Below are 470,361 nucleotides of genomic sequence, written 5' to 3' on the forward strand. Positions count from 1 at the left end.
GCTGTCACCAGAAGGGATAGCCGCTCCTTCTCACCCCTCACCCAAGCCCTCAGCCACCCAAAGCAACGATCATTTATTTGGTTTTGCAGCATGTCAAGCCCTAGGCTGAGCACTGGCAGGACAATGAGGGACTGGGTACAGACTCAGACTCCTCACTGATCCAGATGGCCAGGGGTCTGCTGTCTGAGAGTAAGCAGACCGTGGGCTAATCACCAAAATGTGTGGGATGAGGTCAGAGCCAAGAAAGCAGAGAGCACCATGCAAACAATTCATCTTGCTTGGGGATGGGGGAGGGGGATTTGGAGAAGCCATACTGAAGAGATAACATGTGAGCTTGGCTTCAAAGGGTGTGGCAGCTTCCGTCAAGAAGGAGTGGCGGAGGAACAGCATTTCTGGCAAAGGGGAACAGCATGTGCAGAGATGCAGAGGTAGGAGAAATCTGGTGTGTTCTGGGAAGAGAGTATAGCTGGGTGATGATGCAAGACAAGGAAGGGGAGGAGGGGAAGAAGGCCTTAGAGGGGAGAGGGAAAGTGGGAAATAAAAGCGTAAAATCAGTCACTATTCGTTAGGGTGACTTTTCTTAGCCTTTAACCTAAGCTTTGCTTAGACAGCTCAAGAGGAAGTTGTTACTTCCCCAAGCTGCAGCTTCCCTTGGGAGAGGAAGGGTTAATTCAGAACACGAGGAAGAAATGCTAGGAGAGGCTGATTGTGGGAGGGAAAGACCGAGGCAGCCTGAAACTTGAGCAAGGGAGAGGGGGCTGGGGAGGAGGGGGGAAGACCAAGGAAGGGGCAGGTCAGTTGCTGAACTTAATAAAAACTTTCATGCCAAGCCCTGCACTGGACCTTGGGGATACAGAGATCATAGGATTCCTAGGCTGGTTGGAGAGACACACAAAGAGACAGCAAAGACAATAGAGTGGGCTGAGTTCTGTGGCTTGGGTTGTCTAGGGTCAATGAGGGCACCAGAAGTACCTCCTAGAGGAGGTGACACTGGAACTGGGCCTTACAGGATGAATAGGAGTTTGCTGCCTAGAGACCGAGGAGCTTTCATAATTTCTGTATCTCCTCTTTTATTCAGACCGACCACGTTGTAGCTACTTGGCCAATGTCTGTCCTTTCTGCTGAAATCCATGGGGGTGGAGACTCTGGCTGGCTGGCTACTGAGTTTTCTCCTGTACCTAGGAGAGTGCCTGGCGGAGAGGATGTGTGTGTGCACACGAGACAGCAGCCTGGGCAAGGGCTCAGCAAAGGACGCAGACAGAGGTGGCAGCAAAAAGCATTGTTTGAGACCAGGCAGGTGGGACAGGCAGAGTCCAGGGCAGAAACGACCTTGATGGACCATCTGAGCAGTTTGGATTTTACCCTCTAAACAAGGAAGGATGTGACTGAATTCTTATTCACTCATTTATTCGACAAATGGGTATCGAGCACCAACTAGATGCCAAGTATCATGTTAGGTCCTAGCGATATGGCGGGAGCAAGACCGACCCCTTCCTCATGGGAGCCACCATCCTCATGGGAAAACAGCAAACTGGTAAGCAATTAGGGAACAGTCTTCTTTTCCGCTAGCGATGAAGTGCTAGGTAGAAAAATAAACATAAGTGAAAGGGTAGACACTGAGAGAAGGGGGAGGCTCAGGGCTGGATGAGGGATGCATCAGATGGGCTTGTGTTCAGCTGCAAGGAGCAGAAAACCTGGATCCCAGGAGCCTCGCTGTGGGAGTTTATTTTTATCTCGCAACAGGAAGTCTAAGAGGTAAGCAGCCCAGGGCTGGATGGTAACTCAGCTATGAAGTCAAGAAACCAGGTTCCCCATCTTCCCGTTCTGCCTCATTAGCCTTCTCTCTGATGCTTCAACTTTTTTTTCTTTTTAATGAAGAGAATGAATTCATGCATTTCATATTTCTTTAAAAGTGCATAATTAAAAACACTTACGCTGATGCTTTGCTGACATGTAAGTTTCTCCATCCGGAAAAATTCAGGAAAGTCTGATGCTCACAAAAATGACTGGTATGAGTTTTAGGGGGTCAAGAATAGGGAAAGGGCCCACAGCCACGTCTGGGTTGATGGGGTATATGATTGGATGGTGCTGGTGTGTGTACACAAGGGATCCGATTTCTTTACCGTGCTAATTCAGCGGAAGCAGGTATTCAAAGCAAGACACGGCCATGAGAGGATGAGCCCTGTCTCCCCCCACTCCTTCCCACCAAGAGACATTTTAGGGAGAGAATCAGGCTTCCTGAATTTTATAGAATGGGAGGCATGGGACAAGCTGATGGCAACCGACACTTGACTTATAAAAGGATCATTCTGGGGCGGTGGGGAAGATGGATTTGGGGAGGAAAGTCTGGAAGCAATAGTCCTGGGAGAGATGGGGAAGCCTGGATTAGGGCAGGTGACGGGACTAGAGATGAGGGCGCAGCTCTGAGAAGCGTCGGGGAGAGTGCTGAAGGCTGGGCAGCGCAGAGCTGCACGAAGGGCCGCACGGACTGAGAGGACCCCCAACGCAGCTGCGAGGATGGGGAGCCACACGCACGTCGCCAACAACGTCTGGCCCCGCCTTTGGAGAGTCGCTGGTAAGCGGCAAATCCTACGATGGCTCTTCGGGCTCCCCAGATGCTAAGAGGTCTCTGAGGTCTGCCCACCCTTCCGCTGTTGGTGGAGCCAACCAGTCATGGAATCCAAACACCCACTGGGTCCTGGGCATTCATCAGTGTCTTGGTTGCCAATGATAAATCCGTAAAAAACAAAAGCAAGGCAGCAGATTTTCCAGTATTTGGGGGAATGCAGAGTAAGAGCTTAGCCCTTGGACCCTGGTCGCCGGACACTTGAGTTGGTCACTGACTGGGGGAGATCCTGTTGAGAGGTGATAGAAGTTGTTCTAAGAAACTTGGGACCATGAACATCATCCCCTTAGCAAGGCAGGGAGGTTGACTAGCCTCAGAAGAGTTTCTTTCCTGTAGATTATGACCTTTATTTGTCTTTAATGTAGCTAGCTCAACTGGTTTTAGGTAATCAAATATTCCACCCTGCCTGGGCCAGGCACTGCTCTAAGCACAGGGGGACAAAGCCGACAAAAACCCCTCTCCTCGGAATTCTGGTAGAGATAATCCAAAGTCCTAAGTAAACAAGCGGCCTCTGCATAGTATATGTGCTGCTTCCTTTTGTTTTTCTATGTTAAGCGGTGCTCTTGGAGCTAAATCCATCCTTCACGGAATATCTCACTTATAAGTCATTCTGGCTTTTTCTTCTTCAACCATGGAGTCAAAAGGAGATCTGACCCAGACGTGTCCCAGTCAGTCAGCAGTGGGTACCTGTTGTCTCCATGTTTCTCATTCCAGGATTTGGGAGAATTCAAGATGGGAGTCTTGAACCCCGGGGGTAAAATGTCCAAAGATCAGTCAGGTGACAAAGACCCAGATTTCCCAAGCCACAGGCTGAGGCGGTACAAATGCTCCATCCCCCGATGGTAGGGCCACCTGTGCTACGTCCCAGAGCAAGCTGGTGGCCCAGGGGCAGTTTGTTGGCTCATGTCTCATGGTAAAGGCGTTAGTCAGTGTACAGCTCCTGATACATGACAGAGCACTTCCACTTTTATTTTCACGTTTAGTAACTCCACATAGACTTGATAAATTTAGCAAACAAAATTACAGGTCACCCAGTTAAATTTGAATGTGATATTTGAAACATACTTATACTAAAGAAAAAAAAAATCCTTGTTTGAAATGCAAACCTAACTGGGTGTCTTAGCGCATGAGGGCTGCTGTGGCAAAATACCATAGAACAGGCGGCTGAAAAACAAAACATTTATTTCTCGTAGCTCTGCAGCCTAGAAGTCTGAGATCAAGGCACTGGCAGGTTCAGTGTCTGGTGAGAACCCTTTCTCTGGTTCACAGGCGGCTGGCTGCTCCTGCGTCCTCACATGCCAGAAAGGATGGTGGGGCTGCCTGGGGTCTCTTTTATCAGGACCCACTGCATTCATGAAACCTCTGACCTCATGACCTGAGCACCTCCCAAAGGCCCCACCCCCTAATACCCTTACATGGGGCCTTAGGATTCAGCACATGAATTTGGGTGGGACACGAGCATTCGGTCCATAGCACTGGATGTCCCGTCTCTTGTCTGGAAACCCTAACCCTACGGTCCTCAGAGGCAGGCAATATCCGTGTCCCCTTCTGATCACTGAGGATCAGAAAGTAAACTGTTCAAGGCCAACTGACCAAGGCAGTGATAGAACCAGGCAGTCCCTCTCCTTTACTGGTCCTTGGATTCCCCCCAGGGTGTCATCTTCAAGGCATCAAGGATGCACTGGGGTGGAGCGTGGGGAGCTTGGGGCTGGAAGGGATGGACAGTGTAAGGGAAGGCCTTGGAGGGACCAACCACCACGAGTCGTGGGCCCTGCGGTCTTCGTGTTAGAGGATAGCGGAGAGAGGGTTTCCACTCTTAGATGCAACGTGTTTTTGGTTTTAGTTTACTGTACCAGGGCCCTGGCACCCCAGCCAGCAAGGCTGGAAATGCAGGAAGCCATCTGGAGCTGCGTGCTGAGTCACAGGGCCCGGAGGAAAACAAGAACATCGTGACGGCAGAGGAGGGGGTGCGGAGTCACCTCCCTCGAGATCGTGGTGGGCACTGGAAATAGAAACTGCTCCCTCTGAAGCATCTGTTAGCAGGTCCAGGATCCCTCACGTGACTGCAATCCCCTCCCTATTAAGCGCCGACTGAATGCAGAGCTCTGTTCCCTGAGAATGTCAGTATGTCAGGTGATAGAACAGAAGTGTCTAGCTTCTTTTGGGGGGGCGGGCAGGGGGGAAGTGTTCGATTTTTGTTTTTTTCTCCCAAATCCTGGCTCATCCTCTTTTATTGCCCGTCAGCCCTTGGGCAGTTTACTGAATAACTTTCTGACCCTGTTTGATCTTCAATAATATTTATCCTCTCATTAAGATAGAGTGAGGGTTTAAATAAAATCTCACTTCCACTTTTTTTTGGGTGGGTCAGGACATGCTATACGGATGCTAAGTGCTGATATCTCTTCTTCCTTTTTTAATGGAGGTGCTGGGGATTGAACCCAGGACCTCGTGCCTGCTAAGCACGTGCTTTACCACTGAGATATACCCTCCCCACTAAAATCCCATTTTTAAAAAGTGTCTTGCCTTGGTCTAGCACACAGTAGATGGTCAAAAAATGGTAGGTTTTATTATCAGAGAGACATAAAAATATCTTCCTGGTAGGTTGGTGTGGGGATTAAATCAGATAACACACCTTTGCTCTCAAGAGAGCACTGGACCGAGGTCTCAGCGAGGTCTCAGCTAATGACAGAGATTCCTTTTCCCTTGTTTCGCCCCTAGATCCCGAGATGACTGGTCCTGTTCCCCTGGGTACTGCTTAGTGAGGCTAAATACACACACAGGGAATGCTTACATGATATCTCTTCATTCCGTCCACAAATGTTTCCTTTAATATTGTGCAAGTTACTGGTCCAGCCTCTGTGGAGGTAGAGACAAACAAAATGAGGATAACTACTCCGACTTTTCTGTTGTTGCTTGAGCAGCTGTCTATGCCAGGCACGATGTGGAGCATTTGACACATGCTGGATTCTCAGAGCAACTCTTTCAGGTCGGTACTATTATAATCCCATTTTACTGATGGGAAAACTGAGGCTCAGAAGGATTCAATACGTTGTCCAAAGGCACAGAGCTAGTAGGTAGCAGAGTCGAGGCTCAATCCCAGGTCTGACTCTCCCAAAGGTCCTGACTATATCCTACAATGGACCAGATCCCAGAGGGAGGGAAAAACCCTCAATTGGAGATTTCAACAACTTTATTCAAGCTCAAAGGGTATATAAAGGGCACAGAGTGGTGAGGTGATGAAATGCCAGAGGAGAGGCTGGGAGTCAAAGTGACAGCAGTTCTGGACTGGGAGGGGCTCCCGGAGGGGATTCCTAGAAGGTGGGGGTGGGGAGTAGCTCCAGAGCCTGGGGAAGGAGAGGGGGGGAGGGGCAGAGACCACAGGCAGCAAAGGCACCCAGACCTGGCCAGGTAGGGATGGGGTTCAGTGAGAGGCCAGCTGGCCATGCCCAAGGCATGTTTTGGAAGCCCAAGGAGGAGTATGTCATCGGGACAGAGTCTAGCTGGGGCACAGACTGTCATTAGTTTCCAGAATGATAAACTCCTCAGCAGAGCTGAAGTGATTTGCAACCTTAGTGCATCACTGCTTAGAGGGTTCCTACCCATCCCATGCGCACCTGGCCAGCAGCACTGCAAGACGCACCTGTTGTTGGAAGGGAAGGAGGTTTCCGCAGAATTGGCGGGCAGGACCTGTCTTGCCCAGTGGCCTCAACCTTAGATCGGGAGATAAACATTCCCTTTGCCTTCAGAAGATTCCACGAAGAAGGACAAACACTAAGGCTCCTTAAAGCCAACTCAGAGATAGCACAACTTTTCTTCAAGCCAGTAGGGCAATACAGATTGAGTGGATTTGATCCCACGATTTTACCACTAGGATTTACTCCTAGGGAAATGGTCGTGGAGGTGTGCAAAACCAGGCTGGCACAAAGATAGCTGCTGCAGTATCACTTACAAACACAAGAATCAGAAACGTCCTAACTAGTCAATTACAGGGGCCTGGTTAAAAATTATGACATATCCATTCAATGGAATATTACACTGCCATTAAAAGTCACTGGGGGTCACATCATATTAAGTGATAATATAGTATGACCCCAGCTTGAATCTACATTAATCTGATTCATTCACTTATTAAATAGTTCACGTGCTGTGTGCCAGGCACTATTTTGGGCGTGGTGGGTATGGAGGGGAACAAGTTTGGTGTGTTACTGGGGGCAAGTCAGACAACAAACATGTAGCCCCGGGAATAAACAAGATCATTCCTGAGACTGGTCCATGAAGCAAATGTAAGATGGGCCAGTGCAGAGTGAGTGACGAGGGAGGGGTTATCTGCCGCACTGACACTTCCACTGCCTACTGCTTGTTGGAAAACATCTAATCATGAGAATCTGGGAAAAAGCATTTCAGGCAGAGGGACAAAGGCCAAGAGGGGCGATGCCGTTGGGGTATTAGAAAAAAAATAAAGGAAAAGAAATAGCATGTGAGTAGGGAGAGAAGGGGTGGACGAGGGGCGGGCACAGGCTGGATAATGTAGAGTCTGAAAGCCAAGGTCAAGTGTTTAGAAGCAGTTTGAATTTTATTCTAAGTGCAGTGGGGACGCTGCTGGGTTTTAAGTCAGGCAATGATTATACTTACGTTTATATTACATTTACGTAACCGGAAGGAACTACATCAGCGGTTAATAGAGGCCTTCAAGGGGCGGTGGGGTCACGAACAATTTTTTTTAATTTGTTCCTGTGTGTTTTTCTGGAACTCCCAAACTTTTGCCATGAGAAGCAAACGCTAATTTCTATTTGAAAAAAAAAAATAAAAAAAAACACAGAGCAATTCGAGTTAATGTCTGCTGCCATTTACACGGAGCCCCGGTCAGAAGCATCTTTGTCCACGCCATGGCATTGGATTTTCGCAATAACTCTGTGAGTTAAAGTCCGATCGTTCTAATTAGCGTCATTTGGGAGGTGAGGAAATTGAGGCTGGAAGGGGCAGAGATTCTGGCAGAAAATGTCAGAACTGGGACCAGAATCAAGTTTCTGTAGCCTTTGCCCAGGTTGGCTGGGTTTGCCAGGCAGCTGGGCCTCCGGGCGGGTCCGCCTTGGATGGACCCGGATACCCAGAGGCCCCAGACAGGAGTCCGCGGGATGGCTCCTCCCTGCTTGGGGGAGGGAGGGAGGGCAGGGAGGGACCCCCAGCCCCCAGCCCCCAGCTGCAAATGGCTAGTGCCAGAGCACGCGTGCGCAGGAAGACGGGTGTGGCCCACGTGGTAGGTGCTCAGTGAGCACTGGGTAATTCATGAAATAGCTCGCTCCCTGGAAAATGCCGTTCGCACTCAGGAGGCGGTTTAGCTGACTTTACAGTTCGGCAGCCGGGTGATCTGAGGTTAATTACCCTCCAAGCCCCGAGTCCTCCTCTGGACAATGGAGATGAGATGTCCGCACTCACTCACGCACCTCTGTGCACTGTGATAGCTGGGGGCCAGACTGCCTGGGTTTGAATCTGCTTCTACCTTTTTCTAGCTGATGACCCTGTGGAGCTCTTAGCCTCTTCACACCTCAGTTTTCTCATCTGTAAAGTGGGAGTAAAAACACGTGTCTCCCAGGGTTGCTGTTAGGACTAAATGAATGGATAGAGTACTTGGAAGAGGTCTCGGCACGTAGTATATGCTCCTTAAATGTCAGATGATCTTAGCATCAGCAGTCTGGGAGTGTTGAAAGGATTATGGGAGAGGATCTCAGAAGCACAGAAGGACTTGGCACAGGGTGTCCGTAAGTGGGAGCTGCTGCTTCTGCCCGCCTACCACCATTCCCGCCATTATTACTGCTTCCGTGGTTTTTCATAGGAAACATATAAATTCACTTTTTGTTCAAAAAGAAGATCCCCTTACCCGCCAGGAGGGTCTTTTGCCAGGCTAAACGATAGATCTCCTCTCTCACATCTCAGGAGGTTCCTGTCTGTTCAAGGTCACGTGAAGAATTCCCAGGCATTTCCCAGGGTCTCTGTCTCTAACGCATTTAAGGAGCCACTTTCTAAATTTCAGTCTTGACATTTGCTTAATGACACAAACGGCGCCTTTTTGGGTGAGCAGCCTGGGGTCACGGTACCTTCATCCCCGTTTTCAAGCTTCGATTGTTTGAGGACCACCAATAATTGTGCAACAGTTGTATACCACTGGGTCGAGTCCTTCCTTCACTATTTTCCGTTAACTTGTCTCCCCCTGAAAACTCAAAATACATTTATTCAAAAGGGAAACATACTCATTGCCATACGTGGTAAGCCAATGTAACTTGTCACAAACAGAAGCTACTCATAAAAAGAAATACCATGAAAATAAAGCAGTATTAGTGAATTCTAGAAGAATAGGGTGGCCCATTGAGGACTCTGGGCTCTTGAAGCCTGTCTGATTTCCATTTAAAAGGGAGATTTGGAGAGGTAAAGAACTATTAGTCCCAAAGTAAGACCATCTTCTTGGTGTACTAAGAAAGACTGAAAGAAAATTTAAAGAGGAAAAAAAATCTCTAGCCACGCTTCTATGTTTTTATGTCTGTGTCTGTTCACCTTCTGGAATTTTCTCCTGCCCACCAGGACCCCCCCTTCGGTGTGATTCAGTTCTTTATTAATAAAAGCTAAGGGGAGAACAGCCCACCCTCTGCTTCTCACTGATTAGCTCATTTTTGGAAGATTCTTAGGTCTCTCTCAGATGAGGGAGCTGAATTAGAGAAATGTTCTTCTCTGATGATTTCCAGGCCCCCAAAGTGGGCTTGGCTGTCCAGCAATGTTTTCTCAGCTGCTGACGGAGCAGGAGTGAAATCCACCCAGAGGATGGTCTCATGGGATGGACTGGGTCCCTGGATCTCCACGAGGAGCAAAGATGTGGGATTCGCTGCACAGCCACAAACGGACTCACGTTTCCCAGGGCTGGATTTTCTGCATGTTGAGCTGAGCAGAGGGTTGGGCTTGGACTGAAAAATGAAGTAGCCCCTCTGTGCCCAGGCGAGACCCTAGGAAGAAAGGACAAGATGACTTGCTGACTTCAGGTTTCCTCCCCACCTTCAGCAGCCCCTGCAAATGTTTCCTGTATCAGAGAGCCTGGGAGGAGCAGCCGAGGCTTCTCTCCTAAATTATTCCTTTTTTCTTGTCTCTTCCCTGCTTCTAAATCGGCCAGGATCTGCCACACCTGTGCTATATCTAGATTCCTTAGCCTGCCATGCAAGCCCCACACCAGCCTAGTTCCAATCTGCAATTTCCAGCCCTGGCTGCTGGGACGTCCTTCCGTGAATCCCTCTGCTCCTGGCCAGCTGCTTCCCTGGCACATGGTAGGTGTGAAGAAATGTAATTGAATGAAAGAGTATGTCTTACGCTGGGTTGCCTCTACAGAACATTTTGACATGTATTTCTTAAGTGTCAGGGACAAATGGTGCTCAAAGACTTCGTATATACCAGGTCCTGTTAGGGTGACCACCGGATTTGCTGGGGATTTTCCTGGTTTGGGTGCTGGAAGATCACACACCAGGAAACCTCTGGGACAAAGGCCAATCGGGACAGTTGGTCACCCTGCTGGGTTAGGCTTTACATCCTCTCTCTTCGTGGGACCTCCAGCACAGCGGGAGAGGATGACATTAAACAAATTATCCCACAAAGAAAAAAGTAATTACAAACCATGGTGAGTGCAAAGCAGCAGCCAGCCCTGGGCTGAGCGCTGTGGGTACAAAGAGGAAACGGCATGGTCTCGGCCCTGCAGAGCCTCCTGGTTGCAGATGGGAGACAGAGACGCACACAGCTTATTTAATACCAAGTACCCAGTGCAATGGATCTGAAATCTCCACTCTCTTTTCCCTGTTCACATTGCAACTGTTTCTATTTTAACAGAGGTTTCAAGCATCAGAAACCCACTCCGGTAAATTAAATAGATATCCATCTATCGAAAGGGCATTACAAGGAAAAGCTGAAAAACTAGGCCTTGGAAGAGAGAGAAGTGATTACTTCTCAGGGAGTTGAGAGGATAAAAAATATGCCAGAACCAAAGAACATGCCTTGTTCCATTTCCATTAGAAAAATTGACTCTAGCCATTCTCTGCCCTTGGGTTTCTGTGCCCCAAGTTCTAATTCCAGGAAGAAAGAATCTGATAGCCAAGCCTAGGTCTCATACCAGACCCTTGGCTAGACTAGGGGGGCACTGTGATTAGAAATTCACCGAAACAGTTTGCGCCGGGGTCCAGGGGTGGGGTGGTTGCTACTGGAAACGAAAGGGCCAGGATGCTGGGAAGGTGAGGACCTCAGCCACCGGCTCGCTCCTCTTTAAGAAGCGGCCGAGATGCTGCCTTTCCACGGGCTTCCTGCACAGTGGTCACTGCCTTCCAAAGAGCTCTCTGCTGGCCAGAATATTCTATTATCATGGACAGCCCATGCTGACAGCTGCCTCCCTGGGCACACGCGTCTTATCCACTACCCTGTCTGCGATCACCTTGGAGCGTGTGCTGTGTTCTTGGGCACAGCTGGTGCAATTCCTGGCACAGAGAAGAAACTCTAAAAGTGTTGCTGAGGACTTTCGAGAGAGTTCTAAGGAGCACATTGCCATGATGATCCAGCCCTCTAGCCAAACCTGTCTTCTTCCTGTTCCTCACACCCTCAGCCCGCCTTGCTGTCCCTTCCAGCCATTTGCCTGCTTTGCTGACCGCATGGCTCAGCAGTTCTTTTTTATTTTTTTTTTAAGTTATTTTATTTATTTAGGTTTTTTTTTCGTAGGGGGAGGTAATTAGGTTTATTTATATGTTTATTTTAATGAGGGGTCCTGGGGATTGAACCCAGGACCTTGTGCATGCTAAGCAGACACTCGACCACTGAGCCCTACCCTCCCTGCTCAGCAGTTCTTAATCCAGGGCGATTTGGTCCTCCGGGGACCAATGCACTGGACAGACCCCCACAACAAAGAATTATCAGGCCCCAAATGTCCCTAGTGGCAAGGCTGAGAAGTCCAGTGGCATGACAGAATGCCCACATCTCTGCTCAAAGGTCCTCCATGCCAGGAGACTGTCTCTGACCACCCCCCCATTTCTTTCTCTCGCACCCTCTATTGTATTTTCTTTGTGGCATCTGATTGCCACCTAGAGTGCTTGTGTCTGGGTATTCAGTTGCTGGTCACGGGCCCATCTCCTGTATGAGAAGGTCAGCCCTCTGAGAGTGGGTCCCCGTGGGCCTTGTCCCCAGCTGGTGGCCAGGCAGCACCTGGCACACCGTGGGCAGCTCAATAAAAATGTGTTGAATGAATGTTTAACAAAGGAGAGTGGCCTCAACTCCTCAAATAAGGGAGGTCGGGAGGCTCGGCCGCGAAGCCCAGCTCCTCCTGGGCTGGCCGTCTTTGGGTGGATTTGTTTATTTCCCCAGACAGTTCAAATTCAGGCTTTGGCAAATTTCTGAAGCCTGCCGGGCCTCAGTTTCTTCATTCTGTTAAGTGGAGCTAGGATTTTGAGCCCCTTCTCCGCAGAGACGTGGTGGGGATGAAATACATTAACCCTCAAAACGCTGAAGAAAGTTCCTGCCTCAGAAGAGCCTCGGTAAATGTCATCTCTCATCATCATCATCGGGACGACTTGGCTGGGCTAGGCGGTGACGATGACAGACTGGGCTCTGGGGCCCTCCCAGAAGATTAGGGGATTAATGCAGTTTGCAAGGCCAAAAGCTGTCCCCACCTGGTTATGCCAGCTCCCGCCCCATCCACGAAATAAACCGGATGAAGCCTTTATCCATCTCGTTTGGAGGAGGAGGCTATCAGAGACAGTGGATTACTGCCGCAGACGAGCTGTCCTTGAATTATGAAACCAAAGGAGGAAATTAAAGTGCTCCACAGCAACAGATACAGGCCAGCCGGGGCAGAGGGCGGGGGGTGGGGCACAAAGGAGGGGGCAGGGCGTGTCTTATCATCTGGACAATGGCTATTCTGGAGGGTGGCTGGAGTCCTAAAATAGTACAATTTTACAGCCTAAAATAATTTAGGCTACCCCCCTTCATTTTATATAAGCAAATGAGGCCCAGAGAGGGAAAGCGACCCCCAGGGTCACACAGCCAGTTTGTGGCAGAGCAACCCACACCTCTTGTTTTATTGAACAGGGTTATTTTTGCTGCCCCAGGCCAAGCCTCTGTTCCAGAGCCTCCTGCCTTTGGGCCCATCTGCTCTGCAAAGAACTCTTTGGGAAATGCTCCCCGTGTCTCTTCCTAGCACATCAGGGGGAGTATGAGCCAGAGCCCTGGAGCCATTCTGGCTGGGTCTTAGAACCTCAGTTTGCTTATCTGTAAAATGGGAATAAAAGGCCCTACCTCACGGTTCACTGTGAGAATTTGATGAGCTACTGTCATATAAAGTCGTTAGCCCTGGGCTTAGCACATAGTAAATGCTCCATAAAATGTTAGTTCTTATTATGGCCCCGGGGTTGACTTTAGAATCTAATGGTCCCCAGGCTGTGAGCCCCTCTGTGGGCAGAGGCAGTGACCATCTCCGGGGCATCTTTTGTCCTCTGTGCCTTGCCTGGCAATTGACACCTGCCAGGGGCTCGGTAAATGGTAGTGGCGGATGGCTGGCCCCCTGACGGGCACCCATTTCTCAGTCAGCACCATGAAGCACCAGGAAATGCCGCCAGCAATGCATGTGACTTCTGTCACTAGTTTGGACTTTTATCCTGAGTGGATGAAGCAACCCTCCTGTCCAGCGGTGAGCCTGTCTCGTGATGGGAATGCTGTTTGTTTTCCCAGCCTTTCTCGGCAGCACAGAGCCTGCTCCCAACTAGCTGTGGACTATTTGCATATAAATTGGTTTTCTCTCATTATAGAAATCTCTTAGGTCAGCTGGAGTTTCCATTTTCCTCTGCATCAGTCTGGAAGCTCCATTTCTTGCTCGAGGGCCCCTCACGCCTTCCTCCCTCTTGCTGACAGCAAGGCGTGGTCACATGTTCTCGTCCTGGGGACGGGACAGCCTGAAAAGTCCCCCAAACACCAGGCAAGCTGGGACTGTTTCTCCCAGAAGAAGGTGGGGACGGGGTGGGGGCGGGGCCGGAGGACTCTGGTCCCTGGAATGGCAGGAAGGAGACCCTAGGATGGTTCAGCTTCAGGATCTGGGCCTCATTTTCTCATTTATTCAAAAACCATCAATTTACTCAGCATGATGTTGGGTGCTGGGAGTGCAGAGATGGATGAGACACACTTACTGCCTTCCAGGATCTCCCTGTATAGGAAAGGAGAGAGAAAAGCAAAATAATACCAAACAAAAATCATAATATAGTCAAACAACTGCCTTAAAGAGGATCAGAATGGATTCCAGCCAGAGAACAGGCTTTCGGATAGCGCTCATCCTAAACCACGGTCACACGCACGTGCACACGTGCTCGCGCACACTAGCTAACATGCTTATAGCACTCGCCACGTGGCCAGGCACCTTCCTAAGTGGATAATATATACATCAAATATATATATATATATATGTATATATACAGTCCTTTCACTATGCTTCGCTTTTTTGTGCTTTGCAGATACTGTGGTTTTTACAAATTGAAAGTTTGTGACAACCCTGCATCGAGCAGATCTATTGGTGCCATTCTTCCAAAAGCATCGTTTTTAAAATTAAGGCACGTACCTTGTTCTCTTAGACACAATGCTATCGCACCCTTAATAGACTACAGTATAGTATAACTTGTAAGTATATAACTTTTAACTTACATAACATATAATATATAATATATATAACTTGTAACTTATATAACTTATAACTTATAGGCACTGAGACACCAAAAACATTTGTGTGACTTGCTGTACTGCAATATTTGCTTTATTGTATTGATCTGGAACCAAACCTATCATGTCTCCAAGGTGTGCCTGTACATTCATACATACATATAAATATATTTATACATAATACATACATATTCACTTATTAATACATTACTTTAATCTTCATGGCAAGCCGTAATGGAAATGCTACCTTTATCATTGTTTTCCAGATGAGGGAACTGAGGGACCGAAAGATGGAATCACTGGCCCAAGGTCATTGCTAGTAAGCCTCAGAGCTAGACTTGAACCCGGGCTGTGCTGTTCATCCTATGTTATAGCCACACTTGACACACAGAGATGCACTTTTGTGTTTTCTAGTCTAGTTCTTCTTTCCGAAAGTGCTGGTTAAGACCCCTGCCCTGCTATGCTGACCCATCCATGGGCTGGACTATAGATGGAGTGCCCACGTGTGCCTGGGAGAATCTGGGAGAGAGAAACAGGGAGGAGATGCTTGCAGTGGACCTGAAAGATGACTTAAGAATTTTCCGGACAGGTAAGAGGAAGAGCAGAGTATTTCACAGAGGACAAGACTGTGCCGATCCCCAAAGTATTAGCAAGTGTAGAAGTCTCGGTCTAGGGTGCCTCAACTATATGACCATGCTCAAGTGTGGTGTAGGCTGAGCCGGTGGTGAGATACGGGGCGGGGAGGCTGGCCAAGACTGGATCACGACAGGCCTTGAAAGTCATGTTCATAGGCTCTGTTCTAAGGGCAGGAGGGAGCCAGGGAGCGGCTGAGCAGGAAAGAGACATAGTGGGTTAGAAAGATCACTCTAGCTCTAGTGTGGGGGGCTGCCTGGACAGGGGGGCAAGGAGACAGTATAATCAGTAGGTATAACCAAGAGGTACAAGAGCTATAACGGACTGGCCATTATCAGTAAGCTTGGACGGGGCCTTTTTCCTGCACAGAAGCACTCCTGCCGCGCACTGATGTGTGTCGTGGTGCTGCATCTCCTCAAAGAAGATAACCTTATCTAATTCACCCAGACACCTTAGAGGCTGGTGGTGGCCCTTGTGCGTGAGAGCCAAGATGGGTGGGGACAGGACTGAGCTAAGGCAATGGCATATGACAAAGAGATGGGGGATCAAATGGATGAAATACAGTGGGACAAAGGAATCTGGCCTTGGTGATCAACTCGATGTCAGAATTCAGGGAGGACGGAGAGACTGGGTGATGCTCAGTATCCTAGTTTAGCTCCACCAGATTTAATCCCGCTTCAATCTAACACCAGGGATCGGCAAATTTTTTCTGTAAAGGATCAGATAGAAAATATGCTAGACTTTGCAAGCCCCGTGATCACTCCCGCAACTACTGAATTCTGCCATTACAGTGCGAAAACAGCCATAGACAATTTGTAAGTGAACAGGCGTGGCTGTGTCTCAATAAAACTTTATTTACAAAAACAGGCTGTGGGCCAGATTCGGCCTGAGGGCTCTCATTTGCTGATCACCGCCGCTCTGAGACATGAGGTGGCCCAAGTAAGATGACCAACTAAGTGTGCCAGGTGGCTGCTGAGTGAGAGAAAGGCTCACACCTCATCAGGTACAGACAGACCGTAAGTCTCTCCTCGAATGATGCCCACCTGATCATAACCACTCATCCGAAATGGCAGAGTCATTCCAATGTCTAGTCCTGGGAGCCCAACTCTGGCAGGACAGAGGTAGACGTCACTGCAGAAGCTCAGTCCCTGTGACAGTCACAGAGGAGGCCCTGGTCTGATACTTCCACTGGTTACAGATACAACACAACAGAAACACTAAATCACCTCCACTGACTACTCACTGTCCACCAGACACTGAGTCAAGGGCTTTACTTGAATGAGCTCCGTTAATGCTGACAAAACCCCAGTGAGGCAGGTATGTTCTACTATGTATCCCCATTCTACAGATGAGGAAACTGAGGTACAAAGAGATTTAATATCTCTGAGGCTTGGAACCAGGCAGTCCAATCCCAGAACTTGGATCCCCAATCCCTCTCAAGGCCCACATGGCTGCCCACGGTAGTTATGGCAAACCCACGTTAGCCCCGAACACAGGACAAAACTGGTCAAACAGTTGGGAGTCTTTTGTTCTCTGGCCTGTGTGGCACTATTATTAGAGACAAGCAGTGGCGATAAACCCATCTGTTTCCAAACCAACCCTAAACAGCAGCCATATCTCTCCAGGATCTCTGTTACTGAGCACAAGGTTGTCAGAAGCAGGCCCAGATGAATAAGGTGATATCTGAAGGCACTGTATCTGAGGGCGCTGGCAGAAAATGAGAGGAGGCAGCCCATCTCCACACACTCACTCTGCAAACATCCACAGAGGGCTCTGTGGTCCCCCGTCCCTGCCCTCCTGGAAGGCACTGGCTGGGAGGGAGTCAGACACAGAGCAGATCGTTCAAATGCCCTGGACGCCATGCACAGTGAGGTGAGTCCAGGGGTGTGCTGGGGACACGGCAAGGACACCTGCTTTAGCCAGCGCAGGGGCACCTGGAGCCCAGCCCGGATGGTCTCAGGGGTAGAGTGGTGATGAGGGCTGTTCCAGGGGAGAGAACAGCACCTACAAGGCAAGGGACACTGAGGTCCGGCTGGAGTAAGGAGGGCATGTACAAGACAGGCGGCTGGAGACAGGGGAGGTCGGCCCCCAGCAGCCTGCCTGGACCACTCTGGGCTGGAGGCCGCCTCGTTCTCAGCTCCTGTCTGCAGCTAGAACAGCCTCGAGTTCTAGATGAAACGCACGTTGCCTGCCAAGCATATGGTGATGCCAAGAATGCGCTGCTGACGCTGCATCTTGAAGTCATAAAAACAAATAATCGTAAATCACTTCTATCCCATGGCCTGCTTCACCCTCACTTCCAGAGGCTTTATCTTGCTTACACTCACTGAAATTTCGACAGTGGGCAGATATTAATATATCCATCACCCCTGTTGTGTTATTAAAAATATTACCAGCTCTCACGGGGGGCGGGGCTCACAGTGGCTAGCAGTGAGCTAAGTGCTTCTCATATAGTATCCTACTTAACTGAGAAGCAATCCGAGGCTCACAGAGGCATAATGACTTGCTGAAGGTCATATGTTCAGAAAAGAATAGAACCAGGATCCAAACCCACATCTGCCCGACCTCTGCGCCCAGAGTCTTCCCGCTCCACTTCTTTGCCTCAATATCCTGTGATTTAAGGACTTTGTGGATTTCTGAGAACATTTTCATCTATTGTTATATTTGCCCCTCCAAAGAAACTTCTGAATGTAGTAGATGAGGAACCTTGGCTCAGAGAGGTAAAATATCCTCCCCAAGGTCACACAGCTTTGGAAGGGGCCAACTGGAGACTGGAACTGAGGTCTTATTATTCCAAAGCCAAAGCTCTGTCTCCTTTACCCCGGCTTCTAAGTCCACCGCAAGGAAGATGGACAGCTAAAGCTCTCCCCCTGGATGCTTATTTAAAAAAAAAAAAAAAAAAAACCCAAACTCGTGTTCTCTTAATCTTTCCATTGGCAGGTATTCATCAAGCAATCAAAAGACAAACACCTAGGAGAGCAGAATGCGCAGATCGCAGCCAAAATGACATCATAAGGAGCAGGCTGTGCCAAGCAAATCTAATTTCCTCTGACAGAGCAGCAGGCTGGGCGATAAGGCTACAGGCACTGACGTTGCCGGTGCCCTGATTCCGAAGGACACGTTAGGTTAGCGCCACAAAAGCGGCAGGGAGGGGGCAGGTCACAGCACACACATTCACTGAGGCACACACACATAGTCACTCACAGACACCGATACACACACAGACAGGAAGACATATACCAAAAGGCACACACGCCCACACACACAAAGATACACACACGTCTCCAATGACAGACATGCGCACCGAGAGATGCACCCAAATGTGTGTGCACAGACACAAATATACCCACACACCAACTCAGATACATGTGCAGTCACTCACACACACACACAGACACAGAGGCACACACAGAGATATATAGACACATAGAGAAACATAAACACACAGACACACTTGCCTGCCTCCCCTCCTTGTGCAAACACACACACACACAGAGGTGCGTGTACACGCTCACACATGCACAGAAGTAGTCATAGACACACAGACGCTCACAGACACACAGACACACACCAAGACACACCCAGCACCCCTCGCTGCTGGTAGATGCCAACTCTGCTCAAAGTCCTGCTCTGTACCCCGCAAATTACATCCTTCCCAAATTGGAGACTCTGAAAACTGAGTACCTCTGGTGTCTGTGCGTATTCTCAGCCCTGCCCTGCCTGATGTCATCCTGCAGGAGCTTGAAACACACCCTGGCAGCTGTGTGCTGTTGACAAAGATCGCGGACTTTGGAGCCAGGCTGGTCTGTGTCACAGGTGAGACTCTGCCCGTCTCTAGGTGTGGGGACCTGGGCAAGTCTCTTCACCTTTCTGAGCTTCACTTTTCTCATCTGCAGGACGGTTGATAATGCCTATGATGAGCCTGTTGGAGTTCTGGAATTCAGCAAGGACCTATCTGTGCCAAGTATGTTCATTATGTGAATGCCTGTCTCCCTCCCCAGGCTGGAGGAACCTCGGGGGCAGAGGTCTTGTTTGTTTCCACCCAGGTCAGTTTCCAGGGCTTAGTGGTGTCTGCCTGGCACATAGTAGCGTTGTAGGTGCTCAGCAAACATTCGTGAAATGAATCAGACAAGCCTGTATCCTTAGTTCCTAACACGGCCTGGTACAAAGGACGTGCTCAGTTACGGTTAAAGCATGTTGAATAAAGTAATACAAGAAAGTATAATCACAACCATAGACCAGATTCTAACTGTGTGCCAGGCACGTCCTTTACTCTTTTCCATGCTCTCCATGAAACAGGCATTCATTTGTAGATGAGAAAACTGAGATCCAAAGAAGTTAAATAATTCACCCAAGGTTACCCAACTTCCTGGGGGTGGCACTTCAAAATCAGCAATCTGATTGCTGAGTGCACGCGCAGAACCTAATGCTGGACTCCATGAGTAAATATTTCCCCCTGGTGACAAAACTCAACAGATGACATCTACAGCCAGCTCTGCCTTAGTCAGAATGCGGAGTCACTCCTTCAGGTGAATCATCATATCATCTTCAATCCCAGGTTGACTTCTCAGTATCCAGCGTCTGTCTGGAGCCCCTTCCATATGGCCATGGTGGCATGTTTAAAATGGCATAATCTCAAGCTCCTGACATCTGCATTTCTCCTTACTCCTTTTCAGCCAACACACATCCATCTATCCATCGACTGATCTATTATCCGCCTATCTTTCCAACTCCTGCTAATCTTCCATTTGAGGGCCATTCTGTCCCAGACGTTTTTCTTCTGTGTTTATGTAAACCACACAGCCCCATTCTGAATCTGTCAAATCTGTTTTCCTCTCTCTTGCACTGGTACAGTCGCTGGGTTTAAAACTCAAACAACCTGTAGGTCAATTAAGCTCCTCTGCAAAACAACTGCATGTGGCAGGCAGTAATTGATGGTGCAGAGTTAAGCATTTGGTATACCCTGGAAGGTTCCTACCCTGGCACCACCCACACTTCTGCTCATCTCAAATATGCTCCCTCCTCCCTGCCCTCCCCCAAACCAATTTCCCTGGGGAAAAAAAAGAGGGTTTTGTGAAGGGTATCTGCCTCTGTCTGGGCCATGCAACATGGAAACAGCCACAAGGCATGGAGGCCATAATTATCCTTCTCCACAAAGGAAAACAAGAATGTCCAAAGATAGCGGCCACCTCGCAGGCAGGGGGCCAGGGCCGGCAGCGCTGACTCTTCGGCCACACCAGGCAGCCACTCTGCCTCTGCAAGCAGGCTCCGCATTTACTCACAGCTTTGCAAGGCTAATGAGCAGAACAGAGGACTCTGAGGGCTGAAGGAGGTTCTATTTCTGATCGCTTGAACCTTAACATGACACAGGTGGTTTTTAAGATTTTTTTTTTTTTTTAAGTCAATCTCTTGCTTCCCAATTGTGGCTCTGTCCATTGGGACAGCCCATGTGGGAGAACAGATTGAAAATATATCTCATATATTTCATACATAAATTTAAAATACATCTCAATAGATGTAGAAAAAGCATTTGATAAAATTCAACCTCCATTCATGATAAAAACTCTTACCAAAGTGGGTATAGAGGGAACATATCTCAACATAATAAAAGTTATTTGTGACAAACCCACAGCCAGCATAGTGCTCAATGGTGAAAAGCTGAAAACCTTCCCACTAAAATCTGGAACAAGATAAGGACGTTCACTCTCACCACTTCTGTTCAACATGGTATTAGAAGTCTTAGCCAGAGCAGTCAGACAAGAAAAAGAAATAAAAGGGATCCAGATTGGAAGAGAGGAGGTAAAATTATCACTACATGCAGATGACATGATACTATATATAGAAAACGTAAAGACTCCACACAAAAACTACCAGAGCTGATAAAGGAATTCGGCAAGGTAGCAAGATACAAGATTTACATACAGAAACCAGTTGCAGTTCTTTACACTAACAGTGAAATATCAGAAAAGGAAAGTTTTCAAAAAATCCCCTTTAAAATCATACACATAAAAATACTTAGGAATAAACTTGACCAAGGAGGTGAAAGACTTATACTCAGAGACCTATAAAACGTCGATTAAGGAAATTAAAGATGATTTAAAGAAATGGAAAGATATTCCATATTCCTAGACTAGAAGAATTAATATTGTTAAAATGCCCATACTACCCAAAGCAATCTATAGATTTAATGCAATGCCTATCAAAGTACCGGGACATTTTTCATGGAACCAGAACAAATAATCCTAAAATTTATATGGAATCACATTATAGCAACCTACATTTTCCCTACTCTTGCCACCACAAATTTCTCTCCCCCACCCCTCAGTATCTGCATGAATTTCTACCATTGTCAGTTCATTTCATGGGACTGAATTTGGTCTTCTCTTGGTGTTATTCATTAAAACAGCAACTTCTCCTCGTACAGAGTAGGTGGGTGGGAAGTGAGGGGTGCTAACACAGCAAAGGAGGGGGCCACTGCGTGCCAGGAGCTGTGCCAGGCACTGTACAAAAGTCATCTCTCCAAATACTCACAGTCCCTGACTGTCTCCATTTTAGAGACACTGAAAGGGACATTCAGAGAGGAGAAGTGACCTACTCAGCATCTGTCAGGATGCAGGTCTGTTCAGCGCCAAGGACCACACGATTCCCTTGTCTCCCCATCACCTTCCAGATGTTTCACAGTCCGACTAAAATGCTGCTAGACACACCACACTTTGTCCACACTGGGATTACAGATAAATGTCACCTCAAGTGCCAATACCAATACCCTGGCGGAACCAGGAAAATGTAACGTTTCCTGGAAAACTGGCCATTTCCACCGAGATGTTGAAGTTGAGGATGCTGCACGCATCCGCTAGCAAGAGGGACCAGCACAAAGACCAAAAGTCCAGAGGACAGTGGAGCAGGAAGCAAGCTCCTGGGTCCCTGGGGGGGTGGCTCTCTTCTTCAGTCTGCATTTTATGGTGGTCATCTGCTGGTGAAACATCCTCGTTGACCACAGCCCATAGCACTAATAGAAAGCACGGAGGCTGTCTCGTTGACACACTTCTGATGTGGGCTTTTCTGCTCCAGAACCTTCCACTGAGGTTCAGAACTGGAGAACTGAGTCTCCCCAACCACAGAACCCTAACTCCAAACCGGACTTCAGACTAAACTCTCAGCTCCTCTCCAACCTTTGTTTCTTGGGGCTGCCGTCTTGCCAACTCAGTAAATGGCACATCCGAGTCGTCCTGAACTCTTGGCTCTCCGTGTCCCCACATCCCTCAGACACCAAGTCCAGGTGGCCCTGCCTGCTAGTCTCCGAGGAACTGGTCCCCTGCTCGCCATCTCTCATCTGCCCACTGAGCCCCGTCTTTCCTTGCCCCCGTGGCTGCACCAGGCTCCTCACTGGTACCCTGACTCCAGCCCATCCTCCACCCTGGCTCAGAGAGAACATTCTAAAGCACAAAGCCACCGCCATGGCAGCATGCTTAAAAATCCTCCCATGGATCTACATTTCCTGAAGATAAAATCCAAATGTCTAGATCTGACATTCAAGACCTTTTGTTACCAGATCCCCGCTCACTCCTCCAACCTTATCTAAAGCTACTCCCCGAGGCACAAAACCTGCATTCCCTTCCAACCACAGCAGCCACTCGGAGGCCGGCTCCACTCCTCCCCACCTTTAAACAGGCCCTTCTCGTGGCTGGACGGCCCTTTCCTTGTTTATCTAACTCTTCTCATTCTTCAGCTCAGCTCTTGCCTCCCAGGCCCACCCCCTCCCGTCTGGTCAGCCCAGATGGGGCGCCTCCTCGGGGCCTCCACGCCCTCCGGCGTCACTTATCACCCGGTGTCAGGCGTCTTTCTTGGCTCTGGGGTTTCTAAGAGGAGATTCTCAGGAGATTGGAAAGAACTCTTAGTTAAAAACATTTGGAGGAAGGCAGGAGCAGAGCCAGGTGCTCCCCACTCCCCGACAGTCCCCTGAGCTGTACAGAAAAGGACCGGGAGGGGGAGGAGTGAGAAAGTGACTGTCCCAGCCAAGGAGGCCTGTGTGCTCTCTCCCAGGGCCAGGTGCGGAGACAAAGGCAAAGTCCCCAGAGAGACAACCTGTCGGATCTCTGAGCAGAAGGGAAGGGGGACCCCCAGGGAGGAAGGAGGGCCCCAAAGAGCAGAAGTGTCCGCATGGCGTCTCTAGGTGATTGGGAACTCAGACATCTCACAGAGTTTCCCACAATCCTGTGAGGCATAAGAAGTAGTATCATGAACCCCAGAATGTCACAGAGGTCACACAGTCACGTGACCTGAGAGAGGCTGCAGATAAGAACAAGGGACAGCTCCAGGGTGACCTGTGTTGGCTCAGAATGATAAATGCCACTGAAGGTGACATCAGCAACAAGTGGCCTTCCGTCCGTCACCTTTGCACCCCAAGGATAGATGCAGCCTCTGGGAAATGGAGGGGATGGACTGACTGTGATTCCGTTGTGATCCACCCCGGCAGAATGGAGGCTCAAGATAGAAACTGAACTTAGGGATGATAAAGAAATATATATGTATTCCACACCTGAGTTTGTGGACTGAAAGTTATACCCCTCATAAATGAATGAATAAATGAATATAGATAAGAAAAGCATCTTGGCCAGAAAAACACATGTATTCAGAGTTGGGCCCTTACTGGAAACAGGGACATGTCTCTTTCCCCTATTTTGACATCTGGGGCAACCCAAGGTGAGGTGCCCGGAATCAGGGAGCTAGATCCAAAGTCTGCCTGTTTGAGGATTATGGCTACCACAGCAAACCCAATGCAGCAAACCATTCAAGAGGGGGAACTGAACAGTCAGGGTCCAGGCTTATTCTTGAAGGTTACTCCCTGGGGCTACCCAGGGCAGAGACATGTTTCAGGCCCCTCTTCTTCCTGTGACTCAGAAGAAAGGTGGCCAGGAAAGGCTTCTCTGCAAAAATGAGGCTGGAGAAGAAATCTGAAAATGAATAGAATCAGGCAGGGAGGGCGGGAAGAGATACCACACAGACTGAGCTGCACATGCAAAGGCCCTGTGGTAGGAGGAGCTGAGCTTGTTGACGGAAGGAAATAGACTCTTATGTTAGGAATCCTGAGAGTGAAGGTGAGGTGAAGCAGGACATTGACTGGCACTTCTAAAATGTTCCCCCTCCCTCTCCTTCAGTTTGGGCTGGACCTAGTGACTTGTTTCTGACAGAGTAAGATAGCAGTGGAAAAACGCTTCCAAGATGAGGTTATAAAAGTCTTCCCTCTTGCTCCCACTCCGTCTCTGGCTTTCTCACTTGCTTGTTCAAATGAAGCAAGCTGCCATATTGGGAGCTACCCTACAAGGATGCCCATGTGACAAGAAACTGAGGAAACCTCCGGCCGGCCAACAGCCAGCGAGGAACTAAATCCTGCCAACAAACCGCATGAGTGAGCTTGGCTCCACCCTGAGTTGAGCCTTGAGGTGACTGCCGCCTCAGTCGCTAACTTGGTTGCAGTCTTGTGAGAAGCCAGGAGCCAGAGGACCCAGCTTAGCCACACCCAGGTTCCTGAACCCACAGAAATTGTGACATCGTAAACCAGTGTTGTTTTCTACTTGGCTAAGTTTTGGGGTAATTGGTTACCCCAGGGACAGGTAACCAATGTAGCTGATAAGGTAGGCAGGTGTGAGATAATGCAACATATTTTCAATTTCAGTGGTTCGTCTTAGGGTTGTGGTAAATTCTCTACATGGAACCAGTGTGTAATTCACCTGAGCTTCTGACTCTGAGCCTTTCTGATTCATAAAAATCTGTGTATCATTTGAAGTGGGATGTAAGCTAATGTTAGATTCACTAACATTCCAATGGGAGGCTGAAAGGGACAGGAACCAGCCTTTGCTGACCACCGACTGAGCACCAGGCTTTTGCAAGATGCTCTCCTGTTCCCATCGTTGGCCCAGGCAGACCTTTCCAGTGAAACAAAGAAGCTCTGGCATTGGCTATGGCAGGGAAAACACTCCCCTATTTCTCTTTGCTAATAGAACCCCTGTATCATTGCGGGGGTCCACCCACCCAGTGTATTTCCCAGCTTCCCTTGCTGTAGAGGGCGGCCAATATGCTATAAGTGGAAATCACTGAGTGGAGTTTTTCTAGTAGTTTCTTTTTTTTTGTTTGTTTGTTTTTAATGCTGACTCATCTGAGAGGCACACCCTCTTGCACTTCTCTTTCTCCTTCTGGGTGCCTGGAATGTGGGCGTGATGGCCAGAGCTGTGGCAGCATTTATGACCACGCAATGACCTTGATGGGGAAGCCACAATCTAAGGACAGCAGAACAAAAAGATGGAAGGAGACTTGGGCTCCTTGGAGGAAATGGCTAAGGAGCCGCCACTCCAGCCCTTGACTGTTTACAGTTTCAGATGAGAGGAAAGTTAAAATCTTTTTCTTGTTTAAGCCACTATTATCCAAGTTTTCTGTTACAGAAGTTGATAAGCCAGTCCTAAGTCACACACCTGCATTCTAAGTAAGGTATTTCAGCAGGATTGGGGGATTTCACTTTTAAATCACCAAGACTCCAGGGTCTCAGAGAAAGATTTTCCCTTATGCTCCTCTTGGTTAAAAAGTTATGAATATGCTCTCCGAAGGAGAGGGGGGTACTACAATTTCCTGAGCATCTACTCTACCCCATGCCCTGTACTCTACCCGTTATTTGTACTTACCTCACAGTGTATTTCTGAGATGGGTTATCATCCCATTTTACAGATGAAGAAACAGAAGCTCAGACAGATTATCTCACTGTCCAGGGAACACAGCTAGGATTTCAACCCAGACCTGTCCGACCCGCATGCTTTTCTGGTTGCTTTCTCCCGTCTCCCAGGTCTAGTCCCAGTTCAGGCAGAAAGTGGGACCAGCCAGACCATTTTGAGGTCCCTGGATCAGGGTGCCCAGCCCTCACCCAGATCTTCCAACTGCAGCCACTGGCTGAAGTCTTCTCCATCTCAAGGTGACTAAAGCAGACAGCCCAGCTGGTCCTCTCCCTAACTCACTGCCATCCGCTTTACTGGCCATCTGGCCCTCATCTCTGTGATTCTCCGGCTGTCCCTCCTCAAGGACCCTCTTAAAGGGACAGAGGCCCTCCTTGGTTTCATAAAAGACTTCCATTCCTAAATGAATATATTTCCAACCTTGACCAGGGCGAGCTTGACACAGACAAGGCTAAAACAGCTAGGATTTCTGGTGGCAGCAGAAGTCTGTTTCTAACCTCTGAGTACAGCACCCAAAAGGGTTACCTGCTCCAAGCAAACACACTCCCACCCCAGGCAGGAATTCGATCAGAGCAGCCTGACTCCTCGGCAGGCTCCGAAACTCTCCACTGAAACCTGCTTTATTCTGTTTGAAGCTCTTCTGTCTTTCCCAGGAGAGACTGGAAATACACTCTTTCTAGGAGCTGCTGGAAAATTAACCCACATTAGGAGAGACGTAGGTGATGCTGAATTGGGGACAGGAAGGGCCATTTGAAAGAGGGAAAAAAAATGTTCTTTGTAACCAGGACAAGGCTAAACCTGCCTTCTCTCCATTGGTCCAAATCTATGCCAGCCTCCCACTGGCATCCGTGGGTGTGCTGAGAACAAGCTATGGATTTCTATAGAGACTGTCACCATGGCACTAGGGGCCTTACTCTGCTATTTCAAGGGGGAAGATAATCAAAAGGTCAAAGGAAGAAAATCTACCATAGGGCTTTTCAAACAACAAATATTTGTTAATGCTTCAGTGAGCGCCAGGCACTGCATTAGATGCCGGCCATGGCGAGTTGGGCTGGGGGAACTGACCGGTCTCGCAACCCCTGTGAGTCAAGCTCAAGGCCAGGCGCTGTCCATCCCTGATTTGAGTCCTCTCCCACAACAATCTTGAAAGGGCAACAGTATCATCCCCTTTTGTCAAATGGGGGAAAAATGAAGTTAAGCAGCCTGCCCACATGCATCCAGGAGTTGGAATCAGGAGTGTGATCCTGGGCCAGGTGGAATCCCAGTTGGAAGCAGAGAATCCACGTGGGGGAGATTCTGAATAGAAAGTCTGGTTTCATCTGTTCTCGGAGACGTGGGGTGAGTTAGGGAGCCGACAGGGGTGTTGAGGCAGCTGGGGGTAGTACAGAGGGACCTTCTCACTCCCTGTTGGCCCGAGGGGCAAGGAAAGAAAACAATGTTACCAGCCCAAGGGGGACTGCAGGTGAGGAGGGGGCTCTGGGCTTGGAGCAGACAGGAGTTGGGCAGAGAGTGGATGGGAAAGGGACGGCAAATGGAGAGTCACCAGCACAGCGACACCTACTGACCGCACCCGGGTCATGGTCTCCCCGCTGGGTGGTACCCAGCCCCATCCCAGCAGCTGAGGATGGAATGAGTGGGGATGCAGTCCTGTAGGAACTGGGGATTACTGTGCTCATTCTGGTTAACCACCACCAAACCTGGTGGCTCGCACTAACAAGCATTTTTTTTCTTGCTCATGAATCTGAGGACAAATTGTGCCCCTGCTGGAGTTGCCTGGACTTGGCTCCAGGCTCCAGGTTGAACTGGGTCTGCGCCATGGATTCCTCATCCCGTGTGGACCAGGAGACAGGATTTTCTCATCTCAGATGACAGGCACACAGAAGACTAAAACCACACGGGCACATTTAGACCCTCTGCTTCCCTGGTGTCCATCCACATCCCATCGATCAGTGCAAGTCTCTTGATTGAGCCCCAAAACAGTGAGTGTCATGGGAAGGTAAATTTCCAGCCACTCTGCTGAGAAGCACTGAAAACCTGTGAATTAAGGGGACAATGTATAATTCTGTTATATGGGAATGAAGAATTAGAAGCAATATTTTAATCTACCCTCTTCTCCGAAGGAAAATAAAATGTTCATCCCAAAAGAGGAACAGATGTAGGTTAAAAACAACCCACATCCACCACAATGGTCTCACACAGTATTCATCTGCGTGAGCTGGAGAATTTTTGAGGGGGCAGTGAGACTAGGTTTGTTGGATTCCTTACTGTCTTTGGGTCAAGACTCAAAAGTGCTGGCCAGTGGCAGAGGCTAGAGGGAGCCAGGTCTCCAGTGGGGACTTCGGGACACTGAACTCAACAGTGTCCTGTTCATGACAGTTATGAACGTCATGATGATCACATTCTGGAAATGACAAAGGTAGAGGTCACAGCCCAACTCAGGGTCCGGAAATACTCAGAACCCCAAAATATTGTGAACGCCAAGTATGAGAGACTGAATCCCATCACACGATGTTCACAGGGTAGTTGTAGGTCCTGCCCAATGGGACTCGAAACTTGACCCCAGGGGCGCCAGATTGGGGAATTTCACCTAGTTCTGTGCTTCTAACTATGGCCCCTCTCTGAGCCTCAGCTGCTTCACCAGCAGAATGGGGCTAATAAGCCTGCCTTGGAGAGATGGGGTGAGGATTCCGAACTGAGTTGTGTGAGGATTCTGAGCTCGGTTATGTGAGCCAAGCCTTAAGTCCACAAGGTGCTCAGTGTACACGGGTGCCTGCACAGCTCTGCCTGAGTGGCAGCAGGTGTGCCTGTCGCCTAGGGGTTCCAGCTGACCCCAAGCTGCTGCTGCACTGGGTGCGCCCAGCAGGGAAGCTGAGAGTAAGCGCTCACTATGGAAGGTGACAAGCCTGTCACACCTGCGCTCTAGCCTTCCTCTGTAGTGGCCCATTCAATGTCAGGCATCCTGCATAACAGGGGAGTTTGATAAAGGGTAGCAGATCCAGGAAGAATCCCAGGAAAGGGAAGACAACTCAACATCCTTTCTAACAAGAAGATAGAAGGGATCAGGGATCTTGAGTGAGGTCACAGTCATGACGCCAAACATTTGCCAGAATGGTGTTAAAAGCGATGACTTCTGTCTATGGAACATGGCACTCAACTCTGGATCCATTGCTGGAGGCGGTTGGATGCAAATGGCTGGCTGTGGATTTGGGCTCAAAGTGAGGAGGGACTTTGAACCCATCACTGTGGCCTGAGTTTGGAATGCACCACCTTATCGTGGGGCTTGGGTCAGACACACTTGATCAAATCCTGGCTTAGCTGCTGACTCCCTGTGCGATGTTGGGCAAACACGTCGTCCACTTCTCTGGCATCTGCCTGGGTCAGAGTTTTGCTCGCATAAAATGCTAAGGAAGGGGTAACAGATGGCAAAGATTCTCTGACTCTGCCTGCCAAGAAGAATCGCTCCCCTCTCCAGAACCAGGGAGGAGGCAGAAGCCATAGGAGGGGAGCTGCTGCCGTCCTTGACACCAGGGGAGAATGAGACAAGGTGAGGGTCATTGCTTACTGCCCGCCTCCCTGCAAAACTGCAGACTCTCAGGGGAGGGCGTGGTTTGCCTGTTCAGGCTGTCCTTCCCGGACCTAGCACTAGGCCTGACATCATGACAACTTTGATCAATACTGGAAAGAAAGAAAGAATGAGGGAGGGAGGGAAGGATGAGGGAGAACATTCCATGTGCTCTGTACTCCTCTCTTACAGAATCTAATCTTCCTAAGACTCTGATAAACTGGGGATTACCACCCCTCATTTTAAGCAGAAATTGCACTTAGCAAATCGCTTTCTGCCATTTTTGAAAACTTGGGCAAGTTACTAACTTCTCTGTGCCTCACTTTCCTCATCTGAAAAATGGAGGTGATGATAATAACATCCAGCTCGCAGATTTGTTAAGTGAGTACTCTGTCGGCACGCGATAAATCCTGTCTAAATATTAGCTATTATTATCACATTGAAAAGGGAGCTGTGGGACTCAGAACCCGGTATCTGATTGGAAGAGTTTTTTCCTTCCATGCCGTGTACCTGTACAAACAAATATTTAAGTGGTTCCATCACCACAATCAACGCCTGATACATGAATTAATTTTCAGCTCTCTTTCTTCTCCCCAGTTGAAGCCTGAGCACAGGTCTGATAAACCACAGCTGTCTATGTGGCTCTCAGCCGGATATTTTTGGAGGATGGTGAAAATGTGGCTCACAGCAGAGGAGGGAAAATCACTCTCGTAAAAGAGCACCAAAGCAATAAACACAGATGATGGGATTCATGAGGATGACAACCATCAGAGTCCATGAATATTTGATCAGGTCGGCTTCTGGGAGTGTGGTCTGGAATTTTCAGGCAGGCTGTGGTTCAGGCTTGCAAGTAATATACACGCGGAAATGAAACTGACTCCTGCACCTGGGCAGCCCTTCCACCTGAGGTTTCTGCCATGCCAACTCAAAGCAGGTGGTGTGTCAACCAAAGAGACCAAGGGCCACCACCCCCTCCTCGAGTGCCCCACATGGCCAGTGGCTCCCCTGGCACTGATCTGAGATGACGCCATTAACAAGGGCCAAAAGCCACTCAGCCTGCTAGGGAGGAGCTGGGGTGGTGTGTGAACTGACCTCCAAGCTCCAAGCTGTCCTCCAGCCCCTCTCAGGGGCAGGTCTGGGAGCAGCTCAGGTTTCTGGCTGCTGGGGCCTCTCTAAGCAGATTCCGTTACAGGGACACTCAACTGGGAGAGGTCAGCCTTAGGCGCTCTGGATCCTGGGGTGAGAGGCTGGCGATGGGGCCTGGCAGTGTCCACCCCTGCATCCAGGCCTGTTGCTGCTACCTAGAGCTGCCCTTAAGAAGGAGTGTCTGGTTTGAATCCTAGATCTGCCACTTCCTAGTTCCGGGACTTGAGCAAATCACTTAGCCTCTCTGAGCCTCAGGTTCCTCACCTGTAAGTGTGAGGACGTTAAAATGTCCAGCTCTTGCATTCATTAGGAGACTGGGGATACAAGCCATGCAAAAATGTTTTGCACAGGGCTCGGCCCCCCTTGAGTGTTTAATGGATCTGAGCTCCTTTTATCATTTCTTCCCATTGCTGCTGTTCAGAGCGTGCTCCTAGGAGACAGAGGCCTGCACTGTATGGGCCAAGGTCATCTCTGTTAGACCCAAATGAGGCACTGAGATAGCCTAGTGTCCAACCGTTTCTTAGGGACTGAGACCGTGGGGCCCACCAGATAAGCAACTTCCCCCAGGTCACCCAGGTAGCTGGTGGCAGAGCTGAGCCTGAATCCAGGCCTTCTGAGTCCCCCCATCATCCTCTCCCTCCCCACCTCCTCCTCACTGCACTATCCAGCATACAGAATGTTTGCACATGTATCTTCTCCCATCACGCCAGGCTGCTGCAGGCCCACATCTGAAGCCACATGCAGAACAAAGGGAATCGGGTCCACGCAGCCTCGTCTCATTTGCCTTTGTCCTTTTCTCTCGCAGTGCATTCTGGGAAGCTCCTCTGAGCTCTGGGAAGCCTTGGCAATTAGCAGCCTTCTGACAGACTTCTTAATATCCGAAGGAAATCAGCGCAGGCAACCTCTCCCGGATTTCAACATGCCCTTAGAGTTCAGCCCTGAGCCTCAGGAACATCACTGTTCCTCACTCTCTCCGTTTCAAAGGAGAGCTGAAGAAACATACCTGCCTCCGGCTTCTTTTTGTGAAAGTTAACGCAAATGCTCGTGGCACAGGGGCTTTCTCCTCAAAGGAGGAGAGGGTACCGAGCTTGCTGCTAAAACATGAAGGTCACCCGGGTTATTATGAATGTTATTTTTTCCATAAACCTGAGCTGAATTGTAGTCCAGACAAAACAATGTTCGCCTAAAAACAAAACCAAACCAAACACCTAAACCTGTAAGCCACGAGATACAGGATGGAGGCAGGGGGAGGGGCGCAGGAGGCACGGGCTTCGACCCCAGCCTGAGTTGGAGTCCCAGCTCTGCCACTCACTGGCCCTGACATGTCGACCACATCACTGTGCGTCTCTGGACCTCAGTCTTCTTATCTGAAAAATAGGGACAGCACTGCCCACCTCCAAGGCTCTCTGTCAGGTGCAAAATGAGATGATGTATGAAAAGTCCCGGACACAGGAGATACACAGTCAATAAAAGCTTTCATTAAGCATGAGTGTCACCGTGGGGTAATTCCCCAGTGGCCTTTAAAGCAGAATCTCAGGATGGTTCTGCTGCTGGGACAAGCCTTGGGAAAAAAATCACTGAACCTCATTTTCCAGATGCGGAGACTGGAATCCAGAGAGGTAAATTAGGAGGGAAGTAAGAAACAAAGCTGGAAATAACACAGAAAGCCTGTTCCAGGGCCAGTACTGCTGACCGAGGGGCCGGAGAGGGACAGACGGCCTGATCAAGATTTTGGGGACTTATTTACAAAGCCACACCCTACAACTTCGACACCCGTGACATCAGCCAACTGCACCAGTCTTCAAGGCGGTGGGTGGACGGGCTGATCAGCAGAAGGAGTCTTTCGGTCAGTTTCCTTGACGTGAAGCGAGCATAACACCGCCACCCCAGGCTCACTGTAAAGACAAATACTGTGTGGCATATAAGAGCTGCAGACTCATCCGAGAAGTAGGCACTGTGCCCAGGGTTCCCCAAACATTCGCTCATTGGTCCCCTCACAGCCACGGGAGGCAGGACCCATCATCTCCTCCAGTTTGAGAGTTAGAGAAACTGAGTCTCATGGAGATGAATTAACCCACTCGAGGTCACCCAGCCGCTAAGCGGGAGGAAGAGTGGGGCCTGGACCCCGGTCTGACTGTCAGACTTCCGGTTTCTGTGTTCTTGCTCCTGGTGCCGTTCCCACAAAGAAACAGCCCGAAGTTGTTCAAAGGCGAAATGCAGGTTTGCGTGTGCGTGTGCAGAAAGATGTCCACGACACAGTGTTAAGTAAAAAAAAGCAAGTGGTTCTAAGAGTTGTATATACTAATCCATCTTTGTTTGAAAAATAAAGGTACACACATGCTCAGAGATATTCTAAAAAGATGTTCAGGAAGCTATTAACAGTGATTATTCTAGAGCGACAGTTCTCAGCAGGGGTGATTTTGCCCCCCAGAGGCATCTGACAAAGTCTGGAGATGTTTTTGGTTGTCACAGTTTGTCTGGGGGGGAGGTGTGCCACTTACAGAGCCCCAGGATGGTTCTTCTGCTCAAACCTAGTGGGTGAAGGTCAAAGATGCACAGAACAGCCCTACAACGAAGAATTATCTGGCTCCAAAGGAGAAACCCTGCTGGAGAGATGAGGGCTCTGGAACCTGGGGACGAAGACTTATTTTTAATACCCTGCTTATCTGATGTTTGAATGTGTTACATTAATAGGAAGAGCAGCAACAAAATCTGCCCACTGTCAACTACGAGATCAGGCATATGAAGCGCCAGCACGGAATAGGTGCTCAAAGGGTGTTCTTTGCACAAGTTTCGGTTTCCGCATCTGTGGAAGTGGGTGTGCTGACGCTGGCTCTCAGGGGGCGGCTGCAAGGCTCATGTAAGACAAAATGTACCAGGTCGAGGGCAACCCACAGCTCAGTGCGCCGTGGTCACTCTTCAGGGACAAGCAGAAGCAGCCCCAGCGATGCTCCGGCTGTGTCTGAGGGCAGAACCAGCAGAGTCGGAGATGAACAACAGCAGCTTGTGCAGCTGTCAGAGGCAAAGCGATGGGGGGCTCCAGGGTGGATCCCTGGAAAAACAGCCCAGTGGGCAGCCTGCCAGAACCCACTGCAGGAACAGAGGACAGAGGCTTGTTCAGCACAGAACAGAGGGCTCCGCGCGGAGGGGGCCCGGCTGGTGACTACGCACGTGCGTGAGAGCCCCCACCTACCCATTTCAGCAAAGCAGGTCCAATAGTTTGGGAAAAAAAAATTTTTTTCTTTCCTCCTAACTAGCTGACAATAAAAACCTAACATAAGGATACTCACCACTGATTCTTATATAAATATTTCATACATATGTTTTCCTACCTCATGCTCATAGCACCCAAGAACATAGCAACCATGATTTTACAGGTGGAGAAACAGAGGTGAGAGTCCCACAGTTCAGGGTCAGTCATTCAGGCCCCGGTGGTCTGACTGAGGCTGACTCTGAGTCACTGTCCTGCTTGCGGGGGCAGCTGCCCCGTATCCCTTCTGTTACTGGTTACTCTTCTGCTGAAGATCAGGTGTCTCCACCCACCTTCCAGACCAGGGACACTTCTGAAAGACACACCCTGAGTTTGAATAGCCACATCCTTGTCTGAGACACAAGACACAGGAGCCCCATTGCTAAAAATCAACATAGCATCCCATGGCACTGAAGCTGACTTTGCTGGGTCCCTGTGAGACAGGGCTGCCAGATGACACACAGGACACCCTGCTGACTGCCCCATGCAAAGTGTCCCTCACTAAGACTATACAATTATTTGTTGTTTCTCTAAAATTCAAATTTAATCAGGTATCTAATGTTTTTGTTTGCCAAAATCGACAACTCTACCGTCAGGGCAAGGAGATTAGCTGTTCCCTCTGTCCCAGGGAACCAGTCTCATCCGAGAAAGTCTGCATTTGTTTTTCATAAGACCTCTTACTCACTTACCAAGGATGCTTGGAGACTGGGGGAGGCAGAGGGGGTCCCTGCCCCTGACAGTTCCTCGGCTGGTTGAAGGGACTTTTCTGGAAGCTGTCTGGAGCAGGCACATGGAGAAGGGGTTGAGAGCAGGAGACAGAAACTACCGGAGTGTAAGTTTCAGAGACCCTCTTTGCCACTGGCTCCATCTGAGACCCTCCTTCAGGTCTGTGAAAGTTTACTTTCTTTTCCTTCTTTCTTTTTTTTAAAGACTTTGTTTTTCTAGAGCAGCTTAGGTTTACAACAACAGTGAGACGGACGTTTTTCCCGTATAACCCCTGTCTCTACATGTGAGTGGCCTCCCTCCCCCGTTATTAACACCACTCCCCAGAGGGGTACATTTGTTATCAAGGATAAACTTACACTGACACATCATAATCCCCTGAAGTCCATCGTTTAGATTACAGTTCACTCCTGGTGTTGTACATTGTACGGGTCTGGACAAATGTCTAACGACCTGTATCCGTCATTATAATATCCTACACAGTATTTTTGTTCCCCTAAAAATTCTCTGTGTTCCACCTAACCCTGGCATCACCCCCTTCCCCCAAACCCTGGCAACCACATTTTGTTGTCTTCATAGTTCTGCCTTTTCCAGAATGTCATATATTTGGAGCCATACAGTATGTTTTCTTTTCAGATTGGCTTCTTTCACTTAGGAATATGCATTTAAGGCTCTTCCCTGTCTTTTCATGGCTTGCCAGCTCATTTCTTTTTAGGGATGAACAATATTCCATTGTCTGGATGTAATGCAATTTATTTATCCATTCACCTACTGAAGGACATCTAGGTTGCTCCCAAGTTTTGATAATTATGAATAAAGCTGCTATAAACATCTGTGTGCAAATTTCTGTGTGTTTTCAACTCCTGTGGATAAACACCAAGGAGCAGAACTGCTGGAGTGCATGGTAAAAGAGTACGTCTGGTTTTGCAGGAAATTGCCAAACTGTCTCCCCAGCACTTGGTGTTGTCTGTTTGAGTTTTTAGCCATTCTAATTGGTGTATAGGGGCATGTCACTGCTGTTTCAAGGTGCATTTTCCTAATAACTTGGGATGTAGAGCATCTTTTCATATGCTTATTTGTCATCTGTGTATCTTCTTTGCTCAGGTGTCTGTTAAGGTCTTTGGCCCATTTTTTTTTTTTTAATCAGTTTGTGTGCTTTCTTACTGTTGAGTTCTAAGACTTCCGTGTGTCTTTTGGATAACAGTCCTTCACCAGATGTGTGTTTTGCAAATAACTTCTCCCAGTCTGTGGCTTGTTCCCTAACTCCCTGGATGCTGCCTTTTGCAGAGCAGAGTTTTTCATTTTAGCGAAGTCCAGGTTGTCAGCTGTGTCTCTGACGGTCACGTCTTTGGTGTTCTGCCTAAAGAGGTTTCACCATGCCCAAAAGCATCTTGCTTTTCTCCTCTATTAACTTCTAGGAGTTTTATAGCTTTGTGGTTTACATTTTGGTCTCTGACCCATTTTGGGTTAATTTTGGGGAAGGGTGTAAGGTCTATGTCTAGATTCATATTTTTGTATGTGGATGAGCAGTTTCCAGCACCGTCTGTTGAGAAAAGTACCTCTGCTCCATTGTCTGCCTTTGTTCCTTTTTCAAAAATGGCTTCATTGTATTTATGTGGGGCTGCTTCTGGGCTCTCCATTTTGTTCCACTGATCTATCTGTCTGTTCCCTTGCCAATACCACACTGTCTTGATTACTTTGCAGCTTTATAGCAAGCCTGGAAGTTGGGTAGTGTCAATCTTCCAACCTTTTTTTCCCCTTCAATACTGTGTTGGTTATTCTGGGTCTTTTGTCTCTTCATATAAACTTCAGAATCATTTTGTTGAGATCCACAAAATAACGTGCTAGGATTTTAATCGGGACTGCATTAAACCTATAGATCCATTTGGGAAGAACTGACATTTTGACGATATTCATTTATGTAGTTTTCTTAACTTTGTGTATCAGTTTTGTCGTTTTTCTCATATGATCTTGAACATATTCTGTTAGACTTATACCTAAGTGTTTCATTCTGGCGGGGTGCTCATGTAAATGGTATTATGTTTTTAACTTAAATTTTACTTGCTCATTTTCCTATATAATAGGAATGCAAATGACTTTTTTTAATCTATGCTTTTTTTTTTCATAGAAGTATAGTCAATTTACAATGCTATGTTAAAGCAATTGGCTTTTATACGTTAATCTTATGTCCTGCGATCTGCTGTGCTTGCTTATTAATTCCAGGATGGACGCTCTTTCTCAGATAGGGGCCACAGATTGTACAGACCTCAGGGTCCACCAAACCTGGATTGGGTCCTGGCTGAGAAGGAAGCCCCTCCTTAGTCTGGGAGACCAGTGGCTGATGCTATGTGCCCAGCCAGCAGCACACTTAGCCCTCACCCCGAGGAGGAAACTGAAGCCCAGAGTGGTGGAGTGCCTCCCTCAACATCACACAGCTGGGAAGTGGGCAGAGAAAGGCCTTGAACCCAAGTTGAGTTTCCTCCTTGCTGGAAGAGCAGTGTTCAGGGCCCTGTTTTCCCGTGGGACTTGTGGGAAGGAGAGAGTCTGTTCCCTGAGGGTCCCTGCTGGTCCAAGCACTACAGGAAGGGACTGACCCCTCAGGGAGAGCCAGGGTCCTAGTCGGGGCCGGAGCAGGAGGGCGTTCTAGAATCACAAATGAAAGTTACAGAATTATGCTCAACAACTAAAAATACCATCAAGCAGCCATTTTGTGCCAGGCACGGTTGCTAGGAGACTTCACAAGCATAATTTCATTGAACCCTCACAGCAGGCCTGCGAGGCCAGTTTGATTTTGAGCAGTGTTTGGCAGATGAGAGAACCAAGGCTCAAAGAGATGGTGTGGGTGCCGGAGGACACCCTGTGGGTAAGCAGACCTGGGATTTGAGGCCAGGTGTTCTGAGAGAAGGGAAGAGACTGGAGAGTCAGGAGAGAGATGGTACCAGGCTGCTGCAGGGGTAGGCGAGGGCTGCTGTGTTAGTTTCCTAGGGCTGCTGTAAAAACGGCCGCAAACCTAGTGACCAGAACAATGCAGATGTAATACCTTACACTTCCGGAGGTCAGAAGCCCAAGTGGGTCTCACTGGGCTGCAATCAAGGCAGTGGCTGAGCTGTGTTCCTTCCAGAAGCTTTAGGGGAGAATCCAATCCCTTTCTTTTCCAGTTCGTCAAGGTCACCTGCGTCTCTTCGCTTGTGGCCTCTTCCTCCATCTCCAAAGCCAGAAGCATAGCGTCTTCTAACCTCTCTCTGACGCTCACTTTCTACCTCCTTCTTCCATATTTTAAGGGCCCTTGTAATGACTGGGTCCACCCCAGATCATTCAGGATCACCTCCCCAGCTCAAGATCCTTAACTTCACCACATCTGTAAAGTCCCTTTTGCCACATAAGGCAATGTATTCATAAGTTTAGGGGACTGGGACATGGACATCTTTAGAGGGGACATTATTCTGGCTACCGCAACTTCCTTGGCCTGCTGTGGGCTCTGCCTCTGTTCTAGAGGTAGGGTGAAGTCACTGGGCTGGAGTTGAGGGTAGGGATGGGGCTGGGCTGGTGAGTGAAGGGAGGCCATGGAAACAGGTGTCCTTTAGGTTGGGCCACGGACAGAATCAAGGGATGCTCTTCGCTGAGAGCCTCTGACCAAGACTTTACGAAAGTATATGTCATCTTTCAAGTGAGGGGTGATTCCTGCCCACTGAACCATGACAGGGGCCACATGGCAGGGCCCAACCCCTCTCAGGGGTGTCATCCAGGTCTGTGTCACTGGGTGGGACAGGGAAGAGCCCAGACAGGGCAGGTGGAGTGGCCTGGTGGTTCATGTCTGGTTATGTTTGAACAGAGTGATCTTTCGACTTAGAAGTTCCATTCATAGGAGTTTTTCCTGCAACGGACTCAATCATTTGTGAAGTTACGTGTACAAACTTAACTTCTGCAAGATTATTTGTAAACTGGGAACAACCTGAATGACCATCAATAAGGAACCATCTTGGTGGCTTAAGATTTCATACAGTGGAATCCTATGCTCTTTACATGCCATCATGAAAAAATTTCTCAAACAAAAGTAAGGTACTTGATATCGCACACTACAGTGAGTGCAAAAACAGGCAAAGGGAAAATATAAATACATATAGTACTTACAGGTGCACAAAACATTGCTGGAGGAACATACAGGGAACTGAGGGCACTGGCCACCTCCAGGGAGGCGAAGTGGGTCCCTAAGAGAGAGGGTGGAAGGAAGATTCCATGATTTACTCTTTCACACTTTTAAAATCTTGATCCATACAAGTGGGTTATGGATCAATAAATTAAAAATTAAAACGTTATTTTTTAAATCCTATGAAATCACATGCTCACAGACTTACCTGACAGTCTGAGTTGGAAACAGCTTCAGCCATTTGACTCAAGCTGAAGTCCTTTGAGCATAAGCTCCTATCCATGGCCCCTCTTTAGGGGTTGGGGTCCTAAGTGCTGGTTCCCCAGTACACTTTGCTAGCCTTCCTCCAGACCTTTGCACACAACAGTTCCCCTATCTGAAGTACCCTACATCCCCCTCCCTGTACCCCTCCCAACGACAATACCTATGTTACTCCTCTTCCTGAGCATATAGCTGGACTACATTTCCCAGCAGCTGGACTACATTTCCCAGCAGCCATTGCAGCTAGCTGTGACCAAGAGATGGAGTTCAGACCCATGAGTGAAGTATGTTGATATATCCAGGCTCGGCCTATTAAAACCTCCCATGCTCAGTCCTGCTCCACTTCCCCATCCACTCTCTGAAGAGAGGAGACTCCAAAGGCCTAGAGGAAGGTCCAGACGGAAGGAACCTGAGACCCTGAATGACTGTGTGGAGCAGAGTCCCACCAACCCTTAGCAGACCGTGACAGGAGCAGGAAACAGACTTGTATTAGCTTAAGTCATTAAGATTTGGGGTTATTACAGTGATTGGCCTTGACTGACATTCTAAATAACTCTGATTCATTCTTCAGGCTTAAATGCTACTTTGTCCTCTGGGCTGACCTCTTGTTTACCTTACATGCCTGGAGGTGGGACCGAAAGATGGCTGGATGCAACCGTGGGGTGTGCCTGGGGCTTGGCCTGGATTCAGGCCAGAGACGGGCAGACAGGCACCCACACTGAAAATAATACACTTGGCTGTAATATCTCGGGGCCTGTGGCAAAGTTCCTTGAAAAGTTTGATATTTGTAGCAGGAGGGATTTAGGGCTCCCATGAGTCCAGCGACTGTGGCCGAATCACCAGCCCAGGTTCCTTTCCTAAGAGAGAGGCGACATCCTTTCTGGTATGGTTAGGTTATAAAGGCCACATCTGTTCTGCAAAAATGGGGTTTTTTTTTTGAGGCTTGTCTTATGTTGGTGGCTTATAATGAATCAATCGTTAACTGATTTATTTGTTCACCTGACTTATTGAGCCCTTTCTGCAACGGGCTCTGGGCTGGGTTATAGAAACCAACGCCCAGCCGCTGCCCTCATGGGACTGACAGCCTCAGTGAGGAACCAGGTACCATTATAACGCAGGGTGCTGAGGGCTACGATGGGAGGACGAGCTTTCTCCATGGGGCTGCAGAACCTGAAGGAAGGGCCCTGAAATTTAGCCAAGGGGTCTGATCTGCATCCTTCAGGGAGAGTAGGAGTTACCCTGGAGAGGAGAAGGGAGGAGGGGACAGCATTTGGAAAGATGGAGAAGAGAAGAAATGGAGAATGTTGGGTGGACTAAGTTTACCTGAGGTTAAACCTGCAAATACTATCAAGGCACAATCAACCCAATAACATCCTACATTCCCCGATGTCCTGCTGTGTGCCAGGCATTGAGCCAGCCATGAGTTAACCTTCACAAGAACTCTAGGAAGTAGGTACTAATGTTCTCTCTATCTTATGGCTGCATTAATGCTATGGAATGAATTGTGTCCCCTCTAAATTCATATGTGGAAGCCCTAACCCCCAGTTTGACTGGACTGGGAGATAGGGCTTTGGGGAGGTAATTAAGTTTAAATGAGATCATGGGCTGGGACTCAAATCCAATAGGACTGGTGGCCTCATAAGAAGAGGAAGAGATCATAGCTCTCCACGTGTACACAGCAAGGAAAAGTGGTAAGAGGACATGGTGAGAAGGCAGCCACCTGCGATGCGAGCCAGCAAGAGAGCTCTCACCAGAAGCTGAACCCTGCTGGACCTTGATCTTGAAATTTCCAGCCTCCAGAACTGTGAGAAAATATATTTGTATTGTTTACACCAGCCAGTATATGGTATTTGTTACAGCAGCCTAAGCTGACTAATACAATCAGCATTATTTTGATTTTCATTACCATAGTCATCATTGCTGGTTTAGTAGACATTTCTTTTTTTTTCCTTCCAATTTTATTGAGATACAATTGACACACAGCACTGAATAAGTTAAAGGTGCACCACATAATGATTTGACTTACATATGTCATGAAATGATCGCCACTTTTTACTGAGCTCCAGACCTCAAAGTCCACAAATAACAAATATTGACAAGGATGTGGAGAAAAGGGAACCCTTGTACGCTGTTGCTGGGAATGTAACTTGGTGCAACCACTATAGAAAACAGTATGTAGATTCCTCAAAAAACTACGAATCGAGCTACCATAAGATCCAGCAATCCCATGCTTGGTACCAGGCCAACAGGCTGTGGATTTCCTCAAGTCCGTTTCACCAGCTAGACCCTATACTGAAACCTCAGAGCCTCTCTGAGGGTCTGATTCTTGGCTGAAACCCCAGCTTCTGGGGCAGGACCAGGCACAGAATACGCACACCCACGTTCACTGAATGGACAGACGAGATTGGAAGGGTACATGTTTCCTTCTGTTCCTGAACTCTAAGCCCAGCTTGGGTCTGAGTAAAGCAAAATGTAGTGAAACAGCAAGTTTCTCTGTTTTTCTTTTATTTCTGCCTAATGTTCCCTTTTGTGTAATCATCCATCCATTCCTTTGTTCCGTGCACGCATTTATTCAATTGATTACAGAATTACAAGCACCCCTTCCGTGAGCAAGTAGAGGAAGAGCAAGTAGAGACTGTCTTCCAAGAGCTCACAGCCAAGTCAAGGAGTCAGGGCATGGCGGAGCGCAGAAAAGATGGGACAGACAGTTACAGATAGCTCCCATACAATGTGGCAGGATGGTATAAAAAGTATAAGCAAATGACCGTTGGGGTACCAAGGACAAAATAACTAACTGCTTGGGAAGTCAGGGAAGGCTTCACGGAGGAGGTTACACTTAAGCTGGGCCTTGGAGGATCAATAGAAGTTTGCTAAGCAAGTCATGTAGGAGATCAGTGATCTGGCTAGAGGGGCTCGCATGTGCAAAGCACAGCAATGTGAAAGGCCTATTTAGGGAGGAACAGGACAGGACCAGGCTAAAGAAAACACTAGTAGCTGTCACTCACTGTTCAGAGTGATATTCATCCATGTGTTTGCACCAATTTAATTTTCACAACAAGCTGCAGAAGTACCTTCTGGTTGGAGAATTTGAGACTCAGAACAGTGAAATCACTTGCCAAAGGTCACGCAAGCTGGCGAGAGGCAGAGCCAGGACTCAGACCAAGTCTGCCTGGCCCTGGGACCCTGGGCTCCTCGGTCTCAGGCTGAGATGTTAGGATGGGGACAGTCATACAGAGGAACCCCATGGAACCCCAGCGTGTTCCCGAATCTGCAGGGAGGTGGCTGCAGCCTGGTGGAGCACATTTCAGTTATTTTCCAGGACCCTTTCCTTTGCGCTCAATGTCAGGACTGAAGTCTTGGGCCCTCGTGTGACAGGACCCTCCTTGGCATCCTTCTCTCCATCCACCCAAGTCACACAGGCCTTGTCTCAGTTAACCTCGCATTAAGGAAGGCCATGCGGAGAACCGACATGGCCTCATTTCCAAAGATGTCCCTGTGCACAGGGCTGAGGCCTCATCAACAAGAACACAGCCCCGACAGAGGCGGGAGCTGGCGGTGCTGGGCGGCACGCTCTCCGAAACCAGGCAGCTGTCTAATTACAGACCGGCTGTAATGAGAGGCAGGCGGTCTGGACAACAAGGAGTGGCCCCGGCATAGAGGCGGACCAGTGTCCAGGCCTGCAGGAGGCCTTCCCGGGGGCCACCAGCTCAGCGTCCAGCTGGCTGCAGACCACACACGTGTCGGCCCTACAGGGGATGAAGGGAAGGTGGGTGGGAAAGGGAACCGTGCTGAACGCTGGCCCTGGGCCAGATGCTAAGCTGGACGTCTACCTCCACGTTCTCAGGTGATCCCCCAGCCACCTAGAGAAACAGGTGTAACTGACTCCATTTTACAGAGGAGAAAATGAAGGCTTCCAGAAGCAAAACAAATTGCTCAGACACCTAAGAGTGGTGGACGGAGGATCCAAACTCCAGTCTGGGTGAATCCAAAAGCTGGTTTCCTTCCCAGGAGGAAATGAAGGAAGAGGCGAGTCCATGCTGGACCTGAGAAACTGTGAGGAACCCGGGGAGAACAGCAGAGAAGCAAAAAGTGAACATGAGGTTGGCTGTCAGCCCGCTGGGGAGCCCCCCAGTGCATGTGGGACAGGAGCCTGGGGCACCTATTTGGACGGTAAAACACCTGGTGACATCAGAAGGCTGAGTGGTTTGGTTATAAACTGGGGAGTCGTATTTCTCTTTTTTTATTGAGGTATAGTAGGTTTGCAATGTCGTGTTAACTTCTAGTGTGCAGCATAGTGACTCATTTATACACATATATATTCCTTTTCATCTTCTTTTTCATTATAGGCCATTACAAGGTATTGAATATAGTTCCCTGTGCCCTACAGTAGGACCTTGTTTATCTATTTATATATAGTAGTTTGTATCTGCAAATCCCAAACCCCCAATTTATCCTTCCTTACGCTTTTCTTTCTTTGATTTCTTCCCTTGCTTCTCTTTGGAGGCATAAACCCCTAGGAAAGCAAACCTCCCCATAACCCCTGAACTGGGCTGAGCTCCCCTCTGACCGTCCTCAGAAAGCTTCTCCGGCATGTACCATCCTCCTTGGAAGGTCCAGGTGGTTCTTTAGGAAGAGACTCATGCTTTCCCCTGGGGCCTTGGGGCCTGTTCAGCAGAGATCTCAGTTGTCAGCGGCTTGGTTACATCTGCGTAGGCCGAGCAGCTATGACTAACCTCCCAGAGCAAATGCGGCCCCCGTGGCGCACAAAAGCAGCCCCCACAGCCCCTCTCGGCAGCATCACCTGCTCCTGATTCAGCACAGGGCCTGCCGGGGGGGCTGCGGGTACAGCTGCTCTCCTGGGCTCAGATCGCCGCAGGAGCACCAAGCTCTGGCTGGAGTCTGGGTCTCCCAGCCTGGCAGGACTCGTCACAGCACTTTCTGGGTGAGTTCTGGGGCTCAGGAGAGAGCTAGAGAGCTTCCTTCCTGTAAAATGCCCACGCACAGCCCGGAAGCACCTCCCTGTGTCCAAGATGCTCCCCTGCCTATTCCAGTGACCTGGCAGCGTGAGCAAAGGTTGGAGCACAAGAGACTGAGTTTCACATTCTGGCTTTGCAACTTCTTAGCTGAGTGACCATGGGTATTTGATGTCATCTCTGGGAGCCGCAGCATCCTCAGGTGTAAACTGGGGGTGATAACCGTTACCCCTCACATTTGTACACAATAGTGCTGTGAAGTCGTGTAAGACCTCGGGCTTTGGGAGAAGAGGTCTTGATTCAAATCCTTGCTCGGCTGCCTGCCAGCAGTGCCATCTTGGGTGCTTTGTTTGCCCTTGCTAAGCCTCAGTTCCCTCATCTGAAAAATGGGGATAATGAGAGCCTCTAATCCACAGGCTTATGGTAAAGACCAAACATGACCCAAAGTGTTCCCTCCACCATTATCAGCTCTTCGCTGGGCACTTACTCAGAGCTCACCCCAAGGTGCAAACGCCCTAAAGATGCCTGGGCTACTTGCCTTTTCCTCTTTTTGGGAGAACACCATCCATTCAGACACACAAGAATTTTCTTTCATCATTCAGGAATCAGAAAAGATGCTCTCATGTTAACTGCAAAACAGCTCTCTTTCCACAAAGGGAAATTTCCATGACAGGAGCTAAGGAAACACGCCAACAGGGCAGGGCCCTCTGTCGGCATCATGAAGGCCTGTGTGAGAGCCGAACTCACTCATGTCTATACTTATAGATGTCACACAGTAGGTCTGCACACCTCAGGGTGGCTGGCGAGGGTGATGCACGTTTCCACTTCCACTCAAGGACTGTGTTTCGTTCACTGTACCAACAGATTGGCTGTATGTAGGACAGCCCCCCACCGCCCCAAAAAGCAGGTGGTAGGGTTGAAGGTTTGGAAGATGTTGCTGTTAAAAGAGACTGGAAGGGCCTTGTGTGTTTTGATCTCAGAGGCTTAGATCGCATCTTGTCAGCCCTGTGGCCACTTTCGCCTTGTGCGAAGGCGGAAGCAGCTGGCATCGCCATGGCAACCAGGCAGCATCAACTTTCCAATTCACCCCTGAATTTTCTATAACAAAGGCAGAGCCAGTGAAAACATGTTTGGGAAGTGAGAGCCACGAACAGAAAATCACACCAGGGAGCTGCAGGGAGCTGAAAAGGAGGGGCGGTCATGTTTCCAACCTTTTTGGTTAACCAAAAACGCAGCGAAAAGACATGAGATCAACCCCCATTCAGGCCGAGAGAAAGAAACGTTTCTAAGACTTCCTGAGATCCCAAGAACAGGGACTGCTTTTTCCAGTAAGATCACAGGCACTCACTGTTGTCTGCCAAGCTCCAGGTTAGATGCTGGAGTGAGAAGAAGGCGATGAGAGAAGAAAATGGGACCAGGTGATCAGTGGGATGGAAGTACCTGGAACCCAGATTGGAGAGGACTTCACGAAAGAGAGGTCATCCGTAGATTTTTGAGATCCAGATTCTCAGAAGATTCATCAGGACTAGGTACCTGGCATCAGGAAGATGACTTGGCGAGGGAGGGCAGAGCTCAGGGGCAGAGTGCATGCTTAGCCTGCATGAGGTGCTGGGTTCAATCCCCAGTATCTCCGTTAATAAATACATACATACATACATACTTAATTACCTCCCCCCTCAAAAAAAGATGACTCCATATCTCTCATCCCACTCACCTCATGAAGGTCCTGGTCTCTCCTTACCATTTTATAGTCAGCCACATTCATCAACGTAGGAAGAAACAGGTGAAATTCATTTTAATCATATATTCTATTGACTCCAAGAAGTACGTGCAAAATATTATCTTTTCAACATGGAGTCAACAGACAAATTGCTAATGAGATGTTTTATATTCTTCTTTCTTATTAAGTCTTAGAAAGCCGGTGTGTCTTTCATCCTGACAGTGCCTCTCTGTTTGGACTAGCGCATCTCAAGCGCACAGTAGGCCATCACATTGGACACTGCCATTCTGATACTAGAAGCGGAGGCTTGGTTATGTGATGGGCTTTGTCATACACTTCAGAGTTGGGACTCCAATCCAGGAACGTGCCTGTGAGAAGTGCTCTGAGTAGCAGGGACGGTCTTGGTGAGGAGGTCTGCTCCAGTGGGGTCCCTCCGCGGTGACATTTTGGTGAGGATTGTTCTTTGTGTGGGGGCCTATCTTGTGCATTGTAAGATGTGTACAGCGTCCTCGGTCTCTACCCACTTGATACCATTAGCATCCCTTGAACTGTGACAACCAAAAGTATCTCCAGATACTCCAAGATGCCCCCTGGAGGGGCCAGACTCGTCCCCATATGGGAACCACTGTGACAGAGTAAGGCAGAGATGAGAAGACAGGGAGGCATGGTGTTGGCTTACGTGACCAAAAGGTGGGGAAGGCAGGGGTGCGGCTGGGTCTCAGGGACAAACGGAATCAGCTACTGGAATATCACCAGAACAGTCTCTCTGCTTCTTTCATTGCTACTTCTCTAGCCCCGTCAGCCTTGCTCTACTCTAAGAGGCTGGACCAGGGCAGCCAATGGGCCCCACGCTCGTGTGTGTCAGCTTGACCACAGAGCGGGACTCTCTGTCCCTTACCATTGATGTTCATTCCCAGACTCCCAGGGCAGCCCTCTGATTGGCCCAGCTGGGTCACATGGCCACTCCCGGGCAGTGGGGAGGCAGGGCTTCCAGATCACGAGGTAGGAGCCGGGGTAGTAGTTCCCCCAAAGAAGCGGGTGACGTGCCAGGAAGAAACGTAGAAAACTCTAATGGCATTTGATGAAGATCTTTCTTCTTATCAGATATTGGAGACACTGGAGTTTTGAGAAGGGGAGATGGCTTTAAATAAGACACAAGTTGAGGATGGGGGTGGGCCAGGGATGGGGTAGGCCAGGCTGGGCTGGTGGGGAACAGAGAAAGTAGGGCTGACTCTCAGAGCATAGCTCGGCGGGGCCAGGCACAATTAGCCACAGGTGGTGGGGAGGGCAGGCGATGGAAGCCAGGTCAGTGAGCTGAACAACTAGTTCTGGGCCTTGGGGATGCGAATGGGAGCCTCCCTGGGTTGGTGGCCGCCTGGAGCACAATGATGAATTCTTACTATGACCCTGCTTGATTATATTTAGTTGTTGGGCAACTACAGGCAAACAGGCCAGACACCTGAGGAACAGGAACCTTAAAGACAAGAGGTCCTACGGGAAGCTGAGAGTAGGTGAGCTCCCCCAGGAGAAGAGCCTGCGATGGGCCCCGGGGGGACCACCTTGGGAAACGAAGAGACAGGAGCCAGCCAGAGGGAGGAAAGAGGCTTGGCCGGCAACTCCATGCATGTCCCACCAGTAGCATGGGCTCATTCCCGAGAAGCCTGCCCCCTCTGCTCAGGGGTGGCGGGTGCAGCTCCCTCAATCCCGCCGTGTGCCCTTGGGTGTGACTTCTCTGAGCCAAGCTTCCTTATCTGTAAATTGTGGGTAGGATCTGCCACCCCACGGAATTACAGTAAAGATCAGATGGGGCTATAATTGCTAAACATGAGGCACATAATAGATGTTTAACAAACTGCTTGGACTGCCTGTTGGCAGCTGCCTGGTGTTGGAGCACACGCCCCTGCCTGCCCTGAGTGTGGGAGGAGCACGCTGGTCTTTTCCTCCTCTAAGAGCAGCCATTGCTGGGCTCTCCCTGTGAGCCAAGAGCTTTTCTAATTGCTTTACACTCACTCCTCAAACAGCCCTGGGGGTGGCACTGGGATTGTTACCTCTGTTTCACAGATGAAGAAACTGAGGCTCAGAGACGTATAAAAGGCACACAGCTCTGAAGTGTTGGAGGTGAGTTGCAGATCCAGGCTGCTGGACTGAGAACCTGTTCAGCTCTGCTCGGCCACCCCATGATGTTCGGCACCAGACTCTGAGCTCCCTGAGGGCAGGCAGGGCCCTCACTGACAATCTAACCTGAGGGGAGCAACAGATGCTCTATAGAGAATTCAAACAGCGCACCTGGAGACAGCAGGACTCCACCCTGCCTCTGGGTCCTCAGTGCATCTTCTCATGGTACCGAGGCTCCAGGGTTGAGCAGTCACTCTGGAACAACAAGCAAAGTGATCTGACAGACAAGAGGCAGAGTTCCGCTGCGGCCAGATTGCCAGATGGACCCAGAACCAGATGCTGGGCTGTGAATGTTGAACCCATCACTTACTAAATCTGGGGGCTTTGGGCAAGTTACTTCACCTCTCTCCGCTCAGTGACCTCAAATATAAGGCAGATCACAAAAATATCAACCACACATAGTTGGTTATTTACAGGTAAAGCCTGGTACATAGGGAGTGCCGAATCAATGTCACTCATCTTCAGATGAGGTGCTGAGGCCTAGAAATGAAAGACAACAGCTACCACTTATTAGGCATCGGAGATGTTCCAGGCCCTTTCTCTGCATTATATTCACAGACCCTCACCACCCGCCTGGGAGGCAGGGGTCATTATTCCTCATGACTGACAGATGAAGAAGTTAAGGGACGGAGAGGGCAAGGAAGGACTCCAGGTCACAGAGCTGAATGGCAAAGGCAAGACTTCCCTTTGTCTCTGACTCGAAACTCCACGCCCTCTCCTGCCCTCAGTGCATCCTGGAATGCTGAAGGGGAGCACAGACCTGTTCCTCAGATGGAAGAGAACACAAACCAGGGCAGAGGAGTGTGATGACTCTCATTCAAAATTCTAATTCAAAAAGATACATGCACCCCAAGGTTCATAGCAGCACTATTTACAATAGCCAAGACACAGAAGCAACCTAAATGTCCACCAACAGATGACTGGATAAAGACAATGTGGTCTATTTATACAATGGAATACTACTCAGCCATTAAAAAGAATGTTTTATACATGCATTGACAGGTCCTGAAGCCAAACTGCAAAGCTATCCCATAGGCATGGGGTCTTATCCTATTCCCAAAGTATTTCAAGTCCTTGGAAGCTAATTTCAACTTCAGTTTGAGTTTAATAGTTTCCATAGGAGCCTCTGGACACTGAAACACCTTTGGGGCCCAATCAGATAAACCTCTGAAGAAAATTCAAGCATTTGGACAGCAGATCAGGTGTAATCAATAACTATGATCCTACCCACCGGGCACCACTCTCATTTCCTGGGAAGGACTCTGCCCTTACTCCAACCACGGGACCGCTCTCTGAAGAGGCCATGTTTTCTATGACCCTGCTCCCCAACCTCTGTTGACTGGTCCAAACTGAGCCAATCGTGATACCTTCCTACCTCAGGCAGTTTTGACTGGCCCCACCCAGACCAATCAGAGACACTGTCTAGGACTTTTTGAATGGGAACTGAGGGAAGAGGCTAGTCCCTCTCTGGTGACACGATGTGCAAAATGATCCATTCAAGAATCAAGAGGTCGCAAATTCTCAGATACTTGACAGCTGAGACAACCTGCTGCTTTGTGTCCCTGAGAACTCGTGAGGCTGGTGGCAGAAGAGTGGGGTGGAGGGGTGGGGGGTGGTCTTCTGTGGCTGCACTGTTCCGCACTACAGCCTGCTTCTCCCGGGGATTTCTCCATGGAAACGCTGCCCTCACGGGGGCCAGGCTCCCTTTGACCCCACAATGCCCTCCAAAGGTTTTACTCCTCATCCTTTCTCTGGCCTGAGCCTTGCCCAGCTGGGCCTGCAATGGCGAACCCCAGAATTCCTGGCTGAGCGCGGAGCCCTTCTGCTGTCATCCGAAATTCACCCAGAGAGACCTCCCACCCACATCTGCCCCCTCCCCTCCAGGGGGCCGGGGGTGCACACGCACGGGGCACACAGCTGCGCTAGGCGCACATGCACAGGCACACACGCAGACGCACGCCCACTCACCCTCTCACAGCACGCTCCCATTAATAGATGCAGATTCACGCTTCTCGGAGTGCTTTGTGCCCTTGAATCCCACCCTCTCGTTTCCACGCATGCGCACCCACAAACACTCGGCCGCATCCGCACATGGGCACAGGAGCATCCGCAAACGCCCGTGACGTCCAACACACACACACTCACTCACTCACAACACATCCCCACAATCCTCTTCTTTGGGACAAAGCAGACTTTCCCTGGGAAGCCCTTGTACCCCAGTGTGTGCAAAGAGAGCAGGAGGAAGTTAGCAAGCGGATGGCGGGCTGGGGCAGAGGAGGACCACGTGGCAGGAACGGAAATGGGCTTTAGTCCCAGGAGTCAATAAAAAGGTGGTTTTCTTAATATATTGTTTCATCATCATGCTGTGCTCACTTAACCTGATCGAGGGCAAGTTCACTGCCCTTGCCTGGACTGGGGTTGCCCATCTGCAAGATGAAGTTGAAGGAAGTATTCTGTCATCTCCCCTGTCCCCCTGCCCCCATGCCACTGGACGGAGAGTGTGTGATTTCATAGGTAACTCTTGGCAGGTGTGAGAAACTCGTAGCCTGTCAAAGCATTTCCAAATCCCATGACTGGATTCGCACAACCTAGATGGGAACCTGGGGGCTCAGGATAGGCTAAGTCCCATCCCCAGTTAGTGGTGGGGCCAACAGGGAGCACCTGGGTGTCCCCAGGGTTCTGGGTTGCCAGAGTGGCACAGACACCTTCCCATCTCCTGTCCAGGGGCGGGGGGGGGGATTCGCTCCCCCAGAGAAGTCACAAACCCTGGTACCTCCAGCTTCTCCCTTCTTTCTTTCACTCAACTACTAGTGAGTGAATGTTCAGTACCTACGACAGGCTAGGAGCTGCGCCGGCCACGAGGGTAGAGACCATCGCTGCCCTGGCCAGCCTGCTTTCCAGAAGAGGAGCAGTGAACCCTGCGTGTGTGTGGTGGGACTGAAGGTGGAAGTTCAGGGACCCCTAGGGGCACATGGGCATGGGCCCTCAGGGTCCAGGAAGATTTCCCTGAAGAGGACTGATGCCTTCCTGGACTGGATTTGAAGGAATAAATGAAATGGCAGCGGAGGAGTGGGGGGGTTCCTGTGCTGAGCCCCAAAGGTCAGGGAGCCAGGCCACTGGGAGAACTCACCCCCTCTCCCCTACTCCCCGCCACCAGTCAGCTCTGGGGACACAACCCTGCACAGCTAGTGCCTCCGAGGCCACCGACTCTCGTCAGAAGGTCCTCCTTTCAGTGTCACCCAAAGGCTGGCTGCTGCAGGGCTCTGGGGACCCCCCCCCAGCTTTCCCTCTGCTTGGCCTGCCTCCCTCCGTCTCCAGGGAAGCAGGACTCATCCTAGGCCTGATTTATTAGCCTCGTCCTGGAAGCATCCTGGATGCTGTCACTGGTTTCATTTACTGACCTGCCTCAGGGCCAGGGAAGGAAATTCATTAGGCTGGGGGAGCTGGTGGCCTAGCCCATCTGTCTGGGCATCTGTGCCCCCCTCCTCTCTCCCTCCCTTCTCTCTCCTCCCCTCCCCCTCTTCTGTTCTCTCCACCTGCAAAGGGAGGAGTTCTGTGCCTGCCACCTCGCTCAGGGTCACCAAGGCAATGACAGCACTGGCAGACCTGGCCCCGGAGGGGAGGCAGAGCTCCTTAGGCATTGCAATCCCAGGCTCCCAGACGTGCTGCCCCGCCCGGGGAGACAGAGCCTCGTCCATCTGGGGCCGCGGAAACCTCTCTCCCGCTGCAGGTATACACCAGACCTGCCTTCTTTGTTTGTTGGTTTTTATTTTGTTTTGTTTTGTAAAAGGTGTCTTTCTGAGCAAGTCGTATGGAAATCAGATCTTCTGATGCTGTTATGTTTAAAGCTAAAGGCAAGAGGGGACTTCCAGAGCACTCTCATCCCAACGCGGGGCAAGCAAGAGGATCTGAAGGAGTACAGGGATCAGGGCCCTTTACTTTAATATGTATTAAATTCATTTTAAAAATAGATCCATTTATAAGTAGCATATCTAATCTTTGATTACTTAAGATACAATTGCTTTGAGTAAAGCTTTTAAATATTTTTAAAAGCAGATCAATTTTTAAAATGCTAAATAAAGAACAGTTACAGATGTACAGATTTGGTAAAAACATTATAGAGTTCAGGACACATCGCTTTAAATGAACAAGGCAGTGAATGCATTGCCAAAGTTCAACTTTTCTTGAAGTGAAGCCCACCTTGACAAGGCCCGCCCATCCCGCGGAGGGGAAATGCAACCCCACGTCACCTGGTCCACCAGCACCTGCTCTCCTCGGCCCCCAGAAGGGAAAGCACTCAAACCAGAGGTTGCCCGTGTGCCGTGGCCCTGGGGCTTTAAGCAAACATGGCCTCGGGTCTCAGGAAGTGTTTAGCCTCAGTGACTTGCTGGCAGTCACTGTCCCTGACATCTCGTACCATGGCAGCCAGTGGGGTGCAGGGAAGGGGACCCGCTCCCCTCCACATGGTTACCTCTTCTGGCCTGAGGAGACGTAAGGTGCTGAGACCCTTGGAGGCTTCAAGGAACAAATGAAGAACAGAGTTTGCAGCTTCATTTGTGTTGGTGGTAGCCTGAAGTCTCTCTCTTTCTCACAAAACACACACACATACACAGCAATCACTGTGCACACTCACCACCATCTACACACTCTCTCTCTGCCTCTCTTTCCCTCTCTCTCAACACACACACACACACAGAGCAATCACTGTCACCGCCATCTACACGCACACAGAGACACAGCCTACATCGTCACAGGCACCCATTTACATGCAGACAGACTGTCTCCTCAAACACAGAAATGTTGCTATGGATACACACACCCCCACAAACATCTGCGTACATAAAAAAACATCAACACACCTTCATGTGTGCATATACACGTACACAGACTCATTTCACACACACATAGATACAACAACCATGCCCACAGTCGCCTACCTATATACACATGCACACGAGGACACAGCGCTAGCACAGAGATAAGCAAGCCCACAGACAAGTCTGCCTGGATATTCAAACACACGCAGATAGAGAAAGACAGGTGTCACATACACAAAGAAAGACACCTCTGCACAGACACACAACACACTCTCACACATGTACAGCCATAGATCTGCCATGACGCATACAACCAGTACACATGTAGGTGAACTCACACACACACACACACACACACGAAAAGGATGTGAATATATACTCCCAGCTGTAGTACAGAACACCCCACCTTTGGCTTGGGAACGTCACATCAGACGTAACAGGATCTGTTGCCCACGTGTCCCCTCTCTGCCAGCTCCCCAGCTCACAGAGGATGCCCCAGAGCGGGGCCTGAGCTAGGGGTCTAGGTACCAGGAGGAAGGTATCCCTGGCCCTCTGTCAGCCTCCCCTGCCACAGAGGTACATAGGAGGGACCAAGATCACACCAGACCCTCACCCCACACAAGGCTTTGGTACCTGATTTGTATTAGACATTCCATCTGGGGCTACAGCATGAAGCCAGATGACCCACTGACACTCAGTCACAAGGACAGGAGAGAAAAGGGGGACCAGAGACCATCTGGGGTAGTGGAGTCAAGCAGACCAGAGTTCAAATGCTTCCCCTGCCTCTCCAAAGCTGTGGGCCTTGAGCAGATCACTTCACCTCTCTGAGCCTCAGTCTCCTCATCTATAGAAATGGGTGTGATGACAATCCTAGCTCAAAGAATGGCATGAGGACTAAATCAGACGGTAGAAAGGCCAGACAGAGCACCCAGCACGGTTCCCAGCACATGGTAAGCAGACCATGCACCAGGGTTTCTCAGCCTTGGTGTTGCTGACATTCTGGGCCAGATAATTCTTGCTGTGCACGTGTGGTTGGGGGATGCCCAGTAGTACAGGGTGTGCAGCAGCACCCCTGGCCTCCACCCACTAGGTGCCAACAGCACCCCCTTCCAAGTTGTGACAACAAAACATGTCTCCAGACACTGCCACATGTCCCCTGGGGGCAAATCCCCCCCTGTTGAGGGTCACCGCTATAAATGTCGACTGTCCCTGTTATTTCTGTTGCTGTGGTTGTCATCATCATCATTAGGATGACGTTAGCTCCAAGACAGAACAGACAGGGGACCCAGCGCAGAACGAGAACATGCCCTTATTCCAACAGTCACTTTCCTCCTCTCTCTCCTCCTCCCCTCCCCTTTCTCTGCATTTGCTCCCAAAGCCACCTCACCTGGCCAGACCTGGCCTAGCTGAGAAGCTGAGGGGAACATGGTCAAGGCACCTGCAGGGGAGTGGGGAGTGGGGTTGGAATTGGTTCCCCCAAATAAGCAGGCTGGCCAGGAGCAACCACATACCTGGAAACCAGGCTTCCAGGGACGAAGTTCAGGATGCACCCAACTTCTGGGTGACCTTGGGTGGGGTGGGAGTGGGGAGCCAGGACCAGGGAAGCCAAGAGCGAGGAAAGCCACCTGGAAAAACAAAGGGGCAGGACAAATGGCTTCTTGGAAAGGAACCTTGTTATAGTGATTAAAATACAAAATATTCATAGATTTTGACTAAATAATTCTTTACGGGAATCTATCCAATATACCACCAGTTTATAAGATTTGTGAGTATCGTATCTTTATCGCAGCACTGTTTGTAGTGGCAAAGATCTGGAAACAGCATTTGTATGTCCATCAACTGAGGGCCAGTTGAGTAAATCACTGGTCAACCACCCAATGGAATATTAATGCAGTTTTAAAAAGAAATGAGCTGTTTAGCCAATAATCTGAATTGATATCTAGGATACAGTTAAATGAGAAAAACAAGATACAGAACAATGCCAATAATGGGATCCCACTTTCTGGTAAAAAGCATCTAAAAAGCCCTATTTGTGTATGTGTTTGAGCATGAAGACCACTAACATCAGTTGCTGGGGAAGAAAGGAGGAATGAAATGAATGCAGAGAGGTTACTTTTTGCATAGATGTGTATATATAGATGCATGTGATCACTGGGCGTTCTCACTCGTAGTAATGAGAGAACCCTACTTTGTTCATTTCTGCCAAAAAATTTAATAAGGGATGTTGTTCAAGGAAAAGAACTCAGGACTGAACTAATCTCCGAATCTGCGGCTTTAGTGTATGGCGGGCAATTCATTCATTCATTCATTCATTCATTCACTCATTGATTCACTCAACAGATACTTCCTAAGAGAGCATTGCTGTAGGCACAGCCCAATGGCAGGAAACAAGATGCACCCCTGCCTCTTGGAGCTCACGCCCTGGGGGAGAAGCAGACAACAGAGGAACACCTGTGTATAAAGCGTTGTGAGGTCATGTTTGCGTGAAAAATAGAGCAGGGCAGGGACAGAGAGTGATGGGTGGTGGCCTGTCCTCTAGGTGGGATAGTCAGACAAGGTCCCTGGGCACAGACCCGAGGGGACTGAGGGAGCAAGAAGCCAGGGAGAGACCCGAGCAAGAGTGTTCCTACAGAGGATTCTGAAGGGTAAACCCCTGGCGACACATTTGTCATGTTCACACACAGGAGGTCAGCACAGGAGATGGTGCTTTGCACGCACAGGAAGGACGCTGAACTTGAATGCAGATGAGAAGGACACCTTTGGAAGGTTTTGGGAAAAGGAACACAATGGTCTTATTTCCCTCTGGCCGGGCTGGCTAAAGAGTCTCAAGTTTCTTCTAGAAAAGCAGGCTGCATTGTTTCTGGACTTCGTCAAGACTTCCATCAGCCCAGGCCCTGGTGGTCCTGGTGGGCTCAGGCAAGAACTGAAGGTACACAACGCCCCAGTCGTTCTTACAAACTAAAGCCACAAGGAGATACCCCTGGATGCAGAGCAGCGGGCACTCTCATCCGTCGCTGGAGGGAGAAGCCTCACAGAATGATTCCTTTGGAAACAGTCCGGCTTTACCCAGTTCAGCTGAACACACACATACCTGGGAAGCCACAGCTGGAGTCCCGGCTGTGTACCCTCCAGACACTCCCGCACTCGCGTGCCTGGAGCGCACACTCATGGCAACACTATTCACGACTGCAGAAATCAGAACAGCCCAAACGTCCACAGAGAGTAGAACGCGTGAGGAAACAAGGCGATACTCCTCCCACAGAACACAGCCCAGCAGTGAGGACGGATGACCCGCTGCACACCCGGGCTTGGGGGACCCTAATGCGAGTGAAATCAGTAAGTCACAGAACGCGTCCAGTCCGATTTCATTTACACAAAGTCCCCAAGCAGCCAAAACTGCTTTTATATTGCATAGGAATCCATAAGTAGGTCATCAAATTATAAAGAAAAACAAGGGAAGGATTAACACAACATTCAAAATAAGGTGGCATAGACATTGTAATTTTTTTTTAAGTGAGTTGATACTTCATTGTATAACTCACTTAAAAAGAAGCCAAAATTAGAGGGGAGGATATAGCTCAGGGGTAGAGTGCATGCTGAGCACTGGGTTCAATCCTCAGTGCCTCCATTAAAAAAAAAAAAAAGTAAATAAATAAACCTAATTACCTCCCCCCACCAAAAGAAGCCAAAATTTATTAATATCTCCGACTTATTTTGTTGTTAAAGTAGAAGATGCCGATCAGATTATCAAGATACTAAATTAACCCCTCTCCTCCCTTTTCTGTGAGGCTGTAGGTTTCCAGCAAAAGAGCGCTCCACGGAGGCTGTGTTGTTTCAGCCTTGAAATAAGCTACATAATTATGCCCATTTCAGAGGGAAGCAGAGTGAGGCTCAAAGAGGTACGGCCACCTACCCAGGGTGACCTGGGATTCAAATCCAGGTCAGTGTGACTCCAAAGCCAGAAAGGACTCAAAGCATTGGAAGAACTGAAAATAGGCCAGGGTAGCTGGTGTACAGTGTGTGAGGGCCCGAGGCTGCAGGGATTTGTAGGTCGCAGAGAGAAACGTGGGTTTTATTAATGGTGCCTTGGGGAGCCACCGATGGGTTTTAAGGGCAGAACAGTGACAAGGCCAGATCTGCATTTTATAAAAATTCCTCCAGCCGCTGTGTCAAGAATAGACTGGGAAGGAGCCAGAGTGATTGTGGAGACAATCCCTGCCACAGCGTCGAGTGCAGACAGAGGGGAGCTAGCACGTTCTTGAGACTTTTCAGGGAGGGTCACCCAACTTGACGATGGATTGAATTGGGGGCTTGAGGAGAAAGGAGAGGTCAAGGGTCATCCAGGTTTCTGACTTCAACAACTGAGTAGAAAGTAGTGATCTTTGAAATAATTGAAGAAAAAGCAATTGGAGGAAGGGGAAGCCCTTTGATTAAATAGGCCTTCTGGTTTCTGTCCTGGTCCCCACGCTGGAGCAAAGGGACAAGCATGAGCTGCAGTAAGAGTTGCCCCTGCCCCCAGCAGAGGCTGTGCTCCCGCCCTGCCCATGAACCCCGACTCCCTTTCTCTGCTGCTCAGTCCTTTTCCAGGGGCTCCCTCTGCCTTTCATGCAAACCGACGCCCCCGTGGGCCCAGGCCTGTCTGAAGCCTTGGGGGAGCCCAGGGTCAGCTGCCAAGCTGCGACCCCCCACCGCCATGTATTTGGTGTTATTTGCTCCTCTTGCCTTGGGTGAAGTCCTCTGGTTCTCTGCCTTTTGCAAGGTTGGAGAGAGTCCTCAAAAATCTGGCCTAGGAGCTACCAAAAACTGCTTTCAGGGTCTCCTAGAAGTTGGGGAGTAGCATGAAAAGCAACTGAACATATTTCTTCTTCCCCTGTGCCTCTGATTCATTTAATAATTTGCTTTTCCTGGAGATGGTAGAACAGAGTGCTTTAGCCAATGGTCTTTGGAGTCACACAGTTTTAGGATGCAGCCAGCTCTTGCTGCAGCCATAGCTGTGTTATCTTGGGTGTGGGAGCACAGGGCCTGGCACATAGTAGGGCCTTTTACTTATTGGAAGATGGTAGTAATTTAAGGAAGGGGAGAATGAACGAGAGAATTATGGCTGAAAGAGCCCTTGGAGACCTTCGTGCCATTATAGAGGTGGGGTAAACTGAGGCCCGGGGAGATTCCATTGGATGTAGAACTGGGGAGTAAATGCCACCCCTTGACCCCCAGTCCTGTTCTCCCTCCAGACCTCCTCTGGGAGAGCTGGGGACACTGGCGGAGGCAGCAGAAATTACACAACATGTGCTTCCAGTTGACTGTGAGGCTAGTCTAGAGCAGAGGCACACAGGTGCCATGGGCTGGGTGGGTTTGCCTGTTTGCACAGGGTAGGCAGCACGATGATCTGAAAAATATCTGAACACGTTGCTACAATTTACAAATCAGGAGGTTTCAGATAAAAATCCAAATTACTGAATTTTGGGGGAAAAAAATCAGAAGATGTGATCACCCTGGACCTGTATTCGTTCATGGCAATAACTGTCTGGACCTGGTGCTGCTCCCTTTGGCTGGCTCTGCGCTCTCTACTTTGCCACGGTCTCCACCCCTCTCTATTGTCTCCTGGATACTACAGGCCAGTGTTGCCTACAGTCGACCATCATGCTTGACCTACTGCATTTTGAACATGTGGCCCACTTCCCTCATTTGTCTGACCTGCCCTGTCATGTAGTCATGCATTTATGATTCTGGGCCCAGAGCATCTCCTTAAAAAAATATTTTTAGGAGATAGAGCTATATACACATTCTAACCCATGTGTACCATATTACCTTCTGTTGTGTAATCCTGAGTCATTTCTCCCAAACTCGTGGCAAATGAAATCTTCCTCCTAACGTCTATTTGGAAATGGAAAATCCTGCCTGCAGTCTCATGGGACCCTTTCTCTAGACTCCCCACTTTTCCTCTTAGTTTGGATTTTACCAAGGGTTACGGTCTTCACTTTTCCACATTTTTTTCCTTCCCCACCTCCTAGCCCCCTTGCCTGCCCATGACGTGCTGCTCCTCCTCTACTCCGTGCAGAAGCCCAGCTCTGTGCTCTGCCCCCTGCAACTCAGAGGGGCTTGCTCTTCCTTTCTGCATCGGGGGAACAGACAGCATCACCAAGTGCACTATTTACCTGGGAGGTGGGGCAGGGGTGAGGTCAGATTTCTTGAATTTCTTGGAGCAGGAAAAACAATCATCACCTCCCTGCCCCCATGGGTTGCTCTGGACAGTGGGGTAAGAAATCTTTACCTGCCTCGTCTCCACTTTCGGAGATGAATGAATGAAATGTCCTGACTGTTCAGAGCCTCTGTTCAGGCCTGCAACACTTTCAAACGAGCTGTAGCCTCCCAGCCAGCCTCCCTACCTCCACCTCTTCCCCCCCTGCCCCTTTTTCACCCTGCTTCAAGCATGACCAGGTCTCTACACTGCTTAAATGCCATCCAGAGCTCCCCATCACCTCCAGAACAAAGCCTAAGGCCTTAGCCACCCGGGTGGGGCCGCCAAACTTCCCAGCCTCATCTCTCGCCTTCCCCGTGAGCAGTGGGCACTCGGGCCAGAAAGCCGCAAGCTCTCACCTGGTCCTCTGTTTTGCCAGTGCTTCTTCCTCTACCAGGACAATCTCCCGTCCAGCCTTTAGGAATCCACTTAAATACTCCTCCTTCCTGACTCTTTGCCCCACCAAAGTGGTTAGATTGTCTTGCTCCTACTCCGTGCTCATGCCTCTGTGCTGTGGCCTGCATGGTTAGACTGTGTTTATAGATGTCTCCCAGATTCTGAGGCTCTCAGACAAGGACCCTCTGGTTTGTGTCCTCAGAACCTGGCATGGGGCCTGGCAGGAGGAATGGCTAATAAAGACTGAGGAGTTGAAAAATGCAGTACTGAATTTCAGCCAAGGCGTAGTAAGGTGTTTGCCGTTGGAAGAAGCTGTCCTTGGGTCCCTTGAAAATGTGTCTCCTGCTTCATACAAACAAAATCTCTCTCCTTCGAGGAGATGACCATGGGCCCTCCACACTTGCGAGCCACAAGGCCCTTCTTCTTCCTCATTCCTCTCACAGGAGTAAGTCCTTTGGTTAAACACACTAGACCACAAGGTGCCCTGAGTTAACAACTGACCGTTTTATGGGTCTAGATCTTATGACTCCAAATGGACAGTAAGTTCCTCAAGGGCAGATCTGTGATACTTATCTGTCTATCTATCCATTCATCTATCCACCTATTCATCTGACCATCCATCCATCCATCCTTCCATCCATCTATCCATCTGACCATCCATCCATCCATCCAAACAACCATCTATCTGACCACTTGTCTATCCATCTATTCATCCAACTATCCATCTGTCCATCCAGCCATCCATCCATACATACATCCACCCAGCCGATCAAGCATCAATCCTGTACCGCACACTCCAGTGGGTACTGGGGAAAACATGGAAAGCAAAATCAGATGAGCTCTCTGCCCTCATTGCTGCTAACAGTGTAGTGTGGTAAAGGAGACATGCAAACAGATACTTCCAAATAAATGTAAAATATCAACTGTGACAAGTACTTTTGAAGGAGAAATCAGCATGCTGTGAAGTTCTGTAACAGGGTGCCTGGTCCTGGTGCGGGGGGCAGGAAAAGCTCTGGGTGGCAGCAGCAGTGAGAACACAGGAGAGCGTAGTACAGAAGAGCAGGTGCTGCGGAGCTGGGAGGCCAGGTCCAGGAGCCCTCTCTTTGTGTACGAGTAACACAAGACAGGGGCCTGTGTGCAGGCAGCATTGCGCCACCGAGCTGGCGTTCTCAATGCTTCTTTGTTCATTCATTTAGACGAATGTGCCCAATAATATATATGCATTTTTCCTGTGATGTCACTTTCTCTTACATAATGCAAAGTGTATATTTATACACCGTGGACGTCTATATATAAATACACAGACACACGCACATATGCACAAGCACACGTGCACAGAGCTTCTCCCTTCTCCCTGATGCTCAGTCTGCAAAAGGTAGTCCACTGAAATGCAGTCAGCATCGTCGTCATCTTCAGAGTTATGTAACAATCACACCTTATACTTCTACAAAATAGTATATATTTGATACTCATACCAAAACCAGACTCAACGGACGTAGAAAACAAAGTATGATTACCAAAGGGGAAAGGGCAGGGAGGGATAAATTAGAGGTTGGGGACTAACAGACACACATTACTATATATAAAACAGATAAACAACAAGGACCTACTGTAGAGCACAGGGAACTATATTTGGTTTCTTGTAATAACATAATAGAAAAGAATCTGAAAAGAAAAAAATATATATGTATGCATATGTATAGCTGAATCACTTTGCTGTACACCTGAAACTAACATTGTAAATCAACTACACTTGAATAACTTTTTTTAATATTATATGTTTGATATTTATGTAACTCCTTAGGGAGTACTGCTTTACCAGGAAAATCATACACATCGTCTCTACTGCTCACAACAGCCCCACTGGATAGGTTTTGTTTCCCCATTTCACAGATGTGGGGACTGAGGCTCAGAGACATGAAGTTACTTGCCTAGTGTCACAGAGACAGAAGTGTAAGGAGGCAGCCCTGGAGTCCAGGTTCGCATGATGCCACCTCTCTGCTGCCTCCTTTCTAGAATTTCCAGACCCAGAGGAACCTGAGAGAGTGGTCAGAGAGCTGGCTGAGTTTGGAGCTGCCTGTGGCTGCTGAAGAGTTTATCTCTATTTAAAGAAAGAGCCATGCAGGGAATGGGGAACATGACCATGGCTGCAAAGACCAGCTGGGCCCTGGGGGACTCAATGGAGCCACCCAGCCATCAACAGACCCTGCACAATAGATCCGCTGACCCTGTGGTCAGAGGTGAGCCCCAGAGGTCACTGGACCCTGGCCAAGGAGCAGGAGCACAGACCTACGGGGACCACACAGGGAGGGGAGCGAGGCTCTGAGCTCAGACGGACAACCTCAAGGCCCACTGGGAATCTGTCTCAGGCCTTTGGAGTCAGATTTAGATTCGTATGCACGCAGCTTGGGTTATGTGCCTGCTATTTGCTAGGTACTTTCACACGCGTCTTTTCAGCAATCCTCAGTCACCCTTCAAGAACAGTACTATTCATATCCCCATTTAGAGAGAAGGAGAGGCCCAGAGAGGTTAAGTGTCCGACCCAAGCTCACACAGCTACTTCGTAGAATTCTACTCAGTACAGCGTAGCATCCATCCGTTCATACGGTAAATGTTTCTGACGTGTCTGAATGGCCCAGGCTCTGTTCTAAGCACTTGGAATTCATAGATAAACAAAACTGACACAGTCCCCTCCGCATGGAGCTGACGTTTAAGGCCACAGTGCCAGAATCAGTGCAGTTATAACCAAAACTAAGCCCCAGTCCTTGCCTTCAGGGTGATACAGTCTAGTGGAGGAGACGCATAGACAGCAAATTTAAAAGCACCATGGAAAGTTCAGGGTACTTTGATTAACAAAGGGCTGTGAGAACAAAGGGTGGGCATCAGGAAGGCTTCCTGGAGGTGGTGTTTCTTGAAATGAGCCCTGCAGGATTAGTCAGGGTCAGTAAAGTCATTCCAGGTAGAATTCACAGCAAAGAATGGAGCCTAAACATGATCTCTTTTGGCTGCTGCACCCTGAGACCTTGAAGAAGCTGCCCAGACCTGACTTGTTCTCCCGAGTACAGCTTGAGCAAAGACCCAGAGGCAGGAAGCAGGCCTTCTGTTCAAGGAATTCTGCTTCTGGCTACAAAGGTCAGGGATCAACGTGGCTAAAGAGGAGAATGGGCTCAGATGGCCTCAGGCTTTCAGTTTTAAGCAGGAAAGTGGCCCAATGACAAGTGATTTCGAAGATCCCTCCGGGGTTGAGTAGAGGCTGAAGTAGAGGGGGGGAGGGAGGGGGCGGGGAGGGAGCTGTAGGGGCATCCGGGCAACTACAGCACAGCGGGACTGGGAGGGGGGCTACTCCAAGCCCAGTGCTCTGAAAATTGTTTTGTAATTTATTTTGGGGGGGGGCAAATTTATCCTGCATATTAAAATACAGAAAGAAGAAAAAGAGAGAGAGAGAGAGAAGAAAGGGGGGGGGGGAGAGGAGGAAGGAAGGAAGGAAGGAAGAAGGACGAGAAAGAAAGGAAGGAAGGGAAGCGAGGAAGAAGGAAAGGAAGGAAAGAAAGGAAGGAAGGGAAGGAAGTAATAAAGAAAGGAAGGACGGAAGAAGAAAAGGAAGGAAGGAGAAGGAAGAAGAAAAAAGAAGAGAGAGAAGGGAGGAACGGAAACAGAGAGAGAGGGAGGAAGGAAAAGCCTCCTCCTAAGAAAAGAAAGAAAAAAAAGAAGGAAGGAAGGAAGAAAGAAGAGGGAGGAGGAAGGAGAAAGGAAGGAAGAAAGAAAACAGAAGGTGGGGAGAAACATATCTAACAGCAAAGTCAAGCTGACCATGCCCTGCATTTCACTTTGGTCTCTTCTCCTTGTTTTGCCTTCTGTGTTTATCAAATGCAAATGTGTCTCTAAACAACATAGTGCGGATTTTCTTGTTTTCAAGCTTGATTAAAAACGCATCTTAGATCCTCTGCCGCTTGCATTTTAAGTTCAGTATCCTGTGTCTCCCACTGATCCATGTTGATGCACGTGGGTGTAGTTTTTATTTTTAACAGAAGTATAGTCGATGTGCACTAATATTATACGTTACAGGGGTACAATTTAGTGACTCACAATTTTTAGAGGTTATACTACATTTATAGTTATTATAAAACATTGGCACAGGGAGGGTATCTCTGTGGTAGAATGCATGCTTAACATGCACAAGGTCCTGGGTTCAATCCCCAGTGTCTCCATTAAAAAAAAAATTTTTTTTAAACAATGGCTATATTCTCCATATTGTATAATATATCCTTGTGGCTTATTTTATACCTAGTAGTTTGTGCCTCCCACTCTCTCATCCCTATATTGCCCCCCACCCCCGCCCCTGGTAACCACTAGTTTATTCTCTGTATCTGTGAGTCTGCTTCTTTTTTGTTATATTCACTAGTTTGTTGTATTTTTTAGATTCCACATATAAGTAATATCATACAGTATTTGTCTTTCTCTGTCTTTTTTCACTTAGCGTAATACCCTCCAAGTCCATCCATGTTGCTATAAATGGCATTATTTCATTCTTTTTTATGGCTGAGTAGTATTCTATGTATATATATACCACAGCCCGTTTATTCATTCATCTGTCGATGGACACTTACGCTGCTTCCATATCAAGGCTACTGTAAATTGTGCTGCTACGAACATTGGGATGCATGTATCTTTTCGAATTATTTTTTTTTCCTTCGGATGTATATCCAGGAGTGGAATTGCTGGGTCCTGTAGTAGTTCCATTTGTAATAGTTTGAGAAGCCTCCATCCTGTTGTCCACAGTGGCTGCACCAATTTACATTCCCATCAGCAATATGCAAGGGTTCCCTTTTCTCCACATCCCTGCCAACATTTGTTATTTGTGTTCCTTTCGATGATAGCCACTGTGACTGATGTGAGGTGATACCTCATTGCGGCTTTGATTTGCATCTCCCTGGTGATTGGCGATGCCGAGCATCTTTTCATGTGCCTGTCGGCTATCTGCATTTCCTCTTTGGAAAAAATGTCTATGGAGTTGTTCTGCCCATTTCTTAATCAGATTGTTTTCGGGGTTTTTTTTTTTTTTTTTTTTTTTGATGCTGAGTGGTATGAGCTGTTTATATATAATGAATATTAACCCTAATCAGTCATATCTTTTGCAAATATTTTTTCCTAGTATGCAGCTGTGGTTTATTCGCTCTCACAAGTATCTGGTGTCTTCCATTGTGATATATAACATAGTTCATCTACCCATTCTCCTGTCGGCAGGCCTTGGGCGGCATCCAGGAGTTCGCTGTCTCAAACAGTACTGGGACCACCATTCGTGTGCACCACTCGGGGGCACATGTGCATGAGCCTCTCAGGGAAACCTCGGGGTGGAATGGCTAGGCTGGAGGGCCCGGCAGCCCCTACACGGGCTTTGGTGCCAGCACCCTGGGAGCCCGGGCCCAGGCCAGCCCCCCAGTCATCTCCCAGGACTCAGCAGGCACCCCAGATGCCCCTCATCTGCCAGCAAGACCAGCAGCCCTCCAGCTGGCTACTAATTAGGTCACGAGAGAGCATCGCTCTCGCACTCTGAGTTTGCTCCATTTCCTTCAGCACTTGGGCCTGGGGAGGCTCTGTTCACAAGCCACTGGGCCCCAGGGAGGCGGTAATAATAGCAGCTGTCGAGCTGACTGCATGCCAGGCACTGTTCAGATCCCCTTATGTGTATATTAACTCAGTCTGGAGAACAGCACGAGGCACGTAAGGCTTTATTCCCATTTTACAGATCAGAAACCAAAGCACAGAAAGTGGAGGCTCTTGCCCAGAGGAACACGTGCTAATAAGTGATAACATAAGGCTTCAAAGCCTGGCAGCCTGGCCCCGACTCTCCCTACCACTCTGCTAGCCTATCTCCCAAAAGATGGAGAGACCCAACCTTGCCCATTTGTGAGTCCATCAGCATTCTTTTACTCGCAAAAAAAAAAAAAAAAAAAAAGGAAGAGAAAGAAAAAAAGAAACAGAATTCAAATGAATGAACATAAGCAAAAAGGGAGACTTAGTGGATGACAAAAATAAATCCAGAAAAGACAGGTAGGAAGCAGACACCAGGGCCCACTGGGGGCAGGGAGGCAAACACGCGCAGAAACCTCTCCATCCCCGCCTTGACATCTCTGAATGCGCTGCCTCTGTGAGGGGGCAGGAACGCGGCTGCCTACAGCTTTCCCTTTGCTTCTAACACATCCACCCACTCCTGCTAAAAAACGAAACCTAAACAAATAGATAAACCAAACAGGGAAGGATGCTCATTAGCTCCACCTGGGCCTCCGTCCTTTCCTGGAGCGACACTAGTAACCCGGGGAGGCTGGGTGCTGGCGTTGGTGCAGAGAGGATCACGGCGTCCAGCCCACAACCACAGGAAGGGGCCCGAGTGCGGGTGGGGCAACTGGGCCACAATGCTAGTGTCACGGACTACCAGTGCCCTGTCCGTGCCCAGCGATGGAAGAAGCCTTGGGGGTCCCGGCCATCCCTCTGGACATTCATCACCGCACGGCCAGCTCTTCCTTCTTGAGCAAGGCCTGGGTCTTTACACAGGATTCAACTAGACTGAAAATTCCCCTTTTAATAGCTTTCTATTCGGCATTCAGGGAAAAGAGCTTTCATCCTGGTATTTTTAACCAACAAAAGCCTTCTTTCATACACCTCACCCATGCAGGGCCCTGGGACCAGCAGAAGCGTGGACATTATCCAGGGCTCAGGGGAGCCGCAGAACCTCAGGAGTGGGGTGGGGGTCCCCTCCTGGCCTGCTGCTTACAAGCGCTGCAATCTGGGGTGCCACTCACCCCGGCCATGCTGGGGAGGCAAGTATACGGCCTCATCCTCAGGAGAGTCGCCTCAGGGCACAGGGAATGGAAGCAGAAAGCCGGGCAGGGGATGCATGAGTTGACATGAGAAAATCCTGTGTGGGCTGGCCTGGCCCCTCACTGCCCATCTGAGGGCACCCAACCCGCAGCCAGTCCTGCGCTCTGGCCACCCCTGTGGACCCCGGCAAAGATCTGAGGTGTCCTCAGTGAAACCAGGTCAGAAAGCATTCGAGAAGCAATTCGGGGAGTCCGGCAGACGCAAATCTGGACAGCAGAACAAAGCAGACCTGTCGGCCGAGGAAATTCAATCCACTTACACCCAGGAGCTCCCTTGTGCTGGAGAAGGAAGGGCGCTTTCATGGGCCCGGCCCTGGCTGCTAGCAAAATGGGTCCTGCAGGTACCCTGCCCTCTCTCCAAGCGCCTGCCCCTGGGACCTGCCAGCCCCAAGCCTGGGGATGGATGTGGGGGAAGGACCCCCTCCTTGGGCCACAGAGGAGACGGGAGGGGAAGAGGGGCATAGGAAAAGCCCCGGGCAGTGAGTGACTTCAAGGTTAAGGTTCTGGAGATAAAAAAAGACAATGTGTGTTTGTCATGGAAATTGGCTCATGGACAGATTAAATTTTGGAGCGACTGGGGCAGATACGCAGAGAAGCATGTTTCCTTAATGAGCCGTCTTTATTTAACTGCTTAATCATTTACTGGGCAAGAAAATCTGGAGGTGACTTCAAAAGTCACGAGGATGAAGACAGTGACTAATTGTACACTGTCAAGCGGCTTGAGGGCCCAGCTCCCGTGACATCGCCTTGTCATCCTGACGGGGTGAGGATGGGCTGCCCTGACCCCCAGGGTAACCCACACGTGGCCCGGCTGTTAGGCTGGGGAACAACTGTCTTGGCCATTTCAGTTTCCTGACAGGGACGTGATGGAGAGGGGCGGAGCTGATGTGGGTGGGGCTTCCTCCTCTGGCCCTGACCCTACCTCCCGCCAGCCTCCTGTGTTCCTTCACTTCTCACCCAGCCATCCGTTCATGCATTCATTCAACAAAGTGGTTTCAAGCAACCAATATATGTCATGAAGCACGGTGTTGAAAAAGTCCATTGTAGGGGTTACTTTCTTGAAGCTTCTTACAGCCCGGCGGCGGAGGCAGACTTGGATCCAGTAAGCCCAGAATTATATCGTTACACACCGCCATCAGGGCACTGAAGAAAGAGTGAAGAAAACTGGGTCCAGAGGGAAGAGGGAGGGATGAATGGGTGGAGCTCTGGCATTTTTAGGGCGGGGAAACTATTCTGTCTGACACCGTCTTGGTGGATACAGGCATGATGAGTTTGTCAAAACCCAGAGTGTACAACACAGAGGGAACCCTAATGGAATCTATGGACTTTAGTTAATAATAATGTACCAGCATTGGTTCAGCAATTATAAGGGCACTGTCCACTAATGCAAGATGTTAGTAACAGGGAAAGCTGGGGGCGGGGGGGGGGGGGGGAGGCGAGCACGTGGGAACTCCCGGTACTTCCTGGGCAATTTTTTCCATAAACCTGAAACTGCTCAGAAAAATAAAATCTATTTTTAAATAAGTGAAGACGACTATGAAAGACTATAATAGGGGGCTTTATCTACATTTGGGCATCAGCAGAGATGCTGCTTGAAACCATAATCTGGTTGATGGTCATTTGGCCATGGTTGCGTATCTGCCTGCAGGGATGGGAGGGAACCACTGTTTTCAGTGAGTGCCTGCCTTGTGCAGCTCACGGCCAGGCACTGCCCACCTGTTCTATTTGCTGTGGGAGTAGGGGGAAGGGGGTGCATTCTCCTAGGAGATGTACCAGGACCAAGATGGAAAGAGGCAAGAAGAAGGGAATGTGCATACCTCGAAACAATAGAGCCAGCATAATGTTATAATTTTATATTTGGGGGGAAAGTCTAATACAAATTGTGGGAAAGCTGGACCAAGTATTCTTGGTTGGTGGATGTGCATGAACTATTTATCATCGGGCCATGGAGACTTTGAGGAAGAAGGCAGAGATTTTTGCATTGAGCACAAGAGGACACAGACTAGGGAAGGGTGAGAAACGCTGTGCTGTCACAGGCGACCCCACCACCAACCTGCGAGCAAGATGACATGGCTCCCACTTTCCAGAAGAGGAAACTGGGGCTCAATCAGTTTAAGTCGCGTGCCTGTGTCACACAACTGAAGAGTTGCAGGGGTAGAATTTGAACCCCAACAAGTCCCATGAATTCAGCAGTCATTATTGCAAGTGCAGGGAGCTCCAGAGGATACCAGTAACAGTCCTTGGGAGACTAGAAGTCACAGCCCAGAGTCAGCAGGTCAGCAAGTCACCCTGTGCCTGCATGGCACGCATGGGACGGCAGCGGTGGGAACCCCATGGGGTATGTTCCAGGGGAGAAAGGGACCTGGGATCTTGATGCTGTTCAGAAGCCGGAGGCGTCAGCCCAGGAAGCCGGGTAATTGATCTGGATGTCACTCATGTGGGACACTGTCAACCAAGCCCGGGCTGAGCTGAGGTGCAGGCTGTTCTAGGTGTTAAAAAGTTTTATAGAGCTAAGAAGGGAGGCAGGGCTTAATCAATTTCAGTTAACCCTTCAGGAATTTCAGGTTATCTGTTTTTTCGTTTTTTCTTTAAAGGAGCTAATTAAAGCATTCGGTAGGTGATTCCAAATGCATGTTTCCCTCTTCCTCCTAAAAGCAGGAGCAAGAGGACTTCCAAAGGGCTAAGCGTCATTTGCCATGTGAGGACGTGAAAACAAGAAACATCTGCGACCATCACAGGGCAGCACGACCTCCTCAGTGCTGTCCTGCTGGACTCCGCCACGGGGGACATGTCCCCTGCCTGCCCTGTCCAATGTGGTAGCCACAGGCCACATGTGGCTGTCAAGCACTTGAAATGTGGCTGCCACACCAGAGAAACTGCATGCATCATTGTAATTTAAATAAATTAGGCTAATTAAATAGCCACATGTGCAGAATGGCTCCGTCTTCAGACAGGGCAGACCTAGACATCTCCCTTCTAAGGGCTGAAACTTCTCTCCCTTTTAGTCCAAATTCTTATTCTTACCAAAGTAGCCATGATAGCACTTCAGCTCCCCAGCACGGTCCCCTGTCACCAAGCCTTTCACACCTGCCGAATTGGCAGAAACCATGGGAGGGATGGGCTGGGGGAGGCCTCAGAGGAGGACTCCGATGGCCCAGAGAGGGAAGGTAACTTTCCCAAGGTCTCCCAGCCACTCAGGGGCCAAATGGGATGGGATCTGAGGCCTCCGTTCTCAGAAGGTGGTCCTGCTGGGAACTTTGAGCTGTAACATATAAACATGCACCATCAACAAACAAACATATATATCAAGGCCCAGCCATACAGCAGACCCTGTGCCAGCCTTGGGGACACAGTATTAAACACAGCAAATGGGACCCCTTCCTGCTCCCTCCACAGGTCCCAGCCTAGCAAGCGCATCCCAGGCACCCAGCTGCCCGAGCTGGAAGGCTGGTGCTTGGAAGTCAAGGGCACAAGTCAAAAGAACTCAATTCCCTAGCATCTGATTCTCATAAGGCACTCTGCACTAGAAAAAAGAAAGAAGCAAGGAAAAGATTTCCACTGGCAAATACGCTTGGGAGTCAGTGAAAACTATTTCTCTTCCAGGAGACCGACAACTGCTCAGCAGCATTTTAAGGAAGGGGAGAGGGAGGATGCAGTCGGGGGAGTGCACAGAGGCCTGGGTTTGAGGTTAGCCAGCCTCACTTCTAAATCCTTGCTCTGTCCCAAATGGGTGACATTTGGCAGAAGCCTTTCTGAGCCTCAGTTTGTGCATCTGTAAAATGGGAATGATGGGAACATTGCATCTTCTTTATGGCAGGGCATGGGGTCTGTGCCCAGCCTGGGGTGATGCTCCATGATCGATGGTTTCCTTTTCCTTCACCTGGTAGAAATGTGAAGGGCAGGGAGGGGAGGTTGATCAGGGATTTATCTGGCTGGCCAGCCTGGGCAGACTTTGATCACGAGAGAAGGAAAGAAGGGCCTGTAATTGATTGTCACCAGGTTCCCTTCAGAGAATGCAACACTCTAGATGGTGGAATGGAAGGAAACAGATCCCCTCTGCCCTGAGCCTCCCGGCTCCTCATTTGCCCCAGGTTCTGGCCCTTTAGGCTGCCTATCCCTGCTTGGGGTTCCTCTGTGCAAGCACGAGTCAGCTTCAAGGGGGGATCCAAGCCAGCCCTCAGAAAGGCCAGGCCGGCCTGCGCACATGGCCACTCCTCTGGAGCCCACCATGGCCCAAGCCAAGGCCTGCAGGAGAATGTGGGCGACCTCCTGGGGCCACAACAGAGACGGCTCCTTAGAAGCAGCACTGACACAGTTCTCTGTGTTCTTTCTGGTGGAGGCAAAATCAAAATGCAACATCCGCCTCCCCGAGGCCACATCTTTGGATGGCAAATCAAAGACATGGGCTGAGTCCTGGCTCTGTGACCTTCCTGAAATGGACAAGTCACCTCTTTTCCAGTCCCACATCCTAGCTAGGAGCCTTTAGGACAGTAAATTCAGCTGTCCAAGCCTCAGTTTCCTCTTCAGAAAAATGGGGATGAAAATATGTGCCTCTTACACTCGGGTAGTACAGGCTTACAGCACGTATTCCCTAGACCAGTGGTTCTCAAAGTGGGGTCCTTGGACCTGGAGCATCAGCCACACCTGGGAACTTGCTAGAAATGCAAATTCTTGGGTTCTACCCCAGACCTATTGCATCATAACTCGAAATCGGGTCTAGCAATCTGTGAGTTTTAACAAGATCTCCAGGGGTTTCTGAAGCTTGCTCACGTTTTCAAGGCCCTGCGCTAAGTGGTAGCTGTCTGGGGGGGCCTCTGATGTTCTCAGAATCCCCTCTAGCTCCTGGTCTGACCGTAGCTGTCCAAGGCTAGGGCATGGGGATCAGACAGAGCTGGGAGAGGTCCTGGTGCCTGCACTTCTAGCCTGTGGCTTTAGGCAAGCTGGTGGCTCTCTCTGAGCCTCAGTTTCCTCATCTTTGAAATGGGAGTGACATCTGTCTGGCAGTTTGCCACAAGGTGCTGGATGTAATTATCTCAGTGCCGGGAACACAGGAAGAGCTCAGGAACGGGTAGTTACTACTGTTGTTGTTGGTTTTCTTCTTAAACAATCAGATTCCAGGGATTTTTGTTCTTAAAAAGGGTCAAGTTTCCCTGGCATGAATCCCCGCCCACCCTGCCATCATTCCCCAAATAACGTTCCCATAAGGACTGGTGAGTAAATTGCCAAAGGGCCCTCTGCTACCCATCAGAAGAACCCTTTCCGCGTCTGAATGAGGCCGAGGATTTCAATTACCCAGGATTACAAAGGAGGACCTCGGATACACCATATGGCCTGGGCCTGGCCGCCCCGACGTTCTGCATGATTGGAGGCTCTTGTGTGAGATATTAACATAATATCCCTTCCAAAAGCGATTACAGAGTTGCAGGCAGCAGAATGTCATTTGGTGGCCGCAGTCCGCTCTCATCAGCAGCAATGACTAAACAAGCTAATCAAATCAGCACAAATTTGCACACGGGCCTGGCAGCTGGGCCTGAAATCACTGTGGCAAAGGCATAATCCTACCGTCGGCTGACTTAACTAATGGGCTCCCGGTGGGCAGCCGGGTCCCGGTGGCCTGCCTGGCAGTCTGTAGGGTGAGGGCGGTTGCACCCACAGACAGCCTGGGCCAGGGTCCCGGAAGGGACGGAGGCCAGGTTAGCAAACAGCAAACAGAGGGAGAGGAGCACGAAGGGCTGGAACCTTTCATCAGCATCTCCAGCCTCACCATGTACCTGTGTGTGTGTGGAGAGGGAGGGACAGAGAGACACTGGCTGCCACATGCACCGAGAATATGGGCTCCAGAGGCTGCCTTGGTTCCCGTTTTAGTTCTGTCATTTGCTGTGTGCCCCTGCTTACCATCTCTGAGCTCAGTGTCATTCATAAAATGGGGATACCCAGTGAGTGTTCACTAAAAGCAATTGTTGTTTTGTTGTTGTTATTATTATTATATTGTTCAACAAACTTCACGTGGGCCTTCTAAATGCCAGGCCCTAGACTCTGGGAATGCCAAGTTAAGGATACCACTGCCCTTCCTTCAAGGGGTGCAAAATGTAACAGGGGCAATGGCTGAGTAACTAGACAGTGACAGTGTCCCATGACGAGTGCTGTGACAGAAAGAGCATGTGGCTGAGAGCACAGAGCAGGGGCACCCAGCCTCGGGGACCCGAGAAATTATCCGAGAGGAGATGGTACTCCAGCTAAGCTGGGGAAGGTGGGCTGGGGTTACGCAGGAGAATGACAACAGAGGCACGGCCCGGAAGTCAGAGACATGGCCGCCTGGCCAGGCATCAGGGGTCTCCCGAGGGGCAGACAGACACCTGCTGCCCAGATCAGCCCGGCGGGGAAATCTGCCCAGAGGCAGGGGGCTTCTCAAGTCTGAGACAAGATCAGAAGGTACAGCCACGTCCAAGGAGGCTGGGATAACCGGACACACACTGTGGGAGAACTCCATCCACCACATCTTGGTCCCCAGGCTTATAAACAATAGAGGAAGCCAAGGGAGGCTGTCAGATAGCCACAGGAGAGAAAAGTGGTCGGAAGTTGCCTGCTCGCCCCGCCTTGCTGCGTGCCTCTGGCCAAAACCCTTCCCAGGTTCCATCAATAGCGCTGAAGGGTCGCTGGCTCAGTGCCTCCCGCCTTCTGTCACCTCCCTTCTGCTTCAAAAGTTGCCACACCCACGAAAGCCTGTGTGATTACTGACTTAATATTTGTCCCTAAAACAGAGGCACTCCCTTTTGAAAACATAATTGCTAATTTAAACAAAAACTTTCTAACACTACCATAACCGAAAAGCCAGTACCACTGGCCACTGATAGAAGAGAGGCCATAAACAAAACAAGATGAGACATGGCTCATTAGATGCTGTCACTTCGTGAAGACTCCGGGCCTCAGGTCTGGGGTGAGGGGCTGGGAGGAGATTAGCAGGTGTTCTGCGAGGTGTTTAAGACAGCCCAGCACCAAGGTGAGACTTTACCAAGCTGAGGCTCTCTCCCGACATAATCACAAGGGTTGAAGGAGCCCGGAAGAGGGGATCCATGCCTCGTTGGTTAATTCAATGTCACTGAGTACCAGGTATGTGTCATTCAGTACCTGTTCCACCAGGGAGGTGGCGCACACTTGGTACTAAATGATCCCATTTACCTGCCCTGTTCTTTGGGAAATGCTGGCCCCAATAATCTCAGAAGCTGTTTCCAGCTATAAAACACTTCAGTGCTGTAGCTGTCTCGACTCCACAGGAGGTACAGGTGACCAGGCAGGAAGCACCGGGCCACACCCCCATCCTCCCTACTCCCACCCAGTGACGCAGACCTGGACAAGCCCCCTGAAAGGGGCCGTGCCCAGCCGGTGGCCCCGGTGCGATTCAGCGGTGGGCAGGAACCACCCCGCCCTCTGAGGATGGCAGTGCCCAGGATGCCCTCCTAGGGGTCTTGTTCAGAGACCTCTCAGGGAGGATCATCCGTGCCCCCTCCAGTGGGCCCACCTCAGACACCCGTTTCCATGACCTCCCTTCATCTACAGGCCCAGCCTCACCCCTACATTCAACTCCAGCCCACTGACTTCACCCCTAAGCCCAGAACAGAGGCAGAGCCCACAGCAGCCAAAGGCAGCCCTGACCTGCCCATGCAGCATCCCTGACCTGCCTCCCTCCTGACTTCCCCCTGACTCCCCAGCTACTCCCCTCTCCCACAAGACCTGGTTTCAAGTTCTCACCCTGCCACCTGCCTGCTGGGGTCTTGGATGGCACACTTCACCCCTCTGAACATCAGCTGCCTCATCAGTAGTCAGAGTTATAACTAACCTCATGAGGTTATTTCAAGAGTCAAGTGAAATAAGGTTAACAAACACACCAAAATGCTGCTCAGCAGACTGAACAAATAAATGAGTGAGTGAATGAATAAATGAATGACACCAGCAGGCCTGTGGTTGATAAGAGAACCAGACGTCAAGTCCAGGGACCTGAGTTTTAGTCCCAGGCCAGAGCTCGCTGACTGCAGAACCTTGGGCAAGTCGCTTCGCCTCACTGGGTCTCAATTTCTCCATCTGTCAAGCAGAGAGCCTGAACTGGGATTTCTGCAGGCACTGTTTTCAGCTTTAACTGGTAAGCTAAGACTCAGCGTATGAGACCAGGAAGCAAGTCCTTGGTTTACCTGAAACACAGTCTACACCTGTCATCTCTCCGGCACAGGGTAGTATAGCCAGGAGGGTGGTTAGCTGAGTGGGCAGGAAAAAGCAATCCCTTTTTTGCAGCAGAGTCGGCACAGAGTTGAACAGTGCCACTTCCTAGCTGTGTGATGACCTTAAGGAAGTCACATGAGCCGTGAGCCTCACGTCAGTAATGTGGGGCTCACTTTACCGTTCTCTGTGCATGTGATGAGACTCAAACAAGAGCACGGATTCTCATCGCTTGCTGGTTCCTGCTACGTAAATGTCACAAACTCAAGAAATGGTATTTTTTTTACATTTTTCAGGATTATTAATCCTGTTCCAACAGCCTTCATGTTGAATGCAAGGGTCTAAGAGTAAAGGCAGGAAGTTAAGTCACAGGAGTTTCAGGGTGCTCGGTCCTTCAGGTCCCCCCACCAACACTTGGGGCATCCCAACCTGGAGGGGCCCGGACGGGTGGCAGGGGGGCCTCTGCTGAGAGAGGATGCCAGGCCTCAGGGATGGACGGTGGTCCTGTCTGCCTCTGGCCCCTTGGCACAGCTGAGCGCACACTGCCCTGGGCCTCTGGAGGTTGGTATAGAGACCAGATCCCCGCCTCCCACCCCACGTACATCCCTAACTCCTCCGAAGCCCATGCCGCAACTTTAAGGAACAGAAATGAAGACTGCTGAGCACGTATGTGTGTGTGTGTGTGTGAGCGCACAGCAGAGCGGTTTCTAGGGCCAGACAGGAAACAGGACCCCGTGTCTAAATTCTGGTGCCACCACCCACCAGCGCTGTGACCTGTGCATACACGTCCACCCTCTGGGCCTCAGTTTCCTCCTCTGTACAGTGAGGACGGTGTAGGGAGGGAGACATGACATCATGCAGGGAACCAGTTAGCCCTGATCTGGTTCACAGTCCACGCTCCATCCATCCCAACAGTCTTGTTTTGTTTTGCTTTAAAGGATGGCCATACACTTCCCTTTAAGCCGGCCTGGGATTACGAAAGGCGTAATCAGAAAGGGAACTTCGGCTTTGAAACCAGCCCCCTGGCTCCCTGAACTCGGAGGCACTACAGCAACATGTGAGACGGATTCCAAGCAGGGGTTCTCTACCCTGGCCGCACACTCAGGTCTCCTGGGGAGCTCTGAGCAATGCTACGCAGGGGCCACACCTCAGGCCAACTGCTTTGGACTCACGGGGGCAACACCTGGTGCAGGATTATTTAAAGCTCCCCCAGGGCTCCCAGTGTGGAGCCAGGGTTGAGAACGAGGGGCTTAAATCAAAAGGACAAGCTTAGGGGTGGGATCGGTTGAAATTCTGGTTCTGTCGCTTCTAAGTGCAGCCCAGTGTGAGGCACTCAACTCACCGCAGTCTTGGTCTGTTTACTTATTAAAAATCAGCAATAATAAAGCAGCCTCACAAGGACAGTATGGAGATTCGCCGAGACAGCGGGTAAACGCAGGGGGCCTGGTACTCATAAAGTACACAGTAAAATAAGAGCTGGTCCCCCTATGAGTTCTTCCAGTAAATTTAAATTCACATTATAATGTAAAGGCAAATTTAGCCACAAATATTCAAAACCGCAACATTTACATATGTGTTTATATTTCTTCTGATTTGCTTGTTGGTGTTTGTGAAACCCTGCCTCGTCTTAGGAAACATGTAAGACCGCCAGGTGTGTCTGCAGCACAAGCGTTGTAAAGTCACTCAAAGTGGCGCCCTTCCCCAGCAGACGTGCATGCTTTCCTAGCTGGGTTCTTCGTGGCTGTGTTTCTAGGAGGGACTCCGGGAGCCGCTCAGGGGAGCCGGAGGCTAATGAAGTCGGGCAGGGAGGACACTCTCTGACAGCTGCTCGAATCCCTGCTCTCTGAAGGGCCCTCACCCCCACGGGCTGATCGCCAGGTCTCCAAAGACCATGCATAGACCACTGTTACCCCCAATCACGGCAGTTCACGTCCAGCAAGCACACATGCCAGAAACCCTGGCTCCTCCCTCTTCCCCTCGGTCCCCATCAAGCTAGATAGCACCATCCTGCTGATTGTTACTCCTGCACAGTTCTCAAATCCACACCCACCTCTCCATCCCTGCACAATGCCCCAGTTCAGGTCTTCATTTTAACCCCATTCCTAGACCACTACCCAAGTCTCCCCTGACAGATCTCTGGACATCTGGTATTTACCAACTCCTAAATCCATCCTCCTCCCAACAGCTAGCATGAATTTAAGCAACTGAATTTCAGCCAAATTTAAGCTCCTTAATTGTATGTACAGTATGGACTACTGTCATCGGACCCCCTCCTGCCTTTCCAGCCTCATTTCCATCACACAGCAAGTTCCCTGAGCACTGATCTGCTTGTAGCTCCACACCTACAACATGTTGTTTGCACCTCAGGACCTTTGCACATGCAAGTCTCCCTGCCTGGAACACCATTCCCATTTTTAGCCTGCCTGCATACTCTTTAAAGGCATGGACTCTATCTGTCTTGTTGGGGGTTTTGTCAGGAGGAAGGGAGGTAATTATGTTTAATTTTTTTTTTTAGTGGAGGTACTGGGGATCGAACCAGGACCTCATTCACCCTAGGCATGCACCCTACCACTGAGCTATACCCTTCCCCGTCTTGTTCATTGTTTATTCCTAGCCTCGGCTTAAAGCCTGGCTCATACTAGGGGATCAGTAAACACTTCTGAATAATGAATGGACAACTGGAGTAAAGACGCCCTTAGGTTGAACCCAGCACCTCTTTTCAGAGTTCTGGTTGCATCGTTCCTTTGTGGTATTAAGACAACATTCTCCATCTCCTCCACCAGTCTGAGAGCTCATTCCGAGTGGAGGGCCTCCATCTGTGGTTACGGACCCATGGCCCCAAGCTGTTCCCTGACCTGATTGGTTAGGTTTACCCCATGTTTTCTTTATTTCAAAAAAAAAAAAAAGTTTCAATTTATTGCCAATATTTTAATAGTGGGCGATTTCAAAAAAAATCCAAACTCAGGCTTCTTTTGAGAAATATCATGGTCTGGCCGCCCTGCATGACAAGGACAGGCCAGGGTTGAGCAGCAGTTGCCCCTTCAGCCAGGACATGTGCTGTCTGTCCTCACGGGCCCACCTGGCCCGCTTTCAGCGTCTTTGTCACCTGCCTGCCCCCCGGCATTGGAATTTTCAGGTCTCAGGACACATCATAATTCATTGGAGAAACTCTTCTCATAGGGACGTAGCAGTGACCTTATTAGCTCTCTGCACTGTGGCAGGCCTTAGACATGAGGCCAGAGAAGTCAACGCTTCAGTTGAATTAAACCTGCTTTTCTTAGCAAAGAGAGAAACAAGCTCAATTGCAAGAGTCAAGGTGCCCATGAGATTTTTTTGAAGCACAGGTTGTCCAAAGTCAGCACAGGCATCTCCCAAAGGAGGATTGGGGGCTGGGTCCCCTCGGGCGGTGCTTCTCCAGTTTTACTGTGTGCAGGGATCGCCGGGGGGAGTGGGGGTCTGTTAAAAGGCACATTCGGACCAGGGGGGCCGGGGAGGGCCTGAGACTCTGTTCTAACAAGCTCCCAGGGGAGAGCAACGCCTGCTGGTCCCTGCACACTGTTTCAGCAATGGCCTCTGTGGTGCCACCGCCCCACCACCCAGCTGCGTGAAAGCAAGAACTTCTGGGTCATCCAGGCGTTCCTGGGACAACCACCTGCCTGGTGTCACCATGATAAAGCCCTTCGAGAATGCCTAACCACTTCGTTCTCATCCAGGAAAAGGAAAGGCGGAAGCAAGGGACACACAGCAGGTGGGGGGGGGGTTAACGCCTTTGCCACTGCCTTCCCCACCCCCAACGGCTGTCCCCGATGTCCCCAAGTGAGCCCAGAAGTTTGAGATTGTGACCCCGCACTGGGATGGCGGATGCTCCCAAAAGGACCTGAAAATTCAGGCTCGAGTCAACCACAGCCACAAACCCCAACTTGCAAGTTCGTTTTGCTTTTTTGTTTTTTTAGGTTTTTTTGTTTGTTTGTTTTGTTTTGTTTTGAGCAGCCTTCTCATTCGAGCTCCTGTTCCCAGCATATTATTTTTCCAGGTGGCAGAGAGGAAGGCCTTTGCCCTCACACGTCAGGGATCTCAGAGGAAGCAGAAAGAAAACTGACGCGTGCAGAACTGGTCCCCAGGGCTTTTCACATGGCGCTCGTAAACAGGAAGTTGCAGGTACACTCTTTGGGAACACTCTGGGTTTTGCTGCTGGTTTGTTTTGCAGCCAATCAGCTCATTCAAGTAAACTGGGGAAAGGATGATCAGAAACTCACTGGGCCTGTTCGCAGCACACCCCCCACGCTGGCCAGATTTGGTCATCTCAAGGCGGCTGGGCAAAGATTTGCACCCGGGAGGGGGCAGGCACCAGGCAGACTGGGGCTCTAGGCTGCAGGGACATGCCCTCTGACCACTCTAGCCCACTTTCCCCCAAATCCCCTCATGCCATCCCCTAAAAGAAACATTTCTCAGGGCCAGGAAGGGCAGCGGCCGGCGTAGCTTTCAACAGCAAGCGAGAGGAGGCAGGGGAGATGGGGTGCGCCGGCTCACGCCAGGCTGCTGGCTCTGGGCTTTCATTATAGTCCCATGTTTTCAAATTTCCAGCTCCGGAGGGGGCGGGGTGGGGAGCAGAGTTTTGGGATCTGTTCAGCCTAGGTATACATAAATAGCAGCAGACAAAATGTCCTTTATCATCTATTTCCCAGGAAACAGGGAGAAAATTCTTCTCATTGCCAGATTATAAAAGAAGGGGGAGACAGCCCTGGCTTCTTCCCTCTCCCCCGTACAGAACACTAAGGCACTGTTCTGACACCCACCGGGAGGGTCCCTGTTGGAGAGAAGGCAGGGGCGGGCAGGATGGCTTGGGCAGCTGCTGAGAAGACAGGTTTGCTGCCAGCCAGAGCACAGAAATGCTTTCCCAGGGAAGGGGAGGTGACGTAGCCTGCTGGGTAAACTGGAAATTATTAACCACAGGATGAGTAGAATCAAAAGGAGCCGAAAACCGATTGTTGGCTTTACTGGGAGTTGTAATCACGCTAGGGGAGAAAAAAAAAAAATGACAAATCTATTTGAATTTTTTTTTTTTCTAAACCAGAAGAGCCAATTCCAATAATTCTGTTGAGTGAAGCTCTCCAGTGTTCTCTCCTGCTGGTATTTCAAGGCTGGTTTTGTTATTTCCTTCACACAGATGGCTTAAGAAACACTTATGATACTCAATATATTTTTTTCTTTTCTTCTTCCTTTTTTTTTTTTACCCATAAGAATTTGGGTCTTTCTCATCTGCCCACTTCTTATTTTCTTTCTATTTCTGATTTAGATAAAGAGTGACTTTAAAGAGCCTTCAAGACTATTTCTATCACAGGCAGATTTGAGATTCCTTACCATAAAAATAATAGGTCCAACCTCCTGTTGTCATCAACTCACATTTTATCAAGTATTTACAGTGTGTCTGGGTGCGTGTCAAGGCCTTACACCAGTGCTTCTCAAAGACCAGTGTGTGGCAGTCCTATTTTTAATCAGATTTTTTTATTGCTGTCATCATTTCGTTGTGTGAGTTCTTTACGTACTTTGGGTGTCAATCCTTTATCAGATACGTGATCTGCAGGTATTTTCATCCACCCTGTGGGTTGTCTTTTCATTTTGTTGACTGTTTCCTTTGCTGTGAGGAGATGTTTTAGTCTGATGTAGTCCCACTTGGTGATTTTTGCTTGTCCAGCAGTCCGATTTGTGGGTATTTATCCAAAAGAAATGAAAACAGGATATCAAAAAGATAGCTACACTCACATGTTTATTGCAGTGTTATTCACAACAGCTAAGATATGGAAAGAACCTAAGTGTCTATCAACAATGAATGGGTAAAGAAGACACAATATATTTATATACAGTGGAATATTATTCAGCCAAGAGAAAGAAGGAAATCCTGCCACTGGTGACAACATGAATGAAGCTGGAGGGCACTATGCTGAGATCAGTCAGACAAAGACGAACAATGCCTGTTGCCATTTTGAGGTCTGACTTGGCAATAATACTGCAACTTTGGGGTTATTTTTTTGTTACAACATGTGGCATGACTGAATCCCCCATGGCTGGTGTTGAAAGAAACTGCCAGGCCCAGTCACGTAGAGACGGGATGCTCTCAGGCTAATGCTGCCAAATCCACGGTGAAATCTAACCCTTTGTGAAAATGTAGATCGACTCTCTCACAAAGTGCTTTTCACGGTTCATCTGCCTCACGAGTGTCTAGCTATCAGCTATTCACCCCTTGCTAGAAGGATATCAGATGCCATCCAATGTAAAAACCCGTGACAAAGAAGAAAGACCCGTGCCCACGGCTAGAACAAAATGATGAAATCCGTCGGAATTTCATTCAGGGCAAGCGCGACAGGAGTTGGAACTTTTGGCTGTTCTGAATAACGCTGCTCTGAAGATGGGTTACCAGTGTCTGTTCCATTCCCTGCTTTCAGCTCTTTTCGGCATAAACCAGAAGAATCGGATGGTAATTCTATGTTTAATTTTGTGAGGACCACCACAGCAATTTCCACAATGACAGCGCCATTTTACATTCCCACTAGTAATACCCAAGGGTTCTAAACCTCATCAACATTTGTTATTTTTATTTATTTAATTTTTATAGTAGCCAACCTCACGGGCATGAAGTTTTACCTCACTGTGGTTTTGATTTGCATTTCTCTAACGATCAGTGATGTTGAGCATCTTTTTATGTGCCTGTTGGTCATGTATTTATCTCCTTTGGATGAACTTTTTTTTTCTGTTCCATTGATCTGTGTGTCTGGTTTTATGCCAATACCATATTGTTTGATCATTAGAGCTTTTAAACATAGTTTGAAATCATAGAGCATGATACCTTCAAGCTTTGTTTTTTTCTCAAGGTTGCTTTCACTATTCAGGGTCTTTTATGGTTCCCTACAAACTTTAGGCCTGTTTGTTCCATGTTTGTGAAAAATGCCATTGGAATTTTGATAGGGAGTGCATTTAATCTGTAGATTGCTTTGGGTAGTATGGATATTTTAAGAACATCCTTTGCCCTTTTAAAAAAAATCGTGTTAATTGGTTTGCTGTTGTTGAGTTGACAAGTCTGAATTGTTAAGTCCTTATAAAACTGACTTAATCTTTCTGTTCTTTGACTATCAAGTCCCCATCCCATCCCCCATGAACAAAATAAACAATCCACAACCGTCAAAGAGTCCACATGTCAAAAAAAATCACCAGCACTTCTAATTCTTCCAACGTTACTCTGTTTAGATCCTGCTTAGAGCAGCCTTGAGCTTCTGAGAGCACGCTGGGACCATCGAAGACCCCAGTGCAGGCTTACACTCCTCTCATCCTGCACTTCTCACCTGGGTAGCCTTCAATTTGCAGGGGGTGGAGACGGCCTTCACCCAGTTCCAAGGCTGCAGCTGCCGAGGCCTGAAAAACCCCAGAGTCGCAGACACGTGCCCCACGAGCAGCTGCTCTTTGACTTGAGTCTTTCCACTAACAGGCAGCTGGTTTTCCTTGGAAGTCAAGGGAGTCTGTGAGATAAGTATTGAGCAAAATCAACCGCTCCAAGCAAGAGAGATTGAACTGGTACAGGACTGAGGCTGTTCATTCTTAAGAATATCTTTTTCTTGCTTAAATACATGCAAATGTGAGCCCAGAGGAGTTTGGTCTGAAAAGCTGCACAATCATATATCTGCATATGTATTTTTAGCCCTGAGACATTTTTATGTTCCTGACCTTTGTACAGGTGTGCACATTGTGTGTTACCTGCACTGCACGCCATCTTGCAATTTCTATGTGCAGCTCTGGGCTCCCCTACACCAGGCTAGTGATCATCTTAACTTGTCCCAGTGGGACCCTGATTTCCTCACCCCATGCTTGTGCCTCCCCGATCTTTCCCTTCTTAGTAAATCGCACCACCTTTCACCAGCTGCTCACAGCCAGAAATGTAAGAACCATTCCTGAGTCCCTTATCCCTGAGACAGAATCCACCCCCAAATTCCATCAGCTCCATCTCTGAAATACATGGGAAACTGACCACTTCTCCCCACCCCTCCAACCCACCACGGCCAGAGGCACCATCCCCTGTTGCCTTTGCTATTAAAACAGCCTAAAACAGCAAGGTGTCCCCACCCACCTCCAGACACTCTCCAACCACACAGTAACCAGAGAATCCTTTAAAACCTAAGTCCCTCTCCCACTCAGAACGCTATTAGCCTCCATCCTTCTTAGGGCACAGTCTATACCTTCTCCTACAAAGCCCTGCAGGACCTGGCCTCCCCAACCTCTCATCTTCCCTCCCCTGATGCTTCCCCTTGGCCAACATGTCCCTTCCACTCTGGCCACTTTGCTGTCTCTTGAACGCACCAAGTCCATTACTGCCTCAGAGCATTTGCAGTTGCTATTCCCTCTGCCTGGGATGCTGTTCCCTCACCTCCTTCAAGTTTCTACATTTATGTACAAGAAACAATTATGTACACACTGGCTTATTGTCTCTCTCTCTCTCCTCCTAGAGTAAAAGCTCCTTGAAGAGGTCAGAGACTGATCGTCTTGTTCACTGCTGTATCCCCGGCACCCAATAGTGCCTGGCACTTAGTAGACGTGCAACATGTGTGTGTTGAATGACTGAGTGACTGAATTAGGATGCACCAGGTATGCTTTCTAGACCTCTGACAATGTGTATGTGTATACATTGTTACATATACATATATTTACATACATACACTTCATATTTATATGTCTATATTCATATTCATACCTATATAGTATTTATCTATAAAACACAAAGCAGGACATACTCATTTATAAAGGCTATAGACCAAGATTTTACTTCCAGCTCTGTATTCAAGGAGAAGTTCTAGCAACAAAACAATGTTGTATTTGAAGAAACACAAGCCCAGGGCCATACAGTCACCAGGTTTATCAGAGGCCAGTTTCCCGACTGCGCTAAATTGCCTCTTTAAAGTCTCAGCATAAACTGTGGGAAAGGGGAAAATAAGAGCCAAAATATTAGAGCTAGAAGGCTCTTCAAGATCTTGCATCTTCCCGACAGAATGCATCCGACCCCTCTCCTGTGTCATGCCCTTGTCGGGCATCACCAAGAGGTCACAGTACCTTCCCCACTGAACTTCTGAGTCCTTCTGAACATATTGCTCCAGACAGCCCCAACCACTTAACAGAAATGATTTCCTATTCCAGATCTGATCCAGCCCAATCAATTTTTGGATTGAGATTCTGAGGCCCAGCGAGAAGCCCTTATTTATCCCAAATTGTACAGCAAGCCAGAGGCAAGGCCTGGGCCACCATGGCTGAACACTAGTGTGTGTTCCCAAGGGTCAGACATTAAGCTGGAAGGGAGGGTAGAGATTATCTTCAATATGAGATCACATGGTCAGAAAATCATTTTTTAAAAGAAAGATCTTTCATTACTTCCGATTACTTCAAAAGACTTTAATCATTTGCAGCCAAAGGCAACTTACTAGTAAAAAGAACTCAGGAATCAGACCACTCCTGGCTGCCAGCAAGATGCTAAATAGAACCAATTTAGCAGTCAAGCGACCAAGAAGAGATTTGTGCCTTTTGGGAGACCAAGAGACAGTTCAGCAAAAATAGAAAGGGGCTGAACAGCTTGAATGGTGGAAAGTGAGGGAAGAGCAACACATTTTCCAACTAAAAATGGAACCACAATTGTATTCACATCTCCACTCCTCGGGCAAGGTAACCCTACCCCCAGCTCAAGACTAAATCCCAACTGTCCAAGCCCAACATGCAATCCCATTCCTGTGACAATAATAAGTATGAAGCTATGCAGGACACAATTCTGACCTCAGTCCTGCTGCAGGACTATGCGGAAAGTCTGCTCACTCTTAGAATGAGAAACACAGAGAAATTCAATCTCCTTTTCCCTCTGGCAAAAGTTGTTGCATCTGAGTGTGGTGACTGGGTACTATGGCAGCCACCATGGCACCATGAGGGAAGCAGTCTAAGGAAAAAACCTAAGGAGAGAGGAAAGGAAGATTGGGTGGAAACACCCTAGACTGTCGTACTATCACAATGGTTTGGCAGGGCCGTCCTTGAGCTGTAGTCTACTGTCAGAGGAGTTCTGTATCTGCCAGGGATGGCCCACCTTAGTTTCCCTGCCACACAGATGTAGCAGGGGCCTTGGTCACTTACACAGCCTGTTAAGTAGAGGGCTGCAAGGGGCATTCTGTGGCTGTCACAGGCAGCTGGGGAAAAGATATGCTCATAGAGCGGATGAAAGACATAGGGGTCCAGCTGGGGATCAAAGTCTGTGTGATGGTCATATGCGTGCTCCACCCAGGCACTCAGTCAACCTCTTTCAGTGACATCAGTGGTGTCATCCGGGTACCTGGCTGTTGTCACTGTTGTGGGAACTCGAGGGCATGATGTGGTGTGGGCCAGGGTGGGAGGAGGGAAAGCTAGGCTCACAAGGTCCAGGAGCCACAAGCACTAGCTGACCGCTGAGTTACTCCTCGGATAGAAGCTTGGCTGCTGCATCAGGGATGCAAAATTAATTAAGTTTAATAGTCTCTTAGTTTTACAGAAAGCAAGGCAAAGAGGTGGAATCACCAGCTCAGCAATCTGGGCCCCTGACAACCATGCCTCTCAACAAGGTGGAAGAGGTGAGGCAGGAGCTGCACACGCCCCTCTCCCTTTAAGGACACAAGACAGACGCGTGGGTCAGATCGCCCCCCGTGGCTGCAAGGAAGACCAAGGAACACAGCCTTCAGCTGGGCAGGTATGTGTGATGTTTCCAGTGGCATTTCTGCTCCTCTGTCTGGCATGGGCTCTCCCCCAATCTTTTTGTCTGGATTTATGTTCCCATTACAACCCAAGACTCAGTGCATCTTGGTAGGGAAGACGCTCTGACCCCTACGCTGGCTGGCTCAGTGCTCCTACCCTCACCCCAGGCTCCCATAAGCTTCTGGGACTCCTTCAATTTCAGCTCTTATCATTTATTATTATAAGATCCTCCTTGGGCCCAACAGGCCTACAGACATTGTTTAGCCCACACAGTGTTTAAAAGCAAACAAACAAAAAAACAACAAAAAAAAATCACACAAAATCCCAAATATATATTTTCTCCTTAAAAATTGTAAAGCACAGCCATACTGGGCAGTTATTTCTGTGTCGGGACAGTCACCTGGGGCTGACTAGCTCCCTAATCCTTGCACAGAGGACACATGACTTTTCACCCAGCCCCGACACTGCCTCACGCCCTGTCTGCTTCATTTATTGATGTTGCCTGCCTGGCTCCTGTAGGAAAGAGGGGTTGCAACCCCCTGGAACCCGGGTTTCTTGGGGGACAAGGTGCGTTTCATCTGGGTGTGCCTTGCACTTGGCACAACGTACACACATGCTCAGCTGAGCTTGTCAAGCGTGTGAATGGATCCCATTCAATGTTCAGAATTAAATTGCATTGCAGCTCAGGCTTCCACGCCACTCACCCCTCACCCTCAAGGATCTATATTTAATTGTCTTTGCCAGATCAGAGCCTGTGACAGACTTCACACTGGAGATCCTTCCTAAAAGTCAGAAATGCGGCAGCTCGGAGGCTGTGCGCTGCAGCCTATTCACAGCCAGGCTCCCTTTGGTCGCACTTCCCGGGTAGCTGCATTTTACGTGGTGGCAGAGAAGCAAAGGCGACCTTCTAAGTCCGACCTCCCCCATGCCTCACCCAACCCTCCCTGGCGCCCTTCCTAGCATCTCTTTTCTCTGCCCAGCACGCCCGCTGTCTGCTCTGCAGGATGGTTTCTTATTTATTTTTTGTCAGCACTAATCAGAGCGGCGGGGATGGGAATTAAGAGCCCTGGCCCACGTGAGAGTGCTTTACCGGGGTCTCCAGGGGGAATCTTGTGCCGCCTGCAGCGCCAGAGGTCACTGTCACCTTGGCCTTGAGGTGGCCTGTTTACCAAAGTGAAATGAAGATATCAGTCAGATGTCAGGGAAATGCTAATGGCGGGCGGGCGCCGGGCACAGAGCCGGGAGCAGGACTGGCCGGGCCGGGCCATCCCTTCCTTCCCAGTCCTGCAGCACAGAGGCCTCAGTGACTTAGCAACTCCGATAAGAGGTCAATAGGCAAATGTCAGGTCCCTGATTGAATGCTCCTCCCGACCTGGTCGCAGGGCCTTCGGGGCTGCCTCTGTCCCTTTTCCACATCCCTCCCCATGTCTGTTCAGCGGGAGGAAGGGTAAGTGTTTGAAACCCTGGCCCACCCTCTCCCTATCTCTGGCAGGAAAGAAAGCCTTGTCCCTTGGGTCCCAAGGTCTGGAAGCACAATGAGAGCTGGCATCATTATCCTCCAGCCATAGATGGGAAGAGCGGGGTGTGGACCACGGCTCGTCACTTAGGAGGATGGATGGGACCGGATCCTGCGGCAGAAAAGGACAGGAAACAGTGGAGCCCTGTTTCTGGCCGTGTGATAGATAGCAGAGCCGTGCGGCCTCCCGACGCGCGGCCTCGTTAAGAAGTCACCACCTGAAACAGGACCCCGGCATCATGAGGCCCAAGATGAAACAGGCCTAGTAGGTCTGTCTCCCAGGGGAGTGGCTCCTTTTCACATTCTTTCTATTGCTTTTCCATCGTAGGGGTAGACACCCCAGATGAGCCCCCTCCACTCTACTCCGGGGAGTCAGGCTCCACCTCTATGGGAGCCGGCTGGCACTCCATCATCTAAGGGCAGCCCCCTTCCGCCCTCCCCACTTCAGCTGGCTCCTCCTTTGGTTTCTTTTATGAGAAGCTAAAGAGTTACTTTGTCTGTACTCATCACCCAGGTTTTTCTGCAAAGCCTCTTGGCTCCCCAGCCAGTCAACCTGCTTCCATCCCGTTCTGGGCTTTTTCCTCCAGCCCAGAAAGAGGTTTATCAGGATAAACCCCATCCATCCTGAGAGCCCTGCCCTGCTCTTCTCTAAAGCTAGACTGCTCACTATTCTGTGGATATCATTTCAGGGTAAAACAGCAAGAAAATGATGACCCCTTCCACCTTTCCAGAAAGTTTAAATTGTCACCAACTTGCAGAGGCTGCCCTTGCTGCCTGTGAAAGGGCAGTGCTGAAAATGTGGTTTCATTTTTCCTGCCGCAAGGGCAGGGGTTGAATAAAAAGCTCCCTGGTTCCTTCCAAGCCTGAGAGCAGAACTTTGCCAGTTGGGGGTGGGGGCGTCTGTCGGCCACGCCAGGTTGCTCTGTTCCCGCAGGTCACTGACTCTGGATCACTTGGTGAGCCCCGCCAGGAGGATCGTGCAGCAGGAGTGGGCAGAACCCGGACAGCGGTGCTCACCAGCAACGTGGGCTCAGGAGTTCTGTTAAAGTCTGGAGGATGATTGGAGAGCTCCCCTGTGGGACACATGGTCTGGGCAGCGAGGATGGCTGGAGATGCGGTCCCTGGGTTGGTGTATACTGCATTCTCCCTTTTCATGTCTTATGGGGAATGGGGGAATGTCTGAGCAGTGGTGAGCACAGACCATGGAGAAAATCACCCCCTTAAAGCTCAGGAGAAACAGTAACTAACGCACAGAGCCATCTCAAATTGTTTTCTCTTCTTCAGGAAATCAAGTGATGTCTACAGAGACTGCCCCTGAGTGTGTTCGGGTTTTCTGAGGATGGAGGGCTCCCCAGGACCACGCGAGCTGAGGACTCCTGTGGAGTAAGGGTGGGGCCCCACATACATTCCTACCTGCTGCTATTTCCTTTTGTGCCCTCCACCCACCCCCAGAGCAACTCCTAGCACTGGAAGGTTGACTCTCTGGACTGTGTCACCCAGTCTCTCTCAACTTCCGGTTTCCGGTTGGGTTTGCCCAGTAGGAGATACTGAAAAGAAATAGAAAATGAGGAAGGGAAAGAGGTTGGGGTATCTCTTCCCCATTCCCACCTTCCTAAGGCACAGGTCTCTAGCAGTTGTGTGACCCTTCAGACCTGGGGATGGTACTGGCCTCTGCTATTACTAATTGCATCAGTTATCTATTGCTGTGTAACAAACCAACCCCGAATGTAGGGGTTCAAAACAATCATCATTTACTTGCAGATGATTCTACAGTCTGAGCTGGGCTCATCTAGGAAGTTCTTCTGCTGTTAGGGAATCATTTACATAGCTGCCGTCACCTGACAGCTTGACTTGGTGGATGACCTGATTTGCAGTTGGCGCTGGCAGTTGGTGCTGGCTGTTGGCGCTGGCTGTTGGCTGGGTGCCTTGGTTCTCCTCCACGTGGCCTCTCATCACCAGGCTTCTGTACATGGAAGTCTCCTGTCATCTTCCAAGGAGGTGAAAGCAGAAGTCACAAGGCTTCCAGAAGTCTTGCTTTGGACCTCTTATGACACCATGTCTAGCACGATCCACTGGCCAAAACAAGTCCCAAGACCAGGCCAGATTCAAGGAGTGGGAAAATGGACTTCATCTTTTAATAGAACCAACTGCAAAGTCTTTTTGCAAAGGGGCCTGGATACTGGGGTCGGAGGAATTTGTGACAATAACTGCCATCTAGCACCATCGTCTTTGGATACCTCAAATTCTTTGGCTCCCTTCATTTTCCATTCCTACGTGAGTGGTGCCTTCATTAATGTCTCTTCAGTGGGATCATCTGAATGAAGTTCTATTTCCTGCCAGGACCCTGATAAATATACCTTGTAATAGTAGCACTGTCTCCACTCAATGTATACTTATTGCTGCCTTTGTCACTGTTGTCAACACATAGCCCTGACTTGCCAGCAGTCTAATCTGCAGAGGCACACTTACATCCTTTGTGCATTTACAGCTGTGGCATTTCATGTCCAATGCAGCCCTACTCATGTGAAGACCAGCTGCCTCCCTGGGAGCAGATAACACTTTCCCAGCATGTATCACGGCCCAAACACTGTCCCAAAAGACCGTGTGCTCAAGATCTGACTTGAAGCACACAACAGCCCTGAGAAGGAGACATCACATCATTACCACTTCACAGAGGAACAAACTGAGGCACAGAGAGGCTGATTAATTTGCTTAAAGTCACACAGCAACTGGGAAAATGACTGTCGAAATCTTCCCAAAGAAATCCTTCTGATTTCTTTCAACACTGATGGTATTTTTTTCAGCTCATGAAAAGTCAGAAATTACAAAGAATTTAAGAAATCTGGATTGTCTCCACTATCACATGCAGTAAGTGGGCGTGATAGGCTCTCCTCTGTACAGCGTAACTGATAACCACGCTGGGAGACTGTGAAATATGTAGGACAGAAGTATACGGCGGGTGTTAAACGTATCCTGATTTGTGCTGATTTCTGTAGACAGCAAGGCAGATTCAGACACAGTCTGGAACGCATGCCTGTGAGTCGGACATGGAGTGTGTAATGCTGCCTTGCCTCACGGTTATACAACACAAACCATGGCCTCTTCCATACTCTGCTGGGGGTTTGCTTTGGAGACACTGTGCTCAAGTCCTTTCTCACTGGCTTGTTCCTGCAGGGCTGCTGGTGTTCATCAGATCAGACCGTTGCACACAGGTGCATGTCCGGGGCCTGGTTAGTAAAACATACTTCAGAGAGCATTCATAACCAGCCAGCTCTCTACTGGAATGAAGTTCTCAATGTGCAGAATTAGCACAATCCTGAACAGATTTTCTCGAAGAAGGGCACCCTATTTGTTTTGTGGAAGGTGCCTTCTTTCACTGGAGGATGAAATGGTTTCCTTCTCCCACCTGGAGCACTGCAGTAGCTTTCTGACCGGCAACCCTGCCTCCTGCCTTGTGCCCCTCCAGTCCATTCTCCACCCAGAAAGCAGAGCGATCCTCTTAAAATACAAATCAGGTCATCTGTCTCCCCCCCGCCTCAACATACTCAACGACCCTCCCATACTCAGCACTTCTCCCGAACTCCTTCCTGTGACTGTGCCTGCCTCTTGACTTCATCTCATGCCCTCTCCTCCTTGATCACCAGATTCTAGCCACACTTGCTTCTTCTCTGCTTTCCAGACAGGCCAATATCACACCCTGCTCAGAGGCTCCGTACTTGCTGTTCCCTCAGCTCTCTGCATGGCTGGCTCTGTCTCATCAGGACTCCCCTTGAACATCACCTCCACAGAGAAGCCCTCCCGTCTTGCTCTTTCCCACCACTCGGTTTCACTTTAATCACAGCACTTGTCACTAGCAATATCTTTCTGGTGATTTCATTGTGCACTGTCCTTCCCTTGTGAGAAGATAAGCTCCGGGAGAGCAACAGGACTCTCTGGGGTCACAACCCACCAATTCCGGGTCCCCCTCCAGGCGGCTCCCAGTTCTGAGTTCCAGCCACAGCACCACCCTGCCTCTGGAACAAGTGCCGGCATTCTGTTCTCAGCAGCTTTGGAAATCAGATCTCATTCCCAAACCCCGTGACTCAGCCAGCAACAAGAAAGACGGCTGGGCTGGGGACACAAGGGTGCCTTCAGTCTTTAGAGATAGAACGGCCCTCCAGTGATAGAGGAGCCACAAATGAAGGCTGAGAATCAGGCCGGAGGGCTGCCCTGCTCACTGGAAGCTGACCCTCTCCTGGACTTTGCCAGCTCTCAGCATTTCACAGACTCCACAATCGCCCATCCTCTTGAATGCGCCAGTATCGCCTAGCTACGGAATTACCATGCAGATAGGGCTCGGGGAATGAAATTTGATTTCCCTTTGCAGAACAAAGACAAACACACACTCCTCCAGCCCATCCCTGGGAGAGCTGCATGGGGAGGGCCTGCTTCCGGGCCAGGCATTCAAAGCCCATGGGCTGTCCTGCTTGCTTCAGCAGTTCCTGGCAAAGTGCAACGGAGTTCTCCAGCTTTGAAATCTAATTGCCTGCCCATGGCTGTGACTTCATCTCCAAAGGCGGAAAAAAAAAAAAATGAGTTTTAAGTGCTGGGGGTGGGACAGGGGACAGTTCTCATGGAACCAGCAGAGATGAACCTATTTTAGCTATGACATTATACCTTTGGGGGAGGCCGATTTTTCAAAAATGAGTCTGAGAAGCTCCTGTTTAAAAGAGAAAAACCCATAAATGCAGCTTCTGTCAGTAATGAGAAAATGGAAATCACAGGCAAAACCAGAAAACTCATTCCCCCAGCATCTTAATGATCTCCAGAATAATTGTGCTGGTCTCTCAAATCAAGGAGTGGACGGTGACAGCTCCGGATTTTCATACGAGGGTCAGATGGGTTCATGTTTTTTTAATTGGGCTCATTTCTAAACCATGTGCTTGCCATGATGCCTTAATCCCTTCCCTGTCCCCCAGAAAAATGCTTTTTCTCTCCGCATTTCCCTCAAACAAATGCAGCTTCTCAAAGGGGAAATGAGCCTCCCTCTCTTGCAAACAGATTTCTTATCATATGACTGCTCCACTGTGGGTGAACTTGTATTTCTCTTGCATAAGAGAGCAATTTCCTGAAGGGAAAAAAAAGGGGGGGGGGGAATCAAACTGCTGGTCGCTCCTCGTTTTCCATGTAAATATCTTGAGCCTCAGCTCCCAGAGATAATAGGAAAGACAAGGCTTTATTTCGGGAGCATGAGTATCAATCTTCCAGATGGCGGTGAAATGCTTTCTTGCATTTGTCTTATTTGGCGGGCCTCCCGAGGAGGAACAAATTCGTTGACAATTTTAAGGGTTCTCCAGGCAAAAGGTTACCTTCTGGTACAATCTCCTAGCAGGTTAAAGTTCAGCCACGATTAACAGATTAGAAAATTCTGCCAATATGGCTGAATATAAATTAGTGGCTTTAATTTAGGATGCTTAAAACAAGCAATGAGACCTTAAAAGTAATAAAAATAACGATAAGCCTTAGGACTTTATTTTTTTAGACAAAAGGAAAGTGTAATTTCTCAAGTATGCTCAGAGGTGTGAAAGGTGACAGCAGCCATCAGTTAAAAAAAGAAGCACCAACTCTGTGACAGATGTTGGCCATGCCACAGAGTCTCAGGGGAGCCTCAGATCTGTCTTGGCCCTTCCACTTTCCTTCTAGGTTCCGGCTACCAGCTTCATCCCTCTGAGAGAGGGATGGGAGGCCCATCCCAGGTCCAGTGGGAGGGCAGCTCTGCTATTGAGGGTGACTTGTCATAGAAACAGGGAAGAGGGAGGGAAAGGGGGGGGGCTACCACTCCACATTCATTCACTGATTTGACAAATGCTTGTCACACCTACTGCGTGAAGCTCATGCTAGGTGCCCGGGAGACAATGGTGAGCAAAGACAGACCCCACTCCAGCCCTCTCAGAGCTTATGGAAAAGATAACCTCAACCACATAAGCATATAAATAAATAAACACAAGACTGTCTCTGCTGAGTGCCACCAGGAGCGCCTGGGCACGTGCTCCTGTGCACAGGGAGCAGCAGGGACAAGACCCGCGCGGTGAGTCCAGGCAGCGTGCCTAGGGTGAGGGGAGGTGAATGGCCACTAGGTGTGAGTGCCTTCCATACACCAGGTCCTGGCTCAACATTTTTATGAGATCATCTCATTCACTTCTCACCCCAGCCCAGTGGGGCGGATGCCATTATAATCCCATTACCGACGAGTCCCCTTAGGCTCAGAGAGGCAGCATCGCTCACCCAGGGTCACAGAGCGTACGATGTGGAAGAGTCCAGACTCCAAGCCGGGTGGACCTGCATCCAGAGTCCATGACCCTGACCACCAAGTCTACACAGCCCGCCCAGGAGTGATGGAGACAGGCAAGACCAGCACCCCCTCCTCCCCTCCCTGCACTTGCCCCCCGCCTCGGGTAGGCACCCGCACACGCATGCTTATACTCTCTTCTGTCTCTCTCTCTCTCACACTCACATACATACACACACACACACACACACATCCTGCCCTCCTGCTCCCAAAAGCCAAGGTGACCGTCAGCCTGTTGCCAGCTTCCCCACTTCCTTCCTCCACCACTGAAATGTTCCTTTGGGTCCACTGTGACTCAGGCTAGAAGCAAAGGAAGGCACTGAGCTCCCACCAGGGGTGCAGTTGAGCAGCACGGAGGAAGGGGCATCTGAGCTGGGCCTTGGAACGTGAACATGGCGTTTGGCCCAGAGAGCAGAAAGAAACAGCCTTCCGGCAGCGGCATGTGGGAAATCCTGGTGATGTGAGGAGCAGAGCACACTTGGGGAAAGCAAATGATGCTCTGCGGCTGGCTCAGAGGTTCCCCCTGCTCCCCGCAGTGCACAACCCCACGGCCTGCTTCTCTCCGAGGGTTCCCCATCTCAGCAGAAGCTCTGTCAGCCTCCCAGGGGCACGAGCCACCAATACAGGCAGCACCCCGGCACCTGCCCACTCACTCGTCCAAGCTGTCACCCAGTCCTCCTAATATAGCCCGAGTCTGCCCACTTCTCCACGCCATCCTTGCTGCTGCCTTCCTCCTTCCTGCGCCCACCGGCTCCTCGTGGACTGCAGTCACAGCCTCCTGACGGCACCCCCACACCTGCCACCCTGCTCTCCTGGGGCAGCCACGGTGGCCTCCACCTCTGCACATCAGAATCCCTGCTGCAAAGTGCTCTCCAGGGCCCAGCTCAAACACTCCTCCCTGACAAAGAGCCACACCCCTAGACCAGGTCAGATCCCCTATTCTGTGCCTCCTGATGCTCTGCACAGCTGGCACTTCCACACATACATCTGTGATTACTTGGTCTGATGCTTGGAGCTTCTAGGAGGGTAGGCACTGCCCCTACCCATCCCTGGTCCTGCACCCAGCAAGCCTGTAGTAAATCTTTGTTGAGTGGACCGGTAGCCATGAAAGCACCGGATATGTGGCAAGGATGGGGCTTGTAGGGGAGCGGGGAAAGGAATGCATTCCTGGAGGGTCTCAGCACCACACCAAGGGATGCAAGAATGGCACTGGCAGTCCCTCTGGGAGGGATGGGCTGCAGTGATCTCCTCCTTCCCTGGTGTGGGCAGGCTTTGGAAAATGGCCAGCAGGCTCCTGGCTCTCTGCACAGCCCCTCTCTCCACCAGCAAATTTGGACTGCTGAGGACACAAGCTGGCCCAGAGAAGGTGTCTGGAAGGTGAGGTACAGGCACCTGCCACCCACAGCTAGGTGGCACCTCAGTCCCTCCCACATGCTTTGCTGCCCAAGGATGCCCAGGGTTCATTGAGCCCTGGAAGCTGGCAAGGTGGCCAGCATCTTCCTCAGGTTCCAGAAATCCCAGCAAGGCAGCTGGGGAAGATGGGGCTCCTTCCTGATGGGGGAAGACGGGGCTGTGTGATGCTCATGGCATTTCTGCAGCTGCCTGAGAGGCAAAAAGATAGGTGGTCTTATTTGTGTTGAGGCCAGGCCACCAGGCCAGCCAGAGAGGTCTGGCAGTTGTGTCAGTGCATCCAACAAAGGGGGGTGCCCAGCCTGAAACATACCACAGGAAACATTCGTCCACTTGTTCATTCACACGGCAGACACTGACAATCTTCCTTCCACAATACGGGCCCGGGACAGGGCCCTGGGGACACAACAATGGACAGGACAGGTCCGGTCCTTCCAGCACCTAGAGCTGATGCAGGGTGAACAGGCAGGCTGCTAACAGAACCAGGGCCCTGGGCATGCTGGGCTTATCCTCAAAAGAAAATGGCTTCCAACATTTAAACATTGGGCAATTTCACGTCAAAGTCTAGATTTCTGGCTTCTCTTGAGAAAACTGGAAGATTCCATTCCCTCTTGGTATCAATTGCCTAGAGTGGGTGCCACTGCCCCCTGAGATGGGCATGAGTTCTGCAGCCCATCAGTGCCCCGGCTCTCTGTGGACTTACACTCATTCCTATTAGCTCCCGGCCCTGCGGTCTCCTCATCAGCGCCTGAGACAGTCATCGGCTAATCCTCCGACTGGGTGATCATGTGTGTGACGCGGACACAGAGGAAAAGCAGAGGAGGGTTCCTGACCCCTTGGTCTGACCATGAGCCCCTCCCACTACAGAATGCCGGGGAGCCTCTTGTTGGCCCGGTTCCTCTGTGTCACCCAACCCTGTCCTCTGATTGTGCAGGAACTTCAGACCCAGTGATGTTCTGGAGACCAAGGCCCCCAGGTGGGGAGCGAGTCGTCTGGGGCCTCTTCCCAGTTCAGCTGCCGGGGAGCACATTTCGAATTCTGACAGAGGCCCCAGCTCGTTCGAGACAGGCGATGCCAACAAACTCGTCCCCACTGAACATGAAGCATCTCCAGCAATGCCAGGCATGACACCCCCTGCACCCCTGGTCTAGAACCTTCCATGGCGCTCCACAGACCTTGGCTGGAGACTCAAGGTCGGCTCTGGCTTGTCCCTGCGTGCCCTCCTCACCCCGCCCGACTCTTCAGCACCGCAGAGCCTGGTCCCGGCCAAACTGCCCCAGTGCACATCCCGCACAGAACGAGCGTGCTCTTCCCTGCCTTAGTTCATTGCTCCCCCAGCCAACACCTTCCCTTCCTGCTGCCTTCATCTGTCCCTTCCTGATCTCTCTCCCAAGGACCCAAACCAACCCCTCCAGGAGGCCTTTCTGAAGTGTGACCAAGTGTGGCTACTCCCTCCTGAGTCCTTCTGTTTAAGGCAGCTTGCTCTCCATGACAAAAACCCAACTGGGTGAAGAGCCTTACAAATCCACACACGCCCGGACCAGTGTGGACCCAGGGCTGGTGTGAGGATGGCAGGGAACTGCCTCTCCATCTCTCAGCCTGCTTCCCTCGCCCACCTTTGGGCCGTCTCTCTCAGGTGGCAGCCCCTGGAGGACCCTGGCTCACTTCCTGCCAGCATGGCCAGCCCATGGACAGGGAGGTCCTCTTTCCTCTTTCCTCTTTCCCATAGCTCCAGCAAAATCCTTCAACTGACTCTCAGAGGGCTGAACCACTTACCGTGGCCGGAGAGAAGGGTCAGCCCCGCCCAGACCACATGGGGTGAGACTAGAGGAAGCATCCTTTCCCAAAGGAACAAGTTTCTGGAAGAAGAGGGCTTGGATGCTGGCCAGGAACACACAGCAGATGTCATCGGCCCTTTAGCTGTACATCTCTGTAATTCTGCACCTTACCCCTGCCATGCCCCTGGCTGGCTCGCCTCTGCAGCCCCACCCGGGCAGTGGCATTATGCCCCACCCAGAAGCTTATGGAAATAAACTCTGATAATTGACCTGATCTCCACTAGGGAAGACCCTGATGTGTGTACGGCCTCAAAGCACCAGGTCTGTTCATTTTCTCTCTCTAAATAGACAAAAGCTCCCAGAGAGCAAGCCTGGCGTCTCCTTCCTCATTGTCATTCGTGGTCTACCGTAGCACTAGGCACCTGGCTGACCAATAACTCTATTTATGAGAACCCGAGAGGACATCACGGAGAGAACAGAGGCTTCTCAGTTGCACAGAGTTGGGTTTAAATCAAGGTTCCTTCCACCTCTTAGTAGCCATGACTTTGTCAAGGTATCAGTCAGGATTCAAGCAGGGAAGAGGCCACCAGGGTCATGGAATAAAGGCTTTACTACTGGAGTTTGATCTTACACCACTGAGAAGGAAGGTCAGGACAGGGGAGAGGGAGGGTCAGATGGCTCATTGGCCAGTGGATCTGGGAGGCCAAGTGGGACTGGGAAGGGGGAACTGGCGGAGGAGACACCAGGGGACTGCTGCCTCCATGCATCTGCCACAAGTGTCTGGGGGAGACTGGACATGGAGTCGAAGAGAGCAAAGCTCCCCCAGGTGCCACTGACTACCTCTGCGTCTCGCTGCCACCACATCCAACGAGGTCCACCACGGTGAGTGTGGCCACTGCTCACCTCCACTGCCTGATTCCTGCACACGTGCCTCTTCCTGCCAGAGCACACCCAGAGCCATGCAGGGAGAGGGATTCTGGAAAACACAGTCCAAACCATCACGGTCAAATATTGGGCCCCTCTGAGCCTGTTTCCTCATCAGTGAAATGGGGATGTTACTGCTTCATGCAAGACATGACAGGTATGCAAATTCTATTGATCATAATTATTATTTATATAATAATAATTCATTATTTTTATTAACTGTTGCCAAAATCTGGTTATTTATGAAAACGTCTGGTCCTTCCCTCCCACCATGGCAGTGCCTTTAAGAACTTCCACCCTTTGTATAGCACAGGGAACCATATTCAGTATCTCGTGATAATCATAATGAAAAGGAATATATATAGTTGAATCACTGTGTTGTACATCAGAAACTAACACAACATTGTCAATCTACTACTCTTCAATTAAAAACAAAGAACGTCCACACTTAATAATTCAGACAGAAAAAGACAAATACTGTATGATTTCACTTATACATGGAACCTGAAAATGTTGAACTCATAGAAACAGAGAGTAGACTGATGGTGGTTCCAGGGGATGGGGGTAGGGAAATGGGAAGATGCTGGTTAAAGGGCACACGCTTTCAGTTATAAGACGGCTACGTTCTGGGGATCTGACGCACAGTACGGCGACCGTGTTAACAATCCCGCGTTGTACACTTGAAAGCTGATGTGAGAGTAAATTTTAAATGTTCTCACCGTAACAACAACAACAACATGGTAACCCTGTGAGATGAGGGACGGGTTAACTAGCCTTTTTAAGTCAACATACGCAGTATGTCCATGTTTCAAGTCATCACATTGTATACCTTAAGTTTACACAATGTTATATGTCAATTATAGCTCAATAAAGCGGGGGGGGGGGGGCGGGGGGAAATCCCATCTCTAAAGCCCACGGCAGTGGCCTCAGAGGGCACCGTGACCAAATTTAAGTCTCGCATTTTAAGCAACATTAATTATTGCCCCAAAGGAATGGCCTTCACGTCCACCGCGCTCTGGCCTTTCATAGAAGCAGGGTGCTCTGGTCCGCAGGCCCACTGGGAGATCATGCTCATTTCCCACCTGGATTGTTTCTGGGGTCCTATTGGTATGAGAATCGGACGGGTGGCCTGCGGTTCCAACCACTGGCAGCCCGGAGAGAGCCCCAGTTCCTTGGGGAGCCCTGACTCCACAGCTCCTAGCTGCACTTTGCCTCCCCAAAGGATAAAACTAAATGAACGCCTTGCCAGGAAGCAGCAACCATCCTGCGACTTCAGAAGGCATCTTTCTCCGGGGGCTGCACAACTGGCCCTTTAAGGGGCTGGAGGGGGCTGGCAAGAGGAAGGGATACCTCAGCTGCCTGGGGGAGGGAGGGAGAGGGAGAGGGAGAGAGAGAAGGAGAGCAGTTGTAATACCATGGCAACGCTGAATACTCCAAATGGATTTGTTTAATTTGAGGACCTATATTCAGGGAAACAGAAGGACAGCTTTCTCTGGGCTGCTCACAGGTCCCTGAGGCTGGTTCAGATGAGAACTGGGCTGGCTGGGTAGTTGAGACCTGGTGGAAGGGACCCACCTCCTCGGAGCTAAGGTAACTGAGGCTCAGAGAGGGGAAGGACCAGTTCATAGTCACCTAGTTTGTCAACAGCAGCTTCAGCAAACAAGTCAATGGCTCATTTGTTCATTTAGGGAACAAAGATTTACTGAGCGCCTTCTATGTACCAGGAGCTTTTCCAGGTGCTGGAGGTACCACGTGAAATACAAGAAGGGCTGCTGGTGGTACAGCATATGTATAAAATTACCTTGTTCTAAGTTTAGTGCAAGCACGCGCAGTGAGATTCTTGACCCTCCACAGACAAAACTCCAGCACACCTGCCAAGTTCGCACACCCAGTCTGCCTGAACTCGGGGACACAAAGTGCCCTCACCTCTCTCCCACACACTTGACTGGAGTGACTCTGAGATCAGAGCTGAGGGAGCCTCATCACCTACACCCCGGGGTGCTGGGTCCCTGGGGGCTGGAAGAGAAGCACAGGAAAGAGTGCTGGGAACATGCGACCCCAGGGCAGCAGGCCCTATTGCAGTAGGAGGCTGCTTGGGTCGTGAAAACTGGGGAACAGGACTTGCTCTGGGTCAGAAAGATCTAAGTTCAAAGGCAAGTCACTTGACCTCTCTGTACAGTGGGGGATGTGAGGTGTGAAGAAAAGAGGATGATGCACCTGGAGGGGGAGCTCGGAGTAAGTGCCCTCTAGACAGAAGCTGGGATGCATTCACCTGTGAGCGGGCAGGGAGTCCCAGGGCACAGGGAGTGCCACTGCCGGCTCTGGCCCACGACTGTGTCCCAAGACGTCCCACCTTCCTCCTCCCTAAGAAGCCGAGGAAGCCAACCACTGCTCAGGGACCCAGCACAGCCCTTGCTTGGCGTCCCCTGGCCAGGGGGCTAGTAGTTACGAACCGCACGCATGGACAGCAGCGCTTGGCCCCATCTAGACAATGTGGCATCACCGCAGCCTTTCCAGACCGACTCAAGGGGAGGAGTGACGGTGACGCTGCACTCCCGGGGCCACCCTACAGTTTACATAGATTAGTCACTGATCCCAGGGCCCGAGTTTCAGAGCTGAGACAGCCCCAGGAAGGCAGAGAATCATCGAACCCAGTGGTTCCCAAGCCTGGGGGCTCGTCAGATTCACCTGGGAGCTTCTCCGTTGCTAGCGTGAGCCTGGTTCCCTTCTGCACACACACTGTGGAACTCTCCAGCCGCACAAAAGGGTATTCAGTAAAGAGTCCCCCAGGGTCTCCCCACAGGAAGCAACCACTCTTTCTTATGTACCTTCCAGAAGGCAATCCATATACGTGCAAGCAGAAGTACTCTCTGCAGTCCTGGACGCCCAGCCCACACACTGCTCTGAGCCCTACTCTTCTCATTATCAGTAGATTTTGAATGCAGATATCAATATACCAGGTCGTGAAGATGTAACTCGTTTTTTAATGGCTGCATAGTATTCTGTCGTATGGAACTGGCCCCTTACTGACGGACGTCTGAGGACATTCTAATGATGTGCTCAGGCAAACAGGGCAGCAGCAAGTTTCCCAGCACTTACATTTCTTTACACACAAATCTTTGTGTGCTTTTGTGAGTTCACTAAAGGATGTTAGGGAGCTTTAAAATGACAGATACCTGGGCCTTCTCAAAGATATTTGGATTCCATTGGCCTCAGGCGACAGCCGGGAATCTGCATTTTGAAAAGTACCCCCATAATTCGGAAGGACACTCCCATTGGGAGTTTCCTGGCTCGCCTTGTAAAAGAGGAGTGTGCTGCCCTGTGAAACTCAGTGGCCTGTGTCAGGCCCCTGATGCCCAGGTCAGGGGCTGGGGTCACCCAGAGAAAGGCCTTGCATCGTCACCGCTCCCAGTGAACTGAGCAGGGGGCATCCCTGAGCGCACGCCACGCTCTCCCCAAGAAGCAGCGATCATCAGCCAAGTGGCCCTGGAGCCTGGCTGATCCCAACCAGTCCCAACTTCATGTAACTTTGTTACAAGTGATGTCCGGGAGCACACACAAGAAGCCGGACACAGTGGGGCTGCCTCAGGGGGCAAGACTGGGCATGCGGGCATCAGGGTAAGGAAGGGGACCTTGCAGTGATGAGCACAGGAATTATTATTAGCAGTAGAATTTACAAATCTGCTGAGTGAGAACAGAGGTAACCACAGAGCACCTGGGGCTGCTACCTTTACTAACGGGACGACCTTGCACAAGTTGCCTTCGTTCTCTGAGCCCCAGGCAGGCAGCGCTCCAACACTGGTGGGCGCGGTCAATGCTACATCAGTCCGTGGACGTGAAACACCGGCTGCAGCTGCAAACAGCGACCCCAGCAGCAGCGTAAGGCATCGTAAGACAGGGAGAAGCGGGCGAGGTTTTTACCGTTCTGTAAAAGGGCAGAAGAACACCGAGAAACAAAGGCCGTGAGCTTGAGGCTGGCCATGAGGCAAGGCCAAGGATGAGGGTGGCACGGCTGCCCAGCCTCTCTGAGGGCCTCTGCGGCTACCGTACCCCTGGCTCAGGCTCCCTGCAGAAGTCTCCACCATTCGGGTCCTGGACCCAGTGAGCGAGGACATTCAGCGGGATGTTTCCTGCCCAGGATGGCTCCACGGGGCCACATGTGTGCGGGGAGTGTGACGTCCCTCCAGGGGCCCTGGGCCGGGCCTCGGAAAACAGGAGCTGCCTGCCTCTCAGCAGGGAGTCTCCCTGGCTGGCCTCCCCTGGGAACCAGCAGCGTTTCACAGGATGACAAGAGCTCAGAGAAGCAAAAGCCAGCAGAGACGTGGAAAATGGGCCTGGAGTCCCTGGTGAATTATCTTAACTCTGGGGGAAATATCAGAATGTTTTGGAACACTTTCTGGAGCTTGTGGAAAAAAAATTGCTTTTTTTCCTGTTGGAACAAAGGCAGCGGGTATGTTTCCCTCTCGAGGACCTAAACTGGGATAACACTTCTGAGAGAAAGTCTGAAGCTGGGCTTCTGGGGGCCAGATCTGGTGTGTGAATGTCTTCTCCAACCCCCTTCCTCCTGACTCAGACAAGATGGAGGAATTTGAATACTTAGAGCTTTTGAAGCATTGGAGGATCTAATGATCTTGGGCCAACCCACATACCTAGCAGCAACAGGCATGGCCTTCGTGGTGGCTGTCTCTTTTAGCTGAGGCACGCCCTCCCCTGTCTGCCACGTCCCCACCATCCCGTCATACCACAGCAGCCAGCATCTCTCACACTAGGCTACTGTTCTAGCGCCGACCATATGTCCTACCAGGCTAAATCTAGCTACCAGCCTAAAGCCCCCAAGAAGAGTCAAACCACCATCAACAGATGACTGGATACAGAAGCTGTGGTATATACTCACAGTGGAATACTCCTCAGCCATGTCAAAAGAATGAAATAATGCCATTTGCAGCAACACGGATGGACATGGAGATGGTCATATTAAGCGAAGTAAGCCAGAAAGAGAAAAAAAAATGCCATATGATATTACTTATATGTGAGATCTTTAAAAAAAAAAAAAAAAAGGACACAAATGAACTTATTTACAAAACAGAGACAGACTCACAGACATAGAAGACAAACTTATGGTTACCAGTGGGAAAGGGGGTAAGGAGGGATAAATTGGGAGTTCGGGATTTGCAGATACTGATGACCATATATAAAATAGATAAACAGCAAGGTCCTACTTACACAGGACCTTATATTCAGGACCTTGTAATGACCTATAATGAGAAAGAATATGAAAAGGAATATATAGATATATATGTATAAATGAATCACTATACTGTACACCAGACGTTAACACGATATTATAAATCGACTATACTTCAGTTTAAAAAAAAAAAAGAGTCAAACCAAATCCAGTGCTTGGCTCTGAAACACATTTCTGAGATTTTCCAGTTTGCTTTCCAATTACTGATTTCCATTATTAACAGCTGGCAAAATTAGTTTCCAAGAGTACACTTCTGGCTCTAACTCTGATGCTATTCTGTTTAAGGCCTGTGTGATTTAAGGAAAGCTACTTAATGTCTCTGAGCCTGTTTCCATAGGACTGATGTGAGGACTAAATTGTATCATAATTATTAATTATTATGTCTCACAATTTTGTAGGTTGATTGGGTGGTTCTTTTGCTTCACGTGTGCCAGCTGAGGCCCAGGGATGGCTGGACAGTCCAAAATGGCCTCACCCGAATGACTGACAGCTCTGACCACCAGCTGGGAACTCAGCCGGAGCTGTTGGCCAGGAAGCTTGGTTCTCCTCCACGCACCTCTCCACAGCATGGCTGTGAGGGGTGTTCCAAGAAGCGAAGACAGAAGCTACAGCTCTCTTAAGGCCCAGAAGTTACCCAGTGTCACCTCCATCACATCCGATTGATCATTACGGGTGTGAGGACCAGCCCCAAGGATTCAAGGCAAACAGACTCTGCCATTGGTGTGGACCTAGCAAGTTCTCCTCACAAAAAGACATAGAAGGTAGGGGATAGCTTTGCAGCTGCTTTGGAAAGACAATTTCCTACAGATGGACTTCCACAGTGCCTGACACACAGAAACCCATCAACAATGTTAATTTCATTCATCATTTAGTTAGTCCTTCATTCCACACGCATTCAGTAAGGGCTCACTGTGTGCCAGGCCTTACACCGGGCACTGGGAAGATGGAATTGGTTCCAACCATCAGGGAACTCACAGTTCCAGGTAGGAAACAGACCAGTAAAGCATAATGACAGCACAACATGCCAGAGGAATACATGGGGATCAGCAAGTGAACTCAGGCTGGGCCAGCAGGCATCAGCCTGGGAGGCTGGCTGGCTCTGCTGGGAAAGAGAAGTTCTTTTCACAGGAATGTGAGGCTGGCAGCAGGACGCCTGGAGCTGCTGGAGGCAGCCCTGCCATCACATGGGATGTGCCGGTGCCCATCTTGCCATGTGCGGGAAGGGCGTGTGACAGACGTGCCAACCAAATTTTCTATCTTGCTACAGTAATTTGGCTTCAGGTTTCCCTCACTCCTTGTCAAAGAGATTCCTACAAACTCCCCATTCTGCAACACTCAGAGCCTAACGGAAGGGACCCACATCCAGCAGATAACTATGCTTCAGCGTTGGAAGGGAGAAAACAGAGACGTGAGTGGGGTATTTGGAAGAAAGGAATCGGGTTCATTTTCTTGGAGGCAGGTAAAGAAGTTCTGGAACATTTCCTGGAGGAGGCCCCCTACCCACATACCTACCACAGGGCTGGTCACATTGACAGATGCTCTGTATGTACCAGTGCAAGAAATGGCAGAGTCTTAAGACAAAACTGGTAGACACTAGGTGATCCCGTTTTAAATCTGCCTCCTTCCTAACTTCCTACATTCAGAGGTTTTAAGAATTAGCCACCCTGGTATCTGTGTGACAGAAACAGAATCTCCTTAGCAAAAGCAGAGTCTTTTAATAGACCTCCAGAGGTTAATGGGCCTGACAGATCTTTGACATTTATTGGATTTTACGAGCTACCGGATCCGACTCAGAAAGCTAATCAGATGTTTCAAATCGATGGCCCCTTTGGGGTACTGTCTTCTTCACACAGAACCATAATGAGGTGACCTTGGATGCCTGAGTCCCGAAAGAACAGAGAGAGGATGTCAGAATCCTAGGAACTGCTAAACTGATCAAGGCCTACACAGTGCCCCTGGGGTCCCTCCGGCCCCAAGATGCTATGTGTATAGATTCTGTGATCACACATCCCTTCCATCTCACCCTGCCTGAACAGCTACAAACCCTAGTCTCCTTTTTAAAAACCCCTTCCCTCATTCCACAAACATCTGCGGACAAGCTTCATTGTGATGTCACTTAATAAACGAACACTTCCTGGACTGCTGCCCTGCCCTAGGCACGGTTCAAGCGGAGGGAGGGACCCAGAGAAGACTGTGACATGTGCCCCGCTCTCCAGCAGCTTAGAGTCCTGTGGGGGAGTGTTACAGAGACCCAAAGACCCAAATCCTGCTTGTGCCCTGTGATGGGTCTGGCAGAGGGGACCACAGAGTCTGCTCTAACACGTTACTTTGTTTCCTAATTGGTTGGCCACAGGACTCCCCAGCTGTGGTGAACACGTGTCATTTTTCCTGCCCAGATTCCCCTCTTCTGGAAACGGTACCCTGATTTCTTTTGGGGAACATCTCCTCCCACTTGGGTCCTTTGTGGCTTTACATCATCTCGGAGCAGGCTTCTCTCTCTATTCTGTGTAGTCACATGTGGCTCATCTCAGTTACAGAAATGCCTGGCAGACACCCACGGTCCTGGGGGAAGGAGGAAGGAGCACTTATTTAGGGGCTAATGGCTGTCCCTCTTCAAATCCTATGAGACGGAGGGACAGGAGAGAGATGGGCAAATGTGCATAGAAGCCATTGGTAACTGATTATTCGTGTGGGCGGCTCATTTGGGGGAGAATTTGCCACTTCATGAGTCTACCTGGTGGGCAGAGACCACTGCTCACTACAAAAGCTGAAATTCACTTCCCAGCCTGTCTTGTAGCTAGGGAGATGGCACGTGAGCTAGGCTTCTCCTATCAGACGTGCCCCCTCGGGACAGTGTGGGCACTAGCGACACAGAGAAGCCGGGACTGTATGATAAAGATGGTGGCCAGGAGCTGAATCCATTTTCAACACCAGCCCCCGGATGCAGGGTCCAGCCCTGCCAGCGTTGGTGGTGCCGGCAGCAGTGTCTGTGCCCAGCAGAGGAACAGCTGTGTAGTCTGGAAGTCGGTCCTAGCTGAGTGACCTCCAAGCCTGGATCTCTGGCCCTCCAAAAAGACTCTGGAAGCTAGCCAACAAGCAACCTTTAAGAGACAGTTTTCTGCTTCAGCTGGCCAGATTTGGTTCCTGTCTCTGAGCAGGGGCAGAGAATACAGAGCTGGCCCTGAGCAAAAGGATGCAAGATCTGGTGAGGTTCTCCGGAGCTTGCCTCACCTGTCTTTGACAGCAGCCTGACCCCTGGACACCAAAGAAGAACTTGAATTTCTCGCACGATTCCCAGGGAGGGAGAGATGGAGACAGGAGAGAGATTCTGAACCTTCTGCCAAATTGGGCAATGGTGGGGGCCCTGGTATGCATGGTAAAAAGACAAGTGACCTTTTTTGTGCACCAGAATAGGGGAAAATTTAAACTCTTCCCTTTCAATACTTAAATAAACGTGTCTTCAGAGGTGAATTTCAAGCACCTGTGGTTAGTTGGAGGCAGGTGGGAAGAAGGATGTGAAAATGTGGGACAATGGAGTCTCTGGGCACCAAGCAAAGGATAAATCGATTGCCTATTCCACTCACTGGTCCTAGGGCTAAGGAAACTGGACACATGGGTTAAACGGGTCACCACGGGCCCTTCATGAAGAGGAGGGCAGAGGAGCCCTGGGGTTCAAAGAGTCCCTGGTTTCCCCTGGCTGCAGCCCCTTCTCTGCCAGCACATGCCACAAAGTCAGGCTTCCAGAAAGCCTCGGGCTTTAAAAATGCAGAGTCTGGTGAATTCCAGGCATTCTGAGCCACTGCGCAGACAGCACCCGCCGTGTTCCAGCTAGGAAAGCCTTCTGAAGGCTCTCCTGGAATTCAGCTTATTTGTCCGTAGGTTGTTCTGAGATTTTCAGTGGAGAATCAGAGTCTTAATTCAGAGAAGCCAAGCGTATACATTGAAAATGTCAATAAGCTAAAGCTCGTGATTGCTACGCCAAGAGAAGGCAGCCACCCCACACACAACTCAGCTCTAAATTTACAACTGCAGCCAACTTCTGAAGTTCAAGTCCTCCTACGAGGCCAAGGTTGGGGGCCGTGGCTGAAGGAATTAGTTATTTTTTGGGCTGTGATTAAAAGGTTCTAAAATTGCTTGTTCTATGTTTGTGCAATTCTGTGAATCAACTAAAAACCATTAACTCGTCCGCTTCAAAAGGGTGAATTGTACGGTATGTGAACTATATCTCAGTAAGGCTGTTACCACATTACATAAAGGAACACAGAGAGGACGGACTGGGTTGAAAGCTCAGCCCTACTACGCGCCAGCTGTGGGACGTGAAGCTGGCTTCCTAACTTGGCTGAGCTTGGTTCCTCAATCTCTAAAGGGATACGAAATGATCAGATTATACTTACGCCAGGGACTCAATGTGAAGGGGACCTGAGCGACCATCTGTGACATGGCCTGACCGTGGGTCACGCTCAGGGAATGTGTGTCTTATCAAGTCCCTGTTACGTACCAGACACTGGGGACATAGAGACGAATGAGACTTCTCTCCTGTCTCCAAAGAGGAAGCAGGTTAGGGTGGGAGACAGGCAGTGACATTACAGCGTCACAGGTGCTGTGATTCAGAGACCGGACTATGCAGGTGAGATGGGCCGGAGGGCGCAGGGGGGAGAGATGTCACTCCTCAGACACACCTTCCCTGACCCCCGATCCCACACCCTCAGCACCGTCCGCCTCATCACCCTCCTCGCCCTCCCCATGGCGCTGCCGCGTGCATTCTTGCGCTTTAACCCGGTTGCTTCCCTCTTGCCTATGTCTCTCCACCCAAACTGGAGACTGCATGGCTCCGGGGGGGGGGGGGGGGGAGGGCAAGTGGCAGGAGACGAAGATGGAGACATAGGTGGGGCAGCCCCAAGACAACACCTGGCTCTCAGTCTGGAAGGGGGACCCTGACCACTGCCGTGTCCCCCACCCTGTTGGCTCCAGTCCATGAAAAACGCCCCACAGATCCCGGTAGGCGTGCTGAGTGCAGCCTGTGTGTTTCTATAGTAACCGTCACCATGGCACCAGAGGCCTGGATCCAACTTCCGGCATTGCTGAGGCCCTGAGCTCCTGCCCCCTCCCCCCAGCATCCTCCATCCCACAACACAGAAAGGAGACACGGCTGGGCATCCACACTGGGGGTGTGCAAGGAGGGCTGGGCCCAGGTGCAAGACACGGGATGTCAGGATTAAACATCAGATACGTCGCAACGGACGCACCTGCCAAGGGCGGATGCAGCCTGAGCATTTACCAGCAATTTCCATTTGCATGGCTTTGCCCAGGCAGGGGGTGGGGAGCTGGGCTTGAACAGGCCGCAAGCGGTGGAGCAGGCCAGCCTCCGTGTGAGCCGGCAGGGTGGGGCACGGCGTTCAGGGCCGGCGGCCTGGAGGAACCTCATCTTCATCAACTCCCAGACCCACAGCCTCACTCTGTAAAATGGGGAAGATAAACAGTGACAGCATCAGCCCATTCCAGACACCAAAGAAACGAGCGCAGTGCCTTGTCCTGATCGGTGCCTGATAAATATTTAGTGAGTGAATTAAATAAGAATAATTACTATCATTTCTCCATCAACAAAGCTCCAAGCCCTGGTCCCCTTCTCTCTTCACTCTCCTCCTGGATCCACGTTCTGTTCAAACCCAGTTCTGTCACATGAGCTTCAGATCATGTTCTCCGCTAAGCCCCAGCCTCTCGAAAGAGGCCGCACAGGTTCCTGAGTCACAGACATGAGTTCTAATCCAGCCACTGTGACCTGCTGGCCTTGTGACCCCAGGCACGTTGAGTCATTTCTCAGCAGCCTGCCTCCACTGAGATCCCTTAAGCTGTGAGACTCAGAAACCCAACCAGACTGGTTTCAACCCCCAAAAGGGTGTGAGGTTAGGGTTCCAGGCTTAGCAAATCAAGACACAGGATGCCCAGTTAAATGTGAATTTCAGATAAATAACAAGCAATTTTTTAGTATAGGTACATCTCAAAGATTGCACAGGACATACTTAACAGAAGAAAAAGAATCATTATTTATCAGAAAGTCAGATTTAACCGGCCAACCTGTGTTTTATCTGGCTACCCTGGATGGGGTGGGTACTTAGAACTCATGAAACAAACTGGATCTGGAAGTCCAAGTAGCGTCATAAGGACTGTCTCTCTCTCCTCCTCTTCCCATCTCTGGGCTTTGTTTTCTGCAGCCTTGGTGAGGCTCACTCCTTGTGGCGGCAGAAACAACCACCAGCCGTGCCCTCTCCTGCAGACTGGTTACGCAGGAGAGCCTCACTGCCTCCCTTCCTGGGCCACTGCCGAGCCCCGGATCTGCTCAGTGACCTCCCGTCTGCCACACTGCAGTCAGCACTTGCTCCCTGAGACGGCTGTCCATCAGGGGCCAGCACCTCCCTGTCTCGGTGTGGCCTAACCCTGCCCACTCCGGGTCCCACTTCTCACTGCTGCCCGCACTTCCCACCCCGCTTAGGCCTCTCCCTGCCCCACCAACGGGCCCGGCCTCCTGCCCTCTGGTCTTCACACACACGCTATTCCCCTCCCAGGAGTGACCTTTTCTCTCCCCTTCACCCGCTGGGTCCTCCTCCCTGCTCAGACCTCGGTGGACATGGCAGCTCTTTGGAGACGGCCCCCAACCCGGGCATCCAAAGCCGGCTCTCCACGCCAGAGCCGTGTTCGCCAGAGCCGCCAATGCCCACAGCACCCGGGTTTGGGCCAGGACTTTAAATAACAACAGAAGCCCCATTTGAAGGAAGCAGATGCAAGTCAGCTCCGGCCCCCTGTCAGGCTCAGGACTGTCAATGCTTCGGATTTTCCCGAAGAACAGGAAACCTGAATAGGAATGGAACTCCCTCAGTTTTGAGTCCTGGTCCTCTGTTTGTGACCTCTGGACTAGATGGCCCAGCCCTGTGATCTAGGGCAGGGCTCTCAGAGGTATTCCTGGCACCCCCACCCCCCGGGGGCACTATTTAAATTGCATTCTCTGGCCCCCTCAGACTCTCGGGAGCCAGCACCCAGGAATCTGCATTTCGGCAAGCACCGTCAGATCGTGCTTACGCTCACTCAAATTTGAGAACTACAAATTCTGGATTTTCCATGCTAATGGGGTCCTGCCCCTCATTTGCGGCCATTATAGTCGGGGCAGAGGAACCTCCCCTTGGGCGTTTTCTGCCCTGGCCATGCCACCCCCTACCCCCACTGCAGCCTCAGAGCACAGCAGGTGACGGGACCAGAGCTTCATGGGGCAGGAGCTCCTGCCAAATGCCCATCCCTGTGCCGATTTTGTTAGCACAACCTGGAGGGCAGGGATTGCAATGGGAAACCGGAGGCTCCAGGAGGGAGGTCACTTGACCAAGGTCACAAAGCCATCGACTGGAGGATCTAAGGTTCAAATCCCAGTCTGCACAGCTTCAGGGTGCCCTGGGGAGTTCCCCATCAGGCCAAACTGTCTCTCCCCAAATGGAAACAGGGGAAGGTAATCACGATGTTAAGAGAAGAAAGTTCCTCTTTCTTCCTGATGAGCAGCTCCCACCACCAGGGCAGAGTGCTGGTCACCTGTGCTGGGAGGGGAAGGAGGTGGCAGTGTCCTGAGGAGGGAGAAGGAGGATAAGTGGCTTTGATAAGAGCAGACGGACAGGACAAGAGCTGCCACAGACATCAGCTCTGATGGACTCCCACCTCCCTAGTCGCTCACGGCACCTCACAGAGACAGGGATGGTGGCTGCCCGCCTCTGTCCTTCACCACTCAGCTCTCACGCGCACCTCCCATCAAGTTTAGCTTCAGCCAAGTATGGTCACTGCAAAGTCTTAAGCCACAGGAGGCCCACACAACCGGTAGCTGGGGGTCCCACAGCGCTTTGCCTGGGTTTCCATCCCCAGCTCCGCTGACCTGGCACAGTGCACGTGCTCATCCTCTGGCCGTAAGGTGGAGACTCACAGTGAGCATGTACTGAGCACCTGCTGTATGCTCTGGGCTGCACTAGGCACAAATGACTGGAATCGTGGATGCACTGCTTTAACAGAACCAAAGAGCCTCATTGTCCCCAAAGCGCTCTGGGGACAGAAGCGGGAGACAGCTCACTTTACCTGGGGAGGAATCTGGGGAAATTTTGTGAAGGAAGGGAGCCTGGAGCGACAATGGGAAAGGTGGGTTGGATCCGAGTACACAGAGATGAGAGGGCAAGGGCATTCTCTGAGGCACAAACTGTGTGCAAAGGGAAGGAGGCAGGTCCCAGCCCAGCCAGTTCTGCCTCCTGGCACTTCCCGTCTGCTCCCTTAAACCCGGTGCTTCTCAAACGAAATTTATGCATGGAAACCCCTCACATTTGGCTATATCCGCGTGGAACCTGTGCTCTTGTATAGCTCACATTTGTCATGAAGTCGACTCGCCAATTTCCATTTTATAAAATTTATTTTAAGAAGAATCTTTCTCTCACAATAGCAACTGGAAAAGAGGCTTCACTTGCTATAGATAGATGGTCCCCATAAAAATAAGAATGTTGAAAGCAAGATAATGCTGCTGAAACCCAGCCAGGGTCTGCAGCTCCAGGAGATGCAGAGTCTGCAGCCTGCTCTCTCGTCACCATTAAAAAGAGAGACTAGCCAGTGTCAGAGAGGCGTTAGGGACACCCCAGCACCCGCCTGAGACCGTCCTGACATGAGGGTTGAGAGAGGCTGGAAACCAGGGATTCTCTCTAGTGCTCTGTGTGCGTCCCCCACTAAAGAACCCCAAGATACTACTGGTGTCCCTCACACTTTGAGAAACTCTGTCCCAGCCAAAACCGGCACCAAACCCCAACCGTGTGCCTCCACCATTTCCTGCAGATGTTGGGCTGTGACTCGCTGGAGACCCTGAACTCCAGGGCTGTACCCGGGACCTGCTGTGGTGTGTGAGCACTTGGCATCATGGCAAAACCCACACGCCTGGCAACAGCACCACCACAGCTAACATTTATATTGCTCTTACCGCACACCAGACCCTACTCTAAGCATTTACACATATTGTGACTCCGTCCTCACAAAGCCATCAATGACACGACACCGTTACAATTCCCATCTTATGGATGAGAAATCTGAAGCACAGGAAGGTTAACTACCTGCCCGAGAGCAATTCCATCCTTTGCAGAAACTGGATTCCCAAACACAATCTCATTTCTTTATTCATTCTTTCATCCAACCATTCAACAAATATGCATTGCATACCTTCTACTTTTTCTCTGAAGCAATACTTATTTTGTTTTTCAAATGAAATGCTGCTTCCAGCTCCCCACATGCTTTCACTCGCATCCCTCAGTTCCCTGTGTCCTCAAATGGCCTCCAGTTGCTCCAGGCTGTGCCTGATGCACCGCCCAGGGGGCCCAGAGGGACCCAGGCCCTGGCTCGTCTGGCTTCCAGGGGAGTTGTATGCTGATGGCCCTCCCTGAGCCCTTCGGGGATCCCACCAGACTGAAGAGAACCGGCAACCGGGAACTGACCGTTGTGGGGGAACAGAACGGAAGCCCCTGGATTCAACTCAGGTCAATTCCAGGGGCCGCCCCAGCTCCCTGGGGGGTGGGCTGAGGCCTCTGCTGCATCCCAGGCCAGCTTCTCCTGCTCGCTCCACTCCACTGGCTCCCCCCCAGGTGTGGTTCCCGTCCCTCCAAACACCGTCTGTCTCAGAGTCTGTGGCCTGAGAAAGTCCACCTAAGATGCTGGACAGAAGCACTCGCCCCACCCAGTGCTGCAACCTGGACTGTCTCCCCAATGGTCCCTCCCCAGTCAGACCCAAGCAAAGGGAGCCTGGGTGCGCTGCAGCCCCAGGGTCACCTCAACCTCCACAAGCCCTGAAAGCCTCAGAGGTGGTTGGGTTTCTTTATTTATATGTTGCAGCACTTTAGCTAATTAGCTTTGTTCCCAGGCTCCATTACTGTTTTCTCAAGTGTATCATGGCCTTGACTTGAATGACAGGCAGCAGCCCAGGCCGCCGGGGAAGATGCTCTCTTTCAGGCCCACGGGGATCAGCCCAGAAAAGGAGAGAGGAAGGAGAGGGGAGACTTGGATTGCGGGGTGTCGGGGAAGGGTCACGGCTCCCCACCTCCTCCTGCCTTTGAGCAGGGAGAGTGGAATCGAACATCCCCTGTCCTGCTGGAGGCGGCACTCCTGCGCCAGGCAGAGGAAGGCTCTCTCGGGGAGTGGTCCACCTTTGCTCTTCCTAAGTGGCCTGTCTTTAAAAACAGCCTACATCTGCCTCAGGCCTGACCCCTACCATTTCTTACATTTGATTGCAAATGCCTGTCTCAGCAACTCTGCAGCCTTCCCAGTCTGGCCTAAACCCAGCGACCCTGGCATGAAAACAAATGGAATTAGAACCTGTCGTCCACAGGGATGATTTGGGACGTGGATGTGAGGGCTCACGGGTAATCCTACTTAGCGTAAACCAGGCAGCAGAACTTGGTTTGAGGGAGCTCCCAGGTCACTTCTAGGCTTAGAGTCACAGGAGAGAGGACCAGGCAGTCCAGACACTGTCCTTCAAAGCACAGAAAAACAGAGTGACACAGGGACAGGGCATCACCCCCAAGAGCCTGGACTCCACGCCTAGTTAGTGAGTACCTACTATGTGCCAGGCCATAAGCTAGCGGCTCTCAAAATCTTCGGTCTTTACACACTTAAAAATGATTGAAGACCACAAAAAAGCACTTTTGCTTATATTTATCATATAAGAAACTAAAATTGAAGAATTACACAAATATTCATTCATTCATTCATTTCTTTAAAAATAAGAGTAACATGGTTACCAATGGGGAAAGGAAGAAGATAAATTAGGAGTATGTATAAGGTTAACAGATAAAACCACTATACATAAAATAGATAAGCAACAAGGACTTACTATATAGCACAGGGAACTATATTCAATATCTTGTGATAGCTTATAATGGAAAATAATCTGAAATATATATATATATATATATATATATATATATATATATATATATAACTGAATCATTTTACTGTACCCCTGAAAAAAAAACTAATTAAAACACAACAAACCATGACGTATTTACATGTCACATTATTTTATGAAAATAAACTATTTTATAGAATGAAGATATTTCCTGAGAAGAATGTCATTGTTTCACGTATCTGTAAATCTCTTTAATGTCCAGCTTAATCGAAGACAGCTGGATTCTCAGATCTACTTCTGAAAGAGGGAAGAACAAATCTGACTCCATACTGGATCCGTTTCTTTTACTTTTACCCTTGTATTCTATTACTTTTGCTACAAGTTAATCACTAAAGGGATGTTGCCCATAACCTTAAGTTATACGTAATGGCCCATCTCAGGGAACCCTGCCACCCAGGCAACGAGCATTAAGTTAAAATACCTTTGTTTAGCTTACAGGACACATCCTGACCAGGCCCACCCCTGAATGACTGCAGGAAGGAAGAAACTAACTCGCCCTCCAGAGGCTGACTGGAACCAAGAAATACCTGACTTTATTACCTCCCCTTTTAGTATAAAAGAAGCATGAATTCTAACTCAGGCAAGATGGTTCTTTGGGACACCAGTCCACCATCTTCTCGGTCTGCTGGCTTTCTCAATAAAGCCACTATTCCTTGTCCCAACAATTCGTCCCTCAGTGTATTGGCCTGTCATGAGGTGAGCAGTATGAGCTTGGACTCTGTAATACCTCTGCATTCGGTTTGATGCAATATCTTGTTCTGGTTAAAATGTATAAAGAAAACCTTGCCTCACACAGGTATGTGACTGGAAAAGGGAGAAGTATTTTAATCCCCTTTTCAGATGATGATGGATATTCTTTGGTACTACACCAAAACTTGACAAGCGTTAGGGGCTGCTGCAGTGGGAGATCCGAAACTACACTGATGAACTTTTCTACTCTGTCACATTCAAACCCACTGGTCTGTCTTGCACTTTGAATGGATCTTCTACTCAAGCATAATTTTATAACATTGTTCATTTGAAAATGATTGCTTCACTGACTCAGACAGTCCTTCCAAATACTGACACATTTCATTACATAGTGTCAAAAATTCCAATTCAGCAGCATCACCACAGGTCTCATCAGAGACTGTTTCATGAGAAGATACCAAGCTCAGAGGGGCAGATCAAGTTTTCCAAACTTGTAATTTTCCCTTCACAGCTGGAGTTTTACCACTGGAGACAAATGCTGTTTGCTTTCCTTAAGGTGACAGACTCACTTTGAGAAACATCTGCCAAATATCCAAATCTGAACACCATGGTGTATCAGTTGTCCTTTCAAGGAAAAATGGCATGCCAAGAAAAAAGGGACCAATCCAGCAGACAATTCAATCACGCACGTGTTTTCCTGACCTTAACTTTCAACCACTGTGCTTCAGGTATGCAGCAGAAATGTTTCATATGTAGCTTCTTTTTTTTTACAGATCATTAAGAAGGCAGGTATTGAAGGGTGGAGATTTCATAACCTTAATCATTTTACTGCTTCATTTAGGACGTGCTTAAGTGAAACTGGCATGTGTTTTAATGAAAGTGTGTGATGGTGAAAGACAATGATTCCTTATACACTTTGGTTCCACTGCCTTCATTTGCACTAAGATGCCAGCAGTTTTGCTCACCACTGGTACAAACTTCAACAGGATGAAATGTGCAAATAATGCCTCAGAGTTATTATGAAAAAAAGTTTTGACCTCAAGAACCCCCTGAAAGAGTCTGAGGGATCTCCAGGAGTCTGCAGATTACACCTGCAGCACTGCCAAATGAGGGGGGTTTCTGCATCTCCAGAAACTCCCAATCTGGCTGAAAAGGTCGATCATAAACAGACACAATTACCACACGAGATGATGAGGACCAGGACGGAGGTATGGCAAAGAGAGTGATTTGATTTGCACTGGGGAAACTGGCAAAGGTTTTGCAGGGTAGGACACTTCTGAAATGGGTCTTGAGGGTTGAGTAGGAGTTCATACAGAAAAAGGTGAATCTTCATATTCCAAGTTTCAGAAGGACAGGTAGGTAAGGCTTTTTGAAATAGGTACAAAAAAAAATAAACAAGAGAGTTCATATTACTAATAAATAATGTTGACTACCATCATGGAACCCCCACCATGTACCTTACACTTTACATATATCGTCCTATTTAATGTTCTCCAAAAACCTCTGAAATGCATGTTAAGTATTCTCCTTGTTTGGAGAAGTTGGGTAGCTTCCTCAAGGATACAGAGCAAATTGGTGGGGAAAATTAAGGGTAAAGCCAGACCACCTGACTCCAGAGGCCGCTTTTGTTCTACTTCCTTCCCTAAACCAAGAGGAAGAGCCCTGTCCCATGCCTCCACTGCTCCAAACCTACAGCTGACCTAAAACGACCTGGTCCCTTCCACTCAGCATTCAAGGCTTCCCAGCCCAGCTCTACCTCCCTTGTCTAGCCCTGCCTTCTTGGAATCCCCAGTCCAGCCACAGTAGGATCCTTTCCTTTTATCCAGACTTGCTTTGGGCCTTTCTTGAGCAGTGACCTCCACCAGGAGTCCCTACTGCCTTCCCCCTTCCATTGTGACCTACTGTTGGAACACTACCAACCTTTTCAGGCCCAGACAACCTCTCCTTTCTAATCGTCTGCATCTCCTATCTGTGTTGATATCATGCATCATGGTCTGCCTGAAGCTGATGATCGATCTATTTATCCACATTCCTCAAACCTCATGACCCCATCACTGGACTGCAGGCTCCTTGATGGCTGGGACCACACTGGTCTAAGAACATTACCTCTTGGTCCTTGCACTTGCCCTTTAAGCCTCCATTTCCCCTCTGTAAAATGGGGGCGCAGGCACCCTCCCTCGTAGAGTTGTGGTCAGGATTAAATGCATTAATCTACGTAAAGTGCTGAGAAAACCACCTGGCACGAAGGAAGGACACAACCAGTGTGAAGGGCTTTGCTGTTGTCAGGGAAATAATTATTATTGTTAAATATCATTCAGGGAGAGCGGTTTCATAGCCCACTTTCTCATCACAAGGGCAGGCTCTGGTAGCACGATGCATTTTAAGCTGGTCTAGAAGCATGGAAATATGTCCAGATCTTTATTACTCCAGTTTTCCTGCAAGCAGTTCTATTCCTGAGGGCTTATTCCAGTTGAGTCCCTCTGTTCTCATGCCAGCCCAACCCCCACGGACCCGAGAAGTCTGAAAGAAGCTGAACAAGGCCCTCCAGCAGAGTCGCTGGGAAGGCCCTGGGGCTGAGAGCGCTGATTAAAACTGCAATAGGGCTGGCTCTGTATCAGCTGAAACGCCTTCCTTTTTCAGTTCCATCCAACCGCCCTCTCCAGGCATCTAGGATGAGGCAGCCCCTTCAGCCCCGCTGGGCAACCCCAAAACAGAAGGGTAATCAGCACGCTAAACTCTGCGTCCTGCTGCTGTCACTCTACCCAGCAGACAAGAAGGGCGCTCCGGTCCCCGGGCTGTGCCCCGCCTGGAGCAGGCTGCCGGGTCGCTGTCAGTGCACCGGGTTTGTTTTTAAGGTTAGGGAACAAAGCGCCCCGGAATGCCAGCTGCCTTGCGTTTGGTTACTCTGTTCTTGAGATGTGATGAGCTCTTGGCGTTGTGTGAATTCAGAGGAGGGCAGGATGTGTGCGTGAGCTTCAAAGGGCAACTCAAGCAAGTCAGTCACGTTGAGGCTCCCGGGTCCTATTTCCAAACACGTTTCCGGCCTGCAGACACCGTTATTAGAGATGGTGAACAACTCTGCGCAAAGAGCTGATGCAGATGACTCATGATTTCCAACTCGTTTCATCATCTTTCTAAGGTTGCCACAAAGGCTCTGCCCGATGCCACAGAGAGTACCATTTCTGTGGCCTTGGTTCAGCCATGGTCGCCATAATCACTTTCGTGACACGCCAGCCACTGGGTACGACTCTTCACGTGCATTGTCTAGTTTCCCATGAGCACGGCCCTGGGTTCTACAGGTGAGGAAGGTGCAGCTCCAAGTGACTCCTCTCCTGGACCCAGGACCCAGGACCCAGGACCCAGGACCCAAGCCCGGTGTGATCAGACTCCACGGTGTGAAGACTTTCGCTCTAGCTCCCTGGATGGTCCTCTTTGCCATCCACTGCCCTTCACAAAAATGAACGAGGAAAAAAGCAGGAACTAGTATTTTGGGGGAGTCTCCACTTGCACCAGACCTTTAACCCATGCATCTTATTTTACTCTGAAAACAGCCCTGTGAAGTAGGGATTATCACCCCCAGCTTAGAGGAGAGGATTTGGGGGCTCAAGTTGCTGACTGACTTGCCCAAGCCCACAGTCAGAGCAGGATCCAGACTCAGGTCACTGTGACCTCCGAGCCCACGTCCTTCCTGCCACACTCACTGCTCCCATTGCACTAGGACATCTGGTCCTCCTGGGAGAGCCAAGGGCCACCTCTCCTGGACAACGGGCATAGCTGACAGGGCTGGTCACTGTCAGAGAGAAGAAAGGGAAGAGAAAAGGTCTGATACCAGAATGACTTGGGGGCAGAAACCACAGGGGAGACAGGCAGGAAAACAAGAAGGCAGGTCCCTGCCACACAGGAACAGGGAATCTGTGGACAGACGACTTGCTTCTATGACCATCCCTGTCCTTTCCATCAGAATTAGGAGTGCCTAGCCCTCTGGTCCTGGATGTTTTCAAACTTCAGGATCCAGTTTAAGCCCCACGTTGTCTACTAAGCCTTCCTCCAGCCCACACTGACCCCCACCTCTGCTAGCATTTCGTGTCTGTGCCTCTCAGTCTGGCTTTCCATTATGTACAGACTGTGTGGTCTGTCTCCAGTGTCCTGAGATAGAAAGTCCCCATCAGATAGGAGGTTCCCGCTGAGATAGGAAGTTATTAAGAGAGAGGACACTGTCCAATTCATTCCTTTTTTTATTCCTTACAGAACCCAGAAGACTGGCATAAACAAATGTATGTTCAAATAAACACATGTGGTATTAAACCATTCCCATTTTACAGAGAAACACAGAGGAACTCCCGTAAATTAAGTCAACAGCTACAAGTTATCTGATTTTCTTCTAACGTTAAATCTCCTAATTGCTACTACAAGCCAAATCAAAGCGAAATAAATGTGGATTGGTTTTAAAAGGAGGAGAATGAAGAGAGGGGAAAGGGGTTGGGAAGAGGAGGTGGGAGGAAAGAGAGAAAGATGAGGGGGAGATGGGGGAGGAGGAGGAGATGAGGGGGAGGAGGGGGGAGGGGGGAGGAGGGGAAGGAGGGGGGGAGGAGGGGAAGGAGGGGAGGGGGGAGGAGGGGAAGGAGGGGAGGGGGAGGAGGAGATGAGGAGGAGGAAGGGAGGGGGAGATGAGGGGAGGAGGGAGAGGAGATGAGGGGCACAGGGAGAAGATGAGGGGGAGGAGGGGGAGGAGGGAGGAGGAGATTGAGGGGGAGGAGAGGGGGATGGGGAGATGAGGGGGAGGAGGAAGAGGAGATGAAGCGGGGGAGGAGGAGGAAGATATGACGGAGGTTGGAGGGGGGAGGAGGACGAGGGGGAGAAGGAGGGGATATGGTGCATGAGGAGACGGGGGAGTGTGATGAGGGGGGAGAGGAGACGAGGGGGAGGAGGAGGGGTGGGGAGATGAGGGGGGGAGGAAGAGGAGATGAAGGGGGGAGGAGGGAGGAGATGCGGGGGAGGGGGAGATGATGAGGGGGGAGGGGGAGGAGGGGGAGGAGGAGGGTTTTGCTCTGGAATGGGACACAACTTCAAACTGAAATGGGTACAAAGTCAGAGTGGAGACAGAAATGGTACTCTTTTCTCGAGCATGAATTCTATGGTGCCTAATCTAAAGGGATTTTTCTCCTATGCAAACCTCCCTTTCTGTGCCTGCTTCACCAAGATGTCGGTATAACTGACTTCATCGACTGCGGAAACCTAACACGCTGTAGAATGAACTACACTCGGGTCTCTGTTAGGTTAATCTCGACAGAAATCTGACGACAAGGTCAAACCTTGAAGCAAAACAAAACAGACACTCGGGAACTTGCAGCCCGGCCACGCCTCACGTGGCACGGCGTGGGCAGGCGCCGTGAAGTGCTCCAAGCAGGCGGCAGGCGGGTGGGAGCACCGGACTTCCAGCTGACAGTTACCATCCCGGGGACCCCCTGTGCCCAGCACAGAGCCTGACATGGGAGATGCTCCACAGATGTGTCACCTGTTCCCATCTCTGAGTTTACAGTCAGTGAGGATCAGATTTAACCACTGTCATTAGCATCAGGGTTCCTCAGCCAGTCTCAACACTGGCCAGATTTTAGACATCCTCCATGACACGGTTTTCATATTCATCCATTTTGGCAGCATTATTAGCAACGAACCTCACAGCTGACACTGGCAGGCGTGCTGGGTGTTTCTATGTGACTGGGACCTCACCTTCACGCTTGGACCATTACATCAGGTTTGACCAAACCGCACCTGTAACACATGCTGTACGTCCTGCTCTTATGTTTCCTCTCACTTACTGTGATGAAAATGACATGTTTGTAGGTTTATTTGTCTTGTGTGTGTGTTCGCGCCTTAAAAATACTGATGTCCATGAGGAGCAGAATCACTTCTATCTTGTTCACTGTACAGCTCCCACATGTACAGTATAAAACCTGGCACTAATACAACATATGGCACATGGTCAATACTTGACAGACACTGAATGAGTGAATGAATGAATGAATGAATGGGGCTGGATTAAATGCCTCTTAGCTTCTTAGCTCCTTTGGACAGGAATAACCTCAGGCTCCGTATGACCAGAGGGCCCTCGGCTGCCTGACCCCAGGTAGACAGCACTTTGTGAACTGGCTGGGCATGCCAACACTGTGCTGGGATCCCAGATCTGACCTCCAGGGTGGCCACAGGTCCTCTGTTTGCAAGGCTGAGACGGAGGAGCGGGGAGGCTTGGTCACGGGGGCGATCTCAGGCTGGGGGCTTGGAGGACAGGCCCACCATGGAGCTTACTTGACCACTGCCTCAATCAGAACCCAGCTTGGGAAGGGCGAGTCTGACCCCAGCATGAAGGCCCGCACCCCCGGTAGCCAGCACCAGCATGTGCACCACACAGGGCCATCAGCAAGAGAGCCTGGTAGCACAGGACAGTATATCCACCTCCCCCCTCCACCCAGGTGCGACACTGAGGTGGGGGAGACGTGCATCCCTGAGCAAGTGGGCCACACATAACAGCAGGGGGATACTAATATTCTGAAAGGTAACCTCTCTCTTTAACAAAGAGTCACAGCAGGTGCAGAGCCAAGAGGGGGCCAGAGCAGGCCTCTGGGGAGACACTGGTGAATGCACCCCACCCCAGCACGTGTTCTGGACTCTGGGCCCAGCACCAATCTTCTGGGCAGCCTTCCTTTAAAACGACCTCTTCCAGGGCCTCCCAGGACCCGTCTGCTACCCATGTGCTGCTGCTCTATAAGCCACTGGCCCCCTAGCCAGTCCTGTTTCCAACCCCAAGCCCTTGAACTGCTGCTGCCCGCCCAAGTCGCTCTTCCCTCGCGCCTGAGCGTGGCCAGCTCCTTCCTATTACATAGGTCTCCGCTCAGACGCTGCCCCCAAGAGAGGCCTTCCCTGACCGCGCACTGATCTGGACCCACAGTGATTGTGATTTTGATCTTGACTTTGCTTGTTTGTTTCCTGCTGGCTTGTCAGCTTCCAGAACTGAGAGCAGGCCACCTTTTAGTCACTCTTTAAGTATTTGTATGGCTGAATGAGTGAGTGACTGAGGGAAAGCACGTGCTCAGTTAAACAGCGAGGACCACCCAGGCTTCCCAGGGTCCTTTCGATGCCAGGCCTGTCCAGTGATGAGGCTCATCCCAAGACCCATGGACAGTGAGGCGGAAGCTCTTGAGAAGAGTCTTCCGAGGCCGGAAGAGGCTCAGGGTCCAGGGAAGGCCTGGTTAGGTTCTTATTTTTATTGGGGACTGACTACACAGCAAGCAGATGTGCAGGCCTTTGTTTAATTCACAGCCTCCCTCTGAGTGGTCACCATGGTGATTCCCATGTCAGAGATAAGGCGACACACGTGGGGACGTTAAGCAGCTCGTTCAGGGTCTCTTGGCTCTGAAATCATGGACCTCGCTCAGCCTGGCCCGGTGTTCATCCCCTCTCTCTCCTGCTTCCCTGCACATCTCCACGTCAGTCTGCCAGTCCACACCCGGGAGGGACGAGGCAGGAGAAAGAACTCCCTGAAAGAAGCCAGTCCTTCACCCAACAAGCATCTGCCAGGCCCTTGCTCTGTGTGGGTCCAGAGGCCAAAGGCTGGGGACTCAGAGCCACAAGGCTGAGCCCCACCCTCCTACGACTCAGGGACACTCATGTCACAGTGAGTCAACCATCACAGTGGTCTTCAAGAAGGCTTTTTTCTTGATTAAGGGTAATTAAAATTCCTCCAGTTTTGGAGGATTTCTTAGAATTCCTTTGCAGGGGGTGGGGAAGCAGTGACGTCCAGTGGCTCTGTGGCCTGAGTACTAGTGTGTGAATTCAGAGGAGACACTCGAGGGGGTGGGGGCAGGGAGGGGGGAGGCCTTGGCCAGACAGCACATTGGCTAGGTGGGCTGGCCTCCTAGGCCTTGCCCCGGCTTGGAGCCATTTCCTCCCGAAATTCCGACTTTCCAGCTCTCCAGCGCTGAGCTCTGCGCCCTGGCGGAGGACCAGAGGGCGCTGGCGGGGGAAAGATGCCCTGCTCAATATTTGGTAGCAGGTCTTGGAGTACAGGCACCAGAACCTCTCCTGAGACACTGGAATTTTTAAATTTGAAGCCCAAAGTTTGCTCACACACACTCTCTCTCTCTCCCTCTCTTGGCTTTCATTCATTCATTCATTCCTGGCAAACTGCACATTCTCTCCTTCTCCCACCGCAAAGTCCATTGTCATTCTGGTGGCATCTCAGCCCACTGCAGGCATAGCAGAGCCTCCCTCTTCCAGATTTCTCTGTCGAATCGCTGGCAAGGACAAAGCAGTTAGGAGCAAGATTCGGTAACTAGCTTTTTAATTTCATGGCCGGAGGTTGTCAGGACAGTGCAGAGAAAATTGCCAACGATTCGGAGCGCGGCCCATGAATCTGGGGCAGAGCAGGAGAGAACAAGGGAGCCTTCAGCTGGGGTGGGGGGGTTGGCAGCTGCCTGGATGAGAAAGTTCTCTTCCTCCAAATTTCTTTGATTCAGATCCTGTGCTAATTTAAAAAGATCGATTCAGCAATTTCCCACCCTTTCTTACTAAAGTATTTTAGAAGACTGAGAAAGAAAAGGAGAAGGGGTACTCCGGAGAGCCTTCTCTCGGGGGGTAAGGCTCGGCTGATCACGGGTCACTGTGAAGTGGGGGTGGTTAATTCCCGGAGGTGTTGTCATCCTCCCAAATCCTTTCTGCATATGTGGATGACAGCACAGGCCCAGCTCCAGACTCAGGCTCACTGTCAGGATGAGAAGATCTGCACTGCAACCCCAAGTTCAGCCACAGGGTTGCTGTGTGGCTGTGGGTTGGTGGCTCTTCCTCTCTGAACTACGAAATGGAGAGGACCAAATAAGCCTAATTTCCTTTCCCGCCTGTGTGCTTCACGGCCTTTACCAAGCCCATCAGGAACCTTTTCATTACCTCAAGCTGGAGATCTTTGCCCTCTCAAGTAGAACCTCAGATGGGTCTGAACCGTGAGGACTGGCCTGTGACCTCCCAGGAGGGAAGCGATAGAATGGCGGCAGCGGGAAGGATGGCTTCCATTGAATCTGACACACCAACCAAGACTCCCCAGCCGGACAGATTCAGGCAAGTTCACGCGTAAGAATAACGTGGCAAACTTGCACTGGGGCTTTGTCCTGTGGTTCCCCGAACTCTCTCCAATACATTTTCTTTCAAATGCATTCCTCACAGCCACCTGATAAGTGAGGTCCTATCATCTGCCCCATTTTACAGATAGGCAAAGTGAGGTTCATGTCAAAAGTTTGACGGAGTCTGAACCAGAGCCCCTGGCCAGCACCCTCTGGCTTGCTCTGGACTAAGATAGACAAAGGTTGCTCCCAGAGCAGCAGCTCATGCAGGGGAGAGAAGTCAGGTCCATCTCGCCAGTCCCTTCCCTCCAGCTCCTGACTCCCATGCAGCCCCACACTGCCCTCTGGTTGGCTGTATCCATCCAAGGCTCCTAGTCGCAAGCAAAATAAATGAACTCTGGGTGATTTAAACTGAGAGTGACTTTATCAAAAGTAAAATGAGTAGCTCACAGATTAGACAGGAAGGCTGGAGAGCCAGGCTTAGAGAGTTGGCAAGAAAAAGGAGGTCACACAGCCAGAATCACAGCCCAGACTCCTGTGATGGAACCAGCCCGGCAATGTCACCACTGCAGCTGCTACAAACACAGGGCCCATGGTGAGGCAGCTGTACCACCGTCTCCTCTGGACCTGGCCATGTGCCTGGCCCTGAGCCGCAAGAGGGGCTGGCAAAGCAGGTATCCGCATTTTCACCTTCTGTAGGAAGGCTCTGCCCCACAACAAGTCTCAGAGGGTGGAGGATACCCCCAAAAGAGGAAGAGCATTGAGATGCCAGGCAGCAAATTAGATGGTAGGTGTGCACTGTCAGTCAGGTTAGGCTAGGCAATGCTGTGATAACCAAAAATCCTAAATCTGAATACCTTTCAAACACCAAAGATTTATTTCCTGTTCACACAGCATGTGCATCAAGGGTCAGCTGGGGGCTCTGCTCCAGGTCATCCAGAACCTGAAAGGAGATCTACCATCACTGCCCACTGTCACCGTGTCAGAAGGAAAGAGAGGTCTGGGACAGCCTAGTCCAGAAGTGACATCACTTCTATGCTCATTGGCTCATTGGCTGGAACCAGTCACATGGCCCCGCCATGGGGCCCGCAAGTATAATCCTGCCTTGGACCTAGAAGGCAGAGAGCTGGGACTATCCGGTGAAGAGCACTAACAATGCCCACAGTCTACTCCATGGGGCCTGCCAACCAGAGCCCGCCTCGGGAGGGAACAGAAGAAAAAGGCACTGAAATGGAGGCAGGAGATCTGAGTTTCATTCGAAGTTGAGCCACTGGGCCCTGTACATCCCCTTAGCACCACTAAGGGATGGAGGAAGTCCCCACTTTGGAGTGTGGTCACAGAAGGTAGTCCACTCAAACGGCACATGGCAGCAGCAAATGCTCAGAGCACAGCCCACCAACGAAGCACTGGAGGGGCTGGGAGCAACCAGGGCCAGGAGCTGAGCCCAGCTTGCTAAGCACGGGCAGACAGGCAGCCTCGTCCTTGCTCATAGGCCACTGCATGTCTCCCCAGAAAGACGGGCACTCCTCAGTAGCCCTAGGATCCCTGTGGAAATAAACCCTCAACTTGCAACTGGCTAAGGGGCAGCAGGAGCTGGGCTATCTGGTGCGTCCACCGGCCTCTTGGGCCCATACTCTGTTTCAGCTGTAGAAAGGTGACAGGCCACACTGAGTCCCAGGAAAACACTGGCACGATGAGTGAGGGTTTGCTTGCACCTGAGATGCAGTCATTACACAAATGATGGGTTTGGTGGAGGAATGTGGTGAGGGTTATATTAGTTAGCATGGGCTAGATTATGCTGCAGTAACAAACAACTCCAGAATCTCAGTGCCTTAAAACAACCAAGGTTTATTTCTCACACCTGCTGTTCCATTAGGGGCCACCTAGGGCCCCTACTCCATGTCCCCTCACTCTGGGGACCTAGAATGACAGATCAGCCACTGTCTCAAATCATGTTGGTTATCATGGCAGATGATGCAACCCAGAGATTAACTTCTAACCTTGGGGTCTGCTCCCAGCCCCAGGCTCCTAGTCCGGTTCGGTCATACATTATGGACCGCTCACTATGTTACACCTGACCTTCTGTATACAGAGTCAACATATTGACTATATTCTGCCATTTGGTGGAAGGCAGTATCAAAAATCTTAAACGGCCTGATCCTATAGTTAGAAGAAGAAATTTCCCATTTATTCACTCACTATTTTTTTCATCCATCCCTCTGTTACATATTTACTGAGAGCCTGTTTGTACCAGGCCCTGTTCTAGGTGCTGAGGACACAATGATGAATCAAACAGACAATCCCTTGCTTCATGAGATTTAAAACTTAGTGAGGGAGACAGAGGTTAACCAAATAACTTTCCAACCCAAATGTAAATTTGCAACTGTAACATGTTATTAACATTTACTGAAGACTCGAAATTATGCTAAATGGACTGCTAAAATGGAGCTTAATCCTTTTCAAGGTCCTGAGGCTGAGAGGTGATGCAACTTTCCCAAAGTCACACCACCCCAAACTGATGGAGGTAGGATTCCAATCCAGTACCATCTGATGCAAAGAGCCCACACACTTGGCTGCTTTTTCAGATCTCCCTTGGTAAACTCTGGATCTCACTTCTTCCAGCTTCTGCCCTTTCTTTCTTGAGATTTAGTTTGGCCTTGTGGAGGTTCCATCCTCTCATACAGTCTTTGACATAAAATATTCTAGCACCTAATATACACAACTCACTGGGCTCATTCGAATTCACTGAGAGCCAACTATTATTTTTCTCCTAAAGGATATCTGAAAATGAGATTACTACCTGGGCCAAAATTAAAATATGCTGTGTAGCAATTGCTAAAGGTTCTGGATTATTATTAATATGTCAATGGTGCTCCCTGGTGACAATTATTGTATATTACACTTTCCTTGACTTTGGGGAGGAGTGTATTTGGGAAATACTGGAAGCCTCCTATTGCAAATTTTGATGAATAATAAGCCTCCTTCTGGTCTTGATCACCCTCACTCCTCATGACCCTCACCCCATCACACCCCATTTATATCAATTCCAGAGGCAAGGTCACAGGTATAGGGTGCAGCCTCTTTTCACATCTCAGAGTTCTAGCAACCAGGACACAAGGTTCCCGTAAGATTACCAAAGAGTTAAACACCATTTGCTGCCAATTTCGGGGATAACTTACGCATTTAGTCATGATGGATTAATCCATCATCTCCTCTTGTCTCTTTCAAAAGTAGTGGCTACAGATGACACCCTCCCCTCACCCCCTCCACACACAGACACATTCTCTCTCTCTCTCTGACCTTATTCCATGACTACAGGAAATAGACAAACATAATCCACTTTGCACTAGGTATTGTGCTTTGGGCTGGGGACACAGCCATGGACAGCAAGCTGTGGCCCCAGCTCTAAAGCTTAAACTGTAGCAGGGGAAACAGGTGGCCAATTAGCCTATAAATTATTCACTTTCAACTACAGTACCACTACAAGAAAGAGGCTCTGAGAGTCTGTGTCAGTGAGAAAGGCCAGTTTAGGTCAGAGGGTCAGAAAAGTCTTCCCTGAGGAAAGAGAGTATGGTGTGCTGTGCCAAAATGGTGAAGAGGCTGGTCAAAGTGATCAGGGAGCCAGGAGGAGAACGAATGGGGGGCCCAGGCAGCCTGAACTGGGCCTCTCGTGGGGCTAAAGGTGAGTGATAAGAGTGTGGAAAATTAGGTAATCTCCAGGATGGTTAAGTATTAAGAGAGAATGTTGGTTATTAACTTAAACTTCGAGGAAGACTGATCTTGAGTTAAAGGATGAGTATAAACTAACACCTGGATATTCATTTGGAGGGTTAAATTCTCTTGAACAGGAAAAGTGGAAATCATCCCAGATCTCTGTCTACTATGCCTCTTCCCAGGAGCAAAGGATATTGCAGAATTTATTATTTACATCCCCTCCACTGCTTATGTAAGGTGAGGAAATAACGATAGCAGAACTTCTGGGGTTGTGGGCAGGAGTTAAGTCAATTATGACCAAAACTCTGAAAGGAAGAGAGGACAGTGGTAGCAGTTCCAATGGTGAACTGTCACTAAAAAAAAAAAAAATCAGAAAAAATGGCTTACCTGGCAAAAGATGCCAGCTAGCTCTCAGGATGTAGTACACCTTAGATTAAACATCACCAAGATTTAGATTCAGGAAACCTGAGTTCAAATCCTCGTCTTCCACCTCTAGCTACATGATCAGGTAGCAAACTCTCTGTATCTCCATTTCCGCCTCTGTAAAATAGCAATAATATCTGCTTTTTAGATCGTGAGGTAGTGTGTGTGAAGTACTTAGCATCATGCCTGGAATATTCCAATTACTCAGTATTAGTTTTTATTATTATTATTATTATTATTATTATTATTATTATTATTATTATTATTATTATTATTATTATTATTATTATTATTATTTAATATTTGGAAGGAAATACACAAAACAGAGAACCAGCACATTTTTCCATTATTTTTCAGTTTTCTAAAATAAGTATGCATTTCTATTAACATCAGAAAGGGGGAAACTCCACATGTTTTTGAATAAAAGAAATTCGCCTAGTCCACTGCTTCCCACATTTCCCGTGGCACATTGTTCCAGAAGGGCACAGGAGTACATGTTAAAACCACAGCGTCCTAAGCTCCGACCCAGAAATACTAACTCAGAATCTCTAAGTGACAAACCTGTTAATCTATCGATTCTTATTCGGGCACTTCTGCGACGTGCTGCTTTGGAGCGAGGGGGCAGTAACGGGGCGAGGAACGCCAGCCCAGGCTGCCGCTATCATGAGGGCCTAAGCCTACGAGTCCCATGCTGCCCCGCAAACTGGAGACTAGAGTCCGGAGCCTGCTGGGAGTTGTAGTTTCTGTCGGCCAGACCTCTGCCTATAAGAAAGCCCGAGCTGACGGCCGGAAAACCTCCCGCCCCACAATGCAAAGGTCACCGGTGACGTCATTCGCAGAGCGCCCGGGGTGGGCCGGGCGGTTTCTGCCGCCTCTACCACCACCCTCGCTGCCTCCGAGCCTGCTGCCGCCGCCGCCGCCGCCGCCACCGCGGCCACCTCCGCCGCCGCTCCCGCCACCCCCCCTTCCTCCTCCTCCTCCCCCGCCGCCTCCTTCTCCTGCCCCTCCGCCACCTCCACACGACCCAGGTCCTCTGTCCCTGAGGGGAAGCCGTATTCGGTCTCCTTCGCGGGCCTTGGGCGCAGCCATGGCGGACGGTGGTGGCGGCGGGGGCACCGGCGCGGTGGGCGGTGGCGGCGCGGGCCAGGCCTCGGCGGGGGCGGCAACAGGCGCGACGGGGGCCGGCGGGAGCGGCGGGCCCATCAACCCGGCCTCACTGCCTCCCGGCGACCCGCAACTCATCGCTCTCATCGTGGAGCAGCTCAAGAGCCGGGGCCTGTTTGACAGCTTCCGCCGGGACTGCCTGGCAGACGTGGACACCAAGGTAGCTGAGGCCGCCTGACCTCAGGGGGGCCGGGCCGGGCCGGGCTGGGCGTGAGGCCGCCAGGCTTACACCTTCGCCTTTCCAAAGCAGAGAGAAAAACAAAAGGTACCTTAAAAATCTTGGCAGCTGGGAGACCGCTTGGGGCAGCACAGGAAGGTTTCTGAGTGACTCCCACGTGGGCTCGGCTCCAGCCCCATCACTATTCTGTGCGACTTAGCTTAGTCGCTTCTCTGAAGTTGGGGATCCAATACCAATTTTACAGCCTAGACCCCATCTTTCCCAAGATAGGACTCCTTTAAGCCCCTCAGTAAGAAATCTCAATGTGTTAAGAACATTGGAGGAAGCCCGGTTAAGTAAGCCTTTGAATGAATGGTTTGAATGCACAATCATCAGCCTGTAATAAGTTATTTGTTCTTCTCTTGCTCAGTAATTTGCAGACTTGAGTATGTAGTTAATTAAGGTACATTGTTGTAGAACCAGCGCCCTTATTTTGTACTCCATCATTGATTAAAAGGGATTTGGTACCTATTTGAGATCCTAATGCAATAGGTCAACCTGCTAGTAAATGCCGTTTCGCTTTACGTACTTGCCAAGGTTCATCCGTATTTAGTGAAAACATGTGTGTTAAGTGTCAGATATGCAGTAGTTGCTGGAATGTTCATTTACTCCCTTTTCAGAATCTTCTTTAGCGAGACTATGGTTGTAGATTTAGGCGGCTCTCTTACTGAACGGGCATCTAGGGAGGTGATTTCTCCTCTCTGAGCCTGTCATGGAAATCTTTTGCCTAGCTCACAGCAAGATTGTGAGCTTAAAACTAGCCCTAAAGGAGGAAAAGACCTAGTCCGTGTACTCATTAAACATTTACTAGCAGAGTTTGTGGATAAGGAACAAGCAAGTCACTACCCAGCCCTTAAAGCCTGTATTCTAGGGTAGAAAACTGACATGTAGACCAGATTACTGTGTATAGTAAGTGATACTGTTATTATCCAAGATTAAAAATTCAAGGAGAAGTGCTCTCCTTGAAATGAGGTGTTTAATTTTCCTTACTTAAGGGTCCTAGCTACGTGTTGACAGAGCTTTCACGTTTTCGGTAGTGGGTGTTCTCAACTTCTCTTCACAGGTTCTCCATTCATGTTTCTTACGTCCCGTTAGGTTTTGTGTGGCTTAATCAATGTAGCATACGTTAAAATTGGTGTTGAGAATCCATTAGGGGAAAGGCAATTGGAGCCTTCACCACTTACAACCTCCTTAGATGTTCCTTCTGGTAGTTAGCACGTGGTTTTAATTCTTGAAGGTACTTGTCTTTCAGGCGCATCTCATCGAGTCCTTTGTTCTCAAAGTGTGGTCCTTGGATCATCAGCATCACCTGAGAACTTGTTAGATACGCATATTGTTAGGCTCCACTCCAGACTGCGTATGTGTTTACGGGAAGGTATACTGTTGATGTTTGTAATTTGCTTTGCAGTGCATCCAAGATAGAAGTAATTAGAACAAACTGATACATGAAGAGAGGGAGAGAGAGTGACAGTAAGTGTAGTAAAACATTAGTGGCAGGCACACTGGGTCCTCTCACTTCATGAACTGAAGGGATTACTCTGTATTGTTAGAGTCTGTTAAGGATTGGTGGTGACATTAGTTGTCCTTTGTCCTTTTTCAGTGAACCGTTCCTTTGAAAAACTAGGTGAGATTTTGAATAGTAAAAGGTGTATCAGGACTGATGGTTACAAGTGACAAATCTAACTCCTGTTAAGCAAAGGGGAGAATGTTGACTCATGGGATGTAAGGAAGGATAGAATGAACAAACTGCCAGAGGGGTAGGGATGCATTTGGAACCAGGGGTGCTCCAGCGAGGGCTGTTCACGTCTGTCCTGTATAACTCTTTTTTTTTTTTTAACATTTTTTATTGATTTATAATCTGTCCTGTATAACTCTTACTTTCACTGCAGAGCAGAGTCATCCATTTGGTTGCTAGTATCTCTCGACTGCATCTTACAGCTTCTTCCTCTAGAAAGGGACTCTCAGCTCCAGTTTAAAAAACCTCAGGGAATGTCTGCATTGTCTAGACATAGGTCAGACACCCACCCCTGTGGCCAGGAGAACATGGCACCAACTGCCCTGTCCTTGTGAAGAGGGGAAGATGGCTTCCAGAAAAAAGGAGTTGCTAGGTTGATAGTACATGGGTATCTGTGGACTTTGTTCCTCACCCATCTCCCTGCCTCCTCTCTCCAGGTTTAGCGGAGAGTCTTTATGCTTCTGAGTCATGGCCTTTAGAAAGAGTCCACTGACAGAGTGGAGGTCTACTGATTCCTTTGTCAATTTCGTTTAGCAAACTTTTGCCACAATAACACTACTTAATAAACCACATCTCAGTGGCTTATAACAAGCCTTTGTCCTCATGCTGATGGGACTGCAAGGCAGCTGAAGTTCAGCTGGGTAGCTCAGCTGTAGGTGGCCTGGGCTTGGGTCCAGGCTGCGGGTTGGGGTGGTCTGCTGCACGTGTACTCATCCTAGGTCCCAGGCCAAAGGGACAGGGGCTGCCAAGGACATACCCTCATAGAAGGTCACCAGAATGCAAGAGCCAAGCCAGACGGCACAACCATATTTAAGACGTTTTGTCACTAACACTGCACTGGCCAGAGCAGATCACACTGCTAAACACAGCATCGCTGGGGTGGGGAAGTATTCTGTGCCCACAGTGGGAGGAGGGAGGAGTGAAGTGTGAAACAGCAGTGCACACCGTTACACCTGGTTTGGGAAAGAGCAGCTTGTAGTGCCAGAAGGTCTTGGAGGCTCAGAACATGCGTTCTTTGTGCTCATCAAGTCCCCTTCTGATCTTGTTCTCCTTGTCCTACTTGGGTCTAGGACATCTGAGATCAGTAAATGCCTCTTGGGGTTCTTTTTGGACTTAACTTTTGTGTCCCTTCAGCCTCTCCTAGTGTTCCACAGGCTCTGACTTCAGTTCGCATTTGTGAGTCATGCTGAGCTTTGGGTGGCCCTTAATTTTGTGCAGAGGGCCTTCCTGAGCCTTTGTTTGTTGCTGAGGACACCCTGTGAGGTAAGCGGGCAGTAATATTTATTTTACAGATAGAAATAACTGAGACTCAGAGGTTGGCTAACTTGTTGAAAGTCAGAGAGCTAGTAAGCAATGGAGCTAGAACCCATTTCCTTAGATCTGAAAAGGGCCTCTGTCTAACCTTGGCTTTGCCACATTTTACCCACGTGGGCAGGTGTTTTACTCTTTCTAAGTCTAAATGTCTAATCTCTTAAATGAGAATAGGAGAGAGCTAACAGGACCTCCGTCCTATTTATTTGAAAAGTAAACGGGCTAATAAAGCATCTGGCATTGTGCCCACCCACCATAAAGTAGGCACACATACTGGCCGTTAATCCCTGCCCTGCGTGCTGCATGGTGATCTTCATGGATGTGATAAAAGTGTATTTAAGGACTTGAAAGTCTGCATTTCTATGAAGAGCAGTGTTCTGAATGACTGATTTCAAAAGTTTGGTGCATGTAACTTCTGACCTTGCCCCTTCTTTTTAATATTTTAGCCAGCTTACCAAAACCTGAGGCAGAAAGTGGATAATTTTGTGTCAACCCATCTGGACAAGCAGGAATGGAATCCTACGATGAACAAAAACCAATTGCGAAATGGTCTGAGGCAGAGTGTGGTTCAGTAAGTAAGCAGAATTGAGAGTGAAAAGGCAGCAATCACAAGTATGACGCGCAGGAAGGCCGATGCGAGTCACTGGTTAAGGTGGATGGTACTTTGTAGCAAATGTGACGGACAAGCTGCAGCAGACCCCTCCTTTGTTAAAATTAAGGTTCAAGTAAGCAAAGAACTCATTAGAAATTCTTGCTACCTACATAGGCCTCCTGTGCACATCTCTACCAGGAAAAGATATTCCAAATTATAAAGATACATACCACGCTCTTTGAAGTTTTTCAGGGTAGTCTGAACGGACGCTGGAGTTTATACCAACATATCAATGTTTGGGTCTTGGGCAAAAGCAGCTGAACCTTCATTCTCACAAGGCTGTGTAAGTTATACAAATTCTCTGAACCCACATGGGCCCTCGAAAGTGTCAGGGCAGCTTTCAGGAAGGCATAAAGCCTTAGTAAAGTATGTCCTCCATGGTAGCAAACTGAACCTTGGTTAATGAGGTGCTGTTCACTGCTCATCCAAGCGGCTTCTCAGTGTCACTGGGCACAAAAGTGAAAGGGGCTCACGGAGTCCGTGTCCTAAGATAAGCTTTTTCTAATCTGTTCAGAGTCACTTTTTTGCTCTTAATACCAGTGCTTATGTTCAGGCTTTCTTGATCCACTAACTCTCTGGAATATCTAAAAGCTTGTGAAGACTTCCTCTTTAAAAACAGAAACATCAGGGAATTATGCTGAGTGAAAAAAAGCCAATATCAAGAAGATAGATGGGTGCACGATTCCATTTATATAACATTCGTGAACTAACATAGAGACGGAGATTAGATTCGTGATTGCCGGGGCTTAGGGATGGAGGGGCAGTGAGTGTGGCTAGAAAGAGGTAGTTTGAAGAGGGTGTGGTACAGGTGAGTATCTTAACTGTGGTGCTGGTTACAGAAGCTGCTTGTGATAAAATTGGACAGAGCTACCCATGCAGACGCACATGAGGCAGCTGTGACTGAAATGTAAATGAGGTCAGGACTGTACCCGTGCTGTTTTCCTGGTTTTCTATTTTTTGCCCCACCCCTCCTTTTTTGGAGGTATAACTGACATACAGAATATTGGTTTCAGGTATAATTAGTTACTTAGTTTCAAACATAATGATTCAGTATTTGTATATATTTTGAAATGATCACCACAGTGAGACCAGGTAACATCCATTGCCACACACTGTTACAGAATTTTCCCTCTTGTGTCCCTGGCTTTGATACTGTACCGCAGCTGTGCACAGTGCTGACGTGAGAGGTGGCTGGGTGAAGAGCGCATGGCCCTCCCTGTGTTTTTCCTCGCAACTTTCTATGAATACGTAATTTCAAAATAAAAAGTTTTTAAAAATAGAAAAGGATGTTTATTAACAAGCTGGCGCTTTCAGTATGGCTGATGAAATCTGAATCTTTTAAAAGGAAACTAAAATTTGTGAAAGCTCTTAGTGTTAGGAAAGACGCATGACACCAAAAGTGCCTTGTCATTCTGGATTCATTACCTGTTGCCTTTCTGTTTCTCTAGGGAGCAGACTGGTGGCACAGGGATCCTTCAGAAAGACGGGACAACATAAGCAAGTTTCTATTGTACAGCACAGGGAACCATATTCAGTATCTGGTAGTAACCTATAGTGAAAAAGAATATGAAAACGAATATATGTACGTATACGTATGACTGAATCACTGTGCTGTACACCAGAAATTGACACAACATTGTAAACTGACTATACTTCAATTAACAAATAAAAAAGGGACAGTGGCTGCCACTTACTGAGCAATTATTTCATGTCTGGCACTGGTCCTTAGGTGTGTTACTGCTAATTCTTACAAAAAACCTGTTTGACAGCTTAACAGATTAGATGAAAGCTTTTTTTTTTTAACCCTACCTTCTAAAAAGATTATTAAGCATATTAAGAAAATAAATTAAAAACGCAAGCTGTTTTAAATATTTGCAAAGATGCCATTAACAGTATGAAGATTGTCAGTATTACTGTTAATTTCTCACGGGCATCAATGTCATTCTTGAAGTGTGCGTGTGGCACTCCTCTTTATATGCCTTTAATAGAAAATCAGACACAGAAAAGTGCATAAAACAGAAGCAAGCATCACGGGTTAGCAGAGCATCGCGTAGTCACTGCCCAGGTTTAGAAACAGAACATTACCAGCACCCTGCAAAACACTCGGCCCCGCCTCCCTCCTTTTTGGGGACATCTTCCTCCTCTCAGAAGTTTCCCATACTCCTGACTTGGATGGTCATCCTTTTTCTTCCCATAGTTTTACCACCTAAGTAAACATCTCCCGCTCTTTGATTTGATCTGGAATGTATTTAATCTGAAAACACAACTTTGGGTGTAACACTGGGACGTTTCTCTGTGATTCTCGCTCACATTTTGAATTTGAGGCAAATTCTAATGAAGTTTTAAAATGAAGATTTGCTCCTTACCCTGCGATGAAGCACCGCCGCCCTCAGCACTGGCTGGCCAGCATGGCCGGTCAGGCCCAGAGCCGTGTCCCAGGCCTGCGGCGTGGAGGGCCCCGCGGGGAACCCGGCTCTACTGCTAGACCTAATTTTGACCGACAAGTCTTTTAACTACATGCTATGTTTTCATTTCATCTTTTGTTTTAGACTCCTGACAAGATTTCTTGTTTCCTCCAAACACTTTTAAAATCTCCAGGAAAGGGAGCCCCACCCTTGGTACTTCGTTGTCCCTGACCAGGCTCTCGCCTCCAGTACAGACCTGTGAACCTGACTCGGAAGTGGGGGCTGTAGGTGGAAAGCCACTGACTTGTGACTGAGGAGGGGTGGCTTTGCTTTCCTACTGACCCAGCGCCTGCTCCCGACCTCTGGGTTCCACGGCTCTCTTCTCTAAGGGCGCAGACTGTCTGTTGGGGTCTGCCTTAAAGCGCCCCTGCACTCCGATGGCAGACTGTTTTCATCTAGGCCAGGTGTAGGGAGCACTTAATTCATGACTCAGCCTAACCCGTTCAGGGCCTGTTTCTCATCTCACTCGTGACTGTGTGTGTTCACACAGTTGCCTCCTTGGCTCTACCCTGACACAGCACTTGCCCCATTACTACAGGACCTATTTTTACCCAAGCAAAAGCTTGCCTGGCCTGAGAACGCAGGTCTAAAGGAAGTAAGTAAAACCTGTCCACCCTGCTTGTGATGTATTTGAATATGTTAGTCCTTCGAGAAGAAAAACTCAGTCTAACCCTGCGTGGACTGTTTTCCAAACTCTTCAAATGTGAGTTGTTTCCCATGACCATCACCTTCCTCACTACACGCCCCCGGTGTTTGAATATAGACATTTTGACTCACTTCTGCTCTACTACAAAAAGGACTGGGGGTGTATCTTAGCCCCGTAGGAACTCAGAGCCAGTCTGTTTCATGTCTATTTACTTGTTTGCTTCCAGGTTACCTTGTATGTGTCACGAGTAACAACCACAGCAGAAGGCCTTGTTGAATTGCTGGCGATGCCTGCAAACATTCCCAGCTCTGACAGATCTGTGTTGTGCAAGATTTAGTGGGTAGAAGCCAGGCTGCTGTTGGAAGCTGCTTCCCCTGCTTTGACTCATGAGAAAATAGACATTGAAGGGAGTGGAGACAAGCAGGAGGCTTGCTGGCTTTGACAGTGTGATCGAGGTGTTCAGCTCCACCCAAGCAGTTGGTTCTTTCCTGCCACATCATTACTTACTCTTTGTCTTTGGGACAGTTTTGTTTGGTTCTTTTGTACAAGGTTGAGGTGGGAGTGGATGAGACCGTGAATTAGGAATACTGATAGCTGCTGGTCGTGACTTACCCTCTAAAGATACAATGGCTTGAACTCTGTGCGGTATGTGGATGACACTTTGAAAGAACTCCCTCAAGGGGCTGTACCTTTGACCAGGTGGATATTTACTGGGCTCTCACATGACACTTGGAGGCTGAATAATGGGGCAATCTGTTTGTCTCCTCAAGGTCAGGGATGCTGGAAGCTGGAGTGGACAGAATTATTTGTCAGGTGGATCCCAAACTAAACCACATCTTCAGGCCGCAGATAGAACGAGCAATTCATGAGTTCCTGGCGGCCAAGAAAAAAGAAGCCGTGCCAGCTCCCCCACCGGAGCCCGAGAGCCAGGACCCCGCAGCTCCAGCCCAGGATGCCTCCTAAGGTCCGGTATCCCGTCTGCCATCCGGGAGCCTTGCTCTCTGGCTTATAGATGTAGAAAATGGGTAGAAGAGGGGTAAGCCGCTACTGAGGATCATGGGTCTTATTTATTCAGGAAAGTATTTACTGCAAATGGGCTGCATTTTGTTATGAGTCGTTTTTTACCGAGAACCAATTAGTAGCATTTTCCTGTGTCGGTATGACTTTCTGTGCCAGAAGAGCTAACCATTTAAGCTATGAAGAGATGCTTCATTAGAAACCAGCTGGGGTGGTGGTTGTGTACAAGGCAAATTCTTGTTTTTCTGAAATTGCTTAAATGAGTCTCTCCCCTGGACGTGAGTTAACTCGGGTCTACAGTTTGAATATAAAATCAAGCGACGCATTTCTACAGCAGCATCCTAAATGGGGCTCGGCGTCTGCTGTGGTCCCACTGGATTTCCTTGTATTTAGGAAGGATTTCAATTTACCACTCTCAGTTTCCATGGGATCCTTCTGTTGTGAGCACTCCTTTTTTTAATTACATTTGAAATTTAGTTTTAAAAATCAGCAGTAGATGCACAAAACAATGCGTTTGCAGGGGCTGGGAGACATAAGTAACGTAAGCAGTGGTCACCAGGTGAGCAGGTGGTGGGCTCTGCACTTAGCCGTCGTTAGTGACCATTAGGGTGCGCCTCATCCCCTCGTTCTGCTTAGGTGTTCTCTTTTGTGAGATTCTCTAAGACGTCTGTTATTTTGATAGCAGATAAGCATCAGTGAGTGAACAGAGCAAGAGCCTCCAGCCCAGGTAGGGGCGTTCAGGAGAGAAACTGGCTCCTCGTGCCTGTATTGGGGAAAGACCTCAATTCCGTCATGGAGTGTGAAGCATTCATTTCAAGTCTTTCTCTGTAGGGTAATTGTAACTCCTTTAGGAACATAAAATGAAACAGAACACACAACTAACATTTCGATACGATTATCTTTTCTTTTTAGAGTATGCCTCGGCTCCATTGAATTGATGGTGAAGAACTGGATTCGGCTACGTAAGAGTACAGCTTCAAATGCAGACAGGCCAAGGTCGTCGCTGACTTCCAGATTCAACTTTGACTGTGGGGCGGTTTCCAGAGAGAGCGGGGAGCAGGTGTGGCAGTAGGGATGCTGACCTTGCCTGCCCCCACGTCGTGCTGCCGTGTGGACAGCCTGTTCGAGGAGACGACAGCCAGCAGACACTACAGATACACTGAGAAACACTACCGCAACCTGGGGTTGTCCTGAAACAAACCTTTATACTTGAACTTGGAGACTGTGTGGACTTTATGGTTTGTGCTTGGGGGTAAGCAAAAGCTGCGGTGCGGGAACGTGACCAGCCCCAAAGGTGCAGTCTGACAGTGACGGTCAGGGTTCCCGGGGACAGGTATTCGGCGACGCTCGTTTGATTGATATTGTTTCCCAGAGCTGCAGACTTAGAGTTTACAGGCATTAGCATCAAACGGCTTTAAGATTGTTGTGACCCTCTCATACGTGACTCTTGTAGCCTCAGTTTCCTTTCCCCTGTAAGTGGTGTCAAAACGTGGGACCCCAGGATGCGTGAGGAAATGCAGGCTTAGGCATAAAGGAGAAACATTTGTAGGCTCTCTGTCCAGGGCTGCTGCTTGTCCTGCAGGGGCTAGTGAGCCTTGGACATGTTTGTTGTCTTCATGTTTGTGGTTTTTAGAAGGTGAATAGTCAGTAAGTGGCTTGAGTTTTGTAATAAAATCATTTGATACTCTTACTGCGAAGCCTCAACGAGTCCCTAGAGCCCAGGTGTGCAGAGCAAGCCTTTTCCCCTGCCTGTGCCATTCCTGTGCACAACACGTGACTGAGCGGCAGGGAAGGACTGAGCGGCAGGGAAGGACTGGTCGGCTTGCCCCGGGACTGCCATCGTCCTGTAGGTAGAGCTGGGCGCGGGCAAGGCGTCCCCTCTTCCCCTGGACCATGGCTGATGCTGGCCTTTAATTAAGGGTCGTACACGCTGTCAGTGTTTCTCAGACTTGAGTTTGCAGAACTGTCACCTAGGGATTTTAGCGGGGAAGATGTGTATTCTGACTGAGAAGTTCTGGGGAGACCTGAAAGTGTTTCTCTCAAGTTCCAGGTGGTGGAGGCACTGCTGACCATCGGCATTTTGCATCTCAAGCTTTGGATGATCAAAAGTGACTTCAGACTAAGAGTCTTTGGTTCTTGGTTGAGTCTGCTTCTGGATACTGTTGCTCGAACTTCAACCTGCGTAGACTTCCACCTTTACCATCAGTACCTGTAAACGAGGCCTGCACTGCCATATCCAGCAAGGCGTTTGGGCAGCATGTGCCCTCATTTTAAAGCAAGCCGGCCACGTGTTCAAGGCAGTGGCAGTTGACGTCCCGGGTGTGTTCTTTTTCCAGCTGAAACAGGTTGCTGTACTTTTCAGTTTGGGAGTCAGTAACCAGGTCCTCAGCACCCAGAGGAGGGCCCCCCTAGTCCTCCTCACTCCCCTGAAAGGTAAGCACAGGGTGACCAGTCTTACCAGTCATGCTTTGCAAAGAGGCTTCTCACACTGGTACCCCCTCTTCAGGACCATGAGAGGCGTCTGCCCCAGGAGGGAGGATCTCAGCAGAGCCCCTCTGTCAGCCTGGCCAAAATCCTGCACATCCAACATGACCTCAGCCCAGTGCCGGAGAGGGCGGAATAGAGCGACCCAGAGAAGGCTTCATCCTTCTGCCCCCAAGTGCCCAGCTGACTTACGTTGGGTGTACTTTTTGGCAGACAGTTTTCAGTCCACCTCAGTTCTCTCTCTTTTCCGTTACTAGAGAAGCGTGTACCAGTTGATGAGAAATACCCTCATTTCCACCAAATGTTAAATACGCCATGACACCAAGGATCACTGTTCTTTTTCATCACTGTTAAATCCACTAAAAGTCAACATAGACTAGAGGTAGAAGCACCTAGAAGCAGAGCCTAGAAGCACCGTGTGCGCTGAGATGAGGTAGGAGACGTCCTCCCTGAGGAAGGTGAGGCCACCTAAACAGCCTTGCTGCATTCACTCCTAAGCAAGAAACCAGTCGTCCCGGACCGCAAGGCTTCTCTCCCTGTAGTTGGAAAAACCACTGCCATTTGCAGAAGCCTCGTGAAGCACAGAACTGACCTCTGTAAGACATTCACAAATGCTGCCAATGAGAAGCCATCAAGGCCTTGGAGTTAGAGTCACGATGACTTTAAGAACCCCATGCTCATTTTTGGAGTCCAGTCCTTTTGCCTAGGGCAGCGTCCACAGTTGCTTCCAGAGACTGTTGCCCCAGGATGTTTCCAGTTAATGAGCAAAGTGCTTGATCGCGGTTGCCAGCCCACCCTGTCCGCCCAGTCACGACTGTTAAACTCCTTCTTGGCTTGTAGTGAAGTTTGTTCAGATTTTCAGGCTGCTTCTGCCGTTTAACCTTTAATTTGTTTCTGTTTACTCATCAAGGCACGTAGGGGTCCCCATATCACCCACTAGCGCTGAGGACTGAATTAACACTGGCAGACTGAGTGCTTCCGACAGCGTTGTCCCCCAACCTACATCGTCACCCATCAGCCTCAAATTCTTAGAAATGCAGCCCTGACCCCAGACCTCCCGAGTCAGAGACCTGGGGACGGGGCAACAAGTTTTCCAGATGATTCCAACGCACGTTAAAAATCATTTTCACTTAACGAAACCTTTTTGGAAAGTTGGTGATGCTGACTGGTAATGACAGTTTATTAGTGGGTGAACATAGTGTCTGGTGGATAGAATCAGTGTCTCTTCTAACAGCCCCTGAGGAGCAGGACTATCGTCTCTCGCTCTCCCCACCCCTTTTTTTTTTTCCAGTTGTCCCATTAGTCCCTTGCAAGGACTGTGCATTTGGCCATTTTGACTGAGAGGTGTCGGCATGTAGTTTAAAGCTCCTAAGCTTTCAAAAGCTATAAGCAGTCTTGAAAGTGAGTTCACTAAGCAGCTCAGAACTTTGGCAGGAACTCTGCAGAAAGGCCTTCACCGGTTACTAAAGATAGAGGAGAGAGGTCTGTGGGGTCCTGGCGAAGGTCAGGGCCCGGCCTGTGCCCGAGGCTGGCGCTGAGGCTGGACGTGAGAATTGCGCCTGGATCAGCGCTGGCAGGCGGCCAGGCCCTGCCTCCCTTGGCTGCCCTGTGGCTGCTGCTGCTGGGGTGGGAAACAGACAGGAAAAGCTGGCGCGGGCGAGCGTGCTTTGGCACCGTGCACTGCGCCCTGTCCATCACCTTGCCCGTGGAGGAACCAGGTCAGCTTTTACGGTCTCATCACCGGGGATGGGCTCAGCTCCAAGGCCATGCGGTAATAATTACCCATCCTCTCAAACGGGCCACGCCGCCTGCGACCTAGCCAGCCTTTCTGACTCCAGTCTCCAAGCTCCCACTTGGCCGTCCTTCCTGCAACACTGCTTTCATCAAGTATCTCCCTCCCTCACAAACCTTTGAAAGGAAGAAGTAAGTGAACCAGGCGCCTGCTTCGCTTCATTCTCAGGAGCCTGTTAGGTGGGATCTAGCCCCCCCCTTACGGATGAGGAAACCGGGACTCGGGGGTGCAAGGAAGCGTCTTACTTATTACACAGCTTTTAAGTAGGCAAGCAAGGTTTGAACCTAAGCCTCCTGAATTCAAAACCCACAATTGCCCATCCACCCTCTCTGCTGCTCTGCCTCCCTATTACTTAACAGAACAAGATGAAGCTTGTCAGTCCTCCAGGGTCCACCCTCCATTCCAAAGGTGGGCCAAAATCAAACCAGCTTGGCCTCCTCCACCTCAACAGCACACACCCTTAGTTCCAGCCAGCCTCTTCTCCCCTCACTCAGGCTTATGTCACAGGGCAGAGTTTGCAAACTGACAGGTTCCTCTGCTGTCACCATGTGGGACGTGCAGGAGCCACTGGCTGGCTTCACCCATTTCCATCACCCTGCTGGCCCCTGCAGACATGTGAGTTGGAAATACTTGCCCTAGGAAGTCACTGTCTCGTGATTACTTGAGGTTATTCAAAAACATCTCTTCAGCTGGACGGCCAAATCTTCCAAACTTTAATTTTTCCATAAGAGAGCAAGTTTTTAAGCTACCTGAGTTGGATTCTAGACTCTTCAAGATGGAAAGGGAGCCTGAGGTGCCCTCAGGTCCCCATCGGAGGGTCCAGACAAAACCACCTGAGGATGCATGGAGGCCACACACAGGATGTAGACGGAATGGAGAGGTGGGCGCGAGGTACGGCGAGGAAGCAGACTGGGAAACCAGCACCCAGTGCCCTTGGAAGCCTCCCGGGGGCACCCCAACTGGCAGTCTCCCCAAGCCCAGGCCAGACGATGGCCTGTCTGTGTAGCTAATCAATGTATGTAGCTTAAAATTTTGTAAATGAGAGTGCGGGCTAGCGGAATACACTACCCCAATATATGACCACGGGAGCTGAGGGAACACCGCCCCGAAATAAGCTGCTCTGGCACCTGGATTACTGTGAGCTGTTGGTGCTTAGAAAACAACAAACGCAGGGAGAGGCTTTCTCTGAACTCCTCCCAAAGGGACTCAGTCGTCAGATTCCCCTCCCTGGGGTTTCACCGACCAGAGAAGACTGACTCTCACCGCAGGGGAGGAGCTTAGCGGCTGACTCTCATCACACACGCACACCTCCCGGAAGTGCCCATTCACCTTTCCTAAAAACCATTTTCTCTCCCCTCCGAGGCCTACATCCTCTTCCCCGTCTCCCTATCAAGATGGTATTTAAAGCTTGAATTCTAAGCCACCTCAGGGAGTAACTGATTTTTTCCCTAAGTATCTCTCACGTATCCACGAGGTATACATGGTCATAAACTTCTTTTTCTCTTGTTAATCTTTTACTATAGGAGCCGCAGCTTAAGAACTCAGAAAAGTAGAGGGGAAATTATTTTCTGTCTCCTACAGGAGCAATAGATTGAATATGGTAGAAGTTAAACAATGACCAGAGAGGCCGAACGTGGCAAGGTTTATCCAGCACTTCGAAAACAGCCCACTTGAGTCTCTATAAAGGCAATTTGGGTGGGGTGGGGGTGTGGGGGCAGGACGGGGGTCAGGGCAGGGGGAGGCTATCAGATTCAGCCTGGCCTGGGGTCTTAACAGCACGGCCGTCCCCACGACAGGCATATGAGCTCACAGACGGTGCGCCGGGTAAAGGCTCAGGCTTTGGATGCTGACTGCCACCTGGCCCTGCAGCTGCATTTGTGTCGGTGGGTTAGGTTCCTGCTGCGGTGAGCGATGAAAGCAAACACCCAAATCTCACCCGCCTGACAAGTTTCCCACTTGCACAGCACGGCTGCGATCCCGGCGATGCTCCCGGGCGACTGCTCCTCCTGCAGCAATTTAGTGCCCTGGCTGCTTTAAGCTTTGGGCTTAACCCCAAGACCTCTTCTACTGGAGCTCAGCAGAGGAGGAGGGAGGCGGGAGGTCTCACCGAGGGACGGAATGATTTGGCCTGTGAGTGACACCTGTCACTCTCGCTCACAGCCCATTGGCCAGAACCAGGCACGTGCCCTTCCCTCGCTGCAAAGGGACAGACGGTATAAGCCACTCACGTGCCCAGAAGGAGAGGAGAACCAGATAGAAGGCTACCGCAGTGTGCCCTCTTACACCAAACACCCGTGATTTCGGGAAGGGCCATGGCAAGTGTCTGAGCTGAGAATCTGTTCAGCTCCAAAGCCGAGCTTTTTTTTTCTCCCCCTCCAATTACTTTATTGTGGAAAAATACACATACCATAAAATTTACGATCTCAACCATCTTTTCAGTGGCATTAAGTAATTCATATTGGTATGCAGACATCACCACCATCCGTCCCCAGAATTTTCATCTTCCCCAGTTGAAACTCTGTACCCATTAAATGCTCACCCGCTCCCATCTCTTCCCCTCGCCCCTGTCAACCACCGTTGTATTTTCTGTCTCTGTTTGGCTCCTCTAGGAACCTCACAGAAGCGGAACCATACAGTATCCGTCCTTTCGTGACCGGCTTAATTCACTTAGCAAAACGTCCTCAAGGCTCTTCCGTGCTGTAGCGCACGTCAGAACTTCTGTCCCTTTTACACAAATGAACTTCTCTACAAAACAGAAACAGACTCACAGACATAGAGAACAAACTTATGGTTACCAGCGGGTAAAGGCGGTGGGAAGGGGTAAACTGGGAATTTGAAAATTGCACCTTTTTGGGGAGTGATGGAAATGTGAGCCGTCTTGATTGTGGTGCTGGTCTCATGGGTGTGTACATCTGTCAGAATTCATCAAATTGTACATCTGAAATATGTGTAGTTTACGGTACAGGAACCATTCCACAATCAAGGTGTTTAAAAAATTAAAAATAAATAATATTAAAACATTTTTTAAAATTCTGTCCTTTTTTAAGAGTATTATTCCAAAGCATTTACACAGCACATTTGCAAAGATGAGCTTTGAACCACAACACTCAACAAAGATGCCTGACCTTAGCAGATGTTTAATGACTTTTTGTTTTAACTTTTTTTGTCTTTTCCTTTAGAAATAATTTCAAACTTACAGAAGAGTTGCAAGAATAGTGCAAATAACTCTTTTTCCTGAACCGTTTGAGGGCAGTTGTTGACCTGATGCCCCTTCACCCCCAAGCACTCTAACATGTACGTCCTGCAGATGAGGACAATCTCCTCCACAGCCCCAGTAAGAGCATAAGGAAATTAACATTAAAACATCACTTCCGTTAATCCGCAGGCCTGAAGTTTTGCCAGTTGTCCCCATTCTATCCCTCCCAGCGAAAGGATTCCATTCAGAATCACAGGCTACCTTTAGTGGTCACAGCTCTTGGGTCTCCGTCAACCTGGAATAGTTCTCTCTGAAGACTACAGGTCAGATCTTTCGCAGCGCGGTCCTTAAGCTGGGTTTGTCTGACGATGCCTCATGGTTAGATTCAGATTCTGTACCTTTGGCGGGAGTATCTCAGAAGTAGTGCCACGTTCTTTTCATGGCCTCCTGTCAGACACACGATGGAGATTTGTCCCTTTGCTGGTGACATTCACCTGGATCACTTGATTAAAGACGTGTCTGCCAGATTACTGTGTTGTCCCTTTGTAATTAATTCATATCGTGTGGGGAGGTACTTTAGGACTTTGTAAATATTCTGCTCTTCGTCCAGTGTTCACACCTATGGATGTTTCCCAGGTGAACCAAGTATCACTGTGATGACAGCCATTTGGATGCTCAGATTGTCCCAGATGCGGCCAGTGGGCGGCCCTTCACTTCTGTGAAGTTGGCTTTGTGTCCATCTCTCTTTGGGCACTTCCTTACTTTCCGGCACACGGAGATGCCCCAGGCTCACCGCGTGCTTTCCCTACCACCCACCTTGGAATCTACTGCTTTCCCAAGGAGCCCAGATGCCTTTGGCCGGTATTTAAAAATCAAAGGTGCAAGGTGTGCCACAGCTCCCAGGTCCTCTCGGGGTTCATTCTAGTTTCCTTCCTTCAACTGCAATTATTTTTCTACCGTTCTTCCATTAGCATTGGATCAGTACCGCTATTCAGAACCCACCTCCCGTCGCTGTCACCACCTCAAACCCCCCAGATGCCCTTCACCGCGTTCTGGCTCCGACACCGCACTCTGGTCTTCTGCCCCCATTCTCCCATCTCCATGGACGCTTACCTTACTCAGCCCCACCTGGTGGTTCCGTGGCTATTTGCAGATCTTTGACCTGACCCCTACTTCAAGGTCCTACAGTATGAGCTAACAACTCCTTCTTGAGAAGGAACAGCACAGGGGTGGTGACAACGAAGAGGTGCAATGACTGAAGTAGTGAAGCGAATCCACACCACGTGACAGCCCCTGCCCAGTGGAGCCGGTGGCTTCAGGCTTGTCTACAGGAGCAGACAGTGGGGTCACCTCCTGGATGGTGTGGTACAGCAGAGAGCAGGCTCTGGGGTCCAGCGAGCGCTTTGTTTTCCTCTGTTAACACTGTCTCATCGTCCCCACCTGCCCCATCTGCTTTTTGGGTCCCCTTGCTGTGGTTCAGTGTCATCCATATGGGTGGCAGGCTGCCCGTCTTTCTTTTCTTTTAATTGAAGTATAGTCTATTTACAATGTTGTGTTAGTTTCCAGCGTACCGCATAGTGATTCAGTTATATATATACATACATTCCTTTCCATATTCTTTTTCATTATAGGTTATCCCAAGATATTGAATATAGTCCCCTGTGCTATTCTGCAGGACCTTGTTTAACTATTTGCCCATCTTTGTGATGCCTGCCCAGGGCTTATGCCTCATCACCCAGTTTAGACCACCTGGAACATACCCACCACATCTGGTGGAAGTCCACAGGCTGTGGGAACTAACAGAAACTTATTTATATTCCATAAGTTATTAATAAGCTAGAATTTTACTGGTTTCCATTCCAAGCACAAATCTCTCCATAAACGCCTGGCAAAGGTGGATGAAAACACAGAGAACATTATGGGATGAAATCTCCATAAAAGGACTATTGTGTCACGTCATTCCATTTCCCCTCGTTAAGTCTGCCCGGGGAACATCTTGTGGTTTGCAGTTGTAAAACGAGTCCCACGTGACCTGGAGATCCAGGACCACTTCTCTCCTGCCTTGGCCCAGCCTCCCGCCTCCTTACCCGTCCCCGGGGAGAGGTTTGCACAGTTGACGCTGGTAAAGTGGCCTTGTATGATCAGCAGAGCCCCCAACGACCTCACACCCTGACACAGAACTCCAGGGAGCCGAGCTGGACCACACCGGGGCTGTGTTTGCCCCAGCCAGTTCTCAGATGGCATAGCCTTGAACCGAAGCCAGCTCTAAGAAGGCAGCTCCGCCTGCTTCCCTGTGCCACACTCAAGCCTTGGAACTTGTCACTCCAAGAAGACGCAGGCCTCTCCTGCCTGAGGCAGAGGAAGAGAGGGAGAAAGATGGACAGCAGGAGGCACACGTGAAGCAGAGCAGAGCTAAGTCCTGGAGCAATGTGGGGGTCCCACTATCCACTAACACATCCATCCGTGAGGAGTGACACAGCCACACCCTCGAGGGCCAGGGTCTCCTCATTCACCCGAGACCTCAGTTATCCAGCAGCTTTCTTGTTCCATGGGCTCTGAGACACGGCACCCCGCTCCCGGACAGGCTCTGAGGGGATAGGAAAGGGACTGGACGGAACTAGGAAAGGAATAGGAACAGGGGAGGAAGCAGCAACCAAGAGGAACCTCTGAAACACTCACCTCACTGAATTCACCCCTTTCCATCATTTGCCAAATGAGATGGTGCCTGCTGAGCACCGGTCCATGCAGGGCACGTAGTAAGTGCTCATTAAATACTGTTATTGGTCCAAGTAGCAACGGAAGCAGTAGGCTTTGTTGTTGCTGATGACTCATTTGACTATCAAAACACCCCAGGATGCAGAGCAACCACCATCCCCCCACTTAACAGAGGGGAAAACTGAAGCCCAAGGCTGTGAAGTCACCTGGTTGCCGGCCAGCCTGAGGGCAGTAGAGCCAGGGCAAGGGTTTGTCTTCTGCAGGAGGACCAGGGAGCCCAGCTCAAGGCGTGGAACAAGAGCAGGATTCAAAAGCTGGAGGGGAAGGGAAAGGAGAGCTGGGAAGCTGGGAAGTGTGGGGTGGACGCAGCGTGGGAGAGAGGAGAGGAGAGCTGGGGAGTGAGGGGGAAGGAGGGTCCTCTGCAGACTGGAGGGGGTGCCGGAAGGAGGAGGCAGTGGCGACCGGTCTGGGCTCTGGGGTGAAACCCACCTGGTTAATGCACTGCGTGGACCCCTCAGGAGCCAGGTGACCAGAGGCAAGTCCTCCTAACTCTCTGAGACTCCATTTCCTCACCAGGGAATGGTGGGTCCTACTTTAAGGAGCTGTTGAGGGGATTAATAAGGTAACACCCAGTGAGCAGCAATCAGTCATCACTCAACCCAGCTGGGGTTATCAGAGAGCCGAAGCGAGATGGGGGATGCTCCAGGAGAGGGACCCAGCGAGACTCCCCCGTGCGACAGGTCAGGAGGGAAACACTACGCGGCGTTTTCCCACAGGAAACGTTTCCATCAGAAGAGATCTTCCTCGCCCGCCTGCCAGGCTCCTTCTCTCACAATTTGGAGGAACTGAGTGATGTGCCCCAGCTGTGTTAACTTCCTACCTGTGCGACCAAGGGCAAGTAGCTGGTCCTCTCTGAACATCAGTCTCCTCTTCTGTAAAATTGCCTTGAGGACTAGAGAAAACCTTTCAACAGAAACTAGTCATGTGAGTTTTGCCCGGGGAGGCAAAATAACCAAGCTGGAGATAGCACAGACTTCTGACTTCAGAGAGATCAGGCCTCAAATCTCAGCTCCCCTAAAGAGTAGCTGAGCAGCCCAGGACAGGTTTCTCAGCCTGTTTCCTCCTCCGTGTGGAGTAAATTACTGAGACGATGCACGTGAAGACTGAGGACAGACTGGTAATGTTGTAAGGACTTAAAAAACCATCATTGTGATTTTTCCTGCCTGTTTCACTCTCAGCTTGAACCAGATCCTGGCCTGACCTTGCCTCCTATCTTGCCCTGTTTTTGCCCCCAGTTTTCCAGCCAAGTGTGGCCTGAAAGCTGTTTTTGTGGGGCAGCCACCCAGGCCCAACCACAGTGTTGGGCTCATTGGTGCCACCGCTATAAACAGACGGAGGTGGTGTAGGTAAACACTCGCTGCCGGCGGGCCCCGGGTGCCACCAGCCTCGAAGGAGGTCAGCTAGAGGGTGGCAGCCTGGTTTGATGGAAATAAAACCTAAGCCCAGGGACCAGGCAGGCCACGAAAGACCCTCGGCCAGGCAGGGCACAAGCGGGGTGCTGTGTCCCCAGCTTGTGTCTCACCTCCCCAGCTGGGCCCGGCATCACCCCGCCCCTCCCCAGAGCCAACATCTGCCTGTCAGCATCCCCGGCTGAGCACACATCCTAGGTGCCTTACAGACAGCATCTCGTGAACACCCTCACCCTGCAATGTGATTGGTCCCACCACTGACAAAGAAGCCGAGTCTCAGTAAAATGACCAGCCCTGAACCATAAATCTGGAGAGACGAAGGGAATCAGAATCCAAGTCTGGCTCCAAACCCTGGGTTTCACCCTGCTCCGCACTGGAAAGTCACTTCTGCCTGCCCCGGGGTCAGCCTCCGCAGCTCTCAGGCTCTGCTTCCCCTTCTTTTGCCAGCACCAAGCACACCCCAACACCCCAAGTGCAACATGCCTGTTTGCTGAACGGCTCTACAAGTGGGTGTAGAAACGAGAGCCTGAGGGGAAACGTCTCTGCGGGAGAAGGCAGGAACAGAGCACGCATCCATCCTGCACGCACTGCTTGCCGAGCCCTCATCCATTTCACCCTCAAAACCACCTGATCAGTCAGTGGTCTGATTTTCATTTTACAACTGAAGAAACAGAGGCTAGAGGTTAAGTAAGGTGCCCAAGGATCGCATCACTCTTTAGTCGCAGGGCTGAGTGTGGACACGGGCTGAGATGCTGACGTGCTGAGGACCACAGGCGCCTCCCCCTCTGTGGGGCCGCTGCCCTGCGTGGAGCTGGCACAGCCTGGGTGACCCCCACGAGCCTGGGCAATGAATAGACACCCAGGCAAACAGATTGCTACTCAGGCTCCTTGAGCTTCCAGAAGCAGAGTACAGGGCTTACCCCATCTTCCAGGTGAGGCCAGTAAGGCTCCAAGAGAGTCAATAACAGTCAGTGGGTGGCAGCGCCGTGATTGACCCCAGGTGGCCTGGCTCCAGACCTGAGCAAAAAGGCAAAAAGGACCCCTGCCCCAGGCACACACTTTAGAGGCCCCTGCTCCGGCCCTCCTCTGACCGTGCGCCTCCCCACACGGCGAGGGATGTGCCTATCTGGCTCCTACGTCCTGCCAACTTGGAGACCAGGCCCTGGGTGCTCTGTACCCCAGAATTCCCTCCCCAGTGGCCTTGCCAGGCAGGACCAGAGTGACCCTGATCAAAGTATATTGGAAGGGGAGGGAGGGCACAGCTCAGTGGTAGAGCACGTGCTTATTAGCAAGCATGACATCCTAGGTTCAATCCCCGGTACCTCCATTTAAAAAAAAATAAAGTATTTTGGAAAGATGGATGTGGATGGAGGACCCCACAGAGAAACTAACTGTATTTGTCTGCTTCGGCTGCAATTAGAAAATACCATGGACTGGCCAGCTTAAACCACAGAAATTTCTTTTGCTCACGTTCTGGAGGCTGGAAGTCCAAGGTCAGCATGCTAGCCTGGTCAGGTTCTGGTGAGATCTCTCTGCCTGGCCCCCGACGGCCACCTTCTCGCCGTGTCCTCATGTGGCAGAGAGAGAGATCAGCTCACAAGCTCTGTGGTTTCTCTTCCTGTGAGGACACCAGTTCCATGGGACACCAATTCAACGGTGCCCAGCCTAACCCTCATTACTTCCATAAGGGCCCTGTCTCCAAATACAGTCATGCTGGGGGGCAAGGCTTCAACATATACATTTAGAGGGAGGGGAGGACAGAAACGCCCAGCCCATAATGCTTACCAAGAAAAACACGGGAGGCCAGGAGGTGAATGTTTCAGGTTCAACACGTAAAAGCTGGTGGAAGCTGCTCAGAGTCTCACCTGGAGGAATCATGTCTGAACATGAGCCAAGAGGGCCAACGTTGGAGCCCAAGGGCAGGACAGCACTGCAGAAACAGCAGATTCGGAAGAGCAAGGACCACCTCACAGTGTCCACAGGGCTGTGCAGGACTGGTGCTCAACAGTGCCCCTTGTGGTGCAGAGACGCAAGTGCAATAGAGGGCTGTTGGCGGGTTCTCCCCGCATCTGTTTCAGAAGCAGGACTAAGGCCCTGGGGTCTCTGGAAAATTCAAAAGCAAGATATTAAACTTTATAATAGTGGAGTTTGAGGTGGAGGGAAGATTCAAGTGATTTAATTAGGAAAAAAGACATATGACCAGATTCATATTGGGGATAGGGCATACCAGTTCCTTAGGAAAGGAATGTTTCCACACAGCTGTTAAGCCACTTGATAAAAAAAGGTTTTCAGCTGTTCAGATTGGCTAACTTTTAAATATATTCATGATATGAAGAGCATAGGCATACCTAAATATCCACAGAACATTGCACAGGACTTTGATGGTTCTTTCATAAAATAAAATGCTTCAAACACTTTTTAAAAGTGAAAATCCAAAGCAGAACCATGGTTTAAGGTCTAACTTAAGGTGGTAAATTACCACGTTCAGGTTTGGGGAAAGTCTGGGATCTTTTAAACCAGATCAATAATCTGTTGAAACGTATTTTTTTTTAAGTAGTGGTTTAAAACAATGAGATACTACTACACACCTACTAGAATGGCTAAAATTCAGAGCGCTGACAACACTAAATGCTGACAAGGATGTGGAGCAACAGGAACTCTCATACATTGCTAGTGGGAAGGCAAAATGGTACAGCCACTCCTCAGAAAATTAAAACTAGAATTACAGTATGATTCAGCAATTCCACTCAGGGTATACATCCAAAGAGAACAAAGAAAGAATTCAAAAAGATATACGCACCCCAATATGCATAGCAGCATTATTTACAATAGCCAAGATATGGATGCAACCTGAATGTCCATCAACAGATAAATGGATAAAGAAGATGTGGTACACATATACAATGGAATATTACTCAACCATAAAAAGGAATGGAATTTTGCCATTTGCAACAACATGGATGGGCCTGGAAGGTATTATTCTTAGTGAATTAAGTCAGACAGAAAAGGACAAATACTGTATGTTTTCACTTATATGTGGAATCTAAAAAATAAAACAGCAAAACAGAAATAGACTCACAGATAGAGAACAAACAAATGGTTAACGGTGGGGAGAGGGAAGTGGGGAAGGGTAAGATAGGGGTAGGGAATTAAGAGGTACAAACTACAATGTATAAAATGGATAAGATACAGGGGTATAATGTACGACATAGGGAATACAGCTAATATTTTATAATAACTTTATATGGAGTATAATCTATAAAAATATCAAATCACAATGTTGTACACCTGAAACTAATATAATATCGTAAGTCAACTGTACTTCAATAAAAAATTATGGTTCAGCCACTTTGTATGACAGGTTGGTGGCTTCTTACAAAACTGAAGATACCCTTACCATGCAATCCAGCCATCGTGGTCCTCGGTGTTTACCCAGAGTTGAACACTTACATCCAAACAAAACCTGCACGTGATATTTAAAGCAACTTTATTCACAATTTGCCAAAACTTGGAAGCAATCAAGATGTCTTTCAGTGGGTGAATGGATAAATAAATGGTGGTACATCCAGACAATGGAATACCATTTGGTGCTAAAAAAAAAAAAAAGAGAAATGAGCAATCAAGCCATGAAAAGCCATGGAAAAACTTTAAATGCATATTCTTAAGTGAAAGAAGCCAGAAGCCAATCTGGAAAGTCTGCATACCATACGATTCCAGCTAGATGACGTTCTAGAAAAGACCTTGGAGACAGTAGAAGGATCAGCGGTTGCTGGGGGTTGGGCAGGGGGAGATGAATAGAACACAGAAGATTTTTAGGGCAGTGGAAATACTGTGTATGACATTATAATGGTGGCTACATGTCATTATATTTTTACCCAAACCCATAGAATGTACAACACCAAGAGTGAACCCTAAGGTAAGCCATGGACTTTGGGTGATCACCCATGATGTGTCAGTGTAGGTCCATCCTTGGTAACAAACATACCACTCCAGTGAGTGATGCAGACAACGGGAGAGGCTGTAAACGTGTGCGGACAGAGGGTATATGGGAAATCTCCATACCTTCCTCTCGATTTTGCTATGAGCCTAAAACTGCTCTAAAACAGTGAAGACTGTCTTAAAAATGTGGTGGAAATGTGGAATCATTCTGTTCTTTAAGAATCAAGAGCTGGACCTCTGTGTCAGAAGAGGACATGTATTCTTCACCATTCGCTCACTGTATTGTTGGCAATCCACTATTTTTCAGACATTTTGAAGACATCGCTTCACTTCATCCCCTCCCGCCATTAGAGAAACTGAGGCGGCGAGTGAGTGCTGTCGCCCTTTGGACAGGGTTCCAGCCTGGCCTTGTCTGCCTGCACAGCCCTCGGTCGCCCCAGCACCACTCTGCCGTCTCTCTGGAAGAGGCTGGGAAGCCCGCAGCGAGCATTTGGGAGAGTCTGGAAGCTAATTTCAAGTAGCCACTCGGAGGGCAACATCTTACTAGACATCTTTTCAATTCAGGATGCAAAAAGGCAGAAGTCTCGCTCAGCTCTGAACCTGGCCACAGATGGCTGTCAGAGAATATTTTCTGTCCAGTCGCAATGGATCCATGCACAGGGCACGTGACCTCAGCAGGGAACTTGCATCTCAGGTCTGAGAGTCTGCGGGCAGCTCAAGGCTGGAGCAACCCCGAGCGCTGTCGTCCTGCAACCCAGGGGCCGGAGTCGGGGTGGAGTGCGTGGCCCGGACAGCGAAGCAGCATGATGCAATGAACAAATCTTGGCCCTTAGCACCTCCGCTGGCAGGGACTGCCTGACCTTGGCCAGGCTCTCGCTCAGCTCCTTGAGGCACGCACAGCAGCGAGTTCCAGGATGAAAAGCACCCATGATGTCTCCCAAGGGCCGGACAGCACTTTGGCAATGACAGTATTTTAATAGATGACCAGGCCGGTGCAGTAAAAATAACCTTTGCAGGTAGTAGCCAGCTCTTGTTTTTTTCCAAGTCTCTTTTGCCTGTCACTCCACAGCCCAGCCCAGAAGAGCCTTTCCTTTCATCACAGAGTGGAAAAATTCTTGGTGGCGTTCTCCCCAGAGCTGGGACCCACTCATAAATCCCCAGGTGCATCTGGGGCATTCACGGGAGAGCAGGTCATTTCAGGGGCTCTGGACACACAGCTCAGCGCTGGCCACGCAATCACAGAGGAGGAGGGACACTCTGGGGACCCGTTATTTTACTGCGGTTTTATAACCGTTTGACTTTTTTTTTTTAACAGTCTTCTCAGAGCAGAAGAAAGAAAACTTTTCCACTCCTGTTGGGAACCTCATGGGTATACGATGTCAAGATTCCGGGGCAGGTCAGTGGTACAGCCGAGACAGCCCAGGGCTAAGAATTGATGGAGTTACTCCTCCCTCCAGGAGGGACAACATTACTCCTGCACGTAGTGACCTCCTCCCGAGAGGACATAGGGAAATGGGGAAAAGGTAACTTGACAGCGGAGAAACCTGACAAACGCTACCCCAGCAAGGTCGGCACCAGCAGGAATAAATCAGGTCAGTAAGTATGTCCAGTATGTTCCCTTGATCGGCACCAGCAGGAATAAGTCAGGTCAGTAAGTATGTCCAGTATGTTCCCTTGACACAAGGTGATGTGAATGGCACTTCTGCTCTGGGGTCTTCCTCCCTCAAATCTATAACCTCATGTGATAATATATAATATAATATAATATAATATAATATAATATAATATAATATAATATAATATATATAAAATCTAATCATGAGAAAAACAACAGACAAATTCCAGTTGAGGGGTGTTCTGCAAAATACTGGTCCAGGACTTCTCAAACTGCCAAGGCCATCAAAAAACAAGGGAAAGTCCAGGAAACTGTCATGGCCAAGAGGAGCCTAAGAAGACAAGGTCACTAAATGCGAGGTAGGATTCCGGGTGGGATCTTGGGGCAGAAAAAAAGCACTTTAAGTAAAACTAAGGAAATCGGAATTAATTAGTTAATAATGTACCAATAGTGGTTCATTAATTTTGAAAAATGCACCAAGCTAACGTAAGGTGGTAATAACAGAGGAAACCAGGTGTGGACTATGTGGAAACTCTGTGTCATCTTTGCAATTTTTCTGTAAATTCAGAACTGTTGGAAAATGTAAAGTTTATTTTACAAACGGAATGGATTGTGTTTCACCTTTTGCCTTCCTGGTCTGCCTCCTTGCACCACCTTCTTACAAGCCTTGGCAGCTTAGCAGGTCTTACATTTTTTTTAATCAATGTTTTCTACTTATGTATTTTGCTCTCCCACTTTGAGGCTATTTATAAAAGTTTAGTCTATCCAGCCAGTAATTCCTCCAGAGATGGACACAACAGTATCCCTCAATCCTCCTCTGGCATTTTTAAGGGAGCTCCCAAGGGTTTGAGACCAACATCCTATTCACATGCTTAGTGCGTAACTACTCAGCTAAGTCAGGGACTTCACAGGGAGTCAAGGTTCTCCACTGGCTGCTGTTGGGAGCTGTGAGTGGTAAATGAAGAAGCAAGAACCCTCCTACACTGTGGGTGGGAATGTAAACTGATGCAGCCACAATGGAGAGTCCTTAAGACACTAAAAATAGATTTACTATATGATCCAGCAATCCCACTCCTGGGTACATATCCAGAGGAAACTCTAATTCAAAAAGATACATGTACCCCAATGTTCATAGCAGCACTATATACAATAGCCAAGACACGAAGCAACCTAAATGTCCATCAACAGAAGGACATCATATATATATAATGGAATACTACTCAGCCATAAAAAGGAATGAAATAATGCCATTTGCAGCAACATGGATATACCCAGAGATTATCATACTAAATGAAGCAAGTCAGACAAAGACGAGTATCACATGCTATCACTTATATGTGGAATCTAAAAAAAAATGACACAAATGAACTTAGTTACAAAACAGAAACAGACTCACAGACACAGAAAACAACCTTATGGTTACCAAAGTGGAATGAGGGGAAGGGATAAATTGTAAGTTTGGGATTTGCAGATACACACTGTTATATATAAAATAAACAAACAACAAAGTCCAATTGCATAGCATAGGGAACTATATTCCATATCTTATAATAACCTATAATGGAAAAGAATATGTATGTATAAGTGAATCAGTGTGCTCTGCCCCAGAAACCAACACAATATTGTAAATCAACTATACTTTAATTAAAAAAAAAGAAGAAGAAAGGGGAGAGAGGAAAGGGAGAGGGAGGGGAAGAGGAGGAGAAGAGAAGAAGAAGGAAAAGAACGTTTATAACTTGTTTAACGTTAGTATCCTGTGGACTGTTTCGAAAGGCAGAAGACACAAGAGCCTCTCAGTCTCTCAATAGAATTGGACTGCACCCTAGTCCCACGCCCCTGCTGGCACAAAGACCTCTCAGATTTATGCAGCTCTCCAAGGAAGCGAGAGACTCAATGTCCCCAACCCAGGCCACCTTATGGAGAAGGAAGAAATACAGTTGGACTTCAGGAACCTGGCTTCCCAGGCAGCTTGGCTGAGAGGCATCCATACCATATGACCAAAGCTGGCTGCGGCTGCCTCCCTGCGGACCCTGGGAGCGGAGGGGAGCTGGACATCAGGGCTCATCCTCACCAGGACGGTGCCTCCTTCTGCTTCTCTCTCACTTCTTTCCCTGGAGGATTAGAGACTGTCTTAGAGGGATCTAAGTCATTTTGTTTTAACCCTCACCTCCTTTGCTTTCTCTCCCATCCTCTTCCTCCCTCTCTCCTGCCCCCCTTCTGCTGCTCTCCCAGAGACAGGAGAAGAGGGGGCAGGGTGCAACCACAAAAAGAATCGCACAGCAATTGAGGCTAGGACAAAAGCTGGTTAGAACCAAGATGGCGGGAGGTTCAACTTCCGGTAGACCTTGAGGCCCGAGATGGCAGAAGATTTGACTTCCAGTAGAACTTGAGCTTCATTACATGCTCATTATGATACATTAGCATGATAAATGGCACTCCCACTGTGGCATGGCAGTTCAGAGGCTGACCATAAAAGGCCAAAAAGGAGGCAGTGGCCCAATTCCAGGGAATCCCCACCCCTTCCCCAAAGTAGTTGGAATAAACTCCCGCTTGTTAGCAGATGAAGTTACAGAGCCCATAAGAACTAAACACTCCCACTCTCTGGCCTTCTGTGTCGGCCTGCACTCTGTCTGAGGAGTCAGTGTCTCCCTGAATAAATCTGCTCTCACTCTGCTAGGCTCCCTCTTGAATTCTTGCCTGTGCAAAGCCAAAGACCCTCACTTGATGGGGCGCATCCCAGGGACTCGCCAGAGACCTGGGATATGGCCGTGCTTTCGCACTCCATTTTCCTGCAGCGTCCCCACAGGACAGATGTGGCCCAAACCCAGGTCTTTAGGAACATCTGCCGGGACCGCAGCTGCCTTCCCCTGGGACCAGGGGACCCCTGTTCCCCCCCACCCCCACCCCCAACTATTGGGTTTTATCCAAGGACTTTGGTTTTCTGGCCAGAATATTTGCACCGAAGTCAGCAGGGCCCTCTAGCTATTAAAATAACTTGCTAAAATCTCTGAGGATTTGCACATGTAGGAGGAAGAGGGAGATGCTGTTTTGCAAAACCCTGGCTGCAGCTGGCGCCGGCTTGCCTAGGAAGAGCATCGCCCAGTTCTTCGCAGGGATGGTGTATCTCTTTTGGACATACCTGGACTTGCGGGAAATGTGTAGAAAAAGGGGTTTAATTGTTCTGATTAAAAGGGAACAGCAGCTTGGAATCTGGCTAGCAGCTGCATGCTGACAGCTGGAGGAAGCAGGGTTTGTAGGAGTTGTAGGAGTCAATGGTGGGGCGGGGGTGGGGTGGGGACTGGAGGGCAGAGTAATTTACTTCGGGGATGACACCCTTTGTTCACTGCAGACCTTTAGGAAACATCTGCTAAACTTGACCCCTGTGGGCTGGTGGTCATTGAAAACCAGCATTAAGTTGACAGGGACAGAAAGAAACAGTCCCGGGGAAAGACAGGAATGAGATTGAGTGCTCAATGCGAACAGGAAATCAAAGGCAGGAAGTGATCAGTAACGTGTAAATCCCCCTCCCAGGCCCCCAGGGTGGGAGTGTGGAAGGTGGTGGGGGGATGGCTAGAAACATTTGGGAAAGAGTCCCAGGCCTTTCCGTAATGCAGACATGGTCTCTCAGGAAGGACCCCACACTGGTAAACTTGGGGATCACACACACACACACACACACACACACACACACCCCTGTGCAGGACCAGCTCTCCTTGAGCAGTGATTCTCAACCTTGGCTACAAATGTGAATTGCCTGGGAGTTTCAAGAAAGCCAAGCCTACTCCTTCATCAAACCAAGAACATCGGAATCAATGGACTTTCCGAGCTTCCAAGTGGTCTCAGCATGACGGGGTTGAGCAGCACTGTCCTAGAACAAGGGACCCCGGCAACCCCAGCCACACAGAAAACTGATGTCACTACGGCCCCCTGCTGAACCTGCGCCCCCTTCCTCGCACACTTCCCCCTCCCCCAACCTCCTCCCTCCCTCCTTCCCTCCCCTCCTCCACAACAGGAACCCCTCCCACAGGCACGACACATAAAATATAGGAATTTGTATTTCAGATAAACCACGAATAATCTTTTTTAGCAGAAGTACGTTCCATGCAATCATGCAACATACTCATACTAAAAAATTATCCATGATTTACTAAAATTCAAATCTAACCGGACACCCAGTGTTTTCAGTTACTACATCTGAAAACCCCAGACAGTGACAATTTACAAAACAATAAAGGGAAAGGCTTCTTGCACTGCACGGAGATCTGGCGAGACCACCAGCCCCCAATCCAGAGTAAAGCGTCCCAAGTCCTGGTGAGAATCAGCAACGTTTTTCTGGTGCCCCAACGTTGTTAGGGCCCTGCGGCGCTACACGTTACCACCACCAGAGGGCGCGCTATGAGCCCACTTAATAAATTTTGAGGATCATCCTATGATATACCTAATACAAATCTTCTTTTATCTTCACAATGGCCCTGTGAGGCAGGGGCTTTTATTATCATCCATTTTACAGATGGGAGACACCACAGCACAGAGAGGTTAAATGATTTGCCCAAGATCACACAGCAAGTAAGTAGCCAAGCTGGGATTTAGACCTGGGCTATCTGTCTTCAGAGCACAAATGCTTAACCACTCTTCTGGAATGCTTTGTCTTAACCAGGGCATCACAGTCCACGCCAGGGAGAGGCCACTGCATCTATGACCACGCCCCTTTTGATGGACATTTAGCTGTGTCCAGGTTTCCACTAGTACAAATGATGCAGCAGCGGGCTCCTTGTGCAGTGCTGATGGGGGCTCTGCGGGGCAGACCAGAGGTGGAACGTGCACAGGTCCTGTGTCCACAGATACCACCATATCTCACTCCCTATCTCCGGCTTCCGTCTCGCTGCCACCAAAGGCACGGCGGGAAGAAGGAACAGCCTGTGGAGAGGCGCAGGGATGTGCTGTGGAAACGGGAAGAGAGGGGACTACTTCTGTTCTTGGGAGGGAGAGACTGAGCAACACTGCAGCCACAAGGAAACGAGAGAATGTACCAAATCAATTGGGTGATCTAGCTAAGGGGCTTTCCGGGCAAGTCCAGGCATGGGGGCTTCTCTTCTCAAGGCCTCGTACACGTTACACATACAGAAGAATCAGGACATGTGGCCCTGCCCGTGGCCTCCGTGCAGGGCTCATCCCGCAACAAGAGCTGTGCCCGACCACTGGTCTCCACGGAGTTGATGGATTGGGAAGGAAGAGGGCTAGGATTCCTGCTGATTCTCAGGGAGCCTGGGGGGTGAGAGAAGAGGGTGTTCCTGTCCCCCCAGGGTCTAGAACAGATTAAGCCTTCAGTACGCTCCTGGGAAGTGAGGGGAATGAAGGGCGCCCGAGGGAAGCGCTGACTCCGCACTCCACTCTGCCCTGGGACTGCGCACATAGTGACGATGGAAGCATCGCGGACCAGGGCTGGGGCGTGCTCTGGGATTCCTGTGCCCCTCCCACATCATCCTTCCTAATGACAGAAGCCAGTAGCACACGTGCTGTCTCTGCTTTCAGACAATGGGGTACCCGATGGCCTGAGCTTTGAAATGATTCCCCCTTATTTACTTGTAACACACGTTTGTCCTTCTGCTTGTCCGGAATCGTGAGCGCCCTCCACCACTTTGGAGAATTCCCTCCTCCTGAGTCCCTGACTCCCCAGAGGGGCCAGAAAGTCTGTTTCCCAGAAACCAGGGTGCAGGCAGGTGACCAGACCCTCCAGTCAGATGCACCAGCAGCAGAACATGATTCCGAGCCAGCGGCTCTGAGATGAAGCCGGTTCCCACAGGTCGCGGGGAGGCGGCAAGGCCCAGTGGCAGAAGGTCTAGGGTTATGTCTGGACCCTTTTGTGCGGTGGCTCTTCTTGGCACTGGGCACAGTTCCACTCCCTGGAGCTGCCCTGTGGTGGCACATCTGGGCTGCGTTCCCACCACAGAGCCTCTTAGCCTGGTTCTCGGGCCGCTCAAAAGATGCTCAGAGCCCCCCGGTGTCCCGTAATAAATTCCATTGCTGCTTAAACTCACTGCAGGTGGTTTCTGCGGTTTGCAAACAAGGCTGCCCGAGACCTCCCTGTTGGCCCAGCATTTTTGAAAGGGAGGCATTTAGTATGCTGCCTGACTCCCACCCTATCAGACACAGCTGATTCCAGAACTAACCCAGACACCCAGCAGGGTAAACAGACCTCCAAGTAGGGTCATTCCGCTTTCAAAAGTGCTTCTGGGACCATAAAGAATGATCTGCCCCCACCTTCACCCTTTCTCCCATTCAGGCCCATCTCCCCCGTGTGGCCAGAGTGAACTTTCTCAAAAATGACCTGGCATGCCCCTGCACAAGTGACATCTGTTCAGGGAGTTTGAAATCCGGGAATCGCATCCCATAAAGCATAGGATAGGAGCGGAGGACCTGGGAGACGGGCCAGACACCCCATTCTGTCCCCTCCTCCTTCTGAGGACAGAAGGGGGCAGCTCAGCCATGCTGGGATGAGGGTTTGCAGCCTCTTCTGTGTGCTCAGCTTTGTCCCCAGCACCAAGGGACCTGGGCAGGAGGCCACAGCTGCTGCAAGGGTTTTGGGTTAAAATCACACAGGTGACCTTGAGTCTTCTCTGAACACCTCTCCCATCCCTCTGCCCTGGCAACAAAGCCCCAACTTCTGCCACTGCACTCAGGTCCACTGGCCCCAGTCAACACATCCACCAGGGACAGGCTACCTGATGAAGACCTCTGGTCCGGCCACCACCACAACAGACCACTGGAGGACCAGGTGGCCCGGGCCCCATCACACCCACATCACTCACAAAGCTCTCCACTCAGCTCCCCGCACTCTCGTCCCTCCTCAGTCCCTTCCACCAGCCTGGGGCGTCTCTGAGGGCAGTCATCAGCAACTGCCTCTTGGGTCCCCTGAGCCTAGAAATGGCATAGACGTTTGCTGAACAAGGAAACAGCAGGACAGCGGGTGTGGCACTGGGGACAAGGAGGGTATTTGCGATGGTGGCCCCTCTAGTGGCCACTGCTTTCCTCAGAATAAAGACCTGGACGTGCTCGTCCTCCACCCTCCCCGCAACCTTCATTCCTCCTCTGCCCTCTCCTCTCCCACTTCCCCTCTTTGCTCATCCACGCCAGCCACACTGCACTTCTTACTGTTCTTTGAACCTGCAAAAATGCTCCCTGCCCCAGGGCCTTTGCACTGGCTATAATGCTCTTCCCCCAGATGCCCTCATAACTTAAGCCCTCACCTCTGGTGAATTGTAAATCATAAGCTGTTAAATATTAGTTATTCTATCTTTGCCATTCTATTTATTATCATTATTGTTATGGTTATGGTTATTATTTACATTGTTAGTATTTCAAGTAATTCTTGAATTGCGGGGAGCCGGCTGCCTTTCTGTGTCCCTGGTGCCAAGTCAGGTGATTTCGACCCCCTGCCCCCAAGCCAAGGCCGCTCTCCACAGCCTCCAGCCAGCCCGCCGGCTTTCGGCAGTGCCTCCCTCTGTCCACTGGAGGGCGCCCGCAACTCCTCCTTGTCGGCACAGAGACTCCGCAGAGCCAGGGATGCAGGCTTTGAGCAGCAGGACCTCCGACCGCTGCGAGCTGAAGCGGACCTGTGAACCCTGGGGCAGAGTCTCAGGTCTCTGAAATCCAACTCAATTCCTTGATTCCTTTTTCTTTCCTTTTTTCTTTTTTTGTTTTCCTGCATAGTTGGCTGTTGGCTCGAGGGTGACATTGAAAATGCCCAAAATGTAATAATTCTGGAGATTGGAATCTGTGGAAATATAAATCAACCAAATGCAGACCACCTCCCCTACAACGCTGAGAACTGCACAGAGGCAGGGGACACAGAAGTGGCAACAGAGCAGACCGCGGGCCACGTGTGGCCCCCAGATGACGTCTGTTCTGCTTCATGGTATCTGATAAACTGAACGGGGGGGGGGGGTCACCATTTTAAAATTGGGAGATTTCACATCAAATCTAGATTTCTGTCTTTGCTTCTAAAATGGGGCGAAAGGAGCCCATCTGCTCACATGGCAAACCTCTCTGATAGTCAGGAAGGCACATTTGTCGGGAGAAGATTTTAGAGCGGACTGTATTAATGGCTTGTTAACTTGATTAGAACTCTCAACCGTTGAACATATGAAATGGGTCCCCCTTTCATTCTCCTGCATTTGCAGGGACAGACCTGATCACCTGCACCTAGAGCACTGCTGGCATATTCAGTCAAGGCTCAAAAGATCTTATTTGAAATAATGAACTTGTGGGGCTGGGGTGGGAGCAGCGGAGGGGGTAGGGGCCAACCGCTAGGAAATGCAAGATGTCCTGAACTTGCCCGGCCATGGGGCTGGATTCCAACTCGTGTGCCTGTGGCATTGGGACGGGAAGGCTGTCCCCGTGCGCAGCCATCAGAAGAAGCCAGATGATAGGCTTTCCCAAGGCTCCGGAACATCTCAGCTTCCCATCCCACCACTGAACAGAAATGATTTGGCATTGGTTAAACTTAGAGATTGAATTTTGTGATGAGGCTAGTGCCCTGAGTCTAAGACTCCCAGTGTCTTGGGAAGGGGTTCAGGAAGGACTCTAGGAAGCTGACTGCCTGTGTGGGGTGTGTCAGACACAGATGAATGTGTCACATGATGGTGAACTGGCATTTACACTGGTCCCTCATCACCAAAGAGCCGGAAGCCCCCTGCACAGGTACATCAGAGGCCACCCTCTGTTCTGATCTGGCTGGATCCTCTCTCTCTTCCAGCATCTAGACTCAGCTGAACCTAACCTTCTGCCCTCTGCCCTCTGCCCTCTCCCAGGATGCTTTGTGGGCCCAGAGTTCTTGTTGCTAATTGCATCTCCCAGTGCTCATAAATCAAGTACTTAACTGTTGGTTTCTAAAGAGGCATTTTCCCCTCTCCAGTATGCTCTGCAAAATGCCGGCTGCAGATCTGACTTACTGGAAGACCTCCAATTCTGTTTTCTTGAGGTCTTGCTGCTCTCACTTTCTCTGTGATATCCTGGAAATTACTCCACGTCTTCATTAGGCAGGGTCAAGGATGCTCCTTAAAAGAGGCCAGCTAGATGGAGTATCCAATTGCCCTTCCCTCCATCCTCCCTTCTGGAATGCATAAGAGGTAGCTGGAGCTCTGGCAGCCTCCGTTGGGCCATGAGGCAAACTAGAGGATGAAAGCAAAGGCTAAAAATGGTGAAGCAGTAATATGAAGAACCTGGTACCCCTGTGACCATGGAACCACCCTACCAGCCCTGGACTAACTCCTTGTAGGACTATTTTAAATGAGAGAGGAGTCAGCATGATGATGTGTAAACTGCTGCTCTTCTAGGCACGGTGCTTTCACAGCAACTGCTATGAACTTCATCTTAACCAAGGGACCGTCTCCCCCTGGGCTGACTTCCAGCTGAGATACCTCTTCCCCTCTCTCTCCATGTACAGTCAACACCCAGTGAACTGCCTCAGCCCACTTTGTGTTGTTTCTCAGGTGGTTTGTGCAATTAGTTATGAGAGAGACGTGTATGCTGCCTGGATGTCTCCTGGATAAAAACGTCTTTCAGATGGCCTCCCCTGATTCTCATCCAGATAGAGTGTTTAGACTGGGCTGACCTTCAGCCAGCATGTAAAGACACACTTGTACTGGCTGGTAAATTATAAACACAACCACACAGGTTGGAACCCAGTTGCTGCTTCAACACCCACTAGGGTACCCCTACTCCTTCCCCTCAGATTCACATAATCCAGCCACTTAAAAAGTTTACACCTGGGGAGGCGAGGGTCTAAGACTCACCCATCTCATATGTGTTCTGACGGGGGACACCCATGAGATGCCTCTGCCCCAAGGTGTATAGAGGAGGGGCCCACACCATCCCGGCCTGGGAAGGAAGGTGTCCTGACTGCCCCACCACCCCACCACTGTTTGAGACCCGCTGGCATCCAGAGCTGTGCCCTTTCCCACCTGGTAACTGGTGCTCTGCTGACTCTGATCTCCCACCTGTGACCAGTAGCCTCAAGGCTTGTTCTCTGGGCTCAGAAACACCCCAGGGAGCACTGGCTGTCTCCCCCAGACACTCACTGGATGCAGACCCCAACCTCCCACCTTGTCCTCCATTCATCCTGCTGGCCTGGCAGAACGCCCCCCCCCCCAGCTCCTGGCTCCCAGCACCCACACCCGTGGGCGTGGAGCGTGGGCCAACAGAGCACCACCAGCTGGTGCCCCTGCTGCTCCAGAACTCACAGCCCGGCCAACACGTGGGGCTGCATCCCTGGTCGCTCTGGAGCAACCCCTTCCAACCTCCAATCCCCTCCTTATTCCTGAGCATCATCTACAGACTCTTCCTCGCATCTCCTCCTGGATGCGAACCAATAAACCCCTCGATCCCAGTGACTTTCCTGTGTGGAGAATTTCCCCAGGCTTTTGTCTTAATCCCTTTTGTCTGGGCCAGGAGTTCTCACGGGGGGAATCTTTGGGGGTGTTTTGCAAATGAGTGGGGCATTTTCAGCTGTCCCAGTGACTGGCGGGGAGCCAGTGGCATTTAGCAGATAGGGGCTGAAATTTTTTCCCAATATTCACTGTAAAGTTATTGAACTATGGCGTGCATACAGAAGAGTGTGTGCATCTATGTGTACACACGATGAGTTTTCACAAAGTGGACATATCCATCTAACCAGCTCCCAGACCCAAACCAGGAGATTATCAGCACCCCTAAAACTCCTTCAGATCCCCTCGCGGCCGCTACCATCCATCCAGGATAACCACCGCCCTGACTTCTAACACCAGGAATTCTATTTTTTTTTAACCTCCTTGGAAAGACATCATGCCAAGTATATTTTTTGGGTCTGGCTTCTTCCACTCACATTCATGTGTCAGAGATTCCTTCATGTTGCTGCAGACGGTTCTTGATGGGCACTTGGGTTCTTTGATGTTATTAGAAGTAGCGCTGCCCTGAACATTCCCCCGTGTACTTCCTGATTGACAGACATACACATTTCTCCTAGGCATTCACCACAGAGTGAGCACCTGGGCCATGGGACAGGCATATACACAGCCTTAGCAGCTACAGCTGAAAAGTTTTCCAAAGTTGTTGTAGCCGTTGACAGTCCCATCTGCACATTAGGAGAGTTCCTGTTGCCCTGCTTCCTTGTCAACACTTAGTATTATCTGTTTCATGTTAGCCATTCTGGAGGGTGTGCTGTGGTATCTCACTGCGATTGCTGGCCATTTGGATACCCTCTTTTGTGAAGTGTCTGCTCAAGCCTCTGCCCAGTTTACTGTTAAGTCTATGCTTTTTCTTTTATAGTTTGTAGCTCTTTATGTATTCTGGGTACAACTTCTTTGATGAATACATGGATTACGGATCTCCTCTCTAGTTTGTGACTCATCTTTTCACTCTCCTCAAAGTGTCACTGGATGAAACAGGATCTTTAGAGAATAAAACTCATTAACGTTTCCTTTCAGGTTAATACATTCTGATGCTAAGTAATCTTTTCCTGTCTCTTCATTTCCTTCTAGAAATTTCATAGGTCTACCTTTCACATTTTAACTTATAATCCCATACGCCTTTCCAGTGATCCATCAGGCATCCATGAAAGTGAAAAACCTGTTTATAATGAGCTCACCTAGAGCCTAGCTCAGCTTTACACATAAACACAAAGTTGTTTTTTTTTTTGTACAGTTTAACATACACTGAATTTCCCGAATGTAACTCTTGTGTAAATTTAGAGAAGATGATATTTTGTTTGATTTGGAACTTTATCAAGATTTGAATCACCATTTCAGAAAAAATGCATCACTGACAACAAAGCTGCTCAGGGTGCAGCCTGAGTTACCTGCAGACCCACCTGTGTCCGTCTACAGCTCTAGGGGATTCTGTGTTTGAAAGAGACACACATACTTAGTTGGCTCTTTTTCAAACTATCAAGGAGAAGGAAGTTTCAGCAACCTTCACTCAATTATTGTCGTACTTCTCTTAAATCCAAATGTATTCACATAACTGATCACTTCAAATATGTCCCTGGGTGTGGCCACGCCCTTATGTCTAGATATTGGCGCACGCATGTTTGTAACATTAATTATTTTCATTTCTCTTTCTGTGACAACTAAGGCATTATGTTAGTTTGGGAGAGGGAATTACGTGTGTGGGTGCATTTCATCTCAATTCATTTCAGGACGGGAAAGGGGATTTTACAAAGAATTTCCTGTAAGGAGGGGCCGTTGGGGCTGATAGGGTGAGGACCAGCGTCCTGGGCTCTGCTCAGGGCGCCTCACATTTCACATCAAATGAGAACAGTTTTCTCTCCTAAAATGAAATTCTTCTTAGGCCAACCAATTTCACAGTAATAGTAGTGTTCTTTTCTGTTCATTACACTTGTTAAAAAGAAGGAGCTACAGCAACCCCAGGAGAGATACGTGGGTGGCCCTGCTTCTCAAAGCCACCTCACTCCCTCCACCATCTACCTGCCTGAAGTCACACTCGGGCCCACTCTGGTTCTCTGTTGGGTTTAGTTTCACAGGTAGAAAGGTCTGAGTTCAAGCCCCAGCTCTGCCCCAGACTCCCTGTGTGGCTCTGGGGCACACACCCTCCGTGAGCCCACAGCCTGCATTCACCAAGTGCGGACCGGAAGACTTACTGGGTGTGTCTGTGAGTCAGAAGGTAACAGCTGCTGACCTGTACTGAGTGCCGACTCCAGGCCAGCTCCTGTACTAAATGCCTTAGAAGGATAATCTCCTTTCACCCTCACAGCCCTGCCATTTGGATGGGGACTGCTACTATCCCCATTTTACAGATGAGGAAAGTGGAGGCACAGAGAGGGTAAGTAAATTGCCCTAGGTCACACAGTATATGGCAAAGCTGAGCGTTGACCCCAGGAAGACGGACTGGCTTCCATCAAATAATAACTTATAGGGAAAACAGTGTCCAGCACAGGGAAGATACTTTTAAAATGTCAGCTATGTGCCTAATGGTTGAATAGTTCTGAAAACTTAAATTTTTTTGTTGTTATTGTTTCTTTCTCCCCCTCAACCCCCACCCAATAAGAACTAGACACATGCCTTTGGTTGAAAATATTAAACCATTTCATATATGTCATAGTGAGTTTCAAACAACTTGATTTCTAATATCCCAACTGCCTAAATTTGGCAGAGTTTGTCAACAGGCCACTAGGAAAAGTGATGTTAATTTTAATTTACCTGTGAATGATATATGGAAGTCTGTGTTTGCACTGGAATTCATGCCAATATTTACCTTTTAAAAAAAATCGATTCCCATAAGCAACAAAAAACACACTATGTCAAAAATATTTCCAAGCCGCAGGCCACTTAGCCTGGAAATACTTGACAGGCAGAAGCACCCCTGCCCCCGCCCCCCACCCCGAGCGCGGGCTGCAGCAGGATTTGACCTGCAAGTCTCTAGATCCTGAAGAATGTTCTCTGATGCAGACCGAGGTCAGGTATGGTAAATAAAGCGGCTTCCAGTGCAAAATAGGCCCCACTTCTCAGCAGGTGTGGCGGCTGAAATTTTCCACTTTTGAAAACGGCTGTGGGCTTGGAGAGCGTTCGGGAGCTCGGCCGCGTGAGGCCGGGTCGCGGTCGCGGCAGCCGTCCAGGCGGCTGAAGTGTGTGGTCGTTCGCAAACAGCAGCAGGACCCTGGACTGCAGGGCCGGGCTTCGGGGCGAGCCTCTGCTATCGCCCGGCCAGCCGTCAAGATGCCTCGGGCCTCTGGGCTTCTGCTTCCCTGCCCGCCCAGAGGAGGAAGCTGAACGAGAGAACCCCTGAGGCACCCCCAGGTCGAGACTTCCGGGAGCTAAGGGGTCAGCACGTGCCACGGTTGTGGATGGGCCGGTGCCGGCTCACGTTTTGAACAAGCCAGGACTCACTTCCTTTCTAGCTGTGTGACTTGGGCCCATCACTCACCTCTCTGAGTCTCAGCTTCCTCCTTAATAAAACTAGGAATAATAACACTGATTTCCCAGGGTTGCTGCAAAGATAGCATTTAAAAGCCTGAACGTAGACTAGATGCTCAGCAAATGTCAGTTTCTCGCTCTCACACATTTACGCACGTCTTCTTTCCACTGCGACCCCCACTCTCAGCACCAGGCACCCGCCCCCCCGTGCAGTGAGACCACCGCCACCCATGCCCCACCCCAGCCCATCCTGTCCTTCCTCCTGCAATACCAGGAGTCGAGACTCTCAAATCTTCTGCCCCAAACTAGCATCCACTCTGAGACCAACTGTTGCAATGGGAACCACCTGATAAATGGATACATTTACACCTGTCACTTTCCCGGAACATTTGCCTTAAGAATTTTAATGATAGAATTTCAGTGCATAGACCAGAGACCAATCAGTGATTTAAATATGGCAACATTTGCTTTTAAAATTCCATTCCCTGATGATGCTAGGAAAAGTAGCTTTGGGAATGGCATCTGTATATTTTTTTTTAATTAATTTTAATTTCTTTTTATTTTTTAATTTTTTTGGTAGGGGGAGGCAATTAGGTTTAGTTATCTAAATAGATGTTAATGGAGGTACTGGGGATTGAACCCAGGACCTCATGCATGCTAAGCACATGCTCTACCACTAAGCTACGCCCTCCTCCTGGTTTCTCTTTTCAATGTATATTACGTGTATAAGTATCTGGTCCCTCCGTGTGATTCATTTGGATCCATAATCTATTTCTTTTCCCTTGTGGCAAATAACCCACTCTGATAGATCCATCCCCAGAGTTTTAGCAGTGGGCAAAATCTTAGAGCTGGGATTCTTGTTTGCTTTCTCCAGGCAGCCACCCCAGATTCTTTTTGGAAGTAGGTGGAGCGTAAATGAAAAGTTGGTAAACAGAATTCTTTCTTTGGTCTCTTACGGACAGGCCTCGGTCTCTCCGGGCTGCTTCATGGCTCTGAAACGGTAATTATTGGTTGCTTTTTAAAGTGTCCTTCTGAACTGAGAGTCTTTAGTTATTCTAAATTCATTTGGGATCCTTCTGGACCCAAGAATTAAAGGTGACTCTTCATTCCTGTAAGTCAGAGACTGCCTCGTCTGAGGAAACATTCCAGGGCTGTTGGCATGCTGTGTGGTGAGATGGGCCAATTAAAGCTACACCCTAGCATCCTGCAGGTGGGGGCCCCAGGTAGCCTCGGGCAGCTGGAAGCTTCCTCGTGAGTCTGATCTTCAGCCCGGGGTGGACACTTCCCTCCCGCTGCCCCAGTATCTTGGTTCCTGGAGTGATGGAAATCAAGAAAGAGGCCACTGGGCCAGAAGAATTGTCGGTGGCTTTGTTGAACCACAAATCTCACTAATGTCACGGGATTTGGGTAATGCCCTGAAACACACCTGACTTCTGAAAGAGACAGTGCTGTTCCCGAAGATGCTACAAAGTCTACTATTTTATAATAGACACCCCCCACCCCAAGACCCCTTCTACCAATCCCACCTCCCTCCCAACACAACACTGTTATGGAGGATTAAGGGTGAGGTGGGAGTCTGATCAGGAGACACAGCAATCTCTGGCATTTAGTAACAATATGATAGTAACTGAGGACTTTTGTGAAGCACTTTATATGCGTTGCTTCATTTCATCCTCACAGTGACCCTAAGAAATAGGCCTTCCTCTTATCCCCAATTTCACAGAAGGGAGGGCCGAGGCTGGGGGCAGGGGAAGTAAGTTGTGGGAGGTTAGTAAGTGATGGAGATCCAAGCCCAGGTCCGACTGGCCCCACCAGCCTCATTTTGACAACTGCACACAGATCTGCCTCCTGCTTTGCCCTGAGCCTGAGAGCGTCACGATCTAATCATGGACCCACCGAGCTGGTCCCCCACCACATTCCCGCTCCCTCTTCCTCTCCAGCCTCACTGGCCACCTGCTTTCCCCTCTAGCGCCTTTGGAACTATCTTCCCCCCGACACACACACGCCCCCAAGCATACCTGCAAGCTTAATCCTTTACCTCCTGTGGCCTCTGCTCACTCAACACCTCATCAAAGCAGGCTTCCCTGGCCATCCTAAATAAGACAAGTCCCCAAGCTGACTTTTGACCGCATGTGTCACAAACCAATAAATCACCAACCTCCCCCGACCCCCAAGCCTGCTTTCTTTATTTACTCCCAGTGTCACGTGGGGATCAGGTGCAGGAGAAGAATAAAGAAGAGGCAACGTGCTTGAGCAAAGCGCCGGATGAAACTATGATTCCTTCGGTTACATAGGAAGATATTATGATATAAATAAATATATTTTATGGGGTTTGCTGGATATGACATGATTGGTCCAAAGTGCTGTTTTGGACAGAGGAATGCTGAACAAGGCATTTCGGAACAGACTTAAGACATAGCCAGATTAGGGAGTAACATACACACACTACTGTGTATAAACAAGATAAACAACAAGGACCTACTGTATAACGTAAGGGGCTATATTCAATTTCTTGCAGTGAGCTGTAATGGAAAAGAAACTGAAAAGATATATATGTATGTATATATATATATACACACACACACACACACATATATATGTATGAATACCTGAATCGCTTTGGTGTACACCTGAAACTAACATTGTAAATCAACTACCTTTCAATAAATAGTAAGAATTAAAAAAAGAGACATACCGAAGCTCCCTTCCAGGATAACACCCAAGATAAGGTTGGAAAGGCAAACTAGACTCTTCAGAGTAAAGAGATGGGACTGAACACAAGCACCTGATTAAAGTCCCTCGGGAACCCTTGCTACAACGATCATGATGGGAGTTTTTACAGACATAAACCTAAAAGGAAAATGTGAGAGGTGAAAATGACAGAACTTTGGGAGCTGGAGACCATATGGATAGGAAGTAACTGACCAAGCAGCCCTGCCAGAGCTGAGTTCCAAGCTCACAGCAGGAAAATCCATGAACCAGCGGGATTTGTACAGAAGAATGTGCAGAGCAACTCAGGAACCTGTAGCAACAGGTACTTCCTGGAACCCAGAGCAAAGTTGTGGGGAGGGAGCGCACAAAATAATGGAGGCTAATTGAAATCTGTTTGGTAGCAGTTAGATGCCTGGACCCCAACCCCTACACTCCACACTTCTGGGTACCTGCCCCTGCACCGCTCTGGCCCAAGACTGACCGTTTGCTTTCCAGGCAGGATAAAACATAGGGACTGTGTGACATCAGACCCACTTGATGGGGTCTGATACCCGGCATATCATACTAAAAATGGGGATTCAGCGGCTGTGGACATGTCCCTCTCTTATCCCTCTGCCCCTGTTGAGCTTCCAGAACGCTGGCAACCAGGTCTTTGCCCTTGTTGGGCTGCATCCCACAGGCCTGCAAGCCCTGTGCTTGCCCAGCCCCAAGAGCGAAGAAAGAACCTGGGATCAGCAACAGAGGTATCCACGGTTTACTGGATAGGGGATCTGACATGTCGGAAGCCAGGTCCTGGAGTGACAGCCCACCGTGCGCGGCAGATGGTGGGCAGGACGTGGTGGCAGTCTTCACTCCTGCAGGGGGAGGGGGCTTCACTACTGTGGGGCGGTACTGATGTCAGGTTGGCTCATTGGTTACCAGGGAAACCAGCGGAGGAGCACGCCCCTCACCACCCCTTTGATAAACTATCATAGTGGAGATAGCTCTGCTCTGAAGATTAGAAGAATCCCTAGCTGCAGGCAAGTACACAGGCATTTACTGGTTAGGCTCTGTGATTAAGAGGGAAGGGCAGCCATGTGTGTAGGGTGCAGGCGAGGCAGGGACTGGTCCAGCAGGGGATGTACAAACAGCAAGAGAACAGCTATCTTGGGTGGCCTGATCACAAAGCCTTCCATACAGAAGGATGGAAGAGTCTTCTCTGCTCTGTCTGATAAGCTCAGTTAGAAATACCTGAAGATAGTGACACAGGGGCCCCAAGAAGTGGCACAGCATGGAGCCCCACAATAAAGCTCACCATCGAGAAGCTCTGCCCATTCAGACCCACGGATGAAGAGACTTCTGAGGAAAGCCTCTACAAGGTAAGTCAGAGAACAAAATAAAAACTTGGAGGAAACAGAAATTATGCAAGGAGAAAAAACTTCCAAAAACTGTCACTGATAACCTTTGCAAGATAAGCAAAAACACTGCATCCGTGAAACAAGAAGAGAATGCTTTAAAAACACACACACACACACCTAACAGAACAAAACATATTTGTTGAAAATTAAGAATGTGAAAATAGAAGGAAAAAACTTTGTAAAAAATTGGAAGACAAAACTGAGGAAAAGTTTCCAAAAGTAAGTCTGAAAGACAAAGAGATGGAAAACAGGGAAGAAAAGAGAAAGTAATTTGAAGACCAAAGAATTCTCACATGCAAATGAAAAGAGTACCACAAAGAAAGAATAGTGAAAACTGAAAAGAGAGGATGTTCAACAAAATAGTACAAGAATATTTCCCAAACTTGAAGAACAGAAATTTCTGAATTGAAAGGGAACTTCAAGTTCACAGCATAATGAAAAAAAAAGTGCACACCAAGGTACATTGTTATGAAATTTCAAGAATACTTGGAATAAAGAAAACATCCTACCAAGCTTCTGAAGGGTAGAAAAAGATAGGTCAGATGCAACAGATCAGGAATTGGAAAGAATAAGGAATTCTCAACAGCACACAGAGAGAAAAACAAGCAAGTAAACAAACAAAAAGGAATGGGGCAGTGACTTCAAAATTCTAAAGGAATGTCATCTCCAACCTAGAGTTCTATACCCAGCCCAATTATCACTCGTGTGTAGAACAGAATAAAGATAATTCAGACATGCAAATTCTAAAAAAAAAATTAACTTCCATGTTTTTTCCCCAGGAAGCCATTGAAAGGTATATGCTACCAAATGAAGACATAAACTAATAACAAAAGGACATAGTTTCCTGGGGCTGCCACAACAACTTACCACAAACTGGGTGGTTGAAAACAGCACAGTCCTAAAGGCTAGAAACCCAAAATCATGGTGTCAGCAGGGCAATGCTTTCTCTGAAACCTCAAGGAAAAGGTTCTTCCTTGACTCCTCCAGTTTCTGTTGGACCGAGGCATTCCTTGGCTTGTGGCCAGCAGAACTCTAATCTTTGTTTCCATCTTCACATGGCTGCCTTCCCTCTGTGTCTTCACAAAGTCCTTCCTCTGTGCCTGTCTGTCTCTGTACCTCTTCTCCTCTTCTTATATGGACATCAGTCATGTGGGGTTAAGGGCCTCACCCTACTCCAGTATGACCTCATCTTAACTAGTTACACCTACATTAAGCCTATTTCTAAATAATGCCACATTCTAAGGTTCTGGGAAAAACATGAATTTGTGAGGAGGGGTACAATACTTAACCCAGCACAACATACAGAAACAGGAGATGAGAAGAATTCTCTGGATGATGGCAAAGGACCAGCCCAGGCTGACAGCTGTGTATGAGAGTTGAGGGCATCCGGGCCAGATTGTGCAGGAGAGATGCTCATAGGTTTTGTCAGGAAGGTGAAATCGAGATTTGGGGATTGAATTAATGTTTAAACACAGAGAAAACCGAACAAATAAACAGCAGCAACAATAAAAAGGCAATTGTTAACTCTAGGAAAAACAAAAGGTTAGTTCACAGCCCCACTCCCACAAGGCATATGTAAATGTATAAAAGAAATAATAAATGTTTATCAAGTCAAAATTACAATATAAATATATGGAGAGGGTGGAGGGGTGGGAAGTGGTGGACATGGAGGGAGAATGTAGTGGTAAGTCCTTATGTTCCACAGGCAATGGATAAGTTAACGAAGAAAGCCAAAAACTAAAAAAGCCAGAGTTAGCGATTCAACAACATATAGGCATATGGAGCAAATATTAAGAGAGTTGAAAATATTGGCCCTGAAGAAGGGAAAATGGGAGGGGTGAAGAACTGAGGAATGTTGTTTGTCTAACAAACCTTGCAGAACTAGTTGAACTATGCATACTCATAACTTCAACTAGAAAAAAAAAATCAAGGCAAAAGAGAGAAAGACACCAGTTGGGCCAATCAGCAGCAGCGTTGTCCCCTGCATACCACACCATAAGTATATCTTATCATTGACAGTATTTTATGGTGAAATTCTAGAGTCATCTTAACACACTGGTGCTGGGCCATGGGCAATTGCCACCCCAGGGAACATTTGACAATGTCTGGAGGAATTTTTAATTTTCACAACTCAGGGAGAGGAGTGCCACTGGCGTCTAGTGGGTAAAAGACCAGTAATGCTGCTAAACATCCCACAATGCAGAGTGTAGTACACAACAACAAAGAATTTGTTCAGCAATTAACAAAAAATAATTATCTAGCCCCAAAAGTCATGAGTGCCAAGGTGGAGAAACTCATGCTCAACAGTCAGCTGGAAAGAGAAACTCCATTGAGCAAATCTGGGAAAACTCAGTTTCTCTACAGTCACGTAACTCTCTGACACCAGATCTGTGATTTTTTTCATTCCCACACTAACCAATTCTCCAGTTCTCTGTGGACACCAACTGGGAGTCTGACAATCCAATTCAATTCTACATTACCTACCAGGAGATAGCATCAAATCCCACAAGTTAAGAGCTCAGTCCCATGAGGTGGCCCCCACCGGAGATGCCAATACCAGACCCCAGGCCTCCCACACTTCTGATCAAATGGCCACAAATCAGGGTTTCCCATGACTCCCTCCATAGGTTCAACAACTTTCTAGAATGGCTCACAGAACTCAGGAGGGCACTTTACTGATGTTTATCAGTCTACTATAAAGTATACAACAGCCATATAGAAGAGATGCACAGAGCAAGTTTGGGGGTGGGGGATGTCTGGAGCGTCCATGCCCTGCCCAGGTGCACCACCCTCCCAGCAACTCCATGTGTTCACCAACCTGAAAGCTCTCTGAACCCCATCCTTTTAGGTTTTTGCAAAGGCATGATCATGATCGATTAAACCATTGACCATTGGTGACTAACTCAACTTCTAGTCCCTCACCCCTCCCCCAAGGAGGTTGGGGGTGGGGCTGACAGCTCCAACCCACTGATCCTGGCCATTTCCCCAGTCAACCAGCCCCCATCATCCTCAGAGGTTTTCCTGAAGTCACCTCATTAACATAAATTTTGGGGTGGTGGGAGGGAGCCTGTTACAAATAACAAAAGACATTCTTTGCATCCTTATCCCCCTTTTCACTTAGGAAATTCCAAGGATTTTAGGAGCTCTGTGCCAGGAGCAGGGATGAAGGCCAAAATGTATACTTCTTATTATAAAATCACCACGTCCCGGGAAGTTGCTGAGCTTCTCTAGGTAAGAAATCACAAAGGGCTGAATGAAGACAGTTCTAAGGCAGACTCCACAGAACTTGAGACAGGATGTAGATGGTGAGAGTGGAGTCAAGGCTGAGTTTTACCACTTGGGTATCTGAGTGGATGTTGATTCCAAAAAACCAAAACCAGGAAAAGGGCATAGAGGGAGAAGAAAAATAGTTTAACTGGGCAAGTTTCAGTTGAGTTACTTAGAGGCCAGGGGAGGTCAAAGTGACGATATTTAGTAGGTAGGGTTCTGGGGTTTAGGACAGAGATCGGGGTGGTGGACATATATGTGGCAGTCACTACGTTTAGAAGTAGGGTTTCATGAGGGTATTTTTTTAAGCCACTGTTGACCCAAGACCTAGCACAGTGGCTGACACTTAATAAAAGATGCATACGAAAGATGTATTGGCTGAATGAAGGAAAACCATGTGTACCAGCTTCCTGTGGTTGCTATTACCATAAACTGGGTGGCTAAAAACAACAGAAACTTATCCTCTCACAGTTCTGGAGGCCAGAAGTCTGAAGTCAGTGTCACTGGGCTGAAATTAAGGTGTTAACAAGACCACACTCTCTCCGGGAGAGAGTCATTCCTTGCCTCTTCCAGCTTTGGGTGGCTGCCAGCATTCTTTGGCTTGTGGCCACATCACTCAGGTACCTGTCTGCACATCACCTTCTCCTGGTCTGTGTCTAATCTCTCTCTGCCTCTCTCTTAAAAGGACACTTGTGATGGTATTTAAGACCTTCCCAGATAATCCAGGAAAATCTCATCTCAAAATCCTTAACTTAATCACATCTATAAAAACTTTACCATTTAGGGTAACAGTCATGGTTTCCAGGAATATGCTGGAATAACTCGATATCCTTGGGTACCACCTTTCAAAATAAATCTTAAAATCCTGAAACTGAAGACATGATGGGAAGGCTGACTAACCTAGATGTTGTGGTGGTTTTAAAATGTCCACAGACTGTTTGATAGCCCTCTCTTCAAGAGGTGGATTCTAATTTCCTTCCCCTTGAGTGTGGGTGGGACTTAGAAACTCACTTCTAACAAACAGAAGAGAGTGGAGGTGACAGCATTTGGAGATTAGGTCATACAAGGCCCTGGGACTTCCTGCTCCCTCACTCTCTCGTCCATCACTTACTGTTGGGACAGCCATCTGCCATATTGTAAGGATGCTCAAGTAACCAGGTGAGAGGCCTATGGAGGGAGGAACTGAGGCCTCCTGCCAACAGCCACATGAGTGAGCTGATTTGGAAGCAGATTCTGCAGCCCCAGGCAAGCCTTCAGCTGCCGGAAACCTGGGCTGACATCTGCCTGCAGGCTGACAAAACACACTGAGTTAGAACCACTCAGATGCTCCAGACTTTCTGACTTGCAGAAACTGTGAAATAATATGTACTTCTTGTTTTAAGCCACTAAGTTTTGGTATCATTTGTTATGCAGCAATAGGTAACCAATACAAACGGGCAGTGAGAAAAAGATGAAAGCAGCACTAGCAAAGCAAAACCAAATGGTACACGAGGAGGCAAGATGTTGGTGGGGATGGCAGGGCCAAGGTAAGAAATTCAAACAATGACGGTAAGGATCCTGGAAGGCTTTTGAGTCTGAGTTCCTCTATGAAAAAGTGAGCTATGTTACATATTTCCAAAAATATTTGGCCAGAGGATGAAAGCAGAGAACTGAATTGCATTAGAAAAGATGCATATTCTAAGCTAGCACAGTGTCAAAAACGTAGCAGGGGGGAAAAATAACCATAAGAAAACAAAACTCAGTAGCTCACACTCCAGCATTGCTCGGTTTTTCTGCGTGCCCCTAGCTCTGTAGTCCTAATCAAGACTTATCTTTGTGTCTGATGATATAAGATGCAATTAGGTATTATTATGCCTATTTTAATGAGTAAACTGATGCTTCCAGAATTGACGTGGCTTCTCTATGGTTCCACGGAGCCAGGACATGAACCCAGATCAAGCTGATTTCAAAATCCAGGCTAATCCCACGGCACCACCCCTGTCTCTTTGTAGAACATTTATTTACATTCCTTGGGATTTTTTGAATTCTCTTCCCTCTGCTTTCTTACTAAGAACTCTGCCAGCGTTCCTCTTCCCCCTACCCTTAAAAAAAAAATCCTTTAATGATCATTCATTCCAGAAATTAAGTGTCTACATATTTGACTAGGGAGACTGAGAAAGCGCTGAGAGGGCTGGAATGCAGGAACTATGAATTGAAGTCTTCTTCAAGACTCTTCCTTGTTCTCTTTCCCCTGAGTCTGGACGTGCAGCTATTCTGCCTGGCAACCTTCCTTCTCCCTCTGCATCCCCCCCTAACCTGCCCAGAGCCCTGTCTGGCGGGAGCACAGCATTGTCTCAGCTCCACTCCCCCTGGAAAATGTCGAGTCTGCGTTGACATTGACACCCATTGGGGGACTGTGCAGCTGTTCTCACGCAGCCAGCCCCAAAGGCCTTCCGGAAATTGTTAGGATTCACGCGCCTTCTGTATGCCTGGCAGCTCTACAAGGCCTGGCACCCCACGACTGTGGCTGGGGTAGGGATCTGATCTTCTTCTACATTTGCATCTTCTTTTCCCCTTTTCTGAATCCCTGCAGGTCCAGTAAATTGAGAGTTAATAGCTAAGGAAGACAGGTACTTTCCTCCTGTATGTAGAATAAGCAGAGGCAGGCAGACAAGGTGACATCTTTTCTTTTCTCTGTGGTTGTAGATAACTATTATCATTATTTAGATCTCATCTGGCTTAAGTGGCATAAATCCAGTTCCAACTGGATTTGGCAAAAAGGGGAGTTTAATAACAGGGTATTGGAGTGTCTCCAAGAAAGCTGAAGAAAGGGCAGGCATGCTGCCAAATGGGTCACCATGTACAGTTGTGCAAGCTCCACACTGCACAACCCCGTGGGCCACTATCACAAGGTGGTCATATGAATGGCACTTCCTGGAGGTGTGCAGGACACAACTTGTGTAGCTCCTCCCAGCGTGCCTTCTCCAAGTTTCAAGAATAACTGGAAGCAGGGTTTAAGATGCCACCAGGACTCTCTCCCCATCTCTGAAATGGGCTTCTCTCGAAGTATTGACTCAATCCTGCCCACCATGGGCTGGTTTCATCCACGTGGTAGATGACTTGTCTGTGGATGGTTCCTTACTGCCAACGTCAAGGAGGCACCGACTCGTGCTGTTACTGGTCCCAACTTCAAAACTTCTACGGAAGGGCTGTGACTGATGAATTTGAGCTTGGTGTCCATCTTGCCACAAATCAGGGAGCAATATGGCTGGAGGTGGGCAGTGCCTTTGCCTCAGCCTGAGTCAGATTCCCACCTAGAACCAGTACATCTGCTCAGCAGGAGGCAGGAGATGTCCAAGCATTCCCTTTGAGGGAATTTAAAGCTTTTAACCCCTGCTTGTTTGTCTTTATTTATTTATTTATTTATTTATTTTTTAATCTCCAGAGCCTTGTAGGAGGTCTAAATACCTCATAGTAGGTAGGACAATGTGGGAAGAAAATTGCTCCAACTCAAGACTGGGTGTGTTAAACTAACCTCCTCTGGGACTTTTATCTGATGGAGTCTTAAGAGTTTGGCAACATGGAAGCTACATTCATAATTTGAATATTTGGGGGGGACATTATGATCCTTGTGTAGTCACATGCAGGCAGCTCTCAAGCTCTCTGTCCTGAAGGCAGAAAATACCAATTCTCTTCCCAAATTAACTGCCCACAGATGTTTGATAACTGCCTCCTTCAAGACACCAGAGAGAAGAAACAACAATCTCATAAATGTTCAATTCATCCCCTCCCACCCCCTCCCAAGTCTCCCACCTCCAACATAAGGTTGAAGGGTGTACCCCTCTCTTGCCCTTTAATATTATTACCCCCGATAGCTCTCTCCCCGTGTCTTTTTTGAACCTCCAACTTTTCACCCCAACTCTCATCAGGTCACCATAGCTTAGGAGTTTGAGCCAGAGAAGGATTCTCCGGGTGTCATGAAATCAAGGGGTTACCCTGAAAGGGACTGGGGGGACGGCGTGGAATGAAGAAAAACAAATACAGCTGCCACGTGCCATAAATATTCTTAGACCATTTCATTCCCGTGGAACAAGGGGGTGCATGACTACTGATGACCAAAATAAATAGTAATCAATTATGATGATGGTAATTATGCTTTTGAAATTAGCCTGGGAAAGGATGACCAAGGCAATTTTTTATTCCACCCCAGGAAAATGGGACGCCAGCTGGGGCTAATAAGAGCTTTCATTAAAGCACTGAGTTTCATCCAGCACTGCAAAGAAAGCCCTCTCTGTCCTGTGACCCGGCCCGGCCCTGACATGCCTTCTGCTTTTTAACAAGAACTGAAAGGTGGCGAGACAGACAGTTCTTGCCTTGGCACCGAGCGAAGGCGGCCTTTGAAAAGGCAGGGATTATTTTCAATGGCTCCGGGCTGAGGAGTTTCATTTCCTTTGCCCCCTGTCTCCATGCGCCCGGGTTCCAGCGCCAGCGAGGAGGACCTGGGGCTGACTAGGTCGGCTGGCAGCAGTGGATGACCTGGGGCACAGGGTCTGGGCCGGGGAAGACGGGACAGGGCAGTCTGCAGCCACTGGCTGGCTAGGGAGACAGAAGGAGAAAAATATGTGGTTTCTGTACAAGGGACGTGTGTCTTTCCCCGCACCTGAGTCGCTCCAGGAGCTGTTGTGGGGATGGTCACTAATATTTACCTGCCAGCCCTTCCCCCCAGAAAGCATATTTACCCAGGCACAGGGCGGCCCTCAGCCCCGCCCCGCTGGCTTCCCTGCCCCTGCACAGCCAGCACCCTCCGCAATCTCATGGAAGCCGCTCGCTGCTGGCTCCTGCCTCGGTTTCCCTTTCTGCCCCTCTCCCTTTCACTCGATTTCCTGCTCTAGTTCTCTCTTTCTGTGAAGAAACTGAAGAAGACCTCTTGCTTAGCCACCCGAGCACAGCTGAAAAGTTCAAGGGTCAGTGAGAATAAAATTCCCCTCTTTTGAGTTCTGACACAGACTCACTACCCAAACCTCTGATAGAGGTTCGTTACCTAAACCTGGATCAAAGTCTCAAAGCCTCACCTTCATCCAGTGGCTCTTGGCCAGGAGCGATCTCCGCCCCCCACCCCCCTCCCCACCATGTCTGGCAGTGCCTGGAGACAGTTTTGACTGTCACAACCGACTTGGAGAATGCTACCAGGATCTATCTGTCGGGGCCAAGGATACTGCTCAACATCCTACAATGTACAGCAAGAATGATCCCACCCAAACTGTCAGCAGTGTCGAGGCCGAGAAACCTTGGCTTGATTAACAGCTAAGCAGGCATCTAATCACCACCACCACCAACGCCCCTCCGCTCCAAGGCTGACCTCCTGGAAGGCTGAGTGTCAGCGCGGTGTGGAGGTCTAAGGGCACCAGCCGGAAGCTGATCTGCACGCCTGCGCAGTAAGTCATCAGTGACCCCGCCTCCTGGCAACCGCTCTGGCCAATCAGATTAGCTGCTTCAGGCCACAGAGCAGGGGGCAGACGCTCCCTTCCTAGCACTTCTGCCAAAAGGGAGGAGGTTCTTCATGTCTGAGCAGAGGAGGCACTTGGGGAGAAAAGAGGGCCCCTCCATAGGCCAATTCAGGTTGTCTGATTAATTTCCAGAGTCAGATGGACCCAGGGGATGCTTCCAAGAGATTCGGGTATGGCGGAGAGTGAGAACCCAGTCCCAAGACATGGATGGCCCTAGTCTCAACATTCACTCGGCAGTTGCATGGTGCTTGGCCTGCCCTATACCATCCATACTGCAGGAAGCAAGATTTTCATTCCCTCTTGGCAGACAAGGAAGCCAAGTTTCGGGAATATTAAGTGACTTGTCCGAGGCCACAGATCAGGCCATTGGAGGATCTGGGGCTGGAACCCAACCCGATCTAAAATAACTCGGAGTCTCCCTGGATTCTGTGTCTAAAGAGGGCCACAGACCTGGAAGGGACTATGCCACAATGACTGGATGGACTGAAGGGAGAGGCGGGCAAAGGTGACCTCTGATGGACCCTAGGTGCTTTGGTCTGGAAAGATCGGGGCTGAGAGCAGAGATCCAAGGGCTGGAATCTTATGAAGGTTGTGGAGAGAATGAACACGTGCTCTATCACCAAATCCCCATACCACAAATTTGTGTCCCTTGAATCTTTGACTAGGTCTGACAGTAATCTTGTAAAACTCATCAACTCAAAATCAAACGGAGTTTATTTAGACTTTGCATAAGCCTTAAGACTTGGGTAGCAAGAGCAGAAGACTATCATTTACTGACTACTGACTACATGCAAGGCTCTCTGCTAGACCTACACATAGATGATTTCATTCTCCCTTCCCCAGAACCCCATGAGATGCCCTGAGCCCCAGTTTTGGGGACCAGGAAACTGCCAGGGGCAGAGCCAGTGGCCCAGAGCCCTGGCACGTACTTCTGCATAATGCCCTGGAGCTTGGCAGGATCAGTCATGACTGAGGGGTACTGGCTATAAGAGGGGACAGAGCTCCCCTGGGGCCACCATCAGAGAAGATCCTCAAGGGACCCCACAATATTGCCCTCCAACCCTGAGTGCTTCTAGAGACCAAATCCTAAGGTGCACACCCAGTGAACCCAGATAGTAAATCAGACATTGGCTTCTAAATAGCCCACGCACACCAGGATGACTCTGCTCTCCATTTGTTGTCCTCAGGAAAAGGGCCTGCTCTTTTTTTTTTTTTTTACCCCCTCTGCACTGACCCATTCCAGGGTCAGCAAATTCTCCCATATAGACACCCTCAGGCTGCTGCTTAAGCCTATTTCCTCTTCCCTGTTCCAGGGTGAAGACGAAGAACAGCTGGTGGCCACCGTCTCTAAGAATCTTTCATAAACCTGAAGACCCATTATGTAATCAGCCTTCTCCCAGTGAAATGATCTCAGTTCTTTTCCACGTTTCTCAAAGATGATTCAAGTTTCCTTTGCAAATCAGTTGACCCCTTAGGAAGTTCTCTCCGCCCCTCTTAAGGCGCAGAGACCACAGTCAGCCATGATGTTGAGTCCATCCCTTTGCATAGCAAGCGTTCTCTCACCAACGTGGTCAGAGGGTAACTTCCCAGTAAAACTCACAGGGGTGGAAAGCTCAAAGACGCCTAAGTTCAAGTCCATGCTTCTCCTCGCACTGGCTGTGTGACCGCAGGCAGATCATCTGGGCTTGCAAGATCTCCATTTCTTTTATCTCAAAGCAGAAGAAATGACTTTCCCATGAGACTCTAAGGAGATAATGTAAGTGAAGTCCTTGGCACCAGTAGGAATGCTCTACTGGGTAGCAGTTGTGACTTTACTATTATGCCCTCCCCTCCCCACCCTGAAGCCACTTTCTTATTTGCAGTTCCCCTGAGTCAAACAAAGACAGCAAACCAAAGATAGGAAGTTCTTCACTGGCCCTGTCTGTCTCCCGAAGAAGTGAGCCTGCTGTCCTGGACGTGTGTGAACCAGACGGCTCACACCTCCCACGGGTGTTGGAGAAGGGGCTCCTATTTTGGGTGAGAATGGGCTTGGTGACCTCTTAAAATCTCTTTCAACTCAAGGTTCCATTTAGAACCCAGGACAACCCAGGCTCTCACCACTTATCCATTTTCCATAAGGAATCCAACCAGATGGATTTCCTATGCAGGAGAGATGGTACCGTGTACCCATCCCTCCCTCATCGGACGTGTCTATCCCCCAACTTCCCACTCTCTCATGCTGCCCCTGGTAGTCTTCCTCTTCTAAACCCCCCTGCAAATGTTCCATCTCCTTTCTATTGGGTCAAGCAATGCAGCTTTGCCCTCAAACATGTCTAATGCAGCCAGATCAACTCTAGCCAGCCAGCAGGATCCACCCTCCTGAGAAGGCAGTTTAGAGACCAGCAACTCTCCCTGGAGCACAGGCTTAGGAGTCTTGCTCCACAACCAAAGAGACTTATCAGAGAATTCCTTTCCTTGACACACAGAATTTTTTCCAAGTGAAATTCCCCTAATATAATTTGCTCCGTCTTCTTTCATACAATTCAATGATTTCTGTCTCCATGTCGAAGAGCTTGTATTACCACCTTGTAAAACAAATTATGCCAACAAACATTTATATATGTATATATTGTTTAAACCCTTGCATTTTTTAATCTATTGACTTTATGGCACTTTTTGTCTGGAAACGTACAGCATCTAATAGAGCTAGGCTGCAGCATCACAACTTGCCGACAGGTGGCACCAGCTCACACCCTTTCAAGCATCACCATGAAACACATCCCGAGCTTGAGGGTTCAGGTTATGCGACATAAATCAGCTGCATGCTTCTCTGCTTTGAGAAACTCAAAACTTACCGACCCTCCTTTCAGTAAAAGGGAGTCGCTGAATGGGACTCCGTTTTTCCAAGGCTCTTGTTGACAGAGCACTTTCTCAGTAACCTTGCCATGTGGATTTCTCAGAGAGATCCCTTCCCCACAGCACAATTTAGCCTCTTTCAAAAGGTTAACCCTGCCAGGTCGTAGTCAGCAAGTGTTCCCAACAACTCTTAGGTCACATGTCAGGGAAACCTTCAAGGGCAGAGACCCCAGAGTGCAATGACTTTGCTATTAAGGCACAGGCGTGGCCGTCTGCTGAAAGGAGCTGGCCCCCTGCCTCTGGGTGCAACGTGATTCCTTCTCAGCCAGGAGACAACTGCCTCAGCTGGACGCTGCCCGCCTATGTGGTCCAGGTAGGCAAACTCCTGGCTCCTTATAAATCCTCCCTCACAGTTATAATTTCTAAAGGCAACTGCAAAGCACCTTTGGGGCAAATCAAAGGAAATGCACTGGACAGCATTTGAAAAACAGTCTAGGCCAACATACTGCCTCCATCCATCTGGGACTGGGACTTAAATTTAAGGTGGACCTCACAAGGAGTGATTTCTTCCCCAACCTCTGCAGCTGGGTGGGGACGTGGGGCTGGAATGAGTTAGAGGGGAAAGTTATCTCATAGTCTTTTTTGTGCACTTTGGTCAGTGGCCTGCCTCTAAAAGATGCCATGCAGGCTTTTGCTTGTTTTGGTGGGAAATGACCCGCTACGACACGGCTTGATAAATGGGAAAATCCCTCTCCTATGCTTATTTCTTTTCTGAGTACGCTTCCCTGTCCCCCATGCCCTGTCCTGTGAGCTTCTTGTTCCTACCAAAGTTGCCAATCAACCAGATAAGTTAATTTGTCAGACAGGAAATAACATCAGATTCTCTTTGGAAAAGAGGTGCTGTTTCCTGGTTCCAGAGCATCCAGCATCCACAAAAGCCTTGTATGCTGCCTATTTGTATGAACACAGTCAGATGATGAAGAGGGGCTCCTGAAAGAAAGCAGCCCTACACGTGGGCTGAGCTCTAAAGTCACATGTTGGTTTATTCAGTTATTCCCTCACTCATTTACTCAACTAATCTTATATTACACCCCTGCTTGGTTTCAGGGCTGGTGCTGTGGGCTCAGAATTCAGAGATGGGGAGCATTTGGTTACTGTGTGTCAGTCAGCAACTGCTGCATAACAAGCTACCCCAATATTTAGCAGATCAAAACAGCCATTCGATGATGCTTCTATATTCCTTGGTCAGGGATTCAATTGGGGCACTGCAGAGTTGGCTCCATGATATCTGGGACCTCAGCTGGGGAGACACAAAGCCCACAGGTAGCTTGCAGCTGGGGAATGAAATTGTCTAAAAGTCTGGGCTGGAATGCCTTGAAGACTCAGGCTGCCTGCAGACCAGAGCACCCACATGTGGCCACTTTGTGAGGCTTGGCTTTCTCACACATGGTAGCTTCAGAGAAGTCATACCTTTTACCTAGGGCTCAAAGCACAAGTGTCCCAGGCAACAGGGAAGAAACCACATGACCCTTTAGGATGCAGTGTAAGAAGTTACATAGGATCCTTTACCCTATCCTGCTGGTCAGAGCCACACACAGATATGTAAGGGGAGGGGACACAGATCCCACCCCTTCAGTAGGAGGAGTGTCCAGTTCCACTGCAGAAAAGCATGGGTGATGGGATGCTCTGTTACAGCCCACTTTGGGAAATGAGATTTGCCACTCACTGTTCATGGTGGACACAGTCAGTGTCTCCAGATGTGACATCCCCATGTACATTAGTCAACGTCACTCACTCATTCACTCACTCACATGTAACTCAGAAGGCAGCTGCAGCCTCACCCAGCAGGTCCATGGCTTCGAAAAGCTCAAGCCTCCCCCGTTCTCCCGCGCTGTGCACACGCAGGGCTAGAGCTCATCATTTTGATGGGCGAGCAGGGAGAAGGGACTTACCCTGTGTAGCTCGTGCCAACAGCTCACAGACTCATATTAGAAATGTCTGTTCTCTTTCCAGCACCCCTCCTATGCACACACGCATGCATACACATCACTTGAGCTTTCTTCCCCTCTTCCTCCTGGCCAGTAGCCTCAGCCTCTGAGGCTCCTCTTCCCATCTGCCCATCTCCAAACCCGGGGATCCTCACTGTCTTGCCCTCTCCCTCTGTTTGCAGGGCTAGTTGGCACGCTGCCGCAGCTCCCAGGTGTGCTCCCAGAAGCTTTTCTATGTGGGGTGCAGAGTGAGGGCCTTCCCAAGTCGGCGGCCCACCCACCTAAGAATGCACAGAAGTGATTCCACGTCCTGTTCACTGATCACTCATTCAACGAACATCGGTCGGGCAGCTGTGCTGTGCACCAGGCCTTGGGTGGTACAGAAGACACAGGACTACACTCTGTGCCTCTCTGAGTGATGGCGTGTGACAGCTGCTTTCACCCCGTTACCCAAAAAATACCTGGAAATGTTATCATTAGCGTTACATCTGTTGTTATGGTTACGCCTTTTGTCTTGCCAGACCCCTCTCGCCTCTGCAAGACATTTTGCCGTAGACCACGAGTTCTACTCCCCGACTTCAGTCATTTATAAACCATCCTGCTGATGTCAGTCATATGCGTACCACTGTGTTTTATTGGCTTTACCGAAGTCTTTGAAGTGACTCACTTTCTCTACTGACCATTTAAAAAAATTTTATATCACTACCATAAATGGAAAACTATAATCCCGTGCCGTAAATGGAAGGCAACCCTAAAATTAAATTCAATTTTAAAACTACGCTGTGAAACTTCAGCTAAATACAGAAACTTGAGCCCCTGCCCTCTCTCTCTCTGTTATAAAGGGAACAAGGAGGTGTTGGGCAGGTGTCAGAGACAGTCTAGCCCCACACTGAGACGTACTCCTTGGTGTGGTCCAAAGAGTTCTAAAGGGAGGGGTGTTCTCAGTGAGGGACGCAGCACAACTTCATGCCATCTCTGTGTACCATCCACGGCCATCGCCGTCAGGTACCACCAGTGATTTCCGTCTAAGGCAGTCAGGAGAGACACGTGGTGCAGCAGCAGCAAATGACCCTCAGATCTCAGTGGCTTAACATGCAAACGTTACTTCTTGCTCGTGTCCATGGTGGGCTGACAGGGTCCCTGCTCATTCGTGTTGCTCAGGGCTCCAGGCTGATGAAGCAGCTACCCATTTTGACGGCTGAGGGTCATTTTGCCGAAGGGAAAGGAGAGGGTGACACGAAGCATCCATTGGCTCTTAATGCTTCCACCCGGCAGTGAATGCTCACTACCTGCGCTCACTGCTCAGTGGCTGACTGAAGTCACCTGGGCAGGAAGTACAATCGTACCGTGTCCTGCAAGGAGCGAGAGCTGGAAAATTTATGAAAGCCATGTGGACTTCCACCCCACCCATGCCCTGAGAACACTGGCCCAAACAGCTGCCCCAGCCTCTCTGGGCACATTCTTCTTGACATGACCCATGACACCCAGGCAAACCAGACCACTCACCGTTCCACGACCATGACCATGACCATGACCATGACCATGCTCTGCACTCGCCTTCCCCTGCCTCTGCTTGAGGCTGCCACTGACTGCAGCACCATCTCCCTGCCTCTCATCCTTCCCTGTCAAGAATCCACCTGTTTCTGAGGCTCTGTCAGTCCCCCACACTGTAATAATTCTGTGTGTGTGTGTGTTCTCATAGGATAACGTTATAATTTGCAGAACTAGAAGGGATGGACCCCCCTCATTTACAGCTGTTTCTCAACCCCAACACTGTCAACATTTGAGCAGGATCATTCTCCTGTGGGGACTGGCCTGCACAGGGTAGTATATTCAGCAGCATCCCTGAGCTTGGCCGAGATGCCAATGGCAACTGCTCCCTCCAACTTTGACAACAAAAAAATGCCTCGAGACGTTGAATGTTCCTTGGGAGGGAGGGCAAACTTTCCCTCAGTTGAGAACCACTGTTTTTTACAGGGCAGCCAAGAGGAATTAAACACGATGCCCAAGATGACACGGTGACTTAATGGCTGAAGGGGCTGGAGGAACCCATGCTCTTGCCCCCTTCCCCGCCCCCAGCCCCCATCCAGCGCCCTTGGTGCTGGTGCACAGGGATCAGGCTGGGAGGATAAATGAGAGAAATGCTCTGGACTCGTATTCTCTTCACACATTTGACGTGTTCTGTTGAGCAGTTTCATAAAAGATATGCTCTTGCTCATAATTTAAAAAAAAAACACAGACAATTTGGTCTGTCTTATATTTTTCAACTTTTGATATAGATGAGAGGACCGGAGTATTTCATTCTCCTTCAGTTCTACTATATGCAAAAGAGTAATGTTCATCCAGTGACAACATGGCAACTGACGATGTTAAGAGGGAGACACTAGGGAGCGCTGGGGACTGTGTGACACCCAAGAAGGCTGCCCCAACTAAGAGGCCAAGTGTTGTATGTAGCACGTTGTTAGAATTTTTCCGACAGTTGAAATCCAGATTTTAAAGACTTCCTAATTTTTAGAGGCTGGAAACTAATTTAGTTTTTTTAAATGCACAAGTCCAAACCAGAGGCCACACAAAACACCAGGTTTGGCCCTCGGGCCACACAAGTCTGCCACCTCTACATTATACAGGCGACCATGGCGTGCACTCACGTAGATATGTCATTGCCCCAACTCACAACTCGCTCTGAACGTCAGAGTCATCGGAGGGTCCCAGACCCCACTTCAGACCTGCTGAAAGGAAAGGCCCCAGGGTGGGCCTCTGGGATCCATATTTCTGAAAAGCTTCTAGATGAAGATTCTGATGGAACAGGCCCCTTGACAGAGTTGGAAACCACTGTATGAAGTCCTCCCCTCGCCTCCCCAGACAGTGAGCTCCGTCTTATCCATTCCCAGCACAGACAATGGGCTTTTTATGTATCTGTTCAAACAGAAGCATCAGAAAGGTTGAAGTAGTAGTTGCTTCTGGGTTTTTCACCTGGATCTCACTGTTTTTAAGAAAAATATCTATGGCATTTGGTTGTAACATTCTTTTATCAACTCCAAGGTTCCTTGGAAGGAAGATGGTCATGGACGGCAGGGGCAGGAGGGTGGGCAAGTTACAATATTGCCACTTTAAATCAAAGGAGAAAGTCTGTGTTGAGGCTTCAGTTCCACCAAGGCGGGAGGGACTCAGCCCTCACTCACCCCTCTCCTGGACAAACCTTCCTCCAGCTCCCTACAGGGCAAACAAGTTGTGGCTTCGCCTTGTGTGGGCCTCCCTGGGAAGAGATGCTCCCTCACCATCGCTGATTAAATCTAGCAAATTGTAAATCCAGCCACACCTGATTTCAGAAGTCCCACAACTGGGGAATTCCCTTCCAGTTATGTTAGGACCAAGGCACAAAAATGTAGGTACAAGGATGTTGCAGCACCGGGGAGACAGGTGTAGCTCAAGTGGTAGAGCACATGTTTAGCATGCACAAGGTCCTGGGTTCAATCCCCAGTGCCTCCCCTAAAAATAAACAAACAGACAAACCTAATTACTTCCCCCCCCCAAAATAGTAAAAAAAATTAAAAATTAATTTTAAAAAAAAGAATGTCACAGCATTATTTGATAAACTTAATTACTTCCTCCAAAAAAAAAAGTAAAAAAAAAAAATTTTAAAAATTTGAAAAAATAAAGAATGTCGCAGCATTGTTTGAAGGAGTGAATTTGTGGACGAGACCTAGGTGTCCATCCATGGGACGCGGGAGGAACTGACTACGGACCATGAGGATGACAGGAGACCAGTCAGCAGGTGGCCCCGTCGGTCTCTGTCCCAGCAGCTCACTCGGGCCCTCGGCAGCCCCCTCACCCCTTGCCTTTTCCAACACCTGCCTCTCTTTACCTGGTCTCTGCTCATTTTTGGTCTCAGACTCTAGATTAGACTCTTCCCGGAAAGAGGCGCCAGGCACGCGTTGAGAATAGGCATGACACAGGGCGGAAGGGGCAGGACACAAACGCTGGACAAACGAAGAAGGGTGCAGCGGTTAGGATGCGATGTGATAAAGGCCGGCTGGACCCGGCTGAAACCAAGGTGGCTCTGCGAATAGCCCGGTCCCTGACCTTCAGGTCATTGTATCTTCACTGTAATATCAAAAGTCACTCCCCTCACACAATGACAGTTCCAAGGCGGCCCATAAAAGGCCAAGAGGCAGGCAGTGGCCCAATTCCTGGGAAATTCCCCACCCTTCCCCGAAATAGCAGGAATATTCCTCCCACTCATTAGCCTATGAAATTACTCAACCCATAGAACCCTACGACCCCATGCCCTGAGGCCATTCTCATTTTCTGAGATGGTCCGCATCCTGCCTGCGGAGCGTGTATATCTCCAAATAAACTGGCCTTCGCTTTTCCTCGGCTCCCTCTTGAGTTCTTTCCTACGCGAAGCCACGAGCCCTCACCTGGCGGTGCGTCCTAAGGACTCCTGCAGGTCCCAGGATGCGCCATCTCCCTCTCCTGCAACAGATGTGTAGGTACGGACGTGGACAGGATGCTCACGATGCAGTGCTGAGGGGCAGAGGCGTTCCAGGATGGCATGTGCGTCACGCTGGGAAGTGTGCAGAGCTGTGAAGATGATGTCGTGAAGGGGCCGGGTCACCCAACAGGGCTCGTGAAGCACCCAGAGGGCAGGGGCAGCAGGAAGTCACTGCCCGGCCTCGGCCTCAGGGGACGAACGGAGGCCCAAGGTCATTCCCGAGTCCAGAGAGAGTTGGGCTGTGGAAGAAGGGCCCAACAAGGCCCGTGGCCTCAGGGAGCCAGGCCACTCGGAGAGAACCACCCAATGGGGGGTCAGGGGGAGCAGGAGGCGTGGAGGAGGGAGTAAATACCTCGGCCTCCTTCTCCCATTGGCCACCCCGCTCTGAAGCCAGAGGAGCCCAGGGGAGCCAGGGCACTGCCACGACACAGACACAGGGCAGGGAAAGACGGAGAGCTGCTGTAGGGCTGGGGGAGGGGAGGCAAACAGAGAAAAGCCATCAGAAGTGTGGTTTGATCCCACTGGTGTAAATTATATATATCTTTTCACATGCCTGAAAGCATCTAAGGACACACAGCAAACCACCCACAGCGGCCGTCTCTGGGGAGCGGAATTTGGGGGTGGAGGAGATGTCAGAGGGAAAGCAGAGTTTGACTTTATGCACTTGTGTATTCTTGGAATCCTTAACAATGAGCTGGTATCTTTAGAATAAAGTGTCATCCTCAGCTCTGCAGCGCTGCTGGACACCAGAAATGCCAGGAAGAGAAAATCTTCCCTGACTGTGCAGACCAGGCCGGGCTGCCTGAGACACTCCTGGGGGTGCTGGCGGGGAGAACCGCGGGGGCAAAGGCAGGGAGGCTGGAAAGCGATGGCGCATCGGGAAGGGCCAGCAGGGGACTGGGGTTGTGTTGCAGGTGTATGAGGGCCGGGCCGGTAGGTCGGTATACCACCCGAAGGGCCTGGAACCAGGAGGCCAGGACGAAGGGGCGCTTTCCTGCTCAGAGTGTCCTGTGCTTCCAGAGGCTTACTTCCGGCTCTGTCACTTGGCTGTGGACCCCAGGGCAATTTACACAACTTCTCTGAGCCTCCTCATCAAGAAGACAGACTAACAACCCCCCACCCTTTGTCTTGCAGGATTGCTACAAGGATTCAGTGAGACGTTTGCACAGTGCCTGGTACCTAGTAGACCCTCAGTCACTGGTATTATTACTGTTGTTGTTGTTGTTGTTAGCATAGGCCAAGCTCATAGTGGAGGGGGCCCATCTCTCAGCCGGGATTCTGGGGCGATCGAGGTAAAGACCCCAGGGTCCTCCCGTTGGAGGCTGCCGGTGTTGTGCATTCCGTGGTCACACAGTGTCCCCCTCTCCCCAGCCAGCTGTCTGACAGCCTGTAAACAGAAGGGCGGGTGGGGTGGCCAGTGAGACAGTGCAGATGGTACTGAGCAAATCCAGCCGCACTTTTGGGAAAACAAGTCAGAGGCGATGGGGGCCCCCATGGACATCTTGGTCCGTGACAGACAGCACACCCAGGGAGGCCTCCAAGGGAAATTATGAGACGTCCCAGACCCTGGCGGGCCTCGCCAAGAACGATCTCCACCCTTGATTTCCGTGGCGCACTGCCACGGAGACACTGCAGACTGCCAGAGGTCACGCTGGCAGGGCTCACACCAGAGGATGTGCAGGCCCTCTCAGGTCTGGGATCTCAGAGAGCACTGTCTTCTCGGCTCCCTCCCCGAGTCCTTGCCCAGCTTCTGGCTCCTTCCCACTCCATTCACCTGCATGCTCCTCCCTTCCCAGGGCCTTGGGACAGACTCCCAGCCAGGAAGACGGGGGGTGTCCTGAGCGCAGAGTCGCCCGCGTGGCACAGTGGAAAGGGTGGAGGACAGGGCTGACCAAGGCAGAGTGTCCAGGGGGGCTGGGGTGGGAAGCCAGACCCTGGTTTGGCCTGGAGTTGGGAAAGCCACCGTCCTGCCACCTCCTCTGCTCCCTCCGATGTTACGTCCTTCTTCATTCCGAAACAGTTAGTCATTCCCTCCTTTGTGTCCTCACTGCCCTTGGAGCAGATCTACTCACAGCACTACCATAGTCTTCTGCTGTGTTTGAAACCACCCATGACTACACACACACACACACACACACACACAAACTTTCCTTACCATCCATTCTAAGGCTTACTCCAAACTTTCACTTAAAAGGTGGCACTCTTGATTTTTGCCAAGATGGGCAAAGCCATTCAAAGGAAACCTGGGTTTAATACTAATACTATGCCAAGAGTGACACACAGCAATGCCACGCATCGCTACTCCTAATAAGGATCAGGGCAAACGTTTCTATCCGCGGGGGAAGCAGCGTGCTTATTACGTGGTGTGCGTTCTCTCTCATCTTGGGGATAACCCTGCCAGGGAGCTACCGTCATCATCCTCAGGTTCCAGGTGAGAAGCGTGCAGCCCAGAGAGGAAAGGGGACTTTCTCAGTGACGCACCTTGTAAGCGGCTGACCCAGCTGTCCAGTCCAGGTACAGCTGCGGGGGGTGCCCTCCCCTCCCAAGCATGTGCTCTCAAGCTTTCTTTCTAAGTAACAGGTGGGGACTTTCCTGATCCCTGTTGTGTCCACATCTGACCGGCTGAGCTCATGCACAGCCAGTGCTCCCCAGCTCGTGCAATCAGGCGACAGGTTCCCATCCGTAGAGACATGGTCTTCCTGCGTCTGTTGTCCAGTCCTGCTGCCCTCCATGCTTATTACAACTTGCTGCCACCAGGAAGCTTTTGGTCTCCTCATCTCCTGTAGGGCAAACAGGCCCAGCCATGTCACAGCATCTCCTTGGAGCCTTCCTCGGCAGCCCCTTGGGCCCACACTGCCCCCGCTTCCCTTGCTGCTGCACCCAGTAGTCATGAATGACGAAGGCCTGTGAGCCAGTGGGCCTGGGATTCCAAGCAGGAAGGAACTCTGAAATCCACCTGCCTGGGTCAAAGAAGGGCAGCTCGGCCACTGGGCAAGTGTGTTCTGCCTCTGAGTCTTCTGTCCCCTCTTCTGTTAGTTTCTGGGGTGTTGTAATGAAAAAAGAAGAAGTTTAGCACAAAGAGCTCAGCACAGGCCCTCTCGCATAGTAAGTACCCATTAAATGCAAACGTATTGCATTAGAAATGTGTTTATGTGCTGGGCAGTTTTCACAGCAGGTTAGTGGAGGGAAGCCCAGACCCACACATAGATCATTCTGACGAGGCGTGTCAGCGCTGGCACAGGGAGAGCACTGCGGGATGGTGCCCGCCCATCAAGGCTTCAGATGAGGCTTTCCAGAGGAGAGGCCACCCACTGCCTGTCAAGGATGGCACAGGCCGCCGGGCGTTTGTTACAAGCTGTTTGGGGTTATTCTGAAATTGCTTCTCACATGGATTTACTTTGTCTCTTGCAACTTGAAGTCGTGACGTCTTCTCCGCTGTGTATAACGCGTTCACCACGTCTCGTCCCTTTGCTTCCTCACTGCACGCCGCCCTTGCGGCTCCCATGCACCACTGACAGCTGCGCTACCAGTTAATACTTAGAAGACAAAGGAGGAAGAAGAGCACAAGCCAGTAAGGAACACCTTCTGCGATGCCAGGCGTCTCCCCTGCACTGTCAGTTCTAATTCACGCAGTAGCTTGCTCTATGCTATACCACTTGCATTTTACAGGTGAAAAAAATTAAGGGTCAAAGAGGAAACGTGCCCAAGTTGAGATAACTAGAGATGACACGGCTGGACTCTGTTCCCAGGTTCATCTTAGCCCTAAGCCTTCCCCCAAATGCCAAAACTGCCTTTTCACATTGCTAAGAGATGTTAACAGAGGAAGACGCTCATGATACATCACAGAAGGAAATTAGGTTGGGCTCCCAGTGGTCTCTGGAGTCGTTTCCACCCCTCTGAGACCCCTGATACCTCTCTGATCATCTCCAGTGTCAGTAATCCATCACCACATCAACGGAGCCCCTTTCCATGAGCTGAGTGGCCATTAATTTGCTCTCCTAAGTCCTCTTCAAGAAGCTGAAATCCATTTGCCTCTCTTTATTTCTCCCCCCTCAGTTCATTTCTGGCCTGGATGGAGTCCCTTAGCACTGGAAACCATACCACATTTCTCGGCAGCGTTTCCACCCTGGCCTTCCCAAGGCCCTTCTCACCTACCACTTGCCAAACCAGGGACACGCACCCATAAGGGCTGAACTGACCGGTCAGCCCCACCGGACCCAAGTCAATATAACTCACAGCCCAGGACTTAATTTAGAACCCCGCTCCCCGCCACCATGTACCCTGGCGCTTGTTTGTGGCTATCTTTCTGGCATGAGGACTTCTGCCAAGGTTATTTTAATGCTGACTGACACCTCCGTCTATTCTGGGAGAATATCTCTGGACAGAAGCAGCTCGTGCCCAGGTCCCAAGACCCCTGGAATGTACTATTGGACCGTCCATGGTACATTGGTTTTCTGGGTGGGAATTCCTATTGTGAACTCTGTAGAGACCTGGAGAGATTCTTCCTCCCTTCACGTGTTAGAGGGACCCAAATGTTCCTAGCCCCTGCTGACCCACATTTCTAATCAGCTTACCAAGCCAACCACAAAAAGGAATGAGGTACTGAGAAGCTAGACAACATGGATGAACCTCGAAACACTAAGTAAGTTGAAAGAAGCCAGGCACTAATTGTCACATGTTGTATGATTCCATTTATATGAAATACCCAGAACAGGCAAATGCATAAAGACAGAAAGCAGACTAGTGATCATCCAGGGCCAGAGAGAGAGGGGCGGTGAGGAATGACTGCTTAAAGGGTATGGGGTTTTCTGTGGGGGTGATAAAAATGTTTTGAAATTAGATAGAAGTGACTAGAAAAGACACAAATTTTAGTTACAAACTGGAAATAGACTCATGGACATAGAAAACAAACTATGGTTACCAGGGGAGAAAGGGTGGAGAGGGACAGATTAGGAGTTTGGGATTAACAGATACACATTAATGTGTATAAAATTGATAAGCAACGAGGACCTGCTGTGTAGCACAGTGAACCGTGTTCAATTTCTTGTAATGAGCTGTAATGGAAATGAATCAGAAAAAAATATAGATATATATATGTATATATAGACACACACGTATAACTGAATTGCTTTGCTATATACCTGAAACTAACATTGTAAATTGACTAGACTTCAATAAAAAATAGGAATTTTTTTAAAAAGAAAAAAAATTAGAGGTGGTGGTTGCACAACACTGTGACTGCAGTAAATGCCACTGAATTGTATACTTTAAAATGGTTAATTTTTTTGTTAAATGGATTTCACCTCAGTTTAAAAAAATACCTGAATCAGTGCAGAAAGGACTTGACAGAACTGACCTGCATCACATACAGGCATCAGGATACAGCATGAATACAGCGAGAAATCGGAACCAAAGGAAGTGGTGGGAGGAAGGGAAGTGGATCTGGAGTGTGCTTACCATGCAAACTGCAAGCCTTGAGCTGTCATTTGATGTCAGAGGTGGCTACAGTTTCAACTTGAGCTTCCCAGTGGCGGAAGCAACATGGAAACCATGAGTTCTTCCAAAACTGGCAGAGTCAGGTATTCAGAAAATGCTCTATTGAAGGTCGGAAGAATTTTCTCCCAGGATTCCTGAATGGGTCATTTGTGGAGCATCAGGGCTGGGCTGGTGACAGGGTCTCCTGCCATGCTCCTCTGCCTGGTTATTCACATACCAAGGCTCAAACACCCATCTTTTTCCTGAAAGGCGCAGGCTTGGCAAACCTCCCAGCCCATCCCTCCCAGTTCCATGAAGGAATAATCCCATTCAGAGAAGTGTGGGACCCATGGACTGCCCCCCGCCATACTAAACCAGAAATGGTGTCTAGACAGTGCATCATTCATCAGTCAGTTCACCTAATATTTGATGGGCATCCGCTCCTTAGGCCCCTGGTACACACTGGTCTGCAAAGCAAACCCCATGAAGCTTGCCTTCTAGAACAGGAGACAGACATTACTGTTTTTAATCATATAAACATACAATTGCTAATAGTGCTCAATATGAAGAAAAAGAGGAAATGGTGTGAGTGGATAAGAGTGGAGGGTGTTTGGAGGAAGGCTTCTCTTAAGGCAGTGACGTTTGAGATGAGATTTGAAGGTAGATCAGCAGAAAGAAGGGAAGGCTTCCAGACAAAGAGCAGGAGCAAAGACAGGGGAGGGAGAAGCCCGAGGATGCCAGGAAGTGACACAGGGTCAGTGTCACTGAAGCAGAGAGAGAGAGAGTGGAGGAAAGAGGCAAGGGGATGCACAGAGGTCAGACCATCGCGGACTGAGGATGAAGAGGGGAATCTGCAGGTCCAGCTGCCATCATGCCCACTCTGGTGTGTGGAGCATCATGGAAAGCCTGTCACCTGGATGGGGAAGGGAACTGGTTTCAAGGGTGGAGAGATGTTAGGATGTTGTGTAATGCATCCTTCCCCGGGTAGAAGGAAGAAGATTCCAGAATGATCCAGGTTCTCTTTCTACTGGTAACACTGGACCAGAGAGGTCACACTTCTCACCCAGGGAGCCTTTCCTGGCTATATCTCCATGTACCATCGGCGTGTGTCCGCAGAGTGCTGTTAACTCTGCTTCAGTGTTTACCTCCAATATCTACAGGATCTTTCCTCGCATCCCAAGAAGTCTGGAGAATGCTGCTGGCTTCCATAGCAACCATTGATTGAGCCTTTACTATAGGTTAGACCCTCAGACATCACAAGTGCCATGTGAGATGGGCATTATTAGCCACATTTTAAATAGGAATCTAAGACTGAGAGAGGTTGGAGTGTTTGCTAATGGTGACTCAGGTAGGAAGTGGAAAATCTGGATTTGAGCCCAGGTCTTCCTGATGTCTCAGATTGCTGCCTTTTCAACCACAGTTCACTGTCTGTCTGTCTGGCGACCCCTGAGGTCACCCATGGTGTGCCTTCGAGGGCTCTTAATCTGAGGGCTCCTCTATGCCTCCAACCAACTGGTAGACCTTAAGAAAGGTACTGGATTATGCTTTCCTTTGAAAACAAAGGAGCTGCTGGATTTAGGGTTTCCAAAGGCATTCCTCAACATTTTAGTCCCTCAAGGTTCTCCATGACAAAGGGATCCCATGTTCAAATCCACTGGAGAAACCTTGCATACTCAGTTGCCCTCTTGGTGGTTCACATGTGGTTAAGGCTTTGAGAAATCTCATGCAGTCTGGCGTTCTCCATACCTGCTTAACCATGGGATCTTTCTGGTGTGAAATTCCTAAGACCATCCTGGAAACTGGTGTTCCAAAGCAGACACATTAAAAAGGACTAGACCTGCACACCCAAACACTGATTGCTGTCTTCCACGTACCATTCTAGGCTCTGGAAAAAATACAAATGGTCAGGATAAATGGATCCTGTCCTCAAAGAAATCTGACTCTGGTGGGTAATGTAAATATGTCTATAATGAATCATAGCATCCTGTGCTAAGTGCCTAGCCTGGTACCAAGGGTGGAGGAAGGAAGGGAAAGATGTCAGAGTGCTAAGATGCCCTAGTAGAAAGAGCAGTGCCTCCTGTGTGGGTGGAGTGGCAAGGGGACAATCAGAAGGACCAGACAGAAAAGGTCACCAAGTAGGACGTTGAGAGAAAAGCCAAAGTGGGGAGGGAAGAGGAGATGATGGGAACTTTGGCGCCAAGGAGATGGATTAACCAAGGCACAGAATGTTCAGGAAATTATGAGTAATTTGACAAGGCTGAATAGGAACCCAGCAGTGGGTGTCCCTGGCCCTCTTGTCTGTGACACAGCCAGAATTCCTGATCCAGATTTTCTGACAGCACCCTGCTGCTCTCCAAAGGTTCAACCACAAGGGTTCAGGCAAGTTCTAACCACATAGAGCAGAGACAACATGGTCAGAGAGTAAAATCCAGCCCTGAATTTACCTCCCAGTTTTCCTTATCTGAGTTTCCAAAGTTTACCTGGAGCCCTATTTATCAATTAGGAGTACTTTTGGCTGCAAGTAACAGAAAATTCAACTAAAGTGACTTAAATAATTTTCTTTCCCTGTGGGATGGAAGGGTCAGGGTGGATGGGGATGCTGGTATCTGAGGGTTTCCCCTACCCCATGGTGCCTTCTTTCAGATATCTGCTCCAGAGCGGTTCAGTCATCTGGCCGACCCAACTCCCACCATAGCCCTCCCCCCAACCAGGAGGGAGTTTGGTTTTCTCAAATGATACAGTGGGAAGTAGGATGTGCTGGCTATAATTCACCAGCTCAATGGTGTCAGGACCACCGTCTCTGTACTTTTCTTCACCTTTCCATCTTGTTTTCAAAATATCAGCTATCCTGTACCTGTCATGTCTGTGCTTAAGGGAGAAATAAGGGAAAAGGGAGACAGGGAGCACACAGCTTCTAAAGAGCTCTCAAGTCTCTCCCACGTGCATGTTTCATTGTCAAGAACATGTCACACAACTTCCCCTGGATACAAGGATGTCTGAGAAAGTGGGTATGTCACTGAGAATTGCTGCTCCAAACAAAATCAGAGTGCTGTCAGCAAGGCCTGGGGGACGTGGATACTGTGTTGGTCATAACCAGTGTCTGCCACCCACGAGCAATATAATTCTGCTGCCTTCTTGGGTGGAATTCTTGGTGTGGGTCCCACAGCAGAGTTCAGCTCCCATAAAATGATTGCTTCTTGGACATTTCTGCAAACCACTCACTCTCCCGTAAGGTTAATGCAAAAAGAATTTTACTGTTTATATGATTCACATGGACTCTGGGAATTTGAGGGTTTCTTTAAAAGACCTCAGGAAAAAAGGCATGACTAATGATGCACCTTAAACATAACACGCAGCAAACTCTGAGAGGGGTACTTGGAGTACAGGACAGCCTGTGCTCTTGGGGGGGGGGGGCGATGCTCTGCCTTTTTCAGCAGAAGCCGGACATCAGCAGCGTCTTTAGAATCTCATATTTCCCTTGGGGTGGGGCTGAGACTTCTCGCTTCACTTGAGAAAAGGTTAGAGATATTTAAAAGGAAGGTTCAAAATAGATACACAGAGAACGAAGGACAGAAAGGCTGGGGAGGTCTGCTGGGTGTAAAATTACAGTTGTGTCTTTCTTTGATTTTTGTCTTTCTGTTTCCTAAAATACTTTCATCATGAAGTCTTGGCTCCCTATTCTTATCCTGACCTTCATCTGAAGTCTGTACAGTAGGATACTGGTGGCTACTCGCCACTGAATGCTGATTATATTCCAGACCCAATGCTAAGTGCTTTATATGCTCCATCTTACCCTACTTCACAACAGCCCTGAAGAGTAAGAACGATCAGCATCCTATTTTGCAGATGCGGAAACTGAGGCTCAGAGCGGCAAATTAACGTACCCAGGCATCAGGTGCCAAGCTCCCAACCATTGCACCATTCCGGCATACCATTCCTGCATGCTATTGTTCAAGCCTAAGAAAACTAAAACGGTTCTTTAACTCAGAGCAGTGTTGAAGACCTGGGTGGTGGCCCATGTCTCAGGGCAGCCAGGCAGTCACTGGAAGCTGAGGCACCCCGGGCACCCTGCCCGCTCAGACCCACCGTGCCCGGTGCCGCAATCTGCTTATCTGTCTTCCTGACGCCAGAGGTGGTGAGGGAACCAATGCAAACGGAGCTGCAGCTGAAGCCAGGCCGGAGTAACATCTGATTTGAGCAGCATTTTATGGCAGCAAACTGGACAACCTAGAAGAAACGGACAAGTTTCTAGAAACATACAGCCCACCAAACCTGAATAAGAAGGAACAGACAGTTGAATAAACCAATCACTAGAAGTGAAATAGAACTGGCAGTAAAAACAAAAACCTCCCTGCAAACAAAAGTTCAGGACCAGATGGGAAGAGCTTCCCACCTTCACTGGGACATTCTACCAAACGTACAGAGAAGAACCGATCCTTCTCAAACTCTTCCAAAAGACTGAAGAGGGGGGAGTACTCCCAAACTCATTCTATGAAGCCACCATAACCTTGATATCAAAATCAGACAAAGACACTATAACAAAGAAAATTACAGGCCAATACCGTTGATGAATAGAGATGCAAAAATCCTCAACAAAATGTTAGCAAACAGAATCCAACAACACATACAAAAGATCACACACTATGATTTGAGCAGCATTCGATCCTCACAAGAGTTCAAAAGAAAATCTGGCAGACAGTCGATGGTAGGGGTCTGCCCGACAGTCCGGCAGGGTTGAATCCTGCCAGCTGTGTGACCTCAGGCAAGCTCCCTAACCCCTCTGAGCCTCGTTACCTCTTCTGGAAAATGGTGACAATCACAGGAATCTTGCAAATACTAAATTAACTAATCCACGGGACTAATTTAGCATCATGCCTTGTGCAATTAAGCTCTCAATCCATAGCAGCCAACTCTGATTGCTACTCTATCAGCCCTATTTTGAGGGTGAAGAGAAGAGACCAAGGTGGCCTGCCCAGGTCACGTAACTAGAAAGTGACAGAGCCGGAATCGGAACCCAAGTCTGAGCTGGCTCTATTTGTGAGCCACGATGCATCTCGACATGACCACGAAGCGTCTCTGTCAGAGCTGTAACATCAGAGGGAAGCAGCGTGTGCTGCCAGGGGAGGTTAGCTCTTCCCTTTGAAGGCCAAGACCTCGAGGAATGGGGCATGGGCACGGCCAGACCTTGGGCAAAGGTGACGCTTAACAGATTCCTTTCTTTCTGTCAGCAGCAAGCACATGGGAAGCCTTGCGTTGCGGGGGTTGCAGAGGGGAAAGCCATCACCTCACGTCCTCCCGAGATGGCACCGGGCTCCCTGCAACATCTCCTGGAGGCGTCAGCACATCATAAAGCATGCCTGCTTGGCCCCGGGCAGCTGCTCCTGATTCTGCCCAAGGTTCAGCAACAACAAGACACGTGGGCCTGCCACTGGCGATTCCTGTTCAAGTCTATGGAATTTTGGCCTCCGAGGCCTCCATCGGAAAACATTCAGAGACATTTTCCCAGGCCGGCCTGAAAAACGTGCTTCCAGGAGACCCCTCCCGAGGGCTCCTCCTTCTTCAAATTGGCCAAGGGTCTGGGGTTTTATTTTTTGTTTACTGCTTTGGGCACCAGAAAAGTACAGCATGTCTCGCACGTAAGTGCAAACGGTAGGTGCGAGGTGGCCAAGAGGGTTTGCTTGTGAAGTTTTCATTCGAACAGATGAAATAGATGACCGGGGCACTGCCTTTGGAGGTGGCTGCCAGTGTCCGCTGGGCAAGGGGCGTGGGGGCCGGACACGGCCAGCGGAGCTCTGTGGGAGCTGCACAGCCACACCGCAGCAGAGGGACGGCGTGTGTTCCGCCAGGCTTTGCGGTAAGTTCTCTAATTCCCCGTCTGTGTGCACAAAGAGTAGAATTCTCTGCCACTGGGGCTGCCTGAGGTGCCCTCTTCCTGGAAATCAGATAACCTAGAAGTGCCATCAGGGGCCCTAGGGGGCAGCCTGGACCCACCAAGGATGTGCAACGGGCTGTGCCAGACAGAGCAGCAGGTGTGGAAAAGACCCACATCCACATCCTGGTTTTCTCACTCAGCTCCTCTGTGGCCTCAGCCAAGTCCCCTGTCCCCATCTGGAGAACGTGGTTTGTAACGCCCTTCCATCTCACTGGGTTGGTCAGATGAGAAGATGTGTGTGCAGGCTCTTATCTGTAAGGTGCCCAGCACACAGCAGGTGCCCACTGAGAGCTTTTGGATGAAAGTGTGAATTTGGTGCACTTATAAGGGGAAACTGGTTCTGAGAGGACACTTAGCATGTTTGTGTTTAAAAATTGGTCCCATTTAAAGCACTGGGTAGGCATCCTCTACAGTTTCCTGAGTGAAGAGAGGAAGCCAGGATATACTGTCAAGTCAACACCAGGACGATAGTGCCCTTCTGTTTAAAACCCTTCAGCAAGTCCCCACTGCACTGACAAATCCTGGCCATGACTTCAAAATATGGCTACAGATTTCTGGGTTTCTGAGATGAAACCCAGAAATCTGTTTTTAACAAGCCCTCTGGAGGATTCTCATGCACGTTGGAAAATCACTTCTCCAGGTCCCAGTGACAGCCCCTCACAGCCAGTTTAACAAATATCTATGTGGAGTGGGTTTGTAAGGCTGCAGCAGTCTTCGTGGCGGCTTCATTGGCTGCAGGCACCCCCTGAGAGGTTCTTCATTCAAGACAGACCTGCTGAGAAGTTGCAGCTCAAATTGGTAGATGATCAGGAACTTCCACCAAGTCTGGATAAGGGAAGTGACGTCACTGAGGTCTCGCTGCAGAAAGAGAATTCTGCTGCCATCAATAGGATGGATTTTAAAGGATGGAGGCAGACCAGTGGTGTACCAGTCTGGGTACCCTGGGCAATACTTGGAATGCTCTCAGCTGCAAGTAACGGATTATCAAATGAAAGGCAGCTGAAACTACAAGCTCTTACTATGCCACTTTGCAAGAAGCCCAGAGGAAGGCAGAGATGGTCACCGAGGTGTCAGCTCTTCCCATCTGGTGCTGAGTTGCAACCTTCTTGGTTGCAAGATGACCGTTGCAGCCTCAGATGCCACAGACCCACCAGACAGCATCCTAAGCATGAAGGAAACAAGAGGGAAACTCAGGCCTTAACTATCTTTTTATTAAGGATGAAAAATGTTTTCGGAAGTCTCCTCGCCAACTTCCCCTTACATCTCCTTGCTCAGACTCAGGAGTACGTATCGCTTCCAAAAGTTAAAGATTGAGGGAACGCTTCCGAACTCATCATAGGAGGCCGGCATTACCCTGACACCAAAACCGAGACATTGTAAGAAAAGAAAACTAGACACCAATGTCTCTCATGAGTATAGATAAAATAGCCCTCAGGAAAATATTAGCAAACTGAACCTAGCATCATATAGAAACAGAATCGATGTAATTCATTACAGTAGCAAAATAAAAATGAGACTCCCTATGATCATCTCAACAAATGCAGGAACAGCATTTGGGAAAAACCCAACCAGTATCTATTCCTGACAGACTCTCAGAAAGCAAAGAATAGGAGAGATCTTTCTCAACATGATAATGGGCATCTGTCAAAAGCCCTACTTTTAATATTGAACTTGGTGGTGAAAGACTGAATGTATTCCCCTTAAGGTCAGGAACAAATCAAGAATATTCACTCTCATGGTTTCTATTTAGTTTTGTACTAGGGATTCTATCTAGTACAATAAGGCAAGAAAAAGAAATATAAGGCAGCCTTTCAGCAAGAAAGACATAAAACTGTCTTTATTTGCAGGTAAGATCCCCTATCCAGAGAAGCTGATGGGATCCACCAAAGAAAAGGTCCTAGAACTTATAATTGAGTTTAGCCAAGATGCAGGATATATGATCAATATACCAAAATTAATTGCAGTTTGATATACTAGCAGTGAACCATGAGAAATTGAAAATTTTTAATATACTTATAATACCATAAAAATATTAAATGTTTGGAGCTAAATCTGACAAAAGGTATGCAAGTCTTGCATATTAAAAATTAAATATCACTAGTGAGAGAAGTAGAAACGTGTCTGAGTCAGAAGATTCACTATTGTTAAGATGCCTATTTTCCCTTATATTGTTTTATAGATTCATTGTCATCCCGAGCGAAATCCCAGCCATCATTCTTGTAGGTCAGTAAGCTGATTTTAAAATTAGCATTTAATTGTGAATGATTTAGAACAGCCAGAACCACTTTCATAAAGGAGAGCAAATCCGGAGGGCTAACACTACTGGATTTCAGAACTCAAAGAGCTAGAGTCAGCCAGGCAGTGTGGGATGGCCGTTAAGACTGACAGACACATCATGGATCAGAATCCGGAAAAGATTCACATGTATAAGGTCTTCTCAAAGGAGGTGCAAAAACGATTGCAGTGTGTAAGTCTTTGTGACCTTGGGTTAGGCGAAAACTTCTTAGATACACAACAGAAGCACAATCCATAAATGAAAAATAAATTGATAAGTTAAACTAGTTTTAATTTGAAACTTTTGCTCTTCAAAAGAAACTGTTGAGAGAATGAGAAGACAAGCCACAGGCTGGGAGAAAAACCACTGCAGATCATACATCTGATCTTATACCCAGAACACATAAAGAAAGCCCAAAACTCAACAATAAGAAAACAAAAATTCCAAAAACAGACAACCTATGGAAAAATGGGCAAAATATTTGAACCCTGATCCTTCTCTCTGAGCACTAGGACGACCAGCATTCTTTGTATCTGGGTAGCACTGACCTAGCAATGAAGAAATTAATTCTTAATTTATGAGTTTTAAAGGGAATTCAGAGTCCTTTTCTTTTCCACCCATGGCAAACTTTGAAGAAACCACATACATCAAAAGGCCTTTTTCCCCCCTCTTTTTGGGGGGGACAGCTGATCTGTGTGGAAACTGGAGCAAAGGAGACTTCAGAGTCTGGCTGACCCCTGCTTTCCATTTTTTGTCATCACTGGCTGTCAGTATGGAATCCGCCAGGGCTGAGATATGTGTTGCTGTGGAACGAGCCCGGAACTGAGCAGAAAGAGACTTGTTCGAGTTCCAGCGAAGCCACTTCACAGCTCTGTGGTTTCCATAAATCACCTCAAGGCTCTGAGCTTCAAGCTTCCTCTTTGGTAAGTAGATAACAATATCTACCCTGTCAGCTTCAGAGGATTGTTATAAAACTATACTTCACTCACTCATTCATTCATTCATTCAGTCATTCAATCAGTAACTATTCATTGGTGGCCCACTATATACCAGACATTGGCCAAGGTCCTACAGATACATCAGTGAATAAAACAAAGTTCCTGTGTCTCAGAGCTTATGGTGGGGGAGAACAGATTGTAAATAAATAAAAAAATGAATATATAATACATCACGTGGTAATTAGGGCTATGGAGAAAAATGGCACAGGGTAAAGGAAAAGAGGGCTTCTTTGATATTTTATGTAAGATAGTCCATGAAGGAATATTGGAACAGAGACACGAAGGAAGTGAACAAGAGAGCCATGCAAAGATATGAGGGAAGAAGAAGTTGGGCAGCACATGCAAAGGCCCTGAGGTGATGGCATGCTTGATAATTATGAGGAATAGCAGGGAGGTCTGTTTGGCTGAAGCAGAGTGAATACGAGATGGATGGTAGATGGTGAGGTCAGAAAGGTAACGGGGAGCTAAATCAATCAGAGCTCTGGGCCATGGTAAAGATTTTGCTTTTTACTCTGATTAAAATAGAAAGCCATTTTTGAGCACAGAAGTGGTATGATGTGATGTATGCTTTGTAAAGATCATTCCAGCAGCTATGTGAACAGGCTTCATGGGAGCTGGATTGGGAGCAAGGAGACCAGGTAAGAAGCTATTGCAATAAAGCAGGTGAGAACCGTCAGAGGCTTGGACCAAGGTGATAGCAGAGGAGGTGGGGAAAATGGTCAGATTGTGGGTGTATTTTGAAGGTAGTATCAACAAGCCTTCCTGATGGATTGGATGTCAACTGTAAGAGAAAAGAGACGAGTCAAGAATGATTCCCCAGTTTCATTGGGGGGGGACAATGAAATGGCACCTAAGAAATGAGAAAATGAAGTTGCTACTTACTGAGATGAGGAAGACTGCAGAAAGAACAACAGGGAAGGTCTCACTGTACTAGGACCTCAGTTTTGGAAACACTAGTTATGAGAGGCCTGTTAGACATCCTAATGGTGATGTATGACATGAGATATATGAATTTGCAGTTCAGGGTGGAGCTATAAATTTGGGAGTTGGCAGCCTATAGAAAGCCTTGAGAATAAATAAGATCACCTAAGGAATGTGTAGAGAGGAAATGATTCTGAGGACTGAGCAAGAGGAAACGCCAATATTCAGAAGTCTTGGAAGACAGAGAGGCATGGCCAAGAAAAACAAAAACAAGAAGCAGATAATGAGGTAGGAAGAGGAGCGAGAGAGAGAGAGAAGTGAAGAAAGGGGGTCAGCTGAAAGAGGGGCTAACTATCATTTCTGCTAACTACCCGGCAGCTTGGCTGAGGATCATGATGGTAGATATAAACCCCAATACATCAGTAATTACATTAAATGTAAATGGATTAGAAAACTAAGTTAAAAAACAAATTTCAACTATATGCTGCATACTAGAGATACACCTTAAATATAGGACATAGACTAATTAAAAATTAAAGCTCCTAAAAGATACCATGCAAGAACTATCCAAAAGAAAGCTCGTATGGCTATACTGACCACAAAATAGACTCAAGGCAAGTAGCATCATTGGGATAAAGATAAAATTTTCATAATGATTGAAAGAATTAATTCTCCAAGAAAACATTACATTTCTCAATTTCTATGTACATTAAAGACATACTTCAAAATATACAGAACAAAAATTGACAGGATTATCAGGAAATACAGGCAAATGCATGCTCATAATGGGAAACTCTTAACACCCTTCTCTTAACAAAAGATACAATAAGCAGGGGGAAAAAATCAGCAAGGACGTAGGAAATCTAAATAATGCAATCAACAAACTTGATACGTTGGCATGTGCAGAACATTATGCTCAGAAGAATGTCCATTCTTTTCAAGTGCACATGGAACATTTATGCTGGCCATAAAAGATGTTTCAACAAGTTTCAAAGGATTGAAATCACTCAGAATATGTTCTCTGACCACAGAAAATTAAGCTAGAAATCAATAAAAAAAAATAAGTAGAAATTCCCCAAATGCTTGGAAATTTAGCAATATACTCTAAAATAGGTCACAGAAAAAAATTTCAATGGCAATTGCAAAATATCTTTAACTAAATGATAATAAAAATACATCAACATGTGATGGATGTGACTAAACCTCTGCTATGAGAAAAATTATAGCCTTAAATGCATATATTTATCAAGAAGGAAGGCTGAAAATCAAAAATCTAGTCATCTATCTCAAAAAACAGAACAGAAAGTCATATCTAAAGAAGGAAGAAGGAAGGAACTAATGAAAACTAAGAGCAGAAACTGCTGAAGTATAAAATAGATATTCAGAAGGGAAAATCAACATGCCCCAAAGTTGGCACTTACGTAAAAGAATAATAAATATATATATATTAGGTTTCTGGGAAGTCTGATAAGAAAGAAATAGAGAAGGCACACATTGCCAACTTGAATGAAAAAGAGAGCATTGGCAGAGGGTACAGCTCAGTGGTGGAGTGCTGTGCTTAGCCTGCATGAGAGCATGGGTTCAGTCCCCAGTACCTCCATTAAAAATAAGTAAGTCAATAAGCCTACTTACCTCCCCTTCCAAAAAAATACATAAACAAATAAATAAATAAAAGAAACTGCCACTTTAAAAAAAAAAGAGGGAGAGAGAGCAGTCCACAGCCCATAGATATTTAAAAGATAATGACAATATATTAGGAGAAATTCAATATTAATAATTTTAAAATTTTAGCTAAAATGCAAAATCCTTAGAAAAATGAAACTAACAAAAAACTGACACAAGATGAAATAAAAACCTTGGAACAGTTCTACACCTATTAAAGATACGAAGCTGTAATCAATGGTATCTATACAAAGAAATCTCTTAAGCATGGATGTCTTTCCTCCAAGTAAATTTCTCTAAATATTTATAGATGAAATGGAACCAGTCTTACATAAACAGTTGAATAGACTGAAAAAGAGAAAATATTTCCTAACTTGTTTAATGAGGCCATTGTAACCTCGACACCAAAAACTTACCGGATGTGGGGGAAAAGTATGGGTCAATGAATTTAATGAACAGAGATACAAAAATACTAAACCAGCAAATCGGTTTCAGCAAAAGCTGAAAATGATAATAAATCATGATCATGTTGGATTTGTTTCATGAATAAAAGGATGGTTTCATATTCAAAATAGATTATTGTAATTCACCATATTAACTGAATAAGAGAAAACAATATGATCATCTCAGTAGATGTATAAATAGCTTTTGATGAGTTTCAACACCTGTTCATGACTCCAAAAATAATCTTCCTTGCACAGGAATAGAAGGAATAGAAGTTAAAAATCTTTAACCCATAAAGAGTGTCTACAAAAAAACCTACAGCAATTATCATTCTTAAAGACCCTACTGAACATGTTCTGCCCAAGAATGAAAATGAGCAAAGATGCCTGTTTTTTCACCACTGCTATTAAATATTGGATTGGAAGTTCTGCTCAGTGCAAAAGGGCAAGAAAAAGGAAAAGTATACAATTTGGAAGAAAAATGTAAAACTGTCATCATTTGCAAAAAAAAATGACTTTGTAGATTGTAAATACAAAAGGATTTACAGATAAACTATTAACATTAATAAATGAACTTAGAAAGGCCAACATTAATAGGTGAATTTAACAAGGTGCCTGGATAGAAAGACAGTTGTATGTAAAAATCAATTTTATTTCTATATAACCACCAAAGACATATGGCAAATAAAACTTCAATATTAAATAAAAACATTAATATTAATGAGACAAATTAAGGAAGACTAAATAAATACAGGGACATACCATATTCATGGCTTAGAAGACTCAGTATTGTAAAGATCTCAATTTAACCTCAAATTTAAATACAGATCCAATGCAATTAAAAATCAAGTTCCTGAAAAGGTTTTTTGGTTTTGGGTGTGTGTGTGTGTGTGTTTGTGTAACTTGATGAGTCAATTGTTAAACTTATATGGAAAAGCAGAGGGCAAAAAAGCCAAGACCATCTTGAGGAAAAAGAACAAAGTTGGAGGTCTTCAACTATCAAATAACAAGACAGAATGTTGGCTACTATCAAAAAGACAAGAGATAGCAGGTGTTGGCAAGGATGTGAATGAAAAGCAACCCTTGTGCACCGTTGATGGGAATGTAAGTAGGTGCAGTCACCACAGAAAACAGTATGAGGTTCCTCAAAAAATTAAAAATGGAACTGCTATCTGATCCAGCAATTCCAATTCTGGGTATTTCTCTGAAGGAAATGACAGCACTAAGTCAAAAAGATATCTGCCTTTCCCCCCTGTTCACTGTAGCACTACTTACAACAGTCAGGACACAGACACAAGTCCGCCTATGAACGACTCAATAAAGAAAATGCAATATATATACACACACACATATAAAACATATGTATCTGTATATTTAATGTATGTATACACAAGTAACATACACACACAATATGGAATACTATTCAGCCATAAAAAGAAGGAATTCCTGTTGTTTGTGATAACATCGATGGACCTTGAGGGCATTATACTAACTGAGATACATCAGTCAAACGCAGACAAATACTGTATGATCTCACATATATGTGGAATCTGGAGGGAAAAAAAAAAAAACCCTGAACTCATAGATATAGAGAACAGACAGGTGATTGCCAGAGGTCGGTGATGGTCAGGAGGGGAGGTAAAATGGGTGAGGGTAGACAAAAAGTACAAACTTCCAGCTATAAAATAAATAAGTCCTGAGGCTGTAATGTACAGCGTGGTGACTACAGATAATAATGTATCTTTGAAAGCTGCTAAAAGAGCAGATCTTAAAAGTTCTCATCACAACAGTAAAACAGACAGCATGTCATTAGCCCAAGGATATAAAAACAAACTCATGAAATACAATAGAGAGGCCAGAAACAGACCCACACTATGTGGGCATATTACTGGCACAGCCACTTTGGGAAACCATGATACCTACTAAACTGAACATGTACGTACACGATGCAGAAATCCACATACATACACACACATTGACACACACACGTATACATAATATGTGTATTTCCCCCGAAACTATGTACAAAAATATTTCTAAGGGCACTATTCATAATAGCTAAAAACTATTGGTGTCAAATTATGTTAGCATAAAAATATAAAACATCTAGAAATAAGACTGATAAATGATGAACAAGACCCGTACAGATACAAACATTAAGGAAAGAAACTAATAAATACGGAAGCCAACAGGAGTACATACCTAGGAATAAATCTAACTAATGATGCCCGTCGAGAGCAGGATAGATAAATTGTGATAGACTCAAACATCTGAATAATGTGCAATAAGGATGTACAAATTACAACTTCACAAACCATCAGTGAATTTCACAGACTAACGTGGAGCAAAAAGTATTCCACACAGAAGCGCGCATATTGTGTGATTCTATTCACATGAAGTTCAAAAACAGAACGAATTGTAGATGATAAAATGCAAGAGGGTGGCGGCTCTTGTGAGGGTAAATGACTGGGAGGAGGCGTAAGGGGCTTCAGGGAGTCGCAAAATTCAGCTCTTCCAACTGAGTTCTGGTTACCTGGGTGTGCTCAGTGTGTGAAAATTCTTTGAAGCATCCCCTTATGGTTTAGATGAAATGTTTCCTGAAATATAAAAGGGAGGCAGATCTACTCAGCCACGTGCTGATGCTTGAGACCTCAATGTCCTAAGGCTTTGACTTTTGAACATAACTATTTATCCATTCAGTCAGTCATTTATTCAGCAAATGTGCATTAAGCGCCTACAGTGCTTAGCCAGTCAACACACCCCTGACATAGTCGAGCTTCTATTTTAGAGGAAAGAGGTGGACAGTGGACCAAGACAGACGGTGTCAAATGGGCTCCCCTGTCCTCCACTTCTGGAAGATTTGACCAATGGGAGAACCGACAGGAGAACCCGAGCTGGGGAAGAAAGGAAGGTATATTTATTCCCCAGTTCCCTCCCTTGTGGGGTTGCCACAGGCAGATTGTGTCCCCTGACCGAAGGCCCCAGCTCCTGCCTGCCAGGCAGCCCTCTCTATCCACCTTCCCTCTCTGGGCACTGATGACTGCCCCATCTACTTGCTGGTGTTGGCTCCCAGCTGAGACCAGCATCAGGACCCTACAGCAGGGGACCCTCCTTTCTCAGAATTCCACCCCCTTTATAAACAGTCCCTTATTAAACTTCTCAAGTGACCCATTTTGAACTCTCCTTGTCCAATCAGGACCCTGGTGGATGCACAAGATGAATTTCAGCCAGGGAGAAAGAAGACGAAGGGTAATAAAGCAAAATGGCGTGATGGAAAGCAGCGGGTGGGAGGGGGTGACTTTAGATAGAGTGGTCAGGGAAGCCGAGCTGGGAATGGAGACATTTGAATTGGGAGCTGAACAACAAAGAGGCGCTAGTCATGAGAAGAGCCGATTCAGTATCTCTATTTGTCTTTTGATATCCTGATCATCCCCTTGGAGCTGAACATTTTCCTTTGCTGCCAGACATCTCAGAAATTTGAATGTGCATGCCCTATAACTCTGCAGGAAGGGGTAGCTAAGTGGCATTTCCCAAACTACACCTTCAACCCAGAACTTTTTTCTCTAAAGCAGTGCTGTCCAATAAAATCTAATACAAGCCACGAGTGTAATTTGAAGACTTCCAGTAGTCATATTAAAGTCAACAAATAAAAAGAAGCAGGTGAAAATAATTTTGATAATATATCTTATTTAAAACAATATATGCAAATGTTATCAGTGCAACACAGAATCAATATCACATTATTAATGAGCTCTTTCCCATTCTTTTTTGAAGACGAGTCCTAAGGCTTTAAAATCTGGTGAGCTGTGTAGCTTCCAGCACATCCCAACTCGGTGTAGCCATACAGTGCTTGGTGGCCACATAAAGTACCATATTGGGACAACGCAGCTCTAGAGAATTCTGTGGGTCTTCTGTTCTGCAGGGCATTCTTCAGGAAACCCTTCGCAAAAAAGGGACCTATGGCTAGAAACTCCCCACCATGGCGAAGAGCCAGGGCAAAAGTATCTACAGAACGGTTGTAAAAGGTGTCATTCCAGAAGATGCGTGAACCATTGTCAGAAATATCTCAATCTGTGGATGATAACAGATAGATAGACAGATAGATAGATAGATAGATAGATAGACAGACAGACAGACAGACAGACAGGACATGTGGTCCAATCTTTCCTTTTGTACAGGGCCGTTTTGGTTATCTTTTGCTATGCAATAATTCAATCCCAAACTTAGTGACTTAAAACAACAAGGATCATTTCTTTGCTCATGATTTTGCAGCTGGACCAGTGGGGACACTTCATGTCTGCTCCAAGCGGCATCAGCAGGGTCAGCCAGGCAAGGGCTGGAAGATGAGCTCTCCAGCTGCCTGACTCCCGCGGCCGACAAGCTGGTGCTGGCTGTTGGCTGGGAGTTCAGCTGGGCGCTCAGGGAGTGGAGAAGAATCGTGGGCTTCTCCACGGGGCTGCCTGGGCGGCCTCACAGCATGGCAGCTGGCTTCAGGAGGGAGAAAGCAGAAGCAGCCAGTCCTGTCAAAGCTAGACCTGGCACTGACTGGCACAGCATCGTTGCTGCCCCAATTCAAGAGGGTAGAGAAATACAGCTCACTTCTCAGTGTAGGAAGAGACAAAGAACCCTGGATTATCTTTGATCCACCGTTCACATCCATATTTGGGGCGGTTTAAAGGAATTTAAAAAAATTGTTTTCAATTGAAGTACAGCTGATTTACAACATTGTGCTGGGTCCAGGTATACAGCACAGTGATTCAATTATACATACTTTTTTTTCAGATTCTTTTCCATTACAGGTTATTACAAGATATTGAATATAGTTCCCCGTGCTATACTGTAAATCCTTGTTATCTGTTTTATTTATACATCCACATTTTTAGTTGATCCTCCCAGCAACATTTTTTCAGCTTTAATAATTCATTTATTTGATAAGCCTGAAATAAATATGAGAAAATCTTAATTATGTATGCATGCGTGGAACACAAATGTTTGCTATAGTCGTCTCTACATACTTTTTCTGTTTTCTTTCAACTGACAGGCTTATTTTTAAGAACAGTTTTAGCTTTAGAGGAAAAATTGCAAAGATTCTACAGACTTCTCATATATTCCTAATATATATATTAGTTGCATCTTACATTCGTGTGGCACATCTGTCACTATCAATGAACTACTATTCATTTCTTATTATTACATTGCATTGTTTATTCAGACATCCTTTGTTTTAAGCTAGTGTCTGTTTTTCTTTTCCAGGGTCCCGTCCAGAGTGCCACTTGACATTTAGCTGTTTGTGACTCCTTACGTTCCTCTTGGCTGTGACGTTTTTTCAGACTTTCCTTGTTTTTGAAGAACTTGACGGTAAGGTACAATGTAGGATGCCCTATAATTGGGATTTGTCTGGTGTTTTCCTCATGGTTAGATTGAGGTTATGGGTTTAGGGGAGGAAGATCACAGAGGTAAAGTGCTATTTTCATCACAACATATAACATACTATCAACATGGTTTAATATTTTCTGGTATTTTAATCTCCACATGTAGCCAATCAAGATACTTTTCTCCCTTCATCCCTCTTTCTTTCTTTCTTTCCTTTTTTGTGAGGAGAGGTAGTTAGGTTTATTTATTTACTTCTTTTCAGAAGAGGTACTGGGGATTGAACCCGGGACCTCCTGCATGCTAAGCACGCGCTCTACCCCTTGAGCTATACCCTCCCCACTTCAACATGGTTCATGATTGCCGATGTTGACCTTGATGACCTGACGGAGGTGGTGTTTGTCAGTCTCTCCACTAGAAAGTTCCTCCTGTTTGGAAGTTGCTACGAGCAGCCCATACATGCCCCTCCTTTAGGATGAAGTCTCTGTACAAATTATTTGGAATTTGCCAGCATGGGAGGTTTGTCTCTTCTCCCCCATTATTAATTTATCAACCATTCGTTTTTATCTGTAAAGACTCGTATTTATGTTATACTTCGGATTATAATGCAATATTACTTTGTTTTGATGCTCAAACTAGACACCAAGGGCTCTTTCATTTCTTCAGCAACACTGTGACTTGGATACTGTCATCGCCATGAGAATGGTGAGAAAAGGCAATTCATTCGAGCAGTGAGACAAGCCCCAGACACGGCAGCCCAGCTCTGACCTGAGTCTCCACTGCACACGATTACCCTGCACGGGCCCTTTGCTGTTGCCAGGGGACTGACTCAGATCGCCAGGCAGCTCCTCCTAGATGCTCAAGCGGGTCCCCGCTGGCTGCAGGAGGTGTGTGTCAGACCTCTCCATATTCTGTAAGTTCACTGCCAAGGAGAGGGTAATTATATACCTCAACAAAGAAACAAACAAAAAACTCTGGATCGTAATGAAGTGGTTTGAGGCTCCATAAATACTGCTCCCCTAGTCCTCAACCATCTCAGAAGCAAATTAGAGCTTGCCTGGGGGGCTGGGCATGAGCTTGCTGCCCTGCCCCACCCCCAGGGTTCCAGGGGTCCTCACCAGGAGCACCACTGATGAGCCACGGCTGGGAACCTGGGAACATGTACACAACCCCAACCTACTGGAAGGGAGCGTGCAGTGGCCCCCTCTTCACACATACTTGCTCTGGAATCTCAGTCTCCACTGACCCCCAGGACGAGTGTCCTGGCCATGGGCAATGACTGCACAAGTCTTTCTCTTTGTAGCCAGCAGTGTGCCATCTTGAGAAATTGACTGGCTCTGGATGGAAAGTACACAAACAGCGCCACAAAGAAGATCCCATTTAAAGAACCCTTCACATCCTTCAGGGGTCTGCCTTGTGTCAGTGGGTCAGACACGTGACTCTGGAGAAAAAGGCGATTTCAACCTTGACCTCAATGATGTGCTCAGGAAGTCATGCAGAGGCGAGGCATATTTTAATACCCAAGTTCCCATCCACATAGGGCAGATTGTATGACCTACTATTAAGAACTTACTTAATACAGCAAATGTTTTTAAGTCCAACACCTCTCTTTGTAAGTACTTTTTAAAACAAAGCTGTAATGGCCAACAGGCACATGAAAAGATGCTCTAACTATCAGAGAAATGCATATCAAAACTACAAAGAGTCAGAAGCACTATTTTCATCACAGCATGTGAAAGGTACATGCTATCAACATGCTTTATGATTCCTGATGTTGACCTTTGATAAAAACAGCACTAGTCTCACACTAGTCAGAATGGCCATCATCAAAACGTCTACAAACATAAATGCTGGAGAGCGTGTGGAGAAAGGGGAATCTTCCTACGCTGTTGATGGGAATGTAAATTGGTGCAGCCATTATGGGGAACAGTATAGAGGTTCCTTAAAGAACTGAAAATAGTTACCATATCATCCAGCAGTCCCACTCCTGGGCATGTATCCAGAGAAAACCAATGTTCATAGCAGCACTATTTACAATAGCCAAGACATGGATTCAACCTAAATGTCCATCAACAGAGAAGTGGATAAAGAAGATGTGGTATATATAATGGAATATTACTCAGCCATAAAAAAGAATGAAATAATGCCATTTGCAGCAATATGAATGACCTGGAGATTGTCATACTAAGTGATGTAAGTCAGAAAGAGAAAGAAAAATACCATGATATCACTTATACGTGGAGTCTAAAAAAAGACACAAATGAACTTATAGACAAAACAGAGACAGATTCACAGACACAGAAAACAAACTACAGTAACCACAGGGAAAGGGGATGCGGAAGGGTAAATCGGGAGTTCAAGATTTGCAGATACTGACTTTATATAAAATGGATAAACAACAAGGTCCTACTGTATAGCACAGGGAACTATATTCAATACTTTTTAATGGTCTATAATGAAAAAGAATATGAAAAGGAATATATATGTATAAATGAATCACTATGCTGTACACCAGAAATTAATACAACATTGTAAATTGACTGTACTTCAATAAATAAAACAAAACAAAATAAAATAAAATAAAATAAAATAAATAAAATAAAATAAAATATTAAATAAAATAAAATATAAAATAAAATAAAATAAAATACCACTTGCCAGAGTGGTTCACACTGAGTTTTCAACTCTGTGGTGCAGACCCAAGTCCAGCCTCTGAACTGTGTGACTTGAAGGGAAGGAAACCATCAAGGGCCTGCTTTGTGCCAGACATACCTGGCAGTGGATGTTTCACTTTCTGTAGCTTAATTATTCATCACAAAACCCTCAGAAGGATGACATTAACACCATTTGATAGCTGGGACATCAGGACCCAGAGAAGTTAAGCAACCTGCACAGGGTAACACAGGCAGGAAGTAGGTTATCAGGGTGGGCCTTGGACTAAACACGACCGTGTGAGCTCCTGTTTTTCTACGGTGGTCTCACTTGTGTTGTGTGTTGGTCGGGCTGTTTCAGACTGCAGGGAACAGAGAGGTGCCCGGGTGCTCGTTCTTGCGTGACTTGGGGATGAATTGTAAGAATCCAGAGGAAGTAAAGGAACCCAGGAAGCAAACACAACCACAGTAGTAGCCAGACTCAGGCTTCCTGGAGAGAAACAGCAACCTGTCTGCCCTGCGGGGGCAACTGGCTGCCGCTTCTGGTGATGCTGCCCCGCTCAACATATTCTGTCCCTCCCTCCCCGCCAGCCCCTCCCTTCTCTCTCTCTTGCTCTGTGTGTCTCGTGGTTTCTGCCTCATGGTTCCATAGCCCAGTTCCCACCAAACCCCTACTCCATGCGTGCGTCTCCCTTTTCCAAGACAGTTTGGGAAGAGACCAGGCACCTCATGGGTGGAGGTCCTCACATGTCCAGCTAATCCTTGGCCTGATCACGTGTCCATGGTCGCAAGGCCACGTGACACAAATGTGGCTAGTTACACAGAAGATATCACTGTTCCTCAAAAAGGAGGTGTGGGTGTGGCAGGCACTGGGGGTCCCAGGGGCTTCTGTATTAGCTTCCTGTGGCTGCGATAACAAGTCAGGAGAAGTCAAGGACCTGAAAAACACTAGGTGCATTCTCCCACACCTTCAGGAGGCCGGAAGACTGAAATCAAGATGTCAACAAGGCTGTCACCGGGGGAGATTCCTTCCTCGCCTCTTCCAGCTTCTGGTGGCCCAGGGGTTCGTTCCTTGGCTTGTTGCTTCACTCCCATCTCTGCCTCTGATGTCGTGTGGCCTTCTTCGCCCTGAGCATCTCTGTCTTATCCTCTTGTTCTAAGGACCCCAGTCACTCGATTCAGGACCCATCCTAAACCCAGCATGATTCCATCACAAGATCCTAAACTAAGTACATCAGCAAAGACCCCGTTTCCAGATAAAGTCACAGTCTGGGTTTCCAGGTGGATATGAATTTGGGGATGGGGGTACACGACGTAAACCACTGAAGCTTCTCTATAGCACAGTGCAGTGTCACACCCCCGCTCCAATGTACCAGGGTCTCCGAGAGAGCAGTGGCTTCTTTTGGATCTGCCCCCAGCATGACACCAGGTACTAATTAAACACGTACTGACTAACCAGAGTAGATAAGGAAAAAAGTTCTGAAAAATCAACTGTGACATCATTTTATCAAAGTCCCTGCCTCCTGCATGTTTCTGTTCCCATCTTTGGCACCCTGCATGCATCACGGCTGCCCGGTAGTAACTTTCTGGGCCACCCACACCACGTAGCACCCTTCCCAGAGATGTGGGTGTGCGACTCTGCCCTGTCTTCTGGACAGAGGTCTGCCGCCTCTGCAGACCTCACCCTGCCTTCTAGTGTTTTCCTGCCCCTGAGCCAACCAAGCCCAAAATCCACGTCGCGGTTCCCTTCAGGTGCCTTCTCAGTCGCATGGGGAGACAGATGAGATCTGCTCCGGTTTGGCTTTGTTCACGAAATGTTCTCTGGTGGGGAAACAAACCGGACTGAAGCCCCAAACTCCGGTTTGGTTCTCAGCGATATAAAAAATATTTGGATTTGGTTCGAGGTTGAGCAAACCGGTGCATTTTGTTCTGGTTTCTGGTTCGTAGTTCAGGCCAAGTCCCTGCTCCAGACAGAAAGAATGTCCCTGGAATGTGTCTTCCAACGAGGGCTCAACAGCTGAACGCGCCGGGGGTCCCAGCGGAGGCCGCCTGCTCAGCAGACACCCGGGGACGTCCCTGCAGCTCCAGCCGCCATCTCCGAGGCTGCGGGGACAGGGCTCGGCGGCACGTCCGGCCTGCTTCTCCGAGGAAGGCCACGCTCCCTTCCATGGCCTAGAGAGGGACACAGGGCATGAGCGCAGCTGAATCCACTCTCAGCCCGAGGGACCGGGGAGAGGGGTGGGGGTGTCACTGTGTAGATGGGCCAGCATCACACAAGCACAGCTCCAGGGATCTCAGGGGCCAGCGGAGAAACTAAAGGACTAAACAAACACTTGGCTGATCAGGAGGCCATGGGGGAGTGGTGGGTGCTGGGGCGACCGGCCAGAGGCATTCAAATTCAGACTGTCTTCAGCCCGGTGCTCCTTCTGCGCAGCTGGCTGGTCTGAGAGGCCTGTGGAGGACGCCCCACGCCTTCCTAGTTGGCAAGCGTAGACTCAGAGCACAGTTTATCGGGGCCACACATCTCTCTCCCTCCTCAGCCAGGAAGCGAGGCAGGGCCAAGGACAGACCATCAGGATACTCATCCCCAGGGAGCAGCTGGGGGCGCTGGGGACACCGGGCAGTGAATCATCAAGGAGGAATTTTGAAAGGAACACACATATTTCCACTCTAGGCTCCCTCCCACGCCGATCCACACACATCAAAGGGGTCCTCAGATGCAGGGCTGATCCGGCTCATCCTGAATGCTGGAAACCCGAGGGCTGGGACCAGAAGGCACGTCCCTGAGGGGCTGCCCCAATAATGCGATGTGGGGAGGGACACAGGCCACCACGCAGGAAGCTGACAAGCACTGTCAAGGGAAATGGAATTAAAGCTCCAAGCAGCGCTGTAGCCACATACCTCTGTTTCCCAGGATGATTTTTCTTGTACCCTCATCCTTTACAAAAACAATCGACCAACGGTCAGTCTTATCAAAGGCAGCTGGGGTGTCCCCTGACTTAGCTCAAAGCCGTTTTTATTCTGCCGTGGCTCCGTGGATGGCGATCGCCGCCTGAGACATGATCCAGAAATATTTCCCAGGGCAGCCACCCTGACGGGACCCGACCACGAGCACATGGACTTTCAGATGGGTTCAATTACAGGGTTTCTTACACCTACATCTTCATTGGTTCTACATTGCCGAGTACTTGGAATGTGCTGTCAGCTTAAAAAAAAAAAAAAAGTGTTATTTTTTTTCCCAAGGATTCAACACTGTCTAGTCCTATTTAAAAAAGAAAGGGAAAAAAATAGCTTGGCTCAAGCATATATTGCTAATGGGCATGGAATTGATTCACAAGTCCCCAAATCTAGTTATATAAAAGTAATTACTGCAACCTAGGGTAATTGGTTCCATATCCAATAGTCACAGAAGGCTGTGTATATATATGGATTTGAATTGGGAGAAAAAAGAATGAAAATGGAAAAAAAAAAGAAATGTCAGAGAGCATTTAAACTACATATATATATGTGTATGTACCCCTAAAACATCTCTAGCTGTGTGGGATAAAGATCTTGAAAGAAATCAAGGTAACAGAACAGGCAGAGACCAGAGCCCTGAAGACCCCAGCATCTCAAGCAAGACTGGGAAGTGGGTAGTCTGGGCACCGGAAATCACGAAGAACAGAGTCGACAGCAGCCTGGAAGGCCCGTTCCACAGCTAGCGACTTCCAGCGTGCGGTGGGTGGACACCTCGTGGTCAGCGGCAAGGCATACCCCGAAGTCCCGGTGAAGCCTTTGCCTGGCTCCCAGTCCGTGGAGTTTCATATCTTATTTGTGGCTCTGGGAACCCAGTGCCACCTCTGTCCCACAAGTGGGTCCTCCAGAGTTGGAAGGTATTAGCCTCAGAGGACACAGCACAGGGTCTGCTGGAACCTTCCCATAAGGCTTCAGAAACCACTGCATCAGAGAAAGGGATCCGTGGGGAAGATCTGTGGACCTGAAGGAACCTTTATGGGCAAACAGGAAGACCTTCAGAGTTGGAAACTCTGGAAGGGCGTTAAAGACAAACCTTCCCCAGTGATGTGGAGATGATGGAATTGACTTCACGGATCTAAATGTGAGATTTGACACTGATGTCTGTTACACTTTGTGCTTGTTGGAGCTAAAGATCTTTTCGAGCTTTCTTTCTGCCACCTACTTCCGTCCTGGCTTTGTTTCATCGGCAAATGTAATAAGCCTACCTTACATATCTTGTACATATTATTAATGAAAATGCTGGATAGGGGAAGCCCTCACCCACCCAGGGACCTCCACCCACTTATCAAGAAGGGTTGTCCAACCAGGTGGCCCACGATCACCGCCCTGCTCTACCCGCCCTCACACAGTTCCCCCTCCTGTCTCTAAGGATAACACCCCATCTGGGGGGTCGAGAGGAGGGCACAGCTCGGCAATCAGATTGCCAAGGGTGTCTTCTCTTTGTTTGGGTTCACAAAGAGTTAGGAAACACGGTGTGCTGAAATGACCCGGTGGAGCATGCACGCAATTCTGTGGACCCTGGCCCCGGCTACTACTGCAAATTCCACACCACAACCGGAGAGGCTCCTGGCTTCTCCGTGTTATCTCTGGCCAGCCTCTGTAGATTCTCAGCCTGGCAAGAGAGGTCCGTTTTTAAAATTCTGGCAACTCTGCAGGGTCCATCACATGCTGCCTTTGATTTGGGGGTCTTGATTTCAGCTTAAGCCATGTAATTTTCACTGGGTTCTGTTCATGTCTCCGTGTCACCTTGGATTTGGTTCATCAAAGTCAGTCTTCCAGAAGGGTGCGCGGGCCCGGCAGTCCCCACGGGTGTTTCCTTGATATATAATTCATAAGGAGTGCCCGGGGGGGGAGCAGAGACACTCTTGTTCCTCCTTCATGAAGTTCAGCCCAAGGCCATGAGACATTTTTAAATAAGAGGGTGAAAAAAACTAAATGTTTGAGATAAATAACTGGAAACCTAGCTAACTCACAAATGCACTCACAGCACATTTAGTCATTTGAGCTTTGGGATGCTCCGTAGGCAGAAAAGGGTTTAAATTCAGAACAGCTGGACTGAACAGAGCCCCATCAGTGTTCCAGAGACCTGGCCTGAGGCAGAGCTGGGGGACGATGACAACAGCTCTCCCCAGGGTGTGCAGGGCTATCTGCTCTCCCCACAGAGTGGCGGAGCCGCCACGTGTTCCCATTTTACAAACTGACAGCAGTTATGATTAGAAAGGGTTTTGCTGCCAATTTGAGAATATATAGACCAGCAGGACTAGAGAATAAATTTCAGCAACTTGTCCAGCTGGCTGAGAGGCAGCTGCCCATTTGGAATGTAAACGAAGGTACGGGCTGAGAAATGAGAGGAGAAATATTTGCCCTCAGTCTTTCAGAGGAGGGGGAAGGGACTGTGGGAAAGTATAGTGTTTCAGAGCTCTGGCCTCAGTTTCCAACTCTTTAAAATGCTAGAGGTCTTGCGCAGTTGGGAGGATTTACTAAGATAATAGTGCAAGTGGGAACACTATTAGGAAAGAGAGGAGGAGAAAGATAGAAGGAAAGAGAGAAAGAAAAAAGGGGACAGAGAGAAAGACAGAAAGAAGCAGAGAGAGAGGGAGAGAAAAGACTTTGAGTCTTCACCCACTGATCTGTACTGCCCGAGGCCATACCAACCCACAGAGAAAGGCAGAATAGAGATAATTTTGTTCATTCAAAACTTTTTTATTGTTCTGGATACAGCTCAAAGAGCCTAGGTTACACCAGCAGATAAAGCAGGTGAAAACGCCTGCCCTCATGGACAGAAGGAGTGCTGAAGCCTGATCAAACTGTGCCTGAAGCCTTCCAACCCCTAGACAGTTGTGTTATCTGAGCCAACAAATTCCCAAAGCACTTAAGCCAGTTAGAGTTGGCTTTTTTGTTACTTGCAAAGCAGAGTATCCTGTTAACCACCACCCTCTAGACATGGTGGTATTTGACCAAACCGTGGGTCTTAGTCACATTTCACTCAGCTTTCAAACTAAGGAGGGACACCAAAGACAAAATGCACATCTCTGTCTGAAAAACTGGACACCTCTGGGTGGCACACAGCTCTTATAAATACCCAGGAAGCAGATTCAGACTGAATAGGAATTTTAACAATTTAAAAAAAAAAAGATAAAAGGAGAAGAAAAAAGGGGAAGAATTCCACAAGAAATTGAAGGGGGATTTGGGAGACAGGATGCAGCAAGCATCACTGGACCATGGCCAGAACAATTGGCCAGAACAACCCTCCCCTTATTAGAAGCACCAGCAGAGCCCGAGTGTCCAGGAGCATCAGGACCTTCCCAGAATCTCTCATTCGAGAGATGCTGAATGAAGGGTACAATTTATATACATGAATAAGAATTTTTTGTTCAATTTGTCCCCTAAAGCTCACTTTCACTTGGGAAAGATAATGCTCTAAATTTCTTTTCCTTTTTTTTTTTTTTTTTTTTGGTGGGGGGAGGTAATTAGGTTTTATTTATTTACTTACTTACTTATTTATATGGAGGTACTGGGGATGGAACCCAGGACCTCAGGTGCACTAAGCACACAGTCTACCACTGACCTATACCCTCTCTCCAATGCTCTGAATTTCAAAGATCTCCAAACGTTTTTTTTGTTTTTAACAGAAGCAGTGTTTTGTCCTCCACTTTTGTAGGGTTCATGAAACAAATCCCAGCTATTCTGACGTCTAATGGAATATGTCCCCCTAACTGAGGAGCAGGGCTAAGTACTGTGATACAAATGTTCTCAGAAAGATTTATGAAAGCAATACACAGACTCCTTTCCTTCCGCTAGGAAGTAATCTAGCAGCTAATTGCCGCCTTTTAATAAGTCCTTTCAATGTTATAAGTTGCCATGGACATTCTGCCATTTCTGCCCCATCAGTATCTCCTCCTCCATCCTCTGTTAAGAACACCCAACTTTTCTTGGGGAGCCAAATCCTCCTCCACTCTCAGGCCTTGTGGTTCAGTTAGGTCAGACCCACTGCTTTGGCTGCAGGGAGGGACAGGAGACCCAGACCCAGCCAATCAGAGCTCCACACCCTCCTGGCCACATCCTAATTGGTTTGAGGATGGTCACGTGGCCCAAACTAAGCCAATGGAACTTAGTCCAACAACTTAAGTTGAATTGTTGGGAAAGACCCTGTCCCTTTCCATGGAGGCTGCTTAACCAATAGGATGCATGTCCAGAGCTACCATGTTGCTAACGGGAATGCAGCAGAACCGAGAGGTAGCGAGAGACGGAGTCCTGATGTCACATCTGGACCTCCACGTCCAGCTGTACCTGATGACAGGCTCTATCTACGAACTCTTTAAGATATCTGAACCAAAACTTTTCATTTTTTTGCTTAAACCAGTTAAAGTTATATTCCTATCATTTTATCATTTTCAACCAAACTTCTAGCTAATTCATAAATAAAGGCTGCCTGGGTATTCCCTACCAAGCTTACCCTGCACACAACATGCATGATGACGGCAGTTTCAAATAGCTTGGGCCCCATCATCTACCCCACAGGCATCTTCCAGATGCAGCTTCTCTTTAAAAGATGCGGTGTTCACCATGCTGCCCCTCCCTTCATTCCCCCCACTCGCCACGAACTCCAGCTGTTCTCCAAGCTGTGTCCGCAGACCCCGCCCACCTCCACTCACCCCCATGGACCTTTAAATCTGGTGCAGTTGCTGCGACAAAAGATCTTTTTTTAGCGCAGCCCAAACTCCTGTTGTGGCACATAATGTGCTTGTGGTAGCAGACAAAGGAGCACAAACCGGAGTCCCAGTCAATATGAACTTACCTCGGGCTTTAGGCTAACGTTGAACTTGGCTTCGGAGATGTTAGGATGTGCTTGGGGACAAAAAGCAGCTATGGCACCATGGAAAGAACATGAAGAAGACTTCCATCACAGGTGACTTCAAATTCTTCCCATGTAGCTTGCTGAAACTGGGCTCCCTGAGTCCTGAGTCCTACCACAATGCCTGAGGGCTTTCTACAAAATCTCATGATCACATTTCTATGTTCTTTTTCTGGAAAGGCCACTGAAGACTCCATTACCCAGGCACCTGTGGCCCTCAAATTGAGTGGTGTTCACACAGACACAGAGAGAAAGGCTAGCCTCAGGCCCTGATTACTGTCCACCACCTTCCAGAGAGAGAGAGCGCCAGGGTTCTACTGAAGCCCAAATGGCAATAGTAACCCTCTGCTCTGAGGGTGCATGTAATAGGTGAATAATGGCTCCCAAAGAGGTCCTCGTCCTAATGCCTAGGACCTGTGAGAGTGACCTTACACGGCAAAGGGTGCCTCTGCAGCTCTGATGAAGTTAAGGATCTCGAGATGGGGAGATGAGCCCATACCATTCAGGTGGGTTCAGGGAAATCACAAAGATCCAGATAAGAGGAGGGATGGGGGAGGCAGTGAGACGTGGAGGAGGCCAGGTGACAGCAGAGGTCAGAATGATGCGCTTTGAAGACGGAGCAAGAGGCCACCAGCCAAGGAACACAGGTGGCCTCCAGAAGGTGAAAAAGGCAAGGAAACAAATTCTCCCCTAAGCCCTCCAAAAGACCAGCCCCTCAAATTCTGGACTCCAGAACTGGAAGACAATAAATCTGTGCTGTTTTAAGCCACTGTGTTTGCGGTACTGAGAAACGAATTCAGGTCCCACGGGTCAAGCTTCCAGGAACAGCTCTCTGGCTCTGGTTCTCGTGGTGGGGAAGAAGCTACAAGCGCACGATAGCCTCCCCATCCCCGCTCCCGGGACACCCTGGCCCTTCTCCTCCCCTGGAGGGGACCCCTGCGCTCAGACGCAGAGCCCTGCTATCAGACACAGCCGGCTGAGGCCTCCGAGGGGCAGGGAGCTGGATGTTCCTGCACCAATCGCTGGGCCATAACTGGATGGGCTGTAGCATCTCCCACCGATGCTCCCCTGACAGAAGCACTGCATAAACAGAGGATGGCGGGCACCTCATAGAAGACGCGCATCAAAGATGTGTTGACCGAACGGAGGAAAACCATGCGTTAGTTTCCCATGGCCACTGTAACAAATTACTACAAGCTTTATGGTTTAAAAAAAAAAAAAAACAAATTCATTCCCTCATTCGGGAGGCCAAGAGTTCAAAATCAGTCTTACTGGTTAAAGTCAAGACGTTGGCACGGCGGATGCTCTGGGAACCACTGAGCAGAGCATCAAATACAAAAACCAGTGGGTATTACAAAAGTCAACAGAAATAATTTCAAGCTAAATCAAACCCACCAAAGAGAGTAGTCTCTTTCCAATGGTGGGGAGGCGGGCAGTTCTCTCTGGGAGAAGTCAAGCTGGTTTCTTTGGGCTATTTCTGTCCTTTATACTAATGCTCAATTGGCAAGAATTCTAGCAATCTCCATTCAAGGTTGTGTGCTCATGTGCCCCCTCTTCCCACCCCTGGACCCTCAGTTGAGACTTAAGCTTAGCTGTGCATTCACGCATGGGAGCCAGGTGGGCTGTGGCTTTTACCCAATCTAGAAAGCGGCAGCCAAGTGCCCAGAGCTGCCCTCCACTCCTACATTCTTGCCTTATGACCAATGGCACAGAATGCTCCCTGTCCCCACAGACCAAACAAAGGCATAGGAAAAGGGTAGCCTTAGGGCATGACCGTTAAAATGCCAACAGACTATGCCCTCAGTCAAGATGTTCTCATGGGCAAAACTCCAACCCCAAAAGCCTCAAGATACAACTCCTCTTTCTACCTAAATTAACATCAACACCTACAGAAAGACCCTACCTTACAGACCTACCATCACCATCACCACAGGGGCTACCGTTTACTGAGTACATACACATACCGCTCTGCACGCACTGTCTCATTTAGTCCTTTCAAGTTAAGTATTATTTATATTCCCATTATACAGATGAGGGAACCGAGGATCAGAGAGGTGAAGTAGTTTGGCCAAGTTTACTTACTCAGTTCAATCCGTATGCTCTTTTCTAGCAACTGCGGTCTTATGTTGAGTTGCTACATCCATGGATAGTGGGATGTTTCTTTGAAAATGCTCACGAATGAGGGTTTTGTTTGGTCAGTTTTGTTTTGTTCCTGCTGTTTCCTACTACTCCATGAGGATTCCCCCATTCACGCAGCAACCAAGGTGTTCTGTGTTCTCTACCCAATATGACCCCGCACAAAGAAACTTCTCCTGTCTTGAGTTACAGTCTAGTCTCTTCAAGACCAGAAAGGGCCTATTTGCAAAGACAGCATAATAGACTTAAGAGAAGCTGTGATTAAGGACAGCAAAGCTTCCCACCAAATCCAAACCTTGGAGGAACCTTGGGAAGAGAAACTTGGGAAGCAAGGGCAGAAAAGGGGGAGCCCTGTCTCCTGCCCCCGGACAGGATGGCAGAGACCCCATGCAGTTCTTCTCGAACTTCGGTCCTTTCTGTGTCAATCTTGTGTATTTCCGCTGTGACTTCTCACCTGTAGCAGCATTTACCTCCTATTTCTCCTTAAATCAACTTTAAAATAACTCTTTCTAAAATTTATCTTCCTCCTAAGCAGTAATAGTCTTAAAATCAGAGATTTGATGCGCTAATTTATTTTTTCTGGTACTCATGAAAATAAATACGTAGCAATTAACATTTTTAAAACAAGTATCTATGCATCACCTAAATGCACGCACCACTTGGGCAAATGCTGTGTTAATGTTCTCTCCCCCCACGAACATGGGAGATCTGAGTCCTGGGGAGCTGGGTGTATGATAAGGGTTGCCCTGGGCAACCGTAGGCCAGGGTGGGGTCTGTGCTGAAAACATGAAGGCAAAAGCTTGTCAGGAAAAAGCAAGGAAGGAAAAGCTGACAACCTGATTGCCAGCCACAGCACTCACCAACACACCATGCTCAGTAAGACCGCTGGTTTGTGACCTGCGGAGAAATGCACACCTTCCAAATATTCCAAAGGTACATATCTGAGTTTACTGTCACAAGCACACCCTGACCTTTGAATCTCACAGATAGTGAATGACCTGAGTCGTAGTTCCCTTCTGGAAAATAGTAAGACTGTGTCCCCACTGAGCTCTTTGGTTTTGCTCTGTCTCCAAACCCACACGCCCTCAGGGGCCAGGAAGACTGGGAGTGAAGTGGGCCTGGTATCAAAATAGCCACAATGCAGGCCAGATGAGAAACGGCCACCAATGCCCGACCTCAGGACAGGGAAGGCAAGAGGGAACAGTGGGGACTGTGGAGAATGGGCGGGGAGCAGGCATCTGCTTTGCCTCAGTGCCAGCCAATGGCTTCACGCCCAAACAGGGAGCCACTCTGGCCAGATATTCAGATTTTCTAAAGTAAGTGGGAAGAAGACAGGCTCTTGCTTTTTAAGTGTTGATAATCCAAATCAAAAGAACAAAACTCTCCAGCAAACACCACATGGACCGAATCTGGCCCAGCGGCATCCAGTTGCAGCCTCTGCATTTGGATCGTGAATGCAAGGACCACAGCTTACTTCTCTCTAGAAAGAAAACTTTACACATCTGTCCTCATGGTCCCAGTAGGATCTGTAGGGAGGGTCTGGTTATCCCCATGGTGCAGACGCAGCGATGTGGCACTGCGGTTAGGAGAGCAGGCCCCGGTGCCTGGGTTCCTTGGCTGTGTCACCTTAAGCAAGTTAGATTCGTCTCTCTGTGCCCCAGTTTCTTCATCTATAGAGCAAAGTTGAAGACTATGATAGGGCATTGGAAGAGAGAGTTAAATGAGATTACGTGTGTCCCCCACTGAATTCATCTGAAGTATTAAAAAAAAATTGGTTCTTGAAAAGTGACTTGCCTGAGGTCACAGAGCTCTGACACAGAGATCCCAGGTTGGCTGGCTCCAAAAAATGCTGTTTCCACCAGACCACACGTCTCCCTGTCACAGGAATGCAAATTATGTCATCTGCAAACCCCTGGCCAGTTTAACATTGTGCCCAAGTCAAACTTCCCAGAAAGTTACTCTGACACATATTTAGTGATACAGTAGTCGGTGCTTCACAGCCTGGAAACTCAGCTCAGGTGAAGGGTCTGTGTGGCCACAGGAAGAGCTCAGTCTGTGAACCCACCCAGGCCTGGGTCCAGACCCAGGCTGCATGAACTCCCTTCTGTAAATCTCAGTATTCCCATCTGAGAAATGGGCATAATAGGTTATAATAGGTACTCCACTGACTTGCAGTGGGCCCTCAGTGAAATAACATGAAGGCAAATTCTTCAGAAATTGTGAAGTACCTTACAACTGCTGGCAAGACAGCTGAGGTCTGTAGTTTGTTAACCATCACATGGAAACAGAGTCAGCATTTCTGGGTTGGGCTGGACAAGTCCAGGCTGCAGCAGAGGGGCCAGGAAGTAGCTCTGGGCACAACTGGACCAAGGGTTGGAGGAGGAGGGTAGACCTGGGGAGGAGTCTTCATCTATTGCCAGGATGTTGAGAGATCAAACTGGATGGGAATCAGGGTGGGGCAACAGCTACTTCTTCTCAGTAAAGAACAGAGGAGCCTAGGCCTGCAGCTTCCCCATGGGGAACAGAGAGCAGTCACTTGGCCATCATTATTTAATTAATTAATTAACTCTTAAGTAAGCAAGTGTGGAAATAAGGGGCTAAATATAGACACGGCACTTTAAAAAATTGATGTCTAAAAATAGTGCGCTTAAACCTACACACCCGTTGACAGGTGAATGGATAAACGATGTGGTATATATATTCAATGGAATATTACTCAACCATGAAAAAGCATGAAATAATGCCATTTACAACAACATGGATGAATCTGGAGATTATTGTATTAAGCGCAGGGAGAAAGACAAATACCATACTGATATCATTTATATGTGGAATCTAAAAAAATGAACAAATGAACTTACTTATAAACCAGAAATAGACTCATGGACACAGAAAACAAACTACGGTTACCAAAGAGGAACGAGGTGTCGGGGGGAGGGATAAATTAGGAGTTTGGGATTAACTAAATATATACTATTCTATATATAAAACCGATAAACAACAAGGACCTACTGTCTAGCACAAGGAACTATATTCAATATCTTACAATAACCTACAATGGAAAAGAATCTGAAAAAAAATATGTATGGCTGAATTATTTTGCTGTACACCTGAAACTAACACAGCATTGTAAATCAATTATACCTCAACAAAAAAAAATGTTGTTTTAACAAGAAAATACCTAAAAGTGAAAAAAAAATGAATAAATAAAATAGTACACTTAAGATGTGTGCATTTTATTGTATGTTAAAAAAAAAAAAACCTGTAAGCTAATAGTGAACTCTAGTTAACAACACACATGCTGAAGTATACTGGGGGTGTATACTGATATTGGCAACATACTCTGAAATCCACCCCAAAATTACTGATGGGTGGATACAGACAGAAGAGGCTATGTGGAGAGATACATGATAAAAACAGGTAGAGGGAAACACTAATGCACGTGGAATCTAAGTAGTTGGTATATGCGTGCTCCCTATAAAATTCTTTCAACTTTTCTGCATTGTTTAAAAAGTTTTTATAAAAAGATGTTAGAAAAAAAATTGATGCCGACAAAATAGTTTTAATGACAAGACAAAAACAGGTGCATTATAATGTTGCAGGAAAAGCAAACTACATCATCCTCGATTATATAAAGATTCCTCTACCACTGATGGGACTTCAGGCATTTTAGAAAAGACTTCCTTTGGAAAGAAGAAAATAAATAAATCTGCTGAAATACTATCACTGGAGATTCGTTCATCTGCACCTCAAAGGCTCCTGACCTTCCAGAGTCCTCGTTTATATCCAGGGAGCCCTTCAAGAAAACAGTCCTCAAATTATTATCGATAAACATCAAAGAGGGAGAGAAACTGGCCACTCGCTGAGAGTGAAACAGATCTGGGGAGCAGCGAGGTGAGAGGCCATCCCTAAACAGACTGGGAGCAAATGGGGTCAGATGAGGACAAACCCTTCTTCTGAACAGGGTCCCCTCCTGGCTGCATCAGATGCCTTACAAAAATAGGGAAACTGAGGCAGAAAGATGGAAGGAGACCTGCCTCGGGTCACAGAATGCTCCATAAATGTAAAGATTAGCTTCGGCATCTTCATGTCTCTGCCACAGGGTCTGCTTTCCCCAGGGCACCTGCCCTAGAGCACAGGAAGTCAGAAGCTAGGAGCCACGTACTCAGAGGAGGCGGGGAGGACACCCCGGGACCCGCATGCACGGGACTCCTCGAGGCCACTCACTGGGTCCCACTACTCCAGGTGGGCCAGCACCTCCCTGATTCTCTACCACTGCTCTCGAGGGAAGGCATTCTAGCCTCCAGGTGGGGAGGAAGAAAGAACAAAGCTAGGCACACTCCATCACCGTCATCCACCACCATTCTTAGGCAAATCTTTCTGCCACCACATTCACTGTCACCTTCCTGAAAAAGAAACCTGCAGGGGTGGTGGGGTGGCTGGAGGGTAGGGGAGTGACTACTGTTTTCTGAGCAGGTCCACCTACTCCGTGAGGTGACCAGGGCCTCTCCACATGACCCGCTGAAGTAGCTCCGATGACAAGTCAACTTGGAGACCTCAACTCCTGAACATGCTAGTTGAACCACCCCACAACTTGGATAGTCACTCAAGCGCCAGTTTACTCGGAACATCTCTGCCCGTTAAACTGCCACCATTTTTTTTTTTCTTTACAAAATCTGGCTGCTCTGCCCAAAATGTTTTGACTGGGAATTTTGGAAATGCCTTGAATATATTTATGTGCAGTTCTTTGAAACAGGGGGGATTTCAAACCACCGCTTCGCTCGGAGAGCATGTCAGATCGTCCCAAGTCATAAAGCTTGAAGGACAGTAACGCCATTCTCAGATCAGAGACACAAAGCAAGCGTGTCACTCACCTCTGACCAGTGGAAGGGACCTCCTGAGACCAGCTCACAATCCAAGAAAATAAACACCATGCAGAAGAGGTGAAATAAACTGCATTTGGGGGCAACTAAGAGCATATCCAGGGAAGTTCAGAACTGTCCCATTGACAAGCATTTATTGAGCAGCTATTAAGTTGGAGGTGCAACCAGAGAGCAACAGAAGATGTGTACAACCGGAGCCGTGCTGGGCAGTGGAGACCATGACCATGTGGGTGTCGGACAGCCCAGGCACGAAGCAGACAAGAGGTCAGTTTAGGTTGCGATTAATAACCAAGACAAACCCATCTTGCAGCCCAGCTCACAAGCCTCCCTTCCCGGGTTCTGAGACCTCACAGTGGCTATATGACAGCTTCGCAGAATCCATTCTGCTCACCTGAGGTTATCACCTCCCTAAGAATCCTTCTGTCCTGCCCACTCCAAGACACTGAGCATTTACACCCCTAACTCAGCAAACACCACTTTTGGTTCTTCCCAGGAATTCCGCCAGCTGGCCAGCTGCGTGGACCTCGTGGGACCCTTTTAGAAAAGATGTGACACCCTGTCAGACTGCCCCACTCCTCTCCGCAGAGCAGGGAGGAGGTCTGCTTGCAGGAGGTGGTTCCGCTCAGCCCAGCCTCTCTACCATCTAAGAGGTGAGCCGAGATGCTCTGGAATCTGCAAAGGACGTATTCGGACTTCTTGGTACATAGCAGGCTCCTTGGCTTCTTGAACTTAATGAGGAGCGAGATGCTTTACTTTGATCTCTGCCCCAAGCCATGGACAATCGAAATACTCTGGATTTGTACTTACGTAGCCCCATTTTGAGGCAAAATTGCACGGAGCGACTTAACCAGGGTTGGCGCTTCCCATGTGTAGCATCCCGCAGCTGCCCACGCCCAGCCTTGTAACTCTGTGCCTTGGCTCATCAGCCCCAAAGCAAGACATTAAAATGGCTTACTGAACGGCATCTTTAATAACATTTTTGAAAATGTTTAAGAACCATCATAAAAATCCATTGGATGGCATTTTTTTTTTCCACTTTGGCAAAACTAGAGTCATAGTCTATGTTATTACAAACTCAACCACAAGAGAAGGAAGTCGGCCAGTCACAATTTAGAAAATCACATTCCATTAGCACTGGAAGGGTCTAATAGCTGAGCAGAGGTGTGTCCATCTGTCTTTTCCCACAGACCCTGCTCCCCCTTCCCCAGGCCACTATTGAGCAACCTGTCCCCTTTCCAAGCAGCCTCTGTGTACTGGAGACTGACCTGAAGTGAGTCTCCGTTTTCTCAGACCTACAGACAGAGAGGCCCTGGACTTGATATAATTTGAGAAGCCCCAAAGGAAGACCCTTGGACACTGCTCCGCCCCACTCTGCCAATTTAGAGATTCGTTGCAGGGACTATTAACTCTAAAAGGTCCCTTATAAATGTAAGCTGTTCCTGGAAGGGATAATGCATTAGAACAGATAGCCATTCACATTTTAGTATGAAGTTGTCAGATAACAGCTATCATCTGTTGAGTATCTACTCCGGGCCAGGCATTGAAGCAGGCACTTTAGACAGTCACTTAATCAGATTTTGAAGGAATTAAATGTTGTAAAATTCTGATGAGGGCAAGTCTGGATGTGTCTGATTAGCATGTGGATAGGGTGGAGATGGTAAGTTTATGGACAAGGTTGACATCACAAAGGGAGCCCCAAGGTAGGCTTCACAGAGGTGATGTTCCGGTGTGATTTTGAAGGATGAGGAGCAGTTTAATAGGTAATCAAGGTGAAGAAGGGAATTCTAGTAGAGGCAGAAACATGAGAAAAGGTACAGGTTTAGGAAACAACCTGGCTTGCACGTATCAGTCCGCATCACAGCAGGAATACTCAGATAAAGAGGACTCGAGAAGGATTTAGTAAACAGAGTATTGACGAAAGTGTGGGCAGGATACAGGGAAGCCACAAGAGATAGTGCAGAACTCTGGGGACTGTTCACCCCTGGACCCAAAAGGATGAAGGGAGGCAGCTGTTTCCTGGACGCAGAAAGACAAACTTATGTTGAGGGGCCACCTGGAAAGAGAAGGAACCTTCTAAGGCACGCAGCCAGCCTGCGATGATCACACAGGGAGGGAGCCAGGGGAGCACCTCCCTCCACCTCTCTTTGCCCTCCCTCCTCAGAGCTCCGGTGGGGCTCCCCATAGGCACAAACCAGTGGGAAGCCAGAGGGCGGGGCAGGGGCACCCAGGTGAGGCACCCCTAGAGGTCCGACTCCCAGGGCTCAGAGCTGGGCAGAGCAGAGTGCAGGGGCAACTGGGGTGGGGACACCTAGAAAGTACCCAGTAGAATGTATGAGATGTGGCTGGAGCGTGGAGTACGGCAGGGGAGCGGGAGGGCGACAGTGGGCCACAGAGCCCGGATGTGTTACTGCAAAGGAGTCTGTCCGTTAGGCTAAGAGTGAGCAGGCATCACTGACCTGATGTGGTCACAGAGACACTGGCCACCGCCGGGCCCTGGGAACTGGCATCCGTCGGAAGGCACCCGGCAGCCAATAACTGCTGGGCTGAGCCAACACCTTCCCAGGCTTCCCAAGCTGCCGTCTGGGAGTGACCCCAGCCAGCGTTGTCTCCTGGAGCTCCTGCCACCGCAAACCAGAGCCTGGGAACGCAGACGGGTGGCGGCTGCCAGTGGCTACCGAGGGCGCAGCCCGTAACATCTTGTACCAGTTAAAACCAGTCTCTCTCTTTTATTTATATTCCATTCCACCTTTTTTTTCCCCTCCTCACATGGAAAGAGCGCCCTGGGATCAGGAGCTCTGCACGAGCAGGTCTCCCAGAAAGACGAGAAATGTCTGTCTGCTTCCCCCAAGGGGCAGCTCCAGGCAGCCAGCCGGGAAGCCAAGTCAGTCCTGCCCCATCAGGCCTCAGAAAGAAAAGACCAGGGCCAGACCCCTCTCGTCTGGGAAACATTAAAAGCAATCTCTAAAGTGATTCATTAAAAGTTCTCCAGGGGCAGAAGACCATCACCCAGATGTGAAAATAAACACAGAGGGAAATTCCAGTATCAGAACGGTTTCAAGTCTTTAAATAAATGCACAGCTACTTCAGGGAAGGGCAGAGTCTTCTGACTGTCTTTCCAAGCCCCCAGAATCCAAGTCAGACTCTCTCCCTCCAGCAGGCCAGGCAAATGCCCACGACGCCAAACTCAGGAAACTGCAAACATTCACACTTGACTCTCCAGGGCCCAGCCCACTTGAACTTCTCAGCGGCCCACTGGCCAAGGCCAGTCACCCAAACTTACCACGTTCCTGGGGGTGCGGCCTTCAGCTCAGCCTTTGTGGAGCATCGGAAATTCAAGCCGAAGCATTTGGTCCACTCTGTTCTGAAAAGAATCAACGTAGAAAATAAATGGAGAGTGAATCAGTTATCAAGCAAAACCAAGACTGGTACACACCAGTAAAACACAGTAAAACGGGAGCACATTTAGGCACAGACCACATGTTACCATGTCCAGTGTCTTCAGAGTGAATGGTACGTGGTAGGTTTTTTGTTGTTGTTGGGGGTGGGGGTAGGTAATTAGGTTTACATATTATTTATTTATTCTTAGAGGCAGTACTGAGGACTGAAACCAGGACCTCAAGCACGCTAAGCATGTGCTTTACCACCCGGCACATGGTACGTTTTGATAAAAACATTTGATAAACATGCCGGGAAGGAAGGAAGGAAGGGACGGAAGGAGGGAGGAAGGGGATTCTCAGCCCAGGAGAAAGTTGTCCAAGAGTCCTCGAGGTACCTGCTCTGCTTGGAGGAGCCCTGCAGAACCACAACTGATTCCCACTTTCCACCCATCAACCGGTAAAGACTAGAAAAGTGTGCGTTCCCTGAAGCCAAATTCAAATCCTTCCTATCAGAAGATATTAAACTGCTCCTATACAGATGGGATTTCTTTTTTTATTGTGGTAAAATATATGCCACATATACCACGGTCACCATTGTTAAGTGAGCAGTTCAGTGGCACTAAATAAGCACACTGTTCTGCTGTCACCACCATCCGTCTCCCTACATTTTCATCTTGAAAAACTAAAACGCCATACCCCTTAAACAACAACTCCCGATTTGCCCCAACCCCAGCCCCTGGCAACCGCCATTCTACTTTCTGTCTCTCCAAATCTGACTACTCTAAGTAAGTGCCTTATGTAAGTGGAATCATACAATATTTGCCTTTTTGTGTCTGGCTTATTTCATGTAGCATAATGTCCCCCACGTTGTGGCATGTGTTAGAATGTCCTTCTTTTTTAAGGCTGAATAATATTCCACTGTGTGTTGATACCACATTTTGCTCATCCAGTCCTCCACTGATGGACATTTGGGTTACTTCTGCATTTTGGCTATTGAAAATAATGCTGCTATGAACACGGGTGTATAAATATATTTTGGGAGTCCCAGCCTTCAAATCTCTGGGGTATATACCACTGGGATTTCTTTTTAGTGATGAGATTTTCCCTGAAATGTGGGGGTGGACAGGGGAGAACCCAGCATTGTCTGAGACTGTCATCCAGCTGTCAGAGAATGAAGAACATAGCAATTGTGAACTTACTCATATTTCGATTAGACTAACTCCATACTGTGAGGACAGATAATTACAAATCTGCAGGAACCTCACTCCTCTCACAGCCAGCAGCATGTTCCCAGGGAAGGTAAGTGTGAAGGGGAGAGTTTGGAAGCCTGAGGTTCAAATCTCAGGAGGAGCCCTTATCAACTACATGGCTTGGGCAGGCCAGGGACCCAGTAAGAGCCAGTAAGAGCCTCAGTCTCCTTACCCACAACATAAAGATGACAAAATGCCGTTCGCATTGTTGACGTGAAGACTAGTGAGAAAGTACACAAGGTGCCAGTGTGTTACAAGCACTCAAAAAACACTGCACTTTCTCCATTGCTAAGTACCTCCCCTTTTTATCAGTGTCACAGTCTACTATCACATTTCCGGATTAGGGTGTGTGTCACCAGATGCCAGCTTGATCACTACCTATGACTGGAGTGAACTCAGCCAAACTGCTCTGGAGAAATCATAGAATTTTCCCAAGAAGAAGCTGGTGTACAAGACCCCAAGGTGAGAATGCCCAGCACTCAGGGCTGGCACACTCACCTGTCAAGAGTCCCCGTTCACCTCGGTGGACAGAAGGGTCTCTGAAGACTAAGTCCTTGGCCCAGTGCTGTGGAGCAAAACTGCCAATAATGTGGCTGAGGAACAGACCCGACAGTGGAGCGTTAAGGGTTGAGGGTAAAGATTCTGGACTTAGAGTAGTCCTGGGTGTGACCTTAAGAAAGGCACTTCACTTCTCCAAGTCTCAGTTTACTAATCTGTAAAGTGGAACCAGTAAGAGTATACATCCTAGAGTGGCTGTGAGGAGTCAGATATGGATAGTGTTGAATGTGCCCGGCACAGAACCCACACCAGTCAGCTGCAGAACCCAAATGAGAAGAGCCAGGACCCCTCTCCCTTCAATGTTCAGGCATTTCTGTAGGGAAGGGGGTTTGCACCATGATCTACCCGTTCTCCAAACCATACCATCAGCACCCTCCACATTTTCTTTCATCCCCCTTAAGGCCTTGATCATAAAGTCTAGGAGAAGTAAAAAGTAGCTCATCCATTCATCTGTCCATCCATCCACCTATCCAGCCATCCATCCATCCATCTGTCTTATCCATCCATCCACCCATCCATCAACCCATCCATCCACCCATCCATCCATCCACCCATCCGTCTATCCATCTACCCACTCATCCATCCATCCACCCATCCATCTGTCTGTCCATCCACCCACCCACCCATCCATCCACCTATCCATCCATCCATCCATCCATCCATCCACCCATTCATCCATCCACCCACCCATCCATCCATCCATCCATCCATCCACCCATTCATCTATGCACCCACCCAACGTTTATTGAGTGCCTGCCCTTTGCCAAGCCTGACATAGCCATTGGGAACTAAGCGATGAACAAAACAGACTCTTCTCCATAGGAAGTCACAGTGGAAGTAGGGGAGGAATAAAAGTAATGATAAGAAAAACAAACACTTATTTAGGGCTATATGCCAGGTGCCACTTCAAGTACCTTTGCATAATACATTTAATTCTCCCAACAGGCTTATGAGATAGTACAGTTATAATTCCCATTTTACAGATGTAAAAACAGGGGTAGAGACAGTAACTTTCCCAAAGTCACAAAGCTGGTAAGTAGTGGAGCTGGGATTTGAACTCAAGCCTGCTGGCTCCAGAGTTTATGCTTTTAACCAGACTGAGAGTCAAAAAACTTTAACATCTGATCTGGTACAGACACCACCCCATCAGAACAAACATCGGTGACTTTGCAATGCTCTGACATGCCAGCCAAAACCCAGCCAGCCCTGCATGAACCGCTTTTAGCCTCTGACTGCAGGACCCTAACACTAATACAGTCCTGGGCAGAGGGCAGGGTATCAGGCTTGGGGGCATGAAGGAGGGTGTCCCACAGCTCCCCAGAATCAGCAGGCAGCTAACGGCTGGTGGGGCTTCAACACCCTGAAGGTTGATGACTGGGGAACATGTAAATTACACTCCATCCCTCACAGTTCACCAAGTGCTCTTCTCACACACATCAGCTCATTTAACCTACGAGAGAGCCGTGTGAAGGGGATCTAATTGCTGTCCCCACTTCACAAAGGATCAACCAGAGGCTCAGGGTCCCAAAGTCAGGGACACCCAGCACACCCATCAAAAACCCCCTCTCAGCTCAGATGAAAGAATTCTTTCCAAAGAGAACAAACGTCTTTGGCCCAGTGCTGCATGCTTGCAGAAGCAACAGAGCTGGACCTGCATTCAGTCTCTTTGCCCCTCACCAACGACCAGCCTGGATGTCAGAGCCCCTTCCTTTATTTTCTGCCCTGGTGCCCCCTCCTCAAGGCAGCCACGCTGACTGTGCTGTCTAAAACAGTACCTTGTCGTCCCTCCATTGCCTTCTGGACACCATGGTATTCTGGCATCATAGTAGACTGATTTTCGTGTCTGTTTCTCCCCAGCCAGACTGTAAGCTCAGGGAGTGCAGGAAATTTACCTAGCTCGCTCTTCACTGCACCCTCAACGCCTAGGACACGTCCTCAGTGCACTGGAGGTGGTCAGCGTGGCTCAGTTCAAGGAATAAACAAACAAGTGACTGGAGGTGAGCTGGAGAATTACCTCTCATCTAAGAAGCCAAAAACAAGAACCAGAAATTCACCTGGACCCCCTACCCCCACCCTCTGGGTCTAAGGTACCCCCACCCACCCAGGCTTGGCCTCGGGGCTAACAGGAACACTTGACCTCTTGCTTCCCTCTCCCAGTCCTCTTCCCTTTCAAGGACACTCTCCTAGGGGTCATGCCCACAAGGGGCCCCTCATTTCAGAAGCCCTTGTGGATGACACCCCACAGCCTTCACTCCAGGTCTTTCTTGCTCACCCACTGCCTCACACACATGTATACACCTCTGTTTCCAAGCCCCGAGAGTACCAGGCCCAGTCCATTTCCTCAGGTATCTCGAAATCCTGTAAACTCACTCATACAAAGGTATCTATGCACCGTAACAGGTTAACAGATGTGATTTTTAAAGCGAGCCTTCAAAGTTGACAATACAGTGACACACTAGAATGGGTAACTAGGAGTCTGTGGTATCCTCATCTGACACAGAATATTACCTGCCAGTGTCATTCATGCATTTGTTCATTTCTTCACTGAGTATCTCAGCAAACATTTGCTGAGTGCCTTCTGCCTACCAGGAAATGTCCTGCATGCTGAGAACACAACAGTGAGCAAGACAGTCGGGTCCTTGCTCTGAGAAAACCCACGGTGTGGTTAAGGAGACAGAGCAGTAAGCGAAGACCTTGCCCAGGAGTTTTCATTCTCATTCTTGGGATTACAATAAAGGGTGGAAACTCACGCGAGGACAGAGGCCGTCAGGAAGGGCTGCTGGGGAAACTGCAGTCTCCCTGGTGGCTGGTGGTGGATGGGGAGCCCACCTGGGAGCCAAGGGGATGCGGGCATGCCGGGATCTGCAATGGTGCAGAGGGCTGAGCCCGCACAAGCAAGGCTGGCCCTGGGCCCACCTATTTCATGAGCCCCTCAAAAGTGGCTGAAGCTCAGCACGGCCAAGGCCCTGGTGCCAGGCGGAAGGGAAAAGCAACAGGTCAGGGCGTCCCCGGGACAGGACAGATGCCAACAGTTCGTCCCTCCCTCTGGAATGTTGGAAATCGAGTCTGTGTTGCTGCGATTCTCGGTTCTTGATGAAATCGCCCAAGGTCATGATCATACCAACACAAGAGGCAAATCAGCCATCCCTGCACACTCTCTGCTGTGCCTCCCTGACCCCGGCATATCTGAGGAGCCATGTCAATATTCTACTGCCCTTTCCCCTGCATGTCAAAGCGAAGAGAGCCTTCAGCGCTAACCGCGATAATCACGGGTGATCTGAGAGTTTTCTGTGACCTGCCAACTAAGGTAAGCGACTTTTTGCAAAGATCCCAAGACTTTGCTTTCCATACAGCTTGAACCCAAGTCTCCCTCCCAGGCACAATCCCCAAGGTGCCCAGTTGTCCAGTATAAAGAAATCATAGCTCTTTCCTTTTCTGGCGTTCTCTGATGCAACACATCTCCAGCAATGGTCAGCAAAGAAGGCAAGTCACATCCGTGGTGGAGACAAGCCTATGAAACCAGTTCAAACATACAGTGAGGCACTGTACTCACTGCACAGAGACACACGCTGTTCCGTGGACACAAGCCTATTTGTGAGTCACCGGGCATAATGGGGCATTGTTGCAAGTGTTGGGAACATGAGAATTTCCCCACTGCCCAGCTTGGGTAATGCTGGAGCTACATCTGCCTCCAGAAATGAAGTCAGACAGACTCAGCCCAACTTCCAGTTGCCAGGTCCAACCCATGGGGCCACCATGTTTTTAGGCTGGCTTTTTGTTCATGGGAGTCACCCCTTGCCCTGAGTTATGTTTAAGGGTTAACTTCTCATCTGCACGTGCAAAAGAATGAGTGCTTTGACAAAGGATGTGCACAGAACTCCGACCAGAGGGTCCTAGGCCATGGGAAAGGCTATTTTAAAAACACATACATGCATACACACACACACACACCCAGGGCTCTGTCCTATCAGATAGATTGGTGGGAAAAGGAAAACTTTGCCTGTGATATGGTGTGAGGAAGGGATATGGCAGGCACGCATATAGTATAATATTACCCTCATTTCTTGAGTACATCATGGACCATGCACTGGTCAGTGCTTTATGTGCAGGACTTCATTTCCTTCCACATCCCTAAGATCCAGGTGGGTTGTGCCAACCTCATTTACAGAAGGAAGCTGGGCTCTGAACGGTGACAGAACATGTCTGTCACACAGCTAGCGATTTGCCCACCTGGGATCTGGACAGGTCTGAGGGACACTAGAGGTGGTGTTCTCTCGGCCACCACACTATGCCACACAGCAGGATTTGGAGGGAGGAAATTTTGTGTTTGAGTGACACTTAACTGCCAGGAGAAGTATCTCCTTAGTGCTGGATAAGGGACGACATGGGGGGGGGGGCAGTTCCAGCTGCACAATCCCAGACACGGAGATCCTCTCTCCCCTGGTCCTTTGCACCTGTCTCCATCACCGTGCTTGTCACATAATTCAACACCAAGATGGCTTGTTAGAATGCTGTCTCCCTGACCAGATCCTGAGTCCACCAGAACAGGCACTCCATTGTAGTCTCTGCATCTGCCACCACACCTGGAGCTGGGCTCACACTCCAGACATTTTTGTGAGTCCACATGCATCGGTAATTCAGACACTCTGGGTTCAAGTCCAAGCTCAGTCACTGGCTGGCTGGGTGGCCTTGAGCAAGCAACTTCATGTCACCAGGCCTCAGTCTTCTCCTCTGCACCACTTAGAGGTTCACTTACAACTCGATCTACCAATCAACAGATCCCGTGGGTGGAATGCAAAAAGGAACGCTCTTCATTTTCACTTTATCTAAATGGACATAGATTTGTTTTCTCCATAGAAAAATATAACCAGCTCTCCAAGCCTCTGCAGTTTTCTTTTAAAATAAGACTAAGTTTAAAAGAAAAAAGTAGCTCATCTTAAGAATCTATTCAGTCTCGTCCATTTGTATTTAAATGTTACAAATAACTCTTCAGGTGACACATGGGTGAGTGAAGCGTGGAAACCACCAGGTTTTGGATCTTTCACGTTGATTAGCGAGTTGGCTGATCATCAACATCAATGCCAGAGACTAGAGCCTGTGCCTCTGGGAGGAGGGCCAGAGGAGGGGCTGCAAAGCACGCAGGCTCACAGAGAAGTGAAGGGAGGACAGACAGCACATTCTGAGATGGCCTTTGGCCTCTTGCACGCTCAGCATCAGCATCTGCGGGACGCCTGGCGCTGGCCGGCAGCCCGTGGGTGACATCCAAGGGACACGAAAAACAGCCGGAGCAGATGGACGGAGCTGAGGGGACAGGACAACTAGAAGCTGGTTTTGTCTTTTTAAAGTTCTAAGTTCTCTCTGTAGAAGTGACTGCAGGCAAGACTTGCTCGGTGTATCCATATCAAACGTGGACGTGGGGCGCATCCTGGAAGACAGAAGACCTTCGTTTTTATCCTCTGCTGAGGGGAGACAATTAGAAGCTTGGGCCAAATGACCTTTAGTTTTCCATCTAATTCTGACTTTGCTTGGTGACATCACTAATTTAGAATTAGAGTTCTCCAATGTGTGACCTGTTAAACTGTCTCATTTTCCAGATTTACTATCTTCTAAGCTCCCACTCGGAGCTCTTGGGGGTGGGAGTGGCAGCCACCAAGAAGGCTGGAGGGTGAAGATTCGGCAGCAGGGCTCCATCGGCTTCTATTTCCCAGTGACTCTGACCTGTCCATGCATAGAAGTCAGAAGCATCACTTTTGAGCATCAAGGAAGCAGGCGTTATGTTTCCAATGTTTGCCAGGGAAACTACACAGATGAATCCAGCTTCCCATGAAATGTGAACCAAAAGCAAATAAAATGGAGAAATCACATCACAACATTTCCTTCATAGCCACTCTATACTTTTCCTCTGGCTGGACATCTGCTAGGATTTTCCCAATTTCTTTTAGATGTCAAGGATAGAATAGTGAAGAGTTCTGGACTCAATTCTGATGTTGGTGAGAGGGCAATTTCCCCACATTCCTAAGCAATCCTCGGACACCAGCTGGGTATATTAAAATTCGACTCAATTCTGACACCATCTCCCTGGAGACAGCATCAGATCCTGAAGGTCATCCGTGTTATCTAAAAGTCAGAGAGAAGAACACGCATGCACAAAAATGCAGAGGGGCTCCTCTTGGCTGGAGAGCAAAAGCTGACCTGGGCCATGCTTCTGAAGCCCTTAATTCCTCTGCTTCTCTGCTACCGAGTGCCGTGGCCAGGGACAAACGTTCCAGTTGTTAAAGGCCTCCTTCTTCTAAGTTGCATAACAGAGATGGATGGTTCAGTGCAGAGCTGGGCGTGCAGAGCTGTGGGGCTGGCACACCGCACGCTGGGCCCGGCCCTTCAAGCAAACCTTGAGCAGTTTTTACAGTCACCCATTGGCGTTGAGCAGGAAGAGACCTCAGGCATCCATCTGCAGCTTTGGACTAAGAAAGGGGCAAACGTGCCTGTTTCGGGGTGGCTAACAGGAGATTCCAGAGGCTTCTTGCTCAATGGACTCATTCTATATGAAGCAGAGATAATTTTTTTTAATGGTGTCTGTTATCCCAGACATGTGAGAACATGCCTGGTCCTCCCTGCCCCATCTCCATCTTCCAGGTCACAAAATTAGCATAAAGTCCTGACATTTGGGGGACCAGCCATTTTATTTGGGAACTAAAAAGCTGCTTCTGCTGACTCAAATAAGGAGCCCCACTGTCTACCCTTAGTCCCTCTCAACTCAACAACAACCAGGAAAACATTCCCTGAAACATGGCCTTTCTTTCACTCATCTTCCTGCAAAAAGTCACATACTGGGCAAGGCAGCCAGGAGTCAAATTCTCCCTTGGTTTCACCACATAAGATGCTGCCAAAGTAACACCAATATGTTCCGTGATCCCCGCTCAATTCCATCTTCATTTAGCAAAATCCACTGGCACCATTAATCTGCTTTGCAACTCAGCAGAGAATAGTACATAAGCCACTGACACAAAACTAAGCACTAGGAGGGAAGTGGGAAAGACCACTGCTGACGGTGGCCAAGCACGGTACTTGTCATATCCTATGAGACTGTTAGTCCACAGAGGATGCTGAAGATGCTGGCAGCTCAGGAAATTCAAGTCTCGGATAAACAGAAGAAAGCATGGCTTCTCGTAGCAAACAGGCACTAGACATCAGAAGCAGTCAATGCTTTTTAAATGTTCAAATAAATTCACAGATGACAGATTCAGAAGGGACTGTGAAAGGGACCTAGAACAGGCAATGTTTATGAATCAGAAGGATGACTAAAGCAGAATGGTTTCTGTCTCCCCCAGGAGAACAATATCGCCCTGGCAAGGTTAGGAAGCCTTCCTGACCCTGGACTTCGCAATAATTAAATCACAAGTATGACTCTGAATGCGTCAGGAGAGCACAGATAATCACAACTGGAAACCTTTGGAATAGTTTCCAGTGCTAAGAATTTACGTGGCATGCCTGATCAGAAGGACATGGCTTCATCAATCACATTAATTATACAAAAGATCTCATTTTCCTACAAAGTGTACAAAATCAACTAAGAAATACAATGCAACTACACCACCAACTTGACCGAAAGCTGATGTGTTGGCTATAATACTCATTAAATTAGCGCCAATTGGACTCACCTTTTTAAAATGTAGGAGATTTGGGAAGAATGATTTCAACAACCTTGGTCTCTTTTGAAGACGGTGCAAGAAAAACTAAATGAACACCCTGGTTTCCTTCTAAGAAGCTTTAAAGCAGCAGGAAGGCGCATTTAGCATCAGTTCCCTGCCTCAGAGTCCTGCTCGCACTTTTCAGCGATCTGAGAGTCCTGACCGCGGTGGTGGTGGGCATGCCGCTTAGAAACTTCCTTGAGATTCTCCAGCCTTAGTTTGGGTTCTTCAAATGCAGGAGTACTCACCACAAGGCAGCTCCTTACCTTCAGAGAGATGTCTAGTTCCCTCTAGTTCCAGTTCTGCTCTCTGTATCCTGGAGATAAAGAAATAAAGCTAATCTTCCTTTTGTAGACCAGGTTATGCCAGTTAAAAGGCTGTTGGCTTCAAGAAAAAGAAAACCCATCTCAAAGGGGATCAAACAATAAGATTTATAGACTCACCTGCAAGTCAGCCCCAAGTTAGGGTGGGCTTGCTGCAGGAAGGGGAGACTGAGCTAGTGGCCCCCGCCATCCCCCAAATCTGGTTGCCCTGTGGTCACATATAGCCATTAACTAACAAGGCCACCTGCTATCTGGCTCACTGTTGGGGGGAGGTGTGGACAGAAAGAAGGTCCCTTCCTGAACCCTTGCATCAAAGTTCAGAATGATTTTCCTAGATACCCCTACTAAATCCCTCCTTGCATCCCATTGGCCTAAATATCTTAGATCTGCCCATCTCTGAGCCAATCATAGAGGCAAGGGGATGGGACTTTCCTGACTGGCTTAGCTATAGACCAGCCAGGGCCCATCCAAGCAATGAGTCAATCTGCCAACCCCCACTGCTGTTACACAGTGGGAGAAGGGTGCACAATGGGAGAAGGGATGTTGGAGGGCAACCACGGTGTCTACTCTGTGGTCCTTCTCCCTTCCTACTTGGAAAGCCCAGCTGCTTCCCTGATCCCCCACGGGCAGGATCCCTGAGCCCTTTCTGGTCGGCCTGCCCTCTCCAGCACTCAGCACTTTGGGGTGCTAATCTACGTAGGGGAGCCACTCTGTACCTGTGCTGATACACCAGTGTCCAGGGACACTAGCTAAGCCCAACTGGTAGCTTTTACAACCATGTCATGCTAGGAGCTCATCCTGGACAAACTGCCATGAACTTCAGTGCAGGCTGGATTTGGATTCCTGATCTAGCACTGACTGGATGTGGCTTCACCCTTGCTTTGCTCATCTGTAAAATGGAAATACGAATAGTACCTATTATATTGGGTTATTCTGAAGAGATAAATCATTCACTGTGGGGTGCACAATAAGTTCCTCGTAGATTTTGGTATTATTATCAATAACAATAAATCAGTTCTCTCCCATCTGGTACCGATATCAGCCACCAATTGTACAGGAAAGCAAAGGCTTTCTGCCTCTTGCCTCACACTAGATCCGGAAATGTGATCCTTGCCATCTGTGGACTCCCAGTTGTGCCGAAGGCCCCACATTCTCTGCAGAAGAAACTCTCTCTCTGCCCTCCCTGAGCCCTCCCCTCCCCTCCCCTCCCTCCACCTGCTCTGCCGCTGCCCGCGGCCCTCAGATGCTCCATAGATAATAGAACTCAGCCCAGCAGACAGACTCGCTTACAGTAACTGTCTCTTTTTCAGTTGCTAATCTGTGCCTCAAATGTAACAAACCAACGTCTGCGTTATGAAAGTTAATTATAAGAACAAAGTATCAGAGCAGCTGGAAAGACCATTTCAATAGGGAGCCTTCATCTTGTAAAACACACAGCTTACTCTGGGAGCTATCAAGAAAAGTCACTCTGGAAATTGACACAACACTGTAAACTGACTATAACTCACAAAAAAAAAAGAGAAAGGAAAAGTCACTCTCACACTGCATTTCTTTGCAAGCGTTTCTATGCCGTATGAACTCGTCGCACTGCACTGGGAAGTCATGGAAATAATCACCCATATTGAGATTTTTAAGCAGTTCTAAGCAATTTGCCAAAGCACGAATGAGAGGGGAAACTGCCTGCCTAGCTACTCTTGTCTCATTGGGGTGAAAAGCGGTGAAGGAGAAGGTCATGTCCCACACCTCAGCACTTCCTCCCCTCCCAGGCTGAGAATTCCTGTTATTCGAGAACTTTCTGGAGCTCCCACCCCGCAATCTGTGCAGCACCCTGTTGCTTTGGCCTGGTCCCCTGGGCTCTGTCCCTTTGCCCTGATTTAATCTCCTTCTGGATAGGCACCTGAGCCAGGCCGGCTGCCTGGCTGTCAGGGTGGTTCTCCTAACTCCCCCTCTGCCCAATGCCCTGCAGCCGTCTGTCTGGTCAGGCCTCTCCCGGCCCTGCGCTCAGCCAGACCCTTGCCCTGATCACCTGACTAACCAGCAGGGGAGTCCAGACAGGTGAGATGGAGACCTTCTCCTTACACACTCCATGGAGGAACACCTGAGAGGGTTCAGGGTACATATCTCAACCTGATTTTGACCTCAAGGAGGAAACTCAAGTTCTTGCAAAAAAAATCTCCCTTATCAGAAGGACGGGATGGATTGTGAAGCTAATTTTGTGCAGGAAGCCTGACTCAGATGAGGTCTCATGAAGGAAACACGTGGCGGAGGGGATGGCTGTTTCTGTTTCTTCTCTGTTCCCTCTGCCACATGGCCTTGCAGAGCAGGAGATGGTGCAGAGAACTACACTGGGTGTGGCTACGTGCTGTGCTTTGGCCAAAAGAGTATGAGCAGCCGTGATATGCACATGAACTCTTCCAGACTTGCACAGTTTGGTCTGTCCTTGGCACTTGCGTGATCCACCATGACAAAAGTAAGCCCTAAGCCACCAGTTCAAAGAGACTTGGACCCAACCTGCAGCTTGAAATCAAGCCTGGCCAGTGCCAACCAGGAAAATGTCAACCCCAAGTCTGTGAGCAAGAAAATAAGTGTTTGTAGTTGCTTGTATGCAACAAAATCCAAAACGGGAACAGCCACTGCCCAGAAACACCATTACTGGCATCCTGATCACAGGGTTCCTTATTGTCCCAAATAGAGAGGTGACTGCAATCAACAAACACAATGAAAAAGGCAGCCTAGGGAGTGGGAAAAGATATGTGCAAACCACGTATCTGATAAAGGGTTAATATCCAAAATACACAAGTAAATCACACAGTTCAAGAGCAAAAATAAAAACAAATAACCCAACTTAAAAACAGATGAAGGGCCTGAATAGGTATTTTTCGCAGAGACATTTAAATAGCCAACAGGTACATAGGAAGGTGCTCAGCGCCGACCATCAGGGAAACGCAAATCAAGACCACAAATAGATCTTACCTCACACCTGCTAGAACGGCTATTATCAAAAAGACAAGAGATGACACATGCTGCAGAGAGTGTGGAGGAAAGGGGGCCCTCCTGCACTGCTGCTGGGCATGTAAACTGGTGCAGCCACGATGGAAAACAGTATCCAGGTTCCTCAAAAAATTAAAAATAGAACTACCATATGATCCAGCAATCCCACCTCTGGGTATGCATCCAAAAGAAGTGAAACACTCTCTCAAAGAGATCTGCACCCCCATATTCACCGCAGCACTATTTACAATAGCCAAGACCTGGAAACAAGCTGTGTGCCCACTGACAGGTGAATGGATAAATAAAATGTGATATATAGATATAGATATATGGTGGAATATTATTCAGCCATAAAAATGGAAGGAAATCCTGCCATTTGAGACAACATGAATGAACCTTATGGGCATGATGCTAAGAGAAGTAAGTCAATCAAAGAAAGACAAATACTGCATGATTTCACATATATGTGCAACCTAAAAAAATCCCAAACTCATAGAAACAGAGAACAGGGGCAAGGGGATGGGGCTGGGGGAAGGATGGGTGAAGGTGGTCAAAGGCTACAGACCTCCAGTTATGAGATGAGTAAGTTCTAGGGATCTTTTACATACAGCATGGTGACTATAGCTAACAATACTATATTGTGTACATGAAAGTTGCTAAGAGAGTAGATTTTAAAAGTTCTCACCACACATACACACAAATTCTAACTATATGAGATGATGGATGTATTAGCTAAGCTTCTTGTGGTAGTCACTTCACGATATATACATACACCAATTCATTACATGGTATTCCCCAAACTTACACAATGGTGCATGTCAATTACATCTCAGTAAAGCTGGGGGAAAAAATGAAAGGATGATAAATTTTTTTTTTCCAAAGAGGTGACTGCAATCCTTGCAGAACAGAAGAGAGAAGAGCTGCCACTCCGTCAACAGCCCCCAGCACTCTGCAAAGCAGTGAGAGCGAGGAAATAAAGAAATCGGAATCCTGGATGGAAACTGGCTTCTGCCATTCTTCACGTGCCCCACGTGGTGAACGACTATCTGTCCTCCCCACATCCCTTTCTCCTTCCTCTGGCCACAGCCCCAGACTTCCCTGTGGGGAGCTGCCCCACCCTTACCATCAGCCCTGTGTTGTAGGAACCCTTCCCGTTCTCTGGCTCTAGGTGTGGTTCATCGTTCTGCCCTGGCCTTTCAACACATTCCATTCCCTGGTCATGGTGAGTGGGTCGGGGATGGGCACGTAACCCAGGCCAGCCCCCAAACAGCCAACCAGGGGACTTTTGCAAGAAGCATTAGGGAGGAGCAGCTCTCTTTCTGGAAAGATGTGGGCCCAGAGCTGGTGGAACCACCACACACAGACAAGATTGCCCAAGAACGAAGCAGACACAGAGGAAAACCAGGGCTAAAAGGTAGAAAGTGACAGATGTCCAAAGACTTCATGTGAGCCCCTGGATCCAGCTGTGCCTGAAGTCAAACTATCCTGAACATCTCAGATATATGAGCCCACACACTTCTTTTTCTTTCTTCAGCCAGTGGAGTTGGGTTCTTTACGTCCTCCACTGGCAGGGTCTTAATGGAGATGCTCCCTTTGTCAGCCCCCCTGTGCAGTTGCTTCTCTCCATCCATTCATCTTCCAGGTCTAAATTTAATGTGAAGAAAAGGCATAGAATTTTCATGCTCCGGCACTGGAATTTCTGTGGCTGGCCTCCACCACTGTTGAGCCAATGACTCCAAACATTTGAGTGGGGCAAAGTCCATCATTGTCGGTCAGGAATATTGCAGAGCATTTATTTATTTATGCCTGCATTCATTATTTTCTCAGCAAGTGGTTAACCTTTCAATTTTCTTGGGGAAAAAAAAATTGAGCATGTCACCACCTCATTTCCCCACCTCCCTCGGGACTCCGGAATATGACAGAGTTGAGTCGGATGTTTCTGAACTTTCGAGTTAAAAACAAATCAAACCGTCCCCCTTCCAAAACAACAAAGAACCGTTTTGTCCCAGAGGGTCCTCTCCCCTTGAATGCATTCCAGAGCAATGCCACAAATGCACGCATCAGGCCAAATGCCATCGGCTGCTGACTGAGGGCCCTGTGAAGAACGTTTTCCCCTTCCGGCCACCCTCCAACCCAGCTGTCAGGGTCCAACCCCACTTGGAGTCCTCAAGTTCCTGAAATGATATGAGCAGTGCAGATGTCACAGGGCTCACGTAAGGCATGAGCATGGCCTCATCAGCCCTTGAGTGCTCCCCTGCTCAGCTGTCACAGCTGATTGGGCCACTGACCCAACCAAGAGCTCCCTCAGACAGCCTCCAGGACAAGGCTCACTTCCCCCTGCAGTCCAGGTCCTGCAGCGCCAGCGATGGCCTTGTGGCTATCTGGACCGGCAATGGTAACCTCTCTGAAGTCACAGCCTTTACTGTCCTTTAATTATTTTTTAATTCTTTTTTTCAATTGTGATAAAATTAAACCTAAGATAAAGTTTACCATCTTGACCATCCTTAAGTGTCCAATCTGGAGTGCGAAGCGCATTCACACTGTTGGGTAATCAATCTCCAAATTTTTTTTTTATCTTGCAAAACTGAAATTCCATACCCATTAAACAAGAATCCCTCCCCAGCCCAAGCCCCTGGCCACCACCATTCTACTTTCTGTTCCTATGAATCTGACTGCTCTAAGTACTTCGTGTAAGTGGACTCACACGGTACCCGTCTGTTTGTGACTGGTCTATTTCATTTGGCATCATGTCCTTAAGGTTCACCCATGTTTTAGCATGTGCCAGAATTTCCATCTTTTTAATGAAAAATAATATTCCATTTTATGTATATACCATGTTTTCTTTATGTATTCCTCCATTAATGCACATTTCGGTTACTTCCATATCTTGGCTACTGTGAATAGAGCTGCAATGAACACGAGTGTGCTGACTAATATCTCTTTGTTAGTTCTTTTGGATATATGCCAATATACCATGTATGTGCTGGATCCTATGGTAATTCTATTTTTAAATTTTTGAGGAATTGCATTTTCCATAGTGGCTATACCATCATACATTCCTCAGCAGTGCTCAAAGATTCCAAGTTCTCTATGTCCTTATCAACACTTGTTGTTTTCCGGGTTTTGTTTCTGTTTATTTGTTTTTTATAGTAGCCATCCCAAAGGATGTGAGATGATATCTCCTTGTGTTTTTTTTTCTAACCTTTTTGTAAAATTTATTTTTATTGAAGTACAGTCAGTTTACAATGTTGTGTCAGTTTCTGGTGTACAGCACAATACTTCAGTCATATAGGAACATACATGTATTCGTTTTCATATTCTTTTTAACCATAAGTTACTACAAGATATTGAATACAGTTCCCTGTGCTAGAAAGTAGAAACTTGTTATCTACTTTATACATAATGGTTAGTATCTGCAAATCTTGAACTCCCAATTTATCCCTTCCCCCCCTCTTCCCCCACTAATAACCATAAGTTTGTTTTCTATGTCTGTGAGTCTGTTTCTGTTTTGTACATAAGTTTGTTTGTCTTTTTTTGGTTTTAGATTCCACATATAAATGATATTATCACCTCACACCAGTCAGAATGGCCATCATTCAAAAGTCCACAAACAATAAATGCTGGAGAAGCTGTGGAGAAAAGGGAACCCTCCTACACTGTGGGTGAGAATGTAGTTTGGTGCAGCCATTATGGAAATCAGTATGGAGATTCTGCAAAAGACAAAAAATAGACTTACCATATGATCAAGCAATCCCACTCCTGGGCAATATAACCAGAGAAAACTCCAATTCAAAAAGATACATGCACCCCAATGCTCATAGCAGCACTATTTACAATAGCCAAGATGTGGAAACAACTTAAATGTCCATCAAAAGATGACTGGATAAAGAAGTTGTGGCATATCTATACAATGGGATACTACTCTGCCATGAAAAAGAATGAAATAATGCCATTTGCAGCAACATGAACGGACCTGGAGATGGTCATTCTAAGTGAAGCAAGCCAGAAAGGGAAAGAAAAATACCTTGTGGTTTTCATTTAACTGTTATTCTTGTTGTAGTGGCCAATGCTGTAATACTCTCCTGTCTTTTTTTTTTTTTTTTAATGTTAAAAAAGTGGGCTGATTTCATTTTGAAGACACATCATCTTCAGTGCCTAAGCAACTTGCTACTATCCTGGAAGAGAAATCTGCTGCAGAATTACAGGGGCCTAGACTCCAAAATGACCAGTGCCACACTCCCCTTTTCAGAAGAGGAAATGGAGGCCACCGAAGGGACACTGCTGTGATTAAGAAGTCCGAGGTGGGTGAATCTGGAGGGAAAAGCTGGCCCCGCCACTCACCAGCTGCATGGCCGTGACCACGGGGTGTCTCTTGGCCTCTCTGAACCTTGCTGGGTCCTTTTTTTCTTTCTCTGCAGAATGGAAATAGGAACAGTACCTATTTCACAGGGTTGCTGTGAGAGTTCAGCTAGATAACACATGCCAAACGCAGTGCCTGGCACACAGTAGGCACTCAATAAATGCGCCTGGCTGTTGTGGAGATTGTTGTCTTATTCTTACTAAATAACTTGTCTAAGTCCCAAGACTATAGTGAGGCGGGTTTCCTGATTCCCAGTTGACGTCCTTGCCGTGATGACTCTTGGCTCCACCTTCCTCAGTGGACGTGCTCACTTAAAACAGTCCTGTTCCTGTCACTTGGCTGTAAATGACTGTCTTGTTTCTAAAATGTGCGTTGAACCCAATCCATCAATGGTACACCCCAATCAGTGCCATGCAGGAGGACTGGGGACAGCTGTGGGAAGCCCCTGCTGGTTGTCACTGCAAATTCTGAATGGTCCAAGGCAGCAGAAGGCAAGGGCCAAATGACAGAGGGGGCAGGAGGTACTCAGAGCGTGGGGTCTTCAAGATCTGTGTCCTCAGGGAAGTTCACATGATCTGCTCTGATGCTACTCCTAAGTCATCGGGGAGCTGCTTTACCGTGGCATCAATCCCATCACGCACGTGGATTTCCTACTGATCAGCGAGAACAAGAATATCTCCCTTAAAACTGGACTTCTATGAGGAATGGTCAATACCACCCTATCAAAGATCCAGTCCAGTGTATTAGGCATTATATGAAAATATATAATAAATATATATCTATTATAGAATTATGTAAAATGTATTTTATAATGTATTATACATTGTATTAAAATATATTATATATAAGTAAAAATATATTAATATGTATAAATAAATAAACCAAGTCTTTTCTGTTTGATCCACTGTAAATCAGGTCTGCTACCACTTGCAGCCAAAAGCATCCCTAACTGACACAACGCATCATTCTTCTCAAGACCCTTCATGAGAGCTGTTCTTGTTCCCATGAAATAGTTAAGAAAACTGATACCCAGAGAACTGAACTGATGTGTCCCAGGTCACACAGCTAATGGGGCTGGAATCAGAACCCAGGGCTTCTCTGAATCACCCAAGTACAAGACACTACAGTGAATCTAAGCTCCATTTCTCTCCACTGAGTCTTTACCACATGTTGTCACCTAACAGAACTGTTTTTAGTCTCCAAATGCCATGAGGCACTGCATCGCCAGCTGCTGCCTCCTCGCTCAGTGCCACTGACATGACATGTCAGCCCAGTGGCCTTTGCCGTTGTCACGCGAGACCAGAGGCCCCACGGGCATTTTGCATCCTTGCCTCGACAGTGTGTACTGTTCTCTCCCTTCCTTGGACATTCTTTTCTACGAGCGCCCCTGGAACTCCACTATGTCACCACATACACGCATTCCTGCAACATTTAAAATGGTGATTATGAAGGTTATGTAAGGACTTTAAACCATTATATGCTAAGTGGAAAAGCAGGATACAAATTGCATGCATGGAGGTATGAAAAAAGTTCACATGCATATAAAAAATGAAAGCAAAAACACAACACTGATTGCTACGATTGTGGTAGTGCGGTACAATTGTGGGCGATTTTTTTTCCTCTTCTTTTCTGATTTTTCCAAATTTTCTGTTATGTACTTATAATGAAAAAAATAGATTAAAATATTTTCTAAAATATGTCATTGTTTATCTGGCCCCTCTCCTACGAGGCAGCAGAGCAGAGTGTGCTAGTGAAAACTATGAGCTCTGAAGCTTCACTGCCTGGGTTCAATCCTCAGCCCTACCCTTGAATTGCTGCATGACGCTTAGCAAGTTCCTTAACTCTTCTGTGTCTCAGTTTCCTCATCTGTAAAATGGGGCTAATAAAAGCACCTGTCTCACAGGGTGGTTTTGAGGATTAAGTAAGTTAATATTTATAAAGCACTTTGAATGGCACCCAGGATACACAGGAAGTGCTACATAAGTGTGTGTTAAGTACAAGCTATTCATTTCACTGTGTCTTCTCCACCGGGGAGCACTGTGAAAGGGACCGTGTGCAGAAGCAGGTCACACCTCATGTTGTTCGGAGGGACCCAACTGGTACAAGTTGCACAGAGATGGATTTGTGCACAAAATTATAAAGATATTTTTAAATCTAGCATTGTCTCTGAATAAGCAGCCTGGAGGTGAACCCCTTAGCAGTTCAGCACTGAATGGCTGTCTGTCCTAAACACCCTCTGGTGCTTTATAGCTAGGGAGGGACCCACACACAAGGCCGCTGGAGAATTAAGTGAGAGGAAGATAAGCAAACCTTCCCCCGTGCAGAAAGGCCTGGAACAAGTCTCCCTCTGCTCAAACAGGATGAAGTCCTCTAGTGGCCAGGAGGTGACACTACAGCTCCTTATCTGAAGTCCCAACACGGGATGCCCAGCGGTTGCTGGCGACCTTTACCTGGGTTTGGTTTTGTCAGTCATATCAAGCGAGAATGCAGGGCCCCTTCTCTCGCACTGCGGAGGCTGCAAGAGCCAAAACACATTTCTTAAGATCCAATATCTGTGTGTTTGTGGGATAAGCCCACTCTATGTAGCAATGTCTAAAGAGGAGGTCCCTTCCCTGGGCACATTTCTTGGTGTGTGCTGTTTGTGTGCGCACGACATCTGCTGAGAAGCAGGGGGCTTCTAAGAAGGATGGCTTAGAATGTGGTAGAGATGAGCTGGACGTTTAACTAGATCCTCTCATTTCAAATTTTCCTTCACTTTATAGATGGGGGAAATCCCAATATTTAGAATAATGCCTAGAACATAGTAGGTACAATCATAAGTATTTTATGAAGATTTGGTGTCACTTTAATCTTTGGCATTATGTTAAGAGTGGACCTCATCATGTCACAACCAAGTGAATGTCAAAATAAAGGAGGAATCTGAAATGGGGAGAAAAAAAGCAGACCTCATTAAAAAATGCATCTGGTGATACATTAACTGTTCATTCTTTCTCAACCTGACTTTGGTAAAAATGCTCATGAAAACAGGATGCTACAATAGGAATAATCTTCCCTTACTTTTATATTTTAAATACTATCTTATTGCTGGGAGAAAGAGAAATAAACAGGTAGAAAGAAGAAATAGACCAATAAGAAGATAGTCTAGTGTAGATCTCAGCAAACTTGCGGTAAAGGGTGAGATGGTAAATCTTTCAGGCTTTCTCTGTCAGGCAATCTCTGTCATCACTACTCAACTCTGCCATCTGTAGCGTGAAAACAGCCACAGACAATACACAAGTGAAAGGGCCTGGCTGGATTCCAATAAAACTTTATTTATAAAACCACCAGAGGGCTGCATCTGGTCTGCCAACCTTTCATCTAAAGCAAGGGTGACGACACTCTCATTCTTCACGTAGGACAGAAATGGCTCACTGGTCCTGGTGTCAATTTACTGCCTGAGTCCAAAATCCAGTTCCAGGCCCTTAGTAAGCATACAACTTCAGAAAATTCGCTTAACCTCTCCACATTTCAGTTGTCTCATCTTTAAAATGGAAACAGTAACACTATGTGCCTTGAGGGATTGCTCAGGTAAGACCATGTTGGCAAGTGCTGAGCCCAGAGACTGGTACTTAATGAGCCGCTATAAACGTGAGCTGCCTTTGTAGCATCTTCATTGTCACCAACATCATCTGCTTCCATTGACCGACAGAGTCATGGGCATTAAATGAGATCATAGACATGAAAAGGTTTTGATACCACCCCACCCTCCATCCCAGGCAAACAGAAAGCATTCTTAACTGAAGTGCTCAAATGCATAGCAATATCCCGTGCACTCACTCCCATCGCTGAAATGCCACAGGCAGCTGGATATATTCTTCTTGTGTTAGTGGAGCAGTTAGGGAAACTGAGGCTCTGGAAAACTCTAGAGACTCATTAAAGGTGGCAACTTATTGACTTGGGATGGGGCCCCAACAAGAGCCAGGTTTTCCACATTCCCTGACCTATTTTTTAGCCTCCTATCAGCAACTTCGGGTTCCATGACCCTACTGGGGCCTGTTTGCTTAGAGATTTGCTCAGGAAATAGACCCTGAAAATTCTTCCAGATCTACCCTCCCATCCTCCATCCTGTCACCTCCACCTACTGATTTCTTGTCTTCGTTATCTGCGCCTAGTCCATTGCAACCGCCCCTTAACTGGTCCCTTTGATCAGGATGGATTTCTTTCTGTTACATCATCCATCATCCACGCACATCCTGGGTGACCTTTAGAAAGCATAGATCTGACTCTCAAGCTAAAGGTCTGCGTTGTAAAAAATGCACATGGGGCCTTTCACGATCTGGCCCATCAGGTCACCAGTCCCAGCCCTTGTCCCTCCCACCCCCCATTCTTCCCCAAGGACCTTTGACTTCAGTTCCAGGGACATGCTCACCCTTTGCTCAGCTCCACGGCAGGGGTCAACAGTGCCACCGGTGATCCAGAGAAGGGACTTACAGAGCTCCACATGCTCATGGCAAGGCAGCCCCTCTGCCATCACCACACGCACACACCAGCACTCTTCACCTCAGCACCGCAGGCTAGGAAATCTGCAAGACCAGCTCCACCATGCCTCAGCCACTCCCCGGAGCCCAGGACCCCCAGCCATCCCCCATCACCTGGCCTCTCATCCCCAAAGAGCTTTGTACACTCTGCCATGACCCAGCTTACGACCCCTCCCCAATCTCTCAGCCACGGGTCCTGTGGCTTTCACTGTCCACTTTCAGCAAAATTCTCTCCTTTCAACCCTTCACCTTGCCTTTAACCAAAATCCAGTTCTCTCCCCAAAATTCCACTATGTCTGCTGTCTGCTCAAAGGTGGCTTTCTCTTTCCCAAACTCCATGCGTCCCTGGTCCAGAGATGGAGGGGACAACCTCCTTGTCACGTTCAGGCCTCTATCTCTCCCACTTCCTAAAAAAGGTTCATCAATCTAGAAGCTCATGCCACCAGACGAGACCACCAGCCCCTCCCTGCCCCCACCCTACAGTGTTTTCCATTTATTAATTCATTTAAACCTCTCAAATCCCATGAGGTATGTATGATGATCACCCCATTTTACAGATGAGGAAACTGAGGCACAGACTAAGTAGTCTGCCCAAGATCACACAGAAAAGATTCAAACTCAGCTGGCTGACACTAGAGTCTGGCCTCTTAACCACTCCTCCCATTCACCCCTAGAGATGGCAGCATCCTCCACTCACCCCTAATTCCTCGAAGATTTTAGCACCGGCCTCACTGCTTCTCTCTCCAAAAACCACTCCTGTCACAACACTTAGTGATTTCGGTTCCATGAAGACAATTCTCCGCACACCCTCCCCACTTAGTTCCTCGGGCTCCTTGCCTCCCATTATCCTGTTCTTCATCCTATAATCTTAGATGTTTAAACCTTGTCATTGGCAATGATTGAACATTGTGGACTGAATGCTCAAAATTCATATGCTGAAGCCCTAACTCCCAATATGATGGCATATGGAGATGGGGCCCTAGGGAGTTAATTAGGGTTAGACGAGGTCATGAGGGTGGGGCTCCCGTGATGGGGTTAGTGCCTTTATAAGAAGAGACACCAGAGCATTGCCCTCTCTTCTCTCTGTCTCCTTGCACGACAAAGAACACGTCATCTGAGCACATAGCAAGATGGAGGTGTCCTACAAGCCAAGAGGAAAGGCCTCAGAATGAAACCTACCTTACCAGCACTTTGCTCTTGGACGTCCCAGCCTCCAGAACAATGAGAAATAAATTTCTGCTGTTAAGCCACCCAGTCTGTGGAATTTTGTTATGACAGGCTTAACAGACTAATACACTCAACTCTCTCCATAATCCGCATTTCAACCCCCCACCCCCACCCAAGGAGCACTATCTCCTGTCTTTCCAGTTCACACCCTCTATGAATCCAACTCTAATCATCTTAAAAACCCATCAGGACTTGTATCAGTGACCCAACCACCAAGAGAACCTGCCCACCCTGGCTGGTTAGATTCCAGGGTCATTCCTCCCTTTCATACACCCTCAGTCCCAGTACCCAGAGTTCCTTCTCCTTGCCCAGCAAAAGCCCAACCCTAATGAAACCCAGCCTCCCGCCTACCTGCGCCTGCTCCTAGCAGCTGAATGTGGCTGGAGAAGCATACCCAGCTGTGCTGCTGGACCTCACTCCAGAAATCACAATCTCAAATATCCTCTGGCCCTGCCCAGCAATCCCACATTTCCTGACTCAGGTTCTGCCTCCCTCACCTGGGGACTATCCTCTGGACCTTCTCCTCAAACATCCAACACTTCCTCCCCCTTGCTCACTGTCAGCGGATAACCCTGCTCTCATTCCTCCATAAGAAAACAGGAGTAGTTAGAAGAGGACTTCGACAGTAACCCCCGCTGGATCCACTCACCTCCCTGCATCTGCCCCAACTCCCTGCCTTCCTCTTGTCACTAAGTGGGCTCTTTGCAAAGGCCAGCCTGTCCCCAAGCCCCGGGTGCCATCACCTCTCACCTCTTCTGCAGCATTATTCCAGCAATGAACCCCCCTGGCTCCTGCATGATAGGTTTTCCTCTCTCTGCTGCACCTTTCCCTTCTTCTTACAAACATGCTGATCTCTCCTCTCTCTAAAAAATACTGTTTAACTCCTTTGACCCCCACACCCCCTCCAGCTACCTCCACATTCCTTTGGAAAGTAGCTTTTCCAAAATGTTAGCTAAACTCAAAACTCTCTACTTTCTCTCATCTCATGTTGTTTTTTTAAAAATTTCTTTTTGGGAGTAATTGGGTTTATTTATTTTTATTTATTTATTTATTTTTAACAGAGGTCTGGGGATTGAACCCGGGATCTTGTGCATGCTAAGCACGCACTCTACCCCTGAGCTATATAACCTCCCCCCTCATTCTCTCTTAAATCCACTCCAGTCAAGCTCTCAGCCTCACTAGCCCCCTGGAAATGACTCCTTCCAAGCCCACCAAAGACCCTCCACGGTACTCAATCCAGTAATCAATGCCCAGGGCTCCTTGCCTTCCCCTCCAGCAGCACTGACACAGGTGACGTGCCTTCCCCTTAAAAATACAGCATGATCCAAAAAGAATCAAACACTTTCAAAAATGTACTGCTCAGTAACTGGATTATATGAACGAGTAGTCAAAATCCATTCTTCAAGGAGCTACCACCTTTATTTCTATCATCTTATAAACGCTCGGTGTGTGCCCCTCGTCATCCACAACCCACATCGGTCTTGAAAGGTTTGCATCACCTCCTAATACAGGTCATCCCTCTGCTCTTACCACTCCCTGACCCCCTCCATCACTTCGCCTTATTTTTCTTCCTTTTTTTTTTTCTGACTTTGTATCTTGAACTTTGCTAAACTGCCTTATTAAATCTATTAGCTTTTTTTCTAGGTTCATAGGGATTGTCTACAGAAGTAATTATGTTGTCAGGCGTAAAAATAGGTTTCTTTCTGCTTTGTTTTTCTTCATGGCGCTTTCACTCTCCTCCATCAACCATTCTAGATTGCTTGCTTGTTCGTCGTCTGTCTCCTTTACCAGAGGACGAGATCCATGAGGGCAGGGGCTTTGTTTCGCTCGCTGCATGTGATGGACGGTTTGTGCCTCCCCACCCCCACCCCGACTTCATGTACTGAAGCCCTAACTCCCAGAGTGATGGTAACTGGAGACGAAGCCTTCGGTGATTGGCTTAGATGAGGTCATGAGGGTGGTCCTCGTGAAGGGATTAGCGTCCTTACAAGAAGAGACCAGACAGCTTGCTCTTTCTCTCGCCCCACAATGTGAAGACACAGCAAGAAGGAAGCCACCTGCAAGGAGCCCTCACCAGGAAAAAAAAAAATGGGCCAGCACCTCAATCTTGGACTTCCCAGCCTCCAGAGCTGTGAGAAATAAGTGTTTCTTATTTAAATCAGAAGTATCTTGTCACAGCAGCCCAAGCAGACTAAGACTGACTGAGTTCTCTCCACAACCTAGAACATGCTTGGTGGGCGACGAGTCCCCATAAATACCGCTAGTTAAAGCCTTCCCACGGTCCTCTGCGCAGAGCAGGTATCCCAATTAGGATGCATTTTGCTTTTTGTACTGAAATAATGGGTGGCAGGCAGCCTGGGGCTACAATCAAGTTCTGCAGTTCTGTGTACACGTGACCATCCTCCATCCTAGTGCTGAGAGTGCCATCTTGTCAGGACATGACACACCTGTCTCCTCTACAAGACTAGGATCCCTTCCTGGGACGAGAGGGAACTCCAGGGTAATGCCTCCCGAGGGCTTTTGGGTGGCCTGATTTGTCCCAGAGGATTGAGTGTATCAGTGAGTATTTCCAGTAACAGAGCAGACCAGGGAAGAACAACATTTTGGCTGGGTGGGCATAACAGTGCAGGTTATTTTAGTTTCAAGTAACAGAAAACCCTACTCAGGCTCAACCTTTAAAGGGGACTAAAGATTCTGGAGGCAGAACAGGTTTCAGGTACGGTCTGATCAAGTGTCTGAACAATGTCTCTCGGCATCCATTTCCTTCCATCTCTCTGTGGACCTTCCTCAACGTCAACTTCCCCCTAAGGCTGACTCCTCTTGTGATCATGGGTCACAGGAGAGCTAACAGGGTTCACTGCCCTCATTTATATCTCAGCAGAATAGAGCTTCTCTTCTCCACAACCTTCAAAGAACTCCTGGGCTTCCTCTTGTTGGAGCAATTCACACCACATTCCCACTCCTGAACCAATTCGCTGTAGCAAGGATGAAGCTAACTGCCTTCAACCAATAAAGGTCCACCTCTGGGTCTGGGTCTGAGGCCATGCAAACCACACACTGGGCAATCTGGGGTCCATTTAGGAAGGAAGAAGGAACATGGATGCTGGAGAGGTGACCAGCAATTCCCAGCACAGTGGGTCTTTCAGAACTTTGAACCCTCCCAGGTGACTGCTGCCTCTGTCTCCACACGGGATTAGTTCTGGGTGCCCGCAGACAAGTTATGGCTTTTATGAGATATGAGCGAACCTAACCAAGGCTTTGGAATGTCTCTTTTAGAAATTAGTGGTAAGCCGGCCAAGCATACAATTAAGTATTGAATTTTTCTGTAAACACACAAACACAGATACACACAGAACAGAGCATGGCAATAAGCCCTCCGTGCAGATCCCTTTCCCACCAGCCTGTCTTGTGCCGAAAGACCTCTGGTTAGAGAATGTGCCAAATGATGGAGTTGAAATGTTCCCTCATAATTGAAGTGGATTCTCGGCGGCAGCTCTGCCCTCTGCACAGCGTGGAACGCCTTTATGTAAGTGCACATCTATGTATGTCCACCCACAGCGTTTCTTGAGGGTTCTTGCCTTTCTTACTCTCATTCTCGCTCTCTCTCCCTCTCTCCAAGACTAACAGGAACTAAATGTTGGGGAAATCCTGACTCTGTCAGAAGTGTTCCAGGCCCGTAAACAAGCTTCCCATCTCCAAGTGATTTAAGAATCCAGAAAAGCTTTCCTGTCTCCTACCACCTCCCGTAAGTCCATCTGGAGTCTAAAATTCCCACATTGGTCAAATCTTTGGATTTGGGGTCTTGAAAATGCAAGAAAATGATCTCTTGGGTAAGTAATTAGAGCCACTAATGCCCAAGGGGGTTAGAGACCTTGGTGGGGGCGGGGTGGGGGGTGGGGTGAAGCCTTAGGCATGCACATTTTAATAGGAAGGAAAGAGGGCTTTACACAGAGACCAGACCGAGGGACACCCTAGGATCCCGGGAAGCAGGTAGAGTGAAGAATCTGAATTTGAGATGGAAGGACACCAGCATCCACCATTTCCTACATCCCAACCGGGAGGCACTTTTCCGCTTTCATCAAAACAATGGAAGGCAGCATGGGTCTGGGATTAAGCTCTGGAGTCTGACATCCTGGGTCCAGACTCCAGCTCTGTCTCTAACTGTGTGACCTTGGGCAAGTCTCTTCACCTCTTAATTCTTGGTTTCTTCACGTGCAAAAAGACGGTAATGATAAGACTATGTAGGCTGCTACTATAAAAATATATTAGAAATATACATTATATTATTAGTAGCATAGTATAATATATACTTAAATATAATATCATAGTATAATACACTATATACACTATCACATATTATACTATGTAATGTATACGTATATATTATTCTATAGCTTAATGTATTATACTGCGTATACTATATATGCTTTACAATTATATGCTATAGTATAATATATACATATTATACACAATACATTATATTTATAGCATATATGTATTATATCTTCTATTTTTATGTCGTTAATGTCCTTGTTTTTAATCCTTTCTGGGTTTTGCACCACGTCTTTTCCACTCCAAGATTAAAGATTATTCTTCCATGACTTCTTCTAAGAGAGCTATGGTTTCATTTTTTTTTATATTTGGAATTCATGATCCATTTGGCATTTACCATGGTAAATGCTATGAAATAGGAACCAAATTTTTTTTTTCACTCCTGGATGGCTATTCAGATATCCCAATACCAGTTACTGAATAACTCAGATTTCCTAACTTGTCTGAAATCCCGCTTTCACTATAATAGTAAATATTCCATATGTTAAAAAATTTATATAACATCTAGTATATATAGCGTATTTATATATACACACACAGCACTATATATTGTGTATACTATATGTTATCTGTATACTACACACAGTATATGTGATGTATACATACAGTATATTGTGCTATATACACACATTATATACTACACTGTATATATATATAGTATACTGTTTACTATATATAGTATTATAACATATTATATTATATTATATATTATATATATACCAGTATATAGTATTATTATAATACTATAATATACTATACTATATTACATATTATAGTACGTATTGTACTATATATTACATACTATGTAAACACATAGTATGCTATATATAACATATGTATACAAGGTATATACGTACATGTAGTACATTATCTGTATTATGTGTACACTTTTATGTTATACAGTATATATGTTACACTATGCTTGTATTTTATGCTATATGTTTATAAACATTATACTATATATAATATAAAGAATATTATACTATATACCATAGTATTATATTATATATATTATAAAGTATTATCATTTTTTATATAGTACATAGTATAATATAGTACATAGTATAATATGTAATAATAATATAATAGTAATATAATAATAACAACCCTTGTGGGGTTGTTGGTGGATTGAGTGACAAACTTGACAAAGACTGAAATATTGGCCTCCTTTCTCCACCTTGCCTACGTTAGTGTTATACATTCATAGCCTTGCCATTGCTTCAGGGGCTGGGGGGATACTTCCCTACCCTTGACTTTGGACTTGACTATGTTACTTTGGCCAGTGAGATGCTAATAATGGCTTAAACTATGCCTGCATAACTGGCATTGCCCTGATGGCAAGGGAGCTTGCCTTGGCTCGAGGAAGCAGCCAGGAGGAGGAGGATCACGTGGACAGACCTGAACCCAGCCTTCAGCCGGGGCCCGACCCAGCCAAGCCCCACGTAGATCAGACAAACCCCGACTGACCTCCAAACATGTGAGCTGAACATCCCTGAGATTCTGTGTTTGCTTATTACACAGTCAAAGCTGAGTGTATGGTAAACACTCAATATTCATATTATGATTATTGGCATGAAAAACTGCCCAAGGCTCATACAACCAGGGTATTCATCAGGAATGCCAGGCCCGTGATATTTGCTCTCATACTAAAAGTTGCACCGTAAGCTCTCCAGGGCCTATTCGGGCCTTGAGCCAGTAGGCATCCCATGGTGTGGTTGACCAGTGGAATCATTAACACGTTTCCCTTCTGATCGGCACCGGTGTTTGTTCCAAGTTCTCTACTGCATGGCCACATTCTCCACTCACCCATTTGAGCAATGTTTATCAAGCGCTTTCCACATTTGCTAGCAAGAGCACAAGCCACAGTGAACAAGGCAGACGAGGCTGAGCCTGCAAGGAGCCGCATTCTAGCGGGGGAAACAGGTAACAAGACACACATAAAGAAACAAGCAGGTATATATACACCGATGAGCGCCGGGAGGGCAATAAAGGGGTAAGGAGCCCTCTTGATCTAGTGGTCAAGGAGGAGGGAAGGGCAAGTGCGAACTGCAAAGTGTCTGGGGAGCCAAAAGGAGCCATATGGCTTGAGGAGTGTGTGAGAGGTGAGTGTGAGAGAGTCCAACCACATTTCTCATCCCCAAATGTCTCTGTCACCAGTTTTCCAACCATGTTCCTTCCAAGTCCCTGACCATCCAGCCAAACCACTGGCCACAACCCATGATTGATACAGAATTGAACATTTGGCCACTTCCTCTTCCAGGCAAAGTGAACAAACCAGGTGCACTGCTCAAAGTTCTGCCCGCTGGGAGGATGTCCCTTCACCACCATCCTCCAGGGATGTCCCAGAGAGGGGCTGTCTTGTTGCCACCGTCCACTGTCAGGCGGTGCATGCATATCGTGCAAAACCATCTGTAAACCAGGCCCCGGTCTTCATAGGGAGCTCCCCCCGAGGCCGTGGGTGCAGGCTGGGAGAGAGAAGGCAGTGTAGCAGGACTGGGGACCACAGCATCTGGACCACTTCATCACGTAATTTGCACTTGCCTTCAGGGCCCAGCCATGTATACATCCCTTCTATTTTGACAATGAAGTATCGCTGTGTGCACCTGACTTTACAGCTTGGTGAATCAGAAAACATGTGGTTCATGATTGACAGCTCAGATCTTTATGGTAATTTGGTGGCCCAAAGTTAAGTGTTCAGTCTCTATTAAGGCCCAGTAGTTAAGTGGCTGTTTCTCAAAAGGAGAATAGTTACCCGTGGGTGATGGCAGAGTCTTGCTCCAAGATCCTAAAGGCCTGTGCTGGGATTCACCCAGAGGGGCCTGCCCATGGCTCCACCCAGCATCCTTGTCAATCACTGACATTTCAGGTACCATTGGATCTGCTGGATCCTATGGCCCAAGTGGCAGAGAAGCTTGCACAGCAGCCCGGACCTGTTACTGAACCTTCTCTTCTGGGCATCCCTCAAAATAAGCAGCTTTTGGGGTCACTGAGGAAATGAGCCAGAGCAACACCCAGGTGAAAAACATATTGCCTCCAAAATCCCAAGAGATGCTGCCCAAGGACTTGTGCCCCTTTCTTGGCTGCAGGAGAAGTCAGACACAGCCACCTGTCCTTGGGGGTGGGTATAGCTTTGGGGGTGGGTACAGCTCATGGTAGAGCACGTGCTTAGCATGCACGAAGTCCTGGGTTCAATCCCCAGTACCTCCATTTAAAAAAAAAAGAAAAAATTTGTCCTTCACCTGAGAAGGGATGTCTCAACACACCCCACACCACCGACCTCTAGAAATTTTCCTGAGGCAGAAAGCCCCTAAATTTGAGTTCGATTTATTTCCCAGCCTGTGACACATGAATGTCTCATCTGTAAGTCTGGAGTAGTTGCTACCTTACCCACAGGAGGGCCAGTCACCGTAAGGTCATCGATGGTCATGGCCCAGTGTGATATCACGCAGAGGGGGAAGGCCACCAAGATTCCTGGAAACTAAGTAACGACGTGGGGGTGGAGGCTTTGGTGCGCCCCTGAGGTGGGACAGCAAACGTGCGTTGCTGGCCTCGTCAGCTGAAAGCAAATTGCTTCTGGTGGGCCTTATGGACAGGGATGGAGCAACAGGCCTTTGGCCGATCAGGAGCTGCATGCCGGATACCAGAGGAAGTATGAATTTGCTCAAGCAATAAAACCACATCTGGTACTTCAGCTGCACCTGGAGTCACCACCTTGTTAAAGCTTATGATCATCCACTGTGATTCTCCAAAATCCATCTGTCTTCTGCACAGGCCAAATAGGCGAGCTGGATGGGGTGCGGCGTATCCGGCCAGGCCACCTGATATAAAATTAACCATCACGGATATTAGCCTACAGGGAGCCTCGCAGGCAGAAATGTGGGCATCACGGAGAAACTCCTGGGCTCTTCATAACGAAAACTAGCCTGAGAAGGAGGCACTGTCTCCTGCTGCCAGGGTTATCACTTCCTGTGCAACAGGGCTAACGGGTCGGTAGCAGGAAGATGTTTTCCTCATGGGAAATGGAACTGCGAAGTCACTGGGGAAAAGGCATGGTAGTCGTGGTGTTAATTTCTGTGGCCTGCATGGTGCTGAGGGATGCTTGCTTTTAGAAAATGAAAAAGAAACCAACCACAGTTCAGAAGGAAAGAGTGATTTCTGGTTGAAATCACCCGTTATCTCCCTGTGCAGTGGCAACTTCGTATCACGTTGGTTTAGCCAAGCTGGAAAGATCTTTTCCAGAATTCTAGTCCACGCACACAGAATTCTGGGCCACAAGACCAATCTGTGCAGGCTTTGGAAGGTAGATGTGAAGCTGCAGCCACGTCCAGGCTCAGAAGCCACGTTCAGGGTCACGTGCTGTCGCAGCGCCAGTGGGCTGCCACTCACCTTGCAGGTGCCAGGCAGCGGCCAGGCTGCAGCTTCCCCAGCTCCCGCCGGACCTCCTCTTCCGGCTTCTCTGAGTCCTGGGCCAGGAGTGTTGCTCCATGACAAAGCGCACCAGCTGCTCCTGCGGAGCATCCATGTCCTAGAGGCAGGAGGTCTGGAGGTGGAGGAAACCGAGATGGGTTCCAGCTCTTCCTCGTGGGTCCCAGCGTGGCCTGGTTTCCCTCACTTCACATCCACCTTCTCACAACTGCCAGCCCTGCTGACCTCAGGCCCAACGCCAGATGCAGAAGCAATGTCCTTACAGAGTGTTGCACCAGCTCCCATGGGTGCACAAGGTCAGATCCCTGAAATAAATCCTTCACTCTCTACCACAGAGGTTCTGTTTCTCTGATGGAAACCTGACTACCACACACGCCTACATCCCCCCTCTGAAGCCTGAGTGGAAGACCACCCCCTTCACATCTCCCTGTTGTCCGTAGTGTCTGCAGACTCATGAACGAGTGACCCTTCCAGACACGGAGGGTTCCAAGGTGGAGATGGTGTCAGACAGGAGAGGCGCAAAGACAGAGCTGCAAGAAGGGCACAGGGAGGATGGAGGAGAATGAGGCTCATATTTGCAGGACTCCCCTTCCCACATCTGTCCCCAGCCCGTGCATACAGGGAACAAATCAGCTCAAGTCCTCTTTACAGAGCCCAGGCCTTGATCTGTGCTTCTGAGGAGGTTCATGGAAATACTTAAGAGAGGGGAGAGCCACCCTGACATCTTAAACTTGGGGAGGTACCACACCTGGGAGCTGGGCACCTCCTGGACCTGTTTGTTTCCCACATGGGTGGCCAGGGAGAGAAGACAACCAAAAGCAGAGAGGAGAGCATGGCCTTAGGAAGTGAGGTAGAGTGATCTGAGACATTTCTGCCTTCAAAGGATAAATCGAAGGACTCCAGAGGGCACTGTATCATAGGACAGAATAACAAGCCACCAAACCCTCATGTGAATCCTGTCGTATGATTGTAGAACACGAGGTCACGCTGAGGAGTTGAAGAGCAGGAGACAGAAGCGATGAAGGAAACGCCCTCAGATGCATCACAGAATCCACTTCTGGGCTTCCACGGACACGTGCTGCAGCTGACGCTGTCAAGACGTGGGCGACTGATGACTGGTAACACCAGTGCACTTACGCGAGGTGGTGCAGTCCTTTGGAGAAACAAAACATCGGGCTTTGGTTCCCGCCACTGGGAGGGTGGGGGTGAAGGGCTTCCTGTTGCTCAGCCTGAGTGACAACTCCCCACATGTCCACGGAGCAAATCCCCCTTCCTCCCCTGCAAGATCGGCTCAAAGGGCTCTCCTCTGAGAATCCTCTGTAGAACCCCCAAACGGGGGTGAACCTGGTTTTCTGAGTGCTTGGGGCACTGGAGGAAGCAGAGTGCGGCCGTGCTTCGAGAGTGGACTTTGGAGCCATTCTGCCAGGGTTCAAATCCCTACTTCCAACTTACGATCCATGTGCCCACGGGCAAGTCACCTGCGTCTCTTCGTTTAGTTTCCTCACCTATAAAACCCGGGTTGTAACAAAACCCACCTATTGGTGGCGCTGTAACAACGAGTTAATATATGCAAAGCCAGGAACAAGAGCCAGACATGAAGGACACTGTGCTAGTGCCCGACGGTATTATTCGTATTTCTCTTAGGATAAAGAACACAGCCTTTCTTGCAGAATCACCACTGATGCACTCAATCAAGCCTGGAGGCGTCTCAAGAGAAGGAATCACTGACCCAAATCTTGGTTTTGCTCTCAGCCCTGTGTGGCGCACGCAGAGAGAATAGAAATCAGTAACTATTTCCTCAATGAACATGCTGGTGCATTATAGGAAAGACAGTCTCTGTCCCACCGCCCACCAAGAGAAACTGAATCTTGACACTAGTAATGGTCAGCAACCCCTTTCCCTTAAGCAACCTGGACATGTGACAGCAACCGCATCGAGGCAGCAGGTCTGGGCGGGCTCTTTTAGGTGCTAACCCTCCTCACTTTTTCCTGTAACACTCTTGGCCCCCTCAACCTCCTTTCCTGCAAACATAAAGGAGATGGGTTATGCGGAAGCCGTGGGAGCAGAAGTTAGGAGTCCGCAGTCAGTGAATGAAGAGGAACCACACGGCGGAGCAGGGAAGCCTGGGTACCAATGCTGTCTCTGCTGTCTCTTTATGGAGTCTACTGCCTTGGACGTGACAGTCTGAGGCTCTGTGCCTCAGTATTCCTCATCTAGGAGATGGGGCTAAGATATCAACCTCCAGTCATGGGGAGGAATAAGCAAGCTTGCAAATGGAGTGCCCAGCCCAGGACCTGGCTGGCACACAGAAGAAGGTCTGGGTTCTAAGGGCGGGGAGAGCTTGGCGCATCCAAATCCACGTTTGTCTGCAACTGCAAATCCCCAGGGGCAGAGGGAGCCGCTTGCTTAGATTCACCTTGGTTTACTTTTCCCAACAGCCTGGTGCACTGCCGTGGGCACACCATGGCACTCCACATGATACTTCAGAAGAGCTGGGGAATCTCTGGCCTCTTGAGGGAGAAGGAAGCTTAAGCACTTGGATGGCGGACTCGGGACTAGAATTCAGGTTTCCTGACTCCAGCTCCGGAGTTGGAGACTCGAGACACAGTTTTCACAGCCAGCGGCCATTCACAAAAGGACAAGAAGTGTCTGAGTGTGCCAAGGTCCCGATGTGGCTGGGCACGAATGACCAGGTTTTCAAGATGGAAACAAAGTAAAGGGAACACCCATCAGTAGTGCGAAATATTCAAACAAAACTGAGAAAAAAAAAATGCAAGCCCTCCCCTATCATCAGCAACTAGAAGGAAGGGAAGAAAAGAGAAGGAGCCAGAATGAAAAAGAGACAGGGTGAAGGTAAACAAAAGAAGAAAACAAGCAACAGAAGCAGGGAAGGGAGCCTAGAAGGAGCAAGGAGACTCCCTGAGAGTTAGAGTAAGAAAAGATAGAAAAGCCGCTGGAGGCAGAGCCGGGGAGGGGTGAGGGTGGGAGTGCAGGGGCTCAGATCAGAATCTACCAACAGGCAGCCGCAGGCAGATCACAGCTCATTCAAACTCAAGAGTAATTCACACTCAAGAGCCCAAAGCCTTAACCTGGAAACTGGGACAACTCACTGCAGTTGAGACTGAGTTTAAAGAAAGGGTAACAGTCAGAGAGACAAAGCCAGGCTCTCCCTGCTGGGTCTGAGCAGGAAAGTGAGAAACATTTCCACAACACAGACAGAGCAAGCGCTTCCCTAATTTGGGGACTGCTCCAGCTGAGCCCTGGTTTGTCCTCGGGCAGTGCAAGTTAGGGGGACAAACAGACTGGGGTTCATTCCAGCTCCAGATCATATAACATACTCAGTGGAGATGGGTTATTCTGGATGCCCCAACATGCATTCTGTTTCTCGGGAGCAGCCCTGGACGTTTATTCCCACATCCATCCCTCCCCATGCCTCCTCCAGGTGCCTGGAGGAAGGTGATTCCACCCTCTGACTTTATCGTTGGCCATCTCGGTTGAGTCAAAGCTAATTCATATAATCCTACTGTCCTGGTCACAGAAGTGGTTCAAGCTTGGTTCACGTTCCCGAAACTGATCTAATAAGAGCAATACCCAGGATTTGGTTTAACAGTTGAAGAAAGGAATATTCTCTTCTCTGCTGGATACGAATTAGGAGTAATGTAGCCCCAGGGCTATAGGTAACCATCTTGCAACAATGAGGAGACAATGACATGAGATTGGAGCCAAGACAGAAGAAGCAGAATGGAGATTTTGACCTAGGTTGCATTACTTCTGGATCAAGCTGTTCCTGAATGCTCTCAGTCAGTTCATTTAAGTGAATCAACAAATTCTCTCTTATGATGGATCCACAGTTGGAGTTTTCTGTCATATACAATGGAAAGATCCCTAACACAATGTCTTATTGACTTCATGCATGATCACCTTGTGTTACAAAATAATAATAATGATGATGATATAAAAATAAAGGTAAGTGCTAAAGTAAACACATGTGGGAAACAAATTTAAGCACACTGAATCATTTAATTTCCTCAGGGGATCACCACACACCTATCAGAATGGCTAAAATTATAAAAAAGTGACCAAATCAAGTGTTGGTGAGAATATGGTGCAACTGGAACTCTCATGTACCTCAACAAGTCAATGTGCTGTATAATAATTAAACTGGCCCATACTCGTGTTCATTGTAGCATTATACACAATAACCAAGACATGGAAACAACCTAAGTGCCTGTCAATGGATGAAAGGTTTAAGAAGATGTGATGTACATATATACAATGGAATATTATTCAGCCATGAAAAAGAATATTATAGACATTTGTGACAACATGGATGGACCTCAAGGGCATTGCAACAAGTGAGATAAATTAGAGAGAGACAGATAAAATTCTGCGTGATCTCATTTACATGGAATCTAAAAAGCCAAACTTACAAAAACAGAGTAGAATGGTGGTTGCCAGGGGTTGGGGCTGGGGGAATTGGGGCAATGTTATTCAAAGGTACAAACTTGCAACGAGTAGATAAGTTCTGGAGATCTAATGCACAACATAGCAATTACAATCAACAATACTGTGTTATAACCTTCCAAGCTACTGAGAGACTAGATCTTTTTTTTAATTTGTAACAACTATGTTGAGGTTTCATTTGCATGCAATAAAGCACATAGATTTTAAGTGTACACTTGGATGAGTTTTGACAAACGTGTACACCTGTGAAATCCACACCACTCTCAAGATACAGAACATTGTCATTACCCCGAGAATTCCCTCATGCCCCTTCTCAGTCTCCCTCAGGGTCAGAGCCAGCAGCTATTCTGATTTTTGGTCACCAGAGATTAGTGTTACTTGTTCTAGAATTTGTATAACTGGAATCATGCAGGGTGTACTCTTCTGTGAGACTAGATCTGAACTGTTCTCACCACAAAGAACTAATTATGGGATGTGATAGAGGTATTAGATAGCACTACAGTGGTCATCATATTGTAATATATAAATGTATCAAAGCAACACCCTGTGCACCTTCAATTTACAAAATGTTACATGCCAATTATATCTCAATTCAAATAGTAATAATAACAACTATCCTGGGAGTGACAGACACAGTTCACAGGGAATTCACCGACCACCGTGGGAGTCCAGAGGCAGGAGGGACCCCACGAATATATGAGAAGAGAAATAATCATAATAAGAAAACACTGCCTTCTGCTTGGCCCTAAATCTCCCCACTCCCCTTGTCCTCCACTCATCCCACCCCACCTCCAACCACCAACACCAACATCCATCCTCACCATCAGCACTGTGATGTGTGGTGGGCAGGGCATGTCCTCTGCCGTGCAGTGGGAATGACACCCTGGAGACGAGAGGCTGAGAATGGTCCACAGGATGCTGGACACAGCCACCTTACCCCTGAGACGGGAAAGGGTCCTGGACCACAGGCAGCCCATCCCAGGCCGAGTGGCTCCCTCTGGCTCAGTTTGACATAAGAAGAGAAACCAAGCCAGCCACATCTCCTCCGGTAGGAATCTGCTCAGGGGCATCCTGAGATGATGGGGCTGAGCTGAGTTATAGGGGTTCATGGTGAACCCAAATCATGAAGCAGCCAGAGCTGTGAGTAAACAGGAGTATTGGAGAAGAGGCACACAGAGCAGAGGGTGAGGCCCCCAGACAGAAGAGAGGGGAAGGAGCAGGCAGAGAGGGGGAAGGTCCCGGCCCCAGGGCCACCTCTGCCCCCAGAGGCTCCTGGTCCCTCTTTTCCCTCTGTATTCTCCCCAACCCACCCTCCTTCAAGGGGCCTTGATTAGTCACCAGGTTAACCAAAGATCTCTTGGGGCCTTCTCCCCTGACAGCTGCAGACAGACCAATGTCCTGTAGAAGGCCCTGGGACCTCTCACCTCTTACGAGGTGGGACTCCATTTTAGTGGCTCACTTCTTACTGACTTTTTAGCTTCAGAGCCAGGAATTCAAAATCCATCCCGGCAAGATTACTTCCTTGGACATCCAAGTCTATCCTCTCTCCTCAAAAAGCCACAGAGGAGCAGGGAATCCTTGTGTCCTCCAAAAACACTTCCAAAGACAAGAAACCGAAAAAGCTCAAATAAAAAGATGGATTGAAAGTACTTCTTTGACCTACGGGATTACAGAGAGACCAGTTGTGTATGCATCTGTGTGTATGTGTGAGACCCCTGAATCCATTAACCTATTTAACCCTCTGTGAGTCTCTAAGCCTGGCCAGGGAAGGATGCTGAGGCTGAGAACATGGAAGAATCATGGTCACCTGACGGGGAGGGAAAGGTCTGCCTGTAAGAGGGCACGAGGGAACCTGCTGGAGTGATGGAAATATCCTATATCTTAATCTAGGCAGTGGTTCTGCAAGTGTAAACATATGTAAAATGTCACTGAGTTGTACATTTAAGTTTGGTGCACTCCACACAGTACCTGGAAATTCCAACGCTAGGCATTTTTCAAAAAGAATTGCAACCAGGGATCAAACAGATATTTGCACACCAATGTTCACAGCAGCCCTATTCTCAACGGTGAAAAGTAGAAACAATCCAAGTGTCCATCTACAGATGAACAGATGAGCAAAATGTGGCATATCCTCACAATGGAATATTATTCAGCCTTTAAAAGGAAGGAAATTCTGACGTAGGCCACAACATGGATGAAACCTGAAGACATTACACTCAGTAAAAACAAAACACAAAGGGGGTGGGGTGTGTGGTAGATACATACAGTGGACTATTATTCAGCCAAGAAAAGGAATGGAATTTGATCTACGCATCTTTTAGTTCTGAGACTCGATTTCCGACATGGCAGGGTGGGGAAAGCCCCACACCAACAAGCAATTCTTGAAACTTCGGCTGGGTGTCCTGTAATTCAACTCAGTTCTAACTCTGTCTACCTGGAGACAGCAACAGACCCCACAGGTTAAGGGCTCAGTCCCACGAGACCGTCCCCCACATCCCCAGCTTCAGACGCCCGTCGCAAGTCCCCTCACCTGGGCTTCTGACAGAATGGCTTCTAAATGAGAGATTCCCATGATCCCCTTCTTGGATTTGATTAATTTGTTAGAAGCGCTCAAAGAACTCAGAGAAATGTTTTACCTACCAGATCACCAGGTTGTTACAAAAGGATGTAAAGAAGGGTCAGATGGGAGAGATGCACAGCACAAAGTATAGGAACAGGGGCGGAGCGCCCACCCCCTCCAGGGGGGCACCACCCTCCCAGCACCTGCACATGGTCACCAACCTGGAAGCTCCCTGAACCCCGCCCTTTTGGATCTTTATGGAGGCTTCATTACATAGGCAGGGTTGATTAGATCATTGGCCACTGGTGGCTGATTCAACCTCCAGCCCTTCACCCTTCCCCGGAGGTCAGAAGGTGGGGCTGAAAAGTTCCAATCCTCTAACCACAAGGTTAGCTCACAGACAATCAGCCCCCAGTTCTTCAGTACCTTCTAAAAGTCACTTCAAGAACATAACAAAGACGCCATGATCACGCTCAGTACTTAGGAAATTCCCAGGGGTTTGGGAGCTGTGAGCCAAGAACTACGGCTGAAGACCAAAGCTACACAAAAAAATACATACTTGGCCATTCAGATGACTAAATAAATACATATTTCTGATAAATCACAATACTGCAATGCCACAACATGGATTTCATTTCAAGGACGGACCTTGAAAACATTATGTTAAATGAAATGAGCAAAACACAAAAAGACAAAAAACCGCATGATTCCGCTTCCACGTAGCACCCAGAATAGGCAAGTTCACAGGGACAGAAAATAGAAAAGAGGTTACCAGGGGCTGGGCAAAAGAGGCGGGGGGAGGGGAGGGAGAACAGAGGAGGAAGGGGGCGTTACTGTTCAGTGGGCAGAGTTTTGTCAGGGATGATGAGAGAGGCTTGGCAAGACAGTGGTGACGGCTATCCAACACTGCGGATGTACTGAACGCCACTGAGTCGTGTTCTCACAAATGGTTAAATGAAAGATTCTGTTACTCTGCCTCACACACAAAAAAAGATTGTTACGCTTTGTTTATTTAATTAATAAATCTCATTAATTTCAGAAATGGAGGAATATATTTAGCCCCCCACTGACACTAAGAGTTTAAATACCTTTTTCAGTTATCAGGTGCGTCTGCATCCAAGGGTGCATTGCTAGTCAGTGTGACAGATCCTGGATTCAGTCTCAGGTCTGTGAATCCAGAGGCCAAGAATAAAAATCCCCACACCCAAAAAGCCACCCTTCTCTAATAAACTGGTAAATCAGTTCTGCTCAGGCTGAGGACAGCTTCCATCCTGCCGGGCAGGGCTGAGGCTGCTGACCTCTCTTCACTGGTGCGGGTCAACGAGTTGAATAACACTCTGGGTAACTTGGGGCCGGTGTCCTTCCTGAGCCTGTGCAGGGCCCCTGGGTGTCTGCGGAGTCACTTTGCCTGCAGAAAACAGCCCCGGCTCCCTTGTCTATAAAAAGCAACTAGCTCAAAAGGTGTGGCTGAGAGCAGCAAGGACAAAATCTCCCAAATCAAATGATGAATTTAATCCCACCTGGCACCGGAGAGTACGGACAGGAACCGTCCCCCCCACCCTTCCTACTCCGAGGCAGAGTAAATACAGACGCCCATGACACCAACTTTCCACCTCCACGCACGCTGCCCTGCCCTGCTCTGCCGGGTGGGCTAGAACAACCTGTTTGGAACAGAGATCCTGCCTTATGTTCGGTAACATCAACAACCTTTGGATGGCGGTGGGCGTGTTTCCACAGACGGTGGATTTTAGAATTTAAAGCCTCCTTTGAGGTCATCTCACCAAATCTCTTCATTTTCCCAGAAGGAAAAACATAGGGAGGGAGTGGTGAGGATCACTGATTTTTAGAGCTAAATTGCCTGAATTTGAACTTGACTTTGACAAGTTGACCGTCTAAGGATGGTCTTCAACAAGTTGAGTTATTGTCTTTGGACCTTAGTTTGCTCATCTGTAAAATGGGGATAATGGTAGCAACTCCATAGGGTTTATTAATAACATATGTCGAGAGCCTGGCACACGCCTCTCTCACCGTGGTGAGTATTCGTCACCATCACCACCATCATCAATATCATCAGGAAACTAAGGCCCAGGGAGATAAAGGGTTTCTCCAAAATCCTACAGCTATGGCTTGTGGCAAAACAGTCTTCCACACCAGAGGGTTTTTCCATTTCATCACACTGAGGCAGCACAATCGCCTGGACCTAAAAATTTATAGCACTTCATGGAAGATATTTGAAATTATATGGCTTTTCCACATTTCCAAATTAGAAGTCCAGCTTGCTGTCCAAGAGCCTTCGGCACAGAGACAAACATTTCAGAGTAAAGATATTGAAACCAGGTAACGGGAGCCTCCTTGCTCCCGGCCGACACATGGGAACCTGGAATTCCAACCAGGGTCCCGATGGAGCTGGAGGTGGTCCAGAGAGCTCACCTAGAGGGTGGGCGCAGGACAGCTGCCCAGAAGGATGACTGGACTACCGTTCGGAAAGCTAAAGGCTGAACAGAGAGTTCAGATGACTTGCAAAGGGAAGAGATGATAATGATCACCTTGACAGCAGGTGACTGAGCACTCAGCAGGTGCCGGATGCCATTTTAAGCACCTAAATCCATTACCTTTTTCAGTCCTCCAACCCTATGAAATACACATTATTACCCCCATGAATGAGGAAGAGGAGGCCAAGGGAGCTTTACACGCTCCCTCCCCAAGGAAGGCTTTCCATGTCCCATTGCTAAGATCTAGCCACACCAGGACACCTGCTTGTCTCCCAAACCTCTGAACTGTCAGGCTGTCCCATACTGCCTTTCCATCTGAGATGCCTTTCCTCGTCTCTGCTTGCTGTAATCCATTCATCCTTCGAGGTTTAGTGGTAATATTATCACCTCAGACTTTCCCACATGTAATTATCCATCTTGCCTTCTGACTCGCTCACCTAGAAAGTTCAGCAGTTACCATATTGTATCATTGTGTGTGTGTGTGTGTGTGTGTGTGTGTGTGTGTGTGTGTACAGGAGTCAAGATCAAGAAGGGCCAGAATTATGTTTAATTTGCCTTATGTATTGCTTAATATATATAAAAGATGGTCCATAAAGGTTTGTGGGAATTTTTTAATGCCCTTGGTCACACAGCTTGTCCTTGGAGAAATTGGGACACCTCCAATATGGTCTTGTCCCTCAAATCCAAGAGCTCATGTGGACTTGAAGGACATTCTCCCCAAAGTCGCTGAGGATTAAAATGTGCACAGGCACACAGTTTCAAACTAGTGATTTGCCCTTTTGGGTTCATTGAGCAAGTGGACAAAGATAAATATACAAGAATGTTCATTACAACCTTGTTTATAATGGAAAAAAATGGAAGCAACTTCAATGGCCAACCAGGGAGAACTGGTTAAAGAAATCTCAACAAAGATACCTCAGTGTGGACCCAAAATGAAATGCTATGTTACTTTAAAAATGATTATGCACTGCTCGGTGAACAGATACGGAAAGCTGTCTGTGATGTATTTCCAATTAAAATTAAAAGTAGGTTATGCAACCACATCATCCATATTATCTCATTTAGGGTAAACTTATATAACTGTGAACATCTGCACATATGCGTAGGGAGGCTGTGAAGTGAGTTCACCAAAATTAACAGTAATTATCTCTGTGCAAAGATATTTCAGGTAATTTTTACTTTCTTTTGATATATGTCTGTATTCATTAAGCTTTTTTCCTTTGAGAAAGTATTATTTATATTACCAGAAAAAAACATAAATGCATTTTCATTGGAAAGGAAAGAAGGTGTATACTCTCAAAAGAGGCTTTATAAATTCATAAGTAACAAGGCTTCTTAAATATGGAGGTTAGTGTCTCTCGTCCAGGAAGCCTAGCTTCCCCATCTGGGAAATGGGTACAAGGTTATTGCTCTGCCTGTCCCACGGGGCTGCAGCAAAAAAAGCTCATGTGTTTGAAAGTCTTTTGAAAAATAAAGGTACCAAATAGATGCAAAACACAGATTCTCCTAATAATTTAATGACTGCTTAGAAGACTTTGCAATAAACTAGGAAAGCATGTTCAAGAGTTACAATCTCAAACACCACCAGGGACCAGGCAGGACAGAGAGATGAGCAGGGCCTCTGGAGTCCAGGACCAGTGATCTTCAAGAGAAACCTAAAATCTAGATTTGTATGTGAACTCTCTCAATTTACAAACACTGGCATCTCATTTTTAAAATGTCAAACATTGCGGTATCAGTAGAAAACATAGCCCCAAAATCACACGCTTGCAATTTCTTGTACATATTCCCCTAACTTAACAGAAAGTCCAGAAGTAACTAGTTTCTGTCTAGTCCACTGACACAGCTACATTTATCAGTCCAGCACCGAAGTACCTCTTGAATTAAAAAGATTTGATTATGCCCAGCCTAACTTTAGAGTAAGATGTTTTATTGCATTCATGTTTTAATTGATAGATTTAGATGACATAAAAAAAAAATCTACTACTAACCAGAACATTCAACTAACCAAAATAGCCCACAAATCCAAATTATGCCAAATGATAGAATTCTAAATACCTATGTGCATTATATTTACGTTTGTGTATATATATATATATATGAGTGTGTGTGTAAATGTACTTGCAGACACGTATGGTTAATGATATCTACACGAGAGTATGTTTTAAAGCCAAAGAAAGCACATTTGCCCTTTGGAAAACAAAACAAAAAAAAACCTGCTTTCTATTTTTAATCTCAATTTGAAAAATAATAGCTAAACATGTTTGGATAGAATATTAATGAGGCTCAGCCTCTAATTAAGGTTAAAGCTTGATTACTTCCAACATTATAATTGAGATAGAGGAAAATATTCTCAAATAATTTAGATATGGGGGGGCGGATCAATGGACTGGTGAGTGGATTTGAAGAAAGCTTACAAAAACGTACTGAATGCAATGAAAAAGAGAGTGAAATCATAGACATGGAAAAGGCAGGCTGGGTGACGGGACGGTGTCAGGCAAAGCTCACGCCAGGGACCCAGGTGCCAGCCCTGCACAATCACTGTCTACAGGCTTCAAGCTCAGCTCCCGGCCGTCAAAACAAAAGGGACGCCATGCCACTTACGCCCCTATGTCATGATTACAATCCACTATCTTTGCTCTCCTGGCAACAACACTAAATGAAATAATGTCTCTCCGAGGACTCCAAGGTAAAGATGACAGAGCGACAGAAAATATCCTGAAGATATTACAGAATAAAAGGCTGAGAATTCTTGCTATGTTCCTTTACCCAGCATCCTGAGATTGTCTGTACCCAGTCATGGAACAGTCTGCTGGCTTATTTTTGTACCCCAAGACAGGCTCCTGCACCCAGACACGAATCATCCACCTTCTCTCAAAACTACAATTAAAAAAAAAAAAATAGGAAAGACTCCATTTTAAACTGGGCCAGCCTTTACTACGTGCGAAGGACAAACAGTCCCAAAATACTCCTGCCTGCAGCTCTTCATCTCCACGTTCGCCGGCTTCTGGAGGGTTTCTCGTACTGTCGTGTTTCCCAGGGTCCTAGGACTCTGATGAAGGCCCCTTGGCCCCTCCGACCAAAACGCCGTGCCGTGTGGTGTCTGCCTGGGGTTCAGCAGCAGGGAAAGGGGGTGCCGAGCAGGAGAGAAATCTGGGAAGTCTGGGCCAGTGGTGAAAAGCCCCTTTCAGGGAGGGTTAGGAGGCCAAAATTCGTATATCGAAGTCCCAAACCCCAATAACTCAGAATATGACGTACTTAGAGATAAAACCATTAAAGAGGTAATTAAGGTAAAATGAGGTCATTTGGGTGGGCCCTACTCCAGTATGATCGGTGTCCTTATGAGAAGAGGAAATAAGGACACAGACACGCACAGAGGGCAGACCACCCGAACGCACAGCGAGGTGGCCGCCTACAAGCCAAAGAGGGGGGCCTTGGAAGGATCCAACACCGCGAACACCTTGGCCTTGGACTTCTAGGCTCCAGAATTATGAGGAAATGAACTTCCGTTGTTTAAGTCATCCAAAGGCTGGGGCAGTTTGTTGTGGCAGCCCCAGCAGACCAGGACAGGGAGACTAACAGACTCACAGACACAGAAAACAGACTTATGGTTACCAGGGAAAAAAGGGGGGTGGAGGGATAGACTGGGAGTTCCGGATTTGCAGATACTAACTACTATATATAAAATAGATCAACAAGGTCCTATTGTGTAGCACAGGGAACTGTATTCAATACGTTGGAATAGCCTATAATGAAAGAGAATATGAAAAGGAATATATATGTGTATAAATGAATCACTGTGCTGTACACCAGAAATTTACACATTATAAATCAACTCTACTTCAACACACACACATATACACACACAGAGAGAAAATGGCAGTTGTCACCCAAGGAGGAAAAAAACATACAAGATTTTAAAAAGACAACAAAAAAAAAACCCCTAAAAAAACCAAACTTGGTTTTGGGGAAATCATTTGATGAGAGATACTTTACTGACCCTAAAGAGAACTCCTGAAGGAGAAAGGTGGCCTCCTGTATATTGGGGCTGTTCATTCTCAATCCATCTTAAAGTTTTGCTCTATTTCAGTGCCTTCATTTGAAACTGGGTTTTGTTTGTTTGTTCTTCCCAGCCTTAGATGTCTGCCAATTGAAAAAAATCTCACCAGTCATTTCCCGCCACCTTGATGCTGACTATTGCAACTCGGATGAGAGTTCAAAGCACCAGGCTGGCAAAAGGGAAGGGGGGACAGGGCAGGGTGAGGAGCCGGTGAGAGGCGATGGCGTCTGGGAAATGCCAACAGGTGAGGAGGAACAGCAGTACTTACATGGTTTACCGTGATCCAAGTACTGGGCTGCCCACTTGACATACATTAACACATTCAATCACGCCATCCTTTCAAGTTCAAAAATGGACATGGCAAGGTTTCGTGGTTTGCCCAAGGCCACGTACTAAGTGGTGGTAGAGGCAGGATGTGGATCCAGCCAGTCTCACTCCAGAGCTGTGACCTTAACCCCCACCTCTCAGTGAGCTCCCCTCCTTCCCCGGGGGGCTGTGCTGAACTCACTATAAGTTACGACTCTCCCAGCTATGACAGAAAAGAGGCGGTGGACCTCAAGGCAGGATTAAACCCAGGATTCTAATGAGTCACTGGAGAGCTTCATCTCTCTTCTCCGCTTCCCTCTGAATGTTGCCGCATCTGTCTGACTAGTGACAGGCCCCCTCCACGTGATGGCTAAGATGATCAGGAGATGACCAAGCTCACACCACAGCCACACGGCAAGCCCAGAGAGGCAAGAGGCCAGCACTCCCATCAGCGCCTGGCGGAAAGTCCCGGCCAGCTGGAGTCACGCAGCCATCCCAGAACCAAGGACCGTCATATGGATTGCCCAGGCCTGGGTCACGTGTCCACATCTGTGGCCAGGGCTACGGCAGGAGGGTTTGTTACCAGGAAGCGGGAAAAGGGACAAGTGGCATTAGCTCCCATGAATTCAAAGACCCAAGTCACTGCGGAAGCTTGACCCAAGCCGGTGACGGGTTTTGCCCAACGTGCCACAGCTCGGGAGGGGGAGACTGGGCGCCTGAGCCACAGGAAGTTATGAAAAAGTGCTGATGTGAGGAGTTCTCAGGACAGAATGCTGCAGGTCACTAACACCTTCTGTGTAAGAAAGGAGACAGGTAAGAGTGTATACTCGATTTGTATCTGAATAAGAAACTCTGGAAGCAGGGATGCATCAAAAAAACTAGTTCAAGTGACGTACTCGTAGGGGGCGGGGTGAACAGAAACAGGAAAGCACGTGCGATTTCTCCCCGCTCACCTTTGGATTTTGTTTTAATTCTTTAACCATTTGAAAGTACTATGAGTTTTTATTATTTTCAGTACTTTTTATTATTTTTTAATTTTATAATTATATATACATAATATTTTATAATTTTATTATTTACAGTATTTTTATTATTATCAGTATTTACTGTTATCAGTAAATAAAAATTTAATTTAAAATAAAACCTAACAGGGAACCACATTCAATATCTTGTAGTAATCTATGGTAAAAAGAATATGAAAACGAATTTATGTATGTATGTTCATGTATGACTGAAGCATTATGCTGTACACCAGAAATTGACACAACATTGTAAACTGACTATATTTCAATAATATATATATGTATATACAAAAAATAATAAAATAAAATAAAACCTAAAAATTATCCATGAAAAAAAAAGATTGAAGGAAATAGTCTGAAATGGTAACAGCAGCTGTCTTTGGCTGTTAAGCCTAAGTCTGACTTTTTTTTTTCTCTGAACTGATTAAACAAATTTCCTGAAAATGAACATGCACAATTTTTCACAAAGAGAAGACACTTTAAAAAGACCTGAACTGAAAAAAAAATCACATGACATACAAAGCAGAAATCATAACTCTGACAATATTGTATCGATTTATTTTTCATTCCCTGCGAATCAGGTTGCCCTGTACTCCCCCATCCATCCCAAGGCAATGGCTGAGCTTTGAACTTCAAACAAGATTTGGAAATGGCAGCAGCAAGAAAGTAGCTTTGAAAGTCAGCCTTTGTTGAGAAAAAGCACTTCTAAATATCAAACTGCTTCCCTTGCAGAGAACACCACGTGGTGGTCCAGACGTGTTAGCCACATTGAGAGAAAAGACAGGATTTGACAGGAGGGGAGTCCTCCTCACTTCCTGTTCACAGAGGGAGGGAGCCCTTCTGGGATGAAGGGTAACACTGAGGATGCACAGGATGCAGACAAGGAGGGATGGAGACACCTTCGGTGTCACCTCAGACCCAGCGACCCCACCCTTCCCTGGCTGTGAGCGCCAGGGAGGGCCCAACAAGAAGATAGAAAGCCAAGATATATCAAGGGGAAGGGATGTTATGGGCTGTGCTGTGTCCCCCCAAATTCTTATGTTCAAGCCCCAACCCCTTGGTACCTCAAAAGATAACCGTATTTGGAGATGATATTTAAAGAGGTGACTGAGTTAAAATGAGGCCATCAGGGTGAGGCCCTAATCCAATTGGGCTGGTGTCCTTATAAGAAGAGGAAGTCGCCAGGGGCACGAGTTAACAGAGGGCCGGCCATGTGAAGACAGAGCAAGAAGGCCGCCACCGGCAACTCAACAAGAGAGACCTCAGGAGAAGCCAACCCTGCCGACCAACACCTTGGTCTTGGACTTCCAGCCTCCAGAACGATGAGCTAATAAAGTTCTGTTGTTTAAGGTCCCCCGTCTGTTCTATTACAACAGCCTGAGCTCACTAATACAGAAACCATCTCAGAGAATGTCCCCAGAGCAACAGCGAGCTGCCAAACACGTGGGAAATGCCACGTGATGTGGCCAGGTGCTCCTAGGAGGGCAAGGATCAGCGAGCCCACAGAGACCCGCGGGGTGGGATGAGGCTGCCTCCGAACACAGGAACCCCACCACCAAAGGGAGTGGACGGGTCAGAGGCTTCGGTCGTGGGTGCAGGTGTGAGCCACACACAGACAGCGAAGGGTGAGCAAACCCTTGCACTACACATACACATACACTGCAGGGGCCACACAGGGTGCCCGGGACCGGGCCAGACCAGCCAGCCCACAGCAGGACCCATGGGTCAGCTGCAGCAAGAATTCCCCCCACTTCCCACAGTGCCACAAGGCCACCAGAGCAGCCCGGGGCACCCGGAGGCCCCGGGGAAAGGGAGGGAGCTCTGAAAGACTGAGTATTTCCCCCAAAGAGACTGCAGAAGCATTCAAAGTTTTAAGCCCCTGTGACTTCTTGTGAGGTTTCTCACCATTTTTTTTTACGTCTCTGAATTGTGGTGGATTCATTTCCAACCGAACCCTGGTGTGACTGATACTAAGGAGTCATCTCTAAATGAGACAGCAAGAAAGATGACCTACACGTGGTCAAAGCCCTGAAGACGCTTAAGGCAACCCAGCCACTGTCTTGAAGTCCGATCCAGAGGGGAGCGTTCCAGGAGCCTTGATGGGGCTTGGGTGGCACCAGCCCTCTCTTGAGATGTGGCACGAACCCCAGGAGCCACATCATATGAGGTTCTGGTCTGTCTCACCGGAGGGTGAGTTCCAGTCTAACGGCTTGGAGGTCTTCCCGCTTTTTTCCATTTTTAAAAGAGCAGATGTTCTCCTGGGAAAGAGATATTTAGCTACCCAAACAAATCAGAGACGTGGAGGAATGGAAAGAAACCAGGCATCTGCCTGCCACGGTGGCAGTGCCCAGAGAAATCACATTAGCTGGCGGGGAACGTCCAGCCCTGGGGAGGGCTGCGCCGCCTGGCCCCATTCCTGTCCTGAGCGAGCGACAAATACGACTGTCTTTGTCCTGATTCTCAACGTGAGGGACGGTCTGGGGTTATTTGTCTAGTTTGTTGACTCTCATAAAAGACATTCATAAATTTATTCTTAGTGCCAGGGGTGCTTACCGGTGTCGAAGTGGAGTCTTTTCAGACAGTTGCTCCATGTTAAAACAAGCCACTCAGATGCATCTATAAATAATTGTCTGGGCTTCGTTTAGCTAACAAACGGCTTTTTTTCTTCTCTCTCTCTCTCTCTCCCCCCTCTCTTTTTAAAATCAACTCTAAAATGATTTCATAAACAACGGGAGGAATTTCCCATTAATATTAAAGGGTGTCTGGGTTGGTCATTTTAATAGAACTTTCCAGAGGGAACAAGCAGTCCTTCCATCTTGTCCATGTGAAACCTATTCCCTTTTCAGAATAAGACAGCTGGCAGCCCCGCCTCGCTAGGACCAGTCATAGCTTCCCCTCCCCACTGTCCTATGTCCATCTCTTTCACAGCTTTGGCCAAAAAAGGAGGAGGATGGGGAGGCTGTGGACCGCAGCAGCCTGAGCCAGTCAGGAGAACATGTCACCACCCTGAGGCTTCCATGTTCCTACCCTGACCTCAGATCTCCAGAACTTTACTCTTCAGGCTACCACTCATCTAGGAGAGAAAGGCAGAGTTATGCTTGTATCAGTTTCATTGATACAACAGAACTCCCCCTGCCAGCCCCCTGCAAACAACAGTGGCTTAAAAGAAGGCATTTGTTTCTCTTCTACATAAATGTAGTCTAGAGATAGACAGCTTGGGGCTTATGTGGTGACTCCACAGTGTCACATTCTGTCTTTGTACTTCACCATCCTCAGCATGCCACCTCATGGTCCAAGATGGTTGCTCAAGTCCAGGCATCACACCTGCATTCCAAGCCACCAGAAGAAGAAAGAGATGAAGGGTATTCCCTCCCATTTAAGGGCAGTTCCTGAATTACTGCACACTACTCCTTCTTCTACTTCATTGGACACAATTTAGTCAGATGACCTCACCTGGCTGCAAGGGAGGCTGGGACTAGACAGGCAATGGTGCCACTTGAAAGGGAAGAAGGGACACTGGGAGGCCACTAGCAATCTCATCCACACGACACTATACTTGGTCACCTCCCGTAGAGTCTCCCAGTGCCTACAACTCCAGACCCCCTCACAGTGCTGCCTCTATGTCTTTTCTAAAGGGTTTCAGTTTTCACATCCCTTCTCTGTAAAACTCACTTTCTATCCTTCACTCTTTCTTTCTCAGAGTTGGGATTCTGAGAAGTTGCACTGCCAGACTGAATTCAAGCTTACCAGGTCAGGACTACCTGTTGTCTCAAACTGCTGTCCTGTGGGCCTTCTCTCATGCTCTGGAGGTCTTAAGAAGCCAGGCATGGAAATCACCCCAGGAGGATCTCTGCAAATTATAACTTGAAAGCAAAACTTGAGTCTTGCTTCATCTGTGCTTCACTCAGGGAACACAAATCTTCCAGCCCTTATGGTCCACGCTGGGGAAGGTGCCAAAAGCCACGGAGAGGGCAGAGCTGCTCTGGCTGGGAGTAACAGTGAGCCCCATTGATGGATGAAGCCACTGCCTGGACCAGACCTGCAGACATCGTGGACAGTCTCCTGCTCCTTGGATTCTAAAGACCAACCACAGCTCGGACCCCACACCTTGTCTGCGACCCAGACACTGCTCCTGCTTCGCCATGTGGGGTTTCAGCAGACCATACGTGGCGTGTATGAGCTGGCCTCCTGCTGCCCTCCTGCCCTTCTGAACCAAGCCACCAGCCCTGCCCAGCACCTGCTCTCCTCTGCACCAACTTCATCACTGCCGGCGACACATGCTGTTGAGCATCAAGTGTCAGAACGACATCCTCCACATGAAATCCCCCCACCCGCCCACACTGCGTGGATCGCATGAGTAGAGTAAGTAGTAAAAGGATACCCAGCAGTTGTCATAGGAAGACAAGTTATGAAAAGTACAAGTAGGAATGGCAAGGAAGAAACAAGCCACAAAGCAGCCTGGCTTAAACTGCGCTCAGTGACACACCAGGGCCATGCAATGCTGAAAGCTGTTTCTACCCCTGAAAGCACGGTCAGCTAAGTTTGGAAACTGCTGCTGCTAGTGATTCATACCTTAGCAAATTAAAGGCTCTGAGAAGGCCTGCAGTAAAGAAGACTGCTTATTTCCCTATTTAGCCCAGCCTTTCCTAAATCGTTTAACTACCCCGACTTTCCTTCTAGAATGTTTATTAATGTCTCATGAAACCAATGTTCATCAGAATACTGGATGATGCAGTCATGCTCTGAGGGCAATGGCCACTTCTCTGGCTCTCACCAGCATTCAAATGCCTGCTCTAGCAGTTTTCAGCAGTGTGACCTCGGTCACGTTACTAAGTCTCTGGGTTTTCATTTTCTCATCAGTAAAATGGGGGTAAGGGTAGCCCCTGCTTCCTAGAGTGGTTGTGAGGATTAAATAAGCTAATGCATGTGGAATGCTTATAACAGTTAGAATAAACATTGGCGGCGATGATCACAATAATGATGATGATGATGAAGTAGGGGGAGGAGGGGGGGAAGGGGAGGGGGAAGAGGAAAAGAAGAAGAAGGCAACAGTCCTGTATTGGAAGACTCGCCACAGCTTACAAGTATGTTTCTCCCAGGGGTCAGGATTCTGATTAAAATCTTCTGTATGTCTCCAGCATCCAGCACAGGACCTGGATGATCCGAAATGTTTGTTGAATGACTAAAAAAAATGGAAACTAGAAGTACAGCATAAGGAATCACAAAAAGTGACAGACTCTGGACAGCAACGACAGGTGAAAAGCAAAATGTAAGATCCCCCCCGGAACCGAGCCACAGTCCTCTTCCCTAAAAGGCATCCAGAGCTCCAATGATCACCTGGAGGGTGGGACAGGACCCTGAGTCTCACACACACTGTCCTATGAGCTGGAATAACACACTGGAGCCTTTTTTTCTCCCTTCAGGGCCGATTTATTGATCTACCATGTACCCTGGGGTAGAAACAAGGCTGGTTAACTGAACCATTCAGACTCTTCGTCTTGGAGAAGGTGAATGAGAGACTTACCTAGAGGGTCAGCAGGTGGAGGGAGGGGGGAAGAGAGAGAAAAGGCGGGCAGCCAAAAGCAGAAGCAGTGAGGCGGCCAGGGCTGTGAGACCCAGAGAAAAACACCTGGATAGAGCTGTAATCTCTTACAAAATCCAAACCACAGAACAGACGGATCTCGCCAGCCCTCTCCACTTCCTTGCACCAACTCCAGCTCTCTCCCTAGCACTGTGGATTCTTCTGTCCATTTTTCTTCTTCTAGGTACATATCTGTGCATTTTCACACCCATCCTGCACACACCCATATTTTACTTAAATGGTGAGCAAATTCACTTAGCGCCAACATCCCTGTCAGCCTGGACTCAGGCTTGCCCCGAGGGAATGCAGGAGGGAGCCCTGCCCAGTGTGGAGGGCTGAGGCAGCACGAGGGAGCCGCTGAAGGTGCAAGAGACCAGATGGCCCCTCTCCTCCAGCAGAGCCTCCCCAGACTCCCCATTTGGTCTCATTAGAGCCAAGGTCCCCACAGCCTCCAAGACCCCCACAGTGTGGCCCTGCCCCACTCCGCCACCTTGCCAGCCCACCTTCTTCCATGTGCATCCCCACCGCAGTGCACCTGACTCCCTCCATCCCGGCCTCCCTTCTCTCCCTAGAACGTCCCACGCCCTTTCCCAATTTAGGGATTTCGCATTGGCTGTTCCCACCGCCTGGGACATTTTATCTCTAGACAGCCACCTCCCCTCCTTCAAGTTTCTGCTCCAACGCCCCCTCCCCAGTAAGGTCCTCCCTCAGGTGCTGCTGCAACCTGCCAGCCCCCACCCCCATCCCCGTCCCCCGCATCCTGCCAGCCTCTCCCCTTTCCGTAGCACTTAGCGGCTTTTAATAGATGAGATCATTGGCTTATTTATTAGTTTACCATTTACTGCCTGAACCCCACAAAAATCTAAGTTCCACAAGGGCAGGCATCTTAACTGTCTTGGTCACCAGTGCATCTCAAGTGCCTACAACACATCCCTGATCTAACAGGCACTCGATAAAAATTACGTGAATGGACACACAGATGGATGGGCTCAAGGCAACAAGCGACAAGTCACAATGTAAGGGAGACGAGATTTCCGCTGTCACAAGAGACAGGGGCTGGAGTGATTTCATCTGGGTATCAAAGGAGGTAGAAATTTGGGTCATGAGATGGGGAGAAAGGTATCTAGAGATTGATACCCCCCAAAACTCCTAATGGGGATTTTCTATAGGGCTGGGATTATGAGTGATTTGCATTTTATATTTTACATGTTTCCTACTATATAAAAGTACAAACAAATACATATAGTAATAGGTAATATAGTATTTTTATATTTTATACATTATATTTAAAATATATATTTGTTACATAGTGTTTGAATTTTCATATACCTTTTGTAATATTAAATTGAAAAAGTAAAGCAAATGAATGCACACAGCAACACAATCCATGCCAGCAAGGAGACTCCAAGCCCTGAGGTCTGAGGCCCTGGCTCCAGCCTCCCAAGTCAGGGATGGGTCACCATGAGCATCAGGGAAGGACAAGATATCTTTGTGGTGCAACCAACAGCCCCAAATGCCTGACTTTGGGGCCTGAGCCCCAGCCTTAACCTAGTCTCCTCTCCTAGTGACAGAGCCCTGATGTTCCTCAGGGAGGCTTTAGACACACACACACACACGCACCACTGCAGGGGAGAAGATGACCCAGGCGTGGTCACTCAGAGCATCAGAGAGTCATTCAGGGGTGGGCATGGAACCCAGTCAGGGCTCTTACTGGAAACTTACTTCCTTATTGAAAGTTTTCCACTGGCCTAAAGTCTGCCCAGTGCTGCTGGCGGCCATCCTGCCACCATGAGGAGAGCACCAGCTTGAGGGCAGAGTCAGCACAGAGAGACAGTAGGAGCTCCAGATACATCATTTGGGCACCTGGATACAGCTGTGCCTGAAGCAGCTATGCCTGTCCTGCTCAGGGTGATGAGCTGATTGTGTTTAGCTCAGTCTTCTCAGAACCAGTTAATACAGGGATTTAATACACCCCTCACACGTGGTGGAGTTTCGTGAACAGAAGATATTACTGGAGTAGGGAGCACCCCTGCTCTGTGCAGACCACACCCCTCCCCCAGTGCCTTTGGCTCTTTCTGGTGCTCTTCCCCCACCTTCCATGTGTTTTTGTTTCCTAAATCCTGAACCTGTGAGAAGTGCTTGGGATTTTATGTCCCTCTGGGTGGCACTGAGCCAGTGGCTGAAGGTCGTGGGGTATGGAAGCCCAGCTCTCTTGCTCTGAGAGGCGAGTTCCAACCTAGCGGGATCAGGCCGAAGCCAGCCTCATGGGCTCTGTCTAGAGCTACCATCTTGCTTGGCTTCACGTCTGCTTCCTACCCTTCCTACCTTCCCTTGGAGCATGCACTTCAGACATCAAATGCACACAAATCCTCTGAGGGACAGGAGGCGCCAGGTGCAAACAGGCCCGGCCAGGTGGGCTCTGAGCATCCCCAAAGAGCCAGGAGCCAGGGTGCCTAGAGGTCATCACTCCACCACCCTCAGCAGACTACACGTAGCACGCAGTCTGCTGCTTCTCTCCTTCCTCCTGACAGCCACAGAGGACGGAGCAAGCCACCTCCAGAATACTCACCACCCCGGCTGTCACATGGGAAGGGAGACCAGCCCAGCTCCCTGCCAGAGAGGAAGGACAGCAGGGACCACTAGGGACTCTCAGGCACGCAGTATTTCCTCTCCACTCCAAGCCCTGGACTCAAAGCCAGTCTGCACAATGCACTCAGATTCCTCCCCTTTCAATCTCTCCTTCATCTCACCACACTGCCTCCAGAATGTCTGGCGGTCACCAGCTCAACTACCGTGGTCTGATGGCCAGACTCTAATGGGTCGCTCTCCAGACCCACCTTGGCTGGGCCCTCCTGTGCCACGTGCCGGGGCCATGCGGTGGGCACTGTGGTCTCACCTACTCCCGGGGATGCGGGCAGCCAGAGCTGAATTTCTAGATCCTTTGCTGCCACGAGATAAGCTTTTACTCAGAACTCAAGAAAAAGGAGGCCCTCACTTCGTGGCAGTCGTCACTCTGCAGTGCGGCTCCTGACATTGTAGACAAAATGACCACAAGGAGTGAGTAGACCCTGTCCCAGCATTGAGTGGGCACCACCTTTGTCATCTCAGGAGCCACTCCCCCTCTTACCAGCAAGAACCACCTAGACCAGGTCCCTTTGAAGGCTCCTATGAGGAGCAGGTGGCGTGACAAGACACATACATCAAACCTGGGCCACAGTGATTGGCTGCGAGTGGACATGTGACTGCAGCCAGGCCAATGAGAGCTGACGGTGGACTCGGGGGAATGGAGACGCTGCCTTCCTGTTAGATGTGAGGCTGGGAGCATGTGAGGCTGGAAAGACCAGGAGTCACCAGGGGGAGGGTTTGTTCAAGAGTGAAGTCCCTGCATCCTCTTCTCTGTTGTTGGGGTTTTGCTGTTTTTGTTATTGTTTTCTTCCAGTTTTGAATTAAGTTTTCTGTCACTTGCAACCAAAAGCATAATAACCAATAGAAATACCGATGCATGCAGTACAAGAAAAGAAAATGCCTGTAGCCTCAGCTCTGCCGCTAACTTGCCGTATGGCTTTGGTCAGGACGTTAACATCTAAAACAGACATGGAGAGGTGACGGACACATCGCTCCCTGGGCTCTGGGCAGAACACACCAAGCTTGTTTTGCCTTCACCTTCCCTTCCGTGGAATTCTCCTTCAAAGCCCGGTTCGAACCTCCAGGAAACTTGCTCTTCTCTCCCAAGCCCTTAGGGACTCCTCCTGCTTTGAACTCCTGCAGCATTTACCTGTCTGTGCCACTCACTGGTTCTTACACCACTTCGAGATTCTCAGATCACAGTCCATGCATATGCGCTGTGTCCCCACCGCTCCAAACCTCCTGAGAGTAGCTAGGTGCATTACCATAGCCCAGGCCCTGTGCGAAGAAACCCATTCTATGCAGACTCATATGATGCTCACAGCCATCCTGCAGGTTCGTATCTCATGATCCCTGTTTTAAAGATGAGGAAGGGAAGCTGGAGAAAAAAAATAGTTCACTTGCCAGAGCTCACCCAGCCAGATGTGCCAAAGCAGGGATTCTTCGGGATGATACACTTCCAGGTCACATCACTTTGCTTTGTAGACACACACCCTCAGCCCAATGTTGCCCGTCACATTTCAAGTCCTCCCAAACATCTGACAGAGTCATCTGTTGTGAGTGGATTTCAGGAAGGTGCAGGTCAGGCAAGAGGAAAGACCCAAGGCATATGGGGCTGCCTCTCCTGGAGGGCCAGGTTTGAGAGTGGACAGACAAGCATCCTGATGGATGAGGCTCCCCCTGCCCCTGGTCCATCTGCTCCGCTCAGCTCCAGCCACTGCAAGAGCCCCATTCACTGCCTGGACACGAGGGAGGGGTCCTTCCCAGGGAATCCCAAGACAGCCCTCGGGAGCTGTGAAGGCAGCTGGCTCACAGGCAAGCGATTCTCCCCTGGAACAGAAGAAATTCCATCCTGATCAAGAACTGGCATTGTCAATCCAACCCAAACAACACACGCTTCATTAGCCAAAACCTGAGCTGGTCCCAAGGGTTAATTTGGTTAACAGACACTGAAGCAAACAAAGTGTTTTTTTCCAGGAAAAAAAACAAAAATTAGCAGACCAGTTTGAACCTGAGCTGTACCTGTATATTTTCTAAGACTATTGAATAGGAACCAAAATCGGACATCAAAATGTTCCATGAATGGAACCCATATTCATCCAATCCAAGTTTTTTTTTAATCTTTTTTTTTCAGTTATACATGAACATACATATATTCACTGTCACATTTATTTTTCGCTGTGAGCTACCACAAGCTCTTGCATATATTTCCCTGTGCTATACAGTATAATCTTGTTTATCTATTCTACATTTTGAAATCCCAGTCTGTCCCTTCCCACCCCCCGCCCCCTTGGCAACCACAAGTTTGTATTCTATGTCTATGAGTCTGTTTCTGTTTTGTATTTATGTTCTTTTTTTTTTTTTTAGATTCCACATATGAGCAATCTCATATGGTATTTTTCTTTGTCTTTCTGGCTTACTTCACTTAGAATGACATTCTCCAGGGACATCCATGTTGCTGCAAGTGGCATTATGTTGTTGTTTTATGGCTAAATAGTATTCCATTGTATAGATATACCATATCTTCTTTATCCAGTCATTGATGGACATTTAGGCTGTTTCCATGTCTTGGCTATTGTAAATAGCGCTGCTATAAACATTGGGGTGCAGGTGTCTTTTTGAAGTAGGGCTCCTTCTGGAGATATGCCCAGGAGTGAGATTCCTGGGTCATGTGGTAAGTCTATTCCTAATCTTTGGAGGAATTTCCATACAAGTTCTTGATTTGAAAAGGCATTCAGGACGGAGCATCTCAGCTCCCTGTGTGGCTCTGTGGGATGTGTAACAGTGTTCTCAGAAAGTCGGTGTGAAGAATGGAGAAGAATGCTGGCTTTTTAAAAATGTGGTTTAAGAAAATGTTATTTTCTTTTAACCTTCAATAAAGATGAATCAGAAATTTTCAGAGCATTCGGTTCCCCTTGTATTGGCAAAAGCATTTCAAGAATGGGTCCATCACAATAGTACAGCCTAAAAGCAGCCAAGAGGCAGAGCCGTAGGTCCTGGTTCCAACTGCCCAGGTGACCTCAGGCACGTTGTTCCAGAGCTGAGGTCCCCAGGAGTCAAGGCCGAGGCTGGCTCTTGAACAGCGTGACCCAGCCCACCTGACGCTGGGCATGAGGCGCCCCTTGTAGAAGGGCTGACCTGCACGAAAGCATCTGACGCCAGATGTCACGCCCCAGAGGAGAGTGCACTGGGCCATCTGGACTGTCCCATTCTCATTCCACCCCAGCCTCTGGACAAGCAGCTTAGAGGGTCCCAGAGCAGGAACCAAGAGGCCTGTCTGCTGAGAGTCCCCCAGCCATAAACACAGGCTGACCACACCGGTCCCTGGTCCTGGAGAAAGAGGATGCTGTGCGGAGATGGGGAGCTGACGTCCCTACCATCAGCTCGATGCACCATCACAGCATAGTGGGAAGAGCCATTCCATTGGCCGAAGATCAATTACTCCTGTTTTAGAAAGACCAAGGGCTTTCAAATGGCTAGCAGCAGTTCCTCTGGGGTATAGGAGCAGAGCAGGAGACGGGGAGAACTCTGCTTTCTACTCGACTCTCGTACCCATCATCTGGAGGCTTCATGAGGCGCATGCATGCACTGCATTTACAACGCTTAAAATAAATTTAAAACAGCTAAAATGCATATACATATTATATATATATATATATATATAAAATAAGCTAAGCACATAATAAAGGTAGAAACCACAGAGTGAAAGATTGATGCACTTAACTGCATAAAATTGAAAAGCTTTTGTTTGTTAAAAAAAAAAACAAGAAATTACATTAAATTAAATTATATTAGGAGGGAAAATATTTACAATGTTAATGCTAGTAAATGTTTACTATCCTTAATGTAGAAAAAGCACTTAGGGAAAAACCACACTGTAATAACAAAAAAATGAGCAACAGACATAAATAAGCAATTCATGGAAGAAGAGATACAAGTGGCCAAAAAACAAAGTACACATCCCCACCGATAACTGAGGACACACAGTGAAAATGAGGTAACATTTTTGCCTATCAAGCTAGTAAATACATGTCAAAAATTTTTTTAAATACTCATTGACAGGAAGACAGACAAGTAAAGAACCTCATACACTGTTCATAGGATGGTAAATTGGTAAAATCTTTTTGGAAGGCAATGTTGCGAAGCCTATTAACCATTTTTTAAATATGCGTGCACTTTGACATAGCAAATCCACCTCTAAGCATTTATCCCTAAGGAAAATCATCATGACCAAAGATGCATGCGTTTGGATGTCCAATGAAGCATTGTTTATAACAGCAAAAAGTTGGAAATAGCCTCACTGTCCAAACAATGCAAGACTGGTTTAATATATTATGGCATTATACGCAGGGAGTAACCATGCAGATATTAAAATGATGACAGAGAAAATATGAAACAACATGGAAATGTTCAAGATATATGAAGTGAAAAACACTGGTTACAAATGGTTTGTACGACATGAAACCACTTTTATAAATAAGCATAGATACATATCCAAGTTGGATTTTTAAGTATCTGATCTTAGGCTATTTCAATTTCCTTTCTGCATTTTTTTTGTAATTAAAAATCTGTATTTTTTAAATTAAAAAGACCCAATGCTGAAACGCATCCAAGAATCATTTCCAAGTAATCAATCAGGAAACAAACATCTTTAAATCAACAAGTTAAGAACCAAAGACATATCAAATGAGATAAAGTAGTATCAATTGTTCCAAATAACCCTTCCAATTAATCTTCTATGCCTTTTTCTGTTTTTTTGTTTTTTTGTTTTTTTTTTTTTTTGTAAAACCACAGAATGGGAGTTCATACAGATGAGGTCATTGCGTTGCAAAACTTGCTGGACCGGGACAACATTCTAAAGTCATAACCTACTCTTACCCACAGAAAAGAAGGCAAGAAGTTTGCTCCCTTATTTTCCTAGAAGAAGGCAAATGCATCTTGAAAACTCAAGGTGTAAAGGCTGAAGCCAGACTTCACAGGGTTCTGGGACCAGGATGGTGTGGTTCAACATTGCTTCATGCCAGTGTGAAACAGAGAAAGAAAGAGGTATCTTTAAGAGAAAATGCTATTTGCAAGCTGCAAAATACTGATGTACAAAGCTAAGAAGAAAAAAAGAAGAGAGCAATGAGAGAGAATTACAGATCCTCAGTACCCTGCCTAGCACTTCCGGGGCTAGAATGCACACACGCACACACGCCTGGCACATAGTAGCTGCTCAGTAAATACTGACTGCATAATGCTGGTGGCAAGTTTCACTAAGCTTACACTAGTCTTCGATTTGACCACACATCCTTAACCAGAAGAATCTTCCCTCTCAGTGGAGGCCAGCACAAAACATTTAGGCCACAGAACTAAGACTTTTAGGACATCTCAATTAAGAAGAAAGTTAGACACACAAAAGAGCGCAAATAGGATACTAATGGATTAATCCACTGATATCACTTCTCCACTGTCTCTAGGGAGAGCCTGCCAAGCAGGTGCTAACATTCAGAAATGGTGAAGCACAATCGGTCAGTCCATTCCTACTCCTTGTCGGACACATCCACGTGCCGGAAAGAATGTCTCCTTGGTTCATTCAAGTCTTTGGGGCAAGTCTGTTTTTACTCATGTGTGAATTTCTAATGTAACCTAATGAACTCCAGAGTCACGATATCCCCTGTTAATGGATTATTGATCCTTCCCAGGATCCAGACAAGAGCTCTTTCTGATCTTTGACCTAACATGGAGAGAGAATTTCTCACTTCTAACGTATCATTTTTTTGAATGGATGATAGGATTGTAAAAGAAATTTATCTTCACTGGCTTTCCACCACCCGGGGGATCTTTTTTTTCCCACTGTTTGCGCATTTCCTACCAACCAAATCACAGACTGTTCAGACGGCTGATGAGCACAGTATATCATCTCGCTTGGAAACGATCTGCAGCTAAACCTCTCTTAACCGTAATTCTCATAGAAGAGGGTATTCTGTTTTCTTCCAGAGACCTGCTTGGCAGAAAGCTAGAGAGAAAATTTCCCAGGGGAAGGTTTTTGTACAGAAGGTGGGTTTCAGAAGGTCTTTGGAGGGGATCAGATGAAAGCTTCTCCAACATGAAGCTGTTAGACATTACAGCCAGGAAATATTTGCTGAATGGGGTTATGCGAATATATTAAGGGTTTTAGTCCTAAAAGAAAAGGACCGAGAAAGACCTTATGACCAGAGCAAAGGGACGACACTCAAAATCAGACTGACATCATTTTATAAATAGTAGTTTGTATCTGCAAATCCCGAACTCCCAATTTATCCCTCTACGCGCCCCCTGCCCCCAAGCTGCACACTAGAAATTAACACAGCATTGTAAATCAACTATACTTCAATAAAAAATATTTTAAAAATCAGACGGACATTGGAAAATCAAAAAAAAAAAAAATCCACATCACTTTGTCCCCAATCAGGACGTCTGTATTTAGTGATCAGACTGGTTTGGTAAGCAACAATCACTGATTGTAAACTGTTTAAAAACCATTTTACTGAAAGAATAGGGTTTGTTGCATAAATGTTCTTTGTCAAACACACGATGCTTGCCATTTTTGGCTGGAAATCTGGTTTATGCTATTTATACGGAGATTTATGTAACTTCTAGATGACTTTTGTATATATTTGTCCGTCTGCTCCCTCTTGTTTTGCATATGGCCAGCACTGAATATATGTTTGCTGCAGAAAGAGATAAATGAATGGCTGCCTTTGGAAAGCAAACATGTCCAAACATTTGGCCACAAAACTGGGGGAAATGCTGAAGATCGGATAGGCTATGAACCTGATCCACTCTCATCTAACCTGAAGGGTCCCATCTGGAAACCTCCCCTCAAGAAGACATCAAAATAAGTCAGCAAAGCAGAAAAAGACGCGGACCCACGGGGGAGTCTCAGGCATTGGGAATGATGCTCAGTTTCTTCTAGTTCGTACCCGGTAGGATCAAGCACTACCGGGTTCTGTTCCTGAGGCTCTCCCCGACGTGACTCCACCACCCCTGGCGGGCTGGAGTGAATGGGCCGCCAGCCCTTCGCTGGCACATGAAGCCCAGTGCTGCAGTGGTCCAGGGCCAGGCCACAGAATAACCACCTACTGTTCTTTATCCAATTCTCATCCCATATCAGGGATGACACCCTAGATCCAGAGAGGATTCGTGGAAGGACGCGTGGCAGTCCACACCTCCACTGAGAGCCAGATTCCCTCAGGTGGTAGGCAGGCTCACCACTGGACAGATGCAAGCTCATTTTAGGTGGGGCTTCATTGCATCCTTATTATTAAAACAGTTATAAATTTCTTTGTAGTATTAATTTATATTCCCTAGAAAAATTATAGCCAATGCAGGAAACACTGCTTCGGGAGAGAGCAATCCAAGGGGACACCCCACAAGCAACCCTTTCCAACGTGAGCTTGAGGAAGGGGAACAAGACTATACGCGGCTCTAACTTTTGGGCTTTGGGATCTTTTTTTGTTTTCAGTCCTCTGCCTCCACAGGACTCCCCAGGTCCTACAGACAACACAGAGTTAAACAGTTATGTGGGTTTCGGAGAGACTGCAAACCATAGAGGTATAAGGGCAGCCGCCCAGGAAAGGTTCTGAGAAGGTTTGCAGTTTACAAAAATAGCCTGCTTAACTTGGTTTCACCTTTTTTTTTTTTTCACATCATGTGTATTATTATCCCACAGGACATACCTTGCCAGCGACGGCTCCACATTTTCTAAATTTTACCTTGGGGTAAAATCTGACCACGAGAAAGCTGAACGTTTGGGGTTCTTGCACAGACATTTTTATTGGAAGGGCCTTGCTTCCATGGCGTCTGCCTCCAAGGAGGAAGTTTTTTGGTGAGATGTATAAAACTCATTGCTTTGTGTATTGCAGCTCTGGGGCCAGGAAGTCCTCGACATCACCCCGCACCGTTTCCTCCATGAAAACCCAGGTCCAGCCTCGGTCCCAGCAAGAGCTATGCTTCTCCTAAGCAAGCAGACTTGGGATCAGCTGCTGGCCAGTATGGCTCTGATTTCCCTCTTTGCTTTGGCCACCACTAAGCTCACAGGCAAATCTGTGGTCCACCTTTAGGAACTGTGCAGGATGTGAAGGCTCCAATGTCTTTGCACAAGTCTATTTCCGATATGTTTTTACTGTCTTGTCCTTGTTCCTCTCCCCCCACCCCACCCCCCCGACATCCTTATTTACATAGGCCATCTGACTGTTTCCTACGTATCTGTTACAAGGTGTCCTAGCTGGAGGAGGGACGGATTCAAAGACGCTTTGGCCTCCCTTTCACTCCGTGAAGACAGAGCAGGGAAGAGCACCTGGGCCACAGGATGGGAAAGGCCTGCCTGCACAGAGGAAAACAAACATCCTGTTTGCTCCATGGAGAAACACTGTACATTTTTACGTGGTTTGCTTTTTATACTTTCGGTAGATTGTGGTTTTCTGAAATTATTTGTTTGGGTGTAAATCACTGAAAATGGTGTCTGTATGTTGCTTGTCTATTTTAGCTTTTTTGGTTGTTGTTGTAATTTTTGTGTATTTAGAGCCTTGAGTCTACATATAGCCCACCTGCCCTCCAAAGAAAAAAAAGAAAAAAAGCCGGGCTACTCTGAAAACCTCAGAAACCAGTCGGCCCCTCTTTCCTACTCTCATCTGATGGAGACACCCGGCACAGCTCGGTGGCGATTCACAGGCACAGGCCAGCATCTTCCTGGCCTTCCGTTCTCACCAGAACCCTTCCTGCAACCTCCCAGCAATTGTAGCATTTTTACTTGAAGTCCTATTCCATATTTGGGGTAAAGAAAGACATTCTAATCTTTTATGGCATCGATAGACTAGTGTTTCCTTACAGATAACTGTGCTTGGCTCCTTCCACGAATAATGGTGAATACGGTTCTCTCCACTTATCAGCAAGAAAATCCAGGCCCGGAGAGTTCAGTGACTTGAGTTTGCATTTCATCCTTCTGTCAATCCCTCAGTAAATGATGGGGAAGTTGGGGAAAGGCGAGAAACTAAAAATTGAGCTCAGAATTCAAGGAGCTCGGGTAGAAAGGCAGCGTGAAATTAAATCATGGACTGTTTCTTCAATATCTCTGTCCCCTCCTTCAGCTCCCCTCTTTTGTTCTCAAAATCCTCTTTCTACTCCATCTTTCCTTCCTCAGAAACCTGCCAAGGGGTCTCTGCTGCCACTCTTCCCCACTGGCTCCAGACCTCCTAACACTTCAGTCTCTCCAAGCCCCAGTCTCTGTCCTTTCTTTCCATCTTCTGCTTCAAGGTCAAGGGCCCTGGGAGGAGAGGGAAGTGTGATAGATTAATCACTCTAAGGTTACTACAATGGCCCTTTCTTAATATACATTAATATACATTCCTTCTCTCCGAAAGAGTTGCATTTTTAAAGAGACCGCAGGGAAGCACCCACACCTTGACTCAAAAGAGGACAATTTGTCGTGCAGGAAATTCAGGCAGTAAGCAATAACCGGGGAAATATTCCAAGTTGCAGCACGCTTCCTTGCCACCAGATAGCCTGAGGCCCCACATGGCAGTGCTGGACAAGCGGAAGCTCGTCCCCATGTCCTCCAGTGCCAAGTTACCTTTTATGGCTGGCCTGTGACAAAGGACAGAGCCATCACTGATGGAGAAGAGCCCAGGGGGTGGGTCTGCAGGTCAGAACTACAGGGGTCGCAGCCCACAGTAGCTGCCACCTTGAGCCACCCTGGGCCAGACCCAACTGCTCAGCCTTCACCGGGAACCAGACCTGCCTCCCACAGGCAACTCATCAAAAGGCCTCGCCCCCATCAGATCCCCGTGGTTCAAGGAGTTCTCTGAGCCTCCTGGTTTCCTTGCCTGGTGAGTTTAAACGCAAGCAGCCTCGGCGCCGGACATCCAAACTCCCCCACCCCCTAGTGGAGAGAGGTGAGCCGTGCGCCTCCCGCCCCGCTCCTGCCAAGACGGGGCCTCCTCCACCCGCTGGGTTCAGCGAGCCACTCACTGCAGAAGGGAGACGCAGGCCCTCCACCGGGCACATTTGTCCCCCACCCCTACCCCCAGGCCTCCCCTGAGGGTCTCTGATGGCCTGCGCTCAAAGTTTTCTGGCCTACCCAGTCCACGCCAAGTCTTCGACTGGGAGAGGTCAAATATGTGAATAAAAACGGAAAAAGTATGTCTGTGAGCTGACTGTCTCAAGGGGAGTACAAGGAGTTATTGGACCAGACACGGGGAAGCTTTACTCTTCCCTAATTAGCCAGGTGTTTGGCATGGTCTGCACCGCACAGGCCCAGGAAAACGCCACAGGACACGCTCAAGGTAAATCGCCCTGCGCAGAGGCCCACAGCTCGCTGGCCTGTGGCTCTGAACAGTTCTGAGGCTCCAAGGAGGCACGCCGTTCTCCCAGGCCAAGAGCCAGCCTGAAACCCCGTCTTTGGAGCTTGCCTCGGACACGAGTGACAAGCAGAGGACCTCTGTGTTTGGTTTGGGGGATGTTAGTTTGTTTGTTGCTTTTCCATCAATTGACCAAAAAAAAAAATATATAAGAGAATTCCCTTTTGAATTCCTTAGCTAGATGAACATTTGCGCTCAGTGACTCGTTCTGCTGGAGAGTTTCTAGGAAAGGGGACTGGGGCTAGGCCAAGATGCAGCCTGTCCCACAGAGAGGAGGGGCGCGAGAGATCACTCCAGGCATTCGCCAGGTCGCCTGTTCCTTGGACACGCAGCATCTGTCGGGGCATCAGGACAGAAGGGTAAATAAGCCCCCCAATTTGGGCCTTCCAGAGGCTCCCCCAAGTCTAGTGAAGGAGACAGATGTAAAGGGGGAAAAAAAACATGGCATTTCTCATTTGCCCTGGCGGAGAAGCTCAGAGGAGGTGGCATTTTGTCTTGAGTCTTGAAGAACAAGCAGAAGAAATCCCCTTCTCGGGGAATTTTTTTTAGAAGCATCCTCATCCTTCCACAAATATCCATGATTGACTCAGTGCCCCAAGGCGGCCAAGATGAAGCTTTTGAGCCCACTCCAGCCTTCAGCCAGGGGTCCCTAGACGCTGCTGCTGGCTCATGGGCCCCCTTCTGAAGTCCACTTCCCCTGGATCAGGGAGAACGTTGGGGCAAACCATGGAGCCAGTAGCAGGAAAGAGGATGGCCCAAGGGAGAAAAACCCAGCCCCTAGACATTTCTCGGGCCCTCCTGAATATTCTTTAATTAGAGCCATCACTTAAAAGTTGGACTATTTCATGTAAAAATTATCCTGACTTTTTCTCTTCTCTGTATGGTGATACTGGGCCCATGTTTCTGGCATGGCAGTTCTAGGCTGGGGCTGAGTGAGAGCTGCCCCTATCAGACAGCATATGTACGAGTTAGCCTTTGCTGCATAAGAACTCACCCCAAAGCTTAGCTGCTTAAAACAACAGACATTTATCAGCTACGATTCTGGATGTCAGCAATCTGGCCTGGGCTCAGCTAGCATTTCTTCAGTTGGTCTCACCTCGGCTCAAGTATATGGCTGTAATCAGAGGCTGACGGGGGTTGGATGGGATACCTCAGTCGTCCTTCACGTGGCCTGTCCAGCAGGCTAGCTCAGCAAGAGAGGGCAGGGTCCAAAAGGCAAGCATTTTTCAAGCTTCTGCCTACATGCCTTTTGTTAGGGTCCAGGTGGTTAAAGCAAAATACAAGATCAACCAGAATCAAGGGTTAGGGAAACAGATTTCACCTCCTGATAAGAGGAGCTACAAAGAATGTGTGGTTTATATAAAACAGATAAACAACAGGTTTTGCTGTGTAGCACAGGGAACTGTATTCAATATCTTGTAGTAACCTACCATGAAAAAGAATATGAAAAAGAATATACATATTATATGAGTGTGTGTATAACTGAATCACCATGCTGTACACCAGAAACTAGCACAACATTGTAAACCAGCTATACTTCAATAAAAAAAAAATTTTTTCATGAGCTCTCCAGTTCACCGTTATAACCCCCACCTTGCAGAGACTGGTGTCAGTCACCATTTTTCCTTGAACTTGAGCTGCTGGTTTTCTTACACCTGGTCTTCCTCAAAACTTCACTATCCCTGGAGCCCTGATGGCATCTACGTTAAGGAATTAAACCTAGAACTCTTATCTTTCAGCTTGGCTGAGAACAAGCATGCCTAACTGTTCCACTCATGCACATGGGAAAGTGAAGTGGATTTCATGAAAATAAAACCCAGAAAGAGGGCACAAAGTAGGTGGTTCTGCTCAGGGATGCCAAAGAAAGGTGAGGATGGCCAAGATGCCAGGGGGTGAAAGGCCAGGCAGAGAGAGCATCAGGGAAGCTGAGACAGACCAGCGTGCTGGCGGAGGGCACGACGCAGTGCAAGGTGTCCAAGGCGGCCCCTGGAAGAACACACAGAGAGGACAACCGCAGACAAGAAAGGAGGGGAAAACTCCTTTTATGGAGTCAGTTCTGATCAAACTGGCTCTGCAGCAGAGCACACAGAGGTGGCAGAGAGCCACGCCCGGCGAGCCCAGGAAAGTGGCCATGCCCCACATGTCCCGCTGCAAGGCTTGTGGGGAACCCAGAAGACTGCAAAACAGGATGCCTGGGGGATAAAACATAGTCTCAGCGAGCAGCCATTCCAGTACACAGTGCAGAACATCTCCAGATGACGCGAGAGGATGGCCAGGGAGGGCGCAGTGCATGAGGGGAACGGCAGCGAGTTCCACCAGAACTAACGGGCAGCACCTGTTACTATGAAAACGGTTGTCCTTCTCCCTCTTTTCATGCAAACTGTTTTGCTTTCGTCCCCGAGGGTACAAAAAGTGTGTCTGAAGTTAATAAATGTCTTAAAAGATGACACTAGAACTCGTATGCTAAAATACACACTGCAACAACGTGCACAAACCTCCCAGGCAGTATTCTTGACAAAAGCAAATGAATCTAATCAAATCTTTAGGCTTAAATTCTAGGATCCAGGTGACACTGGGGACAGAGGCACAGGTAATGCAACACCATGAAGAAATACTCAGACGTGCAGAACGTGGGGACTTTGTACAACTCAACTGGCTTATCCTCTTGTCGTGGTTATTTAAAAAGAAAGAGGGAGGCAGTAATAGACTGTTCTAAAATGAAACTGAAGAGGTATCTCAAGCAAATGCCGTGCAGGAAGGCTGTCTGAATTCTAATCCCTAAAAAACTAAAATCCCAGCCATAAAACACATTTGGAGGGAATAGCAGAGATTGCATATTAAGTTTTATTATTACTGTGGTTACTGTTAAATGATTGCACATTAACGATAAGGATAATGATGCTTCTCAGGCATGCTAACGATACTGCGCATGTGTAGGAGAGCCTTCTTAACTTAGGAAATGTGTGCTAGAGTGTTTAAAGTTTGTGCCAGTTATTAAAATATTGTCTCTTGGCTCCAAATTCATCCTTCTATACTTGGCTTTGTGATGCTGGGTCTGGGACTCTGCAAAACACATGAGACACTCTGCCAAAAGGGGGCACTTGAGAGAGAGGAGTCTGCAAGGCTGGAGGAGGAAGAGACTGGCTCCTTCCCATCTACTTCCTGTTCCTGTTCTGCCACCCAGCACTACTTCATCACCCTGGCTGTACTTCTTTCCCATGGCATCCACAGAATCCAGCCCCACAGAGACAGCAGCCCTGTCCTCAGAGGTCTGGGTCCCAGCGACACAGCTCAGAGGCCAGCACTCGCTCAGCAGCCCGACTTCAGGTAGGAGAGTTTCAGCCACAGGGACTCTTCTTGTAGGTGTCTGGCTTAACAACACCCATCTTTGGACTTTATGCCACCAGCCCAAAGGATGGTAGCTGCTTCCTGAAACTGCCTCCTCCGTGATCCCTTGGAGTTCTCACTGTATTCTTCCGATTACCCAGCTAGTAGCTTTATGGTATCTAGTTAAGTCATCATAGTAAATTCTTTCCACTCAAATAGCAGGTGTGGTTTCTGTTTCCTGAAGAGGTGAAGTGTCATAAATGTTTGCAACTTGCTTGAAAAACATTCAGCCAAAAGGAAAAATAGATAGATAGATGGATAGATAGACAGATGGATGGATGGATGGATGATAGATACAGAGATACAGAGATAGAGGTATATGTGTGTAGATACAACACACATGTCCACAAACATATATTGAGACAAAGAAAGGAAGGAGAGACAAAATTGTTGAATCTTGGTGGTGAGTACAGGGGTGCTGATCACATTAGACATTCACTTTTCTGTGAGTGTAAAATTCGTCACACAGAAAAGTTAAATAAAAGAAGAAAATCAGGACAGTAGTACCTAACTCATGAAACTGTTATGAGAAGTAAGGGGAGACACTAATGAAGGGCAAAAAAAAGTACTTTGCCACTTTCCCAAACACATCCGCAGCCCCGAAGCCATGTAGCCCGTGGAAGGTTCGGGTCCTGCTGGTTTGGCTGGTCTCCTCTCCTGGACGGAGAACGCGCGTGGGTGTGTGAGCAATAATCTGGGATCTGCCATCAGTGGCTGCACCTGCAGCCGCTCATGGAGGCCCCGACTTGGCAGAGATCCTGGGGCTGGGGGGGGACAGCTCTTTCATACAGGGCCCCTCGAATCATCCTGGCAGAAAAGAATCTCTGCCTTTATGGGAGAGAAAGGGGACATTTCAGAAACTTCCCTGGGAAATCACTTAACTCGTTATGATCAGTTCCGAACCTCTGACCTAAATCTCGAGCTCCAGATGGAGCCCCATCTCCTTGCTCTTCCCTCCCACAGATGCCCCTTTTTCTATGAATGAAAGCCCATCCTACACCTTATTAAAGATCCTGCCCCCAACTCTTGCCAGAACACAGTCAAGACCTTGTAACCACCTTCATTGTTCTTTCTTTTTTTAAAACAAGTTCTTGGGTCCAGTTTTCCTGAGATACAGTTGGCATCTGACACCATATCAGTTTAAGGTGTAACACACAATGATCTGATGAAGGCACATACTGCAAAATAATCACCACAATAAGACATCATTCTTTGTCTCTCTTTTATTTTTTTTTCCATTATTTCTTAAACACTATCTTGCTTTTCCTCCAAGCCTCTGACCACTGAGCAACCATGAAAAGCTGGCCTCTCTGTTGGTTTTGATCACAATACATTGTGTTGGGTTTCCATCTATTGTTTCTGGATTGAGGTTTGTTGGCTAAATGCCGCTGACTGATCAGTCTGTATCACACTGCACGTCATTTCGCCTGTATTCTTTCCTTCGTTGGTCACACCCTCTAGTGATCCAATTTTTGGTGAGCACAGTTGGTTTTATTGCTTTATTAAGAAAAACTTTTGGCTACCTCAGCCCCAAGTTAAATGCCGCTCAGACAAGGAAGGTGTGTGTGAATGTTCGTATGACCTTAAAATAAGAAGGCCAGGGAATTGGCCGCCCATCTCTGGAGGCTCTTTGCAAAGCTTGTCATGGAAATGGCCACGGAAGGGGCAACGCCAGGATGAAACAGCCGGCCTTACCCCAGGAAAGCGGGCTACCCAAAGTCTGCGACCACTTGGCCCTAAGTGCTCAGTGCTTTGTTCTGTTGCTTCCTATGCCTGAGACAGCCCCCCCTGCCTTGCCGGCCTCCCCAAAGCCTTCTCATCCAGTGAGGTCCAGCTCAAGTGTTACATTCCTCATCAAGTTTTCCCTACTTCCTCCAGCAAGATGACAGATGGCCAATAAGCCAATACACACGTGAAAAGACGTTCGTCCTCACCATCAGGAAAATGAACATGAAGACAGTAAGACAGCTATTACAGAACAGCATATGTCACCACGCAGAAATCTGCACGTTCCGAGAAGATGGAGACGTGACCGATGACACCGCGTGTTCCGGAGCAACAGAGTTGTAGGAGCCCTGTGGGCATTCCTCAAAGCCAGAGGTGTTATTTAGCAACAGGTGTTGTTTTCAGACATTCCATGGTCAAAAATGTTTAGGAAATGCCAAATTAGACAAAACTAGACAGGCTTATTTACGGCAGGACTTATCACATCCTTTAATATGCTAATGTGGAACGTGACTATTACACCATGTAATTTGCAATATAATCCAGGCTTACTTGAACCCTCTGCCTTTTTTTTTTTTTTTTTTTTTTAGGATCGCAAGGCCTAAATCTCCCAAAACATGAATTGGAATACGCTGCTCAAAGCTATTTCTCCATCATCAATCCACGGTCAGAACAGTACTTAATGGAAATTTAACAATATAACTTGCCCACCTAACCCAAGAGAGCAAGGAAATGAACTAGACCAAGAGCTCAGGCTTATCAGTTCCCCAGAGTCCTCCTCGTCCTCTGCCCTGCTGGTCCAAAGAACACGCGGAAAAAACCCTGACAAAAAACTCACAGTAACACTTCCCAAACTGAATAGGTCCCAGTATCATCATTTTAGCCATTTCAGCTTCACTGAATCCTGTGCGTTCAATTCTACTCAGCAGTGGACCAGACAAATGGCCGAAAGAGCTAGGATCCTGCACTACAGCCAAGTCATGGACCACATGCTTGACCCTACACTAGCTGGTTGGAATATTTAGGCAAATGTTCCACGGGATCGGGCTGAGGAGACCAAGAGCCATACTCATACCCATTAACGACCTCAAAAAAGAGGCAGTGTGACAGCCCAACGTTTTTTTATTCATTATCTCTGAGGAGGGGAAATCTGTTATGTTAGCTCATTAAGTATCTATGCTTCCCTTTTTGGGGTAACTACACACTTTTCTTTCCCTTCTCTCCCCTCCCCACCTTGATGGGCCCCTTAATCCAGGCATCCTGTGCTCTCCTGCCCAAGGAGTGGGTCCTGGACCCAAGACAGGTCAATTAGACCCTCATTCACCCACAAATTTCAAAGCTACAATAGAGCAATAGAAGGTCAGAAAAGGTTAGGCTTTGATGGTCATGAAGGTAAAGCCCCAGAGATGGCATTTCAGTCCGCTACCCAGATCCCCAGCATTGTCCTGGGTCCCCTGCTTGGCATGACTCAGGTATTCAGCATTTCTCTGAATCTTGTGAGTGTACCCGACATCCAGCCAATCCATTCCCAGGGAGTTTCTGTTGCTTGCAGCTGAAGAACCTGGGCCAATACACTGAGCAAAACAATTCCTACTGGCCTTTTCTTTAACTGGACTTAAAATCTAAAAGTGACCTGAAAGCTTCCCTGACAGACTCACCTCCTCAACTCGCACAAAAAGGACACTTCCTCAACACACCCAGTGTCCTTCCGCTCACGAGTGATGGTCAGGTTTCCCACCTGCGTGTGTGTCCTGAGCAGATTTCCAAGCAACCTCCGTTTTCCACACAGATACCCACTAAACTGCTCTGGGTAGGTAGCAAGTCTGACTTGTGAGTATTTTTCCTCCCACCTGTGGCAAAACTGGCCCTCCGCTGCCACGTATCAAATGCTGCACAGAAGTGCATGCATCTTTTAAATATTCCAGCGAGCATTTGCACAGCCCCCAAATGTTCACAGCCTGCAGTTCCGCACAGCCTTTTGGCTCCGTGTCTTGAGGCTCCTGCCTTCAGTCAGGCACTCCAAGTATGGAGTGTGGCAGTGCCCGCTCTTGGGTTCTTGTCAGCGGCTCACCAGGGATCACCAAGCCAAGGACGTTCTATTCTGAGTGTGGCCCCAGTATGTTTCATTTCATCAACAAAGCACGAGTTTATTCTGGAGAGAGATGTTTTGGACACATTCACAGTAGCCAACGAGCAGAACTTCCTTATATGCAGAACACAAAATCATCACATAAAAATCTGACCCAACTGCCAGTGTGGGGTTTAAAACAAACAAACTCACCCCGAAAATTACCTCTCTGGGCTGGCCAAGTATGCACCTCGGAGGCACAGGCTGCAACGGTGGGACGGAGACGGTAAAAATCAGACAGCAGTGATTCCTAGTTCTCTGGGGAATGGCTGGGGACCAAAGCCTCCATTTATCTCCATTGAGCTGGAGGTCTTCAGTGGTTCCTGTGCAGACATTTCAGATCTGTGCCCTTTGAAAAAACAATGATAGAGGATAATCAGCTCGGGTTTCCATGCAGTGCTGCCCGGGACTCTCAGTGCAAGAGCAGGAAGGGAACCCAGACTGGTCTCCGCTCTCCAAGGGAGTCAATGAACATGCTGCCCTGCCCATGCCAACGGGTCAGCCCTGGCCCTTTTCTCATGCTTTCCCTCTGCTCTGCACAGCCTTTGTTTCCTTCCTCATCTCAGGAGGTGGTTTCCAAACCTCACCTACCCGTCCACCTTCCAACCTGAGCGAGGTGCCCACAGCCCAGCCCGCCCCACAATGCTCCCCTCTGTACTAGGACTCCACCATGAGACACTTCCGGGGCCCACTTCCAAGGCTCTTTCCCCCACTGGATGACTGTCAGCTCCTTGAGGGCAAGGGATGTATCTGTCTCTGTGTCCCCAGCACCCGGCCCAGCAACCGCACCCACAGCTGGCACTCGCAGACGAGAACAGAGCAAAAGAAACAGAAGCACCACAGGCACAATGATGACCACAGCTCCTGGCCCCACGATCAATGGGTCACTTAGCCCTGCCTGTGCCAGACCCACCGTGCCCAGGACAGAGGTGGCCTGGCCTCGTTATTTGCAGCCCTGCATGCTGCCAGCATTCCCCGAAGTGCTGGGACGAGTGGGACCTTCAAGAGGCTGTTGAGAGTAGCATCTGAGGTCAAGGCTCCCCAGAAACAGACAATGAGGTTCAAATTCTGCCTCCACTATTCACTAGCTGTACGAACATGGGCGAGTTAGCCTCTCGACGCCTTGCTTTCTTAATCTGTGAAAGGGGCATAAGTATAACACATCATAGGATTATTGTAAAGATAGGGAAGTTAATGCAGGTAAAACATTTTGTGCCTTCACTATGTTATTAGTTATTTTTTATTGAGATGTAATTTACAAATGACTGTATAAGCTTAAGGTGTCCAATGTGTTGATTTCATACATTTATATATTGCATATGATATAAACCACATTGTATATTGCAGTATGATTACCACCATAGCTTTGGCTAACACCTCTATCACATTATATAACTAACATTCCTCTTCTGTGGTGAGATCGTTTGAAATCTAGTCTCTCAGCAATTTTGAAGCTCTGTATATAACACAGTATTGTTAACTCTGCTCACTGCACCTAAGGTGGTTTAGGTGGTGCCCAGACATAGCCTTGAAGAACATTCGATCAAGGAACTAACTCGTTCTCGATTCTCTTTCACACTTCCTGATTATTTAAAGGGAAAAGTCACCGTTTAACATAGATCTCTAAAACTTGCTGTCCTTTCTTTTAACAAAGAGAAAAAAAGGCCTCAAGCTCACGTCTCTGGCAGGACTGGCTGAAATGCGTCACGTGACTTTTGCCTTTTTTGTATTAGTGTTGTCGTGTAATGGCAGCTGACCATGGTTTTCTATGTATGATAGTGGTATAAATTTTCCATTTAAAATAAATCTATTGAGGGGGGAGGGTGTAGCTCAGTGGTAGAACGTATGCTTAGCACACACGAGGTCCTGGGTTCAATCCCCAATACCTCTGTTAAATAAATAAATAAACCTAATTACCTCCCCCCAGAAAAATAATAAAGAATAAAATAAAATGAAATAAATCTATTGAGAGTAAATAACAAGTAGGTTCAAAGGAAAACATAAAGTTACCATGTAAGTACAGCTGGTCCTCCGTATCCATGGTTCCTGCATCCAGGGATTCAACCAGCCAGGAATGGAGTGGCTGAATACTCGTATATGGAACCCATGGATACTGAGGGCTGGGGAGAGAGGCCCAAGCTAGGTTCTTCTCCCCCTGTTTCCCCATCCCTCCCTCCTCATTTCCCCCGAGTTGCACAGCTTAGGTTCTAGGCTTAGGTTCTAGTCTAAGTGCAGTGGGAAGTTCCTAAAGGGTTTTCAGCTTGGAAGTTATATAATCCAAATAACTTCTGAAGTCAGGCCTCAGTTCCTTCATTTGTAAAATGGGAGTAAATAAGAGAATGCTTTAAAAAAAAAAAAGTACCCTGCCTAGTTGGAGGATGGATTGAAGATGTTCTGAAACATGAGCTTGCATCAAAATCAACTGGGGTACTTGTAAAACTCACGGTGGCTGGGCCCCACCCCTAAAGATTGTGATGCAGTAGGTCTGGAGGAGGCCCAAGAAGATGCATTGCTAACAAGTTCCCAGGTGCTGCTGCTGCTGCTGGTCTGAGGACCCCACTTTGAGAGCCCTTGGATTAGAGAGAACAATAAAGAAGCAGCAGGTGCCATCGTGATGCTGCTGCAATCATTAAGAGCTGGTAGAGTAAAATGATGTCAGTGAGATGGAGAAAAGTGGTCCAGAATCACTCTATTCTGGAGGGACCATGGACAAGACTGGCCAATGGACTGGATGTGAGGGATGAGGGAAAAGGAAAAATCGGACACAATGCTCCTAGATCTCTGGCTTGATCACCTAGGCAATGATTGTGGCAGAAAGTGAAATGGGGAACCCTTAAGGAGGGGTGGATTCAGAAATAAGGGCTGGAACAGGCTAACTCTGAGACTTCTGCAACTCCAAAAAGGCAAGGTCAAGTAGGCAGGAGGAGCCTTCATGAGGACAGCAGTCCTATCTCGCTTTCCAATATACCCGTAGATCTGAGTCCTGGTATATAATAAATACTCAGAAGACCTTTCTTAAAGGTTGAAGAATAAATAGAGGTGGAGGAACCCTAGTCACCGGGGTAGCAAATGCTGCCATGTATGAGGAGGCCATGAACAGTCCCTCCTGAGGCTTCACCGGCTGGACCAGCTGGACCACGCGGTCCATCACCTCCTGACTTTGGCATGTAGGTTGCAGTGCGAGGCTGAGGGTAGAACAAAAGACAGAACTGAGCTCCCCAATTCGCCGTAGGGCTCTTCCTTTAGAAGTCACAGATTTCACACGGGAGCCTCTTTTGGGTGGGTTTTGAGATGGAAAGGTTTGAACTGTGAGCTTAATGAGCATGAAGGCCAGAGGAATCTGGCTAACTTGGGTTTTTTTTTATAAAATAAATCATGGGAAAATCAAAGCTGTGCAACTCAGGGGAAATGAGGAGGGAGTGATGGGGAGACAGGGGGAGAAGAAACGGAGGACAGAACAGGAAAAGTGGCTTCACCGAGACGATCTCCCCACTCGGGTGAGAAGGGGCCAGCCTCCAGACCTTGACTCTCAGGTCAACCTCGACCCTGGGGTCCTCCCCACATCTCGAGGAGGGATGGTGGACCCTCAGCCTCCCCACTTACCGAGTTGTAAATTAAAAGGCTGTAATTCCAGCCAGGGGTTCTGGTGACATCATAAACCACAGAACCACAAGCTCAATTCACCAGAAGCCCCAAGATGGAATTACACCCTTTTTTCCTAATCCAGGCAGCTCTGGTCACTGCCATTTTTTCATGATATAATAGAAGTGAGCAATATTTTAACCATTTGTGCGTGACTTTTCTCATCTAGCAGTTGGGGCCCCTCTCTCCTGTCCACCCCCCCTCCCCCCCCACCCCACTGTGTCCCTTCCTCCCAAGGGGCTTCCTACGGGGACATCCCCTGCTTTCTAAAGCTGCCCCTGCTCCAGGCCTGTGCCTCTCCCCTCTTTCCTCCCACGTCTCTTCTGCTTTTCTGTCTCCTCTTATGGGCAACAGTGTCCTGATTTCTGCCTTAAATTTGCTTTCCAAAAGCAGCCCAGTCTTCTCTAGGTTCAGGGCAAGACCCAAGAGGGTATCTGGAATACGTTCCCAAAAGTCACCTGCAAAGGAACTCATGTTTTCAATGCATCAGGGAGGTTTACAGCTTAAAGAATCTTTCTGAAAGCAAACGAATACTTCCAATACCGTTTTGTGTTGGTTTGGTGTGGAGTCCTAATTTCCGTAAGGTTTTGCTTGACATGGTGTAGACCTGAGCATCACGTGGCCCTTCCCCCTGCTTCCCCACCTGAGGCTTAACGTCGGAACTTAAGCTTCCAGGGGAATCTCATGCAGCGGGGAGAGCCACAAGGAAGGGCGATCATAAAAGCAGCCACGGCTTGATGAGTCCCCTCTGTGTCTCAGATTCCTACAGTATTCCTCACCCCTTTCACAGAGCTATTATTTTCCTCATTTAACAGAGGAGGGAAACTGAGGCTCAGAAATGTGGAGTATTTTGCCCAGTCCCACAACAGCTAAGTAAAAGCCCTTGGATTTGACCCCAATCATCTGACTCAACACCCTACATACACATGCACTCTCAGTGTCCCCTCGAGTAAAATATTTTGAGAATAAATGTTGCATGTGACTCCAAAGGGACTTTAATAATTGGTCTTCATGTAAGGGTTTTTTTTTTTTTTAATTTCAGCAGGGAAGAAAATTCTACACTATTTTAGGGTACAGTAAGAATCAAAAAACACATTCCAAGTGCTCTCTCTATTCTTTTTTTAAATAAAACAACAAAGTAAGTTATTTCAAAAGATTTTGACTTACCCCCAAAAGCAAAGCAAAGCAAAAAAAGTTTAATTCCACACTGATATAACCGGCAGAAACCTGGACCAGTGACTTGCTTTATAAGGTGTCATGCACAAAACACTATATTGGAGAGGGCGGCTTTCAAAAGAGCTGATCAGCACAAGTCTGTCTGCGCTCGCTGTGTGGGGTGTGCCGTGCGCACCCTGGGCGTCTTGGAGATGGCCCCCCAGTGGGAGGGGGCAGGCCACGTGGGCATCTTGGAGATGTCCCAAGGGCAACAGGCAGACGAGGGGCAGAGAGAGTCAGTGCTCCAGGGGTTAAGTGACGCCAGGGCTTTATAAAAATATAACGATACTGCAGCCGAACAGAGGCTGCAGCTCACGCACCTCATAAAGGAGTAAGAACTGCATCTGATGTCATTTCTGCAAACGTTTGAGAACACAGCAGTCTTGGTGTTAGAAATGTTGGACAAGAAGAGAAAAGAAGAAAGCAGCAGTTTTATCTTCTTCAGAAAATGCCTCCCTGCCTAATGAAGCACATGTTTGGATGGTTTAAGGAAGATGTGTGAGGCGGTGACCTAATTTTTTTCCTCTAGCATCACGGATAGTAAATAACATCTTCCCGGAGACTACAAATGGGGAAATACCGTCAGCCTATATTACAAAGCGGAAGCGAACGCCGCAGTGAAGAACAAACAGGCACCCTGCTTCTCCAGCTTCTAAGTGAGATGACAAAAGTCTCCTGGTGATGGAGAACAAATCTATTCATCCCCAGCAACAAACATTTAATTACCAAATTAATTCCACAGCATTGTACTGCAGGATGGAAAATCACCATCATCTTCTAAATGTAGAAAGACAAGGAATTTGAAAACATCATGTGGGTTCTCCTTGCAGACTGAATGTCCAGGATCCCACTGGCTGCGCTCACATAGGCGGACCTGCAGGCAAAGCCAGCCTTGACCAACCGCAGAGAAAGCACCCAGCCTTCATGGCTTGCACCCTAGGGCTCTGATGAGACAGGAGTTAAGAGTACAGGGCTGGGGGTTGGACTGCCAAGGTCCAAAATTGGCTGTGGTCTTGGGCAAGTTTTTTAAGCCATATATCCCTCAGTTTCCTTGTCTGTAAACTGAAGATAAGAGTACCCTACTTCACGGGCTTGTTGGGAGGATTAAATGAAAACACATAAAGTGCTTAAAAGTAGTAAACACTCAACAAGCAACAAACATCATGAGCCTTTTCTCCCCCACTAGTATGTTTATGTTGGCTAGAACTCTTACCAGAGATAGAAAATCAGTCTCAAACTTAGCCACCATAACTGAAAAGTCAGGGAAGCACCAGCTTCAGGTACAGCTTGATCCAGAGACTCCAATGGTAATTTCAGGCCTTGGTCTCTCTTTTTCCCCATCTCATCTCTCCTTCCTCTGTCACAGCTCCATTCTCAAACAAGCTCTCTCCTCATGGTGGCAAGATGGCTGCAACAGCATCAGCCTGCATCCTTACAGGTTCAAGTCCAGCAGGAAAGAGCACAGCTTCTGTCTCAGTAGGTCCTGCACAAACTCAGGAATTCAGTCTAACACCACCAGTACAAGTCATTGCTCTTAATTTCCCTTGCTATTGACAAGACTGAGCACATTTCCACTTGTGCATGTTTACTGGCATTTATGTCATTAAAGGGTGTTAATTAAGGCCATTGTTTTATTGAAAAACTCCATGTTCATGGTGCACAATATTAGGAGAGTATATATCTCCTGGTTTATGGTAGAGGTGTCCCAGATCTGCCAAAATTAGAGGTTACTCTCCTTTGGAAACAAGACCTTCACCCCTACAATCCATCGGCCTCCGAAGTATTCTGTTAACACAGTAACTGCAATACGGCCTTCCTCATTCTCAGTTTCACCGGCAAGCTGAAACCACTGCAACGTCCAAGCCCTTTCATCTCACGGACTCTTCACCCCCGAGTCCTCGCCTGATACCCTCTTGGCTCCTGGGGCCATGGAGAAAGTCTGGCTTTAGCTGTTCCGGCATCGTGTTAGATCAAGTCCCGGCTCTTTTTTAAACCCTTGATGAAAACTTGCTTCCTCAGCTGCCCAAATCCCCATCCCTCAACAAAACATGCCGAAAGAGCTGACCTGTCAACCATGCACACATTTTCTGAACACCACGGTTGTTAGAGGGTTCACTGTCTAACGCTCCCGGGAAGCCAGGAGCCAAGAATTCTCCCCCCACCCCCAACGCTTGGCTTGCTCCCAAGCTATTCTTGGTCCAGGTAAGTCCTGCTCTCTTTAAGGACTTGACTCAAGTGTCACCTGAATTCTCCAAAACGGCTTAGTCATTCCTGCCTTTCTACTCCCAAGCCATCTGGCTCACCTCCGGGTATCACTCTCCCCCTATTTACACACAAAGAAGCTGCACCTTCGAGCTTATGGAAGGTCCCAACGTCACACAGCTGGTGAGTGGTCCCAGAGCCTATGCCTTCATACCACTGTCATCTACTCTCTCGCACAGACCTGGCGGCCTTCCTGTTGCCATTTTTCGTAAGGCATTAAAATGACGAGAAGGACTACAAATCATGCCACCATCACATCCATCAAACGCTTTCTTGTCTACAAAGTGTCTTCACAGATATGACCTCCTTGGTCTTAAACAGGGTGAGGTGGGCAGACCCTCTATCATCCATCCCATTTATTGGACAAAGACATGGTGCTCTCGGATCACATGCCTGGCTGGGAGCTGTTAAGAGCGGACCCGGCATTTCTAGGTCTTATTTTCAAGTTGGAGGTGATGGCCTGGGGCTTTCCTGGCACGTGTGGGACTCAGTCTGCTGGTCTGCAGTGTGGGGCTGGCAGGTGGTGGTCAACTCGGAGCTGGATGGCTGGACTGTGGTTGGAACTGACCAAGCATGTGAGATGCGTGGGAACCCAGAGCCTCTAAAGAAAGAGCTCGGTCTTTCAGTCTTGCCAGGGAGCTCTCAGGGGAGTTCTCCATTGCCAAGTGTGTGTGTGTCTTACTTAGTGGTGTTAGTGGAACTGGGGAAATATAAATGTAAGGAAGCTTGGCTCCCAACCCTTCCGGTGTCCCTAATACATCTGACTTAAGAGGCCCCTAGCAAAAGTTCCATGTTGTAAAATGGAGAGCAGAGTCAAGTCTTCATAGCTCTGGGGATGTCTAAGAAGTGAGTTAAAAATATAAGAATGGAGGGGCTATGGGTATTGAAGCTTCCCTGTCACTGCTCTCAGCTTCCTGTCTGCGTGCAACCAGCCTCTTCTGCTTCTCCTAAGCTTGAAGGCAGAATGATATGGTAGTTGGGGTTGACCAGATGTCCCCAGTGTCCCATTGTCTGGCTTCAAATCCCAGTGTTACCATTTACTGCTCTGTAATTCTGAGTGAGCTATGTCTTTGGGCCCACTTCCCGCATCAGGAACACATACCCACTTTGCAGGCATGAAGATAAAGTGAGCTAATCCACTGAAAGTACCTAGAACAGTGCTTGTCACATAGGAGACTTTCAGAGACATTCAGTAAACAGTAAATCAGAGAGACTGAATGACTTGTCAGCTCGCTAGGGAGCCGGGGAGTCAGGACCCAGACCCAGATCAGAGTCGGGATTCTGAATGAGTCCTCCCACCAGGCCATGCTGCCTCTCAGAGCCCTGCCACTTCCCATGGGGGACGGGAGTTTATTAGTGTCTCATCTCACTTCCCACTGGAGCTCTTCCAGGATTCACATCCTATCTTCAGTGGACTTTTTGCCTCCATGAGGTGAAAGCATGACCCTTAATCTAGATTTTTTCCCCTTAAACTCATCTAGCCCTGCAGTTGTCAGGTCTGCCCTGACCCCTGAAAGGATGGTCTGTAAGCTTGGGAACAACATAGGAAGTCGTGTTTTTATACAGCACATGCCCATTTACATAGAGGAGAAAATTCTTCCACAGAGAACCCCTAGCTTGATGCTGATGCAAACTTATCTGAACAATCAGAAGACACACTATCTCCTGTAACGTCGCGGAGAGACAGTGTGGGCTTCAGGTAGGATATGATCAGGGCTCTATCTGAACGTCTCTGGCTCTCTGGGCTCTGCCCTCCTCCACCCACTGACTCTGCACTTCAAGCTGGCTTCCTTCATTGTGACACACGGCAGCCTGCAGCAAGTGTACTTGCTGACTTTTTATATCTAGGGAGAGAAAGAGGACTTTGTACCTCATTCTCACTTAAGCCACACATCCGTCCTGATCCAGTAACTGTTGCTGGGGCAATGCCATGTGATCACTGGCTCGAATCCAAATTCCTCAACCAACTGTTGAATCACCCTCAGGCCAATCAGGCCCTTGGGGCAGGGATGGGCTCAGAGTCTGTGGGACACAGAGGCCTCTAGGGAGAAGTGGAAACCAGAACACTGGTTCTGTTGGGATGGAGAACGGAAAAGTAGATGCTAAGTACTCGGTCAACAATGCCCATCCCCCAAGGGGGGAGCAGTAAGAAACTGCTGAGCCTAGGAATCCAGGGGAGAGGGGAAAAATCTCATAAAATGTCATATCTGTTAAATTAAAACTCTAATACAGAATCAGCACATTTCATTCAAGAGAAAAGTGTCATAACCGTTACCATTTATTGAGTAACATCCATCGAACACGGAGGTAGGTACTTTCCTACATCAAGTTGTTTCATAATTTAACTCTCACAGCAACCCTTCGAATTTCGAGTCATCACTCCTATTTTATAGCTGAGGAAATGAGGCTCTGAGCAGTACTGCAACTGACTCAGTCACCCAGCTAGCGAGGCACAGCCTGGGACAGCAAACTCAGATTCCTGCGTGGAAAAAGCCCCAGCCCAAAATCTTGCTCGTTACACTTCAAGAAACAAAAGTAGGATGTGTGAGTTAATTTCATGTGGCTCTAATACCATTGTCTGAAAGCAGGAAATAAATGACCTTCAGCCTCTGAGTCCATGGGAAAAAAACACACCAAAAAAAAAAAAAACATTGTTAAAGTTTAAAAATAAAGTGCAAAGTAGGACCAGAAAAACTGGGAGAATTAGTAAGAAGCCAACATGCATTCTCCTCCTTAAACACACAAAATCCTACTTCGTTGTGGGGCAGGAAGGTGGGACCCTCTCCCCCACATCCAGGGCCAGCTCGTCATGTTTGGACATCACTGTAAGGGTGACTTTAAAAGGCTGCTTTATGCTAACAGGGTCTTCAAAAAGAAGATATCTTTTGGTCCTGCTTGTCTGTCATTCAGAAAGGCATGTGCAGCATTAAAATGAACATCCATACAAAGTGAGTTTGCCTTATGAAGGAGCACTTGATTGCACAGGTTATTTTGTCAGGGTGGGAGTGGAAGCTTGGTCAATGAGACATGTCTGGTAATAGTCTTCGGGGGAGTGGGTCTTAATTGAGAAGGTGTCCCTGTGGCTGTCACCACGGGCTGCTGAAGTCCACATCTACTTCACTGCCCCCCCTGCAAGGGGGTGTTGAGATGGACTGGCTTCCTCTTGCTGCTGTAACAAAGCACCACGAACTTAGTGACTTAAAATAATGCAAATTTATTATCTAGCAGCTCTGGAAGTCAGAAGTCCAAAATGATTCTCACAAGGCTAAAATCAAGGTGTCATTGAGGCTGTGTTCTTTCTGGAGGCTCAAAGGGAAAATCTGTTTCCTTGTCTTTTCCAGCTTCTAAAGGCTGCCTGAATTCCTTGGCTAGTGGCCCCTTCCTCCATCTTCAAAGCACATCACTGCAACATCTCCTCTCTGCCTCTGACCCTCCTGCCTCCCTCTTATGAGGACTCTCATGTTTACATTGGACCCATCTGGATAGTCCAGGATAGTCTTCCCATCTCAAGATCCTTAATGACATCTGCAAAGTCCTTCTTGCCAAAAAATGCAACACATTCACACACACGTCTGAGGGTTCAGGGCATGGACATGAGGAATCACAAAAAAAGGCATCACCTTGTGAAGCTGTCACCACCCACCGCTGAGGACTCAGAAAGACACTGTCTCTAACGGATCAGCTTAAAATAGAAATTAGCAAAGGAATATTCTGAACATCATTGCTCTCGTTCGGGATTTTTCCATTTTAGCTTGACAACCTTTAATGGAGAGAATTTTGAGGCTGTGCACACACAGACACACACGGCGACGGAGAAAATGAGGAAATTAGCAAGAAGGTTCAGGGCTCTAATACTTACTAGGCCTGATATATCCAAATAAATCCCTCTCCCGTCCAGGTATTTTGAACTTGAATGACCATTCCCTGTTCCATGTACAGACTCCAGGGGTGTCTTTGTCATGTCTCCTCCTACCTGTGACTGCTGGGAGGCTGGCCCCAGGGGACTCGGAAAGCAGACAGGAAGCTGGGTGAGACCAGGGACTCTGGGAGCAGGGATGGCCTGGGTGAGGAACTGGGAGGTTGGGAGCATCCCCAGTGGGGCAGGGTTTCCCAGACTTCACACATCCAGGTACCACTTTTAACATTTTATTCCATATTGGTGTCTTATCTGTGCTATTCTTAGGTTAATATTTTTCTTAAATTGACTAACTTTTGATGAAATAAGTTGTTTTATCTGATATTAATTCCATAAAAGAAAAAATAGAAAGAATGTAATAAAACAAAAAAATGATCAAATATTGTTAGAACAAATAATTGTTTAATAATTATCAAGATAAAAACATGTCCATATGTCACCTAAAATACTCTCATTTGTTGTATATATCAGAACTTTTCAAACTTTAATGTGCATACAAATCACCGGGGGATTTTGTTGAAATGCAGATTCTAATTCTGCCCAGTCTGGGATGAGATCTGAAATTCTGTATTTTTAGGCAACAAACAGAAACTCAAGTTTCAGCAGGCTGAAACACACTCCTGGGACCTTGAGGCTTGTTCATTCTACCCCAGCATCTTCTCACCCCTACCTTTCTTCCCACCTCCATGTGATTGGTGTCCTTTTAAAGCCCCCTCTACATTTGATTTCCCCCTACATCAAAGACAAGGCTGGAATTTAGCTACCATAGACATCATGAGTGTTGTTTCCCCAAATATTTCCAGCTCTACCCCTCCAACACATGGTAGGAATGGTAGGATTGTACTGTCTGGTCCCTTTATGGGACCAGAACTCACAACATGAGTTGTGAGTGAAAAGTGACACGTGTCATTTAATTCCTATTTCCCATCTGGGATGGTGGCTGACCATGATGAAGTTGGTGCCTCTTCTATCTGCCTGGGAACCCTTGCCAATCCAACAATGAGCATGTACCAGGAGCAAGAAATAAACTTTCATGGGATTTAGGGATTGTTCGTTATTGCAGCAAAACCTAGCCTAACCTGACTGATACATACACCCTGGTTTCATCCACTTTACCCCTCGGTGCTCCACAGGATGCAAGCACCTGTTAAGTGTTTTACCAAATTGCTTGTCCTCCCCCACCCCAAATCTACAATTAATGTGCTAGCATACTTATCCTATCTCTGGCCATGTACAGAGGCACAGAATTTGGTAAAACAGGAAGAAGAGAAAGAAAGCCCGATCATATTTCCCTGCTTCTCACTGAGCCACATATGAGCCGAAGAGGGACCCACATAGCAGTTCCTCTAACCCCCTTCAGAGGCCTACACTTTCCATTCCAGCTCTGGTTCCCAATCACCTTCTGCTGTGAAGTCTCTTTTTGAAGCTATTATACACACCTGCTGAGGGTGAGTGAAGTTTAGTCCACCCTTCCTTCCAGGGAACAAATGCTTTCCCAGGTAATCAGCTTGGCTTCTGTGAACAAGGCTCCATCAGCATAGATGGCCATTTCTCCCACATCACCTCTCACTAGACCACAAATCCAGAAGCAAGGTAAACTGAACAAGTAACCGTGGGAGAAGCACCCAAGTGGAGAAACACTGAACCAGGACTAAGAAATGTGGATTCTAATCTCAATTCTGATACTGTATTCATCCACCAGCCTCTTTTGAGGGCAAGTGAAAGAAACTCAACTCACACAGCTTACATGAAAACTAGAAAATAAAAACCTCTCCAGGTTCTCAAGGAAAAGAGAATAAAAAAAAAGTTAAGAAGAAAATATCTCCCTCCGTGACAACAGACTGCTGTCTCTTTGTTGGCTCTGTTCTCAGATGTGACTTCCCCACGTGGCAGCAAAGATGACCACAGCATGCCCAGACTTACATTTCAGAAGCTCAGCAGCCCCAGGAGAAAGGACACCCTCTTTTCCAAGGATTTCATCCAAAGTCAAAGAATGAAATTTCACTGGTCTGGTTTCGGTCACATGCTCACCCATGAACCAATCATCGTGGCCAGGCCTGGGACACATGCCCACCTCTGGAATTGAAGGGGGAAGCTGTCTCAGTCAAACTACATGGACTGAGTGTTGGGGAGAGTTAAGTCTCCCCAAGAAAACCAGAGTGATACATCCAAAAAGGGGGAAATGACTGCTAGGGAGACAAAAGCGACTGGGAGCCCTTCTAGCTGCCAACATCCTTCTGTTTCCCCAATCTCAATTCCAAGTCAAATTCTTTGTCAGTCTCCCAAGGAAACTACAATGCAACATCGTTCCAGTGCAAACAGGTTGCAAAGTGACATCAACAATCATCCCAAAGATGCAAGAAGCCATGAATTGCAGGAGAGTGATGATGGAGAGTTCACCAAATCAAATGCAGGACTATTGGCAAAGGAGGATCTGGCTAAAGTCAACCAGCTTATCATTGAACAGGAAGCATCTGCAGGGAGTATGCAAAACTAGTAAGAGTTTCAAAAAAGGATGACTGAGACATCAAAATTTGACATCCTCAAATATTTCTGTGAACATTCATAATAAGACTCTGGATTTCAGGTAATGCATCTTATGATTTGATTTTTTTTAATTACACCCAAAAAATAAACACGTGACTTGTACTTTGTATATTCCAAGAGTTAGTGCACAGTTGCAATTATAAACTAAATTTGGTTAAGTGTATAGTACATTTTTCCAAATTAAACGGGTGTAAAGGGGAATTTCATTGAGGCCCTGACCCTGACTCTATCAACATGAACAAGAATTAATCAATTTATTCGCTCCTTGTGCTCCTTCTTCTGAGAAATATCTGTCCATGTTTTTGCCCATGTTTCTATTTTCTTTCCTTATTGATTTGTAGGTGTTCCTTTTATCCTTTTGCTACTAATCCTTGGTTGTCTGCGTTACAAATAACTTCTCTAAGTTATCAGTTCAATTTATCGACAGTATCTTTTGATTAACAAAGCACACGTCAAAGGTTTTTTGTTTGTTTACATTTGTTTTAGATTCAATAAGAAATGCTAGCCTCGATTTTAAGCAGATTCACTTGAAGGGTTGTTTCTCAGCACCAGTTATCTTCAGATACGAGGAGAATCTGCAGTTCAAAATCAAACTTTCCTTCAAGTCAGTGCAAGATACCGATTTTTTTTTTAACTCTGACTTTTATTCTTCCACCATTCTAAATCAGCACAAGGAAATAGCCCAATATCTGCCCTTGGGATGGGCCAGATCAGATAAACTTAACAGCACTGGTGTTTCTCTTACATGATACAGTTTGCCTTAAAATTGATCATTTCTGGCAAAGATCTTCATGTTACTATATGTTCCTTCTTGGGAGTTAGAAAACACTCTAGTTACATCAGTATCACACTTAAAAATCATCATGTTAGCCATTTTCTAAGATTATCTATGAGAAACAAATCTTGTCATATGAGTTTCCAGTGTAGAAAATAACGAATCATCTTTATGCAAATTCTACAAGTACATTGGATTTCATTCACCATCAGGCACTAAAAAATTTTTTATTTCTCCCTGGAAGAGAAACAAAGTTAGACCCTTATCTCATACCATGTAAAAAAATTAATTCTTAACAAAGTTCTAAATGAAAAATAAAACAATATTAGAAGAACATTTTTATCACAGGAGACCTAGAAACTCCAAAAGAACAGGCAAATCTAACAACGTAACATTCTTAATTTTTGAGGGTGCAAGCTTCTTAACCCAATTAAAAGTGAATAAGCAATAAGGACATTTAAACACACAGAAAAAAAGTAAGGTAGATTCTGGACTGATTAATTGGGTTTTCATTATGTCATTGAGCACCCAGGCTCTGTATTTTTTCACTCTGCCATCCTCAACTTTGGCTTTCGTCCTCCAGCTTGTCCCAAGATGCTACAGCTTCTGCAAGTGCCACTCTCCTCCCTCAACAGTGTCCAGAGGCAAAAGAAATGGTGGGCCAAATTTGACCCAAGGGCTGTAGTTTGTGAACTCCTTGTCTAGTGGAAAGATAAATTTATAAACAAAGATCTTACACTGGCCTGCAGACATGTTTTGTTTGGCAAACCCTGGTTTTAAGCAAGACATTCACTTTCTAATTGACCACAATCCTCACTATTCCCTATTGCCCCACACCATGCCATGCTCACATTTACTGCCATGACTCCTGAGTAAAAGTAAAGGTTATTTTACCCAGAGTTCCAGGAAACATCCATGTGCATATTTATGGCATCTCTGGGGACAAAATTTTTGGTACATAGATTTCATTAACAAAGACCATGCAATGAAACTTTGTTCCCCTGCAATCCTTTGTATACTTTGGGACCACAGACACACACATGACTTAACGACACACATATGACTTAACTGATTATCTGGTCACTGATTTTTCTAGGCATGCAGTCCAGAGGAGCCCCATGATAATCCTTTCTCGGGAGTGATCAACAGCCCTGAGTGGTCCCTGTTGACAAGCTCCGTGGTAACCCAATCTCTACATTCTGCTGACGAGCCACACTCCCGTGGTTTATGAGCTCAGTGGAATCCCTGAATAGAATTATACCCTTTTATTGAGTCCTGAACCATATATTATCATGAATACTAAACCATTTCAAATGGTCCATCCCCTCTGCCTTAAGATTAGACAAAGCCTTCACCAATTACCCTTCTCTTTAAAGAATGTGTTTTCTTTGGCACTGAATCCCGCTGAAACCTGATGTGCTCGGGCCTTCTGCATTTACCTCCAGGCTCTGAGCTAGGCTGCCCCCGACCCACATCCCCACATTGGTGTCTGGGGTCATTCAGACAAAGACCACTGGGAAGCTAAACATCTCCCTTTCCATAAAGAAGGATTAGCAAAGAGAATTAAAAGCGTGGGTTCGGGGGAGGGTACAGCTCAGTGGTAGAGTGCATGCTTAGCATGCACAAGGTCCTGGGTTCAATCCCCAGTATCTCCATTAAAATAAATAAGTAAGGGGGAAGGGTATAGCTCAAGACGTAGAGCACATGCTTAGCATGCAAAGGGTCCTGGGTTCAATCCCCGGTACCTCCTCTAAAAATAAATACATAAAGTGAATAAATTATCCCTCCCCTCCAAAAAAATTTTTTTAAATAAATAAATAAATACACCTAATTACCACCCTCCCCCACGCAAAAAAAAAAAAATCTGAGTTTAAGAGAAAGCATTACAGTAGTAAATGTTAAAAAAAATTCAATAATAAAAGCATGGGCTCGGCTGCAGAGGGCACGGTTACAACCCTTACAAAGAGCAGCAGCCCTCAGCCACCTGACATCTTCAGGTGATGTTGAGCACTGGAGAAGCATGCTTCTAACCTCCATGAGTCCAACGCTCTCCAGAAGATGGTGCTTTCTTCAGTGATTCTAAAAAAGGAGACGTGCTGTTTTGTTTTGTTTTGTTTTGAGTGAAGGTAGATTTATTCAGAGAGATACATTGAAAGACAAGAGAGAAGGCCACGAGGTGTGGGGGTCGGGTGCTCAGATGAAAAGTAGGTATGCATTCCATAGACAGAATGTAGGCCAGGAGACACGCTATTTATTTTCATTCATTCAGTAAACACCTATTCGGCCTCTGCCATGTGTCAGATACTGTGCCCGGCAATGCAGATAGAGCAGGGAATAGAAAAGATCCAAATGTAATAGGGACGTGCGATGTTGAGGAGGAGCTGGAAGTAGGTTATAAACAGATCACCAAGTTCATGATGTGAAAGTGATTCATCATAAGCCACATGAAGGGAAAGAACAGAATGCTGGGTGTATGAGTTCCCTGCAGCTGCTGTAACAAAGCACCACACCACACACACAAAAGTTCAAAATTAAGGTGTAGGCAGGGCCACACTCCTTCCCTCCCAAGGCTCTAGGGGAGGATCATTCCTTGCCTCTTTCACCTTTTGGTGGTCCCAGGGAGTCCCCCAGTCTCTGCCTCCACCTTCACGTGGCCATCTCCTCTTCTCCCCATGTGTTTCTCCTGAGTGTGTCTCTTTAAGGACATTTGTCAGTGGAATTAGGGCCCGCTCAGATAATCCAGAATGAATTCATTTTGAGATCCTTCACTTAATTACATCTGCAAAGATGTAATTTTTCAAAATGGGTCCCATTCACAGGTTCCAGAGGGAGCCTGTGGAACCTGGAAGTCAGGAGTCACCATTCAACTCACTACACTGTAAGAAATAATAATGGGATGATTTATTTTAGATCAGAGGGGGTGGGAGGTCAGAGAAGGCCTCTGAGGAGGTGAGATTAAAGTGAAGACTTGAAGGATGAGGAGGAACAGCCCACGCAGAGTGGAGGAGAGTGTGGTATCCCCAGACCACAGGGGGATAAGGAAAAAGGCACTGCCAACTGAGGGCACAATCTGTGCAAAGGCACTTAAAGTTACTGAGTTTACAGCCCCCTAGAAACTGAGAGAAGGCAAGTGGGCCCAGAGCAGAGTGAGGAAATTGGCCAGAGATGTCCTGGGAGGGGTGGGCAGGAGCCTATCTTGAAGTCACAGTAAGAAGATGGCATTTTAGCTCAAGTGCCACATAGAGCTGCTTAAGAGTGTTAAGCATAAGAACAGCACGGTTAAATTTACATTTCATCTGGAAGATATTTTCCAAGAGCATGGCTGGCCTCAGGTTAAATTGGGACTTACTGCTTTTATTGTGGTCTTAGCAATAAGAAATGCATAGTATTTTATCATTTACACCACAACATGCATTAACTTATTTAACAGAAAAAAAAATACACATCAGGGCATCACGTGGTCCAGTGTCTGCCTGACATCTCATTTTAGGAAGTGCAGTTTAGAGATCAAAAATAATTAGAATTCCAATCTGTCCTGGCATCTCTTCTAGAACAGCAAAGGGAAGCTAATTCATAATCCATACGAGCACTTAATCAAACCCCCCTCCTTCCCCATTTCTCTCCTCCACGTCTCTCACCGCTTCTAACTCACAGCTTCCTCAGCAGCCTCCCTCCTCATGCCCAGCTTTGACTAACTTCCAATCAAAATCTCTCCCAAAACCCTAGCCAAAGGGTCTTGAGTCCTTCACCTCAGGAACCCGGCAGGCAGACCCACAGCCTCCCTCAGCAGAGAGAGGAGGGAGAACTCGAGCAGCCAGGGACAGACTCCAAAGAGAGAGAGAGGCATTGGCAGCAGGAGTATAAATACAATTTCATGTCTCTTTTCACACACAAATTTTTAAATTTTTAATTATAAGCTCCATGAGGGCAGAAACTGCGTCTGATACATTTTGCATCCCCTGCAATATAGAGCTGACCTCCCTGCACAAAGGTGAGACAGAATGATAGCAGGAGCTTGCCTGAGACCGTGAATCCTTGCTCTGCAATCAAGCATTCCTCCCACATCATCCACAGAGTCCCTACGCTGAAACTGTCTGGTCTTAATTAAGCTTTGGCGACATCTGTCATGAGTGATTGGCGACATTTTTCCATCTACTCATCACTCCTAAAAATGGACTAGTCCCTGCTAGGAATCGACAGACTAAGGCCGCCTGGGGCATAGGTTAGGGAGGGGGCAGGAGTCATCCAGGGGGGTGTGTAGAGGGGAGGGAGAGAAGCAGCTGCCACACCGGGGACCCTGCTCCAAATGGCAGGCAGTGTGGACAGCAAAATCCCCTTCCACCAGAAGGACGTTCTACCAGTGAGACACGATCCTGCAAGGGATGGAGGACAGCAGAGAGAGAAGGTCTCCAGGAAAAGCTTAGAACGGTCAGGAGGCTGCATACTTCACCATGGACGGCAGGCTCCCCTGGGGCAGGAACTGTGCTTAATTCAACCTTGTACTTCCTGCCGCCCACCTCCACCTCCTGGCTCATAGGCTCCTAGCCTGGGACCCAGCGCACTGTGAAGCTGGTGGGTTGGTGGGGAGGTGAGTTGGCTGGTCTGTTAAACGAACAACTAAAATCTCTAACAAGAGTCTTCCCGAGAGCTGCTCCTCTGAGACTTGGCAAAGGGTCATATGGTCACATTCACTCCTGCTCTCTTAAGCCAACCCTCCCCCCAACTTCCTAGGCTGAGAAAGAAGATTCATGACTTCTTAGAATGCCAGTGTGGAATAATAAAAAATATACACAGTATTTGGTATTTGTCCTGGGTGGTTGGCACAGAGATCCTAAAACCCTTAGAAGTTTCTGAGTGACAGGAATGTCTTTTGTTACCATAATGACTTCCTCTGACCACAACTGAAATTATGCTAATGAGGTGACCTTTGGCAGACCCATTAGAAAGCTTCAGGATGGCAGCTGGATGCCAGAGGAACCAAACACAGGAGTTGAGGGCTGGAACTTTCAGCCCCACCCCACCCCACCCTGGAGAGCCCCAACCTCTGGAGAGGGGAGAGGGACTGCAGATTGAGCCCTGTTAACAATGGCTGATGATTTAATCAACCGTGTCTATTTCTATGTGATGAGACTTTGATAAAAATTCTGAAGCACAAGGCTGGGGGAGCTTTCAAGTCAGTAGACACATGGGTGTGACAGATGGGTGGCACTCCAGAGACAGCCTGGAAGTGCCATCTCCCCCACGCTTTGCCCTATGCATCTCTTCCATTTGGCTGTACCTGAGTTACATTCTTCATAAAAAAACTATCCTTGTAAGTACAGCATTTTCCTGAGTTTTTGAGTCATTCTAGCAAATTAGGAAACCCAAATGGGGATGAGGGTCATGGGAACCCCAGACCTGCAGCTGGCCAAGCAGAAGCACAGATAGTTTGGGGGACCCCATTGATGACTGGTATCTGAAGTGGGGGCAGTCTTGTGGAACCAAGCCCTTAACCCGCTAAGGTCTGTGCTAACTCCAGTAGTGTCAGAACTGGACTGAACTGCAGCTTAACTGGTGTCAGAGAATGGAAAAACTAGTTGTTATTGGAAAAATGAAACTCAGAGAGACCCTAAAGATGCTCACCAGCTGTCAAGAGGTGCACATTGAGCCATCCGTCAGAGCATCTTACTTGTGAAGACATTCTCCTGATAAGCTTGCACGACCACCTTAACTGCATCCTTTCTCATGTTTTACACTCTTCACTTAAATCCCTCTTCAAACACAAACATTTTTAAAAGCACCCACTACGTGTAAGGTGCCACCGGGTGGATGGCACTCAAACGTTTAAGCTCAAATTGCTCCTAAAAGAATTTTGATACACTCTGTAGGCCCCTGCACATTTTTATCATACATTTAAGTAGTACAAAAGATGCGATTCTAACTGCATTGTAAATATTGACATTTTATAAAATATAAACCTGTTACATCACCCTTTTAAATGTTTCCAATGGAATCCAAATGCCATAGCAATCTGATACCCACCATCAGTTAATTTTTTAAAAATACATGAACAAACCCTTCTTTATGAGTCAGAAGTTTACATTTTCCCTTTTCCTCCTTGAAATCATATTTACTTTAACTTGCAGGATTTTATTGTACTGTAATTTTTATACTAGAAAGTCTTTTATTAATCATCCTGTCCTAATCTTACCCAGGAAAAATGTCTATAAATTGGAATTCTAGTTTACTTTTTGATTTCTGCAACCATCAGGCTCTGAATGTTAACATTTTTTTCCTTTGGATTGAGCTAAGGTTGCAATTAGTATATGTACACATTTGGTCAAGGCAATGTGGATACATTACACATTTTGGTGTATACGTGTTACATGTACTCATTTAACTCACTGAAAATATATGACAGTCAACAAGAGGGTTTCACAGGTGTTAGTATGTTGAATGTCACTGTTTAGCACCTCAGGGGGGCTGAGTCTTTGAGAAAGTGAGAGAGAAGTACCTGGAAAGAGTGGGAGCAAAGGAGAACTGGCCTCCACAGAGGGTGCATTCGTGGGTAGATGTGTTTGAGGAAAGGCATTTAAGTGGACTCCTTTGGAGCTACCTTTGTTCGCATCCCTTTGCAAAGTTCTCCCACACCCCCAGGAATAACCCCAGTAGCCCAGGTCTGAAGATCACGCCACAGGCAATTCAGGTAAGAATAAGACACAGCTTCAGTCTTGAAATCACAAGCACGCCACCTGAGATTAATAACAGTAAAAAAGCTAAAGAATTGTTCAAGGCAACAGAAGTGCTGGGCAGCAAAATGGTCCCCAAAGTTGTCCACATCCAAATCCCCAGAACCTGCGAATGTGTTACTTTACGTGGCAAAGAGAAATGAAGGTTGCCAGTCAGCTGACCTTAAAATAAAAAGATTATCCTGGATTACCCAGGAGAGCCCAGTGGAATCCCCACGGTCCTTAGACGTGGAAGAGGGAGGCAGAAGAGGAGGTGAGAGTGATGCTCTCCGAGGAAGCACTCAACCTGTCCTTGCTGGCTTGAAAGTCGGAGCCTGTCTTAGCTGAAAGAAGCAAGGAAATGCATTCTGCTTTGGAGCCCCCCCAGGGAACACAGCTGTGAAGACACCTTGATTGTAGCCCAGTGAAACCATGTCGGATTTCTCCCCTGCATGATAAGATAATAAACTGGTACTGTTTTAAGCCACTAAGCTTGTGGGAGTTTGTTACAGCAGCTATATAAACCTCATACAATACAGACCCGTTCTCCCACACAGGAGAACAGGAGCCTCGGGACCTCAGAAAGGGGCGCCTACTCCTGCTGGGGGTGGAAGGGTGTGGTGAGTAAGCCTGGCCACACCCAGCCCCGTCCAGCTTGGCCTGGGATGCACTGCCAGTCTGAGGACGCAGGACACTCCGCTACTTGCCATTACTGTCCCCATATCCATCCTGGGGCCCCAGCAGGTCTGAATAAAGGCAGGATTCTCGTGCCTCTAATCCTCACAACAACTTCGCAGGGTGTACTGTCATCCCCATTGTACAGCTGAGGAAACTGAGGCTCAGAGAAGTGGAGGATTTATAACTGGCAATGGCTCTTCCATCCATTATCCTGGAAGCTTTTCAAAATCTAGATTCCTAAGCCCCATTGCAGACCCTCTGAATAAGAATCTCCAGGCACCTCCAAGAATCAAACCCAAGAATCTCTTCTCCAAGTTCCCTAGGGGGTAGGTAGGCTTGGGGACCACTGCTCAGTGCAGCTCTGAGCCGCCAGGGTAAATCCTCACACCTGCATAGTGAACAAAGGTAAACTGACGCACGTGAAATTTTGAAGGCTTTATGTGAGCCAGGCAGGGGCTGGGGCAGAGGTTTTTACAGGGAAGAGACAGAAGCAAAGCCAAGCAATCATTTAATTGGCCGCACCGTGAACAGCTGCCTTCATCAAGAAAATCTAGTTACTTGGCTGACAGTTGTCCTTGAGTTTCATTTTCTCAGATTCGAGTACATCTAGTTGGCTGTTTATAACCAGCTGTTCTTGAGTTTTGTTTTTCTCAGATTCAAGTGTGACTCGAGCCCAGGCAGGCCACCCAGGGCACTAGGGCCACCCCAGTGTAATGGTCCCCTTGTCTAACCACCTTAACAACAGGCAGCTCCCAAGAGCTGCCACCTGCCCTCACCTCAGTGAAGGACTGTTACCAAAGACTGGCCCAGAGAGCCGGCACCCTCTCCACTATGTGGAAAGCCCTTCTGCCTGGGGCCCATGACGATCGGGGTCGGGCAGAGACATCAGTGCTATTTTAAGCTCCCCTAGAAGATCTGAGTGCACAACCAAGGTGAACAATCACCACACACACTGTACTCACTATAGACCAGACACTGTTCTAAGTGTTGCATCTATGCCTATTAACTTAATCCATACAACTACAGTATGAGATAGATAAAATTATAAGCTTGCTCTTATAGATGAGGAAACTGAGGCACAGAGAAAGATTTGCCCAACATCACAAAGCTCACAAGCAACAGTAGCAGGACCTGAACATAGTTAGGCTCCAGCGTCTGGATGCTCAGCCACTGCCTGCTTCCCTGGGAGGTGAGCCTTGCATCCCCCTGCCCCATGGCCAGGTCCCAAGGGGTTCATATTCCCCTGTAACTGCCCCAGGATCGGTAAATGCCAACAGCAGCAGACTGTCCGTCCATCCGCTTGCACCTGGGCTGAAAGCAATCTCCAGTTGCAAGAGAAAAGTCAGGATGAGGAGATGCTTTTCCCACCCACGTTCTAACTGCATCCTCCCGCCCTTCCCGCAGGAGTGCACAGCTGGGCTGCCCCGGGGTGCAGCCAGTCCAGCTCACTGCCATCACACTGTCACCTCCTCTCCACTGAGAGTGTACATGGGTCCTGTGTTTTTTCCTGGGGAAGCCACATTTCATCTGATTTGAAATATGATGTTCTTTCAAAAATCATTTTAAAACATGATGGACAGACGGACATTATGAAATGGAGTAGGGGGAGCTGTTGACGGAAAGAACGCACAGTAAGTCCCATTTGGTACAAATATATATGTATAGATGCGTTTAAAACCGGAAAGATACACACGAAGATGCTGACAGAAGGGTGACTTTTGTCCTGACTACCTGGGTATTCAAAATATTTTACAATGAATTTGCATTACTTTTGAAATAAGGTAGGAAAAACAAATATTTTTAAAGCAATGGTCTGCAATAAATTAAGATGTCTGAAATTCTAACCAAAAGTATTTTCGTATCTAATCCTATATTAGTGAGGGTTGCTAAGGAACTACATGATGCAAATTAGGAATAATCCCAACTCTTGCTCAAAGGGGTGAAAACAGAGACAGGCAGGTAGGCAAAAGCCTATGGACTCAAGAAAGGGATCAGGAGGACCAGGTCTAATCTTGCTGGCTCCTTCCTCTGCAGACCGTTTGTTCCCCAAAGCACAATCACTTGCGTAGTTGAGTGCAAGAGCCCAAGACAGCCAAGAGTCTCCCCAAAGAATAGCCAGGGGCAGGAGGGAACAAATCGTCACTAGTATTTATCAGCTACATCTGTGTGCCAAGCCCTGGGCTCAGCACTCATTTAATTCTCAACAACACCTCAAAAAGCTGGTGATGTTATTGCCCCATTTTACTGACAAGGAAACTGAAGCACAAAGAGTGAGGTGACCTGCCCCAGTTCACAGCCCATCGGTGCCAGAGTTGCCCTGCGAACCCAGACAGCCTGATTCCAGATGCTGTGAAATGCCCGCACGCCCAGAGGGGGGATTCTGGTCAGAACCGAGAACAAGACTCAAGGGCAGCTTTCAAAGCCACGGCAAGAGCGAGAAGCAGCGGCCTCTCTTCTTAAAGCCGAATGAGAAAGAGGGAAGGAAAAAGATGAAAGATTAATAGTTAAAAGGGCAGAGAGAAAAAGTATGAGATTTTAAGTTGGCATTTGTCTTACTGATTTCTGCTAGGTTTACTCCTTCTATAAATCGAGTCTTCTTTGATGTTTATGTTCTGCTGCTTAATAAAGGAGCTGCAAGGTGAGCGTGTGTCCACGCGTGTGTGTGTGTGTGCTCGTGCTTGGTCATGGATGGTGTGTGCACACGTGCGTGTGTGCATGTGGAGATGCACATGTGTGTGTCCGCACAGGCGAGGGGGTGTGCATGCATGCACGTGCGTGTGTGCGCACCAGACCATCACCAATGAACGCACTTGTGTTTTCCCAGCAGCGACCTGGCCTAATTGCCAGCAAAATTCCTCATTGGAAATAAACAGCCTCCGGGGAGTCGGCCCTCCACCCCTGGCTCCAAGCAGCAGCAGAGGCCTCCTCCTCTGCCTCCCCTGTGCCCACAGAGCCGCAGGGACAGAGCACCTCAGTCCGAGTTGTTGACAAACTGACAGCGAGCGGGGCTGTGGCCGGGGAGTGGCCGGGGCAGGCCGGGTGGGAGTGCCAGGGGCAGTTAGTGGCCACTCCTTTCTGGCCTGACACTCTCGCCTTTCACACATTCCTCGGATTTGGAAGAAGAAAAAAGCTTGCTTATTCCCCTCTCCCTGCAGACGCACAGGGTGTCAATGACCATCACTGTCCAGCAGCACAGCACGGCAGCCCCCAAGTGACTGGCCCGCCGCCCGCACGCCAAGAGGGAGGCTGCCTCTCTGACCCCTTCTTCTGCCGGGGTGGGCAATTTAACCCACACATTCTTGAGCTGGGCTCTTCCGGCTGTGACAATGGCCACAATCTCTCAAGTGTGTCCCACAGATGGTACTGTTCTTGCCCCCAAGTGGGGGGGGTCTCACTTTCTGAGCCTTTCTCGGAACCAGGAAAATAGCAGCAAAGTGAGACTTGATAGAAGCTTCTTAGCAGGCAGGGATCTTCCTCGCCTCATCCTCACATCGTCAGTAACCTCAGAGCACATTGCAAGTACTAAAAAAGCAGTTTTGCAACCTTTCCTCGACTCAAGACAATAAGCAGAACCTTCCCCAGAGTCAGCTTGCACAAGATTCCACCTTAACGGGAGGGTGAGAATCACCCAGAAAACAGGTCAAAAGGAGAGGTGCCCTAAACAGCAGCCTCTCCACAGATTCCGGGCTGGGGGGCAGCTGTGTAGAAGTTGCCCCCATCCCGGGAGATCCTTGTCCCATCTGTAAAGCCAGAGAACTCTGGGATCACTTCCAAAGCCACGGGGCAAGTGTAAGAAATGGAGAGCAAATTGCAGGAATGGAGTCTGGAGAGCATTTAGGTTATTTTTTAAAGCATCCAGAAGAAAGGTGTCGGTTCCCCAAGATGAACTGCAGAATAAGAACAGGCCGGTGGACAGCTGATGCAAGGCATGCAAGCTAATGCAGCGGGCGACCAAGGGGGCGGGGAGCTGATTATTAGACCCAAAGGAAAAAGAGTACTGTTCTCGAGTGAAGGACTGTCAAAAGTCAAAAGTGCACAGATGATCAAAATTATTCCTTCAAACCTAATTGGGGTCTGCTCTGGACCAGGCCCTGGGCTGCACATCTTCTGAATGAGAACAGGTGCCAAGAGCCAGCCAGCTCACTAGGCAAAGCGAAAAGTAAGACGGTCCCACCATCTCCCTCTGACCATGTCTCTCCACCCTTTGTCCCACACCCTCCCAGGCGTCGTCCACTCCCACAGAGACCAGTGATCAGATCCCCCCACAAATAAGGGGCAGGACTGGAACCCTGATCTCCTTGGATCCAACTCATTGGTGGCACCATTCCACATGCAAGGAGCAATCCCAAGCAGGAGTCTGGAAGCAGAGAATGCTGCCTGGTTCCTGGTGCCGTTTAACTTACGCTCACGATAAGACAGACCCCGATCAGCACCCACTCGTAAGTGGGGCGCCATCCCAGGCTGAAGCCAACACCACTTTTCACCCATAAAACTGTCGTGATTCCTGGATCCCTCACCCCTTATCTGAAGATGCAGCACGTATTCAGAGACCTCCAAACACTTCTTGGGGCCTGTGTGCCAAGTACTGGGCCATCAGGGATGAAGTTGTAAATGCCCTACACACCCTGCCAGTGAGAGCAGGCTTTACCCTGTAGGAACGGTACAGGGGGTGGAGGGATTGTGGAAAGACCCTAAAGTGCTAACAGAGATCAGATTTGCCTCTTAAAAGGGCTAGTCCGGAGCCACATATGAGTTAGAGGGAGCAGAAAGCTTGCTATAGGGCACTGTAATAGTTCAGGGGAATGAGGACAAGGGCCAAACTGAGGTGCAAACAGCCAGCCATGGACTCTAGACATTATTTTTATAATTAAAAAAATGCCCTTCACCGATGGATAGTGATAATGATTATATGACAGTGTGAATATACTTAATGCCACTGAACTGTACACTTTAAATTGGTGAAAATGGGAAAGAAGATATAGCTCAGTGGTAGAGTGCATGCTTAGCATTCACAAGGCCCTGGGTTCAATCCCCAGTACCTCCATTTAAAAATAATTTTTTAATGGTGAAAATGGTAAATGTATATTTTACCACAATTTGAAAAGATACACACACCCCAATTCTCACAGCAGCACTATTTATAATAGCCAAGACAGGGAGGCAATCCAAATGTCCATCGACAGATGACTGGATAAAGAAGTTGTGGTATATATGTGCAACTGAATATTACTCAACCACAAAAAAGAATGAAAACATGGCATAATGCAACATGGATGGACCTAGAGATTATGATACTAAGGGAAGTAAACCAAAGACAGATATCATACGATATCACTTATATGTGGAATCTAAAAAAAAAATGACACAAATGAACTTACTTACAGAACAGAAACAGACTCACCGACAGAGAAAACAAACTTATGGCTACCAAAGGGGAAAGGAGGGAGCAAGGATAAACTGGGAGTCTGGAATTAGTAGATACAAACTACTATAGATAAATAACAAGGTCCTACTGTATAGCAAAAGGAACTATATTCAATAGCTTGTAGTAACCTATAATGAAAAAGGGCACATATATGTATAACTGAATCACTATGCTGTACACCAGAAATTAACACAACATTGTAAATCGACTATAGTTCAATGAAATAAACAAATAATTTTTTTAAATGTCTCCCCCTCCAAGTACCAGTTTTCATTTGCCAGAGTCACAAAAGGCATAAATGCAAGGACCCTCCTGCCTCCCCTAAGTCTCAAATCCTATATAGAATGAAGATGAATATTATTTATTGAGGGCATTTACTGTGCTCAGGTACTATACTAAGTACCTGAATTAACTCATTTAATCCTCAGAACAACTCTGCAAGGTAGAAGCTGTTATTATACCCATTTTACAGATGAGAAAAATAAGCACAGAGAACTTAACGTAACTACCCCATAGCTCACATGTGGCAAAGCCAAGATCTGAGCCCAGGTTGTCTGACTTCAGAACCTGCATGATTACCCACTATACTAACTGCCTCTGTCTAGTTAGATGCTAAATATCTAAATAAGAACAAAAAAATTGCTGTCTACTGACCAGTTAACCCCACTATTCGATTATTCGGCTTCATAGAGAACAGAAATCCAGGCAGCTAAGTGAATTTTTTTTTCCATTTTCATCCAAATGTTTGGCATCACATAAACAAGACGATGTGTCCATGAGAGGGGCCCACTCAAGAATCAGAACTCTGTCACCAGTAGAAACACTGTGTCACTGCAAGGTTGTCATTTCATGAATTACTGTCCTACCCAGAAATGTTTGCCTAACTCCCTAGGGTCTTGTACTTTTTGAGGATCTGTTTCTGATAGCATTTTAACTCACGGCAGGTTCGAGCCATAGTTAACAGACAACCTGCATATTTCTTGTCCTTCCTTCTTCCGGTATCAGCTGAAGTCACACCAAAAAAAATTTTTTCGCGTCACAAACACTAAAAACCATGCATATTTTAACTTCTTCTCTGGGATTAAAGTAAATGCATAATTCTGGCAAATTACTCGGAACTACGGGCTACCAGCATCTGGTTCAGATATTCTCGAATAAATTATTGGCACAGTCTCTGCCACATTTTTAATTTTAACCAAAATGTTCTCAGAAACATGTGTTTTCTGTCCCGTTCGCATATAATCAGTTTTAGAGGGCCCTGGAGTTTTCAACTGGGGTTCCAGAAATTCGCTGCGATACCTGGGCACTGCCCGCAGGCCTTCCTTCCTCCCAGTGCCGTTCTGGTCCTGCCTCCAGCCCTTCAGAGCGAGAAGGGCCCGCAGGTACCGTGTGCACATGTCCCTCGCCCTTCGTTCAGCTCCAAATTACATACCTCGCTTTTATGTCAAGTCCAATATAGCTTCCTTACCAGTTTTTTTTCCCTCCTTATTCCACATCAAGAGTACCCAATTACTTTTATAAATACTCGTTTTAAAAATATCACAGTGGTTTCCTGCCGCTTCAGATTCTGAAGGGCTATGCAGGATTTTAGACTCTTACAAATCTTTCAAACAGTTCATGTTTTATCAACAAAGCGTGCTTTTTTGTAAACCCTAACTCCTCATCGAAGGCTTTTTTTTTCCCCCCAATTATTTGACCTTTCCATAAAAATGACAAAATAAAAGGAATTTTGGCCATTTCAAAAGTCCTTTGCCATGCTCGCCTTGTGTTCATTAACTCCACCTCACCCACCAACAAGAGTGGTGTTTTTGGTTCAAAGAGAAAGCATGAGGCTTGTCAATTTCAAAACATCCCGGCAGAGGGGAAAGCAGGGTTATGGACTAGGTCTTTAAAAAAAATTCTAGGAAGGCCTTGGCTTTTGTTAAAACTGAACAGTTCCCTACGTCAAGGCAGGCACTTGTTTTTGTTTTTTGGTTTTTTTTTTTTTTTTTTTTTTGGTTGGAGGGAGATAATTAGGTTTTTGTTTGTTTTTTTAAGTAGTGGTACTGGGGACTGAACCCTGGACCTCTTGTATGCAAAGCATGCATTCTCCCACTGAGCTATACCCTCCCTCCTAGGCAGGGGCTTCTTGTATGACTGTGGTGACACATCACCAGGGACACAGAAGAAGTCCACCTGCACAGAAGAGGCTGGGCTCCGGGTTCTAAGGATGCCCCAGTCCTGCAGTACACTCGGCCACCTTGCACGGATAAGGGCACTTCTCTGGTTTCCAAGGGCACTCCACTTGGAACAACTCCTGGGAGATACCCCACTTAGGGGGCAAATCCGAGAATGATATTCGACCATGAGCAAGATGCAGTTCTAAGCACCACAACAATTAAGGTGCATCCATCAACCAAACGACCCTCTGGATGCTCAGGAGTTACAGGTTCTAGTCTCTTCTGCTATGTCTGAACTTGCATCTTGATCTGGAAACCATTGCTGGGCAGGGAGAGAGAGAACAAGGGGAAAGAAATCTAGTCTGGGTTTATTTTAGAGCCTCAGGCCTCGAACACGAAAAGAATAAACCAACTCTACGAAGAATGACTTTGGTTTAAATGCCCTTGCTTCTCTCCTCCAAAAATCCAGGAAAGTGTTTGTAATCAGCTTAGAGTCACCACCATCCCCAACTTACCACCTACCCTCCCCCACATGCATTCATCCAGCAAATGTTTGGTGACCACCTGCTATGTGCCCAGTTCTTTTGGGAGCTGAGCATGCTGTCATGGGGGCTGGCAAGTCTGAATTCTTAGGACAGATTGGTAGGCTGAAAACACAGGAGGAACTGGTGCTGCAGTCTGAGGACAGAATTCCTTCTCTGGGACACCTCAGTTTTGCTCTTAATGCTATCAGCTGATTGAATGGGTCATCTTTACTTAAAGTCACCTGACTGTAGATGCCAACCACATCCACAAAATACCTTCGCAGCAACACTTAGATTAGAGTTTGATTAAACAGCTGTCACTACGCTAAGCTGACACATAAAACCAACGTCCCAGGAGGCATCTGGAGAGGGAGCCAGAAGGGTCAGGCTGAGGGTGAGGAGGCAGGCTGGGCCTGGGAGGGTGCGATGGGTCCAAGTGCAGACGGTTGAAACAGTGTGAGCTGAAAACAGGGCCACTGGGTGGGAACTGCTGTTACAGAGTCACCGAGGGGCTTTGAACTCTGTGCTAAGAGGTCTGCAGCCCGTGCCCAGGCCCCCAGGAGCCATGACAAGTTTCCCAGGATCTAGGCAATACCGCTATCTGGCAGGAGTCTGAGGATAGACTGGGAAGAACAGATCACTGAGAAATCTGCACGGAGCCCCCCGAGGAAAGGACCAGATCCCAGGCCAGTGAGGAGAAAGATGAATGGCTGTAAGAGGCAGGCTCCTGGGGGGTGGAGAGGGGGGCGACACAGGGCTGGGGACTGAGCTAGAAAGGATGTCCCCATCCCCATGAAGAGCAGTGGGGAAATCAAGAAAAGCAGCCAGCTGGGAGGGCAGGCGGGGAGCCCGAGCCTCGATGTTTCAAGGATGTGCTCGCTGAGACCACTGGGGACACACGGCCACCCACAGAGAAGCCACAGTCACGACAGAGAGAAAACCTCTGGTGTGGACGCCATAGGAGGTGATGGCGTCTCCAAGGGAGGGACTGAAGAGAACCAGTCGGAGAACTGAGCCTCAGAGGGTGGCTCCAAAGAGCACACGAAACCAAGGGGACAGAACCAGAATGTCAGACAGTGGCCAGCCAGGCCATAGAGGGAATGGAGGGCTGTGGTGAGGACCAGGCTGTAAAGGAAGGTCTTCAAAATAGTGACCAAAGCAACACAGTGATCGAGGGGCTAGGAGTGACCCCAGGAAGAAACGTGAGGTGAGCTGCACTCAGGGCTTCTCCCATGTGCAAGGGAACAGGAGAGAAGAGTCTACAGCCAGTGACACAGGTGTGTGCTCGAGGATGGGGGTTGAGGCAGAAAGAGAATTTTTCCCAGGGGTCAGCCTTTCTAGAGCCACACGGGGGCTAGCGCAGGACCCCCCAGGAGAGGAGGAGAGGATGTGCACTAGACTTCAGCGGAGGTCTAGTTAACCCCTGGGCAGCTAGTAGGATGGGACTGGGGTGGGGTTACTGAAAGTGGAGGAACAGATAAAAGGGCTGAAGACAACAGTAAACTGGGAGAAAGGTGGGGTCGGTGATCATGGGGGAAGGCAGGAGGACTGGGGGAAACAGAGCCTTGTTACTTGATGGAGTTAAGGAGAATGGGAGAGCAGATGCAAATTGGATGATACCCACAGCGGGATACAGGATACTCAGGCTCAAATCAAGGATGAAAGGTTAGTGTGGCAGCAGCATCAGGAGGTGGGTACCAGCAAACATTGCTTCAGACATCTGCCTAGTACAAAAGGGGTGGTGAGGCAGCGCCCCCAAATGATGCCAACAGCTCACACTTCTACACAGGGCTTACTGCCCACCAGACACAACTCTTCTGAGCTCTGTATATTAACACATGTCAAGTCTCAATCATCACAACCCTAAGAGATGCAGTACAATAATTATCACCATTTTACAGAGAAACGGAGGAACAGAGAGGTTAAGAACCTGCCGAAGGTCACACAGCTAGCAAGTGGCAGAACTGGGATTCAAACTAGACAGTCAACTTAGGTGTGAGAGGTTAAATGAATTGTCTGACACCATAAAGCAAGAAGATAAATTCAGAACTGAAACACAAACACATACATATGGTGGCAAACCAGGCGGGGTCACCCTCTGAGTAACCTGATCTAGAGGCAGAATAAGAATGCTTACCAGGAGCTTACAATGTCCCCTCCAGTCCTCAGTCAGGTACACTGGTTCCCAAAATCCTCGCAAAGACTTGTCCCAAACCAGGATGATATCCTGCACAGAAGCCAGAGGCCTGGGGTCTAGAGGGCAAGGGTTGCAGCTTTCAGGCATCAGCAGCCTGGACAATGCTGGAGGTGCCCTGAGAAGCTAGGGGGTCACCTGCCAGAAAGCCTCCCACTAGATTCAGCTTCAGATTCTGGGGATGCCGAATATGCTGGAAATGGCTTAGCCAAGGGCCTCTGAGGAGATGCTTCACAGACACCTGCCTAGTATGAAAGGGGTAGTGGAGGTCCCTGCCGGGAGTCTGTCTACACTGAGCCAGAACTCAGCCGATTCGGAATCTGGAGGTTTATCGATGATCTGCTGTGTCATTTGACCTCTTAACCTGCTGAAATCCAAACTGGTAATTAAGCCAAGTCCAAACATCCAACACAGAGGGAATGAAAGAGAGACCCTTTACCCTAAAAATAACCCTATTGCTTTTACATTTGTATCTTTCCACTTACCTGTAAAAAAAAAATCTTTCATCTTACAGAAAGGCTACCCATTGCAACTAAAAACCAAAATGTTGCTTTTCTGCTTGCTCACCCAGCCCACAGGGTCAGGCTCAAGAGACAAATATGCACCATGCTGTCTTCTTGTTCTTAGGCAAAACTGATTTCCCACTGCAAAGTATTATGGTCAACGCTTCACACCTCTCAGCCCCTTCCCCTCCATTTTCCAGCCCCTCATCCTGCTCTCTCCTCCTCCAAGCCAACTGCCCAGCCTTTGTTCCCAAGCCCAGTTCCCCTTCCCACTTCACTCAGCCTGCCCCTTCTCTTCCCCTCATCCTTCTCCATCCCTTCCTCCTACTCCTCCTCCCACCTCTTCCCTCTCTTTCAATCTCCTCCTCTTCCTTCTCCTCGCCCACCCCCATCCATCTCCTCCTCCTCCATCTCCTTCACCTCCTCCACCATAGGTGGTCTCAGGACCAGCAGCTAATGGGGAAAGAAGAGTGAGTTCTACTCCAGCAGGAGGAACCTGGAACAGGGCAGGAGGACAGGGAGCCCCCAAAGACCAGAGAAAGGCACCAGAGCCCTTCCTTTGTCCCCCTTGCTGGTCCCCCAAGCTGCCTCCCCGGTGAGGTCCACAGCAAGTGGCAGCCCCCGGCTGCCATGCCCACAGTTCACAGAATGGGAAGTCGCCCAAGATCCAGAAGTGTGTCCAGGGCCAGTTGGCATTTTCCTGACAGCATCCTCCCCCCATCACATAAATCAGAATTCCCCAAAACGTGATGTGTGTATTATTGGACCCCTGGGGGCGATTCACAGGGCAATGGACACATGCTTTCTATTCAAGAGCTAATCTATTTTTGCCATCACCTTCTATTTACAGGAAGGAATACTGGTTTTCACATGCAGTCATGGAATAAAGCTTCCTGCTAAAATAAATTTTCTCAGTGAAAAACATGAGCCACTTTAAAGAAAAGTGGAAAGTACGTAATAATTGCACGGGTAGAACGCAGGTACGGCAAACGTCACACAGGTAATAAGGAAATGACTGATGACTGGTGATTCTGACATTAATTGTGTAGATAAGGAACCAACCCGTAGACCTGCTTTGGTCTTTGGTTAACTGAGAATTGGTCGGACTCACAAACCAATTCAATTCAACGGACGGATATTTGCCAAGAGCCTTTGCTGTGTCCAGGACTGTGAGAGTCACAGAGAAAAGGGAACTCTCACAGCAGCCCCTGACTTCCGGGAGCTTCCAGTTTACTTGCTGGAAAGGACACGTCTACACTCAAGGAAACTGCTAGTGAATGGTGCAAAATAATGTGTAAGAGAGGGAAGCAGACGTGAGCAGCGGGGGACAAGAAAGGGGAGCCCAGGATTGGCTGGGCTGACTCCAGGGTGGCCTCAGGATGGGTCATGGAGACCCCAATGAGTTCTGAAGAGCCTGGAATGTTCCTTTGTCTCCAACCTCATCACCTGGATCCCCAGAAGTTGCTCCAGACCCTGGTGACCTTGAGGCAGTGAAAGTCACCAGAGGACCTCACTGCCAAAAGTGTGAGAAAAGGCAGACACCCCTGAGTCACATCTTGGGTGCTCTGTAACCCTGACAGGCACCCCCCCCAGAGCCCGCATGGCAGGGCTATTCTGCGGTGGCACTAAGGACCTCAGTGTCCTCTAGCCAGGCTTCCCGCCTACTCTCTGCTCTCCTGTGTGGTTCTCCTGGCTCTTGAACTCCTGATGCCTCCCTCTCTTGGTGGCTGGGGACGACCATCTCCCTTCCCGGTCTGAAACTGACCTAGGAACTCTAAGAGCTGGGCGTACGTAGCTGAGTGGGAACAGAGGCAGATTCACAACTGCTGTATTTCCCTCCAGATCTTGAGAGCTGACCCCTTCAGGTACCTCCAGGTGCCCTGCTTACAGGGAGGTCCCATCTTAGGGAACTGCTCCCCCCATCCTACCCACAGGGTCCCAGGGTGGGCACCCATCCCCCAGTTCACATCACATGGCCCCACCCTCTTGACCATGAGGCATCGGAGTAAGGATCTGAGCCAATCAGATTCTCCCTCCGGAATCAGGAACTATTCTGAATTTGGAATTACAACAGAGAGACCCTAGCTCACATGGGGCTGATCTCCGGGCAGCAGAGGTGAAAACTCTACAGTTAGGGGAGGCCACCTTCTGCTGTATGGCCCAGAGATGCAGAGAATGCAGATCTGCAGAAAGAAGAGGAGACACTGGACAAAAAGAGAGGAACCCCAACAAGCCATGCTCCTCCTCAGCCTTTGGCCAAGTATTCTTGCTGCCACAAGGCCCTCCTCTCCCTCCCCGTCCAAGAGAATTGCACAGGACTCAAGGCTTCCATCGTGCTCAACCATAAAGTCCACTGTTAAGGGCTGAATGTTTCTGTCCCCCAAAATGTGTATGTGGAAGCCCTAACCCCTGCTAGAAAGGTATCTGGAGGTGGGACCTTTGGGAGGTAACTGGGTTAGATGAGGTCCTGAGGGTGAAGCCTCCCATGATGGGATTAATGCCCTATTAAAACCAGAGACCTTACCCTCTCTCTCTCTCCCCCCACCATGTGAAAACACAGCAAGAAGAAGGCTGTCTACAAGCCGGGAGGAGAACCCTCACCAGAACCCGAGCAAGCTGGCACCCTGATCTCAGACTTCCCAGCCTCCAGAACTGTGAGAGAATAAATCATTGTTGTTTAAGCCATCCCGTCTATGGCATTTTGTTTCTAGCAGCCCAAGCTAACTAAGACATCCATCCTCCCTGCCCTGGCCATTGGCCTTAAATAATTCATCTCTGGCCACCTTCCACGGCACTCACTAGCCTTCGGCCACAGCAACCGCCTTTCAGTTCTTTGAACAAGCCAAGCTTAATGCCAACCTCAGGGCCTTTGTACTTACCCTGCTTCTGGCTGGAGGCAGCCTCCCCTGGTCTTCACACAAGGGACTTTTTCACGTCATTCAGGTTTTTATCAAAACGGTCCCTATTTAGGGAGGACTTCCTAGGGCCCCTCCCTGACACAGGCCCTGAGACACTAGGTTTTCTCATTACTCTACTTGCTGCATGAGACCAGATACCTTGCCCACCTCGTTCTACACCCCACAAAGCCCAGCACGGCACGTGGCATAGCAAAGGTGTTCACGCCAGGTATTCATCAAATACATGAACAAATGACTGAGACACAAGAGTCTGGCTTCCACTAGTGCAGCCAGAGGGCCAAGCTGCCAGTGGAAAAGGGGGAGGGTTGACACTGGCAGAGGGAGGGCACCACCATTAGCTTGGCCTGCGTTCAAAAGCGGCCCAGCCTGCAAGCCAGCCCACGCCAGCCCACCTAAGGAAACACAGTCAGTGCCGAACTCGGGAAACGGAGCCCAAGGCTGGTCAAGACAGTCACACTCCAAAATACGCACGGCCAGATTTCCTGCGCCGCGTGTTTTATCTTTGACCGTCCTTATGGAAACATTATTCAAGAACGTCGTGAACACACAAAAATAAATCTTTAAAAATATCATTTGGACGACACACACAAACGAATGAAAGATTTTTTCTCTTTTTACTACAGCAGTCCATTAAGGCATTTTTTTAAAAATCCAATGTGCTAAGTAACTGCACACAGTAACCTGCAAATAAAAATGCTCCCCGTTACTGCCCACACAGCTGCCCCTAGATGAAACCCACCCCAATCTCACCATCAGCCAAGGCTGGAGGTGGGGGCAGCTCACCAGCTCTGTTTTCCTGTCTTCGGAGGACCTGACAGTGTCCAAAGCAGCAGCAGGTCACAGCTCTTGTTCACACTCGGAGGTGGATCAGAGAGAGTGGCCACAGGCACTACCTCATGCTTTGATCACTGGGGAAAACAGTGACTGTTCGGTGTCTGCTCGGTGTCAAGCACTGAGCGAGATGTTTGACACGCTATCTCATTTAATCCCACAACGACCCTATGAAGTACACAGTGTTATCCTTGGGTTTATGGTGAGCAGACTGAAGCACAGAGAGGCCAAGTCACCTGGCTGGGATCACACAGCTCATCAGCATCAAGGCTGAGATGCGAACGCCACACCATCTAAATCCCTACCCACCCACGAGCTGCCTCCCACCTCCGCGTTCCACAGATCAGCTCTCCTTGCCCTGCTTCCTCTCCGCCACCAGTAACTAACTTCAAGGGCCCGACACCTTCCTCTTTTTTGTCTCGCCTCAACACCCAGCATCGGCAGGCCCGCAGTGAACAGCACGTGGCTGACAACGATGTGCCCCGGCTGCTGGAAGAGCATCCCCTCCTGGTCCACCTCTCTCTCCCTCTGGCTCCCGCTCCCCAGAGGCTCTTTCCTCCTCTTTTTATCCGCTATCAGCCTTCTTGCTTTAATTTTGCCTGCCTAAATTGTCTTGTTACCCACTACTTTTTGTCTGTAACCTTGCCAGAAACCAAGAAGAGTCTAAAAACATTCTTTGGCTTCCTCTGAGATTATAATCTCACCCTAGTTCCTGTCCCTTTCTTTCCTCTGAGGACTTCCTTTTTCTTTTCTCTCTTTCATTTTTCTCTCTTCCTAGTTCTTCTGCCTTTCTTAAGGTTTTAAGGTCTTAAGGAGAAAAAAATAGCTATGTCTATGCATATGCACATACATGGGTACTGGATTCCCCTGGCCATGAGGCTACGTTCACTTTATTCAGCATCAAAGTGAAAGTGTTTTGCAACACAATCTATAATCCTCATTGTTCACTGGTGGGGACAGAGACGTGGGTTATGACTTCCAGAACAAGAATAAAATACAAAGACCTGGGAACTTGAATAGCCACATTCAAATCTGGACTTGAACCTTTCCAGCTGTATGTGCCTTGGACAAGAATCTCTGAGCTTGAGGTTTTTATCTGTAAAATGGGAATAATAATTCTACTCCTTCCCAAGGTTGTAGAGAGGTTTAAAGGGGCAGTGTATGTGAAAGCATTTTTAACCTATAAAGAATTTCAGCATAAGGCAGTATGACATCAGGGCCTTGGCCGAACTATGACATGTCACAAGAACTGGGAGGACACCGTCAAGCTGGGCTTTGGACGTCACACCTGGATGGCCCACTAACCTTCACACCCACCACCTTTCCCCCAAACTGGGTTTCCCCTCTGAAAGTCGCAGTTCTGCTAATGAAACCAGGAGGCATTTCATCTTCCAGTAACCACACACACACATTTCATTTGCTGCGAGTCAGGGGCTGCCGTGGGTGCCAGGGACTGGACATCGAACAGGGCTGGACAGTACCCTCTCCTTCAGGACACTCAGTTCACGTGGGGAGGGAGAAAGAAAAAGACAGAAAACAAACAATGAAAATAAGTAAATAAACCGGGTAATAATGGAAGCAGGCCACTGGTTTGCAGGAATAGCCTGCATTTAAGCCCTAAGGCAGGAAAGAGGTTGGCCCAGTTGTTATAGAGAAAGAAGGTGCTGGAAGGGAGCGAGGGAGGGACTGGTTCCCGTGAGGTCCGCAAAACCAGCAGGGCCAGATCTTCCAGGGCCTTCCGGTCTGGTGTGGATTTGATTCTAAGGGGGCCTCTGGAATGATGCAGCTGAGTGCTAGGACTTGGTTTACAGTTTATCTTTGTTGGTTGCTTGGTTTGTTGCTGTTGTTTTGTTTTTTGTTTGTTGTTTGTTTGTTTTTAATCAATCTCGCTGCAGTGCAGACAATCTGGGCTGGAGAGAGTATTGGTGAGCGAAAGTGGAAGCAAGGGAGGAGGTGGTCAGCTCCCCAGGAGAACGAGGCCGAGACGACTGAGGCGTGGATGGTGGCCTTGGAGAGAGGTGAACAGAGCCCCCAGGTATTTTGGAGTTAGAAACAACACGAGTTGGTGAGAAGTTTCATACAGAGGCACGAAGGCATGGAGAAAATGACTCATTTTCGTATCAAAGATGACTCCTGGGGTTTTTTGCTGGAGCAACCAGAGAAGTAGTGCTGGCTTCGACTGGGATGGAGGGGAGGGGGTGGAAGAGAAGGGGAGGAGCCCGGGGCAGGTGAAGGCAGAGCTGGTAAAAGAGAGGCTTAAACTTCCATCACGTTCCCCACGTACCCCTCAAGTGCAAAAGTTGGTTATCTTGCCAGTCTGTCCCCCACGTGCTTCTCAAAATCACCTCCACCTTCACATCTCCAATTTGTCACCTGACTTGTCAATGCGTTTCCGCCCAGGAGATCTCCATCTCCAATCCGTCTGCTGCACCCTCACTAGCCCTACATCCTCAGGACTTTCTGGAATGGGGAGGAACACACTTGCCTTTACTGTTGAGGACTTTTGTACCTTATTTTCTGCAGATGAAGACAGACACACAGGACCTGGGGGTCAAACTCCAGTCAGTGCTCAGCTGAGCGTCCGCTTCTCCGCAAACACCATCATCCCAGCCACGCCCAGCTCCCCTGCTCTCCCTCCTGCCTGCTCTCCCTCCTCTGGCCTCTGCATATGTCAGTCCAGCTGCCTGGGACTCTTCTCTCTCCTCATTTCCACCCTCTAAATGCCTCCTAACCATCCTTCAGTCTCCGTTTTTTAAGTGAATGTAAAAACTAAAGATTTTCATCTTTGACACCTTTCAGGAGTCCCTCAATCATTCCTGGTACCCAGGGGAACCTGCCCTCACCTCCACCGTAATTCCAACCACACAGTGCTGTAAAAATGAATGTGTCCTCCCTTCTGGACTGGCACTGAAATAAGGTACCCAAGTGCCCAGGTGCACCCCTTCCTTGCTGTCTGGTCCTCAACACCAGGTCTAGCCTGCAGACACACACAAGAGCTGACTGAATGAATGAATGTCAGAGTGGGTTAGTGCTATAGACAATGTCTGCATCTTCCCCAAATTCATATGTTGAAAGCATAGCCCCCGATGCGATGGTATTTGGAGGTGGGGTCTTTGGGAGGTAATTAGGGTTAGACAGGTTATAAGGGTGGGGCCCTCATGATAGGATTAATGCCCTTATATAAAGAGAAGGGGATGTGAAATGAATCTCTGTCTCTCCCTCTCCCTCCCTCTCCCTCTCTCTCTCTCTCTCTCTCTCTCTCTCTCCCCTCCTCTCCCTCTCTCTCTTTATGCACACTCTAAGCAAGCAGGCCTCCACCAAGAACCCGACTGTGCTAGCCCTCTGATCTCAGGTTTCCCGCCTCCAGAACTATAAGAAATAAATATCTGTTATTTAAACCACCCAGGTGATGGTATTCTGTTACAGCAGCCCAACGGACTAAGACAGGTAGGTTCTAAAGTCTTCAAACAAAGTAAAAATCTTGAATGGTCAAAATGAACCTGAAAAGTCCTGCATACCACACACTAAAATACCGTATCCAAGCTATGTGTCCTGGACAGTAATTCATATCCCCACTGAAACTTGGGAAGCCCTGAGTTCCACTAAAGGGGAGAATAAACAGCCTATACGACAATGCCTCTCATCCAAACCACCCTGCTTTAAAACAATCATCAGTCCTTAAGGGTGAGCACTAAGGAAGGTGGGGTGGAAAAGGGATGGCGATTAGCTCCCTCTTGCCTGAAGGAGTTGACTTGATTTTTGTTTCAGTATTTTACCTCTGTAACCTCAGCCCCAGCACACTGGGAAAAGGTGGTCATCATTTGGTCCAATGAAGCCTTTTAATTTTTATGAGTAATTCACAGGAGTCATAATAAACAGGTATTTTTTTTTAATTTTTACTCCAAAATTTAATAATTGAAACATAGCAAATCTTCGTTCCCTATTTTCCTGAACCAGAAGGTATACAAACTCAAAATCAGGAAGATTTCCTACATGTAACTAACTATTCATCAGCTGTCAAACATGAACCTGGGGCAGATCCATCTTACAAATACTGATTCCAGACTTCACATAAATCTCTAATAAGTTCTAATGTATCGTTATTTCTGATTTATCTTGCACTTGCATCATAAAACTGAAAACTTCTGAAACCTTTGATGGATCATAATTTTGTTAGAAAGAAGATGGTCATCTTCTTTTCTCCACAATTGTAAAGCATCTTCATCTTTAAACTTATGAACACTAGTAAGAATTTTCATTGCATCACATTTGCAAACACATCTGACTTCATCATTCGTCCCCTTCAAACTGGATCAAGGAACTTTTGCTAAACAAACACCACAAATGGTAAGGGAATACTGGCCCCCATTCTTTGAGCAAAACAGGATGGTCCAGGTTCTTGTTGCAAAATATTGGGTGACGAAATCATGCCTGTTGAATGACTAACTGGATGGGAATACCAGACTTCTTTTTGTCCTCAGAAAGACACTGTTTATCCGTCGATTCTGGAGTTTGAGAAAATTCATCCAGATTATCGTATTGTAAAACTCAGAGTCTGGGGCTCTGCTTACAAAATGAATTTTACCGTTATCATTCGAGTCAACATCACTGTTGTCTCCTCTGATTGGTCTAACTGCTGTAAAACGTTTTCCTTTGTCAATTTTCTTCTCTGTAAATTTTTCATTTCTGTTTTGTGCAGGAAATGAAAAATTCTGCATGCTCAACTACACGCAATGAAAGCGACAAAAATAAACCTACAAAGATGGTGGCCTCTATCCTCTTTTATACCTTCTTGAAAGATGATGTAACACCCTAAGCAATGGAACAAGGAAACTGAAGGGTGAGGCAATCGGGATGATTTATTTCACTACACACCATCCTTTTAGGCGGTTGTTCCCATCACTCTTTCATTTTCTTATTACTTTAACATTTTTTAGCACAACTGACAGTAACTGATGAATAACGATGAAATAATTCAAGTGATAAAATGGAAAATATTTCAAGATCCAAGAAGAACAAGATCACTAAGATCCCATGAGGTCTTAGATTTATAAATGGTTCCAATGGTCCCAAATGGGACCTTCAAGATAGAATGAAAAGTTTTGTTCGGTTTTTGTTTAAAAAGTAAGTTTCCTTTGATCTTTGGAAGATTTCCTTTAAAAAGAACCAAAGTCATGATATGTCAACCTTTACAAATAGTTAGAACTGCTCAAGAAAAAAAAAGAAGTCAAAAACTAAAATTGGGTCCTATGGACCCTGATGGTAGGCTGATGGTTAAATCATATTCATAGATTTGGTCATTTTGCGAAGATGTTCAAAATCTAACTCCCTGGAAAACTGCCCCCACAAAAGACTCTTCCTTTACCCAGTTTCTGGACCAAACCCTGTCAGAGGGAGAGCTCCATATGATGCTCACCTCTGGGCCCCAGCAGCACTACCCTCGGAGCGCAGGCAGCCCCTGGCCTGGAACACTTTCTCTTGGAGCTCGTCTCCACACACAGTGAGGAAGCAAAAACCAGGACCCGATCGGAGGGAAACAGAGAAGGCATCTGGAATACTATTCAGGCTTCAGAGCTAGCAACACTCAGACCACAATCAGACTCCCAATGTTTACAGCTTTATCTTCCTCCCAGAAAATGGATTTATTGTTGAGGGAGATAGTGTTTCTATTTTCTCAGGTTTTTTTTTTAATTCTATTTAATCTTTTGTGTTTCCAGTCAATCCATGACTACAGTTTGACTATTAATCTGTCATAGCGGAAATGTCCAATTCACAAACATTGTGTGTTACAAACCTTTGGGAATCAGTTGTTTTGGGAACTCAGAATATTCTTCCCTCCAATAAACAATATCATAAATGATGGCGAGGTTTCCAGACCAGCCCCACACAAGCCTTTTTAACTCATAACATTGCCGACACCTTGCACTTCTATGGTGAAAATCAGGAGAAGGCGATTTTTTTGCAGTGCCGATAAGCAAACTCAGATACGGAAGACATGGTCTCCTCGCTCCTCAATTCTATTTAATGAACAACTGGTTTAATGAAAAAAGATAAGGGGAAAGACGGAGGCTTTCTAAGGAGAGATCTCTACTCAGAAGAATTTTGGAGGTTGGTAGCAGGAATTCATTGTGATTTTGCCTGTCCAGCATCACTTGGATACCTTTTTACATTGCCCTCATAGAGGCACACAAAGGGGCCATGATGAAGGCAGATTTGGGGCTCATATAGGAAGACAGCAAAGAATGAGGGAGGAAAAGCACAAGGTTTGGAAGAGATGTCCTTGATGGTGCAAGTAAAGCATGTTGTTGCCAGAGGGAGATTGCCTAAATCAGCATTAACTGATTTGCTAGGGAAATTGAGAAGAGGGAAGACCCAATACTAGTGCCCCAGGCCCTTGAGTCAGGGAGAGATAAGAGTCCACTCTTCGGTCAGACAGTTTCCTCTCTGACCATAAGGTGGTGCCATCAGCCCAGACAGTCGGCCCCAAGGGGGTGGGGCTTGCAGTAGGAGGAGCTCCCCACGTGGAAGCCACGTTTTCCACACTGGCTCTGGAATTTACAGAAAGCCTGGACTAGACAGCAAGTCTCAACCTACAGGCCACTGCCTCCTCACCCAACAACTTCCCATCCTCCAAGGCCCCACCTGCTCACAGCTGACCAAGAACACCTCTCTGGGGATGGTGGCAACCCACATCAAGATTCCAGCTGATTCCTTCCCATTCCTCTCATCCATATCCTCCTTCACAGTTTCAGCACTGGGGCCCTGATGTTCTCCCAACTCCAAAAGGGAATCTAGCCTCAGAGCGTCCTAGAGTTTCATCCTTAAACACCGTCAGGATGAGAAAACGAGACCTTCTCTGGTGAGCACAGATTTGCCACAAAGGCCCCACCACGAGGCCCCAGATGCCCTTACCAGCTTCATCTTCCACTTGAATACCAAACGGGGCAACTCTTACTCCTGATACAAAACCCACCGTAACCCCTCCATTCATTTACCCCTGCTGGAACTTATCTCCCTCCTGTTCCTTAGCTTTTCTTGTCAGCATCCTCTCCCCTCTCAAAGTCTAATCCAAATTCTCTCCTCCCCCAAACCTTCTCACTGTTTGGATTTAACTGGTGAACTGGAGTTGGAGAGGAAAACATGGGTTCTATGCATCAGCCACAGAAGCACGGGTATCACAAGGTGCCTCATCCTTTCAGCTGCCCGTAGGGTCTTAAAACGGAGAAGGAGGGCCCATCCAGCCAAGACTCCCTCTCTGCTGAGTTTCAGGGCAACACCAGCTGGGCCATTCTTACTTCACTCAATTCTCAATCCCCATGTAGAGACACCAAAGCTACAAGCATGATGCGGGGCATGCTGTCTGTTCTCAATTCACACCTGCTTTATAATAATAATCATTGTTACTATTATTATTACTGCCCCTTCCTCATCCCCTGCTCTCACCAGTCACAGTCTGCCAAACCGGGCCTGAGCTGTAGAGCTAGAAGAATAAGGCGAGATCACAACACAGTCACCAGTCTGAGCTCCCCTCCCTACTCCCAGCCCAGGCCTGTGGCCTAGACTGGTAATGCCAGCAAACTGCCTACTGATTCTGCAGAATTTGCTCAGCCCTGATGGGACTGACTAGAAGGCGCATTCTTCTCTGGATGTTAGGCCCTGGCCAAGTGGCCTGGAGATAAAAAATCTTTAGGAACTAGTACCTGTACAAGCCACACCTCCAATCTAGTGACTGCTTTTCTTTTGGTTCTAAAGGGGCACATGGCTCAAGAGGGAGACACAAATGTCTCTGTGAGGCTGGAGCCAACATTTCCAAGAAGGTGAACTTTTAAATTATGCAGGCCCTGGGGGTGAGGGTGTAGCTCAGTGGTAGAGCATATGCTTAGCATGCATGAGGTCCTGGGTTCAATCCCCAGTACCTCCATTAATTAATTAATTAATTAAAATTAATTAAAAACCATATTTAAATTATGCAGATCCTCTGAGGGAGCTCCAGGGCCTCATGGTGGCAAAAGGCTGAGCCCTAGCTCTGGGAAGCAGGAACCCAGAGTAGACTCAGTGTCTGCAGCCAGCAAAGGTGGTCTTGCTCCTGTCCCCTGGACCTCTCCTATTTCTGTTGCTCAAAGAACCGAGAGATCAGACGCCCTTTTTAATGCCCATTTTGCTCCTGTTCTCACCTACAAAAGAGGCTCTCCAAGAAAAGAAAGGCTACCCAGGAAATTCAGAGGCTTATGGAGTTTGTGGGAGGTTAGAATGCTACCGGGTTTTTGTTATGTTTTGTCTTTCAAGGATCTACAGGAGATGGTGTTTCATAAACTAATGAAGTTAATTATGCAAACAAAAGCAGGGTGGGAAACGCAAACCACCCATTTTAATATACTTGCACCCCACCTCCTTCCACTAAAGATCTGAGGGTACAAGAGGTAACTGTTACCAGACTCATGGGCATGAGTATGAGTGCTCGGCTTCTTACCACCATTGCAGACTCGGACCTTCAAAGAGACCATTTCCTGGGGCTCTGAAATCAGGTGGGGAGGGTGGACAGTGGCTCCCAGGCGCTGTAACCCTGGGGAGAGCCCATTCGATGACGCCTTCCCCAATCCCTCCTCTCATTCCTCCTACCTCAGAGCCGCTGGACGCGAGGGGCCGCAGTAGGCAGCAGCGCCCACCCTGGCCCCCAGCCTCGGCCTTCTAACGCCCGCGTGCAGCCGGGACCCTGGGAGGGGAGCTCTGGAGGCCGAGCGGCGGCCGGAGGATGACCCGGCTCGAGCGTCTCCGCACCCCCTCCCCCAACTGTGTCACATGGCGGCCCCAACGAGGCGCGCAGAGCGCCCCGCCGCGGAGACCCGGGGCCGCGCCGCCGCGGACACTGGGTGATGAAACCTCCCTGGCTCATTACCGCAGAGGGCGCGGGCCGGGAGCGGGGCGGGGGTGGGGGGTGGGAGCTGGTACCCGGGCTCACCTGTTCTCCAGAAGCAGGGTGGAGGCGGCGGGGGAGGGGCGAGGGCGCGTCAACCCGGGGTGAGTGGCGCGACGCTCGCGTCCCCGCCCTCCCGCAGCCCCGCGAGCCCCCCGAGCAGCGCCGTCGGACTGACGATGCCCGGAGCAGTTCCTGTCCCCGGCCCCGGCGCCGGGGAGACGTGAGCGTTCACACGTACACACACAGCGGGGGAAGAGGCGCTCCGAGCGGCGCCCAACTTTCTCCCTGCTTCTGCGGGCCGTGGGGGAAAGCAGCCGGGGGCAAGCCAGCCCCGGCCATGCTTGGGGAGGGAGCTCGAATACGAAAGGAGAATAGATGGAGAGAATTCCCTCGGGTTCTGTTTTTAGGGTTTGGGGGGAATTTTTTGACCATTTCCATCCGATGAATGGAGAGTAAAGGGAGCCCAAAACGGGGCGGAGAGTAGCGATTTGGGAAAATGGAAGAGTATGTTTGGAGACGCGTAAAGTTGCCTTTCAAGCTCCAGCCTCTGGGGCACGCGATGCTCCGCGGCGGGCTGACTCAGGGCTGTGTGGGCCTCCCTGACACCGCCTGGAAATGATGCAAGTCCAGTCTGTCACCTGGATCCCTGCAGCCCAGCCTGGAATCCGTCTAGATTGGGGGAGGGGCGAGAATCTGGCACCCAAGGTGTTGCAGGGCCCATCAAAGCGGGGCGAAGAGGAAGATGGGGCAGTCGCTCAGGCCAAGTCCTGTATCTAATGCTTCTACTCTTATCTTAAATAGTTTGAGGGATTTTTTTTTAGCGCAAAGAGTCATAACGCCAGGGATTCCCATATGTGCCCAGTATGCCCCGACTATCACTGTGTCCAGGAAACTTCTCCAATCTGTCAAGGCCTTGGGGCTGAGGATCTGAACTGAATTCCAAAAGGCAGAAAGAGAAAACTTTCCCAGCCCGATGCGGGTGTGATGCGAGCCAGGAGCTCGGTGGGGTGGGGGGAACGCTGTCCCAGCGCAGACCGTCCCCTCTCGCCCTTCTTTAGCTGCAACCGGAGCTGGGATTCGCTGTTACTTTTTTAAGTCCGTTCGGCCATTGCCCTGGAGCACCCGCACACGCGCACGCATCTGCGGCCGCGCTCTCACACACTCACACACGCACGCAAACGCGTGGCCGCCGCCAGGTCGGCAACTTTGTCAGGCGCTCCCAGCGGCGCTCGGCTTCCTCCTGTAGTAGTTGGGCGCAGGCCCCGCCTCCCGGCCGTGTTGTCAAACGGGCGGGGGTCTCGGATTGGTCCAGCCGCCGGGACAACACCTGCTCGACTCCTTCATTCAAGTGACACCAGAGCTTCCAGGGATATTTGAGGCACCATCCCTGCCACTGCTGGGCACTCGCGGCGCTGCTAACGGCCTGGTCACATGCTCTCCGGAGAGCTACGGGAGGGCGCTGGGTAACCTCTATCCGAGCCGCGGCCGCGAGGAGGGAAAAGGCGAGCGAGGAGGAAGAGTGGGAGGAGGAGAGGAAGCGGCGAAGAAGGAGGAAGAGGAGGAAGGGAGCACAAAGAATCCAGGTCTCCGGGCGGGAGGTTTACACCAAGAACCATGTGTGTCGAGCGGCTGGGGCACTTCGTGACCCTGGCTTTGGTGTTGGCCACCTTCGACCTGGCGCGAGGGACCGACGCCACCAACCCGCCCGAAGGTCCCCAAGACAGGGGCTCTCAGCAGAAAGGCCGTCTGTCCTTGCAGAACACAGGTAAGTGCCTGCGCCCTCGCGGCGGGGAGCTGCTGGGAGAAGACGCCGGGCACCCACGCAGCACGCCCCGAGCTCTTCGCCCGGAACTGGGCGCCCACTCTGGGCCGCGCAAACTCTTGGGGTGGCGCGGGACGTGCAAAGGAAAGCGCGAGGCGAAGCGAGTCCGCGCCGGGCTCCGCGCGCCGGGAATCCGCACGTGCTGGCAGGGTGATGAAATGGCTGGGGCAGGACTTGTTGCTGTCCTCCCCGGGGTCGAGGGTAAATGAAGCAGCGCCTGACGCTGTCAGGGCTGGCTCCAGAGTCCCCGGTCCAGTTCAAAGCTCCCTGCTGCATCCCAACTCGCTTGCGGGGGAGGGGCACAGACGGTCCCCAGAGCCGGGCTGCTCCTTGAACCCGGAGAACTTCTCTTCCCAGCCGGCGGGCCGGAGCAGGACCGCTTATCCCCCTCCTCAAAAGATGCCCGACATCCGAGAACTTTGTAGGCGAGACAAATTGCATTGCGAACTTTCCCCTCCGGGGGCATTCCTTTCCGAAGGAGGGGCGGATGGCGCAAAGCCTACCTCTGCGGTATTGCCGCCGTCTCCCGCTCCAGGGCAGGTCAGCAAGCGAAGAAATGGTGACACGGCTCGAACCGTGCCCCGCTGCCGCTCGACTGGCTCTCCGCTCACCCACAAACTGCCGAGCACAGCCAAGCGTGCAAGGCACGGGGCTGGCCCTTTTCCCAGCTCCCGGGAAAGGAAGAAAATCTGCCTACAGCTCCTTCGCTCTTCGCGGCCCTCCCTTTATTTAGGGGGCCTGCGAAGCCGGCGGCGGCGTGCGTGCGCTCACCGCACGAGCAGGAATGCATGCGTGTCCATTAGGGACGCCCGGAGCGACTGGACCGCGGCCCTGCGCGCTCCTGGCCGACGCGCCGGTGCCGCGCGTGGGATCATCCGGGAGTCCCCCACCTCCGCAGGCGGGTGCCGGCACCCCGGGCCCGCGCCCCGCTCATCCTAGGACCCTCACCCACCCTCCCCGCCTCCCAGCTTTCCCTGAGAATTGAACGTGATTCTCGGGAGTTGGTGACCCTCAACAAAATACACGCCCCTCATTCTCTCGGTAGATTTAATCTGAATGCGGATTATCTCCTCCGACCCCGCCCTTCTTCCAAAATATACTTTTCTGATGTAATTTTGTGGTTGGTTTAAATCAGGGAATTGAGTAGGGGGAGGGAAGGCAGAGAGGCTTTGCACGCGGCAGCCTGACAGTTAACTCCCTCTCAGCCTGTCCTTTCAGAGAGACGAATTAGGGCCACATTCTGCGAAGGAGGGCAGCAGACTCCCGGGTCGCGGGAATTCTAGGGGATTAAGTGACATCTCACACCGGATCTCTGTTTAAAAGGAGCCTGTAACTGCGAAGGTTGCGTTTCTAGCCCCCATCTGACTCGATTCCTGAGCCTGCTTGCAAGCCGCAGCTTCCCTAGCCTGGTATTTTTAATGAGGATGGATTGGAGGCGCTGCCTTAATAGGAATTTTGTTTTGATTTTAGGTGTTGAATCATAAAGCTGAACTGAAACTGCTTTTTGGACCCTCTCATTTGGGAGTCAGGAAGGAAATGGCCGTGACTTAGCAGCAGGCTTCATCCAAGTAGAGAAGGGTGTTTCATTGATAAACTGCAAAGCCAGAGAGCTCGCTCATCGGTTGAGATCTCATTTTTGTCTGTGGGTGTACGAGGCTGAAATGGCTTATGCTCTGCAACCAAGTGTTCCCACAAATGCTTCAATAAGATGGGAAGGATGAAAAACGGGAGTGCTCCAACTTAACTTCTGATTGTGACTTTTGTAATTGTAGGTTTGGCTAATTTTTTACAAGTATTTCCAAATATTGGTATTTTCATAAGTAGATTAAGTGACGAAATTTTCTTTCCTCGGTTTTTGTAGATCCTGAAACAGTTATTTCTAACTTTTTTCCCCTTAAATTTGCTTTCAGTCGTTACTTTTATTTCAACCCACCTCTTTGTATTTATTCCCCAGCATGGCTGAGAATTTTGTATATAATTGTATGTGATTCTCATTTTAGCGGAAATCCAGCACTGTCTGGTGAACGCTGGCGATGTGGGGTGTGGCGTGTTTGAATGTTTCGAGAACAACTCTTGTGAGATTCGGGGCTTACATGGGATTTGCATGACGTTTCTGCACAACGCTGGAAAATTTGATGCCCAGGTAAAAACCATATTGAGCATGAGGAATATTTGTGGTTAGTGTTGCATGATTGAAATGGTCACTGGAGAGGCTGGTTAACAGATTTTCTTAGCTGATCTTCAGGGTGTTATTTAGCACTTGCAAGAGACATACTATGTGTACGGCAAGATGCCAATGTCTCCCCCACTCCACTTCTGGCGTTCAGCTTTCTGGAGCTATCATGTAGGCTAAATCCTTCTCCACTCTGCATCTACTCTGCGTCTACATGGGTGGAGTGGAATGGAGACCAAGTTGAGCAATTATCTGAGGATTCTTAGCAGAGAAGACAAAAGTCATAATAAATAATAAACATCTTCTAAGGGACACACTATGCCTGGCTACCCCGACCAGAGTCTGCAAAGCCCATCACTTTAGGGAATGATAGGTCGAGGGGGGAAGGGCAGGGACTCCAATTATATATGCCAAAAGCTATTTTCACCTGACAGGCAAGAATAAAAGAGACACAAAATTTGTAGAAATCCATCATCTCCTACAGGCGTGTGTGCAGGCAAGATGGGTAATTCAGGGCCTCCAGGGTAGCAGACTTTTCTTCCTCCTGAGTACCAGATCCCTTCTCCCAATTGGAAAAGTCCAAACCCTGAGTGAGTCCTGCTCTGGATAACAAACACAGTCAGGGTCTGACCCTCTTTGGTTGTCCCAGGGTCCCCAAGGTAAAGCCCGGTTGCTGCGTGGGCAGGAAGAGAACCCAACAAGCAACCGTAGGGCTCCAGTGCCAACAATCCAAACCCACTTCAGATGGTGTGGGGCGTTGGGCTCACCTCCTTTGCATCCTCCCCAGCCCATATGTGCACTAGGGCGTGCCCTGTTGTTGTCAGAAACTTCCTCTCCCATTTCATTGAAGAGCCATGACAGTATCTAGACGAAGCCAACAGTTTAGGTATGATTTATCAACGTCACCAGTGACATCTACTGACATCCTGGAGGGAGCCTGACAAAGCAGTGCCTGGGAACCAGAAAGGGATATGGCAGGGCTGGCAGCCTCCCCTACAGAGGATGTCGGGTGGCAGGAGGGGAAACAGAAGCCGGGGAAGGAAAGAGGTGTAGAACGTTTGAACTCCGTGAGGCTCCCTAAGAAAGCATCCCTTCTGGATGAACTGGTATTGGGAAACGTAATAGGAAATCCGGAGGAAAATGTGTATTTCAGGACAATCCCACAGGATGTCAGGGAAGAAAACCAAGCACAGATTGGCTGCAGCTCTCGCATAAATTCATCTTCCTTCTTACCTCGACCAACAGGAGTACGTTTGCAAGTTAGAAGCATCGCTTTCAAATCAGTTCTCAGCCCAGAAGTGCTTAATAAACTGGCACACCCTGCCCCCCATCCCATTTGGCTCCCACCGGAGAGTCAGGGGAAAGGGGACCACGGGGGAGGTGGTTTCTCAGTGATCAGACACTATCCGTGGACATTGCAACTGCCTCTAAAGGAGAGAACTGAAATAAATGTGCTGGCTGACTTCCCACTTCCAACCTAAACCCGTGTTACTTTCTCAACTCCGTTACTTCCGGGCCGGTCTGAAAACGGAGGGGTGACCTCTCCAACAACAGCCTGTTTCTGTAGAAAGGGGGTGCAGGGATCCCTGGGTAGGTCCCCCACAATGCCTCTCTGCCCGGAGAGGTTGATAAGGGAGCTAACGGCCCAAGCTCGCCTCCACACCCCCAACAGCTGTCTCCTTTCTAGGATAAGAACAATCTAATGGGGTTGCCAGGAAAGAGAACTGTAGGCCAGATGTATGCCTGGCTGCCTGAGCCACTCAGAGGCAGGGAGCGTGGGGGAGGGGCTGTCAGTTGGGCAGTTCAGGCTCCAGATGCTGCCAGGCAGTGTGCCAGGCGGGCCTTTTAGAGGCAATAATCCTAACAGTTTAAAGGAGTCGAATTGCTTTCAAAAAGGAAAAGAATGCTCCTCCTTAAAGGCTAGGAGGAGAGGAGAGTCTGGGTTGGGGGCGGCGGGAGGCACTGAGGCAGAAAGGGGAGGCACGGCCAGCCCCCGCGCCTGACGGCACTCGGGGACTAGAAGGAACAAGCAAAGGTGTGAGATGTGGACAAGCAGTCACCTTCTACTTGGGAGAAACTCTTGCTGGGAGTCACCAATGAGTTCTGGATTTATGCCTGGCCAAATCGCCCTTTGTGTCCCAGAAACATTGCCACCAAACCACCAACTGGGCTGCCTTGAGGACAGAGGGCCATGGGAGCCCCAGGACCAGGGAGACTCAGAGCAGCTTGGGAGGAAGGGGGCAGATTCTTTAGTCTCCCGAGTAACATCCTTTTTGACTGAATGAGGAGGTATCCCGTCACTCTGGACAGACCTCCTGCTGTAGCCTCAGCCTGTCACCTGCACGGATGTCAGTGTGCGGCGGGGCCTTGGGGTTTGGTTGTCAGAAAAATCCCACGTAAGCCCAACAAGGGTAAGAATGTCGAAGCGTGTAACAAGGACTGGTCTCTTCTGCCCCTCTCTCCCTCCCCTGTGCCCTCTGCTCTCAGGGCAAGTCATTCATCAAAGATGCCTTGAAGTGTAAGGCTCACGCTCTGCGGCACAGATTCAGCTGCATAAGCCGGAAGTGTCCAGCCATCAAGGAGATGGTGTTCCAGCTACAGCGGGAGTGCTACCTCAAACACGACCTGTGCTCTGCCGCCCAGGAGAACACGCAGGTGATGGTGGAGATGATTCACTTCAAGGACTTACTGCTGCACGAGTGAGTGCTGCCCCGCGGGGAGGGGGCGGATGAGGGGGAGCGGGGTGATGGTGCAGCTTGGATAGAGGAAGGGGGCTGCCTGCTGGGGCTGGAGGAAAGTCTTCCTCGGTTTGAGCAGCAGCTTTTCAGCAACTGAACTCTCCAGTCAAATGGGGAAAGCTGCACTGACTCCCCTGGGAGTCCCTTTCCTGCTGGCCTTCAGGAAAAGCAAAAGAAATTTCTGAAATTGGTTTCAAAATCATAAGCAATAGCAACAGGAAATCTTTTCACTGAGCACGGTATGTGTAGGATCTTTCCCTGGGCCAAGATCCCAACAGTTCTCTGAGTGTTCCAAGGAGCCATGTAGGTGCCCCTGCAGATGCCCAAGAGCTAATAATGTACATTGCATGTGTACACAGTGCCAGGGGTTGTACTAATCGCTTCCTAGGAATATTTCACTTGATCCTCACAACAGCGCTGTGAGCTAGGTACCAATCTCATCTCCATTTTACAGATGAGAAAACTGAGGTTCAGTGTGGTAAAGGTCACAAAGACATTGAAAGGCAAAGGCCCAGACGAGGTGTCGGACAGTCTGGCTCCAGAACCCATACTCTCAAATGCCAGGAGCTTTTATCTTGCCTCCATAAGCTCTCCTTTCCCTTAGAAGGTCCAATTTACCTTCTCTAATGTGAACACCCTCCCAGAGAAAATGCAAAACAAATGTCAAAACTTTGATCAGCTAAACACCTTTATGCCAAAAGTAAGGAAATAGGAACGTACTCACTGGAGGACTTGCAATTCAGTGATAAACCCAGGCCATCTCATTTCTTAAAAAACACCCCATCTATAGGATCTTAAATTCTGCGGAATAGTAAATAAAGCACGTGGGTACACAGTTGCTCCTAACACAATAGCTCCTGAAGGCTGCAATGGCCCTTCCTTGGAGACTTAGAGCAGAAAGCAAGCTCTGAGCTAAGCAGCCCAGTACAAGTCATAGCACTGTTAGTCCTTACACCAGTGACTCACTGGGCCAAATCAGTACAATTTTATGAACTTTTGCCCCTTAGTTTGTGCCACGGCTTCCCCCAGCTATGTCACTAAACAGGCCACTCCCCACCCCACCCACCGCTTAGACCACAGAGGACAACCACCATCACCTGTCACTTTCCACTTGGTTATGAGGCTGGGCATCTTGCAACACACCCCGGGTGCAGGGTTAAGAGTTACAAGATTTACTCCACAGGCAGCTCTTGCCAAGAGCAAACTAATGTTGCCTTTTCTTTGAGTTAGATGAATGCCTGATAAAATATTTTCTCTGCCTCCAAATACTCGTAAAGAAACAAAGTAACAATAGAATCCATGACAATAGCAATAACATGACTACAGTTTTCTGGGTGGGCCAGGCCCTTGGCCAGGGACTTCACTCCAGTAGCGCATTTGCCTCTCCCAGCAGTGCCACAAGACAGAAAATACTGTCCCCACTTAACAGAGGGAGAAAGTGAAGCTCTGAGGTTTGTTTCCAACTTGAGAATTGGTGATTCTGAAGCCCGTTGTCAGAAACAGATCTCCAACCTCTTTGCTGCAGGCCTGCGTTCTCCCCCACTAGACCTGCAAAGGGCTCATTGTTCTCCAAGTGTGGCAGGATTTTCCCCTTTTCGCAAAAATACCCCCATTACACAAGCAGAGCACTGTGACATTTCCCTCCTTCAAGGTGCCCTGGGAAAAGGCAGCCACCCTGTTGCTGAGAAACTCATGAAGCTCCTTTGTCCTCAGTCCACTGTCACCCATTAGAGAGAGTTTGTTGGCCTCAAGAATGGATGATGGGGCACTTGTTTTTAAGTCTATAATAGCATTCCTGGAGCCCAGAAGACTTTGCATTTTTGGAGAAAATCTTCTTTGGGAAAACTAAAGGTCTTGACATTTTCTGCCACCCCCCCCCCCCCTTGAATCTAAGAGGTAAGGCCTGTGACTTTCTGGTGCCTCCTCCATGGAAGCAAGGTCTGTGAGGCCATGAGCCCCTTACTTCTAAAGGCCACCTCATATCATTTACAGCCAACACACAGCCCCCACAGCAGCCTGCCCTGGAAATGCAGGTGGTCCACCCCAGAAGGAAACCTGGGCCTCTTTCTTAAACACTCAGTGTGGCTGCGTGCAAGTCCCCTCGCCTTCTGCCCAGCCAGCCCCTCTACCTCCCCACTACCTTCCTTTCTGAAGCCATAACTACACAGTGTATCAACTAATGCTTCAAGCTGAACTGACTGAGTTTCTTGGGGTTTTAACTATTTTAAACTGATTTGGGCACAAAAGACCCCATCCACCCCCAGATATCAAGAAGACCTTCTATGAATGTGTGGCATCAGCCACAGCTAAGAAAATGAAAACTGAATTTGCACTTCACTCTAGACAGAAGGAAGTCAGTCACCCCAGAATCCACATCACCCCCATCCCTTGACCCTGCTCCTCACCCACCCCCAGAACACTCTCGTTCAGTGAAAGTGACTTCCTTTTAGCTTGGCTGTCCTCTGCTTCCCTCACCCCTTCCCGCCCGCTTTCTCCCTGTCAACCGCTTGGCCACCACACGCCCTGTCACTGGGTGCTGGCAGCCTCCAGGCACGTCCCCCTCCAAGTATTTTTAAAAACCCTTTAGCCTTGCTGACGCCCAGTGGAGAGAGCTGGGCTTTGTCATTAGACACGGGCTGAGCTTGCAGCCTCGGAAGGCACCATGCCAGCTCGGAACACGGCTCAGATTAACACACACCCCTCCCCACGGGTCACAGCTCTCTCCTCGGCAGAGAGCGCCAAGGGCAGAAGAGAGCGTGGGCTGGTCCAGCCTTCTGGGATCCGCCTTGGGGTTCTGAGAGCTCATCTGGCGGGCAGGACGCCCTGGCAAAGGAGGCCAAGAGGCTGTCCGTCCGTGCATTCCCGAGAGGGCCCTCCCCTCCTGCCTCTGGGGGGAAACTTGAAGAAGGAACATTGGGTTTAGTGTCCCAAAAAGAGAGATGCTCAGTCTCTGCAATTGCAGTTTGCTTATCCGGCCCCAGCAGGTGGCAGGTACAATCAGGTGCTAACATCTTGATGCTGCTGGAGCAGATATACCAAGTGAACTTGAACTCCCCGAGGCAGTCGGTTGCTAATTTTCAAAAGAAGGAAACAGACAGGCCCTGAGCGTTTCCCTTGTGTGGCCCGTTCCCTCCTCTCTCAGCTCAAGCCTCAGGTTGTCACTGTCCTCGTCACTGTTAGGGGCCAACCTCAGAGGGTGGAAGCGCCCTGCCCATCAGCCATGCCCAGTCTCTCTGACTCTGAAGGCATCAAGTAGGCCTTAAAAGGCAGCCTGATCTCTATCAGCCAGAACATTCCTCCCCTCTGCTCGCAGCCCAGCCCCAGGCCTTCCCGGCCCAGAAGCTTCCCAAAGCCGCTTTCTCCCTGCCACCCCCGCCTTGTCTCCATTTTTATATCTGTGAAATGAGGGCAGTTCACTCAATTACAACTTGAGGACTAATTCATACAAATGGCAGTAAACTATTTCACAAGTCTTACAACACAATCTGCTCCTCCTGCTTGGCAACAACTGCCAACTTGCAGAGAAAAGATTAAATGGGCGATAATGCAGCCACCCAGGTGGTCCAGGCTCACAGAGAGATAAAGTCTTTCTTATAAATGATCTCACCTTCCAGAGTGAGTCCCCTGCCCACGGGGGCGACCCGGGGCTTCGAAGTGCATGGTCAGAAGCAGGCACACTGCACACGCCTCCCACCCCCAGGAGAAAGGCTTGCGCGATGTGGCTTTCTCCTCCAGCACTTGTCCTACAGAGCTACCCCAGGCAGCTCGGATGGCCTGAGTAACAGGCTCTCTCCCCTTGGGGACCGAGCATGCTTATTTCACAGACAGCTGGCTCTCGGTCCAAGCACGTCGGCCCCCCGCGGCCAGCCGTCTCCTCCAGCCTCTCCTACCGAGAAAGGGAAGAGCTCCACGGGAATCCATGTGCCCCTACCCTTCACTGCCTATTCCAGACTCCTCCAGATACAGAGGAACATGCACCCAGGAACTTCCCAAAATGCCCTTCATCAACCCCGAGCCCAAACCAGGGGCAAACACAGACATGGAAAGAAAGGTTTCTTGGGAACCTCAGTTCAAAAAGGCTCCCCTGGGAGAAGGACATCCAGTGCAAAGCTAGCCAACCTCGCATCCCTGCCTTAAAGACTCCCCCGTGTAGCATTTAAGGCTCCTCACCATTTGCCTAAGTATTATTCTACTGGCTCCAAGACCCATTTCCTGTCCGGCTAAAATCCTCCTAACTGGCATTCCCTAAACAGCCCGGAGCTCTCCTGCCCTCCTCTCATGCACACAGGTGCCCCACCTGGCCTTCTTGCCCTGCCTCCCCAGAGGTTCTTCCTAGGCATTCATCATGGGCACCAGAGAATTGGCACTGGCCCTTTCGCTGTGGCGGGCTCTCTCCTTGGAAGCCTGGAACATAATGGCCAGCCAGACCAAGGTCACTTGAGACCAGTATTCCACAGAATAAGGGTAAAGGCTTCATAGTAATTCCAGGAAGATCTTTCACCAAACCAAGTCTAAGCCAAGCACTGGCCACATCTCTTCCCAGGTAGGGGCACTGCCCTCGGCAGCCCACTCGGGACGTGCTCCATCCTCGGTATCTGTCTCTCAATTTCTAGACCTTACGTGGACCTGGCGAACCTGCTGCTGACCTGCGGCGAGGAGGTGAAGGAGGCCATCACCCACAGCGTCCAGGCTCAGTGCGAGCAGAGCTGGGGCAGCCTGTGCTCCATCTTGAGCTTCTGCACCTCGGCCATCCAGAGGCCCCCCACGGTGCCTCCTGAGCGCCAGCTCCAGGGGGACAGAGCCAAGCCTTCCAGGGCCCACCACGGGGAAGCGGGTCACCACCTCTCGGAGCCCAGCAGTCGAGAGACAGGCCGAGGCGCCAAGGGCGAGCGAGGTAGCAGGAGCCATCCACACGCCCACGCCCGGGGCAGAGCTGCGGGCCACGGGGCCCAGGGAACTTCTGGAAGCAGCGAGTGGGAGGATGACCAGTCTGAGTATTCCGACATCCGGAGGTGAAATGAAAGGCCCGGCCGGGAAGTCTTTCCTCCACCACCGTCCATTTTCTTCTCTATGGACATTCCAAAACATTTGCCATTAAAGAGGGGGGATGTCACACGCAGGATTTGATGGGGATTGCGGACTTGACGAAGGTGTATGTTAGCGACACGAACAGGTGAGGCGGAGGCTCCCTGGGCAGCAGCGAGGGCTCGGTTGTGCCCGGCGGGTCCCGCCCCTGCACATCCTAACGCGAGGGAGCTCCCGGCCTCCCTGCAACTTTGCCTTCTTTCCATCCGTGGAGCCTCTGGGCGGCGGCCTGCGGTTCACTCTGCTGTGGGAGGTGACGGGGAGGGGCGGGGGTCAGCAGGCTCCCCGGGGGCTGGACCGGGCACTTGGTGCCGGCCCGCCCGCAGCTTCTGGTGCTGCCTTGGCGGAGGGCAGCTGGATTCCAGTGCAGGAGTGGGTGTGAACATCTCCCTGGGAATCGGGAGAAGGGTGGAGAGGAGGCAGGGGGCCGTGTGGGTACTTGGTGCCAAACCGAAATCCAGTTTCTTGCATGGGACCTTGCGGTTTGGAGTGACTTGGGACGGGGAGGGCGAGGGTTCAAAGTGTAATTTCTGAGCCATTGTTCTGTCTGGGGGACCCTGTCCGAGGGAGTGGCCCCTGTGTGTTTGTATTTTAACCACTGCTTCAAGTCTCAATTTCACTTTTTTATTTATCCAGTTCCATCTACATATCTGTCGTCTAAATAAATAGCTTTCAAACAAAGCAACTGGGTCATTAAAACCAGCTCAAAGGAAAACAAAACAAAAACAACGCATCTTTGGGGGCTAAATTTTTTTTTAAGTGCTATTTTAAAAGGACCCAAAGTGACGTAGCGGTACATATGACTGCCTGACGTGGGCTGGTTGCCACTTAGGGCAGAGCCCACACCTGGAGGCAAACGCACAGGCAAAGAGGGCGTTTGACAGACTTCCCTTCACGTTTCATCATCTCACCTTGACCCTCAGTCAAGATGGATAAAGCATCAGACCCTGGGTTCCGTGAGGCCATGTAAGAAAGCTGGCTTTCCCGTGCTAGAGGATGGAAAAGGGGAACAGAGAATGACTGCTCAGTCGTTTTCGCCAGGGAATGCCGACCTTTCACATACATGGAGGCGACCTGCTGAAAATCGCTGAGGGACAAGACTTCCCAGATCTGAGTTGAAGAATTTAGCAATGAGGAAAGGAGTCGGAGTGGACAAAAGAAAGGCAGAGAGGAGAGGCAGAACTAAAAATACAAGGAGAGGAAGGAGAGGGTTAGAGCAGGAAGCATCAGCAGTGGAGGTCTTGGAGATCCTGCGGCCACCGAAAAAGTCTCGGAGAGAGCGAGCTTTCATCTCCTTCCTAACAGGTCACAAACGAAGGCTTCTCCTTTCTTGCGGCCGGCACTCACATAGAAGCCCAGTATGCAAGGAGTGGACGGATGTTCTGGGCCAGGTCCTTCCAGAGCAGGGATCAGCAAACCTTTTCTATAAAGGGCCAGATAGCAAATACGCTATTTTCAGTTTGATGGTCTGTGTGGTTTCTGTTGCAACTACTCAACCCAGCCTTTGTAGCATAAAAGCAGACCTACACAGACAACACGTAACGAACAGGCTTGGCTCCACTCACTTAAAATTGTATTTAACAGGCGCCCAGCTGGATTTGGCTCTTGGGCTGAGTTTGCTGACTGCTGTTTGAGTGACTGGGCAAAAAAGTATGCATTCTCCATTTATATCAGCTCTTAGCGCTCCCTCAGAGCAGCCTGAGGCCAGAGATAAAGCAGCTAAATTTATCTGCTGGAAAATGATTTGTTCCACCGAATGCCCTCACCCAAAGCACAGCTAGTGTTTATACACCCCAAATCCCATCTCATTGCTGCCAGGACATGGTCCTGGAGCGTCCTTCCCCCCATCCTTTCATGTTGCAAAGGAACCATTTGGGTGTTGGGGGAGGGGGCTGGAAGGCTGGGAGAAGCACCTAGAAAGAGCTGGAGCTGCAGAAGGCAGAGGAGATGGTGCCCTTAACCCGGCTCTCCCTGCAGTGGGAGGAGGACCGGTGTGTCTGGCTCTGCCATGGGAACCGAACGCAAGCCCCGGCTGTCTCAAGCCATGCAGCACGTGGACTGTTTTCCTTCCATCACTCAAAAGCTGAAGCAATAACATTCTCTCGCGTTGCTGGGTCAGCTGCTCACTTGTTCACCAGCTCCTGGGCTGGAGGGACGCAAGGCATCACTTTTATACTTTCCTCACTGTGGATGTTCTGCGTGTTTGCCTACTGATGTCCCATTTGTTGCTTCTATTGTAAATATTTGTCATTTGTATTTATGATCTCAGTGTTTTTTCCCCCCAAAGCGTAAAATGGCTTACTCTGTTGATCTGAACCTCTTCCCTGATCTCAGTTGTAATATTTCTCATGCCACTGGTTTGTTTCTTCTCCCAAGTCAGGTAGAAAGCATTGCATTCTGCTTCCTTTGGTTTGAAGCATCCAGTAGTATTTATTGCTAAGATTCTTCTGCTCAAAACTGAGGAAAGTCTGAATTCCTCTCAGCGTTGACAGAGGCATTTGTACCATCTAAAAAGTAAGCAGAGTCGTCCTTAAAAACAGACCCTCAACTTGGGCTTCATAGCTTCATCCAAATTTACTCATGAGCCTTCCTTTGAGGAAGGATGTGGATTTCCAAATAAAGATACGATGTTTATTTTGAGCTTTGCATCTTAACAAGATGATCCAAACACCTCTCCTTTGTATCAATAAATAGCCCTGTTATTCTGAAATGAGAGGCCTGAGTGGAATGAAATGCGGACACTCAAAACTAAATAAATAGAAAACGCCAGCCCAGAGCTGTGCTCACACTTTGACACACAGACAGACAGAGAGAGAGAGAAATTTAAACTTGAACCAAGCAAGTGAAAGGCTTCGCTACACCAGCATGGAAAACAATGTGTCCCGGGCCCATTTCCTAAGGAAGAACAACCCTCGTGTGATCTCAGAGCTGGCACCACGTGAGCTTGCTAAGTCAGAATATCTGTTTCTGTTATGAATTTAGCCAGAAAGACCTGTACGTTGTCACATGGCATTCTCTTTTTCCAAGCATTAATAAAGGTTTTAAATAATTGACTTCCCCTTGAATGGCGTTATTGTCTGAGAGGGCTCTGGACGTCCAGGGCCGGGGGGATGGCTGTGAGCAAGTGGGCTTTGAGTCCATTTAAAATGCTGAATGTTTGGTTGATGGGGAAGGGCAGCCGGGGAGGAAGGCCACCCTGGGCTTCTCCCCCATCACAGGGACTCTGTCCAGAACCCTGCCTGAGTCACCCAGACAAAGGGGAGAATGAGCACCACACAGCTGGGCTGGAAGCACCAGCCCCGGGGCCATCGGGGCTGTCCTCACAGCTCCCTCTGGTCTCCCCTTGGAGTCTCCCCTGCAGCCCTGCCACTCCCTTCTTTCAGACTAAGCCTGCGGTAGACGCCACCAGCACAACAGCTCCGTCGCCCTGCAAGGGCAAGGAAGCCCATTGCTTCCTCCCCAACTCTTCCTCCCATGACACAGCAGAGGTGGAGTCCCTGACTGACCACGGTTTACCCCACCATTGGGGTTCCCACAATTTGCTGGGTACTGTGCTAAGGCATTCTGCATACAGACCCCCATCCCCACTACATCCCACAAGTAGCAAATATCATCCCCGTTTTGCAGGTGAGGAAGCCAAGGTACAGAAAGGGAAAGCAACTTCTCCCAAACCACGTACGTGGCTAGTGAGTGAGGGAGGGGCTTTGGACCCCAACCCAGACCTGTGACTCTCAACCCACGTGCTTTCCCCCAGGTCAGGTCTGGATTCTCCACATTTGATTTATTTTTTCACTTAAACCTATCAGTATTACTCCAATTTTACACAGGGCTTGGAAAAAGAATAATTACACTCTTGTATTTATAGCACCTTGGAGGAGCCCCGCTTTAGAACATAAGGGGAAATTGACGCTCTCAGCTTTCCTCTCTGCAAAGCATCAGATCTGGGTTCAGATGAAAGGAGAGCCCAAAGATCATGGAGTCTTCTCATCGCTGTTCTGTGCATGGGGTCATTTTTGTCAAGGTGTTTCTCAAGTGTCCCTGAGGAGGGCACTTGGGGAGTGGCTGGCTTGAGTCTTCCCCCACTAAGCTCACCCAGTGGCCAGCCCTGTCGGAGAAGTCAGGTTCCCCTGAACTCCTCCCTTCCCCCGCCACCCCCCCACCTCCATCATCCTCCTCATCGTGATAGCTATTTCTCTTGGATCTGTTATGTGCTCCATGAGCTGCCTGGCGCTTCACAGGTACTATCTCTGAGCCTCATTTTACATATGAAAAAAACAAGGCTCAAAGCCTTTCTCTTTTTTTTTTTTTTTTTTAAATGGAGCACTGGGGATTGAACCCAGGACCTTGTGCATGCTAAGCGCACACTCTACCCCCACCCCCATCAAAGGCTTCTTAATATGCCTAGAGCCTGTCACTAAGCTAGCGAGCTCCAGAGGGTGGCAGGGCTCACCCTGCTCTGTCTTACCACCGATCACTCCAGATGTAAAAATGTGGGTTAAATACACCCGACTTCAGAAACGCAGCTGCCTCTCCCCAGCCCTCAGGACTGCTCCAATCCACCGGTTCAGGAATGATTAGGTTGTGGGAGGGTTAGATGTTCTTCCAAATATGCTGGTATTTAAGCAAAGTTTCCAAAGGAAGCTGGAGCTGGGGATCCCGAAATCTGGAGACAGAAATCTGAATTTGTTCTAAAGTCAACAAAAGAGAAAGCCCCCTACTGAGAAGGGGACAAGGTTTCACGTGAAATTATTGGGGAGAGGGGGGCGCGGAGACATGAAGAAAACAGCAATGCAAGCCCTGGGCTAGGAGTCCTGCGTGGCTGCTTGCATAAGCAGTTTGGTTTTCATCACTCCCTAGAAAAAACGCACACTCGAAAGTCACTTCCTAAAAAGAACAGGGGAAGGAAAAAAAGCCAAGCACGAAGCAGGCCCCTCCAGGATGAACCTTGCTGTCCCACAGAACTCAAGCCCCCTGGCACTCAAGGCTGTGCACCCACCTACCACCCCTGCACATCGTATCTGCCCGGACGAGCTAAAATTTGGGAGAGAAAAGAGACGCTCCTCCGAGAATTCTCAGAGGCAGGGCAGTTGCTCACAAGGCGCACAGGACGATCAGCTAGTTCCATGTTCCACTGGAGGGTTTCTGGGGTTTTTCATGGTTCTTAAAGCTAAGTGGGGGAAGGCACCCTAATGAGGAGGTGGGCCGCCGGCCTGCTCGCCCTCCCGAGTCTTGAAGGATCCACAGCAGAGGACTAGGGGAGCCAAAGAGGGCTTCGTGCAGGGAAAACGACCAGGCCCTGAAATTCTGCCCTGGCTATTCGTTACTATGGCAACAAACAAACCCCGAAACTTCATAGATTGAAACAATGATTTTATTTTGCTCACGATTTTGTGGATCAGAAACTTAAGAAAGGGCTCTGCTGGGCAATGGGTCTCTTGTCCACATGGTGTCAGCTGCCTTCCCAGGTGATGGCCAGGCCCTTCCAGAGGGTGCCTCGGTGCTCCCCGCACCCCCTCTCCCATTCTCTCTCCCCCGCTCCATGTGGCACCCCGTCCCCTGAGGCCTCTCAAAGCATGGCTGTCACAGGGTGGTTGGTCTCCCCACTTCCATGGAGACTGGCTTCCCCAAGGAAGGCTGGAGGATTTTATGGCACGTTCTTCACATTGAAACTAGGGTTTTAAGTTCATCCTTGGAAATGAACATCGGGGCAGAGACTGTCGCCTCTGCACATGGTTTCATGTCTCTCCAGCAGCCCCGCCAGGACACAGTGAGAATGAATGAATGAATGAGTGAGACCTCTTGTCCAAAAGAGGGCCAGACTGTCAAATCGGGTAAGTTTTCGTTCATCTTAACTCCTAAAGGAAAGAAATCCTTGTGTCCGTGTAAGGGGCGTCGACATGTCAGAGAGTCAGCAACAGGGTGTCAGAATTAAAAATCCCCGGCAGGTCTAGTAATTTTGGAGTCAGGAGACAGAGAAACTATTGTCTTGCACCTGGTAAATCTCTCCCCCTCTTTTTTTTTTTTTTAAATAATAATGACTGAAAAAACAAATTTTTTCTTTAAATAATAATGACTGGTCCTGAGACCCTGGCAAACCAGTTAAACTTTCTAAGCCTGTTTCCTTGGCCACAAAATAAGGAAACTAACAGCTGCCCTGCATCCGTCGCAGTGGGTAGGGAAGAGAACATGACTGCAGCTGCATGAAAGCGACAACGCACAGGAGATGCTTTGAAGACAGCGGGCGCCATGTCAACGGTGGGTGTCGCTTCTCCTGGCCGTGTCCGAAGGCTTGAGCAGGAAGTCAAGAGCGCAGAAGGGATGAGCTGCCCCATCCTGTCCACGGTCCTGGCGGTCCTCTGAGGCAGGAACGGCGTCTTCCATGGCCAGCACAGACAGGTCAGCCCCATAATGTGAGCCAGGCACAAGGGGACAGAGCCTAACCAGGCAGACACCCTCTCCAGGGTGGGAGAGCAGCCCCTGAGTGGCCCCGAGGCCATACTGGGGAGCTGAGTGCCTTCCTGCCAGGCTCGCTCTCAGCAAACCTCAAGGCAAGGGGCCCACAGAAAAGCCAGTTCGTAAACTCCTTCATGAGAAAGGAAAGCGGAGACTGACGGGGACGAAGGAGGAAAGAAATTTGGGGCCAGAGCCCACTCCACCGGGTGCCAAGGTTCCTGAGAGTTTGACATTTGGAAAAGATCTGGCCTGGAGGAGCCAAGGATTCGGGACAGGGCTCCTTCCGGCTCCCGGGACTGTCACGAAGAGGAGGAGGAGGAGGAAAATGACTCAGCTGAAATGTAGAGAAATTTATTTTTAAAAAGGGAAACGATGAAAGGCACAAGGGAATGAGATGGAGCCCAGGACAGGGTCCAAATGCCTTCTCAGGACAGGGTCCAAACGCCTTCTCAGGACAGGGTCCAAACGCCTTCTCCGAGGGAGCGGGGCAAGCCCGTAAAATGCCAGCGAGCTCCTTCGGGTTTCCAGACCAAGAATAACACCTCGGAACTGAAGGGCATCTTGCCAGGCCAGCCGCTCTCCGAGCCCTCCAGGTCCGTGGTGCCCACCTCCGCGGGAGAGACGCTGGGAGTGTCAGCACAGAAGCTTCTCCAGACTTTTGATTCTGAAGATGGGGGCAGTTCTGCAACAGAGGAGTTAGGTAGAACCTCATCTCACACTCAGGCTCACCCTCACCCAGCAGGGTGAGGCGGGGAGGAGGGTCTACGTGCCCCACGACTCCTCCCTGCCAGGTGCTCCATTCCATCCACAGAACACTCACGGGATCATGAAGGAAGAGGGTGGGAGCAGGCTCCCTCCCCAAAAGCTGACACAACTAGATCCCTCTCTGCAACAGCCAAGGTCAGATGACCCTTCAAGTGTCAATGGAGAAGAACTGTGATAATGAAAACAGATGCGACAATAAAGTGAAGCCACCGCCTGGGCTCCGCTCTCCCTGCCCCAGGTCATCTGGGGGGATGGGTTCACGCCGGGGTCCACCTCCTCCCTGCACGGAGCTCACACTTCTAGAAAAGGGGAGATTAGGAAGAGGAGGTCAGCCCAGCATGGCCCAAGGACTGTGAACCCCTCACACAAATGTGTCAACCCTGTTGGCCTTTCTCTGTCTCCCAGCGTTTACCCAGAGCCTCCCGTCCCTGGGAAAACCACCAACGTATGTCCTCCGGGGAGGATGCAGAGCAGGGAGGCCAGCCTGGTGGGGAGCACAAGGACGGATGCAGAGGGGGGCCCCCAGGAGGAGATCGGCTGACCAAACCCCACTGCCCCAACTTGTCCGGAAGCAGGGCTGGGGTGGGAAGCCTGCCCTCAACCCCTTCTAACAGAAAACAGGAAGCCAGCAGAGAATTCCTGGCCCTCGAGACCCGGGGTCATCCCAGCACCTCCGAGAGGAGAAGCTGCCCCTCTGGGCCATTCGAACGGCTGCCAGCACCTGGCAGGCGGACTTCCAGCCTCCAGTGACTGTAGCTACTGGGAGGAATGTAAATAGACAACACAAACGATCATCGCTGTCCGCCCAGCAGAACAGATCAAATTCAGAACAACGGACAATCCCAAGTGCTGCTGAGGCAGTGAAGCGACTGGCCCCCTCATACATTGCTCGTGGTTCACAAACGGCACCACCACTTTGGGAAACTCTTGGGCAGTTTTTTATAAAGTGAAACATGTACCCATCCTATGGCCCAGAAACCCCACTCCTGGGAGTGTGTCCAGAGACATGAATACACAGAGCCACAAAAATACCAGTACAAGAATGCTGAGTAGCTTTATGCACAATAGCCAAAAACTAGAACCAGCCCCAAAGGGCCACCAAATAGCAGATGGATCAACCAAGTATGATACTTCCATCCTAGGAGCATGAGTTGGCAGTCACGAGGAACGAACGACTGACACATACAACCACGTGGATGAATCTCAAAAATGGGACAAAGGGAAGAGGCCAGACAGAAAAGAATACATGCCGTATGCCGTATGCGTCTACTGACATTCGGTTCAAACACAGGGAAAAGGAATCCATGGGTTCAGAATTCAAAATAGGGGTTATCTCTGGGGGACAGGGACAGACAGGTATCAACTGACAGGGACACAAGGGAATTTCTGGGGTCACAGACATGTCCTGGTGTCACAGGCATATCATATGTAAAAGTCATTAAGCTGGGCGCCTAAGATGTATTTTACTACGTGGAATTTATTCCTCAAAAAAGTACTGCAGGAAAAGAATAGAAAATGAAACAAACCAAAAGAGACGCATTATTATTCCATGAAAAGTAAAACTTGTATTTTAAAAAGCAAACATAATCATAGGACACTCCCTGTGATCTGGACCTAGCTCGGCTGTGAACAACAATTACAGAGCTGTCATAACGGATAAATATGCTCTCTGTGGATTCAACCAGAAATCTTTACTGGCAGGATAGCCAGAAGGGCAGTGACTGTGCGTAGCAGAGGGTTGACGGGTGAGCAAAGAGAGCTAAATCCTACTATTCTGTAGGAGGAACTCAATAGATAATGTCTAAAATCAAATACACAAAAAAACGAGAAAGACCAGTGAGGTGTGTTCTTCAGACTTCTGAAGGTAAATATAGTAGGAGAAACAGCTAACGGTAACAAGTGGCTGTCTCCACGGAGTAGGAGTCAGCGGTGGGGAGGTGTGGGACAGGTAAGCTGGATCTGCTGGAATTAGGTTTGGTGGAAGGAAACAGAAACCCACAACAAAATCCCTTAATTAAAACAGAAGTGTAAAAGTCTGGAGAGAGACCACTCAGGGCTGCTCCACAAAGTCCTCAGAGATTCAGGCTCCTTTTTCTCACTGCTATACCCTACACAAGCCTTGAGTCCAAGCCCACCTTATGGTTCAATATGGCTGCTCCAGCTCCAGCCAGCAAATCCACATTTCAGCCAGTAGGATGGAAGAAGGGACCAAGATGAAACAGGGTGCATGCTAGCTGTCCTTTTAGGATGTTTCCCCAAAGCCACCCCCACAACACTCCTGCTTAAGTCTCACTGTCCAGCACTGGGTCCCATGGTCACTCCTAGCTGCAAGGGAGGCTGGAAAAAACCATCTCTAATCTGGACAGCCATGTGCCAGCCATGGAAGGGGGGGGTGGTCTCTGCCATTAGGACCTGTGTTTAAAATTTTTAACTCTACATAGGTATGATTTTTATTTTTTTATTAATTAAAATTTAAACAAAAGGAAATGGCACAAGCAGTCAACAGACAAAGCGAAGAGCGGTTCTGCCCAGTGGATCAGCACTGCAGGCTGCTGGTCTGAAGCACACACTGGGGCAGGCAGTAGAAAACACGTAATGAGCCCAGCACCGCCACCGCGGGCCTCCCACCACGGCCAGGGAGCCAGACGCAGGGCCCAGAAGGAAGACTGAGAAAGTGATATATGGAATTCACTCATTGGCTGCAGCGCACAGGACCAAGAACCCACCGGAGGGCCAAGTAACCCCACGACAACCTTGCAGATAGCCCCCAGCTCTGAAATCTTTCCCAGCCTTCCACACTGAGACCAGCGTTTTGAAAGATAAAATCGCCCAGCACCCCAGCAAGGTGGAAATTGTTATTCCTCCTTTACAGATAAAGCAACAGACTCCCAGAGGTTAAGTAACGTTCCCCAGGTCATATCGGGAGGAGCCTGAGACTTGACCTCAGGAATCCCCAAGTCCGAGTCCTGGTTTCTCTCCTCCATGACACAGGCACTCCTCCAAGGGCTTTTGGATTCTCTGCAGAGCCACATCAGGCCTGTCAATAAGTCACAAGATGCAATGACTCATCTGAAGACAAGATAAACAACAAGGAGGCCCGGTGGGATGAGAGGTCCTGTTTCCTAGGAAGTTGCCTTCTGCAGGGCTGAAGGAGCACACACTTAGCCGGCAGGAGCCCCTTCTGCAAACACCAGCGCAGCAGTTTGCAGACAAAGAGGAAGTCCTGCCGGTGCTGGAGATGGGCGGCCGGGCTGGGAGCTGCAGAGCTATTTCCATCCTGAAAGGGCTTTTGTCAAGCCTGGGCCACGAGCCTGAGCATATAGAATTCCAAGCCTTTCCCTTCCAATTTCCGCAAAACCAGAAGGGGAGGTCATTCTATGCTATCTGCTGGGTCCCATCCGAGGATCCCAAAATGCTTCACCAACAGCTCTGGATGAAACTGCAGACCCTCTTAGGGCAGTCATTTCCTCTCCTTCCACCCCAGGCCTTAGGGGAGAAGCAGATGGCCCACAAGGAGATGAGGCGTAAGGAACTTACTGCCCCCAGAACGCATCCTATCCGGTCTGTCTGGATGCAGTGTGCTCATGGGGACCAGCCAAAGCCCAGAGCCCAGACGGCCCAACAGGAAAGTGGCAGGCAGTCACGGAGGGCCAGGCAGAGCCAGCAGGAGGGGCCCAGCCCAGGGCTCAGTGACAAGGCTCAGCCCCTGCAAAGACTCAGGCCCCGGCAGGACCCCGATCCCAAAACAAATCTGCTCTCAGATGAAGGATTGAGGTAGAGCCTTGAGACTTGGTCATGGGGAAATAAAATAGAAGACGGGCCTGCTGGGCTGCAGGTCAGAGTGAGGTGATATAATGCTGATGCAGCCAGAGAGATCTCAGAGGAAATTTTCATACTCCATGACCGGTCGTGGAATCGTGGCCAGAGTCTGCAGCTGAGGCAGCTTCGAAAGTCCAGGACGACAGGACAGGGAAGCCTCCAGGGCAATTCAGGAAGCAGTGTGTGCTCAGACACTTTCCTCCTGTCCCCCTGTGTAGGAGGCCCTTCTCCTCCAAATCATCAAAATTAAGCAGGTGACCTTCAAAGCAGCCCCAGGACTCTGTGACAACACTCAGAACAAAGCCCCATTCATCCGTGACCCCTTCCTGGACACCCCCAACTTGAGTGGACCTGCCTAATGGATGAGGTTCATCTCTGGCCCAATTCAAATCTTCTATTGTTATTTTAAAATGACTTACTCTCACTCCATGCCAGCCCCTAGCATAATGCCATCTACTCAGAAGAGCTCAGTAAATGTCTTTGCTTTTGACTTGACTTGAAAACAATCTAGTTAAGGAGATTGAAAAAGAACTATATGAGAAAATGACAATACACAAATAAGCACAAAATGATGTCATGGAAATAAAAGTCATAAAGCTAGAGAGAGCATTGGAAAAATAAGTGAATCAGAGAGAAGGGGGCATTAATCTGGGAAGGTTGCTTGGACAAGGTGAGTTTTGAACCAGCTACTAGAAGAATTAGAGTTTGGGCTTATAGATCATTTTGGTTGCAAGCAAGAGCACTCTAATTCGAAGTAGCTTAAGCCAAAAAAGAAAAAAAGAAACAAAAAAAGTAGGAAGGAAGGAGGAGAGAAGGAGGAAAGGGATAAAGGAGAAAAAAATAGAAAACACTGTATTGGCTCAGGTAATGGGATGTAGGCATGGCTGTATCCAGGTGCTCAAATGGTATTAACAGGAAATCACCTTTCTGCATTCTGGTTTACTCTGTGATAGTGTCATTTCAAGGCAGGCTTCCTGTAGAGTGGCTCCCTAGACATAGATCCTACAGCTCAGCAATCCCAGGAGGAAGAGAAAACTTCTCTTTTCCAGTAGTTGAGGAGTATTAAGAACAAAAACAAAAAATTTTTCTTGTAAAGAGGTTCTCAGGGGTTTATTTGTTACTGCAGCTTAACCTGGCCCATCCTGACTAATACATGCTTCCCTGGTCTAGCTTGGGACACATGTTCACCCTATAGCCAGCAGGGTATGCTGATCTGATTGGCTAGGCTGAGTCAAGGTATGGTGTTCTGACTGGCCAGACTGAATTACAGGCCTAATCCGGGAACCAGGGAACTGAAGACAGCCGCGCCTTAATCATGTGGTCTGAGATTTCCCCAGAGGAAAATCAAGACGCTGCTACCGAAGAGAAAGGGGAATGTTCACTGGGCAACAAAAATCAGCAGAGCTTAACGTGCACTTGGCAGAAAGGTGAAAGGAGGCTGGGCATACTCCATACCAACCATTCCTGCATCTGGAACCCACTATGCTATCAGATGACCCCCCCCCTCCCTCTAAGGCACTCCCTGCCTCCCCACAGGAGATTCCCAAAATGAAAGCTGGGTTTTTCCCGAAGAGAGCTTGGGGACTCCCAGACAGGGCTAGGTTTCCCCGCCTCCATCTTTGAGACTCACCACCTGCTCTGGCCAAGACTCCCAGCTGTGAAACCTCCCGGCCCTGCAGGGAGGCTGCAGGTGTCCAGTGATGGCCTGGAGGCCCAGGGCCCCACACCTGCAGCCTCTGAGGGCCACCAGATCCTGCCCGGACCCTCCCCGCAGCAGGCGCACGGACGCTCACACGGCATTCCAGCAGGGCCGACTCCTCGGGGAGCTGAGCACAGAGCATCAGCACTTTTAGCTCTGCCATCCCCTGACATATTTTTAACCTCCTGGACGGAATAATTCAATCAGGCATGTCTGCCTCTCCCCATAGACCTCAGAATCCAGCCGGAGTCACTACGTCACACTTCCTGCAGCAGCCCAAGGGTCAGGAGTTCACCCGCTGAACCATGTGCCTGGGGAGCGGGGGTCCTAATAAGCATTCCATCCTCCCCCAGCGCTCCGACAGCTGTGCTTCCCCCTCGCTCTGGAGGGAGGAGACCAAGTAAAGCGGCAGGAGGAATGACGTCGTGCAGAAACGCTCAGCATGGGGTTCCGAGCCCCAAGGTCAGACCCTCAATTGTGACTGCCAGCAGGTCAGTTTGGGGGTTTTGCCTCAGTTTTCCCATTGACAAAATGGGGGGAAAGAGGATCATTTCAGGGAAGCGAGCCAGTGTATGATAAAGTAGGAGTTTCTCTCCCCAGGTTCTGCTGGGTCCAACAGCTGGTCCAAAATCAAGCCAACGCTTTTAGCAGGGAACCTTCTGGACTGCCAAACTCACCTTAGGAGAGAGAACTGTAGTCGAGCTGAGCTTGCATTTTCATTTTTCTGTCTAAACTGGGCAGAACTCTGGGAGGCTGAGCCACCAGCCGAAGGCTTCTGGCTCTCCAAGCATCTCTCAGAGGTGACTGGAGGGCTGGAGAGAACCAGAAGCAGGACAGACCAAAGTGTCCCAAAACCCTGGCCTGGGAGCACCAAAGTGAACGTGTCGTGTCCCCTGAGGACTCACAACCCATGCCTCAGAGCATTACACGTATTTTTTATACAGTCAACAAGAACCACAGAGATGGAGGGGCTGTGAGGTTTGGGAGGGAGTTGAAGAGAGCTAAATATATGACTAGGTCAGGACAGGCAAGAGAAAAGGTGGCTCCTGGCTGTTAGTTTAAAACTTAAAATTATTTATTTAAAAAAAAAATAGTAGAAAATTTAAAGAAAGAAGTCTGGATAAAACACTTCTGTGCACTAGGCTAGGGAGCATACAGCTAAAGATAAAGGACAGAGCCACTTGGGGGCAAGGCTGACTATAAGGCCTTTGTGCAGAAGGTGCTTCAAAAGGACAAATCTAACAAAATCACTTAAACGGGAATTAGGACAAGTCCTGGCAATGGTATTAGACGATTTTGGTTGCCAGCGGCAGCTGCCCAATTTAAACTGGCTTAAGCCAACAAGGGGAATTTGTTGGCTCCCTGGACTAAAAAGGTCAGGGGTTCCAGCTTCAGGCATAGTTGGATCCAGACTCAGATAGTGCCGTAAGGACTCAGTCATCAACTCCCAGCCCCATTTCCCTCCATGCCAGCTTCATTCTAGGATGCCATGTGGCAGCCCCTGGAAGCTGCAGGCTTACAGCCTCCCTCCTGCTGGCAGTCACAAAGGAAAAGAAGTTTCTCCTTCCCAAGGGTTCTCATTGACCCGGTTTGTGTCACAGTCACTGTGGCCAGGGAGAAGGAATACACTGATTGGTCAGACCACAGCCATGTATGGAGTCTCATACGAAGGTCTGGAACTCTGGGAGAAAGGCCTGGCCTGAAGATTAAAAAATGGACTCACTGGGATGAAGATGGCACCTAGGTTACCAGTTTTGCCATTCCCTGGATGCGGGGCCTTAGGCAAGTCAGTGTCCCACTATGAACCTCTGTTTTCTCATCTGTAAATGGGCAACAATACCTACTGCAGATGGCTGCTATGGAGATTAAGTGAGATAATTTATGTAAGGTACCTGGTGGGAATCAACAGATAGTAGCTACTATTCTTTTTTGTATTTGTTTCTCACTTTAATTCCCTTCTTCCTGTTTCTACCTTCAGACAGCCAGAGGCTCGCCCTTCGGCACTACTCAGAGTCCTGGGAAGCGCTGGGCTAAAGATAGAGGAGACCCTGGGCAGCCAAGCCTCATTATGACCCTCCTTCCATTCCCTTCCATGTGCTCTGTGTTGCAGCTGTGAGCTTGGAGATGGGGGGAAGGGGGAAATTCCAAACTGCTAGGCTGGAGAAAGAGGTTGTTCCCGAGGTATCATGAGCTATCAGAACTGCAGGGCCAGGAAAAGGGCCCCTGGGAAGGTCAAAGGCAGAACCTCCAAGAATGCCCTTCCGGTTTGGAAGTATCAAGCTAGGAGTGGGTTTGGGACTGCCAGGTCGAGAGGGTAGAAACAAGGAAAGCAGAGATGAAGGGCAGAGGAGGGACCCACGGAATTCGACCACTCACCAAAGGCCGGGGAGATACAGCCTGGCTGCTCCAGGACCAAGCCAAGGCCATCTCGGAGTTCTAAAGGATTGGAGAAATTCTTTGAATTCAGAAAAACATTGAGATAACCCCACCCACTGTTCCTGGAAAGGACTACATTGTGACACCAGCGATCATGGCCCAGATGCGGGCGGGAACCCAGTTAGGAGCTGTCACAAGGAAGAAAGAACAGGCCATCAACTAGGGGAGGCCACCCCAAACCTCACCCGTCCTTCCTTCTTTTGGCCTCTGCCTTTTCGAGAGATTCTTTCTACTGATAACTTCCCTCGGGACCTTCCCTCGTGCAGTGAGAGCAGCTGAGCAGGGCAGGAGGGCCCCACCAGAGGGCTTGCCGGACAGCAGGGCTCAGCAGATGGCTCTGGGTCTCTGTCATTCCTGGACTGAGGGACCTTGGACAAGTCTCATTTCCTGGTCTGGGCAGTTGGAATATCCCCTGGTCACCTCCACCCAGCGCCGTGTCCAGACGAGCAGGACAAGACAAGAGCCGTGAGGGCCATGAACCTGGGGAAGTTTCAGGGGCTCCTCCCCGCTCCACCCACCAGCCAGGGGGCCCATGGAGCCAGAACACCCAGTCTGGGAGCCCAGGGGTAACCCATAAAAGACCTCTAGCTCTTCCCCCTCAGGTCCACCCCTGGCAGCTGACCTCAGCACTTGGCTGGCCTTCTCTGAGTCAGAACTCCTGATAGGAACAGCAGCGACACTTGCTGGGCAGGGGCAATGAGGCCGAGTTCAGCACCTGCATCTTGGCGCCACCCTGGCCGCGTCCAAATACCAGCTCTAAGTCTTATCAGCTGTGTTAACTTTGGGCAAGTCATTTCTCCTTCCTGTGCCTCAGTTTTACCATCTGTAAAATGGTGATAATAGTGTCTGTGTTAAATTAAATGAGCTCCATGACTGACACAGAAAAATCACTCAGTGATGGTGACTGCTATGACTGACACTGTGGTTGCAGCTTAGAGGATTAAAAGAGGCCTTCAGCAAAACATTTCACAATTCGCAGATTCAAGAGAGGTGGAACAACAGCCCCTAAAACTCCGTTTTACTGCTCCTTTAATTATCATTCTGCTTTCATGTTTCCTGGGCACCTTCTTTGCAAGACTGCCCAAACATCTGCCCTCCATCCACCGGCAGTCCAGAAGTGGATGGTAAAAATTCAGACAAGGAAACCAAAAAAAAAAAAAAAAAAAAAAAAAAAAACCAGCTCGTAACAGACAGCAGCTTGAAAACCAGACTGACCTGCAAAGTTGGCATCTGATCAAATGAGTGGGTGCCCAAGGAGCTCTCAGACAGGGGTGGTGGTGGCGGTTAGTGTCGCTGTGGCTGTCTGACACAGATCACCCGCTCAATTTTCCAAGGGCGCTTGCAGACGAGAAAGGGACCCAGGCGGTGGTTTCCAGGAGCTGCATGGTAACAATGTGTCTTTCTTCCTGTAGAAAGATGACATCGCTGGTTTGCACTCACAAGCATAGGAGCCTTAGCAAGCCCTGGAGAGGGATTTGCAAGGAACCTCTTCCAAGTCTCCCCGGCCCCCACCATTTGCCCAAGAAATGCGATGCCCATCTAGGGGTCACAGAGATGTCATGAGGACTGTCCCTGACCGGAGATGGAGAGAGAAGTCTAAAGGGTCCAAGGGGGAAGGGGCCTCACTCCGCCCTCAGTGACACCCACTCCCTCAATGAGCCTTTGATTCGGCTGATGTTAAAATGAATCTGGGTCCCTCCAGCACAGCGGCTGGCGGACGGCAGCCCCAAGGTGGGAGGGAGGCTGCTCAGGGGCGCTGGGGCACTGGGCAGATGGAGGAGAGCCAGGAGCCAGGCAAAGGCTGAAAATGGCCCAGCTCTTCACACCAGGGGGCCTGCAGCCTGCGTCCCAGCAGCAGAGCCTTCCCCCGGGGTGTGAAGGCGGCTCGGGGAGTGGAAGAGAAAAACAAGGAGACAGAGGCGAGGGAGAAGGTGACAGGAGGCAGGGAGGGAGAAGAGGACAGATGGGAAAAGAGCAGAGCCTGAGGATACAAGCCGCCTTGGGACTCGGGATGGCTGGCGCATTCCCTGCAGAACCTCCCCGACCTATGGGCTACACCAAGCGTCCCCGACTGTCCCAAATCCAAGCCGAGGACATGCCCCGCATGCCCCGTGTCCACACACCGCAGATCGCACGTATGGTCTTGTCAGGTCTTCCCAATGTTCCCACACAACTCCAGGCAGGCCTTAAACGCCATGCTCCACCCAAGTGGCAGCCCCAGGGTGGTGAGGCGAACCACCTGGGCAGCCCTGCGCTGTGGCGCTGGACGCATCCACCCCTGCTGCGTGCTCTCCTCCAACTCCGTCTCTCTTAGCTTGGCAGCCTTTGCCCAAGCTTTGCCCCTGACAATCAAGACAGGTGGTGACAATGTAGAGTGAACACAAAGGCAAGTAGCAACGCCCAAAGAAGAGTAAACAGAGTCAGAAATGCCAGGCCTGCTCCTTCCCCCATTAAAAGAGCCAGGTGGCCCCACATCAAGAAATAGCCTGGGTGAATCCACTGCAAGGCAGGGGTCCCTGCACCCAGCCAGCCCCTCCCACCTGCACCATCATCCCTGCCAGGCCATGCTAGACCCAGCCCCACCACAATCAAGGGGGACACTGGTACTTTCCTGCCCCCAAAACGCTCCTCTACATCACTTCCCAACCTGCCTGCCCCGTTTTTGTTAGCCCATAAAAATGGACATTGTTCAGACATCTTGCTGGGTAAAGCCAAACTCTCTCTCCCAGACCCAGGGGATAAATTATGCCTGATCTAAGCCAATCTCGGTCATCCTGTTCCTCCTTGCCAGTGAGAGTCCAGGGACAGGCATGTGACCAGCTCTGGTCAATGAGATGTAAGAAGTCTGCCAAGACTTTCTGAGGTTGCTAACTAAAAACAGAACACTGTGGGGAAATGCCCACTTTGCCATCCTTCCTGCTCTGTGTGAAGACGTGAGGCCTGGAGCATCCGCAGCCATCTTACGACCTAGAGGACAAACCTAAGGTCAAAATGCCAATGCTAAAGATGGTGGAGTGGAAAGAAAGAACAAGCCTTGGTTTCATGGGGCCATCGTGAGGTTTCGGAGCCAAACCTGGAACTGCCTCTCCAGATTCTTTATCAGTGATATAATTAAATGTTTCTATAGCTTAAGACATTGTTAGCAGGCTTTCCTATCCTTGCAGCCAAAAGCAGCCTAGATGATGCAACAGTCAGCAAGTCCCTCTCCCTTCACCCAAGGCCAAAATCCTACCCCAGCTGCCTTCCAGGCTAGGGGTGCTCTTATCCCCCAGCCAGAGCTCAACTCACACCCTTCCTGAGCACCTGAGGCACCTGCAGGCCTCCACCTGAAGCAGAAGCTTGCTCCAGCCTGTCCCTGCCTGTAATGGGTAGGTAGCCACTCACCAACCTAGGGTCCCCAGACTCTTGACTCATTCTGTTCCTTCTGTTCATCAGTCAGCCGTCTCCTAGACAAGCCACACCTCTCTGTATCTCCATTTCCTTGTCTGTAAAATGGGTGGGGGTGATGACTTTTTTTTTAACTGCCTTATTTGCTCACAGGATATCATAGGATTGAAACTAGATGAGAAAGGGGAGGGAGGGAGGAATGAATAGATGGAGTACAAGGGATTTTTAGAGCAATGAAATTATTCTGTATACTATAGTGGTGGCCACATGTCATTACACATTTGTCAAAACCCATAGAATGTACAACATCAAGAGTGAACCCTAATGTAAACTATGGACTTCAGTTGATAATAATGTGTCCATGTTGGTTCATTGATTGTACCAAATACGCCACACTGATGAGGGATGTTGAGGGTAGGGGAGTATATATGTGTGGGTGGGGAGGGGTATGTGCAAATTCTGTATTTTCTCCTCAGTTCTGCTGTGAACTTGAAACTGCTCTAAAAGAATAAAGTCTATTAAATTAAATACAGAACCAGAATTTTGATTTGCTATATAAAAAAGTGCTAAAATTTTTTCAAAAGTAATAAATCATAGTTAATAATAGTGCTCTTATTAAACATACTGACATACCATCAAAAGTAAAATAAAATAAATTATATCTAAATATTAAAAAATAAATTAGATGAAAAAGGATGAGTAAAGTCATCCTGTGCATTTTAAAGTGCTCGGTAAATGTCAGTTAGTGTTATTACTAAACTAATGTCTGGATGGGGAAGCTCTTTGGGAAAAAAAATTGTCATGGAACTGTAGACTTTTATGTGAATTATATCTCAAAGGCAATTAGTAAAAAAAATCATTTAATACATATGTATATGCATATGTATGCACATATACATTCATTGTCATCAAAATCATTATTGTGATGATAGAAGAAGCCTTTGGAACAGGCAGGCCTGGATTAGAATTCCGCCTCTGCCACTTACTAGCACAGCCTCCTAGAGCTCAGTGCCAACCCTTCCCACACCTCGAGGACCACCCATTTCACAGATGAGGAAACTGAGGCTCAGAAACCAAGTGGCGTGCTACGATCACACCACTAGGAAGTGCCTGACCCTGGATCCACACCCTGTCTGCACGACTCCAAAACCCACGGGAATTCCCTCTACATCACGCTATCTCCCGTTAGGTGTCAATGACAACATATTGATTGCCCCATGACTGCTATCTTTCCTCCCCAGTGTGTTTCTACTTCTGCCTGGGGTCTCCTCACCCTTCTCACCCCGCATGACACACACACCCTTAGTAGCTGTACATTTTCAGCTTGCTTCATTCTTCTCTCTAAAGAGCTCGTTTCTGCTCTGCCTTTATTTCTTCTCCCAAAGCCCGAGGAGTAAATTCGTTTCCTATTCCATAGTGCCACCGTGTGGGCATGGAGAGCACAGCGTGTGTTTGATCAAGTGGGCAAAGGGAGAAAGCCTCACGGCCTTCTAGGTCCTAGGTCGGGAGATGACCTGTAGGTCACACCAGTAGCAAAACCAGTGTTTCTGGCACAGCCCACTCCACCTCCCCAAGGGACTCACATCTGCACTGATTCCATCACAGCCTGCCCTGCCTGCGTAGGAAACAGACACGTGAGGCGTCCCTGCATCAGCAGGTGGTCTCCTGCGGGTTCCAGCGGCTGCTGGGCACAGTCCAGTACAAACCAGGGGACACACACCCTTCGGCCCCAGGCAGGGAAGGAGCCACCCCAGCAGCAGAGGTGCCACCCGCAGCTCTAAACTGACCAGTGGAGGGTGAGCCCTGGGTCTACCCCAGAGCCCAGAGAACTCTTTCCTCCAACTCAAGGGAAAACATATGGAGAACAGTCCTCATTCTTAAAACATTTTAAGTGATAAACGCAGGTATAAAATTGTACATACGCAGTGATCTTTTATTCTTTTTACATAAACATCCATATGTTACAAAATTGCACTAAAAATCTGGAAGTATGTTAAAGTTAATGGGGGTTATTAGTGAGTGGTGGGATTTTTAATATATACTTCTCCATATATTTCAAATTTTTCACAATTATCGTGGAATATCTTTATCGTGGAGGTTGGGGGGAGCAAGGTGGAAGACATGTTTACACTCTTCGGAAAATTGAAAGTGTTTCCCATGATGTGCTGGGGAGCTGTGGTAGAGGAACTAGCCTTGAACTTGAGGCCAAAAGCCGAGGCCATCCACTCACAGGCTGAGTATCTCTGAGCAAGCCACCTCCCTAACCCCCATCTGTCCTCCATAAACTAGAAAGCATTTTAGCTACCTACTTCACAGTGTTAGTCGGAAGGCTAAATGAGATCACGTATGTGAAAACACTGGTACAGGGTGAGTGCTTAATGAGTGTTCTTTGAGTGAAATATGTTGTATATATTTAGCACAGAGTAGTTCAATGCAAGTGACAGAAACCCAACTCAATCCAGCTTAAGAAAAGAAAAAAGAGGACAGAATTTATTACATTACAAAACAAAAGATGAGGGTTTCAGGCATGGTTGTATCAGGCTGCTCAAATAGTGTCTTTAGAGATCTGCTTTATCCATCCCTCAGTTTTTCTTTCCCTGGAACTGGCTCAAATATCAGGCAGACCCTTCCTGGAAGTGGCACTCACCCTCAGCAGGCCGTACCATCTCAGGTCTCAGGACCCTTAGCAGGGAAAGCACTTCTATTTTGCAGGAGATCCAACAAAAGTTCCTCAGCCCCACTCCAATCACTAAGGCAAGAGTTTGACTGTCAGGCCTGAGAAAGTCATAAGCACTCCCTGGGGAGAGTGGGTCAGGGCCTGCCCTAGTCAATGTGGTTATTTGGGGTGTTCACCCAAAGGAAACGTTAGGCACAGTAACCAGAGAAAGGAAGAAATGGCAGGCACCCCCAGCACGAACATTCATCACTAACAGAGCACAAAGACTGTCACGTACATAGGGTCACACCTCCCTTAAGGCAGAGATTCTGATCATTAGCTTCACTACCTGAGCAAAGAGCCACCTTGGAGTGGAAGGGGCACTGGGAAGACACGCTCTCTCCTCGCAGCCTGTCCCACGTGACCTTGAGCAAGCTGCCAGGCCTGGCTGGGTATCAGGTTCTTCACCGGCCCAAGCAGGCTGCCGGACCAGGACTCACACTCACATGCCTCCAGGCCCAGGCAGTTAGCAAATGAATGAAGGGCCGCCGCGGGTACCACAAAGGCTGGGGCCCCTGTGAGCCCGAGTCCACTTAGAAGCAGGCTGCCTCATCGTGTCAGGAGGTAGGCCCTGTATTACCGGGTCTTCTGGTCTTTCTGGGAAATCTGACTTTTCTGTGTTGAAAATTAACTGTGGTGATGGTTGCACAACTCTGGAATTGTGCACACCACCGTGAGAGCCATGGAAGTGTACGTTTCAGGAGGCAAATTTGGACGGTACCTGGGTGACAGCTCAACACGGCTGTTATAAACTAATTCAAAAGCTTTTTAAAACTATCCAGCTTTAAAAGGAATAAAGAACTGACACGCTGCAGCACGAAGGAACCCCAGGAACATCGTGCAACATGAAAAAAACCAGTCACAAGAGGCCACCTACCATACGATTCTGTTTATATGAAATATCCAGAGCAGGCAAAAAACAGATCTCTGGTGGTGGCTAGAGTCTAGGGGGAGGGAGGGGGGAGGTGACCGTAGTCTCCTTCTGGGGTGATCAAAATGTTTCGGAACTCGATAGTGGTGATGATGGTACAGCATCATTAACGTGCTGAATGCCACTAATTGTACGCTTGAAAATGGCTAATTTTTATGTAATAAGGATTTTATCTGTTTAAAAAAAAATTTTTTTAACATTCTGCTAGCCAAATAAAACATCCATGGGCTGAATCAGGCCCAGTAGTTGCCGGTTTTTAATCTCACTAAGGCCCCTTCTCACTCTCAGATCCCCTGTTTCCAGGGACAAAAATGTCACCTCCCGTCAGAGGAGCAGTGCCGGGCTGACCGCAGTTTACGGCCAAGAGGAAAGAGGTATTCTGTCTCCTCGAAGCGGAACCTCCCAAAGATAAATAATTTGAGGCCAGAAAATAAAAGTCTGCCTGAGCTGGAACCAAGCCAGGGTTTTCAATTTTTTTTTTTTTCCTAACTGCCCTTTGCCACAATGAAGGGCAACGAATTGCATCTGGGTGACAGCAAAGGGACCCTGTTGACACAGCCCAACTTTAATTTTGTGAAGTTAATAATTAGGCTGTCATCCCTCTGCTCCAGAGCAATTAGTGGCCTGCAGAGGGGATGAATGGGCCCTATTATCAAGCAGAATTATAAATAGAATAAGGCGCGGGGTGGCTGGGAGCTCTGCACAGCATCACCCCTGCCCTCTCGCACGCATCAGAGTCCCCACCAGCCTTACTGTTATCACTTGCCTCCAGCTGACAGCTTGAATCCCAGCTGCCATCCGACAGGGCTCTAAATTCTGCCTCTGTCATCTGAGCCTGACTTTTTATGCTGTCCAGAGCCGGGCCAGGCAGCCCAGCTGAGCCGCAGGAGAGCCGGAGTGAGATAAACACCTTTGTTTCAGTGGCCTCCCAACTCCAGGGTCTGAAGGTGTCTGGTGCTGAGCAGAAGGAACTGGGCTCAGCCTGACAGGCCAGGGTGTTAGGGACACTGAGTGACAGCAAGCTCAGTGATTCCCCAGGTCAGTGCGCAGCAGCCCCCAAAAGCACAGTCAGGGCTGGAAGCGTCCCCAGGGTGGCACTGGGACCCTTTTCTCTGCTTGTCGTGCTTCTGCCAGCATCTCGGACAAGTTCAGAACCCTCTCTGCAAACTCTCCTCTGAGATCAGATTGACAGAGAGTTTGGTAATTCAAGAAGGAAAAGCATTTGCTGCTGTGAGGGGAAAGCAGCAGTTTACAAATGCAAATACCTATACCCAGCAAACAATTAGAATAATAATTAACATTTATATAACGTTTTCAATGCCCCAGATACTTTTTATATCTATTAACTCACTTAAGCTTCTCCCAACACCCTTATGAGATGGGTAGTGTTATTGCTCCCATTTCACAGGTGTGTAAACTAAGGCAGCAAACAGTTTTGCTAACTTGTTGAAGTCACATGGCCACAAGCCCACTCCGGCTCAAGTCCATGCTCTTAACTATTATTTCTATGGCTTCCACTTTAGTCAATGAGTGAAGCGGGCCAGCGGTAGGAGACAGAAAGGAGTGGTGGGCACTGCGGTGCCCTGGAAACTGCACACCCAGATTAGAGGAAGCGGCGGCCAGCTGATGGGTTGCCTGACAGCGATGAGGACACCGATTTTTTCAAGAGAAGTGGGAAATCTAAATTTAACATGAAATTTTATTTTCAAATTTTGGCAACTAACTCAAGGCTTTTAAAAACACTGCAGACCCAACAAAGCACCTTTTTGAGCCACTGCTTTGCAATTCTGATGGCCAGCAGTGCTCCTGGCTCGCTGGCGCCACCTCTGGCCTCACGGGGACTCAGTCTGAGTCAAATGCAGCCTCATCTCTCTGCCAGGTGTCTTTCCACGGAAAGAACTTGAAAGACAGAGAGAGAGAGAGAAAAAACAATCCACAGTCCAAAGCTGGGTATTACCAATAGCTGTGTGACTTTGGACAAGTCACTTACCCACTCTGGTCCCTGATTTTCTCATTTGTTAAATAGCGATGAGAGTTCCTCTGTCACAAGGTCACAGGGGGCCTGGATGAAAACAATGCAGGAACCGAGCTTGACAGACTACATAAGTCACCCCCCAGAAGCAGGAGCCTCCTCACACACGTGGTCTTGGCCTGTGGTCGACCAGGACAGGTAGAAAGGAAGGAACATCAATCCCGTGCAGCCAACTGCCCAGCTCACCACGGCCGCCCCTGCCTCCTGCCTTTCTATTCAACACAGCCTGTGATGTCAGGACAAACCACCCCAAGTCCCTGCCGACCTCGCCTCCACACCTCCCAGGAAGGAGCCTGCCTGCCTGCCTGGACCAGCACAGATTGCAGGCCAGCCTCTCACGTGACACAGATGTTCAAAATTAGAGAATAATACTAAAAATGGAGAAAATGAGCCCCCGCCTGCCACCTCCCCATAAATCATTTGGTGTCTATTCAACTAAGTAATTATTTCTATACATAAAAATAGAAATTCTGTACAGTTTGTTTTTGTTTTTGTTTTTATTGAAGTAGAGTTGATTTCCAATGTTGTGTTTCTGGTGTACAGCATAGTGATTCAGTCATACATATACACACATACTCTTTTTCAGATTCTTTTTCATTATAGGTTATTACAAGATATTGAATACAGTTCCCTGTGCTACACTGTAGGACCGTGCTTCAGTGTGTATTTTATGAAATGGGAACCAGATACACATTGAAGTTTTCTTTTTTTTCCTCTTCATGAAAGTATATTTTTTCAGGTTATATAAAATTTATTATTAAAGTATATTCTACCTGCTACTTTTTACTCTGTAAATGTAAGATACTAGAACATTTTTTTAATTGAAGTACAGTCAGTTATAACGTGTCAATTTCTGGTGTACAGCACAATGTCTCAGTCATGCATATATACATATATTCATTTTCATATTCTTTTTCATTAAAGGTTATTACAAAATATTGAATATGGTTCCCTGTGCTGTACAAAAGAAATTTGTTTTTTATCTATTTATATATATATAGTGGTTAACATTTGCAAATTGATTTACTCCACCCTGGACATCTTTCCACGGCAGCATATGTTACTGTATTCTTATGAATGGTGCCACAGGGTTTCATTATTTTTTAAACTAGTGCCCTGTACATGGATGTTGCTTCCAATTTCTTTGCTGACACAAGCAGAGCCACTGAGAGCATCCTTGTATTTATAACTCTAGGCACTCAGAGAAGGGGGGGAATGTTCATATTTGGCTAATTCTTAGATTTGGGAATACTGAGTCAGAATGGCTGGTGGAATTAGGATCCTTTCATTTTCTTTGATTTATTCGAGCTGTCTTAATTATTTTAATGTACTTGCTAATGAAGAAACCTTACACGAGAATTATAAACGATTGAAAACATCTTAGTGATCCACTCAGATAGCATGACTTACCACAACAGGTGTGTGCAGTTACTTGGACTCAGACTAAAATTCAGAGCTTGCACTCAGGGTTAACTTTTAAAGAGAAAGAAGACCCTTGGCGGTTTTCCTGAGTCCCCTGCAATCACTCTGGATGGAGCAGGGCCACTGTGTCCTCCCTGATGGGGAGAGACACACAGGCCAACAACATGGAAGACCCAGCTATGGGGAAGTAATTTGTACCTGGAGCTACACTCCAGGAGAGAATATGGCTAAGGACAAAAGAGATATAAGAGAAAAGCAATGACTCAGGAGGCCTAGGTTGGAATATTGACACTACATCCGCCACCTGTATAGACTGGGTAAGTCATCTATCCTCTCTGACCCTCGGTCTCTTCCTCAAAAAATGGGTGTAGTAATCTGACTTCATAGGCACATGAAGAATCCAACCCAATGGCTGGCACATAACACGTGCTCAAAAAATCACTGGTTAAATCAGAATCCTGGAAATTCCCTCTGCAATCAACCTAACAAATTCTGTCTGGGTCCACAGGGGACTACCGGAGCGATGTTGCTGCCTGAATTTATCAATTGCTTGACTGACTAGGGCATCAAGAAATGGCTGTGACTGATTTTGACCTCAAAATAGGCTGACTGCTTCACTTCAGGAAATAGGATGTCTTTACAGGGCCCACCATCATTTGGGGGTGGTTGTGTACTGGCTAATGGGCCGGAGATATGAGTAAAACCATGGCATGGCACTTTTGTAGAAGAAAGTAATTTTGCTTGTGCGGTCCTTCTTCCTGACATACCCTCCAGTCTTCCCTCTAGCAATCCCAATCTTTCAAAGTCTGACTAAATAATTCTCTCTGCTTGAAGCCCACACCAGTCCACCCCTCACTTTACATTGCTTCAGCCCACAGACCTCCCGTTTGGACATACCATGTGCACGCGCGCACACACAAACACACGTATGTGTACACAATAGTCTTCCAATAGTCTGTGCTTGCTGAAACTCCCTGACTGCTTTATGTATCTATATCAGATTTCCCTAAATAAAATGTAAGCTTCCAGAAAATTAGGCAGTTTCTAATTCTCTGATCTACTACATACCATTTACTGAGTACATAGCTATGTAGCGTTTCACCTACATTATTTTATTTAATCTTCCCAACAACGCCACATGATTTAAATGTCATTATGATCAATTTACTGATGTGGAAACTAAAGTTCAGAGAAGTGTAGTAACTCACCCATGGACACAGAGCTTAGCACTCAAGGCGTACAAGTTGGCACCCAACAAAAAATTTTTTGAACGATTGAAAGAATGGATGGATAGATGGGTGGGTGGATGGATGAACAGACAGCAAATCAGTGGTAGACCCAGGTTTACCGGACTCCAACAAGATATTTCCATTTAAGTATAAGGGGGCTCCTACTTTTCAGCACCCAGAGTAGGCACAGGGCAGGTACTCAATCACTGTCAAACATTCCCCTAAATACACAGTAGTAGCTGAACATCTTTGTTCCAGTTTCCATAGCTACAAGGCTGGGTGTTGGATTCAGCCACAGGCAAAGGTGAGCCATTAGGGTGAGGACCAAAGAGTCTCCTCCCTTCCTCCCAACAAGAACGGGCTCACGGGCTGAGGTTCCATGTGGAGGATTTGGCGGGGTTCCGGCTTACGGGGACACACCTGGTTAGCAAGGGGCTCCCCATCACCTGGCCACAAGGGGGCAGCAGCTTAGCATCTAAAAGCATCCTCCCACTCCAGGCCAGCAGGGCTGTCAGGAGGCTGCTGCTGGATGAGTGGTCCCACCAAGTACCCTCGTCTGCCCCTCGCTGCAAGTTCATTCCTGCATGGCGGTTGGGTCGTGGGGGGGGGGGGACCATGGCTGGGAGTGCTTAAGAAAACGCTGGAACAACCAAAATCTCAGTGCCTGCCGTTAGAGGGCAGCTTAAAACAATCTCGGCTTGTGCAAGCTCAGCCCTTCTGAAGAACGTGGCCCCTGCTTATACAGGAAAGTCCCTGACACACATCAGATGAGAAAAAGCAAAGCGTTGACCTCATCTGTATACATTGTAAATACGTATACATCAGTACATGTATTGACCGTCTGCTGCTCCAGGCAAAAGGAAGTTCTTGAAGCAATCCCAAGCAGCTGTTTGAAGGCTCTGTTTGGAAGAAGGGGCTTTTCCCTTTTTCTTTTCTGCCTTTCCATGCCGTTTGAATTACTTTTTTCGCCACTGGAATGTATTGTTTATTTAAATTAACAGGGGCTATCTGGAAACGGGTTTGTGGAGTTTTTTTGTTTGTTTGCTTGTTTGCTGTTCGTTTTTTACACTTAATTTTTTTTAACCTAATCAATACTGTTTATAAGGAGGCAGAGGGCAGTTTAGGGCTTGCTGCTGGCCCTACCTCCGTAGCCCGCTCCCACCCCAGGGCAGGAGGCCCAGCTGACAAAGCCTGGCTGCACTGGTGCCCCCCCCCTGCCCAGGGCAGGCGGGCAGGCTCAGCCTTGGAGCACAGGGCCCAGGCACCCCGAGCCACAGGGAGGCTGGCACCATCTAGTTAACCGAGGCTGCCTTTGAGGAACCAGGACAGGTTCACCAGGTACTGAAGGCTTAGTGCTCCCATCCTGCCCCGACACAGAAGATGGGTGTCGCACTGAGGTCTGTGAAGCGGAGCTCTGGGAGAAGAGCAGGGCCCGGGGATTTGCCGATCTGGGCTTGGCTCGGGTCGGTGGTGTCCTAACCGTTCCACTGGCACAGGGGTCTGGTGTAGTAAAACAAATGGGGCTTCAGAACCCGATAGACTTGACTTTGAACCTGGCAGCTGGGTGACTTTGCGCAAATGACTTGACCTCTCTGGGCCTTAATTTTCTTCTTTGTCAAATAGCAGTTATAAAATCATTGTTATAAGAGTGAGCATTGATGTACATAAACAACCTACCAAAGAGACTGGCATATAGAAGACACTGGATTCATGGTGACCACACTCACTGCCATCATCGTTACCTCCTTCTCCTAGAAAGAAAATCAACCAGAAAGTCTCCAGCCTGGTGACTGCCATCTGGTCCATGTCCGAACCAGATCCACGTCTCGTCAAGAATGGGCAGGATGTTGCTCCTCTCTCAAACCCTACATCTAAAACCAGAGCCTCCCATCCAAGGCGCAGGCCCGGTTCCCGCCCCTGCAGTTCCTGCGTGTCTCACTTGAAGGCAACATTGAGCTTCGGATTTCAACCTGCCCACGCACACTCACCCTCCTCAGTTTTCCAGCCTCCACCGCCGAACCACAGACTAAGAGGACCAGGCTGCTCATAACACGAGAGGGCAGTTCCAAAGACAAAGAAAATACATGCTATTTCCCACCACTAAGGAGAGCTATGAAACGTGCCAACCCTAAACCAGCTGAATACATAAAGGGGTTTCAGAAGCTAAGGAGCAAAAACAAGACAGGGAAGGGGGACCTATGCGCGCCTTGGCAAACTTATCCGTGAATAAAAAAAAAATTGCAAGCAACGTAAATGACTGTAATAGCTAAGCCGATTACAGTATGCCCACTGGAATGAACATTTACAATTCTAATGATGAAAAACGCAGCAACTTGGGACAATTTCCTAAGCGGAAAGAAGAATGCACATTTTTTCCCACGCTTTTCTTGCAGCCATCTAAAAATTAAATGTGCTTGTAGGAAAAAAAGAAACAGGAATAAGTAAAAATTGAATTGCTGAGGTAAGTGGACTAGAGGTTACTGTCCCACATATTCTGTATTCGTGGTGTTTATTCCCTTTTTTAATATTCACGGGTGATGGTGCAGCATAGCATGATCGAAAACACAGTCTTGACGCTTCTGGCCCTCTGAGGTCACAGATTGTCCCCAGTACAGACATACCTGTGGGTTAAGATGCAAATGGTCTTTACAGCGTGGCTAAGAAACTGTTCTGCTGGTGGGAGGGGACAAGCACTGCTCCAGGAGTCATTAACACACAGCAGAAAATAAGAACGTGTAGGCTTATTAGGTCCTCTCTCTTTCCTATAGAAAAGCAGGATTTCAATGTAAGCGGAAGAGAATGGAAGGAGACACTATTCCATAATAATAATCCCTAATTTGTGCAGACCTAGATTATCTACTGCTTGTGTCTCAGTGATCATTTACCATTTATTGAGCAAACTCCTTTCCTGTGTGTTAGATGCCAAGCAATGCGCTGGGCACGCCACGTGTGTTATCCCCATGTGATGCACCCGACAACCTCATGAGATGGTAGGATTTACTTTCCGCCTTTAATCGATGAAAAATGGGGGCTGCAAGAGGTCGTTTGCCTGAAGTTATGTGGCTTGTTGGTGGCCAGGGCAGGATTTGAACCCAGGTTTGTCTCTCTTCTCAAAGCCTGTGCTTCACACACATGCACACACACACACTCGCACACACGCGGCCAGAACTGCCCTGAAATGCAGACAGAGAGGCAGGGACCCACGGTGAGCTGGACCTGGGCTTGGCCTTAAGTACCAAGCAAGGGGCAAAAAGCTTCACCAGAGCTCCTTGTCTTGGTCATAATGATGACACAAATGACCTGTGTGCCAGCAGGTTCCGGACACGTGCTGCTGGGTAGGATTAAACCAAAGCATCTGGCTGGCAGGAAGGCAGGGAGCATTTTCAGAAGATGCTCGTGGGTTCTGGTCCCACCCTTTGCTCTTCTCCAGCTCCCTCGCTCTGGTTTTCCTGCCCCTTAGCATCAACGGGTGAGAGCACAGAGCCCACTAGCACAAAAGCCTGCGTGCCCACCTGTGTGGGAAAGCTCCAGGGTCAAACAGCTCCACTCAAACCACACTTCCCCAGAACTCGGGTGAGCAGAGCCCGTGAAACCAGCATCAGCCAATCTGCAAATGTGCCGGAAAAAAAGGATTTTTCTTAAGACATAATTCGGGCTGGGTGGGGTGGGGTTAGCTCTCATCTGTACGCTCGAGTTCTCAGGAAGGATGCACTGGTACTGGATCTACTTCACAGACAAGAAACCCAGGACTGGGAAGAACTCTCCCAAGGCCATTTCGCTGGGAAACAGTGACGGACTCCAGAGTCTGGGGGGCTCCCTGGAGCCTGAGTTCTCAACCCCTGCAGTATAATGTCTTCCCCTGGGCCAGACCGTGTCATTGTAAAACGGAACAAAAACTTCGCAGCAACCTCTCTGTACCTCAGGCTCTTCATCTGTAAAATAGGCCAATACTAGTAACACCACCCACCTCAGTGGGTGAGGATTAAGTAAGTTCACACATGTAAAGCGACACATGGTCTCACTCAGTGGATGGTGGCTTGCTTTTTAACTGTTACTGAGATTGTAGAGTCAAGACTTGGAAGGACCGAAGTGACCTGGTCCAACTCCCCTACAACAGCCTCCAATCTCCACTTCAATGCGAACGAGCCATCCTTGCTCCATGAGAACCTTGTTCTTTCAATAAGACATTCGTGATTAGAAATGTTTTCCTAATACATTTGGCTAAATCTGGCTGGCACGACATACACCCTCCCCTAGGTCTATTTCTGCCCTGGATAAGAAACAGAGTAAAGCCTCTCTCTCCCTCCCTCTCTCTGTCCCTCTCTCCCTCTCTCTCAACAGTGCTTCCAAGCTGAGGAGGAACCCACTGCCCCCGGGCCCTCCGGGGTCCTCCCCACCCTGCCCCTCCAGGGCAGACCCCCTCCCTCACCACTCGGCACCCCGGTCCCTACAAGCCCAGAACAGGATGCAGGCGTCCAGCTGGGCCCTGCCACTTCCCTGACCCTGGCTAATATTAATGCAAAAGTGACTCCCCTTTTGTCTTACACGGACAGGCTGCAAGGAGAAAAACCAGGGAAACGTAATATTGAAAACAAAAAGGACAGTGGTGTTTGGAGCACTTCGGGATGTGACAAATCCCAGTTCATGACACTAGCCTGTTTCTCAGCCTCAACCCAGAACTCACTCCTGCTGACACAGCTAATGCTTCCGTAGGGGGAGGCCTCTGTCCTGGCTTCTGTTCTTGAGGCTTCTCTGCTGACTTCCCTCTTCTAGCCCACGCGGGCACTGAGAATAAAGCAGGCAAACGAATTCAGGTTCAAAACACATTGCTGTCAGCGGGGCCAGGTCTCCAGGCCGGCCCGGAGCCCTCCTCCACCTCATTCTTCATTCGCTCCCGTGTCCACACTGTGGCCTTGGGAGGACCAGGCTCTGGGCCAGCTCCTCGCAGAAGCAGTCGGCCTTTTAAGCATCGTTATCTCCCAGAGGATGCACGGAGCTGGGACCGCCCAGGGAGCCATCTCCTCGCCCAAGCAAGATTGCTGGGCAGCAGGAAGAACACAGTACAGCAGCGCTGTCTCATCTCTGATGAGGATTCTTTTGAATGGGTGGCAGTGTTCTGGAAAGTTAAAGCTTTATTCCCAGGCTAGGCCAAGTGCTCCTCCCCGTGCGCTCTCCTCCTCTGCCTTCACCACCTCAGGACTGAGCTCTGCATTGCCATTGTCCCCCAACTTACCTAGATCTCTCCCTAACGTGCGAGTCCCTTGCGAGTAGCGATGCGTCTCTTACTGTTCCCACTCCCCAGGACCCAGCTCAACCGTGCCCAGATAGAGTAGGTGATCAAGGGGTATTTGTTGAATGAATTGATTAAATGAAGGACCAGCATTTATCATCCGATCCACATCCTGTACCTTAAATGAAGCTGCACAGACTAATGAGAGGTGTGTTGGTGGACGTCCAGTTTCAAGATGGAGGAACAAAGATTTTCTTCTGAGAAATCACACAAGGACCAAAAGAAGAAACATACACAAACTGCATCTTCAGTGAAACAGGAGACATCTGTAACCCAGTATAGGAAAACTCAAGTACACAGAGAAGTATAAATGACCCGGAGGAGAGGAAGGAAGACAAGCTCAGGTCTCTGCAGGGCTGGCGGGGTAGACCTACCATTTGTTCTACAGAACTACCCCCCCACCTCAGAAGGCTCAGGAATAGCAAGCATCAAGTTCTCACATTAGATCTGAACAGCGAATGAAAACAGAAAATCTTTGGGGAAAAGAAAAAGAAAGAAATCTTTGAAAAATCTCTTTCAAGACTACACAGAGTCCATCAACTGATGCACAGATAAATGGGAAGTTGTACATCCACCCAATGGAATATTATTCAGCTTATTAAAAATGAAGTACCGATTCATGCTACCATATGGATGAAACTTGAAGACATTGTGCTAAGTGAGAGAAGCCAGACACAAAAGGCTATGTATTGTATGATTCTATTTATATAAAATGCCCAGAACAGGCAGATGTACAGAGACAGAGCGTACACTAGTGGGTGTGGGAGAATGGAGTGGGGAGTGACTGCTAATGGGGTCAGGGCTTCCCCTTGGGCTGATGAAAATATTCTAGAATTAAGTAGTGGTGATGGTTGTACAACCTTGTAAATATACTGAAAAAAAAAACTGAATTGCACACTTTAAGGGATGAATTTTGTAGCAGGGGAAATTATATCTCAATTTTTTTCAAAAAGAGAACACAGAACTTCCAGTCAGCTTTTTCTGATTTAAATATGAACTGATAGTGAAAGAGGCTGTTCTTTCTTACCACTTCGAGTGCTGCCCCCTTCCCAGTTTTGCAGGTGGGTGGGAAACAGCATACGCTCATTTTGAAATCAGACAACACAGACTCTAAAGCAGGGGGGGAAAAAAAAAGAACTGAAAGGCCAGAATCTTGAAGAGCATCTTGACCATGAAAGACAGAGACCAAAACATACAAAGACAAATTAAAGAAACTTGGAGCAGAGATAATGCAGGGCTCAGAAGGAAATTTTAAATAATTGTCATTAATATGCTCTGCGTGATGAGAGAAGATATTGTTCCCATGAAGCAAGTGTAGCATATCACTCAAAAGGAGAAGCCAAAGAACAAGAACTTCTTAGAATAAGTTTTTTTATTTAATTATTGCTGAAATAAGTAAACCTTTCAATAAAAGGATTAGGAGATTAAGTTGTGTGTCTCCCCAAAACACCCTCTCCCTCAATAAAAAGTCAAAGAGATGGCAAAAGATAAGAAAAGATTAAAACGAAATTAGAGAATCAATTCAGGAAGCCTAACTTGAAAATCCAAATAATAAGTGTTCCAGAAAATGAGGACAGATATAATGATGAAAGGAAAATGATCATAAAAATAACATTAAGAATTTCACAAAAATGATAGGACGTAAGTCTCTGGATTTTAAAAGCCCTCAAAGTTCTCAGTGCAATGAATGAGATAACTCTACCAAGGAACATCATTCTGAAACTGCAGAACAGTAAGGATAAAGAAAAGATGCTGACAGCATCCACAGAGGAAAAAAACCAAGGCACACGCAAACAGATCAAGAAATGAAATGATAGCCAGCTTCTCAACAGCTAGAGGAAAATGGAGAATGACTTCAAAAACCTTAGGAAAAAATTAATTTCAACCTCTATATCTGGCCAGACTGTAAGTGAAAAGATTAAAATTAAGAACTTTAAGCATGAGAGATCTGAAGAATTCACCTCTTGTACACCCTTTCTGAGAAAACTACTAAAGGATATTCTCCAAGGAAACAAGGAAGGCAAAGGCTCAAGGAGGAGAAGAACCAACACATACACAAAGGCAAACAGACATCCCAGGAAGGAGGGAAGGGAAATGCCAGGGCTACCAACAGCTGTGCAGAAAGCTTAAAGAGTAGGAGGGAAGGCTCTGAGATAAATACTGAGCTGAAGAATTGCCTGATAGGTCTGACCATATAAAAAGTTACATGGAGAGGTTTACAGGTCTGTTGAAGAGCGGAGCATGACTGGCCAGATATTCAAAGAAAACTAAACAAACAAAAATATTGCACAAGAAAGGAAATTTAATTACAGTAGACTAACAGACACAATAGTGATCACTGCTTACAAAGTCATAAAATGTAAATACTGAATAAGGTGTTTATAAAATATTTAGATAATTATATTGCAAGAAAGGAGAAAGAGAAGGTGTAAGTCAGCTAAAATCTTCATTGGCCATGATTGGAAGTCAAGCAATAATGGTCAAATTGATGAACCAAGAGATAGCTTGGGGGAGGGTACAGCTCAGTGGTAGAGTGCACACTTAGCACGCACAAGGTCCTGGGTTCAATCCCCAGTTCCTCCATTAATTACCTCCCCCACAAAAAAAAAAAAAAAAAAAGAGAAAGAGAGAGCTTAATATGCATCCTATTTAGAAACATGGAAGTAAATGGCAGGATAAATAGCTAGCTGGGCTGAAAGATGTTCTTTCTGGGAGAAGGCCTCAGCATTAGTTGAGTAGCCTGGGGGGACAGAGAGGGCAAGACAATTTTGACAAAAATTTTTTAATTATCTGAAGTGCACTAGTTTTGAACTCAAGACATGGTTTGATGTGGGTCTGCCATTTCCAGGCTGAATGACCTTGTGTGAGTTCTTTCCCTTCTCTGGCCTCAGTTTCTTCAGCGTCGGTAATTTCTACCTAGTACATAAAAAGGGCATAATGTCTTCGTGGATAAATAAATGGGAGATCCCCTCTCTCACCTCCTGCTCCATCTGAATGTCACCTTTGTTTCTTCTAGGAGGCAGGGACTGTGTCCTCTACTTCTTTTGTCACCCACCCACCCAGCACCCAGCATCCAGTAAAATATGTGAAAAGTCTACCCTCTGATAAAGCTGCCAAATTCAGTAATTGGCTATTATGAGTTACTGGTCACCCAAGAGAAGTATTTCATTGAGGGACAATTATAAAAAAAAAATGGAGATAATACCATTATAATAATAACATTGCTACCCAGTAGTTGTTTTGGGTTTTTTTAAATTATTTTTTTAACTTTTTTAAAAACGTTTTTTATTTGGGGGCGGTGATAATTAGATTTACTTATTTATTTTTAGAGGAGGTACTGAGGATTGAGCCCAGGACTTTGTGTATGCTAAGCATGAACCTTACCACTTGAGCTATACCCACCCACCTTTTTTTCACTTTTTTTTTATTGTAAGGGGTGGGGGGTAATTAGGTTTATTTATTTTAATGGAGGTACAGGGGATTGAACCCAGGACCTGACTGCCCAGGTAAAGACCACATTTCCCATCCTCCTTTGCAGCAAGGGGTGGCCCCAACCCAGTGCTCACAACGACTGTGAGAAGATGTGGAGCATGCCACTTCCACGTCACTTCCTCAAAAAGAAGGCTGCCTACCGTCCACTTCCTTTCTCTTTCCCCCATCACACAGGCTGGTTCACAGACACGATGACCAACAAGACAGAAGGAATCTGAGGCCCCACATGACACAGTAGAGCAGGGCTGCCCCTCCCGCCCCATGGCCCAGCTACTGAGAGCCCACAGCCTGCCTCACCCACGTGCTGACTGGGAGCGCCTGGCGCTGGATGTGACAGGAAAACACGAGAGCCAGTTAGAGAGAAACTCCCTGCTTCACTTCTACAATCAAGCAGCAACTGAAGTTTGTTCTTAATTAATTTTTATATACACACACAAGACCCAAAACTCAAAATATGCAAAAGTATGTATTATGAGAGGTCTCCCTTGATGCTGAACTCACCTAGCCAGATCCCACCCCACTCTCAGCCCCCAGGTAAAGACTGTTTTTGGTTTCCTGTGGCCTCTTCAGTAATTCTTTTATGCACATATAACTGATAAATGCTTATACTTGCTTCTTATTCACTCAAAACATAATTTTCTATATTCTACACCCAACACTCTACACTGGTACCACTTCTGGGAATCTATTCTTAGAAAATAACTAGAAATGGTGCTATGTGACCAAAGATATTAATTTCAGCATTATTTATAACAGTTTAAAAAAAAAAACCAAGGAACCCTTAATGCACAGAAACAGGAAACTTAGCTTTAAATTTGTAAAAAGTATTCCATGACATGGGGAAATGCTTGTGATTTTATATTAAGTGGAAGAATCAGATCAGAAATACAGTGTGGTTTCAACCATGTGAAAAATACGCATAGGAAATGAAAGGAAAGACCCCACACCCAAAAATCTGTAGTGCTTTTTGTCAATTGGAGAAATTTTTTCTTCTTCCGCTTCTTTGTTCCCCAAAATGACAACAATGAGCTTGTAATTTTTCCATACAATAGGAGAGGGGATAGGACAGGGGAGGGAGAGATAGTACCACCCTCCTCTCTTCAGACGCACACCCAAGGTGTCTTGAGCGCCTTCACCTGTAAGAGTGACTCTGACTGGGGAGGGTCAGAATAAAGGCCGAATTGGATTTTGTGTTCCTCTGCTTGGAATTCCTTAGCCCCAGGCCTTGATGCTTCCTTTTCTTCTGCCTCTGTTCAGCTTGATCCCCTGAGTATCTCTGGTCTCTGTGTAGCTGAGCTGGGAAGTCACCATTCCAGGTAGAGACTGGCACAGCAAAGGCAGAGCCTTTCCACGAGTGGGTTGGAGCTTGAATTGTATTTCTCCTTTCACCCTAAGGAATGACTGTTCCCCAGACAAGATGCTGCTCTACTTTATGTCAATCAAGAAGTGTCTCCTTTGCCACCCCTACCTCAGGTTTCCCCACAGCCCATACCCACCAATAAGCCCTCATCCAGGTACATCCCCCTCCTCTCCCCTTCCATGCCAGCCCACCATGGCTCCATGAATTTCCCACATTTTTCCATCTTCCTTTGAGTTCGGCCAGCATTTTCCAATGCATGGTATTGCCTGGATTTCTAAAAATTATTAAGTATTGACTTTAAAGTATATTAAGACAAAATACAATGAGGGTCTCACAGCCATGATTTCTTGGATATTATGGAGTTCCCAAGTTAAAAAAAATACCTGCTTCAATAAAAACGTTGTATCGATAAATTATTGTTTAACTTAATATGTTTACCTTTATATATCTTTATTTATACATTATTTCTCTTACCCGGCTATGGAAAACAAGGTTTAGGAAACTCTACATTTGGGTATTCTTTTTTTTTTTTTTTTTAATGTTTTAATACGTACCTGGGAGGGATAATTCATTGCCACCCCTGAGATCCCCACCCCGAGAGGCGGGCCTGGGCAGAGAAGCATGGACAGAGGCGAAGCTGCCCGGGAGGGGCAAATGGGAGGCCGGGATGAATGTACTGTTTTTCCCAGTGAATCCCAGGAGGGCAGAATCCCACCCGGCTCCATCCAGAGCATCTTCCTGACCGGGTTGTGAGCAGCCAAGGTGTTGTCCCCTTTCACCCAGGAGAGGGCATGAGTCTGCAAGCAACCCGCCGCCGCCGGGCACCAGGCAGAAGCCCCCTCACCAAGCACCAGGACCGGGCGTGCTTCCCATTGCTGAATGACAGACTGCCTTTTCAAGTCACTTGCCGAGGTCACTGAGTCCAAACCTAGTGAGATACAACATACTTTTGAAAAACCTCTCATTTCCGGAAGGAAGAGCAGACAAGCCAGGACATCCCCACCTCCTCCAAGGCCGGGGAAGCAGGAGTGGGAATGCGGGGTGGGGGGTGTAGGGCAGGGGGTGGTGTGGAAACAAAGATGGACCAGGTTAAACAGAGAAGGGCCTTTTAATCCCCCTGCACTTAAGTTTGGGACTCATGAGCACTTGGCGCTTTTTCGGGCAGCCTAAAACGAGGGTCCTTCAGCACTCCTCACATTCTACGAAGGAAGGACACATGGGTGGGAGTGGGACGGGCTCGGAGGCAGGCAGGCGACTTCCTAGACTCGAAGACTTCAGGGGATTAGGACAGTGACAGGCGTCTTCTGCAGGGAATGCTGCCAACCTCCCCCTGCCCCCACCTCCCCCTGAAGCCTGGGTCCAGCCTTCGCCAGCTACCCTTGAGTCCAGCCTCTCTCCCCATGTCTCAGTTCACATCTCAGGACGTTTGGGGCAGGGGGGCAGGGGACAGAGGGTTTGGCAGGTCCAGTCCCTACCAACTGCCACCTTGCCACGCGTGAGCAGAACAGCAGGTGGGTCCAGCAGGAAGGCGCAGTTTGCCTGTGTTGGCATCTGGCTGCATCACGCTGCAGCTTCCATGATATAAATACAGGGAGCGAAAATAGCTAATCCCAGATAACAGCAGTGTAATCACCCAGCGCCCGGCCTGGAATCCCGGAGAATTTGGAGGGAGCAGCTGCCGGGGCTCCCCCTCCAGCAGCCCGCTGCCCCTGGGTGGCCTGGGCTGAGCGTGTAAGCCAGCACAAAGCTGGGGGAGCGGGGAGCAACTGGAGGACAGAGACCTGATGAAAAATACCTCGAATCGCCACCCTGCCTGGGAAGAGATGATTTTTTTTTTTCTAGAAGCACCATGAAAATCCTGAGCTTGTAGCAACATGAACCTGGTATCCGGTCTTAGTTGTAACTGGGCTCCTGGTCTCATGTGATGATACACATGGAATAGTCCAAGTTTGGGTTTTTGGTTTTTGGTTTTTTTAGCTTCTGGGTATGATTATCACCCCTGGTGTCACTGTGGTTCCCCCAGTCTGGGAGGTCGAGCCTCTCCCATGTTCCTCCCACATTCTGGTCCTGAGCACCAGGGTGGTCAATCTGTGGCCGCCAACCCCGGGCTCTTGAATTCATTTCTGATGTGCTGGCTGCACCCAGTGGTTACTGCTGAGGTTCCAAACAATGCGGCCACCTCCCCCGTGGCGACCACCAATTGTCTGGGCGAAGCTGCCGGGCCTGCTGTCTGTCCTCAGTCATTCTGTTCAAGCAGCACGTTTAATTAGGTCTGGATGAGATGGTGCAAACAGCTCAGGGCTCCCCTGCCCTGTTCAGAGTGTGCCTTGATTCTCCGGTTGACGGACAAGCCATCCCCAGCCGCCAGTCATGTCTGTCCTCACACTCTCTGTGGTTTGTCCCAGCTTCCCAGCTGTGCTTCTGAAGGGCCCTGGGCACTCAGATCCCTTCTGACAATCGTGAGGCACTCTCTCGCTCAGACACCACTGCAGACAGAGCCTGGCAGCCCTGGAGTCAGCTTGGTCTGGGCCACTGGGGATGGAGACTGATGGGCTGAGGCCACAGAGGGGCTCCAAAGCAAGGACGGGGGCCGGACCTCACAAATACGTCCCTGGTGAGCACCCAAGACATTTGATTCCTTATGGAAGCATCACTACCATTCTCTGCTTACCCAGGAAGAGGAGAGATTACAAACCAGAAGGAATGGGAAGTGGAACCACTTGTCATCTCTGCACAGTCCTGGGGTGGCTGCAAACAAGACTTCTGGCTAGGTTCCGAGGGGCTTGTTCTCTGGTCCTCTTGGTTGGAGAACCCACCTCATTATGAATAACATTATTTTTGTTTGGAGGAGTTTTTTCGGGGGGGGGGGAGGTAATTAGGTTTGTTAGTTTATTCATTTTTAAAAGGGATACTGGGGATTGAACCCAGGATTTCGTGCATGAGCTATACACCCTCTCCCTCTTTGGAGTTTCATGTCACTTTATCACACAGACTTTCATATTGTCACCATGGAAGACAGTCACTGTGTCCTTTCTCCCTAATACAATTGTGAGACCAGCCACAAATATTTCAGTGAACAGCAAGCCTTGAGCTGCACAAACCCCTGATCCCTCAGCTCAAGGCAGCGGACGGAGCAGATGGAAGGTTTGCCCACCTCGCCCACGGGAGATGGAGACCCTGTCAAAAGAGGCGACTGTGAGGCCGACAGGCCACCCGGGCCACCACAGGAAGCTCGGCCACCAAGATCAAATTTGAAAAGAGTATTTGGAAGACACAGGGAAATGCTTACGATTTTACACCAAGCAGGAAAAATTGCGTATTATGCAATCTCAGTCATGTAAAATATACCCAAAGAAAGATGACAGAACCACACACCTAAATATTTTCCACGCTTTTTGTGCCTTCGTAAAATTGTAGTTTCTTTTTCTTCTTTCTCATGAGCTCATCGCCCCATGGGTTTCATCCCAATTTCTGTGCTTTCTAAAGAAGGAACATGGGGCCTGACAGCCACCTGTGCACAAAGGAGACCCAGGACATCTCGCACATGACTGCTTCGGTGAAGGCCGGAAAAAGGTTTCAAGTTAAAACTGTAAGAGAGTCGAATTAAAATATTAAATAAAAAATAATAATGGGGGAGGGTGTAGCTCAGTGGTAGAGCACATGGCTTAGCATGCACAAGGTCCTAGGTTCAATCCCCAGTACCTCCAGTAAGTAAGTAAACAAACAAACCAACCAACCTAATCACCTCCCCCCTCCAAAGATAAAAACAAAAACTATTTTTAAAAGCTTAAAAAAAAAGAAAAAATGATAAAGTATTAAATAAAAAAAATTCTGCCTAGTTGTGGCAAACAACTGATGTTTGTAGGAAACTCTACATTAGTGTATTAATCTTTTTAATTAAAAAACACTTTAAAAAAATTTTTTAATGGAGATACTGGGAATTGAACCCAGGACCTCGCACATGCTAACCACACGCTCTACCACTGAGCTGTACGAGCTGTACCCCTACACCCGTAGTGTATTAATTTTTAAAAAGAAAAAAAAAATTTAAAAATATGTACAAATGTCTGACTTGGTGACAGATAACCCATTTCCACTCTCAAGATTCCTGTCCCAAAAGGGGGACCCACACAAAGAATCAGAGAGAGGGACAGAGCTTCACAGTGAGCATGTGGAAGGCCAGGAGGCCCCTAAACAGAGGGCAACCCCCCGGTGAATCCATGAGGCCCCATCGGGAGTCCCTTCCGCATCCGGTCAGCTTCAGCCTGGGTCCAGATACTGCTCATCCACTTAAAGACCCTTGGTAACAGCCACCCGAAGACTGACATCAAAGATGACATCTGGGATTGTAACTACAGTGTACCCTAACTATCCGAATCTCTTACTCCTCATTGAAAAGGTCTTCCTTACATATTTAACAGAAAACAAACCCCAACATAACAAGAGAATAAAGGGAAATGACATTTGTTGAATGCATACAATGTTCCAGAAATTACATTAGAGACAGGACAATGTAGCATATCAGAGATGGCTATCACACTGCTGTCCATTTCACAGATGAGAAAACCGAGCCTCAGAGAGGTTAAATAGCTCATCCAAGGTCACCCAGCTCAATGTGGTCAAGCAAAGCTCAGATCTGCTGACACCCAGGCCCAAGGTCTTTGCATCAAGTCTCACTAACCCCTGCCTCTACAAGGACTTCCTCATGTACAGAAAGCCACGAGGGGCTGGGAGCAGAGGGAGCAAGAACATGAGCTGAGACTGACAAGATCCCAGGGGGTTGACAACCTCTCTCCCCAGACATTTCACCACTGGGGAGACACGTGGGCTCAGAAAAAGAAAGCCAGAGAAGGAAAAGGAGCAAAGGTTCAAAAGCAAAGGCAGGGAGGAGCCTCACCGTGGAATCAGCTTCTCGGCTCTGGGCCGTTGGGCTATAGCCCACTGGCCAGTATGTAAATGTGGGGTCCGCTGCGTATGAAATCAACAAGACCAGGTCTTCCATCTCTGCCAGACAGGCAACTCCGGCTGTAATCTAATCGCACCCCTTGAAGCCCCAGCCAGCAATCTCGTTCCCTCACCCTGTCACAAATGCCATCACATTGCATCACAGATTCCCCTCACACGCACAGCCCCGGCAGGACACTGGGACCTGTCTTGGCCACACATCCACAGATCGGCAGGGTCAGCCCTGGTTCTGCACAGTTCACAAAGGCCAAAATAAGAGTGAGACCCGAGAGGGGCCCCTGCGGGCAGCAGGCCTGGCTGGCCCAGGGAGGGCAAGGCTTGGAGGCTTGCTCTTAGCTGAGTCCCGGTTCCTTGCTGCTGCCCACTGTGGGGAAAGTTATTAGGGATAAAAACAAAAGGAAAGAAATAATCCTAAAATTCAATTATTTTTTAAATTATTTTTTTTAAAGGAGTGAGGAAAAATATAGTAAAAACTCATCTGATGATTCAGATTTTAGATTTGACTGCTGTAATGAACCGGGTACCACTAACTGGTCTGATGTTTGGGAAGTCACAGAGGGACTGCCTGATGCAAACTGCTTTGGCACCACCAGCCCAGGCCTGGAGTCAGTGGGTGCCCTCCTTCCCAAAGAGTTCAGATGCCTCTGGAAACTCCGGGATGAGGATCAGGGGGAAATGAACCTTAGCACGTTGCCTTTATATTGGGTCGCATGTTTCCAGGTAGTTTATCTCATCTGCCCCCACAGTAATCTGGGAGGCAAGTAAGCCCACGGCTATTGTTCTCTTTTAACTAATGAGGAAAGGAAAGCCCAGGGGACCCGCGGTCCTACAAGTACTTTGTGACAGAGCTGAGACTAGAGCTAAAATCTGGAAGCCTGAACTCCCGTTACCAGCTACAGCCAACCAGGTAGTTCACACCAACTGCCATTCTGCTGAGGACAAACACAAAACCTGCAGAACAAATTCTTAATTGAACAAACGGAAGAAATTCACGAATTTTCTTGGAATAAAGAAGAGGAACATGACTAAGCTCAGCTTTTTTTTTTTTTTTTTTTTTTTTTGGTGGAGGGAGATTAGGTTTATTTATTTAACTGTTTTTTTTAAGGAAGGTACTGGGGATTGAACCTAGGACCTCGTGCATGCCAAGCACATGCTTTTACCTTAAGCTCTGTCTTTTACTTTCCCTGGCCCATTTAAAACTGAAAGATTATTACACTCACAGGCAGTAACAAAATTACCCTGCCCCTCTTATTGGTCAATGTAAATTTTTTTATTATTATTACTATTAGTCCTAAATAGGGATTGCTCTGCCTCAGATGTGAGGATTTGTCACAAAAGCATGCAAAGGTAAAATAAACTGAAAGAAAAAGCTATATAAGCTTTTTTTTTCAGACGTGGTTTCTTTGTAAGAATTCTGTCTGCCAGAATACCTTCTGAGAAAGAAAAGGGGTAAAGCCAATGAAAGACACTGTCATCTCACTTTGTTGCTATTATTGTTTGTAAACATTTGTTTATGGTTTTACTAAAATGGATGATTACTCACAGTAAATAGCAAAACAAACAAACAAACAAAAATCTGCTTCAAGGCATCAGAGAGCTAATAAAATAATGAAGAATTCCCAGCCAGGATGCAGGGGAAGAAGGAGGCTCAGAGCAGTGAGGCCATTCTTTGAACTGCTTTAAGACCCTGGGGGCGTTTGGTAACTCTGCGAGTGGTGGCTGAGAGGCTGAGTGGCACTTTTGACAGCCCCAAAGGCAAAAGGGGCAGAGGTGGGGTCTGAAGCCCACCAAGAATAGGATGGGGGCTTGCTTTGGATTGGAACTCCAAAGGGGTGGTCTCTACAAGGAAGTGTGAACCAGAAGGAGACAGGCCCTTGCAGAGACTACAGCTAAGCTGTAAGTATCCCAAAGCCCCGAAATTAGATTAAAGTAATCCTTGATTGTTGGTGCCCCAGGAACCTGGCAGAAGCAAACACAAACCTTCTTAGAAGGAAAACAATGTAATTGGAGGCCTCCAATAGATTCTGCAAGCAATTTTGCAAAAACAACGCCCAAAACACAATTAAAAAAAAACAATTAAGGTACAAAGGATACAATGCAGTATTTCTGAAACAAAACCAAAAAAAAAAAAGAAATGGAAAATCAACAAACAATAGAAACAGACCCACAGAAGCTCTCGATATTGGTGTTACCAAAGACCTTAAAGTAACTATGATTACCACATTCTAGGAAGTAAAAGAAATAAAACATAAGGCTGAGGATTTTGGTAGAGAACTGAACACTATAAAAAGAACCAAACAGATATGTTAGAATTGAAAAATATAGTAGCTAATATTAACAACTCAAAGGATAGTTTAAGTTTAAAAAAAAAAAGTCGTGAGGGGGGAGGGTACAGCTCAGTGGTAGAACGCACGCTTAGCATGCAAGAGGTCCTGGGTTCAATCCCCAGTACTGCCATTAAATAATAAATAAGTAAACCCAATTACCTCCTTCCCCTCCAAAAAAAAGAAAAAACATTTAAAAAAAATTTTTAATGGTGAACTATGTTAGGTGAGGAGAAATTACCAGAATACAGGAGGGAAGACAAAAGGAGAGCAATATAGAAGATAACGCAAGAGAAGTAAGTGAGATCTAACGTGTGTTATTAAGGACCCAGGGAGAAGAGAAGGGGAAAATGTCAGAGCAAGATCTGAAGAGACAACAGCTGAGAATTTTTCAAAGGTGATGAAAGACATCATCATACCACAGATTCAAGAAGCCTCACAAATCCCAAGGAGGATAAATAAAAAGAGATCCACACTTAGGCACACTGTTAAAAGAAAAAAAAAAAAAGACTGCTGATAAACCAAAGATGAAGAGAAAATCCTAAAAGTAGCTAGAGGGAAGAAAAAAGATGGATTACCTTAAAAAAGGAGCAGGAATCAGGCATACAGCTGACCTTCCATCAGCAACAATGGAAAACAGAAGACAATAAGCATGCAACTTCAATTTGCTAAAATAGAACTCATGTCCCTTGTCTACAAACCCAGTTCTCTTTCTACTGCACTATGCTGCCACCCAAGCTTTCATTCCCTAGTGGCTTCTAGAGCTAGACAAACCTGAGTTCAAATGCTAGCTGTCTGACGTTAAGCCTCTGCTTTCTTTCTGTACAACACAGAAGAGAAAAATTTAGTAGAAAATGTATATAAAGTATCTGGTACTAGCAGCTCAACAAAATTGAATCCCTGCTCCCTCATTTTTTCTCTTCATTTCCCTGAGACTCCGATATCCCCTCAAATAAACACCATTGATAAATTTTGTTCCCCTTCTCTGGTTTTCTCTTGTAACACAGTTCAAGCCCTAGTGATTTGCTGAAACCACAGTTCGATTACACATACTCAGATTTTCTAGGAGAATGGTCTGCTTTATCGCATCTCACCATCTTGAATGATTCTTCCTTCTTGAGCTCTCCCTATCTGTCCTGGTCTAAATCACTCAGTGCAGCTCCTGTGAGCCAGAGCTCACTGCTCTGGCCACCCACCTCCTGACTGCCACACATACGGGGTTGGTGACCACTTGTCTTTTCCTGCAGTGATGTGTCAGATACCTGATTGCCTTAGGGTTGAGCTGAAGCTATATCCCGGAAGGCCAGAAGCATGAACTTGACCATGGCAAACCTAGAGCTCCAGGAAGACAGCAGTTCCTCAACCACATGATCATAGGACACAAGTTAACACTTAGTGAGAACCTGTCAAGGGTCAGGCATTGCAGTGAGTGTGGCTGCTGCAGATAGAAGACATGGTGCTGCCCTCAAGACACTCCCAGTCTACTGAGGAACAAACCATTTCAACAAGTACCAAAGTAGGGTGTGATGGAGTTAGGGGGAGGAGAAAACTAACTTGAGCAAAGAAAAGACCGGTCCTGAGCCCTCTTTTCTTTCTCTACACTCTCCCTGATTAATCTTATCCATTGCCATGGCTTTAAATACCATCTGTATACACTGACGGATTCCACATCACATCTCCAACCCAGGTCGATCCACTTAACTCCAGACCCAGAAGACAACTGCCCATCAGAAACTTAAATGTCTATAAGAATCTAAAACTTAACACAACCGAAAGTGAACTACTGAGTTCCTGCCTTAAATCCCACACCTCACTCACACACACACAAACTTGATTTCTTCAAGTCTTCCCCACCCCAGAAAACCATACTAGGTACTTAAGCCCAACACTTCAGTGCTGAGATGTCCTTCATTCTTCTCTTTCCTTCTCCCCCAAAACCGATCCATCAGAACAGCACTGGACTCTACGTCCAAAATGATCTTATTTATGAGTTTGAGTCTGTTCGTTCATTTTCTTCCACCAGAATGTTATCTTTTTAAATGCAGGAACACTGCTGTTCTTTGGGGTTTTGTGTGGTTTCTTTTCACTGCTGCATCTCAGCTTGTGGAGCTGTGACTGTCATTTCACAGGTCTTCAATAAATATGTGTTACCAGCTAAGAAGGTCGGGGAGGGTGTCAGCAGGGAGGTGATATCTGAGCTGGGTCCTGAAATGTAAGTCAGTGTTCACCTGCTGGAGAAGGAGGAAGGGAACGCTGGAAGAGGGAATAGTATGAGCAAAGAGAGATAGAAGCAATAAAAAGTGCAGAGTGTCTGGGCAGCCTGGACTCGGAAGTCAGGCGTGCTCTGTGTTCAAATTCTAGCTCAGCCCCTAGCTCGGTAACCTTTGGCAAAGTAGCTTCCTGACCTGAGAAAAATGGAACTAACGCTAATACATTCTTCATAGGGCCATGTGGGGAATTTAATAATACACAGACAGGGATGCACAGCACACTATAAGCATGCAATAAATGGTAGTTTGATTAATACGAATTAATAATCATTATACATGCATAATGAGTAACAGTTTTAATAATTTGGTGTGGTTAGAATGTGGGTTGCATGAGAAGTTTCTGGGAGATGTGACTAGATGATCAGGTTAGAGTCAGAACACCAGAGGTCAGGGGACCCTCAAAATCAAGCAGTTAGTGGCCAAGTGACTATGGCTCTGCAAATTATTCTGTCACTCAAAACATTAGGTGATCAGTAAACTCTCACCTGAAAGCATGCTTCTACTCTGATGCTAGCAAACAGCAGTTAGCTAATACAGTCAATTCTCAATTATGACAGTGGTGTATTAGTTATCTATTGCTGTGTAACAAATTACCCCAAATCTTGGCAGCTTAGAAGACAATGAACACTTATTATCTCATATAGTTTCTGTGGGTCAGGAATACGGGAAAAATTTAGCTGGGTCATTCTGGCTTGGGGGTCCCTCATGAGACTGAAGTCAGTTTCAGACATCTGAAAACTTTACTGGAGCTGGAAGACTCACTTTCAGGATTGTTCACATGGTTGGCAACTGCAAGCTGGCTGTTGGCAAGAAGCCTTAGTTACTCACCACATAGACCACAGGGCTGCTTGAGTGTCCTCACAACATGGCAGCTAGTTTCCCTCAGAGCAAGTGATCCCAAAGAGAGCAAGGAAAAAATCACGTCTTTCATGACCTAGCACCAGAGGTCACACACGGTCATTCCTAAATACCTTATTGGTGACCAGGTCAGCCCTACTCATTGTGGGAGGGTCAGGGAGCCTCGGCATTTCCCCACTTGGCCTCTCATCCTTCCAGAATACCAGGTCATCTTGGGCTTTGGCTACCCCAGTTGGCCAGAGTGGACCTGAATTTTTCTTCACATCCCAACAGATGGAACAAAATAACAATGCTGAAAGAGAAAGTAAAAAAATGGAAAGCAAAAGAGGGCTGCTGAAGGAATAAGGTAATAATAATAATAAGATAATAATAATAATAGCTGTCATTTACCAGTTGCTCCCCTTATATTGGACAAAGACCAAGATCTCTCCCAACTTCATCACAGGGGCTGACAAGCTACGGTCTGTGGGCCAAATCTGACCCATCACCTAATTTTGGGAATAAAGTCTTAATGGAACGTGGCCACACCCATTCATATCATCTGTAGATGCTCCCACCTACAACGGCAGGTGAGCAGTTATAACAGAAACCATGTGGTCTGTAAAGTCAAAAATATTTACTATCTGACCTGTTACAGTAGAAGTTTACCAACCTGTGCACTATCCCACTAAAACCTCATAAAAAAAGAACCCATGAGGTTAAAAAACCTATTTTAAAAAATTTAAAACCCCATTAGGTAAGTGATATTACTTTCCTAATTTTATAGATGAAGAAACCAAGGATCAGGTAAATTAAGTGACTTGCCCAAGATGGTGTTTATTGTAAGGTTCCTACTGGGGAGCCTGACCTCAGGGTCTGGGTTATTCTGAGCTAGGAATCAGAAAGGCCGGCTTTTCTGAGGAACTCTGTGACCTTGAGCAATTATTTAATGTCTTGATCCTCATTTTTCTCTTCTAGGAATAGATTTTAAAATGTCTGTCCAAACACTCCATGGGAAGGCCAAACAATAAATACAAAATTAGAATGAAAACCTATAATGGAAAAGAATGTATATATATGTGTAACTGAATCACTATGCTGTACACCAGAAACTAACACAACATTGTGAAGCAACTAGACTTCAATTAAATTTTTAAAAAGTGGAATGAAAAAACAGCAAATACTTCAACAAAAAGAATTAGGATTCTCAGCATGTGATGCTAAGGCTTACAAAGAGAAAGAAGCTCTGGGAGACACTACTAGAGGAGGCATCTCAGTTATCCCTGCAAAACAGACCACCCAAAATGTCACGGCTTAAGGCAACAGCAATTCATTACTTTTTACGATTTTCTAGGTTGGCTGGGTGGTTCCCCTGCTGGTTCCCCCGAACTCACTTATGCGGCTTTGTTCAGCGAGAGCAGCAGTTCTCAACCAGGGGACATCTGGGGATGCCTGGAGCCATCGTTGGTAAGCGTTCCTCTCATCTAGTGGGTAGAGGACAGGGATGCTACAAAATAGGGACTAAATATCAACAACGCCGAGAAACCCAAGCTAGAGAGTCAACTGAGCTAGAAAAGTCAGGATGCCATCACTCACATGTCTGGCTTCGGTGCTGGCAACTGGCTGGGGGCCTCAGCAATCCTTCACGTGGACTCTCATCCTCCAGTAGGCTAGCCCCGCCTCCTTCCATCATGGTCTCAGAGCAGTGTCCCAAAAACTCGAGGGTGGAAGCCACAAGGTTTCTTGAGATCTGGGCTCTAGAATTCACCCAAGGTGGCCTCCCTCACATTCATTTGGCCAAAGTAATTCACAAGGTCAGCCAAGATTCTAGGCAGTGGAGGAAGAGACTCCACCTCTGCTGGGCCAGCAGCAAAGTCACATTCAAGGGCGTGCATATACAGGGATGGGAGGACTCCATGACTATTAGTCTACTACAGGAAGTAAGATTAAATATGTTTCAGCTGGAGCCCCACAGCTCAGGGGACAGCTCTAAGCCACTGGTTTTCAAAGTATGGTCCCTGGGCCTGCAGCGTCAACATTACCTGAGAACGTGTTAGAAAGGCAAACTCTCGGGACCTACCCAACCCAACTGAATGGGAAACACAGGTGTGGCAACCAGCAGTGTGGTGTCAACAAGCCCCAGGTGATGCTGCTGCTCGTTCACGTGTAAGAATCCCAGGGCTAAAGGGAGCAACCAGATCAGACACCCATACATGCCCCGGACACTGGCTTGGAAGATGGTAGAGACCAAAATCTCCCTCCCCAACCCTGCCCCAGCTCTCCCTGGGCCGCTGGTCATTCACCTGAGCACAAAACTCTCTCCTTGATAACAGAGTTTAGAGGGAACAGTCCTTACACTCCCAACAGAAACGTGTCAAAGATCAAGGGGCAGGAACATGAGCCCAACAGAGTCTGGGGGCCAGGCCAGGAGGAAGCCAGGGAGGCAGCCAGCCCTCCTCAGGAGCTGGACCAGAAGAATCAGAGGACTCTTTTATTTTTGTTTTTGCTACTAAAAATACTAGCAGGGAAAAAAAAGTCCATATAAAACCAAATCTTTTTTTATGATGTGACCAACAAGGTAATTTCCAAAATACACAAACAGCTCAGACAGTGCAATATCAAAAAAGCAAACAATCCAATCAAAACTGGGCAGAAGACTGAAATCAACATTTCTCCAAAGAAGACATACAGATGGCCAACAGACACATGAAAAGATGCTCAACATCACTAATTACTAGAGAAATGCAAATCAAAATTACAATGAGGTACCACCTCACACCAGTCAGAATGGCCATCGTCAAAAAGTCTACAAATAATAAATGCTGGGGAGGGTGTGGAGAAAAGGGAACCTTCCTACGCTACTAGTGGGGATATAAATTGGTGCAGCTACTATGGAGAACAGTATGGAGGTTCCTTTAAAAACTAAAAATGGAGTTACTATATGATCCAGCAATCCCACTCCTGGGCATACATCTGGAAAAGACAAAAACTCTAATTCGAAAAGACACATGCACCCCAATGTTCACAGAAACACTATTTACAACAGCCAAGACACTGAAGCAACCTAAATGTCCATCAACAGATGACTGGATAAAGAAGCTGTGGTATAGATATAAACACTGGAATATTACTCAGCTATAAAAAGAATGAAATAATGCCATTTGCAGAAACGTGGATGGACCGAGAGATGATCATACTAAGTGAAGTAAAGCCAGAAAGAGAAAGACAAGATTTGATATCACTTATATGTGGAATCTAAAAAAACTGATACAGATAAACTTAGTTATAAAACAGAAAGAGACTCACGGACATAGAAGACAAACTTATGGTTACCAAAGGGGAAAGGGTAGGGGAGGGATAAAATAGGAGTTTGGGATTAATAGATGCAAATTACTATATATAAAATAGATAAACAACAAGGACCTACTGTATAGCACAGGGAGCTATATTCAATATCTTATACTACCTATAATGGACAAGAATCTATAAAAGAAGATATATATATATATATATATATATATATGATGTGTGTGTATATATAGCTGAATCACTTTGCTGTGCACCTGAAACACATTGTAAGTCAACTATACTTCAGTAAAATAAATAGATAAATTAAAGGTTTTTAAGCTAAACAGAAATACTCGCAGGGCCCATTTAGAGTTTTCTATCCTCAGCCCAGAACTTAAATTCACATCGCTGATCAAGAAGTGGATGGGACACCACCACTGCTGGTGATTGCCAGCTGAAAGCAGAGAAGCCGGTAAGAACCCCTGTGTTCCAGCGCCACTGTGCTCTGCAGCCTTTAGGCAAAACCAGTGGTAGGACCCAGTCAGGTTCCCAAGCTACCCTTGAGTCCCATCTGGTTCTTTGCTTTTGTCTCTGTTTGTTCTGGAAATTACTGAATACCGCCAGCTGAGAGTGCTAAGCAGGGGGGCCTTGAAAGTCATGCTGTCCCCATGCACCAGGGACCCTCGGGCCAGAGGACCTGGGACTCAGAGCCTCTCCCACCTTCCCCTCCAGGAAACCCCTACCCAGGGCCAGCTGGGTCCTCAAGCTCTTGATGAAGGAGGGAGATGTGTGACCCCCTGACCTGTTCATTCAATCTGAGGCAAGGTGAACTTTCCTGGATTCAAGATAAACCACATGATCCAACAAAAGGACCCAGTCCTTGTTTAGCACAAAAATGGCTCAGCAGATATTCACCATCTCCCAGGCGGGTACTAAATGCGCTCCTGGAGCCTGCTGGAGGACACACATTTGTGAGAGGAGGCGGTAAGAGGACTTAATTGGCATTAAAATAAGTTTTTCTGAGAAAAACAAATATCATATGATATCACTTATATGTGGAATCTAAAAAAAATGATACAAATCTTATTGACAAACCAAAAATAGACTCACGGACATAGAAAACAAACTTGCGGTTACCAAAAGGGAAAGGGCGGGGGAGGGATAAATTAGGAGTTTGGGATTAACAGATACAAATTACTATATATAAAATAGATAAACAAGAAGGACCTTCTGTATAGCACAGGGAGCTATATTCAATTTCTTATAATAACATAAAATGGAAAAGAATCTTAAAAATATATATATATATGTTAATATATGTATAACTGAATCACTTTGCTGTACACCTGAAACTAACGTTGTAAATCAACTACATCTAAAAAAAAAAGTCTTTCTGACCATGGGCCCAATCTTAGCATCGTAGAGGCAGCTTCCCAGGGTCATGAGGCCCTCTCACTGGAGTTATGCCTTCAAGAGGCGGGACATTAACAACCAATTGCTGGGGGCGCTAGAGTGGGGATTTAGGAACTGGCGATTTCTCCACTGTCAGCCCCAGAAGTTAAACACAGCAATTTCCAAGCAGGAGCCACCATGAAGACAGGAGCATCCCCTACACTCAGTCCTTCTATGTTACGAATTGGGATTCTGCATTGGGAAGATCATTTGCAATAAGGATTCCATTGTTTTAAAAACAAAACTTTGAGAACAACTGAACTGATAACTGCTGGTGTTCCTTCCAACTTTCAGACCCCTAGTTCTGTGGATTAAGTATCTGGGTGCCCAGAGTAGTCAACAATATCTAAACCATAATCACTCTTCTTAACAATAATCTCTAATGTTTGGATATAAACTATCGCTACAGCATAAATAAGCCAACATAACACTAATTTCCCCTCCCACAGGAAAGTTTTAAGTCCCTTAACCTTGGTTTGAACAGGGGTGGCAGAGCTGTTTCATTATTTACCTTCTATTCTCTGTCGCTATGAGAAAATGGTGATGACATCTTTTTGGCCAGATGGAACTGATGGGAGATTTATGGAGCAGCTGAGAACTGTCAAAGCCAGGCCAGGCAGATCCCACAAGACAATGACCATGGCCTTTTCATCAAGGAGCACGCTGCTTTCTGGAATCCACTAACACAAGAGGTTCGTATCTACCCAGTCATCAGCAAGATTATCCCAACACCCCACCAGCTGCTGCCACCCAACCCGGAGGCCTCCGCTTCTGCTCTTGGGGGATGCCATGTGACTGCACAGGAGTCTCGCCCCTCACCCACCATCGCACCACCCACCCACCCCATCCCCGCCCCAGTCTGGCACCCACAGCCCTCCCAGAGTGGGAAACCTCATCCAATGCCTTCTCGGTTACAGAGATTTCAGAAATTAGTCACAGAAAGGAGGGCGGGAAGAGAGTGGAGGTTTCCCGAAGGAACCAGTAACAAGATCTGGGCTGTTTCACCTCGAGGTCACAGCGGCTCAGATTGTCCCTGAGTTAGCACTGAACGGTCAAGAACAAAATCAACCTCTCCAAACCCTTCTGCCGACTTGTCCACCATCTACTTTGTACCAAGAGCTTCCTTGAGTTGAGGCAGGACTTCCGGGCGATGGGATCTCCCTATTCACCGAGCCTTTCTCTTTGGAGACTTTGATCCTTTCTCCACTGTCAGCCCCAGAAGATGGCCCCAGTGCCCACTCATTATCAGACAGAAGGGAGGAGTGGAATTGGAGACTAGAGTCAAGCATTTGTTTGAAACAAAGGTTCAGACGAGCTTCTCATCCTTTTCTTATAAAGATGCACACTGGGACCCCTTCTCTGGCTTTGGTGACCATATGTCCTACTCAGCACAGAACAGTCCCAGTTTGTTCCTCCTGTTGTCCCGAAGTTGTAACTTCCATCACTGCGTTTCACTCTTAAGAGTCCCTATTTGGACAGCAAACTATACAGTCCCTTTCCCCTGGCCCAGTCACCACCTATGCTTTTCAGTAAGAATCTGGAAAGCCGCAGGTAGCCCTGCAAGCCAAGAGATGTGGGGATTTACAAAAAAAAAAAAGCCAAAGAGACAAAATAGATTTCAAAAAATAAATTTTAAAAAGCCAAAGCCAAGAGCAGAGATGCTTATCCAAACAATCCAAATGCTCATGGGTAGGAAACGGTTTAATAAATCAAGGCTTGTCAACATGGAAATACTATGCATCAATTCAAAAGAAAAAGGTGTATGTATTCATACTGATACTGTTATGAAAAGATCTCCAAGGGAGTTTGGTAAGTGAAAAAAGCAAACTGTCGATTGATGCAACATGAATGATCCCAGTTATCTATTTTTTGTCATTGTGCACGTGGATATACAAAAGGTCTAGAACAACAGTGTCTAATAGAAATATAATGTGAGCCACCATGTAATTTAAAATTTTCTAGGTCCATATTTTTACCAAGTGAAATTAATTTTATATAACCCAGTACATCCAAGATATGATCTAAATCAACATAAAAAATTATTAATCTTATTTTACTTATTTCTTACTAAATCTTATTTTACTTATTTTGTACTAAGTCCTCAAAATTGTGCTTTTTCCAGCAGTCTCAGTTCTTACAAGCCACATTGCAAGGGCTTAATAGCCACATGAGGTTATTCAACAGCTCAGGGCTAGAAGGACACACACCAGATAACATGCTATCTCTGAGGAGGGAATTGGGATTATGAAATGGAGTGATTTGCACAGGCTTTTGAAATTTTTACAGTGAGAATATATTCACTACTTAACATAATTTTGTAAAACAATAAGACCGTGAGATTTTTTAAAAGTAAGGAGCCAGAACATGAGATGTGAAACTAACAAAATCTATGAATGAGCAATGAGGAAACATGGTATTAAAATCAATTCATCAGCCAGAGTGTTGGCTTATTTTTTTTTTTAAGTTTGACCCCCTCCAGGTCTGCTGGTCATGGGGCTGCATTAGGGTGCCCAGCAGCTGGAAACCAGCTTCCTGAGGGTCGCCTTGCTGACTTCTCCATCTAGCAAGAGAATGCCACGACATCACCCTGAGGAGCCTGCCACGTCAGGGCACACAGGACAGTGCTCTCAAACACTCTGAAATTCTTTCAAAATGCAGACTAGAAAACCAGTGCCATCAAAATAGCTTGGGGTGCTTGTTTTAAAAAGGCAGACTCTTGGAAGGGAGGGTATAGCTCAGTGGTAGAGTGCATGCTTAGCATACATGAGGTCCTGGGTTCAATCCTCAGAACTTCTACTTAATTAATTAGGCTAATTGATAAATTAAAGGCAGACTCTTGAGCCTCACAAAATAGGAGTTCCTGAGGTGGGGCCCAAGAATCTGCAATAAACAAGAACTCCAGGTGACTCCTATGCCCAACTAGGATGCAAAGAGACATCATTCTCTCCCAGACAACTTTCTACAGCCGATTCCTGGCTAGAATCTGATTCCACCTAGAATCATACAGCCAAAAACTGGTGGAAGACAGGAAATTCACTCCGATTTCCCCCGCCCCACCCTGAAGGAAGATTATATTCCTTCACAGTACTTACTGAATGATGCTTAAAGACCCCAAAACTTAAAAATAGGCCACCTCTTGGTAAAGACGGCCTTGTCCAGAATTAGCCCTGCTTCCAACTCTCCAAATCAGAGAACAGCTCAGGCTGCTGGACCAGTGCCTGCCCTATTGTGAGAATGCAAAAGGGGTTTGTTTCTTTCTACTTCCACGAGATGAGGCTGGGACATCTGGGTGGAAGATTTTTTCCCTCAAGGTGAGATCTTGTATCCATTTGGGTTTTTTTGTTGTTTTTTCACATACTTTTTGCTTCCTTATTTTTAAACAAACCAAAGATGCAAATCACTGTTTAAAAGGGGGTGGGGTCAGGGGAGGAAATTACTTCAAAGGCACAGTTTCAATAGTGAAAAGTTATTGCTGCCTATACATAACATCTTTCTCCTAAAAGCTCAATAACCAGAAATTGACAGGTGTGATTTTTCCCTATTTTACAAAAAAAAAAAAAAAAAAAAAAGAACAGGAGGCTGGGAAGGTTAAGAGATGAGGGGGCTGGAAGGAGAAATTACCTTTACCCTCCCCGTTTGGACTCACAGGTAATTTTCACAACCGCGAGAAGCTGGTATCGTTACTCTCCCCATTTTCACACCTGAAGAAAGGGGTTGGCGGGCTCGCAAAGCTAGTGAGAAACAGATTGTCCACTGGACTCCTCCGCTGGTGCTCATCGCCCCTGCTTCACACGGAGTAATTCCCTCTGACACAAAATGATTTACTGCCTACTTCACCCCCACTCAGCCACGTTTAGCTGATTACAAGAAAGGCCCTCTCACAATCGTTAAACAAGCAGATGAATCTTTTCATCGAAGCTAAATGTCCTTTAATAATCTGACACCCATTCTCCTTCCCTGACACCTGGCTGCTGTCAGTCTCCATGTAGATGAGAGAGGGAGAGAGGAATTTTCCTTCTCCCCTCACCCTAACAGCCCTCCAAGGCCAGGTTGGGTGCATTCCCTCACACTTGGAAACTCCTTTCCCTTGAAGTTTCTCTCTCTCTCCCCCCTCCTCTCTTTTCCCGCCACTCACCCCCATCTCCATCTCTCTTCTCTCCCAATGTCTCTTTTCCCCTTCAGTCTCCCTCCCTCTCTTTCGGCTCTCTAGGCAAAGCAAACAGCAGCGAAGGCAGGCCAGCAGAATGAAGAATGGGCAGGATGATCCCTGTCTGGGGCAGCCTCCCCAGGGCAGAAGGTCAAGGTGAGGCGCAGCAGAGACCAGGGCGCGGAGGAAGCCCAGGAGCGGGGCGTGGCCCGCGCGCGGGGACCAGCTGTCCAGAGGTTCTCGCAGCTGTGCAAAACCTCCCGGTGCCGGTGCCCATGCCCATCTGCCCGCCTCTCTTGAGAGGGAGGAGAAGCCTCCTGGATCTAAGGAGGGCTGGGCGGCGCTCACCACGGAAACCCCAGAAGATTCGGCACACGGGCCCAGGCTCGGTTGTCCTAGAACCCCACCTCCCCCGACCCCGCCCAGGATGCTGCCCCGGCGGGGACACCATCTCCAGAGAAAAGCAAAAGGCTATTTCTGCGGCAGCTTAAAATTTTACCCTCTTTGCTACATCCAAGGCTTTCCCTTCTGCAGCTCTGAGCCCCCAGATGTACTGTCCCTTAGTTGTCACCCCTGAGCCTCTGGGGAAGGAGACATAAGCAGGTGACCCGGATCAGGGCTCACTGGACGTAGGAATCACAACAGCAGAAAGATCCCCTTCCTGCGCAGGAGGCACTGCGCACGCGCATGGACTCCCTGTGCAGTCACTGCTTGGCGGGTTTCAAATGATCAATCCGAAAGCATTCGTTGTACACCCAAAACTTGCTTGGAAGTGAGCTAGAATGTATTCTCTGCCCTCAAATGCCTAAAGACAGGGTGATGCATAGGGAGACAGGTGCTCAAACTGAAAAGCAGAGCCCAGAGACGAGGGGTTACTAAATTCTGCACAATAATTTTTTACAGTTACCATGCTATTATGGTTTTGCCGTTCAAGCAACAAAATGATTTCTCACACCTCCTCTGCTCCCCACTCTCCCACATTCCCCAAGCTCCTTCACTCCAGCCTACAACCCTTGCCAACACCACTCTAAAATTTTCTTAAAGGAGAAGATGTGGGTGCAAAAAGAGAAAATTCTAAGGCCCTCCAATCACCTCCTTTTGTGGCTATTTGCAGTTTGGAGCTCTGGAGGCAGGAGGAAGACACAGTCCAGGTAGAGGGCCTGAAATCATCCTGGCTCCACTTTCCCGCAGCAGGCCCGTCTGCTCTATTCCCCTGCTAAAGCCTCCTGTTCTCCACTCTGGGACAACTCTGTCACCAATGAGACTACTAAAAGCCACTGTATATTAAATAGCTACTACCAGTCCATGTGCTGAATCATTTTGCTTGAATGATGTTCTGATTGCCTATAGCTGCATCACAAACCATCCCAAAACTTAGTGGTACGGAAACAACCATTTTATTATATTCACTGATTCCATGGAGTAGAAATTTGGACAAGACATAGCAGGGATGGCTTGCCTCTGCTGAACGAAGTCTGGGGCCTCAGCTATGAAAACTGGACCAGCTGGGTGCTGGAATCATCTGGACCCTGCATCACTCACAGGTCTGGCTTTGAAGCTGGAATGACTGGAAAGATGGTTCATCCGGAACTGTCAAGCAGTTTCCATGTCCTGGACGCAGCCAGTGATACTTCCACCTCCATCCCATCTTCACCGGCTCTGGGGCCCAGGATGGAAATTTCAAGGAAGGCCCCCCTCCAGGTTTGACCAGCCTCTAATACCAGCTACTTACGGGCTCTACTAGGCCAGAACAGGAACTGCCTTTGTCCTATCAAATCTCCATTGTCTCACGGAAGCGGCTTCAGTGGCTTGGGGCCCTGATGCACCCTGCCTTCATTCTGCCATTGGCCCCTAACTGGGAAACAGTACCCCATCAGTATATCTCTTTATATACTATCATCAGGTGTCCTAAAATAAAAATGAAGGTTTTAGAACAACAAATGGGAAAACGGTCAAAATATTTGTAGTATACAATAAAATGATAAAGGGGCACTAGCTCATATGAAGAATTCATAAAATCAATAAGAAAAAAACTAAAATCTCAATAGATAGTCAGAAAATGCAAAGAGGTGATATAATTTAAAAAGAAAAACGCAAATGCATTATTACAAACATTGAAAATAACCAAAATAACTTAAAATAATTATAGTATTGTGTTTTCACCTTATATATTTGCAAAAATCCATAAAATGAGAATTCTCAAATTGCTTTCCAGAAGGACTGCATAAAATTATATTCATGTGTCACTCATGTTCCAAGCGGAGAGTGGCTCTTCTTGAGCTGCAGCAATCAGGAAAGACTGTCTGGGAGAGGTGGGGCTGGGATTGGGACTTTAAAAGGGGGGTAGGATGTCGCGTCTACATCTCTACAGCTACACTACCTGTGTTTTAAAAACTCATGTAAATGAGGAGGGTATAGTTAGGAGGAAGTGCTGAAGTGCATGCTTAGCTCAGGATGCACGAGATCCTGGGTCCTGGGTTCAATCCTCTAAAAATAAAGAAATAAATAAACCTAATTACCTACCCCTCCAAAATAAACTTAAATAAATAAATCACTCTTCAAAAAAATTTTTTTAATTTTTAAAAAACTAACGAGTTTACCAAAAAAAAAAAGAAAAACTCATGGAGTTTAAATTATTCCACTTAAATTGCTATGGAAAGATTTGATCCACCACAGTGTATAAAAAAGGATACATAATAGTGAATTCAGCCCTCTCCTTCAATCCGAAGTGTTTTATTGGAGTTTCTCCCATTTAATGGATGACTAAAATATTCTTAGAAGAAAAAAAATGCTCTAGCAACTATGAGGGAAACAAGGAGAATCAAAGGGTGTTATGTCTTCTAGGAGTTTACTATGGATGGCGGGGTGGGTTGCCCAGAACCCAAAAAGGTACTCAGCCACAGATACCCCAGACATATAAACCAGCAGTGCTACCACCTCAAGGTCAGAAGCATGTCACGAGGCCAGAGCCCAAAATGGATGCTATGGCATTAAGGGAGTAAAAATGCAAACCACCAACTGAGGGACGACATTCACAGTAAGTATATATCCAACAAAGGGCTCACATCCAAAAATATACGGAACTCCCACAGATCAATAAGAAAAAGACAAAAGACTTAAACAGGCATTTCACAAAAGAGGACATTGAAAAAGCCAATAAGCATTTGAAAAGTTGCTCAGTTTTGTTAGTCAGTAGGGAAAAGCAAAAGAAAACCACACTGAGATAGCCCTACACTCCCACCAGAATGGCTTAAAATGAAAAACTAATAATACCAAGTGTTGACAAGGAGGTGGAGTGGCTGTAATTCTCAAACACTGCCAGCATGAATAGAAACTGGTGTAACTGTAAATTGGAAAACTGCTGAGTGAATCTACTAAAGCTTAATTTATGAACATTCTATGGCCCAGCAATTCGACTCCTAGATATATACCCAATAGAAATGTGTACATATATTAAAAAAAAAGGCACGTACTAGGGTGTCCATAGCAGCCTTCACTATTCATAACAGTCAAAAACTGAAAACCACCCAAAAAGTACACCAAGAGAGAATGGGTCTAAAAAAGAATGAAATAATGCCATTTGCAGCAACATGGATGGACCTAAAGATTATGATACTAAGTGAAGTAACTCAGACAGAGAAAGACAAATTTTATATGATATCACTTATAAGTGGAATCTAAAAAATAATACAAATGAACTCATTTATGAAACAGAATAGATTCACAGTCATAGAAAGCATACTTACAGTTACCAAAGGGGATGGGAGCAATGGATACATTAGGAGTTTGGGATTAACAGATACACATTACGATATATAAAATAGATAAACAAAGACCTGCTGTATAACAGAGGAAACTGTATTCAGTTTCTTGTAATAACATATAATGGAAAAGAATCTGAAAAGAATACACATATATGTATATGTATAACTGAATGACTTTGCCGTACACCTGAAACTAACATTGGAAATCAACTACACTTCAATTAAAAAACAACTTTTTTAATTAAAAAAATAAAGAAAGAAGTGCCCAGAGCTTCTAGAAGATGATGGCCATGTCTAAGGAGAGGGCAGTGTCCTGAGGGTCCACGGTTGGCTGTTCTGACCACTCTTGATTCTGAATGTCCCAATGTCCCCATCCCCCACCCCACACAATTAGAAGAAAAGAGAACAATGAACCCTGGATTCCTTCTAACGAAGTGTTCATTCAGAACAGCTTTCTATGAGGGCCCTTGGCCTGGAGGAGTCGGGGAAGCAGCCCTCCCCATGCAGGAGGGCCAACTCCAGGTCTACCCTGGGCTGATTAGCTAGGTCCCCAGTGTAACTGAAATGGCCAGGAGATGGAGGGCACTGGACTGGCAGACACCATGGCAGTGTCTAGTTCACATTCTGCTAGTGTCAACCTAGCATATGGTACCAACCTGGCAAGAAAGCACAGCTAGAATCTCCCCTCCACTTTCACCAACCAATTTGCTAGTAATCAATTTCGGTATTTTTTTAAATGACAAATGAGATAAAACGGAAAGGTCCACAGGGAGTAGGAAGACTTAGACCAAGGCTTTCAAGAAATGCCTCCTCCTCTCCATGAGGGAGAAAGGTGATGTTTTCCTCTACTTAATTTGCCCACAATAATTTCTATCTGGATAAATAAACCCTGATAAATGAGAACCCAAATTTTCCCAAGGCCTGCGTTTCCCCATGGATGTTTTTGGTGGGTGGTCCTCTCTCAGCAGTTAGGGTAATCCGGATGATCCCGGGCAAGCTGGAAGGGAGCAAGTCTGTATTAAAGCCAAGAAATAATTTTCCCCCTCCAGCTTTCCAGGAGAAAGGAACCCTGTAGGGAATTGTCAGGCTGGAAATAAAGGGAGGCCGAATCCCACCATACCTGGATGTTTGGTGGGTGTGTGCAGGCTTACGGGGTAGAGGGAGGAGGAGACTGAAAAGTTTTTATTATTGCTATTGGATTATTTTTCTTTAAAAAAAAAAAAAGCCAGATACAACCGACTCTAATATAAAAAGAGGAAGATGAGGAGATGCTGGTAACGGTGCTTAGACATGGAAGCTGGCCCAGGGCCTCCCGGCAGGTCGCCACATCTAAAAACACTTCAGTGCAGAGCCTGGCCTGCAGTTCTCTGCGAAGGGTTCAGACCGGAAGAGAAAGACGAGGCCGGCCCCAGGGCCTTTGCGAAGGCTGGAAGACCAGCCAGGGTTACATCGTTACTCTGCGCCCTGTCCTCAGGCCCGGCTGCAGTCAACTCCGACTCCAGCTCCCTGCAGGCTGGGGAGGTGAAGCCGCCAGAGGCGAGGACGGCAGCCGGACGCCCCACCGACCCTCAGCCCTTGGGAGTTCGCTCCTCTCCCCTGCACAAGCCGCCTGGAGACCCGGGAAACCTCACTCTACCGGAGCGCGAAAGGTACCCTGGCGCCGGGTTGGCGCTTCCTGAAGCCCAGGAGGCCCTCCCCAAATAACAAAGCCGATTTTCCTCCAGACGCGGGCAAACAAGGTTGCCCACAGAGTCACCAAAGCCTAGCTCTCAACTATTTTCGTGGTTAGAAAAAAAGAAAAAAGAAACCGCGCCCTCCCCCGCGAGTGCTATGCACCCCAAGTCTCCCCCCAGGCGGGTCGCTTTCAGCCTGTTAGTTCCCTCCCGCGCCCGAGTGGGAGTTCTAAGCCCCCGCACCTTCATCCCTGCCCCCACCTCTTCGCCCCACCCTCCCGGATCCCCGAAGGGGCGTCTGGGCCTAGCCGAGGGCGCTGCGCGTGACCCCGAGCGGAAGGGCCCCAGTCTGGGTCCTAATGCGGGTGGCGTCTCCCTTGACAGGCGGCGTTTGGGGACAACAGCGGGGACGGGAGATAAGGTGACATACCAGAGCAGATTTGGCGGTGCGCGCGCTGATACTCCTCTCCCGACAGGAAACGCGGAGCTATTTAAAAGACCCTATCGATTACTTTATCTTTCCCGGAGGAAAGCTTCTTGCCGGCAGACAAAAGATGTTCCCTACCTAGAGATACAAGGCCACAGCCCTCAACACACACAACGGAGGCTCTGCGCAGGCGACGCCCAATTAGGGCGCAGGGACACATTTACCCCGCAGAGTGCCAAGAACAGCTCTGGAGGGCAGGAGCCGAGAGGGGAGCGAGGGGTACTTCACAGGATGATCTGCTGCACCCTCTGAATTTTTCCTTTCTGACTTGGTGAATTTAAAACACACACAAAGAAAGTGACTATGCACTTAAAGAACGCGTATGTGTACCCGAGCCCCTCAGCATATTTAAAGCGCACCCGCTGTGAACGTATTCCAAAGATACACGTCTCAAAAGTAAACACTCCATTGTGCTCCTTTAAAGTGCCTGAATGTCTACAACTGTCATGTGTACACTTAAATGTGGGGACGCGTCAACGGCCCTTTATAGTGCGCTCATTTCACGTCTTTCATTCCCCGCACCTCGCCAGTCTGTGGGCAGCGCAGAACGCCATCACCGCTATCCTGCTGCTGACACTGAGTTAGCTCTGGAATCCAGAAGCTCTTTGGCCTCCGGGTCCCCTACGCCATGCCCCCGGGGGAGATTCTCAAGAAATACCGAGAGAACCGAATTGCACGGAATCGAATTATTTTTCTGTGCAGAAATTTGCAAGCTAGGCATTCACAAGGTGCTTCTCCCGGCTGTGCAAACTTCGCGGCTTGTCCACAGAGCAGGTTGGAAGCTAAGACAGGAAGAAAGATGCTGAAAAAGGAAAGGTGGCGGGCCTAGGAAGGTTCGATCGCCCATTTCCAACTTCAATGCAACACTGACCAGGCCGCAGAAATCCGGGAGTGGAAGCTCTGGGAGCCGCGGTGCCAGCCTGAGCCCAGGAGGCGGCACAGATCTCGGCAAGACTCTAAGATCTCTCCCGGAGGCCAGTGCCGACGACCAAGCCGCAACACTGCTGACTCCGCGAGCACCCCGCGCTTTGGGCAAAATCACACGTCCGCTCGCCCAGCTGGGCTTCTCCCAAAGCTTCGCACTCACGCCAAATGTTTTTCCAAAGTCGCGGCTCCCGAGCTGTACACTCACCGGGCAGGTGTACACCGGCCCTGGAAAATCCATTTTCCTCTTCCTCGGATTCCGAATCGTTGTCCATAGGACTCGAATGTCACCTGACTTTTCCAGCTGTGAACGCGAGCGACGGGATCCTGGGGGACTGGCTGCAGTGTCTTGGTTCCCTCCGCCTCTCCGCGCTGTTTTCGCTGGAACGGTTTGCAGCAGTGAGGGGAGGGGTGGAGAACCAGGGGGAATACAGAGGAGAAAGCATGAAATTAACACGGAACGGCAACGGAAGTTTGAAAGCGATGCCCTCCGATCTGGCAAACCTTAACACGAGTTTGAAACCGGGTCACATCTATGCACACAGAATAAATTCCGTTTTAGAAACATGCCCCCCAAAGCATGAGAAAGTGACTTACACAAAGATACTGGTAACAAAAACTGTCAAGTGCAAAAATGCAAAGGAATTGGGGAAGGTAGTTGCTCTCAGAAAAAAACAAAAACAGAAATTAAAAAACAATGTACTTGTTTGCTTACATTTGCAGGAAATGTCTCCAGAAGGGTACTTTTTTTTTTTTTTTTTTAAAGCCGGTGACTGCCTGGATCGGGGTAAGAATTAACTGGGAAGGAGCAGAAGGAAACCATTTGTGGTGACGCAAATGTTTTTGTATCTTGATTGTGGTAGTCCTTACACAGGTTTATTCCTGTCAGGACTCATCGATTGTGTTTTGTTGTAGATACATTATGCCTCGATAAAGTTGATTTTAAAAATAAATAAACCCAGATACAACTTTGTGTTTAAGGAAACTGGGTGGCGGGGGGAGAGTCCTGGGACGCTTTACATTGTATGTCTCTTTTCACGTGTTTATTTTGGCATTTTGCCGTTGTTTTGTTTTTATGGTGTATTACTTACTCAAAATGTGTAAGTAGGGTATTCAGTGATGTGAATATAAAACAATTGTTAAGGAAACCAACAAAAGCAAGACAGAGATGCTAATATGAAAACGAATATATGTATGTATATGCATGACTGGGACATTGTGCTGTACACCAGAAACTGACACACTGTAACTGACTGTACTTCAATTAAAAAAAAAAAGAACAGAAAATGCTTATACACTCCCTTGTAGGGATTTTAAAAAAGCATGCATTGTCCAAGCCCAGAAAATACTTTGAAAGAGGAAACATCTTTAATGTCCAGATTTGTTTCTTTTGTTTTTCGGTCATATGTTTCAGACATCAACATAAATGAGGACCTAGAACTTTTCCGGTGTTTATGTGTGGTGTGGGTGGCTGTCATCTCCTCGAGGACTGGAGGCCAGCCACAGACAGCTCCACTCAAGGCCACAGGAGGTTTTCCTGGCTGCTTTGTCCCAGCTCCCCAGAGTAGCATGCTATCCCGCTATCCTGCTTGGAGCAAAGACGAGATGGCCCACTGCGCTGTCCAGAGAAGGCCAGATGCCCCGGGCGGGCATGCTTCACACTGGGAGAGCCCTCCCAGGGGTCAAAGCAGGGCCTCCCAGAGGCTAAGCAGGCGAGTGAGAGGCCCCAGACCTCGCAGCCTCTGTGGAACCCTATGGGGCTGGCAGTCTGGGACCAATGACTGGAGGGTCCCGACTCTGGGAAAAGCAGATATGAAATACCTCCATGTATTGCTCTGCAAGACAGGGAAGAGTCACTTCGGCCTTATTCAGACAGATTCCAGATCTGGTTTGGATTCAGAGCTATTTCAGAGAGAATTTTGAAAGCTGGCCCTCAAGACAGATGGACAGTGGGTCCAAGGCCGGGGGCCAGGGAAACTAGGACCTGTCAGACTCCTCTGCTGGCCTGGGGGCAGGGCCTGGGTGGGGTTACCAAGCTTTCCAGCCAGCCTCGTCTACTGTCCTACTCACAGCCACCCAGACCCACAGCACCTTCAAGCAGCAAGCCAAGGCATTGGTTAATTTAACGGAGTTGTATTCCCAGTGACCCCAAAACTAGTGTCTAGCCCCAGGACCAAAGCACAAGTCAGAGGGAAATCATGAGGGCAAACATGAGTTTGCTGAGTGGTAACAGGGACCACTGACATCCTGTCCCTGAATAGTGCTGGACCAAAAGGCCACCCCACTCCTCTCTCTGATGCTCCTCTGACCACCCTACTCAGTCTTCCTACCACTGATGACTTAGCTCCGGTTCCCTCTGGGAGAGTGGAGATTTCATTGGACGGCTGCACAGGAGGAACTTTCAAGCTATATACACCTTTGATTTGCAAACTCCAACATGAAGGGTGGGGCCCATAAATGTGCATTTTTAACATGTACCCCAGGTGATTCTGGCCCAGATGTTTCTAGATGTTTCTATAGCCCAGATGTCTCTTCCCTTCTACAAAGGCACAATTTGATTCACTATGTTTGGAGTTTGCCTTGATTGTGTTTTTTTTTTAATCTTTTTAAGGCAATATATGCATGTGGTAAACAACAAAACAAAACAAAATTTAAAAAAGAGGAAATTGTCCTTAAAAATGTACTAAAAATGTCACGTTTTTATTCTTGACCACCCCCCCATTCTTCCCCCGTTTCATTACCATTTTGTTTATCCTCCAAAAAATCCATAGAACCATACATATGTACATATGTCCATATTTAAAATACAAATTCTGCATCTGGATTTAATACTTAATGTGCTTCAAAATGTATCCGTAAGAATACAAATAATGTAACAAACTCTTTCTCATGGCTGCTAGTATTCTTTTCCATCGGCAAACAATTTTTTTAACCAGTCCTCCAAGATAGATATATTAGGGTTTTTTTTTTAATGTTCTGATTCTTTAAAAAAAATTTTTTAATTGCAACAAAGATACTTCTTTTTCCATACAGGTGCTCATACAGAATAGAGTCTTAGAAGTGGAAACATTTGTTCAAAGGGCTTAAACGTTTTTAATTTTGATAGTACTAAATTGTTCCAAGGAGGTTTACCAATTAACTTTCAATCAACAACGTAAAAGGGTGCTTAGGTAGGGTAATTATCAAACTTTGTGATCTTTGCCAATCTGATAAGTGAAAAAGTTGCCTCTTTGTTTTTAAATTTCTTTCTTCCTTTCTTTTTTCTTTCTCTTTCTTTCTCCCTTTCTTTCTTTCTCCAGCAAAGTTCTGCTACTCTTGGCCAATTTTTCAATTATTTTGTTGCATCATTTTCTAATTCATTTACAGAAACTCTTTCCATATTGTGTAACTCAGCAGGGTTTTTGGTCATTATTTCAAGCATTTAACCTGTGTGTCATTTTTCTGATTCTATTCTGTTTTGTTTTGTTTTATTTTTCTGTACACAAGTTATTTTTATGCCATCAGGTTATATAATTCACCTTTTATGGTTTCTAGGTCTTTAGTGCTCCTCATTCACCCTCCTAAATATATAACCACTCCAAAATTACTATCTTAATTGTTACGTTTCATTTTTTAAGCTTAAATTTTTAATCTATCTAGAATTACACGTATTTGATGTAAGAATAATCCAGTTCCCTTTCCCTAATGTCACTTTTACTTTATTTCGAGTGTGTCTTGCTGTATGGACCACATTGCCCAAAACAGTGTAAACTGACGATTCGTAGGGACCTTATTTCCCATCTTGCCAGTTTCACTTTGCAGATTAGACAACCACCAACATGCTGCTCCACCCCTCCCCACCGCCCAGGTGAGTCCAGGTAACAATAGGGAATGTTTCCCAGAATAGCACAACTAGGAAGAGAGTTTAGGTACACCCAAAATCACCAAGGAAACAAACATGAAATCAGTGAGAGAGGAAAAAGGATGTGCTGCAGAAGAGCCAATCAGTGAGGGAAGCAGGACCAGAACCCAGTACTAGCTCATAGTCTAGCACTCATTCTGGCACAACTCTGCCTCCTTCAAGGTCTGTGTGTCTTGGACTGTGCAACCCCAGCACCTGATGCATGGTGGCCACCCAGTCAAGGTGGGTAAAGAGAAACAGAAATCAGCCCAAGTATCCCACAGTGACTAGGCTATGGGGTCACTTGGTGGCTGGGTGGAAGTTCAGGCCTGCTCTTCTAGCCTTTCCCCTCACTGCTCACCACGCCTCAACACACTTATACATATCTGCACATAATATCCACCAGCCAGCTGGGTCTGCCCACTGCTATCCCCTTCTGTGGGCTCCAAGCCCTTCTTATGGCTGAACAACTTTGGATGGACAGCCTTTAATGCAGCTCAGGGGACTTCCTGCCTGATCCAGCTGGCTAGCCAAGGCTAAACCCTGGGGGGCAAAGGAAGCCAAAAGCCTGACAGATTACAGGGGCCTTAGGGACATGAAGATAGTATTTCCAGGACTCTGCTCAGACCGCCCAAAGAGCAGAACCAGTTATATCGTTGGTGGGGCCCGCTGCAAAATGAAAACGTGGAGTCTATTGTTCCAAATGTAGCAAGAATTTTAAGACAGCAACAGCAGAACACGGGGGCCTTTCTAGGTAAGTTCAGGCCCTGTGTGACTGCACAGTTGGCATACCCATGAAGTCAGCATTCAAGGAAGGACAGGGTTAATTGTTGGGGAAGGCAGGAGAAGGGTCCTCCCCAGGCCTCTAAAGGTTCAGAGTTTAGGGCAGAAGTGGCCTGGGAGATTATTCATAGCAGCCAAAAGGTGGAAGCAACCCAAATGTCCATCAACTGATGAATGTAGAAACAAAATGTGATATAGCCATACAATAGGATATCATTCTGCCATAAAAAGGAACAAATTTGGGAGTTTGATATTTGCAAATATTAGCCACTGTATCTAAAAATAGATTACAAAAACAAATCTCTTCTGTACAGCACAGGGAACTATATTCAATATCTTGTAATAATCTTTAATGAAAAAGAACATGGAAATGAATATATGTATGTGTATGCATGACTGGGACACTGCGCTGTACATCAGAAACTGACACATTGTAACTGACTATACTTCAATTTTTTTAAAAGAGGAACAAATTACTGATACATGCCACAGCATGGAGAACCTTGAAAATGGGAGATGGTGGGGAGGGAGAGTTGATGGCTAAAGCCTACAGATTCTTTTGGGGGTGATGAGAATGTCCTACAATTAATTGTGGGATGATTGCAGTACTTTGTGAACATACTAAAAGTCACTGAATTGTATACTTTAATGGATGAATTATATGGTAGGTAAATTATATCTATTATATCTCAATAAAGTTGTTACCAAATAAGAAGAGACGGGGGAGGAGGAGATGGGGGAGGAGGAGGAAATAGAGGAGATAATGGAGGAGTGGAGGAGGGGGAGGAAGAGGAGGGGGAGATGGAGGAGGTGGAGGAGAGAATAGAGGAGGAGGAATCTTAAATTTCTCTTTCTCTCTCTCAGACGAACTTTTTGCCAGAAGCCCCCTCGTCCATGAAGGTTTTGTCGAACCCAGCATCCCAAATCCAACAGCCTGCTCATCCTCTCTAGCTGCGGGGGGTGTGTGTTGGGGAAGGGGATAGTGTTTTGATTCCTCTCCAGTTAATTGGCTCTAGGAGACAGCGACGTACAATTTAAAAAAAAAAAAAATCACAGCTCTGTAGTTAGTTCTGTGTTCGAATCCTGACACTACCACTTCCCGCCTGTGTGGCCCTGAGCAAGTCACTTCACCTCTCTGAGCCTCTTTCTCCTCCGCGGCGCAATCGAGATAAGCGGATCAGCGATGACGGTCGAGAGTGTATGGCTCTCCCAGTGGGAGCGCAATAAATTGGAACCGGTTGAGCCACCTGAATAAGGAGAATCCCGGGCAGGAAAAATCCGCTGCCCCTGAGGCCGCCCGGACTCTTCTGGAGCCCAGGGCGAGGGCGGCAGCCCCCAGAGTCGCCCCCCACTCCCAAGCCCCGGCCCGGCCCGGAAGGAAGCCGGGACGGTTGAGAGGCCCCGAGGCCAGCCGGGCCAGGGAGCCCGGGCGAGGGCCGGGAGCCGGGCTGCAGCCGCCGCTACTCATCCATCAGCTGGACGAAGAGCAGAGGCGCGCTCTCGGCCCACTGTTTGCTTTCTCGCCAATTATTGCCGCGCCGTGGCCCCTTTGTTGATACAGTAGTCCGAAAAAGTGCTAATGTTCATTTATCAGGGGGCCTGCCGGGGACTCCCACGAGTTGCGATTCTTCCCAAAATATAAACACGGGGCGAGCGTCCCAGACAGAAACCCCCATCTGTTTCCCCGGCGCGGGCCGAGAGCGAGGCGTTGTTGAAGATAAAGCCGAGGATAACGCCGCCTGTCTCCAATGGACGTCTCCCCGGCGCATTAATGACATTCCCGGTGATAGTTTCAGCTTATCTTTCAATTAATCATATATACCTTTCGCGGCCGGCCCTGCTTATTGCAGGAAAATGGGAGCCGGCTCAGGCCGCTCCCATCGCTTTTCAATTAATAATATTTTATGTGCGCAGAATGCGCGCAAGTCATCCTGGAATTTGGCTCATATTAAAGCACCGACTCTCTAAAAGGCAAGGAAATAGATGGACAGATTTTCGGTCTCTCCTCTCTGCCTCCTTTTGTCTTTCTCTAGACTGAAGGTTGTTTGTCCTGCTAGTTTGGCCAAAGTGCCGCTTAAAGAGGCGGCCAGGTTGGGTCAGTCATGCTTGGGACGGGAGATGCACCCCTGGTGGGACTAGAGAATCAAATTTCATCCCTTCCCATCCCCAACCACTTCTGCAACTTCTATTTAAAGAAAACAAAACAAAAACATTTTTTTTACTCACTCAAATTGTGAGGACTGAAAGGAAAAGTTAGAAATTGCTCTCGGACATTTCTCTGCAGAGACCAACATGGGTTGCCCCAATTTTGAGTTTTGCACGTGTTTATCCGGTTTTGCCCCCGGTTTCATCTCTCTGGCCTGTTTTAGAGTCAAGAGAAATTATTACCAATTCACAGAGGGTGCAAGGGGTGGAAAAGTCACTGATTTTGTCCGAAAAGGAAGGGTTTTCTTTTCTCCCCTTTTCATGACACCTGACCCACAAGTCTGTCAGCTCTGGGAACCCCCATATCCGAAAATACGTGATAAATCTTCATCTCCTTGATTTGCAGAGGAAATGCTGATTTTTTTTCTTCCTCCAGAGCTCTCTCTTCACACACACACACACACACACACAACTAAAAACAGGGATGCCGGATGCAGCCTCGATGTCCCCCATTAAACGGTAATATTTCAGGCGTCGGCTCACACTAATCTTTCAAACTGTCATCGCGAGCCGCCAGGCCAGCCCATTCACTTCGCAGCGCTCCCAGGACTCTCGCTCAGAGCTCTTTTCAGTGAGACGTTTAATTGAATCGGATGTGGCTCGTTTGCCAGACGTCACCGCCTCGGCGATAGGCATCCTCTCCCACTCCCCAAAAACATTCTTCAAAGGCGAAGCAGGCCCCCAAGCTAGGTTAGTTGAGGGCAGTAACTGTAATATTGGCCAAAAGCCATGGTGAGGTACGGCCGGCCGAAGAGAGGCCATTGATCTGCAGATCTGTCGAGGGAGAACCTAGGTTGGAAGGCTGGGAGGTGTGCTGGTGCAGAGGGTTCCTGGGGCTTTGAGAACGACCCCACATCTCTGCGTAGAGATGCCCACGAAAAAAAGACATCTCTACACAGACCAAGCTAATAATCCCAGAACCTCGCATCGTCCCCAGCTTGAAGACGTGAAGCGAGATTCTGCCTCTGTGGAGGGGGCCTGGTTCTGGCGGCTGGCGCCTGGCGCCCGGAAGCCGGGGTCGGAGTGCTCCGAGCCTCTGCAACCGACCACCGTGCTGGGCTCCGCTCTCCTTTGCCTAGGCCGGGGTCCACAAGCCCTGCCTGCAAGTGTGGGCTTGATGAAGGGCTGGAAGAGTCCCAACATTAGGCCTATGCTTGACTCCACTCGCTTCCTTCCCAGTGGCCCTGCCTGATGGCTCACCATCAGGCTTGAGCATCCTAAGGCTCACTTTCTGGGCCTGCTTTGTACATTTCCTGGGCGCCTTGAGTGCATATTCTGGACTCTAAAGCCCAGAAGCCGTCACCTTAGCATGTCTTTGGCCCTACGCACCTTTCTTCTAGTCCAAACACTTCTTCCCCAGTTTGCAACTCGCCCTCCACAAGGAGCTGAGCCATACAAATCTCCATTGCCAGAAAGTCCGCGTGCTCCACTTGGACTTCCCCTGCAGAAGCTGGAGTCTTGGGAAATCCACGTTATTCCCCTGAAAAGCCTCTCCATCTCCAAAGATAGGTAGGGTAAGGCAGCGACCTTAACCTGGGACCGTTTTGTATGCCCAGATCCTTCCTCACTGAAATTGTACACAAAATAGAGAACTTCTCTGCAGTGTTCCAGGGGCATGGAGTGGAGAAGGCCTCCCAAGCTTTCATCAGATCTCCCGAGGGACCCAGAGGGATGAGGCGGACCAGTGCTAGATCTGGCCAGGTAGCTTGTTCTCCTGAAACACTGACAGATTTGTCTGACAGAAGATACCTACTTTACTGACCCTGGGCTAAAAATTAACACCCTGGCCCTTCCCCCATAGGCCTGGCCAGGCCACTGCCACGGCGCCCCACTCGGAGCCCGCCCAGAGAAATCTTGGCTGCGCTGGGCTCACAGGAGCCCCGCCTGCCTGAGACCTAAACCTGAGCTGAGGCCTGAGGCCCCGGTGCTGACAAAGGTCTGGGGGACTTGCTGCCAGGCAGGGAGGGCAGGAATGACCCGCCTCCATAACTGGAGACACTAGGCCACTGGAAGCTAGAATGGCCTAGAAGACAGCTCTCTTCTGGCAAGCTGAGTACACCAGCTGGGATTCTGGATTTGTTTCATTATTAAGGGGAGGGTCATCTCTCTGGGAGGAGACTGGTAGTGACTGGTGTCTCCAGGAGTTGTGTTTGTGTTACTTGCACGTCTGTAGGAGGTGGCCACCCCCATCCCACAACCATCAACCTTGCTTTTCAGCTTGACTCACTCAGGAGTCCACAGGGTCTGGCCTCTTGGAGAAGGGCAGACTACTAGGGCATGAATGGCCTGGTAAGTCAAGCCACACAGGATCCCAAAATTATCCAGAATGTCCCGCTCCTGCCATCAACCCAGAGCAAACCCTCTCCCCCATGCTTTTCTTATTCAGACTCTTTCAAGCGAACACAGTCGGTAATAAAGCCTTTGCGACTCCTGGAAATAACTCCATTTCTTCAGCCTCCCATCCAATCCTTCACTCTCCTATTCAGTTTCAGGTACTGAGGAACATTTCTTCAAATCCCAGATCCACCCAACCCAGCCCAAAAGCCGGATTCAGAGAATAATCAGATCCTTTCCTGTGTATGCGTCCTGGTAGGGGTTTCAGGCGGATACTACGGAAAACTCTCAGGCTGCAGAAGCAAAAGGGGAGCCTTCCAAGAGCGTCGCGGCCCCTTTAAAAAGCTGAGCGGGATTTTTTTTTTTTTTGAGTCGTATGACTATATTAGGTGACACAAAACTGCTCATCGCTCCTGTCAACGAGGCCCCCGGCCCAATGGCAGGCTGAGTCCCCCTCCTCCGGCCAGATCCCGCCTCTCCTGCCCCTTGCGCTCCGCACTACCTGCCGCGCTGCCACATCCCGAGCTGGAAGGCGGGTGCGCGGGCGCGCGGCGGCCACCATGCAGGGAGGCCGCCAGGGGCCGTGGGCAGCGCCGCTCTCTGCCGCCCACCTGGCTCTGTGAGACGCGCGCTACCACCATGTTCCCCAGCCCCGCGCTTACGCCCACGCCGTTCTCGGTAAAAGACATCCTGAACCTGGAGCAGCAGCAGCGCAGCCTGGCCGCTGGGGAGCTCTCGGCGCGCCTAGAGGCCACCCTGGCGCCCGCCTCCTGCATGCTGGCCGCCTTCAAGCCCGAGGCCTACGCGGGGCCGGAGGCCGCAGCGCCCGGACTCCCCGAGCTGCGCGGCGAGTTGGGCCCCGCGCCTTCGCCCGCCAAGTGCGCGCCTGCCTTCTCCGCCGCCCCCGCCTTCTATCCGCGCGCCTACGGCGACCCCGACCCCGCCAAGGAGCTTCGAGCCGATAAGAAAGGTGAGGAGGAAACACAAGCTCCTTCTCCCCTCTGGGGTCGCTTTCGTCCCCAAACCCCGCGGCCAAGAAACTTTGGCCTGGGTAGAGGAGACTCGAGTGCCTGGGCAGAGGGTCAAGCAAAGGGGGCCCCAAGTGTGAGAAGGGAGATTGCTGCCCGGGCCCCTGCGCTCTGCGTCCAGTCGGAGTTCTAGAAGAAATGCTGGATCGTGATGATCAGAAACAAAAGGCAAAAGAGAAAAAAAAATTATTTTGCGGCCTAACAAAGCCCCAGGCGGCAGCGCCCTGCTCCTGGATCTGTTACGGAGAGATCTGTTTGTGGTAGAACAGAGGGAGAAAGAGATGGTCTCTATATTGGGTTTTGTTTTAAATCTCTTAAAGGTCTTTCGGAGGATCTGACAAAAACTGCTGAACAAATTAAAATGCTGCACACCAGACATACTTTGCCTACAATTAGAGAAGGTCCGAGACCTTCTGTAGCCCACCCGTTACCCGGGGTTTCTGGGGCCTTTCCTCCTTTGTGCCAGGAGAGTGGAATCTTTGAGAACAAGGATCTTGAATTTAAAATGGGATACTGCGGACTCTCCGGAATTTGACTTAGCAGCTTTGGTTTTTCATAAGTTTCCCCACGCGGTCAGGGCCGAGGGGTTCTCTCCTGGAATAAGAAAGTGCCGCGTGACAAGTCGTGGGGCAATGGAGAAGATGGCTAGGGAAGGTGGCCAGATCGCCGCGCACATCCCGAGGTTCAGGGGGAGGCTAACTCCGTGGCGGAAAGGGCATGTAGGAGACGGTGGCCCAGTCCAGAGTCCGCGCGAATCCGGGGAGGACGGGGGCACCGCGTGAAGGGCCGCTGTGAGCCCAGAAAGGATCTTGCCGTGAGCCTACAAGTCTGTCTAGTTGCAGAGGGAAGGCCCCGGCAACAGCTGCCGGCAGGCACGGCAGCTTGAATTGGTCTCTACCAATTCGAATTATAATTCGAGCACACCAGCAGGCAGGTTCCGAGGCCGCCTGGCCACCCGCCGCATTCTGGGCGCTGCACAATCCCCGAGGCGGTTGCACGGAACCTTCGATAGATCACCAAACCAACGCTTCTTGGCCTTCTTTCAGAGTTTGCCGACCCTGGGGTGAGGGCTATGTCTCCTTCGTTTAACTTCTCAAACCAAAGTAGCCCTAATCTAATTCACCCCAGAGAACCATTCGGCTCTATTTTCTTTGCAGCCTTAAGTCCTAAGTCATTGTCCATGTCTCTCACTAGAAGGTGAACTACCCGAGGGCAGGGATCTCTCTTGTTTTGTTCTTCAGTGCCTAGAGCCATGCCTGGCACATCGTAGGCATTTAACAAATGCTTACTGCCGAGGGGAAACCTAGCTGTCGTGGCGCCCAGTGCACCCGGCAGAGTGAACCGCAACCAATCCGGGGCTCCAGGCAGGACCGGGTGGCACGCACCGGGGCCCATTACCCACCTGGCGGGCGCTCGGAGGGTCGGGCCGCTGCGACCCATCATCTTTCTGCCTCTCTGTCCCCCTCCTCCCCCAACAGAGCTGTGCGCGCTGCAGAAGGCGGTGGAGCTGGAGAAGCCGGAGGCGGACAGCGCCGAGCGACCCCGGGCGCGACGGCGGAGGAAGCCGCGCGTGCTTTTCTCGCAGGCGCAGGTCTACGAGCTGGAGCGGCGCTTCAAGCAGCAGCGGTACCTGTCGGCTCCCGAGCGCGACCAGCTGGCCAGCGTGCTGAAGCTCACGTCCACGCAGGTCAAGATATGGTTCCAGAACCGGCGCTACAAGTGCAAGCGGCAACGGCAGGACCAGACTCTGGAGCTAGTGGGGCTGCCCCCGCCCCCGCCGCCGCCTGCCCGAAGGATCGCGGTGCCAGTGCTGGTGCGAGATGGCAAGCCTTGCCTAGGGGACTCGGCGCCGTACGCGCCAGCCTACGGCGTGGGCCTCAACGCCTACGGCTATAACGCCTACCCTGCCTACCCAGGTTACGGTGGCGCGGCCTGCAGCCCTGGCTACAGCTGCACCGCTGCCTACCCGGCCGGGCCACCCCCGGCGCAGTCGGCTACGGCCGCCGCCAACAACAACTTCGTGAACTTCGGCGTTGGGGACTTGAACGCGGTGCAGAGCCCCGGGATTCCGCAAGGCAACTCGGGAGTGTCCACGCTGCACGGTATCCGAGCCTGGTAGGGAAGGGACCGGTCTGGGGCGCCCCTGACCGATCTCACCTCTAAAGAGGGGCATCGACTCGATCCTGCGACTCTTCTCGGATGTCACATTCACTCCCATGGAGGCCTTGGAGCGTTTTCCGCCCCAGGCGCTTTTATCTCCTCCACGCGCGGGAGAGTTTGTGGCCGGGTTTATGCAGCTTGCGGTGAGTGATCCCGCAGCTTGATGCCTTAGCCGTCGCCCCGGGAGTGCCCTCCGAGCGCCCACGGGCATCCCTAATCGGCCGAACACCGGCCAACTGGGACTGGGAGCCCGGGCGCGCCGGGCCCAAGACCTGGCGGCCTTTCCCCGAGCCTGGGCCCGGCGCCTGGGCCCTTGCTGCCTTGCCGCCCACCCACCCGTATTTATGTTTTTACCTGTTTCTGTAAGAAATGAGAATCTCCTACCCATTAAAGAGTGCTCTGATCCTCCTGTGTGCTTTTTTCAGCTTGCAGTGTTTCAGAAACTGAATTTTGGAGGGCAGAGACAGCCGGCCTTGAGTTGTAGGGACAAGTACTCACTGAGCAAATAATAATAATGATAAAAACTAACCTGAGCTGGGACCCGTGTTAGATGCTTTTGGGGACTGCTCATGTAATTTTCAATAACTCAAAAAAGGCAGGCACTATTTTGAAGTTAAGCAGACTGAGGCCTGGAGAGGTTTAATGTGAGCAAATAACCAGTACTGGTAGACCTGAGGTTCGTTTCCAGGTCTTACTTCAGAGACTGAGGACACCTGCCCAGAGGTCCCAGTCTCACCTCCTTAAACCCTATGTGCCAAGCACTGTTCCAGGTACTGGGCATTTAATGGAGGGCAAAGGCATCTGGGCCCTGAGACTGGAGGGCACCATAATTCATCCTGCTTAGAAGAATGCTGCAGCCCATTTTAGACAGAAAAGCCCAGAACCAAAGCCCTAGTCAAGCTTCTCAAAACTCCCCAGCCCAGCGTTACTCCACATGTAAGGGCGACAGGAGTCCTGTGGCCCGGTCCTCACCAGTTGCTGCGCTGGGCTGAATGCAGAGCCTGGAACACAGAGGTGGCTGGCTGGCAGTGCTCACTTCCTTCTGTGGCTGGGCCCCATGAATTCATGTGGTCAGGGAACCCTTCTCCCCCATCTGACTGCCTTCCTCTCCGTTCAGCATTTAACAAATTTTGCCATAGTCCTTACCAACGGATGCTATTACACAAACTTTACAGATGAGGAAATTGAGGCTCAGCGAAATCAAGCTAAAAACCTGCTTGCTGTGGTACCTGCTTGCTGCCTCTCCTGTTTTTTTGGTCAGTAAAATGAGGATAATAAAGATACCTTGCTCTGAGCCCAGCTCCCAACAGTCCCCAGTGGCTCGGACCTGACCTCCAGATCCTCTACTTCCAGCCTTCAAGGTCAGGAGAAACTAACCTGATTCTTAAAAAGTGAGGAAAGCGGGAGGGAGTTGGGGCTTTCTGTTCCTGTGGAATATAGGTTTTTCTGAGATTTTGCCTGGGAAGTGCTGGCCTGCCGGTCTGGCCCTGAGCTCCTGGTTGAAGACACAGCATTGCTCCAAGCACTTCGGGATGGAGCCAGACTCGATGTGCTTCTTATCCCGGGGAAAAGTCGCCAAGCCAGGCTGGTGCGACCAGGGGCCGTCCAGCCGCTGAGCCAGGGACTGAGCATCGCTGCCAGTGCCTGTACTGCCATCTCTTTAGGTAAGTGCTGTCCCTCAGGCTGGCCCCACCGCCTCCGGGGAGAGGGGAAGATGCCAGGGGATTCTACGTGCTTAGAGCGGAGCTGGATGGGTTTTCGATACAGGGACGCTGCGGTGTATGCAATCAACTGTCGCAGGGGTAGAAGCTGGGCTCTGTAAAGGTGAAAGACTGTGCTCAGAGCAGAGCTTGACTCTGGGCCCTGGGACTTGAATCCTTCTGTTGTAGGGTCCAAGCCAGCGGTCGAGGGCCATAGGGAGGAGGAGGTGTTCAGCTCAGGCTCCGCATTCCACCTTCTGAGCCTACGACGACGTTACTCCCAACCTTTACCTCAGTGCCTTCAGCGCTCTGTGACCCTTCCCGAGATGCACGCCGTGGTCCCATCTCATGGAAGGGCACACTGAGGCTCCGCCAGGCCACCAGACCAACTCAAGCCACGCAGCGCTCTGCTACCAGACATCCTCAGCGCACAGCCGCAGCAGGCGGCCTAACTCACACAACCAAGGAAACCCTTCTATCTGGAGCTCACCCACATTCCCCCTGGGGTCCTGCGCATCTGTGAGCTTTTTTCACCTTACACTCATCTACAGTAACACTAGAGAGGTTTTTTTTCCACTTAACGTTATATACTGCGAGGGTTTTTCTGTGATGCCTCTGTCTCTTTCTCATCGTTCAGGGACCAGCTGAGTGATCCCAAGGTCTCCCAACAAACGGATAACAATGGCTGACTGGCACTGGGCTGGCCGAATGCGAGGACTCCGGGCTAAATGCTTTCAGGAGTTCTCTAATCTGATGCATCTTAATTTGCCAACCAGGAAACTGAGGAACAGAGGCTACGGCAATGGTCAAGGTCTTAGCGTTGCCTAAGCAAGCGCGGAGCTGGAAAACCCACCCGCCGTACACACGTAGGGCGGGGCAGGGGGCGGCGTGTTTAAGAAGCGAGAGCGCGCACATCTCTTGTCAAGATGCAGCGGGACCCTGCTCCCTGCCCCGGGCGACCCCATGCTCGCTCCAATGGGATGAGGATCCCAGGCTCAGTATCCAGGCTCATTATGGGGCAAACTGTAGCGCGCGAAGGCTGTCGCCCGGCCGAGGGTGTTGCGTTCAGGAGCCAGGGGCCGAGGGCCGCAGGGGCGTTAGCATCCTAAACACCGCCCGCGTTCCCGTAGAAGAGATCCCTTCCAAAATTAAACCGGTAGTATTTGTTTTGTTTCTCAATATTATATAAACGACGCGTGCAGAGTAAGAAAATTCCACCAGAACAGAAAAGTGAGAACTTCTGACAGCCGCTGAGGTGGCAACGCGCGCGGAGATTGGGGTGGCGCAGGCAGGCTCCGCATGCCCGGAGCGCCAGGGGGAACATTGGGAAATAGACAATTTAAAAAAAAAAAAATCAAACAAGCATACGGCGCGGTTAAAATACAATGAGAGAAAAACCTCGGCATTAAAAAGAAAAAATCTGGCTCCCCAAGCTGGAGTGGATTGGGTCCCTCAGCCCCGCGCCGCCGCGCACCAGCTGGTGGTGGAGAACCCCGTCTTGGCGGGGGGGGGGTCCTCTGAACGAGAGGTGAGGAGAACCCCGTCCGGGGGGTCCTCAGAGCCAGAGGCCGGGCCCGCACGCCTCTCCCCTTTCTGCCGCGCTCTGGCCAAGACGACCTTGTGTAATTCCCAGCCAACAGACAGAGGTTTTGCCAAATCAGAATAGCTCCCATCTTATTTTGCATAAATTTTCCCTTAAATCGATGCCATGCTGAGTATTTCAATACCTGAATTTAAAAGAACGCGCAGAAGCCGCAGGGCTCGCTGCAGACCGGCGAACTTGACGGTGGCGGCGGCGGGAACCCTGCGCGGCTCCTTGGCAAGCACGCCCTTCCTGGGCCGGCCCCTCGCTTCATCTGGGACAGATTCCTGGCTCCGGCCGCGCTCTTGTGTCGCGCGCCTGTGCGGGAGCCGACAGTTCGGCAGCCGACAGTTCGGCAGCCCCGGGTCTCTTGCTGACCTCCCAGCTAGACAGGGCTCCTGGGAAAAGGGTCCCGTGGCTTAGATTTACATTTATCACTCACGGAGCTTACTGTGTCACTGGCACTGTCCTAGCTCTTTACAATAAACCCATCTAATCCTCTTTCACACCTCTTGAGTTCTGTTGAGGAAGCAGATGAAGAATCAATCAGGCCCAGAGAGGAGGAGTAACTTGCCCAAGGTCACACAGCTGATTAGTGCCACAGCTTGGTTTCAAACCTAGGCATTCTGGCTCCAGAGCCCAAGGGCAAGGTGCCATCTCACCCCTAGTTCAAAGAGTGGGCACCAAAAACATTGTCAATTGCTTAAAGGGTTCAGTAATAATCTTAGCGAACAATTCTTTGAAGATTTCTATGAGCCAGGCATATCAAGCGGATGAGATCAGCAGGATTATTTCTCACTTAGGGCAGCAGAGGAGACCGAGGCATAAAAAGTGGCCCACCCAAGATCTCACAGTGGAGGAGGCAGGGCAGCTGCGATTCTGGGGCGAGGAGTCTGACCCCTTTGTACCACTCTGCTGCTTCTCCGGAGAGCTTGCTGCAGTTGGGTAGGAAGTGAGCAGGCCTGGCAGGCTGGTCACCCGGAGCCACCACGAGCTCCCTACGCTGCTCCAACCCACAGCTGCGGAGGATAGCAGTGAGGATTACTGCCTAACATCTGTTCTTGCTTGCTTTGTGCCAGGCACCGGGCTAAGTGCTGAACCTGCAAATCTCATTGTCATTTTCCAAGGAGGAAACTGAAACCCAAAGAAGTTAAGGGCACTGACTACCTAAGGCCACTTTGGTAGTGTGGACTGGGGAATCCTACACGTGAATTCACATGGTTCCGCTGGAGCCCTGGCTCTTTGAACCACTCAGCGGTTCCTGAACTTGCCTGAAGACACAAACTGCTGGAGGCTGGGACAAACCCAACCCCCTGCTTGCCGCAGCGCCCTTGAATTAGACTCCCCAGGGATGGGGGCCTGCAAAACCGCATTTGGAACCAGGTGATTCTCGTCATCTGGCAAGTTGGGGAACTGCATCTTTCACAGAGGCCCTAGATCCCTCTGGCTCCTCTCTTGATGGCCTGGGAGAAACTGGAGTCAGATTTCCCCTCTCCAGGCCCTGCTCTTCCATCTCAGGGTCTCTGTGTATTTGCTGTAATCCAGTGGCTACAGCACAAGTCTCACATCGTGGGGACCCTGGAAGTGGGGATGTGGGCAGAGGGAAGGAAAGTGGAGGGGAAGAGGTGGAGAGAGGTACTCTGGGACACACCTGCCTCAGCCCAGACCACAAAGCCATCCCTGTAGCTCCTGCAGCCCAATGCCCGCCAGTGCTGCACAGGGGAGAAGAGGAATTTGGGGGGACTCGTCGTCAGAGACAGTCCATCTGTTCTGCCCAGATCCTAAGCTCCCCTCTGGAGTCCCCCAGGAAGGAGAGTGGGGGTGAGCCAACCTCCATATGGGTTTACGGGGTGGAAAGCTTTCAGCTGTCCTGTCTACATGAGGCTTAGAAATGTTTTATCACTTGTCCTGTTCTGCACTTAAGCAGCAGCCAAGCTGAATTCTAACATCAATTCCCCCTTTTTTCCAGCACACCCACAACTAACCCCACCCCACCCAAACTCCAGCTTACAGAAATCTCAGTTGCTACACTGGTTCACATTAACTCTGCCTCCCCCCACAAAGCAGTTTCTTTTGTCCTCAGCTTCTTAGGAAAGGTTTGTTACACAAGCTTGGTATACTCCTGACTCAGGGCCTTTGCACTGGCTGTTCCCTTTGCATGGAATGACCTTCCCCTAGGTATCTGCCTGGCTGATGCTTCATCTGTCTCAGTCTTTACTCAAATGTCACCTAATCATGAGGCCCACCCCAACTATCCTACTTAAAACTGTATTCCCACACACATACTCCTGATGGCCTCTATTTTTTTTCTTTCTTTAGCCTATGTCACCTTTTAATATATTGTTTTGTCCCATGCTGTATATCCCAGGCATCCAGAAGACTGTCTGGCACTTACAGATGCTTAGTAAAATGTGGTGAATGAATGAATGACGATAAATTACCCAAAAGGGAAAATCAGGCAAGAGAAATGAACAAGAATTTCATGGAGAAGGAAGCACAAATGGCCAGAAAATACATAAATACAGGTGATCTATCCATTAGTTAGCAAAACAAAAAGTCGTGATAAGATACTGTATCTCAACCATCAGATTGGCAAAAATTAAGAGTCATTAGTACCAGGAATTGGGAGAGCAGGCATCGATGGGAATGTGCCCCTGGAAAAGGTGTGACTAAGTACAAAGAATTTAGAAGATCGTTTGACACAATTTAGTAAAGGTAAATACGAGCCCACCCTCAATTCAGCAGTTCCACTTGTAGGCATATATCCTCCTAAGTGTGCACCTGGAGATACATAAGTAATTAAGCTCAGAACAGCCCTGTGTGTTGTATAGACTGGAAACAACCCAAATGCCTATCAACGGTTGGATAAATAAATAAGTTGTAGGAGATTCACACGGTGGAACATTATACAGCCATGGAAATGAAGGTGACTCAGCCACACTCATTGACATGAATACGTCTCAAAGCTGAGGGAAGCAAGTGGCACTGCAGAATACAGTGACAGAATGGCCATCATTAAAAAGTCCACAAACGATAAATGGTGGAGAGGGTGTGGAGAAAAGGGAACCTTCCTACACTGCTGGTGGGAATGTAATTTGGTGCAGCCACTATAGAAAACAGTATGGAGATTCCTTAAAAAATTAAAAATAGACTTGCCATATGATCCAGCAACCCTGAACATATATCCAGAGAAAACTGTAATTCAAGAAGATATACATGCACCCCAGTGTTCATAGCAGCACTATTTACAATAGCCACAGCATGGAAGCAACCTAAACGTCCATCAACAGATGACTAGATAAAGATGTGGTGTGTGTGTGTATATATATATATATACACATACACACATATATATATATGAGTATTACTCAGCCATAAAAAAGAAACGAACTAATGCCATTTACAGCAACACGGATGGACCTAGAGATCATCACACTAAGTGAAGTAAGTCAGACAGAGAAAGACAAATATCACATGATACCACTTACATGTGGAATCTAAAAAAAGTCATGAATGAACTTATTTACAAAACAGAAGCAGACTCACAGACATAGAAAACAAGTTTACGGTTACCAATGGGGGAAGAGCTGGCAGAGAGATAAATTAGGAGTTTGGGATTAGCAGATACAAACTACTATATACAATACAGATCAACAGCAAGGTCCTCTGGTATAGGACAGGGAACTATACTCAATACCTTGTAATAACCTAAAATGAAGAAGAGTATGTATATATATGTATGACTGAATCACTGTGCTGTACACCAGAGACTAACATAATTTTTTGTAAATCAGTTATACTTCAGTAAGAAACTGAAAAATTAAAATTTAAACAAGAATATAGACAATGAGGTTCCATGTACGTAACGGTCAAAATGGGCAAAACAAAATGATGTATTAGTGAGGACGTGCCTAGATGTTAAAGTTATAAAGAAAAGTTAAGTGGATGAATAACTCAAAATTCAGATGGTGGTTGCCTCTGGGGGAGAGGACGAGGAATGCAATGGGGAGGGGGTTTCAGAGGGGCTTGTGGGGTATGGTCATGGCCCAGCTCTCGGTCTGGGTGATGATGACTTCATTGCATTATTCTATAAACTATACATACCTATGTTTATTTTATTATTATTTAACTATTCACCTGCGGTATAACTTACATATAATAAAGTGTACAACTCTTAAGTGGTCAGCTCAACCAAATTTTGCAAATCATCATACTCTTGCGTGTATATACATACAATGCCATATTTCACGATGTTAAAGGGCACCCCCAAAATCAATCATGCTGTCCTGAGTTTCAGGACTTAGGCTTCGAATAAGGGAGCTCCACCCGAGGTAGATTTTAAAGCAAAAGCAAGTCAGATGCAAGCTGTGCTTCCAGAAGGATCCCAAGTATGTAAAGAAAAAAAATCAAGTATGCTTAATACATTATAATGCATGACATGATTATTTTATATTTTCTAATAATCATCATCTTTCTAAGCTGCCAGAATTATTGGTGAGATGGATCCAGATACTGTTTACACTGAAGAAACAGAGTGTCAAGTGAAGAGTCAAGTCAGCCAGCTCGTAGGGGCCAAGGGAAAACCAAAACTTACATTCTTCTCATTCCCATGTCTCTCACTCCATCACATCAAACCAGGGTTGGGGAAGGAGGGAGGTGGGAAAGAAACACACCAAAACGTGCCTGGCCAACAGTAATCTTGAATTTTATACCAGGAGGGTTTCCTTAGGACCTCAAATAATCCCAGTCTGGGTTTGCAATTGGATTAAACTGGAATTACGATTCCCCACCATGTCAAGTTCTGCACTTAATGGAAAACGATCATTTTTGGTATTTCATTACTTCAAAAGCATAGGATTCACATTTACAACAATGTTAGGTATGAACTGATTTCTCTATAGTCTAAGTCTTCTACAGTGAGCATCAGAAATAACAATCAAAGTTTAAAATTATAAATATGTCTACGGAGAGCGGTATGTGGACACCCTTTCACTGAGAGGCCTGGAAACAATGTGCTAGAGGTCAAGGTCAAAGGGAGAAAAGTCATTGCACTGTCCTTCCCAGAAATGATGGTGCTTTTTGCTCCCTATTTCTGTTGCAATAACGGAAACTCCATGAGGACAGGGAGCTTGCCTGGAATTCTCAGTGCCCAAAACAGCGCCTGGCATAATGGGAACTACATATGATGGACTGCCAAGTGCTTTACATTCATTCTGTTTTCCTAAACTTGGCAGTCACCCTGAGATACTTACCAGAAACACGAAGCCCAGGTTCCTCTCGTGGAGACTCTGATCTGGCCTGACTTCCAGGTGACACACTGGCTTCTCCTCAGCTCCTTCCTGCACGTCTCTTCCTTCTGCCCGCGAAGCTCCTTGCCTCACAAGGTGGCCTGTGTTTCCTCCCCATCCCTCAGGACTCAGCTTGAATGCAGCCTTCCCAGAGGAGCCCTTCCTGAGCACCAGTCTAAATTGGGTGCAGCTGTGACCTCTGTTTTAGTGCCCTGATCACAGACTGTTGCTATTCTTCTGTAAGTGCAATGATTTCTTGTCTTCCTTTCTAGACTACAAGCACCTCGCGGGTGGGGACTATACAATCACAGGCAATACTTAGGGAGCAATCGCAAAGGGTCAGGCTGCATTGGCACCATCTTATTGCAGCTTCACAATTAACTCTGTAGCTAAACGCTGCCCTAATCTTTGTTTTATAGGCACGGCCCAACGACTTAGGGCACGGGACACCGGGAGTAAGACGCAGAGCCAGAACTGAACTCAGGACCGAGGCGGGCTAGTCCAGAGCCCATTCCTTTATTTACTGGAGTCTACTGCTTCTGTTCAGGTCACCACTGCCTGACACACAGTAGGTGTTCAATAAATACGTGGCAGGTGAATGGATGTTACCTAGAGGTGCATCACAGGGCTGAGAAAGTGTGCGCCCTTTATTAAAAGAATGGGAATGCTGGACAGAGCACAGCTGCCTTGCTTAAAAGAAAACACAACAATGAAAAGCAAAAGACGGTGACACCAAACAGTCTGGGGCCATTTAGGGCCCAACTGCCCATCTGTCCCGTGCCGCCCTGTCCCCATTAACTGTAAAGCTCGCCAATGTCAAATCGACATACAGCACACCTGAAACTAACAATTCTGTATGTCAACTATAGTTCAGTGTTTTTTTTAAATGTAAAGTTCAAGGAGTTTCATCTTGTTAGAACTGAAACCAGGCCCCTCCTTTAAGAGTGTTGACAGACCGAGAGAGAGCCACCCGGCCTCACTGGAGGATGATGGCTTTAAAACCTGACAGCGTTTTCCCTCAAGGAAATGAACTGTTTGGTCCTGCAGGAATCATCTTCAAAGTCGGAGAACCTGGTTTAAACATGGCCTTTAGAAGAAGCTAATCGCGCCCCTGACTCCCACACCAAGCAGATGGCTGGGCCGTCTTCCCCTTGTGGAGTAAGGGGCCTGCTTCACGCAGCTGTCCAAGCTGGGGGCTGAAACGAAGATGCTGGAATTCACCCTCTCTCTCTTTCATCCGCAGCCTCTGGGGCCTGCGGTCCGGAGTCAAGCGTGGGGTGAGCCGCAGGGGCCACGGCAGGTGAGGTCTCACCAGCATTTAGCCCCCTTGCCCAGGCACTTGCTCCTTTTCATGTTCCTAATGTTTTTACCAGAAACACTACGGACTTTGTTCCAAGCTGGGCTGGGAGCACCACTCTCTTCAGAGGCCATTGGGAAGTCAGGTGTTTTAAACACTGAAGACCCCTTGGAGAATGGCCCCAACTCTGAATTAACAAGTTCCAGAAACAGCTGGGCTACTAGAGAAAGTGAACAGCATTAAGAGAGCATTCCTAGACAGCAGGTTAAGAGAGAACTGACGCAAGGAGAGAAAAAATAGGTAAGTTGGACTTCACCCAAATTAAAACCCTTTGCGCATCAAAGGGCACCATAAATGGTGTAAAAAGGTGGGGGGTGGGAATAGCTCACTGGTAGAGCACATGCTTAGCATGTGTGAGGTCCTGGGTTCAATCCCCAGTACCTCCACTAAATGATAATAAATAAAAATGCATGATAGTCAAATGTTTAAAAAAAAGTGTAAAAAGGCAACCCATAGAATGGGAGAATACATTTGCAAGTCCTATATTTCATAAGGAATTGATATGCAGAATTATCAAAGAACTCCTACAACTCAGCAACAAAAACCAAACAACTGGATTTAAAAATGGGCAAAGGACTTGAACAGACATTTTTCGAAAGAAGATATATAAATAAGCCAATAAGCACATGAAAAGATGCTCAATATCATTAACATAAGCCAAATGCCAGTCAGAACCGCACACCCATTAGGATGGCTACTGTCAAAAAGAAACCGAAGAGGAGGGTATAGCTCAAGTGGTAGAGCACATGCTTAGCGTGAACAAGGTCCTGGGTTCAATCCCCAGTACTTCCATTAAAAAAAGACAACTGAATAAATAAACAAACCTAATTACTCCCTCTCCCCCTGCAAAAGAAAGAAACAAAGAGAAGAGAAGGGTTGATGAACATGTAGAGAAACTGGAACACTTGTGGACTGCAGGTGGGGATGTAAAATGGTGCAGCCATTGTGGAAAACAGTCTGGCCATTCCTCAAAAAACATGAAACACAGAATAACCACACGATCCAGCAATTTCACATATGGGTATTTATCCGAAAGAAGGGAAAGTAGGAACTCAAATACACAGCAGTGTTATCCACAACAGCCAAAAGGTAGAATCAATCCAACTGTCCACTGAGAGATGGCTAAATAAACAAAATGTGGAATATACGCACAATGCATCAGTCTTAAAAAGGAAGGAAATTCTGACATACTGCAACATGAATGAACCTTGAAGACTTAATGATAAGTCAAATTAGCCAGTCACAAAAGGACAAATATTGTTACGTTTCCACTCGGGTAAGGCACCCAAGTGCAGTCAAATTCATGGAGGCAGAAAGCAGAGTGGTGGCTTCCAGGGACTGGGTGGGAGTAGTCGATGGGGAGTTAGTGTTTGATGGATGCAGAGTCTTAGTTGGAGAAGATGAAAAACTTCTGGAGAAGGATGGTGCTGATGGTACCATAACAACATGGATGTACTTAATGCCACTTAAAAATGGTTAAAATGGTCAGTTTTATATTATGTGTATTTTACCACACGAAAAAAGACTTGTCCACCCAGCAAATGAACCACAGGATCAGCCTCCTCCTCAGCCCCAGCAGTGATGCACAGAAGTTCACAGTTCCGTGGATTTACGTTCTCAATGTCTGTAGTAGACTGATGGCAAAACAGCCCCAGTTATCACCTCTCGGAACACCTGTGCCCTTTACAGCGCGGCTGTGCTGCTCCCCCCATCCAGAGGCAGAGCCTAAGGAGGGGAGGGTACAGCCCAGTGGTAGAGTGTGGGCTTAGCAGGCAGGAGGTTCTGGGTTCAGCCCCCAGTACTTCCATTAAATAACTAAACCGAATCACCTACCCCCCCCACCCCGAGAAAGTAGAGTCTATTTCTTTACCCCCAGAATCTGGCCTGGCCTTGTGGCTCGTTTACCCAACAGAATCTTGTGGAAGCAACAATACGCCAGTTTTGACCTAGTCTTCAAAATATCCCGGTTGCTTCTGCTTGCCCTCTGGGAATCCTGTTACTGTCGTTAGAGGGAGCCAGTTAGCTGTCTGGAGGAGGAGAGCCTATGTAGAGAGAGGCCCGTTATCTCAGCTGAGGCCATCCCAAATCACCCCACAGCCACCTGGGCCCCAAACACATGAGCAAGGCCAGCCACAATTAGTGGACCTTGTCTAGATGACAGGTAGCTGGCTGCCTATGCACGACCAGGCCCTGCCCAGACCAGAAAAACTGCCCAGTCAACCAGTAAACTCAGGAGCAATAAGACATGTTTATTGTTTTAAGCCATTCTTGGGGTGCAGGGGTGAGGGCTGTTACGCAGCAACAGCTAACTGATACATACAGTACAGGCATAACTTGGAAGTATCATGTGTTCAGTTCCAGACTACTGCAATACAGTGAATATCACAATGAAGTGAGTTGTAGGAGTTTTTCGGTTTCCCAATGCATAAAAAAGTTACATTTACACGGTACTGTGGTCTATTAAGTGTGCAATAGCATTATGTCGAAAAAAAGCAATGTGCGTATCTTAGTTAAAAACACCTTATTGCTAAAAACTGCTAATCATTTGACAATGCAGGGTGGCCACCAACCTTCAATTTGTGAAAAAACACAGTATTTGACTGTATTCTTATTGAGTCCTTTTCCTCTTCCTATTCAAGAATTACATTTGCCTTAAGCATCAAGATTATATTAGCAACCAGTATTTAGATTTAAGTTCAGTTTTGTACTGCTGACTGTGATTTGCTTTACACCGTATTTTCCCAGTTCTTGTGTCCTTTATTTCATGTCCTCATTAAATGATGGAATTAAAAGATGGGGTAACTCCTGTAATTTTTTCAGGAGGACTATGCAGATGGTATACTTAAAACAGAAAGCTCTGCAAGCTTGTAAAAAGTCAAACCATATAAATATACAACTTGAAAGACAATGAAGACAGTTTCTGAGTTCCTGCAGGTCTGAAACTGACTATGTTTGCCTTTGAATTTGAAAAACTGCTTGACTATGGAATTCCTGGGCTACAATCTTTCACTTTGATACTCTCTAAATGTTGCTCACTGTCTCCTACTCGAAGGAAGCAGTCTGACACCAACCTTAGTTTTCCCTCTTTTCTGAGAACCAGTGTTTTTTTCCAGTGGCTAATAGGCAGGATCCTTTAAAATTTAAAAACTTCACCAGGATATATTCAGACATTGATCGATTTGTCACAGTTTGGGGGTTTTTTGATCTTTGGTAAGTGAAGTATTTTTCAGGTGAGAAATAACTCTCCTTTATTTCTTTGGTGCCTGCTTCTGTTCCAGCTTTCCTTTTATGCCCATTTCTCTTTCCAGGGCATATAAACTGTGCAGACGATGCATCTTGGGGAGTTTTCAACATGTTTCCTATCCTCTCTTCCATTCATGTCCTTCCTTCAATCTTTTTCTCTAGGTTTTGGGGGAACTCCTCTTCAATCCACGAGTTCGGTATTTTGCAGTACCCAAATTCCTGTCATTTCCCCACCACATTTTTTAAATCTGATCATAATTTTCACCTCCAGGAATATTTTTCTGATTCTCAGATTATTTCCTTTTCATGACTGCCTGTTTTCCAGAGGCTGTGTCCTCTCAAATCTTACTAAGAAGATAAATGAGAACTTGTTTTTTTCCACCTTGTTTCTTTCTGGGGTTTTTTTTCCTAGTAATTATGTTTGAAGGGAGATATTTGCTTTAATTTCTCCAGGCAGTCCTTTTCTTTTGGTTTACTGAATTCTTTCCATATTCCAGGTTAATTTTGCTGTTTTCTCATTCTTACAGGAATGGTGGTTTTGGTAACTCTAGTGGGGTGGTGATGGTGACAGGGGTGGTGATGGTGACAGTGGTTGTGATGGTGGTGATGATGGCTGCAGTAGTCTCACCCCAGGGCTTTGTCAACCTTCATTGGTTATCTGCAGATCAGCCACACCCTGAATCTATAGGAAAGGCTCCTGAGGGCTATGGTCACCTGGGGTCTCTCTCCAGCTGGTCTTGGCCATTATGAGGGCTATTCCCATCCTAGACGCTACCCAGCCCAGCCCAGAAGTCCCCATCCTCTTATCTCCATTCAGCCCAGCCCTGGGTGGGAGAATTGGCCACATCCTACAGCCACAGTCAGGCAGGGTCTGTAGCTGACCAGTCATGATACAAGAAGTCCTGCGAGACAGACAAGGGCTTGTCTAGGGGAGCATGGGGGTGTGGTGTGGGGCAGGGAGGTCTTCTTCTGGAAGGGTCCATGGGGTAGTAGAAAAAGCACTAGTTTTAGCACCCACTGACCTACATTATTATCTCAGCTCTGCTATCATTAGACTATGGGCAACTTGCTCCACCTTGCTAAGCCTTGATTTCCTTGACTGTAAAATAGGACTAATAAAGCCCCCCAAGGCCACGTTGTTGGGAGTAATGGGATAATGCAGGTTCTCAACAAAAGTTACTTCCCTTCCCCATTTTCCATGCATCTCTGTCTCAAGCAGGAGGCTGAGCTTAAGGTAGTTTCAGTTTGAGAACCCAAAGTGGAGATTCCTCATAGACAACCCCAGGCAGGGGGAATTGGAGGCGGATGGTAGTGTGGTTAGAGCACAGGCTTTGGCCACAGACAGCCCCAAGCACTGCGTACTAGCTGCATGACCTTGGCCAAGACACTTCACCCCGCTGCATCTTGGGTTGTTGTGCATCATTGGGATGATGGTGTCCTATCTCACCGAGCTGCTTCAAGTGGACACTGGGACACAGGAGCACTCACTGAATGGTCGCTGTTAAAGAATTTGGAAATCACTGAATTGGGTTTGTACAATATGGTTTGAACAGAAAGATATTACAGTGTTTTCTGTGTCTGTTCACTAGCCAGGAACCAGCCACTATGACTGTTTCTTGCAAGAGGGATTGCCAAGGGCATACGTCCACTCTGCCACCACTGTCCCTGGTCACACTGGCCACATTCAGAGTGGGCACGATAGGCCCAGAAAGGGGCACGTTAACAACCCTCGCTTGGTCATGTTTGACCATCACGCAGTCGGAAAGGAGGGGGCTGGGGGCACTGCTTTCATGTTGTTCTATATTTACCTCCCACTGGCCTGTCCGTGGGACTGGGTGTGGGCTGATCCCTGCCCAGCGCCCCCCTGGCTCCCAGGGGCACCCTTATCACTGGACACAGACGCCTTATCTCCTGGGAGGCTCAACTGGCAATTTTCTTTCAGGTTGAAACCTCCACAAATCAGTTTTCAGATGCTTTGTACGTGACAGCCTGTGGCTACGGCCACCTCCCTGGTCCCCTCGACTTTGGTCTCTGCCCCTCCACAGTGGTTCAAAGCAGCTTTTGGAAACCTTTTTTCCCTCCAACAAATCGTTATTCATTCATTCAGTCATTCAGGCACTCAATCAATGTTTATCAAGACACGGCGCTGGGGCCTGGGGATACAAGTGCTAATAAGATATATATATAAGGACCCTGCCCCTCCTGAGCTTATGGCGAATAAAATAAGGATGTGGTAGTGAGCACTGTCATATGAAGAGACAGGCAGAAAAATAAAACGGGGGCCGCCTTTGATGTAGCTGATGCATTGGGGTCCCCCAAAGATCTCCCAGGGGAGTAGGCTGGGGAGCTCCATGGGTAAGCTGGTGACTTCCCCCAGGCCTGGTTCTCCCCCACATCCTGTTGACTCAGAAGTCTCATCAGAGTCCTGGGACCAGATCCTCATCTCAGTGGGGGCTTATATGTTGTGCAAGCTGTTACGAATTGATGTGTCCCTTGTAAAGCTGTGTTGAAGTCCTAACCCACAGTACCTCAAAATGTGACCTCACTAGGAAATAGTCATTTCTTATGCAATTAGTTAAGATGCGGTCATTAGGGTGGGTCCCAATCTAACATGACCGGTGCCCTTTTTGTGGAGGGGAGTGGTAATTAGGTTTATTTATTTCTTCTTAGAAATAAATAAATTTATTTACTGTATATATGTATATATATGTGTGTATATATATATATGTGTGTGTGTATATATATATACTTACTGGGGATTGAACCCAGAAACCCATGCATGCTAAGCATGTACTCTACCACTTGAACTATACCCTACCCCCTGTACTGGTGCCCTTAGAAGGGAAATTGGACACAGAAACAGATGTGCACCATGGAAGATGATGTGAAGACACAGAGGGCGGGGACGGCCATGTGGTGATGAAGGCAAAGACTAGACTGATGCCAAGAGCATCAAAGATTGCTGGCCACCAACAGAGGCTAGAAGAGGCAAGAAAGGACTCCCCTCTAGAGCCATCAGGAGATGGACATGCTGACACCTTGATTTTAGACTTCCAGCCTCTGGAACTTCAAGACAATAATTGACTGTTGTTTTAAGCCATCTACTCATGAACCAAGTACTTACTGAGCAATTGCTATGTGCAGACATTGTGCTTGACCCTAGGGACACAGCTGAAGGCTTGGAGGCTGAGGTAGGGGGTACTCAGGTGAAAGGCCTGGGACAGAAGTGGCAGGACCAGGGCACTGTTGTGTAAAGGTGTTTATGGGTGAGACCGGAACCCAAGGCAGGGGAGGTGAGGACCCACTCCTCCCCGATGGACAGAACTGGGGGTACTGTGGGGTGAGACCACCCGACAGCCCTTTCCTGTCCTCCTGGCTGCAGTGGTCACCAGGTTGCTTCTCCGGATAGACACATCACAGTAGATGAGGCATCTGCTTAAAAAGCTGCAGTCTATCCAATAGTTAGGTCTCCTGAGGCTGCCCCAGATGACACTGGCTGGAGTCTGGGGCATCCCCAAAATTCTCCACTCACATTACCAAGCTATTACCAATTTAACCCAGATGTCACCCAGGGTCCCCCAGGGCCATCACATGGGCATTCTGTTGGCAAGACAGTGTGTTTGCCCCAGGTCCCACCCCATTCTCACACTTTCTGCATGCCTTGCCCTTGTGAAAGCATCTAGAGTTAGGATTCCTGGCTTCCTCACATTATCAGTAATGTTCCAGTTATCTATTGCTGGGCAGCAAACCACCCCACTCTTCGTGGCATAAAACCTCCATTTAACTCTTCAGTGGGTCAAGAATGCAGATAAGGCACAGCGTGGATGACTTGCCTCTGCTCCGTGATGTCCGGGGCCCCAGCTGGGAGACTTGAGTGGAGCCTTCTTCACACACCTGTCTGATGCTGGGCTGGGATGACTCAAAGCTCAGCTGGAACTGACAACCTAAGCATCTACATTGGCTTCTCCCTGTGCCTTGGGCTTCCTCACAGCATGGCGGCCTTAGGGTAGTTGAAATTCTTACGTGACAGCTCATTCTTCAGTCAACGGAGCCAGAGAATAAGGCAGAAGCTGTATGGCCTTTAAACACCTAACCCTGGAAGTCAGATAGAATCACACCCGCTGGACTCCACAGGTCAAAGCAGTCCAAGCCCTTGACTTTCAAGAGGAAGGACATGGCGCCCTTGGACACAGTCAAGTCAGTTACATCCACTAGGCAGGAACCAGACCTTCCTCAGGTCAAGGTACACCTCACCTGACAACTCCTGGCCCTCAAACCCCTTGGTGTGAAAATCAAAGCCCTTCATAGCCTGTCGCAGACTGGATTCCAGCCTCCTCTGGCCCTCTGAGCTCTCCCCAAACTGGCGGAATGCTCTCATACCAGGGTGCCAGCCACTGGCCAGCGTGGCCTCAAGGACCCGTGAACTTCAGAGGGTGCCATCGAGGCCCAAGGCTCCAGAGATCATCCTTCCAGAGGCTCTGAGCTCCACAAGGGGATGCAGAGACCCACGTGGAGTGCTGGGTCCTCAGCCTGACGACGATGCCCCCTTGCCCTCTGCTAATGACTTGGCCATCTGTCTTCCCTCCCTGAACTCTGCTGCGCTGTAAGCTGCACGGGTCCCCAGCTGGAGCTTCAAAGTTGGCGGGTGGGGGGATGGAGTGGTCCTAAGCCCAGGAATCAGAATGGGAGCTGCTTGTGATTCTCTAGAGTTCCCGCCCCAACTCATAACTATTCGTAGGTGCGGACAGCTGAGTCCGGGCTGCGCCCTTGAAAGGGCCGCCTTTGAAGCCAGTGGCGACACTGAAAGTTCTCCTGAGTGGCGGGCACCGGCTGAGTGAGAGACAGCGGCCACCAGGGCCACACCTGGAAAGGCCACTCTCTCAAAAGGACCCATGTGCACTGCCAAGAGTCAAGAAAAGAGACAGGAAGAATGCACTTCCACTGCCAGTGACCCCTGGTCCCCAGCAAAATGATGACTGTAAGATCTGAGGGGTCTGAGTCCAGGAACAAAGCCACTTCCCATTTTAGCTGACAAGACACAGCTGGGTCTTTTCCTGGTGGTGCCAGAAGGAAGAGGACCCTCGCTCTCTGGAAGCAGGAGTTCTTCTCTTCCTCCCTCCCTTCATTCACTCATTCATTTGTTGCTTCCATCATTCAACATGCAGTCGCTGAGAGCCCACTGCAGATGCGGCCCTGCTGGGCTCAGCACTAAAGGTTAGCAGGTGGGGCCAGGACAACCCCTGGCCTCAGACCCCGGGTCATCCCAAGTCATCAGACCGGCCTGAGTTCACGTCCCAGCCCTACCACGTGCTGGCCGAGTCTCCAGGTGTGGTGGGCTGAATGGTGGCCCTTCAAAGATCTGTCCACATCAAGTCCTTAGAACCTGTGAACATGACCTCATTTGGGAAAATGGCACACAGCAGATCAGGAATGTTGGCTGTTTTTTAACTGGTCTGTGCCCCACCCACCCCACCACCCCCCTCACCAACCCCCACTATAATGGGGTCCTTGGTCTCCAGTGAATTTCTAAGTGGGGCCCTAAAAACAAAGATGCTAGATTGGATTCTGATGCCATTTAGAGGTTTTAAGAGGGGCTGCTCATTCTATCCATGAGCCTGAATTGCCTGCATTCCGTGGTGTATCGTTTGAAGGTCCTTAGGCTCCTGGACAAGAATGAATTCTACGAGGATTAGACAAGTCAAACCCACACGTGCGTAAGCTAAATGACGCTCTGCGCTTGGACTCCTGCGCCTGATCAGCACTTAGTGAATCAAGTGTGAATGAAATGAACCCCAGCATCCAGTGCGAAGCCTTCTTTTTTGATTTATATTCACCTGCACTAACGCATCATGTTTAGGGTGTTTTTAAACTTATTTGGAAATCTTTATGGACTCACAGGAAGTTACAAAAATAGTACAGAGGAGTCTGTGGACCCTTCACCCAGCCTCCCTCAAAGGTAACATCTTACAGAGCAGTAATCCAACACCCAAAGGAGACAGACCTGGGTATAATGCCATGAACTAGACCACCTGCCTCACTCCTTTCTCACCAGTTTTCACATGTGTTCACTTTTGTGTGTGTTTCCATGTAATTTTATCCCATGGATAGACTGGCGTCACCACACCACCGCAATCAAGACACAGGGCAGTTCCATCCCCGCATAGGAACTTCCTCGTGCTGCCCCTCTCAGTCACAGCCACCCTGCTGTGCTCTCCATCTCATTAGTTTTGCCATTTTGAACTTTATACAAGTAGACTCACAGAGCACGCAACCTTTGAGATATCAGCTTTCTTCACTAAGCATCACTCCCCGAGATCCATCCAAGTGACTGCACGTATCAAGTATGATCCTTTTCATCACTGAGTAGTATTCTATCATGGGGATGTCCCAGAATTTGTTGAGCCATTCACCCGCTGAAGGACTAAGGTGAACTATTCCCGGTTTGGGGCTACTAAAGCCACTGTGAACCTTCATCTATGGGTTTCTGTGTGGACCTAAGTTCTTATTTCTTTGGGATAAATGCCCAAGGGAATGTTCAGTTTTAAGCCTCTGTTATCCGGCACACATCTGCTAAGGAGTTACAATCTGCAAGTTTAGATTTTGTGTTTTAAGGCACTAGGTGGTCATTCTTCTAAAGGGAAATTGCCCTGTTCTCACATGGGTTTTATAAATGGGGCTTCTCCTATAGATTTCGCATATGATGCATGATTGAAACATTCTGCTGTACGCCAGAAACTGAAACAACATTGTAAACTGACTATACTTCAATTATAATAAAAACAATTTGCATTAAAAAACATTAATATTTCTTACCCAAGAGATAATCATGCTAGTCTCATAACCAATTTGAAAAGCAGAAAAGAGACAGCCATTGTACTGCCGTTCCTCAAATGATGACACCGAAATCAGTGGTTGATGTGGTTTCGTTTTTCATCCTTCCAAGCCTAAACTGTCGTAATGGACCACTTGTGGGCTTTCAGAGGGATGCTGAGGCGGGTACAGAGGAGAGGATGCAGACAGCCTGGGGGGCCTGAATTAGAGGGACAATGACAATGACAATGGCCCAGGCTTCTGGGTTCCTAGTCATTGCACTTTTCAATGAAGTATCTCAAGAAGACCAGAGGTTAAAGTGGTTTTATCAAAATGGTAATGTTTCTATGGCAAACTGCAGTGAACAAGAGGAATTTCAGGCATTTCTCTGTGGGGCTTAGTGAAAAAATTCACCACACCTTTGTAGTATATAATTCAGATTAAAAAAATAAATTACCAGCAACATGGATGGACCTGGAGATTGTCATACTAGGTGAAATAAGCCAGAAAGAGAAAGCCAATATCGTATCATTTATATGTGGAATCAAAAAAAAAATGACACAAAGAAACTTATTTACAAAACAGAAACAAACTCACAGACATAGGAAATAAACTTAGGGTTACCAGCATGGGGAGTAGGGGAGGAAGCAGTGGTGGGGAGGATTAAATGGGAGTTCGGGATTTGCAGGTACAAACTACTATGTATAAAATAGATCAACAACAAGGTCCTGCTTTATAGCACAGGGAATTATATTCAATACCTTGTAATAACCTATAATGAAAAAGAATAGGAAAAGGAATATATATATAACAATCATTATGCTGTACACCAGAAACTAACATACAACATTGTAAATCAACTATACTTTCATTAAACATAAATAACTAAATAAATAAAAATTTAAAAATTAAATCCTTCAACGTTAATATATTTAAAAGTAAAACTATTCAATGCAATCTTAAATAAATAAATTACCAAGATTCAAAAACATTGAATACGGAATTTGAATAAATATTTTCAAAAAGTCTGAATGAGAATTTCCCCCTATAAATACAAGTTTCATGTCAAGCTTTGGGCTTACAGCCACCTGTGCTTCCTGCTTTAATGATGAGGGCTTCACATTCTTAATCATCATCACTGCCAAGAAATTTTGCTTTTCAAAGTAAGTAGTTTTAAAAAAAGGCTTAGAGCTTTTTTGCCATCTCAAAAAATTGACAATAGTCAAAATAACATTTAAAGAATCTCTTTTCTTTCACTGGCAATAATACTGTGGGAACTTCACGGGGTTCTGAATCCAGTCAAATTTCTTCACAGTGAGTTTCGAAATGGTGACAAAGCCCTGACTTCTAGGACACCTGCGCATGGCTAGGCTGCCTGAGGTGGCACGATTCCCCTAAAGGGGACACATCGGTCACACTGGCTGAAGCGTCTGTGTGAAGACAGCACCCACCCCCATCCTTCCCATCCTTCCCTGTGGGCCCAACTGTGTCTGTTTCTGCCACTTCTGAGCATCTGGAACACAAGCCCCAGCCCCATGGCCCTGGCCCATCTCAGGCAGTGGGCACTCTGTGGCTAGCTACGGTCATTGACATCCAGGCGGCAGCATCTCCTTGGCCGCACCCAGCATCCCACCCACACCAGGGCATGCCACTGAGGCTCCCAGTGGCCTCTGGGGCACCACAGGGCCACCCTCCAGGCCTGCCCACTCCTCTGGGCTCCCTCATAGCCTAGAGGCTCCCGTTGTCCAGCTCAGCCAGGCTGCCCTGAGGTGTCAATGTCTCAGGCACACCTGAGCGTCTAACGAAGCACACCTGTATGCCAAGCACAACCCACATGCTCTGGTGTAGAAGACAACGTAGGGAACCTCAAAGTACCCCTACCACCTGGTCCAGGAAGTAAACGATACACAGATCCTACTAGAGCCCAGTGACACTGATTTACTGTAAGAAATATGTATCTGGTCTTCGACCCCATTCCGGAAGCAGAGCTCCTAAAACCCTGAAGAATTCCTAAGTGAACAGAGCAATAAAGGTGCCTTTTGTGATGTTAAAGAGGCTTGTTTGGAAAGCCCCTAGGTCACTTAAGGATGGGGACTGGTTGCCAGAACCAACTACTTGATTAAAGAGAACTTTCAGTCCCTTCCCCGACCTCCAGGGAGTGGGGATGGGAAAGGAGCTGGAGATCGAGTTCAATCACCAACAGCCAACCACCTAATCAATCCTGACTCTGTAATGAAGCCTCCGTGAAAAACCAGAAGGATGGGGTTCAAAGAGCTTCCAGGCTGGTGAACACTGAGGAGAGTCGTGTCCTTCAGGAAGGCATGGAAGCTCCGCCCCTTTCCCCATACCTTGCCCTATGCATCTGTCCCATCTGGCTCTTCCTGAGTTATATACTCTTTTATAAGGGTGGGGGGAGGTATTCTTGGAGGACAGAGCCCTTAACCTTTGTGTTCTGACGCCACCTCCAGGTAGATAGTGTCAGAATGGAATTAAATTGTAGGACACTCAGCTGATACGGGAGAATAGCTTGGTGTGCGGGAAAAACCCACACAAGTTGGAACTGGGTGCAGAATATTAAACCCCTGCACGCCCGTCCCCAATTCCATCTCCTCTCACCCCTGCAGAGGTAGCCACTATCTTGAGTATTTATTATTACCATTCATTTTTTAATATTTTCACTACATGTGTATGTATCCATACAAATACAGAATTCTCTTGCACGTTTACAAATTTAGCAAATAGTATTTGGCTGTAAGAATCCTTCCATAACTTATTTTTTTTTAACATTGTGTGATGTTTCCATGTTGATACATAGATTTCATACATTTCTTTTCACAGTTGCACAGTATTCCATGAAATAAATACACTCCCACTTATCCTGTAAATGGACAATTAAGTAATTCCCAATATTTGCTTTTACAAATGATGCTTTAAGGCCTCTTTTGTGTATACATAGGTGCTTAGGAACCTGTTCAAGAGATGCTGAGGTAGCAGATGCTCTGAGGTAGCAGAACATTAGAGTGGTCAGAAGAACCTCGGGTCACCGGCCTATTCGAGGGGGTTCGTGAGAGCCCCCCTCTTCTAACTACAGATCTTCATGAAGCCAGATTTTTTTCACCAAAACAACTTACCGCAACGTACAACGTAGAAACAGATACCAAAATCCAGCTGCTTCTGCTAAGCCAGAGAGTGAAGAGATTTTCAAACATGTAAAACAATGCCACGCCGCTCACGAATCTTCCGTTTTGAAAAACACGGCTACTTGTCATTAAAATATTTTATGTTAAATTACCATTGGCTTATTACTGTTGTTAATGAGTTATTAGATGTTTTAAATTTCTCAGTTTTCATTTCTAAGATACGCACATAAATGAAAATTCTCTGGAGAGCTCATTTTTAAGGCTATAATAAGAGTCCCCCAAATTTCTGAGAACCCCTGTTCTCAGGTACATACCGCGGTGTGGAATGACCAGGGTACGGAGAGTATGAAAGTCCAGCTTCTCGAAGATGAAGAGGTGGCCGCGGAGGCGGCAGCTGGGAGCCTGGAAACGCGAGCGCCGATGGGAGGTGGTTTGGACACGGCCGGCAGCCGTCGTTTCTAGAAAGGGTTTGGAGAAAGCTCTGTGGCAGCTCTGTTGATACCAGTCAACTAGGATCCGTTCCCCTAAATGTTGGAACAGTGCTCTGAAACTCTCTGCACAATGGACCAGGGTGTTTTACTGAGTTGGCTAGCTCCTCTTGTTGCGGAAAAATGTGTTACAGCTCAGTTGTAACAGCAACCTGGATCCGGGCGAGAGACCAAGCAGCACTCGGAAAGCTGGAAAACTCAGGTTTATTACGCCATGATGCCCAAAAGACTTAACACTTCAAACTCTGAACCGCTCGTGTAGGTTTACACAGGCATTTTATAGGCTGCCAGTTTTACACTTTGCAACATCCTATGCAAATAAGGTATAACAGAAGTTGACCAACCAGGAACACGCTTTGTAGAAATAGACCAGTCAGGAGTGAGCTCCACGCGAATGAACTACTACAAATGGACCAATCAGAAGTTAGAGAAGTGGACCAATCAGAAGTGAGAGTAGTAACCAATCAGAAGTGAGAGTAATAGCCAATCAGAAGTGAGAGTAATAACCAATCAGAAGTGAGAGTAAAATAACCAATCAGAAGTGAGAGTAATAACCAATCAGGAGTGAAGGAAAGTGAGCTCAGAGAACCAATAGAATTCTAGGTGTAAGTTAGCCGCTTTAGAGGCAAAAAATGAGATAGAGCCTCTGGGCCAGGGAACCGGACGGTGCTAAGAGGAGAGCAGCGGCCCTGCGTAGGGGTCCTGCCGGTCTTTTTATGGGGCTTCTCGCTTCACCCTGGCTGATGGCATGTTGAGGCACATGGGCCAGTGGCAACGAAGGCATCCGATCCAGAGGTGGCCACTCTAGAGGCCAGGTCACCCCAGCATCGTGGGCCAGTGCGTCACCAAATGCACGAATCCGTCATCAGCTCTGGGTGGCGAGAATGGAGACCACCGTGACCCCAGGAGCGAGTCACACAGCAGGTGGGGTGCAGGCCATCATGAGGAACAGCAGCCAGCCTGTGGCAAGCCAGATGGGGTTACGCTTGTCAATGGGTCCATAAAGGCAGAAGCTGCTACTGAGGCCCGCCAGCTGCCAGCATCCTCGGGAGATGCTGGGAGAGAGCCCCAGTCAAAGGCCGAAGGGTCTTCCTTGCAGAGGCTGGAGGAACTGTTCAGGCGCTACTAAGGACCGAGCGGGAGGATGCAGTTTTGGAGGAAGGCATGGAGCGCTTGTGCAATGACCTGTATGTTGACTCCACAGAATTTCTAGTGCTGCTCTTGGCTTGGAAGTTCCAGGCTGCGACCATATGCAAAGTCACGAGGAAGGAGTTTTTTCATGGCTGCAAAACAGTAAGTGCAGACAGCATTGATGGGATCTGTGCACGATTCCCCAGCCTCTTAACGGAAGCCAAACAAGAGGATAAATTCAAGAATCTCTACCAGCTTACATCTCAGTTTGGCCAGGACTCTGAAGAAGGGCAGCAGTCACTGCATCGAGAAATAGCCATTACCCTGTGGAAATTAGTCTTTACCCAGAACGGTCCTCCGGTATTCGACCAGTGGCTAAACTTCCTAACAGAGAACCCCTTGAGGATCAAAGGCATCTCCCAGGGCACTTGGAACATGTTCCTTTTGTCACTCAGGTGATTGGCCTTCAGCAACTACAGTGAAGATGAGGCCTGGCCAGGTCTCTTCAGTACCTTTGTGGAGTGGGAAAGGGAACGAAGGAAAAGAGAAGGGGGAGAGGTGGGCTCAGGGCCGGAGGGCTTGTGTCCCAAGGAGCCGACTAGTGGCTCTGTCTCAGGAGCAGCAGCAAGGATCTGCCCGTGTCCTAAAGCCATCCGAGGAATTGGACCTTTCTGGAAATTACTGAAGATCTGGATAATTTTTACTTTACACCTTTCTCTGCCTTGTATCTGAAAGGGTTCTAAAATGCTGTATCATGTTTTAGGCATTTTCTTCACTTTTTGGCTATTTTTGTTATTCCTTTTGGGGGGGGGGGTTCACCCAAAATATTGCAACCTGGTTACATGTTGTGTTTCTTTTCTTTCTTTCTTTTTTTTTTTTTTTTTGAAGGCTTCAGATAGAATAAACCTGCCGTTTCTTGCACAAAATAGTTTTTGGGGTTTTGGGGGGGGTTGTTTGTTTTTTTTTTTTTTTTTTTGGTTGGAGAAGGTGCCAAGCAGGGAGGGGGTGGTACAGTTAGGCTGAATTATCATTACAAAGGGATACCAGTTTTGCATATTCTTGTTTCTCAGGGCAGGTCTGTACTGTGTGCAGTGCTGTTTACATGGTTGAATTTAGGTTGTAATAATTATTTTTAAAGATTTACAGAGTTGCATAGCATCAGTAACTGTTAACCACATTGTGTTAATTGCCAGGTGATTTAAAGCTCTTGGAGAGCTAAGGCCAGCCAAGAACATTTGTAGTCTAGTTATAACCCCTTTAAAGCTAATGTATCTGAAACTCTCATTTCCCCCACTTCTTGTCCTTTCCTCCTTTGACCTATTGCATTTCATGTTGAGTTTATCCATCAACGTGCCGCACCTGTCAGTCAAATGAGCAGTTTTTTTTTTAGAACACATTGTATGTACTGAGACCCACTTAAAGCATTGAATGCAGAGAAAGCAGTGCTACCTCAGTTTTGCTGGAAGTAGATTTTGATAGTTTTCTTTCTTTGATGAATATTATATTTTTTCATGTTGTAACTAGAAATACATTTTTTTTTCTGTCCATTTGCCTTGGAGCCAAAGTTTGTCTTCCTGGTGGTCAGAAAACTGGGCCTGCCAGCCAACTGACTTGAAGGAAAACTATGGTATGGAGCTCTGCTTGAATTTTTTTTTTTAATTTTTTTGAGTATCATCAGCTTACTTATCTGGCAAGTGCGGAAGCCTGGGGCTGACCTGAACTCTGCCGAACGAATAAGAATTGTATTTCATAGTTAAACATGCACCCTTTCCCTTCTTGCTGCACCCATGTTGTCACTTAACCCCCAGAAGTTATTTATCTCCTTTGTTGATGTCAGGCTGATTTGGCGTAATGTGATGAGTGTTTAGGTTTACAGGACCCTCCTTCCCTTACCCCCAAATATGTATATATACATATATAAAAATACATTTATACGCATATATGTATCTATATTCCTTTGTTTCTTCTTTATTTTTTTTTTAAATGGGGGAGGTAGTTAGGTTTATTTATTTATTTTAATGGAAGTACTGAGAATTGAACCCAGGACCTCACGCATGCTAGGCATGCGCTCTACCACTGGGCTATAACCGCCCTGCTTTTGTTTCTTTACCTGCAAAATATGGCTACAAAATGGAGCTGCCTACAATGTATAAAGTATAAGAAGAAGACATCATCATGGAGGCTTTTGTATCTGAATTTGGTCCATTTTCACTAAAGAGCAGATGAATTTTCCCAGCCCTTTCCTCGCAGGAGGGGTCCCAGTTCCCCAGGCTCCCCCGCAGGCTCTCCTCCCTGAGGCCAGCTCTGGCCAGACCACCACGCAGGAGCTGATGGGTCCTACCTGGTTTCAGTAGAAGGGCCTCTTGTTATTTTTCCATTAAAAAAAAAAAAAGTCCTCATAAAATTATACTGGAAGGTTGGGTGGCAGGAACTTGTACCGTTCAGCTTCCAACACTTCGGAAGAGACTGAAAAGGGAATCTTTTAAACAAAAAACTTGTTAAAAAAAAAAAAATCCAGCTTTCCTAGCTGTCACCAGGTTTGTCTCCTGAGCGGTCGTACCGCACAGAGAAACTGGCACTTGATATCACAAGACTTTTTATATTTTTGCCAAAATGCAGATTGTGAAATTAAATCTCATTAGAGATTTCATTTGCATTTCCCTGATGATTGATGAGCAATAAATCCCCTAGAAATTTACTTACTTATTTTTAACTATTGTAAAATACACATAATATAAAACTTGCTGTCTGAACCATTTTTAAGTGTGTGGTTCAATAGCATTAAGTATATAAATATTGTTGTGCAACCAATCTCCAGTGCTTTATTTTTTTTTGATGGTATGAGATGAGGATCAAATTATCATCATCATCATCATCATCATCATCATCATCATCTTCTTCATCTTTGGTGTTAATTGGAAACCCAGTGGCCCCAGTGCCTTTCACTGAGTAGCCCATCCTTCTTTCAGTGATTCAGAATTTCATTTGTGTGTGATGCATGCAGTTTGTATCTATAAAAGGCGCTCTTTCTGGGCCCTCTCTTTTGGTGCATCTGTGTCAATGACACATTGTTATAATTACTACAACTTTATTATCAATCTCAAAAACTGGTAGGGCACATGTGCCCAGCCCCTCTTCAAAATTTTTTTGCTTCTGCTATTCGCTTTAAATTTTGGAATTAAACAATCAAGTTCTACAAAAATTTCTCTCAGGATTTTTTTTTTTTTAAGTTGCATTGAGGAGATGGGGAAGCCTGAACCAGCCAAAGGCTGAATGTAGAAATGGGGGCCTCTGTAGAAATGGGGGCCTCAGTGACTGGCCAGGCAGAAGAGATAAAGACAAGGGAGGTGAGAAACAGGTTGAGTTTCCAGCCGGGGCACTGGGGGCCAGTGGCAAGGGTGGAGGAGGCTTTGAGGTAGTGATTAGGTTGCAACCAAAATGGGAAACACTGGGGTTGGTAAGGGTTTTGACACACAGCTACTTCATTCTCCATCACTGGTCCCATAAACAGGCATCCCTGACCCACCCTCGGTGGTCAGGTGGGGTCCAGTTTGGGCCAAAACCTCATGGTGAGACCAAGGACCGGGCTTAATGTCAAGAAGAGCCAAATGCCAGGCTTTGGGGCAATGCTAATGCCAGCTCTGGGCAAGACTAGTTCACGGTCAGCTGAACAACTGTGGGTAAAAGAACAGTCAGATGAGGGCCCATGGCCTGCGCTGGGGCCGGGGGCCTCTGCGGGGAGCAGTCTGGACAGAAACTCTTGCTTTGGGGCCACACTGATGCAGAGGGCTCTTCTCTGAAAGCCTTGCTGGGAAGGAGGCTGGCCTGCCAGTCCCTCCTCTTAACCTCTCCGTCCTCCAGTACGCGGGCTGTATCAGTAAGGACAACTGGAGTTGCAAGAGAGGGAAACCCAAAGTAGAAGTTGATTTTTGACTGACCTGAACAGGAAGACCAGAGAGACATCTAGTTTCAGGCATGGCTGGATCCAGGGGCTCAAATGTTGTCAATAGGGTGCTGCCTCTCTGCCTGTCTCTCAGCTTTCTTCTTGAACTGGATCCAAAGATGGTCACTCCATAGCTCCAGGATCTCTTCCTACAAGCTTATTGATCCCAGCCGAAGGGAATGCTTCTTTCTGGAGAATTCCAGCAAACACCTCTCAGGACGGATGCTCTGTGGCCTGGCTTTGTTTATGTGAGCCAGTCACCGAGCCAATCACTCTGACCCTGATTGTCCAGGTCACCTCTCCAGCTCTGGCATGGGGGAGGGGTGAGCTCCACCCTGACCAGGTGGACTGAGAGTGGGGAGAAGTGGTTCCATAAAGGAAAATCCCCAGATGAAGAAAGGACGCAGGACAGGCAGACACAGCAGAAGCCACCGCAGGCCAGGGGAGGGGGCCTCCCTTCTCTGCCCAAGGGAAAGGAGTACGGGAATGTCTCCCAAAACATCTCCTACCATATAACCAAGTAACCTCCTCTGTGCTCAGCCAGACCCCCTATTCCTAAAGACAAGGGGGAAGTACCTCTGGGTAACCCTGCTCACACCTGTTTTACATCACTGGAAAAAAAAAAAAAAAACTAGGGGAGAAAGCAGTTTTTTGAGTGTGTTAAAGAACATAAGGAAGAACAATAACCTTGCGAGTTGGGGGTTTCAAGTCAGAAAGGACTGGGTGTATTTTGGTCAATTGATAAAATTCTGGATCATGAATGTTATTTGCTCAAAAGTACCTCTGCTATTTGCTTTCCAGGTTTTTGGTTTAGAAAACGGTTAATAATTTGGTTTCAGCTGCTGCCACATTCCTCGTAGGCCCTGGGATTACACAACCACTTCTGCTCCAGAGAATAGCCGGGGGCAGCGCCTACAGCTTGCTGGAGAGCAGCGTTTGAAGTCAGGGTGATGCTGAGTAACATGAGCAGTGCCACTGAAAGATGGATGTAAATATTATCACCGAGAGCTCACCTTCCTGCGTAAATCCATTTTCCAGAAGGAAGATGTCTGCGATCTCTTTTCCAACCTGGGCTGAGTCAGCGCCCCAGATGGAGGAAGCTGAAGGTCCCACGAAAGGCTTTTCTAGCCGGGAAAGACGAATGTGGAGGTGGCAAACCTTAGAAGGGCTTGCCCTGCTTCCACCTTGCTTGGCACAACAAACTTAGAAGTCAAGAACCTACCGCTCTAAAAACCTGCAAATGACCTAAATGCCCAGAAAGGAATGGAGGCCAAACCGTCAGTTCATTCACTGACTCAGTAAATGTTACGTGCCAGCAATTATCTCCAGGTAGGAGATTTGCCAGTGATTTTTTTTTTCTTCTTTAGAATTTGTCGGTGTTTTCCAAATTTTCTCAGACGAGCCTGTCTCACTTTTATCATCAGAAAAATATTAATGCTCATTCAATAAGGACAAAATCAGCGAAAGGAATGGGTGCTCTGGGAGTGGTCTGGCAGCATGCACCAGTTAGCTACTGCTATGTAACAAATCACCCCAAACGTAGTCGCTAAAACCAACATTCATTCCTTATTATTTTCTGTTGTGGTTCTGGGGACTGTCAGGGCTCAGCCAGGCACTTCTTTCTCAGGGTCTCTCATGCACTTGCAGTCAGATGGTGGCTGGTGCTGGAGTCATTTTGAATGCTCCCTCCCTCACATGTCTGGCATTTGATGCTGGCTGTTGCTAGGACCTCGGCTGGACTAGAACACCAGCATGTGGGCTCATGTGGCGTGAGCTTCCTCACAGCATGGTGGCTGGGATCTAAGGGCGAGTGTCCTGAAAGAGAGAGCCAGATGGATGCTATACTGCCTTATGCCCTAGTCTCAGATGTCACACAGTGCCACTTCCACTGCAGACCATTATTAGAAGCAAGCCACGGAAGTCAGCCCATATTCAAGAGGAGAGGACTTAGGCTCCAACTTTTGATGGGAAGAATGTCGGGAAATTTGCAAACATCTTTAAACAGGATTGTGTTTTCCTGAATCAAAGTTCCCAAGAACCTCTGCTGTCCTCCACGACCAGCCATGCTACCCCCCACCCCATGAGTCTCTGTCTCATCCATCTTCTCAGCAACCCTGAACCCCACCTTGGTCCCTCTGCTCTCAGCAGAAGACCTGGCCCCGTCAGAGACAGCAGACATCCCCACACATACACACTCTTTCTCTAAAAGCTCTCAGAGCTGAACCTGAACCCCTTTCCTAAGGTGACCGCTCTCCCCTCATCTCCTCCATGACCTCACCCAACCTAATGGGCCATCCTTCTCCCTCTTCCTTCACATTCTTGGAAGGTGCTCGGTTTCTTCAGAGTTCCCTCAGAGCCTGGGGAAGGGAACCATTCAGAAAGTCACTGCAATAAGCCAGCCAAGGTCAGACCAGGGCAGTGGGAAAAGGCAGGAAGGGTCAGCCAAAGGAAAGTCCCCTTTGGAAATAGAATGGCTGTCCCCTCTATAGTGATGATATGAGGAGTTTTTTAACTTGACTTTGAGGTTTCCATCTTTCACATCCCATGTATCCTTCCCTGGTGTCTTTCTTACTAAATACATAGGACAGAGTTCCCTCTGTCCTCTTATATCCCAGAGCAGTGAGTGGTCATGTATCCTGCCAGACAGCATTCTCTTCTTGACCTAAGCACCATGACCTCCAAAATAAAGCCCCAAAGAGAAAGGGGAATGAATGCAGTGGCCATTGCATTTGGTTACAGTGTGAGCTCTTGGCCTGAGTTTTGCCCTCTAGTCCTCCCACTGCCCCTAAGAGGTCAGTGTGGCCGCCTGTTCCCGTGTTCCAGAAGTTGGGCAGGTGAGGAAACCACAGAGGGGCGATCCCTGTGCAGGACAGCTGACCCCAAGGTTGCACTTCTGACCACCGTGCACTGTGGCCCATTGCAAACTGTAGGCTGACCAATGCCACAGGCCCTGGGACTTCGCTGTTGGGGACCGAGGCGGGGGTGGTTAACACTCACCTCCCCTCACCCCAGCCTGCAGCCCTTCATTCCTGACAGCACGGCTGAGACTCCCGCCTGGTATCTCTTAGATTAGCCTCCGGCTATTTTTGTTCTGCCCTTGCTTAGGGAAGAAACACAGTTGGGGCAAACCCTCAGGCAGGGCCCCCGGGGAGACCACCATTAGCCAAGGAGG

General features: G+C 48.2%; 3 protein-coding genes, 3 long non-coding RNA genes and 1 pseudogene across 15 annotated transcripts; 4 read left to right on the forward strand and 3 right to left on the reverse strand.

Annotated features, from left to right (window-relative positions):
- Positions 1-1,145: 1,145 nt before the first annotated feature.
- On the reverse strand, positions 1,146-127,790 carry LOC106729421. 9 transcript variants are annotated; one of them, XR_004314215.1, is made up of 9 exons: positions 127,589-127,790; positions 126,992-127,144; positions 53,978-54,091; positions 38,505-38,581; positions 34,340-34,427; positions 8,505-13,832; positions 7,259-7,412; positions 5,418-5,482; positions 1,146-1,579 (listed from the first exon to the last, which is right to left on the reverse strand). It is a non-coding gene; the product is annotated as an uncharacterized LOC106729421 (long non-coding RNA). The 9 variants fall into 9 exon arrangements; XR_004314214.1 differs by having other exon boundaries at positions 5,418-7,412; XR_004314213.1 differs by having other exon boundaries at positions 1,146-2,855; positions 5,418-7,412.
- A 94-nt stretch (positions 127,791-127,884) lies between these two features.
- Positions 127,885-137,925, forward strand: BOD1 (biorientation of chromosomes in cell division 1). Its single transcript, XM_032465078.1, has 4 exons — positions 127,885-128,351; positions 131,901-132,025; positions 135,988-136,181; positions 137,147-137,925. The coding sequence occupies exons 1-3, from the start codon at positions 128,115-128,117 to the stop codon at positions 136,178-136,180; spliced, it is 555 nt and encodes a 184-aa protein (XP_032320969.1). The 5' UTR covers positions 127,885-128,114; the 3' UTR covers position 136,181; positions 137,147-137,925.
- Positions 137,926-208,743: 70,818 nt separating this feature from the next.
- Positions 208,744-462,337, reverse strand: LOC116658975. Of its 2 annotated transcripts, none has more exons than XR_004314217.1 (5): positions 461,942-462,337; positions 379,343-379,533; positions 306,090-306,273; positions 233,428-233,508; positions 208,744-209,834 (listed from the first exon to the last, which is right to left on the reverse strand). It is a non-coding gene; the product is annotated as an uncharacterized LOC116658975 (long non-coding RNA). The 2 variants fall into 2 exon arrangements; XR_004314216.1 differs by having other exon boundaries at positions 306,078-306,273.
- STC2 (stanniocalcin 2) lies at positions 352,336-366,008 on the forward strand. Its single transcript, XM_006183432.3, has 4 exons — positions 352,336-352,902; positions 354,960-355,102; positions 357,620-357,831; positions 362,484-366,008. Exons 1-4 carry the CDS (start codon positions 352,752-352,754, stop codon positions 362,884-362,886), a joined length of 909 nt encoding a protein of 302 aa, XP_006183494.1. The 5' UTR covers positions 352,336-352,751; the 3' UTR covers positions 362,887-366,008.
- On the reverse strand, positions 368,309-371,586 carry LOC116658976. Its single transcript, XR_004314218.1, has 2 exons — positions 370,229-371,586; positions 368,309-370,090 (listed from the first exon to the last, which is right to left on the reverse strand). It is a non-coding gene; the product is annotated as an uncharacterized LOC116658976 (long non-coding RNA).
- Positions 435,717-438,907, forward strand: NKX2-5 (NK2 homeobox 5). The gene is made up of 2 exons (XM_032465077.1): positions 435,717-436,289; positions 437,826-438,907. The coding sequence occupies exons 1-2, from the start codon at positions 435,959-435,961 to the stop codon at positions 438,464-438,466; spliced, it is 972 nt and encodes a 323-aa protein (XP_032320968.1). The 5' UTR covers positions 435,717-435,958; the 3' UTR covers positions 438,467-438,907.
- Positions 462,338-462,523: 186 nt separating the features above from the next.
- On the forward strand, positions 462,524-465,247 carry LOC102510219 (annotated as a pseudogene).
- Positions 465,248-470,361: the final 5,114 nt, after the last annotated feature.

This window comes from Camelus ferus, chromosome 22 (assembly GCF_009834535.1).
Source record: "Camelus ferus isolate YT-003-E chromosome 22, BCGSAC_Cfer_1.0, whole genome shotgun sequence".
Taxonomy (NCBI): domain Eukaryota; kingdom Metazoa; phylum Chordata; class Mammalia; order Artiodactyla; family Camelidae; genus Camelus; species Camelus ferus.

What these genes read in the sequence shown, in the direction of transcription:
- BOD1 (XM_032465078.1), top strand. Translation starts at nt 128,115, where the DNA reads ATGGCGGACGGTGGTGGCGGCGGGGGCACCGGCGCGGTGGGCGGTGGC. An exon ending in TGGCAGACGTGGACACCAAG is followed by an intron (nt 128,352 to 131,900) that starts GTAGCTGAGGCC and finishes TTAATATTTTAG; the next exon opens with CCAGCTTACCAAAACCTGAG. An exon ending in CTGAGGCAGAGTGTGGTTCA is followed by an intron (nt 132,026 to 135,987) that starts GTAAGTAAGCAG and finishes TGTCTCCTCAAG; the next exon opens with GTCAGGGATGCTGGAAGCTG.
- NKX2-5 (XM_032465077.1), top strand. Translation starts at nt 435,959, where the DNA reads ATGTTCCCCAGCCCCGCGCTTACGCCCACGCCGTTCTCGGTAAAAGAC. An exon ending in GCTTCGAGCCGATAAGAAAG is followed by an intron (nt 436,290 to 437,825) that starts GTGAGGAGGAAA and finishes CTCCCCCAACAG; the next exon opens with AGCTGTGCGCGCTGCAGAAG.
- STC2 (XM_006183432.3), top strand. Translation starts at nt 352,752, where the DNA reads ATGTGTGTCGAGCGGCTGGGGCACTTCGTGACCCTGGCTTTGGTGTTG. An exon ending in CTGGAAAATTTGATGCCCAG is followed by an intron (nt 355,103 to 357,619) that starts GTAAAAACCATA and finishes CTCTGCTCTCAG; the next exon opens with GGCAAGTCATTCATCAAAGA. An exon ending in AAGGACTTACTGCTGCACGA is followed by an intron (nt 357,832 to 362,483) that starts GTGAGTGCTGCC and finishes CTCAATTTCTAG; the next exon opens with ACCTTACGTGGACCTGGCGA.